The sequence below is a fragment of the Gorilla gorilla genome, chromosome 6 (genome assembly GCF_029281585.2).
Source record: "Gorilla gorilla gorilla isolate KB3781 chromosome 6, NHGRI_mGorGor1-v2.1_pri, whole genome shotgun sequence".
Lineage (NCBI taxonomy): Eukaryota > Metazoa > Chordata > Mammalia > Primates > Hominidae > Gorilla > Gorilla gorilla.
The window spans coordinates 41,314,016-41,890,731 of NC_073230.2; the positions used below are offsets into that span (position 1 = coordinate 41,314,016).

General features: G+C 40.1%; 1 protein-coding gene, 1 non-coding gene and 1 pseudogene across 4 annotated transcripts; 1 reads left to right on the plus strand and 2 right to left on the minus strand.

The window, feature by feature from the left end:
- Positions 1-19,316: 19,316 nt before the first annotated feature.
- BMPER (BMP binding endothelial regulator) lies at positions 19,317-269,242 on the plus strand. 3 transcript variants are annotated; one of them, XM_055347544.2, is made up of 15 exons: positions 19,317-20,533; positions 21,606-21,691; positions 52,091-52,190; positions 81,167-81,249; positions 85,019-85,109; positions 89,375-89,457; positions 160,618-160,717; positions 166,280-166,389; positions 169,573-169,713; positions 172,454-172,558; positions 176,410-176,455; positions 193,267-193,596; positions 200,153-200,489; positions 257,679-257,809; positions 267,526-269,242. In XM_055347544.2, the coding sequence occupies exons 1-15, from the start codon at positions 20,401-20,403 to the stop codon at positions 267,705-267,707; spliced, it is 2,058 nt and encodes a 685-aa protein (XP_055203519.1). In that variant the 5' UTR covers positions 19,317-20,400; the 3' UTR covers positions 267,708-269,242. The 3 variants fall into 3 exon arrangements, with proteins under 3 accessions (XP_055203519.1, XP_055203520.1, XP_063564178.1); XM_055347545.2 differs by lacking the exon at positions 193,267-193,596 and having other exon boundaries at positions 19,391-20,533; XM_063708108.1 differs by lacking the exons at positions 160,618-160,717; positions 166,280-166,389 and having other exon boundaries at positions 19,391-20,533.
- Positions 269,243-299,209: 29,967 nt separating this feature from the next.
- LOC129523589 (histone-lysine N-methyltransferase SETMAR-like) lies at positions 299,210-300,234 on the minus strand (annotated as a pseudogene).
- Positions 300,235-410,854: 110,620 nt separating this feature from the next.
- LOC115935557 (U6 spliceosomal RNA) lies at positions 410,855-410,957 on the minus strand. Its single transcript, XR_004071165.1, has one exon. It is a non-coding gene; the product is annotated as a U6 spliceosomal RNA (small nuclear RNA).
- Between the last annotated feature and the right edge of the window lie 165,759 nt (positions 410,958-576,716).

Sequence of the window (576,716 nt, forward strand, 5' to 3'; positions counted from 1 at the left end):
CCAGCTGCTCTAATTTGGAAGAGCAGCTCTTTGGAGGGTTGGAGAAAAGCCCGGACCCTGTAGCATGGCATGTTCCAGCCGAGCCAGGATGTCCAGCTGCATTTCCGGCTGGGACCTTCTTGCCCCTGAGGACCTGTGGTTCTTCAGAGGGTCATGTTGCTTCATGCCTTGTCCCTGCTGCCCTTTCTTATGGAAATATTCTCCTGCTGTCTTCCAGATAGCACATACCCACTTGTCCCTCACTCATCACCAGAAGCTGTGGGTCCTCCCACGTGGCTGCATTCTCTGGCCCTGCCACGGCACTTTAACACCCACTGACATTTACGGCCACCCCACCATCCCCCCACCAAACACACACAGAGTCTGTTGAAGGATCCTGCTTAATTTATCTTTAGGTTCCCAGGACCGGTCACATGGTCAGGCACATAATACATGCTCATTAAGTGCTTGTTGAAAGGATAGGTGAATAAACCCATGTAGGCATGGGGTAATGGAAGAAAAAAGATGACACCTTCAACCTCTTGTTGTTCTCTAAAAGAAGTTGGAGGAAGAAACAGGAGGGAGGAAGCCCATTCAAGTTTCTGGCCAGCCTTTTCCCAGGGGCTGTGTCTCCTCACTTGGTTTCAGGAATGTAAACACTGAAAGTATAGTTCAGATTCCTTTCACTGGTAAATAACTTCTTCCACTCAAAAAAAAAAAAAAAAAAAAGGAAGATGGAAAACTGACAGTCATTGGAGGGGAGTGATTTTTGCTGGGCTGCCAGGGAACATGTTTGTGGCTGTGATGAGTATTTGGGCAAAGACCCTACACAGAGGGCTGGGATCACTTAAGGCCTACCCTATTTAGGGGGAGAATTTTTGAAAGCTTTTTTTTTTTCCTTGCGAGAAAGACTTACACCCCAGCAGCTGCTGTCATGCTACCGCCAGTTTAGTCCTGAGTAAGAAACCCCCAGGCTTTGACACAATTACCTCTCTTGCTCCTTCTCCACAAAGGCTGGAAATTGAGTCCCAGTCCCACAGTAAGGGGGATGTTCCTTCTAGCACGCAAGTGTCAGCTTCCCCACCAGGGGGCTGGAGCCAGCCTGGGGCTGACATATTTACCCAGGCCTCCAGGCAAGGCAGCCGACTGTGACGCGGAGCTGCCCCCTGCCTAACCTAAGCTGTCCTGCTGGCTTTCTTCTCAAGGATCAGGTAGGCCACACTATCTCCAAGCAACCTCCCCTCACAAAAGACTGAGATAGTTGAATTTTCATGGTGGGAGACTGGGAAATTGGGAATGGTTATTGATGGGAGAGTTGTATGAGATGGAGCTGGGGAGAAAGTTCTGAATCTTTAGTAGAATGAACTTTGCTCATTTCAGGGAAGCCCATGATGTATGAAGGCGAATTAGGGAGTGGAACAGGACAAGGAAGGGAATTAGCCTTCACAAGAGCCTGGTGTGGTAGTGCTGCTTTATATGTATAATCTCACTTAATCTACCCCAGTTCCCAAAAGACTTGCATTACTATCTGCGGTACGCATAAGACAAAACTGAGGCTAAGAGGGGCCAAGAAACAGCCTCAGGTGCCACAGTTATTAGGTTGGTGCAAAAGTAATTGCTGTTTTTGCCCTTAAAAGTGATGACACAATCGCAATTACTTTTGCATCAACCTAGTAGGCGGCGGGGCCAGGGTGTGAATGTGATCTGTTTGCACCAAGACTATGAATAAAGTATAAGGAGTAGGAAAATAGTTTAAAAATGAAATAAAATAGAATGGTGCTAGAACAGTTTCAAATCAGGTCAGCTTACGTTTCCTAAGTGGCTTTTCTCTGCCGGGCATCATCCCATTTAATCCCAATAAAACTATCATAGGAAATTTCAATGGAGAACCGAGATTCAAAGAGATCACTCTACTTGTCCACAGTCAGAGGGCTCAGCATTCGCGGAGTCAAGACTTAAACTTGGCGGCAGAAATTCTAACCACTGCGGTCAGGCAGGGAGGAACGCATGTCTACTGTGACATACAGGAACAAGAGAAAAGGAGAATGGGACTGCAGACTCTGATGAACCATTAGGAAAATAATGCCCTCTCAAAGGCGTCAAGTTAGGTGGGGCAGAATCCACAGGGTTTCAGAAAATAAATGAGGGGAAGAGAGGAGGAGAGGAAAAGGAGCCTGGATGCCTGCTACAGTTCCTAGCACCTTCCCACTCTCCTCCCAGATCCCAGGGTAAGTGCAAGCTTCCCAAATGCCAGGATATTTTAAGCTCTGCTGTGGCGGTTTTAAACATGAACACACATTATTTGACACTTGTCTCAGTGAGAGGGGGTTTTATGTCCCTGCCCGTTGAGTCGGAGTGGGCTTGCAACTTGCTTATTTATAACCAAGGAAATGCAGCAGAAGTGACAGCAAGGTTTCTCAGGCTCGGTCAGAACAGTCAGTGCAGCTTCCACCTTCAGAGGCCTAAGCTTCCGTGTGAGAAATCTGACTACCACAGGGCTGCCATGCCTTGAGGAAGCCCAAGTCACATGGAGAGGACATGCATTGGCTAACAGCCCCAAGTGAGGTCCCAACCAACAGCAACCATAAACCACCAGACATGAGTGAAGGATTTTCCAGATGATTCCAGTCCACAGCTGTCAGGCCACATCACCACCCTCAGCCCTGTCTTTGTATCTTCTCAGTTCAGGCCCCAGACATCTTGGAGCAGAGACAAGCTATACTACTGTGCCCTATCAGGATTCCCAGCACACAGAACCCACGAACATAACAGATTGGTAGTTCGATGCCACTAAGTTTTGGGGTGGCAGCAATCGTCACCAGAACATCACCTCACTTCATTTATTTTTTGGGAGGAGCTATATTCCCTCCCTTGTCCCCCAAGGTGGGAAAGACAAGCTTTTACTTTTCAATAAACTGTGGTGGATACACATGGTGACAGTCCTCCACAGTCTATGTGGGCTGATTGCAGTGGCATTCTTTCATGAGGATGGTTTCAGCCTGGCTAAAATGCTTTACAGGGGCTTTACAACTGTCCCTCCTATCTGGGTTACCAGGTCCCACTCCCAGCCTCTTGCCCATCCTTCACTTCCAGCTGACGGCTCCTCACCCCTCCCCTGCCTTTCCCACTGGGATGGCAGATGCCTTTCTTAAGTATTCAGCCCCCAGGGCAAAAGCTTCCAGTCAACTCTAGAGCCATTTACGTAGTTCATGGTAGTTCACGCCTCCATTCACCACAACCCCTGGAAGCAGCTACTGGCTCCTGGAGTCTGGCCTTTTGTGAAAGTGGCTGAGTATGAAACCACTGCAGTGAGTATCTATCTGGCTCAGGTTCTATCCCACTGGCGCAATTCCATGGTTCTTAAAATTCTTCAAAGAGCTAGGTGAGCTCATTTCTCCTAAATTAGTGCCTGGTAGGAAATCTTTCATTTTCCCAGCACAAAGTTCATTATGGTGCCCCAGTGCTCACTCATTATTAGCATCCCTTTTAGCTACTAAACAGAGAAGAAAGTTTAGAGTCCAAATCAGGCTTTTCTTACTCTCTTTTATCTTCTTTTTTCTGAGTTGACGCTGAAAACTAGCATCTTCCCTGCATGATGTGCCAGTAAGATTTTGGATCTACATAGATTAACATCTTTCTACTAATAGTTAGTGCCCTCACCACGTTACATGAACTGCCTGAGCCCCACTTTCCTTATCTGAAATATGCAGATGATAATTCTTACGCAGGGTTACTGTGAAGATGGACTGAGATAACACTGATAGCCAAGCCTGCCAGAGGTTACGCTAGTTGAAGGACATGGTCAAAGATCTTATTATTTTTCTTGTGGTTGCTATTGTTTGTGGTTATCTTTCAGCAAATTTGATTGGCTCTACCTTCCAAATAAACCCCAAATCTAGCCATTTCTTACCACCTCCCCTGCCAATCACCTGGTACTCTCCTGTCTGGTCTCCTGATTTCATCCTAGCTGTCTTGTACCTCTGCACACAGGAGCCAGAATAATCTTGTTAAATCTTGCCATGTCATCAATCCCAGACTCCAAACCCTTCAATCACTTCCCTTCTAACAGTTTTTATAAACTCTCGTTACAAAACTTGGCCTGCAAGTTTTTAACTGTGGCCTACGAGTCTGTGCAAGATGGGACTCTTAGTACATGCATACCTTCATCTTTTTTTCCTCTTTCTTCTTCTCTTTCCCTTTTTGCTATTCCTCAAATAGCACACACCTGCCTTAGAACCTTTACACTTTCTGTTTCTCAGCCAGAGAATGTACAGCTTGTGCCTTTACTTCCCTCCAGGCTTGCCTCAAATGCCATCCCCTCAGTGAGTTCTTCCCTGACCATCCTATTTAAAATAGTTTCCACTGCCTCTTTTCTGCTTTAATTTTCGGCAGTTGGTCACTTTTTTTTTTAATTTTAAGGCTTAATTTATTGTGTATTTCTCCCAACTAGAATATAAGCCCCATTAGAGCAAGGATTGTTATCTCTTTTGTTCATTGTTGTGTTTCCAGTACCTAAAACAGTACCTAGCATATAATAGAGCCTCAAGTTTAAGGTGGAATTGACCACAGAACATAGAAATAACTCACTTAGCTGTTTGCTAATATTTTATCTTTTTTTATCTTTTTTTTTTTTGGGGGGGGAGACAGTGTCTCACTTCCATTGCCCAGGCTGGAGTGCAGTGGCACGATCACAGCTCATTGCAACCTCGACTTCCCGGGCTCAGGTGATTCTCCTGCCTCAGCCTCCTGAGTAGCTGGGACTACAGGCATGTACAACCACACCTGGCTATTTTTTTGTATTTTTAATAGAGACAGGTTTTAGCCATGTAGCCCAGGCTGATCTCAAACTCCTAACCTCAAGCAGTCTGCCTGCCTTGGCCTCTTGAAGTGCTGGGATTACAGGCATGAGCCAGGGCTCCTGGCCCTGCTAATATTTTATCTTAATGCAAATAACTCCTGTACAATCACTGCATCATCAACAGTTTTGTTTGACAACATTGCCACTGTGCTGCCCTTTTCTAGCTTGAGAACATGCTAGTAATAAATGCCGTGAGTAAAAATCCAGCTGAAGTCAAAGGATGCAGGAATAATAAGGCCTGGGTCTTCTACTTGTTGGTTTAGAAGGCCCCCAAGAATCAAGGGGAGACTCTCATTTTCAGGACTGGCTATATAATTTGCAGGGCCTGGTGCAAAAAGAAAATGTGGGGATGGCCTCTTGTTCAAAGTTATTAAGAATATCAACACAGCAGTGGTAAAGCAGTAAACCAAGATGAGGGCCCTGTGACTGCACAGATCACAACACCAAAACGCTGGTCCTGCTCATTTTCTACAACTGTTTACACACACACACTCATTTGCATCCAATAAAAACAATCTTAGCAGATTTGCTTATTTAATGAACTTTATCCACATTATCTCTTCAAATTGCCAGGAGGCTGGAAAGATTAAGGGTATTCCATGCCCAAAGTCCACCGGTATTCAGGCTTCAAAATTTTTTTTCTTTTTTTTTTTTTTCAGTTTTGTTTTCAATGGGATTGTGAGACAACTGCAGTTTTAGTGCAGGAAGATTAAAAGTTATCTGAATTATTGTCCCTACCCCTTGGGACAACACATCACAATCTTACTGTGCAGACAGTGCTAAGTGCTGAGGCCAGAAGTGTTCAAGGAGAGGAGCAGAGGGAAGCAGGAGTTCTTGCTTCATTTCTGGTCCACTGACTATTACCCATGGTCTCACCATCAGCATCAGCAGCAATCTTTGGCTTACTGGTTTGCAAATATAGACGAGCCTAAGAGAGTGAGGAGGAGGCTGAGGCATGGCCCAGGGTGGAGGCAGAGCCTGGGGACCAGAAGCCATCAGGTAATTTAGTTAATGATGGTGATACCTGCTAGACTATGCTAAGGAATTACTGGGGAAGTCAGCTCCCTTCCTTGGAATTCATTTTCTTCATCTTTCAGAGAAAGACCATACTGTTCAGAGGTTATTTTTGAATATTAACCAGACTTCAAACACTCTCTTGCATTTTGATTTTTTTGGAGTTAGGGATTATAAAAAACATGAGCCACTGGGCCCCTTTATTTACATTTTCCTGAAAAACAATGAGAAGCCTTTTGCGTATTTTCATAACAGGTCTGTCTCAACATCTTAAATTAAAAAATAACCTGTTCTTTGGCTCTGAATATGGTTTGGATGATTAAGTCTGCTTCTAGGCTCTCCCATGAATATTTTTAAAAATGTAATTGCAAAAATCACAGTTGAGTGTAAGAAATATGTAACAGAAACACATTATTTAAACCCTAAGGTTTCCAGATTTTTAGAAAATTCCGAAGATGAGATGATTTGGCTACTAAGGTTTTAAAAGTATTAAACAAAAATATTGAAACATTAGTTCAACATTTCAATGCCAATTTATCACAAAGCAAATGGATTTGAGCCTATGGAGATCTTTCTTGCAAGACTTCAACGTCTTTTTCTAAAGATAACTAAAATAAATCCATACACTATTTAAAAAATTCTACCTACACTTAAATCTTAAGGTGAGTTGCTTTTTGTAGGTCAGAAGTAACCCATTTGTATGAGAAGATATATGACCATGTATATTTACAAGAGTAAACTTTTCTTCGCTTTCATTTTTGTCTTTGATATGGGCTGTTAATAACATTTCAAGGTAGCTTGGCTTGTAGTGATTGCTTAAATGTGTTCATTAAACTGCGGGCATCAGTTTAATATGAAGAAAAATGTCACAGGGTACTAGATCCTGGTATTGACATAAGAATTCTGTACTCAGCTAAACATGTTTGGTTTCTCTGGCTCTACACCGGGTTCTCAAAAAAGTAGAACCAACTTTCATTTTGACCTTTCTGATTGTACCATTGTCGGAGGAGGAAGAAAACTTGCTCCAGGAGTGGGAAACTGGGGCAGGAATTGCCTTGTTCTGTACAACCTTAACAAAATTGCTGCACTTTTTAGGGAAGGCTAGCCGAGCACAGGAATTCCTTTCCCTGAAGAAAAATCCATAAGAGAAGCTGAGTTATCTGTGATTAAGGAATCAGGCTAAGTTGGGTTACCTTAATGGCCCCCTAGCCTGGTTCATCTATCTCTGCCAGGCGAGCTCTCCCTGCATCCCAGAGCACAAGACCAGCTTCTGTCCTGGCTCAGGCTGTGATTCTCCTTTTTTAAGATTCTAGGATCTACCAAGACCCTCCTCTTCTTCTGATCTTCATATTCTTTCTTAGAATGTGTTAATGTTCTCTCCTCAGGTCTCCACCTCTCAGTCTCCTTGAGGGGATTTTAGATCTCTGCTTAGATTATGTATGGCTCCTATAGAGTTTTGAAGGCTCAGAAGGTCACCTGGTCACCCTGCTTCCAAGTTCAGATGAGGGTTGCAGGCAGAGGGTCCCACTTCTGTACCTGAGACATGCCTGACAGGGGTTTTAAAGACTTCATTCTTGGATTGTGTTAAATTCGGGTCTAGATCCCAAAATAATCATTGTTTTCATAATAAAACCTATTGGGTTGAATCATTGGATATTGCCAATATTCTACTTTCTTTCTTTCTTTTTTTTTTTTTTTTACAAATATGGTCGATTCATATGGCTCCGCCTAATATACCTAATACTGCAAAATGTTTTGAGACATCAATGTAGAAATATTGAAGAGTTTCATTTAATCTTTTTATTGTATGTTTCATGTCCCCTAATGCTTTTCCCTGTACCCTGCATACCTGTACTAAGACTACACATCCTCACACATAAACAAGCACACATATGACTTATTCTTCTGAGACCTTATAGAGTTAAGAAGTCAGATGACAATGAGGTGACACATTTGCATGAATGAAAGGCTCAGGAAGTTCTACTCACAACACTCTTGTCCTTTGTTCAGGATATCCACCCCTCCTCAGCTCCACACCCCCACTTCCAAGCTCTGCCAGAAATTATGTTATTAGCTTCAAAGCGATGAAGACAACGTCATCCAACAGGCTTGGTGGCAGGCTGCCTGTGTATGGAACAAGCCCCAACTTTGAGTCACAGAGATCTGGCTTCTGCATTTGATTTGATTATTTCTTGGTGGGTGATCTTGGGCAAGTTACTTCGCCACAGTGTGTTTCAGTTTTCTTATATGTAAGATAGGTATAATAATATGTACTTTATAGAGTTGAGGGGGCCAAATGAGATAATGTATGTAAAGTGCCTGAAATGGTGCCTAAGACACACATAATAGGTGTTCCAAACTAATGTGAGAGCAAAGCAAGAAAATGGAATTTCCTACTTCCTGGACCTTCTAGCCTCCATACCTACCCATATCGCACGTGGCTCAGAAATCAAAGAGGTGCTTAACTTGGAGAGACACGTGGCCTGGGACAGCGGGTGCCTTAGTGGTAGGCAGTTAGGTGAGTGAGTCATGGCTGGCAGCTGCTTTGGGAAAGGAAACTTGTAGCTCAAGAGGCACAGAAGTAGTGTTGTGGCATTAGTGACATTTGGACTGTTCCCTCAGGGTAGTTAGGATTTAGACATCCCCCAGAGGCCAGTACAGTCTCACTAAATTTTCTGCCATGATGGAAATGTGCAAAAATCTGCACTATCCAAAATGTGGCTACTGAGCACTTAAAATGTGGCTAGTGTGGTGGAGGAGAGAATTTAAAATTTAATTTTAATGCATAAAGTCACGTGTGGCTGTTTGTTACAGTATTGGCCATCTCAAAACTAGGCAGAGGAAACTGCAAAAGTGAATCCTAAGAGCAGAAAGTCCTGGAGCAGACATGGGGCAGCCGCAGGTGATATAGCTTGGCTGAAGCATAGGCTGTGGGAAGGCAATGGGAGACAGATGTGAGGCCAATTCTGCCAGCTTAAAGAGTTTAAATGTTCTTTTCTAGGCAGTAGGAGCTACAGAGGGTTTGTGAGCAAGGGAGTTACACCATGTGGCTCTACTTCAGCGTGGTTAGTCTAACAGGAGGTAGGGGAGTGGAGTCTCTCTGATGAGACCAGATAGAGGCTGGAAAGGGAAACACTTAGAAGTCTTACTGCAAAAACCCTGGTGGAGCTCTCACAGCGTGCTGGGCATCGTGCAAACAGCTCTAGCTTGTTTATTGTTGGTTAAGTTGCATGCCTTCAAGTAAGCACAAAAATAAAAATCGGAATCAAGATGTTTGTTTTTTAATGGGCAAAGCCCATTAAAAATGTATTTGCCTTCACTATACCACTGTTTTAAGTCTCCTGGAGGGAAGAAAGGAAAGCCGGCTTCCTTTGGCAGCGTAATGAGATAGATGACAGAACTGACACCTAGATTAGGCCTTGATGTTAATCTGGCTGGATGTGGCTTTTCTCATGACTTGATAGGACTCTTTTTTCTTTCCACATGCATTTCTGAATGAGACCCCCTACTTTGTTTCCAGACCCAAAGCCTTCTACCATCTTACTGCCTTGATGAAAGCCCAAATGATGCCATTGCAGAGCCCAGTAGTTTGATTATTTGTGGACCAGTAGAGTTATTGTCTGCATTTGAGGAACTCTCCAGAAAGGTAGAGATATATTTTCTCCTTGAGATCTCTTCAATTTGCAGGCAATTACATGATGGCTTCCTCTCCCTGACCCCTTTGATAACCTTCCCTTGAGGGGCACTTCAGGAATCAGGCTGCCTGGGTTGGAACCCTGGCTTACTGTTTGAGTTTGTGCAAGTTACTGACATATCACCTGCCTCACGGTCTGGTTTTAAAGACTTAGTGAGTTAAGGTACCCAAAGTGCTTAGAACTGTGCAAGACACTTACTGCATATAGGTTTACAATTATTATTACTAACCAACAATTATTTTTACACCTGCCTTGACCTACCAGTTTACAGTGGGGTACGGGCAGGAGTACTCTAAGGTGGGAAGAAGCAGCAACTATCAAGACCACTTACAATATTTGGGTGTGAATCTAAAGGAATTGATAGCCCAGTACTGCGGCTCAAGCCTGTAATCCCAGTGCTTTGGGAGGTCGAGGTGGGAGGATTACTTGAGCCCAGGAGTTCCAGGCTGCAGTGAGCTATGATTGCAGCACTGCACTCCAGTTTGGGTGACAGCTGGGAAAGAAGCCATAGAAATGCTAAAAAATGCAGAGGAGTTAAGCTGGAAGGGAAGGGGAGAGGATATCTTTCCAGGAACTGGAAAGCACAGTTTTTATATGCGTGGGAGCAAAATTTGCACTTTCAGGCAGATGACCCCGGCTTAACCACTGTCGGGGCACAGCAGGCTCTTCTTGAGTTGCTGCAGCCGGGGCTGTGCTTCTCCGGCGGTCCCAGTGCTGCCACCTACAGGGTCTGCGAGGCAGAGCGCGCCGCCCTCGTGTCTCTCGGGAGTCTGGGTGCTGGGCAGGAAGAGCAGGACCAATAGGTTCCTCACCAGCCATGCCATTAGCTCCTTTCTCTCACAGGCTTTGAATGCACCTGCCCCTAGACACAACAGTTCTGGGACACATTTCTAAACATTATTTCTAAAAGGGGGGGATAAAGAAAGAAAATAAGACCAAGTTCCACACCCAGAAGAGAAAGTGCACATCGACATGTCACCACGTGCTGGGTGATGAGTTAGTGGTTTGGCATACGTTATTGCATTTAGTCCACAAAATAGATATCATCAATATTGTCATCCACGCTACAAGGGAGGTTAAAGAATCCAATACACAATTGTTTAGAGCCTGGGCCACTCCAATTCTGAGGTCTGTATATGTCAGAACACACTACCTGACTTAAATTATTTTTCTATCTTTCCTAAGTATAAAAGCACACATAATTAAGTTGACCAAACACGATCTTTGCACGTGGTAAATGCCTCTTACCTTGACCTCTTGCTTTAAAAGCTGAGACATTTCTAATGAAGATGTTTTAGCAGATATAGTCACTTACATAAGTGAGTCAGCTTCTTCTATGCCAGGGCCTAAATCTTTGTCAATTAGTACATTATTTTTTATTTTTTCAAGCCAACTTGAATGAATTGGTGTTGGAGATAAAAATACCAAACAAGGTGCCCTTTCTGGCTCTTACTAACTCAAACTCTCTATTAATTAATTGACATCTGGGCACACTTGTACTACAAATTGACCATCCTATGGGAGTAGCAGTGCTTCTCAAGCTTTAAAGTACACACCAACAACCCAGGAATCTTGTTAAAATGCAGATTTGGATTCAACCAGTCTGGAATGGGGTCTGAGATTCTGCAATCTCCCCAGTGATGTAGACGCTCCTGGTTCAGGAAATACATTTTGAGTTTCAAGGAGCTAGAAGATCTTGAAGTTCTTTTGAATCATCAAAATAAATTTTAATTGGTTTGCATATTAATTAACTGTGCAAGCAATTAAATTATACTTTATTATTAATTATATTTTATTGTTTTCTAATGCTTTGAAAGTCAGTAAACTATATATTCCACTTGCATATGTCATGATAGCAAAGACATGGAATCAACCTAAATGCCCATCAATGATAAACTAGATAAAGAAAATGTGGCACATATACACCATGGAATACTATGCAGCCATAAACAAGAATGAGATCATGTCCTTTGCAGGGACCTGGATGGAGCTGGAGGCCATTATCCTTAGCAAAGTAACAGAGGAACAAAAAAGCAAATACCACATATTCTCCCTTGTAAGTGGGAGCTAAATGATGAGAACACGTGGATGCATACATGGGGACAACATACAATCGGGCCTATCGGAGGTTGGAGGGTGGGAGGAGGGAGAGGATCAGGAGAAATAACTAATGAGTACTAGGCGTAATACCTGGATGATGAAATAATCTGTAGAACAAACCCCCATGACATAAGTTTACCTATGTAACAAACTTGCACGTGTACCCCTGAACTTAATATAAAACAACCTTTTTTAACCCATTAGGACATTGAAGTTATCAGAACATTCTATTCTTTCATCTAGGCTGGATTACCACGTGTTATCTTTAAGAACTCTGTGGCTTGAAGGAATTTCGCCTTCAATCAAAGAGTAATTTAGGCACCATGAGAATTACTTTCCAAACTATAAGGGAAAGTAATGACTATACTAACAACAAGTTGTCAAAATTAAACTTCCAATTTTTCAGGTTTTTCAAGCCCACTCTTTTGCCCCTGAGGGAATTAACTGCACAGAAGACTAGATGAGGAGACCCTGTGGCCCACTTTAAAACCAAGACGGCAATCCCATATCACCTAGATCTTGGGGGTTCATTAATGCTTACACTTATCAGTCTCCAGATGTTCACGGGCAAAAAGTAACACATTCACAGATGGTACAGAGCAAACACTTATTATGATGCCCAAAGAACAAAAGCTATTGGTAGCAGTGAAGAATAAAGTGACCCACAAATAGGCTGCTATTTACTTGTTTGTTTTGTCTGGGGCCCATTTAATTGCATCTGTTCACACTACAATAGCTAATGCCCAGCCATTATTTCCATCATAAACCTCACTGGGGATGAGAAATGCAACAGAACAAGATCCTTCTCATGAAATTGATTTTTTCCCTCCATCAGTTAAAATATTCAGCAAAGGTGTTGGGTTCTCCCCAACTCCTTTCCATTTACACAAATAAAAAATATATGTACATTTAAATGGTTAAAGGCTATTTTAAAAACATAAATGGCTGCCTTATATGTTTTAGAGAATATAATGTCTCAAATTAGAGAAGTGGAAACTGTGGGACTTTAATGTGAACAAAATGAATGTATGGCAAATTTAATGGGAATAAAGTACCTGCATGCACGCAGTAGTTTTCAATAAATGTGTATGTATTGAATTGAAGGGCCTTAGGATTGATTGCTAGGTTTGCCTAGCAAAGACTGACACGGACTGTGAAGATAAGGGCAGGCTCCAGCATGGAGAAAGAGGCTGCTGACATCCATGCCCTGTGATCTCAGGGATCCAGCAAGGCCAGCCTTTCCTGCTCTCTTTCTTCCTCTGCAGTTCTCGTTCTAGTGCCTAAAAAATGTCTACATATAGCCTTAGTCCTTTAGGTGGAGGCATTGCTTATAACAGATGCTATAGTACCTAGGCGTTGGCTGTATTGATTTTGCAATATTATTATTATTGTCAATAATATCTATGCTGACCAACATTTACTCAGGGTCACCCATGTGGCAGACTTCAGGAAGAGAGGAAAACTCCTCAACTCAAGTTTTAAAAATCCAGGGGAAGAGCTGAGGTCACATTCCAAATCCTGGAACAATAAATGTGGTCAGAGAGATGAGAGGCTGTGATTGGCCCAGCATGGACCTTACGACTTCTGTGTTTGCTGGAAGTGTGTTTGGGAATGGGGAGTATAATGATTGGCAGAGTTCACTAAGATCACATATTTTGAGGAATGTTTCCTAAAGAAGGTGCATGCTCTTCTAGAAAAAAATTCATACACACCACAGCTTTGGGCAAGTTCTTAATTTATTTGAATTTCAGTAGGATTATCTGTAAATGGAGAAGTTGGATTAGATGCTTTTTGAGGGTTCTTTAATATCTAGAACTCTCTAGTTTTGTTACCTTCTAAAATACAACATTATATAAAATAATTTTATATTCATCCCTGACAAGCAAGCAGAGGTGATACTATCTCATCTTATTGGGTGGGAAAATTGAGGCTCACAAAGTTAATTAACTGGCCTCAAATCATTAGAATGTCACCCGGCCCATTTTAACTGTTTTTAAGCATACAATTAGTACTGTTTAATACTTTCACATGATTGTGCAATCAATCTCCAGAACTCTTTTCATCTTGCAAAACTAAAACTCTGCCCATTAGACAACTCCCCATTCCTCCCTCCCTGCAGTTCCTGGCAACGACCTTTCTTCTTTTTGCCTCTGAATTTGCTACTGTAGGTGTCTCATATAAGTGGAATCACACAGTATTTGTCTTTTGGTGATTGGCTTATTTCACTTAGCATAATGTCCTTAAGTTTCATCAATGTTGTAGTATGTATCAGGATTTCCTTCCTTTTTAAGGCTGAATAATATTTCATAGTATATCCTCACCACATGTTGTTACTCATTCATCCCTTGAAGGGGGCACTTGGGTTGCTTCCACATTTTGGCTACCACGAATAATGCTGCTATGAACATGGTTGTACAGATATCTGAAAGTTGTTTTTTTTTTAAATAAAGAACATTGGAAGTTCCCCTAAATTTTATAAGATAGATGTAAATTACATAAGATACTTATATCTTATAAGATATTTTTCTTGGCTCTGAAAGTGCTTGAAACATTAATAAATACAAAAATATATTAATTAATTAACACAGGTAACTATTTACTGAGCACTTATTTCTTGTCTTTGGTCTGTGCTAAATGTTTCAGATGATTTCAGGTTTAGCTGCCAAGTAACAAAACACACACACACACACACACACACACACACACTAACAAGCATTAAAACAATGTAGGTGTTACTTTTCCCCTCACATTCAGGAAAGCCAGAGGCATCAGCCCAGGCTTCCATTGCACTCCGTGGTGTCAGAGTCTAATCTCATTTCTTGTCTGCCATTTCCCAGAGGAATTTTTCCCAAGGTATCCCCAGGGGAAAGATTTTGCTGGCGCCTTACTTACATTATCATGTCTGTATTCCAGCCATCAGATTGGAGGAAGAGAAGAAGAAAGAGCATGTCCTTCCTTTAGTGACATTTCTCCATTTCTATCCCATTGGCCAGAAGTTAGTCATGGGATCACTACTACCTGTATGAAAGACTAAGAAAAATGATCTTTATTGCTGAGAGCCACATACACTGCACAAACTGGGGGTTCTATCTTGAGAAAGAAGGAAAGACTAGATGTTGGGAGACAGCCGGGAGTCTCTGCCAGAGCAGCCATACATGTTAAATATCAACCTGGTAGTATACATCGCTACGTAAGTAAAGTTGAACTGTTTCTGAGTCTATAGATAATCTTGAATGCTAATTCTGCAGTAACGTTGATTGTTCTCTCCTCTGTTGATGTTTACTCCAATGAGATCAACTTAAAGTCTTGAAGCAGGAGAGCTTAAAGTAGAAGAGCTAGTGAAACCTAGAACAATAGGAGTGAGGCATTAGCTTAATATTCTGGTACCCTGGGTTGGTCTTGAGATCTCCTTGGCCATCCCTCACTTCGGGTAGATGGGGCTGCAGCTTTGGTGCCAATGAAGTTGGTGATTAGGTAAGCTTGTTTTGGAGAGTGACTTTTGGATGGAATGTGGAGAAGAGAACTCTTTTTCAAAGATCATTATCTATGAATTGGCAACACTGGTGCCTCCCTGACAATGAAGCCAAATTTATATCTGATTTTTATAACTTCCAATATCAAAATGACTTATGTATTCAGCAAGCCCCTGAAGATGAATCAGCACATAGAAATATTTTGGATGTTTTGATGGAAATTGTTAAAATCTTTGTTTTAACTATGTAACTTCATTTTATTTTAGTTGTATACCTAGAGAATTTGTGACACTCCAAACCAGTTAGTTTGGCTCACGGACATTGAAATGAATGAGTACTGTGTGAAACAGCAAACATTACCCCATTACTCACAGCATACCATTGTCCTTGAGGCAGGGATTGGGATGGGGTCAGGGCCAGGGAAAGAGTGAAGGTGGCTTTATTTATTACAATATTAATTTAAAAAACATAGTAATTTTGTTATTTCCATGAAACTGTTTAAAAATGTCACTTTCCTATCATCCTCATCAAAATGCCCTGCTTTAGAAATAAACTCTGTAATGAGTACAATTATATGAAAAGAATCTTAAGGCTACAAAGAATGAAGAAAAATGATTAAGTAAGAAAAGATCAGGCTAATGATTCAATAATTTAATTTTAATAATTATCATTTATATAAATTATACAATATCATGGGGATGATGCTTTTATCATTGTCCCTACTCCCTCCTATCTCCTCCAAAAAATGTCATTTCTGGGTCTCTTATTTTTTGGAATGGCATTAAAGCCTCAGGCAGAATCTAGAGGACTTCTCACCAGCCTCAATGGTGCCCACCTCTCTCTGAAACTAAGCGAACCTGTAGCAAAGCCTAGAAGAGAAGTGCAGTTCTTCAACGTTTTAGCCGAGTGACTTCAGAATAAATTCAGTTTAACCAGTGAGCTAAGTTGTGGTCTGCTTTTTATGGTGTTACAACTTGTTTTCTTGGTACCAGTTTAGTTCAATAAATATTTGAGTACTTATTTCACCAACTCTGTAATTTTAATTTGCATCATATCTAAAATATTCAGTGGTCCTTTCCTATAATTCTTATGACTCATAATCTAAGAAGGCAAAACATTTATAATGGTAAACATCATGATCAAGGAGCCAGAGGACCCCTGTTTAAATGGATTATGCCATTAACTAGTTGTGTGACCCTGGGCAAGTCATTTACTCCTCAGCCTTTAGATTTCTCATTTTTAAAGTGAAAGGGCAGGGAGTTGGTTTATATGATGTCTAAGATCTCCAGTGCTTCAAATAAATAGTTAAAAGTGGCATTTCTACTTTCAACCCAAGAAGAATCATATAGCCATAGCTAAAGAGGTTGAGTATAATGATTCACGTAGAGAATCCACTCCATCATCTTCAAACACGTGAAGGTGGAAATGGTGCTCTCTAGTATTACATTTGACCACATGTTCAGATTGCTGAATACACCTGCAGAAAAAAATTCCATTCTAAAGAAATGCATTCTGGTTGTTTCAAAGAAAAATTAGGCACTCACTCTATGGTAGATTTCCTGTTGGTCACCTGGGAGTGAATCCTTCAAGAACCACCTGTACATTTCTCCTTATCTCCAAGCCTCCCAACAGCTCCAGCTCAGTGGGCAGATGGGGCCAATGGAATTCCTGTTCCTTGTTCTCTTTGTAAACCCTGAGTCTCTCTGCTGTTACTCCCTGCTGTGTCCAGGCTGCCCTTCCCTCACTAGAGCCTGCCTCTTCCTTCAAAGCTCAGTTTCGAATGCCACCTCCTCCAGGAAGCTTAATCTCCTCTTTGAAATTTCCATGGCATATTATCTTCTCTTCTTACCTTCACTTCTACCTTTTACTGTATTCATTATAAACATAGTTTATCCCCCTTACTAGACTGTAAGATCCTTGGTAGCATAATCCTTTATCTTTATCAAGTGTAAATGCCTTTTTTAAGGTGTAACTTTCTCAAGTTTATGAAATACCTTGCACCCTGCCCTAGTGCTAGGTATCACAATCTCTTTACCCTGTTTCCTTTGGGAAGGGTCTATTGGTTTCTACTTTTAGGAAGCTGGGTTGATGTGATTTCTCTAGAAGCATCTTTCAGACTTGAATCCACGTGACTAAGTTGTATGTTCAGTTGAATTTTTCAGTGAGAATTTAGCATCATAGTTTTGAGAGGAGATGAAGAAAGTTGCTCTTACCGCAGGCCTGGCCCCTTTTAATCTGATTAGGTTTCACAGTTTATTTTCCAGAGAAAGAGATGAGACAGAGTTTTGTCTAATTGAGACTGGGACAGGCCCAGAGTTAAACATTGGTCTTTGGGCCCCATCACCTCTTTCCCCTTGAAAGATGTCATAAGCAGACCCAAATACACATTTTTTTTCCTCATTTTGATTTCAGCCAAAGCCATTTTGGGATTTGGATGGTACCACTATTTATTTAGTTAAACTGTGAAGGCAGATCTATGTGCTTTTCAGTGCAGGCATTCTTTTTTCTTTTTGACCCTGGAATATCTCCGTTTTGTGTAGACAGAGACCAGTTGTCAGCTGACAGACTATCACTTGAAGGGGTGATAGCAGCCGTAGATGCATGGGAAAACATCTTGATAAGGCCTTGGAGAAAAGGCTGCTCTTTCGGAAGCAGGGCCCATTTGCCAAGAAGGCAGCAAGGGAAATCGCTGGTGGCAGAGGCTTATAACAAACAGGAAGAAGAGACAGGTTTGCCAAAGGCTTCTGTGCATTTTTCCCCTTCGCAAACTTTCAGACAGATGAAAATGTTTTTAAGGTGGTTTTTGGGTTTGCACCTACAGGGAGAGTTCCAGTGCATTCCAAAGCACCATGCTGCACATTATGGAAATGCCACACACAGCTAGATTCTGTCATAAAGAAATTTGTCATGCAAATTCTGAGGATGTTTGGCTGGTGTCAGGGAGGGAAGGCATATCAAAGTAACTCAGGCACACTCTTCAAATGTCTTGCAATTTCATAGCATGCATTTATCCAAATTTATGGCTAAGGCAACAAAAGGTCTCCCAGCTTCCTTATTCTTCAGCTTTCTATAATTAAATTATGATAAACAACTTTATCTAAAAGCCTCATCCAGGGACAATCTTTTTAGATAGAGGAGATAGTGGTTCCAACTGATTGTACTTATCTGCAGCAATAAAGGTTTCTATTTATTTGATTTTTAATTTTAATTTTATTTATTTTTTAATGAGTCCCTGGGAAGTAAGGCTGGATTTAGAGATTTTTCTCTTTTTGCATATTATCTTTATGATTAGTAAATACATAAACACACTGGTTTCCGAGAAGCTGCCTGGCCATGGCTTTATTTGGGTGGGGGGAGGGAGGGAAGGAATCACACATCAGCCTTCTCTTTCAATTTAAATTTTACGGTAAGAATCTATTTTGGGAGGGAAATGGAGCATGCTAAGCTAATGACAGTTTTCCCTTCTCTTATTTTTCCCACGTCACAGCAACGTGCTCGGATCAGCTCCTCGGTGTGTCGCGATGTTGGCAATGTTGCACTAATTAAGTGAAGTCTCCAAATCACTCGAAAAAACGAACAAACCGTCAACGAGGCAGGGAAGGGTTAAGGTGAAGCTAGATTAAACCTGTCAGCAAACAGACTCACTTATTTTCAAAGCTATAGTTTCCACAACGGAAAAAACCCACTTTGCCTGGAGACCCTTAGGTCCGTTCCGTGGGGACCCGGTTTCAACTCTTGGACAGAGGAAGTCGGTGGTCCACCATGAGCTCAAGGACAGCTAGCTGATCGTCAGGTCCCAACACTTGCCAAGCGTCCCTCACTCCTACCTCGCGCCTTCGTACTTTGGTTACAAAAATCATCTCTGCGATTGCACCCCTTTTGAGTAGAGGGTGCCACTGCGTGGGAAGGAGGCGGCGATTCAGCAGGGGGATCACAGGAGCTGACTCCCCGACACCCAGTGCTGCAGAGGCGGGAGGGCGCAGCCGGGCTGAGGGCGCGACGGAGATCCGAGCTGCAGAGGCCGCCGCGCGGCGGCCCCAGCCAGAGATTAGCGGTGGGGCGGGGGTTCCTCCCTCTTTTCGGGTGAATGAATGATTAGTCAAACACCACCTCCCCGCCCCGGTCCGCCCGAGATTGGAAGGGAGGAGTCTCGGAGCGACTGTTCATTTTTTAAGGACGAAAGGCGTTTGCCTCGGTACGTTTTTAAATCGACCTTGTGTGTGTTTCAACTTCGGTCATCCCTAGTGTCAGGACGCGCAGACAGCTAAGCACAGAACACATCTCTAAGGCCACTTGCCCCTCTGTCCGCTCAGCCCCCTGAGTTCGCTGTCGCGCCCCGGCCAGAGGGAAGCAAAGCAGGGCATGAAAAGTTGCGGGGGCCCTACTGCCCCGGGTGTGTCGCTCCTTCCCAAAGGTGGGGCACCCGGGAGCGAGCAGGGTGGTGAGGCGCCCCTGCGTCCCGTTTGCTGCTCCCTCGCAGGATTGGGGCACCCGGGCCTGAGCGCTAGTGCTGCGGCATCCCCGGGGCTCCCCCAAGAAAGGGAGGAGGCGCCGCGCTCGCCGGACAGTGGAGACGTGCCTTCTCGGCTCTGGTCCGCGCCCCGGGGCCGTGGCCTCCCTGGAGGGGCTGGGGAACTGGAAGCTGGGCCGAGAGAGTTCCCGCTGCAGCTATCGCGCAGTCCCTCCTGCGCCCGGGCGCCCCCAGCGGGTTCCGGGAGGCGCCCGGTGAGCCCACGTCTGTCGCGGCGGAGCGAGCACGCTCCGGGAGGGCGGAGAGCCGGCGGGGCTGGCAGGAGGTGGGGAGTGCGGGAGTGGAGGACGCTGCGGCAGCGACAGCGACAGCCCCCGAAGCAGTAGCGGCAGCCCGGGCGGCGGCTGAGCGGCAGTGCGCAGTCGGCAGCGCCGCAGCTCCTCTCAGTCTATCTCCGGCTGCCGCAACACCTCTTCCTCCTGGCCCCCTCTCCGGCGCGGAGGGGCTGACTGCTAAGCCACTGCAAGCAACTCCCTCAGAAAAAAAAAAAAAAAAAAAAAAAAAAAAAAAAGCCGCATCGGAGGAGCCTGGCCGCAGGACCCCTCCTCCCCGGGCGCCCCCCACCCCTCGCCTCTCCCCCCGCCCTCCCTCACACCCCCCCGCCCCCCAGCTCTCGGGCGCCCGCCTCCCTCCTTCGCGGACTGTCTCCCGACACGCCGGCTGAGAGCCCTTTTCGACTGTGAGCTGCGGCAGCTGAGCAGAGGCGGCGGCGCGGGACCTGCAGTCGCCAGGGATTCCCTCCAGGTGACGATGCTCTGGTTCTCCGGCGTCGGGGCTCTGGCTGAGCGTTACTGCCGCCGCTCGCCTGGGATTACGTGCTGCGTCTTGCTGCTACTCAATTGCTCGGGGGTCCCCATGTCTCTGGCTTCCTCCTTCTTGACAGGTAGGGGAGGGAGCGGGAGGGACCGGCCCTCCGGGACGCCGGTTTGGTACCTGGGAAAGGTGGCGCTGGCTTGCCCCGGGGATGGGAGGGTGGGGAGCGCGCACCTTGGCGCTTGCCCTGCGCTGGTCGATGGGGATGAAGCGAAGCCCCGGGAGGGTTGGGAAGGCTGGTGAAGAGGTTGCGGGCTGAGAGGCTGTTGCCTTCAATGTAGTAATAATAGACATTCTTCTATTTGAATTTGAGAAATTATTTTATTTATTTTTAATGTTTTCCTCAACTTTTATTTTAATCTTTCTCTCTGTAGAACTCAGGAAAAAAATTTGTGCAGTTTTCCGCATATCTTCCTTTCTCATCTTTGGGGTTGCAATACATCCACTGTGCTAGGAGTGCTTTTTAAAGCACTGGCTCTCAAGACCTTGAATTTAAAGAAACTATCATTTAAAAAGGGCACTAATAGCCGGATATAATAATTATATGTTTTCAGGCAGGTGAAGACCTCAGCTGCTATTCTGAAGGACATACTTTACTGACACCTGGTGCAGAAAAGAAAATATCGAGTCAATTTCTAAGAGAAGGGAAAAGAGGATTGCGTTTCAAAAAGTGATTTAAACCTAAGACAATGCGAGACAGATTCATAGAAAGGCCTGTTCATTGACACAGTTCTGAGTTTTGGTCAATTTAAAATCTGCCCCAATTTGAGTTTTTTTTTTTAATTTTATTTTTTATTTTTTTCTTTGCGTATGGGGCTGTGTGCTTAGTTGAAATATCTTCATAGAGGAGGAGTGTTATTAAAAATCCAGTGAAATACTTGGAATTGTGCTTAGACCATCTGAGAACAGATAATTTATCTCTATATCATAGTCTTTTCTTTTTTGAACCTGTTTAAATAAAATTATTGAAAATGGAGTTGGGGGCAGAGGTTTTGCTTTGGTGAATTTATTAATTTAAACCACATTAAGAATTCTGAAGTTTGGGTAGAGGTTTCAAAAAGGATTAGTGTAAAAATTTTAAATGTTGAAATCATGCTGCTAAGCTAACTTTAAATGAAACATTTTTTCCCCCTGAATTTCAGGTTCTGTTGCAAAATGTGAAAATGAAGGTGAAGTCCTCCAGATTCCATTTATCACAGACAACCCTTGCATAATGTGTGTCTGCTTGGTAAGTGTGGAGATCAGGTAATATGAACTCAACTGCTCTCTCTGATAAGGTGAATCCATTAAATGTGATAATATAACCAGATCTTACAAATTGTCTTTATCATTACAAAATTGCACATAACTGTACATAGTTTGTGAGTTGAATCCAGTTAATTTCTGAGTTTTATGGACTTTGGCAATTTCCATTTCATCCAGCTGGAAATTCTTATCTTTGACATCATCCTTATAGACGTAAATTTCAGATAGGCTTTGTATGACGTCTCGGTGAAATTACAGTTTGTAATGTCTGTTTCCAGTAATGATTGCTACAACCAAATTCTTGGGACAACAAAACTTTCTGCGTTGGTTCTGTCATTTAAGCTCAGTGGGAAAATGATGAGATAAGATTTAAGTATGAAGGTCAGGAATAAGGTATGCGACAAAGGGAAAGAGAGGTGACAGCCACAAAAAACAAACATGAGGACAAGATGTAATTCTGGATTTCTTTCTTGGGTTTCTTTGCCTGTTATACCCTAAACCCTCAAATACTGTCTTTATTTCTGATTTGGAAGCATGAGTCGGAAAGGACAATTCCATCCTTAATAGAGAATGACACTTGGCTGTCAGCTGCTTAGTTAACACTATCAGTGGTTAGAAGACTCAAAAAATAATTTGTTTCCATTTATTTTAGTTTAGTAGTTAATGATAAGTCTAATAAGTAACCACTTGGGGGAGATTAAGTGATGTGAATAAGAATTTCTGAGATGAAATATAGACCTACAAGGCAAACATTTTTGCTTAGGAGTGTTTTACATGCCAATCTCTTTTGGCAAAATTTGGTTAGAAACTACACATTATAAAACCTTGTTGGAAATACATTAAGGCAGTCAAATGCAAAGCCCCAAAATGATAGAGGACTACTTGTTTCTAGATCAGCATGCTGTGTGGCCCTGGAGAAGGAATTCATTTCGGTTTAGGCAAAAGCCAAGCTATCTGAGTTTATACTACCTAAATTTTTTCATGACAAGAGTTGAGGTCAATGTTTTGAAGTGACAAATGGGTGAAGGTAAATGGCTGTATCAAACAATTATCAGGTTTGGAAGACTAAGGAAATCAACAGAAACAAGTAAAAACGCACTGTGTTTGCTGACACAATAAATATTGCTGCCTAATAAAACAGAGCTGAGAGAGGGTGTATTATGATTGCATATTTATGGCTTGCCGTGTTCATTGATGATCTTTCAGTAAATAATTTGTTGAAAAGAAGCTTTCAGTTTAAATTTTGACTCAGTTGTAGATTTACAAATGCAGTGTATGTGTATGTGTGTTTAATCTTCCTTTTTTATTTTTCTTATCTGTATAATGTGAGTGAATTATTTTATCTTAATCTATTAAGATTTCAGAGGAAATTACCTTGACCAAGTAATATTTAAATGTGCCGAGAGCTTTGCATATAAATATATTGTTTTTCACTTCAGCAATATTAGTACTTATAAAGCTTACGTATGTAGTTTGAGTTTTGTAAACTGTTCCCAAATAACATTATGAGAAATTCTCCCCACAGCATTCCCCCCTTTTCAGTACTCCTACCCCTGCTAAAAATAGTGCCTTTCTCTGAAAGTGGAGACTTAGTGATAAGAAGATAGATGTTAGAGTCCTGCAGTTTTGAAGGTAAAGAGTAAATCTGAAAAGATGCATCAGTTGGAATTCAAGTGGGAGTGATATTTATCACAGAAAAGTATCAATTAAATTCAGAAGAGCAGTAGGTTTATTTATGTCTTCAACATTTAAGTAACAGTTGTAGGTATCTGCCTTGGGTGAGTGCTGTCAGAAATCCTTTCTAAATATGTAATATTAGGACTTTGGCTATCAGCTTCACCCATTACAGAGCTCTTTCATTGGCTGAAAGGCTCAGTGATATGTTATCATGACCTTTGCAGGGGTTTAGAATTATGGGGTCCAAGTTGTCACAGTCATTGCTGCTTCCCAAACATTTGTAATGACTTGGTAAAATTGAGTAATAATAGATGGATGACCACTTATCTCTTTGTATAACACTCTTGTACATTTCCACGAACCCACTGCAGTTCATGGATTTCAAAGCACTCCGGACAGCCAGGAAGCTACTAGGCATTTTTGTACCTAGGCTGGAAGGTAGACCTATTGAGCAAATTGATAATAATAGCAATGGTAGACATTTATGTGTACTATTTTTATTTTATTTTATTTTTGCTTGTAGGGCCTCATCTAAGCCTGCATTATTTCATTTAGTCTTCACAAAACTCCTTTGAGGGCTTTTACCTTTATTTTACAGATGAGGAAACTGAGGCATAGCGGGCTAAGTAGCTTGTGAAGGTTGCATTTGAGTAAATAGTGGAGCTGAAACTGTCTCAGTTTTGTCTGCCTCTAGAGCACATGCCTATAACCGTAAGAAACAGCCTATTTGTTGAGTTAAAGATGTGAGAAAGTAAGGAGAAAATAGAAAGAACGTCCAAATTATTTTACCTTTTGGCGTTCCTTGGGTTATTTTGTTTTTTCTTTTGAGTCTTTCAGGAGTTCAGTTAGTTGACATTTGTTAATCGCATTATATGAAAGGAAAATCTCGTTATGATTTCAGTTGACCTGCAGGGAGCGTTAGTGGTTAGCTGGTTTTATGTATGTACATTAAGAGGGTATGTAATAGTCTCAACTGTACTTTGGATAAAGAAAATAGTCATATTTAGTTTGTGTTGGTCCAGCCTTTTGGCAGAAAGGTACCTAAGGCTGAGTATAAGCTCATATCTTATTTCATAACATGTACAAAAAAAAAAAAAAAAAGAAAGAAAGAAAAAGCTAACGTCAACGTATGCTTAAAAAAGATGTAAAATGTTACAGTTGGGAGGAAATAGGTGGCACAAAGTCCTGTATATAATTACAGAGTAAAAGCTTAAAAAACCCCACAAAAATCAACTTGGCCTGATTTAAACTTTTAAGCTGTGAAATGTTTCAAAGCTTGGAGTGAGCTCATTTCTGTGGAGTTTTTGAGGATGACAGTGGGCGCAGTGGCCACTGTAAGCAGAGCTGAATAATTTTATTCTCATTTATCATCCTCTGCGTAGACCTGAGCATCTTGCCAGAACCAGTCCCAGTCCAAGAATAACTGGTTTGTTAGCTGGTGATGGAATCTCGTTTTAAAGTGTGTGGCCCAAAAAGCTTCAGTTCATCTATTTGAGGGGGTAGGTGAGAAGTTGGATCATGGTCCTGAAATCTAGGGAACTGGGTAGGCAGTTGAGATTAAACTGCATGTGCTTTATTGTTTAGTCAGAAAGCAAAGCATAACTTTTCCCCACCTTACAAAATGGTCTTTTATGGGGCCGAGGAAAGGAGGCCAACACTTATTACTGTTTTTGTATGATATTTTCCCCGCTTTCTTGCTAGAATTATTTTTCCCATAATGTCTAGGAAAACACGTTGGTGCCTGCCCTGGAGTACAGCTGAGAAGAGAGCCAGCCACACCTAGACAAATGATACTGAAGCCATTCTCTGATCTTTGGGACATCCCTAGGTCCACCAAGCACACATGAGAAGTGTGGTGCTTGATCTTCTCAGCCTTTTCCACCTAACTGTAGAATAGGAGGACATGGCGGGAGCCAGTGAGTTGGGCCCAGTACTGGAAACCTGAGAAAACTTTGGAGGCTGGGACTCAGAAAACCCGAAGTCAGAGCTTAGTTTGGCATACATTTTGTTCAGCAAAAAACATTATTCTGAGGTTGAAATTTCCTCTTTAAAATCCAGAGGTGCAATGTAGAAATGGACCCTTTGCTCATAAAAAGCAACATGAAATTCAGGCTACACCTGTCTTGAAGCCAACCAAATAGTGAAGACAGAGAGACCTTGTCTGCTGTCTTCTACTTTTTTAATCACAAAAATCTAATATCGCTGAACAAGGAGCTCCCAGCATCTTAGATTCTCTCTGGTGTCTTATCTCCATAAAATCCTCATGTTCTTCATTGTTCAGATTAACTGGCTGGAGAATAGATATCTATTATCTAAACAAGTGTTAGGCACATGTTGAGGATGAGGGAGATAACATTGCATGAGGATTCAATTCATGTGTGTATGCATGTATGAAACAGAGAGAGAGAAGATATAAAGTAGACCAGATGTGTTCAGAGAGGTACTGCACTCAGTATATGCACAAATACATAGATTGCCATGCTTTTTCCAAGTTGTTTCAGGTCATTTCTAGACTTTGGATGCTCACTAAGGAAGCAATCAGATTTATTTATTTTTACTCTGTTTAGAAGGTGATGTGACCAATTACCTTTCAACAGAACAATTTTTGGGAAAGGTAACAGTTAATGTATAGGATTGTGTCGGCAAATTCACAAAGACTAGTTCTGAGAGTTATTCTTGTCCATGCTTTATTCAGGCTCAGAGAAGTAGAGCAAATCTCGTGAGATCACACAGTTACTAAGAGACAGAACTGGGATGTGAAGTCAGTTCCTTCTTTGCTAAACCAGAGTTTCCCTCTGCTGGAAACGTTTACTACTTAAAAACTTCTACAGATACCTTCAAGAGCTTCAGAGAGTCCTTTCAACCTGCACAGAGCTAATGTAGGCTCTCTATGGAGGCAGTTATAGTAGTTTTGATCTTGCAACCCAAACTGTCTAGAATTTGGAGAGCCCTTCCAAGAAAGACATGGGTTTTGGCTGGCATCATAACATTTTGGCAAAGAACTTTGGCCCAGACATCAGACAGTCTTGGGTTAAAATCAAACTGGTGGTGAAGTTGAGACAACTACCTCACCTTTCCAAACCTCAGTTTCTTCATCTGGAGAGTGGGATGGATGTCAACATCTAGTTCACAGAGCTGCTATGTGAATTAAATGAGATGTAGCACATAAAGTTTGGCCTGGGGCTTGGCATAGAGTAAACACTCTGGAACGATTTTTTATTGCTGTTGTTGATGATGGCATTATTTTTAAAACTTCTTATTTCCTCACATGGAATAGGATGCAAAATTTCAAAAGAAAATGATAAAAGGGACGACAGACGAGACATAGGAATAATGATGGCAAACCCACCCATTGTTATGCATGAACAAGGTTTGTCAGAAATGTTTAGTGAGTTTTTCTGTCCCTCCAGGCTTGGACTGGGCTGATCTAGGCTGCTTCCTTATTGGTCGAGTGATCCCAGTGATCTTTGGGCCCTGGTGTAAGTTTTCCCCTCGCTTTCCATTAAACATAAACAAACAAACAAACAAACAAAACAAAAAAACCCCAACTTTCCGTGGAAGAGGGGCCTGCTTTCTTGCAGAGTATTTACATCTCTATGCCTGTGGGGTCACCTTCACTTGTACTTTTATTGGCAGAGGGATTGGGTTGGGACTCGGGAGCGCTGTAATTCTGGAAAAACTGCCTAGTGGCCTGGCATCATGGGGATTTTCCTGGACCGCCTTGTGGAAGGCTCTCGACCCCTTTCCAGACCTGAGTATGTTTTTGTTGCCTACTTACTCAATGCTCCCCTTCCCCATCTGATTTCAAACACTGTTTATTTTGTTTTGAGGCACTGGACTTCTGTGGGTATCAACAGTAAATTGTGTTTTAAGTGTAGGAAATAATGTTGAGGAAAGAGAGCCCTTCCCCAGACTAGAATGCAAATGGGGGAGGGCAGTAGAATAGGAGATAATGGGAAAAGTCAGGCAAGGCAAAATGATGGAAAAATAAAACTAGTTAATATGAATTTGTTGGATAAATAAAGGATATCAGTTTTTCACACCCTGTTCTATGGCCCTTCTGTATAAATGATGATATATTGAGTCCTTTGTGCTATAAAAGAATATGAGTAACACCACCTTTCATGGCAGTGGGAGGTCAAGTGTGCTTGTTGAACTTAGTTAAGATCAGCAAATGAGCTGGGTGTATATTTTAAGACCTGTTGAATCCCAGTTCTAATTCTATAAAACACCACTCAAGGCACTAGGGATAGCAGGTTATAAATTCAATAATATTATTCTTTCTTCCTTCTTTCCACACTTCATCCCCTCTTCCATTTTATTTTATTATTTTTAGCCCTTTCTGTGTTTGAAGCATTGTGCTGGCTGGGGACCTTTGAGGAGACAAAGACCAACAGGACAGATTCTTGCCCACAGCCTAATGGGGGAGACGAACACATATATAAATAAGAAACTTTATAGGAGTGACAGAAAAGCACTGTAATAGACTCAAACCCATGTACTAAGGGGGCTGCCAGTGAATTCTGACAAGGGTATCTGGGACCATGATGCGGGAGGAGAGATGATCCAGGCAAAGCCTTGTTAGAGGAAGGACACAAAGAGAGTGTGCTTGGGACTGTGGAAATGGCAGCGTCTATTGTGCCCAAAGCTGTGATGGAGCTGGAGTTAGAAATCTCCATGGGAACCAGCATGGGGAGCATCTTGAATGTAATAATAAGGATATCAGTTCCATTCATGTAACTGGGAGAAGCCATTTAATATTTTTGTGCAAACACATGACACAATAAAATAAATTTTATATAAAGATCTCTAGGAGCTTTTGTACGGGATATACAGAGTGTGAAGAGGCTGAAGTTTGGACAACAGACTGCAAGGATGTTGTGTGGTCAGGTGAGAGCAAGCAGCCTGGAGTAGGGGTGGGCAGTGGGAATGGAAAGAAGGTGTTGGGATAAACCAATGTTGCCCAGTCTTTTGAATTTCTTTGACTACATTCCAGTTCTAGAGTATTTACGTGAATACCAAAGGTATTGAAAAAAATAGAATATTTTGATAGAAAGACTCCGAACCATGCCCAACAAGACACAGTTGCTAAAATGCAGCAGTAATTACAGTGGAGTGATTGGTAGCACAGCCACTTTGCTTGTCACTTGGTGTCTCCAGAGCAGGGCACTGCTACTTGAATACAGTAGTTCTCTTCCCAGAGCTCACTCTCGAAATTATATTTGGAGCACCAGCTCTCTCCTCTTACTCACAGTGACACCCTGCCTTACACTGCTGCGTGATCCATTTGGTAAATTATTCAGTCTGGTAGGTATGTTCGTGATAGTAATGTATGCTCAGTTTTAGCACAATTTTTTTTTTTTTGAGATGGAGTCTCGCTCAGTTGCCCAGGCTGGAGTGCAGTGGCATGATCTCGGCTCACTGCAAGCTCCGCCTTCCGGGTTCACGCCATTCTCCTGCCTCAGCCTCCCGAGTAGCTGGGACTACAGGCGCCTGCCACTACACCCGGCTAATTTTTTTGTATTTTTAGTAGAGACGGGGTTTCACCGTGTTAGCCAGGATGGTCTCGATCTCCTGACCTCGTGATCCGCCCGCCTTGGTCTCCCAAAGTGCTGGGATTACAGGCGTGGGCCACCGCGCCTGGCCTTTAGCACAATTTTTATACATTAATCAGGATTGGGTGGCTCACCTTTAAAAAGTGCACCAACGTGCCGTGACATTGGGAACCACTAGTCTTGCAGAAGTGTTTTGGAGCCCACGTTTATAGCGCTTGGCAAGAAAATAGATGGCAGAGGTGAGAGATGGGAAAAACTGAAGGGAATTTTGAGAAGTCTAGCCAATGTCATAGACACTGTAGGAAGAGACGGGGTCATGTGGGTGGGTGGGTAGTAATCAGTTTAGATGTAATGTGTTGGGCTTGATAGACCTTCAAGGTAGAAAAGCCATGTAGGCTTTTAAAAGATCGTGAGTTCAGTATAGAGAAATCAGGACTAGGGGTTAGCAATTTGTTACCTGTCTGCACAGAAATAAACTTCAAAACTTTGGGAATAAATTATTTGCCTTGGGGAGGAGTCTAAATTGAGATTTTAAAAAAATGGGCCTATAATATTAACTAGAAGAAGGGTTATATCTAAGAGAAGGATAGAAAAGGAGAAACCTATGAAAGAGATGGAAAAATTATAGAGGCAAGAGGAGAACAAGGAAGGTACATGCCAAGGCAGAAGACGTTTGAAGAAGACAAAGACTAGTGGCACTAAACATTGCAAAGAACTGGAAGATTCTAGGAGGATGTCAAATAAGGAACTTTCTCATCTTCTTGGACTATTTGAAACAATGAACAATGGTCCCTTCCCCCCAGACCCTGCGTATTTGCACATGGGATTGAATTGATCATAGATGAGATTCAGTGGATCCCCAGCTGGCAGGAATCCAAAACTAAGATTGCTGAAGGAATTTTGAAAATTTAATGCAAAAATCACAAATTTTCCAAACTTTGACTTTAAAAGATCTTAACAAAAGTGAATAAATACCACATGAAATTTTAAAAGGTACCCAAACAAAACTAATTTCACGGATAACAGTAATATGCTTTTTGCAAACGTCATTGGAATGTTTCTATAGTTAAATGTAAAATGGACCAGGCCACATTGAGGGATTTTTTATTAGGAATAAAAGCAACAATATAAAAGAGTCTGACTAATATAAAAACTTACTATTGTAAACTTTCAAGTTTGCTCTATTAAACTGTTAATGATGCTTTAAAAATATTACGATATAATTTAATGTCTTAAATTCTAGGTCTTCAGGTAAGATATTTTCTTTTCTCATGAAATGTTTAAAGCCCATTTTGTCAGTGAAGTGCAGCTGTGGTGTGGGGGCCTGAATGTATGCCTGAATGTATGTGTGTCTGAATGTATGGGTTTGAGTCTCACCTGGTTGCCTGGTGGCTGTGCACCACTGAGCAGACACCTTACCCTCTCTGAGCCTTCATTGTGAAGTCTGGGACAAGTCTCAGTGGTATGTGCCCTTCAGCCGTCTTAAATGGTTGGCTGTGGGCATTAACTGGGGTGATGGGAATGGGTTAAAGGCCAAGATGCGTGTGAAAGCTGTTTGTGAACAGTGTAAATGAAATTGTTATTAAGGGCAAGAACTTGAATAGAAGAAAGTGAAGCATATGCCATAAACCACTTTTCAGCAACTGCTTCAGTGAATATATTATTTGGGAATGATAGCTTAGTGGTTCTCATTTCTACCCTTTAATAGTTGTATGGCTTTACGTAAATTGCCTAACATTTCTATATCTCAACATCTCTATCTTCATCATGAGGCTCTTGTCAGAATTGTAAGTTACAGCACGAAAAATTCTCAAAACATGGTCTGGGCTGTGGTCGGCACTTTAGAAATGATAGCTACTTCCACCATTGAAGTGTCGTGGAATGACTGCCTTTGCCATACTTTAAATTAAATGGACTGTATTTATGGCAATTTATTGTCAACACCTATGAAATGTGTTTATTCTGAATTTTTCTCAGGGTAGACAATGGAAGGTCAGAAGAGGCGACTGCTGCTTTTCTGTTAAAGATGGGAAACCCTGGTACTGTTTGGGGCTTAGGAAGATGGGTTGCTCCTCTATTTTTTCTTTTCAAAGCTTCACCTGCTTAACTTGTGCCGATTTACAAACAACGAATCACAGTGTTGTTTTCTCAGTGAGGCCCAGTTGTCCTCTGCAGTCCTTGCCATTAAATCAGGAAGTGGCAGGTAGGAGGCAAAAATGTCAAACAAGTGACCAGTGGGCCTGCTGAGCCTGAAGCTTCTGAGTCGTCTCCATTTTAAAGAGTGTGATGTGGCCAGCATCCTGCTTTCCAGCAAACCACAGGCACTAGTGCATACCTGTGGGATTGGGCCTCCTTCTAGAAAGGGCAAGCCCAGATGAACTTGTGTGACTGGATTTGGGCATGTGGGCCCTGCACATTCATACAGCCTTCTGTGCTTGGGACTAGAAGTCCTGCCAACTCCTCTAAGAGCCTGCTGCTGCTTCTTCTTGGTAATAGCATGTTCTGCCTTGTAGTGTAGTGAGTTGGGCGAATTCACGTCTTAAGGGATGGTGTCTTAAAGTGTAAGAACCTCGTCGTGGTCATCTCCGTCAGCTCCATAGCTTCAGCAAGAGGTCCACAACCTTGGGACTTGAGTGGGAGTTAGACTGGAGTTTCCTGTTTATAGTTGGGGTTGTTAACACTTGGGATAGCTCCCCCCAGAATGGAACTCCAAGTTCCAAAACATGATTCTCCCAGAGAGTTTATCACAGAAGGTCAACCTCCTCTATAAAAGACATCCTAAATAATCATTACATAAACACTGTCTTTTTTTTGAAAGGAATGTAATCACATTTGAAAATATAAGATCATATTGATATTTACATCTGCTCTTATTTGTGATAAAAGGAACATTCCCTTTTATAGAAGTAGACTGTTGTCAAAAGCAGAAATGTCCCCGACAAGGCAGGAGGTATAGACAAGGAAGGTTCTGGGACGATCTGACTTCCACTTTCAAAAAGTCACAATGAAAAATGTCTCCCTATCCCTGGAGCTGGCATTCTCCAGTCATTTCCAGCCCCTTTCAGTGAGGCTAACTCTGAAATCTTGACACAAGCCTTCATGTTTATATTAGGTTTTGGATGTTAGCTCCCTTGGCTTCTGGGAGCTGACTCTGTTGAAAATTATGTTTTTCTTTTAAGGACAAAGGCCTTATTGTATGTACATGTCGTGTAGTGTAATGAGCTTTCTTTCTTTCTTTTTTTTAATGTTAGGTAATGGGTGGTACTAACCTACCTCTGCCAAATGAGAAGTTCAAAGATCTGTAAACTGACGGGCAATTATAAGGTTTCATGCAGGTAACTCAGCAAGAGAAAATGAGAGGGTGGGATGGGTGGCATCTTCACTGACCACAGCATGTCCCCCAAATGCCCTGCTTCAAGGGAATAGACATAACACGACTCTGAGCGAGGATCTGCAGATAAATGATGGTACCCAGAGTCACTTCAAAGAGAAGGATAGAATACAAATAAGGAAGATAATGATCATTGCATTTTAACTTATGAAAACACGCCTTTCCAAAACAATTCTTGTATTCTTGGTCACATATATAGTATTTGACCAGATGATTTTTCATGGCTGCTAATGCTGTCAGCATACGGCAAGCACCCTGTTTTTAGACGCTGTGTGGTCAGTTGGCCACTCTGGTGGCACTACTGGCCTCTTTGGCTGTGGGTGACCTCAGAAAGGCTATTTTTAATAGGGACAGCTTGGCCCATGGAAAGGAGGTATGAAAACCCAAAGCTGCTCTTCCATTTCTTTAGGCCTCTATAAGAAACATTTTTAGCATCTTTTATTTTTATTTTTATTTTTTGTAGAGACAGGGTCTCACTATCACCAGGGCTGGTCTCAAACTCCTGGCCTCAAGCGATCCTCCTGCCTTGGCCTCCCAAAGTGCTGGGATTACATGAGTGAGCCATCACACCTGGCTAGGATCTTGATCTTAATTTCTTCCCCCTTTCTCCTTTTAAAAACCTATTTTCTGAGGTTCCTCTTTGAGGCATATCTATGGACTGTAGCAATAACATTAATGAATGACATTTTCATTCTTCCCCATGTTGATTGCTCCATGTCTTATTAAGAGATACTGGGGGATCCAGTTTCCATTATTTTCTAATTGAACAGCGCCATTTGTGGCAAGATACTAAAATTGCTCCCCCTTTGCTCAGAGGGCAGAGGCTGCTCCACATCAGTGGCCTGTGGGGCTTGCAGCTTCTGCCTCCAGTAAAGCCTGCCTCATTCTGTTCCTTTACTGCCCAGAAATTCATGAATTCCAGAGACACTCACAGCCTGCTGGGTCTCTCCTGCTTTGTGGATTTATGGTGTAAAAGCAGTAGCATCAAGACATTCACATAGCAGTGTTTTTTTTGGTCTCAGGGGAACACTCTTTTCCTGAATGAGAGAACATGAAAGATGAAGCAGATATTCTCTCACTTGGGAGCCGCTATGCCAAAACAGTTAAGGTCTTGCCATGGGCTTGTGTTTATGACCCTTGGGGGGAATGGGGCCCATTAGACTTGAGTTGTGGTAATTTCCTGTTTTCAAGCACATGTGAAACAATGATTCTGGTGCCCAGTGGGACCCACCAGAGGTCAGCTAGCTGCAGCTCCATTAACACATAGATGAGTACCAGGATGAAATTCCTTGTCCCTTAGAGGTGACTCAAATCAGAAGTTGTGGAAGAGCTGGCTGGCAGGGAAGGGGGCAGGAATCTACCCTTTTTGTGCATCTCATTAGTCTGGGGTGGCTTCTGTTGGAGGAACCAGCCCTTTTATCTCCCTGCTGGGATGTGCTGGAAATGCATGTACCAGATGGTGTTGCTTCCTTTTCCTCCATGGGTGCATGTGTGTGTGGGGGAATTGTTAAAAACTGTGAATTTTTTTCTGTTTCATGTAAACCATATACTGACCAAGGGCAAAAAAAATTTTCTTAAATTACTTTGCGTGCTAATGGGTCATGTTACAGAAATCTGGAGTCCCTAGATTTTGGAGTTATGAAATTTTTGATAGTTGTCCGATGTTGACCTATAGGAGCAGCAGTTTTATGTGGTTCAACCTAATGTATGCTTTGAGGACTTTTAGACTTTTTCAAGGGAGATATTTATCCTCCAGGTTATTGCAAGGGATATATAATCCTCCAGGTTATTGCAATGTACCTGAATGAGGGGGTATTTAAATTCAGAGTGAATTTGCACTGGGTTCATAAACTAAAGCCAAAATGTGGTGTCATAGTAAAATGCCTCTCAATCTGTGAACCTCCAACTCTGAATTAATGGGCTCTTCTGTATATCCTCAAGACCCCTCTGAGGGTGGTGGGACAGTGGGGGAGAGAGGGGAGAAGCAGTGCTCAGCTTAGGTGGGGAGCACATGGTAGGAGCTCTGCAGGAAATGTGGGAATGGCGTTGCAGGACTGGAGTAGGCAAATGATTGATTGATGGTCATTAAACTCAGCACACATTTATTGAGCATTTATGTTAATAATATCCTGAGGCACTGCAAGACAGGAGCAATGCTTTTTACATGAACAGAAGGGGATTAAATTATGGTTGAGATAGTTTTGAAGTTAGATGTCTTTTATTGCTTTAAAGTTCTTTGAAAATTGATTAACTTATGCAAGCCAGAGATATTAACTCTTGTTTGGAATATTCAATTAGAGCAACCTGTTAGTCCTTGACTGTGCTAGATTTTATTAGGTTATGTATCTGTGTACATATCTATCTATCTGTCTGTCTGTCTGTCTGTCTATCTATCTATCTATCTATCTATCATCTATATATGTATTTATATAACGTTTGGATAATGGTTTTAGTTTGGAAACTACCCTCTATCATTAGAATCTTAGATGAAAGTGTGAATGAATGTGTGATGAAACTAATAGTTGTGTATGTGTGCTGGGGGCCCATAAAATGGAGCCTGAACACTAGTGACAAGGGGCACACAATTCTGTTGCCCGATGTATCCCCTTCCCTGGGCCTCTGCCCCTTCCTCCCTCAAGTAGCCAGTTTGGCTACTTGTCTTCTCTCACACAGTTGTAGGTCATTAACAAGTCAGTGGTTAGAATTTTGCCTTTAGTTTCTTCTGTTCTCCCACCAGGGGCGCAGCAGTGGTGGCTCTCAGATTTTAATGTGTGTAAGAACCACCAGGGAAGGCTAAAAAATGCAGATTTCCTGTGTCCTGGTCCAGAGATCCTGATGGAGTAGGTCTGGCTGGCTCCTGTGCAGACCAGGGAAACTCCGTTTTTTTGTTTTGTTTTTTTTTTTCTTTTTTGAGACAGAGTCTTGCTCTATGGCCCAGGCTGGAGTACAGTGGTGCGATCTCGGCTTACTGCAACCTCCACCTCCTGGGTTCAAGTGATTCTCCTGCCTCAGCCTCCTGAGAAGCTGGGATTACAGGTGCACACCACCATGCCCGGCTAATTTTTGTATTTTTAGTAGAGACGGGGTTCCACCATGTTGGTCAGGCTGGTCTTGAACTCCTGACTTTGTGATCTGTCCACCTTGGCCCCCCAAAGTGCTGGGATTACAGGCGTGAGCCATCGCACCTGGCCAGAAATCTCCATTTTTAATAAACCCTTCCAGTGACTTTTTATGCAGTGGCCAATTTTTGAAACACTCTTTCCACCTGACATGTAATGGAAAGAGAAGGGTATATGAATATAAACATAAACATATATGTTTATATTTAAATCTTGGTTAGGTACAGTTGAAATTCTGTTATTGGTGTAAAACTTTATAATAGGTCAACTATCGTTTACATAATGTTGCTTTCGTGGAACTTTTACACAATTATCTTGCACATTAGCTGTCTTTATTGAAGTATTCTTTTCCTATTCATGTCATCTTTATCAAACCTCCTTTAGTCACCCAATCAGAATGAACTCACTTGTTCCTTGAAGACTTTATATTGGTTACTTTTTTATTATAACCCTTACTCCTCTCTCCTCTAAATTTTTATTGATTAGTTACATGACTTTCTCTTCTACTGGACTTGAAGCTTCTTCAGGGTAGGAATAGCATCTAATTCTCATGATCAAAATATCTAGAACAGCGCCTTGCAAACTTTAAGTCTTAATAGATATTTTGCGAACAAACACTGTATTCATAAGCTGGGGATAGTCCAAATTTCATTTTCCTCAAAGCCACCCTGTGAGGTAGCACTGGCATTCTTAAGAAATCAGTTTCATAGTTGAGCTCATTAAGGCTCAGAAAAGAAAAAGCAAGGCGAAAGTCCTACTGCAATCAGCGAGAGTTGGGACTGCAATTCAAGTACCAGAATTCTGTCCAATCCCAGGCAGAGTCCACAGAGCTCTCTTTCAGAGAGTGCCACCTAACCACAAGGGTTGAGAGGATACCCCCCGGGGTCAGTGAGAGAGACCCAGCAAATAGCTTCCCTGGGGATTATGTTTTCAACAGTCCTTGCAGTCTAGTTAGGTAGGGTCCTGCCTGGCGCCTTTGGGTGGGACAGGCTGACCCACTGGGCTGCTGCCAGTCTCTTCATGGGATGGATTCCCACAGGGATACACTCTGTTTCCTGTGGTCTTTCTGGGATGGGTAGCAGCTGCAGGACGAAGCTGACATGACGTTATGTTTGTTGCTTCTTCAGCATGAGCCAACTAGATGGAGCAATCTGACACAAAACCCAGGGTTTTATGACTGACCTAGTGGGCCAGCCACATCTGGAGGAACCAGACGCAAACAACGCAGAGTTGAGGGCCAGGTGAAGCAGGATCCAGCTCCCCACTTCACCCCAACCCCTTCGACTCCTCAAAACCTCTGCAAGAAGCTATTTCCTTTGGCTGGCAACTTACAGCCAGCAGGTTCCTTCCTTGTGCAGAATAAAGCCATTCTGGGAAATTTTAGTTTTCTTCTCTCCCCTTTTGCTGTCCTGTTTCTGCCCACACCTTTCTTTCCCTGCTGAGGGAGAGTGTAAAGTCAAGCCGACCAGGCTCTGATTCCCATCACCTTCACAGAATTCTGGTCATGTTGCTGGACACTTTCCCATACTTTAAATGGGAATCCTTTAAACTTTTTTTTTTTTAATTAGCCTGGCATTCCATTGTTCCAGGGATTCATCTCCATCCTTATTATTTTTTACCATGTTATTTTCTTTCTTTGTCATTAGTGCAGAAATTCCATGATGTCACCATTCCCCAAGTTTTGTGTCTAGTTTTTCTCAGTCTCAGCTTTTAATTCTTGAGTTCAGCCTGATACTGAAATATACAAAAGGTATTACAGCAGGCTGGCTGTTCCTCCTCCACGCAGCATGGCGGTTAGACATTTGTAGGGACGAGCTTGTCCAACTCACCTTATTTTATTGTTGTTGTTGTTCTGTTTTGTTTTGTATTAGGCTTTTAGAATCCTGAAGTCATGGTTTTTAGTTTCGGTCTCTAGTGATAAGCAGAAAAGAGGGATGAGGAAGGGGGTTTACTGGCCCAGCCAGAAACAGAAACTAAGAACCCATGACTGTATTCTCTCCCTTGGACACCCCTCAGTGTGCCACGTGGAACTAGGCAAAACTGGATGATCTGGTGGAGAGCTGGTGGAGACCCACCTGTGATCTTGATCAAAGGCTGAAGAGAAGGATTGCTGGGGTTAGCTAACGGGCTAGCTTGGAGCAGTGTCAAGTGTTCAGGTGGGGGTTAGTAAATATTTTTTTTTTTACTAATGATGATGTGCTGATATAATTTAGCCTGGTGAAGATGATATCCAGGGGAAACTTTAACAACCTTCTAATATGTGGGAAGGAAATATTATGTTGAAAGTACAGAGAGGAGTACTAATCCCAAAGTTGCAACACATTGCTAGCTTGTTTCTCTATTGACCTCTGTCTCTTACTTGCTTCCAGAGTGAGTCCCAAGATGGTTGTGGGGTCTTGGCTTCTCTGCTTCTTGGCCAGTGCCTGCCTGTATGTGTAGACTCTTCCCTAGATCCTTGGATCCTAGTTACCCTGCTGTAGATGAGTATCACGGTCCTAGTTTTGAGCCACATTTTTTGGCATGAGACATTATAAGAGGCCTCTGACTGTGGACTCTGTTCACTCCCAGGCTTTGGCTTCAGGACTCAGTATAACAGAGAAGAAAAACTTAAATTGAGAGATTTTCCCTTTCCCTTTCTTTCTATTACTCCCAAGTGTTTAATGTCCCCTCCGCCACACACACCCATCTGTAACACTCACCCAGCCTTTGGTCACTAAGCTCTAGTGGGTCTGTGCCCTCTTCTGTGGGGACATTGGTCCTAGACCTTTTCCCTGGAATTCTTAGGTCTTCTAGCCAACCAGAATTTTCCTAAACTTAAGTCAAATCAGATTTCCTCTGAGACGTAGGTTGGAAGGTGTGATAATTAGTAGTAGTGGGAGTAAGGAGTGGCCAGCAGTAGTCTAGGCAGCCTCTCCTGTGAGCCTCAAATAGTGGGTAGCAACCCTCCCATCCGGGGGTATCTTGGTCCCTAAAATACCTGGCACAGTGGCAGGTGCTGATAGAAGGTGACCTCTGGTAGTCACTGAATTAATGTAATGACTGCAGCCAGGGTCACTTACAGTTGTTCATGCACACATTTATGTGTCTATGTGGGTAAGGACTCACATATGGCGCTCTCTCAGCATTTATGTGATGGACTTATAAGAATTATGTTTTATTGGTTTATTTTTCTTTTTGGTGGATCTTCCTTATCTTTTCAAACTTTAAATATTGGAGGGTCCCAGGATTCAGCCAAGACGTTTTCTCTATTTATATTCATACCCTGAGCAATTTTATACAGATCCATTGCCTAAAACCACTGGTATGCTGATAGTTTCCACATCTATGTTCCCACACCCCCACCTCCAGTCCAGCTGCATCTGTCCACATGTCTACCTGGTGTCTCCATGTAGATGTTGAGCAGGCATCTCAAACTGAAAATGGCCTGAATGGAGATCTCCTTTGTCACCACTCCTTAAACCTAGTTTGCTCCAGCCAGTGACATCAGCTGCATGGCTCCATTTTTTCAGGCCATCCATCAACCATGGGGTCCTGGATTCCTCTTTCTCTTACATCCCATGTTCAATTCATTAGCAACTCTTGTCAGTATAGTCTTGAAAATATGTTGGATTATTTCTAACTACCTGTTACTGCTCTTGACTTCGGACAATATGTTATCAACCAGTGACCATTTGAAAGTATACAAATTATTTGACTTACTTGAACAAAATCTTCCCGTGGCTTCTCCTCTCACCCGGAATCCAGTTTGAAGAATGATCACTGCCTACATGGCCCTGCGCGCTGCGGCTCCGGACGCCATCTTGGCCTCAGCTCCCAAAGCACCTTCACCTCTCACTGTGCTCCAGCTGCGCGCTGTGCTCCTCCTTACTCCTAGGGGATACCCAACCCCCTCTCCACTGGAGCTTTGCTCTTTCCAGTGCCTGGAGCACACATATCCAATATATTGATGTATTCTCCTTCCTTCACTGAGGTGTAGGAGTAAATGTCCCCTTAATAGAGGGTATTTTCTTTCTTTTCTTTTTTTTTTTTTTTTTGAGAGGGGAGGACGAAGTCTTGCTCTGTCACCCGGGCTGGAGTGCAATGGCGCAATCTTGGCTCACTGCAACCTCTGCCTCCCGGGCTCAAGCGATTCTCCGGCCTCAACCTCCTGAGTAGCTGGGATTACAGGCACGCGCCACCAGCTAATTTTTGTATTTTCAGTAGAGACGGGGTTTCACCATGTTGCCCAGGCTGGTCTTGAACTCCTAACCTCAGGTGATCCACCTGCCTCGGTCTCCCAAAGTGCTGGGATTACAGGCGTGAGCCACTGCACCCGGCCTAAAGGATCTTTTTCTGATCACTGTCTCCAACAGCCTCACACCTTGTTATTCTGTTCCCTTGTCCCGCTTGATTTTCTCAGAGCCCTCCCCAGTGCCCATGAGATCATGCGTGGGTGTGTTCCCTGCAGTCGTCCCCGCTAGAACATCAGCTCTGTGAGGGCATGGCCCTCCCATGTTCATTTGTAGCCTCAATACCTGGGACAATGCTGGGCTTATTCAGTGCATATTTGTTGGGCGAATTCATCTTTGCCATTGCGTTTAATTTTTTGATTTGGTAATTTGAAGATCTAACTATTTCTCTTCCCCAAAATAAATGATGAACCTTTCTTTGTACTCTAAACTTTGCTTTTTCTGTCATGATGACTTGCCCTTTTCGTAGCTTACATTATTTTGGGTATCATGTTTGATGGTGGGAAAACTAAACAAATCCACTGAAAGATGAAAAGTCGTCTCCGATGAGCACTAATATAATCATAACAAACTGTGCAATGAGCAATATAATTCTAGAATAAAATTATTTCCTATAGAAAACTGGTTTTTAAAAATAGATATTACCACTCATGGTGGACTTGGCAGCATGATAATTATTGGTTTTAGAATGTAAGTTAAAATCCAGTATGTTATGTTTTATATTTTACCTAAAACATAGATGAAAGACTAGCAAAGTGTGTTAAATATTACAATTTCATAGAGCAAGAAAATCATGGCAGAAGATAAGCACCCCTTATTTTCCTGTGATATATGTGAAACAAACTGTTCTACTGCTCAAAATACCAAGTGAGGTTGCTACACTTCACTTGGAGTGCACTGGAATGCCATCAAAGAAGGAGATTCATTTGTGAATTGTCAATCCCAAAACGCTGACAGATGTAGGTCAAATTCTGTCTCAGTGAGATAATTGTATAACAGAACTTTTTAAAGGCTCATTTCAGTGGGCCACGTAGTGTCTAAAGAACCAAGAGACTTTGGATGATTTCAAGGAGTTTGTGGCAGTGGAATTTGGTCAAAACTGACGATTCCTGCCTCGCGTCTGAGCTTCTCTGAGCTGGTAACCAGCACTTCTTGCCCCTCATGTTGCAACATGGGAGGTGCCTGTGCTGTGTTTATGCTTTAGTCTCTCTCCCTCTTGGATTGTAAGCTCTTCTAGGGCAGAAGATGTGTCTGATTCATATTTTCTGTTCCCATCAAAACCTGGCATAGTACCTGGCCTGCCATAGGGGCTCAAAAATATTAAACAGATTCGTGTATTTTTGGTCAGATAGATCTGAAATCTGCAGTGATTAACCTGCAGAAAAATCCAAGTTTATAGCCCCGTGCCACATGTTTCTAATGGCCATTTGTTTTTCTGCAGAAACTTTTGCCTTATTTTAGATATGCTAAAGCTTCTGGAAGCCGTTTTGTGATGGAACCCTTGTTAAAATTAATGATTAAGGGTTCTAATTATGGTTGATATTTTCCTTTAAAAAATGGGCACATGTTGTGAATCCCTTCAGCAACAAGTTTATGTTGATAATGTTTTGTGTGTAATTGGCCACTCTCATTTCTTTATAACACCTTAATCTCAGAAATGGATTATTTGCAAATCTGGCTTTCTTTGATGGTTTAATGAGTTTGCAAATGGACACTAGTGGATTAAAATTACATTCTAAACTGAGGAAATAAATCTGTGGCTTCTCCAGTTTTTTTCTGACATCTGCATGTGATCCTTGGGAAAGCTTTGGTGAAGAGAACACAGTGCTAATGGCCTTGGTGAATGAGTCAGACAAACCTTAGCTCACAGAATTGCCTTCATACAGGGGACGCTGTCCAAGGCTGACATTTTCAGTTCTGCGAACTTCTAGCCAGCTAGAGAGCTCCTATTCCCTTGCTTCCCTATCTGACATTACTTGGGCTAACTGGACAACCTCTGTAGTTGGTACCAATGTAAATATAGCCTGGGAGCAGAGATCTTTCCAGCAACTGAGATGTCACCCCGCTCTTACTGTTACCCAGAGGGAGGACTGCAGGATCCAGCTCTAAAGCTGATCGGCTTTTCATCCCGGGGGGACCTTTGAAAGGCTCTGTGATTGCTGGTGGTCAGGGTCAATTGTGCAGATGTCTTTAAGAGTGTCTCACTGGTGACCAGAAAGTTACTTTGTCAAAATGACAGATGGGCTGTGAGCGGCTCCTCCGCCCTGCCTATTCCCATGGATGTCAGCTCCATTTACTTGTCAAGATCAGGTATTTTTGTAACTCCCAACAGCGCGTGGGCTTTCACGGGGCAATCTGTGAAAAATCTTCTGTTTCATTGGCTCTGTGGCTTGTTGTTGACCCGCAGGAATGAGAGACACCTGAGGACCTGGTGGGTTCACTGTAGGTACGTTATCCAGGAAGGAGACATGCGCTGATGACAAGAGTGACAACCTTCCAGGGCTGGCCTCACAAAGATATGGTTTTGCCACCACCAATTGCCAAGGGAATCTAAGATATTTTGTTTCTGTGATTTGTACGTGCTCACTCTTCTTCTACCCTTGACAGAGAGTCATTTCTGTGCATATTTAAAAGGTCCATTGAGTCATCTTTCTTTTGATACCAGACAGCCCATCTTCCTATGTTGCAGTAAGTCAAGAAAGGGGCTGTCAGAATAATATCGCCAGCTATCACCTTCTTTAATGTCAGGTCTCGAGCTTTCCTATGGAGTTACCTAATATTATTACCACTTTTAAACTCTTTACCCCCACTCCCCACTCCCTCCAAAATCCCTACCAACCTGGCCAGAAGATTCTGCACTGTCTCCCCAGGACTGGAAAGCCCCAATAATGCCTTCTGAGCCCCGGATCCTACAGGTAGTTGGAGTTGGACCCCCAAAATGTGGTTCGTCATCTTCTACTTAGTTCAAAAGAACTCACCATAAAGGTATAAAAATATTCATAGAGTTTCATCACCCCTTTCCTTTTTGTTTTCATTTTGGGCAGAGGAAGAAGCAGATTTATTATTCATCATGTGCTGAAGGGCGCCCAGCAGTGTAAAATAACCAGAGGTGTTGAGGAAGCAGCCTGGCCTCCTGCGTGTGAAGCCGCATTGCTTTGCAGGGCTTCCTTCTCCCTCACCCCTGGCCTGCAAATTCTTCCCAGGAGTCTTTTGGAAATGTTCTCTGCAGCACCGACCCCATCCCACATCCCAGCTGTTGGAGTCTCTTCTGTTAGGAAGAGAGAAGGGTTGACTGAGGCATTTGGGCCCAGTAAAGGCAGGACGCCACCATGAACCCTCTCGGTTCACATGCCTGGCAGAGTGAGATGCAACCTACCTGTTGGTTTTTTGTTTGCTTTTGGGAACTGAGCACGGTGGCAGAGCTGCATCTGTGACAGGGCCCACGGGGCTCGATCCCTGGCTCTGCGTGTTCCCTCCATTCCAGTTACACAAATGTGCTGTTACCAGCAGACCCTTTGCTTATACGACGTGCAGTCTAATAAAAAACAGGCAGTGCTACTCTCTTTTGGGCTACTACTTTTATTTGGTGGTGGTTTTTTTTTGTGTTCTGCCATCTCTAATGTTTTGGTTCCATTTCAAAATATGATTAAACAGAATGAGGAGCTGTTTGACACTGCCCTGTTTTAAATCAGACTTCTACTTGAGCAGCCAGGACACTCTAATGGCCTGTGTTTCTTTGTTCCGTGAGTTTCTTGAAAAAGCCAAAAAAAAAAAAAAGCCAGACCTAAACCCTTAAACAGAATAGGACCCAAAACAATCCCTCCAACAAACTAAAGCCCATTAAAAAAAATGGAATAGTTAGGTAACATAAATATCAGAAGGGCCTCCTTATTAATCCCCCATTGCCTCTGCTGGCACGTGTCATATTTTCAAGGTATAGGATCAGGAGAACACTGTCATTTAGTGATGTATTAGGGCCATATATCATCAGAACATCGTCTTTGTAGGGGATATGGGTACTAAAAGACACGATTCTGGCCAGACAGAACCTCAGGGGGTCTTACTTCTTTCCTCCACCCCCCTGCCTTTTTCTTTAATCTCCCTCTGTTTTGTGTTGCAGAGAAGTGAATTTCTTCATGGGATATGACTTGTTGCAAAATAATCGGGGGGCCCCAGTGGGCTTCATAAAGTCTTTTTAAATGTTCGGGCTTCAAGGGCAGCTTTGTTCAGAGTTTGCACTGTGAGCTGGGCCGGAGGAGGCATGTTTGCCAGGGCCTTGGTCTCTGGGGTAAAGACTCGTTGAGCCTAGACAGGAGGGAAAAAGAATAACACTCCCAGATGGAGTGCAATGAATTGCGTGATGTTCTTGCAAGACATTTTAACATTAAGTCTACAAAATTATGGCCGTGGGATGCTGCAAGCCTCCCAAGAGAGTACACTCTTCTGCTCAAATCAAAGAAGAAATGAGAGGACTTGGCAGGTTCGGGTCCAGGTTTTGGTCAGCCTTGCAAATGACCAGGCACTCAGAGACTGGGACTTGTTTTGAGTTTTTAAGTCAGAGACTTAATCTGTCTTTCCTAAAAGGCATTATTTTTACTTCTGTGTTCAGAATGAAACCATAAAGCACCAAGGTTTATAAAGGTCTGAAAATGGGGTGCTCAACAAAGGCAAACATTTAAATTCTTAGCTGCAAGGGAAAGGTGGCTCACTTAGCCTCTAAATGAAGCTATATAGCATAGTGATGAAATCATAGGCTTTGATATTAGAGTCCTGGGTTTGAATCTCTGCCCTGGCTAGCTATGTAAACCTGGGTGAGCTGTTTAACCTCTCCGTGCCTCAGTTTACTTACCTATAAGATGTGATGGGAGGTAAATCAGTGCCTTCTTCAGGCTTGTTTGCAAGGGTTAAATGACAAAATACACAAAACATGTTCAGCATGGTGGGGCATATAATAGATTTTCTATAAATGTCAGGAGTTATTATTCTTAATAGTTCAGCAACCTGCCTGGAAAACATTATGTTACTTCATTGTTTGGTTAGAGATGGATCAGCTTTGTTTGTGGCCCTGACTATGGAAGGGATTTGCAAAAGCAGTGGAGGTTGGGGTTGCAGAAAGGTCTGGAAATGCCACTTTACGTTAAAGGCTTGAGGTATATTGTGCAAAAGGCCACAGTTGACACCTCCCATCTCTTGGACTAAACTCAGTTGGGAAAGAGGTCTTGGGTGAAACCACTTCTTTCAGCTGGGGAGTTTGGGTCCTTTTCCCTTTCAGCTTCATGTTCTTCATCTTAGAAATGGTTTTCTTCATGTTGTCTTTCTATTTTTTTTCAAGTTCTGTTGAGTTGAGAGACATGACCCAGAGCCTTGGACTTGTACACTTAGGGTTTGTGGCTGACCAAACTGCCTTTTATTTTTTTCTTCCAGATATTTCTGTGTAAGAGTTATGGGGAAGTCAATTTTACTATCAGTAATGAAGAATGAGCAAGCAAAAGCTTAATTAAAATAATAAATCATCAATCAAATTTAATACTGCCATTGGCAACCACTGGGCTATCTCAGGGCCCCCCTACCCATGCTCCATTATTATTTTCCAAGAGACTGAGAACAGACTTTGTCCAAAGAAGACAGGCTGGAGCAGGTATAAGCTTGCATTCTCTCCTGTCTGTGAGTTCATGCTCGTTTGCTCAGGATTTCCCCTGACCGAATGTTCTAGAGAGGTCATCACTTCATTTTACAATTTCCAATGATCAGAACTGCTGATAAGCAATGAAATCTCACTGAGTTCAGTGGCTCACAGCTATAATCCCAGCACTTTGGGAGGCTGAGGTGGAGGATCACTTGAATCCAGGAGTTTGAGACCAGCCTGGGAAACATAGTGAGGCCTTGTGTCTACAAAAAAATAAAAATAAAAATAAATTAGCAAGGCATGGTGGTGCATGCCTGTAGTCCCAGCTACTTCTGGAGGCTGAGATGGGAGATTGTTTGAGTTTGGGAGCTTGAGGCTGCAGTGAGCCATGATTGTGCCACTGCATTCCAGCCTGGGTGATGGAGCAAGACCCTATCTCAAAGAAAAGCAATGAAATCTGGCCCCTTTGGGTCTTTGGTTGCTGCCAACACACTTCTTTTTTCAGCTTTTGTTTCCGTCTCTTCATTCTAGAACCTTGGCTTAAAGTCTGGTCTGCTTACCCAAGTCCTGGGTAATCCCTTCCATGGTACCTCTCATAGGTTACCTTGTACTAGGGTAGAAACGTGGCAGGAGACCTCGCCTGTTTGGCCCAGGTGGCCTGTCCAGAAAATCTGCAGACTAGCTTAACTACATACTAGTCTGTTCCTAAAGTCTCAACAGACTATTGGAGCTAACCTAATTTGAATATGATACTTCTGTACATTTTAGTGCTGTGCTTTACAAACTAACCTTCCCAGCTGATCCCGTAAGCCTGGCTGGGAACTGGGTTCTGTTCCCAGGTCCACTGCTAGCTGCCTCTTTGAGGGGTCTGAGACAGCCTCATTGTGTGCCATTTCTCCATCTGCAAATCTTAAGAAACCTGTGAGGATTAATGAAATAATGTCTACAGAGATCTTTAGAAGAAAGGTGCTATGTAAACCTGAAGTATTATTCTTCTGTTTATGAGAAGTGGTATAATATTGCCTGGGAGAAATTGTGACCTGGGTTCAAAAGTGCTAAAAAGTTCTCTTTGGCTCTTTGGGATCTGGAATTGGGTTACAATGGGGATACTTCAAGGAGAAGTTGACTCTTTGACTTCATACATAGAGAGACTAGAAATTCCGATGAGAATATACACACTGATGTGGGATCAGCTTCCCCTGCTTCCTCCTCCTTGGGGCACTTGAAACAAGACATCCATATTCCTAACAACAAATTCCTATTTGAGCCATCTTGAGACTCTCCACATGGACCACTATTGTGTAAGTTCTCAGATAATAAAAATTTGAGTAAGCATCAAAGTGTCCTATTTGTGCTCAGCAATGGTGATGGCTTTTGAATCAAGGTGAAGTTCTCTTTCGTGCTTCTCACTGTGCCAGAAGTTACACCACAGTGTTTGTGTGATCTGCTGTTGTCTGTTGTCTTATTTTCCCCAAGAGCTTGTAGGTTTCTGGAGACTAGGAACCTTGCTGTATGATTTCTGTCTCCCTCCTGCAGCACTGAGTATAGTGATACGTGTGCCAAGGCTTTGTTTTTCAGCTTTGGAGCCTCCACTGCTAAGCAACTTTCCCTCTCAGAGTCGCCAGGCTGGGGCAGCTATCCCAGGAAATTGGCTATTTGGGATGAATGTGGGTCTACCCCCAGAGGTATTTGTATTTTGGTGGGGAATTCTTGAAGGCAGCAAAATCTGTAAGCTCCTCCCCAACAAAGACTACCGGGATGGAATAACAGGGGACTCCGCTGCTTTATTCCCAGCAGTCACACTACCTGGCCTGTGTGCTTCATTGACATATTGAGTATTGTTCACTCGGGCAGAAAAAAATACCACAACCTCACAGCCTTCTTGGTTTCCTGAAAAAAGATCTGTCACTTTGAATTTGCTAGTTTGCCAAATGACAGCTGTTTGCCTCCCAGGCAGGCTTTGCTGTCATCAGAGACAGGGATGGAGGGAAAATAATGCCATCATCTAGGGGAAGGGTCTTGTGTTGATCTTCAACATGGCTAACCAAATGGACGATCAGCAGGCAGACACGAGGTATTTTCATTTTCACTCTTATTTCAAGAGATTTGTGATGGTGTTTCATAGTCTAAAAATAAAGGATCCGCCCGCAGACATTTCTCCCTCCACTACCCTCATCATATTAGCTGCTGCGTTTTCCTCTCCAGATTTTGATTCTATTATCTTTTATTATAAATGAAAGGTCAAGGAATACTTTTCGTATTCCATAATAGGATTGGTTCTGGAAGAATCTTTGAAAAAAGAATACGTTCAAGACATTGGGGCTTGGAATAGAACAGAAGCATCTCAAAAGCATGTTTTTCTGGTTAAGGAAAGCACACAAGAACGTTTCACAGCGATGCTCTGCTATCTTCTCTGTACCCCTCCGCCCTACGCTCATGGGAGAGCTCATTTCTCTCCCCATCAGACACTGGGAAATACTCGCAAGGCTCTGGCAGTCTCAAGGCTGCAATTCCTGAGACCGGGGACTCTGTGCTGCCATCTCGTGGCAGATCTCAGACACAGCAAGCTGGCTGCCGGAATCCTGCTTGAACTTGGCTTGCGGCGGGAGCTGTGGTTTGGCTCAAATCCTTATAGAGCTTTGTTGCCAGTCATGTTGATTTTTAAAAAATGTTTTACTCCCTATGCCCCCCTTTTAGTTTTTCATGTTGGCACTTCATTTAATGTGCCTCCAGAGGCTACATTTTGGGTTTTGATGTGCTTGGTCAATGTTAAAGAATCGGTTAACTATCTTCCTGAAAGAAGGCAGTAATGCAGACAGACACCTTTGACAACAGGTAGACCACTGGCTGGCAACCCTAGAAAGAGGGACACACGGGAGACTAAGAATGAAAGATGCAGTGAGGTTTATTGCTCTTATTCATTGGTTTGGTTTTTTTTTTTTTTTTTTAGAGTATTCTGACCTTTTCCTTGAGTGTATTTTTGCTACCATTTCTCTTGTTTAGATCTGGAGAGACTCAAACTCAAGCTGGGATTTGGGGAAAAGTGTTTGAGAATGCCAGTCTGGCTTTCAGAGGCATGATAGGCACATCTCTGTTGATATCCAAATTGGAACAACTTTCCTTGTTACCAGAAAACAGCTGGTGTCTGCAGACCTTCCCATGGTTGGCCATGACACAGGCCCCTGGAGTTGCTCTGCTCTCGTTAGAGAGTTCCTGTCTGGAGCCACCAGGAAGACACCAATCTCCCCTGGGGCCTGAGGGCAGGATCATTATTTTGTTCTCTTCTGCATCCTGAATGCCTGGGAAGGCATTTAAATGACAGGCCTCTATTTGTATTCCAGATCTGTGTCTTGGGTGACCCTGGGCAAGTTTCCTAACATTGATCCCTCCTCTGTAAGATGGCGATCATTGGGAATTTTTGGTGAAAAAAATGCGCATGATTCTTAGCACAGAGCCTGAACACACAGAGAATGAGTTCAGTAAGTGTGAGCCAGTATTAGAAAATGTTTCTTGAATGAAGATGTGAATGGAATGAGCCCTGAACTTGAGTCACAGTGGTGACCCATACTGCATGTGGGGATGAGGCAGCCCAGGGGGTGAGGGAGTCCTGAAGGCATGGCTTTGCGTGTGCCACTTCTCTCCAGAGTCACTGGCTCAAGAACAAGTGTTTTTGTCTCTTGGCAAAATTGGGAAAGTGAATGGAGTGGTCTTGATTAACCTGTGTTTGAATTTACTCTGTAGCTGCTGGACTCAATTAAGGAAATGGAGGAATCAGGCTCTCACCAGCAATTCCCTGAGCTTTTAAATTTTTTTCTTGGAAGGCCTGGGATTCCAAAGACTACTCCACATTCACACCAATCAGACACCAGGGCAATGATCAGATATGGCAGTTCTGTACCAATGTGACCGTTGATAGAATATTTAAAAACTCCCAGTGTAATCAGAGGGGGAAAAAACCCACTAAACCTACAGCTAAGGTTTAGGTTTGTTCTATGTGTGTGTACAAAAAAAAAAAAAAATCCAGATGTGAATCTACAAATCATCTGGTTGGAATAATTTTTGTGCTGGACTGTAATTACAAGCTATTTATTATGAATCTTGGGATCCTGTTATGGATTTTGACTGGCTCCCAGGTTTCTAAGTCAGCAGAGTTCCTATATTTAAGCGAATGTGTGCCTTCCTATTTATCAGATCCCAGATTGTGTCATCACTTTGACTGCCCCGAGAGCTTTGAACTCTCTGTATCTGAAGATTCTTCCCTTCAGAGAGGAGATGCGCTTGGGAGTGGCCCTTGGCTAAGGCCGCAGCCAGGTTGCAGCCAGGTTTGCTGAATGCATAAAGCCATACAGTCCTGGTAACAGAAGCTCTGTTAATGAAGTTCTTTCACAATTCTCCTGGGGTGGGAGAGTCGGTATAAAATTTAGCTTGCAAGAACTACGCTTTTCAAAATGAAGTCACTGTCAACAATACCAAGCAGCATACATACCTGGTGGCTATCTGTGATGACTTTGGTGGGAGTTGGGAGAGATTATTAATTTGCAAAAAATATGTCTCTTTATTTTGAATGGTGACCATAACAATGTATGACCTTTGTAGTTTAAGAAAAAATTATAAAAATAAATCTAAGGGCTGTGCCTTATAGTTAGCCTTGATGCCACCATTGTCATGGAGAAAAGGGGGTGAGGGAAGGAGTTCTGGGGAGCATGGAGCCAGTATGCTTGGCTTCAGATTGTAGGTCTGCTATTCACAAAGGGACTGTGGACAGCTCCTTATCCCAGCTCAGCCCCAGTGGCCACAGAAATACTCTCCCCTGATGGCAGTGGTTCTCAACCCTAGCTGAACATTGGAATTACCTGGGAGCTTGAACAAATACCCATGCCTGATCCTTAGATTAACCAGATCTGAGCTTCAGGGGGTGGGAGACCGTGGCAGTCTTTGTTAAGAACTCCACAGGGGGTTGTAATGTGCAGGTAAGGATGAGGGCCACTGTCTCACAGGATTTTAAGAGTAAATGAGGTCAGTCCCTTGAGGGTACTTACCATATAACAGATGCAAAAAAAAAAAAAAGAGAGAGACAGAGAGAGAGAGAGAGAAGGAGAAAGAGAGAGAGAGAGAGACTGGATGACTCAGGTCACCCTCGCATCATAAGGACAACCAGTAAATGAAAAAACAAAACAGCAGCAGCAGCAGCCCCTGCAGGTGTGGGGTGCAGGTGGCTGTGGATCGATGCCCTTCCTCTGGGTGTCAGACAAGTCCTAGGACAGTTTCAGGAGAATATTCACCACATTCATTCCAGCGTTCCTTAACAGAAATGAGTGTCATTTTCTACATGTGCCATTCAGTGGACAAGTTTGAGCAACACCGGTCTTGGCTTATTGTTTCTGTGCCTCAGTTGGCCTTGCAAAAGCCATGAGTGCAGGGAAATAACAGGGCTGATATGGAAACAGCTGTGGGCAAGGCAAGGCCCAACCCTCCCCATAGAACTCACTCTCAGCTCACACACAAGCTCGCAGGCACATATGCACATGCACACCCACACACACACACCCACACACACACACACCTGCAGGCTCGCATGTGTCTCCTTGGTTCTGAGCAAGAAATGGTGAGATCTTCTTAGTCTCATGACATGGAGGCATACTGGGTACACTTGAGAATCTTCTCAAATTTGTTATCAGGGCTGAGTTTGGTTTTCTTCTTTATTAATACATATTCCAAGAGAGTTCTAGGTTCATTTCAAGGTGAGCAGAGCCGGCCAGTTGCTCCTCTCCAACCTGCCCCCAGATGAGGCACTGGTAGTGCTTGCTGTTATCCAGGGAAGGGCATAGGTGTGCACACATTTATGTCTTCATCTTGAGTTCCATCTCTCCCACTGGAAAGCTGGGTAATCTTGGAAAAGTCAGCTACCTTCTCTGAGCAGCAGTTTTCTTGTTTGCAAAATGGGGATAACGATACTGACCTCACAGAATTTTAGTGAGAATGAAAGCCACATCACCTAGCATGTTGTCGCCACTTGATAAATCTCACATTTTGTTGAATTTTTTGAGACAGTATTTTTGGTTCAGGTGCATACAATCCATATACAAACAGGCATATCCATCATGTTTGTATCTTCTTTAAGACATTTTAACAGCTAACCTTTCAGGAAAAAACCAAAGATGCAAATGTTCACCACACGTTCATTAGCATAAGTGCTAATATAACACAGCTGTCCCACAGCTAGAAAACACTGACGTCCATGTCTCTGCTTGGCATGTAGAATATTATTTTTTCTTTTACCAAGCCGATCCAATATTCAACTTTGTCATTATTTGAGTTGGAACTTTAGATTGCTGCATTTTAATGCACTCTACTATTAAGGATTGTTGGACAGCCATGTGAAAATATTTTTGTTCTCACGATGCAGTCCTGGCCCAGGTAGCCCAACAGGCAAAATATGGTTTACACAAATATTATCGTTTCTGTAGTGTGTACTAAAAAGAAACCTTAGAATCTGAAGGAGCGGGAGAGAACGTCTCCCTTGGCAATCGGTTATCTAGGTGAAGCTGGCTTTGTAAAGAAGGGACTTTTCATCTCCTCTCATCTGCCTCTGATCTCCAAAGTCCTGTGTTCCTGGATGGGTATTTCTGTTTCAGAGATAGCAAAATCCTATTTGCCCTCACAGCGTTTTCTTGCCAAGTGAAGGTCAGATAAGAGTGGGGCTCGGAAAACCTCTGTGGTGTGTTAGGATTTGGGGAATTCTGTTTGATGTCTATTTCAAATCTCTCGTGTCTCTTTTTGTCTAGAACAAGGAAGTGACATGTAAGAGAGAGAAGTGCCCCGTGCTGTCCCGAGACTGTGCCCTGGCCATCAAGCAGAGGGGAGCCTGTTGTGAACAGTGCAAAGGTGATTGATGTCTTGGCCGTCTTCTCTTCTGGCTGCTGCTTCAGGCATTTTTATTTCTCTTTCTCTCACCTTCCTTTTCACTCAGCTTTTGGCTGGGGTGCACATGGGTGGGGAGGAGAAGTAGGGTGTGTGTGTGTGTGTGTATGTGTGTGTTTGTGTGTATGTGTGTATCTGGGGCTGGAAGGCAGGGGGCTCTCCTGGAGGAGGGATGAAAGTATGTGAGCATCTTCATATTTGGTTTATTTTCTAAGGCAGGTTGTTAAAATGTCGTAGAGAAGAGTCAGCCACCATGCCTCTGCATATTTGTACACACACACGAGCATATTTTGTCAACAAGTTTCAACACTCAGTTTTTCCAGGCTCCACACTCACCCTGCCCACCTCTGCCAGAGAAGTCTTTAAGCCTGTATTTTATCATTTTCGTCCTCATTAAAATTTTCCTTTCCTTCCAAATTAGATCTAAGTCCCTCCGCCTGTCTTTGAAGCATCTCTATCATCTCCTTACTCCAGCCTCATTTTCCATCACCCTCCAGCCCCATGCTCCATCTGGAATGTGCTGTTCCTAGTCTCACCTCTCTCTTGGCCTTAGTGGGGGTCTTTTTTCCCAACCTGTCCAGGTGCTGCCTGTGCTCAAGGTGCTCAGCCCTCATCTGCCACATTCCCCTTTAGATTTCTATGGCCTCCAGAAGCCCACATGGATACCGCAGTGGTGTGATTTTCCCCCTCTGTGGTTTCATGTAGATCGTCAGCTCCCTGGGGATTTCACACCGTGTATATGTCAATAGTGCTTCACAGTGTGGAGCCACGCAGGAGGCAACATTAGCGCAGTGTTCAGGGTGTGGGCTCTGGAGTCACCCTGCCGAGTCAGAATCCAAGTTTACTGGGTGGCAGAGTGTTCCCCAAATTTCACAGCTACTTGGAAGCTCAGAATGTGACCTTGTTTGGAACTAGGCCCTTTGCAGATATAGTTAATTAAGATGAAGTCATGCTGAATTTGGGTGGCCCCAAATCCAGTGTGACTTGTGTCTTTATAAGAAGAGGAAGAGACAGAGACAGACAGAGACACACAAAGAGTGGCAGAAGCTGGAGTGATGCTGCCACCAGCCTAGGAGTGCCCAGGGCCGCCAGGATCTAGGAAAGGCAAGGGGTGATTCTTCCCAAGTGCCTTCAGAGGGAGCATGCCCTGCCGACACCTTGATCTTGGTCTTCTAGTCTCCAGAACTGTGAGACAATAAATGTCTATTGTCCTAAGCCTCAGGAAACTCATCCACCACATTTCCATGTGAGTAGGGGGAGACATGGACCCTTTCTTGATCTCATCACCTCATTTGTTGAGTGAGGACAGCAGGTTGGGCATGGTGGCTCATACCTGTAATCCCAGCACTTTGGGAGGCCAAGGTGGGCGGATTACTTTAGGTCAGGAGTTCAAGACCAGCCTGGCCAACATGATGAAACCCTGTCTCTACTAAAAATATAAAAATTAGCCAGGTGTGGTGGTGGGTGCCTGTATTCCCAGTACTGGGGAGGCTGAAGCAGGAGAATCACTTGAACCCAGGAGGCAGAGGTTGCAGTGAGCCAAGATTGCACCACTGCACTCCAGCCTGGGTGACGGAGAAAGACTCCATCTCAAAAAACAAACAAACAAGACAAAAAACGAGGACCATTGTGTTGGAGGGACCAACATGGAAAGATGCATTTACCATACTGCATGTCAACATCTCTCAGGTAATAGAAGTATTACTGGTGCCCTTTGCATGCTTGACAAGCTTTCGGTTTGCTTCTCCATGATTGGTCATGCAGAAGGGAGCTTTCTTATGCTGTAGTGTATAGCCTTCTTTCCTTCTTGACCTGCTAATTCCTTTATCACCACCCTTTCCTCCTCTTATCTTAATCTTTCAAGGGAAAGAGATACCCAAGACAAACACATTTCCTGAACATTCTTTTTGGGCTTAAGATGATAAGCCTCTTCTAACCAATCTGGACCCAAGAACAGGCCAGTGAGTGCAGTGTCCTGAGTTCTCTTTCTGATGGAAATCCCAATGCATTTGGGGGTAGGTCAAGAATCCTGCCCTGCTCTAAGGTGGACCTTCATGAGAGGGACTCCTGAATGGGTGATAGGGTTTAGCTTTGTGTCCCCACCCAAATCTCTTCTTGAATTGTAATCCCCATATGTCAAGGGAGAGACCAGGTGGAGGTAATTGGATCATGAGGGTGGTTTCCTCTATGCTCTTCTCGTGCTGTTCACAAGATCTGATGGTTTTATAAGGGGCTCTTCCCCCTTTGCTTGGCACTTCTCCTCCCTGCCACCTTGTGAAGAAGGTGCCTTGCTTCCCCTTCACCTTTTGCCATGATTGTAAGTTTCCTGAGGCCTCCCCAGCCATGCTGAGCTGTGACGCAATTAAACCTCTCTCCTTTATAAATTGCCCAGTCTTGGACAGTTCTATGTAGCAGTGTGAAAATGAACTAATACAGTGAGTCTGACTTTTCAGGGGCCCTGGGGTGGATGTTAATATGCACCCTTTGTTTTCTCTCTTTGTACCTCATAATACAGTGCTTGTCTCAAGGGTTTTAAGGGACACAGTCCTGTTGACTCTTAAATACTGGAGACTCCCAGTATTTTGGTGAGTTTTTTTTTTAGTTGGAATTGTAACTTATGCTCATAGGAGAAGCCTCAAAAAATAGTCTAAACTGTGGAAAAGCAGGAAAAAAATACAGTCTCACCATCCAGAAATAGCAATTGCTATCATTTGATATATTTATTTCTGTATTTTCCCATGTAAAAGTGTTTACAGGGTTGATATTTTGCTACCCATATTGCATTATTTATATTTTTTCCTACTTAACATTAGGGCATAACATCTCTGTTATTTGGACATATCGTCCTTAATAGATGCATAAGATTCTGTTGTAAGAGTGTCTCAACATTCATTTGGTTGTTTCTGACCACATTTTTGGGCAGTTAGGTTATACCTTGGTTTTTAGCTTTGAATGTGAGTAAAGGCAAGAAGCTAAAGCCAAAGAGCCTTGTGTAGTAAAGGAATAAGGACTGGAGGGAGACCCTTGGGAGGGCATTCCCTGAGCCCCTCAGATCTGAGTGTTCACCCAATCTGGGTTTGGCCTCCCAAGGAATCCCAGTAAACCTCTCTGTAACTCTTTTGCATTCTGCATTCATATAGGAGAAAACAACAACAACAAAACAACAACAGATCAGTGGGTAGCAGAAATTCTGAGACAGCAGTAGCAGCTGCATTTCTGATAAGTCCTCTAACAAGAGCCTGCATGCTCATGCTGAAGCTTTTGACTGTTCTTGCTCAATGAGAGTGATTTAGTGAGGAATCATAGTAATGCAGAAGTTTGCTGATAATAGTTTACTTTGGAACTAAATAATGTCTAGGCATGATTGTCTCAGGGTCAAAGAATTTATATATATTATATGTATTTATATATAATAGAATTTATATATATTATATTATATATATTTATATATAATAGAATTTATATATATTACATATTATATATTCATATATAATAGAATTTATATATGTAACATTATATATTTATATATAATATAATTTATATATTATATATTTATATATAATTTATATGTAATATATTTACATATAATTTATATATTATATATTTATATATAATACATTTACATATAATTTATATATTATATATTTATATATAATATAATTTATATATGTTCGAAATAGAAATATAATTTTAATATAAATATATATTTATATATATTTTTATATATGTAACATAATACACAATGGAGTCTCCTTAGCAAAGAAATGGAGCCTCATTTTTTCAGATCATTTAACACAGTGGTTCCCAACCTTATTGGCATCAGGGACCAGTTTCATGGAAGACCATTTTTCCATGGACAGGGATGGGGGGATGGTTTTGGGATGATTCAAATGTATTACATTTATTTCACACTTTGTTTCTATTATTATTACATTGTAATGTGTCATATATAACTCACCATAATGTAGAATCACTGAGAGCCCTTAGCTTGTTTTCCTGTGAGTAGATGGTCCCATCTAGGGTTGATGGGAGACAGTGACAGATATTCACGCGTTAGATTCTCATAAAGAGTGCACACTTAGATGACATGCATGTGCAGTTCACAATAGGGTTTGTGCTTCCATGAGAATCTAATGCTGCAGCTGATCTGACAGGAGGCGGAGCTCAGGCGGTGATGTGAGCGATGGGGATCAGCTGTAAATACAGATGAAGCTTCGCTCGTTTGCCCACCTCTCACCTCCTGATATGTGGCTCAGTTCCTTACAAGGTACAGACCAGTACAGGTCCGTGGCCCAGGCAGGGGTTGGGGACCCTTGACTTAACACATTGTAACAGGAGCACTGATAGACTGAATTCTCCTGTATTTTGAATGGTATCTGCATTCAGAGGTAATACCTTTTGCAGTTTTTAAAGCTGCTCACCAGGCTGTGTGGTCAGGCCTCTTGTGGAGGTGCACACAGCGTGTACCTAACATAGTGTAGTGGGTGCCAGGCGGAATGGGTGCAGGGCATGGCTCTATCAGCAAGCATATGGGAAGGTGAAATCTAGTATTATTCGTGGATGACCAATAGTGAAAGCTTACTAGATGCTTCAGGTTACCCTTGAATATTGTTTCCTGTTTGTTTGTTCTTCCTTTTCCCTGAGGGAATGTGTATAAACGGTGTTTCTCAAAATGTAACGGATCACAGAAGCAGCAGTTAGAATGCAGATTCCTGGGGCTTGCCCAATATAATAGTAGTCAGCAAGATGATCATCCTCTTCATCAAAACAGCAGCAGGTAGTACTCCTGGTGGTACTTTCTTGGAGCCAGGCACTGAATCCTCACAAGGTCAGCCCCATTTTACAGATGGAAAAATGGTGACACTGAGAGCCTTAGTGACTTTCCCAATATCGCACAGCTAGTAAGTGACAGAGATGGGAGACAGACCCAGGTGTTCTCACCATTAGGCTTGCAGGCCTGCTGTATCAGCAGCACCCAGCCTGGGCCCCTGACTGTATATTTTTAAGTCTCCACTGAGACCCTTATGCAGACAGGCTTGAGGACCACAGCTATCAGACAGACAACGGAAAGGAAGAGAGAGGGTCGGCCTCCCTGATGGAGAAATGAGAACCACATCCCACAGCTTTTAGAGGCTGATAGTCATTACCTATCCTGGTCAATATACTTGAGAAAAATCAAGCATGAGACCATGTAGGCGTGAGAAATCTCTTTACCTTTTGTAGTGGGAGGCCATGTTTTCTCTCTGACCCTTTGCTGTCTTCCTATTTTGAAAATCACTAGAATGATTAAAAAAGAAATAAAGGAAAACAGCAGATAATGACCAAGAAAACATCACTCTGATGTTGAAGTGCTGGGGAATGCTTATTGGAAGTCTATTCCGGTTATTCGATTGTGTAAGTAAATGGGAGTGGGGGGACCTGAACCCCAAGAACTGGCCTCACTTCCTCCCATGATTTGTTGAAACTTTCTTTTCTTTTTCCCTTCTGACTTCTCTCTCTTTCTCCTTTCCTTCCTTGGCACAATTATGTTTAATTTTAAATTTAATTAAACACCACATTAATATATTATTGTACTAAAAAAGTTAAACAAGAAAGGAGAAAGAAGTTCTTTTTGAGCCTGTGAAACCCACTCTGCTCAGAAATAACAACTGTTACCAATTTATTGTGTGTTTTCCAGACCTTTTTCAGTTTATTCCATGTATATATAATTTTGTCTGTGTACTTTTATTTTTACATAAATGGAAAGAAATGGTCTTTTGCAGTTTGCTTTGGCCAAACTGCCCCCCCACCCCACAATATCAAAAAACAAAAAACCTAAAAATCAACAACAATGTGACTTAGGAATTTTCCCCGGCCAGTTCATGCTTTTTCAACTCTTGTATGGATTCCATAGTATAGATATAGAGTAATTCATTTAACACCTCCCTATTGATAGCCGTTTAGATTTTCAGTTTTTGCAAGCTGCAGGGAACCAGCTTGTCATTCCTGTCAGGCCCATGTGTGTCTGTTTCTCAAGGACAGAGACCTAGAAATCACAGTGTTGGGAGAAAAGGTGTGCATGTGTCAAACTATGATGGACATTTTTACTAAATGGCTCCAAAAAAGACAAGGCTATTTTCTTTCCCTCTTCCCTGAGAGTTTTTAAGCCCTTTCTCCGTAAAAGATGATAGGGAAAGCTGGTGTCACACGTGGCAAAATTTAGACCTGTTTGGATAGCTTTGCCTTCCCTCATTTCCATTCCATCTAACGGATTCCCCCACTTCACACTGCAACATTCACACTCCTGACCCAGTTCTCTCCTGCTCTGGATTTCCCCATATTACCAGGGATATGTTCCTCCCCCTTTTGGTGGTTTGGTGAGAAGTGGTATCAAGCTCCATTTAAAGAGCCTAACTGAGTGCCATCAATTGCTGTTGTGTTTTCTACAATAAAGTGTAGAAAGCACTGACAGTTGTCAACAAGTTAACACTTAAATGGTAGTGTTTTTACAGAATTTGGTCCAGTATTGCAAAACTTCAGTGACAGAAGGGACTAAATTTAGAATATAGGCTAGATGAAGAATGTGGGAATGTTTTACTGGCCTGTTATTTTTAAGAATGATTTTTTCTTCTATTTTTATTTATTTTTTAATTAATTATCATTATTATTATTATTATTGAGACGGGTCTCGCTCTGTCGCCCAGGCTGGAGTGCAGTAGTATGATCTCGGCTCACTGCAACCTCCGCCTCCTGCATCCAAGTGATTCTCATGCCTCAGCCTCCCAAGTAGCTGGGATTACAGGTGTGTGCCACAGTGCCCGGCAATTTTTTTGTATTTTTAGTAGAGATGAGGTTTTGCTGTGTTGGCCAGGCTCATTTCCAACTCCTGGCCTCAAGTGATCCACCTGCGTTGGCCTCCCAAAGTGCTGGGATTACAGGCATGAGCCACAGTGCCCAGCCTAAGAGTGATTTTCTCAATGGGAAATATTATGGTTATCATAATCATAAAACATATTCTGCGTTAGAAACCTTTGAAATAGCTCAGAAATTATTAATTTTTTTGTTTGTTTTGAAACTTCTAATACAAGGAAAGTATGAGAGAAGAAGGCATGTTATCATCTCATTTTTTTCTTGGTTAGTCTCTTAAGAAATTTGAGTTATTTAAAATTCCTCATATTCTATAGTTGAGTTTCTATTTGTCGTTTATTCTATTTGTACTTATCTATGTGAGCTACTTCTATAATTAATGTGCATAGTTTATTTATAATTATGTGGAATGTCATTTGATTCCTTTAAATAATTACAGAAGTTTATATATATTGTAAATTGGTCTTTACTACTATGCTCATTCTTTATGGGTCTTCATGGGTCATTCCTATTCTTTAAGGCCAGGATGCTGATCAGAATACAGCTCCTCAGAGATAACATTGTTCCTGCAGGCAAACATAATTTTATGATGGAGTCTCGCTCTGTCACCCAGCCTGGAGTGCAGTGGCACGATCTTGGCTCACTGCAAGCTCCACCTCCTGGGTTCACACCATTCTCCTGCCTCAGCCTCCTGAGTAGCAGGGACTACAGGCGCCTGCCAACACGCCCGGCTAATTTTTTGTATTTTTAGTAGAGACAGGGTTTCACCGTGTTAGCCAGGATCGTCTCGATCTCCTGACCTCATGATCCGCCCACCTTGGCCTCCCAAAGTGCTGGGATTACAGGCCTGAGCCACCGCGCCTGGAGTTTTTTTTTTTTTTTTTTTGAGACGGAGTCCCACTCTGTCACCCAGGCTGTAGTGCAGCGGTGCAATCTTGGCTCACTGCAACCTTCGACTCCTGGATTCAAGTGATTCTCTTGCCTCAGCCTCCTAAGCAGCTGGAATTACAGGTGCCTGCCATCAGGCAGACTAATTTTTTTGTATTTTTAGTAGAGACGGGGTTTCGCCATGTTGGCCAGGCTGGTCTTGAACTCCTGATCTCAGGTGATCCACCCGCCTCGGCCTCCCAGAGTGCTGGGATTACAGCTGTAAGCCACCGTCCCTGGCCAGTGTTACTGCTTTTATCTACCAAGAGCTCTCATCCTGAGGCTCATGAAAGCTGTGGCATCCATCTGTCTGTCCATGTAGTATTGAAGCACTGCGGATTGTGAGGTGTGATTATCTGGTTGATTTTAAGACCTTTACCTCCATCTGTTATCTTCATGGAAGTACCAGAAGGCCTTATGTTCCCTATTGCTGGATACCAAGTTATTTGGTTTATGCTCACCACTAAGTCTTCACAACAGTGAGGTAATTTCTGTCTTATTTTATATATGAGGAAAATGAGGGCCTGGAGAAGTTCAGTCATTCATCTGCCAAGATGTTAGTGACCCAGGATCAAGCAGAGGGTGACCATGTCCTCAAGGAGCTTGCTTCATTAAGGGGACACAGAGAAGTACCATCTGGTTGGGAAGTTCTCTGGGGAAGGCATGCCTGAGTGCAGGGGGAAGGTGTTTTAGTCCATTCCCACATTGCTATAAGGAAATACCCAAGACTGGGTAACTTATAAAGAAAAGAGGTTTAGTTGATTCAACATGGCTAGGGAGGCCTCAGGAAAAGTACAATCATGGCAGAAAGCACCTCTTCACAGGGCAGTAGGAGAGAAAATGAGAGCCAGCAGGGGAAATGCCAGACACTTATAAAACCATCAGATCTCGTGAGAACTCACTATCATGAGAACAGCATGGGGGAAACTGCCCCCATGATTCAATTACTTCCCACTGGGTCCTTCCCATGACATGTGAGGATTATGGGCATTACAATTCAAGATAAGATTTGGGTAGGAACACAGCCAAACCGTATCAGAAGGGAAGGAGGTTAGCTAGCAGGCAAGGAATCAGGGATGTGCCTGGGAAGGCTTTCCAGAAGAGCAATGCGTTTTTATGAACAAGTAAAAGGTAATCACATTCAAAAAGGGCTGCTCTGCACAAGGCTCCTGGGTGAAGGTTCTGGCACACACAAAGGCATGACATAGGTCTTAGTCATTGCCTGCCACTCAAAATCACCTGGGGAACTTGTTAAGGTACCAGTTTCTAGGCTTCCTTGAATTAAACAAATCTGATTTAAAACAAATCTGTAATAAGTTTTTGTTTGTTTGTTGATTGTTTGAGGAGGAGTAGAGGGGTCACACAAAAAGATAACAGAATCCTATCATGACTTTTACTTATTTTCCTCCGAAAAAGATGCTGATATTGAAAAGGCAATGGTAGGATAGTACATCTGCTTAAGGACAGAAATATGAAAACTCATAGTTCAAACGTATTCTTAGAAAGGCTTTGTGTGTGCATGCATTTGTGTCCCTGTTTTCTTTAATTGCATTGCTCATATGTTCCATTCGTTTATTGATTTAACAATTATTTGTGAATCCATGGGCCAGGTATTTATAGAATAGTGCTGCTTACCAAATTGTCCTTAGCTTTTATGAAGCCAGAATATTCTTTAAAACAGAAAAGTAAGTAAATTATAACCAATTTCTCTAAGGCAAATATTTCAGTGTGCTTTTGAGATTATTTTTATGCTAATAATAATTATACATTTTTATCCAAATAGCCTAACAACTGGGCAGAAGATTAATCTAATTTGAAAAAACTCAATATTGTTTGATGAAAACAAATGAGATCATCGGGAGTCAAACAGATGGTTTTGGCAGCTTTTCTGTATTTACTTGGACTGAAAATCACCCTTTAATGTAGGGTTCTTTCATGAACAATAATGTGTTTGTTATCTGAATATATGTTTGCTATTAGTAGATCATAAATGAATAAGGTGTGTTTCAGACATTTATAGGTCAAGTTCCATCTTCTTTCCTCATATAGAGCGTGAAATATTAATTGTCCACAAGAGTTTGATGAAGGATTGAAAAAAAAGTCTTTCATTTGTTAAGTGGGGTTTATTTTCCATAACCTTTTCTTGTCTTTGATTTTTCTGTGTTTTGTCTTGTTTTTCTATGGGTTATGATCCCATGGGTTGCATTTTTTAATAGTTTAACTTTTATATTTGATTTTTAAAATCTATGATGTCTCATGAAAAGAAAAAGGCAAAATATAAATATCTGCACATCAATTTCCAAAATGAGGTCAACTGCCCTACGTTCTGATAAATAAGAATTAAAGAGCAAAACATGCATTGTGAAATTTAAGAGAATTGAGCTCATGTCTGTAGACCAATTACTGACCAATGTAAAGGGGGACTATGAATAATGGTAATAGATTAAGCATTATTAATTATAGGTTGCCTTTTGTATAGTACAAGATTATGAATAAGGGACCTTTTCTCAGTGCTGCTTCGAGAATGACCTGGAAGATGATCATGGCTTTCAGAATACTGCTATGTGGTTGTTTTGGAGGGAGCCAGCTACTTACCATATATAGAAACAAACATTTAAAAAAACTCTTATATGAAAATAATGACACTTTCTGTGTTGACAGAGTGAATTGTTTTATTGTTGAAATGTTTTAAGATGGAAAGATTGAGTTAGCCATGTGCCAGTCTGGTTGCTTACTTTTAACCAAACTTAGTTTGGCAATCATAACCATGCATTGTCTGCTTCCCAAACAAAAGCGTGGTTCTTTCCTCAACCTCTGCTTTCCTTTCTTTTAGACATGGCCAAATTCTCTGGTAGTTATTATATCTAATCAACCTGGATGCTATTTGCCCCAGGTTTTGCCTCCCAAATAAGAAATGAGTTGCCTTCCCCTAAAAGGTCTGCTAATCATGTAAACTACACTGTGAAAGAGTTTTAGAGAATACTTTGGAAGAGAAGACAATCCTCCAACCTTAGGCTTTCAGAGATAGAGTTGTGTTCAGCCCTGAGGTGGTGGTGATTACTCTTCTGATTTAGCAGATGGGAAAACTTATGTGATGAGAGAGATTGTACAATTGCTCAGAGGCAGAGGGGGTCTTCTGACTCCCACTGTCCCATTCTTGCTTGGCATATAATGTGGTTTGTCTCTGTGTCCCCACCCAAATCTCATGTTGAATTATGGTCTTCAGTGTTGGAGGAGGCACCTGGTGGGAGGTGATTGGATCATGAAGGTGATTTCCCGCTTACTGTTCTCATGATAGTGAGTGAGTTCTCACCAGATCTGGTTTAAAACTGTGTGGCACTTCTCCCTTTGTTCTGTCTCCTGCTGGCCATGTGAAGATGGTGCCTGCTTCCTCTTTGCCTTCCGCCATGATCGTAAGTTTCCTAAGGCCTTCCCAGCCATGCCTTCTGTACAGCCGGAGGAACTGTAAGTGAATTAAAACTCTTTTCTTTATAAACTACCCAGTCTTAGGTATTTCTTTATAGCAATGTGGGAATGGACTAATACAGTATCATACTGCCTGTGAGATAAGCAGGAAGGAAGAGAGATGAGTTGTGATGGCTCTAGAGATAAACGAGAGAGAAAGTGAGAGAGAGAGAGAGAGAGAGAGAGAAATGAACTCGGCAGTTCTTCACCCGGGCACAGCCCCCTTCTCCCTCCAGGACTGATTATAGTCTGGGTGGACCAACAATTTAAAAGAAAGTATGTAGGCAGAGAGGCTTTTGGAGGTGACTGACAACATGTAGCTTAGGAACCAGTGGCTTTTCTTACTAATTGTCCTTTATCTGGGAACCCTCAACTCAATTTTTTTTTTCCTCACTAGTACTCATGACTGCTTATTACTGCAGCAGTGTTCCAGTGAGACAATTGAGATGAGCTTTGCTCTTATGTGTGTATGTGTGTGCGTGGCTGCATACAATATCTTAAATAGGTCATGCAATTACACACTTAAAAGCACCCAAAAATATCTATAATAAAAGTAAGTTTCCCTTCCACTCTTGACCCCAGCGACTTAGTCCTGGAGACAATCTTTGTACCAGGTTCTTGGGATCCTTCCAGAGCCAGCCTCTGCATACTCTCTCTCTGTGTGTGCATGTTTCATTTCTTTGTGTGTGTGTGTTTCATTTCTAACCAAATAGAAGTCTCTAGCTTTCTCTTAGCTAATTTAATGCTGAGACTCTAACCTGTCACTTAAAACATCTTTGGAGATTGCATTCCCTCCCCACCATTGAGCTACTCACTTCCAGTGCCACTGTGTTTTTTTTTTTTTTCCATGATTTTGTGCTTAAGAGAATTTCTCACATGCTTCTTGATGAAAGTTGTTAGATTCTGGAATGCTTGCATAGATGTTTTAACCTATGCAGTTTAACTAATTTTATCCACCTGGCCTCAGAAATTTGAGTGGAGGTTGTTAATACGTTTTTCAAGACAAGAAAAAAACAAGACAAAAAAACAAGAGGGATTTCTTTCCCCTGCTCTTTTTCTCTAACCAAAAAAAGATGTATAAAATGTTACAATTCATAGATTGGCTACCCATAATATAAACCAGGCTATTTTGGCATTTCAATAAAAATGACCCTACTTGTCTAAAAGGACCTTGTTAACATTAAAATCATACTTCACAAAAAGCTGTTTTTGTTGTTAAAATTAGTAAGGAAACTTAAAACAGAGATCAGCTTTCCTTGTCAAATTTGTCTCAACCCATTTATTCCTGGGCTTTGTTTTTTAGATTTTGTAGACTTTTGGAAGGCAGTTTAAGGGGCAAGTTTGTGGTTGCCTTTAAGTTAGAAGATTAGATTTCTAAGGCTTGTTGTGGACTTCTGGTGCATCCATTTTCACTTTCTAAAGTGGGCCAAGTTGTGAATGTTCCTGGCCATGGTGGAGGAGGGTGGTAGTTCTGGTCTCCCTGATGTCTCATATGCAAAGTGCCTGACAGCCATATCAGAATGGGGGTAGTCTCAGAGGCTCCCAGCCTCACAGAGCTTCCTTCTGCTGCTGATGGCCAGCGTACTAGTTTTCTATTGATAGACAACAAGCTATGACAAACTTAACGGCCTAAAATAACATCATTTATTAACCCACAGTTTCTGTGGGTTGGGGCTCTGGGCACAGCTTAGCTGGGTCTCTCAAGCCTGCAATTAAGATGTCATCCAGGGCTGGTCTCATCTGAGGCTCAGGGGCCTCTTCTAAGCTCACGTGGCTGTCGGCAGAATTCAGTTCCTTGCAGCTGCAGAGTGGCTTCCTTCTTTAAAGCCAGCAAAAAAACCTTTATGGCTTGTAGACCCTTTTTAAGGCTCACTTAGTAGGTCAGGCCCACTCAGGATAATAACTCAAGTTACACCTGCACAATTTCTGGTCACAGTCTAATCACGAGAGTGACATCCATCACATTCACAGGTTTTGCCCACACTCAAGGGAAGGATTGCACAAAGTAGGTGTATCAGGGGTTGGATACAGCTTAGAATTCTACCAACCATACCCAGAGAAGCTTTGGGACACATGGTAAGTAGAAGCATCTATCGAGAATGATACTTACAGCTAGAAGATAGCTTGCCCAATCAGTGCACACAGTACAAGCTAGCAAACGCTTGCTTGCTTTTGGCCATTCCCTCTCCTCCTCTGGTTAGGTGGCCACCAAGCCCTGCAAGATCTGGGTCTTGCTCTCCCCTGTCTCCCCATCTTCTTCTGCACTTCTCCTGGTGGGACTTTTTTTTTTTAGATGGATTCTCTCTCTGTTGCCCAGGCTGGAGTGCAGTGGCAGGATCTTGGCTCACTGCAACCTCTGCCTCCCAGGTTCAGTGGATTTTCCTGCCTCAGTCTTCCGAGTAGCTGGGACTACAGGCGTGCACCACCACGCCAGGCTAATTTTTGTATTTTTAGTAGAGATGGGTTTTCACCATGTTGGCCAGGCTGGTCTTGAACTCCTGACCTCAAGTGATCCACCTGCCTTGGCCTCCTGAAGTGCTGGGATAACAGGTGTGAGCCACTGCACCTGGACGGGAGAGTTTCTTCTGTTTCTCTCAATGTTTTGTGCTCACTTCCTGCCATGGAATTTTGAACATACTCTAACCTTTGCTTGGAGTGCTTTTCTACCCTATGTTGTAGAGCTGACTTTGACCCATTTTTTAGATTTCACTTTGGACATTCCTTCCCGGCATCCATGGGTACTTGCTGTACTATTAAGTATCTTTTCTTCTTAACACTAACCTCAATTGTGATTCAGCATTTTGATTTTCTGGAACTCCTGCTAAACTGGAAGTTTTGGGAGGGTAGGGATGATAGTATTTTCAGCTCTGATCACTGTGCCTGGTACAGACTGGCTGCCCCCTGAATATATGTTGGATAAAAGGGAATAAGAGAAAGATTGGAAAATTGGAACTAAGTTTCAATCTTCCTAGTTCAGCATGTGTCTCATGATGTCATGAGCATATTTAGTGTAGTACTGTTGACTCACATTAAATGATTGCAACTGTTCCTGGCCATGGTGGAGGAGGGTGGTAGTTGAAGTTGAGTGAGAGTGATAGGGAGCGAATGAGAATGGATAAATAGGGATGAAAAATGACTGAATGTCTACCAACGAGTTCTAGGCCCTTGATATTTTATTGTTCCTTCTTTGAATTCCATAGAGGTTAAAAAAGATAATTAAAACCACCACAGCTTAAGTATATTTTCGTATGGTAGTGGCTGTAGTATAGTATAGTACTAATAAACTTACTGATCACCTAAATGTAATTTTTAGTAGATCTTTCAATTTTTTGTGCAAAGCCACCAGTAATATTCTGCAATTAGGACTTCGGATTTCCAAGGTACCATAATTTTGATGTGATTATCTGCTTTCTTTTATAACATCATATAGAATGAACCTTTAATGTAGCTTTGGGTTTTCTGCAGCTGCTCTTAAAATGATTCTGCGACTGCTTATAGCGTACCTATCATGAAGAGTAAACTGCTCAGCACTTTAAGATGATTTTTCCCCCTCCTGTCTTATAGTATATTTCACTGTGAGAATAAAATCACAGTGATGCTTATCATCTCAAAATGTTTTGGAACCAAAATATTCTTATCTCCTCTGAGGCTTCTAATGGCATTGTTTCATGGAGGGCCATAAAGCTGAGAGAATAAAGTGAGGTATTCTAGGTAGAAACTTGGGGTGCATCATCAGAAACCCTAGCAAAGGAATGATTTGACACCGAAGCCCCTGCAGTCTGTCTAGGTTCTCTTTTATTTGCTGCTTAAATTCAGCAACTCTGAAACTGAAAGTATGTCCATATATGTGACATGCATCTACTGAGGAAGATGCATGAGCTTGCAGGCATCTGATTGTTATTTTAAAAATGATCATGATGCTGAATGGTAAATGTTCCTACTGGACTTTGATCAGAGAATACTCTTGTAGTTTCTTCAGAAGTTGATTCCTTTTTTTTCTTTTTAGAATTAAATGTTCTATATTTCTTTTGGAGAGGAACCTCATCTTAGAGCTAATGTGTATTGACTTAGAAATCTGTCTGCTAGAGAGATTGATGTTTAACAAGACTAATATGATAATGAAGGTGAACAATGTACATTGGTATGTTCATGAACTTGAGTGCCTCCTTCTCTCAGTATGAGCTTATTTACATCAGAGCCAGCTAATTATGTTTCTAGTAGGTTGGTGGTTGGAGGGCTGAAGATGTTTATCTGCAGACGTGCTTGGGCATTGACTGGCTGATGCTGAACACATGAGGCAGTCCTCTGACTGTCGGAGAGTGTCCAGGCATTCTCCAAACCTGCACTGTGAGTTTTTAATATACTGGGTTCCGGGAACTGTGGCATGGCCACCTTGATGAGGCTGTGAATGAAGAAGCAAGGCAAACATCTTCAAACCTCCAGAGGCAAGGCCACACAGAGGAGCTGAAGGCAAAAGCCTGGCCTGGTTAATATATTCAGACATCTAGACAGGGAACTTCTAAGCCTTGCAGCCTGAGGATTGTATAATAGTCATAAAGACCCTCAGTTATTTGAAGAATGAAGTGAAAAGAAGACAGGACTTGGAAGTAGATGGGGAATCAATTATTGACTCTGCCACTTCTAGTTACTTGACCTTGGCCGAGACATTTCTTTCAGAACCTTTGTTTTCCCCTCTGTATCATGCAGGGGCTGGACTAGATTAGTGGGTCCTGAACCTGCCTGTGTCTTGGAATTGCCAGGACTGCTTGTAAAATACTCAGATGCCTGAGCCCTACTCCAGACCAAATGAATCATAATCCCCAATGAGTGAGGCCCAGGCAACTGTGTTCTTTTTTATGGCGAGACACACATAACATAAAATTTACCATTTTGATCATTTTAAAATATACAATTTGATGGCATTAAGTACATTCACATTGTTGAGCAACCATTACCACTATCTATTTCTGGAACTTTTTCATCATCTCAAACTGAAACTCTGTACCCATTAAACAATATCTTCTCTTTCTCTCCTCCCCTCAGCCGTTGGTAGCCTGCATTCCACTTTCTGTCTTTATGAATTTGCCTATTCTAGGTACCGCATGTATGTGCAGTCAGACAATATTTGTCCTTTTGTGTCTGGCTTCTATCACTTAGCATAATGTCTTCATGGTTTATCCATGTTGTAGCAGGTATTAGAATTTTATTCCTTAAAAGGCTAGATAATAGCCCATTGTATGAATATATTGCATTTTGTTTATCTACTCATTTGTTGATAGACATTTATGTTGATTCCACTGGGCATCTATATTCTGAATTAGCCCCCTAGGTGGTTCTGATGTTCAGTAGGCTTGGGAGCCCCTGGAATGAATGTTCTCCTGGTTAAATGATGTGTTGTATATACCAAGTTTAGGAGAAGGAGAGCCAGACATAATGCCATAAACTGAAAATATGTGACTGTTAGTATGCTTAAGTATTTTTATCTAGGTATATGGGATTAACAGCATGACCTCTAATGCTAATAAAATACCCTAAACTCTACCTGAAAGTTCATGGTCTCCTGTTAGGAAGATACAAGGTTTCACAGAGCCACTGGCATCTAATGTTAAAATATATAGTACTTTAAACTGTGATGTGCTGAAGTGGTTATCTTCCGGCACTGTTTTTGTTGATATCACATTAGTTGCCAGGAATGACCACGATGGAAGTATTCATACCTTGGAAATCAGAATGCATTTCAAAGTCAGGGCTTTTTCCTCTTAGAGAGCTGGCTGTTAAATATGGGCAGCACACCACTGACTACAACCCAGGTGCTTGATACTTCTCTTCTTTTTAACAAGAGTTACTAACAAAAGAAATATAATTTAAAAGTATAAACCTTTGTTGATAAACTAAAATTCAGAAATCAATGGTTGCTCTGAGATTCAGGGAGTGCAGGAGGTTCCGGTACAGCTCCCATGAGTGCCTGCTTTAATTCCAGCTTGGATGAGGTGTGGGCTTATGGTGTGGAGGTTTCTCCTCATTCCTCTCCCGGTGTGATCACATGGGTCAGTAGCTGCTTTTCTTGACAGATATTTGGCAGTCTCTTCCACAGTTCCTGCCCATAGGTTAAGGCCTTTATCAATTTTTTTATTTTTTTGAGATGGAGTTTCACTGTTGTTGCCCAGGCTAGAGTGCAATGGCGTGATCTTGGCTTACCACAACCTCCGCCTGCCGGGTTCAAGCGATTCTCCTGCCTCAGCCTCCTGAGTAGCTGGGATTACAGGTGCCTGCTACCACACCTGTCTAATTTTGTGTTTTTAGTAGAGACGGGGTTTCTCCATGTTGGTCAGGCTGGTCTCAAACTCTCGATCTCAGGTGATTTGCCTGCCTCAGCCTCCCAAAGTGCTGGGATTACAGGCATGAGCCACTGTGCCTGGCCAAGGCCTTTATCAATTTTGTCCTGTTTTTAGAATGGGTGAATTTTTCTCTTTAATCACTTATCTACCCATGCTTCAAATGTAACAAAGAACCCCTATGATCTCATGGCATGAAATCAGAGGCAGCCACACAGACTTCCAGAAGACTCTGTACAACGTTGCGCTGTTGAATCAGACGTCTCTTCTGCTGGCTGCACAGTTCTAAAATCATCCCAAGCAAATGAGTCTTAGCTCAGAATTTCCAGCAAAGAGCCCAGGTAAAAGAGGTGGCAGATAGGAAGAAAAATATGGGTGCAGGAATGTGTGTTTTCACAGGCCCCCTAGGAATGCCCTTAGTCCTTGGACTACTCGTGGAAAAACGCTTCCCAAAAGTGTACTCAGCAAACATAGGCCGGCTTCATCCCACAGTGAAAGAGGCTTCTCAATGAGGCATAGATCAAGCCTGATATTTCCATATAGGTAATTTTTAAAATGGTCTAAAAAGCACCTAGCAGGGGTATTTTGTAGACATAGACAAGCTTATTCTAAAATTCGCATAAAAAGGCAGAGGACCTAGAATAGCTGAAACAATCTTGAAACACAAGAATACAGTGAGAGGAATCAGTCTACCCAATTTCAAAGCGTGTAGTACAGCTACAGTAATAAAGGCAAAATGGCATGGACAGAAGGATGGACACACAGATCGGCGGAATAGGATGGAGAACCTGGACTAAGACAGAAATATATCCACCTGACTTTTAACAAAATGCCAAAACAGTGTGATGGAAGAAGGCTAGCTTTTTAAACACGTGGCGCTGGAGCAGTGAGCTGTTCATAGACAAACAAACAAACAAACAAAAAACCACAAAAAAACAAACACCTCACCTAAACTTTATACATCGTATGATTAGGTCAAAATTAATCACAAACTTAAATGTGAAATGGAAAACTGTAAAACTCGTAGAAAACGTATGTAGGAGAATATGTGGGACCTAGAGCTAGGCAGAGTTTTCAGACTTGACACCAAAAGCATTGTTCATAAAAATGAAAAACTGATAAATTTACCTCATCAATATAACAATCATTTGTTCTACGGAGGCTTTGTGAGGACAACAAAAAATCTAATTAGAAATAGGCAAAAGATAGGAAGAGACATTTCATCAGAGTATATACGGGTGGCAATGAAGCACATAAAAAGATGTTTAACATCATTAGCTATCAGGAAAATGCAGTTAAAACTACAATAAAATATTAATTCACCTATCAATATAGCTACAAATGTAAACATCGAACCCTTGGACAACATGGGTTTGAACTCTGTGAGTCCACTCACACGCAGATCTTTTTCAATAAAAGTTATACCCAAGTGTCCCTGCCTCTCCTGTCTCCCCTTCCACCTCCTCCACCTCCTCCACTTTGTCCACCTCTTCCACCCGAGACAGCAAAACCAACCACTCCCCTTCCTCCGCCTACGTTAATGTGATGATGATGAAGACGTGTATGATTATCCACTTCTACTTAATGAATAATAAATACGTTTTCTCTTCCTTATGACTTTCTCAATAACATTTTCTTTTCTCTAGCTTACTTTAGTAAGAATACAGTGTATAATACACATAACATACAAAATATGTGTTAATCAACTATATTATTGGTAAGGCTTCCGGTCAGCAGTAGGCTATTAGTAGGTATGTTTTTGGGGAATGAAAAGTTATATTGAATTTTTGACTTCAAGAGGGTTGGTCAAAGGGTCAACTGTAGAGTGATAACACCAAATGCTGGCAAAGACGTGGAAAATCTCTCATACATTGCTGGTGAAAATGTCAAATGATTGTTTAGCCACCCTGGAAGTCAGTATGACAGTTTCTTAAAGAACTAGACATAACACTTACCACATGACCCAGTAATTGCATTCTTGAGCATTTATGCCAGTGAAACAAAAACTTGTGTTCACACAAAATCCTGCTGTGATGAATAAATGTTCATCACAGCTTTATTTGTAAAAGGTAAAAAACTGGAAACAACCCAGATGCCCTTCAGTAGGTGAGTGGTTAAACCAACTGTGGTATATCCATACCAAGGAATGATATGGATACTCAGCAATAAAAAGGAACAAACAATTGATACATGCAACAACTTGGTTGGAGCTCAGAAGAATTATTCAGGGAGAAAAGAGTCAACCTCAAAAGGCTACATACTAGATGATTCCTTTAATATTCTGGAATAACAAAATTATAGAAATGGAGAGCTGACTAGTGGTTGCCAGGGATTAGAGACAGAGGCAAGAAGCAAACTGAGTGTTGCTATAAACGAATAGCCTGAGGGAGTCTTGTTGTGATAAAACAATTCTGTATGTTACGTGGTTACAAGAATGTACACGTAATAAAACTGCACAGAAACACACACACACCCAGACACAAATAAGTGTATGTAAAACTGGTAAAATCTGAATAAGCTTTGTAGATTGCACAATTGTCAATTTCCTTGTTTTGCTGCTGTCCTGTAGTTATACAAGAGTTAACACTGGAGGAGGTTGAGCAAAGGGTGCATGGAACCTCCCTGTATATTTGTTTGCACCTTTCTGTGAATCTATATTTCAGAATTAAAAATAAAAGATAAAGAGTGATGGTGGAATATTTTTGACAATTTTTCCTGATGAGCCCTGAACACCCTAGTTAATCAACCTGAAAGTTTACATTAAGTAATATGTTTTCTAAAGTATAAAAATCATGCAGGATAATGCATTAGTGACACAGATGGTGTTTCATACGTGTGTTGTAGATAACACATTTATTCTTTACACTGTCACTGATGTCTTTGAAATTACTTTGAGGAAACGGAGGGTTCCATTCTTGACTTTTTGTCTATAGCCACCGTAATTTTCCTTATGAGGTTGTTGGTTGTTTGTTGTCTTTAAATAAATCTTATTTTCTTAGGCTGCTACTATGCACCCCAGACTAGAAACATGTTCCTATTATGAAATGCATTAAGGGAGAAAAATCCTTGCTGCAACTTTTTATACGTCACCCACCATTCTTGCATTTGCTCTCTTCTTAGCATAAACACTTCTAAATATGGGAGTGCCTATTGCTCAGGGCTGAATCCCATTGCAAAACATGTTCTTATTATGAAAAATGTATGAATTCACCCTTAGATGTTTGAAGTTGATGCTTTGAGCCCTCATTATTTGTTGCTTCCTAATGTTGAAAGGCCCAAGGCTTAGCATAGTTGGTAGCCAAATGTAAATACATTTAGAACAGAGTTCAAACATAAATCCTCAACATCAGCTCTTACCACTCCAGCCACAAAATCTGCATGTAACCTTAAATACTGGCTTTGTACCACCACTGGAACATCCTTTTAAAGTATCATTGAAAGGCAGCATGCCATCTTCCCCAGGGACAACATTTTTACTACTGAAGCTATCACTTTCTGAGCTCCTTTTTTGTGTCTAGCACAACTCAAATAGTGAATGGAACATGGCTTTTAGAGTAAGGCAGAAGAGTGGCCGTTTGTTCCCAAAGTAATTGCGCTTTTTTGAAGCTTGGTTCCCTCATTTCTAAATACTGGGGGTAAAATGTTATCTGTTGTGGAGTTAGATGTGCTACCTTTGCGTTATGAGGTCCTTGTTATGTGTTCTATAGTGCTAATATGGTTAGGCTCTGTGTCCCCACCCAAATCTCACTTTGAATTGTGATAATCCCCATGTGTCAAGGGTGGGGCCAGGTGGAGATAATTGAATGGTGGGGGCAGTTTCCCTCATACTGTTCTCTCATGGTAGTGAATAAGTCTCACAAGATACGCTGGTTTTATAAAGAGGAGTTCCCCTGGACACGCTCTCTCTCCTGCCGCCATGTGAGAAGTCCTTTTGCTCTTCCTTCATCTTCCACCATAGTTGTGAGGCCTCCCCAGCCCTGTGGAACTGTGAGTCCATTAAACTTCTTTTCATTACACATTACCCAGTCTCGTGTATGTCTTTATTAGCAGTGTGAGAACAGACTAATACAAGTGCTGTTTTGAGAATAAAATTAAGTCCTATGTGAAAACTCTAAGTTCAATGCCTCACCTATAATAATTATGCAATTATTTAAATTTTCTTTTCTTTTTTTCCCTTTTTCCTGTTGGAAGATTATTTGTATAATATTTTTCAAATTGTTTTTGGTACCTCATCTTTGGAGGTGGCTTTTAGTGACATTTTCCTGCCTTATAATCTCACAGGACTGTCTTTCCTGGTGTAATATTATTTTCCTTCTTTCTCCATTTTTATTCAGCGTGAGCTCAACTTAGTTCTTCCTTCTTTGCCTGTTGAGAGGCAATGAGAGCTGACTGCTTGACAGTGGGGTGCTGAAGATAGGATGGTTTTTGCAGTGGGATTCAGCCCTGAGCAATAGGCACTCCCATATTTAGAAGTGTTTATGCTAAGTAGAGAGCAAATGCAAGAATGGTGGGTGATGTATAAAAAGTTGCGGCAAGGATTTTTCTCCCTTAATGCATTGCATATTCCCTTTATTGTATTAATTACATTAAAAATTCAAAAGCATATTTTATTGACTAGAATCCCAATTTATTTGTGGTTCATAGAATGTATTGTATTACCTTATGGTCAATGGCAGATACTGTATCTATTATGATACTATAAAGTTATGCGACTGAGCCACAATTTCATCACTTTACAGTCTCCAATAAACACAAAGATTAGAAATCCAAGCAAGTCATGTGGAAGTTTTTTTTTCTTCCTTTATACTGGTGAAGTCAGTTGAATTTGCAAGTGATTCACTGTACTCATCTGAAATTTCTGCATATTTGGGGTTTATTCATTAAATCATCAAAAATTAAGTGAAATAGCTTTCTATCATTTTTTTCTATTGTCAATTATTTCATTTCAATCACATATTGAATTCCTAATTGGAAGCGAAGCTAAAAAAGCAATGAAAAAAATTTTGTGGTGAGGGAGCACACGCTACTATTTAAGAACTCAGTTCATGGGCCTGATTCTTTCTCTTGGGACTGAGGAAATGGTTTGGCTATAAAATTCCCATTAGCCAAAAATAAGCACAATTGCCTCCAGGATTCATGGTAGGTACAGCCTTGAAGAGTAATAAAAGCCTGTTTTAAATGAAGTCTTAAGGATACTGTTTAAGCCCTAGAATGGATAGTCAGATTTTATGTTTATCCCTTTTGATTATACTTCCATATGTTTCTGGAGAACAGTGTCTGAAAAGTGGTTCATTAAAAAAATTGTACTGGGCTGGGGTAATTTGGGGCTTATTGACCAAGTCCAGGGGAGCAGGGGTGCCCTATCAGGTGGCCTGGAAGCAGCAAAGCATGGCAGACCTGTCTGCTCTGTTTCCTTGTGCCATGTGGCATGAAATGACTTCAAAGACTCCCAATTTGGTTTAATTTAAATAAATATGACTGTTTGTGTGCTTATTAAAAAAGTAGTTGAGAATAAACCAGTAGTTAGGGAACCAAAATAGATTTTGAAAGGAAAAGGCACTCTACTGAAAGTTCACTTATCTGAATAGCTCCAAGAAAGCTTTCCTGTTTCTGGAAGAGGAGTTGAATGGGACCACATACCTAAGAGAAAACAGGAGATCCAGTGAATGTCACCCTTTCTATATTCTATTTTTGTAGTTTATAGGAATAGCTGTATGTTGGTGCCTGCTATTTTTTACCAATGAAATTAAGCATTTATCAAGTCCTTCCCACAAACAAAGGGACTTGGAATTCACATTGTGCATGGAGAAAGAACACAGGAACATACCCTGAGTGGGGAAGTTTCATAGAAGGCTTCCTAGAGACTATGATTTTAAGCTGAGTCTTGAAAAAGGATGAGTGAGGCAAGGAAGGAAAGTTTGGGTGACCTAGGTTTCCTTGTGGGGTAATGGAGAAGGAGAAAATGGATGAGATTCAGGCTTTTCAATAAGGGACCAGCATGTGCAAAATCGCAGGTTGAGATCTTCTGGCCATGTCTTGGAGAATTCTAAGTACAGCTTCTCTGCAATGGAGGGAGTACAAGTTTGGGAACAGCAGAATAGAGGATGAAAAGGTGAGTTGAGGCCAGGCCCGGGATATCTTTGATGTTTACAGTAAAGGTTCATGGTTTTCAATCCTGGCTACATGTTAGATTCCTCTTCCACTTCCTACTTTTGGAAACTCTGATCCAATTTGTCTAGAATAAAAGGGCTAGGGGTGGGTGCCTGGTCTGTACCTCAGCCAGTCTGTGCACCATTGGTCATTGTGAATGACATGAGCAGGCCAGAAAGAGCACACAGTGACAGCTGTGTAGGAGGATGGCTTAAGAAAGGTCCTTATCACAGCCAGGAGAAACAGTCAGTGAGCCTGTTGCAATAGTCCAGGCAGGCGAGAAGTAACCAGCAGCTTAGCTGAGGCTGGAGTAGAGAGGTTGGAGAGGTAACTGGGAGAGAGCATCTAGAAGGTGTGGGAGGGCACTGAAGAAGGAAAGCCCGGTCAGCCCTCCACAAAGAGGCTCCAGACAATAACGACTGAGTGTCTTTTGCTTGGGCCCTTAGAAGGCAGCTGTAGCGCAAGAGAGTAAAGTTTTAGTGGAGGGATGGTGGGGTCAGAAGCCAGATTGCCTTAGTTGAGGAACTTGAACATGCATTCAGAAGCTTGTGAGTTCATTGTGAAGGTAACCCCAGGCAATGACATGGAGTTCTAGGGATGAAGGGAAAGAACTGGAAAGGTAGGTTGGGGGCATGTTGTGAAGGCTTTGGGTACCAGGGGGTAAGTTATTCATAATGGTAAGATCCAGTTCTTTGCCATTTGACTGATGTTAATGTGAAAAATGAGAGGATTAAGACTAAATAGGAGAAACTAGGCACAGCCAAGGCTCATTAGAAGGCCAATGCCATTTTTTATGGTCCTGATGATTTTTAACAGCTATTTTAACAACAGAATGATGAAAATGTGTGGTATTCTTTCTCCCTTGGGATAATGTGGCCACTGAAAAAGGTCAGAACTAATAGGAAAAATGAGTTTTATTGCTTAACTGTGGATTCAATTAATTTGTGCTCTTCCTGTTTTCATTGCCCCGTTTTCTCAGTTGGCTAAGCCAAGCTTCTCTACAAGAATATGAATGTTAGGACAAATACTCTGGAGTTCTTTTCCACCCTGAAAATAATTAACATAAAAAAGCCAAAATATATACAAAAGAAAAGTGTAGCTGGTTTAGGCTCATTGTTGTATTATTTTAGATGTAAGGAAGAACCATATTGAGCTTTGTCTGATGGTTTACATCAGGATTTTCAGCCTTGGCACAATCAAAATGTTGAGCTGGTTAATTCTTGGTGTGAATTGTAGGATGTTTAGCATCATCCCTGGCCTCTACCCATTAGATGCCTATAGCGCTCCATATCTTCCAGCGGTGATAACCCAAGATGTCTCCTAATGTTGCCCAAAGTCCCCTGGGTAGGGCTTAGGGTGAAAGGCAAAATCACCCTCACTTGAGAACTGCTGGTTTAAAGATATCGTAGTGATTTTATCAGAAAATTACCACACCTCCCGCTGCAGTACTGATGGTTTTATTGAAGCTTATAAAATCTCAAATGCTTTTTGTCACTAGAAGAAAACTAATGAATGTTTATAAATCCCTTGTAGGGAGTTTCTTTTAAATATTTAAAGAAAAAAAAAGCTACTTTACTGGTTGCTGCATATTTACCTGACCAGTCATCTAATTATTCCAGTCACTTACTCTTTTATTTAATTACTAGATCTGCTATGATTTAATTTTATATAGACAAATGCTGGTTTTATTCCTGGGCCATGAAGTCCTCAAAGCAAAGGATATTATGCTGAATTAGAAAATGCTAAAATAATACTAGCAATTTAGACCTGGATGTAAAAATGTAATTTTCACATGGCACCTGGATTCTAGTGTTAGTTTCATATCTAATTTCTTCTAATTTGGAGTAAGCCCTTCAGCCTTTTTGTGCAAATTTTCTCATCTGTAAAAAGAAGGAGATAAACTATAATATCTGTAAGTTCGCTTCTATTCTAAACGTCAACACTTGAATATATTTATATTATTTCATTGAGTTGTTCCTCCTGCTCCCATAATATACCTCTCAATGCAATTAAACCCAGAATGTGTCCCAGAATGTGGTCCATGGTGCTGGTCTACAATAAGTTGAGTACAAAAATGGACAGTAAACAGAAATGTTTAATATAACTTGGTAGTGTATTCTATGCCTATTACATGTAATAATAAAAGTTGGGCTTATATTTTGTCTCTTCGAAATTCAGTTTTTTCTAGTAAGTCACTTTTATTATATTTTATGAAAGTATCAGTCCACACTGGATTAAAAAACAAAAACAAAGGCTGGGCGCAGTGGCTCATGCCTGTAATCCCAGCACTTTGGGAAGCAGAGGCAGGCGGATCACTTGAGGTCAGGAGTTCGAGACCAGCCTGGCCAACATGGTGAAACCCTGTCTCTACTAAAAATACAAAAATTTGCCGGGCGTGGTGGCAGGTGCCTGTAATCCCACCTACTCAGGAGGCTGAGTAGGAGAATCACTTGAACCTGGGAGGCGGAGGTTGCAGTAAGCCAAGATCGCGCCATTGCACTCTAGCCTGGGAGACAAGAGCCAAACTCCGTCTCAAAACAAAAAACAAACAAACAAAAATGAAAACAAAACTGGTCTCTCACTAGAGGGAGTTTGGGAAGCAATGCCTGGATGTATGATGGAAAATTTTGTGTGCATCTCTTTCTACCATGGCCAATAAGAGATAGTATATTCCATCTCTCTGGAATTTAAATAAAAATAGGGCAAGATATTGTCTGTTTACCCTATTAGCAGCATAAAGTTGGTGGCAAATAGAATTAATTGTAAAGAAATTTATCTAACAGAAAATAAGAAGTCATTTATTTTTGGAGTACATATAAGGTTTTCTTTGATTGTATCTATATCTGAGTCTTCATTTAGCTCGTTAGTTTCATGAATTAAAATAACATGTTTATCTTAGAACATAAACCCAAAGAGCGATGAGAATGTCCTTTCTTTAATTATCTTTTTTTCTGAGAGTCCTTACATATGAAATCCATTCTAGTGCTTGATATACTGAAGTCTCCATAAGTAGTTGATGGTAGTGAGGGTAGGTGAAGAAGGAAAAGGTGTGGATTACATATACTAAAGAGATTTTCACAGATGTTTTGGAGTCTATTCAGTCAGTCAAATTCATCCATCATTTGAGAAGATCTGTTATATGGAGTCAGATGTGATAGAATGACACGTAAACAAGGGTGGTTAAGCAATGGAGCACTTCACAATGTGACCTTCGTCCAATTTTCCAGTATTACTGTCCAATCTTTCTTTATGTGGTAAATTATGGTGGAGGAACAAGGCTTCCCACTGACAGTTATTTGAAGCAGAAAACACTGTTGGGTTCCTTGCACTGTGGACCATTTATTCCAATACCTTTTATCCCATAAAGAGTGGAATAATCCAGACAGCCTGGTGGTCCTCCTGGGAGCCCTTTGCACATGACCTGGCATTGCTTGGGAACAGCCTGTTAACCCTGGCCCACATGGATTTTGTAGCACACTTCCTCCTCTAAAACAAAAAAGGCAGGATCTTTGCTTGCACTATTAGCAGCAAAAAATCACCCTTTCTTTCAGTTTTTTAATTCAGATAATGAAAATATATAACATATTCGGAAACTCCACTGGCAGACTTGGCAGGCGTTTCATATTTACTTGGACTTAACATGAATTGGATTTGGTTCTCTGATTTCCCCGCCTCCATCTCTCGGAACAAGTTATTTATTATCTGAATGAGTCTGTGTTAGTGGATCAGACATGCACATGGCACGTCTCTTGTAAGCGCGTTGTTCAGTAAGATTTATGCTAGCCCAAATTGTTTTATATTGGTTTTCATTGTTGAAAATTTACTGTATTCATTCTCGGTTTGGCATAAATATTTGTAGTGTGCTAGGGGTTCCTGTGGTTGAACATTTTATCTCTGTAACACTTCATGCAAAGGAAATTAAAAAATATATAGTGAAAGCATTTCCCTAATGTGTTTCCAATCAACTGTGTACTTTAGTAATTTGATTTGTAGGAACTAGAGAGCAGAGTATTACTGAGCCCTTTTCAATCATTCATAATTCTTTGGGAATTCAGATCATAGTTCCAAGTTTATGAAAACCTCTATTGAATTTTTTCTAAGTCCTTTGTTATTCTGCTTGAATGTATTAACAGGGATTTTTTTTTTTTAACCACAGCATTATCTAAAAGTTCTCATGGAAGGAGTGAGTCTCTTTTCTCTCTTGGACAAGAAAAACTTGATGTGAATTGAGGTTGATTAGCTTGCCAGAAATCAGTCACTGAAACAGAGAGCCAGACCCTTTTATTTCTGCATTATCCCATGTGTGTGTTCCTGCTTCTGTACTTTTTGTATTAAGCAATCCAGACTATGTATTGGTAAATCTCTTTGCCTAGTGGGCTTCTAAGGATACAGTGACTATAGGCATCGCCAAGTGCATCTTCCTAGATCATGTAACCCACAGTGTGGAGGGTTATTTGTAGAAACTGACTCAAGACCTAGGCTGTGATTTCCACACTATTGTTTCTTTGGCCTTTTTCCACAGAGACTCAAGCTAACTGGCTTATTTCTTCTTTTGAAGATCTCTGGCCTTTGACTTCTGTTTTTGCCAATGAATAATATGTGATAATCCATACTTGGGTAGTTTCAGATTCGCTTAGTCTAATCTACTACCTAAAAGTAATATAAAAAGTAAGTATGAAATCATAGCTCTTAGAATTGGAGGTAAGGGTTGGAAGGTTTTATCTACGGAAGACGGTAGCTCATCAACAATCTTAGATGGGTATAGAATTTTGCGTTCAAGTCCTATATTTTAATTTTCTGCTTTTATTTTCTATCATGTTTTAAGCTTCACTTTTGATCTTGAATTAATTTAATCTCATGTAAGATCCCTTTTAATAGTGGTGTTTTTAGCTCTGTTACTCCTCATACATCATTAGGCATAAATCAAGTCACGAGGTTATACATTTTGGCCATGAGAGTTCATCAATCTATGGCTTTGCACTTGATAATATAATTCAGGAGGTTAATCTTCTCAGTAGTCAATGAATTAATGTAAGTGAATGTCAAGTGGATACTTAGAAGGCTTAGTTGTGTTTTGGGGAAAAATAGCTAAAGAGCATGGTGGTTCCTTTGATCGCTAATCTGGGCTTAGAGAACATAACTTATTTTGCTCCAAAAGGTAAAGGAAACCCATACCCATTCTTGGCCTTTCTTCCTGCTTCTGTGTCTCCTGTCTAGGTTGCACCTATGAAGGAAATACCTATAACAGCTCCTTCAAATGGCAGAGCCCGGCTGAGCCTTGTGTTCTACGCCAGTGCCAGGTAAAGTTCAATTATTTCTCTCTCCAGTAAAAAGGAATCCGTAGAGTCCTCTTTAGTCACACCTTCACACAACATAGAACAAAACCCTAAAAAGGCCAAACAGAAATGAAAAAAAACAATGAAAAAGCAACTGTATCCTTGTGTGTACTTACTGTGACATTCACCATAACGAGACAGGTGCAGCATAGATATTGTGTAGAACTTGCTTCCAGAAACACACAGTGGAATTGTCCACCATTGTTAAATTGTGCCTGGGAAAACTCCAGGAAGATGCACATGTCCTTGGGGAAAATTCATGTCTTCCTGTGAAGTCATCTTTGAGCAAAACATGAATTCCTCTTAGCAGAAAGCGGGTATTGTTAAAGGATGTATGTTTCCCTTCTTTGATTTAGAAAGATTTTGAACTGGATCCAATCTGTAAACTATTACATTGAAGCAATTAGTATACTGTAACTCGACGATTTCAACTTGACAAATTAAAAAACCACCAATTCAGCAACTAGGGAGTCCACTGTGGTTGATCCTATTGAACTCTGAAAAGAGCAGTGATTCCACATGGCTCTAACCCCATCAGGTGTTAAACACAGCAAGATAAACTAAAGCAGAAATGAAAAGCCTAAATTTTCAAACTCCTCCTTTAAAAAAACAAGCAAACAAAAACTTTTTATAAATAATCTGTCACAAATTATGCTCATCTAATTTTGACAAAACTTAAAATTTCTTCTTCGTGGAAAAGGTGCTGTTAAATCATTTTATCCCTAACCCTATTTCGTTGTCCAAGGATATGCTTTTGCATTTAAAAGAAATTGAAAGGTTAGTATAATAATGGATATTTCTCTTTGCTCTTATCTTAAGCATAGTGACATTTAGTTTACTGAAATCTAAATTTTAGGTAGTTATGTTCCTATTATATGCCATGATAGGTATGCTCATTCATAAGACCTTCAGCTATTTATTCAGTTAAATATTCAGCTTATTTATATAGGAAATCTGTTGCTTGTTAAAATAAGCAGTAGGTAAACACATATAAATAATACATTATTAAATCAACAAATATTTGCTGGATTTTTATTCCAGGTTGCAGGTTCAATCAGTGTCATACTGCAAAGGGATGAGAGCAATAAGTTTCCATAACATCAAAATCCCACATTTGTTTCAAAATTTATACCACTTCACCCATGCCCTGCCTCTTGACCAGCAAAATTTCCACTCTTTGGTAGAGCACTCAGAAAACCAAAGCCATGGTTACAATGCTAAACAAGACAATCACATATCCTCTGGAGTCTAGCATAGTATTCCTATGTAACAGTCAGAGGTTTTGAAGATCCTTAAGTTGCATGGACCAGTCATGGGTGAATTTTGCTGCCTTTGGATGAAGACTTTGTTTAAATTAAGTAGAAGCTATTATATGGGAGGGACTATTTTGTTGACTGAATAACACATTAAGCCATTATCCATTGTTAACCCTGAAACTCCAATTGCCTAGCATCTCTGGTCAGTAGGGCCCAGAAAGAGTGATGCAGGAATCTCTAATTACTGTTGAAAGAGATCTTAAAGTCCAGCAGCCTTGGGAGTCAGGAGATGCTGACCTGTAAAATGGGGAAGAGAAAGTCGATGTTACCTACCCAAGAGGAAGTTTGCCTTTCAGTTTTTCCTCCTTTCTAAAACCTTGCCTGTGCCCTGCTAGCTAGGATAATATTTTATTCAATACGCAGAAAAGCAACCTGCGGTGAAGGGACCTACCAAAGGCTGCTCCTTTGCTCAGCTGGGACCTTCCCTTTCCTGACTTGCTTCCTTCTTTAGGTATGAGACCTCATCTTGGAATGCAGGAAATTACCATTTATTGGCACCTGTCAGGGAAGTCTTCTTGCTTCTCTGCAGAATGACACAATGGCAACCTCTCTTTGCATGCTCTTCTTTTCTCAGGGCACAAAATCAGTAGCAGAGGATACAGTGTAGGGCAGTAGGTGAAATATGGATTCTGCCACTCACATAACTTGCTACTTAACCTCGCTGTACCTCACTTTAACTACCTATAAAACAGAAATAGTACTGTCTTCAGGGATAGTTGTAAGCAGAAAGCCAAACTGTTAAAAATGCTTCTGGTAGAGCGCCTGCATGGACTGGGTACAACAAGGTCTCAGACAGATGACAGGAAGCCTAATGATCTGGCCTAGTTCCATTTGAATTGAATTCTACCTGTTTCTTATATTTTCCTACCAAGGGAGCTCTGATGGTGAGAAATTTACCTTTATTTTCCTGCTTTTAATTTCTTATGGGAAGAGGAAAATTTGAAGATCATGGACAGGAAATTCATGCTGGGAACTAACCTGAATCCTCCATCTGGATTGCAGATACCAAAGAAAAATTGATTTGGGGCCATGCATAGATTTTTGCATTGCTTCAGTTATGTAACTAAAGCATGGATCTTTTTGTGATGTTATATATTGCTAGTACTTTAGTTGTTTTTTTCTTTCCCATGTGATTTAAGCCATAACCAATTCTCCAGTGAGTGGAAATCTCAGGCCTGACATGATATGAAAACATTAAGGATGTAGCCCTCCTTGTTGGGTTGAGATGATGTGGTAGCAGACACGATGAAGAAAATGACCTAGTTGTTAATTTGTTATATTTGTTTTCATCCTGTGCCACCCATCCCATCACAGACAACAACAAAAACCAAACCAAAAATGAAACACAAATCCATTTACAAAATGGGTGGAGAATCTGGAGAAAGCCCTTCAAAGGCCAACTCTGAAAATTAATTCTAAAAATATTTCAATTGACATTAAGGTGATTAGAGTCCCAATATCAATTTGCAAATGACTCACTTAATTTATTTATTTATTTATTTTTTTGAGATGGAGTCTCGCTCTGTCGTCCAGGCTGGAGTGCAGTGGCGCAATCTCGGCTCACTGCAAGCTCTGCCTCCCGGGTTCACACCATTCTCCTGCCTCAGCCTCCTGAGTAGCTGGGACTACAGGCGCCTGCCACCATGCCCGGCTAATTTTTTGTATTTTTAATAGAGACGGGGTTTCACCGTGTTAGCCAGGATGGTCTCGATCTCCTGACTTCGTGATCCGCCCGCCTCAGCCTCCCAAAGTGCTGGGATTACAGGCGTGAGCCACTGCGCCCGGCCACTTGATTTTATTATTAAGCCCTAAAGTCCCTATTTTGACATATATAATATGAACTTAAAAATAGTTTTGTCTAATCCCTTCCTTTGATGCTTGAGGAAAACTGAGACCCAGGCTCTGTGTGAGGCAGAGTGACATTTCTAAGATTGCAGAGCTGGCCTAGTTATTTCTAGAAGGTTGGTAAGGATTTAGGATCTCCAGGTGCTAGTCTGGGTTAAGATGCTTATATGCTGTGCCTCACCATTAATGGCTTGACATGAATAACAATGACAGAAAGTACAGGAAGTGTGGAAAACCTAAAACAATTGTGAATGAGCAGCTAGATTCTGTTGGGTACTTACTGACAGCAAGAAGGTCTTAAAAACTAGATTTAAAAGGAAGCAAGAAATTAGGGCCAAAGAGAAAGCAAAGACAGGGGAAAATAAGAGGTGACAGATTTGCACTGAGTTCTACAGCATTGATTGGGGTGAGCCTGGATCTCACCTCGTTGGTGTCTCATACCTCTCGCCCTGACACCCACCAAGCCTTGTGGTTTTTGTGCTTGAGCACTTCTCCTACTTAGGTCACTTTCCAAAAGTAGTAACTCCGTGGGAATTCTGGGCTGACTTTGCTTGTTGTGTTCTGTGTTTCAGGAGGGCGTTGTCACAGAGTCTGGGGTGCGCTGTGTTGTTCATTGTAAAAACCCTTTGGAGCATCTGGGAATGTGCTGCCCCACATGTCCAGGTAACGTTCTCAGGAAGGGGAGGCTGGAAATCTCTGTGTGTTCTTTCAGGAATGCATGAATCTCCCAACCCCTCTTGTTGGAAATTTTCCTCACTTTACATCTGTGTACCTAATGGGTTTAGAGAGCGAGCTCCTTTGCAGAGAAATATCCGCTTGGCTGCCTCGGTGTGCCCAGCATGAATGCAATGTGCTGGAGGTCCCGGCATGGGGGTTCTCCAGGCTCCGAGGCCTGCTTTCCATTCCACAGGGCCACAGGTAATGCTTATTTTGGAAGAAAAGGCTGTGGCTTTCTCTGGCTTCCAGAGATGTCTTTTTACTGCTTTATATTGCAAAATCCTGGCCAGAGCTCGCCATGGTGATGAGGTGACCAGATGTTTTCTGAAAACTGAGAGCTGTGTCCCTAAGTGAATTTAGCTTAGGGTTTTGCTGGTCTCAGTTTTCCATGTGGTTCAACAAGGTGGACCCTCTGTCTTTTTTAGAGGGCCCTGCTTCCTAGCTGACAGCAAAAGGATCTTTTCTTTGCAGCGGCTAGAACGTTTCCTTTTACTTTTCTGAACAGGATTACAAAGGCCTCCTGCATCTTTTCCTGCCCTTACATACAAGCCTGGGGCTTTTGAGGTGAGAGATTTTTTTCTGATCTCTTAAGCCACTGGCCAATAATCTCTGACAGGTGTTCTGCATTTTTTTTTTTTTTTTCTGAGTGCTTTTCCTCAAGAGTGGTGATACGACTACTGCTCTGCTTTTGAGGTTAATCTCCAAAGGGCCTTCTGTTCTTGGAAACTTCCTGTGAAGTGGCTCAGGCACCACTGGACGCTCTGCAGAGATGAGCTCCTGCTCCATTCTCAGGCACCTGTCACTTTCCTCCATGCAGTCTCAAAGGCATGGTCCCTTTCAGAGTTCAGCCTTTTCTCACCCTTGAATGACAAGGATAGCCAGCTTCCACTTACGTCTAACCCTCCTCAGCTCCCTGGGCTGTCTTTATTCGGCCTCTTTTTCACACTGGGATTTCTGTAAAGCTTGTATTGTTCATGTGCTTACATGAAAGCCAAAAACTGGTTGAAAGTAAAATTATTTTTTCTATTATCCAGTTGTTTTGTGTCTATCAAGCAGAGATTGCTTGAGTGCTTTTCCCTCTGAATGCTGTGAAAGGTTTGTATTGCCTAACCGTATCCTTAAATGCCTAAAGGATCTTTATTCAATGAGATCAGTAGTTGTCCAGGCTGCACACCAGAGTCACCTGAAAAATTCTTAAAAAAATCAATCCTGATGATCAAGCTGCATCCCAGACCAATTCCATCAGAATCTCTGAGAAACACTCGGGTCTCAGATCTCCCAGATAATTTCTATACACAGCCAACCCTAACACTGATAACAGAGCATATTTTATACACCATATAGATTTAAAAATATCATAGCTCTTAAATATGTGTTCAATTGTGTTGAGTAGACTGTTGCTTTATTATTTATTTTATTTTTATTTTTTGAGATGGAGTCTCACTCTGTCGCCCAGGCTGAAGTACAGTGGTGTGATCTCAGCTCACTGCAACCTCTGCCTCCTTGGTTTACACCATTCTCCTGCCTCAGCCTCCCGAGTAGCTGGGACTACAGGCACCCACCACTACGCCTGGCTAATTTTTTTTGTATTTTTAGTAGAGACGGGGTTTCACCATGTTAGTCAGGATGGTCTTGATCTCCTGACCTCGTGATCCACCCACCTCGGCCTCCCAAAGTGCTGGGATTACAGGCGTGAGCCACTATGCCCGGCCAACTATTGCTTTATTGACACAGAATCAACTCAGAGCTGCCATCTCCTCATAACCATGGGATCCGTCATGGACCAACAATAATGAAATGGAACACTTCAAGCCCAAGACCTCTCAACCTGTAGAACATTCTCCTCACTTAGGAGATAGTCATATTTTCAGGCTGCCTTTGAAACTGTGGGTACACAAACAGCAGAGCGATCTATTTCAGCAGTTGAAGTTATATTTGAGCCATTATTTCTTCCACTCTCTTTTTGGTTGAGTTTCTAGGAAGGAAAGGGCTGAACTCCATGACTGCTCATACTACAGTGCTAAGTCCTCACAGCCATCCACTGTTTATACACAAGAAGAAACTAGGCCCATCAAGAGTAAGCGCCTGCCTGAGGTCCGTGAGTGAGTAAGGGCCAAAGGTGAGGTTGGGATCTGGCCCCTTCTCTTTTCTGGCCAGCACAGGGCACTACCTCCCATTCCCGCACACACCGCGAGAATTGAGAAGCTTAGGTCCAGGTGTTCTGGAAGGCAAATCTTTAAGAATTGGCATGCCAGTGCCACCCACCAGTCCCCTGACACCTGGGCAGGCTCTGTGTCCTCAGTTACGGGATCATGAATCAATTTCATTCCCTTGCCTTAATTCCAAAGGCCAACCTTTGGGATGCAAGTTGGAGGATCCAGAAGGAACTGTATCCACAAGGCATTATCTTTTGTCTTATGAGGGAGGCTTCAGGCAAATCTAGGGAGGGAGAGTCAAGAGAAGCCTTGGGTATCTTCCTTGGTCACTCAGAAGGACTGGCATTGATCAGGGAATGATATTCAGTGTAATGACAAACACGTAGTCTGTGGTCAGTTTCTTCCCAAAGCAGATTTTAGGGCATTCTTGGTCGACTGCTCCTTCCTTTTCATTGGGCTCTTTGCTCAGGAATGGTGGGTTGTGATGGAAACAGTTTGCATAGAATTTTCATTTAAAATTCATTTAAGTGGTCAAGTGTAGATTGTTGTAGTTAATCTGGCAATCTGTGTGACAAAATCAGTGCTACAAACCTGTATGAAAGAATTAAAGCTGCCTTGTTGGAAGTGCACCTTAAAGAGAGAAGAGTGGGCATCTGCCATAGTAACAGTGCTGAGATACAGCCACTAGGAGGGCCCCACACTTACCAAGCCTTCCGGCATCACTGAGAATACCAAGGAGCTGGTTGATTGCTAACTCTGCAAGTCAGTAGCATACAGATCTTATGCCTGGGGCATTTTTTAAACCACGATTTAACTTGGTAATGCAACTTCAGGCTCAGTAGCACTTGTCTGCATGTCTTCCATTTAACAAAGGGCTCTGTATCCAGCTTAAGATGAATAAGGTCAGTGGCCAGATCAGGTGGATGTAATGCCCATTCTTCTTTGTCAGGAACCAGCTGCTCCAAGAGCTTGGTGGGTTCTGCAGATGGCTTTAGCTGGCAGGCCTTGAACACTCATTCTCACGGGCGTGGAGCAGTCTTTCACAAGACCCTGCTTTGGCTAAGTTTTGCCCACTGCTAGCTTTGCTCCCAGCACTGTCTTCCATGGAGAAAGTGACCTCAGCTGTCCTGGTCCAGCACCTTATGAGGTCAGTCCTGAGGAATGTGGCTTTGCTGTTAACTCATAGTTATCCCATGGCCTGTGTGACATGGGGTTCCTGTCTGGTCTGTGCATCGTGCCATTTATGACCTCTCTTTGGAATCTGGCAGTGTCCTGGGCATCTTTCTGAATAGGGAACACCTCCTGGGTTTTGGTCCTATTATTAGCTCAAACTTGGAGGGGGCCACAGTCCCTTTAACAGAGAGCGTGGGGCTGAAAACCCGTATGATACCTCCTGTCCTGCCTCTGCCCCTTCTTGCCTTTGTACCTGGCCCTCTGAACAGTGCAGCAGATGGGTCAGAACTGATTTTGAATTCTAGCTCTGCCACCTGCCAGCTGGGGTGAGTTACTTTCCCCTCTGAGCCACGTTTTCCTTATTTGTGAAAAGAGTGATGAAAGTCCCTACTTTGTAGGATCATTGGGGATGTGGAGTGAGATTGGGGTACCTAGGATGTGGTAGAGGCTGTGCCCTTCTTAGGTACTCATTGAATGGGGCCCCTGGTGTCATCTGCTCCGAGCCCATGGTTGACTTCTCTCCCTTGGCCTTCCATCTGCCTCCTCTGGCCCCCCTGGGTTTGGTCCCTCTGGCAGTGGGCAGCATGATCACCATGCAGCTCCCGGACCCCAAGCACGGCTCTCTATGCTGCACTACTTCCCCTTGGGCTGACCTGCGTTCCACTGTCTTATTTGTTTTCCAGCATCTTTGGGGTTTCAGGTCCCATGCCCATCGTTTGCCTCTGTTTTTTTCTTTTCACTATGCAGCAATCTTGTCCACTGGTTGAAGAGGACACTCAGCTGTGTGGAGGTGGGCAACAGATGAACTGTGGATGGAAGGATTGTGTCAGGTTGAACGATGATGGCTGTTGCCCTAATTCTAAACTCTTGTCTGCTTTCCAGGCTGTGTGTTTGAGGGTGTGCAGTATCAAGAAGGGGAGGAATTTCAGCCGGAAGGAAGCAAATGTACAAAGTGTTCCTGCACTGTAAGTCCTGCTGTGGATGTTCCCAGGGTGTCCTTTGGGCAAAGCACTGCTTGTACTCACCAAGAGCACCCCCAGTCTCTACAGCCTCTCTCTCGTCTCCTCTCTGGGTAAAAGTCAGTCCCTCCTGCTGTGGAGCCGAGGGAAAAGCTCATCCACCTGGCTCAGCGCTACTGACATTCTGGGCTGGGAAATTCTTCTTCATGGGCCTGTCCTGTGTGTTGCAGGATGTTTAGCAAGGTCCCCTGGCTCCACCAACTGGATGCCAGTAAACCGCTCCAGCTATATCACCACCAATGTCTGCAGACCACCCAATGGGCCATGGAGGCCAAACTTGCTCCTGATTGAGGAACTCTGCTCTGAAGCATGAGGGAGAGGCTGACTTTCCTCCACGTGCCTCCTTTTTTGGGGGAAAGCATGGATTTTCTGTTCCTCAGGGGCTGAGGAACTTCTTGCTGAGGCAGCTGCTTGGTTCTTTACTGCAGCCAAATAAGAAGCAATGGGGACAAACACAGCTTGCTTCTGTGTGTCCTGAGGGGTGAGAACCTGGTTTGAGGGCTGATCATTTACAGGTTGCAGAGTGGATAGGAGGAAATCACCTGAAATGGTGGGTTCAGGGCAGAGGAGGAATCAGTGAGACAAAGTCACAGGCTTGTCTTTCTAAGCATTGCTGAATTCTAAGCCATATACTAACGATCTCTCCAGCATGCTTAGATATAAAAAAGAACTTGGCACATGCTACAATTGTAAAGGGATCTTTTTAATTAATATATGTTAAATTTAGGGTGAAATCAGTGGTGGTGGTAGTGATGGGGAATCTAGTCTTAACCAGCTGCTCCAAGTTATTTACAGTAGGGAGTTAGTACAACCATCTATTTTTTAAGCTTTTAATGTGTTATAATAAAGAACATACATTTTCCAAGTCACTTGTGACTCAGTATGCATCTCAGAATATTAAAAGGAAAATACATGGGGAACTCTAGCATCCTAATTTCACCAAAGCAGAATCATATTTGGATCATCATAAACCATAGCATTTGTCATTTCTCTACATGTCTTTTTGAAAATCTTTCCTCCTTCCTTCAGCACACATGCACCCAACCTAGAGAATACAGATTACAGGAAATATGACGAAATGTGATGGCTTTTGTATGGGGGAGAAGGAGGTAAAAAAGGAAGGGAGGGAGGAAGAGAGTATATATGTATATCTCTATATATCTAGATATAAAACATATATAATATACATAATATACATCAGGTATATAATAATATATAAAAAACACAAAGTAATGTACTCATGAAAATGAGCATGAGCTTGCATATTCCAACTCAACCTCCATGTTGTTCCTCTCCTGCTAATTATGACTAAATAGCTTTATTTTTTATTTTTTTATTTTTTGAGACAGAGTCTTGCTTTGTCTCCCAGGCTGCAGTGCAGTGGCACTATGGCAGCTCCCTGCAGCCTCTGACTCCCAGGTTCAAGTGATTCTCCTGCCTCAGCCTCCCAAGTAGCTGGGATTACAGGTGTGCGCCACCAGGCCTGGCTAATTTTTGTATTTTTAGTAGAAATGGGGTTCCACCATGTCAGCCAGGCTGGTCTCGAACTCCTGACCTCAAGTGATCTACCCACCTCAGCCTCCCAAAGTGCTGGGATTACAGGTGTGAGCCGCTATGCCTGGCCTGAATAGTTTTATTTTTATGTAAATGATTTATGTAAATAATATTTGCCATGAAATATTACCCATTTCTCAATTTTATTTCTTCCATACTGTAAACTATAAAGCTTTCTGATAATTTTTTTAAAATAATCTTATGCTTTTGGGAGTAGACTGAGGAAAAATAAGGCATATTTCAATAGGAAATTATAAATGTGCATCTGAATGAATTGCCTTTCCAGGTAAAGGTGTGCCAAGGTCACACAGCTGAGCCTCCTTGGAGAGGAAATTTAGAAGGTGGTAAAGAGAATGGAAAGTTCCTGCAGCTGTACCAATGACAGCCAGCCAGAGTTATCCAGTGCTGGAACTGGAAATGAGCTTAGAGATGATATGTACAGGGGTCACAAACCAAAATGTACTGCAGGCATTCTGATTTCATATGTTTTTAAACACAATGCATGATGAATGAAACACCAAGTTTTCCTGCCTAGTGAGTTCTTGCCAGACCTAGAGTCTTTTCCTTTCTCATATCCTTGTATTCTAATTTCATATATTCCTGTATTCTGTCTAGTTTTCTGCAGTGCCATCCTCAGCACTCAAAGGGCAACTAATGACTTTGATTATGTTCCCGATATCAGCCTTTAGATTAATAGAATAAATGGGAGAAACAATGGAGTTCTTGCTTGAAGGTAGGACAATTTGTGTGTCAGCTTGGGTATGGGGAGTGTCATAAGAGCAGTTTTTCTTTTATGAACACACACATTTGAAGTGTAAGCTTTTTTGTAGCTTGTTGGTAAAATAATCTGGTTTTTAATATTCTTTCATGTTTGCTATCTTTTGATGGAGTACACTAAAAAAAAAAAAAAGTAATGTCTTGGCAGCAAATGGCCCTCTCTTGAGGATGGTAACTGTGGAGATGTTCACTTTAGAATGGAATATTCCAAATGCATGGCCTGGAGGCATGGAGTTTAGGAGACATGAAGTTTGCCAGTGTTGCCCTGGCAGCCTGCTTGGAAGCTTTGGCATGTGAGGTGCGTGCAGGTGTGAGGTGCCATCTTGCATGAGAGGGCAAAGCTGGAGAAGGGCTTTAGACAGGACCTGTGCAAGGCCAAATGCCCCACTGAGGAGGCTACCAGAGGGGTGTTCATAATGTTAGGCTGCAGCTTCCCCTGTACAAATGAAGACTGCATGTAATAACCTGTTGTGCTTTGGTAAAAGTAGAAAGAGGTATATATAGAGAAATATAAACATATTATGCATTTGAGCATGTATATAGTATTTATGTGACTATATATTTGTATATCTCTATATCTGTAATTGCATGTATCTATACACACATATATAAAAATAATAAAAATATATAAAAACATGCTTATAAATACAAATGCAAACATACACATTTCTCAGATACTTCTCAACACATTTCTAACATACACATGTTTAAGATTGGATGTCCCAGAAACAGACCCTGAGATAAGTATATATGTGTAAGTAGTTTATTTGGGAGATACAGAAGGCTCTGGCAGAAGAGTGCAGAGGGGAGACAAGGATGAGGAAGCAGCCAGTTGAGGGAATGTCACCAAGTGCTATGGTCTGAACGTCCCCCAAAATTCATGGGTTGAAACTTAATCGCCATTGTGGTGGTATTAAGAGGTGGGACATTTAGGAGGTGATTAAGCCACGAAGTCTCTGCTCTCATGAATGGCCAAGTGTCCTTATATAAGGGCTTGAGGGAGGAAGTTCATCTCTCTTGCCCTTCCATCACTCCCGCCATGTAAGGACACAGTGTTCCTCTCCTTCGGAGGTTGCAGCAACAAGGCGCCATCTTGGAAGCAGAGAGAGCAGCCCTTACCAGACACCAAACCAGCCAGCACCTTGATCTTGGACTGCCCGGCATTCAGAACTGTGAGAAATAAATTCCTGTTCTTTATAAGTTACCCACTTTCAGATATTTTGTTATAATAGTACAAATAGACTTTGACACCATGTGAGCTACCATTGTGTGTGACCAGAGCTTAGTCTTGCTGGGGAAAGTCTGGAAGCCAGTGTAAAATTCATACCTCAGAATGTTTTCACTGAAGGAGTGAGAGAACTGAAATATCTACACACCAACTCCAACCGGGGTTTGGTTGAGGGCTGCTCCCGGGAGGTCTTGATTGGGTAGCATTTCCAGCCTGCCCCTCAAGTGGCAAAGTGGTCTTTAGCAGCAAGAGGAAGAAACACAAAAATGGATACTTCTCAACTTACGGTGGAGTTATGCTCTGATAAATGCATTGTAAGTTGAAGATATCTTCAGTTAAAAATGCGTCTAACACACTTAACCTACTGAACACCGTAGCTTAGCCTAGCCTGTCTTCAGCATGCTCAGAACATTTATATTAGCATATGGTTGGAAAAAATCATCTAACACAAAGCCTATTTTATAATAAACTATTGAATAGCTCATTAAACTTCTTGAAAACTATACTTAAAGTGAAAAGCAGAATGGTTGTATGAGTACTAAAAAGTACATATTCTACTGAATGCATATAGTTTAAGTCAAAATATCATCAGGGACTAACTGTATGTACTGGCAGTTAGAAGTGTGGGCATGTGCACACACCCAAGTGGTAAGGGTGAGAGGATGTGGGTCCGCAGCGACAGAGTCAGCTACAACATACATATGTGTGCATAAGTGTCCATATATATGCATGTAAACATCTATACATTCATATATTTGTGAATATGTATGCGTATATGTGCATACGCATATGCATACACGCATATGCATACACACATGTTTGGAATACTAAACCTTTAGCTTTTTCCCAAACCTATTACTCTGTTTTGCCTCCATTCCTTTGCTCATGCTGCTACCCTGTTTGTAATTCCTTTCTTCTGCTTGTTCACCTGGCGAATGCTTGATCTTTCCAAGTCTGTTATCACCACCCCCGTGCAACTCCCTGAGAACCTGATTCCCCCAAGGAGAAGCAACTGTTTTCTCTTTTGTATTCCTGATGGTTCCATGGCTCTCGTTTGCTATAGCTTCCCTGCCATCTTTCCATCCCTCCTCCTCTGTGCTTAGCACCACTGGCAGGCGCTCAGCAATGTTGGCACCCTTCTTCTTTCCTATTGCTGTCTTTTGATGTAATACACTAAGAAAGAGTAATGTTTCCTCTTCCATCCTGAGACTTCTGCCCTTCCAAGCTGGCCAGCCTATTCTCGTCTGGGAGAGTAAATCTGGTCAGATATCCCCTTATCATTAGCTTACTCTTTGCCTTGGGGGCACACCCTAGGGAGTTGTGTGTGTGTGTGTGAAGCATCCCTCGGGAGTATTATCCAGCTCCAGTGGATGAACTGCAAACTCTTCATGGTGTCCCCACTGGCAAGTGGCTTGTATATGCCATGTGGCTTGTATTTGAGGTCCAACCCACTTAGTTACACTCTCTGAATTTGTGAAAATCTGTGTACTGATGTTTTCGTGATGTGGTGACAGAGAGGCAGACCATCAGGAAGACACTCGTCTTATTGAGATGGATTCCTAAGATAACGAAACAAATGCCTCACACATGATTGTACATCCTGGTTTCAGCTGGTCCATCTCTATGGCATTCCAGACAGTTGAGAACAAGATAACGTTTGAGGATTATCTGGAGAGGATTTCACAACCTTTTGCTCTTATCCATTCCAGAAGCAGACCTAGCATTTTTAGGTGTGACTATCATCATGACTCACTCAGAAAATGCAGTGCTTTCTTATCATTTGTTAAACTGCATCATCCATGTTTACCCATTATAGAAATAAAACAGCCAAGAGAATCACTTCTTCAGAGTCCCGATATTCATCAGGGGAGTGACAGCTTGAGTCCTATTAGCTGTTCCATATAGTGGTCTGAGTCATACCAGAGTGCATTCTTTATGAGATGTGTTCAGTGCAAATAAGCACTATATTCATATTTAAATGGAAAGAGGATTCTTTCCTATCACTGAAGCAAAGAATAGTTTATAAAGTATACTGAGTGTTGGTTAAAGCACACCTTGGCTTCCTACCTGCTTAACTGTATAGCAAACAGCTTTGTGTGCCTTTGTTCAGTCAACTTTTCAGGAAACAGGATGGTGGCAGTTGGCACAGACATTTCTGTAAAACCTGTCTTCAATATTGTGAGACTAAAGACCAAGGTGCCAATGAGAGATGTTTGTGTTCTTTTTACCAAACTATTTTAAGAACCCCAGGGGCTCAGTGTTCTTGGAAATTGCTTATGGGAGGGAGTATAGCCCACAGAGTGGTAGGATGCTTTTAAAAGAGCAGCAAGTCCTCTGTCTGTAAAACCAGCCAAATTAACCGGCCAAGATCAATTACTTTTGCTGACAAAGGCGTATTAAGTTCAGAGGATTTTTACCAATAAACATGGGTTGTTAATGGGCTGTCTGTGATGAAGGAGCTGTGCTTTATTGGCTCTTAGAAGCCCTAAAGTCCATAAACACCTTTGCTCTCACTTACACTTTAGATATTGCAAAGTGCTGTCTCCCAGGGAAAATGAAACTCCAAGGAGGGGTATTTGAAGAAAGCAAAGAAAATGGAGATCCTCATGGCTTCCCTGTCTCTTAGACTGGATTCTTGAAGATGTTCTGAGCAGCCAGGCAGGGTCCAGCCTCTGTCAACTCTGTGACCTCATCACTGTCCCTCATCCTTATCCTCTCTGCTCTGGCCACTCTGGCCTTAGACAGAACCTCTCCATCCTTGCTACACAAAGGGAGGACTCCCACCAGCAACGTGGACCTCACCTGTGAGCTCATTAGAAATGCAGCATCTCTGTCCCTCTTCCAGGCCCACTGAATTGAAATCTGCTGTTCCACATGATCCCAGAGGTTCATTTGCCAAATAAAGTTTGAGAAGCACTGGTCTCATATCTCATGGCTTTTACCTAGGCGGCTTTTTCCTTTTCTTCCCATTTCTCCTCCTTCCCATCGCTCCTATACCTAGACAGTCTCCGCCCACTCATCCAGCACTGCAAAGCCCAGACATTCCTTCTTTAGGGAAGCTTGTTCTGATTCCCAAGACCAGATCACTTCCTGTTGGGAAACTCTTTTATAGCACCCCATACTTTACGCTCCAAACATCTAAAATGATTTGTAATTAGATATTTTTGTTTGTGATGGTTTTATTTAACTCCATCCATTAGGATAAAATGGTGACTGTATCTTCTGTGCTTGGCACATAATGGGTATACATAATAATCTGCTGAATTCATGAACAAATGGATGCTGGTTTTTATTTTCCTTCTTTTCCCCCACTGCTTCTCTTCTCTCTCTGCTACTTTCCCCACCCACACCAAACATTTAGTCTTTACCAGTTTGGCAGAGAATAGAGAGATGCACGTCATCGTGGATGAGCTCAGAAAGGAAAAGGGATTCATTTCAGCTGCTGCAGAGCTTATGATAAATTGTTTGATATGGAATGTGAATGACTTCCCTGAGAATGTCTTGTTTGAAAAGTGTTCCTAAGCCTCAAAGATCCCCACAAGTTCTGGTGGCAGGAAGCTGTGGTGGCAGGAAGCAGTCACCAACAATCAGGGCCACTCACTGTGTCAGAGCTTTTAAAAGAGGAGAATCCACTATCCTCAGAGTTGACCTTGCTCTGAAAAATACGGGAGACATGACTGACCTCCTCCTGCTCCAGCGTCTCCAGCTCAGATTGCAGTTCTCTGCAATAGGAAGCAAAGAGATGCCTCATCATTTCTGTGGTCACGTGGTGCCCAACTGTGCTGTTTCTCCTTTGACATGGGGACTTGGGAACTTCGATGCCTGAACCCTCTCTCATGCCCTCTGCCTTACTTGCAATAATATGTGCAATTTGATGCATTTTAGTCATAAGCTGTCATTATATCTTCCCTGTCCACGGGGAGAAATTTGGCTACATCTGGGCAATAAATTGGAGAATTGAGCAATTATTGAGCAAATTAGATCAATGTGGGCAGTTTATCTAACTAGTGTGGGCCAAAAAGCCCCAGAGGAGTTTTCAAAACTAGTCTGAAATATTGGTGTAATTGCTGCAGTGTTCCATTTTGCACTATGGATGTACCATCACCCTGAGGACAAAAAGGTCTTGATTTTGAACAGTCAATTGAAAAAAAAAAAAAAAAGTTTTCTTAAAGGGCTGGATAGCACTTGGCCACTAGGAGGGGCCTTCAACTTGCTTAGAAAAGTAGCTGGTGTTCTGCTTGTTTTGTGACTGGACAATGAGCTTGTGAATCTTGGTGTTTTATGTTAGAAAGAATCCGAATAGTTGTGGTTTACCTGTCAGCCAAGGCTTCTAGCGGAAGGTCTATTGTAATGCCATTGTCGTTAGATTGAATCCATAAATGCACAACTATTGTTATGGGATATCAAATTCTGGTTTCTTGAAAATATCACCAAAATGACCTGTTTATAAGGCAAAGCTGAATTAATTGCCTACCATAGTCATTGATCATTACCTAGACAAAGCTTTTGTAGCTTTTTGGAAGAAAGAGGGCAAAGGTGGGATGAGGTTTTAGAGGATCTGGCTTAAGAGGGGTCATTCAGTGTGAGGGCTTGATTTGGACTGGGAAAATTTCATAATATGTTAGTTTAGAGTTGCAGAAAACGGTAAGGCAAGAGCTTCAAATCACATCTTGAAATGTTCATGAGCATAGTTGAGTTATCTGTGTTACTAGACTGTACTTTCAGCAAGTTAAGTACTTTTAGCAAGTTCTTGAAACCAGTAGGGGGCTCAATTTTTTTATATTAAAAATATTGAGAATAATTGTTCTATATTTTAAATTCTACCTCATCCTGGACTTAAATGTTTGCAGGACAAATCCTAAATTTTAACCTTCATGTATGTTTTTATTTTAATGGCTTATAAGATTCCTTATGATTATTTCTTTATATAATTTGTTTGTAGCTGAAATATTCTGTAAAGCTATTTTTCTACACAGGGAGACATTGACTTCATATTGAGCACAACAGGGAAAAAAGTTGGAAAAGAAAGTTTTTCTTTGACATTTGAGCATTTATATGAAAATGCATAGTTTGAAAAGAAATCCACAAATGATTTATTTACACAGGAATTATTGATAATAGTTATTATTACTGAATGTGTACCCTGTACCAGGTACATATAGTATATAATGTTAATTTTCACAATTGTTCTGCAACCTAGGAGGTCTTAGCTTCTTTTTTGTTTAAAAACAAACAAACAAACAAACAAACAAAAACCCAAGCTTCTGAGAAGTTTAATGGCTTGCCTAAAGTCAAAAAGCTAGCAAGAACTGAAGCCATAAACTGCCTGATTATAATGCTACATGCCATTTCTCTCTGTCTATCCTCTCCCTGCACCAACCAGTGTAATTTTGAGATATTATCTATAATTGTTGGTGGAGATTTGAAACTTGGAAATGGCATTTGAGTCTATGGAGTGAAGAACAACCAGCCATTTTGAGGGAGAAATAATGGTAATGCAAACATTGGGGAAAAAAACCCAAATCTGGTGCAAGAAATATTGACACAATAAAAGAATAAATTACACTTCCTCTCTCCAAAGTTCACACGTCTGAGCAAGTTTAAACTCATACCAGATTTCAGCCTCGGGCATTGAGCCTAAGCATTTGTCTCCATAATGCCAGTGTGGATGAAGAACACATATCTGTTACCCTCAGGTAAGTTGGAAAATTGAGACATAATCTATAATGCATCTCCTTACCAAGAAAATATGCATAAACAAAGAAAATGTGATAGTTTCCGGGCAGAGCCACCCTCATTGCCTCTGCTCCCAAAAATAGATAAAAATAAATGTTTATCCAGCCAGGTGCAGTGGCTCATGCCTGTAATCCTAGCACTTTGAGAGGCCGAGGCCGGTGGATCACGAGGTCAGGAGTTCAAGACCAGCCTGACCAATATGGTGAAACCCTGTCTCTACTAAAAATACAAAAATTAGCTGGGCATGGTGGTGCGTGCCTGTAATCCCAGCTATTCAAGAGGCTGAGGCAGGAGAATCACTTCAATCCGGAGGTGGAAGTTGCAGTGAGCCGAGATCATGCCACTGTACTCCAGCCTGGGCAACAGAGCAAGAGTCCGTCTCAAAAAAAAAAAAAAAAAAGTGTTTATCCAGTGGGCTTATCTCTCCGTTGCAGTGATCCACTGAAGTTTAAGCATTAATTGTGATAGCTTCCTTGGAAATTTTATGGAGGAGTTGGGTTCACCTAGACATAGCTTTCAGTGTTCTGTGACTGTAAATTTATCCTCCTGGTAGATGGAAGGAGAAATTGTGTCACTGCTTTTGAAGTTACTTTCTCTTATCTGTCTAAGAAGCAGATGTGTTTATAGATTTGAGTGAAATTTGGAATAGGGATTAGAGTTGGTAGAAGAATTAGCTCAATTGCTTAAGTCTCACTTCGTTGTATCCTTGAAAAGATCATTCCTTTAATTTTCTTCTTCATCCTTTTATTTTCTCTAAGGTCTGTCAAATCATGTGTTCCTTTTATCCCCTAAAAATCCTAGCACAGATATGGATTTTACTAAATGCTGAAGACTTTTTAAACTGTCTGTCCATTCCTCTTTCCATCTTTATATCTCTGTCTTGCCTGTACAGCCAGCCAGTCCTTTGTTAGCTTAACCATGTTTGAGTGTCTGTTTTGTGTTACACACTATGTTAGGCCCTGGGCATTCAAAAATGAGGAGGAATTCACTTTTCCTTTTCAGCCAAATACAATCTATTGACTTGTGAAAATAAAACCATAATGCAGCCTTTCTTGTGCCACATATAAAGCATTGTATGATAATTTCAAAAAGCCTAGATATATTGAGAAATGAAAATAATTGTACAACTCAAGGATAACTACTGTTAATATGATTTGATATATTTCCTTCTAACTTTTTTCCCTCCATAGGTACATATAATTCTGTAGGTAGTTTATATCCTTGTTATTTTCATTTAACATTATATTGTGAATATGTCTCCATTTCATAAAAAAGTTAATAATACTTTTAAAAGCTACATAATATTTCCATAAAACCATAATTTCATCATTTTCAGTTGTTAAAAATTAACATTTTCAGTTTTTACTATTTTGAATAATGTGACAGATATCTTTGAAAATTAATCTTTTTTGTTTCTCTGATTATTTCTTTGGCTAAGTTCTATAATTAGTGGGTCAAAGAATCAAATATCTTAAGGGGTGTGTGTGTGTTGCTGAAGTACTTCAAATCAATGTCTTAATTCCCACTCCAATAATCAGTATATAGGTGTATACTACATATTTCCTGCACCATAACTATTTTCCATTTGGGAATCTTGTTTTCATGGCATTTGGCTTCTGAAACTGAGCATTTTCCATATGTTTATCAGCCATTTGTGTTTTTATTTCTGTAAACTGTCTGTGTTTTTATTTCTAATGTTTCTATTGGGTAGTTAAAGTATTATTGACGTTTATATGTGTATGAAGGATCTTAATCCTCGGCTAGATATGTTAAGATGCGTTTAAAAACACTGAAACTGCTTTGTGTGCCATTTGACCTTAGTATGCATATGGCATGGTAGATAATTGCATAGTTTGCTAAAATCCCATGTCTTCTTCCAATCTTTACCCCTCAAATCTTGATCCAAATATATTAAAAAACAGAAAAGTGAGTCAGCATTGTCAGTTCCCACATTTATTTTGTCCAAGACTTTTCATTATTTAAACTCCTTCTTTTCCATCTCTAACTCCTTCATTTTGAGATTGCGACCTTCTGTACCTGCTCCCATATTGATATGACTCATTCTTTTGAGTTTCTATAGTGCTTCCTCTCATACTCATGGCTCTGCAGCCTCCTAACCTCCCTAGTCTTCTCTCTTTCCTTCTTGGCTCAGAAAGAGAACTATCCAGTATCCCCCTACTCTCCAAGTCTGGTTCTCATTTGGGCTCCTCTGCCCATCTCTTTCTACTTTTCCTAGGATGTTGTTCTGGGTTTCAAATTTTAAATTCCTAGTAGACAGGCATAATGTACCTCACAGCTTGAGTACAGTGTCTTACACATAGGAAACAGTGAATATTTGGCTAAATAACTAGTCTTATAGCTGTTGATTTGAGTATCCATGTTCTTGAAAATGAGTTATACAATCTAGAACTTTTCTACCTTCCTACTTTGGTCTTGATGCCCATCTTGAAGGCGGTAGGAAAATATTCACGGTTTTAATGAGCATGGTTACATGAAAGATTCATGATAAATCTGTAGAGGAAGAGGCTCCAACCACAACCATTGCAAAAAGCTGGTAAGGAAACTTAAGAGTAGCTGTGTGAAGAGGATGGAACGGGGGGTGAGCTCAGGGGACAGCAAGTCTAAGAATGTATCATTCTGTGTTGTGGGAGGACAAGAATGGAAATATTCATTAATGAAAATAAAAGAAATATCCTTGTCAACAAAATAGGATAAAATATTAGGACATTTCCAGAACTTTCTGATCTTTTTGTCCATTATTAGCCAGATAACTTCATTTAAAAAACCAGTTTGGTACCTCTGGGCCTGCGGCTTTCCCTGCTCCTTTGTTCGTTTGTGCTTCATGGCTCCCCTCCCCTCCTGTGCCCTTCTGTTCCATCTCCTTCCCCGCCTGCTTCCACTTCCCTGTCCCTGGTCCTACTTGAGCTTCTCCTCTTCCATTCCCATCAGGCGCTCTGCACGATAGCCTGGTATTAGTAAAGTACCATGAGTCATTTTCATTGCTATCTTGGTCTCTCCTCAAATAACTATCCCAGAATTTTGCACACACTAGATATTCAGGAAATATCTTTTGAATGAATTGATTACACATTCTGGCACCTTTTAAATGTCATTCAAATGTTCGATTTGGAGGGTGGCAGTGCTCTTGTGGGCCTGTGAATGGCTTCAATTACCACCATTCCCTCAGAGTGGAATTTTAAATGGTACCACTTGTTTGGTGTGTGAGCCGCGATGTGTTTGCATCTCAGGGAGCCACAATCCTCTCTAAAGATTGGAGGATACTGAACCACAAACACACAAGGAGAAGAGTACTTCCTCTGCACCGTCCAACATTCCCTTCTCAAGCCCATCTCTGAGCCTACACTGAGTCATACGCAGTGACTCATCCTTCTGAAATCCACCTAAGATCTCGAGCTGTGGTTTAGAAGAGCCAACTTGAAATACTGAGCAGACTTTGTTGTTTGGAGAGGACACGGCCTCCGTGATCTGGGTGCACCTTCCATATAAGGGGCCTCATGGCAGGTATAAGTGACCAGGAGTCAGCTCCGGTGTCAAACATGTCTATCACAGAATCCTACTACTTTTTTTTTTTTTTCCTCTTGTGCCTCTCTTCTGTTCTCTATGATACACAGAGTCAGACAATGTGATCATGATTAACCACATTATGTTCCAGATGTTAAATTACAAAACTATGTGAGGACTACTTAAACCTCTGACTATTGCTAGAATTAAACAACAGAAAAAAACTTGATATTCATAATGAATAAAAAGGAAAACTATAGTTTATCCATGCCATTCTCTTTAGGCAAAAGGAGGAGGTACCTGTTTCATTTTTGGCTTGATTAGATATAAATGTGTAATGTAGTCAAGCGTTAACAAAAGCAGTTACTCATTATGAAGGAGTATCTTTTGGTCATATTTTAAGAACTAACATTTAATAATAGAAAAGTTACTTTTTAATTTCAAAATGAATATGAAAAATTACTCTCACTACATTATTCATACTGATACATATCTTAATTTTTTTCATGCTGTCATTTTATTAAACAAGTGTTTAGTGTCCTTTCACATATTGGATTATAGGGCTGTGTTGACTTTAGGGATCTTTTCCCCACCAGTTGGGGTGATGAATGTGATCGGCAAATGCTAGAAGTGACTCTTTTTTGACATTGACGGGAAATGCATTTCTTTTCAGTGTCAAGTTCAAGAACAGGAGAGGGAGGGCACTCTTGAGAATTTTGGGTTTTGTTATTAGGTTTTCAGTATCCATAATATTCATAAACAATAGACACAGCTGTCTTTAATAACTAAGCCCACTAACTGAATGGACAGAACATATGCCCAGGAAAACATCAGATTGTAAGAGAATTTTTTTTTCCAACACAGAAACTTTCAGAGATTGAAGCAAGATTTCATTTATAACCAAACTGTGTGTTTATCTCAAACTTCTATCATTAAGTAAAATAATTTGACCAAGGTCTAGGAAAAATGCAGTGAAGTGTTTGGTATTTTTATTTTTATTTTTATTTTTTTTTATTATACTTTAAGTTTTAGGGTACATGTACACATTCTGCAGGTTAGTTACATATGTATACATGTGCCATGCTGGTGCGCTGTACCCACTAATTCGTCATCTAGCATTAGGTATATCTCCCGATGCTATCCCTCCCCCCTCCCCCCACCCCACAACAGTCCCCAGAGTGTGATATTCCCCTTTCTGTGTCCATGTGATCTCATTGTTCAATTCCCACCTATGAGTGAGAATATGCGGTGTTTGGTTTTTTGTTCTTGTGACAGTTTACTGAGAATGATGATTTCCAATTTCATCCATGTCCCTACAAAGGACATGAACTCATCATTTTTTATGGCTGCATAGTATTCCATGGTGTATATGTGCCACATTTTCTTAATCCAGTCTATCATTGTTGGACATTTGGGTTGGTTCCAAGTCTTTGCTATTGTGAATAATGCCGCAATAAACATACGTGTGCATGTGTCTTTATAGCAGCATGATTTATAGTCCTTTGGGTATATACCCAGTAATGGGATGGCTGGGTCAAATGGTATTTCTAGTTCTAGATCCCTGAGGAATCGCCACACTGACTTCCACAATGGTTGAACTAGTTTACAGTCCCACCAACAGTGTAAAAGTGTTCCTATTTCTCCACATCCTCTCCAGCACCTGTTGTTTCCTGACTTTTTAATGATTGCCATTCTAACTGGTGTGAGATGGTATCTCATTGTGGTTTTGATTTGCATTTCTCTGATGGCCAGTGATGATGAGCATTTTTTCATGTGTTTTTTGGCTGCATAAATGTCTTCTTTTGCGAAGTGTCTGTTCATATCCTTCGCCCACTTTTTGATGGGGTTGTTTGTTTTTTTCTTGTAAATTTGTTTGAGTTCATTGTAGATTCTGGATATTAGCCCTTTGTCAGATGAGTAGGTTGCGAAAATTTTCTCCCATTTTGTAGGTTGCCTGTTCACTCTGTTGGTAGTTTCTTTTGCTGTGCAGAAGCTCTTTAGTTTAATTAGATCCCATTTGTCAATTTTGTCTTTTGTTGCCATTGCTTTTGGTGTTTTGGACATGAAGTCCTTGCCCACGCCTATGTCCTGAATGGTAATGCCTAGGTTTTCTTCTAGGGTTTTTATGGTTTTAGGTCTAACGTTTAAGTCTTTAATCCATCTTGAATTGATTTTTGTATAAGGTGTAAGGAAGGGATCCAGTTTCAGCTTTCTACATATGGCTAGCCAGTTTTCCCAGCACCATTTATTAAATAGGGAATCCTTTCCCCATTGCTTGTTTTTCTCAGGTTTGTCAAAGATCAGATAGTTGTAGATATGTGGCATTATTTCTGAGGGCTCTGTTCTGTTCCATTGATCTATATCTCTGTTTTGGTACCAGTACCATGCTGTTTTAGTTACTGTAGCCTTGTAGTATAGTTTGAAGTCAGGTAGTGTGATGCCTCCAGCTTTGTTCTTTTGGCTTAGGATTGCCTTGGCGATGCGGGCTCTATTTTGGTTCCATATGAACTTTAAAGTAGTTTTTTCCAATTCTGTGAAGAAAGTCATTGGTAGCTTGATGGGGATGGCATTGAATCTGTAAATTACGTTGGGCAGTATGGCCATTTTCACGATATTGATTCTTCCTACCCATGAGCATGGAATGTTCTTCCATTTGTTTGTATCCTCTTTTATTTCCTTGAGCAGTGGTTTGTAGTTCTCCTTGAAGAGGTCCTTCACAACCCTTGTAAGTTGGATTCCTAGGTATTTTATTCTCTTTGAAGCAATTGTGAGTGGGAGTTCACTCATGATTTGGCTCTCTGTTTGTCTGTTATTGGTGTACAAGAATGCTTGTGATTTTTGTACATTGATTTTGTATCCTGAGACTTTGCTGAAGTTGCTTATCAGCTTAAGGAGATTTTGGGCTGAGACAATGGGGTTTTCTAGATATACAATCATGTCGTCTGCAAACAGGGACAATTTGACTTCCTCTTTTCCTAATTGAATACCCTTTATTTCCTTCTCCTGCCTAATTGCCCTGGCCAGAACTTCCAACACTGTGTTGAATAGGAGTGGTGAGAGAGGGCATCCCTGTCTTGTGCCAGTTTTCAAAGGGAATGCTTCCAGTTTTTGCCCATTCAGTATGATATTGGCTGTGGGTTTGTTATAGATAGCTCTTATTATTTTGAAATACGTCCCATCAATACCTAATTTATTGAGAGTTTTTAGCATGAAGGGTTGTTGAATTTTGTCAAAGGCTTTTTCTGCATCTATTGAGATAATCATGTGGTTTTTGTCTTTGGCTCTGTTTATATGCTGGATTACATTTATTGATTTGTGTATATTGAACCAGCCTTGCATCCCAGGGATGAAGCCCACTTGATCATGGTGGATAAGCTTTTTGATGTGCTGCTGGATTCGTTTTGCCAGTATTTTATTGAGGATTTTTGCATCAATGTTCATCAAGGATATTGGTCTAAAATTCTCTTTTTTTGTTGTGTCTCTGCCTAGCTTTGGTATCAGAATGATGCTGGCCTCATAAAATGAGTTAGGGAGGATTCCCTCTTTTTCTATTGATTGGAGTAGTTTCAGAAGGAATGGTACCAGTTCCTCCTTGTACCTCTGGTAGAATTCAGCTGTGAATCCATCTGGTCCTGGACTCTTTTTGGTTGGTAAGCTATTGATTATTGCCACAATTTCAGCTCCTGTTATTGATCTATTCAGAGATTCAACTTCTTCCTGGTTTAGTCTTGGGAGAGTGTATGTGTCCAGGAATTTATCCATTTCTTCTAGATTTTCTAGTTTATTTGCATAGAGGTGTTTGTAGTATTCTCTGATGGTAGTTTGTATTTCTGTGGGATCGGTGGTGATATCCCCTTTATCATTTTTTATTGCGTCTATTTGATTCTTCTCTCTTTTTTTCTTTATTAATCTTGCTAGCGGTCTATCAATTTTGTTGATCCTTTCAAAAAACCAGCTCCTGGATTCATTAATTTTTTGAAGGGTTTTTTGTGTCTCTATTTCCTTGAGTTCTGCTCTGATTTTAGTTATTTCTTGCCTTCTGCTAGCTTTTGAATGTGTTTGCTCTTGCTTTTCTAGTTCTTTTAATTGTGATGTTAGGGTGTCAATTTTGGATCTTTCCTCCTTTCTCTTGTGGGCATTTAGTGCTATACATTTCCGTCTACACACTGCTTTGAATGCGTCCCAGAGATTGTGGTATGTTGTGTCTTTGTTCTCGTTGGTTTCAAAGAACATCTTTATTTCTGCCTTCATTTCGTTATGTACCCAGTAGTCATTCAGGAGCAGGTTGTTCAGTTTCCATGTAGTTGAGCGGTTTTGAGTGAGATTCTTAATCCTGAGTTGTAGTTTGATTGCACTGTCGTCTGAGAGATAGTTTGTTATAATTTCTGTTCTTTTACATTTGCTGAGGAGAGCTTTACTTCCCAGTATGTGGTCAATTTTGGAATAGGTGTGGTGTGGTGCTGAAAAAAATGTATATTCTGTTGATTTGGGGTGGAGAGTTCTGTAGATGTCTACTAGGTCCGCTTGGTGTAGAGCTGAGTTCAATTCCTGGGTATCCTTGTTGACTTTCTGTCTCGTTGATCTGTCTAATGTTGACAGTGGGGTGTTAAAGTCTCCCATTATTAATGTGTGGGAGTCTAAGTCTCTTTGTAGGTCACTCAGGACTTGCTTTATGAATCTTGGTGCTCCTGTATTGGGTGCATATATATTTAGGATAGTTAGCTCTTCTTGTTGAATTGATCCCGTTACCATTATGTAATGGCCTTCTTTGTCTCTTTTGATCTTTGTTGGTTTAAAGTCTGTTTTATCAGAGACTAGGATTGCAACCCCTGCCTTTTTTTGTTTTCCATTGACTTGGTAGATCTTCCCCCATCCTTTTATTTTGAGCCTATGTGTGTCTCTGCACGTGAGATGGGTTTCCTGAAGACAGCACACTGATGGGTCTTGACTCTTTATCCAATTTGCCAGTCTGTGTCTTTTAATTGGAGCATTTAGTCCATTTACATTTAAAGTTAATATTGTTATGTGTGAATTTGATCCTGTCATTATGATGTTAGCTGGTTATGTTGCTCGTTAGTTGATGCAGTTTCTTCCTAGTCTCGATGGTCTTTACGTTTTGGCATAATTTTGCAGTGGCTGGTACCGGTTGTTCCTTTCCATGTTTAGTGCTTCCTTCAGGAGCTCTTGTACAGCAGGCCTGGTGGTGACAAAATCTCTCAGCATTTGCTTGTCTGTAAAGTATTTTATTTCTCCTTCACTTATGAAGCTTAGTTTGGCTGGATATGAAATTCTGGGTTGAAAATTCTTTTGTTTAAGAATGTTGAATATTGGCCCCCACTCTCTTCTGGCTTGTAGGGTTTCTGCCGAGAGATCCGCTGTTAGTCTGATGGGCTTCCCTTTGAGGGTAACCCGACCTTTCTCTCTGGGTGCCCTTAACACTTTTTCCTTCATTTCAACTTTGGTGAATCTGACAATTATGTGTCTTGGAGTTGCTCTTCTTGAGGAGTATCTTTGTGGCATTCTTGTATTTCCTGAATCTGAACGTTGGCCTGCCTTGCTAGACTGGGGAAGTTCTCCTGGATAATATCCTGCAGAGTGTTTTCCAACTTGGTTCCATTCTCCCCATCACTTTTAGGTACACCAATCAGACGTAGATTTGGTCTTTTCACATAGTCCCATATTTCTTGGAGGCTTTGCTCGTTTCTTTTTATTCTTTTTTCTCCAAACTTCCCTTCTCACTTCATTTCATCTTCCATTGCTGATACCCTTTCTTCCAGTTGATCACATCGGCTCCTGAGGCTTCTGCATTCTTCATGTAGTTCTCGAGCCTTGGTTTTCAGCTCCATCAGCTCCTTTAAGCATTTCTCTGTATTGGTTATTCTAGTTATACATTCTTTTAAATTTTTTTCAAAGTTTTCAACTTCTTTGCCTTTGGTTTGAATGTCCTCCCGTAGCTCAGAGTAATTTGATCGTCTGAAGCCTTCTTCTCTCAGCTCGTCAAAGTCATTCTCCATCCAGCTTTGTTCCGTTGCTGGTGAGGAACTGCGTTCCTTTGGAGGAGGAGAGGCCCTCTGCTTTTTAGAGTTTCCAGTTTTTCTGTTCTGTTTTTTCCCCATCTTTGTGGTTTTATCTACTTTTGGTCTTTGATGATGGTGATGTACAGATGGGTTTTCGGTGTGGATGTCCTTTCTGTTTGTTAGTTTTCCTTCTAACAGACAGGACCCTCAGCTGCAGGTCTGTTGGAATACCCTGCCGTGTGAGGTGTCAGTGTGCCCCTGCTGGGAGGTGCCTCCCAGTTAGGCTGCCAGGGGGTCAGGGGTCAGGGACCCACGTGAGGAGGCAGTCTGCCCGTTTTCAGCTCTCCAGCTGCGTGCTGGGAGAACCGCTGCTCTCTTCAAAGCTGTCAGACAGGGACATTTAAGTCTGCAGAGGTTACTGCTGTCTTTTTGTTTGTCTGTGCCCTGCCCCCAGAGGTGGAGCCTACAGAAGCAGGCAGGCCTCCTTGAGCTGTGGTGGGCTCCACCCAGTTCCAGCTTCCCGGCTGCTTTGTTTACCTAATCAAGCCTGGGCAATGGCGGGCGCCCCTCCCCCAGCCTTGCTGCCGCCTTGCAGTTTGATCTCAGACTGCTGTGCTAGCAATCAGCGAGACTCCGTGGGCGTAGGACCCTCCGAGCCAGGTGTGGGATATAATCTTGTGGTGCACCGTTTTTTAAGCCCGTCGGAAAAGCGCAGTATTCGGGTGGGAGTGACCCGATTTTCCAGGTGCCGTCCATCACCCCTTTCTTTGACTCAGAAAGGGAACTCCCTGACCCCTTGTGCTTCCCAAGTGAGGCAATGCCTCGCCCTGCTTCGGCTCGCGCAGGGTGCATGCACCCACTGACCTGCGCCCACTGTCTGGCACTCCCTAGTGAGATGAACCCTATACCTGAGGTGGAAATGCAGAAATCACCCGTCTTCTGCGTCGCTCACGCTGGGAGCTGTAGACGGGAGCTGTTCCTATTCGGCCATCTTGTGTTTGGTATTTTTAAAAGTTTTGCCTTTGCTGTTAGATTGTTCTGATTGACTTTAGGGCATGATGATGGATTCTATGTGCCATGGGGGGATTGTTGTGAACAAAAGGCCATTGTCCTGGGAGTGAGGAGACCTGTGGTCCTGTCCTACCTCTACCATTGGCTAGTTATGTCACCTGGAACCTTCCCACTCACCTCTTTGGGATTCGGTTTCCCCATCAGTAAAATAAGGACTTATTAGAATCTTTTCAGTTCTACAATTCTATAATCTCTCAATTCAGAAAGGGCCTTCACTTTCCCAGGAAGCAAATTGTTTGACTGACTCTAAATACCAATTAATAGAAAAATTTTTTCTTATAGGTCACTGATATATTTTAAAATGTACATCTTAAAATTTACTTTTGAATTTTCATACTGTAAAATTTACTCTTTTTTGGGATATGGGAATTTTTATAAATGCAGTCATATACATTTTAAAATAGTCAATATTATCATAAATTATATTCAAAGATGCAAAAAGTCTTTACTTGTGATTGTGGCCATGGTACAGCTTATTGTATTAAAAAACTAAAAAGACTCTTACATAATAAAGTTTCTCTAAAATACTAAGACATGTATGGTACCTCATATGTATCTAGGATAAAGAGCAAGAGGCTCTCATCCATTTTGGAGGACATGAAGTTCTTCACTCATGAGATGGATTTGTGGGTTCTGTTTGCAGAAATACAATTAGAAGTGGAGGAAGCTTTCCTTTTCCTCCTGAAGGCAAGGAGAAGACAATAAAATAGGACAATGTTGAGAGCCAGGATGAGACCTCCTGTTGCAAGGCTGTATCATGGATGCTGCTGAATGGGTGGACCTTATATTTCTATGCTTGTTGTACAATCTTATATTCCTAAGCTCAGAAATGGAAAGGCATTCCAGTAGCATAATATGCCTCCACATTAGCATAAAACCAGGCCATGTAAGATTGATGATATTTGGAAGAGCTTTGAGGTTCTCTAAGGAGACAGAGACCCCTGCTGTTTTTGGCAGCGTTGGTTCCATGAGGCCTGTGCAGATGTTAAGGTGTTGCTTCCTTCTCTGTGTTAATCCTTGTTGCTTCCCCATTTCAGATGTTGTCCAAATGTTGTACAAAAGAGGCCTGAATTTTCTATGAATTGGGGTCCCATGTTCAGAGTCTTACAGTCAGGGGCCACCTCACAAGTTCCATATATTCTACCTGGGATCTGGCCCTACTGAGGCCAGGGTGCTCTGGTGGGTGGAACATGGTTTCTGGAGTTGGTCAGACAGGGATTCCATTCAGCTCTGCTCCTCGAGCAAATAAGTGTACAGCTCCAAGCCTCACTTTCCTCATTTATAAAATGGGGATACTGCTTCTTGGCAAACAATACCCAGGAACCTTCTGTTCTCTTCCTCTATCTCTAACATGGTTGCTGCAGCAAATAGGACCTATGAAGCTATTTCATGCATAAAGAGCTTTGTGCAAAACAAAAAAGTTAAGATCCCTTGCTTCTCAATGTAGAAATGAAAAAGTCGCTTTAGTAGAACTGTAGGGCTTTGGAGCCCCAGAGAGTCCCACCCCCATTTTTTTTTTAAATAAAAGAAGTCCCAGATGGTTGTGAGGATTTCATGGAATAATACATGCTGTGCCTGCTAGCCAGCATCTACTAGGTGACTCCTTTTCCTGCATAGCTGGGTGATTTTTAGCTGTCGTATTTTTTATGGTTACCTGCTTAAATTCACTCTTTAGGACACTCACTTTTATATCAAACCCAAATATTTTAAGCCTAAGTTTTCTGGTTTGGTTTACTGAGGAGAAACCTACCAAATGGCTTCTTGCTGTCTACAATTATTGCCCTTCATACAGAAGGCTATGCATAGGGAGATAGTGGTTTGTAGTCTGAATCATTTCTTTTCTTCATGTAAGTAGTGACTGCACTTTATTTAATACCTGTTTATGATGGGAAGGTCTACCACCATTCTAGTAATATTCTAATCTTGCACTGTCTGTTAGAAATATGGTGTGAGCCACATATGCAATTTTTAATTTTCTGGTAGCTGTGTTACTGTAAGTTTTTAAAAAGTTGAATTAATTTTGCATTAAAATAAGTTTAAAAAGGTGCATAATTTTCATAATACACCATACCTAACCCCATATATCCAAAGTATTATTGTTTCAACATGTAATCATTATAAAAATATTAATAGGATATCTTACATTCTCTTTACTTTTGTACTAAGACTTTAAATTCCAGTGTGTATTTCTCACTTACAGCATTCTTATTTCAGGCTAACCACATTTCCAGTGCTCAATCGCACATGTGGCTGGTGGCTACCATATTGGACAGTACAAGTGTAACCTATCTTGAGGGATAAGGAAGGAGCAGGTCTTACGTTCATGCTCAACAGGACCCTTCCTCCTCCCTCCCACTTAATGCCATCACATCCCATGTTGATATTCTCTACCCAGTTGGTACTGATATTGTGTGGAGAGATCAGGATGAAAGTGAAAGTGAAAGTTAATTACCCACCAGAGTGATCTTTTCTAAGTGTCATGTCCCCCTCTGCTGCAGATTTTCTAATGGCATCATCTATTATTTTTCCAAGTTAAAGCCAGAGCTCCCCTCTGCCCTCAACCTTGTCTTCCAAGACTCTCCCTCTGATATGGTTTAGCTCTGTGTCCCCACCCAAATCTCATCTTGAATTGTAATCCAAGTTGTAATCCCCATGTGTTGAGGGAGGGACCTGGTGGGAGGTTATTGAATGAAGGATGCAATTTCCCCCATGATATTCTCGTGATAGTGAGTTCTTACAAGACCTGGTTGTTCGATAGTGTCTGGCGCTTCCCTCTTCATGCTCTCTCTCTCCTGCTGCCTTATGAAGAAGGTGCTTGCTTCTCCTTCATCTTCTGCCATGATTGTAGGTTTCCTGAGGCCTCCTCAGCCATGTAGAAGTGTGAGTCAATTAAACCTCTTTCCTCTCTAAATTACCCAGTCTTGGGTATTTCTTTATAGCAGTGTGAAAACGGAGTAATATACCCTCGTATACTTTTTCCAGACCCTCTGGGCTCCCTGTTGTTCCTTGAATGTGTCAGACACGTTCTCACCTCAGTTCTTTTGTATTTGAATGTTCTGTCCAGAAGACTCTTCCCCAGATGCCCACATATCCGACTTCTTCAGCTCCTTGAAGGAAATGAAGGAGCCAGATATGCTTGAATGTCACCTGCTTAGTGACGTTTTTCCTATTAAAATGGTAACCTGCTTTGCTCCTAAATCCCCCTGCCACCAGATACTCCCTACTAAACTGACTTTGTTTATTTTTCCCCATTGCTTATTTATCACCCGCTGATATGCTTTTTTCATTTTGTCTTTCTCTTCTTTCCCTGCCCTGGTAGAATACAAGCTCCATTAGGACTGGAACATTGTTTTGTTCATTGCTGTATCTCCACGACCTAAAATGGAACTTAGCACATTGTAGGTGCTCAACAAATATTTGCTTAGTGAATGAATGAACAAATACCAATCATTTGATATTTCTAAAGACACAAAATTCCAATCACAGTATTTATCAACAGTTGATTAACATTTGGGAAAGTCCTGAATTCCATTCTATTACCCAAGATAAATGGAGTTACCTTGCTCAGTTTGGAAAACACTATCAAATTGTCTGTGTGTTATCCTTGTTCTGGTTTAGAAAACCCTCTAATGGGCCCTTCTGTGGTGTCTGGGTCAGCTAGACTTCTGTGGGAATCTGGTCATTGCCCTCAAACACCAGTACTGCTTGCTTTTAAGTTGTGACTTGTTGGAATGTCAGAGCAGACTCTAATTTGTGAATTCTTGAATGCTTTTCCTTCTTTGGAAGGGAATACTCTGGAATTCTCAGAACTTAGGCACTCTCAAGTTGAAGATTTACTGGGGGCAGATTGGATTACCTCCTCTAACTTTACAAATCCACAAACACTTCAAACAAACCTCTCCCGTTCAGTTTCAGCAGACTCCCTGAGAACGTTGTGAACAAGAACACAGGGTCAAGGCTGAACGGTGAGCAGGGCTGTTGTTGTTGGCTGGATCTGTGTGGGGAGCAGCCCTAACCATGGCTTTGTGCAGCCAAACAGTGTGATGTGATCCCCCGGCTGCCAGAGGCCTGGCAGATGACAGAGTCTGGCGCAGTGGCCGACCTGCTCATCAGAGGAGAGGCCAGTCTAATTTAGAAGCCAAACAACTTTCTTTTGTCTTACTTGTTTTTCTTCCAAGAAGGTGAAGTTTTGAAGGCCTCAGCAGGAGAGAAGCCTCTAGTGTTGGGAAGGCTGTCTCAAGATTTCATGACTTGCAGTATGGAGATGAGCAAGGAGCTCTCAACATCTCTTTCTTCCCTGCCCGCCTGCTCTGAGCCCCGAACCTAAAGTTGGCAATGACTATAAAGAGATTTCATGCGAAGTCATTCTTTCTAGCAGTGGCGTGCTTCGCACCATTCTCTTACATGTTCCCAGAGAGGAAATCAAACCTTTGTACACAGCTTTAGAGTCAAAATTCAAAATGGCAGTTTCTAGGCACTGGTTCCCTTTTGACTTCACTTTACCTGCCTGGGCACTGAGGACACCGTGAGCTTTGTCTGCAGAGGACGTGCAACTTGGTGAATGAGAACTTAGAATTCTAAGTCAAGAAGATCTTGCAGCTAGTTTAAAAAAATGGTAAGGTAGCTTTGAATTAAACCCAACAATCTCAAGCTTTAAAAAGATGTGTTCTCCCCATAAAAATAATCAGATATAGGAAGACTTGTTTGTAAACTTTATTTTTATTAGGAAATAATTTTTGTATGTTCAAATTTTGATTAATGTGGAACAGGCTTTACGTTATTTACTGGTTTGTATTGTTATAGCATTTATAGAAGATATAGTTTGACCACAACTTCTGAATTTATTCAGATAAAGTATATTTTGCCTCATATCAGTTTCTCTTTTCTCTCAGAGCCTTTCCTTCTGGGACCTTCAGTCCAGAGCTGATAATCTAGATAAGAGGGTATCCAGCCTGTTGGCTGCTCAGTTTCTGACCTTCCCACAATCCTAGTTGAATGAGTCCAAATGAGTTTGAAAGGCTGGAGTTGAATTCTGCATAAACCTGAGGCTTGGGAATGATGACAAGGCTTAAAGGAGGGCAGGGAGGCCATAGAGAGCACATCTTATCCTCCAGGCTTTTCTTTCTTACCTTCCCTCAATTCCTTCTGTTAAACACCTCTTTGATTTCTCCCCCTCCTCAGAACTTAAAAGGCCACCATGCTCAGAAATGAAGTGGAGACCTCATCAAACCCTCTAGGGGAGAGTGCCATAACCAGCGCCTAATGATCAAGATAGAGTTTTATATTTGTCTGTCACAAATTGGTTAACATCTGTGTTCATTTTTCTGATCTACTAAAAAATGGCCCATCTGTAATTCTTTTCTCCAACAAACTCATGAATCACGTAATAATCACATGTCGAGTGCACAGGCTGGAGAAGAGAAGGTGAAAAGGAGGGTTAGGAACAGTGTGACCAAATTATGTTCGAAAAGGAGCTATGTGGTTCAACCATCCCAAGTCTCTAGTGTCCTTGTGACTCTGGCATGCTTTAGTGTGGGAGTGCAACCATTCATTCATTCATTCATTCAATGTTATAAAAGAAAAAAAGAAATTTGGACGGTGTTTTTAGATGAAGATAGATGAAAGAGACTGGATCCTGGATTGAAAAAAAAATACTATAAAAGATATTAGGACAGTTGGGGAAATTTGAAGGTTGACTATATATTAGATGATAGTACTATATTAATATTAAATTTCCTAGTGTGTATTATGTTGTGGTTATAAAAGAAAAGAAAAGTATGTTTAACCCTAAGAGATACAGTCTTAATTAGGGGTAAGGTATCTACAAAGGAATCTTAAATGGTTCAGGAAAAAGTCTCTCTTTCTCTCTTCCTCTCTTTCTGTCTCTCTCTCCCAGCAGAGAGAGGGAAAAGTATTAAAAAATACTAAAAACTGCTGATTCTAGGTGAAGGACATTTGGGTGTGCATGGTACTATATTTTAAGTTTCTGAAGGTTTGAAACTTTTCAAAATTAAAAGTTAGTGAAAAAATAGAAAGTTGTCACAAAGGTATTTCTTGTCATCTTATCGGCCAATGGGATATAGCCCATTTCACCATTAAGTATGATGCTAGTTGTGGATTTTTTTGTAAATGCCTTTATCATGTCGAGAAAGTTCCTCTTATTTTTAGTTAGTTGAGTATTTTGAAAATGAATAGGTGCTGGATTTTGTTAAATGCATTTTCTGCATCCATTGAGATGATCATGTGGTTTTTGTCCTTTTTTATATTAACATGATGCTTTATATTAATTGATTTTCATATTTTAAACCAACCTTACATTTCTGCGATAACTCTCACATGCTATATCTTTTTTTTATATATTGTTTTACTCAATTTGCTAGTATTTTGTTGAAGACTTTTGTGTCGATATTCATAAAGTATTTGATCTGTAGGGTTTTTGTGATATCTTCGTGTTTTTTGTATCAGGTTAATAAAGGTTTCATAGAACAGGTTGGGAAGTGTTCTCTACTCTTATTTTTTGGAAAACTTTGTGAAGGACTTGTGTTAATTGTTTTTTAAACATTTGATAGAATTCAACAGTAAAGCTACCTGGGCCTGGGCTTTTCTTCATGGGAATTTTTTGAATACTTATTAAATTTCTTCATATGGCATGAATATGAGTCTATTCAGATATTTAAATTTTTTCTTCTTGAGTCAGATTCAGTAGTTTGTGTGTTTCTAGGAGTTTGTCCATTTCATGTAGGTTTTCTAATTTGTTGGCATACAATTGTTCATAATAGTCCCTCATAATCTTTCACTTTTCTACAGTCAGCAGCAATATTCTTGCTTCAATTCTGATTTTAGTAATTTAAATCTGCTTTCTTTTTTTTTTTCTGTTCAGTCTAGTTAATGGTTTGTCAATTTTGTTGAAATTTTAAAACCTACTTTTGGTTTCATCGAATTCTGTTTTTCTATTCTCGATTTCCATTCTAGTCTTCATCATTTTCTTTCTTCTGATGACTTTAAGGTTTAGTTACTATTCTTTTCCTAATTTGTTAAGTGGAAGGTTAAGTTATTGATTTTAGATTGTTTGCCTTTTTAAAATATAAGTGTTTACAGGTACGCATTTCTCTCTAAGTACTATTTTGGTTATATCCCATAAGTGTTTTTATTTTCATTCATCTAAAAGAATTTTCTAATTTCTTTTGTCGTGTCTTTTTTTACTTACCGGTTTTGGGAATGTGTTGTTTAATTTCTATGTATTTTTGAATTTCCCAAATTTCCTTCTTTTATTGACTTTCAATTTTATTCTTTTGAAATTAGATAACATATTTTTATTATTTAAATCTTTAAAAATGCATTGAGACTTGTTTTATGGCCAAATATATGGTGTATTATGGAGAATGTTGTATGTGTATTTGAGAAGAGTGTGTATTTGGTTGTTTTAGAGTGGAGCATTCTCTGTAGACAGATGACCTCTGACTTAATGACTGTTCAACTTATGATTTTAGGACTTTATGATGGTGAGAAAATGATACACATTTTGTAGAAACTGTACGTCTAATACCCATACAATCATTCTGTTTTTTACTTTCAGTACAGTATTCAGTAAGTTACAGGAGATATTTAATATTTTATTATAAAATAGGCTTTGGGTTATATGATTTTGCCCAACTGTAGGCTAATGTAAATGTTCTTAGTATGATTAAGGTAGGCTCAGGCTAAGCTATGAAGTTTGGTAGGTTGTATTAAATGCATTTTTAATGATTTTCAACTTATGATTGCTTTAGTGGGATATAATCCCATGATAAGTTGAGAAGCATCTTTGTATCTGTTGGGCCTACTTGATTAACAATGTTTTTCAAGTCTTCCATTTCCTTGTTAATATTCTGCTTAGTTGTTCTATCCATTATTGAAAGTAGAGTATTGAATTCTCAAATTATTTTTGTAGTTTCTTTCTTCAATTCTTTCAGTTTTTGCTTCATATATGTTAGGCCTCTTTTAAGTGCATATATGTTTATAATTGTTATGTCTTCCTGATGGCCTCTTATTATTGTAAAATGTCTTTCTTTGTCTCTAGCAACAATTTTTGTCTTAAAGACTTTTTTGTTTGATGATAGTATAGTCCCTACTGCTCTCTTTCAGTTACTTTGCGTAGTATATCTTTCTTCTATCCTTTTACTTTCAACTCACTTGTTTCTTTGAATCTAAAGTGTGTCTCTTATAGACAGAATATAGTCTTTTCCTGCTTTAAAAAAAATCAATTCTGCCAGTCTCTGCTTTTTGATTGGAATATTTGGTCCATTTCCATTTAATGTAATTTTTGATAAGATAGGATTTTTATCTGATGTTTTGCTGGTTTTTGTATGTCTTATGTCTTTTTTGTTCTGCATTTCCTCCATTACTATCATATTTTGTGTTAAGTAGAAATTTTCTAGTATACTATTTTAATTCTAATATAAATTTCTAGTATAAATGTGTGTACACACACACACATATATATACGCACACACACATATATATACACACATACATATATGTAAACAAAAAGAGAATGTTATTTTTTAGTGGTTGACCTGGAAATTCTGGTTAACATCCTAATTTAAGATAATCCAGTTCAGATTTATACCAATTTAATTTTAACAATACAGAAAAACTTTGTTCCAATATATCTCTATTTCTCCCTTCCTTTCTACTATTACTGTCATACAAATCACATCTCTATGTATTATAAACCCATCAGCACAGTTTTATAGTTTTGTATTATGCAATTTCCTTTAAATCCTGTAGAAAAAAAAATTAAATACTCTCTTTTATATTTACCTATGTAGTCACCTCTAATGGCATTCTTTATTTGATTAATGTTCACTTATTTCAGCCTAGAGGAGTCCGTTTAGTATTTTTATGTAGGGTATATCTGCTAGTAATGAATTCTGTTAATTTTTATTTACTTGGTAATGTCTTAATTTCTCCCTTGTGTTGCAACAACAGTTTTGTTGCATGTAGTTAACATACATGTTGATTTATAGTTTATTCTTTCACCAGTTTGAATATGTTCTGTCCTTAGTGGTTTTGATGATGAATCAGCTATTTTATTGATGCTCTCTTGTATATAATGAGTTATTTTTCTCTTGCTGCTTTCAAAATTTTCTGTCTTTCCACATTTCACTATGATGTGTCCACATATGAATTTCTTTCACTTTATCCTGCTTGAAGTTTATTGAATTTCTTGGATGTACAGATTAATGTTTTCATTAAATTTGGAAATGTTTTGGCTATTATTCTTCAAATATTCATTCAGCCCCTTTTTCCTGTTTCCTTCCAGGACTATAATCTTTGGCATGTTAGTACACTTAGTAGCGTTCCACACATCTCTGAGGCTCATTTTTCTCCACTCTTTTTCCTTTCTGTTCCTTGGACTAAATAATGTCAAATGTTTTGCCCTCAAATTCATTTATTCTTTCTTCTGCCAGTTCGATCTGCTGTTGAACTCCTGCAGGAATTTTTCATTACGGTTATTGTATTTCTCAGTTCTAGTATTCTAGTTACTTCTTTTTGATACTTTTTTATTGGTATTCTTTACTTAGAAGTGATTGTTATACTTTTATTTTTCTTTAGACATTCTTTTTTTAGTTCTTTGAACATTTATAATAGCTGGTTTAAAGTCTTTCTCTAATAAGTCCAACCTCAGGGCTTTCACAAAGAGTTTATATTGCTTACTTTATGTGTCATCAAATAAACTTCCCTGTTTTTTTGCATATCTCATTTTTTGTTGTTGCTATTGTTTTTGTTGAAAACTGGATGCATTTATGATAACATAATATGGCAAGTCTGAAAAATTGTATTTTCTCCTTGCCCCAGTTTGTTATTGCTGTTTGTTTCTGTGGTTATCATTGTTGCTGTTTGTCAAGTGACTTTCTTAAACTTATTCTGTAAAGTCTGTATTCTCTGTCACGTGAGGCCAGTGACTCTGCTCGGTTAGTTCAATGGTCAGCTATTGACTGGATAGAGATTTCTGTAAATGTCTTGAACCAGTACGACTCCCAACCTTTGCCAAAGGGCTCTGTATGCGGGGCATGTTTTCAAAATTTCAGTGGGAAGTTTACAACCCTGCTTATCCTTCACTTTCAGATTGCACAGAGCCTCAAGGTTAGCCAGCAATAAGAGTTTTGAGCCTTCTTAGGTGTTTCTTGGGCATGCATGGTGCCTTGCACAGTTATGTGACCTTCTGGATCCCAGGGTTATGTAGGAGCTTCTCAAAGCCCCCTATAGACATCCTTAAATATTTTACTCAGTATCTTGTTAACTCCTGCTTTAATGCTGCTTCAAGTAGCTGCAATATTAAACAATTACCACTGATAGTTTTTAACAAATGCACTGGGGTTAGGACAGAGTGATTCTGAGTGAGAGATAAATAATGACAAGTTCTGAGAGTGGAGCTTTTCAGCAAGCTGACAGATAGGTAAAATAGTGACAGTACCCTGGGGATGGGACTTTTAGGGAGCTCTGAATCCATTCTTCTTTCTCTAGTGGCTTCTAGGTTGGTGGATTTCAAAGCTACTATGATTGTTAAGCTATTGTTTTTTAAAACTATTGTAACACTGGGTAGAGAGGGACAAGATTAATGTAAGTTAAAATATCTCAAAGCTTGCTATTCTTATTGAGATTCTCTTATTTTTTCTCAATACACACCTCAGATTTTTGCCTTCTTTTAACTTTGATAGCTCTGACAATGTTGACTTTTTACTTTTTTTTTATTTTTATTTTTAGAGATGATGTCTGACTTTGTCATGCAGGCTGGAGTGCAATGGTGGGATCATAGCTCAATGCAGCCTTGAACTTCTGGGCTCAGGCAACCCTTCTGCCTCAGCCTCCTATTTTATTTTTTGCAGAGATGGGGGTCTCACTTTGTTGCCCAGTCTTGTCTCAAACTCCTGGCTTCAAGTGATTCTCCCACTTTGGCCTCCCAAAGTGCTGGGATTACAGGTGTGAGCCACTGCTCTTGGCCTGACAATGTTGATTTTGATAATTGTTGACAGTGTTCTTATTGCTTTATGGAGGAATGGCTTTTTGGAAGTCTTTACTCTACTGTTCTAGAAATTGTAAGTCCTTCAAAATCACTTTATATTATTTTTGCACTTATTTTATCAATTATTTAAGTGCCAGGAAAGCTCTTGAGGTTAAATCTTTCCTTGTGTTCTTAAATTTTTTCCTAAGATAATACATTTAAAAAATATACTCACTAGGTCAATGGATATTAATATTCTTGAATTTTTTATAATGCCTTGGCAATTTGCTTTCCACAAAGATTCTCTTCATTTACATTGTAGCCATTATTTGTAAAGGGGTATTCCCCTGCATGCTTGACAACTCTAGATATTATAATATGTATTACTTTACTGTTATGAATTAGAAAATATTGAGTTCTAATTCCACCCTTTGTAAAAAAAAATTAAATAAACTGCTCTAACAACTAAGATAATGGCCAAAACTATGTTCGAAATAGGAATTTTTTTCTAAAATAATCATTGTTTCTTTTTTTGTTTAGAAATCTATACACAATGCTAATTTCACTTTAAAAGCCTTAGAAAAATAAAGATAAACTATGAGGAGTTTTTAAATTCTGAGAGAGATTTTGGTTTATATCTTCTTAAGGACTAGGTTTTACTGTGTATTAGTGAATCCCTAAAATTATCTTGTATTTTTGGCTAGGTTTTAGTGGAAAGGAAACACCTTCCTAAACTCTATCATTTGCCAAAAAAGAGGAAGAATAATGATAAAACCAGAAAGCAGAGCCTATGCAAGCAATCAGAGCAAAATTTGATGTGTACTCCAGAAGTCAAAATTGCTAATTTTTGATATTCTCTCTTGGGTGAAGCTGCTGCTTCCAGGAGCAGGAGGTGCTTTTTAGGAAGCATATTGTGCTTAACTATCAATAGGCCAGTGGTTTGACAGTTGAGCTTTGCTTAGTCACCAGGAACCCTCAGGAGATAATGCTATTTTACTTGCAAACAGAGATGTTTCAGTTATGGACGTCTGTGTATTGTAGTTTATCTCTTCCTCTTTGCGATGCAATTTGAGAGAAGTTCATGAATTTGGTGGCCATAGTTTGATCTGTAGTGCAAATTAGCATAGCTATCAAAGCAATCAATCTGTGTTTTGATGTGACTGTTTTTCTCTACCAGAAATGGAGAACAGGACAGAATGAAGGAGATTTGAGGAGCACGTCAGGCTAAATGTCTCTCATTCACCTATTTCAAAGTGGATCAGTCCCTCTCTGCCAGTGCACCTTCCTAGTATAATTTTCTGAGAATCTTTTTCTGGCTTAGGTTAGAATTCAGTGAATGGCAGAATTCAATGAGTGAATGAGGGCAATAAACCTTGCCTTCCCATAACTAATTCAATTGATTCCTTAACACCACTAAAATAAGATAAAATCATAGGACCTTAGCATTGAAAAGGACATTGAGATAATCTTAGTGATCTTGGGCAAGTTGCTTAATCGTAGATGAATTTTCTCATTTATGAAATGAGGGGATTGCTATAGTCAATGATTCTCAACTTTTCCTATACTTTGCTCTTAAGGGGCTTTGAATCTTTAGGCATATTGTATTAAAATCAAAATTTTAATTTTATTTTTTAAGGGATTTCACATGCACATGTACATTCCTAAGCTGCAAGATAATAAATGGTGAAAATACAGGCTTCTACCCACCAGTATTGCTTAGTCTCTTAAATTTCTCTGGAGGTAATCACAATTGACAGATTTTTGTATATTCTCCCACAGATGGTCCATGCATTTACAGCCATAAGCATGCTCATTCCTATGACCTATCCTTATAAATGGTAGTATTCTATATGTTCTGTTCTGTGTCATTTTTTCACTTAATTATACATCTTGGATGTTGTTCCAAATCAGTGTATATAAGAGCTGCCTCATTTTCTTAAATGGCTGCATGTTATTCCACTGATAGATACAGGATAATTTACTCATAGGTATAGGGGTAATTTATTTATGCATGTAAGTATACATTTTTCTAATTTTTTTATTATAAACAATGATATAATTAGTATAGATTTGAATCTGTTTCATTTCTGAATATATTTCTTTAGGATTAATCCTAGAACTAGAGTTATTGGATCAAAGAGCACATGTATGTTAATTGTTTTAGGGTACTGTGAAACTGCTCTTTTTGAAGGCTGCAGTGATATTCACCTCCATTGAGAGTGTATCAGGGTGCCTGATGGACCATACCCTTGTCAACAGAGTATTTTTGTTGTTTTTTTGATCAGTTTTAATGGTGATAAATATTAATTTATTGTAGTTTTAATTTGATTTTATCTTAATATTGAGTATAGTTTAATATCTTTTTATGTACAGATATTTATCAAATTTAAGAAGAAATTGATTGTAAGTCTCCTCTGGATTTTAAAATATTAAAATATAACAATCAAAATGAGAACTAATGAAATATGGTACTTAAGTTATATGTATTTCCACTTTTGTGAAGAGTCTTTTGTTTCTTTCTCTACTGGGTTGTTGGTCTTTCATGTTGATTTCCAAGGGCTTTTATAAGCAAAGGAAATTGGCCTTTTGTGACATGTGTGACATTTCTCAATTTGTCACTGTTGATTCTGTAGTAGTATTTTCTCATGCAGATATTTTAATTTTAAGTTGTCAAATTCATCCACTTTTCTTTAACACCTTCTGGATTTAGTGTCACTATTAGAAAGCCTTTCCCACTTTGAGATTAAAAAAAAATTTCCAGTTTTTTAAAAATTATTTTGATGGTTTTACATTAATAATATGTGTCTCATCTTTTTATGATTTTCCAGAATTTTCCTGATATTTTTGAAGGAGGCCATGTTTGGACTTTCCATGTAAATCGACATATCACCTAACAATAATAGTAATTTTTACTTCTACTGATATACGTTTTAATTCTTGTAAAACTGTAACATTGAACTCCTGGGCACAGGAGATCCTCCCACCTCAGCCTCCTGAGTAGCCACTGTGCTTGGCTAACTTTGTACATTTTTTGTAGAGATGGGGTCTCACTATATTGCCCAGGCTAGTCTCAAATTCCTGGCCTCAAATGATCCTCCTGCCTTGACCTCTGAAAGTCCTGGGATTATAGGTGTGAGCTACTGTACCCAGCATTTTTTTTTAATTTTAGATGATCCTTCTACTTCAGCCTCCCAAGTAGCTGTACAACCATGTGCCACCAAGCCCAGCTTCAACCCTATTTTATTAAAAGTAAAATTAACATAGTAAGAATTTTTGAATGTGTCTTTATTATTATACTTTTTCTTGATTGCATATTAGAATGTTCTGAGATTAGACCTTATTCTTTCTGAACTATTAGGGGCCACAAGATTAAATAACCTTCATAAACCTACTCAGATTATGTTTTATGAGGGTGCTCTATTAGTGGAAGGGAGGACTTGCTTTTGGGGAAGAGTCTCCACTTGTTCTAGTAAGGACCACCTTGGCAGTTGCATACAAGACTGGTGTATTGGCCTTATTGCCCACCTCAAAATGCAAGTAGCAGACTTAGCTGTTGGGGAATATCATTACTACACATATAATAAAAACTAATGCTTAATATGAAAAATAAATATAATTATGGAAAAGAGTATCCTGTGGATAAAACTGTATAAATGTGATAGAGAGGTGGCATTCTGCTGCTCTTTTGGAAGAGGGGAGGCATCCTTGGACAAAGGAAAGAGATATGATTTAGAAACAAAAAACTATTGTCAACTAAGGCTAAGATTTCCAAGTCTCCTCTTTTGGCTTGTTCAGCAAGTTTCAGGCTTTATCTCTAGACTTCTCAAAACATTTTTCTTCAACAGCATCACTTTGCTTGTGTCTCTAGGCTTGTACTGTGATTCTGTGTTGACTAGCTACTTATACATAAGAGCAAGAAAGTGACCGTCTTATATTTTTGTTGAAATAAGACAATGATAGAAGGAAAGTGACCTTCTAGGTAATTATGATGAGATACCATGTTTTTCCCAGCTTCCTCCTTCCTTATGCCGGTGTCAGTGGGTTAAACAATTACTTCTAGCTCCAAATACTTTTATTTATCCACTATCCCTCATACATCTTATAAACCACACTCTCCTTCAAACCTGCCATGTCTTCTCACCTCCAGGACTCAGAACATGGGATGTCTTATGTTTCAAGTCATTTTCTTCTATTCCTTTTCTATTCATTTTTGAAATTTAGCTCAGATGTCATCTCCTATGAAGTCTTTTCTGGTCACCCTAATGACTTACTCCTTCCTCTATATGTAGTTTGAGCATAGTTCATTATTAACACCTATCACATGGTTGTGTGATTATGTTTTAGGAGTGTAGATGAGATAGTCAAAAGTAGACTTGTATGGTTTAACTTATTAATTTAGTTATACATACATATTTAAAATCACTTGTTGTATGAGATGATATTTAGGGAACATTGCCATTTTCCATTCTTGTATTTTGTAAAACAATTTCATTCACACTAATCATATGCAACTTTATCATTAATCTTTGACATCACTTGTGCTACTCTTTGAATCATCAAATGTGATTTTCCAAAGTAAACCATCTTCATTTCCATTTAGATTGCTTGAGATCCAGTATTTTTTAAATCAATGCATGATTGCTATTGTCACAAGTATCCACTGATATAACATTAGGGAGACTGGTTTTTCCTTTCACCTCTAGGGTTATATTCATGAGTTTCGTAATGTAACTACATGCTATACTACTTCTTAATATGATCTTTCAAAGGTTTGCGTGGGATGATATTCTACATTTATGAAATCTGAACTTTTGCTCCAGAAATAATTGTCATGTCCTTGTTAAATTTCTTTTCTTTTTTAATGATTCCATTGGGTGACTGTGCTTAGTGTTAATTGACATATATTCAGCCTAGCAGGTTTTTCTGAAATAGTAATTTGGTGTTCAGAATTAAATAATTTAGAAAATGCCTTTTTAATTTGTGAGATTTGTGAATACTTGAATTTAAGAGGAATTTCCTTTTCTAAAGTTTAAGTTCTGGTTAAAAAACAAAAACCTCCTCAGTTTATTTTGGGCATATATGGTGTTTTCTCTGAGAGTGGAATTTGTCTTAAGTTTATTTTTATACAGGCCATGATTCTAGTAAGGCTACCTATTAGAAAATAAGGAGATTACTGTAAGCAGCAACCTGGGATCTAGTTGCAATACTTCTTAGACTATAATGTGCCTATTAATCATCTGAGGATATTGTGAACTTGCAGATTCTGACTCAGTAGTTCTGGGGTGAGGCCCGAGATTCTGTATTTCTACCAAGTTTCCAGGTGTTATCAATGTTGCTGGTTCATAAGGCATACTTTGAGTAGCAAGGACGAGGAATAATGCTGTATCTTTAAGAATTTATTAGAAACTTGTTTGGCTTCCTCTAAAGGTATCACTGGAAGGAAATAAAAAGCATATTTTGTATATGCAAAGTTTCACAATACTCCACTGGGCTCACTCATCTTCATACCGCTCTCTATGGAAGACGAGTAAAAATTTCCATTAAAGGAAAACCTTTTAAACCAGAATATAAATAGGGCTTTGCTGCTTTCAGTTGGTCAGGGCAAAAAAAAAAAAAAAAAAAAAAAAAGAAAGAAACAAAGAAAACAAATTTACACTGTCCCTTGAAATTCTGTTGAATTCTTTTGAATAAGAAGAACAAGCACATTCCAGAAACCTGTACCCATCTTAGAAAAGACCATTACTTTGCTAGGATTTTTACATTGGAGATATGAAAAATGAAAGCCAAATTCAAATTGCAGCCCAGAACTCAGTGCTTGAGGTTTTTAAGCCAGTAATATTCTCCCTGTAAAATCTCCTTGGAAAGGCTTTCAGATTTGAGTCAGCTAGGGTGAACCCATTTTCCGAAATTTTGTTTCTGGAAGCATTTAATTGAAAAGAAAAACCCCAAGAATGCATCCAGAGTTGAATGTCATGCAGCAATTGGGAAAGCCTCAAAATAGCAACAATGAGAATAAATGAAGCCAAATGAAATCTGCAAATTATTAAGATAAAATTGGTAAGGGGCATAGAAACTTAATAAGAAGGAAATAAGAGAAATCAGTTTTCCAATACAAACTCTATACCAAGAGATTGTACAAAGGAGAATAGGGAACAATAAACTTCTGTAAGCTAAAAAGATAGCAGAGGCTAAAAGTTCACAGAGACTAGATGACTCTCATTTCAGTTTGATTTCCTATGAGGGATTTCATGTTTAAAAATCTCATTTAAATTGTAGTCTTCAATGCAACCTCTTACAACTTCTCACAAAAATAATCCCCCCAAACATCAAAGGATATACTCTCAGGAGTTCTGAAAACTGGGATAGGTAGAAACCAAATGTTGGTATACAGAAGGAATTGGCATTAATCATAGGGCAAATAGGTCTTAGTTAAGGAAACTGACTCACTTTTCAGTTTATCACATATTTAATTTTCCTTTGTTTAAGCTGCCTGCCAAAAAAGAGCAGAAGATATTTAGTAATTCCTGTTCCTTTTCCTATTACCTGACACACACATACACACAGAAAACCAGACACAATTTTTTTCTATACCCCTTCTTAGAGTGCAGTTGGGTGAGATGGAGAGGTATACACCATCTCAAAACCTGGGAAAAATAAAACCAAAGAAAATATCAATAATACTAATAGAAGAATTAAACCAGCATCAACCTATACCAACAAACTACTCATTTAATAATAACACCAAATCAAATGATTGAGGAAATATGAACAACAAGCTTAGAAAAGACTCATGAAGGAAAATCAAAGATATCAATTATAACCATAAATCTAATTGGGTTAAATAATTAGTTAAACAGTTGTCTTCAAAGACAATCTCAAATGGAATCAATGTGAAAACTCTAACCATCTGTTGTTTCTATGTGATATTAAAAAATATAAAAACCTACTAGCTCACATGTTTTTGAAAGGGCAGCATCTTTTGTGCCATTGTTTTGGCTGTCAGACTTCTGGAATCCCCAGATGTTTCAGCCCAGAAACCCTGGCTCAACAACAGGCAGACATTGCTGAAAAGACCCAAAGATCTAAAACTTGCACGCAGAACATTGTGCTCAATCCCTTCTGGGCTCCAGCAGCCCCAGCTCATCTCTGCTTGATGCTTCTCAGGTACCATAACTGAATCATGATCATACTCCACTAGCCCTGTTTCTCTAAAGTTCCCTGTCTCAGTCAGTGGCACAACTCTCCATTCTCTTTAAAGCCAGAGGCTTGGGAATTACATTTGGAACCTGATTCTTCTGTCCTGTCCCCCACTCACTGAGTCCTGTAGAGTTTGTATCATCAGTATTTCTTGAATCTATGGCTCCTCAACTCTACTACTTCCACCCTAGATCAAGCTTCTATTGTCTCTCAGTTGATCTCCAGCGAAGGCCCCCTAACCAATCTCCTTCTCTGTACTATAATTTATTTTATCTTTAAAATTTTAATAGCGAGAGCTCTTATTTTGCATTCTTTTTAAAAATAGCTCTCTTGAAATATAATTTACATATCATAAAATTCACTTGTTGTAAGTGTACAATTCCATGATTTTAAAAGTAAATTTAGAGTCGTGAAACCATTACCAAAATCCTACATTCCTTGAGGGTTGATCAGACATAGGTTTGATTTTCTAGGAAGACTCCATCATAGTTGGTCTCATGAGCTTCCATCAGGAGGCACCTAATGCCTGGTTGTACCTATTTTTGTGAGGTAAGTTTGATTTGTGGGTTCAGGTGTTAGCATGATCCACCCATTTTAAGTTTCTCATCAACCTTCCCCCTGAGTTATAGCAGCCATCAGTGGTTATTGCCTGCAGACAGACTGAAGCTGCTATGAACTTTTCTCCTCTTTTTACCCAAAGAGCTTTTAAAAATGAAAATCTAATTATGTCCTTCTTCTGCTTAAAACATGTAAAGTCTTGCCATAGCTCCATCTTCTTTCCCTCACCACTTAATAAATGTAGTTTTGTGGGATTCTTTCATTGCCTCTTCTCTGATTACTTTGCCCATCAGGGTAAGGACCTTCTCTGTAACTGCTCATCACTGAAAACCTAACAGTGCTGTGAAATACTAGAGCTCATTTACTACTTGTTGAATAGATGAAATCAGTGGATAAGCAATTAATTAAATGAAAGGATGATCATAGCATCTACAAAAAAGGCACATCGTGGGTTGCTGTTTTCTTCCCTCTTTAATGTGGGGACACATGGGAAAGGCAAGTAGAGGAGATCAACCCAAAAGGAGGTGGTTTTGGAAGATTCTGGGTGTTTTTGACAATGGATCAGTGAGGTCAGAGACATGGAGCAGCATAGAGAAAAGACAGCAGAGGAGAAACTTCCTTGAATGCGTACTAAGGCATTAATACTAGAGCAAAGAGAGGAGAGATATCCTTCAAACAAGATGTCTGTGCCCTGTGAATGCATGCGAGGCCACCCTGTGTCCCATTTCAGTGGCCTTGAAGGCATCATTGTGATGTGATAGATTCCAGCCTATCAAAGCAGCCCATTCATCCCTGTACGTCTGTTGAGTCTCCTGGCCTTACTGTACGATACTGTGCCTGGCCAGGACCGTGGAGTGTGGAATTTCCTCCCCATCTGGGTAGATTCAGGCCCTGAAAACATCTATAGTATAAGAGTTCTTGTTTGGGCAACTTAAGATTTTATAGGAAATTGGGGAATTGAGGTTGTAAGTAAATCTCGAAAGCCTTCATAAATATTTTTATATGTTCACTAAATAAAATAGTGAAGTCAGCACAATAGAAAGAATATCTGTATATTTACACACCTTTCATTAGGAAGAATAGGCATCAAATGATCCATTTTCTTTTATCATTAATTTTAGCTTACTGGCATATTTTTAGTGTTTCCCTCGTTTTAAAAGGATGCTTACAAACTTGTTTTGTTTTCTTACCTGTGATATGCACACTCAGTAGGGTTTCTGCCCTCTGTGATGTCCCTTCTTCTAGGGGGGAGGCTGAAGATTGAATACTCTTGTGATTTCATAATAAAGAGTCTCTCATTTCATGCTTCTTATGTCATGACTGGATGTATTCTGAAGATTCATCTAAATGTAGATTGAAATTCTTCTAGATAAAAGAACAAATATACCAAAGTAAAGGTGAGTCGACTGTTACACAGAAGTTAAGAAAACTGGATTCTGAAGCCACACTACCTGGGTTTGAATTCAAATTCCATCCCTCTTTTCCTGTGTGACCTTGGACAAGTTACTTAACTGCCCTGTGCTTTTGCTTCCTCATCTGTAAAATAGAACAATAATAATAATACTTCACAGTGTTGAGTGAAGATCAGATGATTTGTTAAAAGCTCTTGGAAGAGTAACCTAATATGAAGTAAAATGTATAAAAGTGAAAACTGTTAAGATTGATGTTATCAATGAAGTAAATCTATGCCTATGAGAATTCCACCTATTGGAATTTGAGGTTAGGGAGGGATGATTACTGTTCCTAATAGCTGACATATACACATGGACACAAGCAGCCCGACGGTTGCTGCCTGTGACAGAGCTTCCAACTTTCTATTGGTGAGATGAAAAGAGCAGAAAGCAACAAAGCTTGGTCAGTTGTAAAAGGGAAAATGCACATTCCCTATGCAGTTGAGCACATGAAAAACTTGATCTGTCAGAGTAATATCAGTTTTTCTTCATTGTCTGCTAATTCTGTCCAGAAAGGACATCTGTTGATGGAGCCCTCAAAACTGGAACAATGTTATGGGACTGAATAATGTGGCATATTTCCGGAATCTAGAGCTCCTGGACCTTGTTCTGAGCAATGTGGCTCACGCTGAGAGATCTGAGCGTGTGCCTCCACCTCAGCCACAATGCTCCTGAAAAATAACATATGTTTTAGGAGCCTGTAGAGTAGTATTTTTGGAATCGTGACTTTGACGCTTCATTCAAATAGGACATTGGAAAGCTAGTACAAAAAACAGACAGAGAAAGAGAGAGAGAGAGGAAGAGAGAGAGTGAGAAAGAGAGAGACTGAGAGAGAGAGAGAGACTGAGAGAGAGAGAGAAGCACTGTCAGGTTTTAAGGCTTTTACAGAAAACTCCATCAGGACCACAGTCTATCCCCAATCCTATGTATTGTGCTGATGAAAACTTTTGGGTGGCATTTATCATTTATCCCACATATATTTTATCCTCTCTCCAGGAAAATAATGCGATGTTTGCCAATTACCTTACTGAAATAAAGAGACAGCACAGCTGCACAGCTCAAAGATCCTTTGATCTGTAGTAACTAACTATATGAAACAGTCTTGAGAGAGTTTGGGGCTGTGATTGGTTCTTGAATAATTCTTGCAAGTGCCCATAATCCCTTTACTTTCTTTCCCAAATGTTCAAATCTACCTGTGTAATGCAAGGCCTGAAAACTTTCTAAAGCAAATGGTTAAACTCAGTAGTCTGAAATTTCCAAAATTCACCTTTCCCTTCTCTTTTAAAATTAGGATAGTACTGATCCTTGGCCTGTCTCTGGCACTTTTTCAACTCTTTATGATTTCTCAGATTCTTGACTGCGTTTTAAGATCACACCTGCAATTTCTTTTTGTTTCTGGGGTGGAATTACTGAGTTTGAACCAATACTTGAATTTATTTTAAGTGATTGGATTGTCTTTTCATCACCTCACCTGTATTGGATGTTAAGTTGTTCATAATATATCAACCACTGCGGTTCCTAATTTTACAGTTTTATTTGAGTAACGCCCTCATAGAAAACACTTCAGTTTGTTTTGTAACTGCCCTGACAAACCCATTTTTCCAACAGAAAAAACCTTTTTTTTGTGGGGGTGGAAGCAATGGGACCATTTATTGTTTAATACACATTTATTGTAAACTTGGAATTTTCAGGTAAAATGTTGGTGTTAGTCAATGTTGTTGTTGTTTTATTAGAAGGAACACAAATCAACTTAGTTTTAAATCAGAAATCAACTTGATATTAAACCCAGAAGGAATTTGGGGGACATTACTGAGTTTGGGTGAAGCATGGCCTCTTTAGAAACTAGAACCAGGAACTGGAAAATTGTCAGCATTTTCCTGGAAGGCCAGTCACTCCAGATGGCTTTTTTTGTTGACTATGCTGGTTCCGTAGAGTGAGTTAGGTAGTGGTCTCTGAGGAAGACTGATCATCTGAACTTGAGGAGAGTCTGGTTCGGTAGGTGTGTGGTGGCTTTCAGAATCCAGAAGTTTTAAAGTGCTGCCTTGTCATGCTAATGATGAGTGTATTGGTCTGTTATGAGTCACGATGCTAATAAAGACACACCCGAGACTGGGTAATTTATAAAGGAAAGAGGTTTAATTGACTCGCGGTTCCTCATGGCTGCGGGGACCTCACAATCATGGTGGAAGGTGAATGAGGACTCACGTCTTACATGGTGGCAGGCAAAAGAGAGCTTGTGCGGGGGAGCTCCCATTTATAAAACCATCAGATCTCATGAGCCTTATTCACTATCATGAGAACAGCATGGAAACGACCCACCCTCATGATTCAATTACCTACCACTGGGTCCCTCCTGTGGCATGTGGGAATTATGGGAGCTACAGTTCAAGATGAGATTTGGATGGGGACACAACAAAACCATATCAATGAGCCATGTTTGAGAGCCATTGAATTAAACAGTTATTCTCAAACTTTAATCCCCTGAGTGCTTTTTAACACACACATTACTGAGCCTTCACCCTGAGTCTCTGTTCAGTAGTTCTAGGGCAGGGTGTGAGAATCTACACTTCAAGGAGTTCCCAAGTAATGCTGAGGCTGCTGGTCCATGCTTTAGGAATCACTTATCTAAAGGGAGAGCCAGCTGTTGATTGGTATAGAAGCCTGAGTGTCTTACTTATTGTTTTCTAAATTTTAACCTTACCACCACCTGTGTTACTCTCTTCTTGGGAGATCCCAGGCTCCTCTGTGTGGTGCCTCCACCAAAAATACTTAAACTTGTCCAAAAAAAAAAACAAAACCCATAGTTGAGTTTTATGAATAAGTATTGGGCAAGGGTGCATTACTTCAATGTGGCCTTAAAATCCACTACTTATCCTGTCAGTGCTGCCATCCAAAACCAATGTCTGTGAGCTGAGCTGCATTGATTGAGTTTGAAGTCGTCAGCCACCACATCCAGTTTTTACTCTTCAACTTCACTTGCTAGAAGAAAATAGAGGACATAATGGTTTGAAGGCTCTAATTATGGGCTGTGGAAAAGTAGGTGACTTCAAAGAGGAGATCTGGGAACATAAGGAAACATTTTCTCTCTTAGCAACCACATGGAAACCTGCTTCCTCTGTCTCTCTTCACTCCAACTGCCCTAAAATATAAAGAGAAGTTGCCCCTTTAGCACATATTGAGAAGCTTTATATGGTTCTAGTCTTTCAAAGTAAAAATGGGCAAGCAGATATCTAGCACTGAAGGTGGACTTAGTTTTATAAGCTTCAGATCCTCATTTAGAAAAGCTGTGCATGAATCTTATCGTCACCTTCAAAAGGGCCTGGCAAAATTCTGCATGCCTCGCAAAAGTTGAGAGATGAAACTGGACACCAAGACGAGTCGGCTGTGTCCCATTTTTCATTTCCAATCTGAAATGTGGCTTGCACTTGGTGAATGCTTCGAGTTTCTGATCCTTTTGACATAGGTCTGCCTTGACTTTATCACAAATAATTCCTGAGATGCTTCATGCTGGAGAGGAACCATGTTACAGTGGAATTTTGCCTTGGAAGTTGTCTCACTTTTCCCATATAAATCTGGAAGATGAAAGACAAATTTCCAGGAGATAAAATCACAAAACAAAATGGAAAAAAAGAAAGAAAAAATAAAAGAAAAAAAGTGTGGTTTATGTCGCATGTTTCTTGCCTCACCTTGGAATTGAAATGGGCTGCTTGCCTTGATTCAGAGTGGGATTTGCTGCAGCTGTGCAGCAAGAAATACCCCAGTACCTGATATCCTTGTAAAATCTTCTTCAGTGCTTGGGATGGGAAAAGACAACTGCAAGTTTCCAAAGGACTGATAAGCAATAACCCCACAGATGGATGACTTGCTTGACAACTTATTTAATTACTCCCTGGAAGATGATGATCTTTGGGGAATGAGCATCTTACTTTGGAGATCGAATTGCCTGCAGGATCGCATCACTGTGTCTAAAATGTAGCTTTGGAGAAACTGAAAGAGAACATTCCTTTCTTCCTTCAGCTTCCAAACAGTTTGCATACAGTGGAGGCTTAGGTTCTAATTCTTTAATAAATCACACCATATAGACAGCTACGATTCAGAGGAAACTGTACATGTTAGCAGGCTAGGAGCCATTCTCTCATCAGGGGGCCAAGATCAAGGGCTTCAGTACCCAAGACTGACTCTCGTCTCAGCACCTCCAACTCAGATTTTACTTCTGGGAATCAAGACACATTAGAAATATTTTTTCCCTCCTCTGATCCACATCATTTATACGCTCAACCTCAACACAGTCCTTGGAGAATGAGCTCATGCAGCCTTCATGGCAAGCTGCCTGATGTTGCTGAGTTTGGTCTCCTCCTTGAAGTGATGATGTCACAGGTACAAAAGCATCTCTCTCATATCTGATGGAGTTTAGGCAGCAAGGACCATTCATCTGTTTACTTATTCATTTTGCAAATACATGTGGAGCTCTACTGTGGGGCACATCTTGAGTCACCTGCTGGAGTACCATTGTGGATGGGACAGACATGGCTCCGGCTTCACGGAGCCGTAGTGAAGAATGGAAGTCAACACACTAGCAATTACAGAGTAGCATATAAAGGACTGTAAAGAGGTGTGAAGTACTTCAGAAGCTCTACAGAGTAACTGGTGCTCCAGAGGCCAGGAGAATGTGTCACCCACACTTCACAGGAGGGGATCTGGCTATAGTTGGGGATGGTGGAAGCTGTTCTGTAAGGTTTTTTTAGAAGGTTTTTTTTTTTTTTTCCCCAGGCTGAAATCTGGAAAATGCCAGAGGAATGTGGATACACCAGAGGAAAGAAGGATTTGAAAGGGAAGTGAGGGAACAGCATGTACAAAGGCTCAGGGCCCAGAGGAAAGATGAAATGTCCTAGAAAGTGATTTAGAATGAATAGAGTGAACAGTGGAAGCAAGAGGTAGGGTAAGAAGGCAGAAGATTTCCTTACTGACTTATTTTGTCCTGAGGGCAGACAGGAGCCACTGAAAGATTTAATCCATGAAAAAAATCTGATCAGACTTCCCTGCAGTATAAACCGTGGATATGGAAGTAAAGTAATGGCAAATGTGTTCAGTGTTTCCTGCCTACTGGAAATCTGGTATATAAATAAGTTGGCAGTTAGCTTTAAGGGATGGGGGCACGGTCTTACCTGGAGTTACAGATTTGGGAGATCTTCAACCTGCTTCACATCCAAGGGTGTAGATGACAATCACCTTTGAAAGTATGTGCAGATCAGAAATGATTAAATTCTGGTGGTAAGAATTCGATGGGATGCTTGCTGAAATGAAGGTTCCTGAGCCCCACTCCAGAGATTTTGATCCTGAAGTTATGGGTACATCATGGGAATCTGCATTTTATCCAAATTCCCCATGTGCTTCTAATGTACATGGTTTGTGGATCAGATTTGGAGAAAAACATAGGAGTAAAAGGCGAAGTAGTCCTGGGAGAGAATTTGAAGAGCAGGATGACTGGACTGAATTATCCAGGATTATTTCCTTAGGGAAGTGTCTGCTGAGTCTCAGCAGACAAGAGCATCAGTTAGTAGTGGACAAAATAAGGATAGGGAAAGCAATTATCAGCCTGCTTTGCAGGCAGCATGGGGTCTTTCGATGAGATTTAACAGGATGAATTTCTTAACACACACACACACACACACACACGCACACACATATGCATATGTTATAGGGTGTGTGTGTATAAAGAGAGAGGCTTAAAATAAATAAAAGGTTAGTTTAAGTGGCCTTCTCCATTCCAGTTTGTTAACTGCTTTATAAATACTCACAACTGATGTAGGAGGAGATGCTTTGCAAACCTTGATGCAAAAGAAAATCACTGCCTTGTAGAAGAAATGGCTTTTTATTTGGACAAAGTTAATGGAAATACAAGAAGAGCATTTTTTTAAGTTTTGAAACTTTTGGAAAAATATTTTAGGATGGCTAGTTCTTTAACTGAGTTCTAACCACTGATGTTTGTTATCCCATGAATTCTTTGGCAACACTGAATGATCAATTGTAATGAAAATTTCCTTTATCTAATTGAGACTAATTGTCTTATGCCACTGTTGTAATAACATGGTTTTAAAAAAATATTCTAAATATTCCCTCAAAAGATTTTAATCTGACTTACTGAATTCAAATCTAATCAAAATGAGTAATTTTTATGTAGTCATGACCCTAAGAAGAAGTATTTATTGGTCGTATATATTCCAGGGACTGTTTAGGAAGGTTTAAAGCGAGATACTTTGCTTAGTTTTGACAGAAACCTTTGTATTACCACTGTCAGATGAGGCAATTGTACCTGTGGTCACACAACAATTAAATGACCCAGCTTGAACTGGAACCAAAGTCTGGCTCCAAAGTAAATTATCAAAGAATTTGTAGGAGAATTGTGACTCATATTCAGTTTCTAATGCTTTACTGAAGGCAACAGATTACCACCTTTTCCCACTGGCTTATATTCATGGGATAGAAACATAAAGGATATCTAGCAGGTATCTTCTTGGTAAACCTCATTCCTGGGGAGATGATTATCCTAAGAAAATACCAAGTTGTCCAAGCTCTACTCATCACTTCGTACGTGGTGCCTCCATCCATCCCTCCATCCATTGAATATTTATTGAGTGCAACATGATGCAAAATCTTGAAACGTAGTGGAAAACAGAGATGAGTCCCTTCTCTCAGGGAACTTATTTTCTTGTGGACTGTACAGACTCCTGCACTGTGATGGCAGTGATGAGGTTCCGGTGACCAACAAGTAGTATAAGAATTTGTGGTGAAGACCTTTCTCAAAAAATTTAATAATTGTTCTGCTCCATGGAGCTTATCAATCATGGCTTCTGGAGGCATCTTGGCTTAATGAAAGGTGTCCCAGTTGGGTAGAAATTCCCACAGCCCTTTCATCACATGATGGGCCTTTTAGGAATTCTTTCCAAACTACAAGGTTCTGGAAGCTGCTTTAATTTGGAAAATATTAGACTTGAAACTAAAACAATTCCCACTTAGTAAAATTTACTATCTTTGCCTCATTTTGCTGGTGATGCTCTGCAGGGGGCTTCTTCTAGGGATCATTTCCCATGTTTTGCCTTCCCTCGTCCTGTGCCAGCTTTGGGGGAATTCCCAGTGAGGAGTGCTGCTCAGGCAACCTCTTTCCTCATTTCTACAGCCTCTTAGGGCAGAAAAACTCTTGAATCCACGTGGAAATGGAGACTTTAAAATATTCGAGACTTCAAAACATTCAAGGAAGAATCTGAACTTGTTCATAAAAGTTTTCTCTATCAGGAAACTTCAACTCAGTATTTAATTCAAGTCTTTTTTTGAGGCCCTACAGGACACATAATGAACCCTTGTTACAGGCAACTTTCTGAGTTCTACTGCTCAGCCTGGAATAAGAAAGGGCCTGCGAGGTTAATTTAGATTTGGCTTCACTTAACAAGATTATGACTTGTTGAACCAATCGCTTTAAGGTTTGCCAAAAAAAAAAAAAAAAAAAAAAAAAAAAAAAAAAAAGGAAGAAGAGAAGAGGCAGAAAAGTATTTATCATATTGGCAATATGCTCAAGCAACGCCTTCCTTTTCCCTGCAGTGACCCGGAGTTTGTCTCAGATACAGTAGTTGCCTCATGCTCTCCAGGGTGATGCTATGACGGATCATCCTTCTGGGCTTCCTGTTGGAAGTAAAAAGTGGACAGTAACATATCTCCTGTCATGGAGGTTGACACGTGATCTGAGGGGGTTTAAGCCAATTGGGAATGCTCTTTGAAATGACTAGTAAAATGAATGAAGACTATTTGAGAAGGCTACAGGGAAGGATAGAACCTGAAGAATCTTGGGCTCCATTGTACTCGAGAAACATCTTCTCATGAAAGTGGCATCGTTTTGCACATAGCCAGGTTAATCTCCTTCATGTTGTAGGCCTTCAAATTTTCCCAAGTCACACAGAAGAAACAATGGCTTAGTGATAGATAACTTGTTGACCCTGCTCATAGCAGGATCCACTGCTGTCACAGTGTGTCCTCTAAGGCTAGTCTTCATACATCTTGGGGAACCCAGACTCTTCAGGTAAGAAATGTTCTTATTGTAACACTGGACTGTGAAAGAAAGAGGTCTGATGGCACTAGGGTGACAAAGATTTAGCTTACTCAGTGTGGGAAATAAATCTAGTGTCATAAGGTTGTGTGCCTTTGTGTGTTTTCTTGCTGAAAGAGGAGAACCACTGCCACAGTGGCTGAGGGATGTTAGTCATAGAATCAGCTCCTCTGAGCTATCTCTCCTTCCCCCATGCTTGTCCTGTTCTCTGTCTCTCTCCATGTTTCTGTCTTTGCTGTCCTGAGTACATTCCTCCCAACTTGCAATATCGTTTGCCAAATGTTTAAATCATCTTCAAATCTCCTGAGGAGGGCCTAAATGTATGAACTCCAACTCCTATTATAGAAATTTGACATAAAGATTGGATAAAGAGAAAGTATAGGAGTTTCCAGAGAATACTGGACTGTGCCTCCTCCTGTAACACTTTCATAGGAATTGTGTGGCTATCATACAAAACATTTGAAGTGTTCCAAGTTATGTTTAGAATCCATTTGTGATCACTTGGGTTTAGTTAGTGTTTTGGCCCATTTTATTAAGAGGGAAGTTTCTTTTGTATGTCTTTATTCACTTAATGAAGGAGAACACTGAGAATTTAAGATGTAAAAGAGTATGTTGGTAGACTTTGTCTTCTGTTAAAGTATGCCAAAGTTGAAAAAAAAACAGCCTCCCTTGATTCCAATGGTTATTTTTCAAGAAGAACCATCTTACTACCATAGCTTAATGGAAATTGGATGGAAATCCTAGTCTGAATAAGTTAAAAATCTGACGATTATTTTACTTTCTTTATTTTTAATGGGTTTTTATTTTTTCAGTTAAATTAATATGTGTGGGTGGATCAGTTGAGGTCAGGAGTTCAATACCAGTCTGATCAACATGGTGAAACCCTGTATCTACTAAAAATAGAAAAATTAGCTGGGCGTGGTGGCACGTGCCTGTAATCCCAGCTACTGGGGAGGCTGAGGAAGGAGAACTGCTTGAAGCCAGGAGGCAGAGGTTGTAGTGAGCTGAGATTGCACCACTGCGTTTCAGCCTGGGTGACAGAGCGAAACTCTGTCTCAAAAAAAAAAAAAAAAAGAAATATATATATGTTGGGGAGGGGTATGGTAAAAAAAAAATCAAATAGTGCTAAAAGTTCATGATGAAACCAGTAATGTCCCATTCCTCTAATCTTTGTTTCTCATAGGTATCCTATTCCTCATAGGTGACCAATTCCAACGCTTTTAGCTGTTTCTTCTGATGTCTTTCTCCATATCACTCAATTCTATGCATGTACTGCTCTTTCTTGATGTATCAGTTTAGATATGATCTATAGACTTCCTATAGTGGTAGAGATGGATTATTTTAGCTCTTTTGCATTTTATTCTCCTGACTAACCTCATTATCTTGCTATGTCACATTCTGATACTAATGCTAATAATAGTACAAATCCTGAATATGCAAATATGTATCAAAATCCCAGGCTCTGCCCTCAGATTCTGATACAGTAAGTACAAGGTGAATTCATTTTATGCAATAAACTTGTTTTTAGGGAGTGACTTGGATAATTCTGATGCAGGTGCCCAAAGAAAGAAAGTTTCTCAAATAGGAGAAACTTGGGCTTAGAGTTTTGCTCTTGATTCTTTGCTAGGTGTCAGGTAATACAGAGTTTTCAGAATTGTCAAGGATATAAAGCTGTAGTAACTTGTAAGCAATGATTCAGGTGTTCTATTTTAATGAATAAATAAAAGGAATCTGTAGACTTCACGCAAATTGTTTGTATGTAGTCATGTAATTGCTGTTTATAAACAAGCTTGAAAGTGGTTTGTTCTTCCTTAAACACAGCAAACATGGTCCTTCCAAGACAGTTTGCCATAAACTTTAACTTGACCTTTTAATCAAATGATTTTTAATATTTTAAATGATATCTGAATTGCTTCCTTTGATTTTTAAATATACATTTTCATTTGCCTGGGAGGCTGTGGGGAAGGAAGTAGAGGGTAGGTTCTGCAAGTTGAAGTTCAATCAAGCACAGGGGCAGGCACATAGGAGAAAGACCTCCACAGCCCAGCTTCAGGCGAATGATGGGTGTCTGGGGCCTGAGATGATATAGGGGATCCCAGGAGGGCTGAGCCTTCTTTTAGGAGCCGAGAGTGCATGGTATTCACACATCCATCAAGGCAAGTGTCAGATCCTCTTTAGGAAGTTCTAGCTGCAAGAAGGAGGATCTACCCTTTAGTCTGTGATTTAGGGGCAGAGAGAGCAGTGGTTGTAGGTCTCGGATGCTAGGCGATTAAGTGTTAAATGACTAAAGGAGTGACTGAGGCAGAAATCCAGCCTGAAAGCATGAACCAGTGTGGGTGAGAAGAGATCGGGAGACTCAATTAGCACTTAGTACTCATTGCAGGTCTCAGGCATGTTTGCTTATGAACCAGATTTGTGGAATAGCAGGGGAGCCTGGAGTGTGTTCTTGTGCTGCATTCCTAAAAGGACAAGCGCTGGATATAGAGCCCCAGGATATTTTTAAACTGCCTGTTAGTTTTTTGCGTTTATTCAGAAGCTGGAACAGGTCTGTCAGTTGACTTGTCAAGCTTCAGCTCCAGGGAGTGTGTGAGGGCAGGGTCAGGGCAATGAGTTGGTCTGGAAGCCGATACCTGTGGTCAGGAGCTGTCAGGATGAAGGCTGAAGAACTCTTTTGGAGTTTCAGGCACAATTCTGGACTCCCTACTTTGGGTTCAACATTAGAGTAGTCCTTTGTGGCCTGGCATGGTAAAAAGGATAATTCGGGATCCGGTCCCTCTGGTGAGCTGGGATGATGGTAATGGGGTTGAGACTGGGTGATCCTCTTTCTTTAGCCCTGATTAGTCTGGAAGCTAGGTTTAGGTTGTGGCTCTGGGGATCTGGATTTGGATCAGTGGTGGGGAACAGGATTAGGGACAGTCAGGGGGATGAGGCAAAAGGATGATTTTATTGGACAGCAGAGACATTCAACTATCATCATTGTCATGCATCACAGGTTTTCCATTGGATTATTTCCTCTTCGTGGATCAACTTAATGCAAAGATTAAATAGATTTTGCAATGAGGGGAATATGGAAACTTCTCATGCAGTTTTCTTCAGATCAGACCTCTAAGCAAGCAGTTGAAAAGCCATGTTGTTGACTTCAGCACACCAGGTCTGATTCTTTTAGTTCCTGGGTTACTTAAAACAATGACCATCTTCTGAGGATGCTCTGCTTAAAGCATACTGGGGAAGGAATAGCGGGCTTCTCAGGGCCATCAGATTGAGTACAAGAATTCAGAGTTACTAAAATGAAAATGGCCACTGTGTTTATTTATACAAGTGCTTTGTTGGTCTTCTAAGTTGAAGTTGATGACAGATGTGTTTTTAGAGAAAAAGTGCAAACTCCAGAGACATAAGCATCTGTTCTTTCTCAGCCTTGCCTCTTAGGCTCATACTTCATTTTTTTACCCACACAACAGGCTTTATTTCTATCTACTGAATACCTGAAAATATGGGTGTAAATGACTAATATGGATTCTTGACAGTTTTACTGGAACAAAACTCATGTTTTCTGGCTTTGATGGCCCATATTTGGCTGGCTCCGTGGGTGGCTATTGACTTCCTCTTCCTTGCCTTGTAGCCTATATGGCATCGCAGTCTGCAAAGTGAGCTTGCTGATGTAAGTGGTGATGTGTGGTGTTTCCCTGGGACCATAGAGTTCATTTGCATGACCCAAATGTGCTGCTAAACTTTGGTCTGCTTATCATGGTTATGAGAATTACTGCATGGAGGTAGATTTCAAGAATGCAAAAGTCAAAGCATTTATATAAGTCAGCAGTTCTCAAAGTGTGGTCAGTGGACCCTTGGGAGTCCCCAAGACAGTTCCAGGCGGTTCACCAGGTAAAAACTATTTTTATTATAACACAAAGACACTATTTGCCTTTTTGACTATGTTCACATTTGCTCTGATGGTGAGTAAAAGTGCTGGAGTCAGCACAGAGCAAGACAATGACATGAAGTGTACTAGTTGTCGTTTGTTATTCACCACTGTGTACTTTCAGTAGCAAAGAGAAAGAAAAATGCCATTTTTCACTTAAAAATCTCCTAGATGAAACTAAAAATTATTAGTGTTTATTTAATCTTACTCTTGAATATACCCCATTTAAACATGAGAGGTATGCAAAAAAATTGATTGCATATTGAAATTCAGTGAATATCTAGAGGAAAAACACTTATGTGTTTATTTGAGTTGTGAACTGACCCAACCGCTATTTTCATGGAATTCCATTTTTACTTGAAAGCATGATTTGACAGACAAATTATGGTTATTAAGAGTTGAGTACTTGGCAGACATTTTCTCAAAAATTTTTTTAAAAATGAGCATGTCATTTCAAGGAAAACAAGTGGCAGTATTTGTTGCCAGTGATAACATTTGAGCTTTCAAGTGAAAATTCAAATTTTGAAAAATTTTTATCTCTCCTTGTGAGCTTGACAGCTCTATAATACTCATATAATTCTCTGAAGAGATGCTATTAAAAATTATTTATTTTGATATTTTATAATGAAGTATACCAATATTTGGAAGATCTGCCCAAATCAGTATATTCCACATGACTGATGCATGCTGTTACAAAAAATAATGCATGGGTAGAATATCCACTCAAAGTACAAGATAGAGCAATACATTTTAATATAACAGAGAATGGTTCATTGATATGGTTTTATATTGGTATAATATTAAAGAAGAGTACCCACAATTATATAAAATTGCTATTAAAACCCTCCTCTATTTTAAAACTACATTTCTGTGTTTAGGTTGGGTTTTCTTTTGATGCCACACCCAAAACAACATATTGCAATAAACTGAATGAAACAAATAGGAAAATCCAATGTCTTTTATTAAGTGAGACATTAAAGAAATTTGCAAAAATTTAAAACTATTCCATACTTCTCACTAATTTTTTTGTTTTGGAAAATACAGTTATTTTTCATTAAATTGGTTATTTATGTTAGCATGAAATGGGTTTTTATTATTTAAAAGGAACACTTAAAAATTTCTCAGTTTTATTTCTAATATAGTAAACATCAATCTGTAGAAAAGATATAACTCAAGTCAACCAAAACTCTTTGGTATGTTCAATAATTTTTAAGAGAGTAAAGGGATCCTGAGATTAAAAAGTTTGAAAACCACTAGTCTAAGCTATACTTTTCATATGTGATGGCATCAACTAAGAATTCATATCTAGTTTACATACAGTCCAAATCATTTTTTCTGGGTTTTTTTTTTTTTGTAGCATTACCATTGTCCTTTGGTTTCTTCGTATTTGTCCAGAAATGTCCATAAGATGTCTTTGCTGGTCCTCAATCTTGATGCTTCCAGATATGCACATTGTGTACCTAGGAGGAGGCACTAACCATGGGTTCTACTCACCTGAAGCAGAATAGAGGAGCCTGTGTAGAGTAAACACAAACTGCCAGTGTCTTTTCTATCTGGCCAACTCCTCCATGTGGAGAGATGGACAGCTAAGCTGAAGACATGGCAATTAGTATATTGCCATGAATGATTTAGGCTGAATGATTCTACATGAAGCCTTTTTTATCTAAAGGCAGAATTAGAATTTGGAAAAGTGATTATGAGTTTATGATGAAGAATATTGTCATCATGGAATATTAAATGGACAATAAAATGTTAATTATGAAAAATGAAAAGTACATGCTGAGATTTCAAGTAGGGAAGGTAGAATACTCAATGGTATTGCAGTCTGTCCACAAAAACTCGTGACTGTTTCTTAGAAAAAAACATTGTGCTAGACACTGGGATATGGTGGTGAGCAATTGACAGAGTCTTTGACTATAGATATAAAATTGTGCATGTTGTGCCAAATTTGAAGATCAAAAGTGAGAATGAAAATAGATGATTGGGAAAGCTGGTTCAAACCTCTCATATTTTTTCAAATTAATGTGTTTTGTTGATATTATTTTAATTTCAGCGTTGGGGGACCAGGCTAGAGATGGGAGTGAAATTCATGCAATTCAGCAATCTCCACCCCTGCCTCATCAGAAGGCATGGCCCACATGGAGGAGAGGCAAAAGGAAGGGAGCTAGTTCTTGCTGCTCCCAGCTTGTTGTCCTTGTTTAATCCCAAAGCTCCTGCTTTACTGTTTTCCTTGTTTACTCAGCTCCTTGACCCAAACCAACCCAGTCTCAGCCTCACTTGTGGCCCTGTCAGGTCCCTACTAAAGAGACCTACATGGGGTAAACAAGCTTTTTCTTTGGATCTTTATTTCTGCCATTGCCACCTACTGAGGATTCTATAAGGGATCTATTTGTTTCAAATGTATCGCTTTTTTAAGGCCTCCCAGAGCAGGACTAAGGGGCAAAGTTTGCTAGGCTGAAAAAGACAGGAGAAAGACCTGGCTGAAATATTCCTCAGGATAGCCTACAAATACCCCTTTTAAAGGCATGGAAACCACATATCCCACATAATATTCCTGGGGAATTTGTAGCCAGCTATGTTTTCAGAGGATGTGGGAGGTAGAGTTTTTATACTATGGTTATTTATAAATATTCCAGAAATGCCAGACATTGGTAGGGTGACCTGGTTTATAGAATTGGAAAAGGGTCATGTTGAAACCTAGAATTCTTTTCTTTTTTCTATAGTTAAATGAATAAAAGTTCCAAAAATTCAATTCAGTTCTGAGCAGGAATCTTGATGTAGCTTGTATTAACAAGAGTGGTTTTTGGAATTCATAAAAATGTAATCTTAAATGGAATTTGAAGACCATATTATTTGATATCATATATATAGGTGGGAAGACAAAGGTTTTGGGGCATACGATCGATTACTCAATATATAGACTTGTTTAACTAATAATTGTCAGCAAGAAATTTGCCTCAAGGAGGAAGAAACATACAGCTATAGATCCTTAGGAAAGGCCTATAGTAGTAAAATTGAAGTTGATCAGCATTTTCCGAATTGTGTTTCCCTTTATATCACACCAGAATATGTTCAAGTGCCATGGCAAAAGGGTTCTATGGTCAAATAAGTTTGAGAAACACCATATCCTGTATTTCCCCAATGGAATATCCATATTTGTTAAAAGATTTTAAAAAGCCGTCAATGAGGGAACCTATTTAACTTTGTTTAACCCAACATTACTCATTTCTTTGTAGAAGTCTTGTGTCATGGAACCACCGTTAACATCTTATGAAACAGGGTTCTCTGAAGTACTAGTTTAGAAGATGCTGCAGGAGATTATTGATAGAAGTTACATTGATTTTTTTTTTTTTGAGATGGGGTCTTCTCTGTTGCCCCAGCTGGAGTGCAGTGGTGCAATCATAGCTCACTATATAACCTGGACTCCTGAGCTCAAGTGATCCTCCCACCTGAGGCTACAGGCACTGCCACCATGCTTGTCTAATTTTTTATTTGTTGTAGAGACAGGGTCTCACTATGTTGCCCAGCTGGTATCAAACTCCTGGTCTCAAATGATCCTTCTACCTTGGCCTCCCAAAGTGCTGGGATTACAGGCCTGAGACACTGTGCCTCCCTATACATTGATTTTTTTGATGGAAAGAGTTGGCTAATCTGAGCTACTTGTGTCTCTGAGGAAGACTGAGGTGAATGTTGGCAGGTGTCAATAAGGAATTCTCATTGTCTTTCACGTTAGGTCAAGTCCTTCATGTGGACAAAAGGACAGCCAGGCTGGGAATACGACAATTAGCTGGAAGAATTCTGTGTGCAAAAGTCACAGTTATCTATTTCATCCTTCCTTCTAGACCTCAGATGGACTGTGGTTACTGCATCCATCAGTGATGTTTTTTTTCTTTCAGAAAAGACATTTTAAAAATGGTAATAGTGGCCTACTATAACTGCGGGATTGCCTCACACGTTAATAGGGAACACCAATCTGTTTGTGTCATTGGTAAAGGATGTGTGTCGGCATGTGCTGTTTTTCACAGTGAGATGAAATGATTATCCCCCAGCCTCCAAACAAACCCCTCCTTAGGAAAACAAAGACTTGCAAGTTTATTTTATAAAATCTGTGTTGAACTTATATAAATATATTGTGACAGCAGCTGTCATACTGCATATATCAAGAAAGTGCTTTGAAACTTTATGCAAATACATGGGTGATGTATACACTACTGTACACCCCAAAGACTACCCGTATGTTCTTGGTGCCAAGGAAAACACAAATGTTCTCCTAACTTTTCAGAGGAAAAGTCACCACAGCTCTGTACCTTTCATAGCCCCGTTCTCTTGGCCAATGAAATATACTTTGACTGGCTAAACCCAAAGACAGTGAGGTGGGGAAGAGGGTGCCAGAGGTTCATTTTTAATTGATAACACTTATAGAGCAAGCACTGTGCCGGGCACTTTAAGCACATTGTTGCATATAATTTTCACAACAGCTTTGTGAGGAAAATAGCATTGTTTAGAGATAAAATAACCAAGACTCCAATTAAATAAACTCCCCAAGGTCACTCATTTATTATTTTATGGAGCTGCATGGCATTTAAAATTAATTTGACCATATATATATATGCACATATACACACATATATAAATATATCTTATATATAAATATATATATGTGTGTGTGTATATATATATATATATATATATATATATATATATATATATAAAATAGCTAACATTTATTGAGCATTTGCTATGTGCCAGGTACTGAATTAAAAGCTTTACCTCAGTTGTCCTATTCTTTGCATGAACTCTATGAGACTGAATACTATTGTTCTTCCCAATTTACAAATGAAAAAATTGAAGCTTAGGAGAAGTTAATTAACTTTGGTGCAAAGCAGCAAGGAATAGAACTGGGAATCTGAAGGAGCTCTTAACCCCATGAGTTTGCTCCCTTAACCATATGTGTTTCCAGCTTTCCTCCTTGATTTAGAATCTGGAACTGTTTCCTGGTTTGTATTGAGTTTAAGGCATAGATCTTCTCGTGTCATCAGGAACTAGGGTTTCCATAACATTTTAAAGTCATTATTTTTCCTCAGAGTTTTGATTCATCACCCGTTATCTGGAGTATGGTATAAGCTCCACATGCATGGATATTGTTATTTCTACAAATTGAATGATAGAGAAGATTTGGAGTCTTCAAGAGTATTTTGATGCAGACACCTCACATATTAAGTATTGGATGAAAGAAATGTCCTCTTTACACAGATTCGTAGCTTTTTGCTCATACTATTGGGCTACATGGGTAACTGTGTACCCTTTGGAGTTCGGAATGTTTGAGAAGAGAATCCTTTAATATTTTTACCATGAACAATTTTGTTTCAAACACTGCTCCTTTCATTCCCAAGTTTTAAGAATGCTTCTGCTTTTTAAAGTAAAATTCATCAGACCCTCCAAGAGATATTAATGTTGAACACTTTGCTCTAGTGGTTTCCCGTTTCCCTACCATGGCATGTTTTATTAGTGTTGGAGTGAGAACAACCATTTTCCAGCAGGACTGATTCTAGAGAGTGGGCCACTTTTCGTTTCACAGTTAGAGGCTGAGAGGATTTGGGAAAGAGGGAACAAGAATTAATCCTCAAGGCTGCAACAGGCCAAACCAGGTCGAAGGCTCAGTAGATCATACTCTTTGTCCTAGACCACTGGAAACACTTTCCTAAAACAAAAACACTAAATGGTCATTGTATATGGAAGTCCGCACAATGCATTTTAGGCAAAGTATATAATATAAATGGGAGCTGTTTTCTACCTCAAGAATTTTTGGAAGGAGGATGGAGACCTTTTGTCTTAGAGTTTCATTCACAGAGTCCATAAACACTTATCAGGTAGCTACTTATAACAAAAAACATTTAATGTACCATCTAAATATTAAGAGAAATACCTCACTGAAAGGACAATATCCATAATTCACAGACTTGGGAATGTGCAGGACATTCTTCACATCAAAAACATGTTCAGCCACTCGGAGCTAGCAATGTTCTGATCGTGAGTTGATTATGCACATTGAGTTATTTGTTTATATCAGTTCTCTGAACTTGGCAACCGCATGTAGTACCAATGGATGAGGCTCTTTATAAACAATATAGACCACCTTAAGAAGTGATTTTCTGGATTTCCTGGTTAAAAAAAAGCTAAGTGTTCAGCCTTCAGTATGTAAGCTTTCACTTAATCTGCCTGTTTTTAAGACACTACCATCAACTTTAAGTTAGGCTGGTAGAATAAAATGATGATCTTTCTGAACTTCTATGTCCCTTAATTCTGGACATTTGCCCCAAGAATATTCCCCTTCAATACTGGTCTTTGAAGAGAGCCCTGGGCATTTTCTGAGGGACTTGCCCTTGGCCATTGACCACAGAAGCCTTGACATCTCTTTTAAGTAGATTGGGCATTACTGGATTTCTAATCAAAGGTGGCCTTCCACTTGTCTTCCGTTATCTTCACAGGATTGTCTTTGGTTTTTAGTGCAATATTTAGGGTACTTCTGGTAAGCCCTTAAACTTCTATCCTTCTAGTTATGGTCTTAAAAAGAAAAAGTCCTGAACTGCTGTCCTTTTCTGTATTATTATCTGAAATAAGGTACTAACTAAGAATGTTCAGGTAGAATTTTCTTCTATTTAACTGGTTTAGACTTGTGTTTCTCCATCCTTCTTGAGAAAGACCTTTGGAGTTAAGCATGTTGTCACAGTTACGGAGCTGTTGTCCACTCAGACCTCACCCGTGATCATAAGCTTTCCATCCAGCCATGGCCTCACTGAGGTGCTACTCCCTTCTGGCGTCTCAGCATGTTCTGGCCAAGATTAGAAGACAATGCTTCTGAACCTGGCCTAATATTATTCCAGGAGAACTTCAATTTAATATAACTTATTGGCCAAACACTTCTTCTTTCTGATTGGCCAATACATGAATCAATTTGTCAGAGAATATGCCTTGTGGATTTGTGCTATACTGCCAAATGCTGAGCATTGCTGACATAGATCATCTTTCAGTAGGAAGATGGAGAGCCTTCCTAGAAAGTCGGAGTTCATGATAGAGGAAATACCACTTTCCTGAGCCGGAAAAGATTCTCTCTTCTGCCATGTCTGTCTGATGTTGTGCCCTCTGTTTGACGTTGCCACCATTTTTCCAAGCACTTTGGTTCTCAGCCTGGCACAGCCACTACTTCCACCATCTTTGCACATTTCATCTAGTGTCCTGGAGGCCTCAGATGACAAAGCAGTATGGAAGTCTCCACTGAAGTGGCAAGGGCCAATATCACTTTCCTTTTTCTGTGTTCTACTCAATTATAGGGCACCTAAATCAGTAGGGCCTATACTTGAATCTCACAAACATTTTAGTTAAACAATTCTTTTGTGCTTTTACTTTCAGTATTCTTTCTCCTCTAGGACAATACAGGCATCTGTGGTACTGAACTTGGGATGATGTGAGTGACAGATGCCAAGTTATGTTGGTGATAGCATGTTCCTTCTGTCAGGCTCAGTCAGTAGGTGATTCTCTTGTTGTTCATCTCTTCCTCCCTCAGGGTGGATTTTCTCTCAGGAGAAGCCGATGAGTGAACCTCTCCCTTTCACTGGACCTGCCCAGACATGTCAGAACACTAGCTTTGGCTCATGCTGGGACCCCCCACCACAGCTGGTGCCAACAGACTGTACACTTATTTTTCTTTGATCATATATGGCCTAGATTAGGATCGTCCCAAGAGCTTGCCAAGATTGGGTTGCAGCCTGTCTCAAAACACAAACTTAAAATTGTTTGACAAGACCAATACCCAGGAGCATCATGAGTTTGAATGAATAGTGCCGGAAACCTCTAGTCTCTCTGCGCAGTGTTCCTTGATGGAGGCCACGGAGTGTTTACTATAGAACTTCATGACATTGTACTTACAACATTTTAGATTTTGTTAAAATTTTAGGAAATTGCCACCTGATACAAATTAGAGAACTGTACATAACAATGGATACCAAATAGATAATTTGGATTTTTTTCATTTAAAGACCATAGTGTCTGACATACAGAAACTCAAATGTATATTGAAAGGGTGAACAAAAAGGATGCCGTGACTTCAATTGCTATTTAGAAATGAAAATGAAGTTTAAATGTGATCTTATTTTTCCGTAGTGTTCTCAGGCATACTAAGGAAAACCTCAAAGACTTCTAAGTATAATTTTGTCAATACAGTGAGAGAGATTCAGGTATATCTTAATTAAGAGTCATTCATGTCAAGATAACAGATATTTTTTGTACCTCAAGAAACCTCAATGGAGCACAAACATTTTTGAGTTATTTTCAGCTTTAACTGACAACCCAACAAGAAGGTGTTTAACTGAAAACCAAACACTTCTGATGTTACTCTGGCCTCACTGTGTGGCTAGGCACTGTGGAAGACAGAAGAAATATTAATGAATGTGGCTTCTGCCCTCTGTGAACTTTCAACCTAGTTTGGGACAAATGATAAACCCATATGAAGCATTGTGGGAACAAAATAAAACAATATAAACTATTTTAGGTAGCCAGAACTTAAAGGTCAACAGAAAGTTTTAGGAAAACAGTTCATTGGTGATGTCTTGGGTTTCTGTCTCTGCAGTTCAGTATTTGTAGAAGTCTTGAGCAGTCAAAGGCCTCCATTCGGCTTTCTTCTTAGTGCCTATCCAATGTTGTTGTGATGTAGACAGCCTGGGGAACATGAAAAAATGCCCTTTCTCCTGCATAATGGTGTTATTTCCTTCCTTTTAGGAATGGCTCATAACTCATAGGAGGTGTGAGTTCTAAATGATTGTTCTTTTCATCTCCCTGGAAGCGGGCCAGGCTGTAGATAAAGCGTTTGATGTGTCAGCAGTAGGCTTGTAACAGCTTTGACTACTTCCGTGATGATGAAAGTTTGAACTTTGATAAAAATGGCAAGAAAAGGAAAAGGGCTCATTTTCTTCCTTTCACTTTTTTTTGTTTGTTTGTTTCTGGGCAGCAGTTGAGAAACATCCTACCAGGGTGGTCTGCGACGTCTCCAGGAATCTGAAATATTAGGAGGTGTTCGCCTGTGGATTTACTTGTTTATTTATTGATCGTTTCAGAGAGGGAACACCCAGGCTCAGAGGCATGGCAGGAGCTGGCTGTCAGAGCCCTTATCAGCAGGCCCCGCCTCTCCTCCAGTTTCAGCTCAGTTAGCCCTGGAAGGGGAAAGACCTTGCTGGGGGCAGATCACTGAGTCCAGCTATCATTCAGCACCTGCTTCCACACACCACACAATCTAGGGGTGCAAATCTACTCAGACTCCCAGAGCTTTGCCTCTCCTCTCGGTTCCCAGGGCATTTGTTCAGAGATCTCATCTGAGCTTGGGCCTATAGGGTAGGCTTATCTTCCTCATTCTAAAATAGACAAAGAGGAAAGTAAAATATCTTTGGACACCCAGAACCAGTTGGAATTTGCCTCAAACAATATCGCAGTCTTTCATCAGTGATTTGTGTGTCTGCCTGAGTGGAAAGCCTGAGTTGGTGGGAGGAAAAGAATTTCTAAATTTTCTTAAACATAAAAGAAAACAAACACATGAACAAACAAACAAGGAAAACTGCCATTCAGCTAAGTGGCAGGAAGAGCTAAGATCAAGGACTCCAAGGGGAAGATGAGGCCAATTTTACCTTTAAAAATGAGACTTAAGCAAACACAATAACCAAATCCCCTTTTCAAATGGAGTTTAGTGGCTGGGCAGTGGGGCTCACACCTGTAATTGTTGTGCTTTGGGAGGCTGAGGCAGGAAGATTGCTTGAGGCTGAGAGTTTGAGGTCACAGTGAACTATTATTGCGCCACTGCACTCTAGCCTGGGTGAGAGAGACACGCTGTCTCTTAAAAACAAACAAACAAAAAAGGGATTAGTGGAACTATGGTAAAGACATTTCCATCATGTATTTATTTAATAATCTAATATTTGCTTTATGAAATTATGATCTTTGGCTCTGCCCCTGTATGTGGTTGAAGTTTAACACTGTCTCTATAGCCAGGCTGGACCTGCTCACTTGTGCCGCTGTAGAAAGAAGGCATCTAGCTGTGCTATCCACAGGCTGAGGCCTCACAGTGCCTGCTCTGTAACCCCTCCACCGAGACCAGTTGAGGCATTTTTCTATAAGAATCTTGAAATATAGCAAACGTGGTTAAACTCTTTGGGAGTCATCTAGCTGACCATGAGAGGACATTGATGTCCCTACAGGGCTCTGTAGCCTGGGCCAGAGGGTGCCTGGCCAAGTCCCACAGCTTAGTGGGAACTTCAACTTAAGGGGTTGGTGCTGGCCAGCAAGACTGGCATAGTGCCCCTGAAAAGACCTGTTGGCAACAAGGACAGTTTTCTTACTTCATTAACACCGAAAGTTGCTCCTGAAGCTGTCCATCAGCGCTTATAATTTGCCTGTGACAAAAGGAGAGGGCAAATAAGACGAAAACATTGGATCGTCTGGTTTGAATTTCACCTTCTAACTAGACATGGGTGCAGGAAGAAGAAAAAATAAGTGGATGTGAACTTATTCAGATCACAAGCCATATGACCAGGATTTAAATCGAGCTTCTTGGCTATCTTTTCCTTAGGAAAACATTAGAAACACTAGCTTTTTTGGTGAGGTGTGTTGTAGTCACATTAGGCCTGAAATATGACATTTGGGACTACACAGAGAAATTAAATGTCATTTATTTAATAATAATTAGGGTAGGCAGAATAATGCATCCCCTGGCCCCAAGATGTCCATGTCCTAATCTCCAAAACCTGTGAAGGTGACCTTACATGGCACAAGAGACTTTGCAGATGGGATTAAGTTAAGGACCTTGCGATGGAGAGGTGACCCTGGATTCTTTGGGTGGGCTGCCCACTTACAATAGTCCTTATAAAAGGGAAGCAGGAGGGTCAGAGTCGGAGGAGATGTGATGATGAGCAGAGAGCACAGTCAGAGGGAGGTCTGAAGGTGCTGCACTGATAGCTTTGAAGATGGAGGAGGGGGCCATCAGCCATGGAAGGCAGGCTGCCTCTGGAAGCTGGAGAAGGCAAGGAAACAGATTCTTCTCTAGAGCATCCAGAAGGAATGCAGCTTGCTGATACCTGGATTTTAGCCCCATGAAACTGATTCCAGACTTCTGACTGTAAGAAAATAAGTGTGTGTTGTTTTAAGCCACTCCATTTGTAACTTATCATAGCAGCAATAGAAAACTTAATAAAATAATATAAACAATAATAACAATAATGCAGTTATGCTTAGAAACATTAATTGGCATGCAAAATAAAAGGAATTTGTTTCAGGCTTGGTTCTCAAGACAGAGCATTAGTTCATAGTTCTCTTAATAGGTCGTGAAGTACAAAAGGGTTTTTGTTTTTGTCAGCCCCATAGACCCTTTCTCAGGGGTCTTTGTTTGCTATTTTTATGGGATAAAATCAGTGTCTTCATCAAGCTTTGCTGACATGTTCTTGAATATCTATGTATAGAATCAGAGTTGAGTTTTATTTCATCACTTGGATACCAAAACTCATATGTAGCCATATGTCCAGGTTTTGGGGGTCAGAAATCTTCCAAGATCCTCACAAATTTTTATGATAAAGCCTGCATTGGTTTCAGCACAGACTCCTTGGAGAAGCACAGTTCTACCCTGTCAGCTCTGATCACAGCTCTGTCTCCACCCACACTGTTTCTCGCTGACCTCTTCCTTCACAAGCCTGAAGAAAAGTGGCTTCCAGCCACCAGGGAAGTGAATTGAGGCCTGTTCTTCTCTCACTGAGAACTGTTCCACTTGAAAAATGGGCTTCATCCTTCAGAACACTTGTCTTGAGCACATGTTAGAAGCTATGATGTGTGCTAGCTGCTGGGGGAATGAATAAGATAAATAAGCTTTAAGTCTTACTTACTGGAAGCTCATGCCAGTGAAGCATTTGGCAAAGCACAGTGCCTTGGACAGAGGCATTTAATTCATCCAGGAAAGTTTCTAAAAATGCGCATTCCTGGACTGTGGTTTGAGGAATCATTGGCCTAGTACTCTAGTTCTCAACTGGAGGTGATTTTGTTTCCCAGGGGACATTTGTCAATGTCTGGAGACATGCTTCATTGTCACAATCAGAGGATGAAGGGTGCCACTGCCATCTAGCAGGTAGAGGCCAGGGATGCTGCTGTATATCCTACAGTGCATAGAACAGCCTCCAAAGCAAATAATCACCTGACCCCAAATGTCAGGAGTGTGAAGGTTGAGGAACTCTAATCTAGTGAGTAAGACACACACACACACACACACACACACACACACACACACACACAATTATACCACTATGGTGTATACATGCCCAGATGTATCCTACTATAGTGTGTGTATATGTGTGTGTATATGTATATGTATATATGTGTGTATATCTATATAAACACCTCTGTTAATGTTTTTAAAGTATTATATGCTCTGGGGCAGTAAGTACACTGCCCTCTAGCTCTGTCTGAGAAATCTAGGGTGGGCTGAAAGCTGAGTTCCCACACTTGGCAGCTCATCAGGAACACATCTTGTATCAGTCAAGGTCTCATCAGGAGGCATAAACCATACCAGTTATTTGAAAATAGAGGATTAAATATAAAGAACTATTAACTAGGTAACTGAATGGCAAAAAGAGAATTCTGAGTTATTGTGGCAATGCCACCTACTAGATGAAACCACCACCTCTAGGGTCGGGGAACAATGGGATGAGAGTAGAATTATTAAAACTTAGAGGAGGGGCTATGTGGAGCTGAAATTCAGACTTATGAGGAGGGGGTGCCAGCTGGCTGGAGTAGAATGTTGAGATGAAGCTGGTTTTACTTGCATGAAATGTTGGAAAATCTCTAAACTGGGTTCAGTTGCTGATGTGGGAAGGAAGTGCTGCTGCCTGGTGAAGAAGCATTAATGGGGACGGGAGGCCAAGGGAAACAAACAGAAGGAACCAGTCCCTTGTCTGGTGCCCCTATAGGCAGAGCCTATCTTGGACTAAGCTAGCAAAGCAGAAATGTGGCATGCAGAGCCTCAGCTTCAGCACCAGAAAGCAAAGTGCGAATTAGGTTGTGTGGGTTTGGAGTCCAGAGACAATAGCTTAGTGACGACTGAGACATAGTTGCAGCTTTAATAAAATACAGTTGCCTGGGTTCTGCATCAGAATCTTGGACATGAAGCTGTCAATAATTTTTTTTTTTTTTTTGCAAGAGTCCTATGGGTGATTCTGACCCATTGCCTAGATTGAGCACCCTGAATAGAATGAGGAGCCACTAAAAGTTTTAAAGCATGGAAATGGCCCATTATTATTTGTAGATTCAAAAGCATATTCTTTCAACTGAGTGGAAGAGGCGAGTAAAGGGCCTGTGTTGGTGGATTATAAATTAGCTATGGGGATGGTGAACACTTTATCTTCTTCCTAAGAGCAGAAAGAGAGAAGTCCCAAACTTTCAGATTTCCATATTAGGGGCATCTTGTTTAAAATGTAAAAGGAAGGAAGGGAGGTCAGAGGAGAAGACGACATGAAAGGAAAAAGCCCTGGAGGCAAAAGGTGGATGCATAATTTGGATTTTATCTAAGTAAATAACAAAAATGTGGACAATATATTTTATCTAAGCCATTTTGATAAAAAGCAGACATAAAGCTACAACCAACATCTACCAGGGAAGACACAAGAGACGTCTAGAAGGAGAGAAAGTTCTGGCCATTGCTTTGATTATACTTCACACTCCAGCTGAGAAATTGTGCTGTGGTCTTTGGAAGGAAAGGCCCTATTAGATGGAAATAACTCAGCTTGGATGTTAGAACTAAATTTACATTTCAACCCTGCCACTTACTTGTTGGGTAGCAGATTTTCTGAGCAATTTCTTTAAGGCTTAGAGGCTCATTCTCTGCTGTAGGGGTGACAAAAGCATGCCCACAGGGTCTTCTGGAGACTTACGTAAAATGATAAAAGTACCTAAGCACAGTACCTGGCACAACCCAGGCTTGTCACTCACTACCTATTGGAGGTGTCCTCTCTCCCCTTGTCTACTCTGCTACTGTCCCCTCAGTCTGCCACCTCATCTGCTGTCACTCTTCTGCTTTGATTTGTAGATTAGACTATTCTTTGCAGACCAAAAACAGGGAAAACCAAATCTGAAAATCTTTACTCCAGGAAGTTAAGTGTCATGCTCTATAAACTTAGCAAGATACAGTTCTAGGCCAAAGTAAGGCATGGCTAAGGACATTCATGTTTTTTGGTGAAGCTTTGAAGCTTTTTGACCCAATTTGTAATTCAGACTGGTTGCTTTGCTCACATATCAGCTTTTCATTACAGGCTGAAGTGATGTAAGATTATGGACCACACTTAAATCCTTTGCACTAAAGATGTATTTCTCCCCTACACTGCCCCTCCAACTTCTCTCTTTTTTTTCCCACTTCCATCTCAGAAGTAACTCTAGAGAAAAAATAGAGAACTCTGTTTTTTTCCCCAAAGAATTTGGCGTAGGAAAAATTGCTCTAGAATGTGGAGGAGTGTAGCTGAGTCATTGTAACGGGTTAGCACTGCACTACTCTGCTCCCAGCCTCTTGTTAGGGAGCCAAGCTCTGCTCCTGTTTGGGAGATGAGTGCCACATCACACGCTACAAGGTGGTTTTCAGCCCCCAAGTCTCACTGGGCACTCAGCTGTTGGAGAAGCATCGTGTATGCACATGGCTGTTGTTTTATCGTCTTGAACCCATCACTATATTCAGGAAGATAGGTTTTTATTATGCCACAAACCTGCTGCTCTAGGTAAACTTTTACATAAAGCAATTGTGTTCTTAATGGAATCATCTAAAACAAAAATAAAGGAGCGGAAATAGAAAATAGACTTGGCATAGGTTTCAGATCTTTCTTTTTAAAAAATAGCTAATTTTTGAGAGAAGCACTTGGATATGCAATTTGAACAAATGACCATCTCTCTAAAGAACAAACTTACCTTTCTAAGGAAAGGCAGATGATGAAAATTATGACACACAAGTACAATGAAAGTTCCTAGCATTTCTTTTCTTGCTGACCAGATAAGAATACAGTCATTTGTCCTTATGTATTTTAACCACTTAGGAATTTTCAAACATTTAACAAATACATGAGACATAGTTTTCAACTGTGCTTATAGGCATCCTACCAGCTTTACATGCTGAAATTGAATGTTCCTTTTTGATGTATTAACACCAACAAACAGTACCTAAGATATGCAAAACACAAGGCTAGAATGTGTAAAACCCAATAAAACACAACGGTAAGTGGATGAGACAGCCCAGAACTATGCCTGGACTTAGTTGTCATCAGCATCCTGTAGTTAAAGTGGTCTGAAATACTCATTCAGATTCTAGAGCTCATTCTATGTGGTAGCTCTGCCTTTCATTCACTAATTTTTTATTGAGGTTTTGTTTCATTGCTCTTCTGAAGGATAGAAGGCACAGAGGACTGGCCCCTACCCCCAAGACAGTTTAGCTTGGAAGTAAAGTCAATGTCTCCTTACAGGATTGAGCCTTTATGTATGTGCCAAAAATTATGTATTTGTGTGCCCCAAATACAGGGGTATAGATGGGAACAGAGACATAGAAAGATGGAGGAGGTTACTAGGAACTGAAGCCTCCAGAAGACTTCACAGGTGAGAAGAGGCTTGAAATTGACCTTGAATGAAGCAGGATTTTGATAGGGGTTAATGATGGGGGTGGGGTTGTGAGAAATTGGAAAGAGGTATATTTAACGAAGATGGAAACCATAATTTATGTTTGGGGACCATAAAGAAACCTCTCTTTATGCTGGAGTTGGGAGAAAAGAAGATTGGAGAAGAGATTATGGAATGTTTTGACAAAGTAGGCTAATGAGATAATAAAGAGCCGATGCATCTGAATAATGTAACAAAATGTATTTCTTGCTTGTTTCACAGTTCATTGCCGGGATCTGGCAGGTAGACTTCCATGTGGTAACCCAGGGAACCAGACTCTTTTGATTGTTTGTAAAGTTCATGATGCCTTCTGCATTTAGCTGGCCATCTGTCTAGTAGAGAGAAAGAGTGAGAGCATGGAGAATTCATGTAGACCTATAAGTGTTTTGTATTATTTCCATCCATTTCCCATTGGCTAGCATTCAGTCATATGGGCACATCTCACTGCAAGAGAGTCTGGGAAGTGTAGCATAGCACTGTCAAGAGAAAAAGGCAACCGATTTTGGTGAACACATGGTCTCTATTATATTGGCTTTTAGCTCGAGTGGGTTGAACTTTATCCTGGACGAAGTGGTAGGTCATCCTCAACCTTAGCAGGGGTGGGGCATGCTCATGGGTCATATACACTCCTTAAAGGGGATGATTTTTGTCTTATATTCACTGCTGTATCCCCAGGATATGATAGGCCTTAAACAAACGTTTGATAAAATAATGGAATGATGGATAGATGCTGGAAAGAAGGCCTGGTCATATTGAACCTTCCAGGATGGATTAGTGAAAGAGAGTTGAGGCAGAGAAGCCAATCAGAAAGCTACTGCGATCATCTGATAGTACATTTACAGTAGGAATTTGTTCAGTTTTAGAAACAGAAATGTTTACTTCTGTGATTTTACTCTCTTAGCCTATAGCATAGCCACAGATTATAGTTTAATCAGAGTCCCTGCTGAGTTGAAGTCTTAGAAGCAGGTTGTGAGCTGCAACTGTGTTCCTAGGAAGGGCCTGGACTTTCTTTGGAGGCATTAATTGGAATGCAGCCTCTGGACTTGGGCTTTGCCACAATACTGCAAACCAAACAAAATAAAACTTGACTAAACCAGCAAACCCAGATTGGAGTTCAAGTTACTTTAACGGACTCTTGGGAAGCACAAACTGCAGTTGTATTATGTATGCAAAATTTGCTCTTTGACCTTATTGTAAGGAAAATTACTTCAGTACACATAATCTTTTGCCAGCTTTCCAAAGCACTGGATGAGTTACTCTTTTGCAATTGTGCAATATTTTTTAAATTTCAATTTTAAAATATGCTTGAAAAATAGATGCTGATCCAACAAGAACAGAGAATATGAATGAAAAGAATGTGTTCTCTGTGCACCTACAAGAGGCCAGTACATAGGCAACCTTGTGTGGCCCGAGGCTTCAGGATTTTAGAAAGTTGCTTGCAGTTGAATTTCTTTGCAATTAAAAGCTAAGGGCAGCATCTTGGGTCCTCCCTCTTGTGCTTCATGTCTAAGCTGGGGCTGACCCCAGGGCCTGGCCACAATTCAGGTTACATGCCCCTGAAGTCTGATGAAAGGCCTCTAACTTTAATATTATGCAGAGTTGAGTGAGGAATCTCAGAGCAGCCTGGGATTCTCGGGAGATTTTTAGTGATTCTTGTTGATTTGGAAATAATGTAAAAACAACAGAAGAGCTTTTTCTGGTATTTTTGCATGTTCTCTATTGGTTTGGGGGAAGAATCCAACATTAAAGAGGTGAAAAAAAAAAGCAAATATTTTAAAAGACATATAACATGCCCTCCCCTTTTCATCCATCCCCACCAAAAAATAAACTGTTATAATAAAAATGGCGAGAACAGGAAGGGAAAACAGAAACAACAGACGGCCGCAGTGTGCTGGGATGGGAACGGACAGGCCCCTGGTGGCTGAGGCTAACTCTGCTATGGCCAGAAAGGAGTGGGGAAGGTGTGAGGAAATGCATCAGATGGAATCTTTCCCTTGTGGGGTCCACAGCTCTTTGAGCTGTGAGTTTCTCATTTCCTGAGGCCTCTTGAGATATAAATTATGCACTCAAGACAAGGAACCTGCGGGTACTAGTTTGGTTTCTAGCTCAAATCCCAGAGAAGCTAATTCATTGAAATTCCACTTGCTGAGTGATCTATTTACCAAATTCACTGATTTTCTTAAAAAAGAAAAGAAAAGAAAACCTCAATTATTTATAAATTTTCATAGCAATTTCTATTGCATGGGATAGTTTTCACATCAGCTTTGCCCGTTTGTTGGACGTAAATCAACTGGAAAACCTTTTTATTTCTACCCCAGCTTTCTGAATATGAAGTTGCAACTTAACTGGGGCTGGGGAAGCAGGTACCTCTGGTGAGGGATAGGAGGGGAAGTCGTCAGACTATGTCCTTAGGCAGGGAAGAGGGGATGCTGAGGTTAAACCAGAAGGGCAGTGGATGTTGGAGGTATGGAGTGCTGGAGAACAGAAAGGGTCAAGAATGAGAATGAGGGGGCAGGGAAAATATTCAGAGACTCCATAACTTCTCCAAATAGGTTTCTGAGACTCTGCCAGTTCGTCTCATATCACTCTTTATAATCTTATAATTAATTAGTGAAAACAGATTTGGATAGCGTGGTGAATTCAGTGAAATAGTTCTTTTGAATATGGGCTTTCAGTGTATCCATTTTCAGCAGGTTGGCCACTTCATCTACCTGGAACCTCCTTGAGCCATTTTAGCAGCACCTTCCAGCTGTGGCAGATACCGAAGCCTTCCTGGAGGAAGATGTCTACAGAACCTATAGAAAAATGGGTGTCTGGAAGATAGGAGGAAAAGTCTCAAAATGCCAAAGCGTTCCTTTGCTTGCTTGGCAGGATAGAAAGAGAAGGCAGTGACCTGTTAGGATGGTCCACTCATCCTGGTTTGCATGAAACTTTCCTGGTTTTAGTACTCAAAGTTTCCAATCCCAAGCAAACAGAGAGAGTTTTGGTCATCCTATACCTACTGTAAAGGTGGTTTTGAGATGGAAAAAGATAAAGAAAAGTGGTGATGGATGAGAGGAGGTGATGCTGAAATCACCTCCTCAAAGGCAGTCTTTTTGCAGCTGCAATTTGTATGGCCTACAGGGAAGATCAAAGGACGCTTGGGGAAAATCACATGGGCCTGAGCAGTCAGTCTAGGGACCTAATACTATGGAAGGGCCTTAGGTTTGTTCTAGATATCTTGGTTGTACAATCTACATGCACTTACTTTTCTAAATATGCTTTTTTTTCTCTCTTTTCTTAGGGAGGCAGGACACAATGTGTGAGAGAAGTCTGTCCCATTCTCTCCTGTCCCCAGCACCTTAGTCACATACCCCCAGGACAGTGCTGCCCCAAATGTTTGGGTGAGTTACTATTTTCAGGTCAAAGAACAATGTAATTTCTTCTCAAAGTTTCTGCTGGGAGTGTTTATCCACGTTGTTGTTTTGAGATTCTCAAGTTGTCCTATTTCGTGGCTTGTTAGAGACAACTCCCTCTTCTAATTACAGAAGTGGAAGGTGTGTACAGGGTTTGCTTCTTAACGGAGGCCTCCAGGGAGGCTTCTCTCTTGTCCTCACTTGCATCTGTAACTGGGTACACCAGATGACCTGGGATAATTCTCCTTTGTGGTGAGAAAGTATCCAAGAAACTGTCTTTAATAGGGCATATGCCTATTAACAGGAACATATTTTAAAGGTATTTGAAGTAAACCCATAGAGGAATATAGACTAGTGTTACTTTCAGAGTCAAAACCATGCAGGAAGAAACACATGCAAGAAAATGAGAGTTTTGGAAGGAAATAGTGAATAATAGCCAATAGAAAGAGAGTATGTTCTCTTTCTTATTGAACATTTAATAGGTATTAGGCACCATGCTAGCCACTTTATATATATTTTTTCTCATTTTATCTTCTTAAGAAGCTGTGAAATGTAGGTACTAAGTATGTAATTCCTATGTGTAATGAAGGTGCTATTATTAATTTTATTATACTGAAAAGGAAGTAGATTCCTTGATGGCAGCCCAGCGAGTGGGTTGTGGATTTGATATCCGACCACAAATCTGTGTGATTCCTGAGCCCAGCTCTAACCTGCTGCAGCTCACCTTCCCTGGTGTCACAAGAAGGCTGCATGCATGTTGCCAGCTGAAAGGGGACAACTCATGATGGGTATTTTCTAGAGCATAAGGTTCTTTGGCTTTTGCTTATATGCTACCTTCTTCTTCTTCTTCTTTTTTGTTTTTTTATTTTTTTATTTTTTTGAGACGGAGTCTTGCTCTGTTGCCAGGCTGGGTACAGTGGTGTGATCTTGGCTCACTGCAACCTCTACCTCCTGGGTTCAAGTGATTCTTGTGCTTCAGCCTCCCAAGTAGCTGGGACTACAGGCACGTGCCACCACACCCAGCTAATTCTTGTATTTTTAGTAGAGACAGTGTTTCATCATGTTGGCCTGGATGGTCTCGATCTCCTGACCTTGTGATCCACCCACCTCGGCCTCCCAAAGTGCTGGGGTTATAGGCGTGAGCCACCACACCCAGCCTATGATACCTTCTTAATGATTCCTGGGCCCTTGAGCTAGTTGAGGTCAGACTATTAAGTTTCAAATAAGTATGGTGGCTTGAGCCACCATGCAAATACAATAGAAGCTCCAGCAACCTCCTTAGAATCTCCAGGGATCCTTGAGGGGCTAATATTTTCCCTAATCGCCTCTGGCTTGGTGTTTCTGCTCCTGCTATTTCTCTTGATTTTCTTTCCTTCCTTCCTTCCTTCCTTCCTCCCTCCCTCCCTCCCTCCCTTCCTTCCTCTCCCTCCCTCCCTCCCTTCCTTCCTTCCTTCCTTCCTTCCCTCCTTCCTTCCTTCCTTCCTTCTTTTCTTCCTCGCTTTCCTGCTTTCTTGCTTTCTTTCTTTCTTTCTCTTTCTATCATTTTGTCCTTTTAGAGGCATCTCCCCTTAAGTCTGTTTACATCCTGTGATGGAGAGCAGATTTCACTGAGGGTTTGCAGGCAATAAGAGTGATTATTTTACACAGAAGCATATTGAACAACATAAAATGGGATATTAAGCGCTCTCGTTCTTAAAAGGTCTTAGTTGTTTTGCCTTTGCGAGAATTTTACTCATTGTCCCTTCTATTTGAGCTCCAGCCTCCTGTCAGTTAATGCCCACGCCTTTTCCTTGAATCCTCTCTCCTTTCTTTCAGAGTTTACTGTCTTCAACTCTGAAACAACCTGTTGATTTATTTTTCTCATTCCCAAATTAGCACAGCCATACCATGAAGTCTATTTTTTTATGACCAAGTTGACAAATGAAGGTATTTTTTTAAACTAGGAGCTTTCTCCTCTTTGATGGCTTCTTCTGCTAACTTCATCTAACAATGCTTGCCTTCCTGCTACACACACACAAACACACATACACCTGCTACACACACGTACACACACACACATGTTTAAAGTAAATGTGAAACAGAACAACAAAGGAGAATTGCTTAGACATGCCTGATTAAAGACATTTTCACTTCTGTGTGTTCTGTTTGAGTTGCCAGTATGTGTCAGTGTCCCTGGAATAGGGTTAGCCAGTTCAGTGTGGCACACATCATCATGCTGTGGGCCATGGTGGAAGCAGTGGCCACTTAAGCAGGAAAGCCATTGCAAGGGAGGTGGCATTTGGGTCTGGCTCCAAAGATAAGTAAGCTTGATTAATGCTTTGAAGCTGGTACTGTGGATATGCTGAGTCAACTCAGAAGCTTCCCATATGAGCAACAGCTATTGTATTGAATGCAGGTTTTTCTGTTCATTTATGGTTATAAGGCATACTACAAAAGGAACAATAAGTTTTGAGAAACTTGAAAATCTCTTTTTTGGTTGGGCTAGACCCCCATGGAATGACATGGAAATGTCTTAAGTCAGGCTGTACACATAGTCTCTGAACCACTCCCTCGAATGTTTTATCTTATGTTGGACCATGATGACTTTGGGATTAAGGTTAAGATTTTATGCTCTTTGAGGGTAAAAACAAACATTCCCACACAGCAAGAAACAGAGACAAAAAAGCAAACAAACACTAGGATGCTTTCTAGATGCTGAAATCTTAGTCTAATTAGACTTTAGATGATTGGGTGCTGTTTTGCTCTTAAATTTTCCCTTGGGCAGGGTTCATTCACATGATATACCTCTGCCTTTTGCATTACAACATTCCTTTCCTTGTTTTCCTCATTCTCAATGGAGAGTCTCAGCACAGGTCAGTGTACACAGAGCAGCGCCCAGTGCACTCTAATTGACACAGCCCAGGTTCATGTTTGAATTATATCACCTCTAGTAATCATAATACATACCATCTGCCATTTATTGAGGATGTGTAATGAACATCAGGCACTGCTCCAAGAGCTTTATATTTACAATTTTAGGTAAAATTTTCATTTTAGTGAGGAAGAATTTAAGCGATTGGTCACATTTTTTCAGAGGGATAAGCACATTGAAGAGTCTGTTTGTCAATCAGTCAATAAATCAATTGATCAATAGACCCATCCAGCCATTCCTCCACTTGTGGAACAATATTGCCTGCTATAATGGTAGTATAGGCAACAGGCTATGGGAATGCAGAAAGGGGTCATTAACTCTAAGGGGTAGAAGGGCCTCTGCAGAAACAATGTGGAGCTCAGTCATGAAGAAGGTGCATTTTGATTGGTGGAGGATGAAGCTTCTACATAGAGCTCTGTATCTATCTATTCATGTATCTTCTGCCTTTTGCCAACAAGGATTTAAGACCACTTACAAAATACATGAAGCACATGTAGATAAAGGATAGTAAAAAGGCAAACCAGATTATCACAATTAAAAAAAAATCACTCAACTGAAGCAGAGATATTTTAGATTATTAAAGGACAGAAATATATCTCTGATGGACTGATTAAGAGGATGATAATATTTAAAGCAGTGAAAAATGACTTCACCATCATTTTTATAGTAAATACAAAAAATAACTGCTCATTCATATTTCTTATTATAATGTCCTAAAACTAAGGTGCAATAAGACAGAAGTGATTATAATGGGATGGGCAAAATCTATGTGATCCAGGCTGTGCACAGCTTTCTGATGCTTCAGGGTAAACCTATTTGGGTTTCTTAGAGGAATATTTAGGGAAAGAATGAATTTTTTTATTTTGCAGATAATCCTTTAATTTAGTATGTCAGTTCTTAGGAAGTTCAAGAGACTTAAGACCTGGGTGTGCACATAATACCTGTGTTAGCTGGGGAATTAACAATCATCATGCTAAATCATGCCTAGCCATGAAAGAGTTTTTGGTTGTATGCTTTAATATTAACACCATAGTTAGAGGTAGTGACAAGGCAATGTGGTATTGATGATGCCATTTTATGAGTGAAGTCAGTGAGGCCTGGAGAAATCATACTCAGTGGTCACGAGGGAGTCCATATGTAAGATCCAAATTATAACTCACTTCCACCTTTTGAGGGCCAACAAGTTTGCTCTTGGTGGTGAGAACCAAACTAATGATTTAGTTCTGCATCTATATTGTATCCTGGCCTTGAGGTTGGCTATGATAGGAAGATAGCATGTTTTTCTTGGCTCCTACTAACAGTTATTCCAACAACTCTAATTCTGAGAACAGCGTTTAGTATGTTTAGGTATTTTGAGCATTTCATTGGGCCTACTGATAAACAGAAATTGCTATTAATCTTTTACAAGAAGAAAGAGTGGTACGAATAGAAATTTGATCAGTGAACATGAATTAACTTAGTCTTTAATTAAAGTAACATTGCAGAGATGTTTTAATGTGCTTCAAAGAGTAGAAACTCAATTATTAAAAGAAAGGAGGAAATTAGATTGTATTCTTTATTTGGGATTGCTGTTTTGGTCCTTTTGTTCACCAATCTGGTTCTCACATTAGGGAAAACCAAGCCAGTTCTACAGAGATACTATGCCTATGAAAGGCTGGACACTCGACATGTACCTCTGTGTGCCCTTTGAGTTAGCTTCACCCTTTATTCCTTTATGTAATTTCATAACTGAAATGCTATCTTAGTCTGTTTAGTCTACTCTAATAAAATACTATAAACTCTGTAGCTTGTAAACAACAGAAATTTATTTCTCATCTTGGAGGCTGGGAAGTCCAAGAACAAGGTGCTAGCAGATTTGCTGTTTGGCTCATAGTTGGTGTCTTCTTACTTTGTTGTCACGTCGTGGTGAGGGTTCTCTCTGGAGCCTCTTTTATAAGGGCACTAATCTAAGTCAGGAGAGCTTTGCTCTCCTGACTTAATCACCTTTCAAAAGCCCCACCTCCTAATACCATTACATTGGTGATTAGAATTTACCATATGAATTTTGTGGAGACACAAATGTTCAAACCATAGCAAACAATATTTCATTAGCTCCTTTTGCTCATTCGAGACCTTCTTGAGATATGCTGATTCCTCCTACCTCCACCCACCTCCCCCACTGCCCATACCCAATTTTTAGATAATTTTACTCATTCTTTAAGAAGCTCCTCAGGCATTATATCTTCCAAGAATTCTTCTCTGACCTCCCAATTCCCACAGTTTCTAGATCCGTCTTTTTTCCAGAACTTACCTTACTGTTGTATTGAAACAGCCTTTGATGAGTTTGCCCTTTCACTAGACTGTGAGCTCCATGAGGGGAGCTCATGTCTTAGTGATTTTGGTTCACTGTGATGAACACATTATAGATTTGTTGAACTTACAAGCTTCATTGTGGAATCAAACTCTTTTTTAACAAACTTTATCCAAACTAATGACTCCTGGGGATCCTTTAGGCATGTCTGACCCAAGACTCTATTTTTGTGCTCCAGACTTACCTGGTCTTATAAGAATGTATAATGGACCTATGATGGAATCGCTGATGACAAAACGGGACATCCCCGATTCTGTCTTACTTACACTGTGCTTCTGTTTCTCTCTAGGTCAGAGGAAAGTGTTTGACCTCCCTTTTGGGAGCTGCCTCTTTCGAAGTGATGTTTATGACAATGGATCCTCATTTCTGTACGATAACTGCACAGCTTGCACTTGCAGGGTAAGGCAGCTCTGAGAGGCTGTGGTCCAGCAATGATAGGGTTTGGGTTTCAGTGTTAACATCACAGCCATAGCCAAAGCCAATGGTGTGTTATTTATTGGGAGGAAGCATTAACGATGCCATTTTACAAGGAAAATCATACTCATGGTCACCAAGGACTTAGACATAGGACCCACACTATAGCTCAATCATCTTCTAAGGACCAAGAAGTTAGCTCCTTGTAGTGAGAATCAGGCTCCAAGGGCCTGTGCTGAGGATTTTCTAAAATCAGACAAATACATATGGCTGTGCCCTCTGGCTCTAATTATCCAAGATGAATTCTCTAACACACCTGGCAATAAAAATTGCTTTTAATCACATTCAAGAGAAGAGAAAGGCATGGATTTACAGTTCATCACAAAGATAAACCTGGCAGTTTAGGAAGAGAGTATTTATGTGCTGTTTATTGTATCATGTCTTATTTGAAGCTTTGCTCATTTTTCTCAAAAGGCAACCAGAAGTCTAATTACTGCTAAAGAAAGAATTCCACAGCTTCAGAATTTTAAAGGGACACACATCACACATTCATAGACTGTACTTATGCAGTAATTTATTTTGGAAACCAAGAAGAAATATATTTATCAGGGAGGACTTTAGGATTATTCATTAATGAGTTAATGAATCACATCTGTCTGACAAGTTTAGAATACACTTTGGTGGTGATGGTTGTTGTTTGTTTTTAATAGTTAAAGGTCTGTAGAGGGAAAGAGGGGAGCTCTACTCAATGTCAGCTATGAGTCAATAGCTGGGATTAGAGCTCAGTAGTTCTTGATTATATGCTTTGTTCAGTAGCATGCACCACTTCAGGGGGTGGTTGGTTAAGGGCTTAACTGTCCGTTCCCCTGAACACCAAACATGGAGTAATTCCTAAGCCTGAGAATACCTTACCGAAGCTTTTTCCTCCTCCCATGGTTTGTGTTATCCTATGCTAAATGTATAGCACCCGCTTCTTGCCTTGGCCTTCATCCTCAGGACTTTTCCTCTCCACTAAGAATTTCGCAGGAGATAGCTTCCTCTTGGGGATACTGAGCCTTTGATGAAACATATCACACTCCCAATTCTCTTGCTCACAGGAAAGCCTGGCATCCCATGAATGGGAGTTAGTTATACTTGCTTTGGGTTCATGGGTTCCTTGAGAGATGATTAGGAATACGTCTCCGTGCATAGCAGGAAGTATAATTAATACTCTTCCTCCAAAAGGGTGTTTTACTAGAGTATGAATTCACAGTCATCTTGGGAATATTAAATGCTTGAAAAATCAAGCTGCAATCATTTTGAGTAATCAGTATTATTTTCTGTCTGCTTTGAGCTTCCCTTTCTAGCATCCCCATCCAGTGTTTCTTATGATTTCCATGGCAGGTGCAGGAACCTGTTGAATATGATTTAATACAGTTGGCTCTTCGACAGTGTGGGTGTCGGGGCATTGATTCCCTGTACTGTTGAAAATCCATGTCTAATTTTTGACTCCCTATAGACTTAACTAATAGCCTACTGTTGACTGAAAGCCTTACCAATCATATAAACAGTCAATTAACACGTATTTTGTGTGTTCTATGTATTACATACTGTATTCTTATAATGAAGTAAGCTCGAGAAAAGAAAATGTTATTTAAAAAATCATAAGGAAGAGAAAATATATTCACTATTTAATAAGTGGAAGTTGATTATCATAAAGCTCTTCATCTTCTTTACATTGAGTAAGCTGAAGAGGAGGAGGGGTTGGTCTTGTCTCAGGGGTAGAAGAGGCAGAGGAAGTGGAAGGGGAGGCAGGAAAGGCAGGCACACTTGATGTAACTTCTATTGAAAAAATTTCTGAGTGTAAGTGGACCCATGCAGTTCAAATCCATGTTGCTCAAGTGTCAACTGTAGTTTTCTGCATGCAGGATGGTTTCAGATCTCTGTGCCTTCAAATTGGACAATTTATCTACCAGCAATGTTATTACCATCTTTAAATTTGATTAGCAGATGCTTCTTCATCCACAACAGCCTATCTCAGGTGTCATTCAACCTGAGAGGCTTTCCTGACTTACCTGGATAGGTAACTTTCCCTTGTCTTTGCTATCTTTACACCTTTGCTAGTTCTGTTTAACACATTATAATTGCAATTTGCTTGATTACACATTTATATCCCTTCTTACATTGCGAAGAACCCCTTGAGGACAGAAGTACATTTATCCATCTCTGTATTTGTATTCTCATTGCTTAACATAGTGCTAGGCACCACAGTCTAATGATATGTACATAAAGCACGCTCTCTCTCTCCACACACACATACACGCACATACACAATGAAAGCAGGGAGATCTACGGTGAAATATGCATTGTTTGAGAGCTAGGGAGTGCCCTTGTTTTTAAACAAGAAATCAGGATATGCAGTTTGACAAAGGATTTTTTTTTTCAATTGAAGTTGGTTTATAATAATTTCTATGTGCCAGGTATTTTACATTTAAGAGGCACAGTAAACCTGAGAAACAATAGGCAGAAAAGCACTTTTTTTTGAAGTCAAATCATACTTCTTTAACTTGCAGATGATATAAACTCTTCACCTTCAGTGGATAAGTGGCCTGGTCAAAGTCACTCCACTACATTAGAGCTCTGGAACCCAGGTCCAGTTTTGAAACTGTTGGTTCAGTCCCTTGGTGAGCACAGAACACACTTGAGGAATCTTGTCCTGAGGTGGTGCCTTTGCTCTTAACTTTTACCCTCTGACCAAAGATATCATGCCTTTACGTTAAGTTCCAAAAGGTGGCATAAAGCCATGGAGGAGACCCAAGAGAGCACTGTTAGTGCAGGTTGCAAAGAGGTAGCGGGCAGGAAGAAGGAAACTGGTGGTTCGTGGGGAGCTGGGCGGTCTTGCCACATGCTGGTGGAGTGGGCTTATCAGTCTCTGGAACGTGAAATCATAAATCCTTGGGCGGTAGGGGTTGCATGCCATAGTTTCCACAGTGCCCTGATATTCTGGTCTAGATACTTAATCAACAAATCACATTTTGAAGTGAATGAAAGATTTATTGCAATAAATTAAAATATGGTACCTTACAGACTTTGACACAGATAGTTATGAGTTATGAAAGGAAGGCCAGGTAGGATGTTTGGTAGAGGCAAAAATCATTTTTAATTTCTATTTTGCCTTTGGGCCCCCAGGACTCTACTGTGGTTTGCAAGAGGAAGTGCTCCCACCCTGGTGGCTGTGACCAAGGCCAGGAGGGCTGTTGTGAAGAGTGCCTCCTACGAGTGCCCCCAGAAGACATCAAAGTATGCAAATTTGGCAACAAGATTTTCCGGGTATGTCATGAGACAAGCACATGGGAACTCCTGTATTACTACACTGACAATTAAAAAGCTCCAGACACTAGGCAGATTGGGTTATCCCATAATTTCTATATACATATACAAATGTATATGTGTGCATATATTAATAGAATGTATTTATATTACAGTATTATATATACATTTATAGTTAGAATCAAGTGCAGATAGGGGCAGAGAATCAACCGTCTGAAAGATGTTTTTCTTGACTATATTTTTGCTGAAATATGTTAAGCCTGTAAAACCTGCCTGAATACCTAGGAGTACCTCATCTCGTTGGAGGTGCTCAATGACATTCGTCAAGGTGATGATCCTTGTCAAGATCCTGATGGATCTATACAGCTTGATGCTTTTAGAAGTTTTTCACAAAGCTACGTTTGCAAAGAAAAATTTTCTCATTTGGAAGATATTCAGATAAGGATGTTAATAGTGTATGTAGTTGGGCCAGGTGAGAGAGCTCTGCCCAGCTGAATGGAAAAGGTTGTCTTTTGGCCATCTGTTACCAATCTCAGGTGTATTTTACATTATTCTCTGAGGACCCCAAGTGGGAAACAGTGCAATGGCCATTTAAACTTCAAAATGCAAGATGGTTGGCTTTGTCCAAAGTACCTCCTATCTAGTCCATTTTCCCTAGGGGTGGAAGGAGTCAAATCACTCTCTACCGAAGCTGTCACCTCGTGATACCCATGAGAATCAAGACCCACATAAACAAGTCAGTTGTGGTAGCTCTGCAGGCATGCTGCACTGAGCCATACCTCCTATCACACTGAAGTAGTTGGAGGGAGAGGTCTTGGTTCTGATGGAATAGTAAGAAGACATGAAGTGTCGCATGGTCTCACTTATAAGTGGGAGCCAAATGATGGGATCACGTGGACATGGGAGTGGAACAACACACACTAGGGCCTGTTGGGGGGTAGGGTGGAGGGAGGGAGAGTATTAGAAAGGATGGCTAATGCATGCTGGGCTTAATAACTAGGTGATGGGTTGATAGGTGGAGTAAACCACTATGGCACACGTTTACCTATGTAACAAACATGCACATCCTGCACATGTACCCCAGAACTAAAAATAAAATAAAATAAATTAAAAAAGAGAAAACAATTGAGGACAAAAAAACACATAAGGTGTCATGCCCAGTGAAGGGGGAGGCATGTGTGTTGTGTTTACACCAGACTTTCAGAGATGCTCATATGTCCTCTTGATATAAAGTCACCTCCTCCTCTGTCTCCAGAACACCCAGATGAAATAGCCTCACTCTCACTCTCACCATGGTGCTGTGTGCAATGCACTTTTTTTTTTTTTTTTTTTTTTTTAGATGGAGTCTCGCTCTGTCGCCCAGGCTGGAGTGCAGTGGTGTGATCTTGGATCACTGCAACCTCCACCTCCCGGGTTCAAGTGATTCTCCTGCCTCAGACTCCTGAGTAGCTAGGATTACAGGTGCATGCCACCATGCCTGGCTAATTTTTGTATTTTTAGTAGAGATGGGATATTGCCATGTTGGTCAGGCTGATCTCGAACTCCCGACCTTGTCATCCACCCTCCTTGGCCTCCCAAAGTGCTGGGATTACAGGCGTGAGCCACCGCAATACACTTGTAAGTCACCTTGTAAAAACGGTTCCTTTAAATGACTGAGGCTTAAAATAATTCACGGAGACTTGGATTCCTAGAAATGTGTACTCAGAGAACTTGGAACAGTCAAGTGTCCTTTAAGGCAGATTCAGTTAGGTCTTTCTCTCTTGAAAGGCACTAGAGGGTAGACAGTCCTTAAAATAGCTTCAAAAAGTCAGGAAGGGAAAGAGGCGGGGGAGTCATCAAATATCTCAACTGTTTCTGTTTTTAACAAAAATCTGCTGCTTGGATCTGCAAGCTCAGGAAGGAATCCTTGTTTTGTTTTCAGCCCAACTCTGTTGTCTGTGATCTTTTTACCCACAAGCAAGGATGCACATCCCTGCCTGTCCTCCAGAGGTACAAGGGCTTTTTGTGGTATTTGGCATTCACAGATTATACCTTTCATGAGTGAAAGAAATTCCTCAAATAGCTCTTTTTGTCTGAGCAAGGATCTAGTCTAGGAAATGTGTCCCAAAATGCTGCCCTGCATTTTAAGAGGAGAGGACTAGATAGGCAGGGACAGGATATCCATGGCACTTGGAGTCTTCTCTCTGAGCTCTGCATTTTCAGTGGCTTGCCCATCAAGTGTCTGAGCACTGGGAGTCATTTGAATTAGGCTGTCTTTTATGCATGTCCTGTATGGGCCAGAACCATGGCACATCTGGTAATTAACCACCTCTGGACATCTCAATTAACTATTGGTGCTTGGGACAGCTTAAATATTTTAGTCTTATCAAACGGGAAAATTAGATTTCTGTCATTGTATCATGTATGAAAATTCGTGCTTGGTTTTCCCCCAGGGTGGAACTAAGTAAACAATGCATGACAACAAGACATAAATATGACTTGGTTAAACACACAATAATTATTTTTATATCCAGGAGGGGGAACACACACACACACACACATGCTTGCACACAATCTGAAATCTTCACTAATCTTTATCTTAAATCAGTTGGATGTAGACAGACACCTGAGTCATTTAGTCTAATGATGGCATCCCTCACTCAGGGCAAGAAATGCTTTCCTCCATGGAGAGATTACAGTCTGTTGCCTCAACTCCTGTCAACCTCCAGCTGCTGACAGGATCGTGTGCCCTCTCTTGTAGGATGGAGAGATGTGGTCCTCTATCAATTGTACCATCTGTGCTTGTGTGAAAGGCAGGACGGAGTGTCGCAGTAAGCAGTGCATTCCCATCAGTAGCTGCCCACAGGTATGTTTGGAACACAGATTGACTTTACCTTAGTGTCTTGAGAAATGTCCTGTGTGTGGCACAGTCGCATGCTATCTTCCGAACACAGACTCCAGCTCCCCCAAAGCCTCTACATTCCTGACTAGTCAAATGCCCCTTGCAAAGTTTGCTCATTCTTCTTGCAGATTTTTTCCTTGCATGAAAATAGCTCTTGCTTTGCTCTTGTCCCAATTCTGATTTCTTATTGACATCTCCCATTCATTCTGTAAAATTTCTCCAACTCCTGCAAGATCTCTTTCTTTGTTTTCTTTTGCCAGGTTTTGTTTAACATCGTAACTGTCTTTTGCCTTTTCCTCTTTTCTCTCCCTTCTCAAATCAGAGCTTTCCTCTTATAGCCATTCAAAGTAATATGTGGTTTGTTTATTAATACTTCCCCAAGGGGTTTCTCCTGCCTCACGGCATCCCCGATTTCTTTGCTGAAGTTTTCTCTCTCTAATCCTGGCCTCCATTGTAGCCCCAAATGGAAATAGCGTCCTTATGGAAATATCTCTTTTCAAAAACTCAAAGCTCCAGCACACTGAATAAAGCAACCATTATCTTCTAAAGCATGAGGTTCATTGAATTCACCTCAGCAACTTGAAACCTTTTAAAGTTTTATACATTTTGGGAAGATGTCAAACCTATTCAACACCTTCCCGTGAATGAAAAAAGATATCCATATATTCAGGACATGTCCTCCCTTCTCTGTTATAGACAGCTTTTAATTTTATTCACATCTGTTATTATTATAAACAAAAGTTGCTGTTTTTACTTGACTGCCAAATGAGGCACAAAAAACAACAGCTGTTGCTATTGCACAACTGAATAAAGAGGAGAGGAAAAAAAGAAAAAAAAAACCCTAATTAGTCTTGCTTTAAAAAGCCTCAGACATAAAACTGAAAGCCTCCCATAAAAGAAAAAAAAAAGAAGATACAATAAGTAGACTTGAACATGGTCTGCTTATAAATATTCATTGGGAAAAATGGGATCACATCATTATGCCGGTCCTCCGGGAACCCTCGCTGCTAATGAACTCTTGCAGCACATGTTAGTAATAATGGGCTTCCTTATTCTACAAGACAAAAACAGGATGCTGTGCCAACCTGGTGGCTCAAGTAACTAGCCTCAGCAGGCCGCCGTGGAGTTTCCAGCTTCACTTGAATTCTGCCACTTGTAGCTGGATTGATAGTTTTCATTGTGCTCTTGCTGGGGGAGGGGAGGGTGGGGGGAGGTCAATGTTCTTTATGTCACTGGTGTCTCATTAGCCTTTCATCATTGTGGACCACATTTGGGCCAGGGGCATCCATTCCTCCAAGCAGAGGGCTTTCCCTGCCCCACCCACCCCCTCCACGCCTTGTCAAAGCTTGTTGGTGCCCCTGCCAAGGCCCCTGCCTCAGGGGCCACCTTTCTGTTTCTAGGCTTCCTTCCAACCACTCCTCCAGTTCGCACTTTCCCTTCTGGGGGGGCCAGCAGGAGGTCTTTGGAAGATAACTCAGCTCTATCTACCATGGAAATCTTGTTAAAAACTTACTTCCCCTCCCCTACATTGCCTGGGGAAATTTTGAAAAAAAAAAAAAAAAGAGAGAGAGAGAGGAGGAGCTTGTATTCCCTGCTCTGTCTTTCCTGGCTACTGCATATCTCTTTTTCCAGATGTAAATGTTTCTTGTGGAAGAAGGGTTTTATGATTGGATTCCCTGTCAATCCTGCCCCTCCTCCCCCATCCTGCAACTCCCCCAGAGGCAAAGGAGTGCCATTTGTGAGAAGGGCTATGAGGGCTGCAGTGGGGACTGGGTCATCAGGACACTGTCATCTCTCCATCTCTAATACGTACTGAGATTTTATAGTGACAACACTAATCTCATTTAATGCTAACATCACCCCTCTGAGGTGGGTGGTATTTCTAGACCCTGCTTATGGAAGAGCCTGCAGCATGACCAGAGTCTTACGGCTAATTGCATATTACACAGGTGCTCTGACTTTACAGCTTGTACCTGATTTATTCCCCCATCTAATTTAGTGATATCATCACTGCCACTTTCATTTTCTGAAGACGAGAAATGGAAGTTTCCACCGAGATGTGGATGTAGGGAATCGTAGTCACATTTGTTTGGAGTCTTGGCTTTAAGGTGGCTCTGCTGCGTTGGGATAAAGCACCTTAATCCTCTTGGGGCCGTCATTCCCTGGGCCTGAGCTGACCTCATTTGGCTTCATCTGCAACTGCTTTCAGTCTTGAGAAACCAAAAGAGACCCCTGTGCCAAACTGCAATTGACAGCAGAGCTCTAGGCAATGAAAATATGTTGTGATGCCCCCACACTATGGGATGACTGGCTGGGGCTGAGTTTTAAGTCTCACTCAAAGTTGTCAAAGCCTTTAATGTATCATTTAGGCCTAGCTGATGCAAAAACAAATCAGACCTGATTAAAGATCTTCAATAATTAACCAGAATCCTTTAAGTCAATCTGATTTTTTCTTTTTGAGTACTTAAGCCTACTCTTGATGGAAATGACCAGTAGTGAGTGAGTGAATGAGCAGTGTGTGAGCCATGTGGCTTTGACATGAGCCTTGGCAACCTCTCCATGGTCTCTGTTTCCTTAGTTCCCTGTAAACAGGGGATAAGGACAACTGCATGTGGAGGGTTATTGTGAAATTTAAATGATAAAGTATGAGGAATGCATAGCACTCAGTCTAGTGTATAGCAGATAATAAATATTAAATTATCTTCAAGAGAAAGGACTCAAGAGGACAAAACTGCAGTGGGAAGAAAATGTCCTTTAGGGTCAGACAAAATTAGGTTTGATTTTTGGTTCTACTACTCTTGTGTTGCATGACCTCAATTTCTTCACCTATAAAAAGGGAAATACTCAGCTCATAAGGTTCTTGTGCATCTTAATAACGGTGATTATAAAATCTCTAATGTTCATTAAATCTTAATAGGTCATAAATATTAAATCCTTATCACTAACTCAGTGTTACCACATAAGTAAAATATCGAATAAGATGTTTGTTATATAGCAAGTGCTCCCTAAATGTTAAACTTCTTCTACATTCCTTTTTCTCTGTGATTAACCACTGAGTCAGAGATAAGACAACTGATTTTCTGATATGAGTCCTGAGAATACGTCACCTCCTTTAAATGTCATGCATTAAAAAAACTTAAAAGATGTGCAATGTAGGAAATTGCAGTGTATTTCCAGAAAGGTAATGAAGCATTACTCAGTGTTTCAAAATTCTCAGCTTCCTTGGCTTTGAGTGCATAACAGTGATTCAACGTGGATAACATACCATTTTCTGAAACAAGAAATCTGACTGAATTTGATCTGTAGCACAGATATTGCCCATATCCATAGTGCTGATGATTCCTGAGCTTGGATTACAGTTTATTGTTTAAGCTTCTCCAACAAGCAAAGACAGAAAGAAGGTCTTGTAGGGATCGATAGGTTGACAGATAGTTCTCATTTTTATGTGTGTGCCCTTGGTCTCTAAAGGGCTAGATTTGGATATCAATGGAAAGGTTGAGTCCAGACTGTCTTCATCTTCCTTCCATGTGAGAAAAATCACACTAGTGAGCCCTTTAGGTATTATATTTCTTGGAGGATAAAAACAGGAAAGCTTGCTGAATGACTTTGCCTGGCCTTAGAACCTGATACTTGAAACTTCATTTTCACCATCTTCATCACCATCTGGGCATTGAGTTCAAATATGGCTTGGACTGATTTCATTGGTTTATCTTGTATTAGATTTTAAAAAGATATTTGTCCTCAGGAGACCCTGTTTTTTTGTTTTTGTTTTTTTTTTTTAACATTAACTTTGTATTTGTTTTTCTTCTGATTAGGGCAAAATTCTCAACAGAAAAGGATGCTGTCCTATTTGCACTGAAAGTAAGTTTATTCCTTTGAAAATGTGCTATTAGTATTTGTTTTGCATTTTATAGTGCAACAAGAAAAATAGGGGTGTATGTTTCCCACACATTTTATTTTTGTAGGTATATATAGGATGGGATCATCTCACCTCCCTACAGTCACTTTAAGTCAATTGTAATTCTCCCACAGAGGTACAATGGAGACAAATATAGATACTTCCATCAGAATTTGTTGCTATGAGAAATTAAGAAGATAAATGGTTTGATTAGGTTTTAAAAAGGACCAGATAACTTAATGTGCATTTTAACTGCTAATAGCATTTGTAGTCATCGCGGTTAAGATAATGCTATCCGGTAAAACCAAACATTATACAAAGTCTAGGAGGGGCTTTCCTTCTCCCATTATAAAGCCAAACAGCTGCACTTCCTGCTCCCTCACCCCACCCCCACCTCATCACCATGTCACCTGGGTGCATCCAGTCTTGCTGTTGGCAAAGAGAAAACAAGAAGTCATCGGGCTGATGGTTTTGCCATCCTATTATAGTCATGCGTCACTTAACAGGATGTGAAATGCCTTCTGAGAAATGCATCCTTAGGTGATTTTGTTGTTGTGTGAATATCATAGAGTGCACTTACACAAACCTAGATGGTATAACCTACTGCACACCTAGCCTATATGGTATAGCCTGTGGCTTCTAGGCTACAAACTTGTATAGCATGTCGCTGTACTGAATACTGCAGGCAATTGTAACACATGGTATTTGTGTATCTAAGTAGAAAAGATATAGTAAAAATGCAGTATTATATTCCTATGGGACCACAGTCCTATATGTGGTCCATCATTGACCAAAATGTTGTTGTGTGATTCCTGACTATTTTTAACTGTATTCTTGAAAGTTCCTTCTAAGCATTGCCTATTCTGAAAACTGTCTGAGACTGTACTACTGATCATACAGACAGAGCATAGCAATAGCTTCATATCATTCCCACATGTAGACACATGCCTAGATCTATTAGCAAATTGCCATTTTAGTCCTCCTGAAATTCATATGGTTTTGAGATAGCTTCCTGGAGTGTTATATTGAAAGAGGAGTATTAGTAATGTCACTGTCAAATTAGTTCCCATGTATGATAAGTAGGATTAACAAAGTCATAAAGTCTATCGGTGTGTTTTCTGAGCCAGTTATGTTTAGAGAAGTGGTCTGGAAGACAGTTGAAAGCAGCTTTCACATGGGCACAGGTTTGTTCTTTCCAATTCTCTAAAATAGAGTTGATATTACTAGAATTACTAGACTGTTATTTTTTTAATTGATTAGTGCCTTTGGACAATAGATATGCAGGGTCACTATATGTATGTGTGTGTGTGTGTATTTATATAAAACTATTAAATATAATATTTATCTACTATATATGTTGCTATTTTTAGAAGCAGAGAGCTATTAAACAGTTACATATTGGAAAAAATGCTGGTTGAATTAATGAAAATTTAATTATAGATTTAATAAAAAAGGTTTACTTTAAAGATAATGAAGTACATAAAATAACTCAAAGGAGGCCAATGAAGTACGACTTAGTAGAGAATAACGCAGGAAGACAAATTAGCTATGATTAACACACCAGTTGATTTAAAAACACGTGTACAATCTAATACATTTAATCATCCTCCCAGAAACCCTGAGGAAACTTTGTTTATGGATGGTTCAAAGGCTGCCTTCCAGTTAATTCCCTTCTGGATGAGCAGAATAGAGTCTACACTGATGAAGTTTTCCTCTGTATCCATGTCAATGGAGATGTTTGCATTTCCTCATAAAGTGTCTTCCAGTTGAAGCAGAGACAGACCTCATAGGCATGCCTCTTATTTTCCAGTTAACTCTTTCAATTTGCATGAGCATAGACTCATTACATCTGCCAATCACATTGTTGTCAGGCAGGATCACTGCTTACCAGCTTCATAAAAACATATGACCAGCCAGGCACAGTGCCTTATGCCTGTAATCCCATGCCTGTAATCGGGAGGCGGAGGAGGGCAGATCACTTGAGGGCAGGAGTTTGAGACCAGCCTGACCAACAAGGTGAAACCGCATCTCTACTAAAAATACAAAAATTAGCTGGGCGTGGTGGTGTGCACCTGAAATCCCAGCTACTTGGGAGGCTGAGGCAGAAGAATAGCTTGAACTTGGGAGGCAGAGGTTGCAGTGAACCAAGATCATGCCACTGCACTCCAGCCTAGACAACAGAGCAAGACTCTGTCAAAAAAAAAAAAAAAAATTACCAATCTTGTAAGAAACAGTCTAAATCTTGAATTATCTGACTTTATTTTGCAAGGATCAAATAGGTGATTATTGAGATAGTTGAGAGAAATCTACATTATATTATTAGTTTATTCATTATGAGCAGGACTTTCCATATCTAGAAAACTGGTGACATCGTAAAGAAAAAGAAAAGAATACAAATGGAAGGGAAGGTATTATAAAATAGAAGCAAGCTTTAAACTGGTTATATTAAGTACCATATTGTGTTAACCATGTGAATGAGCTCATGCCTTCTATCACTGAGAGAGGCAATTGGCAAGGGAGAAAGCCACCCAGCTGGAGGGGCACTGGGAGGACAGTGACTCTGCACCTGCGCGGAGCAGGTCAGTCAGTGCTGGAAGAGCCCAGGCATGTGGTTCTCTGTCCAAGTCTCAATTATATCATCAGATGGCTATTTCTCAATTTCCTTTGGTGTTCTTTCCATCTGTTTACTCTCTCCTGCTCTCCAGCAGTTCTTCCATCATTGCTGTAAAATGCATTCTATTTGGCGAGGCTTATTTGTTCAGATTGAGTTAAGAGATGGGATGACTTCCAATTTTTAAGCAATGCCCAGTTTTTCTTAACACATTCAGGTAGATTTATTCTGATGTCCTTTAGCTGTGGCTTCGAGACCTCCTACTTTGAAATTTCTTTGTCATTATATTCAGGATTCAGAACAAACCTTTGGGCACATTTTTTCCTCCTTTGCAAATTATGAAAGCTCTCTTAATATACAGATTTCTAGAGTAGGGAAAGCAAGGATGAAACTACAAAAAAGTCTAGTGTTTTCTAAAGCCAGAAAAACAACTAATTTATATCTTATTAAAACACATACACTCTCTCCCTCTCTCTCGGACACACACACACATACACACACACACACACTCTCTCTCTCTCTCTCTCTTTCTCTCTCTCTCTCTCTCCCCATGATGTTACTGCGGAGTTTTCAACCTCAGTCTTACTGAGAATTTGGCCAGATCATTCTCTGTTGTGGGGCTGTCCTGTGCATTGCAAGATCTTTAGCAGCATCCCTGGCCTCTAACCACTAAATGCCAGTAGCATCCCCTGCAAGGTTGTGACAATCAAAAATATCTCCAGATATTGCCAAATGTCCCCTGGGGAGCACAATTACCCCTCATTGGGTGCCACAGGCATTCCAAATAGAGGAAACAGCATGGGTGAATGCAGACATGAGCACCTGTGATACTAGTAGCAATAACTGACCCTTGGCACCTGTGGATTAGATGCAGTAGTAGAGTAAAGTGAGACTGGAAGCCTCTGAGTTTAATTGAATATGTTTCTGTATTTTAATTCTCTAACCCTGCAAAAAATTATGAAGGCGTAATTATATCTTGAATGATTAAAAAAAGTTGCTATCTTTGCTTTTGTTGCTAGGAAGCTAAAAATAAATTTGTACTCCACCTCTAAAAGCATGCAGGTTTTGAGTAATAAGCTTACTCCTGACTTCATCATATATGTCCACTCTTACGTGTTTTCAGCTATTTACTTTTTAGGTCTGTAAGCTATTTCCAGCCCTTCTCTGAAAGGAGGCAAGAATACCTCCATGCACACATACATGCATACGTCAATTAAATGGATTGATTACAGAGCTTCACATACTCTCCAATTTATTTTGGTTACCTGTGGTAGTTAAATAAGTGTTGCATTATTTCCAGCAGTAGTGGCATTACATTGTCTGTTTCTAAAATTCCACAGAATTTCTCCCTTATTGCCTGGGTTAGTCTTAATCTTGGTAGTGTTTGGGGGCTGTCTCAGATCTCTGAAAGGAGTAACGAAGAGGAAACTTGAAGTGCATCTATAGAACGTTCTTATGGGCCTCTCCTTACAACAGTCAGCAGTAATGGTAATTTACAATTTTGTAGGTAAGAAATAATAGAGGAGGCACAACGCCATTGTCCTCCCCACAGGAGGACAGTTTTTGTAGGGTTGGCCTGAAGGAGCAATGATGATTCTCTCAAAATAGGAGAACAAGAATCCTCTTAAAATCAGACCTGAGGGAAGTATGAAAAGCATTGTGGTCTTTTCATAACATGAACAGCCTCTCTTTCTCCCTTTCCAACTGAAAAGAATTAGATTTGATTTTGATGATTTATTTAAAACAAAATATTTGAAGTGGGCTACACAAACTTCATAAAGCTTTCTTGCAAATGCTGTTTCTTGCCGAAGTGTGAGACTCTAGCCTTAAGCCAATCTGGACTTGCCTCGGCTGGGCACACATGAGCACAGGGTAGGTGCCAGGGAGGCCACTTGCCTGTTTTGTATGTAGCATTTTGTTTATGCAAAATATTGTTTTACTGTGTGTTGGCAAATAGTAGGTGGAATCTTGACCTAACCACCCAACAGAGACCTGAATCAGATAAATTCTTTGCTGGCAGGATATCCGTTTTCTGACATGGAAATAATACATAGGGTCAAAGTCGTCACTAATAAGAAAGGTGCATGTGAGGTGTGTATAGAGAAAGAAAGGGAGAGAGGGATGGAGGGAGGGGCAGAGAGAGAGAGAGAGAGACTGAGACTGACCGATTGAATATATGAGAAAATTAATCTCTCAGCCATCCACAAAAGCAGAGACAAAGGCAGCCCAGACGTGCATGCCCAGTCCCTGGTGGTTCATTAAGCTGTACCTGTAGCTACATCAGACCTAACCATCAGAATCCCAGCTTAAAACACAAGTTCACGATTACATAACACTGATGCTGATTGAATATGCTGAGCACAGATGTGCATTTAATTGAAATAACCTCAACTACATGTCCCACAAGTAACAGGAAATATCAAATTTCAGCAGCTCATGGTGAGAGGAGGCTCACAGTTGCCAGGTGACTTTTTAAACTCCCCAGGGTTGGTTTCCAGCTGTGTGCAGGCTGCATTGGTGTGCGTGCTCTCCTAGGAGCCCTGTCTGCTGCCTACACCCACCACAGCCACTCGTTTTGGCACATCTGATGTAAGCCCTCTGGGATGCGTACAGGTAGCTCCAATTAAACAGAGTGGCTGTAGGAGGGGGAGACTATAATAACAATTTCATTTATTTCCCTAGAAAAAAAACCATAACGAAACAGCAACCTAGGGGCCCATTTTATGAGAAATCTCCACTGACAGAGGTTCTGCAAATTAGTGATTCTGTGTTTGAGCAAGGTTTCTGGCCTCCGGGGCTGTAAGCAACTCCAGGTCCCTTAACACCAAGAGTCTGTCCTTAACTCAGGAAAGCAAGGAAATTCGAAATCAGAGCTCAAGATGCTTGTAGAATAAGAATTTGTGGTGTTGACTTTAGCCCTGCCAAGGAGATGTTAAGCTAAGTGGCCACTGAAGTTTCTGCTCCAGCATCTGGAGTCGGGCTTGACACTGTTCCTCAGGCCCAAACAGCAGACAGGGGTGGCAAATAAAACCCACTGTACCACACATGGTGGCTGGGAGATCCCACACCGGTAGAAGCCATGCTGGAAGGAGCATGAGGAAATCAGTTTGTTTTCTGTTTTATATGCTGTTCTGCTCTAAGGGATACTGTTACTTTAATTTTTCTTGCTGTAAATTAGTACAGAGTTGAAGGAGACTGAAGTTATTAGGAATCACCTTTTCTCTACCACCTATTGTCAATTCCCACAGGGTGTTAGTACTCAGTAAGTCCTGGATAAGTGATTATTTGATGAATTAACAATCAACCACCGTCATCATCCATAGATAACAATAATAGCAATAATAACAACAGTAGTACCCACCAGCAGCAGCAGCAGCTAATATTTATTTGGCATGTGCCATCTCTAAACACTATCTTGGGCAGTCTCATTTGGTTTCATTTGATTATCACAGCCGTCTTGTGGTCAAATAGTGCTGTTAGCTCCATTTTACAGTTGAGGGAACTGAGGCTTAGAGGTTAAGAAGGACGCTCAAGATAGTTGTGGAGCCTGAATTCCAACCAGGTAGCTGACCCGAAAGCTTGGTCTGGAATTACTTCCCTTAGCTTCCTTGTCATTTTGTACAGTTTGATAACCAGTTGAAGTTAAGAAGGGGAAGAGAAGGTCTGGAGGGCTTTACAACTTGTAAGCATTGATGACTGGCGAAGGACCTTAAGAGGAATTTCCAATTAACAGTGTTGTCCCTCCAACCACACCTGGGTGGAAATGGAGACTCAAGTCCCCAGGCTTTCTTCTACTGTGGCATCTCCGTCTTTCTGCTCAAGTACAGAGAAGTGGTGGTTGGTATGCTCTGAGCTCACTGACAAATCATACTGGCTTGGTTTTCCATTTTGTTTGTTTTCCATGTCTACTAGTTTTTCCAGTTTTTTTTTTCTCGTGGTAATTCAAGTTACTGGGGTCAAGTGAAGATCTCCCCAAATTTTCTTTTTAAGTACACATAGTTTTGAACTTGAAATAACTCTGTATATAGTTTCCACCAGGAATGGGTAAGAGCAGAGTTGCCCTGCCTTTGGAGCTCATCACCATTTTAGCATCAGGAAATTTGTAAGTGAAGGGACCTTAATATGAGGTCAGACCTCTCACTTCACAGGTGAGGAAACTGAGACTCACAGCAGTACTAACTGAAAGAGCTGGGATGAGGACTTGCATATTTTTAAAAATCTCCTAATCCAGTATTCATTCTACAGGCCTCCCTGGATTTTTGCTTGGGAAAGCCATTTTTAATATAGGTGTAGCATTATGACATAGTTCAATTAAAAGCTAGTTTCTTGCTTAATTTCAAAAGAATGCATTTTATATAGAAAAAGATATGCGAATTCATTATTAGACATCTGGTACAATGTAGCCAAGGCTGCCATGTTGAATCTCAGGAAAGTTGCAAGTATCCAGTTTTGACTGAGGGTATGTGTGACGGAAACTCCTTGGTAATGATACACCTAAAATACAGCTAAACGACAAAACAAATGAACAATAGAAACCCCAAGCTGTGAAACTTAAAAAATACACTTGGTGGGAAGTATTATATAACTAATTATACATTACTATATGCAGAGCTGAGGCAGATTTATTCCTCTTTGGAGGTCACATCTCCTATGAGCAAAATAAAAGCAACAAAAATTGCTACTTCTGCTGCCTCTGCAATTGCTCCTATAACTAACAGCGACTTATTGAACATTAGTCCATATCAGTCAGGTATTGTGATAAATGCTCTCCATTTTGCCATTTAATCCTTACTATGTTCCTATGAATTAGAAGCTGTCGTTAGCCTGAGGGTGAAAGAAATTAAATAGTTTGTGGTCAGCTAATACACTGGCCTACGAGACTCCAAAGCCCAAACTTTTATGCACTATTCTCTGTTCTCTATTGACTACATTTGTATTCATTTTGGAGGTTCACTTCCAAACAGATATGAGGTTTGCCAGTTACTTTCTTTTATACATGACTAGTGGCTTCTACTTACAAGCAGTTGTATTTACTTACTTTTTAAAAATGTACCTACATTTATGAGGTCACTTTAACCTCTTCAGTCTCTTGGGTTACAATACTTCAGTTGTAACCTTTGCTGGGAGTATGGAGAGATGACTCATTAGCTGTGCTATGCATGGCCCTTTGATGTGAAATTCATATTCATGAATGCTGTCATTCTTTCTTCTTATCTCTGTTCCCTTCCGCGTTAGTACTCTCTGCCCTCATTCATTGCTACACCCCTCTTCTCTGACTTCCCATATCCTTCTTTAGTGCAAGTATCTGTTGTTTTACTTTTTGCTTTTTCATCTTGTAAACCCACAGCTCCACTTTCATGGTGCTCTTTCTGTACTTTCTCACTCTGGTTTCAGATTTGTTTAAGCTTTGAGGTCCTTAACATATCACTTCTTAGCAAGATGCTAGTGTAGTAGATCTCAGCTTCTTGGAGAACACGTTCTTCTTTCAAAGTATTGCATTTGAATTTTGTTAATAGTTTCTACCTTTGATTCCCCCAATTATATGAGCTGGGAGTTGGATGGAGGGGCTAATGGCTGTTTCCAATCCCTGTTTGTTGACTGAATTCTGGCACCCCCATATCCCAGCTGCAAAAGATTTGAGCCTTAATGTTATTTCTCATACTTTTGGCATTTCTGCCCCATGTTGCTAATCAATCATCAGGTTTGCTTGATTGTCTTTTTGTGATGTTTTTCAAATAAATACTTTCCTTGCCATTCCCATGGCAGCTGGACACTCATCCTATTGCTTGCATGTGATCTCCATCTCTCTTCTCCTTCACCCCTTTTTGCACACCCCTGTCAGAACCCAAACTTAGCTTTCACAGAAACCTACACCAGCTTCCTTCACTTGCGGTTTCCCAGAGTTTGTTTTATAAAACACTAGTGCTGAGGGATAATAATGAGTAATATTTTCAAAACAAGGTTCTGTGATTAAATACACTCAGGAAATGCTGGGTCACGTAAACTTAAATGTGTTTTCTTACTGCAGAATTCTCAGAGCCCTTAATATGTTGATGTGCATGGTGAAAGAGGTTGGAGTATAGAGTGCCTCCCAAACTAATTTGAGCGGCAGAGCTTTTTTTTTTTTTTTTTTTTTTTTTTTTTAATTTCTACTTATTTTGGCAGAGCAACAGGCAGGATTGATGTTTCACAGGAAACACATCAAGAAATGCTGGTTGTTTGGAATACATTTAAACTTCTCAGGCTGGCAATAAATCTCAGGCCAATTTATTTAGACAACTTGGGTGTCTTGTATCTCCCGAAGCAGCTCTGCACTCTGGTCCGATTGGCCTCCTGCTCTTCTTGTATAAGCTGCCCTCTTATCTATGTCCATGACTTTATTTACATTCTTCTTTTGGCCTAGAAGGCTTACTTCATTCTAGCCCCAAATCTGTATTTTATGTCTTTTATAGACTACCTCAATTTACATTGTCTTTTCAACAAATCTATACTTTCTAAGTTCGTTACAGTCTTACTCAACCCCATTTTAGCCAGCACTAGATAACTATTTGCTAGATTTGCATAACATTTATAATAAGCAAATGAATAATGACTACTCTGAGTATCTCTTATGTTCTAGGCAGCTTTGCAATGCTATCTTTATAATCACCCTGCAAGGTAATTGTTCTTAGAGTCATGTTATAGGCAAAGAAATTGAGGTTATGTAGGTAGTTTGTGCATGATTTTATAAGCCTTAAGTGGCAAAATCAGGATTCAAACACAAGACTCTTCAAAGCAATAATATGCTCAATGTCTGCCAAGCTCCAAGGAGGCTTTAAAGCTGGAAGCCAGGTTAACTTGGAGTTGTGAAACCCATCTCTTTAGCTTAGATATACAGTTCTCTCAATTGATAAATAAAAACTTCTGGTTTAAATAGAGAAGAAGATGTTTTAAGGTCGGATCTTGGATAGTGAGAGTGGCAAAAATGCATCTTCTGTATGAACTGCATATTAACATTCAGTGAGCTTTTAGCATTCTGGAAGGTGCTCTGGAGGACATGAATGAAAAGTTGATACAGACCCTGAGCTCAGAAACATTTAATGTAGTTGGGGAGATGAAATAGAAACACATTAAATAAGAGAATCATATATTATTGTTTATAATTAGCTTATAGATAGGTGTTCCCAGACTCCTAGGACAGCATTGATCAGTCTTTTGACAGGGTCTCTATGAACCTCTACATTTGAGAGGATTTGAGTGTCTACACATTTCTTCAGATTATCAAAGAGCTCTGTGACCCCAGCTAGTTAACAAGTTTGCAGGATGCTGTGGGGAAAGGAATGGCCTTGAAGCCACAGTGTCTTGGGTTGGATTCCATCTTACAACTATTGGCCGAGTAACCATGGGCAACAAGGCAACTTCTTCAAACTCATTGCTAAAAAATTAGGGTATGAATATACAATGTGCACAGACATAGTGAGGATGAAAGGGGATAGTGAGGATGAAAGGAGATACTGAAAATACAGAAAGCATCTGGCGTGGTACTTGGCATACACTAGTTATTTTATACTAGCCACGCTGGATTGCTAAGTGTACTAGTTACCTATGGCTGCAGATGACAAATTACCACTCACTGGCTTAACACAGCACGAATGCACTGTTTTATAGTTCTGGAGGTCAGAAGTCTGAAAAGGGTCTCAGTGGGCTGAAATCGAGGTGTCAGCAGGGCTGTGTTTCTTCTGAATGCCCTAGGGGAGAGAATCGGTTTTTTTTTTTTCCTTTTCCAGCTTCTGAAGGTAGCCCACATTCCTTGGCTCCTGACCCCTTCCTCCAGCTTCAGACTTGCAAACAGCAGGTTGAGTCCCTTTCACACTGTAAGGCCCATGCACCTGCCTTCCTCTTTTGCTAAGGGCCCTTGTGAATACATTCACCTCTTTCAGAAGTGCCCATCTTGAGATCAGCTGATTAGCAACCTTAATTCCATTTGCAAACTTAATTCCCTCTTGCCATGTGAATAACATAGTTACAGGTTCTGGGCATTAGGAGGTGGACATGTTTGGGGGTCCATTATTCTGCCGACCACTCTTGGTCATATTAGGCATTAGAGGTAAGTTCTTTTCCCATGTTGTTCTGATTCTGATTTAGCTTTTTGATTTTAACAATAATTTTTAGTGGGGTAGGTTATCCCTATTCAAATGGAGAAATTGGACTCCCATGAATTTGAATTTCTCAGCTAGCTTTCTTGGCACCAGACATAGTTCCCCCATAATGTTCCTGACTTTTCAGAATTTTTTTCCTAATAGTCTCTTTATTCTGAGAGCATTCATTAATTATTCAGTTAATCGATTAGGCGATTTTGGTTACCTGCTGTATGTGTCATTACACTGAACTATTTTAGTAAGTTCAGTGTGGGCAATTTTTTTTTCACCAAAATATGTTCTCAAATTAATTAACTAACTCATTCATTCGACAGACATTTATTGGTACATAATATGTGTTACAGCAGTAATACTTTTTGAGTAATTAAAAAAAGAATCCATGTATTACATATATACCGTTATATGTTGCTTAATGGTAGGAATATGTTCTGAGAAGTGCATCATTAGGCAATTTTGCCATTATTCGAACATCACAGAGTGCACTTATACACAAACCTAGGCTAAATGGCACACCCTATTGCTACTAGGCTACAAACCTATACAGTACAAATACTGTAGGCAATGATAATACAATGGCAAGTATTTTTGTATCTAAATACATCTAAACATAGAAAAGCTACAGTAAAAATACAGTATTATAATCTTATGGGACCACTGTCACTCATGTGGTTTGTTGTTGATGGAAACATCATTATGAGGCATGTGTCTACCTGTAGACCCTTCTGTATACATGGCAGTGTGCCAGGCACTGAGGGGTACACATAAAACTTACAAGGAGTTTAAGGTCTGGCTTAGAAGTTAAGAATATGCTAAAACTATAAGCTAAGGAAGAAAATAATATATCATAAGCAGGCTATGAGTTTGGCACACCATATTTTTGACCCCTAAAAAGAAAAACATAGCGTGACTACAAGATAGAGTATTTGAAATTAAGACTGTCCCAGAACATCTGGGCTATGTGGTCAGTTTTGCTTTTGAAATTTAGAGGAAATAGATGACTTTGGCTGAGGCAGCAGGGGCGTTGCTGTGGGAAGCTGGCATCGGGCCGGGAGCTGAAGGATGCGTGTGCTGTGAACTGTGAGGGAGTGCTGGGCAGGAATGGGCCATTGCAGGGCCCAGGTGAGGGGGGCCAGCACTGGGCTCCGTGGCAGAGGCCTGGATGGTAGCGCACTGGCTGTGGGTTTGGATGTGTTTTAGATGAGATCTTGTAGTTAGGGACTGCTTACTTTGTTTGCTCTTTTGTTTCAAGTTGGTGAGCTCATGGAATTATGGAAAATATGTGAAAGCAAATTCATAACATTTAACAATGTACCTACACAATATTTCTTGAAATCAGTTTTTTATGTACAGATCGGTTACTATTTCTGGTGGATTACAGGTTGGTGGAAAGTGACCTACTCCTCTCTTTTCCACCCCCACCCCATACATGTTAGATTGTTTCCCATTTAAGAGGCCAAGGAAGGCACCCAGGTGCCACATGGTGGATCATGTGCTGACCCTTAGGTCCCTTTTGGGCCAACAGCTGTCAGTGACGTTCTGTGCAAGATGGGGGGCTCCTGAATGGAGAAGTTCGGGTCCTTCTGGGTTGCACCACAGCCTCTTTCTATCAGAGGCCTCCATCACTGTTCAGGCAAGGCCTAGACAAACAGCCTTTCCTGATTCTTCACTCAAGCTTGGCATCATCACGACGCTTACCTTTCTGGGATTCCTGGAGCCCCTGCATGACACAGTGACCTCATGGGGCCTGTTTCCCTGCAGTTTGGGCTGAAAAGGTTTAAAGCCATGTTTTTTTATGTGTTGGGCTTCCTCATGGTTAGAGCATTATTTCTGGAAATGCAGTGATCCGTGTAGTAGCAAAGTATGATGAGCTGGAGAGACCTTTCTCTTTGCTGAAGTAATGGACTAAGGATAGAAGTTCCATTCTGTGCTTTCAAAGTGAAAAAACATTTTGAAGACAGGAGAAACCTTACGACATGTTAAGTAAAAAATAGAAAATCAAATTTCATGTACAGAATTATCGTAACTATGTTCAAATAAATACATGCACAAAATTATAAACAGTGGCTGTTTCTTATTGGCAGAAACATGAATGTTGCTTTTTTCCCCATCCTTATGCTTTTATGTTTTTGTTTTGTTGTGTTTGGGGGGAGTAGGATTAGAGTTTACTCAGTTTCTCTTATTTTTTTTTTTTTAGAACGTGTGATTGTATAATTTTCCCTTAATTTTCTTTGACAGATGTTTTGAAAATAATCACTGCTCTCAGAAGAAAGGCATTTCATTAGAATAAATATATCCATGACATAAATAAATGTACCTGATGTGGTTAGGAGAAAAGTATTGGTACTATAATTTCAGAGGCAGTGTGACTCTTATTTCTCATAGCAATCTTATTAAGGTATGGAACATCAAAGTGGTATGTCTTTAATCCAGTATTTTTTAAACTTTTAAAGCAAATATTTTTTCCAAAAGTATACATAATCATTGTAAACAATGAAATGTAAGTGTAAATAATAGTGCAAATACACATAAACAAGAAAGAGGAAAAGAAATGTAACACATAATTCTATTACCTTAGAGAAAAAACACTCACTCCTATTATCTGGTTCTGTACACTTCTGATCTTTTTCCCCCCTTTACCTGTGCATTTGTATCCATATGTTGAAAACAACTCAAAACAAAAATGAGATCTAATGATTTGACCTACGGGACTATGAAAAAATGTGCCACCAGTCATAAGCTGGCATCTTTCTCCCCATCTTCTGACTTACGCATATTCAAACAAGGTTAGTTTCAGGATGGTCTGTTTCTGTAGCCTCCGTCCCTCTGCCTATCACACCAAGCTTTCCAGAAGAGTGTGACTGGACATCTGGACGTGTTGGACTGAAGCTCATTTCACTGGGTCCACTGGAAAAAATTATATGAGGATGCTGTGTTCATTTCTGTCCCCTAAGTGTTCTCGAGCCTTTTCCTTTTGCAGCCAGGCAGATTCTTGTAACACTGAGAATTCTCACTTGCAGACACTCTCTAGTGCACGAGTTCACTGTGCCTGCAGGATCTGGCATAGGGACCTTGAGGTGCCAGGAAAAAGGGCCAAGGTTTCAAAATTATTTTAGTTCATGATACAAATGTCCCCAAATGCAACACATAATTTTCAGGCATCTTCACAGTCATGATATTTTGTTGGCCTCTTCAATATTGCTGTCAAACAGAAAAATCATCCCGATTTCCAAACCCTTCTCTTCCATAAGTTAGGGCCTCTTGAAAAATATCTTTCCTGACAGCCCTGTTCACACATGATTTCCCTTGCCCAGAGTCTCCCTGGACATTCTTCATTGCTTCCTGCCCAGCTATGAGCAAGCTCAGGCTTCCCCAGGGTCACTTGAGGCAGTAGATCTTCTGTTGCTTCTATGAAGACTTGCTTTGTCATGTAATTGGCCTTATCTACAAGTGCCCACAGTTTGGCTCTAAAAAACAAAACAAAAAATAACAACAAATCAAAAACAGAAAAGCATAAGAAAGAAAATAATGTCACTTATGGCTCTTCCATCAAGGAATAACTACTGTTTTCAATTTTGGGGTGTGTATGTTTTGGCGGGGGTTGTGCATATTAATTTTAACATAGTTAAAATTATCCTGTACATATAATTTTGTCTTTGATTTTTCACTTAACATGTCATAAGCATTTCCTCAGTTATGAAGATTATTCACAAACTTTTTCAGTGACTAGATCATAGTTCATTTTATGGATTCTATTACAAAGTGCTCAACTGTTTGTTTAATATTGGGAGACAATCTGAATACCGATTTTCTGATGATGCATCCATGATCAGCAGGCATGTAGAAGAGTGTTAGGGTATATGATGAGTTTTCTGCAACTGTTAGCTATTAGTGCTTTAATTAATGATAATTTTAATGTAATTCGTGTCCCTGGTACAAGGAGAAGATTGCCACAGGAGAGTGTGGGCAGCAGGTTGTGGGCATTCCCTGTGCCTGCTCCCCACTGAGAGAGGACTTCCTCAGGAGTATAATTTCAAAACCTTAGGAGGTACCTTGGCCTTTCCAAGCTGAGGTCCATCTGTAGCATGCTCAAAAGCTCAAAAACGTTGGTTGGTCTGGGCAGTCTTGCTGAGAAGGTGGAGTTAAGGACCTGGAAAAGTCCTTCTATTCAACTGGGTGCATCTGGTCATCAGGTTACTATGTAGTCCTTTTGTGGCACATGTTGGTATTACTTCCGAACTGTCATTCTCCTGATGCCACTTGGGGTCCCAAAGAACTGCCTTGTTCTCCCTCAACCAAAAAGCGACATTTTCATGGCCAGGGAGAGATTCCATTTCATGGCCAGGGAGAGAGAATGTTGGGGGAAATGTGGGATGGGATGATTTTGGAAGTAATCACATGGAGAAAGGACTGATAAATGCACCCTGAAGAGGTTAGATAGCTGGGAACTAGTTGAGAAGATATGGAGTTAGGAAGGTGGGAAGAGGGTAAAATGTGAAGCAACACAGCGTGTAAAATTGGAGTCAGAAGGAAAAGCAACCAAGAAAGGAATAAGAAAGGAACAGAAAGGGAGGGTGAATTTGAGTATTACTGCTGAGCTTTCAAAATGTGTCTCTCCCACCTACTTCTTCCACCCTCCACCCTGAGGAGTGCCTTTTATATATTCTTTAAAGTATTTGTTCATTGAAATTCTCATAAATGCCAAAACTTTTTCTTTTATACTCTCTATTAAATATTGACAAGGAAAACTAATTTAGAACAAGAAATTAATTTATTAAGTTCCAAATGTATGTGGTTTGTATGGAGTCATATGAAATTGACATATAAAATGACATAATATATCATAACATAAAGCAACATTACACTCCAAACACTTTAGAAATTAAAAGCAAATGTTTCTATTGGATCCCCTTGGTGCTATCAGATCAGCTGGCACATCCTTCCTCTGTCTTGACTCAATTCTTCCCTTAGATATTCTGAGAAATTACTTATATGACATTCTCATATTCTTGACCTAGTATTTTTATTCTGGTTATTATTCTTGATCTGGCTATTATTCTAGTGTTGGCTGGAAATTGTGCTTTTTATTTTTTTTTTAATTATTTGGGCTACTATCTCTAAATGGATTCCTCATTTCCTGGTTGTTTCATGCCTTTTTGAAAACGGATAAAATATATTTACATGCAGAACAAACCAACAACAAGATTTGTTTTAAAAAAATTAACAATATTTAATTTTCTGTAGAAATCTTAGGGCTGCCCTAAAGTGTAAAACTTTACTTTGATCTCATAAGTATTTGAATTAATGATATTTCAGAATGATGACTTTACTGGAATGTCTTAACTGTACTAAATTATATTTTGTAACTTATTTTTCATCCAGTTTTAGATCGTGGTCCTTAGATCAAAACATAGGAATTTTTGGAAAACATATAAAGACTATCTGTAAATATTATTAGCAATTTGTTTCCTGACACTATTAAACTTGTGTCTGTTTGGCAGTTCTATTGATTTATCCTAGGTAAATACACGGGTGTTGAGTATCAGTTTTCCTTAAAAGCATGAGAAACATTTAGCACACCGTGTTTCTAATTTTTTTGAATTAGTTAAATGGAAATCATGCTAATGTCTTGGTGTATTGACATTGATGTTGCTCCCATTTGTTTATTTATATACTTACTTTGCTCTTGTATGTGTGGGTTGTGAAGTAAGGCCAGTTCTTAGTTATCTTAGTTCAGTTTCTTCATTCCCTACGTTAAGATCATGGAAGCATATCTAGGCTACAAAATAGGCATGCTTTGAAAATTCAGAGGTTTTAAAATGACTTTCAAGTATAAAAGAACCAGAAGTATTCTTGAGTATTCTGTGAGGTTTGACACAAACCTTTAAAAACGACCACTTTTTTTTAAAGTTGATTTCCCTTAGTGCATCTCTACTAAGGCTTCCCCTTACCCAGCAGGTGCCCCTGATTTCTCTGTGAATCCTTGGCTTGGTTTGTGACCCGGCTTTTGTCTCTCACTCCTCCGCAGAGCCCGGCGTTTGCACGGTGTTTGGAGATCCCCACTACAACACTTTTGACGGTCGGACATTTAACTTTCAGGGGACGTGTCAGTACGTTTTGACAAAAGACTGCTCCTCCCCTGCCTCGCCCTTCCAGGTGCTGGTGAAGAACGACGCCCGCCGGACACGCTCCTTCTCGTGGACCAAGTCGGTGGAGCTGGTGCTGGGCGAGAGCAGGGTCAGCCTGCAGCAGCACCTCACCGTGCGCTGGAACGGCTCGCGCATCGCGCTCCCCTGCCGCGCGCCGCACTTCCACATCGACCTGGATGGCTACCTCTTGAAAGTGACCACCAAAGCAGGTGGGGCGTCTGTGGCCTCCCTCTTGCTCTAGCCTCCGCCTCACTTACCCGTTCAGCAGCACTGCTTGGTTAGAGCACTCAGGAGATGTGGTTCCTCCTCCGAGGAAAAACCCAAGGCAGAGCCAGGTTCCAACTGCGGGACTTGCCTCATCCCCACTCACAGGGAAGTCACATCCTGAAGATGCCACAAACAGCTGGAGACCTTTGGACCGTATGGAGTCTTGCAATTGGATGCCAGTCCCACCAGTCTTGCAATCTTCCCACATCCAGAACCTTTCCATCCTCTGTCTAAAAATAGCAGTTGTACTCTCCACGTAACCCCTCTCTCAAGTTTTGTTGCTCTTTTAGGCCGTCGATGCCCAGCTTGGAATTGTCAGTGTCTCCCAGCTCAGCTAGCTATGTGCAGTTTCACATCTGGGAGAAATAGTGTTTCTGTGTTAGCATCTGTCCAAGTCTTTGCAGCGGAGTCCTCAAAAGTAAACAGCTTAGTATCAATGATGTTCAAAAGAAACATAAATGTCCACAGCAGAAGGGCTTGTTCTTGGCAAACTCTGGTATGCAGGAGTAGCCATATCCCACGTGGCTGTTCTATGCCACCGAGGCCCCTTCTTTCTCAGCAGCGCGTGGTGCTGTAGGCTCACTGGTCTCTGCCTTTCCACTCCAAGAGCAGATATATTCCCCCTTGGGCCAAACTATTTTTGACTGCCGGTGGTCCACGAGGCTCAAACTCTTGTCTGGTACTTGCTACCTAAGAAAGACATTTTAGAAGCAGAACTCATTCCTTGAATATCAGCCCCAGAGCATAAATTCAGCTCATTTTCACACTTTGTGTATCATGTGTGGTTCCTTCCATGCTACCTTTGGTTAATATATATCTTTCGTCAGTTGGATATTGCACTGCCTTTCCTTTGGCATACTCTATTTTTTTAAAGCATGATACTTCTAAGGAAATCAGTGTATTTCTTGCTGTTTGCATTGATAAGAATTTAACAAGTGTGAAAGTATCAGTTGGATTCCCGTTTCTTTAGATAATGAAACATTTGACAAAGCAGGCACTTTTCAGGGGCTATAGAGACTGTTTTTACCATACCTTCAGAACCCTGGCAATTACTTCAATTCAAGCCAAAAGGTATTTTGATAAGTTGATTTAAGCTTATGGAATGCCAGCTTAGCTAAACAAAGGCAGGAAACCAAGAAGCAGCCCAGGGAGCTTTTAGTTAGAGTATAACATGTTTTCAGTGACAGAATGTTAACTATTAATATACTGGAACATTTTATTAGGGGAAAAGATTCCTATTCTTTATTTCACAGTTGTGAGAGATCTACTCATTCAAGTTTAGCGGGATTAGTCCTGCTCAGAAAATTCACACACCTGCTCTTATATCCAAAAGACATGGTGCTCTGTAAATGTAGGCTCCAGGACATTCCTTTCAAGGAGGCAAAGTTTTTTGGCTCCCTGTAAAGTGTGTGTAAGATGACCCATTATTACACAGCACTAATTAAAAGCACCTTGACTATTTGCAAGCTAGCTGAACACAATAGATTCTACTGATATGGAAATTATTAGTCAACCACAGCCTAGTTCTCAAAGAAATCTTGAGTACTTGAAGATTACTAACAGCCTAAGAGGTTCGATAGTGTTCCATTCGCAGCTGACACAACCTTATGGAATAAATGTACTCTTTACAAAGATTCCATGTTATAAAAAAGGATGAGGCTAAGAGAATAATAATAGATCATAAATGCCATAATTAGATTAGTGAATTTAACTGTTCTGTGCCTTGAACTCAGTTTTACAATTTCTTTTTTTTTTCCATCTCCCTTTCCAAGATGCAAGTAATTTTCATGGAACTCAATACCCAGCTGAACAATCTCCTGTAGCACACGAATCACACAAGCCCTCTGCTTCCTAGAGAAGAATTCTATTCCTCTGGGCATTGAACTTACTTTACACTTATTCTTTGAATGAAACAATTCTATTTCCAGACAATGGTGTTTTCCACCCTAGTCTTTCCATCTCAGTTTGAACTACCCTTTAGGGATATTATCTTTTTACCACCTATTGATTATGTATTTGAAATATCACAGCATTTCCTTTGAGTGTTCTTCCATAGATTTAAAAAAAAAATTTATAAGCTCATGTGATCAAAGGGCACTTTCTTCAAAATAGCAAGTTTCTTCAAAAACTCAAGCCTGCAGCTGGAAGATGGGAGATGGGAGGAATGACTCTTTGACCCTGCGGTTTATGTACTCCGCACTTACGATGGGATCATTTGGCAGGGTAACACAGGTGGCTGTGTAGTTTGGGTGGAATTAGGCTGTAGTTGCGTAGCTAATATAAAAAACAGGGTAGAACTAAGGCTTAGTAGCTCGAGAGAGCATTGTCCACTTCCACCACACACTCCCACCCCAACTCTTGACACTTAGCAAATAATTTTAAAATATTTCCTTTCTGCCATCTGTTCACTTCATCAACTTTACCTGAAAGAATTACATCACATCTACCTGAAAGCATTAACACATGGAGAGCATGGCTTTTTACTTTATTTTTGGTAGAGCTTTACACTTGGTGAACCCAGAGAATACATCCTACCTTCCCCTTTCTTTGGTGTAAAATTTGAATAGAAAAACTATCAATTTGTAAACCTCACTATGGTATAGCTACAAATTTTGCACCTCCTCTCTCCTTTTTGCACGTTCTCTCTCCTTTCAGCGGACAACAGCAAAAGCAACAATAACAACCAGGAAACAAACAACGCAAAACAACAATATCCACAAAATTAAACAAAAACCACAAAAAACCCAACTAGTGGTCTGGAGCTAGGTCACATATTTGAAGGGGGAAGAACAAGTTGGTAAAGCATTCACTAGTAAGAAGGGAAAATTGGAAGGCCCTTCCTGCAGTGGAAGGAATGTGGCTGCTGCTCGCATCCCCAGATGAGACATATGCTTCAGCTTTAGCCTTCTGACTCTGCCAGTTATTTCTACCCAATTTCCCATGCAGAGAATGGAGAAACTCATCCCAGCTGCAGGAAGGACTATCATCAGCCTCTCAAACCCTTCCATGATGTTTTCATCTCATAAGATGCCTATTTAAAATATTATTTGGAAGAGCAATTCCCTCAATTACAACTTATTAGTTTTTTTTTTTTGTCTTTCACTACTGTAATCTACTTTGTATGGATTTTGCTCATGTAGAGGGTAAAAATATCCATGCAAATGCATATGTAGATGATATAGCCAGACAAAGGCATCTGTAGTAGAGTAAGTCATCCCTTCACAATGCGAAGCCTAGCATTGGTCTGTGAAAAATCTTCTTAATGTAATAATGGCAAGGAGAAAGAGGAAGACAGGAGAGTGAATTACAAATTATTCTCTTACTTTGGGGATCGTGTTTTATGAATGAGATGTCACGAGTTTTGAGAAGGGTTTACTGGAAACACGGCAGATCTGCATCTTTCAAAGTGTATGGACCACCAGTCCACTGCAAAGAAAGAACACAGTCATTCACTGTGAGTTGAATTCCCATGAACTCAGTTGCCCCAAGTCTCAAATTTAGTATATCATTGTCAGTAGTAAAGACGTTGGAAATCCCTGGTGTGTGCGTTCTCAACCATTTGTGGTACTTAGAAGAACAGTATTTGCCTGCTGTCTAGGAAAGATATTTGTAGTTTGGAAAATTTTGCAACATGGAAAATCTTCAGAATTATGCTGTAAAAGTTAGACTTTGTATGGAATTGATTTTCTCCCCTCATTTCTCTTGCTGGGCAGCTGCCTAGCTACAGGCTTGTGAGGTCAAGTTTCTTCAATACCTGACAGAGTGTATTACAAATCATCTTATAGTTTGCTTGTCTTCTTTCAAAATGGTTATTTCGGTGTCTTGACAAGCATGAAACTCACAATGTCTTTGGCTTCACAGATTCAGTGTATCAGTGTTACCGGGGTAATTCATTTATTTACTGAGTACGTACTGTGTGCTATATAACGTGTTAGATGATAGGGTATGAAGAAATAGAATTCATTTTCTATGATAGTTGTAGTTGCCAGAGTTGACATGGTCTTCTCACAGAGATCCACATGGGAGGTCAGCCCAGCCTGTGGGTTTCCAGCCGTATGTCCCTTCTCTCATACCTGGTCCCATCACTGTCTTCTCCTTATCAAATTATTCCCCAAAGAGACTTTCCTATGGCTCTCTTTCTTCTTTATCTAAGTCTATTTAATTTCTTTTCTGAACTCAGACTCTCCTCTCAACCAAGAAATCTCTAAAATTTTTTTTGGTCTAAGAATGTTTCTATTTCTTCCGACCATACAGTGATTTCCTTATGGGTCTTTCCATTTATTTCTTGAGAAACCCAGTTTTAGACTGTGGGTTATTCTACCAGTATCTCTCTTTGAAATAACTCTTGTGGCAGTTGTATGACCTACTCATAGGAATGCTATCTGTCAGCCTTCTCTCCTCTTGGACTATATCCAAACTTCGGGTGTATTGGCTTAGGAGTCTTACCTCTGGGTGTTTCTTCCTGATCTTCCACACATCACTCTGATGTTACTGCCTTATGCCAATTTCATATCTAGACAAGATCCTCCCTCTCTCTCTCTTCTTCCCTCCCACACTCCCTCCCACTATTTCTCTTGTCCCATCACCACCTCATCTTCCAACTTCTGAACATTTGCTCATCAGCTTAATCTTGATCTTTCAGGAACAAAAAGCCTTTTAGGAGGAAAGTCATTTTGCTCTTTCCAGCAGCTCAAAACAGGCAAAATGAAAAATGTTTTTGTCAGGATCACAAGAGGAAAGATTTAAAAAAAAAAAAAAAAAAGGCCGCATGCAGTGGCTCACGCCTGTAATCCCAGTGTTTCGGGAAGCCAAGGCGGGTGGATTGCCTGAGCTCAGGAGTTTGAGACCAGCCTGGCCAACACAGTGAAACTCTGTCTCTAAAATACAAAAAATTAGCTGAACATGGTGGCATGCACTTGTAGTCCCAGCTACTCGGGAGGCTGAGGTAGGAGAATTGCTTGAACCCGGGAGGTGGAGGTTGCAGTTAGCTGAGATCGCACCACTGCATTCCAGCCTGGGCGACAGAGCAAGACTGTCTAAAAAACAAACAAACAAAACACATGGACACACGGGGTAAGTGGGCAGAGACCATTCTGTTAAAAAGAAGCTTCCTCTGTGGGTGCCAGTCTTTGGAGACAGAGAGTGAATTAGGAGAAGTCCCAGGGCGGAAATACACCTTGATCCACTGTAGATGTTTCTTGGTGTCCATGCCACAGGTGGTCACTTGCAATCACTAGTACAAAGTTCACCCATTCACTGGGGAGACTCAGGCACTGCCAGGGTGTTGCCAGAACAGTAAGAAAACACACATTTGAGACATAAACAAAAACTCTGGCTAGAAAAGTTTGTCATTTGTTTTCGGTTGAACCTCAGAAGACTTTTCATGAAAGCCTCTCCTTTCTTTTATGGGTGGTATCTTCACACACAGTGTCAGAGTGGATATGACAGCATTTCTTCTTGACCTTCTAGTCAGATGTATCTATGCTGTGTGATAGCATAACATGGCTGTTCTACCTGTGACATAAAAATTCCACCATTCAGAAGGGTCATTGGCCAGTGTGGCTCCTGGAAGTCTTGGGCCAGCATGTCTGGAGGTATATGCATACTTTCAGATAATTTCTTCAGCATTTTAGATAGTCAGCTTAGCAAACCAAGAAGGGTCTAAGTTCTCTACATTCTGGAGTAAAGAGAATTTCCTTGATGAACCAGCAGTACTGGCCTGCTGATGTATGCACAAGAAGAACTCTTGCCCATGGCCTGATAGCCTCCACCACCGCCTGAAATGTTGAGGCTTTTGAGCAAACCCAGAACGGAGGCCTGAGGGATAGCAATTAGAAGGGTTTCACAACAACTCAACCCCAAACCCCAAGAAATGTTAATCAAACAGTGTCCATGCCTCAGGAGTGGTTGTAAAATAATGAGGGAGCAAATGTTTTCATTATATCAGTGTTGCCTTTGAAGGGGATATATTCAGAAACTAAATATTGATTGCTTTAGTATTCTCATTATAGGAAATGATTTGGAAATTTTCCTTTGGCATTAGGGGAATAATTACATGGTGGAATTTCTGGCTGTAAATAATTGCATTAAAAAACAATCATCTTTTTTTTTTCCATTTGCACATTGTAGTAGTCATTAGATAAATGAAGGCATGATTTGGACCAACATGATTACCTTAGGAAAAGGGAAAAATATAAACCCTAGAATAGGATGGTCAAGGGATAGTCATCTATAGGTCAAACCAGGGGTACATAGGATGTTATCAGGACAAACTTTATACGGTTTAAAAATTCTAAGCTCCAACTAGCAAATGACTCAGATAATTTCACACATTATTCACTATAGTGAGATTAAGAGGTAACCAAGAATTTGGACCAACCCTTGGTGCTCCTTGTTGGAGGACAGTCAGTCATATGTTCTGTGTAAGGATGTATACATTTGGGAATTATTAGTGCGTTAATGAGTGATTGATTTCCTTTTCCTCTCCTCCTCCTCTAGGTTTGGAAATATCTTGGGATGGAGACAGTTTTGTAGAAGTCATGGCTGCGCCGCATCTCAAGGGCAAGCTCTGTGGTCTTTGTGGCAACTACAATGGACATAAACGTGATGACTTAATTGGTGGAGATGGAAACTTCAAGTTTGATGTGGATGACTTTGCTGAGTCTTGGAGGGTGGAGTCCAATGAGTTCTGCAACAGACCTCAGAGAAAGCCAGTGCCTGAACTGTGTCAAGGGACAGTCAAGGTAAAGCTCCGGGCCCATCGAGAATGCCAAAAGCTCAAATCCTGGGAGTTTCAGACCTGCCACTCGACTGTGGACTACGCCACTTTCTACCGGTAAGTACAGTGTTCTGGGGGATGGTTTTGGGTTGCAGACCAATAATAGACTTGACCTTGGAACACGGTGTATGAAATCTCTTGTTGTGCAGGACAAAGGCTCAAAACCCAGGGTAGACATCTTCTTGCTGTCCAGGAGCTGATCTCATCTTGAGTCAGCCCCATTCTATGTCCCAAATTGGGAAATTCAAAGAAGTATTTCAGAGTGATGTCCTCCAGGCAATTCCATGCTTTTATAGGTCTGCACGTTTACTGGAAAGCTGGCTACACTGCAGGGTTTTTCCAGGTGTTAGCTTAACTCTAAGATTGAGGAGGGCTTCCCAAATTCTGGCCTAAACCACAGTAGTACAAGGCAGAGCTGGTTCCCCTAAACGGAATCTCAAGTCACTTGGCTGCCTTTGGGTGTTTGAATGAGTCTGGTTATTCTACCTGAGGAAGAGTTTAGGTCTGCCTTATGGTCTAGCCCACATCAAATGTGCACATGGAAAATAAGGAAGCAAAATGAGAATTCTTTGGATCTTGGCCAACTGTGAGACTTCACGTCCAGAGTCAGATGACAGTAGAAACGGGGCTTGAGGATGGAGGGAGGAAGGACTCTTATTAAGAATTAGGACTCCATGACCTTTTCTAACTGTTTAACCCCCTTCCACGCAAAGCAACTGGTTACAAAGGAGACTTGGATTTGACTTCCGCACTGCAAGGTTGTGTTTCTGAGCTGATGAGTTTGGCCTGGGTGTACTTCCATTTACTACACAATTCCATGGGTTCAAGAGCTATGGCTGCCTATAAATTTAACCACTGTGGGTGTGGGAGGAAACACAAGATGAACACAGCCCAAAAGGCCTTGTTTGAGTGATTTGCCTGTGCCTCTTAAAATTAGAAAACTCCTGTGGTCTGAAGCCACAGAGAGGTTATTTTTAATCTTTAATTACCACCAGTTTATTTCCCCTAGTTCTCGTTAAATATGATTTTTTTATTTGATCTTCGGACATAAAAGATAAAGCTCTACAAAGGCGGCTCGAAGTGGGGTGGAAAAAAGACTGTCCCTGTCATCACAAATCCCCGAACATGGCTGCATGTGCCAAACCATTTGGCTCCAAGTCATGGGTTTAGCTCCTTCAAGCCATTTTCCTGTTATAATTTGAATTCTCTGGGTTCCCTTCTTTCTCCTCTCTGCACCACCCCTAGACTGACCTCTTGTCTAGTGAAACTGAGGGATCTTAACGTGAGACTTTGCAGTGAGTTAAACAGCTAGATAGACAAATCTGGCTTTATTTGGAATCTAAAAACCCTCACTTGAAGGTCTGATGGAAAGCAGTAGAATATAGCAATTAAGAACTTTGTGGTGCCCCAGGATTCAAAATCCAGCCCAGCTATGCAACCTAAAACAATGACCTAAGCTCTCTAAACCTCAACTTACTTATCTGTGAAGTGGGGATAATAAAAGAACCTACCTTGAAGAGTCGCCATCCAGATTCAGTAAGATTATGAACATGAATGCATGTGCTTAACACAATGCCTGCACATAGTCAGCGCTCTATAATTGCTGCCATCATTTCTTCCGTGATTAATTAAGTAATGAAGAAGAGTAAGATCTCTTTTGGAAGCTCCTCTATCCTGTTTGCAAATTTGGATTGGACCCTTCTCTGCTTAAAATAGAATGGAAAGGCTGTGCTTCTCCCAGGGCCAAGCAGCCTACACCTTTGATTTTTATCCCATTTCAAAGGGATGTATTGAAAACAAAAATTAGAGAGAAGGTCTGAAGAGATTAGTTCCTTTTCTGAATTTCTATGCCTTTTGCCTTCGGTGATTTATTTAGTGTTATGATTTTTGGACTGCAACAGAAATATGATGAGCGCTTCAACAGAAGTTATGAATGATGACTTGGGCACTTATGAATAAAGAGCATTGGATTCCTTAGGTGGCCAGGCAAATGCTCCCCTTCTGCCCTTAATGATTCTACAGCATCTACAATGGAGGATGCTTATCTGTGTAAAGGGCTTGATGCCCTGAGTTGGGCAGCTCATGAGAATGTTCTTGGGATCCTTGTGCATGGAGATTTAGAGGCCAGGATGTGGTGGGAAGTAGGCTTGTGCTCTCCTGATCAGTGTCATTGTGTCATGGTAGAGTGCCCTTCCGCAGTGGGCCACTTCTTCCTGGAAAGGGCAGAGGAGCTCAGGAAGGAGAGCTGGGCAATTCTGCCTGCCCCGCCCTCTGCTGGTGATCTCACAGTCCAACAGGAGGATGCACCTTCATGAATCTGAAAGGGAGAGTGGCCAGTGTTGGCCAGATCCTGTTTCTCCCCCTTATTTCCAAGTGCATGTGTGGCAGAAGAAGAAAATAAACCAGGTGCAACGTGGAAAGATATTCTCTTCTCAGTGGAGCTCCAGAAAGGATCTAACTTCAGGGTTTGTAGGAGACTTTATGGAGCAATGGACTGAGAATGAGCCTTGGGGAAGGGGACAGCAAGCTGGACTCCAGCCCAGCTCTGCCACTGTTAGCAGTGTGCCCTGGTGGTTAGCTGAGTTCAACATCCTTTATTGAAAGAACTGACACACAGTAACTACCTGGCAGGATTGCTCCTCTGAGGACTGAGGCCAATGGAGGGTACAGCGCTGGCACACGGTAGTCCTGGCACAGAGTGTGCTGCTGTCCTGTATCCCTTACTTTCTATGGAGAAGCTTGCCCCTGGATTCACCATTTACCTTTCTGATTGTCCACATTTTCTCCTGATGTCATCACGGAGGACTGATTACATAAATTCCCCCTGATGAATCTGTGGAACAATCTCAAAATGAACTGTTTCTCTTTTGCGACACTTCCTCCAGGTAGTGTAAGTGACGATTGCATTGCAATCGTTTAAAAAACTATTGTTTTTTGTCTCATGAGAATGTCATGTGCTCATTGTACTTGTAAATAATGTTGAAAAAGTAAGGCAAAATCAGCAATCATATGACATCCCACACATGTAAATTTTTGCTGGTACATTTGATATCATTGGTGGAATTTCTAAAATGAACCCAAAAGTATAGTCAGATCTGTGGCTGTGACACATTTTTTGAGTCTTTACAAGACTCAAAAATTTATTTTATTTTCCCCCCATTCTCCAAAAAAATCTGTATTTTCCTTTATGAAGTAGCATAACACACCCAAATAACTTTCTGAGCACCACTGTCTTGTAACAGAGGGAAGGGAGAATGCAAATAGAGTATTTTTTCTGAGAAAATATTACCCATTTTGGGTTTCCTTACTCTTATAACAAATCCCACAGGGCAAATTCTATGATAATTACGAGATAATGCTTCTTATAAGGTCAAAATAATAATGACAATGTCTCTGAATTAGGTTTTACTTTTGAAATGTCTATGGTTTATTTTATTTTATTTATTTATTTTTTTGAGACAGAGTCTTGCTCCGTCACCCAGGCTGGAGTGCAGTGGCGCAATCTCGGCTCACTGCAACCTCTGCTCCACAGGTTCGAATGATGCTCCTGCCTCAGCTTCTCAAGTAGCTGGGATTATAGATGCCCACCACCACACCCAGCTAGTTTTTGTATTTTTAGTAGAGACGGGTTTTCACCATGTTGGCCAGGCTGATCTCGAATTCCTGACCTCAGGTGATCTGCCTGCCTCGGCCTCCCAAAGTGCTGGGATTACAGGTGTGAGCCACTGTGCCCACCCTGCAATGTCTATGGTTTATAACTCCTATTTATTTTGGTCTTTTATTCAATTTAACATTTTTAATAGTAAACAGTCCAGTGTGTAAGTACTTGAAAAACTACCACTTTGTAAATGAATGAGAAATTACTTCATAGTAATCAATATTTCTTTATTTTTTTCTGTTTTGGGAATTTTTTTTAAGCTTCACAAATCAATTTGACCCATTTTGGCTAATTTGGCATAAAAATTCGATATATAATTAAGTTCTTCTCAATCAGCATAGCTTGCTTTAATTAACTAACTGAATATGTTTGGGTGCAAAATAATTTAGTTACAAACTGCAGAAAAGTTTTAACTGAATGCATTGATAACACGTCTCAAGTCTTAGCTTTGCTAATTGACTTCTCAAATTAGATAACCCTCTTTAATAATTTTTTGCATTATCCTTTATTAGTGCATTATAGAAATTCCTGGGAGCTAGAGAGGCAGTGTACTGTGTACCCACCTGGAAAAATTAACGTGAAGTTGTTTAGATTATATTTGGATTCAAATGTAGGCTACCTCGAAGAGAAAAAGTGTTGGGTGTGTTCTTGCCTTCTTTCTCCTTTTTCATCTCATATTCATCTCTCTTCTCCAGCCTCATATTGCTTCTCCCTTCATGTCCCAGATGCCAACCGAGCAATCCAAGAGGAACAGGCAAACTCCCACCACAAAGGCTCTCTGGAGATCCTTAGCGGCCAGTATCAAACCTACCTTCCCGCTGTGGACTTAGGCCACAGGATAGGACAAGCCCTGGGCAGCCTGGGGCACAACGAGAGGCCAGGAGATGAGCTAGGCCTTTGTGGGTCAAACTGGGGAAAGTTTTTTATTCCTTGTGCCTATGAAATACCAGCAATGGGCTTTTTCCCTAACTCGACTCACATCTTGGAAGAAATTGTTGCAAGTAAGTATAACTTGCCCACAAAGCAGAACTGTTAAGTTAGGGCAGGACTGCATTTCAGAGAAGTCAGAAAAATGAATGTGAAGTGCAGTGAAGCCCAGACATTTAGAGACCACAATCATCTCAAGACTGTTTTCCTCTCTGCACTCTCCTTGATGGGGTATCATTCACCAGAGCGAAAACCCTGTTCACTTGTTCAGTTTGGGAAAGTGTCTGGGGATTCCCAGTCTAGGAAATGTTCTTTTCCTTCCATGCAGTGGTTTTTACAGCTGTAAGGAATTGAAGTCATGCCAGAGGATTCACAGATGTGTCCTTTCCTGTTGAGGTACTGGGAGGTAGGAGGTGGGAGGTCATGCGGGAGAACACTGGAACTCTGACAGGACCTTCATGTTGGATATACTGGGATCCTGGGACTGCCAGTGGCTTGCATCCAGGGGAAGATCACAAACTTCCTGAATGACTGACTTTGTATGTTCTTACAAAGGAAACTGATCACTTATTATAAAGCAATAGAAAATATACAGGCAAGGGGTACAGACTTTATGTGTTTGTGTATGAGAAAAATCATATAAAGCTAAATGCTATTCTATAATTAAAATCAAGTCAATTTCCCCTACTTCAAAGAACAACATGCTTGAAAACATTTTTGTCTACATCTTGTAATGACTTGTCAAGAACTGCCATTAGAACTAGGGTCCTAAATCAAATGAGATGTTTTGTTTTAAAGTGTGACATTGTATGCCTTTTATTTTTCCTTAGCCTACTCAACTGTTAGGTCACACTGAGTTCGTAATTAAGGTATGCTGACACCAGGTGGCAGTAGACACCGCAGTTGTAGCACTTATCACATTTCAGTCCTTAAAAGTCTGTTTTTAATTCACTGTGTCTACAAACACAATGAACATTCCTGCCTCTGAGTTCATGTCATTCTCCTGCCTCCCTAAGATGCCTTCACTTTCTACATTGATTTAACCCACTTATGCCTAGTGTTCCATTTTTGGAACTCTAAGCATGTAGGAGTTATTTATATCCTACTGCTCAAGGTCATCACCAAGGTCTGATTGAAAAAATTTAAAAAAAAATGCAACCTCAGGCATGAATTAAGCTGAAGATACAGCTCTAGTTTCATCCTAGACTTTGGAAAATGCTCTTTAGTTTTTTAGTTATTCCAATTGTGCTCATTATCATTTAACTCATGTTCTATGTTGCACTGCTTCTTATTTCTTCAGCATTGGATTTTAAGTTCTCTGGGGAATGGGGAGCCTTTTCTTTTTTGACCCTTTTGTATTTCACCCAGCACCACCCATAGAAGGGCTGCTCCTCCTAGCCTGCCTTTCACTGGCATCCTCTCTGATCTCCTTGTGACTTTTGCTGTCCCCAATTCTGAGTTCATCTTAGGTCTTTATCCCCATGCACAATTAGACACTTACAGTCAAAGTGTGCACACTTCTCTGTCTTTTCATGTAATAAACTGGTCAGAGTGAGTAGAGTCTTTGGTCCACCTTTGATGCTCCAAATGCCGTGAGCACTTCTTATTGCACAAGTCTATTTGCGACTCCCAGTGGCAGGCAAGGTGACCCTTCTGAATCTCTCCATCTACCTCTGCCTATTTATAATTCACAAGTCTCTTGGACCCCCTGGTTCCTCTTCTGTCCCTCAGGTAGTGTTTGGGCTTGTCGTCTTCTTATGAAATACTCGCATCCACAGATGTTTCTGCCCTGACCTCTCTCAGTTTGCCTGAGGTCCTCAAACTAGCCTCTTCTTGTATGGTGTTACAACAACTGGACCTCCAATGGGGTGATTAGTCCTTTACCTTGGCGTCACTCAGCAATTTGCCTAATAGTCGCATCCCTTTTGCCTTGTGATTGGCTCTGAGCCTTCTGTCACGCTGGACTCAAAGCTTTATGGTGATTTCCCTTCAATCTTTCATTCGTCCTTCTCCACCTCACCCACAAGTAGGCTTTTTCCTGTTTGATCCATCCAAGTCACCCAAAACAAGGATCTTAAATAGCTTTCTAGCTACCTGAATTTTAGCTTCAAAATCTGGTCAGTCCAATTTTCTTGGAGCCCAAGTATAAACAAAGACACGAATTCATTCAGAAAGGTATGAAAATGTGTGGAACATCGTTTTATCCAACTCTAAAATCCTCTTATGTTTAATTTTTCATCTTGAAGAAAGACAAATACTGTTTCTTTAAAAAGAGAAAATATAGAAAACTATTCATATCTTAACAGATAGATTAATCTTTGTAGAGAGATTGAGTCAACTGTATAGTTAGCCAACTTCAAAGTTAGAAAGCGCACAGTCCACACAGGACTACTGTCACTTCTGACACCACAAGTTTAGAGGTGATCCCAGAGCACTCTCAAGGTCAGGAATTTGCTAGAAGGAACTCAAGTGGTAATACTCATGGGTGTGATTTGTATTTATATTATAGGAAAAGGATACAGATCAAAATCAAAAGAGATACATAAGGCAGAATTGAGAGATGTCTAAACATAGAGCTTCTGCTGTCCTAACCTCGTGGCATCATGGGCTGGCATTAACTCCTCTTGTCCACAGTATCCACTGGGTATTGCCAACCAGCAATGCTCCCCCAAGCCTTTGGTGTTCAGAGTTTTTATTGGAACCCGATCGCATGCCACCTGCATGGATGATCTTATCTTCTAGCCCCTCTTGGAGGTGTAATGTGCTAATGCTTTTGGTCTTCAATTTCTCTAGATGTTGGAAATGTTATTGCATAGCCCAAAGCCCCATACTAAATCCTATTGTTAGACTGTCTAGTGACCAAATGCCTCAGGCAAAAAACACACTCCTGTCAGGCAGGACATTCCAGGGGCTTAACGATTGTCTCTTTGTGGCCAAAGGCAGAGGGCAAGACCAGACTCTCTTTGGGCAAGGTTAATTCTTTACTGCATAACCTTCCTAGGTCAAGGTTAAATGCCATTTTGATTTGATTTTATATATTTAGCTTTAAGTTTATTTTAAGCATAAACATCCCGGAATTTTATAGTGTTTCTCCTCTGAAAATTACATTCTGAGATGCAATTAGAAGAGACTTTTGAGCACAGATTTGAATAAGTGTCACTGTAGCAGGTAAAACACTAATTATTTTGTAGCATCTCTTTTGGCTGCTTAGGGGACTTCTTGATTACTTCTTAGCAGGAGGCAGAATGGTGTAACTTAATTATATTTTCACTATTTATGGGTATAAAGATCTTTGCATGCATGAGAATGAGGCTGACATGAGTAGTGTTTTCCTCATTTTACCGTGGAGCTAATTGAGGCACTGAGAGGGGAAGGGACTCATTCCAGGTCGCCCGCGCAGCTGAGCAGCTAGCCTGACAGGCACACCTGGTCTGGGGGCTCCATCAGAGAACAGTCAGAGTGTGCACACTTCTATCACTGTCCACTCGGGTTTTCAAATATCCTGTTCTGCCATGAGCTCTCAGAGGAGGAGTTTATCAGTTATTTAATTCACTCCTTTTTACAGCTTTCAGCTGAACACCTGCTACGTGCTAGGTTCTGTCATAGGGATGGTGATTTGGGACTTAACAAGAGAGACAAAGCTCTTCCTTCAGAAAATCATTGCCTAGTATGGGCAGACAGCTATGCATGAGAAATAAGGCCATTCCTGACTGCAAGAAGAGTAATGGAGGGAATAGGGTAGTGTGATGGGGTGGGCCTGGGGGTGGCCGATTTTGAGGTAGGTGGACAGGAAAAGACTGTGTGGGGAGCTCTCCCTTGAAGGGAATGTGCCCTCTGGGAAGAGCCAGTGAGGAGGCAGGCAGGGGAGCAGCAGGTCCCGCACTGGACAGGGCAAGGCCTGTTTGAAGGCCGCCATGACTGCTGCTTTTAGAAAAGGACCAGTACAATGGTACGAATGAGTGTGGTACAGGTGTCAAGTTGGTTTTGCAACCAGACTGCCTGGGTCAACTTCTGAGCTCCTTAACTTGCAAGCCCTTGCTGTTAGGCAGGCGAGCTCACCCACTGAAGCCCCTGATTATTCCCCCATGTGTAAAAGGGGATGCGGAGAGGACCTACCCCATTGCTATGAGGGTTTGTGTGAGGGTTGCATCAGTCATTCCAGATAAGGCACGTATCCAGGCCTGGTGCAGAGCAAATGCTCAGTCAAGGTCAATTCCATTATTAATATAATTTTATGATATAAGCCTGTTCTGTGTGGTGTTTACCTACCTTCAGAACGTCCTATGCCATCTGGTGCCAGTACTTGAAGAGGTTTTCTTCTTTATTTTACATGGTCATTGCTAGACTCGTTCGGAATAACTTCTTCCTGTTCTGTGCAGAAATTGATACTGTTTCCTAAAATGAAACATAAATAAAAATAAACACAAACACTTTGGAATGAGTTAAAATTTCCATAATGCACTTTTCATAAATTATTTCAATGGATAAGATTGAACTGAAGGGGAAGGTGCAGAAAAGATAATTAATTCCATAAGATGAATATACAACTCTGAACTTGAGAAATAATCAACTCGCCCTCCGTGTGCTTTACAGGGTGGAGGCTGAGAAGGAGCTCAGGTGTCTTGTTTTGTTGTTTGTAGGGGTAGAATTCAGGCTGTAGGAAAAGAAGAAATACATGACAAATTTTAACTTTTTTGATGCTCATCTTCCTTGCCTTTGTAAACAGTAATATGAGTATAATTTAATTTTATGTGATAATTCAAAGTTAATGTTGGCGTGTCAGTTGCAGTTAGGACCACCTTTCCTAGGAGACCCTCGAAAGGGGAAGGGACTTCTGAGATCTCCTTGGTATTTCTATCTTTAAGCTTACGTCTTTTTGTTTTAGCTTCCCTTTGCCCTACTGCCTTCTCCTCATTGGATGGAGAGAATAATGTTAGTTCATTTTGTATGCAAATGAAATATTGAAAGATTCTGAAAGAAGACTCAAAGTTCTCTCCTATGAGAAAAGTGAAAGAACTTGAGGACATGAGCTGTACTTTTTCCCTTTTCCCCCAGGAGTTATCCGACAGCTCAGAGCCAAGTTTATGACCCATTTCTATCCAATATACAGAACTTCCAGGCATGATTTTTTTTTAGTTAACCTCAAGCCTGGTTTTATTTTTATCTTTCCTGTTTCTTTCCTCTCATTCACATTGCATTTTATTTTATTCTGCAGGTAGTTTTGTAAGCTGACTTAAATCCTTTCTGGAACAAGTTGGAGAGTAAGTGACAGTGGCCACTGGCAAAGGATCTAACGCTTCTGAATTTCCTTTTTTTTTTTCATTATGAAATAGAGATAATATCTTCACCCAACAGGTTCTCATGAGGCTGGATGAGGTTTCCCTTGTAAATCCCAGATGGAATGACCAAGGTGTCTCTTTCTCCTCGTCATATCACCAGCAAGGTCTAGTGGCTCTTGTGAGAACAGGCCTGAGTGCTGTGGTATCAGGTCGCCCTTTGAAAAATCAGGATATCCACCTGGGTGCCAGAACTCCTTGCAAGCAAGAGGACCTGGGGTGGGTGTCCTCAGAGATGGCCCTGTGGGGGCTGGTTTCCATCAGGCCACATACAGATTGGTTGGAGCTTTGATGCATTATGAGGCCAGCATCATGACTCAGTGAAACCACATGGGCAGGCACAGCATCTTGTGAAATCAGCTGGTGTTCTGGCAGCAGCAGGGGCCTCTCAGAGAAGGCACACTGGCCTCTGTGCTGTTTTGGGAGCAGTATCAGGGCTTTGGGCTTGGGCTCAGAGCTGTGCTGGGTTTGACGGCCATCCAGGACTCTGTCCGTTTCCCAATCAACTTGGCAAAAATTAAAATTGATGGGGGCATGTGCAAATACGAAATAGGAGTGGAGGCTTTTGCATTCCTGGACACTCCAACACATTGTACTCTGTTTATTTGGAAATCTGAGACTCAAGTCTCATTTTTCTTCTGACTTGGCAAGTAAAAGGAGCAGCAGGGTTGCTGTACTGTCCATGACGCTTGCACACAGAGATGGAGCAGTTGTGTAGCCGAGACCAGATATTCAGAAGTGTACACATTAAAAAAAAAAAGACTTGGGGGTTGGCAGTTTTATTAAGGAAGAAAGTGCTGAGAAAATTATACTAGTGTATCCAAAGGCATCTTTTCTAGATTAATGGTCAATTATTCATGTCTAGGAGTCCAATGAAATCAATCAATAAATTAAAACAGGCACATCTTACCTATTACCAAAAAAGAGCATAGATTCTTTTACAGTTGTGATTGATTGATTAAATAAGACACCAGGCACTGTTCAAGGTGCTGGAATTCGAAAGGAGTCCTCCAGCGAATGAGAAAGGAGTCCTCTAGCTCACAGAGCTTGCAGGGCATGTTAATGATTGAGCAAAACGAGTTAACAGGGATGTCGAGAGAGAGGGTTGTGTTTTCTGATAGAGGATATGCTGGATGCTATGAGAAACGTACTCTGCCTGGGGGCTGGCTTCCTGGAGGAGGTGACTTCTAGGCCAACACCAAAAGCATATGTAGGGTTTAGCTGGACAAAAAGAGGAGCAGGAGGCTGGGGAAGAGAACAAAGGAAAATATTCCAGCCACTGAAGACTTCATGTTCACAGCCATGGAGGCTAGGGAGAGCCTGGCACAGGCAGCTGAGAGACTGTTCTGTGAGGTGGTGCCATAGACTTCAGGGTGTGTGGACAGGAAATTAGAAAGCAAAAGCAGAGGCCAAATTATTACAGTTTCATGCACCAGCATTCACCAGACATGGAGGGGGCACGCTGCAGTGTTTTCCACCATTAACTATGGGCAGGTTATACTGAGCAGGGGTTTAGTAAAGCTCAGGACTCTTCATTTGCTCATCATTCATTTATTTCTCAAGTAGTTTGTTATACCTATTACATAGCCTATGTGTTAGGTCCGTAGTTCTCAAGCTTTAGCATGAAATGGAATCACCTACAGAGCTGATTCAGTGGGTCTAGGTGGGGCTTGAAAATTTGCATTTCTAACAAGTTCCCAGGTTGATGCTGGGGTTCAGGAACCACATCTTGAGAATCATTGTGCCAGGTGAGGAAATTACAAGAACAGTCCAGGATCATGTGGGTGCCCAGATTCCTTTGGGTCACCAAGAGGACTTAATTTTCTGAGTCCCTGTTCACTCAAAGACTTTTTTTGAGTCTTTGAATGAACAGGGCTTAGGTTTCTTTTGTACAATCAATTGCTAAGCATTAGAGACAAGAATCCAAAGTAGGTCCCTGGTTAAAAGGGTTAGGAGCTAATCTTATGCACACCTAGATAGACCAAAGTGGTGATTTGAGCTCAGTGGCATTTTCTTGGCCTGTAGTAGTTTAAAGTATACTCCTGATTTTTTTTTCGAAGAAAAAGGGCACTGGTTTTACTGCCTCCTCGTTCATGAAGTCATGCCCAGAGAAAGTGCTGGACTTACTTGGCTGGGTCACATGGGAAGCCAGAATTAGAATCCAGAGTCAAAGTTCTCCTGGTCGCTGAGATGCTTTCCATAGAGACGCCAGTGTGGGGAACCACCCTGGTAACTTTTAGATGAATTATCCAGGACCCAGTAAGGGAGGGAGGAGAAAACACTGGATACAATGCAGCTTTGTTGCTGGACAGAAATGAAGCCCAGTATTCCTGTGCAGAGCTGCCCAAATTCTCTCCCACCACGCACAGGAGGGAGAGGCCCAGAGCCAGGAGTACAGGCCCATGCACCCAGAACAGCCAACAGGATGTATCTGTAAAAATCTGCTTCCTTTTTACTGGCTTCAGGCTTTTAAAGAGTCTGGTCAATGGGCACAGATTGTAGGGAAATATATGATTTGCAAGGAAATGGGGAAATCTGGTGACGATATTGGAATTAATAATTCTTTTAACATGAAAGAGTTGTTCTTTATGATCCTTACCATCTTACCTAGTGTTTGGAGTTTAAAGGAGGGAGAGAGAGAGGGTGAACTGGTTTCTTCATTGTATCCCCAGCAAATGGCCCATCTGCGAGCATGAAGGTAGATGCATTTGAACTGCTGAAAGAACCTGGGCCAGAAGACCTTTCAGAACCCCTGAAAGCTTTTCCATATGAAGAGGAAACCAGGAAATTGAAGTCTTCATTTTGTCTTTGTGATCAAAGCCAGGGAGGAAGGATATTAAGCAGATACTGACCCGTAGTTTTGTGGCCACTACTAGAATTTATTGACATACATAGCAACTAAGGACTGCAGGACAGCTGAGGTTGGTATTTACTTCAAGAGAATAGAAGATCAGATGTCTGAAAACAGAGGGCTATATTGCTATAATGAGCCCATTGCCTTTGATAGCAGGAGGTAATGACAATCATGTTAGCTGGCATTGATTGAACATGTGCGATGTGCCTGGAAGTCTGGGAAGCCTGATTTGTATTCCAGTGCCAATAATAATGTACAGAACAATCATAAGGCCAGGAGTAAGAGCTTACACTTTTGAGTGCTCACTACGTGCCTGGCAGCAGCTAAGGGCTTTCCCTGCAGGTGTTGTTCCCCGTGTGGATGAGGAAACTGAGCTACAGGAGTTACCAACATTGTCCAAGGTAACCAGGCAAGAAAGAGGCAGAGCCAGGATTTGAAACCAAATCTGTTTGACCCGGGCAGCACTTGTGCTTTTGACCATTACCACCATAATCTGGTAATAGCTCTTGCTGGCAAGCCATCCTCACCCCCACATTTTCTGTGTTTTCTAAACTACGCTAAAACACCAGGAATTTGTAAATATTTCTTGTGCTATAATGTATTTTCATTTTGAAGGATTTTTTTTCTTGTAAAAGATTTTTGTCTTTTCAACAAAATTTTCTGTTTAGTTCTATTTTGACAAAACTGTCAAAATTATTTGGAAATAATATGCTGTGGTTTATGTTGACTGAATTTTTAAATAAACCGATTTTATCCACCTTTTAAGGAGAAATTTATGGATTTCGAAATGGTGGCCATTCTCTACTCACGTTTTTGTTTCTGGTCCACAGTATTAATTCTTAAGATAATACACATTCATGTGTGACCCTGCTATAGAAGGCTGAATTCATCATGGAATTAGGATTTTTAATTCCAGTGTCATGTGCTTGTAAACTATTTCTTTCCTTTTCATCTTTTGCTTTCAAGGACCACTTAGTAACAGTTTCTAAAGAAAGAAACTGATTTTTTTTTTCACTTCTTGCTTAAGATGTTCTCAATTGATGTGTTATTAGCAACTCAGTGATTCTTGACTTTTGAGAAGTCACTGTTTTTTTTTCATTGTTTGTTTTTTTGAGATGCTGAGAGAGTTGAGTCTCCTTTTCCCGGAAAAACGCACTCCTACCTTTGCCTACAACAGGGGATTCTCTGCCTGGGGTGCAGGTCAGTGGACACCGGGTCAAGAAATTCTGTTTCCTTCCTCCCTCCCTCCCTCTCTCTCTTCAACTGTTATATAAATATTTTTTGAGCCCTATTAAATGCTAGGCACTGTGCTCTGTGTTACGGTTACAGGGGTGAGATAAACAGCATGATTCCTGTCTTCATGGAGTTTATAGTCCAGTTAATGAAGAAGACATTCAACCAATATCCTCAGAAATAAACATGTATCTATGCTATGATATGTATGCTAAGAAGGAAAACAATTTGTTGTGTAAGAAGATCTTATACAGGAGGGTCAGACCTACTATGCGTATGTGTGTGGGGAGGGGAAAAGCAGATGAATCAGAGAAGGACCTCCATGAGAAAATGACATCTGGGCTGAGCTAAAAAGGATGGGTAGGAGGCAGTTGGCCCAGAGGCAGGAGGAAGGGGTCTGGCCAGGGAGTGTTGTACTGCATTCGTGTACCTCCAAAGTGCCGACGCAGCCAACCCCTTCTGCTGCCTGTGCACCTATCCCAAAGGCTCTGTGTGTTTCCTGTGCTGTACTCTTCCAGCATAATAAGATCAATTTCACAGAATCTGACCTGTCTATGATTCATTCATGTGAGGGGTCAAATCATTTTTCCCCTGAAGACAAATCCCTCTTGTGGAGTTTTAAGGTGGATTTTCTCTTTGCTCTCAAAGGGATTCCATGTTACTGGATTCATTATATCTGATGCAGTGGCCTTAGGTTCCAATAACTGTTCTAGTTTATTTGACTTGCTATGATAAGCTCAGAGTCAGGGCCATGTTCCTTTGCAGAATACATCTGGGGTGAGGAGGATACACTTGCTACCCACGTACACACACAGAGACACACATGCTCAGACATGTCCACACTCCCCAGCACACATTCCGTAATGTCACCACACTGGCATGAGGTTTAGATCCTTACTATTCAAATCGCCACTCTTGGACCTGCAGCTTCATTAGCTTGTTAGAAATGCAGACTCCCAGGCCCCACCCCAGGCCCCCTGATCAGAATCTGCAAATTTGACAAGGTCCGGACATGATCTTTGTACACACTAAAGTTTGAGCAGTGCTGGGTTGGTTTTCTCCATTTCTAGTCTGGCCTAGTCTGTGTTGTTGAATAGTTTAGTCCAAATGCTTCCACTTAAGGCTTGGGATCACATTGACACTTTTAATTATCTATATTTTAATAGAAGCACCACGACGTTTTTTTCCCATGCAGGAGAAAGGAGTCCAGGTAACTGTTTAGTGGAATAGATGGAATGTGATTCTATTGTGCAACAGATGTGTGTTCCTGCAGGGAGCAAAGGCACACCAGTCTCAGGTGTACGGCACCCCTCATTTCTGCAAAAGGCATTTCACCTCTTCACGGACTGTCACCTGTGTGTCACTGGCATCCTTCTTCATTAGTTACATCAGGTGGAAAATCTCTTAACAGAATTTTTAAATAATCACTGGATGATGCAGAAATAAGGCAAGAAAATTGTGCACTAATCAGTGAAATTGCTCACAGTTATGAGTTGTAAGGTCACTTGTGTCTGCTTTGTCCTTGGTCCTTCACAGACCTTGAGCCACAAGAGGCCAGTGAAAGGCAGCCCCAGGCATTGGTGGCTCAAGAATTTGGCCTTTCATTTCCCTCCTGGACCCTTTCATCCCTGCTCTCTGATTCCTGGGGTCTGTCCTTCAGTTCTTGGGAACTGTGACCAACTTCCTGCCATGCTGGTCCATGTAGCCACCCATTTTCTTCCATAGGCTGTCTTCAGGACTGGGTAAGAGGCCCTTCCCATATCAGCCTCAGGCCCAGGACCCCCTCAGGTGGTGGAGAGTCACAGCTCAGGGCAGCGTACAACAGGAGCCCATGTGTGTGGCACTGTCACTTTCCTTTGCATTTTGATGGCGTCCCTTGTTTCCTATTTGGCTGCAATAGGTACTTTTACTCACCTTGTATTAATTAGATCTTTTTCTAGTTGCCTATGAAGAAAACCCATTAAAGTGGTTAAAGTTGTAACACATTTCATTTGTAAAAATGAAAATTAATTGACTAATGTGACTGAAAAGCCAGGGCGAGTTTCGCTTCACACATGACTTGATTCAAGGTTTCCATGAGGTCCCCCAGGTTTGCCTTTTCTCCATTTTTTTTTTTTTTTGCCACAGCTTCCTCTGCATTGGCAGAGGTGGGGTCTGCCACCTAGTTTCAGGTGGGGTCATGGTCCTCCTCCCAGTTCCTCATGGTTATAGCTTCGGAGAAATTAGACAACAGAGCAAGTCTTTTCTCCCAGAAACCCCAGCAAGCCTCATGCTCCTCATTGGTTCTGATTGGGGCTGTCGCCATTTCTAAACCAATCACCCTAGTTGGGGAAATAAAATGAGTTGCTCCATTTAGACCTGTGGTGGTCAAAATTCTGCAGGCATCACATTCATCAGGAGGGTCTGTGAAGATGCAAATCATTGGCCCCACACCCAGAGTTTCTGATTCAGCGGGATGGAGGTGGGTGATGCTGCTGCTGTTCTGGAGACCACACTTTGAGAACCACTGGTTTAGACCAATCAAGGCCCGTCCTAACCACATACATAGAGTGGAAGAGAGGTGTTCTTCCCAAGACCATTCTAGAGACTCTTACTTGAAGAGGGGAGAATGGATATTTCCCTTTCTCCTTATTCTAGAGTATTTGTGGCACTCTTATTTAACCACAGCTCCTCCCAATATGAGAGGAGTGACCTCTTTGCACCAGGCACTCTGCTAGGCTCAGGGGACACATTATGATCAGGGCTGAGTTTGGACCCTCCTAACTTAGAGTGGGGGTGTGGATGAATAACAATAAGCAGACACATACATAATATATGAGGTGATTGCCACAAAGAAACACAGCAGGGGAGGAGATGGAGAGCAAAGCTGGGCTCTGGGGGCTGTTTCGCATGGTATGGTCAGGGAGGCCCTCTCGGATAAGGTGCCCTGTAAGCTGAGATCTGGAGGAAGTGAGGGAGTGTGCCATGCTCAAATTTGGAAAAAAATGCTTTCTGAGCAGAGTACAAAGCACTTGGAGAGTTTGAAAAATACAAAGGGCCACTGGATCTGGCACTGAAGGATCCTCTGGGAGAGTGGAAGGGCAGATACAGGGCTTTAGAGGCTGTGGCAGATACAGGGCTTTACAGGCTGTGGGATGGGGGCTAGATTTTACTGTGAGGAAGAAGAGAAACTCCTAGGAGACATGAGCAGCACTTCTGGGAATAGGGATATGAAGTATGATGGAACAAACATGGGTGTAGAGAGAATGAGCTGTGCCCTTATTTTCAGTTAATGCCCAACTATCGAAAAGCTAGTGTTGGGCTCTAAGTGGACCTGGCACTTCTGCTCCCAGGTCCGTTTAGACCTGTGGCTGTCAAACTTCACCAGGCACCACATTTATCAGGAGAATCTAGATGTTTCCCTTAACCATATGTTTTGAAACCTGGTATTCTACAGGGGGAGCGATACATTACCCCTCTGTTTTCCAGTTGGTGCCTCTTGATGTCCAGTCTGAGTTCCTTTCTAGCTAAGTCCGAGAGAAGATTGTTTTCCTCTGAATTTAAGCTTCAAGTGACTCCCCTAGCATCGTATGCACTTGAAGCTCAGCCACTTCTCCCATTCCTCCTTGAGGCAGAGGGGGAAGGGGATTGCTATTGAATTTTGCCTGGAAGCACATAGATTTTTAAAATAGCTTCTCTTTAAAGAAGAGAAAGACGTGAAAAAGTAAGTCTGATTAAAATACAAGGGTAGCATCAGGGGAGCATGTTTACAGGTTTGAAGGGCTGCTATAAAGGGAGGCCTCTTGTGACCTTTGAGAGAATGAATCAAAAAGGAAAACAGAGAACCAGTCTTCCTCAGGGTCAAGCTCACCCTGGAGGTGCAAGGGCCACCTGTGAAGCCCAGTGTATCCTCTCCATGTTCAGAAGTACTTAGTGACTCTCTTTATTAGATCAAGTTCACACTACTGAGCATGGCCTTCAATGCCCCATGCCATCTGACAATAACTTATGTTTTGAGATTTTTACCCACATTGTACTCCATCCAGTCTAGCAATCCCCAAATGCACTTGGTGCTTTCCACTGGACATGCCTTTCTTTATGTCTTTATGTCTTTCATCATTTGCTTGGACTGCTGTTCCTTGCTTCTCCCTGTTCCAGCCCAGGCTAAGGACTATTTCTTTCTAGAAGCCTTTTCTCCAGTGAAAATTGATGAGTCGTCCCCCCCTTTCTCTCTAATACTTCGGTTATTCTGTTTTATGCACTAATTCCATTTGGCCTTAGATATACTACAGTGATTCCTCTCTATGACAGCTTCCCTCAAGAGAGATAAGCTCTTGAGGAAAGAGGCCATTTGTCATTCATGTTTATGTTCCTCCCCCTCCCAACACACCCCAGCATACGCTGGAGGAAGTCAGAGGGGATGATCAACAAAGACACAGCGAGTTGTGTTGAACTGAATTCTAACTTTGGCTGCATAACAATGATTGCAGGGTGTTTAAACCTTGAGACTTGTCGAACAATGTTCATGGGTTTTTTTTTTTGGCATTTTGTACACCTGTCCTTTTAGGACACTTGGATTGCAGCTTTACTGAGCTCAGGGCCATTTTCCCATTTTTTTCTAGAAATTTCTAGAACCACCTCTGAAAAAGAAAAATGTGGTTCAATCCAACAAAACAGTCTGACTCTAGGGTTGAAACATGGGTGTGGCATGGTGGCTGGTGAAGCCCCTAGATGAACTCAGACACATTCTGCTCTTAGACATGCTTAACTACCTGGCCTCTGGTAACAAACTGGCCTCCCCTGTGTCCATTGCCTGGGTGAGAGAAAGGACATGAGATGACACCATCATGGATCTCCCAACCCGACAGATGGGTGTGAAATGTGTTCAGAAACACATTTCAGTTGAGGAAGGGAAAGTGGAAGAAATGACTCGTCTATTTTCAGAGCTAAATGATTCCCAGAGATGTTCCTTACCCCACACATGTAGTTTTATTTGCTTATTTTCAATGATCTGTCTTCTGGATTTATTTTAAACAGAAATTGCCTTCAATATAGAAGCAATTGGCTAGGAATGTGTGGTGTGTGTGAGAGTAGGGTCTCTGGGGAGGAGGAGGCAAGTGATGCTGTATACCAATGTGTCTACATGTTCTGGGCTATTTGTGAGTGTGCTGGTAGAGTCATGTTGCTGCTAACTGCTTGTCCTTTGTATCTCATCTCATTGATGAATCACAACTGGAAGCATGACGTGCACAATGGAAGCTGTCAGGGCCATCATGTTGCATGAATTCTAAACACATTCCTTGCACATCAGCAGAGGCTGGCAACAGGTTGTGAACATGCCAGTGGAATCATACATGCCTTCATGTCCTGCTCTGGACTTCCTTAGGAAAGGTCTAAGAAGACAGGTTCAATTTGGGTTTTGTTCTTCTTCCCTCTAGATGATGTTGGAAGAAAACTAAAAGCACCTGAGGGCCTGTCAAAGTCAATCACATTTATTCTTGGAAACCAAGTTCACCATAGAGGGCCAATCAGGGATATCTGGACTCTAAAATGATGAGAACAGTTTGATCGTCAACTCACAAGTCTTGTTATTTTCCAGTGGAAGATGAAATCATTTTTGATAGGTGGATTCCTTAGTGAGGATGAAGTTAGTCCCTTTTTGACTTTTTGACTAAGAGACAGTTTAATGTACAAGTGTATGTTTACTTCACAGTTCCAATTAAGAAAGGTAGCTGTGTTCTTTCCAGCATATCCATTTTGCCTTGAAGTAAGCTAACCATTTTCCATTTGCACTGGGGACACGTCTTCTTTCAAACTAACATGGCCCATGAGTTGGAGGAGCATTGAAACAATGTTCATTGATGCCCTTTACTGGATCACGGGAATGGAACAATCAGATTTTAGACCCATTTTCCCAAGGTGGCCCAGTCTATTCTAGGTAAATAAGCATTGGATTAATATTTAGGCCGTAAGTGTCCCAGCCCCCAAAGCCTGTCTTCCAGATGGTATTGTTGATCCTTAGCAAAACAACACTTGCGCCACACAAGACTAGACGCACAAGCCTTATGCCGAGTCAGGAGCTCGTCTCAGTCCTGAGTGGGAGTAAACAGAATGTGATCTGTGTAGCTCTACTGGGGGCACACTCCAGACATTTCCAGGGCAAACAGCTAGCCTAGAAAGGGGACTCTACATATCCAATGTGCTCTTGTTGGGTTCATATTTTTATTAGGAGAGACCTTAAGTCTTTTACTGTTTGAAACCTTATAGGCATAATTAGGCATGATTGATTTCATCCTGCCTTTCATACCCTCTACTAGTTACCTACTCTATTGGTTTATCCAAAGTGCACATATCACTTTTCTTCCATTTGCAGGTCATACATTTGGATAACTTCCCTGACTTTCCTTGTCTGTAAAATGAGATGAATAAGAGCTACACTCTGGGTGGTTGTTCAACCCCAATGAGAAAATGAATGTGGAGCATGGAGGCATGGTGCCCTGCATGTAGACAGGGCTCAGCCAGCATTGCTCTCCTTCTCTCCTTGCCATTCTCAATTCCCTATAGAGTCTGAGGACCTCATTCCCCCAAGCCTGCTCTACAGCCACAGACTCCTAAGCTGTCAGCTTTGCCAGATTCTGTCTGCTCCCAACCTCTGCCTGGTGAGTGCCACACGCAGGTGCTGCCTTAGGCTCTTTGGGCCTTTCATCAGAAACCTTAAGTGGCCCACCTTACTGGCAAGACAAAATTCCAAATTCTTTAACTTGACATCTAAGGTTTGCTCTACTCTCTACCTTGCCTACCTGTTCAAATAAACTCTTCCTTTCTCAAACCTCTGGTCCAGTCAGGCCGACAGGCTTTGAGTATAATGTCCTCTGTTGTGCCTCAGGCCATTTTTTCTAGAATATTATTTTTTACCTTTCCAAATCCTACCCACCTTTCCATATCTAGCTCAATTTCATGACGTTTGTGCGGTCTTTCCTATTCACCAGTCACACATGCTTTTTCTTTTCTTCTGAACTCCTACGTGAGTTGTGAATAGACCACTCCATTGATTTGCTTGTTAACCAAACTGTCTAGCTTCTTGTGTGGTCTTTAATCAGAATTTAGGTCCTCTGTTGCTGTCCTTTCTTTGGCTTATTTCCCATCTCCTCAACCAGAGGGTGTAAATGCCACAAGGATGAGGACTAGATCACATTTGTATTTCATGTCTCCTAGTGTGAGGTTCCTGGCATTGCAGACTTCCAGTAGTTGATTTAATGCAGGAGAAGTTAATCAGAATTAGAATAAATCTTTTCTTTATAGAATTGTTTTTAGCATACAGAAACTATGGGTGTGGCAACTCAGCACAGAGCATCTTAATCTCAATTGGGAGATGCCAATTTGGATGAGCTTATTAACTGAAGAGCATTCGCAAACTAATTTGTCACTGTATCCTCTGGACATTAGAATGCTAATTCTCTCAGATTTGTTAATTTCTGCCAAACCTCAGAGAGTAGCTCTGACTAACATCCTCCAGGGACCAAATTGGAACAAAGGCAACTGGCTAAGCGAGTCATTTGGAGCGTTATGTAATTTGGATTTCGAGTTAGGTTTTTTTTCGGAAGTAAAATAGAAATCTGACACCAACTCAGGCCCAGGTGTTTTTCTCCTCTCTTCTGTGTTCTGGTCTTTAAAAAATAAATCTAGGGCAGCTCTCTATGTTTTAGGATTGTTTCTCCAATGAGACTGCTTTTTATTTCATGTCATGTCACTTCCTTCTCTGGTAGAGGCTGTGTGACATATGAGGTTTGGTGCTCTATGTGTTGGGTTTTTTGGTGTGTTGAGGTCTGGTGTAAGGGCTAAAATGAGAACTTATTGTCAAATCATTTGGGCTCAAATCCTGGCTTCACCATTGCTGTGTGTACCTAAAAGTATGGTTTGAATGTTCTAGACCTCAATCTCCTTATCTATAAAATGCATATAATCTAATACCCACCTCATAATTGTAACCATTATATGAGGTATATATTTAAAGTACTTAGTACAATTTTTAAAAATGCTATGCATGTATACTCATTTGCCAGTGTTGAGTATAGGAAACAGCACAAAACAAAACAAATAAATACCTTTTCAGATTACAACATGGATCTGCAAGACTTGGTAGAGATTTGAAAATATTAATACCAGTGAGAGGCCTGCATTGATTCCATAAGTCCAATTATTAACGGTGCTATTGACGGGTTAATGGAGATTGTTTGTCTTTCGATATACTGATCCCTGGCAGATTAGACCTACATGGGGGTTGTATACTTCTGTTTTTTTCAGTGTTGTGAAATGAACCTGGCTCTGTAGAAATGGACTTGCATCATAACCTTAGATAAGCTAAGGAGGCATGTGGAACCGGTCTCATGAATTGTTCCCTCATTGTGAAGTCAACTCATTCCTGGAGCCCACAGCCCACTGGCTGAGGTCACACAGTTTCCATGTTAATTTTCTTTCACTGTCCTCTCTTGGTCACCGATCTTACTGGGCAGTATTCTTCACAATGCTGGAAAGCATTATGACATACTGAGTGACATACAGAACATGTGGTTGCTGTTGGCTCTCTTATTTAAGGGTGGATGTTCCATGTTCTTACAAGTCCCTTTAGTGTATCCCTGTAAACTTTAGCATGGATTTTGATGATGAGAATGGAGAAAATGAAACTTTATGGACTACATTTTTCTGTCTGTATGTTTTTCTTAAGTATTTACACAGGAAATAGAAAGCATATGCATTATTTAATGCTGCTTTTCACCTGATGCCAAATACTTGGATTGCAATGGGAAAACCCCTAACAGTCCCCATGGATTTTCGAATGTTCCTAAACATTAAATACTTCCTTGAATATTACATAGGTCTAATTTTCACCCTAACATAGGCTACCAGGTGCTTTATTCTTAGTCTAAGCCTACAATATTTCTTGCAAGAGAGTGGGTGGTCATGGAAGGGGTTGGAGGATGATTTTTGAGATGGATTCTCCAGAGAAACAGAACCAATATGATATGTGTATATGTGTATAAAAGAGATTTCTTATAAGGAATTAGCTTACACAACTATGGAGTCTGACAAGTCCCGAGATCTGCAGGATGAGTTGGCGAGCTGGAGACCCAGGAGGGCTGATGGTATAATTTCAGTCTGAGTCTGAAGGCTTGAGACCCAGGAAAACTGATGTCATAGTCCCAGTCCAAAGACCACCAGGCTTGCAAGACCCCGGGAGAGCTGATGTTTCCGTTCAAGTTCAAAGACGGCGAAAAGCCAGTGTCTCAGTTGGAAGGTAGGCAGGCAGGAGGAATTCTCTCTTACTCAGGGGAGGGTCAGCTTTTTTGTCTTTAATTGACTGTATGAGGCCCACATCCATTAGGAAGAGCAACCTGCTTTACTCAGTCTACCAATTTAAATGTTCATCTTATCCAAATACAACCTCAGATAAACACCCAGAATAATATCTAACCAACTATCGGGCACCTATGACCCAGTTAAGTTGACATGTAAAAATTAATCATCACAATTGAGATATGAACTTCTACCTTGTTTAATTTCTGGGTCATCCAACAGCTCTCCTATTAATTTGTTATACTTTCTCAGGTTTCTCTACTGGTATAATAAATAAAATAGTAAAAAGAGGTTAGCTCAGTGAACAGTTACTGACTTCCCACTGCCTGTGGGTACCAGTTAGGCTCTGAGGGAGAACAAAGATGAACTAATTATGATTTCTGCCTCAAGATTAAAACTTCCTCCATGCCAGATGCCTGCTGCGAACCTTGTTTGAGAAATTCATTTTATTTACTCCATTTTATTCTAAGTATGTCAGCACTTAAAAGATTTCTTTGAAAATTTGACTTTCTTGAGTATAACCAGTACCAATGGGTTAGTTCTATTCCACTTGCTCTAGCTTCTTTTTGATCCTTGCAAAATCTCTTTCCCCTTGAGAATGGGCTGCTTTTTATTCTCCTGGTTTTTAATGTTATATAGAATCTTGCTGACAGTCACTATACAGCAAGGGGGGAAATGCCATCCAAGGAAAACCCTCAGCTGTCCTAGAAAGTTTTCAAATGAAGTCATGCTCCTGATGAGATTTTGAAGCAGCGACCTGAATTTGAACTGTGTGTCAAGGTTTCCGCTGGCTCTTGAGTGCAGTGGACTTTGCTGGGCGTGTATCCATTGGCTGTGCACTGTAGTTTGCATTTTTATCATCTTTGGTCTTCTCAAGGGCAAAGGACACCTGGCTTTATAAGCACAAAGGACATATTACTTCAAATTGTGGATCCCAAGCCAGCATGTTCCAACAACTTCCCTGCAGTCTGCTCCTTCCCCACTCTGCTTCTCCCACCTGCTCAGTGTCTGTATTTGTTGAAGGTGAGGGTACGGAACAGGAGGGAGAGTAGGAAAGTGGATGCACAGGTTAGCGTTTGCTTCCTGTTCTGTTTGATTAGTGTAGCACTGAGGGTGAGTGCCAGATTGCGAAGCCTCCAGAGGGTTCAGGAAAGGATGTAGTGATGAGAACAACAGCTGGCCTGCTGGTCTGGAATCACAGAAGTAGTGTGTTTGTCACTTTCCTCATCACTGTTGTATGTGCTTTCAGACTTTATATACTGTGTGTTCCTGTGATATTTGGAAGAATCTGTACAAATGGATTTAGGATGGAAAGGTTTAGTTGTGTCGTAGGGAGATCTGGGATGAGCTGCATCTGGGAAGGGTTTTTTATGGAAGCCAAAGGTGCAGGCCTCAAGCCCCAAAACTATTCTTTCCAATCTGGATCAGATTGTTTTTTAATTTATAATTTATAATTGGAGTAATAAATGCATTCAAACTGAATAATCAGACAAAATTGTGAAGAATTAGGTATGGAACAATTGATACTAATTTTAGGATTGAGAGATTGTTGTAGGTCTCTGGGGTTAAAGTCTCTCAGGGGAGATTTACATGAACTCAAGAACTTGTGTGGAAAGATAAAGATGGCTTTTGCCCTTAAAATGTTTCCAAGAGAAAAACTCCTTCTGGTTCAGTAGTTTTCTTTTAAGTTCAATGGCTGAACCTGCTTTGAAAGCAAAACAAGGAAAGTAAATGCTGGGATTTCCATAAGAAAGATTGATGCTTAAATTAGTTTTCAGTGACATAGTCCTGTTAACAACTTGTTGGAAAAATTATTGAGGAGAGGCAGCTTTTTATTATTTTTTCGTAAGCGTTTATGGAATCTCCTGCTGTTTCATAGAATTTCAAATGGGAAATGAGAGACTCAGTAGCATAATTTTTTGGTTCTAGATTATTAGCAGAGGCTTTGTCCTAGTGAGCTGTACCTAAGGTTTTGCCCATCAATGGCCCTGCATCAACCATTTTTGTTCAAATTTAATTGGTTCCCCAGTTACCTTTTCATGAATATGGTTTGTCTGCACAATCGATCAGATGGACTTTGCTGTTGATCCAATTGTGTTGTCAAGACTTTGTTGATTGGCCGAGGCTTGAATGTTACAGTCATTTGGAGGCAGTTGGGTGGTCTATGGAAAATAAATCTGATTTGGGAATAATCAGGTGGAGTAAATCTGGATTCAAGACTTTGGTTTGAATCTCAGCTGGCATTCGAATATGATAAATAATTCCTTGGTAATCTGTGTGAATCTCACAGGCTAAGAATCTTTTCAACCCTATAAAAAGAAAACAATTTAAGGCAAAATTATGGTCTGTGGGAATTGCCATCAATTCTGAAATGAATCTAAAAGAAAAAATCTTTTTTTAATTTTGAGATGGAGTTTCACTCTTATTGCCCAGGCTGGAGTGCAATGGCACGATCTCGGCTCACTGCAATCTCTGCCCCCCAGGTTCAAGTGATTCTCCTGCCTCAGCCTCCCAAGTAGCTGGGATTATAGGCACGCACCACCACGCCTGGCTAATTTTGTATTTTTAGTAGAGACGGGGTTTCTCCATGTTAGTCAGGCTGATCTCGAACTCCCGACCTCAGGTGATCCGCCTGCCTCGGCCTCCCAAAGTGCTGGAAGAAAAAAAAATCTTGTATTATCTAAATGGTTACAAAAGAATGTACATGTCCATTGTTTTCTAGCATTTATAGAGACTTTGGTATAAGTTTTGTTTAAAATTTTAGGGGAGTTTACAAAATTTATGAAATTCTTCCTTTTAGCAAGTTAAAATTCAAACTTATTGAGCTCAAAAATGTGTTACACATGTATTATGAATGCTACAGGAAATTAGAAAACATAGACAATGAAGGCCGGGCGCGGTGGCTCACACCTGTAATCCCAGCACTTTTGGAGGCTGAGGCGGGCGGATCACGAGGTCAGGAGATTGAGACCATCCCGGCTAACATGGTGAAACCCCGTCTTCACTAAAAAAATACAAAAAATTAGCCAGGCGTGGTGGTGGGCACCTGTAGTCCCAGCTACTCGGGAGGCTGAGGCAGGAGAACGGTGTGAACCTCGGAGGCGGAGCTTGCAGTGAGCCGAGAGATGCCACAGGACTCCAGCCTGGGCGACGGAGCGAGACTCTGTCTCAAAAAAAAAAAAAAGACTGAAGAAAGTAAAAATCACTTCATCCAGAGAACTGGTTTTTTCATTTTGAGGTATACGTGCATATGTATACACACATACACTTATTTTACAACAATCAGGTCATATTGTGTATACTGTTGTAGCATATTTTTTCAGTCTGAGAATAAATTATTCACATCCTGACTCATCAGTAAATATCCTTTATAGGATCATTTTAAATGCCTGTATAATATTTTATTTTTTCTTTTTTTCTTCATATATTAAATACCTATTAGAACTTATTGTGCACCAAAGTTTTCATTGCTTTACAAATATTAACTCATTTAATATGAACATAGATGCAACATAGTTTATCTAATCATTTTGTTAATCTTGAGCATTTAAGGTGATTCTAAGTATCATTGCAATGAACATAACTTGCAGTTATAGTTGAGCTTAACCTCATTTCTTTAAGATAAAATTTTAGAAGTAGAGTTTCTAGGTCAAATGGCATGCACATTTTAAGGCACTATATATATAAAATATACAAAATATAAATATATATCAATATAATGTAAAATGTGTGAGCAAGCAGCTCATTGCATGCACCCTGCCAACACATTTTCATTAATATAAACAATAAAAAGCTCAAAAAGAAATTCTTTTCAAAATGATAGGTAAAAATTGATTTCTCATTTCTAATGATATTCATCTTTTTTCTATTGACTTTTGAGAGTTCTTTTGGTATTAAAGATATTAGCCTTTTATAGTATGCTGCAATATTTTTCCCTTTGCCATTTTCTTTGTTTTTCTGATTATAGTAGTTATTATCATATGCAAGTGTTACCTTTTTTGGTAGTCAAATATATCTTTTTTTGTGGTTTATAGGTTTTCCCTTTCCATTTATGCTTATATGGGACTGACTTGCCCCTAGATTAAATAAAAAATACACATAAATTTTCTTCAAGTTACTTTTACAGTTTCATTTATTTTATTTTATTTTGAATCTTTAATCTATCTGGAATTTATTTTGGCCAGCATATTTTTTTAAACCATCTAGAATGCTTTCAGTACACAGGAGCAAATGTCCATGCAGTTTTACAAGTTTTATAATAAAATATAAAACTTTGGGCTTAATAATAATAAGTTTAAAAAATTAACATAGATTAAGTTCTTCATCATGCTCCAGGTAGCGTGCCACAGGCTTTGTATATCTATTTCACGGGCTTCTAATAGTAAGTGTGATTTGAAGTGTCCCATAGTTATCAAAGTGGTGTAATGGTGACCAGTTATCTTCGCAAAATGGCCTGGGACATTGTTTGGTGAGGGGTGTAATTACTCAACCGCAATACTGGTTTTATTTGTAAGTTCCTTCTTGTCTACTGCCATGGTAGTCTGAGTGATGTTTCTATCTCTTGTCTTTTTCCTGCTAGTTTCTTCTTCCAGTGGTTTTAAGTACAACTGTTCCTGTGATTGAGAGTATTGGTGCCATCTTCTCTCTTACTGACAGCATTTATTGACACAATTGGTATTGTTACTGCCTTTCTGCTTTTAATCTAGAGGGAGGGAGACAATTCCTGCATAATAAGCTTGGGTTTCCATTTTTAGGCAGCTGTCTTCATGTGGCCATGTGTTTCACCCCCTTCCTCTTGTAATTTGCACCACAAGCATCAACATCTGCACATGTTTTTCCAGGATCTCTGGGAGTTCACCTCCATCCCTGTGGGGGCTGAGTCCCCAGGAATTTAACCCTCAGATTGTGCTGCTGCAAATTCAGCCAGCCAAGGACCTATGCTAGTCTACTTTTTGGCCCTGGCTGTGTTCAACAGTTGTTTATAGATTCTCATCATCCCTTTGTATGTCTGTTCTTCAAACCAGATTTGACACATGAATTGTTAATTTATGGAATCTTGCTCATGTTAGCACTGAGGTTCGCAGTTTGTTTTATTGATTGACCATTAATAAAACCGAATTCATAAATTCATTCAAAAGTATTTACTGAATGCCTTCTAGTTCCCAGGATCTGTGCTGGGCATTGGAGATGCATGTGCAAATAAAAGAGGCAGCTTTGTTTTCATCACAATTACAACTTAGGGAGGAAAAATATATCAATTAATCATACAAGTAAATGTCATTGCAAACTGTGATAAGTGCAAAATGTCATGAGGAAAAGTGGGAAGATTTGTGAGCTACTATTATGTAGACATGATGTGGTCCTTGGCCACAGGAAGGCATCCTGAGGAAGGTAAGCTTGAGCCGCCATCTGAAGAAGAGTGGACGCAAATCAGGAGAGGACAGTGCAAAACTCCAGTGCAAAGGCCCTGTGGTAGAAAGGGGCAACACATAGTTCTGAAACTGAAGGAAGACAAGGCAAGAGCAGAGGACAGGTGGATGAGTTGAGGTTGGAGAGATGGCCCAGGCCAGATGTTGCAGGCCACCCACAAAACAGTAAGAGAGAGTCAAGGAAATGTGTTAAGTGGAAAGGCTGTCATTTACTATGTGTTTTTAAAAAGAATATTCAATTAGCAATTACCAAGTAATAAAATAATTCTTAATTTTCACCAATGAATGGTTCAATTACTCGAGAGTGAATTAAGTGCATACTATATAAAAATGGCTTTAAACTTGGTGCTTCAGGGGTTACAAAGCTGAAGTAGATATCTTCCCTCCAGGTGCTGGAATTCCAGTAGAGGACATTAAATGTGTACACAAATGACTTTAATAGAAATAAGAACAGTACAGATAAACTAGTGCAAAAGTATTTAGAAATACAATGATTATTTTAGGAGAGAGATAACTAATCTCTTGAGACAATAATCATGGCATTGGTTCTTTAAAAACTAAAAAACACTAGTGTTATTTAGATATAGTTCACACACATATATAATTCACCCATTGAAAATATATAATGTAATAGTTTTTATTATTTTCACAGCTATGTGCATATAAAATTGATTGTCAGTTCCAGAACTTATTTACTACCTGTAAAAGTAACCCTATATGCTTTAGTAATCACTCTCCTTTTCCACCTTATCCCTAGCCCTTGGTAACCACTAATCTACTTTCTGTCTCTATAGATTTTCCCATTCTGAACATTTCATACAAATGAAATTATATAATATGTGGTTGTGACTGGCTTCTTTTACTTAGCATGTGTTCAAGGTTCATCCATATTGTAGCATGTATCAGTAACTCAGTCCTTTTCATGGTCAAATAATATTCCATTGTATGGATGTACCACATTTATTTATCCATTCATTGTTTGATGGACATTTGAATTGTATCTATTAATACCTTTAGACTGTTGTGAAGAGTAATACCGTGTACATGTATTTGTTTGAATATCTGTTTTCAATTCTTTAGGATCCATACCTAGAAGTGAAATTGCTGGGTTGTATGGTTATTCCATGTTTAATTGCTTGAGGAACTGCCAGACAGTTTTCCAAAGTGGCTGCTGTTTTGCGTTCTGAGGGTTCTGATTTCTCCACATCCTTGCCAACACTCTGACTTTTTAATTAAAGCCATGCTAGTGGGTATGAAGTGGTATTTTATTATAGTTTTGGTTTGCATTTTCTTGATGACCAATGATGTCCAGCATATTTTAATGTGATGGCATTGGTTCTCACATTTAAACATAATAAATAACTCATTCCCTTTTAAGTTGATAAAAGAATGAGATAAAAAAAAAATGGGGTCGAATGTAAACTACATGATGGTAGGGACCTTCCTGTCTTATTTATGATTGTGATCCCATTACCTAGTAATAGGCAATAGTAGTATACAATAAAACACTGGGTGGCTGTCTAGTTGGCTGATTGACTACTGACCTCTTCCTTCTAGTATAGGTAGGAGAGAAAAGATTTCTGAAATACAGTGAGTTTTTTTTCCACCTGCCTTTCCTCTGCCTTATTCAGCTTATTGACTCATTCCCATATTTACAGAGAAAGAAACTTGTAGGATATTAGATCTTTAAAGAAGTTGGTGTTTCAGAGCTCAGGGACAGCTCATTTTCTCTGTCTCTCTGAATGACTCATTTTTTAGAATTACAGAATGATGGGAGTTAATAGAGAATTGTGAGACCCTTAGAGATTAGATTTTTAAATTAAACGTTTCATTCTTTTTACCTTTCCAAAAGCTATTGTCATCTTCTTTGAATTGTGTATTTGTTTTCATGATTCTTAACAAAATCAAACAATAAACAACCAAACAACAACAGCAATAATAAAGACCATCCTGGCTGGGCACTGTGGCTCACGCCTGTAATCCCAGCACTTTGGGAGGCTGAGGTGGGTGGATCACCTGAGGTCAGGAGTTTGAGACCAGCCTGGCCAACATGGCAAAATTCCATCTCTACTAGAAATACAAAAATGAGCCGGGTGTGGGGGTGCACACCTGTAATCCCAGCTACTTGGGAGGCTGAGGCAGGAGAATTGCTTGAACCTGGGAGACAGATGTGCAGTGAGCTGAGATCGCTCCACTGCAACTCCAGCCTGGGTGACAAAGGGAGACCCTGTCTCCGAAAAAAAAAAAAAAGAAAAGAAAAAAGCAGATTGGGATTCTTAAGTCACTCTTTCTCCTTAATGGGTATTATTATTGGTACATAGACAATAACAATTATTAAAGGCTAGAGGGGCAGAGTCTTAAGAAAAATCAATGTAAATCCATATCCCACAATCAGAACCTCATCTACCCTTATGTTTTTGGAAACTATTTATAATACAAAATGTTGGAGCATCAGTTATGCCAAAAGTCAAATTGCTTCATTCATCAATGGGAAGCTACCTCAGAAACTTAGTGTTTCCAAATATAAAGCTGTGTTATTTCCATTCATCACAGTCATTTTTATAAGACCACCAGGATCAAAAGTACTAGGCTTACATTCCTATGAGGATGTCTTAAGGGTCCCTAGAGTCAGAAGCACCGAACTCAGCTGTCAGGAGGATATATCAGGAGGCCATTTCTTGTCCCAGGCCCCTTCTGGGTAAAAAAGTAATAGCGAATAGAAAACAGACAAAAAAGCTGTTAGGTTGATAATCACTCTTGATACGCAGTCTCTCTAGGGAGAGACAATAAAACAATTATGCTCTCAACCCCAAAACCTTTATCATAACTCGAAGAAAGGTACCTAAAGTGTTGTTATGATTGCCCTGTTTACTACTGTAATTTTTTCATTCTTGTCAGCTGTTATTTAATACCTTGGACACTGTGGGTCTCTGAAAAGTTTTTGCGTAGCATAAGCCAAACCTGCTTCAAAAATCATTTTTCACCCAGAAACAGAAGGTTGGGATAGAAGAGGTTCTGCCAATTTGGCATTAGAGAGGTTGCTGTTAGGCCAGTTAAAAAGACACTCTGTTAATGTAATAAGCGCAGGCCATCCTAAGGGAATGGAAAAGCATTTTCCAGAACTTTTATTTCTTGTGTTAAAGATTTAAGCATAAACCTCTGAAAATCCCTGAGAACTAAATTTCTACCTTGAATACATTTCTTTGTTGTGGCTTTTCCTAATTTCCATTTACTTAACCAAGCTTTGAATTTATTTATTCCATTTCATTAAAACAAAACAGGCCCAGTGCAGTGGCTCACAGCTGTAATCCCAGCACTCTGGGAGGCTGAGGCAGGCAGATTGCGAGGTCAGGAGTTCGAGACCAACATGGTGAAACCCCGTCTCTACCAAAAATACAAAAATTAGCTGGGCATGATGATGCATGCCTGTAGTCCCAGCTACTCAGGAGGCTAAGGCAGGAGAATCGCTTGAACCCGGGAGGCGGAGTTTGCAGTGAGCCGAGATCACACCACTGCACTCCAGCTTGGGCAACAAGAGCAAAACTTCATCTCAAAAAAACAAAACAAAACAAAATAAAATCTAGGGTCACAAGACGTAATTTAAAAGAAAGTAGCTCACTCTTCATATATGATACTGTTCATTTTTGCATCTTCTCGTTTTTAATGAAAGGCGTTCCATGCTCAAAGAGGGGGAGCATTTCCAAAGCAGATTCCCTGTGGCTAGGAGGGTGGTCACTTGATCTGGGATTTATTGCCGTGAGGGGGAAGCATTACCTTGGATGAGTGGAAAGACAACAGTGCCTGCGTGGCATGTATGTGGTATTCAATGAAAATTTTCTGGATAGTGGATGAATGAATAGCATGAACATGATGAGTATGATATTTAGTTTTGTGTGCCAATTTGGCTAAGCAACCATATACAAATAGTCAAATATTATTCTAGATTCCTCTGTGCAGGTATCACATATATGAAATTAATATTTAGATTAGTAGACTTTGAGTAAAGCAGATTCGTCTCTGCAACATGGATAGGCCTCATCCAATCGGTTGAAGGCCTTCATAGAAAAAGGCTAACCTCTCTCAAACAAGAGGGAATTCCGCCAGCAGATCACCATCGTGAAATGCAGCGTCACCTCTTGCCTGGGTCTCTAGCCTGCCAGGCTACTCTACAGATTTTGGATTTACCAGCCCCCACAATCATGTCAATGAATTCCTTAAAATCTCTCTCTCTCTCTCTCTCTCTCTCTCTCTCTCTCTCTCTGTCTCTCTCTCTCTCTCACACACACACACACACACACACATGCACTCGGTACAATGACACATATACATGCACGCTATTGGTTCTGCTTCACTGGAGAACACTCAGAAGAATTGAATAATGCAGTAAGTTCAGGAGAACTTTCTGGATGAATATATCCATCACTGGCTAGGACTACTGAGAGTGAAAAACAACGAGGGATGTGTGATACAAGCTGAGTTAAATGTTAAGATTGCATGTGCCAGGGTACCCACGTAGTACCCACAGCAGAGGAGGGCAGTGCTGCTCAAAGGAACCAGATGGGCTGAACATCTTTCAACCAAACACCAACATTTTTTTTACGTAGTTGAAATCATGGTACACATGTTATACATGAAATTTTGTATTCTGCTTTTTCTCCCTATAGCACATCATTAAACGTTTTCTTGTTATACTACATAAGCTTCAAAAATACTTCTAGTGGTTGTAAAACATTTCATCATGTTCTCTACTGTTGGATCTATGTTTCCAATTTAACATTATAAGTAATGCTACATGGAACATCTTCATGCACATGTGCTTTCTGATCTCTTGTTTCTGAAGGATAAACAACCAGTAATGACATTACTGGACCAGACAGTAACAACATTTTGTTTTTCTAAAGGAAATAGAAGGCAGGAAGTAGAAAAATCAAGAAGAAAAACTATTATAAATAGAAAACTTCAAAAGATGAAAGACAAAAATTCAAATAGACCAGTGATCAGAAAAATTATAAATGGATTAAAGCTCCCTATTAAAAATTGGAGGCCCTCAAATTGAATATCTAGGAAAAGTAGTTATATATGGTTAAATGTGCTTTGCAAGGGGAATACCTAACAGAATGACACAGAAAAATTGAAAGTAAAGATGTGAAAAAATATAACCTAAAACCAACCAATGAAAGTTGTTATAGCAAGAATATCAGATGAAATAAAATTAAAGGTAAAAAAGTGAAAAAAGTGATATTAGAAATAATATACTAGGAAAATATTATAATCATGTACATGCCCATTCCCAATAACATTGACTTCACATTTACATAAAAAATTGTCCAACCTTGCAAGGATAATTTGACAACTCTTTAATCATAAGGGCAGATTTTAACACACTTCTCTCAAAAATGGATACCTCAAGCTGAGAAGATGTAAAAGTATGAAATATTTGAACAATTGAAATTGTGTGATTTAATAGACATATTTAAAACCCTGCATTCAAGAGAAGAATACACATTTATCAATGACTACATGGAAAATTGTAAAAACTTGACCACTCAGACTCCAAAAGTCTCAACATATTCCAAAGATTGATGTAACATACAATACAATTAAATTTCAATTTAAAAAAAGCAAAAAAAAAATACAATGATGATTATTTTGAGTAGTGTTTTTTTGTTTGTTGTTTTTTTTGAGATGGAGTTTTGCTCTCGTTGCCCAGACTGGAGTGCAATGGCACAATCTTGGCTCACCACAACCTCCTCCTCCCGGGTTCAAGCGATTCCTTTGCCTCAGCCTCCTGAGTAGCTGGAATTACAGGCATGCACCATCACGCCCAGCTAATTTTGTGTTTTTCGTAGAGATGAGGTTTCTCCATATTGGTCAGGCTGATCTCGAACTCCCGACCTCAAGTGATCTGCCCACCTCAGCCTCCCAAAGTGCTGGGATTACAGGTGAGAGCCACTGTGCCCGGCCATTTGGAGTAGTTTTAATAGTAGATCCCAGTTGGATATAGCTTATTGTCTGTGATTAGGTAGATGAGCTTTAAAAAAGAATATTATACACTGATTAAAGTGAATGAACTAGATATACTGATATGAATGTGCATAAATTTTGGAAACATAATATTGCATGAAAAAATCAAGTTCAAGAGCAATATATAGTGTAATACCATGTACGTAAAATTCAAAATATAAAGGAATATCACATATAATTCATGGATATTGTATGTGGAAAAATTATGTTATTTAATGTTATATTAACAATTAGCTATTCATAGGTAATATATAATTATTTAATATATTATTTAATTACATAAATTAAGTTTATATTTACTTATTTAATGTATACTTATAGATTATTTAATGTATTGTTACTAAAATAATAATTAAACAAGGAATAGTTATTTGCCTTTGGGGAAGAAGGGAAGATAATGGAATTAGGGATGGAAGAGGCCAAAGAGATTTCTACTATCCTCTTCAAAATCTAAAATAAATATAGCAAAATGTTAACATTTGTTAATTCTGAGTGCTGGCTACATAGGTATTTGTTGTATTACTGTCTGTTCTTTTCTGTTTGAAATACTTCATTATGAACAAAAGCTTAAGTTACTTGCCAGGGATACATAGCTGGTAGTTGATATTTTAGTTTCAATATTTTGGTTTCCTTATTTTTTATTGTTTAAAAGTACTTAATGTTTATAATTTCAAAGTGAATTCCTTCCATTTTTCCTAGGTTTATTTAACTTAAAAAGTGACTTGAGTTTTAGTCTTCCACTCTTGAAGTTTATTCTGTTTGCATTCTTACTCACTTTTCTCCTTGACCTCTTGGGAGTTTTGGTCATGATTATTAAACAAGAAAGGGTTACAGAGACAGTTTTCATTGGGAGAAGCTTGCATATGAGGATGAAATATAAATCTACTGTTATTATTGACTTGACTCTGAGTTACCATTAACTGCTAGCCTCTGGGCATTATCCAGAACTTCAGAAGGAAAAAGCCTTCTCCTCTTACTTTTCAATCACAGAATAATGTTTCTTTAGTATCTCTGATGTGCCCAGTATAGTACCTCAAATCCAGTGCATTGTGAAGGACCAAAGAAATACAGAGCAAAGGCCAGGTGTGGTGGCTCATGCCTGTAATCCCAGTACTTTGGGAGGCCAAGGCAGGAGTATTGCTTGAACCACGAGTTCAAGAGCAGCCTGGGCAACATATTGAGACCCCATCTCTACAATTTTTTTTTTTTAATTAGCTGGGCATTGTGGTACATGCCTGTGGTCCCAGCTACTTGGGAGGCTGAAGTGGGAGGATTGCTTCAGCCCAAGAGTTGGATGCTGCAGTGAGGCGTGATTATGCCACTGCACTCCAGCTTGGGCAATTGTGGGGTGGGGTGGGCTGGGGCAGAAACCTGTTCTAGACTACTGCCTCTCAAAGCTTGTACACAAGACTCTGCTGAACAGATTAGTAAGATATCTGGGCTCCAGGACCCACCCCAACAGATTCTGCTTGAATAGGTCTGGAATGGAGCCCAACAGTTTGCATTTTCACCTAGCTCCTGGTGATGCTGATGCTGGTATTCCACAAATCATACTTTTAGTAGCTTGGTTTTAGACCAGAGCTTCTCAAACTTCCAAGCACATTCAAATCATCTGAGATCTTGTTAAAACAGAATACGGCTCAATAGGTTTTAGGTAGGGCTGAGGTTCTGCATTTCTAACAAGTCTCAGGTGAGGCCAAGTCATGGCTGGATTTTGAATAGAGGGACCAGGGGTTATAGAGATCAGTTGTCACCTGGATCTAGAGTCCTTAGTGAATTTGCCTGCACACAGACACCAGTCCTGTAGAGCAAAAGCCAGAAGAAATATAGACTCCTTTTGTTGGAGAGAAATCATTGTTAACAGGAAACCTCTTGCAGCCTTGTTATCTGCTCTTTGCTCCTTGAGAATTTTGGTTTTGCATTGGTCTTTAAAGGACAATCGTGAGTCAAAGGCTTTGAGAGAGAATATTACAGTTCTTTTTTCCGCATGCTTTTAATAACAACCAAAGTTGTTCATTTTTCTCTGAGTTTATGATAGGTACATAATGATGATTTTCATCCAAGGTCTGAAATAACATTTTTTTAAATCAGTATTTACCTGATTCTTTTGCAAAGGTCAGTGGGAAGATATAATGCTCTTCTCAGAGTCCACAGAAGCTCTTCAGATTAGTTCTTATTTCACATTCATTAATATAATATTTCTTTATAGAATATGGCATAAAGGGATACAATTTTAAGGACTCTATATCAGCCAGCATTTCTAAAGTGAACTAAAATTATTTTATTGCAGATTTAGAGGGAGGAGGCTTATATGTTATCCCCACAATTTTATTTTTAAAACAGAGGTGGAAGAAAATCATTAGACTGTAATGTGCTACAGTCTAATGTGTGTAATCATTAGTGTGTAATGTGCAATTTTAAGGTTGGAAAAGCTATTTAAATTGTAGAAGAACTAAAATTATGTATCTTAGTTTTTTCTTATAAAAACAGTAGTTTACTGGCTATAATATGCTTCCCGTAGAGAATCAGAGGCCAGTGCTATCTTTTAGCACTAAGATTACGTCCTTGTTAGCTGTGTTCAATTGGAGTGAATATCTAGATCATGAACCAAGGACTCCTAGAGATGAGGTCAACTCCTGGGGTATATGTATTTCTTGGGCAGAACTGCACATTGGTGTCACCTGGGAGTTTTCTGATGCCCTGGCCACACTCAGGACAATTTAGTCAGAGTCTTCCAAGCTGTGGCCTGGGCATCAGTGCTATTTAAATCTCCCTGATGATTCTAAAGTGCAGTCAGGAGTGAGAACCAGCAGTGGAGAGGCCTGGTCTTCTTTCACGTCTGAACTCCACTCTCATCTCCTGGATTATAGTGTAACTTATGATTTTGCTCAGTCTGAGCCAAATTCATGGATGATTGAGCATCTTTCTTTCCCTTAACTTCACATTATCCTTCTCTGTTAATCAAACACATTTAGATTCTCCTAAATATGTTTATATTCTAAGAATAGGGCTATTCTTTAATTTGAAAGCATCATTTTTTCATAATTTTCAGCTAATTAGGATCCACATTAGATTTTTGTTTGTACTTAAAGGAATGCATGTAGACTTCTTTTGGGTTGAGACTATATCTTTTAATCTGTCTCCTTTCCCAGGAGGATGCTGAATTAATGTATCTTTTCATTTAATTATCCATGGTGCACAGCATATAATTTAATGCCTGGCACATAGAGAGAACTCAGCAAATCTTAGTTGAATGTACATTTGCCCTTGTCCTTTAACTCTGGTGCTCAAATATTCAATTAGTTCCTGAATGTTGTTGACATAGGCTCTCAAACATATTTAAATCTATTTCCTGGGTTGCATTAGCAACCATCATTGTCTTGGTGTAGCTCATTGTTATCTTTTCTGTTTTCCAACTGCTCACTCTCCTCTTTCAGGTACATCTTCTCCCATGATGAACTAATGTAGCCTCTACTTCCACATCCCAGCTTCTTCTGTGCAGCCAAAGTGATTTTGAAAATTAATTTTCTTCCATGTATTATGTTGTATTTTATTATATTATTAATACATAATTTAGACCTTTTTTAAAATATAAAAATAAAGTCTGTTACCTTAGCCCAGAAAATATCTCTCCATTTACACAGTACATTTTATTGTTTGCTTTCCATAGGTTTTGCATTGTAAAGTTTTTTTTTTTTGTGACAGTAATGGATTAGCATTGTGAAGTGGGTCTTTTTGTATAGTTTATTGTCTTAAGCAGTTATTGATGGCATATAGGAAAACTGTTTTTATAGCTGATTTTTTTGAAGTTTCTCAATTACAGGCTATCATGTCATTTGCAAGCAAGTAAAATTGTGTCCTTTACTTTCTACAATCTATGCATATTATTTGCTTTCTTGTGTAATTTTACAGACTATAACTTTAAGAATAATGTTAGTTAATAGTGGTAATGAAAAGCATCCCTTTTTTTGAATTTACAGACATGCCTCTGATATTTCATTGTTAAGAACAATTTTGGCTCTCTAAATTGAGACGGACTCTTCACACTGTTAAAGAAACATTCTTTTGCTTTAGTTTTAACATGTTTGTGAAATTTTGAAACCAGGATTAATGTTAAATTTATTGTATATTATGTTGCATCTGTAAGTATGAATACATAGCAGTTCTTTCATCTATTAATGTGAAAAATTAGATCAGTAAATATCTTGAGATCAAACCAACCTTGCATTCCTAAAAAAAACCCAGTATTTGGTTATGATATATTATTCTTCTAATATACTGTTGAATTCTGTTTAATTATGTTTTATATGGTATTTTTGCCCTTGTATTTGTAAATAGATAGTCTATAGTTCTCTTGTCTATGCTCTCCTTGTTACATTTTGGTAAGCCTGTGGTCTCTTCCCACACATGTTCAACTACTTATGCCATATAAAATTATTATAATTCTCTAGTGGGTAATGCCATTTCAGGGCTTAATGGCTTTCTATGTGCTGTCCTCCCTGGTGTTTTGCTTTTCCTTGTTTGCCTTTCACACTCATGCAAAACTCTGACCATTGCTGGTCATTAGTCCCCTCCTCAATGAAGTTTTCTCAAATATGCCCTCCCCATTTCCAACTCAGTTGATCATTCCCTTTCCTGCTGTCTTTCAGTATTTTCATATCTCCATTGTAATATTGATCATATGGTAATAAAATTATTTTTCTATTTGTTTCTCTCATTCTATTTTAAGTCTTTGAAAGTGGAGATTTTGACATTTTATTTTTATATCACTAGTTCTCAGCTTCATGCTTATGAAATGCTAGTTGAATGCATGAGCAACTGAAGGAAACTCATATATACATTTCCTTTACCTTACTGCAGTGCTTCCTAAGGATACTGTAAATTGCTCCCAGCATGACAGAGAGAAATAAGCACATTCTTTCTTAGTCATGTATCTTTCAAATGGCCTGATTATGCTCCTTTGCAAGGCCCCAAGACATGTGTTGAATTATTCATTCAATATTCATTCAATATTGTTGTGTTGCTTAATTTGGCATTATGGTGGCACAGCATTATATTTAGATACAATGGAGGACAGGATTGTGAAAACATGGATCATTCTTCAATAAGGTTTTCTTTTCCTCTGAAATGTATCCAATTAATGGGAGTGGGAGCATTTGCCATTCCACAGATGAACACCTGCAATGTGCTAGTAACTGTGCTGGATGCTGAAGATTTGGCAGGAAATTAAACAAACACAGTCCTTCATGGCAGCACTTACATTCTATTTGGGGAGTGCCACCAAAAATAACCAAACAAACAAAATAATTTCTGACTTGAGAGAAGGTGATGAAATGGGAGAATGGGGTCATTTTAGATACTAGTGGTCAGGGAATGAATGTCTCAGCAGGTAATATTGGCCTGAAATTTGAAAAGGAGAGAGCCACCCCTTCTCCAGTTAGCCTGGAAGATTGTTCCAGATGATGAGCATGGCATTTTTAAGGAAAAGCAGGAAGGCCAGCCTGGTTGAAGGTAGTGAGCTAGGGCTTCTAAATGGAGATGAAGGTGTAAAGCAGGAAGAGCGTAGCTCATCTGGGGACTTGTGGACCATGACTAGGGCTTAGTTAGATTGTACTTTAAATGTGATGAGATATTTTTGGAAACTTTTGATTAAAGGAGTTTTATGATCTGTTTAATACATTTGAAAGAACATTTGGCTGCTATGTAGGGAAGAAAAGTTCTGTTCCCCTACACATTATTATAAGAAAAGGTTAGACAAAAATATTTAACTGGCTGCTGTGTCACCAAGAAGGCATATGATGATGTTTGTGCTGTAGTTGGAAATATATAGGTGAGAAATTACAACTTTTCCTATTAAGTGTTAATAAAATCTTTTTCAACCATGCTGCTTTTTCCTCTTTCCTCTTACTTTCTTCCCCAGTGCTTGGCTTTCAACCATTATCTTTATATGTGTAATTCACCTCACTCACCTTTTAAATTTCTTGTTCCACATAATACTCCTTACCACTCTCATAGCATCATTAACTGCCCCAGTATTATATAGACATAATGCTAGATTTTTATACACCTGGAAAGAGATAAAAAGTAGTTTAGAATTTCTCTTTTTTTAAAAAAATGTCCAAATTGCATCCTATGAGTGACTAAGCAGCATTATTAAGAGCCTTTATAAAACAGCAGACAGCCTAGAGGTACTTACAGTGATAGCAATGAAACAAAGCAATTTTTAAATTGATTTAGCAAAATGCTTAGTTACTATTTCATGGTAGGCAAAACAATAATAAACCTTAAAGGAGGAATCATCCTAAGACACTATGAAAAATAAAACCAGCATGAACTCATTGGTTGCTGTCAGCCCTTGTTTTTATGGCTTGTATATGAATGTTGGTAAGAGAGAGTGAGAGAACCCGTTGGTGGGCTTTTGGCTGAAGTTGGATGCATATCAGTAGGGATGTCCAAGTCTGTCAGTAGTCATGGTCTCTGTTTTGCAGAGAATCACATTTTATTAACTGTACAATAGGAACACTCTGGCTCAACCCTGTCTCCTCTCTCCAATGTAGACACAGTGGTGTGATGGAGCTGCCTTATATTGTCCTCCTACTGCCAATTGTTAGAATTTCTCCCCAGCTGTGTGTTTAGTGATCAGTGATGCCACGTTGGTACTGTAGCTTAGAAGCAGCCACACTGGCTGTTTACACCACATAAGTCAGCATGCACTACCAACCAGGGGTCCCCTCTTCTCCCTGATCCCACCAAGAACCAGTTGTTGAACATTTACCACCACACCACTGCCTGGATGTTCCATCAGAAACACAGTGTGTTTAAATACAAACTCATCATCTCTCCTCCCCCCCACCCCGCTCCTTTCTACTACTGGCTTCTTCTGCATCCCTCTAATTTCTTGGCAGACTTTAAATCCAAGCTTGAATCTCCAGATGCATCTTTGACTCTTCTTTTTCCCTTTTGCCTCAGTGTGAGACCCTTTTTCAGGCTCTATACATTCTCCTATCTCAATGCTTTATGTCCCCTCTCAATTTCTACTGGTGTTCGCCCAGGTAAGTGGTGTCTTTCCCTCTTGTAAAACCTTAGTTGGATCTTCTGAAATAGCTGCTTAATCCCCACATAACTTCTTTTCTCCACCTCTTCCATTCCATCCAAAATATTCTTATTAGCTTGCTTTCCTGATGCGTATTTTGAATTCTATCACTTTTCTGCTCCAACTGTCAATGACTCCTTCTGATTACTTAAATAATGTTTGTGCTTCATAGTTTGGCATACAAGGAAGTCCATTAAATAAGCAACACTTACCTTTCCCATTGATTTCTCGTGATGTCTGTTCCCCTTCTTGATGTTCTTGGGTCCCCAAATGGAATGTATGCCGATTCAAACAAATGTATGTCTAAAGTATACATTTTTCTGAAAAGCCTTTTTTTCCTCTTTGCCTGGGTAAAACTTATTTTTTTCTTTTAGATGTAACTCAGATGATGCCACCTCCTCAAAATCTTTCCTAACTTCTCACTTCCTATCCTCCATGCCAGAGTAATCTATTTCCTTGAACTCCCTTGGTAATGCTAGACTGCTTTTTGTAACACCCATTATTTTCCTCCTTTATTACAACCTATTTTGGCACATTGTGTAGTTTGGAGTAAGTACCCCGCCTTACTCATCTTTGTCCCTTGCTCAGACAAATGGCACAGTTGCTTGCCAAATAGAGATTTATTAAAAGAATTAAAAAAAGGAAAATAATGTTTGCGCTTAGGTGGAACACCCTTTAGCTGCTGGAAGTAAAATAAATAAAAGCAAAGGAAGTAAAAAATGACATGATAGGAATACTTCTGAAAGCCCCCCAAAAGTTTAACTTTTAAGTGGAACATTTTTATGTTATATAATGTGTTTGAAGAGGATGTCACATGGAAGCTGAAATAGAATAGAATAATTCTACAGTGTAACAGAAGGCAGGATCTGAATAAAGGGCTGGAAGTTATAGAACACATTTTCATTTAATATATAAGAAAACTTCCTGAGAGATAGAAGCTGTAATTGTCTATCACAGGAATGAGATTCCTAAAAAGCTACCGAGCTCCTATCACAGACATGATGCAGATGTACGACCATCTGGCAGGAGTATTATAAAAGGAATTCCTGCAGGGAGTAGATATTCCCTAAGGTCTTTTAAGACTCTGTGATTCTATAATTCTCTGACTTTTAGTGAGTCATCTGGCCTATTGGGTTTTTGAGCTGTCACAGCCCTAAACCACAGTGGGTTGCCATGATTGTTGCTATTAAGACTTTTATTGTATAGTGGGAACATAAAAATATTTAGGAAGAAAACATCTATAAAGATTACCCCTTCCTCCGCAAAAAAATGGCTTCTCAATTTCAGGTCCCCTGCTTTGGGGAAAAATGTTCTATCACTATTCTTAGATCACAAGCTTAAAATCTAGAAAACCTGCCATGTTAGGGACGGGTGTGGTGGCTCATGCCTGTAATCTCAACACTTTGGGAGGCTGAGGTGGGTGGATCATAAGGTCAGGAGTTTGAGACCAGCCTGGCCAATATGGTGAAATCCTATCTGTACTAAAAATACAAAAAATTAGCCAGGTGTGTTGGTGCACACTTATAGTCCCAGCTACCTGGAGACTGAGGCAGGAGAATCACTTGAACCCAGGAGGCAGAGGTTGCAGTGAGCCGAGATTGTGCCACTGACTCCAGAGGTTGCAGTGAGCTGAGATCGTGCCAGTGACTCCAGCTTAGGTGACAGAGTGAGACGCTGTCTCAAAAAAAAAGAGAAAGAAAGAAAAGGAAGGAAGGGAGGGAGGGAGGGAGGAAGGAAGGAAAGAAAGAAAGAAAGAGAGAGAGAGAGAGAAAGAAAGAAAGAAAAAGAAAGAAAGAAAAAAGAAAGAAAGAAAGAAAGAAAGAAAGAAAGAAAGAAAGAAAGAAAGAAAGAAAGAAAGAGAAAGAAAACCTGCCATATTATAATTTAGGCTTAGTTTTTTTTCAGTTCCTTTGCCATGAGTCCCCAAGGGCATGGACTGAGCTGGGGAGTAAAACCTCATTCTCTAGTGGCTTTCATCTTGTCCCTTGTCTGGAGTCTTTCCTCACCTGGAAACACTATTTGCAAATTGCATTCAGTTCTGCCTGCTTCTTCGCTAGATATTTGGATTAGCACCTTGGTCTTCCTTCCTCCAACTGCTGATCTAGAGGTTACCTCTCCCTATGTTGTCGTATATGAATATAAGGACTTCTACATTTTTCTTTTTCTTTTTTTCAGGAATTTGACTACTAGCAATGATAAGTGAATAGGAGGGTAATCTTTTCCCTGTGTTCTTGACCCCCTCCTCTCCTGTTTTCTTCCTGATATTATGTCACCAGTTACCCAAACCCTCCATCTCTTTAGCTTCAGCATCTTATCTTGGACTTCCTTCCCCCCTTTGATGCAAAATGTGTTCAAGTCTTCTTGATTCTGTCTCTCTCTCTCTCTCTCTCTCTCTGTCTTCTGGGTTCCCTTCAAATTATCTCCTCATTTCTCTCCTCTGATCTGACAACCTACTGAAAGAATGGCCTTTCCTCATTGCCTCCCATATTTTCCACCTGCAATACACTTCAGGAGGGTTGCTGGCCACACCACTCCCATAAAAGTATTCCTGCTAAGACCACCACTGACCTCCTAGCTGTCTACTCCAGTTTTCAGAACTTACTTCCCTCCGTATGTTAGTAGTAGTTAAATCCATGGAATGCCTATTCCTCCTTCACTTTGAGGCCATTTAACCCTCTAAATCTCATTGTCACTTAGTAGTCGCTTTATCTGGACTTGACTATATAAACATCTGTAAGTAATGCATTCAGAAAACAGGTTTTGAGCATGTACTCTAGACCAGGCTCTGCACTAGGGCTGGGGAAAATTGGTGAGCAACACCTGCCAGCCCTGGGGCATGGTGGAGTAGATGGAGTGAGGGATCACTCCCATGGGGGTGCAGTTGCAGGGTGTGATAAGGGCCATGCAAGAATGCCAGGAGAATGTTTAAGAGCAACCTTATCTAGTCTGGGGATCTCAGAAACCTTCCCTGAGAAAGCTACTCAGCTGCATATTGAAGGAGGAGTGGATTTTAACTAGGAGAAGCGGGAGGAAGAACACCCCAGCTAGAAGGAACAGCATGTGCTTTAGAAGGCGACCTGTCTTAGGGGAGAGGGTGAGGGCTCAGCTTTGAATGCTGTCTTTGCCACTTATTAGTAATGTGATGGTAAAAAGAGAAAATCATGTGATGCCTCTGGGCCAGTGTTCTGGGGCCTTTTAGGCAATTATCTCTGCAGTTGCTTATAGAAAACAGGCCTCACATTCCAACTCTCGGGGGCTCATCTGAGGGTGCTCTCATTCTAGCAGAGGGTGTGGGGAAGCTGGCATGGAGGGGAGGGCCTGTGGTGTTTATGATTTGGCTTTGGGGAATGTCTGGTCATGGAGTCCTTTTTCTGGGATTTGAGGATGGTGGCGTGCCAGCCCCACTGATGGGTGGGGGTGGGCCTCTTGGGATGGGTAGCACCCTGTTTAGGTCCAGTGGACTGAGCTATCCCTGGGCAGCCAAGGCTGCAAAGGGCATTGAGTGTGAAAAGACCCTTTCTTGTGCAGTGATGGGATGTGAATGCTGGTTTATTGTGGAGCCAAAAGGCACGGCAGATGCTTGATGCAAGGCCCCCAGCATCTGAAAAAGTTCACCACTGTACCGCATCCTCCAGGGGCAGCCGCCTCTGCCGCCCTTTGATTAATGCACGTAGTGGAGGATTTGTGCCTTCGCCTGTTTGTGGGACTTGGCAGCCATCCACTGCCTAATGTGAAAAAGGCCTATGGAAGGATCGGCCCCTTTGAAGCAGGGGGCTGGTGGTGACTGCTGCGTGTGGCTGGGGTGTGGCCTCCAGATGCTAGAGGCCTTCACTTTCATAAATTTTCCTCACTGCCATTTGTGACTCCACACTCCCAATTACTGCCCTCTCTGGAGGTGGCCATGGCCAACACAGGCAAACCCAGGCTGGTATTGTTCGGCTGCCGATGGGAAGACTAGAGACAATGCTGGGGCTGGCATCCTGGGGGATGGCACCCTAGAGTGATAGGAAAGAAAGAACAAAGTTCAATTCCTGCACATCCTTCAAACTCTGAACTTCAGTGGGGGTGGAGATGGAATGCTGCAATTTCTATTTTGCTTAGTCCTCTGACCATTTCCATTTCTGTGCATGGATGAATTTTGCTCTTCTCTTTAGGGATTCGTTGGGGGAAGGGGAGAATACAGATTTTCATTTACCTTCTATGAGAACCCTAAGGGAGAGAGATTAGGCAAGGAAAGGAGAATGTAGAAAGGGGTAATAATGTGCCCAAGATAACACAATTGAGGTTCAGTCTTGGTGTGGTGATCACTTACCTTGCTGCCTCTTCGAATAGATTATGCTGTGGGACACTTGTGTAGGCATGTTTTCTTCTCCTCTAGGGCCCAGACATGAGAAGCAACACTGAAGAAGGCATTTGCTCTCAAGTGCCAGCCCTGTACTTACTGGAGCCTGAGAGCTAGTGCCCCCTTAACATGTTGCCCTCAAGACTCCTGCTTGCGTGTTGCCTGGCCCAGTTCTGCCCTGCTCTCCCCACCACACCCCAAAGGCCCCAGGATTGAAGCCAGTTCTGCCCTGCTCTTCCTACCATGCCCCAAAGCCCTCAGGATCGAAGCCAGGTTCTTCTTTCTTTCTGCATTTCCCACAATGCCCAGCCCACAGGTTGCACACAGCGGATATTCTCTTGGTGTTTGTTGAGGGGACTAGAACAATTTCAAAGATGGTATGTATCTATGTTGGGAGTAGAATTATGATGAGATGAGCTCACCAAAAAGGAGACAGTGAGTTTCTTTGGGGTAAAGATCCCTCTCTCATTTCTGGGCTGGGGGCTTTTAAAATACATATACTACCTAGTTTTGGGGCTAGCTGAGCCCTGGGCAAGTTCATATCTTGACAGAATCATAGAATATTAGTACTGTGGGGACCCCATCATTTTACAGACTAAGAGTCAGGCTTACCCCAAGACGTGGCTGAATATTGGCAACATGCTGATACTTTTGGTCCCTGATGGTATTACCACCTCAGACTTGGTAGATGTGAAATGTGTATATTGAAATGTGTATATTGCTCTCTGACATAGAGCTCCTGAAACTGTGTAGGTAAGGGCACTAGGGAAATCTTTTTTTAAAATTTTAATTTGGTCTCTGACCCCAGTTCCTGATACAGAGCTCCTAAGACCTTTGCAATTAATTTCCTGAATGGTAGGAGTGAGAGATGCAGAGCTCCTAAATCCTTTGTAATTTACTTGGTGTTAGGAGCATCTTTTGTTCTAATGAGACGGTCCTTGGGGGGCTCCTGGACATCCTTAGGATGGAGAGGGGCTCCATTGCTAGAGGAACCAACCATGTAATTAGAGGATTGGACTTTCAGCCTCTCCCTCTAGCCTCCAAGGAGGGGAGAGGGGCTGAAAGTTGAGTTGATCACCAATGGCTGGTGATATAATTAATCAGGTCTATGTAATGGCACCTCCACGAAAACCCCAAAGGTCAGGGTTTGGGGAGCTTCTGGATAGCTAAACACACAGGGGTTCTGGAAGGTGGTGTGCCTGGGTTCTGGAAGGTGGTGTGCCTGGAGAGGGCACAGAAGCTCTGAATCCCTTCCTACACCCTCACCCTGTGCATCTCTTCCATCTGGCTGTGCATCTGTATCCTTGGTAACAGCCTTTGTAATCAACTGGGCAACTTAAGTGTTTCCCTGAGTCCTGTGAGTCACTTCAGCAAATTAACTGGATCCAAGAAGGGGGTTGTGGAAACTCCGATTTATAAACCGGTTGGTCAGAAGCACAGGCCACAACCTGGGACTGTGATTGATATCTAAAGTGGGGAGCAGTGCTGTGGGACTGGGACCTTTGCTGTGGGATCTGACGCTAACTCCAGTAGATAGTGTCAGAATTGAGTTAAATTTCAGGACACCTAGTTGGTGTCCGCTGGAGAACTAGTGGTTAGTGGGGAAAAGTCCCTACATGTTTTGGTGACCGAAGCTTTCTGTGTTGAGTCAGCATGTGGAAGCAGGAGAAACAGTTTAGTTTTTCCTTTAGTGGTAAAGAATGTTTCTCTTCTGCTTAGGTGAAGGATTCCGACTCTCTTGTACTTGAGATTCTTTTTAGAGACAAAAAAATATGTGACGTTCGATGTAGTACATAGGTGAAATGAGATTTCGTGAAAAAGATAAAAAAGATTGAAAAAGGTGGACGGAGCAGAGGCTTCTTCCTGGTGGTGGCCCATCTCGCCCTGCCCTTTCCAGGAGCCTGCCTCAGATGCACTCACCCTTCTTGGCAGGCATCAGGGGTAGGTGTTTAGGATTACACAGGGGTTTAGTTCACCAGCCTTACAATTGTTTTACAGTAAGCATGACAGTGATGAATTGAGCACAAGTTTAAGAGAAAAGTGACTGATTTTCTGCCAAGCACCATTTTTATGTTCTTTTTTATCAGCCAGCCTCCAAAAAGGTGAGTTGTTTGATTTAGAAGCAAATGCTGGAGTAAGAATTATGGTTACTTCATGCTCTAACTCTCGGCCACTAGAGGGGGGTCGTGACCAAGCTTCCCTCTCCCTGGCCAGCTCCTGAGACCATCTTGCAAGATTTGCCGGGCTCTGCTAGGATGCGGCCCAAAGTGAAATGAGGCGTTATCTCTAGAAGAGTGACAATTCAGCAAAAGTCTGTTAATCATGGTCAGTTTTTCCCTCCGTGAAGCCAGTGTTTCCTACTTGAGCAAAGATAGCTTAACTTCCCAACAGGAGTATTTCTAAGGGTTACTGGTTATATAGTCTCTGGCTTTGGGCTCCTTAAAGATGTGGCTCCTGGGTATAGAGGAAATAGCAAAATGGTGCACATCCCTTCCCCATTATTAGATGGGCGAGAATTTAACTGTGGGCATGAAGATTATACTCTTCACATATGGTCTGATATATGGCCTTATCAAGGGAGAAAATATTTTAGATTCCATACATGCGTGATAGCTGTTTGGTCACTGTTAAAAGCGTACCTCTACTAAAAGCAAGTATGTGGAGCTTCTTCCAAAGCTGGCATCCATGAAAAATCCTAAGAATTGCTACTCTCTTAAAGGAGGTCTCTGTGTCCACAGATGCCTACATTATTCCACAAAAACAATCCATAGCTTCAGAAGAGGGTCAGAGGTGAATGATCATTTCTGGAGCTCCTGTGTGCTGCTGTGCGCGTAATGCCATTCACCTCCTGGGGAAAGTTAGGAGGATTTAAAAATAAATATTTTTAGTAATTGGAGAGCGTCTAAATTAGGTAAAAAGTGTTGGAATGTATAAGTAAGCAATGTATATAAGGTAGGGACAGTGGGCAGGCAATCAAGTAAGAGATTCACTGTGAATCATGAACAAAAATGGTTTGGTAGGTTTTTCTCTTGTTAATTTGGTTGTTGGATTTTTGTTCTTGACAAGCCGGGAAGCAAGGAGTTGACAGGGAGGGAGGAACACAGAAGGCAGGAAGATGAAAATACAAGGCTGAGCAGGGGAGCGCAGGGAGGTAACTGAAGAGTCCTTATGAGCAGGGACACATTGACTGATTCTGTGTGGCTCCTGATGTCAGACCTGAGAGTTAACTGGAGATTATGAGGATTTGGATCCCTAGAAGAAAGAAATGTCATAACCAGCAGATCTGCTGAGCTGCCCTGCAGGAAAACCAGCCCCCTGTCCTGTGAGGTCTCAGGAAGAGGCTGCACGATTCTCTGTCAGGGACTTTTTTTGCTTTGTATCGTTTTTGATATTGGGAGGTTGACCACATGACTATCAAATCTAAGATCTGGTGGTTTGGAAATTCTGTGCCTCTACTCAGGCACCTCCCTTAGCCTAGAATTTCTTTTTTCTCATTCATAATAGTCTTTATGTCATTTGGAGTTTGGTTGTTAGTATTTGCACAATCCTGTTTTCTTGGAGGAGCCCATATCTGTTAGCCTCTGTACCTTGTTTAGTGCCTGAAACAAACAGAGCTCCATGAATGCCTTCTTTTCACTGAGGAGTGGGCTAACGATTTAACTTGAGTATAGGGGGATGAGGGGAGAATTTGGGAAAGCTGAACCGGAGATAACTTTTATATCTACAACCAGAGAAACAGGCTGCACTCCCGTTCCAGGTATCCTCCTGCCCTGTCTCCCCAGATCAAGGTTATGAAATCCACAAGCTAATGAAAATGCCTGGACTTGCTGTTCTGTCCTGGCAAGCCCAGGCAGCCATAGAACCTGGAATATTCTCAACAATATTTAAGCCAGCATGGACAGTAGCCACAGGGATGCCAAACTGGGGCTGGCCCAGGAAAGCCGTGGACAGAGCAGCAGGAGCTCGCTGCTGGCTGGCCCAGCAGGCTAGCCCTGCCCTTTCATTGACAGCTCAATAAAACAGCCTCACAGTTCCCAGGATTGTAGCTTCTGGCCGTGTTTTTCATGTGACAGTGGTGTTTTTTGTACCCCTTCGATGGAAGGATAAGAATGAGTGTGTGAACGTGCCTGTATAGGGCTGAGGAAAAGAGCATGATATTGGATGACATTGTTTTCATAGGTATAATGTGACATGGATGTGCCTTCCTACCTTGGCTACTACCTTTAGTTGTCTCCATGCAACTCAGATTAGGGAAATTAGGGCAGGATTTCAAGGATTAAAATGTGAGTTTTTTAATAGGCTTATGGTAGCTAACCACACTTCTGCTCACTCAGCTAGGACTCTGTCTTCCCTGTCTTCTCCCTCCCCTGTTTTCCATTGATTCCCAGGCACCAATAAACCTAAGATGCCTTCACTCACTTCTGTGACCTTCCTAGATATGTGGAACAAGGAAAACCATATGACCAAATGGTGGTTTTCTTGCTATCTTCCTTGCACTGTTGCGTTCTGCCTCGATCCTGCCATTGTTCCCAGGAAAGCTGACCTTCAGATTGACAAACATTGTCCAGCTGAAGACCCTTAGTGGTGGCAGAGAAAACAGCCAGAACGCTGGATATCTGGCTCCGAGGTGGAGCTGGCACCTGTCACTCCTGGCTTGCCCTTCTGTTCTCCAAGAAGCAGTGTGGAGGGTGCCCAATGGGTAATACATCTGTTGTTCAAAACTGTGCCTGGGAAGCAGAGGCACTTGCCTCTGTCTGACAGGCATGGCCCTTGTGCCAGAGAAAGCAGAGAGCAGAGGGGAAACCACTCGGATATGCTGTTGCTAGGAAGCATAGATGTGTTTGATGTTTTGATTTTAGCAGTATTGGAGGTTTGCCTTTTTAATAACATGAAAAACTATAGGTTTTTCTTATATCAAATATGTGCTTTATTGAAAATGTGTGGTTAAAGCAGAATCCTCTCATCAAATCCTTTTTTTCCACCAGTCATTAAATTAAAAAAAATTCCTCTGGAGACAGGAGAGGAGTGCAATAAGTTCAAAATGAAAATGACAGCAGAAAGTTTCTTGCAGAAGCAGCTTAGTTCAGAGGTTGTTATGGCCAACAGCTCCCATGGCCTTGGCCGTATTAAGCAGTGGCCACAGAGTGGGAGCAAGGATGGAATTCATGTCCTTCAGATATCAGTGTCCAGCTGTCCAATCCTGTGGAAGCTGGGAAAAGGTCATGAGGTTACTCTCTTTCACTCTTTGAATGATTCACTGAATATTTACTGAGCTGTGTGTTCACGGCACTGTGCTAGGGGGCTAGATAAGCCAGACACAGTCCTTGTCCCCCAGAAAGAAAAGAGATGATGTTTCAAAGGATCTGTGCAATAAGAAAGGTATGAAGGACATGGGACTCTATAGGGAGTGGCTAACTTTTTGGGGGCCACTTGGCAAGCACCACTGAGGAATTTGAATTAAGTCTTAAAGGATAGACATTAGATTTTTCCAGTGGAAAAGACCTGGAAGTACCTTCCAGTCAGGAATAGCCAGGTGGATGGAAGTCCACGGGTTGATGGGACATCCTATGATTTGGTAAAAGAATGAGTGGGGAAGAAAGAAATGGAGTTAGAAAAGTAGGCTGAAGTCTAGGCTGCTAGGAACCTTGAATTTGATGCCAAGAAGTTTGAATTTTTTTTGTAGGTGCCCAATCAGAGGTGAGCTTGATCCTAATCTCAGTATACCTATAAATCCCTCTAGGAGGACAGAAATGGATTCCCTGCTGCTAATGGAGCTGCACTCTTGGCAGCACCATCTAATAGCACTCTCTTCAGTGATGGTGGTATTCTCAATCCACTCTGTCCAATATGGGGGCCATTGGCACCTGCTGCCATTGAACATTTGAAATGTGGCTAATGATACTGACAAACTGAACTTATAATTTTATTTAATGGCAATTAACTTAAATTCCAATTTAAATAACCACATGCGTCTAATGGTTTCTGGTGTAGAGTTTTCAGGAGGCAGTAGCTGTAGTTTGATGCGGGAAAATAGTTCTGAAGGCTTCTCTGCAGATGAGTTGTGTTTAATTGGATTTCAGGGAGGGAACTGACCACAGGTCAGTTCTGATCCCACTACTGTGCCGAGTGCTATGAGGAACAGGGTTAAAACATGCCTTCAAGGAGTCATTGAAACATGACACACAAACATCAAACATTGAGAGAAGGGAGGTAGTGGATGTGTGACAAAGCGCTGCCCAGCCTGGTGCCAGCTCCCTGGGCCCCTGCAGCAGCTCTGGGCCTTCTCTTGCCCTATTGTGGCACTGAGCAGCTGTGTTAACCACACAGAACAAGAGTCCTACCTGAACCCTGAACCTCTTGGCTGCCAGGCAAGATGCCAGGAGTGGAGCAGATGAATCAGGAAACCATTTCTAGATACATTAATTTGAAGCTCCTGTGACAGACAGTATGCTTTAAGGGGATTGCAGGGGCTTGATTCCTTTGTTATTTTGCCAATTCCGTTACAATAGAAACCCAGTCAGGCAGGCACTCTTCACCTGCAGAGCTTTGCTGGAAAAGCTCAGAGTAATGCAACCTGTGTTTTCCCACTGGAGCACACTGGGCAGCCATGTTTCCTGACCAACTCACCATCAAACAGAACATAAATGTGACAGAACAATGTCATGACAGCTGAGGTACCAAAGCCATAAATCTCAGTCACTCCCAGAAGTGATAAAATTCTGCTACTTATTCTATAAAATGAATATAAATGTAGACTATGGGTGCATACTGATTAAGAAAAGGACAACGATCTTCCATAAACACAGAAGAACTCAACTTCACTGTGTCATAAATTAGATTTTCCTCACACTGAATTATGAAGTGTGATAAAAATGAATAGTTGAATAACAATTGTTTTGTCCCTCCCTAAAATTTGAAGTGCATTTGAAGATGCTTTTATTTTTCTCTTAATAAATTCCTTTGTAACCAACAGGAGCATGCAAAATTATTCCATTGTCTATTCCACCACCACATTAGTAGACCAATGAAATGCAAGTGTGAGGCAACGCAAAGTGAATCCAGCCGAAGTCTGTATCAAGAGGCTGCCAAAATACAGATTGGGCAGATTTTAGCTGGAGGAACGTTGAATAACTAAGACCTACAAATAGAAGCTCTCATTTACTCCCATTCTTTACTTTCCCACTATCATTCTGAAATTCTGATTTCAATATTAATATCTTTCATGATATTCTTTTGTGTAGTATTAAAAGTAAACTGTGATGTTTCCCTTTTTAGAAAAGTGATATGTATTCACAGTGCCTGCCTGACTCTTTGGGTTTCTATTGTAAGAGAATTGGCAAAATAACAAAGGAATCAGGCCTATGTAGAAAATACAGGTAAGAAAATTAAGGAGAACCACAATCCACCACACCAAGCTGTCCGTTGGATTTGGTCATATCTGTTTTCAGTTATTCTTGTTTTCATTGTGTGATGACACGATGTTGAAACACAATTTTGTTATCCTTCTCTTTTTTTTCAGTTATTCCTTCCCAAACATTTCCTCATATTTAAAAATATATTTCCAAAATATCATTGTAATGGCTGTAGGGTGTTTCATCACAGAAATCACCTGAATTTATCTAGCTGGGCCCTTATTATGGACAATTTAGGTTATTTCCCTTTTCTTTTTCTATTTAAATAGCATTGTGATGAAAATTCCTAGGTTTGAAGCCTATATTCACAGGCATTACTATTTCGTTAGGTGTAAAATTTTCATCAGAGAGTAAGAACCTTTCTCTGGGCTGTGTATAAATATAATTCAGTTGCTCTCTAGAAAGATCTAATGTAGTTACTGTGAATATGGGTTCTGAGATCAGAAAAAAACAAGGTGTCGTCCTAGGTTTGCAGTTCTGGATCTATGATCAGCCCTGTGACATTGAGTAAATTACTTAACTTCTTCAAGCTTCAGCTTCCGTATCTATTAAATGGAGCAGTGAAAATCTCTGCCTCATAGCCCATTGCCATGTGGACTGGAGGAGACATTCCCTGAAAAACACTCTGTGTAAAAGCTGGCAGTTTCACACCACTGCCAGCGGGGCAGGGGGATGACTGCTTCTCCATTCTGTCACAAATTCTGTTCATTATTTTATGTAAAAATCATCAACTTGATAAGTGAAAAACAACATTTATGAATTTTAACTTCCGAGACAAAACACATATTTCAAGCCTATAAAAATACATACAACATTTTCAAGTAAAGGTCTGGCTTGGACAAATATTTTTCTCTCACACATTGTTCTCCATGAGTGGTTGATCATATAAAAAGCTCACATCTTCCTTAGTTTTACAGAACGGCATATCATTGATTGTGTCTGTGGAGACAGAGGGACCTGTCTGTGGGTGAGGTGGAGTATATGTACATAGTGGTTATTCAATGTGTGCTTAAAACATTTTCTCTCAACAGTCTCAATGATTGGATTTAGCTGTCTATAATTTATCTTCAATTGTGTAAATAGCTTCATAAGACAAGTAGAAATCAAGAGAAAAGGAAAGCATTCACTAACAATCCCCTTACCCAAACAAATTACATTTTATTTGTTTATTGTCCATGGAATTTTACAGAATTACAGTAGACATTCACTCAAATCCGAGGACACATTTCCTCACACTGAGACCAGCCTTTTCCCATATATGTGCCATCATTTTACCAGGTCCATGAGATGCCGTTCCATCCAGGTCTTGGCAGTGGGAGCCGTGTATACAGAAAGAGACCCACCCCCATGGGCCAGGAGAGAGGATGGGGAACAAATTCTACTGGGAAAGTGAAGTAGGAATGGGATTAGAGGTTAGAACCTGGGGCAGCCAAAAATGTCGCTGTGAAGTCTGAGCGTAAATATGATGGGTGTGGGTTATTCTGAAATGAAAGTTGAAACCACAAAGGGAAATGACATTGAGGGAGATTCATACACTGGCATTTAGATGCCATTTTAAGGACAAACTTTATTTGGCTTCTCTTTGGAATTCCAGAGTCTCTACCCAGTGTAAAGACAGCACTGTGTGTTTAATGCCTGAATGCATTTGCTAGTGAAGGTGATTTCCCAAGATTTCTGTAATAAAAGTGGGGAGAAGTATTAAGAAATACAATCTTGAGCCAGGCACAGTGGCTCATGCTTGTAACCCCAGCACTTTGGGAGGCCGAGGTGGGTGGATCATCTGAGGTCAGGAGTTCGAGACCAGCCTGGCCAACATGGTGAAACCCTGTCTATACCAAAAATACAAAAAATTAGCCTGGCCTGGTGGTGGGCACCTGTAATTCCAGCTACTTGGGGGGCTGAGGCAAGAATATTGCTTGAACCCAAGAGGTGGAGGTTGTAGTGAGCTGAGATCGCACCATTGCACTCCAGCCTGGGCAACAAGAGTGAAACTCCATCTCAAAAAAAAAAAAAAAAAAAAAAAAAGTACAACCATGATTACTACAAAGAAAGAAAGATCTCTTTTTCTGTCCTGGTTATCGTGTCTTAGGTATCACTCATCAAATAATCTCTCAGTCCTTGACATGGAAGGAGGCTCTTTAGGTTTTACATCTGTTCCTCTTTTGTCCCTGTTTTTTCCTGTTTCCCAAAACTGTGCCGTTGAGTGTTGGGCTGCAATAACTTTGTGGGTTCACTGTGGGTCTGTTGCTCCTTGAATCTGTTTTTTGCTGTTTAATTCCTGTTTAGAGCAGACAGTGTGTCGATTTTATACCCAGAGGTAGCTGACTGCTCTCAACAATCAGTTGTGCACAGGTCCCGCACCATGGGAAAATGACATTATAGTGTCCAGTGGCAGTGTCATGATCACTTTTCAAGATCCTAAGTGCAGCTTGTACTCTTGGATATTATTTTTTCTGTGTTCAGCCTTGAATAGCTTCTGTGAGGAAGGGAGTCTGCTGAACAAGGTTATGAAAAATATAAGGATAGTTTAATTTTATTAGTCTTGGAGGCCTCTTGCATAAATGTTAACTGGAAACTGTTAGGCAGTAAATTTGCTGAAAGAAGAAGATGAGATTGTTGTGTAGTATAATAAAAAGGACACTACTTTCAAAGCTGGGAGATATAATTTAATTTGCTCTTTTCCACTTTAAAGTGCTGACTTTGGGCCCATGTATTTATTTGTAAAATGACCCCTTCATTTATGGAACAAGAAACTGTATTATGCCTTGTTTACCATCCAGTGACAGGCTCCGTGTGAAAGCATTTTGTAAACTGTAATATTATACACTAATGTCTTTGTGGTCAACATGTTTAAAAATTTGTTAGTTTGCATTTCCATTCAATTTATGTCCTGGTCCATCATTTCCATATTTCAGCTGCAGAGACCTTGATTCAATTCTGTTCATCTTGCAGTCTAATTAGAGACCTGAAATGTTTGCTTTATTTAGAATTTGTCACTTTACATTCTAAAGAATGAAGATTCAGTGTTCCTTAAAAGACTAAGATTCTAAGATATTACAGAAGTGAATTCTAATTGTCTGTCTTCAGAAAGCCATGGGATTTTGTGTTTTCATCAAGTTGGTTACCATTTTTGGAAACATTGCAGTAAAGTCTATTAGTTTTATATCAGTGCTCGTCACAGGATGGCGATGGTATTCCAGTAGGGTAGCCATTAGGCGCATTGGGCTATTTATATCTAAGTTAATTAAAATTAAAGCAAATTAGAAACTCGGTTCCTCCATTGTGGTAACCACATTCCAGGTGCTCAGTAGCCAAATATGGAGAGTGGCTTTGCACAGTGGAGATGTTAGAACATGTCTATCCTTACAGCAAGTTCTATTGGATAATCTTGCTCTAGAGGAAAGGAAATCTAATATCACACTGTTCAGAGGTATCCAGCACTTAAGTTCCACGCAGAATTTTGCCAATTTAGATTTCCAATCTAAAATAGCAAATTTTAATGGGCCAATCAGGTTTTCCCATCTACGACCCTTTCTGAAGTTATATTTAGGGTGTTTATGGTTTGATATTTTTAAATGTTTCTATCTCTCTTTTGGGTCCTATAGGTCCTGTGTGACAGACATGTGTGAATGTCCAGTCCATAAAAACTGTTACTGCGAGTCATTTTTGGCATATACCCGGGCCTGCCAGAGAGAGGGCATCAAAGTTCACTGGGAGCCTCAGCAGAATTGTGCAGGTAAGAAAGTCCTGCTGGATCTACCCATCAAAAGTTTACTGCAATGCCCAAGATGGCAATGGAGGAGACTTGTGGATGCTGACATGAGTGGCCACATGCCCCCTTGCCAGAGGAAAATCCCTTCCAGTAGCCCATTTGGATTGCTACTTGATAAAACACAGGGACTTCCCACTGGGCAAGGTAGACAGCACTTAAGATAAATGCTTTGTGACAAGCATATTTAAGCAATTTAAAGATTTCCACTGTTGCAAAATCCTCTTGACCTCAAACTACCAGCTGGATATACTTAGCTCATGGGTGGTTATAGCTGTGGCTTAGGTTATGTGTGAAGCAAAGGAGATTCGGGACAATTACAGTCATTTAAGGTCTTCAGGATAAGCAAGATACTTTTTTTTAGAGATTATTATACGAAGCCTAGTAGAGTTTTTTTCCCCTCTGAGAGATTTCTATAATAGTTGTCGCCTCAGGCAAGTAAATTAGCTTATTTGATATCTGTAAAATGGACTTCTTTATTCATCCAATAAATATTTGTTACAAAGTGGCTAGGTACTGGGCATTGTGCTGACACTGGGTACTTTCATGAGTATAAGAGATGAAGCCCCAGTCATTGACACAGTGGCAGCCTAGTGGGAGAAACAGACAAAAACATAACTCTACAATAAAAACTTACAAATTACAGTAAGTATGAGGAAGGAAACAAACAGGGCAGAGTGATAGAAAACCATTGGAGAGGGCTGAGATGGGATGAAGAGGGAGGCTTCTCTACAGATGATATTCAGCCTAGCCCTGAAGGAGTGAAGGGAGTGAAGGCAAGCATTCTATGCAGAGGAAACATGTTTGATGGCATAGGGTAGGAGAAAAATTGTTAGCATGCTCTCAAAGTGGAGAGGAGCCAGTGTGGTTTGAGCCTGAGGTGGGCTAGGGGAAGAGGGGCGCAAGAGGAAGGTGGAGTAGGAGCGGTAGCTGAATCACGCAGGACTTGGCAGGGCTTTGAAAGGAGTCTAGCTTTTATTCCAAGAGAAGTGGAAGCCTCTGATAGCTTTTAAGCAAGCCTCTTTCTGCTTTCCAAAGATGAGCCTGGATACTAGATAGAGAATAAATTGGAAGGGGACAAGATTGAAAGCAGGGTACTAGGCAGGAAGCTATTGTGATAGTCCTGGTGAAAAACTGATGGTGGCTTGAATTAAGATGGTGGCAGTGCATGTGGAGAGGAAGGGAGAGAGTCTAGATTTTAGAAATTTGCAGTTTTACAATAATACCTGCTACCTAGTTACAAACGTTAGTGATATATGCTTGAAGCATCTCAAAGAGTGTCCAACTCATAGAAGATGCTCAGTCAAGGGTAGCTGCTGTTGTTATTTAGATTTGAAGGAGAAATGACTGAATAGTTGTCACCTAGTTCAAGGATTGGCAAATTTTTGTTTTTAAAGGGCCAGATTTACCTGAAATAAAGAGACTGGGATTTTCAGCATGCTACCCTAGTCTTAATAGCCTTAGCTCACATCTCAGAAAAGAAGGCCACCCATGCCACTGCTGACTCCACAATGTCTACATTGGTTGAAGATAAGAGTGGTCACTGGTTAAAAGAAGCATCAAGAATTGCCTTGAAGCTGTGATTGCAGTGTACAGACATTGCGTTCACTTAGACCTGTGAGTTATAACCTGGCTGGACATTGGAATCACCCTGGGAGCTTAAAAAATAAACCAGGAACCTAAGCCTGTGCCCTATGCCCTGATGTCTTTCTTCAACTGGCCTTGTGTACCTTTTAAAACTCCCTAGGTGATTCTGACCTGCAGCCAGTGTTAGTTTGTGTGTTTACTTGGGTGGCTGTGGGGAGGTAGGATGATGGATTTTTGGGGGTTGCTGAAGCTTCCTCGGCTGCCCCTTGGTGCAGTCACTAGTCTGTGTTTTTTGAAAAGCACCAGAGCCCTTTCACCTTCCTCTGACTCCATTTTGGTTGCGCCCCCTCCTCTGCAAACCCAAGTCCAATCTTTATATCAGAGTTCACCTTCCACAGCAAGTGTGCCGCTCTATCAATGCTGCCCTTCTCAGAGAAGTATTGGTTCGATAAAAATAATTCACTTAAGGTGTGGCTGAGGCTGCTAAAAAGTGAGGCAATGGTCCACCTCTAACCTAATGCACCAGTGCTGGGTGGAATATGTGAGGGTGAGGTTTTTGAGGAACTGGGTCCTTCCAGCCATCTTGAATACTCCTAGCTCCCTTTATTTTGAATCCCCTTTCCCTTGAATTTACTGGAAAAATGAATAAAATAAATGGAGTCAAGCTTGATCCAGCCAACCATGCTGGTATAATGCAGGGCTCAGCAGAATTCTATTAATTTGATTAGCTGTGGTAGTGCTGTTGTTGGGATCATATTAGATACAAGATATATGATCCTTCTCTTCCTGGCCCAGAGCTATACTTAGCACCGTTTCAGTGCACACGTTGCATTTGAGGACTACACATTTCATGTCAGCATCTTCATTTCAGGGACTGAGTCTCTGGAGCTAAAATTACTTTTCTAATGGAAAAGGAATATGGCTCCTGAAAGATTCCATTTACCTGTTCTTAGTGGAGCCATCTGGGTGAAGTATAACTCCATCGAATGAAGTTCAGTGGGAGGGGAACGTTTTAGACACACACATTCTCTCTCTGTCACATATACACACACACATACACACACGCACACACACATTATGAACTTCCACAGACTGACAGTTGGTACATGAAGAAATAAATTTACACAGATCTGTAGCATCTCTCAGTAGATTCAGTTCAGATTCATGTAGAATACTGAACACTATAAAAGCCCTCTTTACTTGTTTTTAGCTCCCAGGTCCTTTGACTCACAACAGCACTTGAGGCCACATAAGACAAAAAGGAGAAATCTTCCAGAGCGAAAAGTTTGGAAGTTGAACATATAGGAAGTCAGCCAGGCGAGAAACTCTAAATGAACCAGTGACATTTTAAAGTCCAGCCTGGATTTTAACACTGTCATGACTATAGACACAATATGTGCCCACCACCTATGGCACAAAGGACTAATGGAACCCTAATTTAGCATGGGAATTACTAAATAAAATGTAATATGCTAAGGGCTATAGTGAAAGTATATAAAAGTTTAATAATAATCATTTATATTACTAGTCACTTTTTTTAAGCACTTCCTTTCCCCCAAGGACTATATTAGCATTTTATATTATATTTTACCTTGATAATGCCCATAATACTTAATATGGTAACATTATATTACCCACATTTTACTCAGAGGGTCATTGAGACTTACAATAGTTAAGTAATTTGCTGAAAGTCACAGAGCTAGGAAGCAAGGAAGCTGGGAGTTGAACCCAGGTCAGCTTGCATCGTTGCCCCGTCCTTAATCATTATGAGAACACAGAGACCCAAGAGCACTGTGGAAAAAAAAGAATGCATATTTATGTGCTTATATTAGTGTCAACTAATTCATCCAAATATGTATCTAAATCTTAGTCACCTTAGTGACTTTCCAATTTCTATTTGTTTGTTCCCTATCACTGGTGGTTGTTACTCGGTACCTTCTGACTCTAAATGTGTTGTGATCTTGTCTGCTGTATGTTACATTGTCATCCTTAGCAGAATGTCTGCCACCTGCCTATAACTGATACTAATTGTCACTGCACATTCAGTCATACATTTTATACATGGAAAAGGTGCTGGAAACGTGGGTGTTTTTGTCTTTCTGTAGCATAACGGATGGTTTGCTGGGCTATGTGAACAGTTTTCTTCCTCCTCGTTTGGCTCTGCAAACCCCAGATGGTTCTAGCTCCTTCCCTGCAGCAACTCTGCCCTAATTATATACACTGAGTTATTTCTTGACTGACTGGATGCCTCCTGTAAAAGTTCAAGAGATAAAGTCAGATACTGTGACCTTCAGCACCCCATAGGGGGATGTGGAGACGGTTGAGTTCCAGAAGGCACATTGCCATGCTGATTGAATGTATTGATAAAGTCGGCACATAATGTTTTTGTGTTTCACCTATAGCGGTTTTAATGCCCCTTTGAGAATAAATGCACTGTAATCCTAACCACTTTGACAGATCCCTGTTTTTTTGTTTTGTTTTGTTTTTTTGAGACGGAGTTTTGCTCTTGTTGCCCAGGCTGGAGTGCAATGGCGTGATCTCGGCTCACTATAACCTCCGCCTCCCAGGTTCAAGTGATTCTCCTGCCTCAGCCTCCCTAGTAGCTGGGATTACAGGCATGTGCCACCACGCTTGGCTAATTTTGTATTTTTAGTAGAGACGGGGTTTCTCCATGTTGGTCAGGCAGGTCTTGAACTCCCAACCTCAGGTGATCTGCCTGCCTCAGCCTCCTAAAGTGCTGGGATTATAGACGTGAGCCACCACACCCGGCCATGTTGTTTTTTTAACTATTTAACAAAATAGATCCTTTTAAAATACATGTGTGCCCATCACATCACACCTATGTTTTAAGAAATGATCTTATGTCTTTTACAAGTTTGAAAAAACAACTGAATTCACAGAGGGTAAATGGGGGCTCAGGTCAGTGTTAGTGTTCTAGGATAATCTAAAAGCTGTGCTGAATTGAAGGCAAATCCGATGATGTCACTCCACAGCTTAAAACCCTTCCAAGGCTTCCGTTTGCCAAGGCTTGTGGGGTCATTTGTGGTCTCTGACCCTGGCTTACTTCTCTGCCTCTCTCTCCTACACCTGCCCTCCTCAAGGTCCATGTCTCTAACCCACCAAACCAAGGATCCGCCCTTCCCTGATTAAGCCACAGTGCCTTGCTGTTGCCTGCACCCCTACCTTTGTTCCTGCTGTTCTATGTGTCTGGGAAGCTCTCCCTGTCATTGTCTGTCTGACAAGTTTGCTCACTTGATACTTACACAGGATCCATTCTCTCAAGTCTTCCTTGATCTCTACTCAACTCTCAGTGTTGAGCTAATGTCTTTCTCTCTTACTCTTCCCCTGTACCTTGTTATTGTCTGATGTGATACATCTTATATTTTGCTAAGAATCTATTTACACATCAGCTTTACCTATTTGGTTGTAAGCCCAACCTCCTGTAACTGGAGGACAAAGATGATATCTGATCACATTTTATTCCCCAGGCTTAAGAGACTGCCTGGCACATAGATACTCAGCAGATGTTTATTGATTTAATTTGAATTGAATTGGAGATGGTATTTATAGGATGAAGGATCATACGAGAGAGAGAGATCTCTTTTTTTTCTCTAGTAGTTTTCATTTCCTGCAGTCTACTTTTGACTTGTAGACTGTGAGGGACATACCAGTCCTTAATAGTAGAAAGGTAAGATGCCTTAGAGGAAGTTGAAAGGTAGACTAGAAGAAAGAATTGAGAGGTCAGAGAGAGGAAAAAACATGGGAGACTTCATAGCTATAGAATAGTCAGGGAAACACAAAGAATGTGGTGGGAAAGAAGAAATGCTGCTGAGAAGTTTTTATACTACCAGGAATCCTTGCAAGACTTAAAGGGGAGCAAAGCCTCTAGAGGGCAAGGTGAGTTGAAAGAGGGCAAGGTGAGTTCTGAAAGCAGCGGAGTGGAAAATGAACTCAAGATTGGCCAGATGAAATCCACACTAGGAAAAGGAATGATGGATTGAATATCATTAATATGAAATCCCCATCCAGGAGGCATGCATTGAGCTGCTCCCCCGTGCCTGTCCCTGTGCCAGAACCTTTGGTTACAGAAGATAAGAGTCCTGCCCTCAAGAGCCCAGGCCTCATCGATACACTCTCTTCAACTGTGGGTACTTGTCACAGTGACCTCCAGAAACTTTAAAATCAATAGCTGCACAGGCACCACTGCAGATTCGGAGCAAAAACCTTTAGGGGTGGGCTGAGAAATAAATATTTTTTAAAGGCATCTCAAGAGACTCTTATGAATATCTCTGATTAAGAACTATAGCTGTACTGTAATTAAGGGATTAAAGCAAATAAGCAAATAACTATAACGTTAAAAGTACTGTGGGTTGCAGAGGAGAGAAGGCATCTTGGGGGGATATCTAGAAACCTATTTGAAGTGGAGGACATCTGAATTAAGATAAAACTGATTAGACTGGGATAAGAATCAGAACTAATGGTAATAGATTTCAGAGGTCTCTAACTGGAAGTCAGAGATAAAACTGTAGTAATTGAGGAAGAGAGAGATAGAAGAGAAAACAATGTCGGGGGGAGATTCCAGGAGGTAATGTGAACATTTAGTGCCAGGAAGTGGGTAAAGAAACCCGAGAGAGAGAGAGAGAAGGTGTCTCCAGGAGTCAGCAGAAGAACCAGGAGAGTTCACTGTCATAAGATAAAATGGACACAAAGACCAAATATTTTGCAGAGTGGTCTTGGGAAAATGGGAGTTGGCAAGATGTTGGTGGATATGGACATTAGTGAAAACTTTGGAGGGAACTGCTTCAGTCAAGGGGTGGGTGAGGAAGATGAGCTGTCAACATTAATGAATTGCAGAAGACTAGGCTAAAATGACTGTAAATTCTTCCACAGAGTCTGGAGGTGAAAGGAAGGAGAAAATAAATCTGACAGTTTAGGGAATATTTGTTGTTAAGTAGATAGGAAGAAGATTAATTTGCTATGACAAAGAGTAGGGCAAGTTCTGAAAGAGATGGGGCAGAAAAGAAGAATGGCAAATCCAGGATGGGTGCAAATGACAAGAGGCAGTGAGGGGTAAGTTAAGGGTACTCCTGCAGACGACCTACAACCAACGCTGAAAGAGGATGAGTGCTCTGGGATGGGGAAGTGCTCCAGTAGGGCTTGAGGTAGAAGAGGTTGGGAAATAGTAGGACCTAATTTTACTTTGGAAATAGTTTTCTTCTCAGTTGCTAAAAAGGAATGAGTCTCCGAGTGACTGAAGCATGAATGTAGGGTTTGTTTGCAGGATCAAGTCTCAATCTTGGCTGCTCATTAGAATTGCCAGTGTGGGGCAGGGTCGGAAGGAAAGGGGGAGTGTTTTGTTTTGTTTTCTTAAATTACTGATATCCTGATCCCACCTTGAGGTGTTCTAATGTAATTGATCTGGGATGAAGTCTGGGCATCAGGAAGTTCCCCAGGTGATCCTAACTTCCATTTGTGACCACCATTTGTCTACTGAAGCATAACAACACATGAATACAATTACTCTGTATAAATATGACATTCAGCTTGGATGTTTCCAAATCATTAAGCAAATGCAATGTGTAGGGTATTCTGTTAGTCACTGAGAAGAGAAAAAAAGAGGACTTTGAAAGGATCAGTGAAAAGTCAAAAGATTATCACAGAAGCCTAAATTGAGGGACATAAAGGAAGGGTTATGTCAAGTCAATCCACCCACTCACTCACCCATGTATCCATCCACTCAATCTCCCAATAGTCCTTTGAGTACTAAATGTTAAACACCATACTCCTGCAGAAGGTAAAGAAACAGAACAATGTTCCCCTCTAGTAGCCTAGCCTATATTTGAGTTGGTGTGTGTATGTAGCGAGAGAGAGAGAAAGACAATGAGAGGATGAAACTGATGACTACAATTTCATGTTGTAAATGCAGTGATGGGATAAGCAGCAGGTGCTCTTCTTATCAATCAAGGAACATCCATCCCATCCACACAGAAGAGGTGGGAATTCAGTTGGAAAGGTTGGGAACTCAGTTGAGAAGAATGGAAGATGGGGTGAATGGTGGTGACATTCACCAAGCTAGATAATGGCACCAGATCAAGGCACTGGAGTCCACCATGCATGAGGGAGCCCATTGATGTCATCTGTAGAGAAGAGCAAGGGCACAGATCACAGAACAGGGTAAAGAGGGGGTAGAGGACAGATCCTGAGATGCAAATGGAAAATTCCAATCCCCTCTCTGTTGTGGTTATGTCTGTTTCATAACAGCTTTATTTAGCAAGTATTTATTGCTGGCTTTCATATCGAATGCTCGCCAAGTGCCAGAAAATGTGTGTGCTAGAGATGTAGTGAGGGACCACACAAAACTCCGCCCTCAAGGAGCTTACATTTTAGTGTTGGAAGACAGAGTAAATATGATACGATGTCAGGTAGTATTATGTGTAAAGAAGAGATAAATAGGGAAAAGAGGTAGTGAATATGAAAATGTTATTTTGAATAGGAAGTTACCTTTGAGAAGGCACCTCAGAAAGCTGAGAGTGAGCCAGGTGTAGGAATCAATAAGGCATAGATGATATGGGATGTTTCAATATAAGTGACTAGTAATTAGCTGCTACTAACTCATCCCTCTGCTGGTGTATCAGACAGCAGCCATGTCATTTACCTCTATCCCCAAAGCGTCTGGTACAGGGACTTTGTTCAGAGCAGGTGTTTACCTAGAGTCAATGGTTTAGTTAACAGTTGAGGCAGGGATAAATAAATAATGCGCCAGTGCTTACTGTGAATCTATACAGAAAAATGTTCATTATAGAGTCAAGTAGTTTAAAGTTGGTTTTATTTAGATGTTTTGTTTCATACAACTTGGTTTTTGAATAGTAAGAGCTGATGAGAAGTCATTGATTACTTGCTGGATAGAATGTGCTCTCTCATTTGTTTCTAACCAGTGCAATGGATATTTGAGAAGCCTTCATAGAATTTATTTTATGGTGCTTATTAACTTTCTTTTACTTAAATATGATCAAAGATCAACATTTTGTGGCAACTCTAAATGCATAACTTGAAAGACTCAAATTGAGGCCCGTTTGCTGGCAAACCAGTTCTATCTTTAAATTTTACAATTACACGATTCCTTACCAGGTATTATTCTGCAAACAGCATAAACGGTAGAGGCATTGAAGCTGAGAATGTCTTCCATTGTTATTACTTTTGTTTAAAGGAACTTTAAATGAAGATGGAATTGTTATTGGTGTTCTTGGAGGGTCCCTGATCTAAATTCCTACTTGTGTCAACATTCCTATTCTTGAGGAATGAGGGGCGGCCCCTTCAACTGTCACTGGATGTAACTCAGATGGAAAAGGCTGTGTGTCAGAAAACTTCCAGAATGTTTGCATTATTTTTTTCTGACAAGTCTAGTCATGAATTTTCAGGATCTCTCATAATTCTGTCAAAATCACTTTGCCTCTAAGTCAATAAAGATAGTAAATTGGCTGTGATGTGGCAACATCATCATTTTTATATTGTTTGACCCAGCCAGCTGCTGTCCTCCCTGCAGTCACATATCTGACTTTTCTCTATTTGGCTTACCCCAGTCTTGCTCCAACATGCCTTAAATTTATTAATTTAACACACGATTACATTGATTAAAATATGTCACACATTCCCAATATCCTTGGTAGGTTTTTTCTCTGTGGGTAATTTCATATATTTGAATATTGATGTAGTTGTACAAAATATTCCTATTCATCACAGCTCAATAGCTGAAAGGACTATTTGCAGCAGATGTTTTATACTATTTAGTTATTTGTACAATAACTAAATAGCCTTAAAGATTTTCCTATAGCCTTACACATTTATAGTTTATCTTATCTAAGAATAAGATAAATTCTTGTTCAGATCTACCTGCATTTGTTTTTATAGATGTAGCTGATTCCCAGAGTGTTCGAAGAATGTTGGGTGTTTATCATTCTCTTGTTAAAATGCAAATCTGATCCTGAGCTATGGAAACGTCTATGCAGTGTCATGAGCCTGCAAGAACTGCATCTGGCTGAGGGTGAATTAATGGGGCCTTTCTCCATGTTATGCCTTTGTCTCCTTCTCTTTTTCAGCCACCCAGTGTAAGCATGGTGCTGTGTACGATACCTGTGGTCCGGGGTGTATCAAGACCTGTGACAACTGGAATGAAATTGGTCCATGCAACAAGCCGTGCGTTGCTGGGTGCCACTGTCCAGCAAACTTGGTCCTTCACAAGGGAAGGTGCATCAAGCCAGTCCTTTGTCCCCAGCGGTGACCTTTGTTTCAATCCTTAAGACTCTGAAATCTGGTGACTTTGACACTGAAGCGGAAGAGCCAATGAAGGACTGCAGTATTTGTGTGCCCGATTCTGTAAACACACACACACAGAGTATATATGTGTATATATATAGATATATTCAAAAACATTTCATCATTTATATAAACTATAGGGGGATTATTATATGTATATTTTTTGCTATAAGACATGTATTGTTTCTAGGATCCTAACCTGTAAGCCATTGAACATGTTGTATAAATACACCAGGTGTTTTTAATTTAATAAGGTGGCATGCAGATACATTGGATAGTGTTAACATCACATACATTTGTTATTTTTAAGGAAGTTTTCTAAGAGCCCTCAATTGCCTGCCTGTATTAATTTTAGTTTTGAGTCAGGATTTGTAATGGAGTGGGAAATGTGTTTCTCTGGAGAAGGGCACATTTATCTAGGGGCATTTCAGGTTTCCAAAGAAAGGAATGTATGCCTGGGAAAGACAGCAGGAGATTGGTGACCGGCCCTAATGGTGCATGAAAAGCGAGTGATAGGCTGTTAGAATGTATTAGGTCATGGGCTAACATTATTTCCAAAATTGATTGGCTGGTTGCCAAGAAATATATATTTGTCACTAGGGCATAACCGAAGAATCAAGTGATTTCTTGCCATCCTTGGGTAGTCCTCAAGTCTTCTAATCGTCTATGTGTGTATGATGGATGTGACCATTTATATGTCATGTGTTGAGATTAAAGGGTGTCTGGATGACATGTTAATTTTATTGAGCATGAGAAAGTATTTGAAGAAACTGTTGCACAACATATGATGAAATTTTGATTTCTCTGCATCTCAGAGTAATTTAAGATGGGCAAATCCAATGAGTTGATGTAACCCATCTACATTTTGTGGCTATTTCATGTATAAAATGAAAGGCTTTAGTTATTTCTAGAGGAGTCCCATCCAACACTATTTGGCGACTGTTAATATGTTATAATTATTAGACAGTGGAAAAGCCTTTATTGACTAATTGATTTAACCTCAGTCCAAAGAACAGTCTCTATACTTGCTCTCATTTACTGATAGGCTGCTACTAGTTACCATTTGATTGTCTTGACTTTCGTCTTCAGTTGAATTGGTGAAAACATCAACAAAAACAAAACCCACTGTGTCTTAAAATAAAATGTTCTGCATCATAGTCAATAAAGGGCTTAAGATGTAAAACAATGCATTTTCTCTCTCAAATGTCCTGTGTTATACTTTATAATTAGTTGTATCAACTTCAGATTCATTAAATTTTAACAGCTGTATTTAGTTATAATTTTTGTATCTTACAACAGTATATATAAAGACTATTATTAATAGACAAAAGCAAACCCACATTTTTGACAAGCCAGCATGTTGCCAATGCTCGTCAAAGACATTTATGTTTCTTTTACATTCATGACAGCTAAAGTATTAACTTGGAATTTTTTTTTTTTTTGACTGGAAAATCCCTAGTTGTTTGAATTAACTGAATAAAGTGCAGGGCGTAATAGTGACTGGCTGGGGGCACTGGGCCTTTGTTTTTTTTCATTCCTGTGTTTGGATACTAATCACTCTCGTATCTGCAGCCTGAGGTAGTCAGGTCATTGTTTCAGTGCTGCCCTTGGAAAGAAGACTTTGACTTAGGTGCTTTGGGATCTAAGTGTGGTTTGTGACTTTATCCCCATTATTTAAGCATTTGGGGGTCTCACTTTTGCTTATCTGTAACACAAAGAGGCCATGTAGTATAGTGAGCAGGGTTGAGAATCGGGAAAACTAGACCCCTGCCACTAACAGGCTAGGAGACTTTGGGCAGTAATGGGAGGCACTGAGGGTTTGCAAACACTTTCCTACTTGTAATCTCATTGATTCCCTGCTCTGCCCTGACAGGAGGGGTAGGGAAAATCAGTTGATGTTGCCTGGTGGTTCCTACCTTCTGTAAAACGAACGGATTCCTTAAGATTAGCTTTAAATCCCTTTTCAGTTCACTGTAGGTTCTCCTCTGTGAAAGAGGGCCGCATAAGGGAAATGACGGAGAAGGGAGAATTGTGGATGGTTATTTATAGCTCATGATTCATCCAAGGACTGAGTTACTCTCCCCATGAGGCTAACCGGCCTCTTTCCCAACACTTAATCATGGCAGCCAGGGTGGGTGAATGATGAAAGCTCTTCTGCATGAGCCGGTTTCATCATTTTGGGTGGGTTGATTACAAGTTTGTGTGGCATTCCTTTAGCTGGGGATTAGCTTAATCTCTGTACAATTTTCTCATTTCTAATTGAAGAAGAAAGGGAGGGCAGAGAGGACAGAAAATTACTTGGGTTTACTAATTCAAAGAGCCATCTCTGATGGGAGAGGGTGAGGAAATCAGCTGAATGGTTGGCCTGCATATTCTTTTTTAGGCCACAGGCTACAGCTGAGCAATGGCTTAGTCTAATGATTGGGCACAATGAGGATTTACCAAGTGCTTCAATGAGAGCAGTCCTGTTTCATTCACATGGGATGTTTTCAATTGGTTCTTCAACTAAGCTCTTGCAGAGTGAGATGACTTGAAATAAAAATGTTCTATGAATATTGAATTTGATGAGAAACAAGCACCCTCGATGAAGAGCAAGCATAATTGTGATTCTAATTGCCCATGGTTGGTACTCAGTAAAAGTAAGTTCTTTCTTCTCTCCCTCTGTAAATAGGAATATTTGAGGGTCCTGACCTAAAATTTTTTAGCTGGGAAGAAAAGATATCTCTTTGGCATTGACTAAGAGCAATTTTTGTTAAAACTGTGGTACACTAAGAATCACTAACTCTTCAGGTTGAAGGCCTCACTCATCTTAACTCATTGACTGCTTCCTGACCATCAGACCGTCCTATAAGAGGGCATCTTTCAATAAGAACGAGAAAGACCCAGGAGGTTGACTAGCTTCTCCCAGCTTTCACTGAAACACAGATAAACCATTTCAACTGGAAAACTCTTCCTTTTTATGAGATAGTTCAGACATACAAAAAGGCATAGAGAAAAATGTTGCAAACACCCATGACTGCATTACCCTAATTAAGAAACATAACCTGGTAAGTAGTCAATAAATTTTTCTTGAATCAATAAATAAAACCTGATAAATGCTGTCTCATGGTTGCACAGCTGTTTGTGGATTTGTTCAGTTTGAGCCTGACTGCATTTCTCTTCACTTTGCCACTCTTTGTCTTCACATTCATCTGGATCTGACAAGTAACAAGGACATGAGCTGGAAAGCTCTTGGAGTGGGAGCAGGAGACTGCCTTCAGGGATAGGCGCCAAGATATTTTAATTAGCGATCTCCTCCAAACATAACTCTCAGGAGCAAGCAAAAATAATCTCTGATTCTACATCCTGGAGTACAAGCTTTGCAAAACTTGAGATTTTAATTCTGAAAAATGACAAGTTTCAAGTAGGCCAGAAGGAAACAACAGGGAAAAGGAGCAAATGCTGATGATTATTCTGACGCTGAGTTAAGAACTTGGACATTCATTTCTTTAAGGGGCTCTTTCTGGCTTTACAGTCATGTTGCTACACTGGGTTTATTTAAACCAGTTGAATGACATGAACATGCATCAGATCCATTTTTATGATGGTCCCCTTTCAGATTAATTTGAGCAAGCTAGCTTGGAAAAGGTCAATGTGGTGGAAAAGGATGAGAAATTTATATTTAGAGAAACTTGAAAAGTAGGAAGGTGTTTCAGGTAGAGGGAGAGCAAATCCCCTGGTAACAAATAGCTGCATACCTGGGGCTGCACCATAAAAGGTGCAGGCTGAAGGGCAAGGGTGAAGCTTGTGGGTGTGAGATGTGGCTGGGAGGTGGGAGTGGGGTCTTAGGGGGCTGGGGTCTTAGCTCCTTGTCATGTCACATGACTAGGTCGCATCTGTCTAGGTACTGGGCTAAATAGACTGAGGTGCTTGGAGCTAGATGTCACATCTGGGGAATCTTAGGTCCTGTCCAACTGCCTTGAGAGTGGAGGAGGTGCCAAAATCTCCATCACACATTCTCCACATGGCTCCCTGGTGGGCTGAGGCACCAGATGGGTAGGTCTGCTCCAGCTATGAGTGGTGTTAAGCAATAGAGTGACGGGACCAGCCAGGCCTTTGTTTCAGTGAGATCAGTGACAGTGCAATGAAAGTGGATTTCCAGTCAAAAGACTAGGTGGGAGTCCCCTGAGATAGTCCAGGTGAGAGATGATAAACCCCAAGACCACGAGGTAGGAAGTAAAAAGGGGAGAAGTTTGTGACAGATTGGATGGTGGATAGGCCAGTCTCTGGCTTGAGTAACTGGGTGGCGATGATGGTGCCAATTTCCCACAGAAGGAACACTGACAAGGGAATATATCTACAAGAATTTCTACTGTCAATCAAGGTGTTTTCTGCTAAGCTGTATTTGCTTTAATTCAACAGACATTCTGAACATTAGGTTTAAGACATGGTCCTTCCGCAGACAGTCACGGTGCACGATGAATGGCTTGTGGTATGAACCAGAGGGCCATACCACTGGCCATGGGAGCCTCAGGAAGCCCCATTTGAGGTTTTCTGTTTGGGAGAGTGTCAAGAGTGCCAGAGAAAGTGACTACTGAGATGAGTCTTGGTAGAGGACTAAGTAGCCTTTACCTTTGCAAAGATGTGTGTGTGTGTCTATGTGTGTGTGTGTGCGTGTGTGTGTGTGTGTGTGTGAATTGTCAGGAGTGGAGTAGTCTGGGCATTTAAAGAACAGGTAACTAAGCAGATAAGGAGAGAGACAAACAGGCAGTGTGGGTGTGCAGGGAACAACAGGCTTTGGGTACTGCTGAGGTGTAACAGATTCACAGAACTTTTTTGAGCTGTGACAATGCAACTTACACACCCTGGGAGGCTTTTTCAGGCTTTCCTTGGTTTCTAATGGGATCCACACAAGTAGGGCTTGAGGCATTTTGTTATAAGACACCTTGCCTCCTGCACCAGGCTGTGTTTGTGTTTCCTTCATCTGTCTTTTGAGCATCTAGAGAGGGAAGGGAAGGAAGAGGCTGCTAACAAGAGTGTTCTTTCTGACCTGCAGTCTTCCACTGCATGAAAACAGGCATTGGTTGCTTTAACAGAACTGTTCCAAGGTAAATACATTTCACCACTGGTTTTGTTGACTTGCTTGACTGTAGGCTGATGGATAGAGGAGGCTTAGAGTCTAAACAGCTGGTCCTGCTAGTGTCACCAGCTCGGGTGACACCTATGAGTAGAACGCCAGGAAACACAGCTTGCCCGGAGTTCTGTTGGAACAATTCTGTCATGTTCTAGCCACTTTGTGTCATAACCTAGCTTAGGCCTTAAAAACTTACATAAGCTACTTCTCTGCTTCTTCCAACTGGAACTTGGCTAACTAAGTTATTCCCCTGAGAAGTTTCTTCAGCTGTGAAATTTGGGGCTTAAGGAAATGTTTGTAGTGATGAAAAAGATTCACCTTGGCTCCAAGAGCGTAAATACCATTTATTATATTGTCATTTTCACCACGTTCCTATATGTAAGTTAAAGAATCAGATCCTGAACAGCTCCTTCTGGCTCCAGTGGTTAGGGGGGGCACTGGGGAGGAGAAGGAGGCAGCAGACTGGCTGGGTTCCCTCCATGCCAGCAGGCTGCCTTGTGACAACGTGAGTCTGCAATGTGTTCCGGTCTGACCCCTTGTGGGCACTTCCGTGAAGAAGGCGGTTCAAAGGGTCCTCTCTACTCGGTATGAATTCCCATTTTGCTCTTGAAGACAGTCAGGCCAGGGGGATTCTGTCTTCCTAAACTTATTTGCTCACTTCACTATTTCTGAGAACAAACAGGCAGTGAGAAGAAAATGAAAGCTGGAAGGAGAAGAGAAGATTCAGGTTTATCCACAGCATCTATCATTCCAGACACACCCCAGGAACCTTACAGAGAACACAGGACAACTGGCTTGATCGCACTGAAAAGCGTTCTCCATTCTGTTTTATGGGATGATGTTTGAGGAATATCTGCTTTCATAGTCAAAGCAATGCAGCCTAAGCAATGTCATTTCCATGATGATCCACACACTGTCCTGATCCTGTGATTTTCTGAGATGTATTTGAAAGAATTTTTCTGATGATCTGTGAACATGCAAAGACACCCCACTCCACCAGGCCCTGGCAGGAGAATTTAGACCCCAAACCAGGGTTGACGTGCCTGTTGAGAGCACAGTAACTCAGAGCAGGATTGCCTCACCCTTTCTTTGCTTTGTCATGGAGGTTCAGGCCATAGAATGGTTGGGTTGCTTTGGTTAAAGAAAATAAAGATGGCAGCTAGAAAAGCCTCCCAGTGGAACCAGAATGTCCAGCTGAGCTGGGAGGTGTTTGCTGTGCCTGGACTGCTCCGGAGGGTCAGAGTGGATTCGTCAGTTTCTCCCTCTTCTTTGGGAATGGTCAGCAAAGAAAAGAAGGCATTTTCCATACAAATGAAATTATTTCTAAATCTGTTATTTATTTCCTTTGGTTTTAAGTTGGGGGAAAAACTGTAAAAATGTCAAAGAACAATATGGTGCACATTTTAATTTTTTATCATAAAAATCTTGGTAAAATAAAAATTGTTTTCAAAAATTTTGGAAATCTTATTTTATTGGATTCAAATTCTATCTAATTTTACTTAATAATTGTAAATTATTTTTACAAGCTGCTTTTTTATAAGTAGGTTTCCAGTGCATATATTCTGAATGCAATTTTGCAAAGCAAAATTTGTTTTTCTTGAAATCGGTTCCATGACTTATTGTTCATATCATTAGGCCAATTTGACTGTTTTGTGAGAGCGAGTGTATTGAAATGTTTGCCTAAATAATGTATATGAATATTATCAACCCCACATCACTTAACATGTGTTATCTTTATAGCAGTAATGCTTGCAACTTCATTTGTTTCTTGCATCATTCATTTGTTAGGCTCCGAGCCTAAGCACACAACTCTTTTTACTATGAAATAAGAGGCCCAGTAGGAGACAGGGAGAGACTGTGAGGCAAACAGCAAAGATGCATCAGATACAACCACAGAGATATTTTTGCATCACAGTCTGAGAGGAGCTGCTTCACGCAAGAGTCATGCAGATGTGGCTTTATCTATGTCACCTCCGAACAACTGGAAGGAAATAAAATCCAGTTCCAAGACTCATCCTATGAACTGCCTGGTCTAACCCACATTGTTCTCAGGAATGTGCCTTTGTGACACATGGCAACAGGTTGCCCTTGTTAAAAGCAGCCACTGGGCTTCATCAAAGCTGTGATCTGTCATCCAAATGTCTAGCCTGTTGTGATGGAGGCAGATTTCCAGATGGCGCAGCCTTCTAAGTGCATGGGCTGGCTGGATGTTGGGGATGGTGAGAGCTGGACTTCGACTGATGCCTGGACCTTGGGCAGTGAGCAGGTGCTCCAGGCAGGCCTCCACAGCCCATGGGTGTGGGTGTGCACGTGCCTGGGGAGGAGTCCCTGCTGAATGTCCAGTGATCCTGTAGGACCGGCCTCAACTCTGCCTGCTCATGCTCCTTCTCTGGTAGATGGGGAAAAGGCTTCCCTCACCAACCATAGCATTTCCAGCTAGAGCCTGGCAGTTGGAATAGAGCATTCAGGGCCAAGGGCAATTCTGCCACTAGGAGAAACGGGGCCCGGTGTAGCTCCCTGAGCTTTCTCACCAGGAATAGGAAAAAATTGTCACGTCAGCTATCAGCTATTGATTGTGTCACCCTCCCCTCTGTAACTGCCCTCTTCCTCCAACCTTCAGCTTCGTCTCTTTTGACTCTCTCCTCCTTGCCCCAAATGGAGTTGTCCCTTGTGTCTCTCTGCCATCTCCCATACCCCAGTTCCAAACTGGCCCATCTTCCTGGCAGCATTTTATGCTCTAGTTCTTTCCTGGCACTAAAAGAAACACAGCTGACCTGGTTGCTGCTCCCTCAAGAGTCAATTTGCCAACAATATCAGTGAATATTTTCATATTTTTGTGTTGGGTCTTCTGGCATTAAACCAATGGTCTCATTTCAATGTGGGCATTTTAGGCACCATATTAGATCAGAAGGGGTAATATTTAGAGAAAAGGTGGGCCTTTTGATGCTCGCAGCAATGTAGGCACAGTGTAGACATTGCCTAGTAGACTGGCACCAAGGCCTGGCTCTCTTTGCCACAGACCATTTGAAAACTTTCTGGAAAACTCTTTTTTTTTTTTTTTTTTAAGACAGAGTCTTGCTCTGTCGCCCAGGCTGGAGTGCAGTGGCACGATCATAATCTCTGCCCCCTGGATTCAAGCGATTCTCCTGCCTCAGCCTGCCGAGTAGCTGGGCACCCACCACAATGCCTGGCTAATTTTTGTATTTTTAGTAGAGACAGTGTTTCACTATGTTGGCCAGGCTGGTCTTGAACTCCAGACCTCAGGTGATCCACCTGCCTCTGCCTCCCAAAATGCTGGGATTACAGACGTGAGCTGCCATGCCTGGCATGGAAACCTCTTTTAATTGTAGAACATTCTTTCCATTTTTAGGTAGAATGTCTAGAATTTTTGATATCAAAAATTCACTGATGAAAGAGACATTGTTCAACTTACTTGCTCTTTTTTTCTGACTCATATCCCCCCGCCTCCTGAAGAGAAGCATCAACTCTTTCCCTACAGCAAAATCAGTGAATTTTGTAAAGCTTTTCATTAGAATGGTCCTGGATGAAATTCCAGGGATATATGACATCAACTTTGTTGCGTATCTTAACATAGTTTAAGCAAACGGTTTTCCAGTCCAAAGATAATACAAAAAAAATTTGTCATTCCTGGGCAAGATGGCTTATCTCTCATGCTGACTCCAATGAATTTTCAGGTATTGTTTGTGTTCTGTGTCTGGGACTGTGAGTTCATCTCCAACTCTGTAGAAAGAGGGCTGTGAGCTACTGGCAAGGCCTGCACAAGAGATGACCTGTTCTATGTGCCCTCCTACATGTTGCTGGATGCACAGACAATCTGAGAGGATCTGATTTATTCTGTCCCCCCAAGATCATGCTGTTAGCATTCATAAAGACACTCTAAAAAAACAAAACAAAAGACACACATACAAAACCAAGCAGAAATTCACTATCCCTTTATGAGTCTTTTGGATAAAATCTTATGTTCCATTTGACCTTTTGTTTGAGATACAGAAATTCCCGACTGTGAAAATGTAGTGAACCAGCTCAAGCTGCTTGTCAAATTGCAGACTGGAAACCTCTGCTTACAACAAATTGGTCTAATTAAGCCTTATTAAAATTGGTGCCCCGGGGTGAATTTTTATCCCTTGCACAAAGGATGACATTGCAGATTTCCACATACAATGCAGGCGACTCTGATGCTTTTACAGGTGAATTTTCCAAATGGGGATAGCAAATGTGCCAGGGACAGCATCCCTGAAGCACATGAGGATACATAACTGCTCAGTAATTGCAGTTTTCATTTGAGTAAATTAAATAGCGATGAAAACAAAAGCCATGCCCTATCTCTGCAGTGTCTCAGAAATCTAGGCTCAGGCTGGTGGCAGAGGTTGGAGGCTGTCAGAGAGCTAAGAGGCCTCCTGGGGACATGGCACTTGGCCTCCTTGCCTCCCCCAATTGCCTCCCATTTCACTTTTCTTTTCTCCTCCCCTAAAACCTCAGGGGGGATCTTAACAAAGGGAAAAGACTCCCAACAGACCATGTTTCTCTGCAGGGGTGGCCATGCTGACTTTTGACAAGCCTTCATTCTAATGTGGCTGCTCATCTGCTCTGAGGACATCACATCTACTGGAGCTAGGAACAAATGAAAATAGCGTGGAAAAGCTGCCATCACAAGACAGGTCATCACAAGACTGCTGTTTGCTCTTTCAACTGTTCATTGCATCCTCTTCAGGGTCAAGAAGAAGTCACCTGCCAAGGGAACAGTAGGAGATGGAGATGCATTGTATTGGTGGAGCTGTGAAGGTGGAGGTGCCTGGTACACCTGGACACAGTGACCTTGGAAGACAAGTAGCCTGGTCTCTTTTGCATATTGTGTTCTGAATTCCAGATTCAAGTACTTCCAACTGCTTCCTTGTCATCTCCACTTGGCGATGGAATGAGCAGTCCAAACTTTCATATACTCAAAGATAAACTCTTGACACTGTTTGGGTTTTAAGTTTATTTTTGGAAGGGGACCCAGGGAACAATAGTGAGGGACTAGGAAGAGTAAAATGGAAAGAGGAAAATCCATTCCAAGGAAGTATGGCAGAGCTGGTTACTGCTGTGGATACCTGGGGACTTAGCTCCAATGGGTGGTCTTTTAAAAGATACACAGGTTGAGCCTCAGAATTATCCACCTGCTCTAAACCCTCATTGGTCAAAAACTGCCCCTGAGGTGTTAACTTCCTTGGTCTTCCAGGCTTACACAGGGACCTGAATGGCTGAGTGAGCTTCTGGAAGAGTCCCATGGAAAGGCTAAGCAACTCTGGGGCAAAAGGCAAGAAATGCAAGGTGCAGCTGAGGCCACGGTGCTGCCAGGCTTCACCCACTGCAGCTTGTTGCCACAGCAACTGCTGGAACAAAAAGGTGGGTGGTGAGGATGTGAGAGGGTGCAATACCTGGGAGTCATCCTTGACTCTGCACTTTCTCTTTACCACTCATCAGTAACTTCTATTGACTCTGCTGATAGGTCTCCCACTTCATCCTTGAATCCCTTCTGTTTCCCCCACTACACATCCATGCATATGCACATGCAGCAGCTAGACTAAACCTATAAAAACTAATGTTTTTTTCTCCTCTCAAACTCTAATGGCCACTCATCTCACTCAGAATAAAATCTAAAATCCTGTCCAGGATCTAGAAAACTTGCATGTTTTGGACCTTTGCTCCCTTTTTGCTATGGTTTCAATGTCTTTGCCTCCTCCAAGATTCATGTTGAAACTTAATCCCCAAGACAACAGTATTAAGTGATGTGGCCTTTAGGAAGTGATTCGGCCATAAGGGCTCCAACCTCATGAATGTATTTGTGCCCCATGAAAGGGCATTGAGGGGGTGAGTTTGCCCCTTCTGTCTCTTTTCCCATGTGAGGACATAGCATTCATGCTTCCAGAGGATGCAGTGTTCAAGGTACCATCCTGGAGGCAGAGACTGGGTCCTCAGCAAACATCGAACTGCTGATGCCTTGATCTTGGACTTTCCAGCCTCCAGAGCTGTGAGAAGTAAATATTTGTTATTTATAAATTACCCAGGCTCAGCTCTGTTATAGTAACACAAGCAGAGTTTCTGATCTCATCTTATGCTTCTTTTCCTCTCTCTCTCTCTTCTCCAGCAACTCTGGCCTCTTTGCTGTCTTCAGATTGCCAGGCATATTTCAAGATCTTTGCATTTGCTGTTCCCTCTTCCCAGAATGTGATTCCTTCAGACAGTCATATGGTTCAGCCCCTTATCTCATTCAAGTCTCTGCCAGATCTCACCTCATTAAGAAGTTCTTTTCTGATCATCGTATCTAAAATAGTACATTTTCATCCATCAATCCATTTCCTTTCCCTTATTTCTCTTCCTATCTAAAATATTATAGATGTATTCATTTGCTTTTGTCCTCTTTTCTCTCATCTGAATGTTAGTTTGCAACAGCGGGGGTTTTGTTTACTAACATATCTCCAGTGCCTAGAATAGTGCTTAGCATACAGGGCAAGACTCTACTCAACAAGAATCTGCCAGAGGGCAGGGTCACACATCAATCTAATCAGATACTCTTTTGTGAATACACAGAGAAGATGTCAGTGGAAGAGCAGATGGTCCCAGAGCTTGGCGTGTATCCTGAAGGATGCTGTGCTCTTGATCTTGTCCTCCATTCTTCACATTTTGCAGTGCAGGGGCCAGGATGTCAGCATGGCTAAGAAGATGGCAGTCATGGCCACCTCAAGTCCAGGTATCCCCAGCTAAAGCCCGAACACCACCTAGGGGGACCTGAGAATATGTGCCTCTTTCTCTTTACTCCAAGACTGACTAATAGAGCCATGGTGTCTATGAAAGCATTTTGGAGAGCTCCAGTGACTAGGCTTCTCTTGGCACAAATATGCAATTTCTCCTGGGGAGACAGCACATGTGCTTTTCTGTAACTGGAGTACATTTCAATCTAATAGAGAACAGGAATATAATCCAGTACTAATTTTAAATGCCGGATTCTTGTACAGAGCCACACTTTCAGGAAGGGAAAGAGGAAAGGCAAGTATGTGTATTGGCATTGGGTTGGGAAAGTAATTACAGAGCAATTTTAGGACCTGCTTAAGAACACTAACACTTTCTGAACCAAGGTAGTGGTCTGCCCTAGGGATGGGAAAATATGGTCTATGGGCCAAATCTGGCTAACTGCCTTTTTTTTTTAAAGAAAAAATAATAATATTTTATAGGAACACAGCCATGCTGATTTCTTACAAATTGTCTAGGACTGCTTTTGTACTGCAAGGACAGAGGTGAGTAGTTGTTATGGACATAGTATGGCCTAACATGTTTAGTATCTGGACCTTTACAGAAAGAGTTTACTGACCCCTGGCCTAGTGGAAAAAGCCATGTACTGGGAAACTGATTGATCTGGATTTTGATTCTGCTATGTAATCTGGTATGAGCACCTGGTCTACTCTCAGCCTCAGCTTTTTAACCTTTAATATGGTGCATAATTTGGGTTAATTTACATAAATCCATGCTCATTTAAAAGTTTCTAGCTTAAAGAAAAGACTCAATACAAACTGGCTAAACAACAATAACAGACAAAATAAATGGACATGCCTTGGGAATTTACTGTGTACTCTGTCACTTGCACAGAGTTATTGTGACAATAAAATGAAATCACAACTGGGAAAATCCTGAAACCCTGAAATTCTCTCCCAGTGACCACTGAAGCGAAAGCCCAAACTAGACCTCTGCCGTGTGCACGCGGCTGTACTTGGGCATCAGGGGAGAGGCAATGGTTCCACAGGTGGCCCTTCCCTGACTTGGGAAATTCAAGTAGAGTTTAGAACTGCCCTTACCATACCTTCCATACTTGAAAGGAAGGCTAGGGAGAGATTTGTTAAAGAATACAAAGTTACAGTTAGACAGAAGCCCTGGTGTTCCATACCACTGTAGGATGACTCTAGCTAATATTAACATATTATGTAGTTTCAAATAGCTAGAAGGAGGATATTGAATATTCCCAACACAAACAAATGACAGATGTTTGAGATGATAGTTAATTACCATAATATGATTACTATACATTACATGTATCAAAACACCATTATGCACCCCATGAATGTGTACAATCATTATGTGTCAATTTTTAAAAATCATAAAAAAGATAATAAAATCAGAAAAAAAAAGTTAAAAAAAGAGGGAGTTTTTAGATTATTCCAAATTATAGAGGTAACATGGAGGAAAATAAAAATAAGTGGGTTAGGGGCTGTGGGGGGCATCTGAAGCCCGTTTGTCTTCCTGGTGCAAGTGTCCTCAGGGACTGGCCTCTTAAGATGTGTTTGTTGTTATTGTTCAGCTATGCCCATCCTTTTTCTATATCTAAGACTTGAAGGATTCCTCATTTTATTTTGTTTTTTTGTTCTGCTTTTCCTGCTGAAAGCATCCCTGCCTACTCTTGGTGGTATCAGTGAGGTTCCTGCAGCCAGGGCCAAGAACATGTGATTTAGAGTCAGAGAAAACTGCCTTTATACTCCAGGATGTCTGTTAACATTGAGTGTGATCTTGAAAAAGTTGCTTAATCTTTTTGAACCCCTGTTTCATTGACTATAAAATGAAGACAATTCATCCTCATTAAATCGTTGTGAGAATTTTAATGAGATTGGATATTTTCCCCCACCACTCCCTTCTCTGCCCTTTATAAAAATAGATGGACCACTTACAAATTAGATGTTTTAAAGTCTGAGGCAGCCTCTCTTGTCATTTCCAAGAGATGAAACTTGGCAGGCTAAGTGCCTGATTTTTAAAACTACTTTGCTAATATATATATATATATATATATATATATACACACACACACACACACACACACACACACACACACACACACACACACTATGGGGGAGTTTGTCACTCACTTCTTTTAAAACAAGCTCCCACAGGTCTAAGAATGTTTAAAACAGAAATGTATTTAAATGCAGACACAGATCACAGAAGGACAAATCCTCATGGACAGTCAGGTGAAAGACTATTTAATCAAAGAGCATATAGTCTGGAATCCCTAGATGTCCTGGGTTTTCTCTCCCTTCCACTTTTGGGACGAAGACCTGTGCCAGGAGAATCACAGGGAAACCAAAATTCCCTACCTGAGTAAATTTAAAATTCCAGATACAGAAATGCATCATTTTTTGTTTGCCAAATATCATTTTTACCTCAAAGACTGTGGCCATAGGGCTGTGATCTGAAACCTCTGATAGGGCATGGTCGTTCTTTGGGTCATAATACGTACATCACCCATTTGGGGGTCCCTTGTCCCTTACTAGCAAGCAAATTGAGGGTTAGAGAGGTGGAGTGCACTGCTCAAATATATGCAGCTATAATAATCCCATAATCCCCATGTGTCATGGGAGGGACCCAGTGGGAGGTAAATGAATCATGGGGGAGGGTTTCTCCCATGCTGTTCTTGTGATAGTGAATAAGTCTCAGCAGAGCTGATGGTTTTATAAAGGTGAGTTCCCCTGCACACGCTCTCTTCCCTGCCACCATGTAAAACGTGCCTTTGCTCCTCCTTTGCCTTCCACCACGATTGTGAGGCCTCTCCAGCCATGTGGAATTGTGAGTCCATTAAATCTTTTTTTCTGTATAAATTATCCAGTCTCGGGTATGTCTTTAGTAGCAGCATGAGAACTGACTAATACAACAGAATAAAACAACTTCTTTATAGTCACATCAACTCCCTTCCCCCTACATCCTTAACCCCTGGAAACCATTGATGCACTTTCCATTTCTTTAGTTTTGTCATTTAAGAATATTATATAAATGACACAGACTATTCATATTAACATTTTAACAGTTCAAGCAAAGTATAGAAACCTGGCCCTCATTTAAGTCCCTTTGCTTTCCCCCATTTATAATTATCTTAAATATTTTTTCGGCACACTTGGAGAAACACATTAGACGATATTATAATTTTCCTTTTAATTGTCAAGCACAATTTCCTTCTCCAAGTGAAGGAAATTCTATGATACTTAGTTACATTTAGTCTTTCCATTGGTTTTTCTTCCTTCCTGATGTTCTCAGATTCCTTTTTTTCTGCCATTCTAAGACAAATTTTCTTAGTGTTGTTTTCATCTGAAAATGTCTTGATTTCTTCTTAATTCCTGAAGGATTTTTTCCACCTGGAAATAGAATTTAGGGTTGATAGATTTTTGTGTGCATTTTTGTTTGTTTGCTTGCTTTTTCATCATTTGAAAAATGTGCCACTCCCTCCAGGTCTCCATGGTTTCTGAAGTGAAATATGTTGTCATCCAAATTGCTTTCCCATGTAGGGATTATGTCACTTCTTACTTTCTGCTCTGCAGAATGTTCCTTGGTCTTTTATTTTCAGAAGCTTGGCTAGAATATGTCTTTGTGTAGATTTACTTGGACTATGCCGCTTGAGATTCACGCAACTTCTTAAATCTGGGTCTATATAATTTGCCTTGGGAAATTTTAGTCATTATTTTTCTGCACCTTTTTTGGCCCCACTCTTTCTCCTCTCCTTCTGGGACAAAGATGCTGTGAAAGTTAAATATTTTGTTATAATTTCACAGGTCCCTGAAGCCATGTTCATGGTTTCCTCAGTCTATTTTTTTCTGTTTTTCAGATTGGGTCATTTTCACTGTTCTATCTTAAAGGTTATTGATTTTTTTCTTATGTTCTGTTCATCTGCTATTGATTCCACCTTTTGCTTTTTGTTAAATTTTGTTATTGTATTTTGCAGTTCTAAAATTTCCATTTAAGTTTTCTTTATATCTTCTTTTTTTTTTAATTATACTTTAAGTTTTAGGGTACATGTGCACATTGTGCAGGTTAGTTACATATGTATACATGCGCCATGCTGGTGCGCTGCACCCACTAACTCGTCATCCAGCATTAGGTATATCTCCCAGTGCTATCCCTCCTCCCTCCCCCCACCCCACCACAGTCCCCAGAGTGTGATGTTCCCCTTCCTGTGTCCATGTGATCTCATTGTTCAATTCCTACCTATGAGTGAGAATATGCGGTGTTTGGTTTTTTGTTCTTGCGATAGTTTACTGAGAATGATGATTTCCAGTTTCATCCATGTCCCTACAAAGGACATGAACTCATCATTTTTTATGGCTGCATAGTATTCCATGGTGTATATGTGCCACATTTTCTTAATCCAGTCTATCATTGTTGGACATTTGGGTTGGTTCCAAGTCTTTGCTATTGAGAATAATGCCGCAATAAACATACGTGTGCATGTGTCTTTATAGCAGCATGATTTATAGTCCTCTGGGTATATACCCAGTAATGGGATGGCTGGGTCAAATGGTATTTCTAGTTCTAGATCCCTGAGGAATCGCCACACTGACTTCCACAATGGTTGAACTAGTTTACAGTCCCACCAACAGTGTAAAAGTGTTCCTATTTCTCCACATCCTCTCCAGCACCTGTTGTTTCCTGACTTTTTAATGATTGCCATTCTAACTGGTGTGAGATGGTATCTCATTGTGGTTTTGATTTGCATTTCTCTGATGGCCAGTGATGGTGAGCATTTATTCATGTGTTTTTTGGCTGCATAAATGTCTTCTTTTGAGAAGTGTCTGTCCATGTCCTTCGCCCACTTTTTGATGGGGTTGTTTGTTTTTTTCTTGTAAATTTGTTTGAGTTCATTGTAGATTCTGGATATTAGCCCTTTGTCAGATGAGTAGGTTGTGAAAATTTTCTCCCATTTTGTAGGTTGCCTGTTCACTCTGATGGTAGTTTCTTTTGCTGTGCAGAAGCTCTTTAGTTTAATTAGATCCCATTTGTCAATTTTGTCTTTTGTTGCCATTGCTTTTGGTATTTTGGACATGAAGTCCTTGCCCATGCCTATGTCCTGAGTGGTAATGCCTAGGTTTTCTTCTAGGGTTTTTATGGTTTTAGGTCTAACGTTTAAATCTTTAATCCACCTTGAATTGATTTTTGTATAAGGTGTAAGGAAGGGATCCAGTTTCAGCTTTCTACATATGGCTAGCCAGTTTTCCCAGCACCATTTATTAAATAGGGAATCCTTTCCCCATTGCTTGTTTTTCTCAGGTTTGTCAAAGATCAGATAGTTGTAGATATGCGGCGTTATTTCTGAGGGCTCTGCTCTGTTCCATTGATCTATATCTCTGTTTTGGTACCAGTACCATGCTGTTTTGGTTACTGTAGCCTTGTAGTATAGTTTGAAGTCAGGTAGTGTGATGCCTCCAGCTTTGTTCTTTTGGCTTAGGATTGACTTGGCGATGCGGGCTCTTTTTTGGTTCCATATGAACTTTAAAGTAGTTTTTTCCAATTCTGTGAAGAAAGTCATTGGTAGCTTGATGGGGATGGCATTGAATCTGTAAATTACCTTGGGCAGTATGGCCATTTTCACGATATTGATTCTTCCTACCCATGAGCATGGAATGTTCTTCCATTTGTTTGTATCCTCTTTTATTTCCTTGAGCAGTGGTTTGTAGTTCTCCTTGAAGAGGTTCTTCACATCCCTTGTAAGTTGGATTCCTAGGTATTTTATTCTCTTTGAAGCAATTGTGAATGGGAGTTCACTCATGATTTGGCTCTGTGTTTGTCTGTTGTTGGTGTATAGGAATGCTTGTGATTTTTGTACATTGATTTTGTACTCTGAGACTTTGCTGAAGTTGCTTATCAGCTTAAGGAGATTTTGGGCTGAGACAATGGGGTTTTCTAGATATACAATCATGTCGTCTGCAAACAGGGACAATTTGACTTCCTCTTTTCCTAACTGAATACCCTTTATTTCCTTCTCCTGCCTAATTGCCCTGGCCAGAACTTCCAACACTATGTTGAATAGGAGTGGTGAGAGAGGGCATCCTTGTCTTGTGCCAGTTTTCAAAGGGAATGCTTCCAGTTTTTGCCCATTCAGTATGATATTGGCTGTGGGTTTGTCATAGATAGCTCTTATTATTTTGAAATATGTCCCATCAATACCTAATTTATTAAGAGTTTTTAGCGTGAAGGGTTATTGAATTTTGTCAAAGGCTTTTTCTGCATCTATTGAGATAATCATGTGGTTTTTGTCTTTGGCTCTGTTTATATGCTGGATTACATTTATTGATTTGCGTATATTGAACCAGCCTTGCATCCCAGGGATGAAGCCCACTTGATCATGGTGGATAAGCTTTTTGATGTGCTGCTGGATTCGTTTTGCCAGTATTTTATTGGGGATTTTTGCATCAATGTTCATCAAGGATATTGGTCTAAAATTCTCTTTTTTGGTTGTGTCTCTGCCTGGCTTTGGTATCAGAATGATGCTGGCCTCATAAAATGAGTTATGGAGGATTCCCTCTTTTTCTATTGATTGGAATAGTTTCAGAAGGAATGGTACCAGTTCCTCCCTGTACCTCTGGTAGAATTCGGCTGTGAATCCATCTGGTCCTGGACTCTTTTTGGTTGGTAAACTATTGATTATTGCCACAATTTCAGCTCCTGTTATTGGTCTATTCAGAGATTCAACTTCTTCCTGGTTTAGTCTTGGGAGAGTGTATGTGTCAAGGAATTTATCCATTTCTTCTAGATTTTCTAGTTTATTTGCGTAGAGGTGTTTGTAGTATTCTCTGATGGTAGTTTGTATTTCTGTGGGATCAGTGGTGATATCCCCTTTATCATTTTTTATTGCGTCTATTTGATTCTTCTCTCTTTTTTTCTTTATTAGTCTTGATAGCGGTCTATCAATTTTGTTGATCCTTTCAAAAAACCAGCTCCTGGATTCATTGATTTTTTTGAAGGGTTTTTTGTGTCTCTATTTCCTTCAGTTCTGCTCTGATTTTAGTTATTTCTTGCCTTCTGCTAGCTTTAGAATGTGTTTGCTCTTGCTTTTCTAGTTCTTTTAATTGTGATGTTAGGGTGTCAATTTTGGATCTCTCCTGCTTTCTCTTGTGGGCATTTAGTGCTATAAATTTCCCTCTACACACTGCTTTGAATGCGTCCCAGTGATTGTGGTATGTTGTGTCTTTGTTCTCGTTGGTTTCGAAGAACATCTTTATTTCTGCCTTCATTTCGTTATGTGCCCAGTAGTCATTCAGGAGCAGGTTGTTCAATTTCCATGTAGTTGAGCGGCTTTGAGTGAGATTCTTAATCCTGAGTTCTAGTTTGATTGCACTGCGGTCTGAGAGATAGTTTGTTATAATTTCTGTTCTTCTACATTTGCTGAGGAGAGCTTTACTTCCAAGTATGTGGTCAGTTTTGGAATAGGTGTGGTGTGGTGCTGAAAAAAATGTATATTCTGTTGATTTGGGGTGGAGAGTTCTGTAGATGTCTATTAGGTCAGTTTGGTCCAGAGCTTAGTTCAATTCCTGGGTATCCTTGTTGACTTTCTGTCTCGTTGATCTGTCTAATGTTGACAGTGGGGTGTTAAAGTCTCCCATTATTAATGTGTGGGAGTCTAAGTCTCTTTGTAGGTCACTCAGGACTTGCTTTATGAATCTGGGTGCTCCTGTATTAGGTGCATATATATTTAGGATAGTTAGCTCTTCTTGTTGAATTGATCCCTTTACCATTATGTAATGGCCTTCTTTGTCTCTTTTGATCTTTGTTGGTTTAAAGTCTGTTTTATCAGAGACTAGGATTGCAACCCCTGCCTTTTTTTGTTTTCCATTGGCTTGGTAGATCTTCCTCCATCCTTTTATTTTGAGCCTATGTGTGTCTCTGCATGTGAGATGGGTTTCCTGAATACAGCACACTGATGAGTCTTGACTCTTTATCCAATTTGCCAGTCTGTGTCTTTTAATTGGAGCATTTAGTCCATTTACATTTAAAGTTAATATTGTTATGTGTGAATTTGATCCTGTCTTTATGATGTTAGCTGGTTATTTTGCTCGTTAGTTGATGCAGTTTCTTCCTAGTCTCGATGGTCCTTACATTTTGGCATGATTTTGCAGTGGCTGGTACTGGTTGTTCCTTTCCATGTTTAGTGCTTCCTTCAGGAGTTCTTTTAGGGCAGGCCTGGTGGTGACAAAATCTCTCAGCATTTGCTTGTCTGTAAAGTATTTTATTTCTCCTTCACTTATGAAGCTTAGTTTGGCTGGATATGAAATTCTGCGTTGAAAATTCTTTTCTTTAAGAATGTTGAATATTGGCCCCCAATCTCTTCTGGCTTGTAGGGTTTCTGCCGAGAGATCTGTTGTTAGTCTGATGGGCTTCCCTTTGAGGGTAACCCGACCTTTCTCTCTGGCTGCCCTTAACATTTTTTCCTTCATTTCAACTTTGGTGAATCTGACAATTATGTGTCTTGGAGTTGCTCTTCTCGAGCAGTATCTTTGTGGCGTTCTCTGTATTTCCTGAATCTGAATGTTGGCCTGCCTTGCTAGATTGGGGAGGTTCTCCTGGATAATATCCTGCAGAGTGTTTTCCAACTTGGTTCCATTCTCCCCATCACTTTCAGGTACACCAATCAGACGTAGATTTGGTCTTTTCACATAGTCCCATATTTCTTGGAGGCTTTGCTCATTTCTTTTTATTCTTTTTTCTCTAAACTTCCCTTCTCGCTTCATTTCATTCATTTCATCTTCCATTGCTGATACCCTTTCTTCCAGTTGATCACATCGGCTCCTGAGGCTTCTGCATTCTTCATGTAGTTCTCGAGCCTTGGTTTTCAGCTCCATCAGCTCCTTTAAGCACTTCTCTGTATTGGTTATTCTAGTTATACATTCTTCTAAATTTTTTTCAAAGTTTTCAACTTCTTTGCCTTTGGTTTGAATGTCCTCCCGTAGCTCAGAGTAATTTGATCGTCTGAAGCCTTCTCTCAGCTCGTCAAAGTCATTCTCTGTGCAGCTTTGTTCAGTTGCTGGTGAGGAACTGCGTTCCTTTGGAGGAGAGGCGCTCTGCGTTTTAGAGTTTCCAGTTTTTCTGTTCTGTTTTTTCCCCATCTTTGTGGTTTTATCTACTTTTGGTCTTTGATGATGGTGATGTACAGATGGGTTTTCGGTGTGGATGTACTTTCTGTTTGTTAGTTTTCCTTCTAACAGTCAGGACCCTCAGCTGCAGGTCTGTTGGAATACCCTGCCTTGTGAGGTGTCAGTGTGCCCCTGCTGGGGGGTGCCTCCCAGTTAGGCTGCTCGGGGGTCAGGGGTCATGGACCCACTTGAGGAGGCAGTCTGCCCGTTCTCAGATCTCCAGCTGCGTGCTGGGAGAACCACTGCTCTCTTCAAAGCTGTAAGACAGGGACGTTTAAGTCTGCAGAGGTTACTGCTGTCTTTTTGTTTGTCTGTGCCCTGCCCCCAGAGGTGGAGCCTACAGAGGCAGGCAGGCCTCCTTGAGCTGTGGTGGGCTCCACCCAGTTCGAGCTTCCTGGCTGCTTTGTCTACCTAAGCAAGCCTGGGCAATGGCGGGCGCCCTTCCCCCAGCCTGGCTGCCGCCTTGCAGTTTGATCTCAGACTGCTGTGCTAGCAATCAGCGAGACTCCGTGGGCGTAGGACCCTCCGAGCCAGGTGTGGGATATAATCCTCGTGGTGCACCGTTTTTAAGCCGGTCTGAAAAGCGCAATATTCGGGTGGGAGTGACCCGATTTTCCAGGTGCGTCTGTTACCCCTTTCTTTGACTCGGAAAGGGAACTCCCTGACCCCTTGGGCTTCCCAGGTGAGGCAATGCCTCGCCCTGCTTTGGCTCGCGCACGGTGCGCGCACCCACTGACCTGCGCCCACTGTCTGGCGCTCCCTAGTGAGATGAACCTGGTACCTCAGGTGGAAATGCAGAAATCACCGGTCTTCTGCGTCGCTCACGCTGGGAGCTGTAGACCGGAGCTGTTCCTATTCGGCCATCTTCGGTTCTTGATTTCTCTTTATATCTTCTATTCCTTTGCTAAGGTTTTGTAGTTTTTCTTTTGTTTCAAACGTGTTCTTAATTGCTCATTGAAGCATTTGTATGATGCATGTTTAAAAATATTTGTCAAATAATTCCAACATCAGTGCCATCTCAGTTGGTATCTGTTGATTGTCTTTTCTCATTTACTCAAGATTTTCCTGGTTCTTGATATGATGAGTGACTGAGTAATTTTCAGCTATATCCTGGAAATTTTGGGTGTTATTTTATGAGACTCTTATTTAAACTTCTTGTTTTAGCTGGTCTATGAATTTGCTAGTGCTGCCATAACAAAACAACACAACCTGGGTGGTATGGTATTCTACTTTATTTTCTCACAGTTCTGGAGGCTAGAAGTCCAAGATCATGGTGCTGGCAGGGGTGGTTTTCATTGAGGTCTCTCCTTGGCTTGCAGATGACTGCTTTCTTGCTGCCTTTTCACATGGTAGTCCCTCTGTATATGTGTACCCCTGAGGTCTATGTGTGTCCATAATATCTTTTTCTTATGAAGAACCGAGTCAGATTGGATAGAGGCACACCCAAACAGCCTCATTGTCACCTAATTACCTCTTAAAAAGCCCTATTGCCAAATATAGTCACGTTCTGAGTTTCTGGGGGTTAGGGCTTTAACATGTGAATTAAGAGAGCAACAATTCAGTTCATAAAGAGCTGTCTTCTTCTAACACTGCACTGGTAAAGGAAGTAGAAATGCCTCCTTGTTACTGGAGGTGGAGAAGTGCATGTTTCCCACCCAGCCTCCACTGACACCCTTATGAGGGTATCTTATTTCTACTGCTGGGCAGGAGTAGAAGTTAAGGCTCCCCTCTAGGCTTCTGCTGACACCACTCTGATGAGAGGGGACACCTGGTTACTGTTTCTCCCATGGCCTCCACTGACTTTTATCAGGGAGGTGCTCCCTATTACCACTGATGGGGAGGAAAGTCCTAGTTCCCTACCCAACCTTCTCTGATGCCACCCTAGCAGGAGACTCGGGCACATGTTACAGCACATGGTGATTGTAGAAGTCTAGGCTTCTGGTTGGTCTTTGCAGATGGAATGGAGGTGGGCCCCATCTTGTTTTCATGGTGTCTTCCTAGAATAGGGCAGTTATTGTCTAAACATTTTTTGTCTTGGTGTTCCTTTCTTGGTCTAGGCTAGAGAAATAATGCATTTCTTGGAGCTTTTTTGTCTATACTCTGTGGTGTTTTTGTCTTGCTAATTTCTCTAGTTTCTCCAGCTCCCAGCCTAGGATATGGTGGGCAAAAAAGGGGGGGAAAAAAAAAAGCCAGGGAACTAACCATTGTGCCATTCCTTGGATCCCAAGGACCCTAGCCAGTCTGCCTTCCTACAGTCACATTTTAGAGTTTTCTTTTGTTTTACATATGATACCCAGCCCTTCTAGTATTTTAACAGTTCTATTTTTTAATGTTTAATCCATCTGGAAGCTATTGTAGTTCATGGTGCTGCTGAACCACTACTTTGACAAATGTCAAATCAACTTATCCAGGACCATAAAAAACCCTTTTACATGTTGGTTTCAATTGAACCCTTTTGCATGTTGGTTTCAATTGCACAGTATTTTGTAGATCTGTTTAAAGAGTAATCCTATTTTTATTTTAAAGAGTAACCCTGTTTTTATACAAGAGAATACTGAGTCTAAGCACTGAATATCAGTGTTGTACATGCAGTATCTCATTTAGTCTTCTCAATAACCCTGTGCAATAACATTTTCATTTTGCTAGCAAGAACATTTATAACCTTGCCTATGGCCACATATTAATTAGCAACTGAGTTGGGGTCATAATTTAAGTGTTCTAACTTCTACTCAATTTTTCTTTCCTTATGTGTACAGAAGCCAAAACACTTTTTCTCCTAGGATTAAAGATTGTTTAGAGTCTGCTAAAATTAGACAAACAAAGCACTGTTACTCTGTATCTATCACCAGAAACACGGCAGTGATTTAGAGAGATATGTTTTCAATATCCTTCTTTGTAATATATTTGTTACAGTGAGATATTTTTAATAACTTGCCAGCTCCCATCCCATGGGAGGAAAAAAACAGCAAGCATGAACAACTCACATCATGGAAATAAAAACAAAGAGGCATTTTAACTAATAGCCTGGATATCATTAAAATGTTTTTCCTTTATTACATAGCATTATAATTGCCTTAAATGGTTATGGTTCAAAGGAGAAGAAAAATATGCCCCTTTCTTGCTATATGAAGTCCCCCACTCAACTTCCCTTTGAGAATCACCTTTCTAAGGTTAAGTGAATGGAACCTAAAGGAGAGATTAGATGAAGAAAAGAATCAAAGTACTTCTGAAATAGTGCAAACCATCATTTCCATGCATGCTGGAGCAGGAGCAATTTGGAAATGGGGGAACATGGGCTGAATATCCCACAACCAATGACAGTAGTTGAAATAATTTTCAAAGAAAATTTAACAATGACACAACAATGTAGCTAGAGTCTGAAGAGAACAGAAAGGCAGAAGAAGGGGTCTTATGAGCTGTAAGACGTGGCATTCGATTTGAATAGCTGGCAAAGACTCAGGCTCTTGGCCTGGAATTCACCCATGGCTAGACCAAAAAGGAATCTTCCATTTAGGTGGTTCTCACAGGTCTCAGAGATACTCAGAGGGTGCTCAGAGTCCTTGGAATCTCCCAGTGCAGCCTGACAGGAGTCTCAGGCCTATGGCCTCTCATGTAGAGGAAACAATTATGTTCTGGGAATGTATTAGTTCTGCTATCTGTTCTGTTCTGTTCTGCTGTGTAACAAACAATGTACTCCAAAATTTAATGGCGTAAAACAACAACTCTTATTACCTCACAGAAACTGCAATCAAGGTATCATCCTGGGAGTGCAGCAGATTTCAAGCCTCAGTGGGGAAAGATCTGTCCCCTAGTACATTCACGTGGTTTGGCCGCATTCAGTTCCTCGTGGGCTGTTGCACGGAGAACCTCAGTTACACAGTTGCTTTCTGTTCCTCACTATGTGGGTCTCTCCATAGGACAGCTTACAGCAGTGGCAGCTTGCTTCATCAGAGCCAGCAAGAGAAGGCAAGCACAAAAGTAGGCAAGAGTCTTTTGTAACCTAATTTTGACAGTGGAATTCCATCACTTTTGCTGTATTCTGTATGGTAGAGGCAAGTCACTAAGGTCTAGTCTATACTCCAGGGGAAGCTTGCAAGGGGCAGGGATCATTGGAAACTATGTCTGAAACTGCCTCCACAGGGAGTGGAATATTAGTTAATACTACTTGACTAAAATAATTAGACTCATCAAGACAGTGCCTGTAAAGGACATAGGGATCTTCAGGTACAGGAAACATCTAAAATGGAATTGCTAAGCTGGCAGCAATTCCAGAGCGGAGGCTCTGCTCTCTCTTATGGGCTGCATGATCTCTTAGGGCATCTCTGCATCTCTGGTCTCTTCTGCTATTCTCAGCCAATTGGCTATTTTTGTTTATGGATAGTCTTGTGCATGGTCCATTGAGGACTCTGTGCTGGGCTGCTGCTTACTCTGTTTGCCTTCTAGATTCATTTCCATCCTTCTCCATCCTCATTTGCCCCAGAATTTTGTACCACTGGGCTCCTTTTCCTTCTGGCTTCGGATTGGCTTTGTCTGTTCTGGCTAAAGATGGAGGAAATAAAAAGAGCAAGGTCTTATTTCTTAACTCCCTTCTTGTCCCTCACCTGCAGATCACAGCTCCTGCCACATGGCTCTCTCTTTGCTGTTCTACCTGTGTTCTAGTGACTGCTTCTCTCTTGCTGTTTCAGGCCTTTTGGTGGTGAGAGTGTCTGCCATGACTAGACCTGGGGTATCACATGATTCCTTGTAGTTTTCCCACCCCCACTCACACCTTTACAAATAGCCTATTTTTAAAACTGTCCTCTAATACATTTGAGCATGCCATCTGTTCTGCAGGGATCCTGATTGAGGTAGCCTTCTTTGACCTTGAAGTCTACCTCTTGACATTAGGGGGTCAGTTTATTTTACCTATCTCAGTTGCTTGATTTCACTTTTAGATTTCCAAGAGAGGAATCTAATTATTCAAGAAAAATTTTTGATTGCTCATGCCATTTCTGGGTCAAGGTCCATTCCTATTCTAATTAACTGTGGTTATTGGCTGAGATGAGATGGGGGTCCCAGGTGTCTTGGGAAGTGTAGGTTGCCTCAGAAATGCATATGTGCTAGAAAACACATTACTGTCATCTCTAGAGTATGATGAGGGGGCTGTAAAATTCCCATCTATATAAAACCTTGCTTTTGGCTGGGTGCGGTGGCTCACACCTGTAATCCCAGCACTTTGGGAGGCCAAGGCGGGAGGATCATGAGGTCAAGAGATGGAAACCATCCTGGCCAACATGGCGAAACCCTGCCTCTACTAAAAATTCAAAAATTAGCTGGGTGTGGAGGCACGTGCTTATACTCCCAGCTACCTGGGAGGCTGAGGCAGGAGAATCACTTGAACCTGAGAGGCAGAGGTTGCAGTGAGCTGAGATCGTGCCACAGTACTCCAGCCTGGCGACAGAGTGAGACTCCATTTAAAAAAAAAAAAAAAAGCTTGCTTTCAGTGGCATCCCTGATTTGAGCCCAGGAACCCAGTCTATCCTTTCTGCCTGGGGACAAATGGACAGTGTGGTCCTTGTACAGTCTCTGCTCGTCTGATCCTGCTCAGGAATCAAGGACAGTAGCTGTGCAGGTGTGCTATCTTTATCTACAGTGAGGAAAGGGAGAGTATGACTGGGGATACACCTTACCTGGAATTACCCAATTATCAAATGGAAGAATTAGGATTCAAGACCAGGTGAACCTGTTGTTAGTATTTAACTTATCAGAATATTTCTCATATTTTTTTACACTGATGGTCTACTTCTGGAAAAAATTATCAAATGCTTATTCCCTCTGGGGTGTTTTTAGGTTAGCATGGAATAACACTTAATTGTGAATAGATGATGCTACACTGTTCTAAATTTAACAGAAAAGGTGGTTTCCTGGGACTTTTGACATCTCACCAGGTGGCAAGTAGACTGCCTATTCTGGGGTTTGCTCTTGTCAGATAAGTAAAGAGAGGGCCATCTCTTTGCTATGGTTTGAATATTTGTGGCCCTCCAAAAATTCATGTGTTGAAACTTAACTGCCAATGTGGTGATATTATGAGGTGACACTTTTGAGAGGGGATTAGGATAAGGGCTGAGCCCTCATGAATGGGATTAGTGCCCTTATAAATGAGGCCCCAACGAGCTGCGTTATTCCTTCCACCATGTGAGAATATGGTGAGAAGATGCCTTCTGTGAACCAGGAAGTGAGCTCTCACCAGAAACAGAATGTGCTGCTGCCTCAATCTTGGAATTCCTAGCCTTTAAAACCGTGAGAAATAAATTTCCGTTATTTATAATATCTATTTTATAGTATTTTGTTATAGCAACCTGAACAGACTAAGACAATTGGTACCAAGAAGAGGAAGAAATACCACTTCTACAAAATACCTAAGGGGAAATTTTAGGTATTTGTTACAGTGCTGCTAAAATGTGGAAGCAGCTTGGAACTGATAATAGGCAGAAGCAGGAAGGGTTTCTAAGTGAATACTAGAGAAGCCTACGTTGGCGTGAAGGAACCTTAAAGGGTGATTCGATTGAGGACTCAGAAGAAGAGTACTGTAGTGAGAGCCTAAATGTTCCTAGCAAATGCATAAGTGGTTGTGAACAGAATGTTTGTAGAAATATGGACAGTGAAGGCCATTCTGCTGATGTCTCAAGTGGAACGGAGGAACACGTCATTGAAAACTTGAGGAAAGGGGATCCTTGTTATAAAGTGGCAACAGGTTTGGCTGAGTAGTGTTTGTCCTAGAATTCTGTCTAAAGTAGAATGTGTGAGCAACTGGATATTTAGCTGGAGCTATTTCTAAGCAGAGTGTTGAAGCTTAGTGTCTCTTGACTCCTTATAGTAAATGCAAGAAGAGAGAATTGATTTAATGATTGATAGAATTATTAATCAAAAGGGAAGCAGAATATAAATATTTGGGAAATTCTTATTCATATTGAAAGAATGAGAAAGCATGTCTGGGAGAGAAAACCGAGGGTTTGAAAAAGTGACCACTTGATAAGATTAGTATGGATGAGCCATCTGAGCAGAGCCAGGACTTATTGTACAAGATAATAAAAGAGTAACCTGGAAGGCATTTCAGACATCATGTTGCTGCTCCTCCCATCATAGGCCCAGAGTTTCAGGGCCTGGGAGAAAAAACAATTTCAAAGGAGGGGGCATGGGCACCTGCAGGATCTTAGCACTTGCTACCAGGCACTGCCTCAAGGCTCTGTTCTCTACACTTCATTGTCAAACTTCTTGGTTGCCCCCGGTGCAGCTCCAGCAGACCCTGGTATGGTGTGCACTGCACCTAGCAAAGATGTAGAGGCATGGCTGCCTTCACCCAGATTTCAAAGGATGCCCTGCTGAGCTGTGGAGCCCAAGCAGAGATTTGCTGTGAGGGCGAGATCACTGTAGAGAGACCCCACCAGGGCAATTCCTAGTGCAGCCACGAGGGTAGAGCCACCCACTGTGACCTCAGACCCTTAGAGCCACTGGTGCATGATTCCCACTGGGGGTGGGAGGACCACAGGCACGTGACTCTGGCACAGAACCCCAAGGAGGTGGGGCTGCTGCAGAGAGCCACCATGGGGGTGTGGCCGCTCAAAGCCATGGGGCAGGACCACTGCCACAGAGAGTTGGAAGGTGGGACCTCACCTCAGTGGACCTAGAGGGCAGTAAAGCATCCAGTCAATGAAGGCTATTCTTGAGCTTTAAGGTTTTAGACTTGTTCAAAACCTGTTACTGTCTTTCTCTTCTGTGTATTTCTTTTGAAATGTGAATGTCTACCCTATGCTTAGAGCCTCACTATATTTTAGAAGCACGTAACATTTGATTTCACAGGTTCGCAGCTGGGGAGAGAAATTTGCCTCAGGATGAATCATACCTTGAGTCTCACCCATATCTAATATAGATGAAATTTAGCTAAGACTCTGGATTTTAGACTTTTGAGTTGATGCTGGAACAAGCTAAGACGTTAGTGACTGGGATAGAATGCATGTATTTCACATGCGAGAAGGAAATGGATTTTCGGGGACCAGGGGCAAAATGCTGTGGTCTGAATGTTTGTGTCCCACACCCCTTCCCACCCCCCACCCTAATTCATATGTTGAAATCTAAGCATCAGTGTGATGATATTAGGAGGTAGGGCTTTTGGGAGGCGATTAGTTCATGAGGGTGGAGCCGTCATGAATAGAATTAGTGCCCTTATAAAAGGGGCTCCAGAGAAAAAGCTGGCTTGTACCTTCTACCATATGAGGACACATGGTGAGAAGTTGCCATTCTATGAACCAGGACCTGACTATTTACCAGGCACCAAATCTGCCTATGCCTTAATCTCAGAATTCCAAGCCTCTAGACTTGTGAGAAATACATTTCTGTTTCTCTATGCCACCCAGTTTATGGCATTTTGCTATAGCAGCCCAAATGAACTGAGTCACTCTTTTACCTGTGAATTAGTGGAGAAGGTTTGGCACCAAATGTTCTGAGTCCTGAGGATGGGATGAAAGAGAAACTTCGAGCATCTTTTATCTGGAAAGCCCTCCCTCATTCTCTGAGTTGGATGCTATTCTCTTCCACTCCCCAGCAGCATCAACTAATATCTCCAATATAGCCTGTGTCATTCTCCAGTCTAATTAATAACCTTGTATTATATCAGAAGCTCCATGAGGCCTGGTATTACGTTTTGCTCATTTCTGTAACACCAAGACACCAAGTGGAGTCTAGCAGATATGTTTAATGAATGAGAGAGTTCATCTATTCAGGAATTGAGCCCCCAGGGGCTCTCTACAATCTTATACCCGAGGCTGCTCAAATAGAGTGGTCTTGAACATCCCAGGCAAGAAAGCTTCCAACTGTGACATCACAGTGGTTAAGTCACTTGAAAATTTGACCAAATAAAATTAACTTTTCAAATTTTTTACTAAAAGAAGAAAGAATAAATGATTTTCCTAAGGTACTAAAGACAGAAGTTGTATAGGTTTCATTAAGTAACATGGCAAACACTATATTGTGCTTGGACAGTTTCAAAGATGGGCAAGTTATGTGGTTTGGCTCTGTGGCCCCATCCAAATCTCATCTCAAATTGTAATCTCCAGGTGTTGAGGGAGGGCCCTGAGGCGAGGTGACTAAGTCATGGGGGCGGTTTCCCCCGTGCTGTTCTCATGAGAGTGAATGAGTTCTCATGAGATCTGATGGTTTCAAGGTATATGGTGGTTCCCCTTTCTCTCTGTCTCTCTGGCCTGCCACCATGTGAGGAAGGTCCTTGCTTTCCCTTTGCCTTCCACCATGATTGTAAGTTTCCTGAGGCTTCCCCAGCCATATGGAACTGTGAGTCAATTAAGCCTCTTTGCTTTATAAATTACCCAGTCTTAAGTAGTTCTTTATAGCAGTGTGAAAACAGACCAATACAGCAAGCCACATTTTGTAAGCCTCACACTGTCATCATTACATAAAGAGAATTGTGAAAAGACTAAGTAGAAAGACAGAATGTAACAATTTAAAAGAGCATGTAGTATGGAGTTACAGACCTCAATTAGACTTTAACAGCTATGTGTGTTTGGGCAAGTAGCTTAACTTTGAACCTGTTTTTCTAATGTAATGGGAATAATGTTATCTAATCTCACTGGAATTATTGATTTAAATTGTATGCGAAACACTTAGCATAGTGACCAGCACATGGTATTCCTCAACAATTGGTAAATATTAATGTTTTTAATTATAAACCATCAACCATCTACTTAAGCCAGATAGTCTAAATATATAAATGTTAAAATGACAGCAAACGATCCTGCCCCGTGTCCACCAATGACAAGTGAGTTTCCTCCTCCAAGGAAAGCTGCTGGAAACATCAGAACCCTCCATCCCCCAGGCAAGAAGGTAATTGTTGGAGGTTTATCTTGTAAGAGATATTCCTCCTGCCACCACTAGAGCAGACTTCATCTTCTTTCTCTGGGTGTCTCATAGGAATTTCTCTCAGTTACTGCAGAACTCTGTTATGTCACTTCAACAAAAGGCTTTCCCAATAAACATATATTTCCCTTTGATGTGACTCATGACTTCTCTGTGCCTACAAGATATTGCAGCTTCAAAAGGCATCTCTGTGTCTGTTGCTTGAGTGTTTATTGTCTCAAGGGGCCCTCAGATGATTTATAAACTAGGTTATATTTAAGAGAAAAAAAGATATTTGTAAAATCCACATTTGGAATGCTACAGGACATCTATAGGATATTTTAAGTTTTAGGAGAAATCAGAAACCAGATAACTCCAGAAAAGAACTGAATAAGCCTGTCAATCTCACCTGTCTCCCATAACGTCATAGTAAGAAACCAGTCCAGAGATAATTCTATTAGGTTGGTGCAAAAGTAACTGCGATTTGTGGCCAGGAATCTTAAATCATTGTAACTAGGCTCAAACACATCCTTATTAATCAAAAAAGGAATTATTACAATCAACACATTTTTGCCAACAAGAAATAAGTTTGTTTATTCCTGTGGCATAAAAATCCATGCTTTGGGATTCGACAAACTCTTGGAAAGCATTTTCTGCATCCTGCTGGTTGTAGAAGTGTTTTCCCTGCAAGAGTTGTTGAGATGCTGGAAGAAGTGGTAGTCAGTTGGTGAGAGGTCAGGTGAATATGGCGGGTGAGGCAAAACTTTATAGCCCAATTTGTTCCACCTTTGAAGCATTGGTTGTGCCATGTGTGGTCGCGTGTTGTGCAGAATTGGGCCCTTTCTGTTGATCAATGCCAGCTGCAGGTATTGCAGTTTTTGGTGCATCTCATTGATTTGCTGAGCATACTTCTCAGATGGACTGGTTTCACTGGGAATCAGAAAGCTGTAGTGGATCAGACCTGCAGCAGACCACCAAACAGTGACCATGACCTTTTTTTGGTGCAAGTTTGGCTTTGGAAAGTGCTTTGGAGCTTCTTCTCAGTCCAACCACTAAGCTGATCATTGCCGGTTGTCATATAAAATCCATTTTTCATTGCATGTCACAATCCGATCAAGAAATGGTTTCCTGTTGTTGTGTAGAATAAGAGAAGATGACACTTTAAAATGACAATGTTTTAAATTTTTGCTCAGCTCCTGAGGCACCGACCTATTGAGCTTTTTCACCTTTCCAATTTGCTTCAAATGCTGAAAGACTGTAGAACGGTTGACGATGAGTTCTTCTGCCACTTCTCTTGTAGTTGTAAGAGGATCAACTTCGATGATTGCTCTCAGTTGGTCATTGTCAACTTCCAGTGGCCGACAACTATGCTCCTTATCTTCAAGGCTCTTTTCTCCTTTGCAAAACTTCTTGAACCACTACTGCACTGTACATTCATTAGCAGTTTCTGGGCCAAATGTGTTGCTGATGTTGCGAGTTGTCTCCACTGCTTTGCCACCCATTTTGAACTCGAATAAGAAAATTGCCTGAATTTGCTTTTTGTCTAACATCATTTCCATAGTCTAAAATAAACATAAAATAAACAGCAAGTAATGTCATTAGCCAAAAAAAAAAGTGAGAAATGCTTACTAAAATGATGTATAGAAGAACTATACACTAACCATATTTATTTAAGAATGTACTCCAATATCAAACGGCAGATTTTAACAATGCAAAAACTACAATTACTTTTGCACTCACCTAATATGTTCTTTTATCTGGATTTGTATGTATTTTCTGGGATAAAGAGTAACAGACAGACTAGTATATTAGTGACACAATTTACTAGCTACATAATCTTGGACAAATTACTTGACCTCTCTGAATCTTACTTTTCTCATCTGTAAAATGGGTATTTGGAAACATGCTATGATATTTGAGGTTTTCTTCAGAAAGGGAAGATACACTCTTCAAAGCCAGTCCTCCTCTTTTCCTTTGCAGTGCTGGACTATTATTATACTTTATCAAATATTTCAACTTAACAGAGATGGCCGGGGCTGGGCAGAGAGCTGTGGATGTATAAAGAAGAAGAAGGCTTTGCTACAGAGAGCCAGGTCATTGTCTAAGACTTTGATGTTAACTTATAAAAACTTTTAAGAAAAACTATAATTTCAAAATTTTCTGAAGTTATTTGGGGAAAAAAGTGTCTACAATCTTCAAAAACAAGCTTAGATTTCATCAGGCATGTAGGCTTCATTCCCGTATTATTATTTAAATAATAACTAGACAAACATCCCTGGTATGTTAAATAATTTGAAAAATTTCAGGTGACATGGATACACCAAAAAGAAAAATTAAGTGATATTAAAAAATAAATGACTGGAATTTTGCCCCATGAAGGACAGAATGTTGGGAACAGACCAATGCTTCTTCTAAAACAAGTAATAAATCAAGATGAAATGTAAGAATAATTGGCTTAAAGGCAATGGAGATCTGCTGAAGCCATGAGGACCTGAAGGTCTGAGGCTTTGGAGAGGGCAGAACCACAGGGAGGTGAGCCGAAAATGCGCTGCTGCTTTTTTCCTGTGGCCATTTGACTGATTATGGGCAAGAACAAGAGGCTGAGAATCTACCCTTGCTCAAGTAAAGAAACATCTTTAGGTGACAGAAAAATGGACAGGGCTTTGTGTGGTCTTAAAGGTTTGGAATGAAAAATTGGAGACCTGGGAACCTCAAACATCATACAGCTTCCCTCTCAAGAAGTCTGTTAAATTCTGAAGCTCTGTGAGGCAGCAGGCTAAAAATCTAAGAAGAAAACATTTGAGCAGAATTTTCTGCAGTCTTGTGCTGAGAAAACAAAGAGTAGAGTTTAAGGCCTACTAGTGGAACACACCAGGCCTTCAGTTAATAGCCTTGAAGAGCTATATGGTAGAAACAATGGCGAATCAAAAGTAGACTGAGCTTTATAAAACTTGCAAAAATAGCTGATATTCATCTCAGTGCCTGATTGGATTACAGGGATCAGCCTCTTCCTTTCTCTTCCTAGAAAAGGGAAGAATAAACCTCTTTTGGAGCTGTATGTTTAAAAGATAGAAGAAAAATTTGATAATTTTAGCAAAGAACTGAAAATTATAAAAAAATTGGAAATAAAAATATTAAAAGTTAAAATATTCTGGAATTTAAGGAATTCAGTATCTGAAATTACAAACAGACAGAAGCAGATAGGCGTGACAGGAAACAGGATTAGTGAACTAGAGTAGGTCATTAGAAAATATTCAAATTAAAGCACCAAAAGAAAAGAAAATACAGTCATGTGTCAATTAGTGATGGGGAAATGTTGTAAGAATGTTCTGAGAATGATGGAGATCCATTCCAAGAAATGCATCATTAGGTGATTTTGTCATTTCACGAACATCATAGAATGTACATACACAACCCTAGATGGCAGAGCCTACTACATACTTAGACTACGTGGAATAGCCTATTGCTCATAGTTACTGTACTGAATACTGTAGACAACTGTAGCACAATGGTATTTGTATATCTTTACATATCTAAGCATAGAAAAGTTCCAGTAAAAATGTGGTATAAAATATTTTTTAAAAGAGTACACCTGTGTAGGGCACTTGCCATGAATGGCACTTAAAGGACTGGAAGTTTCTCTGGGTGAGTCAGTGAGTGGTGAGTTACTGTGAAGGCCTAGGACATTACTGTACACTACTGCAGAGTATAACACTGTACATTTAGGCTACATTACATTTATTTTAAAATTTCTCTTTTTTCAATATTAAGTTAACTTTAGTTTACCATAAATTTTTTGTTCCATAAACTTTTATATTTTTTAAAACTGCTTGACTCTTTTATAATAATGCTTAGCTTAAAACACAAACACATTGTACAGCTGTACAAAAATATTTTCTTTATTTCTATCATTATTCTATAAGCATTTTTCTATTTTTAAAATTATTTGTTATTTTTAACTTTTAGAAATTTTTTGTGAAAAATGAAGACAGAAACACACACATCGGCCTAGGCCTACACAGGGTGAGGACCCTCAGTATCACTGTCTTCCACCTCCACATCTTGTCCCACTGGAAAACCTTCAGGGGCAATTACACGCATGAAGCTGTCATCTCTTGTGAAAATGACGCCTTTTTCTGGACACTTCCTGAAGGACCTTCCCCAGGCTTTTCCTGAGGAGGTGTCCATGGTGGTGTGCCTGGTTTCTTTTTTCCATCATAGGTTTTTTTTCCATCATAGATTTCTGTGACTAATTCAGAGAGAGGGAGACAGGAGTTGACACTGACTAGGTGTGAGGGGTTTGCTAGGGCTCTAATTCACTGCAAGCAGGCTTGAGTGAGCAAAAGGCCTCTGGGAAATTCTCTGAAATATTTATGGCTTGATTACGTATATATTATGGGATGGCATGGTTACTGAACTTCCCTCCATGGTTGGAGTTTAAGCCTTTTTATTTGGGGATTAACACCCCTTGGAGGGCAGGGGAATTTGGAGGCCTGCTGGCTGTGCATGTAATGTGTCCCTGCACATCTGCGCCCTCAGTAAGTTCTCATATTGCCATTAGAGCATCCATGAAAAGAATCCAGTGTTTGTGAGTCAATGTCGCTTCCATCCCTCCTCCAATCTGAGCAGATTGAATGATGTCAAGTTAGGAAGGGTTATCTGAGATCAAATGTGGAGGCTTAATTATCACAGACAAAAACCACTAATGAGGAAACAACATTATCTTTCACAGATGAAGCTGTTTTGATGGAAACTAATTTATGGCAAGTGTTCTAATCTCTAGGCTTCATCACGAAGAGGCTCTGTCCTCACCGCTTTCTCCTTCCCCCTCCCCTATCACTTCTCTGCTCTCATTAACTCAGTCTCACAGGAAATCAAAGAGAGAAGACAGTGCTTTCCACACCTTTTACAGAAAGGGAAATGGAAGCAATGAGGTTGCCAGAATTGCTTCCAGGCAAGATTGCCAAAAACAATATCTTCTTTGGGAGCCCCTCACTTTTCTTTTTGGCTCCTGTTCCCTCATACCTATACCTCTCTCTCTCTTGCTCTGCGTCTCCCCGACCCTTTCCTTCTCTCTCTTTCTCTCTCAATCTCTCTCTTTTTCTCCCCTCATTGTTGTCTGCTACCTCTTCTGCCTTGACCTAATCCTCTTCCATGTTCCTTATTTATAAATAACGGTCTTTGGGGAGGGTCTGACCAGGGCTGGGGTGCTGGCAATGTAGGTTCAGAGCAGAGGTTTTCCTGCCCACACCTCAGGAAAGGATGAGTAGCCTTCAGAGGGTGGGTAGGGGGAGGGGTTATAAGGTTTAGGAATCAAAGCTACTTGTCAGCAAGACATCCAGGGGGACTTCCAGGTGCCACAGGGGGAGTTAGTAAACACCAGGAAGTGACACGACAGCTGGAAATATCCCTCCCACCTCTGCTTTTATGTTGCTTCATTCTCTGCTGTTTCCCTGCAGTGATTCACAGTAAACCCACCAAACCCTGCAGCACAGGTGGGACTGGCCAAGGCCACCCCGTTGCATGCATGTCCAGCTCTGGAGGGAACCTTCAGGGATCAACTGACCAGTGGCCCCTATGAGGCAGGAAGAAGGAGGCTGGGGATGTCCGGTCTCAGGGGGCTGTGTCAAAAAAGGAAGGAGAGAACTTAGTCAGTCTAGAGCCAGGCATTGTGTCTGTTCTGCCTGACCGATGCCTCCAGAACACAGGCCAGGTATTTCCCTTTCTGTATCCTCATTGCCTTCACATATTTTGACATACATAGCAGGGACTCAACACAGAGTCCAGTGAAAGAATAAAGAAATGAATGAAGGAAGGATGCATGTCTTCATTAAAATGATGTATGCCAATGTTTTACCTAATCCATGTCACTCTTTAGCAGTTTGGGCCCCATGGTGTCAGCACGGGGGCTCCATATCCCCACCCTTTATGCTCACTGTGTTGGGAACTGTCAGAACCAGGGCAACCACTGCTGTGTGTGTGTTCCCAGAAGCAGTGGGCCAGGCTGAGGGCAGGAGTCCAGCACGACCAGGAGCAGAAGCCAACAGTCTGAGCCATCTGAGCACAGAAAGTGGAGAGCGTGCTGGTGAGGGCTGGTGTTCTCAGCCGAGGCTAGCCTGGACTTGCCAAGTACCTGGGGCAATGTCACTGATTCTGCCATCCTCAGGCTGCCTGACCTTGGGCTGGTCACTCATTCCTTGCCAGATGAAGCCATCCAGTTGTAGCAGCAGTGACAACACAAAGCTCACGGAGGGGCCAAGGCTGGGAGGGCAAATATGTTTTATGTCATGAGCTAACACCTTTCGATTGGTTGTGGCCAGCTGGAAAGTTGGGTTGATTCTGCAGGTCAGTTCTTGACAGGAAAGGGACCTCTAATCCCCTAGCAGGGTCTGCTGTTGGAAATGAGAGGTGGGCTCCTGAGACTGTGAAACAAACGGCCGACTGTGGATTCCAGCTGCCAGGTCCACCTATAATGGCATCGGCAAATATTTCAAACAACACATAATTCTGTCCTTGATGAAATGACACATTGTGAATGGTGAATCCATCAATTCCACTTTCCCTTGGTGGTGGGTAGAGAGGCAAGGAGCTCTGACAATAATCAGCCTTCCATGTGGAGCTAAGATCATCTTCACCTGCAGAAAAAAAGCACCCTGGAGATGGATCCAAGAGGGGCAATGCTCAGAGTTCCACCAAACAGGCCTAGGCCAGCATGTCCCACAGCCCCAGGTAGGGTGCGCACTGTTTGCATGGAGTCTGATTACTTATCCAGGCCACCAGGCTGGAGCCAGCTCTCCCTGCTGCGCCGGTTCTGCTAACACTAGGTACTCCCAGGCCTTGTTGTCATTACTTGCAGATTGCTGAAAAGTGTCAGCTTTACCTTTCTTTTTTTCCATAGATCGAATGAATAGGCTTCCGGGGGAGAAGACCGAAGCGTAGCTCTGTTTTTCCAAGCCCATGGCATGGCTTGCCAAGAATGAATTAAACGTTTCCACAGAATCATTTGCTTTCTTTCTAATCAGCTCTGTGAAGTATTTTCCTTCTTCCCAGTGGTTTAAGAGGGACTCATTGGCTCCCTTGGCCAGGCCCCTCAGGCTGGGGCTTTTGGGAAAGGAAGAAATGGAAAACCATGAGAAGCCCTTCAAGAAATCTAAGGGTGGAGGATGAGTGTGGCCTAGCACAAGTAGATTATCAGAAAACACAGGGAGCTGTTCTACCAGGGCTATGGTGACGGAGATGACAGGGGTGCAAGGGTCTTGGGGTCATCAGCCCTGGGGTACAGCCAAATCAACAGTGGTGGTCCAGATGCTAATTCTGTGGCTTGCTCCTACTGGTAGGTTGTGGCCAATCATCTTCAAATCCGTATCTGCAGCTCAGTGGAGAGACTTCCTAGGGTAGCCCATGCACTGTGATCTCCCTCTGAGTGGCCTTCGGGCTACTGGTTGCTGTGGTGACCATCTGCAAATGCCTTGGCAGGTCTGGATGCGGCACTGTTGCTGCAAATGCTTCTTTTCTTTCAGTTCTGGAAGACACCGTGGGTTCTCTTTTCCTATCTAATTGGCCCCATGCTGAGAGTGTAATAAAAGCCTCTTTTTCTCCAGGAGTCTAAGACTCTCTTTTGGAATGAAAGAGCACTGCTTTCCATGTTGAATTGCTTCTTTGTTTCATCTCTCCATTACAGCACACTCTTTAAGGACTTGTGCAGCCCAGTGAGAACTGGACTGGAGGCCAGCCTCAGTGACCTGGCTTTGAGCCACAGCCCACTTGTTCTGGGGATCAGTCTCTCCCTGAGATTTCACATGCTGTCTCCATCAGCTCAGGATTGTCCTCCCTTGGGACATTGCTTCAGCTGTTGTTCTTTTATCGTGGCTGGTTTGTTTTTTTGCTTTTGTTTTTGTTTTGTAAGAAATTGACTGTTATTTTCAAAGCATCCAGGATCTGTCTTTCCTCCGAACTTCCTCCTTCTCTCCCATGAGCAGATCATCAATCATCACTGGGCTTTTCCTACCACCATTGCATACCAAACATCTACAAATAGCAGAGGGCCCATGCATTGGTCAGAGCAGTGCCCTATGACACTTAGGCATGGCATCATTCCCACTTACGGCACTCATGGTGGACTTGACTAATGGAGCAACTCTTTCCTGGTGAGCCTCAGAATCCTTCTCAACACCATGCATCACACTGCTGCTACCAGTCCTTTAGAGCTGGTTTTTAGGTTAAAATCTTTTTGCCTTCCCCAGCTTAGGTTCCCCTTTGCATCTCCCCTTCCTCTAACCAACATTACTGTGAATGCTCAGAATTAATAGCTACTTAGTGCTAGCCCACCCATGAAATTGACACTGATAAGATGTAGATTCTGCCAGGGACCTTATAGTTTGTTGCAGCTACATCAACAAGATGTAAGCATGCTTGACTGAGGTTGAAGGAGGTGCTGGACATACCTCTATTAAAGAGAGAATTCATCCCTTTTCAGAGTTTATGAATGTGCCTCTTCTTACTATTCATTTATCTCTCAGTGATAAATGAATTTTATCCTGCAAGGTGAAAGGCCTAGGAGTTGTAGTCCGGAATTTATTGTTCAGGATAAGCTGCATCTGTCCTGGGAGATAGAGCAACTAGATCCAGGACAATCTGAGACTTATCCAGTAACATCTCTCACGCAGTAAACCTTGTCCTAACCAGGCCAACCCCTGGTCTTAAGAACAGTTACAATACCTGTGGGTTCTGCTATGTGGACACTTTATCTCTAACATGAAAGAGGAGGGAAGTGATGAATTGCAGCTCAATTACTGACATGGGTTGGCCTGGATTTTGGATTCATTAATAAGTACTAAAGGGGAAAAATTCTAAGAGAAATGAAATAGAAATTTAATATTTGAAATAGCTAAAAGATAGGTTATTCATTAGAGCATCAACAAACCACTACAAAAGCAAGCAAAAATAAATAAAATAAATTCCTGAGTGCTAGCCTTTCTAGAAATCCAGGAGGACTCAAGGATTTCGCTAATGGGTAGCTAGGAATCACTTCCTTCCAACCCTCCCCCTTGGCCCCATTGCTGCGTAGATCCTCTGGCTCGATGGTGTGGGTTTGAGACTTTAATATTTGCCTGCATTTCTGACATGCAGAAAATCCCTTTAGCCCTTCTGTTTTCAGTTTGCTGGCTTTGCTTGTGCTAGCCATGTGCTGCACTCGCGGACTATACGAATCCCAGGCCTTAGGGCTGCCTGTCCTCCTCTGACAATGGGCCTCCCCAGACACTTGCTTGAGTCCTGTGATCCAGACCAGGCCTTGTCACAAAATTCACACCATGCTTCTCTGCCCATCACTCCAGTTTCTCCAAGAATGAGGGTTAGGGCCTTGCCCTTATTTTCTCCAGCTCAACCAGGGGTTTCTTCTCTGGCCCAGGTTGGCTTCCCATGCTCTCCAGGCCTTAGCATGACTCCCTCTACTCCACATCAACTGCTGTCCTGCCCTGTTCCATGGGGCCTTTCTCCCTCCAGTTGGAATACAGTGAAAAGTTGCTTTTTCAGCTTTTCCTTTGCTTTCTGGTGCCTGAAAACACATGCACTTACCATTTTCATCTTACCTGGGTTGTTGGTATTTAGTCTTGGGCAAGGGAGGACACTTTAATATAACCATGGCCCTTGGACTGTAATTTCTAATGTTTTTCTCTGGAATGGTAGCTGCCCCGTCTCTGAGATTTTTGTCATTGATTTTTACTGCTGAGGGATGGACCCATTCATTCAACCTGGAGGCTTCTAGTGATTTATTATTCCAAGTTAAGACAATTTTATGAATGAAATGGGGTGTTATTGATAGTTATGACAGAATAACAGGAATACACCAGTACTATTCCAGGTGAAAGTTGTATTCTTACCCTGACCTTGTCTTTAGCAGCCAACATAGAGCAAACTTCGCTTGTCCAGGGGTTGTATCTGGGGCCATTTCTCTTGGAATTGATAGATGGATGTGATGGCCACCATGCCCAGCATGTAAGCACATGGCTTTAAACTCTCATAATGGAGCAGCTCTTAGGTTGACCCTTTTGTAAGTTCGTGGACTTAGACAAGTAGTTCCTTTGGTGATTCTCAATTTCCCCATCTGTACAAGGAGTATAATGGTAACTGTCTTATAAATGGCTTTAAAGATTAAGTAAGACAACATAGATAAAGCATTTGACTTGAGATAGTTCAGTGAATTCTAGTTTCCTTTTCTTCATCTTTTCCTAATGAAGCCCACAGAGCATGTCAACCCATTTCTAATTCCTCTCCTTTAATGGAAAGATGGTCTGTGATCTGCTATTCAATATTCCTTGTTAAAATGGATGCTCAGTTTTGCATTTCCAATGCCTTCTAATGTAAAATAAATTTCAGCCCAATAAAAGGGCTGAAATTCAATACATTAAGGGAAGTAATTTTAATGTATGAGATGGAAAGAGAGATTTAGCTTAGGATCCCAAATATGCAGGAGCATGAGATGCATCAGGAGCATGATTCTGCTAAATCTTCAGGGATGGAAAAAGGAATCCTCTGCTGGGACATAATTAAATGACTTGAGAAGACAGCTAATGGTATTAAAATGAAAACTTTTAGCTCTAGACTACTAATTTTAATTCCACAGTGAAAGGTATCGTGCTGTTGCTGGCTGCTGAGAGAAGAGAGTGACCAGAGCCCACTGTAATACCATGGAAACAATGTTGTCTCAGACAGAAGGGCTGGCTTCAAATCTTTGCTCTGCCATTCGTCAACCTTGCCCTTGAATCAGACCCTCACACTCTCTCAACTTCTGTTTTCCTACCTGTAAAATGGGTGCAATAATATGTGCTGAAGAGATCTGTGATGAGAATTATGTGAGAAACTTTATTTTGTTTATTTTTACTTAAAGAGACCTAGCACACCTGGCAGCATGTGACTGTCAATTATACTGTGAAATGGGTTAATGAGTTAGTTTTTATTTCTTCTTTTTTAGGACTCTGAATTGAATCTGGAAATATATATGCCCTTTCATCTCTTCTTTTAACTTCAACTCTATTTTTCTGCAGGGATTAATAAAAGTTTCTTGTTTTTAGAGCTTTGGTGCCTAGATCTGTAATAACAACTGAATATTATGGGTGTACTAAGTGAGAAGCTTAAGGGGCATCTGATTAGAAATTCTCTGGACTCTTATTAGGTTAGTCTGGACCCACTGGTCCATGAAACACTACTTTTGTGGGATGTTAATAGTTATTCCTCCAAAAATAGAATGCAAATTCAGATGTTTTTGAGAAACCCTGGATAAATAAAATGAAATTGATTTCTTTATTGCAATTTTTCAGATAGTTAAATGAGCCAAGGTGCATTGTGAATCTCCAGCATGGGGCCATGTGACATGCACTGTCTCCCAAACATGTTTGACCATGTTCCCCATTTTTTTGTGGGATATTTTTAGAGACCAATGGTCCATGGCATGCTTTGACAAGTACTGTTCTGATACTTTTTATAAATTTGAAAAAGAAGTTTACATTCTAATATTAAGTGTAAAAGCAAGCTACTAAATGTCATAAACTATAAAATCATGATTATGGTAACATGTATTTAAGAGACAGGCAGGAAATCTATTAAAATATTAACCTATCAACTAAAAGAGTAATCTTGGGGAGGGAGACTTAACAGTTTTTATATTTATTTTGCTTCCTATATTTTCCAGTTTTTCTACAATGAACATGTATTGCCTTTATAGTTCAGCAAATTTATTTTCTTTTTTCTTTTGGTTAAACAATCTCAGAAGGAATCATTTTCTTTCCACCTACAATGTTAGATCCACCTGAATGAAATACGCCTTTCATTGTGTCCTGAGAAGACGGAAGAATCATAAAAAGCCTTCAGAAGCCCTTGAGGAATTTTGAGGGCAGTAAAAGCAAAGACTGTAAACCAAAGAAAAATACACAAAGATGTAAGAGCAGTAAGAGCAAAGTGGGGACAAGGGATATTGAGTATCTGAAGGGAAAAATAAGAAGCATAGCCTATCCTGGAATAGAAAAGAAACGTCATGGTAAAAAAACAACTGCGGTTTTTGTGAACACCTACTACGGTAAGGAAGAGGCCAGCCATAGCCCACACCCAGGTGGCTGACAAGAGCTCGCCAGATCACAGGGCCACCTTCCTGCCTGAGAGCTGGATGCGCTCTGCATCTTCCTGGGATTTACAGCACATGGGATCTGTTTACATGCGGTCTCCGCAGACTCGTGTCAAGATCCTAAGTCAGTGAATCCCGAGGGAAGCAAAAGGCAGGGGTGGAAGCATGGTAAGGAGGTGTAAACACCCTTTTGTAAGCCCCATGGAGGGGTATAGGCTTCAACAGGGAGCAGTTTAATATACTTTGGAGATTGACTGTTTGGGGTTAAGTGTTGGCTCCACTACTTATACTCGTGTGGTTTTAGATGCTTTTCTTAATCTCTCTGTGCTCTGGTTTCTGTAAAATAGTAATAAGTATCCTATTTAGTTATTTTGAGGATTAAATAGATAATTCCAGCCCTCCATATCCCTGGGTTTCTCATTTGTAAATTCAACCAACTGTGGGCCGAAAATATATGGAAAAAAATGGAACGTGTACTCAACATGTACAGACATTTTTCTTGTCATTATTCTCTAAGCAATGTAGTATTCAGCACTATTTACATAGCATTTGCAGTATATTCGGTATTATAAGTAGCCTAGAGATAATTTAAAGGATATGGGAAGATGTATGTAGGTTACATGCAAATAGTACACCGTTTTATATAAGGGACTTGAGAATTTTGGTAACTGAAGGGGCTTCTGGAACCAATTTCCCATAGATACAGAAAAATGACTGCATATGTAAAAGACTTAGCAGTGAGCCTTTTATAAATGGTTGCATTAGTATTAATAAAGAAGTAAATAACACCTATAAATAGTTACCCAGGGTTTCCTGGATTACAGCTGCTATGGTCTGAATGTTTAAGTGCTCCCAGAATTTATATGTTGAAACCTAGTCACCAATGCTATAATATTAAGAAATGGGGCTTTGGGAGGTGATTGGGAATGGCATTAATAGCACAGGAACAGAAAACCAAACATGTTCTCATTTGTAAGTGGGAGCTGAACAATGAGAACACATGGACACAGGGAGGGGAACAACACATACTGGGGCCTGTCATGGGGAGGGGAGGAGGGAGGAACAGCATTAGGAAAAATAGCTAATGCATGCTGGGCTTAATATTTTGGTGATGGGTCTATAGGTGTAGCAAACCACTATGGCACATGTTTACCTGTGTAACAAACCTGCACATTCTGAACATGGACCTCGGAACTTAAAAAAAGAAGAAAAAAGGCTTGAGCGAGCCTGTTTGCCCCTTCCACCATGCGAGGACACATAAAAGGCACCATCTATGAGGAAAGAGCTCCCAACGAGCTCCCAACAGATGCTGATTCTGCTGGTGTCTTGATCTTGGACAACCTCCAGAATTGTGAGCAATAAGTTTCTGTTGTTTATAAATTACTTAGTCTAAGGTATTTTGCTATGGAAATATGAAGGGACTAAGACAATAGCATATAAGAATGCTATCCTGATTTCTGGACTTCAAATTACTTATAACGTATTTGGCACTGTCAGCCAGAAACAGGCCATATTTAGGCAACACTGAATGAGGAAAGTTACTTACTTGCCCACTCCCTTCTGGAGAGTGGGACGCAATTATCAATTGTGTTGAAATTCTCCTAGATATTATATGAGGTGTCTTTAACTTGAGACTTGCATTAGTCAGGTTTTGATACAATGATTCTGCATAACAAAGAATCCCCAAATAGCAACACATACTTGTTTCTCATTCACAGGTCTATGAGTCAGCTATGACTCTGTGGTGCTTTGCTGGCCTCAGCTGGACTTGGCTTCAGGCTGTAGGTTGGGTTCATATCTGATCCATGGGGCTCTCATTCTGAGACTCAGGCTGAAGGCCACCTGAATTCTACTCTTCTCACAGTGAATGAGAAGCTCATAAGAGTACATGAGGACAGTAGGAAACTTGCCATGTGTCTTAAAGCCTCACCTTGGAACATGCTGTCTCCTCCATCTATGTTCTATTGCTCAAAGCAAGTTATATGGCCAAGTCCAATGCCAGTGGGATGGAAAGTACACTCTGTTCACAGGACAGTCACAGCAGTGGCAAAGCGGGAAGGAGGAATTATGGACAAATAATAAATACTATTTATATACTACAAGGATCTATAAAAATAACAAAAGAATGAGCTGAGAAGGACTGAACTCACATTATGGAACAGACATAGAACAGTTTAGTAAACAATAAACTGCAATTGCATCGTGTTTGTGTATTCTAAACTCACAACCCAAACCCCTTCAAAATCTAGTCAGACAAAACCAACAAATTATCCGTAAAGATGCATGTGCACATGTACCCAGAGGAGTTATGGTGCAAAGCGCATACCCAGCATTAACCATGACACTCTTCTAGTCTTACTTACAAAACCCCTCTCACCAAGGCTCTGGAGAAACCCTAGCCAGAAAAGGCAAGAAGAAAAGGCCTGGGTCAGTTCCCAGCTCACTTATAAACCTTCCTGATCCAGACAGTGCTTGGATCAGAGCTGATCTGCCCCTGATGAGGAATTTTTAGTCTCTCTCTGCTATTGTTTTCAGTTGAGCGCAATCATCAACTGAACACCTTTTATGCTGGTCCTTTCGGTCATTTTTGGCTACTGCACACATATATACATATTCAGGGATGTCAAGTGGGGAATTTCTCTTTCAAATGTTCAATACATAAATAATTACATAAAACAGTGAATGAGTATCTGCAAAAGAACCTGCTGTGGAAGCCAAGGGACTACAGGTGGGAGGCAAATGAATTCTGACTAGCACTTTCAGATGATTTCCTCACACTCAGCAGTCCTTTATCTGTGATTACTTCCTGTGTCCTGCTATCACTTTCCTGCTCCTCCCCTACTTTTTATCTGCCCCAAAGCTAGAGTTTGAAATTGTCTAATAATTTCATTCACTTATACTTACATTACTATTTACCATCTAAATGAGTTAATTGGCTCCACTTGGAACACTGACATTCTCTTTCAGTTCCCTTTTTTTTTTCTTTCTTTTTTTTTCTGGGCAAAATCATTTGCTAGTTTTATCCTTATGGGTTGAAAAGGCACATATTCCACCCTGGGAGGAGGCCATTTCCTGTTCATGGAACCTGCCCCTCCTGGGTGTTCACTGGAGAGGCGGTGGACTCACCCCCTTCTCAGTTCAAGGACATACTCGGGCTACTTTTTTCCAGCTGTTAGATACACAGGAAGATACTGCATCTCATGGACTAATGGACGTTCAAGTCAGCTTGGGGGGTCACATCTGTTTTATGCAAGCAGACAAGGTGAATTATTGAACTAACAGCTTTCTCAGGTATGGGCTCTGCAGTGTGATCAATTATGTATAATGTGCACTCAGGCAAAAAATGAGGTGTTTCAAGGCTGCTGGAATCATTCTACCTTCAAACAAGAAAGAGCAAGCTGGAGACTTTTGTAGTGCCTTACACTCACCCATGGTGGCTGAATTGATAAGAGAAGCATCAGACTTGCCAGGGAGAAACAATGTGGTCTCCTCTGTTTTGGAGTAGTGTTTATCCTCTCCAGATCCCTTTGTAATTTTTGTCTGACTTTCTTTTGCCTGGCATATAGTGCATGGCACAATACAATAGCAGGGATAATAACAGCTACCATAGCATTGAGTGTGTTAGGTGTATAACTCGGTGTACTATTATTTATTTATTTATTTTATTGTTATACTTTAAGTTTTAGGGTACATGTGCACATTGTGCAGGTTAGTTACATACATATACATGTGCCATGCTGGTGTGCTGCACCCACTAACTCGTCATCTAGCATTAGGTATATCTCCCAGTGCTATCCCTCCTCCCTCCCTCCACCCCACCACAGTCCCCAGAGTGTGATGTTCCCCTTCCTGTGTCCATGTGATCTCATTGTTCAATTCCCACCTATGAGTGAGAATATGCGGTGTTTGGTTTTTTGTTCTTGCGATAGTTTACTGAGAATGATGATTTCCAATTTCATCCATGTCTCTACAAAGGACATGAACGCATCATTTTTTATGGCTGCATAGTATTCCATGGTGTATATGTGCCACATTTTCTTAATCCAGTCTATCATTGTTGGACATTTGGGTTGGTTCCAAGTCTTTGCTATTGTGAATAATGCCGCAATAAACATATGTGTGCATGTGTCTTTATAGCAGCATGATTTATAGTCCTTTGGGTATATACCCAGTAATGGGATGGCTGGGTCAAATGGTATTTCTAGTTCTAGATCCCTGAGGAATCGCCACACTGACTTCCACAGTGGTTGAACTAGTTTACAGTCCCACCAACAGTGTAAAAGTGTTCCTATTTCTCCACATCCTCTCCAGCACCTGTTGTTTCCTGACTTTTTAATGATTGCCATTCTAACTGGTGTGAGATGGTATCTCATTGTGGTTTTGATTTGCATTTCTCTGATGGCCAGTGATGGTGAGCATTTTTTCATGTGTTTTTTGGCTGCATAAATGACTTCTTTTGAGAAGTGTCTGTTCTTGTCCTTCGCCCACTTTTTGATGGGGTTGTTTGTTTTTTTCTTGTAAATTTGTTTGAGTTCATTGTAGATTCTGGATATTAGCCCTTTGTCAGATGAGTAGGTTGCGAAAATTTTCTCCCATGTTGTAGGTTGCCTGTTCACTCTGATGGTAGTTTCTTTTGCTGTGCAGAAGCTCTTTAGTTTAATTAGATCCCATTTGTCAATTTTGTCTTTTGTTGCCATTGCTTTTGGTGTTTTAGACATGAAGTCCTTGCCCATGCCTATGTCCTGAATGGTAAGGCCTAGGTTTTCTTCTAGGGTTTTTATGGTTTTAGGTCTAACGTTTAAGTCTTTAATCCATCTTGAATTGATTTTTGTATAAGGTGTAAGGAAGGGATCCAGTTTCAGCTTTCTACATATGGCTAGCCAGTTTTCCCAGCACCATTTATTAAATAGGGAATCCTTTCCCCATTGCTTGTTTTTCTCAGGTTTGTCAAAGATCAGATAGTTGTAGATATGCGGCGTTATTTCTGAGGGCTCTGCTCTGTTCCATTGATCTATATCTCTGTTTTGGTACCAGTCCCATGCTGTTTTGGTTACTGTAGCCTTGTAGTATAGTTTGAAGTCAGGTAGTGTGATGCCTCCCACTTTGTTCTTTTGGCTTAGGATTGACTTGGCGATGCGGGCTCTTTTTTGGTTCCATATGAACTTTAAAGTAGTTTTTTCCACTTCTGTGAAGAAAGGCATTGGTAGCTTGATGGGGATGGCATTGAATCTGTAAATTACCTTGGGCACTATGGCCATTTTCACGATATTGATTCTTCCTACCCATGAGCATGGAATGTTCTTCCATTTGTTTGTGTCCTCTTTTATTTCCTTGAGCAGTGGTTCGTAGTTCTCCTTGAAGAGGTCCTTCATATCCCTTGTAAGTTGGGTTCCTAGGTATTTTATTCTCTTTGAAGCAATTGTGAATGGGAGTTCACTCATGATTTGGCTCTCTGTTTGTCTGTTGTTGGTGTATAGGAATGCTTGTGATTTTTGCACATTGATTTTGTATCCTGAGACTTTGCTGAAGTTGCTTATCAGCTTAAGGAGATTTTGGACTGAGACAATGGGGTTTTCTAGATATACAATCATGTCATCTGCAAACAGGGACAATTTGACTTCCTCTTTCCCTAATTGAATACCATTTATTTCCTTCTCCTGCCTAATTGCCCTGGCCAGAACTTCCAACACTATGTTGAATAGGAGTGGTGAGAGAGGGCATCCTTGTCTTGTGCCAGTTTTCAAAGGGAGTGCTTCCAGTTTTTGCCCATTCAGTATGATATTGGCTGTGGGTTTGTCATAGATAGCTCTTATTATTTTGAAATACGTCCCATCAATACCTAATTTATTGAGAGTTTTTAGCATGAAAGGTTGTTGAATTTTGTCAAAGGCCTTTTCTGCATCTATTGAGATAATCATGTGGTTTTTGTCTTTGGCTCTGTTTATATGCTGGATTACATTTATTGATTTGCGTATATTGAACCAGCCTTGCATCCCAGGGATGAAGCCCACTTGATCATGGTGGATAAGCTTTTTGATGTGCTGCTGGATTCGTTTTGCCAGTATTTTATTGAGGATTTTTGCATCAATGTTCATCAAGGATATTGGTCTAAAATTCTCTTTTTTGGTTGTGTCTCTGCCTGGCTTTGGTATCAGAATGATGCTGGCCTCACAAAATGAGTTAGGGAGGATTCCCTCTTTTTCTATTGATTGGAATAGTTTCAGAAGGAATGGTACCAGTTCCTCCTTGTACCTCTGGTAGAATTCGGCTGTGAATCCATCTGGTCCTGGATTCTTTTTGGTTGGTAAGCTATTGATTATTGCCACAATTTCAGCTCCTGTTATTGGTCTATTCAGAGATTCAACTTCTTCCTGGTTTAGTCTTGGGAGAGTGTATGTATCAAGGAATTTATCCATTTCTTCTAGATTTTCTAGTTTATTTGCGTAGAGGTGTTTGTAGTATTCTCTGATGGTAGTTTGTATTTCTGTGGGATTGGTGGTGATATCCCCTTTATCATTTTTTATTGTGTCTATTTGATTCTTCTCTCTTTTTTTCTTTATTAGTCCTGCTAGCAGTCTATCAATTTTGTTGATCCTTTCAAAAAACCAGCTCCTGGATTCATTAATTTTTTGAAGGGTTTTTTGTGTCTCTATTTCCTTGAGTTCTGCTCTGATTTTAGTTATTTCTTGCCTTCTGCTAGCTTTTGAATGTGTTTGCTCTTGCTTTTCTAGTTCTTTTAATTGTGATGTTAGGGTGTCAATTTTGGATCTTTCCTCCTTTCTCTTGTGGGCATTTAGTGCTATAAATTTCCGTCTACACACTGCTTTGAATGCATCCCAGAGATTCTGGTATGTTATGTCTTTGTTCTCGTTGGTTTCAAAGAACATCTTTATTTCTGCCTTCATTTCGTTATGTACCCAGTAGTCATTCAGGAGCGGGTTGTTCAGTTTCCATGTAGTTGAGTGGTTTTGAGTGAGATTCTTAATCCTGAGTTCTAGTTTGATTGCACTGCGGTCTGAGAGATAGTTTGTTATAATTTCTGTTCTTTTACATTTGCTGAGGAGAGCTTTACTTCCCAGTATGTGGTCAATTTTGGAATAGGTGTGGTGTGGTGCTGAAAAAAATGTATATTCTGTTGATTTGGGGTGGAGAGTTCTGTAGATGTCTATTAGGTCAGTTTGGTCCAGAGCTTAGTTCAATTCCTGGGTATCCTTGTTGACTTTCTGTCTCGTTGATCTGTCTAATGTTGACAGTGGGGTGTTAAAGTCTCCCATTATTAATATGTGGGAGTCTAAGTCTCTTTGTAGGTCACTCAGGACTTGCTTTATAAATCTTGGTGCTCCTGTATTGGGTGCATATATATTTAGGATAGTTAGCTCTTCTTGTTGAATTGATCCCTTTACCATTATGTAATGGCCTTCTTTGTCTCTTTTGATCTTTGTTGGTTTAAAGTCTGTTTTATCAGAGACTAGGATTGCAACCCCTGCCTTTTTTTGTTTTCCATTGGCTTGGTAGATCTTCCTCCATCCTTTTATTTTGAGCCTATGTGTGTCTCTGCACGTGAGATGGGTTTCCTGAATACAGCACACTGATGGGTCTTGACTCTTTATCCAATATGCCAGTCTGTGTCTTTTAATTGGAGCATTTAGTCCATTTACATTTAAAGTTAATATTGTTATGTGTGAATTTGATCCTGTCTTTATGATGTTAGCTGGTTATTTTGCTCGTTAGTTGATGCAGTTTCTTCCTAGTCTCAATGGTCTTTACATTTTGGCATGATTTTGCAGCAGCTGGTACCGGTTGTTCCTTTTCATGTTTAGCACTTCCTTCAGGAGCTCTTTTAGGGCAGGCCTGGTGGTGACAAAATCTCTCAGCATTTGCTTGTCTGTAAAGTATTTTATTTCTCCTTCACTTATGAAGCTTAGTTTGGCTGGATATGAAATTCTGCGTTGAAAATTCTTTTCTTTAAGAATGTTGAATATTGGCCCCCAATCTCTTCTGGCTTGTAGGGTTTCTGCCGAGAGATCCGCTGTTATTCTGATGGGCTTCCCTTTGAGGGTAACCCGACCTTTCTCTCTGGCTGCCCTTAACATTTTTTCCTTCATTTTAACTTTGGTGAATCTGACAATTATGTGTCTTGGAGTTGCTCTTCTCGAGGAGTATCTTTGTGGTGTTCTCTGTATTTCCTGAATCTGAACATTGGCCTGCCTTGCTAGATTGGGGAAATTCTCCTGGATAATATCCTGCAGAGTGTTTTCCAACTTGGTTCCATTCTCCCCATCACTTTCAGGTACACCAATGAAATGTAGATTTGGTCTTTTCACATAGTCCCAATTTCTTGGAGGCTTTGCTCATTTCTTTTTATTCTTTTTTCTCTAAACTTTCCTTCTCGCTTCATTTCATTCATTTCATCTTCCGTTGCTGATACCCTTTCTTCCAGTTGATCACATCGGCTCCTGAGGCTTCTGCATTCTTCATGTAGTTCTCGAGCCTTGGTTTTCAGCTCCATCAGCTCCTTTAAGCACTTCTCTGTATTGGTTATTCTAGTTATACATTCTCCTAAATTTTTTTCAAAGTTTTCAACTTCTTTGCCTTTGGTTTGAATGTCCTTCCGTAGCTCAGAGTAATTTGATTGTCTGAAGCCTTCTTCTCTCATCTCGTCAAAGTCATTCTCTGTCCAGCTTTGTTCCGTTGCTGGTGAGGAGCTGCGTTCCTTTGGAGGAGGAGAGGCGCTCTGCTTTTTAGAGTTTCCAGTTTTTCTGTTCTGTTTTTTCCCCATCTTTGTGGTTTTATCTACTTTTGGTCTTTGATGATGGTGATGTACAGATGGGTTTTCGGTGTGGATGTCCTTTCTGTTTGTTAGTTTTCCTTCTAACAGACAGGACCCTCAGCTGCAGGTCTGTTGGAGTACCCTGCAGTGTGAGGTGTCAGTGTGCCCCTGCTGGGGGGTGCCTCCCAGTTAGGCTGCTCGGGGATCAGGGATCAGGGACCCACTTTAGGAGGCAGTCTGCCCGTTCTCAGATCTCCAGCTGCGTACTGGGAGAACCACTGCTCTCTTCCAAGCTGTCAGACAGGGACATTTAAGTCTGCAGAGGTTACTGCTGTCTTTTTGTTTGTCTGTGCCCTGCCCCCAGAGGTGGAGCCTACAGAGGCAGGCAGGCCTCCTTGAGCTGTGTTGGGCTCCACCCAGTTCGAGCTTCCCGGCTGCTTTGTTTACCTAAGCAAACCTGGGCAATGGTGGGCGCCCCTCCCCCAGCCTGGCTGCCGCCTTGCAGTTTGATCTCAGACTGCTGTGCTAGCAATCAGCGAGACTCCATGGGCGTAGGACCCTCCGAGTCAGGTGAGGGATATAATCTCGTGGTGCGCCGTTTTTTAAGCCCGTCGGAAAAGCGCAGTATTCGGGTGGGAGTGACCCGATTTTCCCGATTTTCCAGGTGCCGTCCGTCACCCCTTTCTTTGATTAGGAAAGGGAACTCCCTGACCCCTTGCGCTTCCCGAGTGAGGCAATGCCTCGCCTTCTTTTGCTCGCTCACGGTGCGGGCACTCACTGACGTGCGCCCACTGTCTGGCACTCCCTAGTGAGATGAACCCGGTACCTCAGATGGAAATGCAGAAATCACCTGTCTTCTGCGTCGCTCAGGCTGGGAGCTGTAGACCAGAGCTGTTCCTATTCGGCCAACTTGGCTCCTCCCCGAACTCGGTGTACTATTATGGTATGAAATCCTCCTAATGAACCTGTGAGGTAGGTCTTTGATAAGCCTCATTTTACAGTGGAGAAAGTGGGACCTTAGAGAGGTTGCATGGCTGGTGAGAGAAGTCCTGCCTGCTTGGCCCTGGAGCGTACGTATTATACACCACACTGTACTTCTCTTAGGCATTTAGTCTATTTTAATTATTGTTGGTTGAGTGAATAAATGAATGCATGAATATATGTCAGAATAAAGAGCTTCTCAGGGGGGATATGAAAGAAAATGCCCTCTCTAAAAATAAAAGGACGGTTGATATCTCATTTGATTCCTAAAGAAGGAGAACAGCAGCTGCCCCTTGGCCCCTGACTGTCTGCTTTCGGAAGAGAAGGCAGAGACAACTGGAAGATGCCCTGGTTTACACCCCAGCTCTTTGCTCACCACTGTGTCCCAGAACCCAGCACAGTGCCTGGGACAAATCACAGGCTAAAAATATTTGATAATTAAATGAATGAATAAATTTGATGGTGTATATGATAGCAGCGATTGGTTTCTGGCACTGATAAATAGCTCAATAATGTATTTGTGCCAGGGTTGGAAAGAGAAAAAATGCAGGAAGGAAGAGAAAAAAGAGAAAGCGGCAGGAGTGCTCTTGCCAGTGATGCTTGTGTAGAGCTGAGGGAACAGAATTAGCCAGGCAAATGCTTGGGGTTCCAGCTCCCCTAGTTTATCTACCCTTGCCCAAGCCCTGGCCCAGGGAGGACAAATGCTACCGTGTGCTCCTTGGAGCTTTAGAAAGGCCCACAGTAAGACAAATAAGTGATGTTTGGCCAGTTTATTCCTCTCTCCCTTCTTCCCTCACTCCGTGTCTTCCTTTCCTTCCATCTTCGTTTTAGTTTAGAAAATGTTCCATTTCGGAGTCCCATTCAAGAGCTATATATATAATTTCCAAGCCCAGAGTCATATTTGAATATCTGAATGATGGCATGTGACAAATCTCATTTTCTGTTTTGAAGAAAATTAACTTTAGAAAGGTTTCTTTCCTGTTTTATATTGGGGGTGGGGATCATTGGGGAACCCTCAAAAGACTTCTTACGTGGCTGACAACTCTTGAAAAGATATATATTTTTTATTTTATCTTAATAAGCAGGACACATATGGAGCCTATTTCCCATCCATTTCACATGTTTTTTCTAATGAATAAGTGTTTACATGCTTGGCAGAGTACCCTGGGCATTTGGTTGACCCCAAAATATTTGAAATATGATTTGAGTTGTTTGTCCAACCCTCCCTGTCCTAGTGAGTAATTGATAATTGATTTCTTTTCATGGGCTTGGGAGGGCAAGAGTAGGTGTCATAAGTAGCTTTGACCTTGAGAAGTCTGGAGGTCACGTGGGTTGACTTTGATTTTTATTATTGTTGTTAATTTTTACATGATGGCCAATTTGAAGTAGCATATGTATCATTTCACCAAGATTTGATACTTTATAGCTCTGTCACTGTAACTATCTGAGCCTCAGTTTCCATTTTTGTAAAATGAATACCAAATGCTTATTCCACGGGGTTGTTTTGTTGGATGAATAGCCAGTGCTGAGCACCAAACCTGATGTATAGGCTGTGGTCAGTGAACGTTTCCTTCTTCTCTCAGCTGTTCAAGCCCGTTCAGGCCTGGGATCAAGTGCACACAGTGCTCTCCTAGATTGAGAATGACCAAGCCAGCTGAGGATTTAAGAAACAGAGGGAAGGTGGTGATGTAAATGTGCTCTGTGTGCACTCAGCACTTGTGAAATGCCTATTAAGCAATCAAATGACAGAATAGTGAACTAGATTAATGAAAAGGCAATAAAAAGAGAAACTCAGCACTGTTCATACATCAAAATATCATTGTGTCCCTCAGTCCCACAACACCGGGTTGATATGAAAGCCCTTATCACAAGAATCTCTTGTACTGAAAAGACCTGGGTTTGAATCCTGCCTCCACTACTTACAACTGTGAACTTTAGTAAGTACTTACCTCTCCAAGTCAGTTTGCTCACCTGTGAAATGTAGATAGCATGCCATGACATTGTGGGAAGGGTCAGTGTTATATTCTCTCAGTGGAGGGCCCACAGTAGGTGTTCAGTAAATGCTACTTACTTTCTTTTCTCCTCCTCCTCCTCCTCCCCTACCTTCTTTTCCTTCTTCTCCTTTCTCTCTAGTAAAATGGAAATAGTCGTAGCATCCTTACCTGTGGAGTTATTGTCAGGATTAAATGTAAAACATTTAGACTAGTGCCTCAAACACATTAAATGCTGCATTGGTTGATGTTAACTTATTTTCATATGGCACTTCTATGATGGAGACAAGGCAGGGCAAGTCTATATAAAAATCTTTTCTGATTTGTCTCTAGACAAGAAATCTAAATAAAAGGAAATAAATAGCTCATGTAACTTAGCTGCTTTTTTATTTTAGGGCATTTGATTTTTGGATTGTCTTTCTGGTGCATTTTAAAGTTGGTCAAATTAACTTGGAAATATTTAAATAAGCATTTAAATATTTTTATGGAAAACATTTTCCATACTGCCCTGGCCAGACTCTTCATTCTAAGACTGATCCCAGATGCCACTGATATTTTCAGCTCAGAATAGTGGTTCCTTTATTTAAATGCATAGACTAAAACTTAAACATGAGGAGACACAAATGAAGAAAAGATGCCTGATGTTCACAGGGCATGACCTAGATGACTTCCACCCACAATGAGGAAGACTGATCCATTGGTATGTGTGATTCCCTGTGTGTTTGGTGGTGTGGCTTTGCACAGCTGGCTCCCAGCCACGGCCACACAGACTCATTGCTATTAGTGGGTATGATGAGAAGGAGGGTTGATCTGGAGTCCCTGGTTCTGTTTTTTCCAGGCTGTGTAATCTTGGACAAGTCAGTTGGGCTCAGTTTTCTCTCCTGAAATTGTTCTCAAAAATGCCCACCTCAGGGTCCTTTCTCAGTTATTTCAATGGAACAAATACAGGGAAGCACACAACAAGCTGTAAAGCATCTTAGAAGCATGGGGTGGGGCCTGTTTCCACGATGGTTAGTGTGGGAGTGGAGAAGCAGCTGGAAGCGCTGTTTGCTCTGTGGATTGCTTAGGTGTGTGCTTGGCCTCTGCTTTGTGTCCTCTTCTGGCTTCCATCCTGCTGGTGTGCTTCCAGAACTGCCTGCAGTTCCTCCCAGCAGCCACCTTCTTCCTTCTGCCAGTGTGGCTCTTCTCCTTCTGGGGTTCTTTGGCTGATACTGGGCCAGTGAGCAGCTGAGACTGGAGATGGGTGAGAGCTGGAACATCTGCTGCTTCTTTTGGAAAGGGGTAAAGAAAAGGGTGAGAAATACTTGCAGTGACTCAGGGAAGGCTGAGGTGAGGCAGAGGAAGGTAGCAGGGACAGGATCCTAAGAAACTGAGACTTCCTCCATAGGACCTAGGCAGGCATTGTGAAGGAAGAAAATGGGGAGGGAAATGTTTAGGGTAGTACTAAAAAAGGTCACACTTTTGTCTCATTCCTGCTCCAGAATCAATACGAGTCACCTGGTGCCCTTATTCTCCTCTTTCCTTCATTCTTGTTTGACCTGGTTTTGTGGACCTTTATCAGCAAAGACTAGCAGTGTTCTCATGGTATTACATGACATGGTTGAATGATAATCATTTTGGAGCTCTGTGTGTGTGTGACAGGGAGCATTCCTAGTACACACAGGCGTTGACTTTAAGACCAAAATCTGTAGGCCTTTACCCTGCATATCACACCAACTCAGACTCAGCATCTCTAATCCACCCTAACTCCTTACCCACCCCACCACTCCAATCAAGCCAATACCTTCCCTTGTCTGCCCTAGGCCACTCACTTTCCAATTGCTCCTCTCACTTTTCTCCTCTTAGAGTCCCCCTTTAACTCGTTCTCCATAAAGCAGTCCATAAAGAATGGTCTTTCAGAAATGTAAATTAGAACATATCACTCTCCTGCTCAAACTCTCTGAGGACTTGGAGTGAAAATACAAGCTCTTATCCTACCTCATAAATATCTAAATAGTGCTGCCTGATTTGTCAGCTCCTAGCAACCTTGGAAATGGGGCTGGTCCACATTGGGATGTGCTGTGAGTATGACGCACTCACCAGATTTAGACGACTTTGCATGAATAAGAGAGTAAAAATTATCTAATTAATAATTTTTATGATGATTGCATATTGAAATAATAATATTTTGAATTTGTTGGGTTAAGTAAAAATCTGTTTCTTTGTTTTCGAGACAGATTCTCCCTCTGTGAGCCAGGCTGGTGTGCGGTGGCACGATCTCGGCTCACTGCAAACTCCTCCTCTTGGGTTCCTGTGATTCTTGTGCCTCAGTCTCCTAAGCAGCTGGGATTAGAGGCGTGTGCCACCATGCCTAGCTAATTTTTGTAGTTTTAGTAGAGAAGGGGTTTCACCATGTTGGCCAGCCTGATCTCAAAATTCTGACCTCAAGTGATCCACCCGCCTCAGCCTCCCAAAGTGCTGGGATTACAAGCATTAGCCACCATGCCCAGCCACCAAAAATTTATATTTTAAATTAGTTTTACCATTGTTATGCATGTCTATATCTAGATAGAAAGATAGACAGACATATAGATGGTAGGTAGATAGGTTAGATAGATAGATAGATAGATAGATAGATAGATAGATAGATAGATAGACAGATAAGATAGATAGATGATAGATAGATAGATAGATAGATAGATAGATAGATGATAGATAGATAGATAGATAGATAGATAGATAGATAGATAGATGATAGATAGATAGACTCTATCTATATACATACACGCTAGAGAATTTTAAGTTACACATGTGGCTCACATCATGTTTCCACTGGACAGCACCAGTCTAAGTGATCTAATGGCTGCCTGACTCTGACTTGCCCTCTGCCCTCCCCCTGCTTGCCCTCTGAGCTCAGTCACTCTGCCCTTTCTCCTTTTCCCGGGTCAGGCAGTGTTCATCCCCACCCTATGGCATTCCTTCTCATTGTTTACTCTGTCTGGAAGGCTTCCCCTCATCTCAGCCTGGAAGGCTCCTTCTCTTCTTTCAGAGTTCAGCTCAATGTCACCTGCTCTGAGATATCTATCTCATAAAAATGGCTATGCTATCATTTTTCTTACCGTAGCATCCTATTTCTTCTCTGCATAGCACTTATCATGAGCTGATGGCTTCCTTCCTTCCTTTCCTTCCTCCCACCCTTTCTTCCTTCCTCACCTCCACAATATAACCTCTATAAAAGCAGGCACTTTGTCTTGTTCATTAGTGTGTCTTGGTGACAATAATAGATCCTGGCATGCAGAAGGCACTAAAGCAAAATTTGTTGAATGAATAAATATGATTTTGAGTCATGGATGCTGTCAAGACAAAATAGCCAGAGAGGTATTTATTGAGCACATCTTATGTGTCAGACATTGTAAGAAAAACTATATATATCCTATCTCATAGACATACACTAGCTATAGATCTCATAGATATATGTTCTGTCTCACTTGGGGTCTGCAAACTGTGTTCTATGAATCTAATCTGTTCTGCTATGTGGTGTTGTAAATAAATATTTTTTGGAACATGGCCAAGCTCAGTTGTTTAAATATTGTTCACGGCTGCTTTTGTAACACAACACATAGTAGAGCAGTTGCTAGAGGGACCGTGTGGCCTGCTATTTACTTTCTGGTCATTTACATTAAAAGTTTCCTGATTTCTAAGGTAGATAAGGGGTGACCTGAAAGGGCTATAGTCTCCCCAGTAAGTTCATGATTCTTCCAAATGAACGTGAAATCAAAGTAAAATCCCTGTGGTTCAAATGCAGCTTCAGTGGAACTTTCTCAACCTCCCCTTGAGACTACATTGTGTCCTCAAGTACCTTTATGGAGACATGATAGACATGCGTTGGCAAAACCAACCCAACACTGTGAGTGAGGTATTATGATGCTCATTTGGCAGATGAAGTGACAGAGATTCAAACTAGTTAAATACAGAGCTGGGATTGAAGTCCTGACCTGCCTCATTCTGTGGCTACAGCAGTTTGAGAAATCCATACAGAATGCCCTCCACACTTCCACATGCACACTTTAAAGGATTACCCTGAATGCCGCGACTGTCTTAGTTTTTGCTTCAGCATGGGTAATTAGTGTCAAGTCCTGGAAGGCCGACTATAGAGTGTACCTGGCTCCTGGGCAAGCTATTAAAGAGTCTGAGGAGCCTATATCAAATCAGAAAATAGTAATGATCTCTGGCTTCGTTATAATAGAAAGCAAATGAAAATGATGCTTAAAAATTGTTACTGAACTTGTGTGGCATGCACTTTTTTCTTTGCATATTTTTTTTAAGTTACATATAAAAATTTTCCGTGGTTGACCAAGTTTGCCTTGATTTCAAGCCATTGTATTAATGTCTGTTTTTATTTTTTCTAGCCTCCATTTCCTCTCATTACCAAAATTTTTTTTAAAAAACCTTGAATTGACAGAGAGTCACTAAGATAAGCACAGTGTGGCTTAAAAAATTATTTGCAATAGAAAAAACAGATTTCTGTGATGAGTTTGTCCCCTCTAGACTCTGCCTCCTCCCCACAGTGTGTGGCTCTCTTCCTTGGCCCAATTCAGCTTTTGATGTGATATCCTAGTGACTTCTGGGTTGTCCACAGGCATCTCACCCAATTATCCAATCCTACTTTCTGATCCTGGCACTTGCCTAAGAAATGGTTCTGAGAGGCTGAGTCTGATTGACCAGAGCCTGGTGCCCATCTCCCTGGCAATCTTGAAGTCACAAGTGACTACATGAACCTGAGTCCTTACATTGACCAAAACGAGGAAGAAGAGAGAAGAGACGCTGTAGAGAGCAAATTCTCAGCTATGTGACTCAACTTATCTGTTTCTGACACATGAAAAGTGCATGCAAATACTTGTTAGTAGGGTGGATGGGTGGGGGAATGACTGAATGGATGGGTGGATGGATGAGTGGAACAAAGTAAGAGTTAAGTTTGGTTCACCGGGACTTTGTTAGGTTTGGGGTGGGATGAGCAAGGGGGATATTTTAATTGTTGTTTTAGTGTGCTGTTTTATATCTTCTTCAGTCAAGTCTAAAAAGCATAAAATATCATCTGCTTGGTCTTCCATAACAGAACACATTAGCCAGTGTTGTTTATTTTGTGACACTCAAGCAATGAGCTGTCAAAACCAATCTGCCCATTTAATCGATTCTGGCTTGTTCTGAAAAGTGAAATTTAGCCTTTTACTGTTGTTAGCCATTATCCCTCCTCCAGTTAAACCTGAATTTTCACAGGTCGTGCTGGATCACAAATAGTAATTCCACTGCCCTAACATTTACAAGCTGTGAGTAACTGAGAGCTGTGTCTATGGTAGCACTTGACTTGGGATACTCTTTAACCTTGGGCTACCAACATAAGACAAAATCAAGTTACAGTCGCCAGGGAGAGTAAGCAGTGTGGGAAAATGCCCAAAATAGCTCTACTTGTTTAAGATTTTCTTATTGATAATTGTAGCATATAAAACGTATATATAGAAACTTCTTGGGCTGCCTGCATTTACTTGTTTCAGTTAGCATACCCTTTTATTTAGGCCCCCGCTAGCTCCATGGCTGTGCCTCAGTTTACAATAAGAGTAAACTGCACCATGAAAGAAAGCCAACCATATGCTGCCACTGCAGTATGGGTGTGTGTGTGTGTGTGTGTATGTGTGTTTGCGTGCATGTGGACATTTGAGTCACAGAGCCAGTTAGGAGTGCCTGGAAGCACTGGCACCCTGAGGATGTTCTAGCCATCTCTGGCACCATGCTTATTCTGCTACTGTCCCTACCACAAAATTGGCTTTCAGTACCATACCTTGAACATCAGGAGAGGGTCTTTATCCTAAAATCCTGGGGCCAAGATATTAAGAAAGTCCTTTATAGTTTCATAACTGTTTTTAGTAGGCAGTGTGGCTTTATTCCTTCTTTGATTGGGAAATGGCGGGGGTTGTTCATAGGCTAGAACAGAGGAAACAACTTATCCCCCTGAGCCCTATCAACCATATGAGCTAATGCACTGCCATGACTATGACAAGACTATGATTCAAAGAAACTACTAGAAGGCTGGGTGTAGTGGCTCACGCCTGTAATCCCAGCACTTTGGGAGGCTGAGGGGGGTGGATCACTTGAGGCCAGGAGTTCAAAACCAGCCTGGCCAACATGGTGAAACCCCGTCTCTACTAAAAATATAAAAATTAGCCAGGCATTGTGGCACATGCCTGTACTCCCAGCTACTCGGGAGGTTGAGGCGGGAGAATCGTTTGAACCTGGGAGGCGGAGGTTGCAGTGAGCCGAGATCGCTCCACTGCACTCCAGCCTGGACGACAGAGTGAGACCCCATCTCAAATAAATGAAAGAAAGAAAGGAAGAAAGAAAGAAAGAGAAAGAAAGAAAGAAAGAAAGAAAGAAAGAAAGAAAGAAAGAAAGAAAGAAAGAAAGAAAATTACTAAAGAAGGCTGTGTGGAAACCAGACTGTGAGACTGTGAGTCAGGCAAAGAAGGTAGTTACATGATGGCACCATTTTTCTCCTCTGTTCTCTCTGAGAGCACAGGCCCTGCCTGCAGGTTGCAACCCATGTCCCACACTGGAACCTGATGATATCTCCATATCAGCTCTGATCTTCCATGCAACGGCAGCATCAGGCGTATGCAGGGTGGAGCTAGTTTCCTTGCAGTGCCCTGTGTTGTGGTTCTGTTTAAGACTCAGCTTCTTCAGTCAGCAACTGTTGGGCAGTGAACTGGCTGCATCAGTCTTGGCCGTAGAAGTGTCACATTGAAGTTCATTACCACTATTATGGAAAACCAGCTTTTGACTGGAGATCTTTTAGTGTGGGCACTCTTTTTCAAGCGGAAACCATGCCCAGCATTACTGGAGGGTGGTAATGCACCTGTCATGCTGTGGTCAGTCTGATCATACTTGAAGGGCTGGGCTCAGCTCTATGCACCAGTCAGAAAAGGAACTGCAGTGGGTAGATGAGAGGGGCTAAGTGCTGGTGTGTGTGGCCTGGGAAACAGCTTTGGAGACGGCATGTATTCTGTGTGGTCCAAGGAACAGATATGTGACCTGTGATCCGGATAGCTTAGGGACACAGAGTCATCATTGGCATTTTTCGGTAAACAGGGTAAAAATGTTTCTAATTGGAGTGAACTACATTGGAAGGTAGAAATCTCACTCTCATTCAATGTCTGAGCAGAGACCGGGTGGGAATAGTAAGAGAGAGGATTCTTAAGCCAGATAAGTGAACTAAGGTCTTAGGGATGATCCAGGTTTTGTGGGGCCTGGAGTTTATACAATTTTGGGACGCTGCTGAAACTACAAGAATCCAGACACCCAATTAGATATGCCAGTGAATATTTATTTGTAATGAGAAAATAAGTCACAATACATTCCTAGGGCCTTAGAGATTTGCGATTCTTTCCTCTGAGATCTTTTTAGGCAATTTACCAGGAGCGCATTTACCAGAAATGCTTTCTCCTTGTAATCCGTCTTCCCATCTTCATATAGAACATTCTACAACTCTCAGCAAGACCCTCAGCCCCCTAATGGGCCTCCAAGGAGGAGTCCTGAAACTTAAACCTCATAACTTCATGTTACATCTTCCTGAACTGAGCTCCCATCTGGGCTTAGAATTGTGGGCATGATCAGAAAGTAGAAGAGCCAGACCCTCCTTCAGGGAGTTCAATGGGCAAGTCACAGAGGGTGTAGGAGTCTGAGAAGAGAGCACTAACTCTGGTGACATCCCTTCCATGTGTTTAACACACTCTATGATTTTATCTCCTTTTCTTCAGAATATTAGTCGGGGGTCTCCAGAGAAGCAGAACCAATAAGATATTTATAAGAAGAGAATTAATTCTGGAAGGGGCTCACATGATTATAGAGGACAACAAGTCCGACCGTATGCCACCTGCAAGCTGGAGAGCCAGGGGAGCTGATGATGTAACTCCCAATCTGAGGTTCAAGGCTGAAGGATGCAGTTGGGGGAGCTGCTAGTGTATGCTCTTAGTCTGACACCCCTAGAACAAAGAGCTCCAGTGTTCCAGGACAGGAGAAGATAATGTCCCAACTCAGAAAAGAGAGAAAATTTGCCCCTCCTCCACCTTCTTGTTCTATCTGGTCACTCGATGGATTGGACAATGCCTGTCCACATTGGTTAAGTCAATCTTCTTTACTCAGTCTAGTGATTCAAATGCTAATTTCTGCCAGAAACACCTTTACAGACACACCCAGAAGTAATAATTAACCCAATATCTGGGCATCCCGTGGTCCAGTCAAGCTGACACATAAAATTAACATCATGGTTGGTTAGCTCTGCTTCATTGTGGAGGAAGTAAGACTTGGAGATGTCAAGATTCACACCTGGACATGTCTGATTCTGTGTTCTTCTCACTTGGTGCTGCTAAACCCTTTCTACTGGGGAAGTTTTCATCCTGGGGGGAAGGACAATGACCACTTCTCGAGGACAAACTGGGTTCAGAGGGCAACCCAGAATATCTATTGAATGTAGGAGTTAGACTGTGTTAGTCCATTTTCACACTGCTATAAACAAACACCAAGACTGGGTCATTTATGAAGAAAAGAGATTTAATTAACTTACAGTTCCACATGGCTGAGGAGGCCTCAGGAAACTTACAATTGTGGTGGAAGGGGAAGCAGTCACGTCTTACATGGCAGCAGGTGAGAGAGAGAGACAGAGAGAGAGACCTAGTGAGGGAGGAGCTGTCAAACACTTATAAAATCACCAGATCTTGTGAGAATTCACTCACTGTCATGAGAACAGCGTGGGGGAAAACCACTCCCATGATCCAATTGCCTCCCACCAGATCCCTCCCTTGACACATGGTGATTATGAGGATTACAGTTCGACATGAGATTTGGGTGGAGACATAGAGCCAAACTGTATCAGAGACACAACACACACATCAGCATTAGTGCCATGTAGATATATACACACTCTTGGCTCAAGAAAGAGACTTTTAAAATGAGAAGGAAATAATTCTTATTTTTACCCAAAGGGACATGGTGCTGAGGCTGCACTAATGATAAAATTACCGAAGAGATCTATGGGGAGCTCAACTTTCATTCAAAACAACAGTCTGGGGTCTTGCAGTTTTTTCTCAGAGCTGCTTCTAAGTTTTCTCTGAACTCAAGGGAGAATTTCTCTGATTATCTGTGCCTTATTCTCTCCACTCATAACATTAGTCCTCAGCTCTCCTTTAGGGTCATTATGAAGAAAAATGTGATAGGGATTTAGCCTTTAATAGGCCCATTTGGATACAGATCACATATGGCTATAAAAAGTCACTAGTATTAGTTTTGTTGTTATTAAGAAAATTGCAAATAATAAAAACACCAATTTAGCTACAAAAAGAATCTAAACTTCCTTTGATGGAAGTGAAAAAATATACTGTTTTTCTTTTTTATTATGAATATTCTAAAAGTAATTCATGTTTATTACAAAAAACATTTACAGTACAGATAAATCATAAGGGAAAAAAATCACCCACAATCTCACCTCCCAGATACAATAAACCATTGACAATATTTTCATAAATTCTTTCCTTGTCTCCCTCTCCTACATGTATACATATGTGCATGTGTGCGTCCATGTGTGTTTGTGTGTGTAAAACTAGAAAAAAATACTATAATCTTTTGTAACTTGCTCATTGGCATAATGATATACTGTGAACATCTATTCGTTTCAGTAAAATCTATTTACTCACATCTTTTAAAGTGGCTGAATTAATATTCCATTATCAACAGATCACAATTTCAAATAATTTTTGCTGTTGGAACTTAAAATATTAACCATTCTATACAATGATGCAATCAATATATTTCCTGGTTCATCCGGTTGTTTTCTTTAGAAGCATTTCTAGAAGTAGCATTATGAAGCCAAAGGGTATATGAATTTTTTGGTTCTTGATACAGAGGTCAACCCTCCCTCCAGGAGGCTGTTCATTGCTACTCATATCACAGTGCTTGAAAAATCAAGTTTCCCCATATGCTTGACAGTAATAGGCATTTTCATTCTCTCAAAACTTTGCCAACTTGCAGTGTATAAATCAGTGTTTTGTATACATTTACATTTCTTGCTTAGTGGTGAGCCTAAATACTGTTTTTCATGTGTTTCTTAGCCATTTGTATCTTGTCTATTATAACTTATCTATGTCCTTTGTTCACTTTTTTTTCTAGAATACTTTTCCTTAATCTTTCCTGAGAAAGTATATTCGGCAATACTTTGTTTACCTTGTGTTAGGATATGGAGGTTCAGATTTCCTTAAAATACAATTTCCCCTACGTAGTCTCCCCTCACTGAAGAAAGGCAAGCAATAACTTTTAGAAGCAAAAAGGGCTGGCAATATGATATCCACAAAGCATATTTACATATTTAATATTTTTACTAGCATTTTATCCCTCAATTTTAAAACATGAACTAACTCTCTCTCTCTATCTCTTTGGATGACCTTGTGCTTTCAGTTTGGGTCCCTGAATAAACGGGCTACCTACCTGTTACGATTTTGAACCCCAGGGTCTTCTGTCATAATGTATCTATCTGTGTATGTGAGTGGGGAAGTTGGGAATAAGACAACGTGTCCAGCAGGTGTCGGTTTATATCAACAGCTGGAGGGCTTCCGCAACCCAAGCATCTACGATAACAGCACAGAAAATTTGTTGAAAATGACAGAGCCTATATTTTGGTATTGGAATGAGAACTATATACATAATTCACTATGAAGACAATTCAAGCAAAATTACACCACAAAGTATAAATGACACATGGTGACTTCTGATATAAATTTCTCAGTCTCCACCAAGAATTGTAAAAATCTCTGCTCTGGTCTGATCTGCCCTGTCCTTCTAGAATTCCTCTGTCTCTTCAGAGCTCTTCTGTTTCTACTTCTCCTGTCCCCAAGCTAGTCTCTTTCTTTTTTCTTTTTTTTTTTTTTTTTGAGATGGAGTTTTGCTCTTGTTGCCCAGGCTGGAATGCACTGGTATGATCTCGGCTCACTGCAACCTCTGCCTTCCGGGTTCAAGCGATTCTCCTGCCTCAGCCTCCCAAGTAGCTGGGGTTACAGGCATGTGCCACCATGACTGGCTAATTTTGTATCTTTAGTAGAGATGGGGTTTCTCCATTTTGGTCAGGCTGTTCTCAAACTCCAGACCTCAGGTGATCAGCCTGCCTTGGCCTCCCAAAGTTCTGGGATTACAGGCGTGAGCCATTGTGCCCAGCTCAGTCTCTTTCTTTTATCAGGGCCCCTTTTCCTAGTCACAGCATGCTTTCATCTCCACAGTTGCCATGTTAATCCTTATCCATTCATTCCTGAACTGGAGCAGTTAAGGACACTAGCATCTCTAAGGCTCTTTGAAGAATGATTGTCCTGGTTATTAGAAACATTACTTCATGGTCCTCAAGCCTTCTGTCCCTGTGAGGACACCACCTGCCACCCAGTGTTTCAACACTACTGCTTCACTTTCTGCTCATGCTGTGACAGCTTTATAAGCTTCAGCAGGAGTATTTCCAGACTGGGGCCTGGTTGAAAATTATTTCTTCCCTTGTCATTATTTAAAGGTATGAACACAATGTGTCACTTCATTGAAACAGCCTCCCTGGCTTCTTAACCACGTAACTCTCAAAATTGTAAAGGCTGTTTATACTCCAGGGGTCTGACCAATATTAATTACATATTTATAACAATAACAGCAAAACCTAAAAAGACCTTTTAAATACTCTAGTGAGCTATGTATAGCTGGTATATTGGAAATGTTTATCAAGGCCCCACCCCTTATCTGAGATTTTCTGTTTCCCGTTGGTAATCTGTTAGCTCATACAATTTCAACTGGGGTCAGAGATATACTGACTTCATTTAAATGTTATCTCCCCCAAGCTGTCATGAATACGAGGCAAGTGTGTCTAATAGAGTTTTACCAAAAGTATTTGAGGGATATCAGAGGATTTACAGGAACAAATTCTAGTTGCTAGTCAGAAGTTTCTATTCCCAATACGATTTCTCCACCATCCTCTAAACCAGAGAAAATTTACTAGTATGTCCCTCCTTATGGGACCTGGCCTTCTACCACTTTACCAACTCGCTTCTCTTTCCTCTCTTCTCTCAATTTCTGGGCTCTCACTTTCCATTAAACATTCAAGACTTCTGTTTCACTAGTAAGCAGAGCAATTTGTCTTTGCCTTGCCTCAACCTTCTCCTCCCAGACTAGGCCAAAGCCTTGTGTTTCATATTCAAAAGGGCCATTTACAAGAGAGCCATTTTGTGGAGATTAAGCTCTCTCAGTGTAGAATTGGTGACAGTCACTAAATATATAAATTGCATCTCTGCTCCCGCCAAATATGGAGCAGTGCAGCCCTTGGAGTTCCCATCTCGCTATCAACATCCACCCATGCTCCTTTCCCATCCTTTCCCTTCACCTTTCTCTCTCCTTTTGTTCCACTGATATAGCCAATTTTGCAGCCTTTCCCACTTTGCTGAGAAATCCATAGACCCAGGAATCTGACCCCTTTCCTTACTCTTGAATAGTAGGTGCTGGGCCAAGATATTTAATGGCATTCTCCTCAACATGTGTTATCACGTGTTATCAGCCAACATCCACTTCTTTCATTTCCCTTTCCTCTTGCTCATGGGATTTCAAGAACTACTGGATGCAATCCAAATGGTGCAGTACTACCAGGCCTTCTGTAGGTTTGTTTTTCTCTTTCTTTGATCTGAACCATTTAGTTATTGCTTTAAGACACTGCATGGTTTATGTAGTCTCACAGAAGTGCTTCACCTCATTCTTGAGAAAATCCAATTTGATGTTTGATGTTCAGGAGGAAACCTTAGTCATTGCTGCCAAGTACTCTTATTCTGTTATCCTTCAGAAAACTCATCCATCATCTGGCCTGGCCCAGTGCTGTTCACCCAGTGCTGTAATTGCACTGTGATTACCTGCACTGGCCCTCCTGCCTACCTTAGGTGCGATCATTTCTCATGAGCATAATCCATTGCTGTCATTGAGGGCTTGGAGGAGATTCATTTCCACTGTCTCCTGTGGCTTCTAAATAAAATCTTTTAAGCAAAGACTAGACAAAAAGGAAGGCTGAGGACAGTGATGAATCCCTGTTTCCCTCCTAGCTAACATGTTCCCCTCCCAGCCCAGGACCCATGCATTAGGAGTAAACAGATCACTCATATCACAATATTTTGGTAATAAATTGCAATGTTCACTATAGTGTGATTGAGGCATTTGTTAAGAATGATACTGCTAAATAAAAAATTTTCTCTCAATTCATGTAAGATTATACTGATGTTTTTACAGAAAGTCAGACTAATCAACCTGACATCAAGCACACAGCCAGGAGGACACTGACTTGGTCTGAGATGCCTGGACCCTAGTCCCATGTTAATGCATCTTGGTCTTCCTTATACCTCAACCTCAGAACTTACCCCAGAGTACCTACTAAAAATGGATCTCAAGGCTGTTTAATGGAGGTTTATGCCATTGTTGGGTGCTTCTATGTACACCAAAAAACCTACTGTATTTTTTAGGAGAAGAAAATATACAAAGAGATTCTAGGCATAGAGTTGAAGGTGGGAAGAGTACGTTCTGGAAAGGGAAATAAACATGACCAGGAAGGATAGAGTGTGAGGAGGCCTCCTGGGCTGGAATCATCAATGAGTGGCCTGTGGACCAGCAGCATCAGCATCACCTGGGAGCTTGTTAGGAATTCAGAATCCCAGACCCCACCTCAGATTTCCTAAGCCAGAATCTGCATTGATGCAAGATCCCCAGGTGATTCCTATTAAAGCATGAAGAGAATAATGTTCTAGGCAACCAAATCCCCAAACATACATATATGAGGCTGTATATAAGTCACCTGTAGAAATTAAACCCTCAGCACCCTGCCTGGTAAATGTTGTATGTTTATAGGGGAAGAAAGGACCAGGGGAGGAGGTAGGAAATGAGATATATATATCTTACTGTACACAGAGAGGAGCACCATGAACTCAGAGTGACATATCCTGCTTAGCCCAGGTAATGTCAGTGAAGTGAACAAAAATTCATGTTGAGCGCCATGTGAACCCCTCGCAGCCAGTGCAGAGAATGTGACGACTGACCCTTCACAATCTCGCTATTCCTTATCTGATGTGTATAGCAACACAGGCATTAAGGGAAGTAACTCCAGCTTCTGTGTTAAACCCTGATTGGGCAGATCCAGTGCTTTTCCAAGGGTAGTTCTTGGGCCAGAAGCATCACCATTACCTGGAAAATGTTTAGAAATGCAAATTCTCTGTTCTCGTCCCAGACCTACTGAATCAGAATTTTGGGGGTCAGTTTCTCCAGGAGATCCTAAGGCACACACACAGCTGGAGAACCAATGGTCAAATACCACTGACCATTTGGTTCTATTACACTAATTGACCATTACCCTAGTGGGAATTAGGAAACCCAGCCCTAAGCCAATGAATGACAATGGGATTGGTTCATGAATATGTATGGGATCCCAATACAGACCAAAGAGACTCAAGGTCTGTCTTGGAGAAGGTTATTTGCGTTTTCTGAGGAAAACTTCATAACATTTAAAGAGAACCTTAGGAATAGTTTCTCTCCCTCTAGATGATGCTGTGGACCCATAAAGAGCAAATATTGCTGCAGCCATCTAGTTGCTAGCCTGAAGGGAGTCGGCACAGGATGAGGACAGAGGAAAGGGAATAATAGGCAAATGGCATGGAGCCTGCCCACCTCTAGATTACACTTAGGTAAGCCATTTAATTTCTTTGCTTCAGCTAGCTCAAGGTGGCTGTTATTTGCAGCTCCAGCATTTAACTGACAGCTTCGATGCAGTGAATAAGCTGTATTGGCCTAGTTTTGCTGATTATCTCAACCCTCTTCAAACACAGAGGTGTTAGGCAAACTATTTCATAACTGGCAGAGTCCAGGCACTGACCAACGGGAAGAAATGATAGCTGGGCACTTTATTATTCATTGAGAGGAGCTCATCAAAAATCAAAGTTCCTTCTAATTACTCCTGTAGCAATTATGGTACCTCTTCTACAATGTACCATCAGGGCAGAGCTTGATTTTTTTTTAACTCCAATCGTCCATTTTTGCCTTTCTGAAATCCTACAGCTGGCTGGCAATCAAAGGGATACTTCTCACTGAGACTTTCCTTACACCCTAACTTTACTACTCTTTTTTTTACCTCCCACTTGTTCTATACATGGAAAAGGAGTAGCTAGTATTTATACCTTTTAACAAATCATCAAATATGTCCTTCAATTCTCTTCCTTTCTTTCCTTCTTATTCAAATTTAATAAAATCTTGATAAAAAGTTTAAAAATTGATAAAACAAAAATTGTATTGAAAGATTTGTTAAAATGAAATGTCAGGGCTTAAAAAGTTTATACTACAAAATGCAAATATGAAGTATTGACTTTTTTCAGGATTATTTTAGTGTTGAATTGATCTTGTTCCAATTCTTCAGAAATTCTTTGAAAACCTAATTCTTTGAAATTGTTAATTCCTGTATAGTGTATTTATATGGTAATAGCTATTTATTAACTAGGAATATTTGAGTCACCAGAAAAAAATGCATATATCTTAAATCATGTAGTATGGGATTTTAATGTACTCTATAAAAAGTGGTTAGTTTATTAAAATCAGAATCAAGAGCCTTTAGTATAATTATCATGGGTACTATTGTGTGTGAAATGAGACATATGCATTTTAATATAACTTACACATTAATAGCTACTGGTAATGGCTAAACCATGATAGTCTGAAACTGCAATCTGTTTGCTAGCTCCTGTTTCTCCTGTCCATCAGAGGCATGTATTTGCACTTGAGTTTTAGACATGAGCACTGAAGATACTAATGATTAACAACTAGATCTCTTCCTTCTGGAAAAAAACAATACTGAATATATCATATCCTAATTGTCCTCAAAGAGAAATGTGATAGTAGAATTCTACTTTAATTCAGACCTGAAGGTAACGCTGAAGATATCAATAACTATATATGGGCTCTACATGTGGCTAGGCAGAGCTGAGTGAATTATGGTGGTGACATTCTCACTACCAAATACTGTGCCTTATCCCTAAGCAGCCAGTCATATATTCTAGTCTCATCAACAAAGTCTTATCAGAGGGTTTGTTAAGAAGATATCTTTTGAGATTCAATATTAAGTTTTAAAAAACACAGTAACCTAGTTTTTAAAAGAAATTATAAAATCACAACAATAAAATTCAGACTGACCTAGACTAACAACACATCAAATCATAAAATTACAACTATAAAATTCAGATTGACCTAGATTAATAACACATCAAATTGAGATCCTATGATTTATTGTGATCTGATAGCCTATAACTATTGGTCCTGCTATGTCACTTAATAGATGATTTCAGATGTAGGTTTCCTAGCAACATTACAGCTGGTATTAAGTCTCTTAGAATGCCTGACCAGGAACCATAAATTAGTCCAGCTCTTTGAGTTGTTTCTGCTCTTAAACTAGCAGGGAGCATGATTGGAGTTCATGGTAGTTCACTTTGGGAGCCCTCTGACAATTGAAAAACACGGCTTTTCACTCCTGTTGTTTCTTGTGTTGCTAGAATCGAGCAGAAAAGTCACTTCTTTAATCTCAAGGAATCAGAAAAACTATCTTTTTATATTTTTAATGATTAATTCTCCCTTGCATCTTCTATCTTATTTCTCTTAAGTTTACTGATAATGCATGCATTGGCTCTCTCTGGTCTGTTCTCTATGTCTTTTAAATCTATCCTTTTCCCCCAAATTCTGCAAGAACAAGGCAGCCTTTAGATTAACTGGATTGGTAGCTTCTATTGTTCAGCATATCTCTCTGGAAAATTTGAAAATTTGGAAATTTTTAAGCAATTGTGTATATCATCTGAATGTAATCATGCCTGGTCTTGGGTTAGCGCCCGTAAATTTATGCAGTTTCCTTCAAAACCTGATGCTTTTTCTAACATTTTTGTTTCATGTGTTTTTTAGTTCAGATCCTCTGCTCAGCATACTCCAAGCTAGGAATAGATATGCAAAAGGATTTTTAGGGAAATGTCTGTGAAGACTAAAGAAGATGGAACCAGAGAAGGTGCAAAGTGCCTTATCAACCACAAGATCTGATACCTATTCAGGAGAGAGAAGGAAGGAGAAGCCAGTGGGAGAATCCCAGACTGCAGCAGAGGTCTAAGGTTTTGGCGAGGCTGCTAGTGAGGCTGTTAGCCAAAGTCACCTATTAAGAGTCCCTTGTCTTGCACGAATGGGGCTGCATTCGTGCATAGTCACTGACTGGAATAGCCTGTGGGCAGCAGCTGGGACCATCACACAACAGGAGATCTGAGTGGTACATTTTCATGGCCACCACAGGGTGTCACTTAATCTTAACCTGTATGTTTCCTTTGATCTAGTAGGTCCTACCTTGCTGGAGGATTTCTCTTCGTTTGTTCAACCTTATCAAGTGAAGTGCCATGTCACTTTGTTCTGGTCTGGAAAATGAAGTGGCTTCACGCAGAGACTGTAGTGATTTCATTATTGTCAAACAGTTCAGGTTCAGACAAAGGAAGAAGGGAAACTTTAGACAGACTCTGTTTGTAGACATTGTCTTTTTAGATAGCTTTGTCTATTGGGGGTAGGAAGAGAGCTAGATTAAGAGGTACAGCACAGTGAGATTTTGCTATACTGAAGAATTCATTTTTCAAACCAAAGTCAGCTAGGACAATGTTCCCTCTTTGACATGTCATGACTGCAGTAGGCATTCCAGTGTTTTACTAAGTATGCCCTCTGCTCCAGGAGTAAGCTAGGAGTAAATGCTACAGTTAGCTGCTTCCCATGCTGGTCTTGGTATACTTTTATTTCTCAGCAACCATGCAATAAACTGCCTTCACCTCCAGCTCCTGCTCTCTGTGGCTGGGGGTGTTTGGGGAGTCCTGTGGAAAGTCCTACTCATTTCCTGTCCACACATGCTTCCCTTTGTGAAAGGTGAATCCTGGGTTCTCCAATCCCTGTCACAAAACAATCTTTTTCCCACTGTGTCTTATATTATATTTGTGGTATTTTGATGCCACCATTCTCAGTTTCAAATTGATGTAGATTTTCTTTTCCTTTAATGTAGCAAAAATCTGTATGGAGTGCAAATTGTTTGGATTTGACTATAGTCTGCTTTCTCGTATCCATTTGCACTGGTGATTGATTGGTTTGCACAGGTCGAAGAGGAAAATGGTAAAAAATAGAACTTGGATTCTGTGCATACTTTGTGTCCTGGTGGATTTGTTGGGTCAGGGAAGATGTGGTGACAGAAGTCAAGTTGCAAGGAGCGATGGCTGCTTCTGAAGAAGAATTCACCCTGCCTGAGTGTAGGTGGCAAGTTGAACCAATCATAGGAACAGGATGTTGGAGGCGTCTGGGAGCAGCAGGACAGGTACCATGTGGCCAATGGTCCTACATCTGTTGCAGCCCAGTCATTCCAGTAGGATATGTGCAACTCAGGGGAGGAAGTCATAGGTGTGAGCTGGAAGCATTCTCTCCGTAAACTCAACACATCATGGTGGGCACCAAGCAATTAAAGCACAGCAAAAGGAAAAACAGCATTCTTCTTGTTGAAAGAGAGAGGCTCAAGAGGTTGATGAGCCTCCGTGACTCCATGGAACTGATGTCAGCCATTCCACCATTGCCAAATCCCAAAAGTTACTGTCTACTCTCTGCTGAGAAGTTTTCCATACTTTTTTTTTCATATTCTATGTCCCCATCTTTCTTCTGAGCAGTCCATCTTTCTTAGGGAATCTGACTGACCAAGAAAAGTTCTCTGTGCTTTTACACTTGACCCAGGTCCTGGGGAGGAGAGGAGAGACCCTGATGACAGGGCAGCAGATCTCTCAAAAAGCAAAAGTATCCATGCAAATTGGGTGCAGTGGAAACCATCACTCACCCCTATTGCTATTTCTCTGCCCCACAGTGGGTGTTTCTCACTAGGCAGGGTGGGAATCAGGGGAATCAATGAGAATCACAGTTGATTTCCTGGTGAGTTGCTATTGCCACAGTGAGACTGTTTTCTTTGAGAAACAATACAGACTAGCTTCATAGAAACAGCACATTTTCCTCCTACTAAAATGATTTCCCCCTACTCTGATGAGGAAAGTTTACCTCCTTCCTCAGGGCGCTTTGATAACACAGGCTCCCCACTTAACTGAGATGGGCCACTCATCCAAGCTCAAATAAATTCCTCTGGAAGCAAACCTCTCACCTTTCGTGGGCACCACAAGTTCATCTCCTCACACGATGGGCTAAACCCATGGGATGGGGAAAGCTGTGAGTCCAGTCAAAGTTGACTTCAACACTTCCTACTTCCCTTCCCATGCCCCTTTCTCCCTGGTCAAATCCTTTCTCCACGGGGCTCTATGCCACCCACCCTCCCCAAAACATGTTCTTATGGTTCCTTTGATGAGAACAACAGCCAAATAAAATTTAGCATAAAATCAGTTCATTAGAGCTTTTATATTCTTCAAAGAGAAGCACAAGAAGAGACGTTCCAAGGAGAGTTTCTAAATGGTAAAACAATTTCTGACACTGCTTCCCTCGGGAATCTTCTGGAGGCTCCTCTATACCGCTGCTTGGTTTCCTGCTCATCTGTCAATGTGGAAGGCCAGACCCCCTGAGAGGAAAGCAAAATCTCGGAGTCTTGCTCTGGTTAGCAGCTGCAAGGAAACTCCTGTTTCCTGTCTCCTATCTACACCGTTCTGAGGAACCTCAGATTCAACTTCAGCTAAACATAGGGAGTACCTAGTATGTGCTGCGTGCTTTCACCCATCTTTCCTCACAGAATCTTCCTAAGACATTTTTTAGGTTCTGGAGTGGTGGCTGAACATTTCAGAGGTTAGCTAACTTAGCCAAAGCCACACAGCTAGTGAGGACTTAAACCAAGAGCTCATTCTAAATCGACAGCTGAAGCAGCCTCCTCCACTTTCTCCATATCTTAGAATTATTGAAATTTAAATGTATCCTTTAATGTTAGTGAAGATCTTGCTAATAAACCAGCTAGGTTCTGAGCTATGCTTTCTATCAGTTTCTCAAATGAAAAGTTTCTTAAATGTTCCCACTTCCAGCTGCTATGGAACCTCATGTCCAATCTTAACATTCCAAGGAAAAGAAGGACTGCAGGGAAGACCCTAAAATGTGCCTGCTGCCATTCCTGTCTTCAGAAGGGGTCCCAGGGTTCCAATCTATTTACTTCTTCTGTTTCCAGATGACCCTTTGAGTAATAAGCAGCTCATGTCACACAGTCTAGTTGAGTGGTTCCCAAACGTGGTTCCATAGATCGATTGCTTAAGAATCACCTGCAGCATTGTTTTTAAAAATACAGATGACCAGGTCTCCCCCTGAAGATCCTGACTCAGTAGGTCTGGGGTGGGCCGCCCTCAAGTGTTTTGATGCACAGTCTCATCTGGGAGCTTCAGGGCTGGTTGAAAAGATGAGGCACAAAGTTGGAGACCAGAGGTTGACCTTGGCATTACAACTGCTCTCTGCACTCAGTGCACTCACTTGTGAGCAGGGACTGAATCACACTTGTCTTTACGTACCCTCTGAGGCCACGTATGAGAGCAGATTATGTCATGGGTATTAACATGCATGGAGAATATGCCACACAAATAAGAGCTTATTTCTATTCCTCTACATTATAGGCATTGCCAAGAAAGCATCTAAAGTGTTTACCAATTCAATATTTAATATCCATCATGTTTTTACTGATATGGGTGACTCCTTCCTCATAATGAGCAGAGAACAATCTCATTCCTGACATCTCTTAGGTGACTTCTCCTGTCAGTACCTAATCTGTTGGATCCCTTCTGATGCTAAAACTTTATAACTAGCCCTTTCAGCTTTAATTCCAATTTTTGTTCATGACCAAGTCTTCTAAATTATGTTTGACAGTTGATGAAAAAATTATAACACTGTCTGATATGGTTCTAAATATATGTGAAGGGACTATTTGAAATAATTATAAACAGAAGAGGGTAAAGGGAAGTAAAAGGAGATAAGGTTTCTATATTTTATTTGAACAGGTAAAAGGTTAACACCAGTAGACTGTGATAAATTTCGTATATATAATGTAATACTTAAAGCAATCATGAAAATGGTATACAAAGAGATATACTAAAAATTATTACAGATGAACCAAAATGCAATTCTAAAAAATTTTCAAGTAACTCACTGAAAGCCAGAAAAAGGAAACAGAGAAACAAAAAGCAGAACAAGCAAAACAAAAAATAAAGTGCCAGACTCATGCCTTAACATATTAATAATTATAGTAAATATAAATATTCTAAGAACACCAATTAAAAGACAAAGGTTGCCAGAGTGAATTAAAACCATGACCCAACTATTTACCACCTACAAGAAACTCACTTAAAATGCATTGATACAGGCAGAATTAAAAAAAAAAAGAAAGGAAATATATATATTGTGCTAACATTAATCCAAGGAAAGCAGGAGTATATATTTTATTATACTTTAAGTTCTGGGATACATGTGCAGAACGTGCAGGTTTGTTACATAGGTATACGTGTGCCATGGTGATTTGCTGTACCCATCAACCTGTCATCTACCTTAGGTATTTCTCTTGATGCTATCCCTCCCCTAACCCTCCACCCCCTGACAGGCCCTGGTGTGTGATGTTCCCCTCCCTGTGTCCATGTATTCTCATTGTTCAACTCCTACTTATGAGTGAGAACATGCAGTTTTTGGTTTTCTGTTCCTGTGTTAGTTTGCTGAGAATGATGGTTTCCAGCTTCATCCATGTCCCTGCAAAAGACATTAACTCATCCTTTTTTATGGCTGCATAGTATTCCATGGTATATATGTGCCACATTTTTTAATCCAGTCTATCATTGATGGGCATTTGGGTTGGTTTCAAGTCTTTGCTATTGTGAATAGTGCTACAATAAACATATGTGAGCATGTGTCTTTATAGTAGAATAATGTATAATTTTTTGGGTATATACCCAGTAATGGGATCACTGAGTCAAATGGTATTTTTGGTTCTAGATCCTTGAGGAATTGCCACACTGTCTTCCAGAATTGTTGAACTAATTTACATTGCCACCAACAGTGTAAAAGGATTCCTATTTCTTCACATCCTCTCCAGCATCTGTAGTTTCCTGACTTTTTAATGACTGCCATTCTAACTGGCATGAGATGGTATCTCATTGTGGTTTTGATTTGCATTTCTCTAATGACCAGTGATAATGAGCTTTTCTTCAAATGTTTGTTGGCCACATAAATGCCTTCTTCTGAGAAGTGTCTGTTCATATCCTTTGCCCACTTTATGATGGGATTGTTTGTTTTTTTCTTGTAAACTTGTTTAAGTTCTTTGTAGATTCTGGATATTAGCCCTTTGTCAGATGGATAGATTGCAAAATTTTTCTCCCATTCTGTAGGTTGCCTGTTCAGTCTGAAGATAGTTTCTTTTGCTGTGCAGAAGCTCTTTAGTTTAATTAGATCCCATTTGTCAGTTTTGGCTTTTGCTGCCGTTGCTTTTGGTGTTTTAGTCATGAAGTCTTTGCCCATGCCTATGTCCTGAATGGTGTTGCCCAGGTTTTCTTCTAGGGTATTTATTGTTTTACATCTTACATTTAAGGCTTTAATTCATCTTGAGTTAATTTTTGTGTAAGGTGTAAGGAAGGAGTCCAGTTTCAGTTTTCTGCATATGGCTAGCCAGTTGTCCCAACACCATTTATTAAATAGGGAATCCTTTCCTTATTGCTTGTTTTTGTCAGGTTTGTCAAGGATCAGATAGTTTAGATGTGTGGCATTATTTCTGAGGCCTCTGCTCTGTTCATTGGTCCAGATATCTGTTTTGGTACCAGTACCATGCTGTTTTGGTTACTGTAGCCTTGTAGTATAGTTTGAAGTCAGGTAGCATAATACCTCCAGCTTTGCTCTTTTTGCTTAGGATTGTCTTGGCTATATGGGCTCTTGTTTGGTTCCATATGAAATCTAAAGTAGTTTTTTTTTTTTAGTTCTGTGAAGAAAGTCAATGGTAGCTTGATGGAGATAGCATTGAATCTATAAATTACTTTGGGCAGTATGGCCATTTTCACGGTATTGATTCTTCCTATCCATGAGCATGGAATGTTTTTCCATTTATTTGTGTCCTCTCTTATTTCCTTGAACAGTGGTTTGTAGTTATTCTCGAAGAGGTCCTTCACATCCCTTGTAAGTTTGATTCCTAGGTATTTTATTCTCTTTGTAGCAATTGTGAATGGGAGTTCACTAATGATTTGGCTCTCTATTTGTGTTTTATTGGTGTATGGGAATGCTTGTGATTTTTGCACATTGATTTTGTATCCTGAGACTTTGGTGAAGTTGCTTATCAGCTGAAGGAGATTTTTGGCTGAGATGATGGGGTTTTCTAAATGTACAATCATGTCATCTTCAAGCAAAGACAATTTGACTTCCTGGCTTCCTATTTGAATACCCTTTGTTTCTCTTGCCTGATTGCCCTGGCCAGAACTTCCAATACTATGTTGAATAGGGGTGGTGAGAGAGGGCATCCTTGTCTTGTGCCAGTTTTCAAAGGGAATGCTTCCAGTTTTTGCCTGTTAAGTGTGATATTGGCTGTGGGATTGTCATAAATAGCTCTTATTATTTTGAGATACATTCCATCAGTACCTAGTTTATTGACAGTTTTTAGCATGAAAGGATGTTGAATTTTATCAAAGGCCTTTTCTGCATCTATTGAGATAATCATGTGGTTTTTGTCATTGGTTCTGTTTATGTGATGGATTACATTTATTGATTTGTGTGTTGAACCAGCCTTGCAGCCCAGGGATGAAGTTGACTTGATTGCGGTGGATAAGCTTTTTGATGTGCTGCTGGATTTGGTTTGCCAGTATTTTATTGAGGATTTTCACATTGATGTTCATCAGGGATATTGGCCTGAAATTTTCTTTTTTTGTTGTGTCTCCACCAGGTTTTGGTATCAGGATGATGCTGGTCTCATAAAATGAGTTAGGGAGGAGTCCCTCTTTTTCTATTGTTTGGAATAGTTTCAGAGGGAATGGTATCAGCTCCTCTTTGTAGAATTCAGCTGTGAATCCATCTGGTCCTGGGCTTTCTTTAGTTGGTAGGCTATTAATTAACTGCATCAATTTCAGAACTTGTTTTTGGTCTATTCGGGGATTTGACTTCTTCCTGGTTTAGTCTTGGGAGGGTGTATGTGTCCAGGAATTTATCCATTGCTTCTAGATTTTCTAGTTTATTTGCATAGAGGTGTTTATTGTATTCTCTGATGGTAGTTTGTATTTCTGTGTGGTAAGTGGTGATATTGCCTTTATCATGTTTATTGTGTCTATTTGATTCTTCTCTCTTTTCTTCTTTATTAGTCTGGCTAGCAGTCTATTTTATTAATATTTTCAAAATCCAGTTCCTGGATTCATTGATTTTTTGAAGGGTTTTTTGTGTCTCTATCTCCTTCAGTTCTGCTCTGATCTTAGTTATTTCTTGTCTTCTGCTAGCTTTTGAATTTGTTTGCTCTTGCTTCTCTAGTTCTTTTAATTGGGATGTTAGTGTGTCGATTTTAGATCTTTCCCACTTTCTCCTGTGGGCATTTAGTGCTATAAATTTCCCTGTAAACACTGCTTTAGCTGTGTCCAAGAGATTCTAGTACATTGTGTCTTTGTTCTCATTGGTTTCAAATAACTTATTTCTTTCTGCCTTATTTTTGTTATTTACCGGGCAGTCATTCAGGAGCAGGTTGTTCAGTTTCCATGTAGTTGTGAGATTTTGAGTGAGTTTCTTAATCCTGAGTTCTAATTTGATTGCGCTGTGGTCTGAGAGAATGTTTGTTATGATTTCCATTCTTTTGCATTTGCTGAGGAGTGTTTTACTTACAATTACGTGGTCAATTTTAGAATAAGTGCGATGTGGTGCTGAGAAGAATGTATATTCTGTTGATTTTGGATGGAGAGTTCTGTAGATGTCTATTAGGTCTGCTTGGTCCACAGCTGAGTTCAATCCTGAATAGCCTTGTTAATTTTCTGTCTCATTGATCTGTCTAATATTGACAGTGGGGGTGTTAACATCTCCTACAACTATTGTGTGGGAGTCTAAGTTTCTTTGTAGGTCTCTAGGAATTTGCTTTATGAATCTGGGTGCTCCTGTATTGGGTGCATACATATTTAGGATAGCTAGCTCTTCTCGTTGCTTTGATCCCTTTACCATTATGTAATGCCCTTCTTTGTCTTTTTTGATCTTTGTTGGTTTAAAGTCTGTTTTATCAGAGACTAGGGTTGCAACCCCTGCTTTTTTTTGGCATTCCATTTGCTTGGTAAATATTCCTCCATCCCTTTATTTGGAACCTATGTGTGTCTTTGCACGTGAGATGGGTCTCCTGAATACAGCACATTGATGGTTCTTGACTGTTTATCCAATTTGCCAGTCTGTGTCTTTTAATTGGGGCATTTAGCTTGTTTACATTTATGGTTAATATTGTTATGTGTCAATTTGATCCTGTCATTATGATGCTAGCTGGTTATTTTGCCAGTTAGTTGATGCAGATTTTTTCATAGTGTCGATGGTCTTTACAATTTGGTATGTTTTTGCAGTGGTTGGTACTGGTTTTTCCTTTCCATATTTAGTGATTTCTTCAAGAGCTCTTGTAAGGCAGTCCTGATGGTGACAAAATCTCTCAGCATTTGCTTGTCTGTAAAGGATTTTATTTCTCCTTCACTTATGCAGCTTAGTTTGGCTGGATATGAAATTCTGGGTTGAAAATTCTTTTGTTTAAGAATGTTGAATATTGGCCCCCTCTCTCTTCTGGCTTGTAAGGTTTCTACAGAGAGATCTGCTGTTGGGTAACCTGACCTTTCTCTCTGGCTGCCCTTCACATTTTTTCCTTCATTTCAACCTTGGTTAATCTGACAATTATGTGTCTTGGGGCTGCTCTTCTTGAGGAGTATCTTTGTGGTGTTCTCTGTATTTCCTGAATTTGAATGTTGGCCTGTCTTGCTATATTGGGTTCTATATTGCTAAGTTCTATATTGGGTTCTATATTGCTAAGTTCTCTTGGATAATATCCTGAAGAGTATTTTCCAACTTGGTTTCCATTCTCCCCGTCAATTTCAGGTACACCAATCAAACGTAGGTTAGATCTTTTCACATAATCCCATATTTTTTCGAAGGTTTGTTCATTCCTTTTCATTTGTTTTCTCTAATCTTGTCTTCACGCTTTGTTTCATTATGTTGTTCTTCAATCTCTGATATCCCTTTCTTCCACTTGATTGATTCAGCTATTGATACTTGTGTACGCTTCACGAAGTTCTCATGCTGTGTTTTTTCAACTCTTTCAGGTCATTTATGTTTTTCTCTAAACTGGTTATTCTAGTTAGCAATTCTGCTAACCTTTGTTCAAGGTTCTTATCTTCCTTGTATTGGGTTAGAACATGCTCTTTTAGCTTTGAGGAGTTTGTTATTACCCACCTTCTGAAGCCTATTTCTGTCAATTCATCAAACTCAGTTTCTGTCCGTTTTTTTCCCCTTGCTGCAAGGAGTTGTGATCCTTTGCAGGAGAAGAGGTGTTCTGGTTTTTGGCATTTTCAGTCTTTTTGCGCTGTTTTTTCTTCATCTTTGTGGATTTATCTACCTTTGGTCTTTGATGTTGGTGACTTTTGGTTGGGGTTTCTGTGTGGATGTGGTTTTTGTTGATGTTGATGCTATTCCTTTCTGTTTGTTAATTTTTCTTCTAACAGTCAGGCCCCTCTGCTGCAGGCCTGCTGGAATGTGCTGGAGGTCCACTCCAGACCTTGTTTGCCTGGGTGTCACCAGCAGAGGCTGCAGAACAGCAAATATTGCTGCCTGATCCTTCCTCTGGAAGCTTCGTCCCAGAGGGGCACCCACCTGTATGAGGTGTCAGTATCACCAGTGGAGGCTGCAGAACAGCAAAGATTGCTGCCTGTTCCTTCCTCTGGAAGCTTTGTTCCAGAGGGGCATGTGCCAGATGCCAACCAGAGCTCTTCTGTATGAGGCATTTGTCGACCCCTGCTGGGAGGCATCTCCCAGTCAGGAGGCATGGGACTCAGGGACCCACTTGAGGAGGCAATCTGTCCCTTAGCAGAGCTCAAGTGCTGTGCTGGGAGATCTGCTGCTCTCTTCAGAGCTGGCAGGCAGGAACGTTTAAGTCTGCTGAAGCTGTGCCCACAGCAGCCTCTTCCGCCAGGTGCTCTGCTTCAGGGAGATTGGAGTTTTATCTATAAGATCCTTACTGGGACTGCTGCCTTTCTTTCAGAGATGTCCTGCGCAGAGAGGAGGAAGCTAGAGAGGCAGCCTGGCTACAGTGGCTTTGCCAAGCTGCGGTGCAGTCTGCCCAGTTCGAAATTCCCAGTGGCTTTGTTTACACTGTGAGGGGAAAACTGCCTATTCAAGTCTCAGTAATGGCAGATGCCCCTACCCCACCAAGCTTGAGCCTCCCAGGTTGACTTCAGACTACTGTGCTGGCAGCGAGAATTTCAAGCCAGTAGATCTTAGCTTGCTGGGCTCCATGGGGGGTGGGATGCACTGAGCTCGACCACTTGGCTCCCTACATTCATCCCCCTTTCCAGGGGAGTGAATGGTTCTGTCTCACTGGCATTCCAGGGGTCACTGGGGTATGAAAAAATCTCCTGCAGCTAGCTCGGTGTCTGTCCAAACAGCTGCCCAGTTTCAAAACCCAGGGCCCTGGTGGTGTAGGTACCTGAGAGAATCTCCTGGTCTGTGGGTTGCAAAGACTGTGGGAAAAGTGTAGTATCTGGGCTGGAATGCACCATTCCTCACGGCACAGTCCCTCATGGCTTCTCTTGGCTAGGGGAGGGAGTTCCTTTAATCCCACTTTTTACACCACAGATGAAAAAGCTTTCTTTTGCCTTCAGGGAGATGTCATTCTGGGTCCTCTGTCTGCAGGTCTTTCCCAAGGAGCTTCCATGATCATCATTATCCACCTGGTGCTAAGGTTACTCCAGTTCTTTTCAAACTTGAATGTGCATTAGAAGGGCCTGGGAAGCTTATCCTTCATCAGCTTCTCAAGTCCTGTCTCCCAGTAGTCTGGTCCAGTGGGGCTGGGCTGATGCTTGCACTTAGCAGCGGCTCCAGGGAATGCTGTGCAAATGATCCAAGGAGCAAACTTTGGGAAACACCATGCTGCACCTTCTTTCCTGATCAAGCTGATATGCATTCATATTTACTGTCCTGATCAAGCTGATATGCATTCATATTTACTGTCCTGATCAAGGTGATATGCATTCATATTTACTCACTGACATGGAATTCACAGCATCTAGAAGGATGACCTTTTCACTATTGGTGAAGAAATGCTTAGCTGAGTGCTACAGAGCCTTTCTACTCAAGGTGGGACCTATAGACCAACAGCCTTTTCTCGTCTGGAAGTTCATCATGGATGCTGAATCTCAGGTCCCACCCCAGACCTTCTGAATCAGGATCTGCATCTTAACAAGACCCTCAGGTGGCACATGTGCTGATTAAGGTGTAAGAAGCACAACTGTAATGGCTGCAACATGGGTTTGGTGTGAGGCTGGTTTGAGTTTTATTTTTTGTGTCATAATTTATTAGTTGTACAAGCTGGGTTCAGTGGTGTCACCTTTCTGAGTATCTCTTTCCTCATCAGTGAAATGGAAATAATAGAAACTGCAAACACTGATTTACTCTTTACCACCTTCATGGATATATTGTCTAGAATTCCTGACACAAAATAGTGTTCAATAAATGTCAGCTTCTTAGCACTCTTTCTACTTAATTAAGTAACAGTGTCCAAAATTTACATGGGGAATGTGGATATTGCTTAGGAAACCAGATTATTATTTAAACACTGCAGGCAGACAACTTAGATATAAAGAATTATGCAAGAAAGTACTTGAGGGAACTGAAGGACTGTCTGCAAAAAGCATGCCAAGGACACTTCTTGTGTGACTAGAGGAAAATAAAGAGAGATATGCAAGGAAAGCCTTGGGAGGATGGATCACAAAAGGGTTGAGTGCATCTTTCCAGTGGATTCCACAAAAATTCAATGGTGTGAAACTGGAGGCTGAGAGAGGAGGTCAGTTAGGCAACAGCAATAGTTTGCCCATGACTCTCTGGAAGGTGACTGAGAGATGGCAGTTACACTAAGAATGAATCAGAAAGAATCTTCTGTCTTTCACCAAGTCTCAGCACTGGCAGAATCAGGGCAAAATCTGTGGGAGTGGTGAGCTTTGGAGAGAGTCTGCCAACATGTTCAGAGCCATTTCAGGAGAGTGGGGAAATGGGAGGTTGCCACTATGGTTTAGCACACACTGACAGTGTCTCTTTTGTGCCCAGAGAGGCACTAATCCTAAAATCAAGCCACTGAATTGGAATCCCCACCATGCCACTCACCATCTGTGTACTTTGGGCAGGTTACCTAACCTCTCTGTGCCTCTTTTTATTTTCAATATGTAGCTAATATAGAATATTTACCGAAGAATCAGTATAAAGTTTAAATCAGATAATGCATATAAAAGGTCTGGCACTGAATAGTTTAGCAGAATTTTTATTGAGTTATGATTGTAATGACTCTATAACACCCACAGTTATAGGCAGTGAATGAGGACTCAGACGTGGAGGTCAGGTAGGAAGTCCATGTCTCCAAATAACCTTGAGGCACTCAATGTTTCACATGTGTCACAGTGATTTCTGTTCAAACTTAATACAACTCTAGAATAATGGCACTTGCCCTATCATTTAGACATCCCCAAAGAGTGCTCAGAAAGGGGACTGTATACCCAGTGATTGCCAAGAAAGCTAATTACCCGATTCCTGAAAAAGTGCACTGGTAAAGCTGCTCCAGGTCTGTTATCTTCGTGACTTATTAGCAGGGCATCATGGAGAGAGAGCTTCCATCTCTGTAACTCATGCTTCCTGCTGGCTATTCTCATGGTGCCACTCCACTCTCAGAGGAGGGGACCTTCCTTGAGGTTCCAGGCCCTCCTCCTCCAATGCCGCACCATGTGGCTTCGCCTGCCTGCAGCTTCTTCCCCCCACTCCTGTTCAGATCTAGGCCTGGTAGTCTGCATTCTCTGCTAAAAAAAGCCACCTTATTCTTTTAATTAGATCCCTCTAGAAAACATCTAAGGAGCCACATACTCAGCTGCTGTCAAACACTGAATCTGAGTCTGTCTGATAGTGAAGAATAATTCGATAAGCCACCCAAAAATAGATCCAACCAAACACTATAGCCATTTCTGTTAGGTGGCTTTGGAACTTAAGCTAATGCTGTATCATGCAAAAGACACACATTCAGCTTTTTCAGATAGAGTTAATTTGCTGCTTCATATATGCCTTTTAATTTTTCACTCTTTGGAGGGCAACACATGATGTATCCAAAGGGCAATGACATCTCTGTCTCTGGCATCATTGCGAGCATCATCCTCATCCTTCTGATGGTGACCATTTATTGAGTATCAGACACTCTGCCAGGAATTTTTGCATGTAAAATAGAAACTTCAATGTAAAGCAATCTACTTCTTAATAAATCTTTCAGGGCAAATATTTGCAAAAAATGGTTGTAACTGTGTAACTTCTAGTTAGAAAAATAAATATAAACGTACTAAGTCTTGGAGGACATCTGCCAAACCTAATGATTTTGGCTTCAGCTTGTTATCATAGACATTCTTTTTGACAATAGTGAGATAATAATGGAAATTATGTATTAGGGTCACTGGTATTTCACCATGATAAATAAACAAACAGAAACTTATGTACATACACCTATTCTCAGTCACAACTGGAAAGTAGGATCCAGTCACTAAGATATAAGTTAGAAACAATCACGTTCAGAAGACAGCTCCATTTCTCACTTCATGTTTATGAGTCACATGACTGTCTGCACCAAACCGACCATCATATTGTTGTTAAAGAACAAATTCAAGTTGGGCATGGTGGCTCATGCCTGTAATGCCAACACTTTGGGAGGCTGAGGTGAGAGGATCAATTGAGGCCATGAGTTTGAGACCAGTCTGGGCAACATAGCAAATCCTGTCTCTACAAAAAACTTAAAAAATAAAAATAAATAAGAACAAATTGAGTAAAGACATTGGTAACTCAGGTCAATGCATCTTCACTCATGTTATACCAAATCAGAGGCTAAGGAAGGATCAGTATAGATGACAGTAGTGGTAACCTACATCATTTTCTGGACAGATTTATTCTCAAGGTGATAAGAAAACTTAACAGTGGTCAAGGATATCAGAGTCATGGTTAAAGGCTTCCTGCTCCTTCATCATGTGTTAGCTTGAGAACCTCCAGCCTACCCTTTGCTAATGAAACAAGTGGTGTAAGTGGCCAGGGTAAGGGGACATTCAATAAACTGCCTGGTTTGTGGTTTTGAAGACATAGAGGTATGTTGTCTAAAAGAGGAAGAATTACTCTAGGCTTACTGAGTTAGGTCTAACAAGTTAGTGAAGAGGAGGGCTCAACAGAGCGTCAACATTTTGATGTCAGAAAATCTTTACTAGATGTGTTAAAATTTGAACTTCTTAATCACAAGTGTTATCTACAAAAAAACAAGATAAGGAACTTGCGTCTATAAAGTTCCTAAGCTTTCCTTGAATTATAAAGTTGAGAAGAATGGGTCTTCTAGATTATCAAAGGCCATCTGGGCTTCCATGATCTTTTTTTTTTTTGAGACAGAGTCTCGCTCTGTCACCCAGGCTGGAGTGCAGTAGCGCGATCTCGGCTCACTGCAAGCTCCGCCTCCCAGGTTCACACCATTCTCCTGCCTCAGCCTCCCGAGTAGCTGGGACTACAGGCACCCACCACCACGCCCGGCTAATTTTTTGTATTTTTAGCAGAGATGGGGTTTCACCATGTTAGCCAGGATGGTCTCGATCTCCTGACCTCATGATCTGTCCACCTCGGCCTCCCAAAGTGCTGGGATTACAGGCATGAGCCACCACGCCCGGCCTCCATGATCTTATTTACCAGATTTGTAGCTAGTTCCCCTAATCTGCCTTTATGCTCAGTGACCAGTAAATGCAGGTCCTCCCGTAAGTATTTATTGTAAGTGAGTGTTTAGAGAGGATAATAGTTTTACAGTAAAATTTAAATTTAATATAATTCTAGGTGCGCCTTGCTGATTTCTAAATTGTTTCATATATCACATCCTCAAGCTGGCCTGGGATTAGTTGATTTACTGATGACGCTTTTCAAACCAATAAATGGAGTGATAATAAAACACCATCAGTAAAATTGGAACATTTCTCATTCTGTTCCAATCTTTAGTCCCCAAAACAAACCCTGGTCCAATTATGAGTATAGATAAACTCCAGGACAGATATAGCTAAGATTACATTGAGGGGAAGATCCCCGCCTTCCACCAGTTCAGGATATCAATCCTCAGAAGGACTACTGCTGATATGTATCCACATTTCCCACATGGGCCAGAAGTGTTACCATTCAGCAGAGCCAATTTATGCATGGCAGTCATTCCATCCCTCAGGGACTCCACACAGAGGCCTGGGGAGCTGCTCACCAAGGACATTTTCAGCACTATGAGATATGTGGAATACTGAGCTGACATCAAAGATTGCTTTTACTGATGACAAGGTTACATCACAATATTGAAACAAAGCACGTTTAACTTCTCAAGGAACTGAAACAGCACCAGAAGGAAAATGCTCCTGTGGCATGAGCTGAGGGACTTGGCTTACATTTCCTTAATGCTTACATTCCTTTAAACTTACATTGTCTTTAAGCTTTAATATGAGGGTTGGCCAGCCTAGCCTAACTCCGAAAATATTTCCCATTATAGCCCAGTATAAAAAAGGTGTCTATGCCACAATATTTGAAAGAACAAGGAGGTTAGGTATCACAATAACGCAATGTTAAAACTCATTTTGAAAGAGTTAGCACATTATGACTTTTCTTTGGGATTCCAACTAGACAAATTTCAAAAAAGGCATTGTAATCACTGGGAAATCCGTGCACTAGGGACTGAACTAAACATAGAAGATTATCACTGTGTGTGTTGAGTCACTGAGGTTGAACTAAAATTATAGCAGTTTAATGAGTATTCTCACTTGCATCTCTTAAATCCGGGCTATTAGATGGCAGGTATTTTCTATTTCCTGAAGCCCTTAGGTTTCACCTATGCTCATAGTTGCAGGGTTTTTCTCGAGGTGTTCCTTCTGACTGTGCTTTTAACCTCAGGGATCATTTTGTTTCTCTGACTTCCATCTTATTGGATTAAACCTGGATCCTTTCCCTTCCTGTGCTTTAAGCTTGCTACACCATGTTGATGGTGTGTGCCTGACCACTTCATTTTGCTTCAACCTGAGATGCAGCCAGTCTCAGTTCTGTACACTACAGGTGCATGTAAACTCCCCAAAAATACTACAGTCCAGCCAAGATCCAGTGTCCCCAAACTGGAGATCCAATAATTGACCAGGAAGAGCATCACTTGTAAGCCTCATTGTATGTGCAATATTGGGATTGGTGCAGCAGCGGAGATAGTTTCACTTGGCTAAACTGTGCAAAGGGAACCTCGACAAGATCTATTGGAAGAAACCTGCTAGATGTAGGAGGATGGAGCTTCACACTGGAACCCTGACTGTAGGATGGAGAGAGAACTGCATCTGAGAATACATCCAATTGGGAAATGGTATTGCCTGATCAGGGAATTACAAACACATTCACAGTTGGTGTGGAGGGTTTATATGAAGGGGCTAGGGAGGAACAAAAGAAGATAAGACTAGAAAAATAGTAGCAGATGGTGAGTGAGCTAAGCTGTTTGGTGGGGTTTTGACTTGATTTTGCACTTCAGAAAATACAATGTATAAGGGCAACTGGCTTGGAATCAAATATATTTCCTGGTAAAATTTGTGTAGTGTATGATGAATCTTCCAGAGATTTTAGGGATAGATATGACTTTACAGGAATATAAATGTCACAGATTCAAAGCAGCTATGAATATAGTACTCTCCACTCCATCTCTCATCAACAACAGCAAAAATGTCCACATTTACTTTTCACAGTATGACTGCTCCACAAATAACCATGGTAATTCCACCGGTACCTGTTGTGATGGTCGCACTGGACTCTCTTGGGAACAGTTGGCGTCTTTTGCCCACTGGATTCCTTTTTCTATCCCTGCTCTCCTTTTTATGTTGCTTTCACTACAAGTTCTCTGAACAATATTTTGAAGCTGTGATCTTTTAAATAGGATAAGCATTCAAAAGTTTTGCCTTGATTTAAATTCTGAGCATGAGCCAGCTCTTTTTACCTAGACATGCTGTGGGGTATGAAAAATTGCTAGAACAATTTAGCTATCTCCAGTTGGTGTCAAATGACAATAAGTGAATTATACTTTTTGTCTCTCAGTGTTTTTCCATCTTTTACAATTCATACTATGTCAGAAAAAAAAAAATCAGAATTTGCCCCTGCTGTATTTTGATGCACTTCCTGAAAGATTATCAGCCAAATAAGCCATACTCTCAGGGAGGTGATATGGTCCAACTTATTCTCATAACTTACAGTTTGGATTTATTCTCCCTTTGCTGTCTTCCAAGTTATTATTTTACTGGCAGTAAAAAAAATGGATCCATCTAGCTATCAGATAATATTTTGGAACCAGCATAATTTTCACTCTCATAAAGGGCAGCTTGAAGTGATCAGCAGGATTATCAAAGTAGCAGTGTTTTGTCTTTTTATAAATGACTGGAAATGACTGAAAGTACGGACCAAGGGATTTTGGGGCTCAAGTAGGGCAATGAATTATGATTTAATCTTTATTTTGAAACTGATTATCTTAAACTAATTTCCACTTCATATCAAGGATTTCAGGGAAAATAGGATATGTTTTACATAAGATTAGGCAACTGGCTTCAGTCACATAATCCTGTATAAAGCTGGTTACATTTCTCGAAACACATGTTCCTTGTTACTGAAAGGAAACATTTGCCTTTAGTAGAGTCCCTGATTGTTGTTAATCTTATTACTATTATTGTCGTCAAGACTATGGAGTGTGTGTAAATATGTATGTTTGAGTGCATGTGTGTACCTAAGCTGAGTGTACTCCACAAAACTTTGGCATGAAATAAAGGTGAAGATGGCCTTCCTATGAGTTTATTCATAAAGTCCATGAGTCTTTAGGCAGAGAAAATGACTGCATACATCCAAGCTGACAGTAGGTCTTGCACATGAGAATTGTGACAAGAGACATATCCTTAACCTTGCATGTAGTATGCCCTTGCTAAGCAGTGAAATTGCCGTGAATTTGGAGAGAACCTGGTGCTAGAGCTCTGTGCAAGGATGTAGTAGGAAAGGAAAGATTCTGGGTATGGCATGGAATGATAACAATTATTGTTGTTGTACTCAATGAGATTTTGTCTCAGGTTCCTTGTAAGAATCTCAGAAGGTGACTCAAATAAAGGATTAGACACACAATACTATAGAGATGAGCTAAGGTAGCATGGCCTGCACTTGGACGTCTATGATGAATTGCAACACTGCAACCTGGCAGGGTCTTCTTTTGTCTCAGCTAGAGCAGTGTGGACAGAAATGGCAGAAAGGACTATGAGAAGTTGGAACTGACACAAGTGAGGCTTCAGACAGAGCAAGGGTTTCCCACAAAGTCAGCACTCATTGCCTGGAGCAATGGCAGAGCTGGGTGATCCAAATGGTTGGCAGGCAAGGAATACCACAGACCAGGAAAGAACTGGAATGGCACCAGTACAGAAACCATCACAGGCACGTGCTTTGGGTTTGAAGAGACAACATTACAATGAAGGAGATGGTATAAGGCAGTGGCATAGAGATATCCCTTCTCTGCTAGAAAAGAACCTCCATGGCAGCCATGCAGAAAGGGGCAGGTCACCTTAAAAGTCTGCCTGTAGGTGGAAGAGTGGGTGGGTGCAGGGCAGTGGGGGAATGGATTGGAGTGTGAAACTCCAGGAATTCTGAAGGTGAGACTATTGTTGGTAACTTATGCGCTCTCCATCACACCTACTTAGGTCTCAGATATGTAAGAATTGGGGAACATGGATTACCTTATTAGAATTCATACCAGAAAGCCATAGAGTGAACAGAGTGAATGCTCTCCTTCCCCAGTTTCAGTCCCCAACACTTGGTCTCCCCTTGGATGTGTACAAGAGATGAACCTCTTACTCTCCTCTAAGGTCCAGTTCTCGGCTCAAACTGAGACCCTCTGTTTATGGGCAACTCATAAAGCAACTCCTAGTCTGATTTTGAACAACCTGCGAAGACTTAAGAAGGCACCTTGGAGACCCCTTGAGATAGTGGCCTCAATATAACCATATTCTAACTTCCTTATCACACAGCCTAAGAAGAAAGTGTTTTTGGGTGGAGAGGAAGGTAGACTTGCTTGATATGAAAGCCACTGTCCTCATCCTGACCTCTAATTCGAGTTCCAGTTTCTTATTTTGAAATTCACTTAGCATCTCCATCTGAAAGCCCATTATCTTTACACACTCAATATGTCCTATTCTTAACACATTAACTTCTCACTTCCTTTCTTAGTTCTTATTTTTTCAGTGGAACATCCTTCCATTCTCCCAACCTCCAAACTTGGAAATATCTTCCATTTCTTCCCTAAAACTCTTCCATAAAACAATATGTATTTAAATTATTCTGACAATTAATCTTAAAATGGATGAAATCTCTTGTTCTGTATTGCCATTGCACCACCATAATCAAAGCATCCATCAACTGGCTCGTGGACCAGAGTGATTCTTCCCCTACCCCCACATGTCACTGACAGCTCTGCCTGTCCCTCTGCTGTTCATAAATTTAGCCATTGCCTGGCTAGTCCAGTCTGGTCTCATCTCTCTGGTCAGGCTTGTTGGTCTTCACTCCCAAATAATGAAATTCCCACTTCTTAGTAAATAACCTCAGCTTTGCCCAAGGCCTATGCAGATCCATTGCATTTCCACATGAACAACCTGGCAGCTCCTCTTCCTCCTATCAGCCTTGCTAATTTCTACCATCAAGAATTATAAAGTCTATTTTAATTCTCGCCATGTTGATAAAGTGATCATTAGAAACTTTAGCTGCTACCAACTTTGAATAGCTCTGAGCTACACATTTTTTGGCTGATAGTGGGCATGCAATAAATACTTGAAGAAAATTACATTCTATCATATTAATCTCAATCTCCTTCATGTGTGAAAGTATTGCTCTTTAAACTATAGTATAAGGTCTTTGAATTTAATAAATGCTTGCTGGATTGGATTTACTGACTCATGTTGGAAAAATAGACCAAAGAATTTTAATTTTTAAATCTATGCTTGGACATGATGTATCAAAAGCATTATTTAGACACAAAGGAATTTTAAGCAAATATTTCTCTTCTATAGTATATACCAGAGGAGGAGAATCGATGCGATGACATTCTTTTTCCTTTTAGGGTACATGATACTACTTTAGGAGTCAGGGCCAAAATCTGTCATTTTTATCTGACACTGCATGGGAAGACAGTTAAAGGAATGGTTTCTACTTTCTGGATTTCTACATCCTAGTTAAGAAAAGACTAATGTAACGATGAATGACTTTGGGCCAAAATAGATGCTATTGGATGTGTGCTAGAGGAATGCACAGAAAGGGTTATCAGTGGGTACCAAACAATCAGAGATGGTCTTGCAGGGAAGGGGCTGTAGATAAGAAACTTGAGTGAAGGGTCACGCTTTCAATGGGAGAGTTAACTCTGGAAGGGCCACATTAACTCTATGAGGGCGAACACAAGTCCCTGTTTCTGTGTTTCAGTGTCTCCTAGAAAATGAGGAACAAGAGGCTGGGCGCGGTGGCTCACACCTGTAATCCCAGCACTTTGGGAGGCTGAGACGGGTGGATAACCTGAGGTCAGGAATTCGAGACCAGTCTGGCCAACATGGTGAAACCCCTTCTCTACTAAAAATATAAAAATTAGCCAGGTGTGGTGGCAGTTGCCTGTAATCTCCTCTACTCGGGAGGCTGAGGCAGGAGAATTGCTAGAACTTGGGAGGTGGAGGTTGCAGTGAGCTGAGATCACGCCATTGCACTCCAGCCCAGGTGACAACAGTGAGACTCCGTCTCCAAAAAAAAAGATTAAAAAAAAAAAGAGGAACATGGGTGAGATTATTTTCAGGGCTACTTGCAGGGACCCAAGGTAGGGAAGGTGGGCATCATGGATCCCAGAATGGAGGAGGGACAGTGATCACAGCACCATAAGGGGCTGAGCGAGTCTGAGCAATGTCACTGGCTGTGGTCAGGGCAGCTCTTCAAATAACAGCTGGCCTTGAAGAGGGAGATAGCAGGCACCATGGGTTCAGGATATTCCTGCCAAACAGTTAAAAGTAGGAGGGGCTGTGCAGCTTCTCTTGTTCAGGTATAGCCCCTGATGCTGAAGTCCTGAGATTCTAGGAATTTATCTATAAGACTTAGCTACCATGACCTGGAGTTGTAGATAAGTGTATGTACTAAGAGGAAAGAAGAAATTTTGCCTGGCTGGATTATTAAAACCCATTTGGGAGAGAAGAGTAAGATAAGGTCACACTAACTACATATCAAATGCTCAGTAGCCACATGTGGCCAGTGGCTGTTGTATTGAATAGTGCAAATATAGAACATTTTCTTCATTGTAATATTTATATTGGGCAGGCTGTGCTCTAGATTCCACAGTGAGTTCATTGTGAGTCTCAGAGTGAGATGAGAAAAGAGGAAACACTTGCTCTCCCCAAACTATCTTTGATATTATGACACTTCAAAGATTTCCAGAACCTCTCAAAGAATGTCACAAATTATTTTTAAGTTAATACATTCCAATTCAGGCCAATTAAAACAAAAAAAAAAGATGTCACATTCTTTTTTTTCCTGTGAAGAACAAAACTTTTATTGTTCACATCTTTTCTGAAGAGCTTTTTTGAGCATGTCTAAAAATAGAACGTGTTCCAGGAGCTCATGCACACCTTGGGGACAGCACTGTGCACTTAGCCGCTCAGTGTTGCTCAGGTGCTGCTGCACCATCCAGAGACCCTTTGGAATTTCTCCCTTTGGATCTTCTGCCTTTTCCCTTGTGACTTTCTGGTGCCTTCTGAGGAATGGGATCCATAGTTGGCTGGTGTGTAACAGCATTCCAGAACCCAGGAGACACAGGGGTATAAAGTTGGCATCTTGAGGGGAAGCTTCTCACCTGGCCTTGGTTTGTTATCAAAGATAGAAATGTGTTTTCAGCCATCTGTCCTTTCTAGGACTAAACTCCCTTTTCTTATCATATAGCAATTTTGAGAAAGAAGATTCAGAACACAACTAAACACACAACACTTCAAATTCCAAGGACCTAGAGAGGGCCTTAGAGAGCTGTGCTTTTTTCTGGGACAAATCCCCACCCCGACCCCCGACACCCCAGGATGACTAACACAGAGCCATGAGTGGAGATGCATCCGTAAGTAGGTGATAGCCTGAAGATATTCCTTAGGAGTGGAGGAGAAAACCATGAAAGCAAAATGTGGTTCCCAACCTCCCAGCCCCCTCAGTAGCTGCTGCCTTCCTCTTCATTCTAAACCTCAGGCAGACCTGCTGCTATTTCACAATGCAGGGGCAAGAGAGTCACACACTGGTAAACATATCTTCAACTACAGGAAACATCTTTCTTTGGTGTTCCTTTTGGCTTATTACAGGACAGAGGAAGGAGTGAGTCACGTGGCTGAGTTTTCTTCCATGCCATGCATCAGCATACCCTTCAAGCTTTAAGCACTCTCAACAACATATTTACACAATAATATTGTATTCATTGTACAAGATGAGACCTCAAAGATGCTAAGATAAATAAGACATGGTCTCTGCCCTTGAAATGTTGAGCGATTACTAAAGAAGAGTAAAATATCTGACATGAATGTCATCAATTTTACCTCTCTTAAGCAGACCTTATTAATCTATCATTCGTTCATACAAATATTAATTGAATGTCTGTTATATGCTCAGATTGAGCCAGACATTGAAGATACCATGGTGTAAAAGTCAGATAAGGCCTTCACCCTTATGAAGTCTGCATTTAACATTTTCCCATTGAGCTCAGATATGGCCTCAGAATCCTTCTCAACACAGTGCTTGGGGCAGTACCACTAATTCGTTAGCCTGGTAGAGAAGAAACCCAATATCTCTGATCCATGGACGGACAGGAGAAATAGATTCATATATTAAATGATGCAATACCGAGTGGCAAACACTACACCATAGATACAAGATAAGTTGTATGGGATCTTACACAGGGGGTGGCCTAACTTTAACCAGGAAATTCAAAGAAACTGCTGAGAGGAAATACAGTTTTCCAGGGACTTGCAGGAAGTGTAGGAGTCCACAAAGCAGATCAGAAGGGGTGAGTGATCAGTGGGGACAGGGCAGAGGGAGGAGCAAGAGCAGAGCCCAAGCAAGAAAGGGCACAGGTGATGTTCAGGGAGCGTATGATGAGAATCTCCATGCAGGCAGAAGATGAAGTGATTAGGCTCCACTGTGAAAGGTTATCTATTCTATTTTGTGGACTTGAGACTTTATCCTGGTGGCAACCAGGGGCCCAGTGAAGAACTTTAAGTGAAGAGCTTTAAGTGAAGTGAAGAACTTTAAGCATATAAGAGCACAGGCCCTGAGCCAAAGAGCCTATGTTTAAATCTCTTCTCTTCCACTTACTAGCTGTGTGGCTATGGGCTGGCCAGCTCGCCCTTCTGTGCCTCAGCTTCCTCATCTGTGGAAATGACAATACCATTCACCTCATTGTGATAATTAAATGAGGGGATATATGTAAAATGCTTGGAACATTGGCATGTAGAAGTCATCTATGTGGATTATTTCTGTGCTGTTTGGAATTTGGAAGCTGAGGCACAGAAAGCAAAAATAATTTACTCAGGACCACAATGCTGCTTAACAGCAGAGGCTAGATGCCTATCCATCATACCAAAGTGCTTTGAACATGAGTGTTATCAAAATCCATCTCTCCCAATGGATCCTAAAAGATACGTTTTCATTTGTTTAGATGATGAAGAGGAAATTCATTCTTTTAAAAAGTCTTTGTCATTTCTATTTCCCCCTTTTATCTTAAGATGCTCCAGCTGCTTCCCATATTATGTTCCACCACTATGTTTTCCTTTTATTTTAACATGCACCACTTCAATTTCCAAAAACACAGTGCAATTTATCAATAAATAAATAAATCTGGACAGAAACACAAAGCACATTTTTCTCCAGGAGCATTCCCTATTCACAAGCACAGGGAGAGAAAACTCAGTGGCATCTTGAGCAAACATATGCATCAATACACACATTAAGCAGATCCCTGTAAAAGACTGTACCAGCTCTGTCGGAATCCTTTGCTTATGATTGAAAAAGAAAGCTCATCTTTGAAGACTGGCCAGATCTGTCCAGTCACTGCACCAGTCCAAGGCACTTAAGGTTTGTAATCCTTGCTACATTTGTAGAATAAGTATTTGGGCTATTAAATTGTTCAAGGAGGCATTTCCTAGATTTCTACATATGATCACCCAACTCCTTTTCTCCCAGATGAATCAAATAATATCTGTGGCCAGAAGCAGAGACTTTTACCACCAGGTTGAACCAAATTAGGCTGTGTCTTCCCATATACAAAGTGATCTGGGTGACTGGGATTGGGGTCTTTGGTCAGGAACCACAAAAAGAGTTGAAGTGGACCAAAGAGAAGAAAGTGATATTTTTAGTTGTAAATCTTTGGGCAAGATAAAGGTTGCTGAGGTTTAGTACATACAGGTCTTAGAACTCTAGGATTTTTCCTTTTGTGGGAGGAAACAGCTGAGACTTATTTAAGGGGAAGGGGTGTAATGGGATATATATTTGGTATATTCTAGTATTTTCTAAAGGAAGAATTTTATGAGTCGGGTGGAAGCTATAAAACTTCATGGGTCCAAGAAGCAGTGGGATTCCAGACCTATATTTGGGTGAGGGGTCTCCATCAGTATTGCTATATGCAGTGCACTTGGCGTGCCGCAATGCCCTGAATCACCTAGGCGGCAGTTAGTCCAGTTGGGAGGTGGAGCCTCATGCCCAGTGCTTGGTTCGAGCAAACACAAACACCAGCAAGCTGCCAGGTGTCACAGAGCTCTGTGGGTCTCAATGCTGGGACCCATTAGGATTTTTTGAGGACATTGTTTTTCTTCATTTTTCTTTTTAAATTTTAAAAATAGAAACAGAATATATACCCAGTAAAGTACAGAAATCTTAAGTGTATATCTCCATGGATATTTAAAGAGTGACTTTGCCCATATATCACCTGCGTCAAGATATGAAACTTTTTCATTGTGGCAGAATTCTACCAGAAGAAATACTAAAAGGAGCTTATTGGGAGGAAGAGAAATGATCTCAGATGGCAGCAAGCTAAGGCAGGATGGAATGAATGGCTTGAACACAAGGAGGAATGTGGGTAAATTGAATAAATATATTTTCAGTGACAATAATAATAATAATATCTTGTGAGAGCTTAAATAAATGTCAAAATAAAGGACATGACAATAATAGCACAAAATGTTGGAAAGGGTCAAAGAGTTGTGAGGTCCTTGCATTAAGTGGAAAATGGTATAGGTGCTAATTTAAGGTAGATTCTCTTAAATCAGTGATACATTCTAGGATAGTCACTAAGAGAAGAAGGAAAGAATATGCAACTAACAAGCTAATCAAAACAGAAATTGGAATTTTTTAAATGTTTGATTGATCCAAAAGACAGCAAGAAGAAAAAGGGAACAAGCATAAGATGAGACAAATAGAAAACTAATAGTAAAATGGAATATTTAAATCCAAATATGTTAGTAATTGTACTAGATTGAGACAAACTAAATAAGTTTCATATATATGCATACAATTTATTTTTATGTAGATAGTTTTTAATTTAATCTTTACATAGTTTATTATGAAACTTTATATAATCTTGTGAGATTATATATATAATTAAATATATATATTATTCAATATAAAATCTCACAAGAATAAACTTTAAATATAAGAATATAGGCTGGGTGTGGTGGCTTATGCCTGTAATCCCAGAACTTTGGGAGGCCGAGGCAGGTGGATCACTTGAGGTCGGGATTTTGACACCAGCCTAGCCAACATGGTGAAACCCCGTCTCTACTAAAAATACAAAAATTCACCAAGTGTCGTGGCACATGCTTGTAATCTCAGCTATTTGGGAGGCTGAGGTGGGAGGATTGCTTGAATCTGGGAGGCAGAGGTTGCCATGTGCCATGAGCTGAGATCATGCCACTGCACTCCAGCCTGGTGTATTTTTTTTTACTGTGTTCATATACATATATATTTATATGTATATAAATATATATGTATATGAACACAGAAATGTTAGGGAAAAATGAGAAAAGAAAAACATGTAAACTGTAACCAGAAGAAAGTTGACATCACTTAACTAACATCAGACAACGTAAATTTTAAGGCAAATAATATTACTAGCAGTAAAGAAGACATTTATGATCATAAAAATTTCAATTTAACAAAAAGATATAAATTTGTATGCACCTGTTAACATAGCCATATTATACATCTGTGAAAAAGAGCAAACTGCTCTTATGTGTAACAACCTGAATCAATCTCATGGAAATAATGTTTAAAGAATATATACTGTATAATTTCATGTAAAGTTGGCAGAAACTGGCCAAACAGCCACATGGTGAGGCCAGTCATTGACTTAAGAAAATCCACCTTAAATTAGCGCCTTTACCATTTTCCAGGTAATGCAAGGAGCTCACAACTCTTTGATCCTTTCTGACATTTTGTGCTATTATAGTCATGTCTTTTAATTCTACATTTATTTAAGCGCTCACAAGATATTATTATTATTATCACTGAAAATATATTTATTCAATCTACCCACGTTCCTCCTGTGCTGGTGATACCCATTCCATTCTGCCTTAGCTTACTTGATAAGCTCCTTTTAATATTTCTTTTGGTACACTTCTACTGCAACGAATGGCTTTAGTTTTTGCTGAACAAAAAAAAAAATTTATTTCTATTCTGTAAGCATGTCATTATCTTGTCTGGTGGCTTCTGTTGTTTCTATTAAAAATTCAAATGTTAGTCTTATTGCTGCTCTCAGAAGTCATGCGTCTTTCTTACCTGGCTGCTTTTAAGATTTTTCTCTTTTTCTTTTGAATTTAGCAATGTTATTATGAGGTGCCTCGGTGTATTTATCCTGGTTGGGTTTAAAGAGATTCTGGAATCTGTTGCTTTATATTTTTCATTTATTTCAGACAACTCTTGGTCTTTTTTTTTTTTTTTTTGCTTAATTATCTCTTCACTTCTTAGATTTCAATTATACATTTTAGACATTTTCACTATATTCCATTAGAATGTTACTTTCTTTCATTTTTTCACTGTGTGTGTGTGTGTGTGTGTGTGTGTGTAGGAGATTCAATCTAGATATTTTCTACTGAGTACCTTCCAATTTTTAAATCTCTTCTGGTTTGTGTAACCTGCTGTTAACATTCATTTAGTGAATTCTTCATTTTAGCCTTGCATTATTTTTGGTTCTAGAATTGTCATTTGATTTTCTTCCATATATTTTAGTTCACAGGAACTAATTATCTTTTTCTTGAACATATTAAGCATAGTTATTTTAAAATCCATGTCTGATAACTCTGATATCATAATTACCTATGGTCTGTTTCTATTTTATTTGTATCTTTTTCTCTTGCCTTTTAGTCATCTGGTCTAGTTTCCCGGCATGCTATTAATTTGAATGCTAGGTATTATCCATGAAAAATAGTATGGGACTCTGGAACATTTTATCTTCCTCTAGAGTGGATTTAATATTTTTCTGGCAGGCAGGTAGAATATAGGAGGATCACCTTAATCTAAGCATCCATTGCCAAGATTGAGGCTTTTCTTTTTGAGGGCTCATATATTTTCTGTTTGTCCTTACTCCTAGGGTATAGCTCCTTGGAGTGATCGCAATAAAAGCCTGGGACATTTACAGTGGCCTGACCTCCCTAGCAGGCTCAACTCATTTTCATCTCTCTGGTTCCATGAGGCTGTCTGAATTTCTGTTCAGTGTTTTAGACTCGCAGATGATGCTTATTACTGTTTCTTGGCACTGCCTTGAGCCCCTCCCCAACTCTTCCTGGTACATGCACCACTGAATAACTGACAAATGTCATAATAGGAAACGACATGCATTTGGGTCTCAATTATGTATGATTTTCATTTCTCCAGGATTGTGGCCCTTCAGGTCCCTGTCACATTTGTCCCCCTTCAGCATGGCCACAGGGTTTATGAAACTGATTTTTGTTTGGCCTCTATGCCCCATGACATGAATTGGCAAATACCCCAAGGGGTGGTAAAATAAAATAAAAAGCACATGCCAAGAACTAACTAACTAACTAACTAACTAACTAACTAACTAACGAAACAACGACAAGAAAAAATACAGCTGTTTCCCATCTTTCTAGGATTTTTTTTTAAGTCTTAGCTGCTTGAACTGTTCATCAATGACTTCAAACAGAAAGAGTTATTTCTGTGTTTTATTCCGTTTAAATAGTTGTTCTCAGTAAGAGGATTTGTCTGCAAAAACTACTCCTTCATAAATGGAAGAAAAAGATAGTTTGGGAGGTGGGGCTGGAAAGTATTAGTGTCCAGGCCCCATCCCACACTAATTAAATGAGAATCTATCGATATGGGAATTGATATTTTTTTAAAGTGCCTGTAAATGGTCCTCTTATGCAGTCAGATTAGAAAACTACTGATATAAACAAGCCGTATAAAATTGACTGAATATTTGAGATGTTTTTAATATAGAGTTGGATGATTTAATGTCATGTGCAATCCTTACTGCCTCCCTCATATTTTTGAATATAAAATAATAACCTTCTGATCCAAAGATAATCCATCCCACCATGCCATTGCAATCCTCCCCTCCTACCAACTCTGGAAAGCTATTATTCATCTTCAAGCTTTCACCTTTTCTTCAGAAAATAGATACACTTTTGTAATTTTGTCTTAAATATCTTGTACATTTCTAAATATATATGTTTTACACATACATGGGTATATTGATACACATTTACGTATACTTATACATACCACTGCTATTGCAAATAGAATTTTTCTTTATTTTTCTAATCTATAATTGCATGTATATATAAGAACTATTCATCTGTGGATAGTAATCTGGTATTTGGGCCTCTTTGTTGTTATCTCATAAGCTCCAAGATATTTTTTGACAAATTCCATTTCTAAGTATCTAATCTTATTGCTGTAGAAACAATATTTTTTTTCCTTCACTACTAGACACAGTTCTGATACATGCTTTCTGTTTTGACATATTGGCTGGAAATTCTAGGTCAGGTTGGCAGAAGAGGATCTATTTTTTAGAGTGTTATATTATCAAATGTGAGTGTGATTGATGCCTAAAATCAGAAGGTAGTTTATTCATTTTTGATACAAAGCATTGTAAATATATCCTACAATAATAAGAAGAATGTTGTTCACTTTATGTTTGCATGTTCTCATCCCCAATTCTCAAAGCCCACTCTCTTAGAACAGAGATATCACAAATAAACTTTCAATTAAAAGAGAGCGAGAAAAAAGCCCACTCTAAGTAGGTTATGGCACCACCATCTTCACTGAAATTACTTTTTAAAAGTCACCAATAACCTCCACCATGCTAAATCAATTTCTCAGTCCTTATCTTACTCAAATTATTAGTTGCATTTGACAAAGTTGATCACACTGTCTTATTGAAACACACATCTTCAGTTGTCTTCCAGGACATTGTACTGTTCAGGTTTTCCTCCTACCCCCTGTCAGAGCACCATCTTCTTCCCATCCTCTAAATACTGAAATGCCCAAGGACTCATTCATATCCTCACTCTCTAGGTTATCCTCTGTTGCGAGTTGAATTTTTCTCCCTAAAAGATATGTTGAAGTCATAACTCTGAATACCTGTGAATACTTGTGAATAGCTGTGAGTGTGACCTTATTTGGAAATAGAGTCCTTGAAGTTATTAGGATGGGCCCTAAAGTAACATGACCGATGTCATTATGAGAAGGATATTTGGGCAGAGCGCACAAGTAGAATGCCATGTGATGAAGGAGGTGGAGACTGCAGGGATGTAGCCTCTGCAAGCCAAGGACTGCCAAGAATCAGTGGTCACCATCAGGGTCAAGGAAGAGGAAAGGAAGGATTCTACTCGGACTCTCAGAGGGAGCATGGCCCTGCTGATGCCTTCATTTTTCAGCCTTCCAGCCTCCAGAATTGTGACCATGCATGTACCACCACACCCGGCTAATTTTGTACTTTTGGTAGACAGGGTTTCTCCATGTTGGTCATTCTGGTCTCGAACTCCCGACCTCAGGTGATCCGCCCTCCTTGGCCTCCCAGAGTGCTGGGATTACAGGCGTGAGCCACTGTGCCCAGCCAAGTTTCTTTTTTTCAAGTCACCAAGTTTACAGTAATTCCTTAGGGCAGCCCTGGGAGACTAACATATCTTTACCCCCTTAGCTTTAAAAACAATGGTAGGGAAAATTCTAAAATGCTCTTTAATACTCCCAGCCTTTAGTATACACACACCTTCTTCAGATACTCAAACAAAAATTTGCTGATATAGTTAACATCCCAAACCAGTTGACCTTAGGGTAAAAAGATTTTGCAGGTAGGCCTTACTCAATTACATGAGCTCCTTAAAAGCAGGTCATTTTCTCTAGCAGGCTTCAGAAAAGGAAGTCAGAGATACGAAGAATGAGAGGGATTTGATGCACAGTCACTAGCTTGAAGATTGGAGGGGCCATATGGCAGGTCTGCAGGTGTCCTCCAGGAGTTGAAAGTATCCTCTTACTGACAGTGGCATGGAAATAGTGACCTCAGTCTTAGAACCACGGGGAACTGAATTTTGTCAACAACAAGAATGGGTTTATAAGCAGATTTTTACCCAACCTCCCCGCCAAGACAAGAACTAAGCTCAGATGACAACTTGATTTCAGCCTATGAAACCCCAAGCAGAGAACTCAGCCACACTGTGTCATTCTGACCTAGAGGACTAAGAACAAGTTCACCATTCAATTGAAGTAATTTGTTACATGGCAAGAGCAGACCAACATGAATACCATCTATGTGCTGATGACTTAAACGTGTATATTTAGCTCAGCTTCACTCTTGACCTCCAGTCTTATGAATCTTCATTAGTATGAATAAAACAGAAATTTTGACTCTCTCCACTCATCAATATCTATTTTTGCTGAATTATATATAATCAACCAGACATCACGACCATCTCCTTGGAATATGCCCTCTGCATTGCTGAGAAAAAGATGGGAACTATAGCTTTTGTAATCTCCTTGCTTGAATGGTCCCAGTTTAGAATTTTCTAATGAGAGAAACACACAAGATTAAGAAGGCAAGAAAAAAGATGAAGCCATTATCCTCTGCAGACAGTTACAGACTGACAGGGGGCAGATGGCAGATTCACAGCATTTTTCTGGGGAGCGTTTGAGAACCACCCACTTCACTCCTAGAGCCTCAGATAGTTGCTTGAAATTTCATAGAGATTTTTGAGATTTGCAGCACTTTGCAGTGAGTTTTTGGAACCCCCTGAGTTCTCAGTATCAGGCTGAGCTCTTCAGTATCTGCTCCACTGATCTCCAGTATAGACATCCTTGTTCCCTCTTCTCTGACTCTTCCAACAGTGGAGTAAGGTCTGGATTCACACGAGATGCCCCTTATACCTGGGTACATGGGGGAGCTTGTGTTCTTGTAACCAAACCTTCAGTGATATCTCAGTTCACCCCCAATGCCTGCCTTCCCCAACAATGAAAATGGCATTTTTACTTACAGAGGCACTCATGCCTCAAGGCAGGGTTCATCCCTGATTCCTCTTTTTCCTCTTGTCTTCCATGTGGTGCATCCACATTCAGAAAGCAGCCAGATGGATTCTCTTTTAAATTAGGAGAGGGTTCCATTTTTCACTGTAAGTTCTTGAAGAACATTAAAGCGTTTCCCACACATAATCCCTAGAAGCTGTTCTCAATCTCCTGGCTCTCTTCCCCCAGAAGCTGCTGCAGAGACCCTCTCATGCCAACTCTTTAGGTTCCGTGGCTTTTGGAGTCCCACCCCCTGTGGCTTCTCTCTCCCCATCTCCATACCATCTCTGACTTCATTGCTTGACTTATCTCTTTTTCAGCTCAAAAGAATCTTTTTTTTTCTTTAAAAAGAGGGCATCTACGTGTACAAATATAACATTCTCTTTAGCAGAGACAGATGAGTGCTCATCTGTTAATACATTTTTGTGCCCTTATGTAATGTTCTCAGGAATTTTGGTAGCTTATCTGACACAACCTGGCTTTAAAAAAAAAACTATTTTAGTTATAAAAAGTTTTAGAAAACTTCAAACATGTGCAAAACTAGAGAGAGTATAATGAACTTAAATGTGCCCATTACCCATCACCCACAGAGCTGTTTCCACAAGTAACAGCTCAAAAGCAAACTTATTCTTATTTTATCTGTACCCTTACCCGCTTTTCCTCCCACCTCCTGATCATGTTGAATCAAACCCTAAATGTAACATTAATTCACCTGTAAATATTTCAGCACATTATTCTAAAAGATAGGGATTTTAAAAGTATTATAATACCATTATCATATTAGAAATAATTAACAATAATTTTAATATAATCAAATGTCCAAAGTTTATATTATCCAATTTTCATGGAAAATACTTTTGCTAATTATATATATATATATTTTCTTTTAATTAGAGTAAACAAACTAATTGTTGATTTTATTGGGTGCCAGATAAAGCCCATGCATTATAACTAGTCAAATGATTCTTAAATCACTTTTAAGCTATGATTTATCTCTTCATATCTTTAGTTTATGTAATTTTTGTTGTCGAGGGGGAAACTACATTTTTCTCAGTATGGGTTTTTCTAATTGTATCCTTGTGGTGGCCTTTGAAATGCTTTTCTGTCTTCTATATTTTCTGTGTATTGACTGTAAAAGCTAGAGGTTTGTTCAAATTTATTTCAGCTTTTTTGAACGTTTGGGTAACACCATTGATTAGATGGTGTGTATATATATATATATATATATATATATATATAACAACTGTCTATAAATCAGGGCTTCCCATGACTCCCTCTTATGTTTGATAATTTGGTATAATGGCTCACAAAATTCAGGGAAACATTTGACTTCCTAGTATCAGCTTATTGTAAAGGATACTATATGTGAATAGCCATTTGGAAGAGCTGCACAGGCCAAGGCATGGAGGTGGGGAATAGAGCCTCTGTGCCCTCTCAGTACATACCGTTCATCCAGCACATCCACGTGTTCACCAACTTGGAAGCTTTCAAACCCCATTGTTTAAGGGGCTTTATGGAGGTTCCATTGCATAGGCATGCTTGATTTCATCAATGGCCATTGGTGATTGAACTCAATCTCCAACCCCCCCTTCCCTGGAAGTCTCAAAGTGGGGCAGAAAATTTCAACCCTTTCAACATGTGGCTGTTTCTTCTGGCAACAAGCCATCATTTGGAGGCTCTCTAGAGGCCATCCAGGGCCACTTATTTAGCATAAATCAGGTATGATTGAAAGGGACTTGTTATGAAAAACAAAGACGCTCCCATTATCTCCACCGCTTAGGAATTCCAGTGGTTTTAAAAGCTCTGTGTCAGGAACTAGGACAAAGACCAGATATATATTTCTTACCGTCATAAACAAACAGCTACCACTGTATGTATTATGAGAAGAGGGGCTTTAAAATATGAATTGGGGTTTACATCTTTGTGAGTGGAGCTGGAGGGAGGACTGGAAGTCAGAAGGACTTCAGTCAGGAAATCAGAAAAAAATTCAAGAATGACTTGGGCCCGCACATTGGGTGGGTAGACAGGTGCTTGCAGCAAAGTCCAAGAAGCCACGATGACTTTGAGTTACCCGGAATGACCACAAAGTGGAGGAGCTTGGAGAAGTCTGGGAAGCCACCACTAGTGGATGTTTTTTACTTCCAATAATATGGTTTTGCTTCACATGCTCCTTCCAAGCCTCAGTTTCTTCCTTTGGCAAAGTTTAATCTAGAAAATATTAGGAATTGTATTGTGTCCCCTGAAATTCGTATGTTGAAACTCTACCCACTGGTACTTCAGAATGTGAGTGTATTTGGAGATAAGGCCTTTAATGAGGCAACTAAGGTTAAGTGAGGTCATATGAGCAGGTCCTAATCCAATAGACTGGTGTCCCTAAAGAAAAGAAAGAGACACCAAAGGTGTGAGAGCCTAGAGAAGATACCATGCAGGATACAGTAGGAAGGTAGCCATCTACAAGCCAAGGAGAGGGGCCCTGGAGAAACCCAACCTGCTGGCACCGTAATTGTGAGTTTTCAGCCTCCGGAACTGTGAAAAAATAAATTTGTGTTGTTTAAACCACCGAGTTTGTGGTATTTTGTTATGTCAACCCTAACAAATTAATACAGAATAGATGTTTGGAAATGTAGTTTCCAGCTTTAGAAGTGAGTGTGGTCATGGTGCTGAGTTGACAGCAATAATACAACAGATTTTTAGCATCCTCCAAAGCTGACCAATGAGGGAGTCTGTGTGTGTGTGTGTGTGTGAGTGTGTGTGTATGTGTCTGTGGGGTAGTGTTTGTAATAATACATTTATGAATTTAACAAAAATTTCATATTTCAATATTAATGCTTGAGTTGTAACACATTTGTTTGGTGGGGGCCTCTTTAAATTGACTCTTTGGTTCTTTTGAGATGATCTAAGTGGTCTCTAAGAGCTTCCTGGCTTTTTAGAATAAGACAGTCCAGGATTATGTTGTACATTTACTGTTCCAGAGCTGGAATCAATTATTTCTCAAAGAAGCCCTGATTTCCTTTAGTGTGAAATGGTAATGAGGAAACACAGGCTGGGTAATAGGGGTGCTTGTTACTATTATGTTGGTAATTATTTCTATGCCTTTTTGGTGGACATAGATAGAAAATAACAGATTATGAGTTCATGCCAATATTTTTGACTTATGTTTAGGACTACAGAGTCTTCACATACTTTATTGGCTTTAAATCTCTACCTCCTTTCTCCAACGCCGAAAAATTGCTAGTTCTTAATGTAATAGATTCTATTAAAGCTGTGGGTGACCTGCCCAGACTCTACTTACTTGGCTGGTGCACACATCCCTTGGAGTGGTGAGTATTAGCAACAAATAGCTCACAGATACACCCTTCTCTGAGAAAGTATCTTGGTTGTGAGTCATGCCCCTTGAGAGCCACTATATTCTTCTCCTGGAGTCAGCCTGCAGTCAATGGCTGACTAATACTGTATTTCAAAATACCAAACCTCTTGACTCAGGGGTTAATGTGGTGTTTGTTATTGGGGGCAAAAATATTGCATCTCCCAGATCTTCATAGTAAACTATAGCCTTTAATGCTAAAATTATCCTTGTCTTTCTTATTCCTCTTGCTATTTTTTCTGCATCTGTTTGCTTTCTCTTTTATAATTGCATTGGCTCATGTGTCCTTAAACATTTTTCTCTGGTTTGCTCATTTTCTCACTTAATTTAGTATTCAAGTTCACCTTCCCAGGGAAGCTTGACGTTCTGGCAGCACTTCTGATCTTTTCTCCAGCTTTATCTTTCTTCATAGCACTTGCCGCTACGTGAATTGATACTAAATTTTTTTTTTTTTTTTTTTTTACTAATTTGTTGTCTCTCTTTTTCTTAGAGTGCAAACTTTGTGGAGGTAGGGATTATGTTTTCCTTCCACCCTATCCCCAATCCTCCGGCAAGCTCATGGCACAGAGTAGGTACTCATAAGCATTTGTGGAATGAAGGAAAGGTACTTGTCTAAAGCATAAGATATAAGCACCCTTTCATGAAAGGCCAGAAATATGAGAAAGCAGAGTAAAGGGACTTAGAATCCAAGACAGAACTAATTATATAATGTAAATACTTGACAAGCATCAGAGAAAGGAAGTCTGGGGCATCTAGTCGTGTGATGAGAGGATGCCTGCCTTTGAAACTGAGCACGTCTGTGGGTCTTTGAATCCTTTTCTCTGAACAGGTCGTAGTTGGGCAGGGCACAGCCAGCATGCCTCCATGACTTGCCAACCACATTTCTCATGGACCCCTTTGTTGGACCTGAATGTGTTCAAATATTCGGGGCTTCTGTAGTCACCCTTTCATTTAATATCCAAATAAAAGAGCTTGAACCTTCATAAGACAAAATGTGGTAACACTTTGGAGACATTCAAGTGTACTTTTGTGTTTAGATTGGTGGGGAACTTGTCCTGCCATATCTTGCTATGAAGTCTTGTGAGCATTTGAATTCTGTGTCACTGCACAAATGATATTCCAGGATCTTATGGTCAGCCCTCTATCTCATGCTGCCTAACTGCAAGTAAGACATCTCTTTTTCTTCATCTTCTCAAAGAACCTCCAGAATATGATCTTTGTGTGATTTTTTACTGAAGATTTGAGGGTGAAGGGAGTTCATATTTACAGGTGTTATTACAACAAAGTTCAAGAAATGCCCTCATATTAAGAATCCTCTATTGTTGTTCTAATTAGTTCATTGGCAATTTCCCAATACAGGACATTTCTCATGGGCTACGTCCCTACATAGGCCTTAACTACTGTCACATTGCAGGGATATGTTCATTCTGGATCATTTTTCTTATACCTGTGTCCCTTATTCCAGACTCCTAAGTCTTATCTTGATATACCAGTGGACAACTACAAAATGCCTATTATTCTTTTTTGCAGAGCAATTTAATTCTCTTTGTTAACGCTTCTCCATTACTCGCTAGCTTGAGAAAAAGGAGGGTTTACTCTTCTCAAAAAGATCAATCAAGCTATTTTCTTTCTTTCTTTTTTTTTTTTAAAAGCAAATCTCTCCCTATGAAAAATCATTCTGAATTTCCTTGTCATCTGCTTAAGTCATAGTTTTCTTTTAAAATAATTATTTTCTGCCTGCCACATTATCATATTGTGTCAGATTCTAGTCAATTATTGTAAACCTTAAAGCCATTCAAGGAGAATTTGCATAAATGTCTGCTTTGATTTTCACCTGTAGCTTATAGAAGCCGTACTGCATTCCATTTTCCCAGGGGGTGTGATGAGACATCACTAATGTACCCAAAGTTCTTGATAACATTGGTCAATGTGGTTTTACTACTTCTTGGGTTAATTATGGTAATTAATAGGCTTCCAGAAAGTCACATATTTCTTAGCGTGTTTTTTGTGCGTTGCCATAGTCTCACCATTTTTCAAATCTACTCCATATCACCATGTCCCTTGTGTCATGGGTTAAATTGTGTCCTGCAAAAAGATATGTTAAAATCCTAACCTTAGATGATATGGTTTGGCTGTGTCCCCACCCAAATCTCATCTTGAATTGTAGTTCCCATAATCCCCACATCTCGTGGGAGGGACCAGGTGGAGAAAATTGAAATGTGGGTGCAGTTTCCCCCATCCTGTTCTCATGATAGTGAGTTCTCCTGAGATCTAATGGTTTCATAAGTGGCTTTTCCCCCTTTTGTTTCACTTCTCCTTGCTGCTGTCATGTGAAAAAAGACGTGTTTGCTTCCCCTTCCACCATGATTGTAAGTTTCCTGAGGCCTCCCCAGTGATGCAGAACTGTGAGTCAATTAAACCTCTTTCCTTTATAAATTACACGGTCTTGGGTATTTCTTCCTAGCAGGATGAGAACGGGCTAATACACTAGGAGGTATCGGTGAACATGACCTTATTTGGAAATAGAGTCTTTGCAGGTTTAATTGAATAGGACTCTGAGAGAAGACATTCATGTGTAAAGCCACCCAGTTTGTGGTAATTTGTTATGGCAGCCCTAAGGGAACTAATACTAACGTTGATTTATGTCTGACATTTATTCTTGATTAGCTTTGCTTATTTGATTAAGGATTTAAAAGAAAAATGTTCATTTTCACTTCCTTTTAATACAGTGATTTATGCTTGTGTTTTGAATTATTTTTCTTATTATTCTAAGAGCCTTTCTGACTGTATTCTCCTAACTTTTAAACCGTTGAGTAATTAACACTGCAATGACGAACAGACACCAGTGACTGAACCTGACAAAGATTTATTTGCCACAAATGAGAAGTCTACTGAGATTGGCCAGCCTTCCTCCACATCAGATGAAATTGCGTCATCTGAAACACTGGCCATCATGGTAAGAAGTCATGGAGTAAGAAGAGATGGAAGAGACACAGTCTCTTAACTGCCTCAGTCCAGGATAGAAATTTTATCTACTCAGAGTTCATTGGCCAGAAGCAGTTTCAAGGCCCCAACATGACCACGAGGTAAGGTGCCAAATACAGGGGAGAACTTGGAAAATTCAATTAATAATGTCTCTTCTGCTACTGTTTCCTTGGTTATTTTTTTTCTTCAAGTATAGTTAAACTCCATAAAGCAACAGATTTTTCTGTGAGCATAGCTTAGCTATATCTCTTATGTTTTAGAACATCTTCAGCCAGTATCCCTTCAACTATGTATTTTGTTTCCAGTTACATGTGTGGTATTATCTACTATAGTCCCATGGGTCTCAGGTGCTCTGTTCTGTTTTTTTTCTTTTTCCTTGGCACATAAGTTTGAATAATCTGGCCCATCCTCAAGTTTGCTGACCTTTCTGAATGTCAGCTGAAATCCTAGGGTGTTGACCAGTGTCTTTCCCCGCTGGGCATCAGAACTCTAGCATCTCCCTAGCTCTGCGCAACCTCAGAAATCCCTGTTAGCTTTTCTACCAGGAGCTGCTCTCTGCTAGGCCTCTAGAGTTTTGCTCAGTACCTGTGCTGTATAGGATTCTGCGTAGGATAGGGACCCCCTCCCTAAGCCTTCTAGGGATCCTTCTCAGAATCCCTCTTCTCTCAGACACATGATCCACAATCTCAGACACTTTAGTGGTCCAGTGTCTGTTTCCTTCCCCGCGCAGTATTTGGCTGTACACTGAGTCTCCATTTCCATTTGGAAAATGCCGCAGGAGAAACCCAGGATGCATGTGGCACTAACCTCCCATACGTCCCTTCTAGCCAAAATCACAGTGTTGTGCAGGCTTCTCCCCAGCACCTGAAATTGTGGCAACACACACTTTATCCAGCTTCATAGTTGTTTACCACAATACCAGCAAAAGTCTGTTATCACATACATTTTAAAGTACGGTGTTCTCTCGGCCGGGCGCGGTGGCTCACGCCTGTAATCCCAGCACTTTGAAAGGCCAAGGTGGGCGGATCACGAAGTCAAGAGATGGAGACCATCCTGGCCAACATAGTGAAACCCCGTCTCTACTAAAAATACAAATATTAGCTGGGTGTGATGGCATGCGCCTGTAGTCCCAGCTACTGGGGAGGCTGAGGCAGGAGAATCGCTTGAACCCGGGAGGCGAAGGTTGCATCACGCCACTGCACTCCAACCTGGCGACAGAGCGAGATTCCATCTCAAAAAACAAAACAAAACAAACAAAAAAACCCAAAAAGTGTTGTGTCCTCTCTTTCATAATTTTCCAAAGAGTGTAATTCTACTTTTATGTATGTATGCATGCATGTATGTATGTATGTATTCTTTTTAGAGACAGTCTTGCTTTGCTGCTCAGGCTGAAATGCAGTGGTGGTTCACAAGCATAATCATCGCGCCCTACAGTCTTAAACTCCTGGCCTGAAGTGATCCTCTCGCCTCAGGCTTCCAAAGTGCTGAGATTACAGGCCTGAGCCACCATGCCCAGCCAATTCTACTTTTAATTGCTTATTTGATGAAATAATTTGTTAGGCTTTTTTTTTTCCTTCTTTATTTTTTATGTTTTATAATTTTAGTATTTGCCATCAAATAATATGGCCTATACATTTACAGCTTTTTGAAATGAACGGAGGCTCATTTTTGGCTTAATAGACAATCAGTTTTAAGATAATCACTTCACAGTTCCGTAAAATGATTATATAACCCTTGTAAAATTTAATGTTAATTTATTTAACCATTTCAATTATATTACTCCAGTTTTCTGTGTCCTTGCTTGATTTTGGTTTAGTTAATTACTCAAACACAAATAATATTGTGTAAAAGTTTCTCATAATTATTGTGATCTTATCAATTTATTTTCCTTTTTTGGTTTTACAGTTTTTGCTTAATATATTTTGGTGTTATGTTATTGACTGAATGAAGGTTTATGCCTTTCATTCTAATTTCATATTTTCATCCTATACTTTTTATTATTATGAAATTATCTTTGTTGTGATCATTTTTTCTTTGACTTGTAGATTGGTTAAAATTAATTTTGCTATTTTTGTCCTTTTTATTATTTTGCCAGATAAATTATTGTAGATCTTCTTCTAACTTTGTTATTTTGTTTTTAGACCTGTTAGTATAGACTGAGTATAGTTCAATTTTCTTTTCTTTTTTGTTTTTCTTTTATTATTATACTTTAAGTTTTAGGGTACATGTGCACATTGTGTAGGTTAGTTACATATGTATACATGTGCCACGCTGGTGCGCTGCACCCACTAACTCGTCATCTAGCATTAGGTATATCTCCCAATGCTATCCCTCCCCCCTCCCCCCACCCCACAACAGTCCCCAGAGTGTGATGTTCCCCTTCCTGTGTCCATGTGATCTCATTGTTCAATTCCCACCTATGAGTGAGAACATGCGGTGTTTGGTTTTTTGTTCTTGCGATGGTTTACTGAGAATGATGATTTCCAATTTCATCCATGTCCCTACAAAGGACATGAACTCATCATTTTTTATGGCTGCATAGTATTCCATGGTGTATATGTGCCACATTTTCTTAATCCAGTCTATCATTGTTGGACATTTGGGTTGGTTCCAAGTCTTTGCTATTGTGAATAGTGCCACAATAAACATATGTGTGCATATGTCTTTATAGCAGCATGATTTATAGTCCTTTGGGTATATACCCAGTAATGGGATGGCTGGGTCAAATGGTATTTCTAGTTCTAGATCCCTGAGGAATCGCCACACTGACTTCCACAATGGTTGAACTAGTTTACAGTCCCACCAACAGTGTAAAAGTGTTCCTATTTCTCCACATCCTGTCCAGCACCTGTTGTTTCCTGACTTTTTAATGATTGCCATTCTAACTGGTGTGAGATGGTATCTCATTGTGGTTTTGATTTGCATTTCTCTGATGGCCAGTGATGGTGAGCATTTTTTCATGTGCTTTTTGGCTGCATAAATGTCTTCTTTTGAGAAGTGTCTGTTCATGTCCTTTGCCCACTTTTTGATGGAGTTGTTTGTTTTTTTCTTGTAAATTTGTTTGAGTTCATTGTAGATTCTGGATATTAGCCCTTTGTCAGATGAGTAGGTTGCAAAACTTTTCTCCCATCTGTAGGTTGCCTGTTCACTCTGATGGTAGTTTCTTTTGCTGTGCAGAAGCTCTTTAGTTTAATTAGATCCCATTTGTCAATTTTGTCTTTTGTTGCCATTGCTTTTGGTGTTTTAGACATGAAGTCCTTGCCCATGCCTATGTCCTGAATGGTATTGCCTAGGTTTTCTTCTAGAGTTTTTATGGTTTTAGGTCTAACGTTTAAGTCTTTAATCCATCTTGAATTGATTTTTGTATAAGGTGTAAGGAAGGGATCCAGTTTCAGCTTTCTACATGTGGCTAGCCAGTTTTCCCAGCACCATTTATTAAATAGGGAATCCTTTCCCCATTGCTTGTTTTTCTCAGGTTTGTCAAAGATCAGATAGTTGTAGATATGCGGCATTATTTCTGAGGGCTCTGTACTGTTCCATTGATCTATATCTCTGTTTTGGTACCAGTCCCATGCTGTTTTGGTTACTGTAGCCTTGTAGTATAGTTTGAAGTCAGGTAGTGTGATGCCTCCAGCTTCGTTCTTTTGGCTTAGGATTGACTTGGTGATGTGGGCTCTTTTTTGGTTCCATATGAACTTTAAAGTAGTTTTTCCAATTCTGTGAAGAAAGTCATTGGTAGCTTGATGGGGATGGCATTGAATCTGTAAATTACGTTGGGCAGTATGGCCATTTTCACGATATTGATTCTTCCTACCCATGAGCATGGAATGTTCTTCCATTTGTTTGTATCCTCTTTTATTTCATTGAGCAGTGGTTTGTAGTTCTCCTTGAAGAGGTCCTTCACATCCCTTGTAAGTTGGATTCCTAGGTATTTTATTCTCTTTGAAGCAATTGTGAATGGGAGTTCACTCATGATTTGGCTCTCTGTTTGTCTGTTGTTGGTGTATAAGAATGCTTGTGATTTTTGTACATTGATTTTGTATCCTGAGACTTTGCTGAAGTTGCTTATCAGCTTAAGGAGATTTTGGGCTGAGACAATGGGGTTTTCTAGGTATACAATCATGTCGTCTGCAAACAGGGACAATTTGACTTCCTCTTTTCCTAATTGAATACCCTTTATTTCCTTCTCCTGCCTAATTGCCCTGGCCAGAACTTCCAACACTATGTTGAATAGGAGTGGTGAGAGAGGGCATCCCTGTCTTGTGCCAGTTTTCAAAGGGAATGCTTCCAGTTTTTGCCCATTCAGTATGATATTGGCTGTGGGTTTGTCATAGATAGCTCTTATTATTTTGAAATACGTCCCATCAATACCTAATTTATTGAGAGTTTTTAGCATGAAGGGTTGTTGAATTTTGTCAAAGGCCTTTTCTGCATCTATTGAGATAATCATGTGGTTTTTGTCTTTGGCTCTGTTTATATGCTGGATTACATTTATTGATTTGCATATATTGAACCAGCCTTGCATTTTCTAAAACAGTCTGAGTGTCTTTGCCTTTTGATAGATGTATGCAGTCATTTAGGTTTCAGTTTTAACTGGTATGTTAAATCTGATATTGTCTTGTGCTCTGAGATATATATGTAGTATGTTTTATAACATTCTTTATTAATGGCTACATGATGTTACATCGCCTATTTTTGTTGACGTTTGCTATTTATTTTCAATAAATAATAGTTTGTTTACTTTTAAACATTAATTTAGAAGATATACATCCATTTAAAAGTTCCACTTGTGGTTATGTTTAGGTCAGAAAAAACTTTTATAGTAGACACCAATGGAAGTGGGGACTGGCTGGTTTATAACACTTTTTATTTTAAGTCTTAATGTATTGTCCTCCTATAGTCACCTAGTACAGAAGTTCTTAATCAGGGTAACTTGCCCCCAAAGGGTGCTTGTCAATATCTGGAAACATTTTTAGTTTTCATAACCTGGGGAGAGAGGGTTCCAATGACATCTAGTGAGTAGAGACCAGGGACATTGCTAATCGTCCCTCAATGTGTAGGACAGTCCCCAACAACAAAGAATTATCCAGGCTCAAACGGCAATAATGCAGATGTTAAGAAACCCTGATCTAGTTAAACATTTTTATTTTACATACAAAGAATTTGAGACTCACAGAAGTGAGGTGTCCTGTCCAAATTCACTCCACTAGTTAGTGCCAGAATGAAGGCAATAACCCAAGGCTATAGCCTTTTCTACCACAGCACTCTACCTCCTGAACAGAAGTTCATTTAAAACAAGCCACTCCTGTGGCTGACATATGATAATATGTTAGATGCCCTTGCACAGGGCACCCTTTTTCACTGAAAGCTAGCAGCTGTAGTTTTTTTTTCCCGGTAAATCTGAGACCATTTCTGCTTATTTGGCTTCTCAGCTGAATAAGATCAACTAAAATGTGGGTATTGCTATAAGACTTCAGTAAATGAGAATAGCCCCATGAGCAGCAAGCACTTTTGGTTTTCTGCAAAATATTAAATGTGTAATCTACAGAATTTGAGAGGAGGTAATCTACTAAGAGTTCATCCCATTCCACTGCACATCAGTCATGGCCAGGCAGACCGACTCTGCCTGGACAAATCAAGGGAGAGAAAGCTTAGGATTCTCAGATGCTGGTTGTAATGGCGATTATTACAAATGCAAGGTAGAATAGAAATTGCAACTGCTATTATGGCGACCATAAGGTAACAATTGAATTTGTGTTAATAAATCAATCAGGAAAGAGTTTGTCAAACAGAACAATATGGGTTTTGTTGAGAAAGTGATTTGGAAAGGGAGTGAGGAAGATATGAGGTCGGGAAGTGCTTTAACATGACAAGAGATGCAATTAAATTTTCCAAGCCCTAGAACAAGCCCTGCCTCCAGGTTCTACAAAGGAGCCAACCCACTCCAAAGACCCTAAATTCCTGAACCAGAATTATTATTCCTGCAGGGAAAATTGCAAGGAGAATTTTAAGAGTTAGTCAAGGTGGCTGACTCAACTCTATAGTTAGTCAATGTCTGCAAGCTGGAGAAGGAAAAACCAAATGGTTTCTGGGAACAAATCAGCTAGGAAGAAGATCTTTGAGGCATTGCCTATCATCCAAGGGAAGAGGAGAAGAAAACACTCTTTATTTAGATCAGCATTACAGATGTGGACAGAGATAAACAAATCATCAAAATTAAAATAAAAATGAATTTTAGTTTTGAAAACTATATGGAAATATCTAAAAGTGGACTTTTGTTCTATAACTAGTTTTTTAATTCATCTCTTACCCCTCAACCTGAGTTACTCCCCATTTTTTCTGTCTTTTCCAACTCAATTACTTGTACTACCATCTACAGAGTTGCTCAATCCACAGACTTGGAGGTGGTTGTTGGTTTTATATTCCTCCAGATCCTGTCACAAGCAATCTAATATCAAATTGCATGGACTCTGTCTTCTAAAATGATCTGAATTGTAAGCACTTGAGATGCCTTCACTGCTATGACCCGGGTTAAGGCCACAGTAATCGCTTACTTGAAAAACTATAGTCATTTTTCTGTATCCAACTCTTTACTTACTTCTAAGTTATTCTCTACACAACAGCAAGAGTTTTTGTTTGTTTGTTTGTTTTAAACAGCAATCAAATTCTATCACAGCCCCCTTTCTGGATATGGCCAAATGCCCTCTGGATAATTGGCCTCTATAATGATAATAATACCTTGAATTTATGTACCATTATCAATTCATCCTCAAGCAACACTATAATGGTGGTTTCATTGATTCTCATTCTGTGAATGAGGACATTGATTTTTCAGAAGGTTAAGTAACTTGCCCAAGGTCACAAAATTAGGAAGAATTATGATTCAAGTCTTTGATGTTTTTAGGCATATACTGGCAGTTATTTCTCCTTGTATTTGGGAAAAAGAAATTGGTTCTCTCCTCCTCCTCGCAAGAAAGGCTTTTTATGTTTTCCATAGCTCACTCTTCCCACAAGCATCAGGCAGCATTCTATTTCTTTTATTTTAACATTTTGAATGTAAACTGGTTGTTGTGGTTAAATTTTCCACAGTTCCACATTATTATTTTAAAAAATAACAGAAGGAACAAGAAAAATAATTATGTTATTTATAAGCCTAAGCTTCTCTAGTTCTTTTTGTACAATAAAACATAATTCTAATTTTTGTTAAGCAAATGAGGTTCAACAAAGAATATTAGCCTAATAATGAAAAAGTGTAATTTGAAATACTTTATCTTGTTTTTCACATAAATTTGGAACTTTATTATCAAAAAACAGTTTTGAATGACATTTTGTATTTCACATTCAATTAAATTCAATGCAATGCATTTAATATGCAAATGGCTGGGGAGGCAGTAAAGGAAGTTGGCATTCAATGATAGACCAGAATTGGAACCCAAAGGCCTGTGTTTGTGTTTACCACCTACTACTAAGAGCCTATGAAATTGTATAAGACAACTGTTGTCTCTAAATTTAAGCTGAACTGATGTGAAGAATGGGGGCTAACTCCTACCCCAAAAGGTTATTGTGATGATGAACAGAGACAACACATGCTCAAGTGTCTGCCATTGTGCCCAAGATGTAGGAGGACTTTGAAAGAGTTTACCATATCTGAAGTTTAATAGATGTACTTACAGAGCCTGAAGGAGGCTTTAATAAATGGGTTACATGGGAAAGATTTCATGGAGTATATTACATTTAAGCTACCTGTTAAAGAATGAGTAGAATTGCAACAAGTGGAGATGAGTGCTAAAAAAATTCCAGTAGAGTAAATGGAATGAACAAAGGCAAAAACATACCTAGCTCTGATTAGGAGCTACTTGTGGTGAGGGTTGACTTGGCGTAAAAGGTTTACAGAAGGACAGATGAGGAATTCATTGGATGATTAGATTGGGATATTTTATTTTAATCAAATCTGAAAATATCATCCCCTGTAAGATGCACCATTATTCTACACAGCACTCAGAAAGAAAGAACACAGCCAAGGAAACTGCTACTCTGAAAGTCTTTATTTCATCGAAGAATTCTTTTAGAACTAGACATCATGTATTATTCTCATGCATAAATGGAAAAGAAAATAAAAGCAAAATAAATTGGTTCAAGAATGCTTAAAATATCTTTCTATTCGGCATCCTGGGTCATTGAAGTCCTGCATTTTCATACAGTATCTGTGTGTACCACCAAAAACACAGTGATGTGGCATTTCTTAAAGGAGCACTTCACTGTTGCTGCTGGTGTTTTTTCCAAGCTGCTCAAGCCAGTTCTACGAATTCTGATGTGTGTCCTCAGGCAGTGGCAACCACATCATAACCACATCATGACTGTCATATGGCCAGCGATTTTAAGACAAACAGATTTCAGAGAGGGATATGTTAAATGCGAAAAAATAAAGTGTGGTTCTTAGAAAATCTTTGAAATTTGGTGGCTGCAAAAGGCCTTGCAAAAATATTATGCTTAGAGTCTGTACTTGAATTTGTAGCCAACTGAGAAGTACAAAATGTTTTTGAATCAGATGGGCACTTTGGGTAAATCATCCTGGCACCAAGATACGAGGAGATGGGAAGGTGGGGGAGCCACAAGTTCTGCGGGCTGGTGAGAGATGAAGATGGTCCCAACCAAGGGATCAGCTGAAACAATGGAAAAAAAGAGACCATGTTCATAATACTTCCCTTCATTTTTCATAGAGAAAATCGTATCTATCTTTAGGTTAAATTTTGTTTTTCAGCAATCAGATGCCGGGCTCTTGAAATAGGGATAAGAAGATTTATACAGTAAGAGAAATCTGGGAAGCTCCATTTATCCAGACTGATAGTCTAATTTCAGAGGTCGCACTCCACTAACCAGAAGGCTCAACATGACTCACTAATTTATTTTATATTATCAGCAGAGTATCAGGAGCAGCTTTTGATAATTAAAAAAAAACTTTTTTAAAATTAAAAATGGTAGACAGTAAATTTCAGCGTTTAGATGGGGCACACATTCTCCTGTTCACCATAGGTCCTAACACTAATATACCTGGCCTGACCACTCCATATATTTATTTTTGCTGCTTAATATCTGAATTAATTTACATTTCTGACCCCGGCACATGGATTGATAGCACTTGACATTTTGTTTCTTCACAGGAAGATATTTCAAATCTTGCTGTATTCAAAGCACAAAGATAGAATCACTTATGATTACCATCACCCTCTTGAATGACTGATTAGTCCAAGTCAGGATGGAGTATCAGAAACAACTGGCCTCTTTATAGTAGACTTCCACCTTCACCCTGCTTAATTTCTCTGGGGATATTTGATGCTGTTTCTTTCTCAAAATGTTTTTTCTCTTTCCTTCTTATGTTAATTGAATTGATATTAATGACCAAATTTGACCAAATTAATATTAATGACCAAATTTACCAATTAATCTTTTATTATTTTTTTTAATCCTATGTGCTGAACTCATCATGCACAAGGAGTTTCCAGGATAAAATCTTGGAGGTCCAAACCCAAGCAGAAGGAGGTTTACAGAAGGTCCAGGGATGGCTCTGACGGATGCAAGTCCCTCACTTTCTTATGATGATATATGATCAGTCACCATTGTCTTGTCCCAACTGTCTCCTTACTTCCATTAGAAGGAAGTTCACTCATTTATTCACAGTCTTTTGGCTTCCTGGTTGCCACCACTGGTTTCTTAAACAGTTGTGCCTGACTACATGTTTGGGGGCAAACAGTTCTACCCATTATTTTTACTATCTCCACACTTCAGACATACTGATGTTTGAGCCATAAAATATGCAAGCAGAGAAAAAGACAGGAACACTTTAAGCATAAAGACTGGATCTATCATGCAGAAGTCATGACATTAGCAAGGTTTGAGATTCGTACCTTTTTCTGCTCCTACCACACATCAAGACAGGAACCAGATGACCTGAGAAGACAGAACCCTGAAGAAGGGAAATAAGGAGCTTCAAGGCTTGAGGAGAAGAGGAGGAGGAAAGAGAGGTAAGGTCTTAAAGGGAGAGATTTGTGTCACTGACTATGAGCAAGGTGGCCACATGGAGTCATGGAACAGCCACATGACTCAAGATCAAAGAACCTGTCCCCATTAAAACAGTGACAAAATAAGCAGAAAAGAGATGATTCTACTCCCCAAAACTCAGTTCTCTGCGGATTCTATATGGATCACAGACTATGACATGAACGTGAGGCAAAGGTCTATTTCATACACTCTGTAGTTGTTTTGGTTTTTGTTTGTTTGTTGTTATTTTGAGACAGGAACTTGCTCTGTTACCCAGGCTGGAGTGAAGTGGCATCATTATGGCTCACTGCAACCTCAACCTCCCAAGCTCAACTGATCCTCAATCCTCCTGCTTCAGCCTCCCGAATAGATGGGACCATAGGTGCCTGCCACCACATCCAGCTAATTTTTTGCATTGGTTTTTGTAGAGATGGAGTTTTTCCGTGTTGTCCAGACTGGTCTCAAACTCCTGAGCTCAAAAGGATCCACCTGCCTTGGTCTCCCAAAGTGCTAGAATTGCAGGTGTGAGCCACCACACCCTGCTCTCTGTGTGTGCTTGAGCAACTACTTCACTATTCACTTTAGAGTGCTGTGATTCCATATATTTCTCTCTATAGAGCATCATTAACTATAACTAAATCTCATCCACAAGGCCAGAAGTGCGTCTCCCACCTGGGCAGTCAACAGTAAGGGGGTTAATACCAGGGACTTAAGGTAAATATGCAAGTAAGCTAATATGTCTCTGCCTACTTGTTTTGTGGAGTATTTAGAGTCTTTTCTGATACTCACTAAAAGGTGACTGGGGTGTAGGCCTGGGTTTCCTCCTAAGTTGAGAGCTCAACTGACCTCAGAACATCCACTGGAGATCTTAAAGGGAGACCTCGTTGGAGGAAAGTAACTGTCAAGGACTTGATGAGCCATTCATCTAAGTATTTGCCTTTTAAAGAAGGAGGGCTACCAGACGTTCAGGACCTTCCCAAGATTATTCTTTTCACAGTGGATAGAAATTCACTTTGTGCAGTCTTCAGCCATATCCTGCCTTGTCAGTCTTCTCTGTCATTCCTTTAGGACAATTTTGGGGAAATCTGGCACTGTCCTTTTCTGAGGTACTGACCCATTAGTAGAGCCTTTTGGGTGTGTGTGACCTTCACTCACAATCTGTATAGATCTTCTAACTGCAAAACCTTAGAACAGTGAACCAGTCTCAGCCTTCATGTACCCATGGTCACAACGTCCCTCTAAGCAGCTTTCGAGATGATGTAAATTTATGCTTCTTCTTCCCGATTCTTATGACCACTTCTAAATTTCCTTGTTTGGACCTTTTTCCTTATGCTACTGCCAAATGAATATGAAATAAATTTAAGTCAACCAGTCAGTTCAGAGCTTAAGGAGAAATGCTGAGATGCTTCAGGTATAAAATTTCTCTAGCTCTGAGTCTGTGACTCTCCTGAACATATTTACCACCCATATGGAAACATTTGATGTGATAAATCATGCATTTACTCCTTCACTATATATTTTTTCCGAGTGCATAATGATAAATTGCTTCCAACTTTTAAATTATTTAACTCAAGTAGGCATTGATATTTCCAACTTTTGAGTCTTTAGTACATGCTAGGCACTGAGCTAGGTACCAAACATGCAAAGATGGATATGGCTTTGTCCCTGCTTCTGAGGAACCTGCAGACTTACAGGGAATACAGAGAAAATAAGAGTTAGAATTCTACACGATGCATTCTGCCAGAGTGATGCAGGGGAGGAAGTGTGAAGACAGGGGACAGGGCACCTAATGTTTCAGGAACCTGCACTGACAAAAAGGAAGCATCAGGACTGCTTTTGATCATGATCACATAAAGGCAGAAGCAGAACAGAATTGGGTTGCTGTGTTTTTTTGTTCTGGATTTAAATCTCTTTCAGTGGATAGTTTTACTCCTGGATTCCTGCAGTACAGGTTGTGCATATTGGCCCCTAGGTCAATCAGTTTCCAGAAGACAAGCAAGACCTTTTGTATCTTGTATCTTTATAAGGTCCCAGGAAGCATCAGAAACACAATATGACTTTGGAAAGTGGTTCTGTTTCATTCCTAGTTATAAACCTAAATAAGGACAGAGCACTTCCCTTGACCAGATCATCTACTGTTCTGGGAATCTGCGTTCCTTATGGAGGAAGAGCATCTAGGCTATTCTACCCACACTGATGTGTCTCTGCTTTGTAAAAAAAAAAAAAAAAAAAAAAAGTTGCCTCTTTTGATTTTTACTCTACCTTAGAGAGGAAGTAGATTGGATTTTCTGCTAGATCAACATGTGTGACCTGCACTCAGAAACATTTCCCAGGAGGGAATATGGCAATGAATGTTGACTTCACTGTCTTGAGTCATTATGTCAGTGACTGATGTGATTCTCTGCAGGGTTTGTCTCCCTGAAGGAAAACCCGGAATGGACATAAAGATACCACTTGAGACAAATGTCCTGTCAGTTACTGAGACACTCCTGCAAATATATATACATATATATATATCCAGATAGAAGAAAACAGAATAAAACCTACCTAAATTTAGCACCCTGCTTATACCCAGATATTGTTGAAAGAAATAATTCTCTTTGGTGGATTTATTATCCATATGTTTATGATGTTTTAGATTTAATCTTCTATATTTAATTCTGAAGAGTTTTTTTTAGCTAGAGTAAGTCCCAATAAACAACTGGGAAAATGCAAAATGATAGGAGAAGTTTATTTCTTGTTCACACAGAGTTCAAAATGAGTTTTTGTAATTGGCAAGCAGCATTTAGCAAACCAGGCTCACTCTTGCTGCTTTGAAATTCACAGTGTAACCTACAAGAGCCTCACAAACAGGGAATGGCATAAAGGATGATGCATGGGTGGTTTCTCAGGGATAGGGTAGAAGGTAACCCACATTACTTCTGCTCACATGTTGTAGGCTGGAATTCGGTTATCTGTGTACATGACTGTAAGAAAGACTGGTGATAAAAGACAATCTAATACCAAAAATACATAATAAGTATGAATACACACTCTTTGGAGAAAATATATTGAGCAAATAAATATATGAAAATTCCTAAATTCTTTCATAATTAAGTAAATGTACACCAAAATAACAATTCAATTTCTTATCTCTTTGACTTAGAAATTTGGTGTGAGCATTTACGAGGCATTCCTCCCCTTAGGTGAAGTAGAAGATTTAATATCCTGCCTCTTTACATATTTCCACCCTTTAGGGATAAAAACCTGTGAGAATATTGTAGTTTCACTGTTTAATAATTCTTTTAAATGAAATGTATTAGATAAATTTCTTCCTGAGTCATGGTTTTTGGCTTTAAACAATGGACACTGATGCTGGGATAACTTAAGAAAATGAATTTATTGTAACTATATCAGACAGCTTAGAATCTCGTGGGAAGTCTTATAGAATAATCCTGAGAGGATAGATAGCAATTAAGGGAAGTTAGGCTGTAGGAAATATGGCCGTTTACACCACAAGAAAAGTCTCAAAATGCTGTCATTTGTGCTGTCACCCCTGGACAGGTGAAACTACTAAATGGCTGAACTTTCAACATCACCACTTCTGTGAATAATTCTCACTGTTTCAGTGTCTTTCCATTGGAGCATCAATTGGGTTAAGCTCCTCTCTAGCTGTCAGGGGTATGGAGAGGGAGCAACTGGTCTCATTGTCTTCCTGTGTATTGAGAAGTGAACTTCCACCACTTACTCCCTTTATCAGCCCCCAAACCGCATGCATCATTTCCCTTTCCAAAGACAGTGCTGTCATCTTACTCACTGCTTCCTCAATAGAAAACATCTAAAGTTTCAGGTGTTGCATCTTACTCCAAATCTAGGATCTTGGTGGTGCTCACTTCTCCTCTGTTTTTTTTTTTTTTTTCATAATCATTCTTGATATTCCACAAGTATAAACCATATCGTGACGTTCAACATTAAGAACCCTGGCTAAGGGAAATAAATGGAATTTAGGGGAAATAAACCCTGGCTAGAGGAAATAAATGGAATGGAAATAAATGGAAAATATATATACTTGAGACATAAGGATTCAGGCAGGCCATACTTTTAGGCAGGCGATCATGAGGCTGTGGCTCCCTGGTATTTGCATGTTCTTGCTACTCTACCCAGTTTATTTTCTCTTTCAATTCTTCTTTACTTTCTATACATTAGATGGCTGGTGCTCTTTAGCCAACGGGATGAACTAAACCTTCATTTCTGAGCAATCTGAGGCCCTAGTAGTCCTTTCTGTATAGCATTGCTGTGGTTTTCTATTAACTTTTACTATTGTGTTTAGTAACATGAGGGCATCAACTGAATTTCATCCGTATTTCTCCCTAGCCATAATGTGCAAAAGCATCTCTATATTTTCTAGATAACTATGATCAATAATTGCAGGTAATACTGTAAGCTTTTTTTATGTCCGTTTACTTAATGGCATGAAGTATACCAAATTCAATGGAATCACTGAATCTTCCAACTCAATGAATCATTACTGAGTCTTTTAATAGAAGCATTACTGGCTGGGTGTGGTAGCTCATGACTGTAATCCTGACACTTTGGGAAGCTGAGGTGGGTGGATCACTTGAGGCCAGGAATTCGAGACCAGCCTGGCCAACATGGTGAAACCCTATCTCTACAAAAAATATAAAAATTAGCTGAGCATGGTGTCAGGCACCTGTAATCCCAGCTACTTGGGAGCCTGAGAAAGGAGAATTGCTTGAACCTAGGAGGCAGAGGTTGCAGTTAGTTGAGATTGCACCACTGTACTCCAACCTGAGTGACAGAGAGAGACTCCATCTTAAAAAAAAAAAAACAATAAAACATGGAAGCATTACTCTTTTAATGATTTTGTTGATGTAACAGACCAGAGTAACCATTGCCTTAGAATGGGGAAGTTCCCCTTAAATAAGTTGTGATACATATCTGCAGATGAGATGAAATCCTGGTATAAAATGCAGTGCTGTCGCTGTCAGGTAAAAGTATAATGCTTTTGGTTATTCATCTTTTGTGGGAAGCAGTAAAGAAAACATTTGTCACTTTAATAATTGCCTACCACATATCAAGACTATATCCTTTGTTACAGTTCCTAGCTATAATTAAAATAATTCCACATGATCGAACTTGTAATATAACTTTTACACATATGACTTTAGATAATTGGGGCTATGGGGAGAACGGCCAGCCCTTCAGGTTTCAAGATAAAAATTGCCACTAAACCCTAATTCACACAGTGATGCAGTGTTGTTTTTATATTATTTGACATGAAAGGAAGAGGGAGCTTCAGGGCTCCTACTTTACCCTTCTACTATAATATCTTCATTCACGGATTTGGAACTTGGTGGAGGAATTTTGATTGTTGATTTTCTTTCCACCTCTGCACTGAAGAACAGGTAATATAGCTACAGAGTGAGATTTGGGTCTCACTAGGCTGTGGTCTAGAGTCAAAACTATTTATTACTTGATCCCAATAAGCTCCCCAAAATCTCTTGAGAAAGAATAGAAGGTAGATACCTCATACGTTTTATGATTATGATTGTAGTATCCTCTCTCAAATTTAAACATTTGTTCTATTTAGGGAGTTCCACGTCTGGGAATGGATGAGTGGCCATTATTTTCAGTTGTGTAGATTAAAATCAGCTTTAATCTAATTTTTAAAACTGATTTCCTTCCTCTTTAAATAAGCAACCCTGAAAAAATTTCTATAAATATTTCTTAGTTTGTCTATAAAATTAGTAGTTATTAGTTTTTTTGTCATTTATTATGGGAAATTTTAAATATAAAGAAACAAAAAAGTTTTCCGGTGAACACATGCATATCAACTACCTAGATTCTACCATTAACACTTATCATGTGTTTCATCACTTATCTATTTCTCTATTCTATCTTTCTTTAATCTGCTTTTCTTTTATGCACTTCAAAGTAAGTTGTAGACTTGGTATACATGCCCCTAAAAGTTCAGCATACATATTAGTCAGTAGTGTGAAATATTTGTTTACAGACTTTTAAAGTTAAAATTTACATATAATAAAATGCACAAAACTTGAGTGTACAATTGGTGGGTTTTGGCAATTACACGCACTTGTGTAACCTCAATGAACATTCAGATACAGAATCTAAGTCCTCCATATGTAAGATTTCCCTTCTTTAATTTTGTAATGACCTCCGGGGCAGGTTAAGCTACAACTTTAAGTATGGTCTGGAGATGGTGAGAGGTGGGTATGGGTTGCAGTATGAGGAGATTTGACTTTCTCTCATTTGGTAACAACTCAGGCAAGGGAAGCCACATCAGTCAAGCAGAGGGGCTGCTTCAGCTGGCAAAGGGTTCAGAATTGTCGATTAGAGTTCTCCAGTTTCCCGAAGTTCTCCATTAAGTCCAATTCTTTCACAGAGAGATTTTGAGAAGTCGCTGATGTTATAATTCAGCAATATACAAGATCTAACTCGAATGGTATTCAGCTACCTGAGCTCTATAGCTGCAACCATTGAAACGATTTTAGCAAGACTAAGGTACTTTTGGATTACAGTCCACGCCTTGAACTCAGAATTTAAGAGTGTGAGCTTCAAGCTGTTCAGAACTATTAGATACAGACATCATACTTACTGAGCTTGAATTCTTTATTCTCTTTATGAGATTACATGATAGTACAATTTGACATTTTTAAATTTTGCTAAAATAACTTTTAAAATAATGTGGTGCATCTCACATATTCTAATTTGATATCCTACATTTCTCAACATAAATTTAAATAATTGCATAATAACTTTAATTATTTCCAGCATATTTAAAATATTGACATTTTACAGTAAAATTATGTTACTCTTTTAATATAGCAGTGGATGCAAAATATCATAACAACTTGATACCCTCCATCATCCATATCAAAAAATAAAATGATATCAACAATCAGAAATTTCATGTAGTTTTTTCCTCCTCAAACTCATATATCTATTATACCTGCCCCCATAATTTTATTATAATGTAATGGCATCATAATATTTTTACATGTGATAAAATTATATTACATTAATATTAATAAAAATTACATTAACAATATATTATATTAATAGTTATTGTTATCTACACAGTAAATGTTATAATTTTAATTATAATATACATATCATAATTAATGTCAACTATATTAATATTAATACCAGTGTAAGGTAATTTTACCATAATGTTATCAATTAAAATTTTTTAATTGATTATTCTATCATACTTCTCTTTAATAGCGACAAAAATCCAATTTAAGCTATGTTTTAAGCTTTCCTTTGAGGAGCCAGTAAGCATTAAAAATATTCTTCTACATTTTGTTATCATTATGGTATTTTTAATAAGCTATTAATAAAGGCAACACACATAAATTGTGATCTTAATAAATATTTATTTCTGGGCTTCAGGATTGTGGGTAAATTTTTCTTTGTTTTTCTGTATTCTTAAGTTTCCTTAGTGAACATATTTTACCTTCACAAGCAGGAAAAATACTTAAACTAACATCAAATCATGTAGATAGCATATATATCAAGAGTTATAGGAAGAAATGTACTAATTTGCAAACATGTAAGATGAGTTGGATTTAGGGCTAAGAATTTAAAACAGCTCCCATGTGTTTTTAAAATTGTAAATTCAGAGATAATTATAACAATCAAAACTACTTCTCAATTAACAGCCTTTTTTCTTCAAGTAAAGATATTGTGTTAAGCTTTTGTTTAATTCACTTTTTTAACAAAATAATAAAAAAAAATCTCCACTTCCCTAAAGGTTCATGATAAAGTCCATTCCTCTCTTAAGAGACACATCTCAGAAAACAATAACGAAAACAACCTACATTTGATAAATTATAATAAATGATTGCTTCACATAATGCTTAACAATTGTTGTTGAAACCAACTGATGATTGGTTAATGGGAAACTGGAATTCAAATAGCATTACACTATCACAAGAACAGCATGAGGGAACTGCCCCTGATGATAATCCAGTCATCTGCCACCAGGTGTCTCCCTTGACATGTGAGGATTACAAGTCAAGATGAGATTTGTGTGGGGACACAGAGCCAAACCATATCATTCCACCACTGGCCCCTCCAAAATCTCATCCTTTTTACATTTCAAAACCAATCATGCCTTCCCAAGAGTCCCCCAAAGTCTTAACTCATTTCAGCATTAAATCAAAAGTCAAAGTCCAAAATCTCATCTGATACAAGTCCTTTCTGCTTATGAGCCTGTAAGTCAAAAGCAGGTTAGTTACCTACAAGATACAATGGGAGTACAGGCATTTGGTAAATGTTCCCATTCCAAAAGGGAGAAATGCTGCCAGTCTCTTTGCTAAGGCACAGCAAGAATGGCCTTTGCTCCAGTTCCCAAGAAGTTCCTCATCTCCCTCTGAGACCACCTCAGCCTGAACTTTATTGTCCACATCACTATCAGTATTTTGGTCAAAACCATTCGACAAGTCTCTAGGAAGTTCCGAACTTTCCCACATCTTCCTGTCTTCCGACCCCTCCAAACTGTTCCAGCCTCTTCCCATTAGCCAGTTCCAAAGTTGCTTCCACATTTTCAGGTTATCATTACAGCAGAACCCTCACTCTACTTGTACCAATTTTCTGTATTAGTCTGTTTTTACACTGCTATAAAGAACTTCCCTGAGACTGGGTAATTTAATTGACTCATAGTTCCACATAGCTGGGGAGGCTTTAGGAAAAGTAAAATTATGACAAAAGGCAATGAAGAAGCAAGCACCTTCTTCACAACGCAGCAAGAGAGAGAAGAGCTGAGAAGGGGGAACTTCCAAACACTTAAAAACCATCAGCTCTTGTAAGAATTCCCTCACTATCACAAGAACAGCATGGGGGAAATTGCCCCCATAATCCAATCACCTCCCATCCGGTTCCTCCTAAGACATATGGGGATTACAATTCTAGATGAGATTTGGGTGGGGACACAGAGCCAAACCATATCAATATTAAACATATTTAATAACTGGCACAGTACTAGTACTGATGATATAGGAGTTAAGAAGAAATTACTTAGGTGGATAGTGAGGGTATGGGATTCCTTGGTAAGGTTTTCCTTTTAATGAAAAACAGCCCCCAAATCATTTTCTTTTCTAATAAAGAGAAGCCTGTAAAATTGAGCTACAGACATAGACAAGCAAGCTAGATGCTTTCACAGGTGAATACCAGCAGCTGTGCCAACAGGAAAAGGCTACCTGGGACTACGCATGTTCAAAATTGCAGGTCCATCTTCCCTTCTCTTTGCCAGCCACGTGTACAGTAACGAGCAGACAAGATGGTGCTGGCCAAGTGGAAAGTCCACTTGCATAATAAGATTAGGGTGGGATGGCCAACAGTATGTAAATGTCATATCTAATGGAACCAATCTGTGGGACCTATGTAAATCAGACATTGCCTCCTCAAGCCTGCCTATAAAATCTGGAGCACCCTGCCACTGGTCGGATTTTCCTTTTAGAAGCCCTGTCTGTTAGAAAGGAGAGAGCTGTTCTTTCTCTTTCTTTCACCTATTAAATCTCTGCTCCTAAACCTGCTCCTTGTGTGTGTCCATATCCTAAGTCTTCTTGGCATGAGACAACAAACCCAGGGTATTTACCCCACACAACAACACCACTTCACTGACTGGATATAACTCTAAATCAACCTGGAAGAGAGGCAACAGCACCCAGGCAGCAAGGCATTGATTATTAAGCAACCAGCATGGAAATCATTTAATCATCAGTTTGCCTCTAATGTTGCATATTGACTAGGATCAGCCTGACTGCCACCAGAATGGTATAGCGTTTATATCAACAAGTTTTTTGGTTTATTATTGCTGTTGTTGTAGTTGTGTGTGTATGTATACATGTGTAAACACACACAGTTATTTGAACATTTTCCAAGTTATATGTCATACACACTTATTGAATTGTTATACAAATTATTTTAATGGTCTCTCAGTTGACAACTTGATTAGATGTTCTTTCAATTTTTTATAGTCAAAATATTTGACTGTAACAAAAGAATTTGTTATCCAATCATTAAATTCATTTACTTTCTCAAGATTTTATGTAGGCTTAAAAATGACGGGTGAATATTCCTATCACTTTTTCACCCTGAGGCACTTGTTTAACCCAAAGGAATTTGGAACAGTTTGGAAAATGAAAAGAAATCATTTTAGTGTTGTTGACAATGCAATATTTTATCTTATCGCAAACCTTTTAAACATGTTTTAAAACTAAACTTTAGAATGACATATGCAGCTCATTCGCTTAATGGGATGTTCCTGTCATATAACCACCCTGGTAAAGTCAGATCTTGTTGTGAAATACTCAGTCAAATCAGAATTATTTTGTGTCAGAAGGGAAATATAATTTAATTTTTCAATTCAACTTAGCGTGTTAATGTATGACCTTATGAAAAATCATCTCTACCTCTGAGTTTACTTGAAGATAGAGGAATTAGGCAGACAAGCTTGCCAAAATTTGTCACCTGGCTAAAGTATTTCTTTCTGATGCACTTTTTGCCTTTTAGTCACAAATCTTTCCACAGGGCAAAGAATTCTTTACTTTCATTACAGAATCGAAGAAGCAGGTCAATTAACATTCAAAGATGAGCCAAAGTGTCTAGTTTCTAACACCACACTTTGATCTATGAGGTAGGAAAATACTATTCAAATAGGCTTTCTGCAGGTTTATGGTGCCTTGATTAAAGGCAGATTAGATTCTAAAAATTATTCTATTTGTCCCTTTATTTTATAAAAGTATTATTGCTATTATTATTACTATTACAATTATCCGGTACAATATACCATAGTAAGAAGATTGGGGATGGGATGTGAGAGGTCAGCCTTTATTTTATAAGGTGGAGGAACGATCATTAAAAAGGAGAGTATGAGAAGTGATGCCTTGACCACCAGTTCCATTTCAGGCAAATCATTTTAGGAAAAAGTACTTAAGAAAGCCAGGTACTACAGGTGACTGAACTCCTTGGGCAGTCTTAGTGGACTCCCCCACTGTGAGTCCATGTATGCCCCATGCTCAAGTTCACTTTCTATGGCAGGAGCAGTGATGTCACACAGTTGTCTTTAACAACTGCATTTTTTAATTTTTAAAATTCAATGCATAGCTTGCTACAGAATGCCACCAATTGCAAGATTAGAATGTGTGAATACTAAGAGTTTACTTTAGGTATAGTATTAATTAATTCACTTAATCAACAGCAAGTTCTTTCTTTCCCCTGAAAGTATTTTGTTTGGATTCCGCTGCCAGTATCTTTTTTTTCTATAAGGATTCTTGATTGTGAAAAATAGAAACTCATTTAGACTAGCGTAAGTATAAAAATGAATGTTTTAGATGAATATTTGGAAATTTAAAGAACGATGAAAAAAGACTGGAGAATAAGGCTTATAAAACATGCAAGGTTCAAGTGATTATAACTATATAGCAAACAAAGAAAAAGAAAAAATAAAGAAAGACAGAAAGAACCTAAAACATAGTCAAGGCCATTGCACAAGAATGGGATTTTTAGCGCTAGTTACCACAAGACTCTCAGATTGCTGCTGCTCCTGCTGTAACACTGAAGATTCTCCGACTATTATGAAAAAGTTTTTGATCATTTCTCTACCCTTATGCCACTCCTCAAGGAGTCAAATTCCCAGGCAGACACATCTGATTGTAGACCCTAAGTCATGGGCCCACAATCCTTGCTAAGAAGTCAGCGGCAGAGTTCTGCCTCTTCATAAGACTTGCACGATTGGGTGACACTCCGAAGCAGTAATGGTGAGTGTCCCAAACAACAAATGTTCACTATAGTTAACATCAGCTATAAGGCATGAACTAAAATGTAGATAGTTTCATTTATTGCTCCAATATTTACTGAGCAGTTCTTGAATATGAAGCTGTGTTACGGAATGCGGATAAAATGAGCAAAACTGGAGATGGTTTCTGCGCTCACAGAAGTGCTAGAGCTTAATAAATTATTATATGTAAAAAGCAATGTTAATTTAAGTATACATTCTTATATATTGTAGGGTTAAACAAATGATCAACAATCAAACAGCCAGATAGGATGATGGTAATTTGTGATGCAAAAATTAACAGAAATTGAAACTTGACAATTCAAGACAATACTAATCATATGATGAAAATAAATCACTATTTTTAGGTATTAAGGGAATTCCAATTTTCTGTATTTGTATAAATTGTGATTTCACTGAATATCTTACCAAAATTCAAATAGTTCTCAATTATGTCTTTTTAATTTTAATAACCTTTACTATCTCACTTAACATATAACATGTAAGGCATTTTTTTCTTACTGTTAAAGTGAAAATTTGTGAAATTGTGAATCCCTTACCCTAAATATACCCAGCCACATCTTGAGAATTATTAATCTATTTGATTGTACTAAGTTGTGCTGATTCTGTACAGGTATCTGTGTAGTGTTCATGTGATTAAGACAACCAAGACAGCTGCCAGTGCTCACAGGAAGGTGAGACAAAAGAAGGAGTGAGACAAAAGAGAGACTAAGGGCTGGGAGTTGTCACAGGTGATTAGAGGCAGTAATGGGCACTCTTCTGCCAGAGAGGGACAGGGAGGAAAAGGCGCTTTGAAGAAGCAGTGTTGGTTGAGGCAGCAATCTATCCTAGAGCATGATATAGATGTGCTAGCTTACCTGCCCCAAACATAGGATTAATATCATTAATATTCAAATATATTATAATATTTAGAAGATATATTAAAAATGTCAATTCACATATGTAAAGTATATCAATTTAAAATGTATAAAGTATTAATACATAATTAACAGAAGAAATACACATAGGCAATAAGGAATTAAAATTATTCTATTCATTAAAAACAAAATAATTGTTCATCGAAATAAAGAGATATTCTCACTTTCAAATTGGAAGGTACATTTAGAAATGATAATAAACAGCCCTAGGTATGATGAATTCAGACAATAACTCTTCTTCACTGTGGGATGACATGAGATGATACACTCTTCCTGGAAGACAAATATATGACATATCATTAGTTATCCATCTATCATATTTTAAATGCTTATATTGTTACCTAAGTACTTTAGTTCTAGAAATTTACCAAAGGGAAACAATGAAAGATGTAAACAAAAATTTTAAACAAAATGTTCTTTGTAGATTTATATATTTTAGCAAAAAATTGCAAACAACTAAATGCCAAAATTAGAGAGTGGATAAATGAATTATGTTGTGGTCAAATAGGACTTTATGTAGCTGTTAAAAGTCAGACTATTGAAAGTCATTTAATGACATGAATAGTGTTTATTGTATAAGTTTAAGAATATAGCATATAGACACTAACAGTGAAAAATCTGAAAAGAAAATCAAGAAAATAATTTTATTTCCAACAGAATAACAAAGAGTAAAATACTAGGTAATAAACTTAACAAGAAGGAAAAGCTACAAAGCATTGCTGAAAGAAATTAGGGAAGACATGAGTAAATGAAAAGATACTCTATGTATGAACTGGAAGACAATATTTATAAGTCGACGGTAATACCCAAAGTGATCTATTCAGTCAATGAGATCCTTATTAAAATCTCAATGAAATTTTTTGCAGAAATAGGAAAGCCTACCTTAAAATTTACATGGAATCTGAAAGAACCCTGAAAAGCCTAATGATTTGAAAAAGAAGAAAGATATTGGAGGATTCACACTCTCTGATTTTCAAATTCATTACAAATCTACAGTAGTCAAGAGTGTGGTATTAGTACAAGGACAGACATATAGACCAATGGAATAGAATTGAGAGCCTAGAAATAAACCCTCACAAATATATATAGTCAAATGATATCAAAAAGAGTGCTGTGTCCATTCAGTGGGGAAAAGGCAATCTCAATCTTTTCAACAAATATTGCTGGGGATGCTGGTTATCCACAGGCAAAAGAATGAAGCTAGATTCTTACTTTACACCATATACAAAAGTTAACTAAAACTAGGTAGACCTACATATGGGAGCTAAATTTATAAAACTTATAACACAAAACGGGAGTAAATCTTCATGAAACTGAATTTGGTAATAATTTATTGAATATGACACCAAAAGCACAGGCAACAAAAGAAAAAATATCTGAATTAGACTTCATCAAGATTTAAAAAGCTTTTATGCTTCAAAAAACACTATTCAGAGAGTAAAATGACAACTCACAGAATGGAAGAAAGTATTTGCAAATTGTCCATCTGATAAGGGATTAATACCCAGAACGTATAAAGAACTCTTACAACTGAAAAATGTAAAACCACCCAATTTAAAAAATGGGCAAAGGAGTAGAATAAACGTTTCTCCAAAGAAGGTAAGCAAATGGCCAATAAGAACATGTTCAACATCACTAATAAATTAGGGAAATACAAATCGAAATCACAACGAGTTACAACTTCGCACTCATTAAGATGGTTACCATTTATTTCAAGAAAGGAAAATAAGAGTTGGCAAGGATATGGAAAAATCTGAATATTTGTGCACTGCTGGTGGCAGTATCAAATAGTGCAGCCACTTTGGAAACAACTATTGTAGTTCTTCAAAAAGTTAAACAGAATTACCCTATGACCCCACAATTTCATTTCCAAGTACATACACAAAAGAATTAAGGTCAGGGACCCGAACAGATATTTTTTCAACAATGTCCATAGTAGCATTATTTTTGTTTTTTTAATTTTTGTGGGTACATAGATGTACATATTTATGGGTTACAGGAGATATTTTGACACAGGTATGCCATGCATAATAATCACTTCAGGGTAAATGGGGTATCCATCACCTTAAGCATTTATCCTTTGTGTTACAACAATCCAATAATACTCTTTTCATTATTTTAAAATGTACAATTAAATTATTTTTGACTACAGTCACGTGGTTGTGCTACCAAAAGCTAGGTCTTATTCATTCTTTCTAACTATTTTTTGTGCCCATTAACCATTCCCATTTCTCCCCTACTTCCTCACTACCCTTCCCAGCCTCTGGTAACCATCCTTCTACACGCTATCTCTGTATTAATCTGTTCTCATGCTGCTAATAAAGACATTCCTGAGATGGGGTAATTTAAAAAGAAAAAGAGGTCCATCAGAGTCACTGTTCCATATGGCTGGGTAGGCCTCACAATTATGGTGGAAGGTGAAGGAGGAGCAAAGGCACATCTTCATGGAGGCAGGCAAGAGAGCTTGTGCAGGGGATCTCCCATTTATAAAACCATTAGATCTCATAAGACTTATTCACTATCATGAGAACAGCAAAGGAAAGACCCACCCCCATGATTCAATTACCTCCCACTGGGTCTCTCTTATGACATGTGAGAATTATGAGAGCTACAATTCAAGATGAAACTTGGGAGGGGACACAGCCAAACCATATCAATCTCCATGAGTTCAATTGCTTTAATGTTTAGCTTCCACAAATAAGTGACATCATGCAGCTTGTCTTTCTGTACCTGGTTTATTTTACTTAACATAATAACCTCTAGTTCCATCCATGTTGTTGCAAATGACAGGATCTTATTCTTTTTTATGGGTGAATAGTATTCCATTGTGTATATATACTACATTTTCTTTATCCATTCATCTGTTGATGGACGCTTAGGTTGCTTCCAAATCTAAGTGGTGCAATAAACTTGGGAGTGCAGATATTTCTTCGATATTCTGATTTCCTTTCATTGGGGCATATACCTAGCAGTGGGATTACTGGATTGTATGGTAGCTCTATTTTTAGTTTTCTGAGGAACCTCCAGACTGTTCTCCATAGTGGTTGTATTAATTTACATTACCACCAACAGTGTATGAGTGTTCCTTTTTCTCCACATCCTCACCAGCATTTGTTATTGCCTGTCTTTTGGATATAAGCCATTTTAACTGGGGTGAGATGTTATCTCATTATAGTTTTGATTTCCATTTATCGGATGATCAATGATTTTGAGCACCTTTTCATATGTCTGTTTGCCATTTGTATGTCTTCTTTTGAGAAATGTCTATTCAAATCTTTTGCACATTTTAAAATTGGATTTATGAGATTCTTTTTCCTATTTAGTGATCTGAGCTTCTGCAAGTTGTCTCTTCACTTTGTTTCCTTTGCTATGCAGTTTTTAAAACATTGTAGCATTATTCTCAATAGTCAAAAGGTAGAAACATCCCAACTACCCATCAACAGATAAATCAATAAATAAAATGTGGCATGTTCATATAGTAGAATATTAGTCTTAAAAACATTGAAATTCTAAATTGAGCTGCAGCATATATCAACCTTGAAAACATTATGCTAGGTGAAATAAGCCAGACGTAAAAAGAAAATATTGTATGAATAAACTTATATGATATATGTAGAGTAGGCAAATTATTTACAGAGACAGCATAATAGAAGTTAACCGGGCCTGGGTGGAAGGGATAGAAAAGAGATATCATTTAATCTGCGCAGAGTTTCTGATTAGGCTGATGAAAAATTCTAGAAATGGATAGTGGTGATGGTTGGACAACATTGTGAATGGACTTAATGCCACTGAATTGTAGACTTCGGATGCTTAAAATGATAAATTTAGTATTGTGTATTTCCCACAATAAAAAATTCAAAGAAAGATAGCAAATAAAAATATACATAAACTATGATAATTTGTTTTTTATTTAACTTTTTGGTTTTAAAGAATTATAAACTCATAAGAAGTTTCAAAATTAGTACAGAGAAGTACCTTGTACCCTTATTCATTTCTTTCTATGATTATTTTTACATGACTGTGGTACAACATCAGAACTTGGAAATTAGTATTGTTACAATGTTTCTTTACAATTCTATACCATCTTATCACATACACAAATGCATATAACCAGAAAGAAAACAAAATACAGAATTTTCCATTACCATGAAGAGCTCTTTTTTGCTACCCTCCTACAGTCACACTCACTAATTCTCTCAATCCTCATTACGAGCTATTGGCAAACACTAACTGGTTTTTCATTCCTATAATCTTTTTAATTTCAAGAATATCATACTAATAGAATCATACAGTATGTGTCCTTTGGAATTGGCTTTTTCTCACTCAACATAATATCCTTGGGATCTATCTAAGTTGTTGTATGTATCAATAGTTTTCTCCTTTTTCTTACTGAGTAGTATTCCATAGTGCGGACACACCACAGTTTGTTTAACTATTCATCTTTTCAGGGACATTTAACCATTCACTTTTTTATTGTTTTCAGTTTGGGGCTATTACAGAAAATGCTGTCTTTTCTTTCAATCTGCTTATATTGCTGTATTTAAAATAAGGTTCTTATAGGCAGCTTATAATTTGATTTGCCATTTCATGTTTTTCTTTTTTCTGTCTTCCTGTGGAGTGAATTTTTTTTAACTTACTAATAGTGTATTTTAGCACATCTCTTTATATACAAATTTAAAGTAATTTCTCTAGGTGTTTTGTTATACATACATAACTTATCAGAGTCTATTGATATTGACATTTTGCTAGTTCTTGTAAACTGTAGAAACCTTACCTCACTTTAAATTCCTTTACCCTTTCTTGTTCATAATATAATTGCCTTAGCTATTTCCTCTAAATATATTGATAACCATATAAAATAATGTTATAGTTTTTGCATCAAACATGACACAATTTAAAAAACCAAAGAAAAGAAAAGTCTATGGTACTTACTCATATTTACACTTGCCATTTTCTAACTTTTATTTATTTATTTATTTGAGAAGGTGTCTCACTCTTGTTGCCCAGGCTGGAGTGCAACGGCACAATCTCTGCTTACTGCAACCTCTGCCTCCTGGGTTCAAGTGATTCTCCTGCCTCAGCCTTCCAAGTAGCTGGAATTACAGGCACCTGCCACCACACCCGGCTAATTTTTTGTATTTCTAGTAGACATGGGGTTTCACTATGTTGGGCAGGCTGGTCTCTAACTCCTGAACCCAGGTGATCCACCTGCCTCGGCCTCCCAAAGTGCTGGGATTACAGGAGTGAGCCACTGTGCTGGGCCCTGCCATTGTATTTTTATTCTTATATGATGTTTCTAGATTACTTCTTTTACCCTTTCCTTTCTGTTTCAAGAATTTCCTGGTACCATTTTTTTCCCCAGTAGGTCTGTAGTGACAAATTCTCTTAGTTTTCCTTCATTTGAGAATGTCTTGATTTCTCCTTCATGTCTGAAGAATAATTTTGCTGGATATGGAATTTTGGGTTAACAGCTCTTTTCTTTAAATACCTGCAAATTATTGTGTCACTTTCTCTTATGCACGTCTGATGACAAATCTGCTGTCATTTGAGTTGATTTTCCCCCGTAGTCTAGTTTTCAGAAATTTAACTATAGTGTATCTTGCTGTGTAATTCTTTGGATTTATCCTAACTGAGATGAGTCAGCTTTTTATATCTACATTTATGTCGTTATCAAACACTATAGTCTGAATGTGTCCCTCAGAATTCACGTGTTGGAAACTTAATTTTCAGTGCAATAGTGTTGGAAAGTGGGACCTTCTGAGCAGTGTTTAGGTAATGAGGGCTCTACCCTCATAAATGGATTAATGCTACCACAAAAAGGGCTTATGGGAATACATTTGTTCTCTTGTGCCCTTCTGCGTTTTGCTTTGTGAGGACACAGTAAGAAGGCCATCACCAGATCCTGGACTTGATCTTGGACTTCTCAACCTCTAGAACTGTAAGAAATAAATTCTGTTCTTTGTAAATTACCCAGTATCAAGTTTGCATTTCTGTTATAGCAACACAAAACAGAGTAAGACACCAAACTGGAGAAATGTTTGGTCATTTCTTTGAATATTGTTTTCATCCCCTTCTGTTTTCTGTTTTTTCTAGAACTCTAATGAAAAAAATATTAGATCCTTTTTATAGACCACAGATTTCTGAGTCTTTGTTAATTTTATTCCAGCTATTTTCTCTTTGTTTTTTAGATTAGGTAATTTTTATTGTTCTATTTTGCAGTTTACTGATTCTTCCTCTGCCCTCTTTATTCTGCTGTTGAATCTACCCATTGAGGTTTTGTAATTTGGTTGCTGTATTATTTAATTCTAAATTGTTCATTTGGTTCTTTTTTATATCATCCCTTTATTTGCTGAGATCTTATTCTTTTGCATTTGTTTCAAGTGTGTTTGAATTACTCATTAAGCATTTTTTATGATGGCTGCTTTAAAATCCTTGTGAGATAATGTTAACTTCTGTATAATCTTAGTGTTGTCATCTGTTAATTGTCTTTTGTCATTCAAGTTGGGATTTTTCTTGTTCTTAGTGTGAAAGTGATTTCCTATTGTATTCTGGACATCCTGGCTATTATGTTACAAGATTGTTGATCTTATTTAAATATTCTGTTTTAGAAGTCTTTCTCTGACACTAGACAGGTGGAGAAAGAGGTCTGTCTCCCTTTGTTCCTGCCAGGTGTGGTGAAAGTTCAGGTTCTCCTTTGGGCCTCCATTACCACCCCAGGAGTGGGGGAAGTTCCTGGTTACTTTCCACTGGTGATGGGATTTCTGGTACCATGTATTTCCTCAGCTGTCAAGGTCCCCATGTGTTCTGCCATTTTCTCTCTACTTATCAGTCTTCTTATGTTTGCTTTACATATAATGTCCAGGGATTTTTACTGTAATTAGTGAGAAGAATAGGTTGAACTGCATCTACTCCATATTGTACCTGATCAAGATGTGCTCATTTATTTTTACAAAACATTTTTGTGTGTCTATCTATCCACATATACACATACATATGCACATATTGCATATATAAAATAAACGTTTAGTGTCTTGTTTGTGTGTATGTATATACCCACACTATATATATAATATTTTGGCATATTGTGTATTATAGGCTTGAACTAGTATTTTAAACCTATGTCCTTTTTTCCCCCTACTGCCTAATGCTGTGTAAGGATTTAATCTGTTTCTAAATCAGATATCATTTTATGGTACAGGAATTTTTGCACATGCAGGGACCCCAGGCTTTTCAAATTTGTGAATGACTTATAAAATTAATTTCATATTAACTTTCCATATTCCTCACACTCCATCAAATTAAAAAAAAAAGGCAAGGTGCTATTATCTAAATTGCAGAAATATACTAACTTATGACTGATGGTCCAGATGAATCCATTAACCTGCTATTAGCAAGAGCAAAGAGAGAATGAGAGAGAGAGAGAGAGTAAGAAGCAAGCATCTTTCCACTGCATGATCCAAGTAGACAGTCAGATTTAGATAATTTCAGAACAAATCCATAATGACTCACAATACTAGGATTTTTTCCTGTTGTGGGATTATTTCCTTAGCGTTCCATTTTAACTGATTATTCATTATCCATATTCTTTAGCAAATATTTATTATCTACTATATGTTGGATATTGAGCTAGCCAGGTGCTGGTGATACAGGAAGAAAACAAACCTGTTTGAGGTCATTATGGTCTAGAGCAGTTGTTCTCATCCTTTAGCCTGTCAGAATCACCTGGAAGCTTGTTAAAACACAGAATGCTGGCCCATATCCCTTGAGTTACTGATTCAGTAGTTCTGGGTGGGGCTGAAGAGTTTGAATTTCTAGCAAGTTTCCAGGTGATGCTCTTGCTGCTGGTTTGTGGACCACATTTCAGAAACACTTGTCTAAAGCAGTAATAATCAGATTTTAGTGTGCCTAAGAATCACCTATGACATTGCTTAAATAATAATTTCCTGAATCCAGTTCCTGAAGATTCTGATTCAGTAAATCTGTAGTGGCACCCAAGGATTGGCATTTTAAAGAGCACCCAGATGAGTTTTTTGTACCTAGCTTGAGGATCACGCTTTGACCAGTATTGGGAAGTGTTGGTCTAATGTAGAAGCAGGCATAAAATAAATATTCATATGAAAGTTATTTAATTTGAAATTTTATAAGAGCTAAAGAAGTCTAGATGCTTTGAGATTTGAGAGGTGACCTCAGAGGAAAGACTATTTAAGTTATTTTTGAGAAAGCAGCAGACCCAAGCATGATGGATAATCCCCTTTTCTTCAAACTGGCCAAGAAAAGAAGTATGAAGGGAAATTAATCCTCCCATTTTTAAAAGTTTTGCACTGATATTATGGCAGCTTGTTACATGGTTATAAGTATGGACTCTGCAGTAGGATATCACTTCTACTTCTACCAACTTACTAGCTATATGAACTTGGGCAAGCTGCTTATCATTTCTGTGCCTCATTTTAAAAAATCTGTGAAGTGGGATAATAATAGTTTATAACATAGACAGTTCTATGAATATTAAATAGGTTTAAAAATGTAAAACACTTAGGAGGATGCCTGGAGGATAGAAAAAGCTCAGCTCAGTGAAAGTGAGCTATTATCACCATGGGCAGCAGATTGGAATCCATTTGTTAAAGCAGCATTGTGTTACATACTCATGCAAAAGCTGCTCAAGGGAGTTCTCTGGCAGTCATTTAAAGCTCTACTTTTATACACCTTTCATATTGAAAAGGAAGAAATCTGATAGCATCTTCCTTCGTGAACAATAGTTCAGAGTACAAGTCCAGGGAGCTTCCCAATAGTCAGCTTCAATGTTAAGTGAAGAGTTATGGACCAGGATCAAGCTTGTAGACATTTTTAAGGCTCCCAGGACTTTGTCTGCACATGGCTGCTTCTGTGATGTCTTCTGTGATTTTTAGTGATTAGTAGAGATCCTCTAAAATAGAAAGGCCTTATAATATCATCATTGATGTATCTAAGGAAGGAGGACCTAAGCAGACAGACAATTATACCTACTCCACAGGTATAATTGGCTAAGAGCAGCACTGAGGGATGGGGAATAATAGTAGCAATTATGAATGAGAAAAAGGAATTCTTCATCGTGGAATGTAGGGAGAGAGTAGAGGTCTGAACCTCAGGAGTAGACAGAGCCAAGGCCCATCTCATTGTGCTATAGGAGGAGAGGAGACTCCATGTATGATTTTTGATATTCATGTCCCCACTACATTCTGGCTTCTTTTGCTATTGTCTGGCCAATGGAATCTGAGCTGAAGGAATGTGTGTCCCTTTAAAGTGGATGCAGTTAAGTGCCTGCTGTGCCTCCTGCATCCTGTCTCCCACTGTACACTGACTCTTTGAATCCAAGGTGGTGAAATGACATAGTGGAAGAGATCTGAATCTCTGAGCCAGCACTTGGGGAACAGTCATTTGACCAGCATCAGTCCATGACATGAATGAGGAAGAAAACTATTAAGTAACTGAGATTTGGGGAGTGTCCGATATGGCTATTTGCCTTCTCTACTCTAACGAAGGTAGAAATTGATGTGTTTAAGTGGAATGCTGCCATAAAGATCCCCAAAATAGGAGGCATCAGCTGAATAGTTAAATGGTCACAAGCAAGAAAACCAAACCAGAGGCCAGAAAGACCATGATTCTTGCCACACAGAGAGGCAAAAGAAAATTGTTGTCTGTGATAACTGAGGGGGTGAGTCACATGTCTTCTGACTCTAGACATGGTTAGAAAGCATTTTAGATATTCATAGTGGTAATCTGCATTGGCTATTATGGGCTGCAGTTAACAAGGTAAGATTCTAGAAAGATGAGCTCCAGAAGAATTGGTAGATGAACAAGCAGAAATGAAAGAGAATAGTAATAGAGAAGGTTTAGAAATTTGCCAGTGTTAGAAAAGCCAAATAACAAAAGATAAAGTTTAGAAATGCTTGAGTAATGTTATCTCTCAAACTATTAATAAATAGTAACCAGTTTAATAATAATAGTAAACCTATTAATATTTTGCAAGGTGTGGTCTTCCCATGGATTGCTCCAGATAGCCTCAAGGTAGCAGCCATGAGATTGAGAGAGAGAGAAGTATGGGATGAAGGAAAAGTAGAAATATGTGGACATGAAAAAGTAGGCTGACCAATAAACTGAAAGCCCCAGGTTCTAGGGAACCCCTTATCTCTGGTTAAATCAGGAAGTGTGTTCACCCTGTAAAAAGCCCATGTCCAGGAAAGCATTTTAGGTCTGGCTACTGACACAGGGCACAGTAATGAAGTGGGAGGGGAATCACTGGAAGCAAATCAATTATAAATCTACTAAATGTTTATTATTAAAAAATATTATATGTTTCATGAATTTGCATGTCATCCTTGCTCAAGAGCCATGTTAATCTTCCCTGTATGGTTCCAATTTTAGTTTATATGCTGCCAAAGCAACCACTGTCTACTAAGTTTTTGAGGAAACCATATTGCTAGAGAAACTGCAAGCCTGAGCAGCCTCCAATTGTTGAAGACTTACATCCATCTTGGACCTCCAAACATTCATAAGCAGGAAGCAGGCCTCAAAAACTATGGCCCCCAAATGAGGGCTTGCTCCCCAACCCCCACTTTAGACATGGAGAAGAAGAAGAATAATGGACAAGGAGGCTCCTCCCAGAAGGATCCAAGGACCCCTGAGGTTGGTGGACAATGGACTTCCAGCACAGATTAGAATCAGAACACAATCAAGGACGCTGTCTCCCCAATAGAAACTCTTCCTATGTCTGCCCAGAGTAATTCCTTAACTGTGATGGACCAAGAGCTGTGGCATCATTGCTTTCCATTTTTTGAATGAAAGTTATGGTGCAGTAATCCTTTCCCTGCTCCAGCAGGTGAGGGGGTGGCAGACAGGGGCCAATAATTTGTCATTTTGTTCCTAGATTGCCAGACCAAGAGGAGCTATGTCTGGGTCTGCAAAAAAGAACCAGACATTGCCACAAATCCTGGGCTTGAGCTGAATGCAGGGACTGGTGGGTTTCTCTATTGTGTCCCTTGGAGAGGGAGTGAAGACTTCTTATGCAGTGCCTCTCAACATATTCTAACCTTCCTGCCTGCTAGGCTTGCCATGTGTTGTGTTCCAGACAGTAAAATTTAAGCAGAAGTTCTGACTTTCTTACTGCTGGGCTAAGGTAGTTATGTACTAGTGTGTCTCCCCACAATGAACCTCCCACCTTCTTCCCACAAAGCCCAAGGGATAAAGTTCAGGGCAAATTAGAATCCAAAAGAAGGAGCCTCAAAGTGGAAGAAACCTGGATGCCTGAGTCACTATGTGGGGAAAACACCAACTAAAAAGCTTTATGTGATGCACATTTGATATGAGTGAGAAATAAATTTTTGATTGTTTTAGGCCGTTGATATTTTGAGATTGCAACAACAGCTAGTATAAGTTAGCCCAATGCTTTAGGAAAACGTCTATTTGTTTATCTAATCTATGAAGATCACTGACTCATTACTCTGTTTTGTTTTCTTAATGAACACAATATACCACGTGGGTAAGAGATAAGGGGAAGGGGTGGAGGGGGGATTTGGAGCCAGAAGACAAGAAGTTCTCTCTTTGCCTATTCATGGGTATTTAGTAAATTAACATTTCCATGCTGGGTCATGATTATTTTCCCTGACCCTGCCCAGAAGAAAGCAGTCTCCAACTGTATACTCACTGGCATTTTGCTTTCAGGGATACCGTTTTGTAATTGGGCTCGGTTCAGTCCTCATGGTCTGAAGAGAAAATGATATACCGTGCTTTAATAAGAGATGTTCTGTCTTTAGTGCAAGACCCAGCCCGCTGTTTGTAATAAACTCTGAAATCTGTGCTTGACAAGTACTGCTTACATACAGAGCATGTCGTGAAGTATAACAGAGAAGATGAAGCCTGGTAAAATGACACAGTTTGCTTCTCTCTTCAACAAAGGAAACTCCGATTCTGGTTTTAGAAGGGACCGGCACCTTCTCCTTTCCCTGCCAGATTTTCCTTCTACCAAGACTGGGGTCCAACTGTGAGCCCTGTGCTTCAGGTCAAGAGAAATTCAGTATGTGAAAGCATTTTGCAATCCGTAAAGCTTAAATATGCATGCACGTTGTGAGGCAATATGGTATAAAGGAAAGCAGAGGTTTAGAAGTCAGTCCCACTCATTTTAAATCCTGGGTCCACTGCCCTCTAGCTAGGTAATTCTTGGAATGTTTCTCAACTTCTCTGATCTTCAGTTCCCTCCACTATAAAATAAGACCTATAAGACCTACTACTTAGGGTGGGAATAAAATCAATAACATGTGAATACCTAGCTCAGTGTCTGGTACATGTTGGTGCTCAATAAACGTGTAATTCCTTCCTTTCCCTTTCCTACCCGCATGCTGTCCTCAGGGTAGAACACACAGATGATTCTTTCTCGTGCCCTGCCTGCCTCAGTACATTTCTGGATGTACGGATTGAGACTTCCTGACTTACGATTGCATAAACTCCACAGCAAGTATCTTTGGCTGTGTTAGTGCAAATCGCTTGAATAATGCCCCAGTTCTCCTATACGGCAGACTCCATTGGATTAAGAAAGAAGGCAACAGAATGGAAAGAGCATTCAACTTGGTGTCAAGTCCTGCGTACAGATCTCTTTTCCAGCCTGTGCACTGTTGGTTAAATTAAAAATCTCTCTAAACCTCAGTTTACTCATATGGAAAATGTCAGTTATAGCTTCCACAAAAGAACTTCGTGACATAAAAAAACCTAGCACAAATATAAGGTATTTCAGTATGCTTCCAGTATATCTTTGCTTACTCTTATTGTCCTATGTGTTAATCCTACTAAAAAGCCTTGTGTCCCATGTGTCTTCTCCCACACCTACTGAGTTTGTAAGGCAAGGTAGGTGCTTTGGGCAGGCATCCATCCATGGCATCACTTCATCTATCTTTGCTCATGTTCAAGAATGGTTTGGTTTCTTTCATGCGCGTCCATGTGAAGAGACCACCAAACAGGCTTTGTGTGAGCAACATGGCTGTTTATTTCACCTGGGTGCAGGCGGGCTGAGTCCGAAAAGAGAGTCAGTGAAGGGAGATAGGGGCAGGGCGATTTTATAGGATTTGGGAAGGTAATGGAAAATTACAGTCAAAGGGGGTTGTTCTCTGGTGGGCAGGGGTGGATCTCACAAAGTACATTCTCAAGGGTGGAGAGAATTACAAAAAACCTTCTTATGGGTGGGGGAAATTACAAAGTACATTGATCAGTTAGGGTGGGGCAGGAACAAATCACAATGGTGGAATGTCATCAGTTAAGGCTGTTTTTACTTCTTTTGTGGATCTTCAGTTACTTTAGGCCATCTGGATGTATACGTGCAAGTCACAGGGGATGCGATGGCCTGACCTGGGCTCAGAGGCCTGACATTCCTGCCTTCTTATATTAATAAGACAAATAAAACAAAATAGTGTTGAAGTGTTGGGGTGGCGAAAATTTTTGGGGGGTGGTATGGAGAATAGGTGATGTTTCTCAGGGCTGCTTCAAGTGGGATTGGGGTGATGTGGGAAGCTAGAGTGGGAGAGATTAAGCTGAAGGGAGGCCTTGTGGTAAGGGGTGATATTGTGGGGATGTTAGAAGAAACATTTGTCGTATAGAATGATTGGTGATGGCCTGGATACGGTTTTGGATGAACTGAGAAACTAAATGGAATAAGAGAAGGAGAAAAACAGGTATAAAAGGTCTAAGAATTGGGAGGACCCAGGACATCTGATTAGAGAGTGCCTAAGGAGATTCAGCATAGTCCTGCCGGCAAAGATTATTTATTTACTTCAAGAGTTTAGAGTGGCAGTCTGGGGATAGCACCAGGAGATATCAGCTGTGATGGCTTGGAGAAACAGTGTAAACCGGCAGTGTAAACAAGAGCAGGGCATGTATGAGTAGTTGAGAACGGCAAATAGGAGTATGACTAGATAAAAGATAGTAGGGATGACAAGTTTTTTTGGGGCACAGTCTAAGTTGGTCTGGTGTCGAATGAGACTGGGGCCTAATAAAAAGGAGCGTCTATACAGGAGCTTAAATGGGCTGTACCTTGTAGCATTCTGAGGACAGGCCTGAATTCTGAGAAGCGAAAGTGGTAAAAGTATTGTCCAGTCCTTTTTAAGTTGGTGGCTGAGCTTGGTGAGGTGTGTTTTTAAAAAGACCTTTAGTCTGTTCTACTTTTCCTGAAGACTGAGGACCTTAAGGGATATAAAGGTTTCACTGAACACTAAGAGCCTGAAAAACTGCTTGGCTGATTTGACTAATAAAGGCTGGTCTGTTATCAGACTGTATAGAGGTGGGAAGCCTAAACTGAGGAATTATGTCTAACAGAAGGGAAGAAATGACTGTGGTGGCCTTCTCAGAGCCTGTAGGAAAGGCCTTTACTTATTCAGTGAGAGTGTCTATTTAGACTAAGAGGTATTTTAGTTTCCTGACTCGGGACATGTTGAGTAAAGCTAATTTGCCAGTCCTGGGTGGGGGCAAATCCTCGAGCTTGATGTGTAGGGAAGGGAGGGGGCCTGAATAATCCCTGAGGTGTAGTAGAATAGCAGATGGAACACTGAGAAGTTATTTCCTTGAGGATAGATTTCCAGGATGGAAAGGAAATGAGAGGTTCTGAGAGGCGGGCTAGTGGCTTGTACTATAGCATAACCTGCCTTTGCTGGTGTGTGGCGATTAGGCCTGATGGAACTGCCATCAAGCGTGATCAGGGTGAGGAACAGGAAAGAAGGAAATATGGGGAAATGGGGTGAATATCAGGTGGATCAGAGAGATACAGTCATGGGGGTCAGGTGTGGTATCAGGAATAATGTGGGAAGCCAGATTGAAGTCTGGGCCAGGAACAATGGTAATTGTGGGACTTAAAGAGTGAGTACAGCTGAAGGAGCTGGGGAGCAGAAAGTATATGTGTCAGGTGTGAGGAAGAAAATAGATTTTGGAAGTTATGAGAAATGTAGAGAGTGAGTTGAGCATAGTTTGTGATTTTTAGGGCCTCTAACAGTATTAAAGCAGCGGCAGCCACTGTACGCAGACATGAGGGCTAGGCTAAAACAGTAAGGTCATGTTGTTTAGACAGAAAGGCTACACGGTGTGGTCCTGGCTCTTGTGTAAGAATTCTGACCACACTAACCATGCCTAGGAAGGAAAGGAGTTGTTCTTTTGTAAGGGATTGAGGTTTGGGAGATTAATCAGACACGATCAGCAGGGAGAGCACGTGTGTTTTTATGAGAATTATGCCGAGATAGGTAACAGATGAGGATGAAATTTGGGCTTGACTGAAGTAATGGGGGCTGTCTGAGAAGCCTTGCGGCAGTACAGCCCAGGTAATTTGCTGAGCCTAATGGGTGTCGGGGTCAGTCTAAGTGAAGGCAAAGAGAGGCTGGGATGAAGGGTGCAAAGGAATAGTAAAGAAAGCATGTTTGAGATCCAGAACAGAATAATGGGTAGTAGAGAGAGGTATTGAGGATAGGAGAGTATATGGGTTTGGCACCTGGGGGTGGATAGGCAAAACAATTTGGTTGATAAGGCGCAGATTCTGAACTAACTTGTAAGCCTTGTCTGGTTTTAGGAGAGGTAAAATGGGGGAATTGTAAGGAGAGTTTATAGGCTTTAAAACGCCATGCTGTAGCAGACGAGTAATAACAGGCTTTAATCCTTTCAAAGCATGCTGTGGGATGGGATATTGGCATTGAGCGGGGTAAGGGTGATTAGGTTTTAATGAGATGGTAAGGGGTGCATGATCGGTCACCAAGGAAGGAGTAAAGGTATCTTATACTTGTGGGTTAAGGTGGGGGAATACAAGAGGAGGACGCAAAGGAGGCTTTGGATTGGGAAGAAGGGCGGCAATGAGATGTAGCTGTAATCCAGGAATAGCCAGGGAAGCAGATAATTTAAAGTGTCTCGGCCTAATAAGGGAATTGGGCAGGTGGGGATAACTAAAAGGAGTTAAAGGGGCTTTCGAGGTGATCGGGCAGCGTCAGTCTTCAGCTGCTAAGCCGAGAAGGAGTCAGAGAGCCTTGGGCCAGAGTTCCAGGGGTTCTGGGAGTGGCTGCCAGGTGAGTTGAACCGTCCGATTTCCAGTGGGGTCCTGCACAGATGGGACATGGCTTAGGAGGAATCCTGGGCTTCAGGCATTCCTTGGCTTGGTGGTCAGATTTCTGGCACTTGTAGCAAGCTCCTGGGGGAGGAGGTTCTGGAGGAACGCCTGGCTGCTGCGGTTCAGGCGTTTGAAAGTTCTTGTGTGCTGGAGATGTGGCTGGGGTTTGTCTCACAGTACAGGCAAGGAATTGCAACTTTTTTTTATTATTTCACACCTTGAAGGTGAGGTTAATTAAGTTCTGTTGTGGGGTTTGAGGGCCAGATTCCAATTTTTGGAGTTTTATTTAATGTCAGGAGCAGATTGGGTAATAAAATGTATATTGAGAATAAGATGGCCTTTTGACCTTTTAGGGGCTAGGGCTGTAAAGTGTCTGGGGGTTGCTGCCGAACAAGCCATGAACTGGGCTGGGTTTTTATATTTGATGAAAAAGAGCCTAAACGCTATCTGATTTGGAATAAAGAAAAAGGAGCATTAACCTTGACTATGCCTTTAGCTCCAACCACCTTTTTAAGAATAAATTGCTGGGCAGGTGGGGAAGGGCTAGTCATGGAACGAAACTGTAAGTCAGACCGGGTGTGAGGAGGGGAGGTGATAAAAGGATTATAGGGTGGAGGAGTGGAGGCTGAGGAAGAATTGGGACCTAGCTTGGCCTGGCGAGGAGGGGAGAGGTCAGATGGGTCTGTAGAAAAGAAAGATTAGAAAGACTCAGCAACGCTTGGGGTTGGGACCGAGGGGACAGGCGGGAGGGAAAGAAAGAAGATTTGGGACCTGTTGCATTGGGCACAGAGACTAGGAAGGGACTGATGTGTAAAAGAATGCCTGGACGTCAGGCACTTCAGACCATTTACCTATTTTACGACAAGAATTATTTAGATCTTGCAGGATGGGAAAATTCAAAGTGCCATTTTCTGGCTATTTGGAACTACTGTCAAGTTTGTATTGGGGTCAAGCGGCATTGCAGAAGAAAATAAGGCGTTCAGGTTTTAAGTCAGGTGTGAGCTGAAGAGGTTTTAAGTTCTTGAGAAGACAGGCTAAGGGAGAAGGAGGAATGGAGGGTGGAAGTTTGCCCACAGTGAAGGAGGCAAACCCAGAGAAAAGAGAGAGTAGAGACACGGAGGGAAGGGGTTCGGGGGTTCTTACCCTCCAGAAAAGCGGGAAGGGGGGTCGGGGCACGGAAATAAGGGATTGGGGCACAGAGATAAGAGGTTGGGGTGCGGAAATAAGGGATTGGGGGTTCTTGCCCCCTAGAAAAGCGGGACTTGCTGCTAAGGGTGAAGGAGAAGGGGTTGAGGGGTACTTGCCCCTTCCCCAGAAAAGCAGAGAAGGGGTAGAGACAAGGAGAGAGGAGAGAAGGGGTTGAGGAACTTGCCCCTCCCCCAGAAAAGCGGGACTTGCCGCTAAGGGTGAAGGACAAAGGCAGGTGTCCCTGCGTGGTCTGACACCTTTGAAACGTGGGTGAATAACCAGAGAGGTGTCCCTGCATTGATTAAACACGAAGGGAAGGCTGCCTTCCCAGTCCGTGACTGGCGCCGAAATTTTGGGTCCACGGATAAAACATGTATCCTTCGTCTCTACCAGAAAATGAAAGGAATTGAAATTAAGAGAAGGGAGAGATTGAAGTGTGGCGCCAAGATTGAAAGGAGAAAGAGGTTGAGGGATAGTGAGGGAGGTTGGAAAAGAGAGTAAAAAGAGGCTGCTTACTGGATTTGAAATTGGTGAGATGTTTCTTGGGCTGGTCTGTCTGAGGACCTGAGGTCATAGGTGGATCTTTCTCACAGAGCAAAGAGCAGGAGGACAGGGGATTGATCTCCCAAGGGAGGTCCCCCAATCTGAGTCACAGCACCAAATTTCATGCGTGTCCGTGTGAAGAGACCACCAAACAGGCTTTGTGTGAGCAACATGGCTGTTTATTTCACCTGGGTGCAGGCAGGGTGAGTCCGAAAAGAGAGTCAGCCAAGGGAGATAGGGGTGGGGCCGTTTTATAGGATTTGGGAAGGTAATGGAAAATTACAGTCAAAGGGGGTTGTTCTCTGGTGGGCAGGGGTGGATCTCACAAAGTACATTCTCAAGGGTGGGGAGAATTACAAAGAACCTTCTTAAGGGTGGGGGAGATTACAAAGTACATTGATCAGTTAGGGTGGGGCAGGAACAAATCACAATGGTGGAATATCATCAGTTAAGGCTGTTTTTACTTCTTTTGTGGATCTTCAGTTACTTTAGGCCATCTGGATGTATATGTGCAAGTCACAGGGGATGCGATGGCCTGGCCTGGGCTCAGAGGCCTGACAGTTTCAACGCATGCTACTTTAAAACAGCCTCATCCAGGCAGACCGCAGGGAGAAAGTTCCATCTTTCTGTAAGATTCTTTTTGAACATTTCTTTCAATTCATCCACCAGTTCCAGTGTGCTTCATATATTTCAGTTAAGGTTTAGTGAAGTCTTATCCCAATTCTGTGCTGGCCATTTTACAAATAGAAATTCCTAAAAGTTAATATAGCAGATATGAAATACAATGCATGGATAAGGTGTCTGAGATATTGTTACCAGGGGAGTCATCTGTTTGAATTTTCTGACTTGACTTAAAAAGCCTAACCACCTTGATGTTTGTGTAAACTTGAATTCGATTCCATTAGGGTGTAACGTTACCATTGTCTCACTTATATGTTAATAGAGTTTTGTACATTTGAGAATATATTTTCTTATAGTTGGAGGCTTTCGGACTTCTGCTTTATTTCACAGCTGTCTACACTTGAGGCCACATTTTTGGACATCCACTTTTAATTTTCATGCCTTCTGCTTCTTTGGAACCAGTTCATGTTTCTCCTGTGAAGCTATATGGAAGCTCATTTAGGGGGCATGGTACAAATTTCCAAGGAAGAATACTGAATTTTGAAAAGAGAGTAAAATAACATTATGGAAATCTTATGTTCCAACTCTGCTCTGACTCATTAATTCTCTCTGTGTGTTGCCTCGATGATCCAAATCCTCTACGTGCCTTCAAACAGGCTCTGCTCTCCTGCATTTGGTTTGGTTCCTGGGCACTTTTCCTCTGCTGCCCAGGGAGTTTTCCCCAGTCCTTGGATTTTAACACAGTGTAAGCTCATGTTCAACTCCTGCTGCTGCTGCTTTTTTTCCACTTCGGTCTCCTCATCTAAATGGATCTCACATAATTTATCTCATGCCTTATTGCAACTGTTACCACTTTGCTCCAAAAATATTTTCCTCCTATTCAACTACTTTGTCACTCAGGCTTATTGTTATGTTGATATATTGTTCACTCCTGTGCCTCCTTAACATTCTCATATGTTGTACACAACAGCAAATGCATTTGATGTTGTGAAGCTGCAGGCCTCACAGCTTTTGCAGGAGAAAAAAAAAGTTAATTTCTAAATTTCTCACTCTGAGTGCTTTGCAAGTCTATTCTACCATTATTTCATTTCTTTTGCTTCTGTTTAAGAAGCAAAGAATTGTATATTTCTGGGGACTCATGAAATTCTTTTATACAATGATATTCTAGAAAATGTTCATTTATCTGTTTCCTTCCTTTACTTTCTCACGTGTTTTCAAAAGCTTTGTTGAAGTGCTGAGAATATACGCCATGTAACTTAGCAGGATTTATTTTAAATGTCTTGAATCAGGGAAGCTTTAAACTCACCACTTTGAGAAAAATTTCATATTCCATTAAGTTTTTACTGAGGGGAATTATATCAAGTACCCTTAATTTTAACTTTTCTAATTTCATTCTGTTATTTCTGGCTAGAAATTGGAGGAATTTTACCTTGCTGTTTGTTCATAGAATTTTAGAACTGGAAGGAAACTTAGAGAATGTCTTCTCCATCATCCTGACTTTTCAGACACCAAAGCTTAGAGTAGCTGAGTGGATTGTCATTGTCACAAAACGGGTCTTAGCAGAACTGGAGCCAAAGCTCAGGTCTTCAGATTCCCGGCGCAGATCTGTGTCCTCTCTGATGCCCAGGGATACACTGAGCATTTTCTTGTTTTTTTTTTTTTTTTTTTTTTTTTTTTTTGTCTAAGTTCTGTGAATTTTTATCTTAGAGTGTGTCACTTGGATGTGCCTCAGACTCATAAGGCCTTAACTGGTTTAATTCTGCTTTTTAGGGATAGGGTATTTGAATAGACAGGGCTGAGACGTATAGTCATTCATTCATCTGAGCCACAAATGGCTCATTTTGGTGACCTGGCCCAAGCACTATTCCTCATGTATAGAAAGCTCTTTATAAATATTGTTGAAGAAACGATAAATGAAAAAATTTCCCCTTTTTACTCATATGTTGTGAACTGTAAGGCAGAAAAAGAAGAAAAAAAGATTTACTGCTATCAGTGAAAATATAATCTTGCAGCTGAAAGCACAGGTGGAAATAACAGTGTAAGAAACCATATTTAATTGCCAGAATGAAAGTGCTATAAAAGTTCAGAAATGCAAAACTAGTAGAACCAGTGCCTATAAAAATATAAGGAGTGTGGCTAGAGTAAACACCAGAATATGTTGTGTAAAATAGGGAATATGTCTGAAGTTTGGAAAGCATGTGTACCTGACAGATAAAATAATGAGAAATAAAGAGAAACACTACTTTCAACAGAGAAAATTGAGGGAAAACATTAGAGACAGAAAGAAAGCAGAAATTAATTTAAGTACACTCATAAATAATCGATTCACGGTATTTAATGGTTCTTAAAAATGTAAATCACTTTATTGTGTGGGTTTTTTTTTAATTTATTTTTTTTTTATTATACTTGAAGTTTTAGGGTACATGTGCACATTGTGCAGGTTAGTTACATATGTATACATGTGCCATGCTGGTGCGCTGCATCCACTAACTCGTCATCTAGCATTAGGTATATCTCCCAATGCTATCCCTCCCCCCTCCCCCCACCCCACCACAGTCCCCAGAGTGTGATATTCCCCTTCCTGTGTCCATGTGATCTCATTGTTCAGTTCCCACCTATGAGTGAGAATATGCGGTGTTTGGTTTTTTGTTCTTGCGATAGTTTACTGAGAATGATGATTTCCAATTTCATCCGTGTCCCTACAAAGGACATGAACTCATCATTTTTTATTGTGTGGGTTTTAAGAGTATCTCACGAACGTACCTCGAGGCCTTTGACTCACTGCTTAAACCTGCTAGGTAGGGAGAATAACTTATAACTTTCCCAATGAACTCTTTTACTAAAATCTAGATTCTTATTAATTCTTCTAAGTGAATTGGTAAAGGGAGCAAATGCATTTCTTTACTATTGATTCAAAACATAAGGTGACGACTTAACTCAATAAATAATTTAGATTTTTTCATTAATTAGGCATCTCCTGAGATAAGACTGAATATTAAAAAGCATCAGTACTGAGGTTTGCACTCCTTTAGAATTGGGCTTTGGGTTATACCTGAAGACATTAAACACCCCGCCTGTGGTGTTTACTTCATTATGCCCATATGAAAAATGAAAAAATGTATTCCAATACCTGCTTCTCTTTTGGATTAGAGGAAAGGCATTGGTGAAACTCAGAATGCCTGGACTTTGATTCTGGCTATATATCTTAAACAATTAAATTAAAGTTCTTGAGAACACAGTTTCCTTATGTGCTAAATTAGAACTATATTACAAGGCTACTTTCTGTCAAGATTTATGTATTAGGTAAGGTTCTTAGATTTCAAGTAGCAAAGGAATTTATTGAAAGACAGTATTGGAATCTAAAAATAAGTCACACAATCAGGCTTCAGAAGAGATGACCCGGAAGGTCTGAGGCTTAGAGGAGCAATGGGCGACAGCTCCTTTCTTCAGGATCCTTCCACTGGGATGAACGTAGCTCCTTTGTCACAGAGCTTCAGGTGCAACTTCCTGCAACCGAGTATCCGATTGGAGGATACTCAATCCCTGGATAACGGACAAGCCTCTAACCCAGGCTAGGCCTATCCAGTGCTCTCTCTCTAGAAGCTGAGTTTCAGGAAAGAGGGCTGCGATAATAGGAAGGTAATGATACGTATTCCCAGGAAAGTCAATTCTGTAGAGCTTAAGCACCAAGCACCAAGCACCAAGTCCAAGGTCTTATCTCCCAGTGACTCTAACATTTTTTTTTTCTCACCCAGGATACATACACTTTCACTAGAAACTGTAATCAGATTTTGCTTTAGGGAATTCTTCTTTCATCAGATAAAGGCTTTGGAGATGCTTTAGTTATCTATTACTACAAAAAAGCAATCCCAAACTTGGTGAAACGGGAGCGTTCCCTGATCCCCCTCGCAGGATGTGCACTGTGGAGGGGGGCGGGGTGGAAGGGGGTTGGCTCACCTATTCAATCACCGCGCTGCTCAAGCCGCTTGCTGGAGGGGAAGCATGCAGACGGACAAGTGAAGGAGCCAAAGTGGGCATGTGTTACAGTGCGCCCTTTTAGCCTTGCCCTTTGTGGAGTGCTTGAGTGTTATCCAGCTCAATGGACCCTTTGCCTTTCTGTAAGGCAGAGGGCCAATGTGACAGCTTTCTGTATCCTGAGCTCTTGTCCAGCATCTCAGAAAAATTGGGTCGCACATGGACTGGAAGGATGAATGCGGAAGCGTGTTTTTTTTTTTTTTGTTTTTTTTTGTTTTTTAATAGAGTTTCTCTCTGTTGCTCAGGCTGGAGTGCAGTGGCGCCATCTCGGCTCACTACAACCTCCGCCTCCCGGGTTCAAGCGATTCTTCTGCCTCAGCCTCCTAAGTAGCTAGGATTATAGGCACGCGCCACCACTCCCATCTAATTTTTGTATTTTTAGTAGAGATGAGGTTTCACCAGGCTGGTCTCGATCTCTTGACCTCGTGATCCGCCCACCTCGACCTCCCAAAATGCTGGGATTACAGGCGTAAGCCACCGCGCCCAGCCGAATGTGGGAGTTTTACTGAGTGATGGAGGTGGCTCTCAGCGTGATAGGTGGGGGGCCAGAAGTGGGGGATGGAGTGGGAAAATGATCTTCGCCTGGAGCCGTCCCCTATCGCCCCCAGCCAAAATCCTCTCTGCATTCAGATGTTCCTCCTCTTCTCTCTCTGCAGCGGCCTTCTGCCGTCTGCCTGCTTGTATCCTCCTCTCCTACCTGCTGGTCTGCTCTGGAGTCTGGGGTTTGAGGTTTATATGGGCACAGGATAGGGGGTGTGGCAGGCCAAAAGGCAACTTTTTGGGCGTGAAGACTGGAATGCCTGTTCTTATTGAGGGCCACAGGTATCTAGGCTTGAGGGTGGGGCCTTTGCCAGGGAACCGCCCTCTTCTACCCACTATTTCCATGTCTCCTGTCTATATCATTAGTGGTTGGAGACAAAAACCATGTCATTATTTATGATTCTTTAAGTGAGGAATACAGGCAGGGCTCAGTGGGGACAGCTCATCTCTGCTTTTCATGGTGTCAACTGAGGAGGCTCAACTGGGGCTAGAGCATCCAAAATGGCCTCACTCACATTTTTGGGAGCTAGAGATGAGCCAGGGAGTTCACATGTATGGTTAGGTTCTTCTCCTGTTCTATCCTGTTTCCTCATCCCTTTAAACTAACCCCCATCTCAGACTCTTCCTCCAGGGAACTCAGCCTAAGTTTCTGGGCCTCTATATTGTCTACTGTACAGGGAGGAGTTGGGCTAAATAGCCTGTTGAACTCCTTCCAGGTTTGAGGTATGAGGCTTGGGATTTCATGAATTACTCTTTCCTGCCCCCTCTCTCTTCCTCCCTGAGTGAAGGGGGAGTGTTTCCCCAGATCCTGCAATCCACAATGTTGGTGGGCAGTAGAAAGTTCATAGGATTTCAAGTCACACAGACATAAATATACTTTTAACACTGGGGCCTTGCACCTGCTATTTAATTTCTCTGGGCCCCAATTCTTTTGTCAGGAAAAATGGACAATTTTCTGTGTCTGTCTCAGAAAATTGCTATGAAAATTAACTGCAATAAAACATTTGCAGCACAAATAGAGGATCTGGTACATAGAAGCTGCTTAATGAATATTATTCCCTTTCTCTCCTTTTGGCTAAAGGTGCCATCCTTCTGGGACTTTATTACATTCCCCTTGGGACAGAATAGATCAAAATTTCAGTACAATGCATTTTCTCATGATGTGGCTTGACATGTAACAGTGCTTAAATGATGTCCTTGGGAGTACAGTGATTTGTTGTAAAGTGTCAACAGCTGAAATCTGACCTCACCTCTTAACCCAGGACTAAAGTAGGGACACAAAACCCAAGATTCACTAGTGTTTAAAGAAATAAAAGTTATGAAATGTCAGTGTTTAGTTTCCAACAAACTCACAGAATTCAATAAGGAAAATATATGAGAGAATGGATTTTCACCTTTTTCATATTCATTAAAAGAAACTCATAGACCATACAAATACCTCCCTTACCTCACTTTAGGCTGTGCTGGTTGTTATGGCTTGGCTGTGTCCCCACCCAAACCTTATCTTGAATTGTAGTCCCCATAATCCCCATGTGTCATAGGAGGGACCAGGTGGAGATAATTGAATCACGGGGGTGATTCCGCCATCCTGTTCTCGTGATAGTGAGTGAGTTCTCACAGGATCTGTTGGTTTTATAAGGGGCTTCCCCCTTTGCTGAGCACTGATTCTTCTCCTTCCTGCCACCATGTGAAGAAGGGAGTGTTTGCTTCCCTTTCTGCCCTGATTGTAAGTTTTCTGAGGCCTCCCCAGCCCTGTGGAACTATGAGTCAATTAATTCTCTTTCCTTTATAAATTACCCATTTTTGGCTATGTCCTTATAGCAGTGGGAGAAAAAACTAATACACTAGTTTAAAGTAAAAACTATTAAGACTCCAAGTTGGAACTTCATTGCATGGTTTATTTGCTCCTGAGTCAATAAAACCTCAAGACTGAACTTTCAAAATGAAAACCACAAATTTGTCCTCTTATCTTACTATCAGCCTCTCAGCTTTCACATTCACCAACTGATAAGCCCCTTAAAATTCTTAGGTTTTAAATTTTCTGCCAATAAAAAGTGAGCGTGACACCGTTCTCTCTACCAGTAGCTAGCCACCACTATATTTCAATGAGGATTCACACTGCATGACTCCATGGCTGAATTCATCCAATTCTTGGTACCATGGTGAAGGATGTGCTTTCAGAGCTTTTTTCTATAATCTCTTGGAGACACTACTTTCTCACTCACACAGTTTGCCTGCCAATTTGGGGCTCCTTCTTTCATCAGAGGACCACAAACTCTGATTGTTCAATTAATTTTACATAAGATCAGCATGGGATTCTCAAGAGTGTTCCAGAATCATTTGTTAAGCACCATGCTTCACATACCAGATAGTAGCTTGAACCCACTTTTAGAGCATGTTCTTTTATTAATACTCCTTGAAGAGTTGCTCAATGTATTTATTAGATAGCATGCACCAAGTGAGATTGCATGCTGATCTAAGAAATAATTGCAATAACAGAGAATGTACTGATGGGGGGAAGTTTTTCTATATCATATATATTCCTAAATTCATAATTTAAGGAACCCTATGATTCTTAACTCTGCTTTTCATTAAAGACAATACACAGAGAAATAAACTAAATGGGCACTATATCTAATTTAGCCTCACTAATAAAGAATTACTAACTAAAATAGCTACAACATTTGTGTCTATCAACTTGGCAAATGTAAATTATAAGAGGAGAATATGTAAAAAATTGTTATACTCATTCACTTCTGATATGGGTATAAATTCAGACAAACAGTGTGGAGGGCAGTTTGGCAATCTGTGTCACAACTCTAAAAAGATGGAAAATCCAGTTCCACATTTAATAGAAACACTAAGGAAATCATCAGAGACATGTTCAACAATGTTTTGACAGTGACGTTTTTGAAATTATTATCCTTAACAATAAAAGTGAAAAAGGAAATGGCCAAGAATAAGAAATCAGTTTAGTAAACTGTGGCATGTCCATTCATTGAAATACTATATACCTGTCAAAAATGATTTTCAGAAAAGTAGATGAGAAAAATAATTGTTACAAGAAAAAATTGCATAAAAGCAAAATGTAGTGGCCATTTATTTAAAGTAAACAGAAAGACATTTATGTGTAGCTAGTAGGTTGATGCAAAAGTAATTGTGGCTTTTGCCATTACTTTCAAAGGCAAAAAACACAATTACTATTGCACCAACTTACTGTTTTGGTGTATTTATGTAAATATATATCTATATGTATATATTTATTTATACATGGTATGTGTGTGAGAGTGTGTGTGTAATATATTTTCTCTTTCCTAGACCACTGTCACTAAACTGGTGTGTTTGTGCTTCCACTCTGTGTCACTTCAGTTAATTTCCACAAACAGCAAGAGTGACCTTTTTGACCAGATCATGTCACTGCCTTGCTGAAGATCCCCAGTGGCTTCTTCTAGTGGCTCCGCTTAGAATAATGCAAAACTCTTTACAAAGACCTTCAAGGCCATGTATGGTAACTCCTTTCTATCTTCCCGGCCTCATCTCTTTAATTCACTGATTCTCTGTTTCAACATGTGCAATGAACAATATTCTGTGCAAAACTGTTCTGATAATGTGAGTGAAGTTATAGAGCTCCAGTTGCAGCATTCTTCAGGTGTGTTGAGTCAGAGATAGTTAAGAATGTTAGGCAACTGGGGTGAAAACTCACTCAGCTCATCTCCTCTGTTATCAAGGAGTCAGAGATGATCGAAGTGGAGAAGGAATGGGGCTGAAGGGAGAAGAGCAGCCACAAAGCTTACCATCTTTAGTCTCAATTTGCTCCTTTGGCTCAGGGGGATTGTTAAATCAGGTTTTAAAGATCTCATAGGTCTGTTCTGAAAATGCAACCTGGAGCAATTTCCTTAATTAAATCTTTCTGCTGTGGGTAGAATATTATTTAGCTAATGTTATTTCTATTTCCACAAGTTCCCTGACATTGCCAAATGAAGCATTAAAATAATAAAATGTCATTTTGTTTTTGTTTTATAATGCTCCATTTATTCTATTATTGGGCTTCTTGTCCACACAAGACCACCTCATTGAATATTTGCAAAACAAGGGAAGTTGAGAAAGAAGAAAGTTAGCAGCCGTTTTTCCTATTATAAAAATAATACATTTGGTGCAGAAGTCTTCAAGAAAAAGTTAAAATTTCCCATAATCTCACCAACTAGAGAGAAACACATAGGCATATATGTAATTCAGTTACATATTTATGTCTGTGTCTACATGTCTATATACATACATATATCTATTCTAACATGATACCTTAAATGCCTGTATATGTGTTTGTATGTATGTGTATATATATATATATTATATATGTATATGATATATATCTTTTACATGCATGTAAGGTATGTATGTAAGGTATGCGTGCTTGAATAGATATGTGTATGTATGTGTATATATATGGTATGCATGTTTGAATAGATATACACACATATAGACATACACACATATATATATATAAGCTCATGTGTGTAAGTACATATGTATATCAAAACAGCATTATGTGGACACATTATAGCAACTTCCCATTTACCAGGATATAACATTCTCCATGAAGCAAATCCAGCCAGTTTCTATGATCCTAGGTTACCAGTCTGATTTTTCAGCCTCTTCTCAGCTTTCCAGTATTTTCTTAGAAGAGACTTCTTCTAGATTCCAATTGTAGTGAATAATGCACATAAAGAAAAAAGACTTGGCCAGATATTAATATCTGAGGCTAATCTTTACTTGCATAACCCAGAAATTTAACCTTTGATTCAGCCAAACCAGGTAAGCTCCAGAATTCCCAGCCTCTGGCATTTTGCTGTCAATTCACCTTCTCCCTAGATGGCCTTCTCCATCCATTTTCTGTGTGTTTAAATCCTACTTGAGTGTTTAAATCCTTTCAAGTGACACTTTTATATGGCTGTCTTTTCTGACCTGAGTTCCACATCTTTTCTTTGTATTTTTTATGGGACTTACTGTATCTACCAGCTACTGTATCTGCCAGTAGCTTCTCTACTTGCCTTACCTACTCCTCCACAACCATGGTAAGAGCCCTCTGCCACTCCAACAACATAACCAGCCTAACTGATGGGGAAACCAAGCCTCTATATTCCACGGTTCATTTTTTTATGTTTAAACATTACAAGTAGTGTTGAAAAAGAACAGGAAAAGGAATTTCCAAGGCGAGGGACAGAAGTTTCAGAATCCACCCAACTGGGGAGAGACGAGAGCCTGGGAGACAGGACCAGAGAACCACAAACTTTTTTTTTTTTTTTTTTTTTTTTTTTTACTTTTATCTTGGCAGATAAAATAGGGGAAACACAGCAGAGAGGGCACTAGCTGGAAATACATGAAGAAAGAACTTTGCTGAATTCCTATCCTCTGAGTAAATGGAAAAGGAAGAAATCCATCATTGGAAGCACCAATTTACTCAACACTTATGACATGCCAGCCTTTGTACTAAGTACTTAACATATATGACCTCATTTAACCTTTAAAAAGCATGGATCATCATTAATCCCATTTTAAAGATGAAATAACTGAGGTTCAGAAAAGTTAAGTAACTGTCAGTCTCTTAGCTTAGAAAAAAGCAGCAAGTTGGGACTTAAATGTAACTTTATGAGCTTCTAAGCCCCTACTCTTAGCCATTTTCTTACACTGACTTCCAGCAGAGATGGTAAGGGCAGAGGTTTGGCAATGTTTCCTGGGAAGAGTGGGTAAGGGAGGTAACCCAATCCAGTGACCAGCCTGGAGTGGGACACCCCACCTTGCTGCAACATTGCAGTGTGTGTGTGTGTCTGTGTGTGTATGTGTGTGTGTTTTAGATGAGGACAGGGTGAAAGATAGAGTCCCTGTTGCAGTTCTGCCCTGATACCTTATCAAAGAAAACAACTACTTCTTGAGGACATGGCCCAGGACACATTGACTGTGGCCAGTAAGAAGAAAGTCCGGGACTCAGCTGGACCCACTGACAATGGCTGTCCGGTAATTGGCCACTTCAACAGGGAGAGGAACTCTGGCCATGAAGACAGGACAAATTGAAGTGTCACTAATATAGGGGAGGTGCCAGCCCATACCTGAGCCAAGAGCCACTGATGGTGTGAAAAATTGAGGTGGGGCAAGAGCCACAGGCCCTATAAAGCTGCTAGAGAGAAGGGACTTGGGGTAAAATTCTGGTTTCTGACACAAAGTTGGTGAGAGGGGGAGCTCCAATCACTGGTTTTGTCTTATTATTACCAGTTAAACTGTGCTTCTCCAGCCTTGATCTTTGAGACTCTTTTGCTGACAGGATCTATGTAAATATCTCTATTAAAAGAAGACAAAAACCCCTATCCTTTCCAGGGCTTACTTTGGAATAGAAGAGAATAAAGATTCCATTGTGGCCCCCTGCCTGTCTTCACTGCCTTAGGCCTATAGCCTACAGTCATGGTTGGGAGGAGGGAAGCCCATACACTTTGAACTGATCCCATCCTAAACATTTGATCAGAGATTTAAGAAGTTTCTAAAGGAAAGCTAAAGTGAAGAAACAGGAGACTATTCATGTGATTCAGGAAAACATAGCAATAATTCTTTCACTATGAAACAGAAGAGATGGGAGAGGATGAAAGGCAGGAGGGTAAGTTATCATCCCTAATAAATTAATAAGAATTTTGGACTTTTCTTTTGGTCAGCTGACATGACAGGGATTTGTGACTCTAGGACAAGGAGAAAATGGAAGACAGGAGAAATATCTTAGCAGAGAGAGTAAAGATGGGACCCCAAACAGTAAAGACTGGGACCTAGGGAAGAAGATGCTACCAGTGAGAGTCTGTTTCTAATTGTAAAAGCTGATGAACTTAAACAGTATCACTGTATGGTATTGCATGTAAGTTGTTTCTTATACTGTGTTTTTGTAGCATGTATGAATTTCAGAAGCTATAAAGTCAAATGTGCAAAAAAAATTCATTTTTTTCTAAAATGAAAATTAACTTTTCTCTTGAATCCCTGTCACCTGGAGCTAGAAACTTAGTCTTATTCAATTTCATAACCAAGAGAGGAAAACCATAGTTTTACTATATTTTGCCTCTCCCTAGATGTGCATCTGTGTTTCAAGAGGCTAATGGAGCCCCAAAGCATCAGGAGAATAAGGACATTTACATCCATTGTGATTGCATTGGGCTGCAAGTAAGAGGAACCCTAATTAATCAGTGACTAATGGGATATAATTTTTCTTATATAATAAAAAGACTAGAGTCAGAGGGTCCTGGTCTGATATGATGGCTCCCTGATCCTATTAAGGACCCAAGCACTTTCTATGTTTCTTCCCAGCCATCACCAGCATCTTAATTTTGTTCTCACACATGTCTCATGCCACTAGGTGACTGCTCCACCTTTGGCACCTTGTTTCCATTCCAGGATGAAAGAAGAGGAAGTACAAAGGTCCCCAAAGACACATGTTAGCTGAGTCAGCACCTTGTGGGAAAATTTTTCCAATTTATGCTTACATCTCGGTGGCCTGAATAATATCAGATGACCATTCTTAGTTGGAGAAGAGTTGGAAAATGTAATTTAAAAAAACTCTTTCAAAACAAAATGGTTGTCTGATTGCAAAGAAGAGATAGTGGATATTAGGCAGGCAACCAGCAGTGTCTTCCACAGGTGTTACACTCAGTCTGCAACAGCATCTTTTGAGATACAGTTTCTCAATTCACCAGTCTCCATTTTCACTGACATTTACTTTTCTTCTCCATTGAAATGCAATGGTCCAAGAAGATAGTGGATTTTGTGCAGAAGACCGGGTGGATGGAAGGAAGATATAGCATTGCTGATTTGGGCATCTAACACAAGAGAAGACAAAAATGCCCATGTTTCCAATACTCTTATTTGAGTAAGTAAAGCCTCTCTAGTGTTTAGGCCATACTCTACTATTGTCACTGTTGGGCCTCTGGGTACTCCAGCAACATCTGCAATTTACTATAGGCTAGAGTATTGCTAAGTCCCATGGAAAATCAATTGCTTGCTACTCTCAAATAACTTTTAGTGTTTAACTAACCCCATAACCTCTAACAACACACTGTAAATTCTCTTTCTTTGAAAGCAGAATCTTGACGATATTCTTTTCTTCTGGGATGTGAATTCCTTTGGTCAAAGGGACAGACTCATCACTCATTTTCTCCGGCTATATAAAAGCAGGTTTCTGGATAATTTACAGATAAATTAAGGCAAGTTTTTTTCGGCCCTCTGTCAAGATAAAGACCTGATTGAAAAAGACATAAATTACTGTTATTTTTTAATGATTATCAGTCAACATATTACCCTATACTTTCCTTAAGCTACCGTGTCTGTTATGTCAAAGGAACACTCTGGGGTCAATAAGTTTGCTATGTGCTTCAGGAGTTTCTCTTGGGTTAGCGAATTATTTAGGCTCCTTTAGGATCTCAGGCAATCTGTTTCTCCAGACATCCTGCATTGTCTGCCGGTAGCTTAGAATTTGCAGCAACTTTAGAGAATCCTCCCTAACGCACTGGTGTCTACAGTCCCTGGTCTATGACACAAGGGAAGTCTCCTTTGTGAAAACCCCCATAAGTCAGGGAATAGATTCAAAAAATATTCCTTCTGAGCGAAAACTCTAAAAGAAATAGAATTTCTCTGGGAGAGTTTGGGGAGCTGTGAAGATTTGAGAGACCCTAAAGCAGCCATCATTCAACTCATTTGGGTCACAGACCTCTTAGAGAATCCTATGAAATGTATAAATCCTCCACCCAGACAAATATGCAAATGTTCTTGGGGCTCACTTTTTGTGTGTATTCTTCCAGGGGGAATCAAAGAACTATTTAAGCTCAGGTTGAGAACTCTTTCTTCATCTAGACAATTCTTGCATTAGCAGAAAGTGTGGCCATCTCTTTTCTATCATGACCCAATTTGGGGTGCAGGAAGGAAGCAAGGGAAATGGGAGTAGAAGCCAAGACTGGGGAGACTAGAAACAGAAGACCCTATAATGTCCAACCTGACCTCTGCCCTCAAGTCCTCTAACCGTCAGAGCTAGGGATTTCACCCCCTCCTTTAGTTCCTGTCCAATCTCTGATGCGTAACCAAGCCAGGCACCTGGTCTTGCTCTTTCATGTGGGATCCAGGTCCAGGAACCAGGCCTAGAAACAAAGTTTTTGTCATACTCCTATGAACCTATGAACAAGCTCCTGCCATATATATTCTATTTGTAGGCATGAATCATTCATCTTTTGCCCCATTGAAATCTTAGAGTCCTGGCCCCAAGATAAAAATGGGTCCAATTTTTTTTAATTTCTTTTTCTCTAGCCTTATTTGTGCTGTTGGCTTTGCTCACAGTCTGTCCAGTTCATATTGTTTCCAGGAGAGGAGAAGAAGTCAGCAATGGGAAATGGACTTTTCTTAGGTCCTCTGGAGTTTTTCAGGCTGGAGTTCATCAATGAGATAAACGGCTTTCTAATCCCTTTGTATTATACCTTTTATCTTTTTCTTTGTGAAATATTTTGTCAGATTCTATTAGATACGAGGTCATGTTTCCTGTTTTCAAGATGTTTGAAATCTAAGGGAACAAAGAGAAAAATGGAGTATGATGTGCATCTTCAGACTGAGATAAATGGTCATAAGATGGTGATATACAGAGTTCTCAGAGGAAGAAAATTCGCTTTGAGCCATAGGGAACAGGAAGCCAGGGATTTAAGCAGAGACCTGAATGATGGTCTCTTTCCCACAGGACAACCATTCTCAATTTTTTTCTTTAATAGACCTTTGAGAATCTCATGAAGATAGGGGAAGGCCTCTGAGAGCTGTGGTAAAGCCAGCTAATAATTAAAAATCAAGGTCCTGAACTGTAGCCATAACATCAGGATAGCCTGGGCAGGTCATTTTCATGATGTATCTGGATAACCTCATCTATAAAGCAGAATTGAAGGAGATATGACTAGTAATAACTCAGGCTTCTACTTGCTTTAAAATTTATAATTCTATCATCTAGTTTATTACCCTGTATAGAGCCATACTTATTGTTCCAAAGAGATTGAATATGTTTTTATCAAAAGAAAAATAATTCTTGTATCTCATCCAAAAATCACAAAATTATTGAAAAATGTATGCTACCCACACTGGAATTTTAAAGACCCTAACATTTCTCAGCTTCTAATTTAAGGGGTTCATTATAAATAATGAAGGCCAAACTTTACTGAACAATGAATATGTGTCAAGTAAATTGCTAAGTGCATTGCATGCATTATATCATTTAATCCTTCCATTAATTCAATGGATAAAGTGCTATTGTTATTATTACGTACTATATTATTATTCTCATTTTATAGATTAGGAAACTAAGGGCGGCAGCTATTAGGTTACTTTCTCAAGGAATCCCCGTCTGATTTGAATTTGGGCACTCAAATTCCACAGCCCAGGCACTTCAATCACTGCAATGGCTTGCTTTACTGGTGGGGTGACTTATAATGTTTCCTGGGCCACAGATACTTTGAAAATTGAATGAATTCACAGTCTGCAAGCTTGCATATAGAAAGTTTGCACAAATGCACACGTGCACACACACTCATATATACACTTAAACATGTGCACATACATATATATTTTCCATACATTTTAGGATCCTAGAAACTTTTGAGGTCTGTTCTATGGAGTTCAGTCTAATCTTCCCTACTGAAGGCCAGAAATAGCTGGAGAAGACTGTGGAAAAACTGGTCAGGATTAGTCTGGACAGAGACAGCTCGTCCAGTCTATCTTTGCAAAGGATAGAGAGCATGACTGTTGGTTGCCACGCGGGTGGGGTCGGCCGGAGGACTCTGATGCAAGAACAACCTACCCCTGGGATCCTGCCAGCCTGGTGATGTCGCTGACGTGTCACTGCTCATGGGGCAAGGACATTGGGACTGATTTTGTCCATGGAAACAGGATCATCTTTCTCCAGTCACTCTTTCTTTGCCACAGTCCTTCTTAGCTTGTCCCCAAATATAGTGCCCCCTCAGGGGTGACCTAGGCCTTTCAAAACCAGTCCAGAAAATGACATTAGATCTGCTACCCTCCATTATAGTGAGACATATAGTCATATTCAACGAATTAAGAACAAACATTTTAAGAGTAAGCATTCTCAAACGATGTGTAAAAACTTCAACGCAGTTTGCTTTTCCACTGAAAAGAAAATCTGAGAAGGCAAGGCGGGACTGTGGGTTCCAATAACAAGGTTACCTCCTCTCCTCCCAGCTCACCTTCTCACCTGGCTCTTCCTGAATTTCTGCCTGACCCAGATGCGGCAGTCTTTGCGAGTGAAAGGTGACGCGCTCTGTCCACTAGAGGGAGACTTGCTCACATTTATCCCCTGGCTCTAGCTAAGAATTGGAACTTGTTTGCAGCGGCAGCTCCTTGACCCGGTTTTCTTTGCTATGCAAAGCATTTGAGTTTGATTAAAGAAATCCTCTGCTTAAATTTTCAACTCTCATTCCAAGAGGTGATGAGGATGCAGTAATGACTAGTGTGCAAATAAGGTAGTGACTTTCTCCAGTGCGCTCTGAGGTGCGTGGCTTGAACCGGCCTGGGAGGCGCCCGCAGCCCCAGGCCCTGGGAAAGCTCGGCTGCAGTGTCGCAGGTCCATGTGGGCCACGGTGGACCCAAGTAGGCACCGCACCCTGCAGCCTGCCCGGCCTGTGCCGTTTTTAGATTGTTCGGCCAGGCTGACTCACGCAGCTAAGGCAGGAAAATGTGCCCTAGGCGATTGCTGGTGGTATTCAAACAATCCTATTTTCTTTTCTATTTTTCTCTCCTCTGCCCGCCTTCAGTCCCTGTCCCCTTCCGTTCTCTCTTAGTGGCCTTTAGCAGTGGCCGGCCCAGCGATTGGTTCTCAGAGATAAACGAACTTCTGTCTCCAACCTTGTCTGAAGATTGCTCCCCAAGTCTGTGAATTTCCTGAGGGACGTACATTCAAATAATGTTTGGAATTGTGTGTCTTCCATTAAGATGTGTAATACACATATATGCACAGGTACTTCTTTGAGTTTTATTTTTTCTGACTTTAGAAATAATTTGAGTTGAGTTTTCTTCATGAAAGCAGAAGATGGAAGGAGTGAGTGTCACAGGTCCCCCACTGCTGTCCTTCCTTTAATTTAACTTTGTAATGGGCCTATGCATTTAGAGAAGAGCCAGGGAGCTGAGCTACGTATTTCTATTTTCTTGTATTTCCCTTAAAATGTATTATTTGATACAGAAGAGGTAGGGTTGTCCTTACATGTCACTATCCTCCATATCTGAGGACACATTTGTAATTTAGTATCTACTTAAAAGCAAACTGATAATATAAAAAAGTAGTTTTAAACCAGAACAAATTGTTGTTATTTTGCCTTTTAAGAGAAGAAGCATATTTCATATCAGTGAGAAAATTGAACCCTCTGCTGCTACCTTTCCATTGCAGAGAGGTGGGAAGGGGACACCCAGAGGAGACAGTCTGTGTAGGGGACACTGATGAGTGTTTGGAGTTACAATGGTAAGCCCTGAGCTGAGTTTGGGAGTCAGGGCTGGAGAAAAGGGAACTGTTCTTCCACCGGATGAATTTGGATAGATATTCCCCGACGGCAGGTGGGGTGGAGGGCATCAGAAGACCAGAGAATGGAGGACGAAGAGTGCTGTGTTTGAGAGATTTAAAGTAAAAACTGACCCCAAGATGTAAACTTGGGGTCCTCTATTTCCCAAGTCATCAGTAAAGTCTGTACAGCGCAAAGGAATTCTGTTGATCCTTCTTATTTTTTATGGAAACCAAGAAAAATGTGTAAGGCTCCTTTCGCGTGTGTGCATTCTTTCAACTAATATTTATTAAAATCTGCTGTGAAGCAAGTTTTATTCTAGGTGCTAGTGATACAGAGGTGAACAAGAAAATAAGATTCCTACTCTCTTAATCCTTACCCTTGAGTGGGGGAAAACAGATGGTAGATAAACAAAAGCAAACAAGGTCATTTCAGAGAGCAGCAAGTTCCATGAAGACTAACAAAATGGTAGGTGTTGCAGAGTAACTGGGCTGGGAGTGGGAGGGTATGTCAATATCCAACCAAGAAATGAAAGCCACCCCAGGACTTTTTTTCCATTTTTAAAATTGTAGTAAGATACATATAATGTAAAATTTAGCACCTTCACTATTTTAAACTATTAAATGGTGTTAAATATACTCATAGGTTGTACAGTCATCACCACCATCCATCTGCATCATCCTTTTCATCTTGTGAAACTGAAACTTTATACTCGTTACACGACACTCCCAGTTTCCCCCACTCCCCATCACCTGGCAAGCACCATTCTACTTTCTGTCTCTAAGATTCTGTCTACTCCAAGTACCTCATATAAGTGGAATCATACAGTATTTGTCTTTTATCTTTTTGTGATTGACTTATTTCACTTAGCATAATATCCTCGAGGTTCATCCATTTTGGAGAATGTGTCAGAATGTCTTTTCTTTTGAAAGCTGAAGAGTATTCCACTATATATGCATGCCGTATTTTGCATATCCAGTCATCCTTCAATGGACACTGGAGTTGATTTCACATTTTAGCTATGAACATGGGTGTGCAAATATCTCTTCCAGTCACTGCTTTTAATTCTTTTGGATAAACACACACAATCACTTTGAGATTTTTTTTAAAGATCTTTAATTCAGGGCATTTATTACAAAATTAGTGGAATACTGGAGGAGCAAAAGGGGAGATTTTGCCAGTGGGAGGCAATTGGGAGATTAAAAGGAAGCGGGGAGGGAGAGGCAGGGTGCGGTGGCTCATGCCTGTAATCCCAGCACTTTGGGAGGTCGAGGTGGGCGGATCACGAGGTCAGGAGTTCCAGACCAGCCTGGCCAACATGGTGAAACCCCTACTAAAATACAAAAATTAGCGGGGCGTGGTGGTGCATGCCTGTAGTCCCAGCTACTTGGGAGGCTGAGGCAGGAGAATGGCTTGAACCCGGGAGACGGAGGTTGCAGTGAGCCGAGATCGCGCCACTACACTCTAGCCTGGGCGACAGAGCGAGACTCCGTCTCAAAAAATAAAATGAAATGAAATAAAATAAAATAAAATAAAAAAGAAGAAAGTGGGGAGGGAGAAGCCACGTTTTCTTCTGTATTTGGTGGGGACTTCGCCAGCAGCAGCTTCCACAGACAGCAGTCCTGGGTTCCTGCTCACAGTTGCAAACAGCAGCAGGGGTCTTTCACCTCTGCTTTTCCACCCCTGAAAGTGATAGCAGCTTCTTGTTTTTATTCTCCAGATTCCTCCACCCAGAGATGTGAGGCTTGTTTGCAGTTCTGTACACAGCACAGCTGAACCTTTTCACTCAGGTTCCTTTCCTCTTTCCACACAGCTAGATGACAACTCTAACCTCCTCAAGCACAATCCATGTTAGAAGGAAAGATCTAGAGAGATGCTAAAATAAGGCACACTAGGCAAAGTAGAGGGTTTGGTGCCAGTCTACATACGGCACGAGATCCTCAGTCTGCCTTCCTTAGCCTATTTCCAGATCGCTGGCTGGCAGACGAGCCTGATCCCACTGCCTTGCCTCTGACCTAGAGTTACAGTCATCTTCCCTCCAAGTCTGAGCAGCCACACGAACCCCAGATACTTACATCTGGGAGCACCCCAGTGACAAAGCCAGTGACTTAATGTATTTAATCTATATGTGTCCATTATTTTGATAAATGTTTAACCATATATTTATTTTTAAATTGCAAGAATGGGATCGGAGGAAGTGGAGACACTGAGAACAGACAATTTTAAAATGTTTTTCCATAAATGGTAGCAGAGAATTCAGGCAATAGTTGGAGCAGTACATAGGATTAAGGGTTTTTAAGTTTGGAGATACCATGGCATTGTTGGAATAATATAGAAGGGCGGGAGAAATTGATGATGCAAGAATGAATGGAAAATGGCAGGAGCCTAGTTCCTGAGATAAGAAGGGATGGCTAGAGAGGTGTGGAAGACACACAAAGCAATAGCTGCAGGGCACAATGTGAAAACAAGAATTCAAGAGCAGTAGACAATCGAAGCGAGAAGTAAAAAGACTACCTACCCCAAGAATTCACAAACCTCTTGGGGAGGACACTGGACATTTAACAGGGAGTGGAATGATGGCTTGAGCAAATCTTACCAGATCTTATGGGGCACGGGGACCCATTTCATATCTGGGTTCATTCATTCCTTAAGTGGGAACAGAACATTTTAAAGCTGTTTCTAATTAAAATTCTGTCTGTTTTACCTTAGCCTTCCCTTTCTTAGTCTTATCTTTCACTTTTTAACATATATTAATACTTTATGTTCTAGTCAAATGGCACATTGGAAGTCCTGAACAAATGCTTGTTGAATTAAATAAATAAATTGGACTTATTTATAAGAGACTTGAGGTCTCTTTGGCCTTGCCGGAGCTCTCAGTTCCTGCAGCCCATGTTTTCCTGGATCTGCACTTTTTAAAAAAATTTTTTTTAAGCATTTTTCTTTCCTCCTGAAATAGTCTCTGCTCCATCTGTTTTTCTGCTTCTCAAAATCTTATTCCTTCTTCATGTCCAGCTTAAGTACAACTTTGAGAAGGCTTTTTGACCTTTCCATCTAAATGTGATATCCTGTCTTCTGCATTCCATAGAATTTTCTTTATCTGGGTGATCGTTCTTACGCTGTGTCAGGAATTATGATTATCTGTGGAGTTGTTAAAATGTCCTCTACTAGACTGTGAGAACATTGAGAGCAGTAACCCATCTTATTCACCTTTATTTACCTTGAACCACTTGGCACAGCATCTTGTGTGTAGGAAGTTTTCAACAAATAATAGATTAATTTGAATTTAATTTTCCTACCCCAGTGTACTCATCAGCACACTGACAAAAACCAACTGAGGTCCTGCTGCATGGAGGCCTCCTCCTTTAGCTGTGGAACAACCTGTTAATCAGCTCAGACTACAGACACATACCTTGTTTTTATCACTCCACTTTCAGGATTGAAGATTATTTTTTTAACTCACACACCTTTCTCATATCCCTTGCAGAAACACAGATACCTGCAAAGGCACACACTGCATATATTCACACGTACGCTGTCTCAGACACATGTTCCTCTGCACGCTCAGGCATAAACACACATACGCTGTTTCTGTTTACATCCCCAGACAGAATCCCGATTAGTTTTTTTTAAATCAAGTTGATTGTGGTATAATTTCCATTTAGGAAAATCTGCCATTTTATGGGGCATACGGTATATTTCTATGTATTTTAATAAGCACATTGGATTAGCTAGGGTTCTCCAGAGAAATAGAACAAGCAGGGTATATGTGTGTCTGTGTGCATGTGTGTGTGTGTGTGTGTGTGTGTGTATACACACATATATATGTATTCCATGGAATTGGTTTATGTGATCCTGAGGACTGGCAAGTCCAAACTTCATAGAGCAGGCTGGAATCTCTCAGGCAGCAGCTGATGCTGTGGTGCTGTGATCTGGAGCAGAATTTCTTCTTCCTGTAGGAAATCTCAGTTTTGCTCGAAGTCCTTTCAACTGATTGATGAGGTCCACCCACATTATCAAGGATAATCTAATTTACTTAAAGTCAACAGATCGTGGGGGTTAACCACATCCACAAAACACCTCCCCAACAGTGCTTAGATTAGCGTTTGTGATAGCATGACTGGAGATTATAGCCTAGTCAAGTTGACACATAAAACTAATAACAGGCATACAGTTGTGTCATCATTACCATGGTCCCCTCTTATCCTCCAGGGATATGTTCCAAGATCCTCAGTGAATGCCCAAAAACATGGCTAGGACCAAACCCTGTATATATACTATGCTTCTTCCTATACATACATACCTGTGATAAAGTTTAGTTTATAAATTAGGCACAGTAAGAGATTAACACAATCATTACTGAAAAATGGAACAACTATAACAATATACCAGCATCACTGCTCTTGGGCTTTGGGACCATTATCAAGTAAAATAAGGGTTATTTGAACACAAGCCCTGCAATACCCTAACAGTTGATTTAATAACCAAGATGGCTATTAAGTGACCCAACAGGTGGGTGGTGTGTGCAGCCTGGATATGCTGGACAAGGGGATGATTCACATCTTGGGTGGGACAAAGTGAGCATGGTGTGGGACTGGAAGAGCTTTTATCATGTGATCAAAAGGGCATATAATTTAAAACTTATGAATTGTTTATTTATGGAATTTTCCATTTAATATTGACTTCATGGAACTAAAACTTAGCAAAGCAAAACCTCAAATACATAAGGACTACTGTACCATAATCAAAGTAGTAGTTCATCCTTGTTGAGCTCCAGAAATTGATACTGCACTGGTGTTTTCCATGTAATTAAATGTCAAAACACTTCACATTGTTCAAGCCAGGAATCCAAAAGTTATTCTGTTTCTTCCCTCTCCTTTCCTTTCAACACACAACCCATTAATGGGGAGATTTTCTGCCTCAAATCTCATGGAACATTACAGTTCCATCATCTCAAAGAATTTCCTCATACCTCTTTGTGGTGAATTATCTCTACCCTCACCCCCACTATCCCTGTTAGTCGCTCATCTGTTTTCTGTTCCTACAGTTATGTCTTTTCCAGAACACCATATGAATGAATCATACAGTATGGAACCTTTTGAATCTGACCCTTTTTCTTAGTATATGCATTCAAGACTCACCTATGTTGTTGCATGTATCAGCAGTTTGTTTATTTTTATTGCTGAGTAATATTCCTTTGTATGGAAGTACCATAGATCTCAATCCATTTTGTTATTGGGAGTGGTATTTCTCCTATATTTCTCTAAATCAGACATGCTTCAGAAATTTTAAAATGTATAGGTATATATTTTGAAATACAAAAGTCTAGAACATTTTTCTAGATGTAACCCAATCAGAAATCAGTAATAAAACACACTCTGCCCCATGCTGAAATAGGTATTTGGTCTTGGAATAAATGATTTTATTGGCCACATACAGTCAAGGCCAAGGTGAATTCTGAAGGCATCAGTCATTATAATCTTATTGGCACCGCAACACAGCCAAATATTTTAGGACTGACTCAGTTGACACTAATTGTCATAATGGTTTAAGGATAAGCCATGAAATCAGGGATTAGGGAAGGGGCTGGATTCCTGACCTGGTCATGAAGATGCTAAAGGTCTTAACACTGTTAGTTAGACACAGCAGATGGTCAGCCATGACAGACCTATAGGTTACAACATAGGTGTCAGTCAGTCTGCTAACAGGGAAGAGTGAGTTTCATGCACACGATCTGACATAATGGAACTCCTTGGGATCTGTGCTCAAGAAGTCAAAGGAAGTCCACTATCTAGTCTAGTCCAGCTGGGCCAGTGCCTCTGTACTTAGCAGACCCCTGGGCTGCTGTGAAGCTTGTCCCTGTCTATGATGTAGGAGGAAGCCATATTTGTAGACAGATGATGTAATTTGAAGAAAGATCTGATTGTCCTATAAGTTCAATGCCAAAAGTTGGCTTCCTGGTTTCCACCGTTTGTCTGCTGAGTGTTTGTCTGCTGCAGTTGGCACATATTCATCTATAAGTTTCTATGCATCCCTCACAGTGCTCAGAGATACAAGAACAAACAAAGCTGCCACGGTCTCTGCATTGATTGAGCATAAATTCTGTGGTAGAAACAGGCAGCATCAAGTCATTGAACAAAGAACCAAAACAATTACAAACCTTGATAAGTCAAAAGAATGAAGGAGATAAGGTGATGTTTAGAAGATTTTTGATGGGGTGGCAAGGAAGTCCTCTCTGAGATTTTTGAGAAATGAGAGCCAGGAGATGAGTTTGGAGGGAGAAAGTTATCAGAAGAAGGAACAGTACATGCAGAGGTCCTGATGGGAAAAAAAGCCATGTTTAAGAATTTCAAAGTTCCGTGGAACTGGAGCAAGCTGAGAAAATGTAACAGGGGCATGGGACAGAGTCAGAAAGCGTGTCAGATCAGCAGCAGCGTGTGGCCAAGATAAGGAGTCCGGATTTCCTTTAGGGAAAGGGCAAGCCCTGGGAGGGTTCAGAACCCAGGGGTTAGATGCTCTGATTTCTGTTTTAAGAGGATTATTTTTGCCATTATGGGATAATTCATTCTAGTGTGACAGGATTGGGAAGGTGAGGGCAGTTAGGATGCAGTTACAAAAATCCAGGTGAGAGATGACAGTGATAAGAGAGATAAGAAGAGACATACAGATAAGAAGATGGTGAAGAGATTTTGGAGGTGGGAAACCTCCCTACTAATGGATTTTGTGTCAAAAGGCAAGGAGAGGGAAGAAACAGAATAATTTTTAGATTTGCGGCTTGAACAATCTGAAGAAATGTTTTGACATTTAATTTCACGGGAAAGATTGGTGCCATATCAATGTCTCAAGCTCAACAAGGATGAACTACTACTTTGGAATTGGAACATATGATTTATTATAGTTAAAGTTTTGGGAATTGATGAGATTAACTCAGGAGAAAGTGTCAGAGAAGAGAAGAGTCCCAGAGAGAACCTTGAGGAAATGCTATACTTTCTTCAGGAAAAGAAAAGGAGAAGACCAATAATACTGAGGCCAGTGAGATGTTAATAGGAACACCAGGAGAATGTGCTGAAAAGGAAGTCAAGAGAGCAGTGCTTCGGGAGTGGGACAGTCATCTGTGGGGCTGAAACTGTGGAAAGAGTGAAGAAAAGCAACTGCTTCCTGATTTTGGCAACATGAAAGTTATTGTTGACCTTGACAAGATTTGCTGGAGGGGCAGTGGGTAGCATTTCAGAGACAATGGAAGGTAGGAAAGGGGAGGTATGATGTACATGAACAGCTCCTTTGGAGGCCTTGCTGTGATGCTGAGAGGAGAAATGGAGAGTTATTTGGGATCAGAAAGAGTTGGGAGGTTCTATTATAATTATTCAATTATCATTTAATAGTAATTATATGTGAAAAGAGAGATTCCTAATAGAGAGAAATGATGGCCCAGGAGAACAAAATGATGATGGCTTGGAGGAGGCAGAGGGAATACACATGGAGCATGGGTCTTGGGTAGGGAGAGGGATAGAGGGAAGAAAGAGAAGGCGGATGCAGGTGCTTTGGGTGTGAAATTGGGAAAGTGAAGTAAGAAGCATTGCCATTATCTGAGAGAGGAAGGAGCCTAGAAGGCTGAAGGAGAGAGAAGAAGGTATGAAGTCATTTTTTTTAGGGAATTGAAAGACTGGATAAATGTAACCGGATTGATTGGTACTAATGAGGGCTCATGTAAAGTATGAATTTTCAGTGAAACCATCATATGGGTTGTGAGATTTTGTGCAGCTATGTTCAGCTGCTCTGGTGTAGGCAAAAGAAAGGAGGATAGCGGGCTCATGCAGGGCTAGTGTTTTGTAAGAAGAAAGGAGAGTGGAGGAAGGGAATAAGAATGTTAAAATGATGTGCCATGGATTCTAGGTTGAACAGTGTGGGAAGTAAACCCAAGGGGGGCATAGATGAACAGTAAGAAAGTGATGACACTTAATAGTCTACCTTGATAATATCTTCACCCTGGGAAGCAAGATTAAAGCTGAAGTTTTCAGGCTAACAGGACACATTGCCATGCGAAGAGAGCAAGGATCACTGCTGTAAGAACTTTATAACTGTATAACAATTTCCTGTTGTACGCTGTCATGAGCACACTATTTCCTTGTAGATTACTCAAATGCTTAGAGAAGAATCAAAGCCCTTTGTTTGTATTTGGGGCAGTAGGGAGGGAAAAACCTGTCGAGACTGTCCCACTGCAGAGCAGTGGTGCAACCCTAATGGATAAAACACAAGGAGGCAGCTTATCTGAAGAGGAGAGGAATGCTCAGGGCCTGAAAAGGAGCTTGGGTCTGAGAGCAGCTGGGTAGAAACATCTGAGTAAGCTGATTCCACAGCGACCCTGGGAACCTGTGATTGAGGTCTCATTTTGTTATTGCTAATTATGGCTTAAAATAGCAATTTAGTTATATTTAAGTAACTCCAGCCATCTCCTCAATAATACTTAACAAATGGAACCAGTTTCCCTATTAGAAAGGCAACACGCCATATTGAAAAGAATGTGGGCTTCAGGGGCACATGGATCTGACCTCGAGTTCTGACTCTGCCACCACTTGGCTCTGTATTCTTAGGCAAGTTGTTGAGCTTCTGTGAATCGTAATTCCCCAATCTGTAAAGCAAAGCTGATAATAATGTGTACTCATATATTTATTCTAAGGCATAAATTAACTAAAGTAAGAACATAATTTTGAAAATTGCAAAGCCATATGCAATGTTAATGAAGTAGAAATGAATCCTAGTCCACAAACAGATGTGTAAGAAATACTGCTTTATAATTTTTTAAACATCATTTTAATCCTGAATCTGAGTACCCATCCACCTTTGAAAGGTTTGCAAGTTCAACTTCAGATATTATTCAATGCCATCTCCTCCCACTCCAATAGTTAGTTAAGAGGCCTGGGGTTTTCCATTACACCGCAGCATTGCTTTGACACCTCAGGCCCTACTGGTTACTATGGAGACACCATTTGACTTTTTCAGGCCCAGCATTCTCCTTGGTAGGCTTGAGCAAGGTGTCCACCTCCTCAGATGAACTCTGTAACCATCCTTGCGGAGGAGACCCTGCAAGGGGGAAGGAACAGGCCTAGCTGAGGACCAAGGGACCTTTTCTCCTCTCGAGCCTTGGACAATGTTCCCTCTCTTTTCTTGCTCTCGAAAAACTTAAATCACTGTGATCAGATTCTGGGACACTTAACGTTATCTTCTCAAAGAATTTTGGCTTTTATAAATTCAGAAAAAAAGCCATTACTCATGGGTCTTTTTGCTTTCAGCTCTACCCAAATTCCTAACATAAGGAAGCCCTAAAGGACCTAGATTCCCTGCGGCAAAAATTAGGAGCAGGGCAGATAAAGAGAGGACAACTAAAACTATTTTAATAAATTATATCCCAGGATGATTACTTTTGTTCATTTGCATGGGATCCTTGGTGATCTTGTTGGATTGATTAACTTATAAAGGCACTGACTAATTCAAAAACTTGGAAAACATCAGCTTTGGGAACAAATGAGGTATATTTGAAAATTTCAATTCTTTAAAGAAGATACAGTTTAAATACCAAACACTGAATAGGAGATATAGGCATAGGCCCATTTGCTAATGCAGGCACTACTTTCTCTCTCTTTGGGAAAGCACTGGGTATGTAGGCATTATTTGGTGGATCAATACATATTAACAGAACACAAAAATGGATACTTAGATGCTAACATTTTTAAAGAATGCCTGCGGAGCAATGAAAAAAAATTTTGTTGAGTGCCTCGTGGCTGTATTCAGCAGACCAAGGAAATGAACATTGCTGGGACTAATTGTTGGAGTCAGTCCTACTTGACTAGATGGTGGCTCATTTAGCTAAGCACACAGCTCTAACCCCTCCCCCACCTTCCTGCACCTGCAACTTCAGCAGTAAAGTCCTCAATTCAAACATCGGTCTTGTGAGTTCATAGCAACAGCAAGTGGAGTTGCCTTGTGGCATGTGAACAACTGATCAACATAAAGGCTCTAAGGAGATGCCAAATACCATTAGAAAAGGCATCTTGCAGAATTAATGTGTAATAATGAAAATTCTTGCTCATTATCCAAAGTTCAAAAAAGAACCATGAAATATTATCTAGTTTCATTCCCTGGCTCTATGCAGCTTGCATGTACCACAGCCTTACCAATGATTACCCCAAATCTTCAGACAAAAGAAGTCTATTGAGGCACAAAAACCATCCTTTTGCCTCCTGAGCCATTCCTACCTACTCCTACAGCCTGTTTGAGTCTAGGTTGAAACAGCCCAAAATTTATCAGTGTAGGAGATAACATCAAATGGCTAATGAGATAAAGTTCTAACAAGCCAGCATTTAGATTTGGGGAATTTATTTCTATTTTGCTGTGAGATTACTCAACCTGCAAAGAAAGAAACAGTGTACATCACATATCCTTCAAAATAATTTAACACTCTTATTTTTCTACCTATTTTTTAAAGTGTGGGGTTGTATATAACTAAACCATTAAATGTATGGCCAATAGTACATTATTTCACGAACCCATTGACAACATGTTATTGAGGTAAGTGAGGTAAGAAAACTGAAGTCCAAAGTGGTAAAGAAAATGGCCAAAGGTCACACAGTCAAGCATGGGAAAACCTGATTTAAACCAAGTTGTGGCTTTATGATTACTAGGCATTTTAGAATGCTTCGGAATGCTTTTTCAAATTCCCTGTCCCTTCTACCTTATTCTTAGTTTTGATCCATCAGATTTTGAATGTTACAAAAATATTCCACAATATTTGCTGAAATAGAGTCAATCTCTTGGCTTCCTTATTGTTTCTGAACTGGTAGCTGGAGTCCTCACGGCTGAATTAACTAGGACATGAAGGCTGAACAGGTTTATAACTTCAGCCTTCATTTGACAACTTTGTTGTCTAATTTCTCCAGTTTAATTATTTAAAGCTCAAAACACTTCAGTGAGATCTGTGTGTTAACCCCAACTCTGAGAATAAATTATTAAAAGAAATGGATGCTAAAGAAATGATTGACACGTGTGCTAAGTCAGCACAAACTGACTTTAAGTCATCTTCTACCCCTTACCTTGCTGAAATGTGGTGTCTGGGTGGGAGAAAGGACAGCATAGTTGGATCCTGCTTCCTAGAAACAGTAGAGACTCAGGTTTCTCTGTGACTCCTCAGCCCTGTGTGACCACCATTTTGCTCGGTCCACCGGCACTTCTTTCTGTGGGTGAAGCCCGGTCCAGTCTAGACCCCATAAGCATTCTCATCATCGTCTTAACTACCATCCTAAAATCCCTTGTCCTCCAGTCTCCAGCCGCCTGCATACTAATCACATGTGTAGCCTTCAATAGACACCTTTCTCCATTGCTAGAGGAAGACTTGCAAATGTGCACCTCTTTCCACTCCAAGCACACATCGTGCAAGTTTAAGCACTTAATGGCTCAGCAATATTTTAAACTATCTTTTCTAGTTTAATGATCTTGTCCTCCACCCATTCCCAGCCACTTATATCCAGAGAGAAACCTTAAACATTGTTTCTAATAATAATTGCAGAATCTCAATCTCCATCGTCACAATTTCTGACCATCTCTACTTCCCACATTTCTAGCCAAATCCCTCTACTACTCTTACTCAGATAATTTTTAAAACCCCCAGTAACACTCAATCCGTTAATTTTAATACATTTTCTCTGTCCATTAACCTCCTTTCATCCCTGCCCCATAGTTATCCCACTAAGATGCCATGACTTGTCATGTATTGCTCATATCCACTCTCAAGAGTGCATTACACTCACTAGGAAAATGCGAGCCCCGGTTATATTTCCACCTGCTCACTGCTTGCTTCAATTGACTGAGTGTGGCTGGAGAAAAACATAAAATCAGAACACCTTATCTTACTTTAAATTTATGACCACAAACCTCAGGTAGGCTCTTGTTAAATCATGCTCTCCTCTTCCCAAACACACTATGTAGTCACACTTTCTCTTCTCAAACCTCCCCACATTTCTTCTGCTTCACTCTTAGATGATAACTTTAACTTTATTCTGCTGACAAAATAGAGTAATTTAAAGTAGAGATCAGGGGACTGCTACATCCCCTGCTTTTGAAACTCTACATTGCCTCTTTCCTGTTAAAATGACGAACTCTAAGGAAATCTCCTTTGGGGATTCATTTTCTCTCAGCTACACGTGAAAGTTGCCTCTAGAGTCATCCCCTCTCTGCCCTACATCATCTCACTGTATTATTTTTTAAAGATATAATTCGCATGCTACAAAATGCACCAGTTTACAGTTTACAATTCATTTGTTTTTAATATTTTCACAAAGTTGTGCAAACATTACCACCATGCAACTTCAAAATATTTTCTTCATCCCCTAAGAAACCCTTTGCCCATTACTCCATTCCACTCTCCCTCAGCCCCTGGAAACTACTAACCTTACTTTCTGTTTCTATGAAACTTTTTTATTCTGGACATTTCATATAAATAAAATCTTATAATATGTGGCCTTTTGTGACTGGTTTCTTTTACTTAGCATAATAGTTTCAAGATTCACTCATGTTGTAGCATGTGTTAATGCTTCATCCTGTTTATAGATGAATCCCACTGTATAGATATACTATGTATATTGTGTATCCCACTGTATAGATATATTATCTATACTATGTATAGGTATCTATTCATCAATTGAACATTAAGGTTGCTTCCATTTTTTGGCTATTATAAATAGTACTCATATGAATGTTCACATACACATTTTTATGTAGATATTTGCTTTAAATTATCTCGGGTATGTAACTAGGAGTAGAATTGCTGGCCCTAGTCTATGTTTAACTTTTTATAGAACTTCTGAAATGTTTTCTGATGCAGCTGCATGATTTTACATTCCCACCAGCAGTATGTGAGGGTTCTATTCTATCCGCATCCTCACCAACACCTGTTATTGTCCATTTTTTTGTTATAAATATTCTAGTGAGTGTGAAATGTTATCTCATTATGATTTTGATTTGCATTTCCTTAATGACTAATGATGTTGGCATATTTTAATGTTCTTATTGGCCATTGGTATATTCAAATCTTTTTGCACATTTTTAAAGTATTTGTCTTTTTATTTTTGAGTTGTACAAGCTCCTTGTATGTTCTGAATACTAGACTCATCAGCCATAATTTGCTAGTATTTTATCCTGTTTGGGGGATTATCTTTTCACTTTCCTGATGGTGTCCTTTGAAACACAAACGTTTTTTCTTCTGAAGACATCCAATTTATGTATTTTTGCATGTGTTGCTTGTGCTTGTGTCATACCTAAAAAACCACTGCTTAATCCAAGGTCACAAAGATTTATGCCTGTTTTTCTTCTAAGAGTTTTATATTTTTATTCTTAACTTTAGGTCTTTGACCATTTTGAATTAATTTTTATACAGGCAATGAGGTAAGGGGTTGACTTTATTTTTTTGCATGTGACTATCAAGTTATTACAGCATCATGAGTTGGAAAGTCTTTTCTTTCCTCATGGAATTGTTTGGTAACTCTTGCTGAAAATTCTTGAAAATCAGTTGACAGGGAATGTAAAGATTTATTTCTGAGCTCTTTTTTTCAAATCCACTGATGTGTATGTCTATCCTCATACCAGTACCACAGTATCTTTTTTGCTGTAGCTTTTTAGTTAATCTTCCCACTTTCTTCTTCTTTTTTAAAATTATCTTGACTATTTTGGATCTCTTGCATTTTAGTTAGCTTGTCAATTGCATGCCAACTATTTAGATAATCTAAATGAAATGGACAAAATCCTAGAAACAACAAACTGTCTGAAGTGACTCAGGAAGAAATAGAAAATCTTGACAGATCTATAATAAGAGAGATTGAATTAAAAACCTCCCAAAAAAGAAGAGTCCAGGACTGCAAGGCTTACAACAAAAGAAAAAAAAAGCTGCTGTGATCTTAATAAAGTTTACATTAAATCTGTAAATAAATTTGGGGAGTCTTGCCATCCTAATAATATCAAGCTTTTCAAACCGTGAAGATGTACTGTCTTTCCACTTACTTAATTCTTTTCTATATTATTGTAAGTGAATTTTTCTTAATTGAATTTTTAGTCTGTTCATTGCTAGTGAGTATAAATACAATTGATTTTCATGTACTGATCTTGTAATCTTGTATCTTTCTCCCTTGCTGACCACATTTATTAGCTCTGACAGTTTGTGTTTGTGTATGTATGTGTGAATTCCTTGGGATTTTCTATATACAAGATCATGTTATCCGTGACGAGAGATAGTTTTACTTGCTCCTTTCCAATCTAGATGACTGTATGTATGTATTTTTTATCCCTGAATTGTTCTAGCTAGAACTTCCAGTTTTTTTTTTTTTTTTTTTTTTTTTTTAGTCAGGCTCTTGCTGTCACCCAGGCTGGAGAGCAGTTGGTGTGAACACCACTGACTACAGCCTTGGTCTCCTGGGCTAAGTGAGCCTCTTACCCCAACCTCCTGAGTAGCTGAGCCCACAGGCATGTGCCACCATGCTTGGCTATTTTTTTTTAAATTTTTTGTAAAGACAAGGTCTTGCCATGTTGCCTAAGATGGTCTCAAACTCCTAAACTCACATGATCCTCCTGTTTCGGCCTCCCAAAGTGTTAAGATTACAGGCTCAAGCCACTGTGCCTGGCCCACTAATAATCTTGAATAGAAGTGGTGAGAGCAGACATTCTAGTAAAGTTTATAACTAGAATTTAGGAAGAAAGCTTTCAGTTACTCACCATTATGTATGTTGCTATCTTTGGGTTTTTAATAGATGCCCTTAAACAGAGAAAGTCTCTTCTATTTCAAATTTGTTGGGTGTTTTCATCATGAAAGGATGTTGGATTTTGTCAAATGCCTTTTCTGCTTCTATTGAGATGATCATGAGTTTTTTGTCCTTTAGTCTTCAATATGATAAATTACATTGAACTTAATATGTTATCTTACTCCCTTCGGTCTTTCAGGGCTGCTGATGAGAAATTCTCTGTTAGTGTTATTCAGGATCTCTTGTACATGATGAGTCATTTCTGTCTTGCTACTTTCAAAATTCTCTCTGTCTTTTGTCAGATGATAATGATGTACCTAGGTGTGGATTTCCTTTAGTTTATCCTGTATGGATTTTTTGTGTGTTTTTGTTTCAGTTTCTTGGATGTGTATATTATTGCTTTTTATGAAAGTTGGGAAGTTTAAGGCCATTATTTCTTCAGAATTTTTTTCTGTTCCTTTTTCTCCTCCCCTTCTGGGACTCTCATTATACATGTGTTGCTGTACTTCATGGTGTCTCACAAGTCTCTGAGGCTCTGGTTATTTTTCTTCATTCTTTTGTTGTCATTTCCAAGACTAGACATATTAATTGAGCTATCTTGAAGTTTGCTGAATCTTCTGCCAGCTCAAATCTACTGTTGATCCCTTCTAGTAAATTTTTCATTTCTGTTATTATACTTTTCATTTCTGAAATTTCTATTTGGGGAGTGTACAATAATATGAAATTGCCTCCTACTTGAAGATGCAAGTAACCACCACCATAACTGGGATAAAAAACAGCCTATTTCTATTTTTAAATAATTTTTAACTCTTTATTGAGAATCTATTTGGTGAAAACTTCTTCTCATATTTTTTTTTTTTACTTCTTTAGAAATGATTTACTTTAGTTCCTGGGACATAGCTAATTTAAAATCTTTGCCTAGCAAGTAGAAAGCCTGCATTTTTTCAGGGGCAGTTTTTTTTTTTTTTTTTAAATTTTTGTTGTTGTTGTTGTTGTTTTCCTTTTTGAGATGGAGTCTTGCTCTGTCACCCAGACTGGAGTGCTGTGGCATGATCTTGGCTCACTGCAAACTCTGCCTCCCAGGTTCAAGCAATTCTTCTGCCTCAGCCTCCTGAGTAACTGAGATTACAGGTGTGCGCCACCACTCCCAGCTAATTTTTGTATTTTTAGTAGAAACGGGGTTTCACCATGTTGGTCAGTCTGGTCTTGAACTCCTGACCTTGTGATCTGCCCACCTAGGCCTCCCAAAGTACTGAGATTACAGGTATGAGCCACCGAGACTGGCCCAGGGGCAGTTTTTATTGATTGCTTTTTCCCCTGTGTCCTTTCCTGTTTCATTGAGTGTCTCATAATTCCTTGTTGGAAGCTGGTCATTTAAAACAGTTCTGTATTAGTCTGTTCTCACCCTGCTATAAAGAACTATCTGAGACTGGGTAATTTATAAAGAAAAGAGGTTTGATTGACTCCCAGTTTTGCAGGCTGTACAGGAGTCATGGCTAAGGAGGCCTCAGGAAACTTACCATCATGGTGGAAGGCGAAAGGGAAGCAAGCATTTCTTCACATGGTGGCAGGAGAGAGAGAGAGTGAAGGAGTAGGGGTAGACACTTTTAAATAACCAGATCTCAAGAGAACTCATTCACTGTCATGAGAACAGCAAGGTGGAAATCTGCTCCCATGATTCAATCACCTCCCACCACGTTTCTCCCCCAACACTGGGGATTACAATTTAACATTAGATTCTGGTGGGGACACAGCCAAACCATATCATTCCACCCCCAGACCCTCCCAAATGCATTGAGAAAAGGCCATAGGAGCACATAGAGTGGGACAGCTGTCTGCAATAAAGGAAGGGGCCCTCACCAGAACCCACTTGGCACCCTGATCTCAGACTTCTAGCTTCTAGAACTGTGAGAAACAAATGTCTGTTGTTTGAGTCACCCAGTCTATGGTATTTTGTTATGGCAGCCTGAGAAGACTAAGACAGCTAATAAACTCCTTCATGGAATGTACACTCCTTGAAGGAAGGACCTTCTGAGTATGGTTTATTGCACTATCAGCCTGGTATACGAGAGGCACAGATTCCTATTTGTTGACTGAGTACCGGAAGCCTGGAAACATGCTGTGGCTTTCTGTCTTTCATGTTCTCAGACTGTAATCACTGGCTTCTGCCCTCCTACAGTGGTGACTTGCATTTTGCACTCCCTCCTTCTGGTGGGAAGACTAACTTTCAGCCTAAGTATAAGGTCAAAAGGATCAAGGACAGAAGCTCTAGTTTTAAAAAGCCCTGAACCACAGTAAACACCCTGTTGGAGGTGATTCACTTCCTGATCACACCACTGATGCCTCGTGACTCTTTGATCCATAATGCATGTTCTGGCTCCTGCCCTCTGCCCAGTTCTGCAATAATACAAGGGCTAGTTCTTCTGATTATAGTACATCCTCCCCGCTGTGGGTACCCAGATTTTTTCTCCTGCCTTGTCTCACTGCATTTAATTCACAGAAAACAGCCTTCTCTATCACTTGATTTTTCTACTGCCCTCAGTGTAAATGATTAGGGTCCCACTGGATACTAAGTAGATGACTATTTCCCATACCCAGTGTTAACCTTTAAAGCCATTCCTCAGTTGAGCAACAGTCTTTGGGCATTACTTCTGGAAAACCATCTTAAAATACAAACATGACCCTTCTCAGGGGTACCCATTTCTGTTTCATTTTCTTGGGTTCCTGGACAGTTAGCCTCCCATACCTGGGTTTCCACAGTGGCTTGACCAGACTTCTAAGGTGGCAGACTTGGTGACAGCAGTAGCTTTTCCCCAGACTGCCCACCACCTTCATGCATCTCTTCACTGTTCTCTGCAGGAAGCAGGAGGGCCATTTTCAGAGAGGCCCCGACATGGCCCACAATTTCAGCAGGTGCTTCCACAGTGGTTGTGCAGGTAATGCCGCCATGAAGACTTCTGCTACCCCACTGCTACATTGCCCTTGTGAATGTAGATCCCCACTTGTCAGCACATTTTCCTGTAATTTATGGTTTGGAGGTTTTCATTTGTTTATTTTGTCTGCTTTTTGTTTTTTTTCTATAATCTTATATTAGAAGTGATTTATTGCTGTTGTTGTTTCTATAATCTCATATTAGAAGTGAGGCTCAGAGTTCTGTGAGGTCAATACCTTGTTTAGTTTCTGTTTGGGCTATAATTTGTTTCAAAATGGCAGACTGAAACACAATTACAGACTAATGTGTATAAGACCAATTTTATACCATTTGGAATTTTAAAAAAGAAAATGACCCCTTCCTTAATGCTAGAAGTTTATTTCATATTCTTAAACTGTGAGGTGGGTAGACAGGCAGATAGACACATGCAAAATCTCACACTGTTGGGGTCAAGGATAGTTCTAGGTAGTGTCAATGCCTGCTTACTTGTCCATGTCTTCCTTAGGCTGTAAGTTCCTTAAAGGCAGGAACCTTACTTCTATTATGTCTCAACACTCAGCACTGCCTAGTGTATAGCAAACAGTAAATATCTGTTGACCAAATGACTGGCTCGGCAAAAACTACATATACAATCATATATGTATCTTCTGCATATGAATTTTCCTTAGAATTCAGTGAGGGCTTAGAAGAGGCTCAGAGAAGGAAAGACACCAAAAACATTTGCTTCTCATGGGCCTGAGGAAATGTCAAATTTTTGACACTCTCTTTCTCATCCTCAACTTTCTGCCTTCCTTCTTCCCCTTCTGCTACTCTGGGTACTTTATTAGTCTGTCTTTCTGAGGCAATTTGCTCTAACCAGAATATTTTTCTTCACCTCCCAACTCAACACCAGTCAAAAGTCTGTGTCCTGGGTGCCCCTGCTCTCCTTGAAAGACACTGGGAAATGGTGATGTCACCCTTCCAGGTAACAGATTTGCATTTTCCCCGGAATGCTTTGGGGGTCATAATGCTTTACCCCAAAGCAATTCATTTAATGGTGCAGCCACAGCCACTGAGGGAGTTATTTTAAGACAGACAATCCTTTCTTCAACTTGTTTTTGAAAGCCTACTCAATTTTATCCTACTTAATATGTAAACTCATTTTCATGTTCATTTGAAGGAGACATATTAGGTAACTATTCATTCCAATCAGAACATTCTTTCTCCATAATCTTAGCTGTTTTTTTTTTTTTAACTAAACACAGGATAGATTTTAAAGGTTGTTTAAGCCTGTCAAAGGAAAAGATAATAAACTAGATAAAAGAGACTCTCTTGGGAATATTAAATGCCTCAAGTCTTCTGAATCTTTGCTACTAAATACAAGTTGTATTTCAAACAGCCTTAGGTTACAAGGATGATGACTAATGAATTATAGAGGAAGGTAATTAACTTCCTACATTCCCTGGAAGCTTGCTTTGTGAGAACCTCTCTGACACTCATTTACAGAAGACTGTAACTTCTGATTAGCATTGTTAGGAAAACTGCCCACTTCTTTTCTATTTTCAGGATTCTTTCAGACTGGGGGTGTAGCTCCAGCAGGCTGTGGAAATCCTGGAGCTGATCAGAAAAGGAAGTGTGAAGACAGTGTCAGAAGTCATTTTGCTATTAACCAGCAAAGGTGTTGAGGGCATGTTTTTTCAACTCTCTTTGTCATGAATTTCCTTATTTGTAAAATGAGGGGGTAAGAAACAATGACCTATGAGTTTGCTTCCCTACCTTACATTCAGTGATCTGAGCTTTCTCATCCAAAGGCAAATAAAATATTGTAGAGTGTTGGGTGGTACATGTGGGTTTAAATATATTTAAAACAAAACTTAACAGACTTTCATACCTGGATAGCTTCCTTTTATGACTGGTTGGGCACTAAGGAAGGTGAGTGACAGGTTTTTCTTATGCAGCTGACATACTGAACAACATCAATGTGTGGACTGGAATCAAAACACAGTTTTATTTTTATCTTTATTCAGAGGTGGTAATCTTTTGCCTATGAGAATCTTTCTTTCTTTTTTTTTTTTTTTTTTTTGAGACAGAGTCTCACTTTGTCACCTAGGCTGGAGTGCAGTGGCACCGTCTCAGCTCTCTGCAAGCACCGCCTCCCGGGTTCACGCCATTCTCCTGCCTTAGCCTCCCAAGTAGCTGGGATTACAGGTGCCCGCCACCACACCCAGCTAATTTTTTGTATTTTTAGTAGAGACGGGGTTTCACCATGTTAGCCAGGATGGTCTTGATCTCCTGACCTCGTGATCCGCCAGCCTTGGCCTCCCAAAGTGCTAGGATTATAGACGTGAGCCACCCTGCCTGGCCACCTATGGGAATCTTTCTTTCTGCAGATTCTTGAATTCCCCCTCACTCTTAGGAAATAGTGCAACATTTCCTTAAGAAGCAAATGCTCTCAATTCAGAGTTTATGACGTCCAACTCCTTGTAATCATCAAAATGACACAATTAACTTCAGGATAACAGCTTTTTCCCTCTGCCAGTTGGGATCCACTTCTCAGAACAGGGAGCAAGGTCCTATTGACTTTCTCTATCACTTGTTGATTATTACAAGCAAGGTCCCAGTGGGGAAGGCAGATGGGAGAAAAATAATAAGAAGCTTTGTGCATTGCGGGCCCCTGATGTTGGTAAAGTGGACTGCGTCTTCCATAAAGTCCTCAGGAGGACCTCTTGAAGGCTTCTTGCTGGAACCCTCCCTCTTGCAGTTTCCTTGACCCAAGGGGAAACATATTTAATTTGAGTGGCCATGGAGACTCCTTTCTCAGCCTTTGGTCACCTGATGTTGTGCACTTCCTAAAATCTTTTCCCTGTAGGGGTCTCCTTACCCCTTTACCTGGCCAGATTGGGAGGAACTCTAGACAGCCCCACCACAGCTTCCCACCACACCCTCCTCACCATGGGAAAGCTCATCTGTTGCCGCATGCAAACTCTAGGAGACCAGCCAAATCTGAATACATAATTTTTTAAGCCTATTTTTTTCTCAACATTTCTGGAGCAGGCTGAGTCTACAGCCCATTGTTGGTTTTCCTTTTCCTTCTTGTGAGTCAGGCCCCAGTCTCCCGTGTCTCCCAATGCCAGGGAACAGCATGTCAACTCTTTCCGAGTGGACACTTTGGAAGCTACCCACTGCCTTGGAGGCCTTCATCTCTCACTCATTTTTGTAATCTGATATGTATTGTATTGGTGCTTCAATTGAAACCAGTTATAGAAAGAGTCTCATTCTAACAACCTGTTATAGTTATATTGAGGCCATGGCTAACATTTGTGGTTAGAAAAACATATTTGAAAAGATAATGAATGAAACAATAGAGAATATTTTAGTTGCCCTAATACACACATATATTTCTATAGTTTTATTTTTGAGTCTATGAAACTAGACTTCTTTTATAGCTGTAATCTGATTGTACATGTGCTTTTGCAGTCTATTCTTATAAAGTTATTCCTTACAAACCTTTTGTTAAATCATGCTTGGAATTTTAATTGGTGCATATTATCCTGTATATTTTGGTGCCATTTTTTCATGAAAGACTCTTCCGATGCCTATTTTGTGGCCAATGCTGACTTAGGTACTAGAGTTGCAAAAGTTAAAGGAACTGAAATAAAACCTCTATTTAGGAGGCTGCAAATGATTCCAATGCAATACTGTATTTGCCATAGGACAGTTAGCTACATGAATTGAGGGTAGAGAATAAGATGCATCTATGTTTTTGAAAGGAAATTAGGAAGGAACCACACAGAAGGTGTTGGAAGGTGGTGGAGGATGCGTGGGAGGCAGACAGTCAAGAGGAGGCCTCCTTGGTGGATGAAACAGCTTGTGCTAATGCATGGGCTTTATTTATGTCTGGTGGAAAAGGTGTGAATGTGTTTTTTTTCTCAAAACTGTCATTGAATTGTTCTAAAATTACTTATTAAATAATCCTTTCTCTTCAAGTATAGACTTATGTTGAAAAGCTTGCTTTATCATATATTAAGTTAATTGTGTTGTTCGGTTTGGTCTACATAAAGTCTCTCCATACAATTCCAGGGATTCATAATTTTATTTGGGGGCCAGAACCACACTTCTCCAAGTAGTGCTGCTTTTTAATCTTTTCAAGTACTGAATAAACTAATCTGCCTTCACAGTTTTTTGCCAAGCAATTCTTTTCTAAATTGTACTAATTCTAATAGTGTCTTAAAGGAACCTAGTTCTCTTTTGATATTTTAAGATGGCAAAAATAGTTTTGATATTTTGAAACACTTGGAGACAAAATTGCATCAGATGTTTAGCCCAAGTAATCACGATTTTATTGCATTCATTGCAGAGGACTTTGGCTTTAAATGAAAATCTTATGCAAAAGGCTTGAAGCCAAATCCTATAGATTTCTTGAAAATGTTTTGTTGCTGTTATTGCTGGTGTTTTATTTAGTTTAGGTTACTTTCTTCACACAAGCCTAAATGCACATAACTTCGTGGTCTCTTAACTGATTTCAAAATATCTGAGCTGTTTTTTAAAGCATGAGTTTTAGTCTAAATCTTACAAATTGTAATTTGATCTATTGAGCAAAATCACCAGATAGTTGCCTACTTATATACTTTACATATGGAGTTATTCTTATGAGTATTTGAAGATGGTTAAGCCTTTGATTTTATGCTGTCTGCTGAGTTTGTATAGATTCAGTTACACAGATTATTTTTCTCTCCTTGCTCTTAAATCTCTGAAGAAAATATACACACACAAAACAACATACATAGTAGAGGCCCCATTCTGAGCCAAAGTTAAGGTTCATGGATGGCCCCCAAATACCTGATACGCTAATAGGGTGGGTCCTTAGGAGTTGCCTGATATGAGGACCACTGGTGATATGTGAATGAGGAGGAGGAGATGGTAACATACCCTGAGGTATGGTACAGATAGCCTGGAATCTTTCTCCACCTTTGGAGAGTAAGAAGGATAATCATTTTCAAAAGGTTTATGCCATGCAACACATGGGCCCCAGCAATACTGCCAAACTGACAGAATGGCTTTGGAACTTCAACTTGCTCTGGAGTAATTCCAGGCACAGATGTAAGTAAGCATGGCTGTGAGGCATATATGAAGTTACATCTCTAGGTGGCCTTGCATACAACTTACATGCATGTGGGCAGACGGGGGGAAGATTATGATATATGCCACATGACAGCAGAGTCCACCCCAAGAAAACTCAGGTGAGACCAATCTAGGGCTCTGTAGTCTAACTGCATGTGGTCTACAGGGTCTCAAAGTCTTGAGAATCCCTATGGATTAATAACCAGGGGAAATAAGCTATTGCTACTAATAATATGTGTTGATACACAGATCTCGCAGAAGATGGATTAGATTTAAACACCATTTGAATAACTTACAGTTAGTAAATATTAACTGAACTACACTGAACATTTTCTTGAGTTCTGTAATTCTAAAAGATTTTGAAATTGTCCTAAAATCAAAACAAACAAATAGGTAACCCTAAGAATTTTGAGAAACTGGCAGCATCATGTAGTAGGAAACTAATTGAATTGGACTCAGAGGGTGTTATTTATGTATTTATTCATTTTTATTCATTCACAATGATTGTACATATTTATGGAGTACATGTGCTATTTTGATACATGTATACAATTTCTTTTTTTTTCTTTTTTTATTATTATTATACTTTAAGTTTTAGGGTACATGTGCACAAAGTGCAGGTTTGTACATATGTATACATGTATACAATTTCTAACAATCAAGTCAGGGTAATTAGGATACCCATCAACTCAAACATTTATCTTTTTTTTTCTGTTGGGACCATTTCATATCTTCTGTTCTAGCTATTTTGAAATATACAATAAATTATTGTTCACTTCAATCCACAGAAGGCATTATTTCTAGTACAGATGCTTTTTGTGTGTGTTTTTTTTTTAGTAGAGACGGGGCTTCACCATGTTGCCCAGGATGGTCTCCAAAGTGTTGGGATTACAGGCGTGAGCCACCACGCCCGGCCCAAAAACGCATTTTATACATTGTAGAATATCTGTTGTTTGGCCTGATGATTTCATGGCTGACTGGGAGCTATGGCTTGAGACAGCTGCATCACTAGCCCAGGAAAAGATCAAAATTCAAAATTTGAAGTACAGTTTCAACTGAATGTGTATTACTTTTGCACCATGATAAAGTCAAAAACATCATAAGTAGAACCATCTTAAGTCGGGGCTGTCTGTATAAGTTCTGTTGCTAACTTGAGACGCTCATTTCACCTCTCTGATCTCACGTGCCTTATTTACAAAGTGAAGAACTTACAAAATGTGCCACAAAAGTAAATTATAGTCAGTCTCATGTATATAATGGGAAAACTCTTCAATTAAATACTAACAAATAGAATCTAACAGTGTATTAAGGAATAATGCATCTCAACCATGGAGGGTTTATTTCAGGCAGAGAAGAAGGATTCAAGGTTAGGAATTCTGTTAATAGAGTTTATTGCATAAATATTTTAAAGGAGAAAACCAAATGATTATCTTTATAAATTTCAAATTGTATTTGATACTATTTAGCAACCATTCCAATAAAAGAAAACAAACCTCTGTGGATTGTAGATCCCTTTTTAATCTTGATAAAATCTAGAAATCAGTAACAAATAGTAATGAAGGACTTAAGACATTTCTATTATAGATAAGACTAAGACAAGGATACCCACTGTGGTAGCTAGTCTGCAAAGGTAGCACTCAATGGACACTCCTCCTGGTATAATGCCCATGTGTAGTCATTTCCATATTGAATGTGACTAACCTGTGACTTCCTAACAAAGCAGAAGATTTGTTAGCAAAAGTGCTGTGGTGGCAATCCCAAGGTTATACCTTAAAAAGACCTAACACCACACACTTTTCTGTGCTTAGAAGCCTTATGCCACATAAGACATTAAGACTTCTGACTACTATTCTGAAAAGAGAGTCCACGGGCGGAGACTCTGCAGGGTGAGATGCCATGGGGAGACAGAAGCACATGGAATAGCACCTATAAGCCAGACATGTGAGTGATGAAGCCAAAACATTAAGCAAAACCTGCTATTTTATATTTCAGTGCCTGGGCTGTAGCCTGATTAGCCAGAGTAATTAAATCATCATGGCATAGGTACAAGATTAGGTAAATAAATTAGGTAACATAACAGAGAATCCTGACACAAACTCAAGTACGTAAGGGAGTCTAATATATATCTATACATATATATGTATATATTTACATATGTAAATATACACATATATTTAAATGAGAATCAAATTGGTGGAGACAACATGAGTCATGCATGCAATAAATGTTGCTTGGACAATTGACATGCAGACGGACATAAGGAAAAATGTAGACTTATTATCCCATCGTAAACAAAAATAAACTTCTGATGCATAAAATATTTCTATTTTTTAAAATTTAACTATTTAAATACTAGAGGAAAACAGGGAAATATTTTCTATAATCTAGGAGTGGGGATGCTATTATAAGCAATTAAAACCTCAGAAACCATAAACTAAATGATATAATGAAAGTCACTGCAGAAAAAATAAAAACAAACACTTTGGCATGGCAAAATCACACTACAAACAAAATTCAATGCCAGACTGGGGGAAATATTTGCAACCTGTTTGACAGATAAATGGGCAAAATCCTTACTATACAACAATTTTACAATAGAACAAAATATACAATGTTATTCTTATAAATCATTGTGCAAATGATGAATATTCCATAGAAATATGAGAAAAGGCTACGAATAAGCATTTCACAGATGCGGAATACAAATATCTAGTAAAATTATTAATAACATAAAATGCAAACTATAATGAGACTGTATTTGTTTATTTGTTTTTACCAATATTAAATGTTTTGAAGAGTAACAACATTTGCTTCAGGAAATGGTCACTCTCGAATTGTTCTCTGGGGTTCAAATTTTAATATCTCTTTCTAAAAATACTTTTTATTGAAGAATAACGCACATAATGAATAGTATTTAAAACTGAAATGTCCTTCTTCATAAAGTATCATCAAGCAAGCATTTGTGTAACTACCATAAAGCCAGGAAATAAATAGCCAGCATCATAAAAGCCCACTTTCTGGCACTTTTTGAGTTAACTAGTATTCTAATCTCTAATACCATAGTTCAGTTCCACCCATCTTTGAGTTTTATATAAGCAGGCTTATTCTTTCATACGTGCCTTGTTTTGCTCAATATTATGCTTGTGAGACTTATTTTTGCCATCACATGTAATTGCAATTCTAATGTACTTATTGTTGATTAAAATATCACTCTATGAATATACACAATTTACCATTGTAGTCCTAACATTTGAGGTGTTTTTAGTTTTTCGGCCATTATGTGTAAGGATGCTGTGGACATTCTTGCATATGTCTTTGTGTCTCTATACAAAGCAATTCTATCCAGTTTATACCTAGGACTGGAAGTGCTTACTCATAGGGAATGACTATGTTCAACTTTATTAGATAATGCCAGACTGTTTCCCAAAGTTGTTGTACTAATTTACATTCCTACCAGCAATGCATAAGCATTCAAGGTGCTCCACAATATTATCAACACTCGATAATATTGCTCTTCTTAACTTTAGCCATTTTGGAATGTGTAGAGCTTTAGTTTTCATTTTCCTTATGACTAATGAAATAATGAAATTCAGCACCTTTTCAAATGTGTATTAGCCATCTGAGTTAGTTTTATAGACAAGGGCTTGTACAAATACAGCAAGTCCTCAAATAACCTTGTTTTATAATAACCTTAAGAGAAAAAAAGTCAATTCCCAGCTGGGGTCATTGTCTATGTGGAGTTGACATGTTCTCCCCATGTCTGCGTGCATTTTCTCCAGGTCCTCCAGTTTCCTCCCACATCTCAAAGATGTGCACATTAGATGAATTGGCAGTCTAAAGTGTCCCAGTCCAAGTGAATGTGGATGTGGGTGTGAGTGTGCCCTGCGACAGGATGGTGTCCTGTCCAGGGTGTATTTCCACCTTTCACCCTTAGCCCCTGCAGAGGCTCGAGCACCCGAGACCCTGAACTGGAATAAGTGAATGAACTTATATTTTTATTAATCTTTCCTAAATGTATGTGTAGCTCACATTTATTTCAATGTTTAATATTAAATGTATTTTGGTCTTTTTTTTAGAAGTTTGGTGATTTTTTGTGACCAGTAATATGCCAGGAACTGAACTCTTACTTATATCAATTCACCTATGGTAAAATTGGTTTTGTTATATTTTATTTTTTGCTGAAAGTCACAGCTTCCATGATCCTATCAAAGACATTAAGTGAGGGCTTATTATACCTTGTTCATTTTGGATTGTCTGTGTTTTTCTTACTGAGTTATCGGAGCTCATCATATATTCTGTATACAAGCACTTTGTCTTAACAGTGTTGCAAATATCTTCTCCCATTCTGTGGTTCTTTTTCTACTCTTTTAATGCTTTTAATGGTTTCTCTACATAAAATTTCTTAGTTTTTTTTTTTTTTTCTTTGAGGCTCTCACTCTGTCACTCTGGCTGTAGTGCAGTGGTGTGATCTTGGCTCACTTCAGCCTCAACCTCCTAGGCTCAAATGATCCTCCTGCCTCAGCTTCCCCAGTAGTTGGGACTATGGGCATGTGCCACCATGCCTGGCTATTTTTTTTTTTAATTTTTTGAAGAGATAGTGTCTTTCCATGTTGCCCGGGTTGGACTTGAACTCCTGGGCTCAAACAATCCTCCTGCCTTAGTCTCCAAAAGTGCTGGAAATACAGATGTGAGCCATCTTGTCTCATCTTAGCTTTAATATAATACAAATATTTTCTCATTTACTCCATGGTTTTTGTATCTTACTTAAGAAATCTTTTGCTGTCTCAGGTCATGAAGGTAATCTATATGATCCTTTAGAACTGAGCTGTCTAATACATTAACAACTAGCTGCATATAACTTCTACTAACGACTCGAAGTTAGGTTAATTGAAATAAAATAAAATGAAAAGTTTAGTTCCTTGTTCATATTAGCCATGTTTTTAAGGGCTCCATAGTCACAGGTATAGAACGTTTTCATCATTGCAGAAAATTATACTGGTCAGATATAATAATTTGCAGAACAATTTTTAGAGTAGAATTCTGTTTTTAAAAAAACAAGTATCAAAACCACAATACTATCTGCATGTGTCCAAATTTGTATATGTATCTAAGAAGTCTGGAAATAGGTACATCAAATGCCAACTAACAGCAAATTGGAAGGCTTTGCATGACCCACAAAAGCAAATAATAAGCAAACACATTGCAATATCTGTCTGAATGAGAGTTTAAAATGTACGTATCTTGGTTAATGAGAAATACATTCAAAATTTTTTTACTTTTTATTTTTTAATTAGAAATATCAGTTTGCAGAACTGTTGCACACAATTGTCTTGGTGTGTATTGTTCAGATCCAAGGGTGTCATTTACACGAACAATAAAGAGGGCTGTGCAACCCTGTCGATGAGAAATCATATATCTGGAAAAAAAGGCCTTTTTCAGTTCTGCTGCCAAAGTAGCCTGGAAGCAGGTTTCATCTTGTCCCCAATACACATGTGGGACAGCCTGAGGCTTATATTTGGTGTTTAATGTTATTTTCCATTAAAAGGAAATCGAGATCCTTGGAGAATGGCTGACTCAACATCTTGGGGCTTGAAAAAGTCAACCTGGGAGTAGAACATCTTGTTTTTGCCAGTAGGTGAGGACTTTATGAGACAATTCCTGAGTATTTCTTTTAGGAGCAGGCTTGCACCAAGTTGTAGCAATTCCATCAAAAAGCCTAAAAACAAATGACATTTAGTAAAAAGGACTGGATGATAGCTATAAAACAAAAATAAAAATATAACGATATGTGACTGTTCTTGTTAATTATAATGCCTATGGGATAGTTGATATAGGTGAGTGAGTATTGTTCCTATGAAGTATATATTGAATTTTTCTTTACCTATGTGGGCAAGAATGGGTAGATTAAGGAATCATGAGCAAGCAAGATATTTCTGGGAAAAGAAGAGATTTTATTAAGAATCAGAAGGACAGGGAATAACCAGGTTGTTCCACAGAGTGTATCAATGTGATGGACAAGCAGAGGGAGAAAGCAGACTCCTTGGACTGGATTCTCATCTCCTGAATTGAAAAACCCTAGATAAGCCTTCTAATAATATGTGATTAAAGCATACCCATGTTTCCAAAAATGCTAACAAACTGTATCAAAATTGTGAATAAATTTGAGAGGAAAATGAGTTTTGCAATGCAGGCCAGGGAGAAAAAAAAATCTAAAATTTTGTCTTTGTTTTGTTTGAAGACATGAGCTTGAAAATTCCATTTATAAGAGAGGTTTTATTGAAAAAAGAGGGTGTTTTGAGGATCTGTCTAGATTTGAGAGACCCTGGAAGACACAAGCAAGTCTCATGCCATGACCAGGGATCAGTTAATTAGGTCAGAACCTATCATCTTAACAGGTTTGTGTGAGAAAGCACAGTATTGTTACTTATCTATCAGGGTAAGTAAAAAGTATAGAAACAAATTTTGAAACCATGCTGATACTCTGTTTTGAAGGTGATTGAACAATTAAAAGAGGTTGATAAATTAAACTCTTGATTGTACTGAGATGGTTTAGAGAATTTTGTTAATTACATTTAAATCAAGTTTTAAATATTTAAGATAATTCATGAAATGTAGAAATAAATATTTGTGATGTTTGAAAGTTTAGAAACATTGTGTTAAGTAGATTTACAGATTTTAATAAACCGAATGTTAAATAAAGAAGCACAAGCCAGGGTCAGTGGTTCACGCCTATAATCCCAGCACTTTGGGAGGCTGAGGCAGGCAGATCACATGAGGTCAACAGTTGGAGACCAGCCTGGCCAACATGGCAAAACCCCGTCTCTACTAAAAGTACAAAAATCAGCCAGGCGTGGTGGAAGGTGCCTCTAATCCCAGCTACTCAGGAGGCTGAGGCAGGAGAATCGCTTGAACCCGGGAGACGGAGTTTGCAGTGAGCAAGATGGCGCCACTGCACTCCAGCCTGGGTGACAAAAGCAAGACTCTGTTTCAAAAAAAAAAAAGAAGCACAAATTAAAGTATTTTTCATGTTCAGCCTTGGTGTATTCATAAAACAAAAGCTTACATGTGACCAAACAAAAGTACAGTTAAGAGATATTTGGAGGGAGTCTCTTTGTGGTGATGAGACAGTTTTTCATCCCAGTTATGGTGGTGGTTACTTGCATCTACATGTAGGAGGCAATTTCATATTATTATACACTCTCCAAATATAAATAAACAATTTTAATTAATTAATCAATTATTTTTTATTTATTTTTGAGACTGGGTCTCCCTTTATGGCCCAGGCTTAAGTGCAGTGGCATGATCTTGGCTCACTGCAAATTCCATCTCCTGGGTTCAAGTGATTATCCTGCCTCAGCCTCCTGAGTAGCTGGGATTACAGGTGCCCACCACCACTCCTGGCTAATTTTTGTACTTTTAGTAGAGACAGGATTTTGCCATTTTGGCCAGGCTGGTCTTGAACTCCTGACCTTGGGTAATCTGCCCCCCTAAATCTCCCAAAGTGCTGGAATTAACAAGCATGAGCCACTGTGCCTGGTCAACAAATAGTTTTTAAAGAGAACCTGTAAAACCTGAAGAAATCCAAACAATGTCGGTACCTAAGTTAATAGTATTATATTAACGCTAATGTCCTGGTTTTGACATGTACTATGGTTATGCAAAATATTGTCATTGAGGGAAACTGGGTGAAGGGCACATGGAAATTCTGTACTATTTTTGAAACTTCTTGTGAATCAAACTATTTCAAAATAAAAATATCATAAAAATATATACAGAGATATTGGTAACTTCATAAAGAAAAGGCATAGGCTGTTCTAGTGGTGCAAGAACGTGCATCCCTTTGCCTCATTTGGATGCTCTGTGTGTGATCTCAGGCACTGGCAAGACGTCAGATAGATCTTGCTGAGTTGGCTAGTCCAGCTTTGTTATTTGTTGTTGCTATTAAGACTATTATAGGATTTAATGCAACAGGAAACGGCTATAAGCATAAATACTACAAAACGGTTATCTATGTTTATATACAGCAGTTCTGCCCTTTGAATGGTGCCTCCTTATAAATTAATCTTCAGGCATCTTCCTAGATCATGTCTTTCCACATAAAAGCTTTTCGCTATTAAAGTTGCCACACTCCCATTTAAAACCACTCATTTCTTCTCCTTGCACTTAGAAAGCAAACGAAGCTCCGCACAATGCTTCAATGACCTACAAAATCTGCCTACTGTTGACATTTGTAATCTCGTGTTGTGCACTCCCCCTCTTCCTCACAGCATCATAGATACAGAGGCCTCTTCGATGTTGCTAGAACATACCCAGCGCGCCCCTGCCTGAAGGGCTCTGTATTTGCTGCTCCCTTTCCCATGCAGTCACACATTATCTAAAATGACCTTGCTTGTCACTCTCTCTCTCATCAGCTAATATTATTTTCTATATCAATGTATTTATTTTTTTCTCCCTGTCTTAATTCAGAGCCTAGCATATAAGTGTTGCTCAATAGACTTTTTTTTGAATAAATGCATGCATTAATGAATGAATGAACGCTCCTATTAATGGTGCTTATTCTGGGAAATATGACCGAGAATGAGAGGACTCATTCTACTTCTTACACTCCAGGCCAATCTGATATTCTTATACCAAGTATAAGCTAATTTTGCAACCGAATTTTTAAAAAATACATGCGCATACACGTTTGTACTTAGAATAGATGACTTGAAAGGTAATTTCCATCTTCAGCATTTTATGTTACGTTTTCCAAATTATTCTCTTAAGATATAAGGAAGAAGTATAGCACAGTTTAAATGGTAAGGTGTCGAGACAGAATCAATGTATTCCATTTTTCAATTATGAATTACTGCAAAAGCATGAATCAATGTCAGTATCTAAGAGCCTTCCAGATATCCCTTAATATAGAGATTAATGTGTGCACCTGTGTTTTCACCCTTAATTCCTATAAAGATTAGGTCAAGAACATCAATTCTCTCTGGCCACCAATCAGGCTTTGGAGAAAATAGAGGCAATATCATTTTGGAGGGTGGAAGTGGGCGGTGAGGCAGTGTGACGAATGTTTGCAGATGGATTCTCCCCTTCTCCATCTGGCCTCTGCATATGAGAATGCAGAATATGTGCTCCTGTATCTTGGCCCTTGCTTTGAGGGTAATTTCTGTTAACTTTGAATGATTTGACTTATCTGTTGTGAGGTAGACAGATAAGGGTTCAAAAGGAGAAATTATTAAAATTTTGGTATGCGCTTCCCTTTTCTGTAAAGTATTTAGGAAGCCATCAAAGATACAGAAAATATGCCAAGACAATATAAAAGCAGAAGAAAAGGAGAAGGCCAAGAGGGGCACGAACATGAAATGAAACCAGAAATGAGGGTTAAACAAAATTTCTGTGTCTCTCGGACACCTACACTCTTGTAAGTAGGGTGTAAACATTGGCTGTAACCTTTCTCAAATCCAGTTTAGAAATGAAAACTGGATAAATTATACCTTTTGCAATATTTCTAACATAAGTTATATCAAAGCAGTTGTTTCGTCAATTCACATCTATTCCTGATAGAAAAGCAGAAAGGACTTTCTCCTGAAAGTCTCTGAAAAATCGGTGTTATTCTTAATCTCATTTTTTGCAGGGTGTTTAATCTCCTTGCTTTTATTTACATGAGGCACTGGCATAATTCCAAGATGCAATTAGGTTAAAACAATTCTATGGTGATGAGGGTGATGGTGGGTGTGGAGCGGGGTAGAGGTTGTGAAGGCCACTTTAAAATAAATACATGTACCTTTAAAATAATCACATGCATTTTCTTTTCTTCAGTCATTCCAGGATGGGAATTGGCAGGAGTACTTTTTTTTTCTGTACCAAATTAGAATCTGCCCCTAGGACTGAGGAAAACAGAGCTGGGGAGAATGATAGTTAAAAGCCAATAAGAATCATTTATTTCCGCCTCACTGGTCAGACATATTTTGGGTGTATGAGTCAGCCCAGTGTGAGAGGAATGTTTGGGCTAGACTTTATCAGAAGTTATGTAAATTTTTCAGACTGATGAAAGCTATCCTGGCTAGTTATTTGAGGCTTTGGGTAGAATCAGGGCTGAAAAGGTTGGAGAGTTGAACTTATTTTGTGACCAGGACAGCTCTGACTGGGCAACTTCTCTGTTCCAGCTCCCTCTGAAATCCCCTTTCTGGAGTTAATAATATTGTTTCATGCCTAAATTGCTCAGTTTGGTCAGAACCTATGTTTTGTCAACTCTGAAATATCTGACAAAGGATTTCAGCCTGTCAAAGCAGTCTTCCACATCAGATCAGACACTCAGGGCATTTGCTGGCTGAGAGGAGGTTAATGAACTGAGTGCATTCTATGTACTTGAATGTATGTGATTCTTAAGAGGAGAAGGCAAAGATCAAGTTGTGTTTTCTATCCTCAGAAAGCACACAATCTGGTGGCAAAGACAGGCATGGATACAACTCTCACAGAGCAAAGTAGAATGTGATCATTGCAGGACAAGCACGGAGATTTGGGGGCACTGAAGAGAAGAATGAAATTGTAGGGAAGGTTCTTGTATGCCTCTTTTATTGAGGGGCCTATCATTTAGCAGACACTTTAGCAGGCATTCAAAGTATGCTAGACAGATGAATAAATAGAAGAGATATCAACTGTGCAAGAAAGAGTAGACTATGAAGATGTAGAGATGAGTAGAAAAGACGTTTGAGGCAGGAGAATTACATAGTGGCGACACAAGCTTGGTGAGCAACAGCATCAGCTAATACTGGGTGAGGAATACTGGCCTGGAATATTGTCAAAACAAGACAGTATTCTTGGACCCATTAATTTTCAAAGAAACATCTGTATTTCATAGTCAAAAATGAGTTTGGGAGTACATATAAGCCTTTGAAAAATAAAGGCAGACAAATATGGTTAGAAGATTGAGGTTTGTTAATATAAGAAATATCAATAGGATATTGTAATGTAATATATGGTGTGATGTGATGATGTGATATAAAGCCAAGGTTTTCTAAGGAAGACTACTGTGCCTACCATATTGCTGCCCTCTACCTTTGGCAGGCATGGGGAGCTAAGGATAATATATCATCATGATGCTTGCACAGCAAGATAGGGGTAATAGAGGAGGGTTTAAGGAGGAAGCTACGCATAAATGTGTGAGTAGGGTTAGAGAATACCAATAAGGCATGGTGAGGCCCTGGAGCTGTTAACACTGAGGAGTCATTGCTACCCTGAGAGCTGTCCAGGCAAGGGGGTGGAGTGGTTAGAAAGAGCTGTGGCTGTAGGTGAGCAAGGAAGACAATCCCCAGACAGGACCGGCAGCCTTCCGGAGAGGCGCATACCACTGTCAACCTGCGACCCAACAGAGACCCAAGGAAATAAATTCCCAATCCTTCATGCCTCCCTATTTCCTACTGGTGTCTCCTACTGTGCAGATGTCTTCTCCTAAAGGACAGGGAGACCCATGATGTGGTCCTTACAGCTCAGCCTCTTGGAGCACAGAGCAAGGCAGAGAAGGATAAAGAATGACTCGAGGGGAGAACAGAGCAAAGTCGCCCCACCCAGGGAAGGAGAAGGTCAAAGCTCTTCTTGCTGATGGAATCTTGGGAGGTCTAATTTATTCACCTCATGATACCTTCAATTATCACAGCATTGTCTGGGTGAATTTATGGAAACCTCATTAGAGCTTGAAGAGGCAAACTTCTCAATTAAATAGGCTTGTTATAATACAGAATTAGCTCCAATCTCTAGCCAATTGAATCTCCTTCATCTGAAGCACTCCTATCCCATAAACAGTCACAGCTATTATTATTTTCTCCATTATCAGTGACCTGCATATGCACAAAATTGCTATGGAGGTGGTTAAAGTACCAGATACCATGCGTGCTTCCCAGGACAGGTGACTCTTGTCAAGACTGCAAATCTATTTGTCTCCTTTATTCAAAAGCAGCATTTGCATACCAACACTCTTAAATCCCATACATTCTTCCATGCTTCTAGGAGAGAAAGAGTCATCTAGCTTTATTTACAAGTCAGGCTGTAAATAAACTTGGAGACATACATTCAGATGAATGCTCCTGAGGTCAGTATCATATGCCGGATGTGGGAAGGGTATTTTACATTATAAAAATGTTTTGCTAGGAGAACAAAGGGAGTGGAGGAGGATTGTTAAGCCTCTGAGAAAGCGTTACTCATCTCAGAGGGCTCTAGCTAGGATACAAAGAGAGAGAGAAAGTCAGGTGGTTAAAATAATATTCTTACTCTCAGAGAAATTCACCCTAAACCAGTTTGACTATCTGTATATTCAGGGTGAATTCTAACCACAAACCCTCTTGTACAAGAAATGTCATAAGACTCTCTTCAGAATAAATACAATCTGACTTCGAGCTTCTAAGATGCTGGGCTACCAGGACATAAAATATCAGCCTGTATTGATACACATTCTCCTCACTCTCTCAAGAGTGCACAGTCTGAACTTTAGTCCTCTGTAGGGACCACAGCCAGCCCACTCCATCAGGCTGCCAGGGAAGGAACATAGGCCCCAGTATTTGGGGAAACCCCTGGCTTCCATTCTCTTCTATGTACTGGGACCCTCTCCAAGGCACTCACCTCTCTCTCCTCCTCCTTCATGGGATAGCCTCAGTGAGTTTAGATTTCCTTAAAGACTAGGAAGAAAAGCTGCCCTCCAGCAACTCAGATGTTGAGTCCTGCTAAATTGGCCAGAGGCTGGTGAAAGTAAAAATACTATAGAAAACAAGGCCAAACACCTCTCATCTTTTCCAAATCTCTCAAGACAGAAAGAACAAATCCAAACTAATATCTAAAGAAGTTATGGTGCCATGCTGGGCTTCCCCAAAGCCCTCCACTCACGGCGAGCCCCGGAGTGACGGTTTCTCTACAGCTCTGAGGACCAGGCCTGGAAGGCACTGAGATAACCCCTGTGGCTACACAGAAGACTCAGACCTGCTCCTTGAGCTCACTGTCCACCAGGCAGCAGCCATGCCCACGACTGCAATAGCTTGGAGAAATGCCACAGTGGAGGAGGTACGGGGAGAGTGAAGAACTGCCCGGAGCAGGAAGCCTGTCAAAGAGCAGCAGAGATGGAGGAGAAAATATTTGGACTATGTTTGATGTCAACGACCAATGCAGGTTGGCTCAGCAGGGATGGGAATGCAAGATTGTCCAAAGCAGAACGTCTTGGATAGGTTATTCTCAAACAAGAGAAAGCCTAATATCTTGTGGGAATAAGAGGTGTCACTGTTCAGGTTCCCTGGGAAGTAGACCCTGAGACACATTTTCATGCAGGAAGCTTGTTGGGGTATAGTCAATACAGGAATTACCCTGTGAGGGAACACAACTAGGAAGCACGATTGGACAGAAGGAAAAGTTAAACTGCAAGGCAGTTGCCGAAGAGGCCTCAGCAAACCACATGGCAGCTCTGGAACAGGGGAAGCCCTGCAAAGGAATGTCAAATTGAGGCAAGGAATCTAGGCTTTTGCAAACCCTAAAAGGGCAATGATAAGATGCAGCTGATCTTGGAGAGGGGTCATAACCTTGGAAGAGGAAGTTTTCTTTGGCTGAGGGCAATTCCTAGAGAGGGACTCAGCTATGAGCCCTTGGCAGGCAACACTCCTGAGAGCTGGGAGAATGAGAGCCTCCCTCCTGCAGGAGGAGAGCTTGGCATTGCACTATTGCATGTGCCAGAGCAGCCACAGTCCAGCATTGCTCTGTCATGTCTGGCAGGGCAAGGGAGGATGATGCTTTCGTTAGGGTGGGCTAGGCTATACTCCTGTAACCATACTTTCCAGACACCATAAAGATTTCCTTTGGTGCCTATCACTGTCTCTGGAGGGTTGAGTAGCTACTTGTGGTAATTCAGGAGTTCAGGGTCCTTCAGTTTTCCAAAGTTGTAGTAAAAGGCAGAGATGGAGAAGACAGGATCATGCTAAGGGCTTTAGAGTGCCATTTGCACGTTGCGTACCTGGCTTCCTCCTACTTTCCACTGATAAGATCCATTCACATGGATACAACTTAATTGTGGGACTGATGGGAAATACAGTCTTCCACATGCCCAGATAGAGGAAGTGGGGTTAGTGAGCCTCTAGCTAGTCTTTGGTTCAGGGATGTTTGCCCAGAGTCTCTGTAGAACAGGATCACTGGGTAGCATACACTGGCTAGCATCTAGTACCAAACAGAACAACTCAGGATTTTTCATGTGTTTATGAAAATTGATATTTAAAAATCTTTCAGATTTGTGTTTTCTCTAGCAACACTGACTTGCTCTAAAGTTATAAACATCTTCTTAAAAATGAAAAGCTCATCAATCATACAGTGTAAATTATATATGGAAAGTAGCAAAGGAATATTTTTAAAGCTGTCACCAATGCTCCACTCCTGACTTATAGTTGTGTGTTTTTTTGACGTCTGTCAAACCAGTAGGACAGATCCTGGGTAGGGGCATGAGGAGTGGGGGAAGTTTGTCCACAGACTCATCAGTCTTCACAAGGTGGTTGAACATTATTCCAAGGGCAATGGGAACTCCTGAAGATTTAAGTAAGATGGTAACCCACTACATGTTATCTGGGATATGATCCTGCATACAAGTAGGCAACCTGGTTATTATCTGGACAGTCATTCAATCACAGTGTGTGCCAGAAATTTATTTGTGGCTTAAATCAAGATATCACGCACATTCCTATTTATAAAAGTTTGACTTAATCCCCCCCAAAATTTTTTTGCATAACCCTCTTACTTGAGCTACTTCCAGAATTAAATTTGATCAAGTGAAACCACCTCCTTTCAAGAGAGAACTTCCAAAGTATCTGCTTGTCACCCAGTCCTCCTAACTCCCTTCCCCCTTCATCAATGGGCAGAGTTGAAAGTTTGGCCCACTTCCAGGACAGCCTTTAGGAATCTCTTATCCTACTGTAAACTGAAGACTACAAAGCTCTTCCAACAGTGACTTGATGGCAGAAGAGAGGCCAGGTGACCCTGTGCCCTGCTTGATGAGAGGCAGCAATGATTTCTGAATCGTAGTTCACACTAAGTCCTCGATGATCTGCTTTCTCCTGTGGGTTAGACTTAACTGAAAATAAATATGTCACAGGAAGCCTTTCCATAACTTTTCCCTCCTTTCTCCCACTCCTGAGAATGAGAGCCTCCCTCCTGCAGGAGGAGAGCTGGGCATTGCAGTATTGCATGTGCCAGAGCAGCCACAGTCCAGCATTGCTCTGTCATGTCTGGCAGGGCAAGGGAGGATGATGCTTTCGTTAGGGTGGGCTAGGCTATACTCCTGTAACCATACTTTCCAGACACCATAAAGATTTCCTTTTGTGCCTATCACTCTCTCTGGAGGGGAAAGCATTTCATTGATGTTCTTTATTTTTCTGCAGGCAACAAATGCCTGAGAGCAGGGGCTCCAACTTAGACATATTATGTGTGCCACAGTATTCGGCAGAGCTCCTTGTCCTCTGCAGAGGATCAATAACAATTTGTTACAAGTACAGGTGAGGGACACAGGCTTGCCCCAGAAGTATTTGTGGGACCTCATGGAGTAGATCACTTGATATGTTTTGCCCTCAGCACTCTTATCTGAAAGTAAAAGAGGTTGGATGTTCTTTAGGCCCCTTCGAGCGCTCACTTTCGTGAATCCAACAATTTAGTTTTTTAAGGTGATCGTGGTGCACTGCTGTCTCTGGAGTTAGGAAGATCCTGACTCTGCTACTCACAAGCTGCATGACCTGGACAAGTTGTTTAATCCCCCTGAGAAAAACAATTTCAATTTTGCCACTTCACATTGAGGAATGAAAGATATACAGAGAAACATCTCAGCACAGGCATGCAACAAACACAGGTTTAATATATGAGACTAGTAGTAATAATAGAATAATACTAGAAGTCTGCAAGACAGAAAGTTCTAATGCAAAAAAAAAAAAATGGTGTTGGTAGGAATACCTTCTTGTTTTAGGTACCAACTAGCGCCAGGCTCTGGTGTGGACACTGGGGTTAAAAGATACATAAGTTTTGGCTGGGCGCAGTGGCTCACGCCTGTAATCCCAGCACTTTGGGAGGCTGAGGCGGGTGGATCACAAGGTCAGGAGATCGAGACCATCCTGGCTAACAGGGTGAAACCCCATCTCTAATAAAAATACAAAAAATTAGCCAGGCGTGGTGGTGGGCGCCTGTAGTCCCAGCTACTCAGGAGGCTGAGGCAGGAGAATGGTGTGAACCCGGGAGGCGGAGCTTGCAGTGAGCCAAGATCACACCACTGGACTCAAGCCTGGGCGACAGAGTGAGACTCCGTCTAAAAAAAAAAAAAAGATACATAAGTTTTTTGACAAAGCTGACAAACCTATGGGTTGAATCAATTATGATGAAAATGCAGCATTGCTTTTTCTTTGGGATGCTTCCTTCTGAAAGCCAATAACATAAGGCAAAAGAGAAATGAATCCTGAAATGTAGCTGAAATGTAGGGACTGTTTTATAGAGAAATAAGCCAGAAAAAAAATGCACTTTTAGATATCTGAAGAAGATTCTGTGAGGCCTACCCTGGCCTACACCTACATCATCCATGAAGCTGCACATGCTGATGTGTGTCTACATGCATGTGTTTGGGTGTCTGCATGTGTTTGCATACACACATACACTTGCCACTTTCCAGCAAACATTCTCAGTCTTTGCAGACAGGCTCACTAACTCAGACGGCAACAGCATCAGCATCTGTCGTCTTTTCACACCAAGAGCAGTGGAATCCGTTGATGCAATGAGAAAACACACCTCTCAATCAGCTCTGGGTAAAGGATAGATGCCAAATAACTATATTTTTAAAATTGGGAACACTGTGTGCATCTTCCAAGTGATGCTGGTAAAAGGTTGACTCACTCATAAATACAAGGTTGCAGCTGGTACTAAGGGATGGATTTTCCCAGCAAGGGGCCCCTAAATGGCAGCTGCCTGCCAGAAAAAGGCATGTGAGGCACTGAGCTAATTTGGCTGTGTACCCTCTTTTGCCCTTTCATTTGGTCAAGCCCTGGAATGTTAACGCAAGCTGAGAGACAGTAAGCCACACATGGCTTTCACATACAGTAGGGCCAGGCATTGGAACCTACATTTTTGGACTGAATTGATGAGTATTTTACATGAGGTCTTGGGAGATCGCCATCCTCGCCACCCTCCATCTCTGTAGAGTGTGAGAATCTGTGGATCTTATGCTTTGGGGCCTTCGAATGGCTAGATAACATTTTGAGGCATCAATTTATTTCATTTGTTTGGCTTCACTGCCTCTGATTTTCCTTGTTCTGTCTTCCCCATGCATGCAGGTTGTTTGTTCTGGGCTTCATCGGCACAGATAAGTGACAGGGCAGAAATCAGAAGTCACAGGCAAGAATAGCTGGCATTTTCCTTATAAGCCTTCACAGAGGGTTTGAGGGTTTTTGAAAGAAGTAAAGTATGAAGGGTGGCTGAGGCAGAGTGAACTGAAGAGGCAGAAAACAGAATGGGACTCACCTGTGTCCTCCCACTCAGTCCACAAAAACCAGGGCTGCAGCGGGAGAGAGGCAGGGAATACAGGCCTGCTGGCGCATGGAGATCAGCCTAGCTTTCTAGCAGTATCCTGGTGAGGAGCCATGATTTCAGAGAAGAATGCCATATGCCAGATGGATTGTTTCCACAGGTAGGACCACAGGTGTCCTAGGCTGGTTACCCAAGGCCCCAGACAAACAAGGACAATGTATCTTCCCAGGTATGCCCAGAACCGCATACCAGATGTCTCTACCTGCCACCTGACCAATCCACCTGACTCCAGGAACCATGGCTTAACCCCGTGGATTACTGAGGTCAGGTTTCACAAGATGCCTAGGATGAGGGAAATGCTAGAATAAAAATTGGGCTGAACTCTATAAAATAAAGAGATGTAATTTTTTTTTTGCACACCTGATTTTGTGAGCTGGCATTCCTACCTCCTACCTATGGATAATGAATAATTTCTAGATTAGCTATTGGTCTTTGTTGTCTGTTTTGAGGCTGCTCTAGGAAACCTTGGGGCTGCCTCTGCACAGCTGAAGAGGAAGCCCCCACAGGAGCTGGAGGAGTTGTACCAGGACTGAGAACTCTGCTGCAAGATGCTCCATTTTTTCTCTTCCAAGCAGTGCTTGCTGTTGTCAGTCAATTAGGACTGTGCATCCTGAGGATGCAATGAATCTCCAATTGCGTCATCTCATCCAGTCTTTGTGGCTTTCTCCTTTGACTTAGTATCTTTGGTCCCTGTGATATCAGGGCAGTGCAAGAGTGCCAGGTGGGGGGATCTCAGAGCCTAGAATTTTTGTGTGTAGGATACAGAGCTTAGGGATCCAACTCTCTATCTGCCCTCTCCTCTCTCTCCTTCCCTCCTTTCCTCTATCCCTTTTTCTCCCCTCTCTTCCTGTATTCTTTACTCTATCCCACTATCACTCCCTTTCTTCCTGCTTTTCATATTACCTTTTTTTTCACATTCATTGAGGCTCGCAATAGATCATACTCGATGTTCAACGCTGACAATATAATGAGGAGCACGGTGGGCATAATTTGTACTCTCTTAGTCTATATTTTAATGGGGGGAATCTAGAAAAGTGAACAAGAAATTACAGTCCTAGATCACGAATGTTCACATATAGCATCCAGTGCTAAGAATCCCATAGGATGGGCAGCAAAATTTTGTCATAGCTGGTGGGAATCAGAAAAGGCTTCTTAGAGGAAATATTTACTAAAGAAATGTTAGCCAGGTATAAGGAGTTGGAGGTAGAAAAGGAGTGTTAGGAGAGAGGGAAAATGTTAGAGCTAGGGATAGAAGAAAGACGTTCGGTGTTAGAGGAACTGTATTGTTTTAAACAATCGATTTAACAAACCTATAGTGTTTACTACACCCAACTATATGGAGCAGATACTATTATTATCTGCATTTTAAAGAGAGGGGAAAGGAGGCATAAGATTAAGAACCTTGCCAAGAAGTTCAGAGTGGCTTTCCCTGTGTTAGGGTAATGGTCTGCACCACAGCCTCACAGGCACTGTTGGATCAGGAGCCAAAATCCCGAATGGAAAGCAGGCAAATAGAAACTACCACGATGGCACCTCTGTGGAGAATTAGCATGCTGTGGTCTAGATCACTGGGCACTTCTCGGTCCTCAGAGTCAATTCACTTCAAAAGTCTTCTTTGCTCCAAGCATTTCTCATTTCCCTGAAACTTCATTTACATCAATCATTTGCTGAGCAAGGCTTTTGCACAGAGAGAATTTAAAGGGAAGTGGCTGTCAAGTTTCCACCTACATTATCATACATTTTGAGTAAAAAAATTCCTAAGAACAGCCCTTAGTAAGTTACAGATACATCAGGATCCTCCCATGAATTAATGAAATGAAGCATGTAGCTGGGAGAATGATAACCAACTCAAAAGTAATTTATGTTTTTAATTGGGTAGTGATTGAAATCTACCCAACAGTTACAAATTTATTCATGTTGCTTTGGTCTCATAGCTTCACTTCCTGCCCCTCTGCATGGAGCCAGGTCCTACTGTATACTCCCTACTCCTCTCAGCTCTTTGTAGGCAGGAATTGGGTTTTTAATGGCCATCAAGGGCCATCTTGAAGTCTTAGAAGGCAGTTAAGTGTTATAGGCCACAGGTACACTTTGATGTGATGATAAGCATTAATTTATTCCTTCATTGATTCATTCATTCACCCAGCGTAATCAAGTGCTAACTCTATGCCAGTTCTGAAAATGCTTGCTCTGCCATTAGCAGACTAACAATTGAGCTCTAACATAAATGTATGTGTGACGTGCCATCTGTAAGTGTTGGTAAGGCCTTTTCAGAGAAGGAGAATGTTGGGTTGGCCCTTGAAAAAGAAGAAAGGGTAGCATAACATTCCAGACAAAAGGAACATGCAAAGTCATGGAGGAATAGGCCCATGCATCCATAAATCCAGTTCCAGCCAGGACAGAAATCCTACTAGAGTTCCCAACCCACAAGCCCATGAAGTCTGGCATGAGAGCCATCTTTGCAGGAGCAAGCTCTGGGCATGCTTGAACCCGCTATTATATATCATCTTTTCATCATGTAAAACTTGACTCAGCCATCACTCACCAAAGTTAGGAAGCCTTCTCTGACCCTTCTGGGTTGTTTTAGACATACCCCTAGGAATTTCCACAGAACCCTGGGAGCATACTTCTATTACAGTGCATTGTCTTAGATAATCTATAAGCAACTGTCTCCTTTGTGAGACTATGAGCCCCTATGTAACAATTTCCAATACACAGTTAATCAATGAGGTAATGCTTATTAAATGAATGAATGAATGAATGAATAGATAATTTTTGTTGACTACCATCACTTGACCCTCACTGTTAAAATGCTAGAAAAATCTGCCCACTGGGCACACTACTATCCTGTGGCAATTTTGTAAAGATTTGGCCCTGGACACCTGTGATTAGAAATTACAAAGGAAGCTGAAGGTACGAACAAGATTCCTGGTAGAACACTCACCCCAGCCTTTTGGCTTTTGCATTCACAATTCTAGGCTTGAATTTAGAATGAAGTGAATGGAATGAGTCCTGTTACATGCTGACTGCATTCAATTGTAGTTCAATTATAATTTATGAATCGCTTTGGTCATCATGGGCCATTATCGTAACCAGATGGCATGGCCTTATTATGGCACCCGAAGACATTCATCTTGCAAAAATGGACAGTCAGACACTAAGTGCCTGTGGAGAAAGCCATTCCCAACCTGTGTAGGCTAGTGGTGATCTCTGATTATTCTCAGATTATGTCTCTGGATTTACATTATAATTTGCATTCCTTGTTTAGGAGGATAATGACAACAAGTCCTGTTATAGGATTTGCATATATCTTTTTAACTTTCCCAGTTTGTTTTAACATCCTTCTCACTTTTATCTATGACTGGGAAAATTTCTTTCTCTTTTGCTTTTACTTGATCAAATTGTTTTTTTTTTTCCTGTTTCTTTCTCAAAAATCTGTTTAGAGTTAGGTATCAATTACCTTGTGCCCTAAATTTTATTGTCATTTTAAAATGCAATGTTTTGTGGGATTTTTTCTTGTTTAAAAAAATCTGCAAGAACAAAAATGAAATTTATGAACTATCTAATAACATAAATCAATGTTATACTTATTTAAAATACAGTACAATTTTTGTATTCACAGAAGGAAAACATCATTTAATTAAGGAATAAGGGTCTCTGAGAGTTGTTTTCTCTCTGTAAATATTAACAGACGATTTGAAATTTACATTCTGCCAGTTGATATTTCTAACTAAGTAGCTTTGCTATTTGAAAGACATGTCTTGTTCTGTTATCAGTTAAGATGTTGCATTCTGAGGGTCTTTGCATTAGGCACTTTCCAATCACATTGAACATGTTCCAGGAGGCCTTGTTTGGTTCTAACGGAGAGAGGCTAAGCTTAGAATCCCTCAGGTGACAGAACTTGTATTTACCTTGGCAGGGAGCTCAGCACCATTGCACCTTATGAGAACAGGGACTGGAACTCACTCAATTTCACAGCCTCCTCTCATGGCACCTGCTTCTCATTGCACATCTGCTAAATGCTCCTCTCTCTACCAACCGGCATCGTCTTCTCCTGCTCTTTTTCCTTCATCTTATATGCAAACATTTCAAATTTCCATGTTTTTGCCTCAACATCATGAGTTTGCTTTACCATCTACTCCTACTTCTAACCCAGGGTTCTAATTACCTATACCCAAAATCCAAAGAATAAAACCTGAGTATCACAGCCCATCTTTCTGAGCCAGATCTCACAAGTAATTTGTCACAGGCCAGCCTCTATGTGCCTCTTTGGGTATAATACTCAGCCTTGCTCTAATCAACTCTGACAAAAGGGGGGATCATATAATATAAACATGACCTATTCAGGCAGAGCGGCTGCAGATGGCAAAGTGCCTTACAACAGGGAGTGGCTGAAATTTATCCTTAGCATTTGTTTAGGTTTGAAAACAATGTTTGCTTGGGCCTATATAGTTTTGTTTTGTTTTGTTTTTTTAACATGGGAAATGAGAACATATGTCATCAGTCACTACTTTTGATGAGCTTCAAAGACTTAAGATTTTCCTACAAGTAATCTCAAGAAACTCACCCAGAAAAACAAACTAGGACTCAGCGCTGACCTCCCAGCAATCCCAATAACTTGCTTGAAAGTGAAGGAAGTGGATTTCAAACAAGTTTAAGCCAAGAGAGGATTTGATGCCCACTAAACCAGGAAGAATGATATTACAGCTGGCCTCAGGAATAACAGAATTAGGACTGGCGTGCTCTCTGCCTGTCAAGACTCCTGGCCTCCATCTCTGGCCTCTGCATCACTGTGTGTTGGTCTCGTTGGTCTCAAACCAGCTTGTCCTGCATAGAGCACTTTCTCCAGGCCACGTCCTTATAGATTCACAATCAGAGAAGACAGAGGCTTTCAAAAATCCTGGGGAATAACTCTGATTCACTTAGCTTGGTCACATACCGTATCAGAGTGCTCCAGAAAAATAGAACCAGAAGGACGTGTGTGTGTGTGTATGTGCGCGTGTGCGCATGCATTTGTGTGTGTAAAGAGATTTATTTTGAGGAATTGGCTTATGTGATTATGGGGACTGGCAAGTCTGAAATTTGTAGGGCAGGCCAGCAGACTGGAAACTCAGGCAGAAGTTAATGCTGCAGTTTTGAGATAGGATTTCTTCTCTGGAAAATGTCAATTTTGCTTTTAAGGTCTTCAACTGGTTGATGAAGCCCACCCACATGATTGAGCATAATCTCCTCACTTAATGTCAACTGATTTTAAATGTTGATCACATCTATAACATACCTTCACAGCAACATCTAGATGATTGGCTGATTAAATAACCGGGTACTATTGCCTGGCCAAGCTGCTACATAAAACTAATCATCACAGAAGCCCACCCTATGCTCCAGTTAATGGGGCAATGGGAAATTGGGTACTATGATTGGAACAGGTGGGATTATTTGTCCACGCATATGGTCATATGTGGGGACTCTGTTAACAGAAATGAGATTAGTATATATGGGAATACCTGTAAACCCATAAACCACCTCATTGGTCTATACATGGGTACATGATATGGGAACTCATTCCTTGTCTGTTTCTGGACTCAGTCTCCACAGTGCCACATGGATGGGCACAGGGAAGTGGAAATTGAGGCTGGTCTGATTTAGCCAATTTGTAATGGTAACACAATTTCAATTTGTGTTTTACTTTTTTTTTCATCCTGCCTTCTGACAATACTTTCAATCTTACAATCCCCAACACTTAATGAAATGTGCAGGAGAAACAACACAAATGAATTTATAATATGAGGTATTTATTATTAATAGATAATGCATATAAAAATAATCAATTCAATTAAATTCTGACACAATTTCCAAAGAGTTTTTGTGATTCATGTCATCTTCCACTTCATTTCACAGTTATTATTAATTCATTCCAAAAATATATTTTGAATGTTGCAGTAACAGAGATGATTGTAGGTCTGGAACTACAGTGGTAGTGAACAAAGCAGATGAGATCCTGCTTTTGTTGAGCCAGGATCTCATTTAGTACATTTGCATTTAGTAAGTTAAGGGAGGGAGGCAAAAACAAAAACAAAAAAACAAGCAAACACTCAAATACCTAAGATAGTTATGGTGGTGGTGTCTCCTGAAGACAATAAAACAAACTCTGTGATGGAGCACAGTTAGTGGGAGCTGGGCTACCTTTCGTCAGGTAGCCCGAGCAAACTGCCTCCCTGGGACCACATTTAAGCCGTGATAGGAAAGGCAAGAAAGAGCTTCCCATGTAAAGACATGGCATCTCCATCGACAACCCCATAAGTCCATTTCCATTTGTGAATATATACATACGGAAGCTTCTGAGTACTCAGAGTTTCTGCTTCCTCATATCTTTTTGTTACATATTGTCTGGATGCTCTCAGTGTTCTTATGTATGCTTAGATTCAGCTCCTACTACTGCTGGCTCTCCCTGGGTTGTGTTTTTGAAGTTCATCCTCCTAAGGGAGATAACCTGATTGGCCCCACTCACCTCTTCTCACAGTTGCTGCCATCCAGTAGAGTGGTTGCCCTCGTCACAGGCACCACCTTTAGTCCAGTCAACTATGGCAGAGGTGGAGGGACTTTCACATTCAGAGAGGCTATGCATTCAGCAGGGGCTATGGGTGAATTCTTTTAGCTAAAAAGTGGTCTTGAGTGCAGACACCATGACTGAAATATCTGGAACTATGCATCCACTATGTGCCAAATACCAGATTAGAGATAAATAAGATATGAAGTTCGCAATGACTGGGGAACTCCACAAAGCAACACTATCAACGTGAAACCTTCCTGACCTCCCACGTTGTCCTAGTGGCCTCCTTATGTATTTTTATCCTGGCAACTTTTCCCCTTTATTGCTCATTTTTCTGCATATCTACTTCATTCTACTCGAAACCGAAACCCATAGAGTTTAAGCGAATTGCCCAAGGTCAGTGTCCTAAGTCCTGGACTCCCCATTCTGTGTGTATGGCATCCCATTACACCAATCACTCAGTATCTGCAGTGCCCTAAGACAGTGATTCTCAATGGGAGATGGAGGGTTGCAGGGGGCGGGGTGGGAGCGTAATTTTGCCCCACAGGAGATGTTTGGCAATTCCAAAATGTTTTTGTTTGTCATGATTTGTGTGGTGGTGATTCTATCAACAATCAATAGGCCCACATCAGGGATACTGTCAGACATCCTGCAATGCACAAGATAGCTCCTCACAACCGAGAATTACCCATCTGAGAATATCGCTTGTACTGAATATCAACCCTGCCCTAGAGAATCCTAAGCAATTGATAACCAAGATGTCTTATGATGACATTTTGACCTCTCTCTTCCTTCCACATTCCCCAAATCATTAATGACCTCTTAGAAATGGCAAAGTTTGCTTGCTAGGCAGAGAAGAATCCTGATTTTGAAACTGATTCAGCAAAAGAAGCTGTCACTTGACAGTGGAATCACAATATATCACTCCATGGTCATTCATCATCTTCCTCATCTTTTATTATTATATACTGCATGAGTCAATAGCACCTCCATTAATATTTTGCATAGCTATGTTATACATTTAATAAAATACATGCCCTTTAAAAGTCATAATGTCCCCAAGGACTTGTATATGATACCACATAATTTTTCTTGAAACTGGGATCTGCCTTGGAGAATGACTTCAATTTGTTTTCCAGAAGTATTGACATAAATCACTATTTCAGCGAGTCTGATCACCAGACTGTTGCTGGCCTGCGATAAATGTTTTCCAGCCTGCGAAACTTTTGCCGCAGGAAGTTATTTTATTTTTAAAAGCTATAAACTGAAATGATGACCCTTGACAGGCAATGAGACCTATAACCTTATATGAAGTTCTGATTTTTGCTATATTTTACCCATTAAATAAATAATTGAATAAAGAAAATGTGTTAACTAGTACCTGTTTCAGCCTAGTGTCCTTCAAAGCAGAATCTGAGGTAAAGGTTTATGAGGAGTTTATTTGAGAATGTGACTGCAGAGAGGAGAGGCAAGGATTGGGGAAATGAAATGTAAGGAGGGAAATCCAACACAAGCCTGCACCATGAGTTGGCCACCTAATGAGTGACTGGTCACCTCATACCGAGAACCTCTGGGAAACATGAAATGCATCTGAGACTCATCAGACTGGGTAATAAAGAGGGAAGCATTTGTCTGTCCACTGCCAGCCATCGCTGGTCAGGGTCACTATATAGGATGTCTGCTTCCCCAAATTTCATTTGTGAGTACTAGTTGTCCCAGAGATGCCCAAGGATAGACAGTGATGGGGGGCATAAACAAGAAAATAGTAGGCTGCACCTGCAAGAAACTTGTAGAAGCCTGTGCAGAACCTGTCCCTGTAGAGGTAGCTGCAATGAGAGGTAAGGCCTGGAGCACATGAAGACGTAAGTGAGAGGTGTTAGAAACAATCCTTTAATGAAGATCAAAAATAAGCTTAGCCATACTATCCTTACATGTATAGTGTATATAATGAATATGTAGATGTCTGAGACATTTCCTACACATCCACATATGCCTATGTATTTCTCAATATATACCCCTGTAAGTATAGGTGGATATGCACACCCTTACACATATGTACACATATACATGGACACATACATATTATATACATCTGTAAATATTTAATTTAAATAACTACTTATACACATGTGAAACACTTGTATCATATTTGGTAATGGTAATGATAATAGAAATTTTCAATACTTTTCTCATCTACAGTTTAGTGCTACGTAAGAAATATGGCTACTCTCATTTTGGCTTCATTGGAAGGGAACACCATTTGACCTTGTAAGCATGGCTATACTTATTATTGGAAGTGCATGGCAAAGTGTGTCCTTCCAGTGGTCACTTAGTGTCCTATTTTCTTTGGATAAGATATTCAAGATTGACTCTTTTAGCTGTTTAGGTTTAAAACCTGACTACTCCTGTTTAAATCCCATCTACACGGGCATCCTAGTTGTGTGACCTAAGGCAATTTATTTAACCCTTCTGTGCCCCAATGTACCTACCAGCAAAATGGAGACAATCATAACACCTACTTCATAAGATTATTGTAGGAACAAATGGGTTAAACATGAAAAACACCTATATTGGAGCCTGGTACATAGTAGGAGCTTTAGCAGCTCAGCTATTAATAACTAATATTAATAAATGTTAGCTATCATTATTATTTTCACACATGCATACCAAAATGGTATGAAAGGGGGGGGGGAGGGGATGGAATTAGTTGGCCTAATTTTTCTTAGTCATTTCCTACCAATAACCCATGTCGAATGTATTTGTAAGTGAGAAAAAACACTTTGAGTTTCATTTTTAAAGTACGTTTCTTGTTTTCAGTTTTATTTAGAGAGAAACATGTAAAGCATTTTAGATGGCATTTAACATTTTATTTGAGAATTGCTGACTCAGATTGAGCCAGACTGGGGAGCTATGGAATGGAACAGAGTCATTAAAGTAATAATTCAAGAAACGTTAAAAGCAAAACATGACAAGTGACTCTTGATGAGTGGAATTGGAAAATACATTTGCAGCCATGTGGCCAAGTTAACCTGGGTAGAGGATAGGAAAACCCTCATATAAGGCAAATCAAAAATATTCCCTATACGTCTGCCATGTGCTAAGACCTGTGGTAAGACTGTATGTACAAAGTTAGGTAGAAAAGTCTCTAACTCAAGGAACTCATAGCCTATAATCTGCTCCTTAGTCTTTATACTGAAAGTATAAACCAAGTATGTGAACCAAATGTATAAGCCTGTTTTTAGGTTTAAAACAAAGCAAAATAAACAAATCAGCCTAAGATTTGTCCAAGTAGTCTCATAAAACATTGAGCCAAAAGGATTTGACATAAAGAAATAATCGAAGAAAGATTTTATGAGGTTTTAGAATTTGTTCTTACATAATTCAATCAAAACCGATATTTTCTGTGTAAATGCAGTTTCAAAAGGACGTGAGAGTGAGACTCACCAAAATAGTCATTATTTCAACTACGTGTTGCTATAATAAAGCACCCCAAAACTTAGTTACTTACTGTAAACAATTATTTTATTATCCCTAAAAGTTCTTAAGTTGACTCAGTTGGGCTGGGTGGTTTTCCTGGTCTATGTGATATTGACTTTGACTATAGAAAGACGAAAGATGAACGGGGCTAGAACATACAAGATGGCTCATTCTTGTGGCTAGTAGTTGTTGCCTATTGGCTGTGAGCTAGCTGGGGCTGTTGAACTTACCAGCTCCACATGGCTTTTTCACATGGCTTGGACTTCTCCTAGAAAGATAGATAGATTCTGAGTGAGCAACATAAAAATGAGCATCCTAAGAAGAAGAAAGCTGAAATGCCAGTTTTCAACTCAGAAGACCAAAATGTCACTTCCATTGTATTCTATTGGTCAAAGTGTCCATAGGATCAGTCTAAAATCAAGGGAAGGAAAAGTAAGTTTCTCCTGTCGATGTAAGGGGTGACATGGGTATACAGGAAGGGGAGGATTTGGGGGCTGGTCAATTTTAGACACCGGCTACCACAGGAATTTTAAAAGTAGAATTGGAATAATGAGGAAGGTCTTGGCATAAGACCTATTATTACTGGCACTGGTGGCTTTATAGGAACTATGTTAATTTCAAATTTAAATGATGAATGTGGTGTACTTTGGTGTTCTTGTTGTTACAGAGTAGGATAGTGTGCTAAACTCCACTCAAGACTTGGTTAAAGTTCTTATATTTATTATTTTCACTTGGTTTGTGTGTTATTGTCCATCTACCATACAAACCATCAATATTAGCAAGGACAATGTTTTAGGCCCAATAACTCCCAAAGCCCTGCCTTGCTGATAAGATGTGTGATATAACCTTGTTAATCACCTTGAGATTTCATGATTTTTGGCTAACCATGCCCTGTTCCTAGCTCACTATTAGACATAAAAGGCTATGTGGGAGCCCTGAGCAGGCCTCGCCCCACTCCTATGGAGAAGGAACAATAGTCCTTGAGGATGAAGGTGGATGGGAAGAGGATCTAGAGAAGAACGGGAAAGAGAATTGTAAATGAGTAAAACTTGTAAGGCTCTTATAACTGAAGCACAGACATTCTGTCTGTGTGAGGACAGATACATCCCATTAATTGAGCACCTACTATGTGCCAGACAATTTGCCAACCTCTTTACAAAAAATCATTTCCATTTTAAAAGTAAGATTGCTAACCTTCACAGAAGTTTAGCAGTCTTCAAAGGTCATAACAATAATAAGTAGCCAAAGCAGAATTGTAACCCCTGCCTATTCCACATTCAGAACATCAGATTGCCTTTTCCTGTAGTTATGAAAAAGCGAACACCAGCTTAAATATACAGTTAACCTATCAGATCTAGTGCATTAATTTCAATGTGAAGTCATCTGCAGTGACTCAGTATCAGCCATATTTGAAAGCTGGCAGTGACTGAAAATGCTCTTGATAGCTCAGAGCCATGAGTTTGACAGGGAAGATGCAACAGCTGGTACCAATTAGAAACATATAAAGTAAGACTTTTGGGAAACCTAAAAATAAACTTATCTTTTGTATAGCTATCCATAGTTTGGAATGGGAATCACTTATTGAATCAAATAATTGGCTCTCAGTGTCTGTAGCAAGTTAATTACCTAAGGCAAATGAGACACAGCACTCTCAAGAGAATTGTATCTGTTTATCCTGTCAAGTCGTGCTTCTAATTTTGAGGCATCTTTCTTCCTACTCTCCTTTTTATTTAAAGGCTAGTGGTAGATTGCATACTTATGATTTAAATTGACAATAAATAATACAAGGCAAAGGGCTGATCTTCTCTTAATAGTAGCGATGTGAGGGAAAACATGGAATGATGTGAATGAGGCACTTCATATTATCTCTGTCCCATGCTGTATAATGTCAGCCTAAGTCCACATAGTCATCTCTTTCCAGGGATATTGGGGATAGAGAAGAGATCCTGCATCAGAGTCCTAGATCTGTCACTGCAATGTAACCTTGAGGAGATACTTAACCTCTCTGAGCCAAACAATCCTTATTCAGATGTAACTAACATTTATTTTCCCATTTTGTAAGTGGCAGCATATTTTACCTACATAACCTCATCTACTTACTGTATGCATCCTGCACACATTCGGGCATGCTGCAGATTCTTCAGATAAATAAACTAAGGTTTAGTTTTGAGGTTATAATAAAGAACTGAGGTGAGCCAACCCCAGATTCCATGCACTTCCCATATGGCTAACAACCGTTGTAGTTGGCTGGGGTCTTCACCCTGGTAAGATTAGATGGTTGTGATTTCAAATAAGGAGCAATCAGCTATCAAGGCTGTTCAAATGTTAGTTTCTAGTTAGTGAACTTTGCTCTACTGGCAACCATCAACTACTTAGATTTAACTCCTCCCTTTCTCCATCATATCCAATCTCCATCAGGGCACTTTGATTCTCTGTTCTAAACTTGCTTTACTTTTTTCTTCTATTCTCTACTCCTGCCTTAGTTCTGAGAGTGTCTCCTAGACCTGTGCAAAAGCCTTTCCTGGGCCCCCTACTTCTTTCTCAACTCCCTCCAATTTATTCTCTTTGCACTATTGACTTGTTAAAAGCAAAACTTTGGACAAATTGCACTTAATAGAGTTTGAGCAAAGAATCATTCATGAATTGGGCAGACTCCAGAACAAAATCAGGTTCAGAGCAACTTCAGGACTGCCACCTGGTTGCATAACATTTCCAGACAGAAAAAAGAAAGTGATGTGCAGAAAACGGAAGTGGGTTGCAGAAACAGCTGGATTTGTCCCCTTCTTATGTTAAAACATGACCTCCAATGTTGGAGATGGGCTTAGTTGGAGGTATTTGGGTCACGAGGGCAGATCCCTCATGAATGGCTCAGTGCTGTTCTCACAGTAATGAGTGAGTTCTAACTCTATGAGTTCATATGAGATCTGCTTGTTTAAAACACTGTAGAACCTTCCCTGTCTTTCTTACATTCTCCTTCTCCACGTGATACACTAGCTCCCCCTTAGCTCTCTGGGATGATTGTAAGCTTCCTGAGACCTTCACCAGAAGCCCAGCAGATGCAAGCACTGTGATTCCTGTACAGCCTGCAGAACCATGAGCCAAAATAAACCTCTTTTATTTATAAGTTACTCAGCCTTAATGCAAATGGACTAAAACAGAAAATGGATATTTAGGAGTGGTGCACTGCTATAAAGACACCCGAAGATGTGGGAGCAGCTTTTGAACTGTGTAATGGGCAGAGGTTGGAAGAGTTTGGAAGTCTCAGTAGAAGACAAAGATGAAAGAAAGCTTGGATCTTCTTAAAGACTTGTTAAGTTGTTGTGACCAAAATGCTGATATAGATGTGAATAGTGAAGTCCAGATTGACTCCAGGGAACTGGAGCCAAGGTCACCTGTGTTATACCTTAGCAAAGAACTTGATTGCATTGTGTCTATGCCCTAGGGATCTGTGGAAGTTTCAAATTTAAGAGTAATGACCTAGGGTATCTGGCAGAGTAAATTTCTAAGCAACAAAGCATTCAGGAAATGGCATGGCTGCTTCTAAAACCTATGCTCAGATATGGGAACAAAAATTTGGAACTTGTATTGGAGTTAAACTCCAATGCATGAAAGCAGCCACAGGGGCTCTACACTGCAAAGCCACAGGGGCAAAGCTGCCCAAGGACTTGGGAGCTCACCCTTTGCACCAGTGTGCCCTGGATGTCGACATGGAGTCAAATATTATTTTGGAGCGTTAACATTTAATGTCTTCCCTGCTGGGTTTTGGACTTGTGTGGGGCCCATTGACCCTTTATTTTGGCCAATTTCTCCCTTTTGGAATGGGGATATTTACCAAATGCCTGTATCAACATTGTATCTTAGAATTAAATAACTTTTTAAAAATCTTACAGGCTCATAGATGGAAGGAACTTACAGTGAAAGGAGATGCAGAGTGTAAAAGCTTAGAAAATGTCTAGCCTTGACATGTGGTAGAGAAAGAAAGAGCCTTTTCAGGTGGTAAATTCAAGCAGGCTGTGGGGCAATCACTTGCTAGAGGGATTATCATTACCAAAATGGGACTAAGTGACTATTAAGTCAAGGCAATGGGTGAAAGAGCTCAAATGCATTTCAGAAGTTTCAGAGGCAACTCCTCCCATCACAGCTCCAGAGACCTAGGAGGAAAGAATGGTTTCAGGGGCCAGGCCTGGGGTGCTGCTTCCTTGCTTAGCCTCAGGACACTGCTCCCTACATCTGGGCTACTCCAGCTTCAGCCTCAGCTCACAGAAGCTATGACCACCACTTCAGAGGGTGCAAGCTATAAGTTTTGGTGGCTTCCACATGGTTTTGGGCCTACAGGTACACAGTACGGAAGACTGAAGAATGCTTGGCAGCTTCTACCTAAATTTCAGGGAATGTATGGGAAAGCCTAGTTATCCAAGAAGGAGCCTGCTACAGAGACAGGACTCACACAGGGATCCTCTACTAGGGCAGTGTTGAGGGGAAATGTGGGGTTGGAGCCCCCGCATAGGGTGCCTATCAGGGCACTGCCTAGTGGAGCTGTGGCAAGGGGGCCATTGCCCTTCAGACCTCAGAATGAAAAAGCCATAGGCACACAACTCTAATCCATGAGTGCAGCCACAGGGGCTATACCCTACAAAGCCACAGGAGTGGAAATGCTCAAGGACTTGAGAACCCACCCCTTTCACCAGTATGCCCTGGATATAGGACATGGAGTCAAATGTTATTTTGGAGCTTTAAAATTTAATGTCTTCCCTGCTGGGTTTTGGACTTCATGGACAGCTGGTGCTGTTCTCACAGTAATGAGTGAGTTCTTACTTAATGAGTTCATATGAAATCTGGTTGTTTAAGAGCATGGCACTTACCCCCAAATTGCTGTCTCTCTTGCCATATGATACACCAGCTCCCCCTTTGCCATTTGCCATGGTTGTTAGCCTTCTGAGGTCCTCACCAGAAGCTGAGCAGATGCCAACACCATGCTTTCTATACAGCCCACAGAACCATGAGACAAAACAAACAAAAACAAGAAAAGCCCTCTTTTCTTTATAAGTTACCCAGCTTCTGGTATTCCTTTATAGCAATGCAAACAGACTAACACAATTGGTTATAGCTGGGCACTTGCCTTATTTGAACCTGCTTTGAACACTTGACTGCCTGTAGTTGGCTGAATCTTGGCTACTTTTTACAAGAGTAGGTTGCAGTCTGTTTACACACCATGTTTGGCAAAACTTTAGGCCAAATTTAAAATATGTATGGAAGCAGCTTCAGGCCAAACTACATTGAACTATTTCTCCCTTTTGGTCAACTTTCCAATTTTGAAAGATTGGCCAAAACTTTAGGCATTGACATCATTCTCTGTCACTATAATAAATGGACTTAGTCTCATTATGGAATTCACAAGTCATATTTGTCTCAGCTTCCATCTGTTTTGGAGTCTATCTGTGTCCTTAAAATTTCAATTTGATTATGTGGCAGTGAGCACAAGTGGCTCTATTTCAGTTTTGTCTGGTCTACTGGGGCATAGTGAAGGAGCTCAGTCCAAAACAATGGCCTCTGATAATTTTGTTTAATATTCTCCCCTTTTGGACAGGTTTTTGTCTAGGTGAGAATGTGACCACAATTTAGAGCTTTAGTGCTACTCTCAGTTACCACCATTTTAGGGTTCTGGTCTTAACTCATCATTCATGGATTATTCTGTTCTCATGATTATACATTTCTTTGAGTTTTTGTCATTCCAACTGAAGAGAGGCCAGTTGACATTCTACAGATGGCTGCATGCAAACATTTAAAACTTTTGAAAGAATACAGTGCACCAAGGAGACTACTATTATGACTATCAAGACCAAGCATTTGTTGTATGTATGCTTCATAGCTAGGGTCCCCATGAATAAAACCATCCAAAATTGAACAAATCAAAGAATGAGCCACATTAGGAGTCTACCCATTTTAACCAAGCAGCCTATTGATGAACTCTGAAACTGAGCCTCTATAATACCCAATGTGTTCATCCATGTGTAACAAGAAGTGTCAGCAACTGCGTAGATTCCTCCTTATTCAGCTACCATGTAATCTAGAACTATTCTATTGTCTACTAAACCTTTATCAAGAGAATGTAAAGAAATCTGTTGTGCAACTATAGCCTTTGCAGCAAAATTTTCTGTGGAGACTATTATGAAAAATGCATTTTTAATCATTGCCTCATTTATATTTACTCTAAGCCATGAATAAAAGGACCTAACAAATAATGCCCACCTAGAAAGTTGAAGGCCTCCTGTCAATGGTCTCTTAAACCTTTGACAAAAGTAAACAGGAGTGGACCAATGTTTTGTTTATGACTGATTTTGAAGCAACAAATGTCTCACTGAAATGCCTAGCCTATATTTGCCCTTCATCTTCCATTCATAAAGCGTAAGGTTGACCATGCATTAGGTTAGTTGTGAAATCCTCTGCAAATAAAAGTATACCACATGGGTGAACACAAAGCCCTTTCTTTACCAGTTGTTCATGGATGCATAAACAATAAAAAGATAAGGAGGTAAGAGTTTTATAATGGCAGAAAAGTCTTTATCCATGATTTTAGGGAAGCTGTCCATGTCCAGGATGCTGTCTGTTTCTGGAGAGAAACTTCCATGATTAGCTTTACCTAAGGTCTCCAATGGGTGTACAGTTCCAAGAGTTTGAAGGAACCCTTTGAGACATGAGATTCCGGACCCCAAGTTGGAAGCCCTGAAGTCTTGCTGCAATGTGTATGGCAAGGGCAGTCTTTCTCTGATGCCATTTCCAGAATACCCAATCTCTGAGTTCTAGATCATGAAGGGTCTGAATGTCCTCAGTGGGTAGATCATGAAAGCCTTCCTTTACCTGGTGAAAATACACTTTGGCATAATTCATTAAAGCACTTCAGCATTTAGTCATGTAGGGACATGGGCTTGACAGTGACTATTTCATAAGAGATCAACTTATGTTTTCCACTGGAAGTGTATCTAATTGTCATCAGTCTATAATACCTTTGACCAAGACAATCTAGTTGATTTAGTTAGCTTTGCCTAATACTATTGTATCTGTAATGCTTTATTTAACTATTTTGAAACTTTTCCAGTGACACAAATACTTCTATTGCAAGAGATTCTTTCAGGAATGCCCCATGAAGGAAACACATTTTCTATAAATATTTTAGCTACTGTTACAGCATTGGCCCTGCTGCAGGGGAGTGCTTCTATACAACCATAAAATATGCACTTAAAGTGGCAATTGAAAAAAATCCCTCTAGAAATGTTCAAATGGCCCATTAGGTAGCAGAAATATACCTAAAATTTTTATTGTCTTCCTAGGATTATGGGTTTGACAAACCAAACATTGGTCATATCCCATTTTAGCAATTTAGAACAGTCATTACACTAATTTTAAAAAATATATATTTGTATCATTTTATCTCTCCCATCATGAGACATGGAGTACAGAGCTTTCGATAATGGAAGTTTTAAGAACTTGGACCACGTGGCCATCCAGGATCTTCATGAATCCAAGCTGAACGTTGGATTTATTTGTTCTTAAATACCAATTTTGTTTCTCCAATTCAGGTGCATGGCACTATTTATTAAATTAGTTTTTATAGGTCATTTAACTTGGATCATGAAGTTCATTCAAGATGTGTATCCTAACAATTTCAGTTCTGGCTGACTTAGCATGAAAATCTGCCAAAGTACTTTCTTAGTATTTAAATTGTTATTGTCCTGCTTGGGTTAGCAATTTTATAAACCAGCCAGTCCTTCAGTAGAGTTCTGGGAATTCTTACCCAGTCCAAATAATATTATCCTAAAGTTAGAATAAAACTGTATTCAGGAGTGCTTAACAGTGTCCTTTCCATTTTTTCCAAGAACCACCTTGAAGACACAACACTTTAGGATTATAATGTTTTCTAAGGAGCTTTCAGAAAAAGCATGAGAATCAAACAAACAACTATGGACAACAAGATTTAAAATGATCATGGATAAAGATACAATTGACCAAAAAATGGTTGTTTCTGTGGCCTACAATAATTTAATATAATAACCATAATTATGACTGACACATAAAAGACATATCTGAATTTCAGGAATTTAATACAATTTTGAAATACATATTAGTGACATTCATATAACTGTAACTCAAAAAAGGTTAAACATTATTTATTATTTGACACTGCTTCCCATATAATTTAGTGTATGAATGAAGTCTGTTTATTACCTTTCTTTTGGATGCTTCAGGGGCCCTCAGTAACATTCTAAGTTAGTTTGAGATAAAAATACTTGATTTTTGATATTGAAATTCTATTTTGGAAAGTTTGTCAAATATACCAAAGGTTAAAACACTTGATCAAAGTAGAATCACAGGTCATTGTGAAATAAAACCAAGTGACAAAAAATGTTAAAGGCACAAAGCACAAGAAATTGTCTTGATGAAACATGGATTTTGTTTCTTAGGCCAGTTACCTAAAACGTAAAGAAAAGTTTCTCATAATTTTCTACTAAGAACAGATCAATGCTCCCAGAAAACCGAGTTGTTCCAAAACAGGTGCCCAAACTCTAGCCTTACATCAGTGTACTTTTGAAACTAATGCTCAATTTTTAGAAAAACTTAAAAATAATTCCCTCTAATTTTAGCCAGCTTGATCACAAATAAAATTCCTTTCCTAAGACTGATCTCTTACAAACTTCTACAACCTTTTCTCTTTTTCATTTTGGAAGAACCAATCATTCTATTTTAAGATGAAGATTGCCTATTTTTCTTTTTCCATAACTAAAACACACCTTTTATGTGTCACTTAACCAAAAACACATCTTACTTTATTTGCATAAGAAGTTGTTTTAATTACCATATTAGATTTTTTTAAAACTCAAGCAACATTAATTTCTAGTGAAAACCTAGGATGTAAGCAATTTTAAACTGCAGCATTCAATTTTGAACTATCAGCATTTTGTAGATAAAAAGTATTTTATATATTTTAGAGACATATTTCCTCCTAACACAATTTTTATAGTTTTTACTAGACCCAGATATATTTAGCTTCTCTATACTATATAAAAACAAGAAGTCAAAGTATATAAACTTGAACATGTTTAATAATTAATGTCTCAATATTTTAACTTAAAAATGACTCAGACATTTAATGAGTATTTATTAAATTAACATGATTTTAAGATTTTCAAATTTCTGAAAAAGATTTTTGAAATGATGACAAGTTCATTTATGAATTTTTATGTCATTTACACTCATCTAATTTACTCATTATTAACAATGATATTTGAATTGTTCATTGATATGGTTTGGCTGTGTCCCCACCATAATCTCATCTTGAATTGTAGTTTCCGTACTTTCCACATGTTGTGGGAGGGACCCAGTGAGAGACAATTAAATCATGGGAGTGGTTTCCCCCATACTGTTCTTGTGGTAGTGAGTAAGTCTCATGAGATCTGATGGTTTTATAAGGGGAAAGCCCTTTTGTTTGGCTCTCATTCTGCTCTTGTCTGCCGCCATGTGAGATGTGCCTTTCACCTTCCACCATGATTGTAAGGCCTCCCCAGTCATGTGGAACTGTAAGTCCATTAAACCTCTCTCTTTTGCAAATTGTCCAGTCTCCAGTATGTCTTTACCAGCAGTGTGAAAATGGACTTATATAGTAAATTGATACTGGGAGTGGGGTGCTGCTGAAAAGATACCTGAATGTGTGAAAGCGACTTTAGAACTGGGTAGCATGCAGAGGTTGGAACAGTTTGGAGGGCTCAGAAAAAGACAGGAAAATTTGGGAAAGTCTGGAATTCCCTAAAGACTTGTTGAATAGCTTTGATGAAAATGCTGATAATGATATGGACAATGAAATTGAAGCTGAGGTGGCTCCAGATGAAGATGAGGGACTTTTGGGAACAGGAGCAAAGGTGACTTGTTATGTTTTAGCAGAGATCTTTGCAGTTGCCCCTCCCATCACAGGCCCAGAGGCCTAGGAGGAAAAAATGGTTTTGTGGGCCAGGTCCAGGGCCCCGCTGCTGTGTACAGCCTAGTAACTTGGTGCCCTGAGTCCAAGCCACTCTAGCTGTAGCTAAAAGAGGCTAAGGTACAGCTCAGGCCATGGCTTAAGAGGGTACAAGCCCCAAGCCTTGGCAGCTTCCACATGGTATTGAGCCTGCAGGTGCACAGAAATCAAGAATTGAGATTTGGGAACCTCCACCTAGATTTCAGAGGATGTATGGAAATGCCTGGATGTCCAGGAAGAAGTTTGCTGTGGGGTTGGGACCCTCATGGAAAACCTCTCCTAGGGCAATGCAGAAGGGAAATGTGGGATTGAAGCCCCCACACAGTGTCCCCACTGGGGTGCTGCCTAGTGGAGCCATGAGAAGAAGGCTACCATCCTCCAGACCCCAGAATGGTAGATCCACCAACAGTTTGTACCGTATACCTGAAAAAGCTGCAGACCCTCAATGCCAGCCCACGAAAGCAGCCAGGATGGAGGCTATCCTCTGAAAAGCCACAGGTGCAGAGCTGCCCAAGGGTGTGGGAACCCATCTCTTGCATCAGTGTTACCTGGATGTGAGATATGGAGTCAAAGGAGATCATTTCGGAACTTTAAGATTTGACTGCCCCACTGGATTTTCGACTTGCATGGGACCTGTAGCCCTTTTGTTTTGGCCAATTTTTCCCATTTGGAACAGCTGTATTTAACGAATGCCTGTACCCCCATTGTATCTAGGAAGTAACTAACTTGCTTTTGATTTTGTAGGCTCATAGGCAGAAGGGACTTTCCTTATCTCAGATGAGATTTGGACTGTGGACTTTCGAGTTAATGCTGAAATGAGTTAAGACTTTTGGAGACTGTTGGGAAGGCATGATTGTATTTTGGAATGTGAAAGGGACATCAGATTTGGGAGGGGCCAGGGGCGGAATGATATGGTTTGATTGTGTTTCCACACAAATCTCATCTCAAATTGTAGCTGCCATAATTCCCATGTATTGGGGGAGGGATGCGACGGGAGATAATTGAATCATGGGGGTGGTTTCCCCCATACTGTTCTCATGGTAGTGAATATGTCTCATGAGATGTGATGATTTCACAAGGGGAAAGCCCTTTCACTTGGCTTTCATTCTGCTGTTGTCTGCCGCCATGTGAGATGTGCCTTTCACCTTCCACTATGATTGCTAGGCCCCCCCGGCCACGTGGAACTGTGAGTCTATTAAACTTCTTTCTTTTGTAAATTGCCCAGTCTCTGGTATGTCTTTATCAGCAGTATTAAAACAGACTTATACATTAATTAAACAAAGTTAGCCATGGAAGGAGTTCAGGAAATATCACTCCAAATTATGTTGCTTTGGTATATTATTGCTACCAATAAGTAAGAAGAGCAATGCTTTTTGAATTCCCCTTCTCTGTGTCAAGACAGGTTTTTCAAAGGAACTCTGCTCCTTAGTGAGTTTCAGCAATCAGAAAAATTTTACTCTTATTACAGGAGAAAAGACTTCATCGCACCCAGACAGATCTTGTCACAAACCATTGCCCATTATTACGACAGCTCATTCATCTTTCCCAAAAGACATTTACTCTGAAGAGTTTCTTATACCGCCTCTCCATTTTACCCATGCCAGCAGGGGGTTGAGTCAAGGGACTCATTCTTTTCTTGATTGACTCATCTAGTTATTGACCTAAGTGACTGTTAGCTAGGTTGCTCTTTGTAATCTTATACTTTTTGAATTTTCAAATTTCTTCAAACTGGGGTAAATAGCGCAGACTGGTTTGGGGCTCTGCAGTGTTGGGGGACCAACATGTATACCTTTGGTCCATCCAAACATTGGTAGATTGAGCCTTGTTTTAACTTCATCACTGGCTGCCTTACTTATATTATCTTTAAGAACCATCTAAAATTTTTACCCCAAATTTTCATTTCCAAAAGGATGGCTTAGTTAAACCAAGGTAGGAAATTTACGTCTCAAAAGCACAGAGCTGAGACTTCAGGCCTACATACCATCATTTGTCTAAACTTAAGAAGGAGGGTATATTTAAATGCTTTAGGACAAGATGGCCGGGAAAATCACTGTAAACAGAGGCAAGACTGGCTATGTGAATTTAAAGCAAGGCTTTCTTCATCGTAAGAGTTTCTAGTGACACAATCCTTTCTCTATTCCAGAGGAAGTACAGAGAGGTGGAGAGAGTCAAACAGCCTTGTAAATGGAGATTTCATTTACAGATGGAAGTGTGTCTCTTTATCCTTTATACCTTGCCTACTGTATAGATATAAGTGTAAACACTTACAGAAGTGTTTCAAAATAGCCAGCTAAATACCAAAAAGGTGTATTTTGAAGGTGTGTTAGTTCAATAGGTGGTCTTTTTAACCTAGCTTCTGTTTCTTGGCTAAAATTACTAAGTTAAGAGTGGAGCTAATAAACGGAGCAAAGAAAGCATTCTCTATGCCTGGACAAATATAAATGCTCTGAAAAAGAAGCCAGCCTACTTTACCTGAGGGCATACATTTTATAAACACTTTCTCCAGCTTTTTTTTTTTTTTTTAACCTCTGGGGTGGTGTTACTAGTTGAGGATGTCCAGGTTTTTGGCATTTTGAACAAAGAATTGGACAAAACACACAAATAAAGCAAGGAAAGAACGAAGCAACAAAAGCAGAGATTTATTGAAAACGAAAGCACACTCCACAGGATGGGAGTGGGCCTGAGCAAGCAGCTCAAGGGCCTCAGTTACAGAATTTGCTGGGTCTCAATACCCTCTGGAGGTTTTCAATTGGTTACTTGGTGTATGCCCTATGTAAATGAAGAGAATAAAGTCAAGTTATAAAGTCATTTAGTTGGTATGCACCCTATGTAAGTAGAGAAGATGAAGTAAAGTTGCAAAGCCATTCACATTCCTGTCATTGCTGAAGTGTTTCCATTCGGTTTAGTTCTAGGAAGTCCTCAGGTTCCCTGACTCCAGGTCCTATTCTCCTGCCTCATTGGGATAATAACTAAGCCAAAGGTTTGCAGTTTCAATTTTTTAAAATCCATTTGTTGCTTAAGCTTTTTATTTACCTTTTGTAAAGAGTATTTTAAAAGAGGGAATAAAAATATTAGGCTGGTCACGGTGGCTCACACCTGTAATCCCAGCACTTTGGGAGGCCAAGGCAGGTGGATCACCTGAGGTCAGGAGTTCAAGATCAACCTGGCCAACATGGTGAAACCCCATCTCTACTAAAAATAAAAAAATTAGCTGGACATGGTGGTGAGCACCTGTAGTCCCAGCCACTTGGGAAGCTGAGGCAGGAGAATCACTTGAACCCAGGAGGCGGAGGTTGCAGCGAGCTGAGACTGTGCCATTGCACTCCAGCCTGGGTGACAAGAAGGAAATTCCATCTCAAAAAAAAAAAAATTAAAATCTCTTTAGAAACTTCTGCACATCAGTAGGTGTCCTGGGTGAGCCTAATTGAAGAGACCTCAATTTTAGATGCACTTCTTAAAGTGCAGTGTTGTTCATTTGGAATGCCTCACTGTAATTTTTAATTATCATTAATAACATTTCACTGTTTTTGTAAGCATTTGCTGCTTACAATATCTAATACTTTTACATATAAAGGTAGGTGTGGCCAGAAGATAAAGCACCCAGATCTTCAGAAACTAAGGATCCCATTTTTAATTGAGTCTTGGCTTTTGTTCTTAGATACGCTTAATCAATGTAGCCAATAATATTCCCGTACCAGAATACACAAGAACAAGAAACAAAGGGGATAAAACACAAAATCCCTGAGAATTTCCAAAAGCTGGAAATTCTCATTTACTGCAGAAATTGCCATTTACTACCAGTTTCTCTCTGACCCAGTCAGACATCTGAGCCCTCTAAATGGATTTTATCCAAGCAATTATTATATCTAATTTTATCCCAGACCAAGTTAAATTTTTGCCATGACTTCCAAACCCCAAAATTTGCTCAGAAAAACTCAGATGGCTCAAGACATGAGAGAAATGAACACAATGGGCCTGGCAGATGCCTGGCTATTTTATGCCTGTTTGCAATTATCTCCATCCAGAACCCTAGTGTTACCTAGTTCAAGGAAGAACTTTTGTCATCCTTGAAAGATCAGCTACCCCTTGAAGACTTTCCTCCTTTTCTTTGTTCTCCTCCTTACTAACATCCCACTTCCCCTTTTACACAAATCTACAACTCACCTGTAATTTACAATTTATAGGGTTACAATGAGAAGTTACCTCTAACTTGCAAACAAGGGAAGCAAAATGATTCTCTGAGAGAATCATCTCATCCCTTAACACCGACACATAAAGAATCAAGGCGGAGAAGTGCAAAGACATTTTAAAGAGATAGAATAGTTTCCAAGCTTGAAAGATTGAGTTATGACAAATCTGAAGCCCTTGGGGCCAGACTTGCTTTGGAATTTAGATAGTTATGTTTTTTGAACACAATAAATATGCCATACATTATGTAACACCCTCAGCATAATTTTATGAAAATCATCAATGTCTGTGCAATGAAAGTATGAATCCCTCACTAAGCAGGATAAATAAATAGTATAGCTTTACATTCTTTTATGTCAGAGTTGCTCTCAATTTACTAAAACTGTTGACTAAAAGAGTCAATCTCTGTGTAATCTTTGAAGGATTTATTCCGAGCCAAATATCAGTGACCATGGCCCAAGGCACAGTCTCAAGAGGTCCTAAGAACATGCGCCCAAGGTAGTCAGGCTATGGCTTGATTTTATATATTTTAGGGAGATATAAGACATCAGTCAATACATGTAAGGTATATATTGGTTTGGTACAGAAAGGCAGGACAACTTGAATTGGAAATTTTCAGGTCATTTGTGGATTTGAGGATTTTCTGATTGGCAATTGGTTGAAAGAGTTATTATCTAAAGACCTACAATCAGTAGAAGGGAGTGTCTGGGTTAAGATATGGGATTGTGGAAACCATGGTTCTTATTATGCAGCTGAAGCCTCTAAGTAGCAGGCTTCAGATATTAATAGAATAGATTGTAAATGTTTCTTATCAGACTTAAAAAGGTGCCAGACTCTTAGTTAATTCTCTCCTGGATCAGGGAAAAGAATTTGCTACAAAATGCGGATTTTCCTCACAAGAGGCAGCTTTGCAGGGCCATTTCAAAATATGTCAAAGGAATGTATTTTGGGGTAAAATTCTTTGATTTCTTTCAGGGCCTGTTATCTATTATGCTGGTGTCTTATTGCTACAAAGAGTCCGCTTTGTTAGTTTTAAGATCTCTGTTAATGGTGGTCAGTTGTGCCTGAATTACAAAGGGAGTGGTTTGGCTGTGTCCCCACCCACATCTCATCTTGAATTGTAGTTCCCATAATTCCCAAGTGTCATGGGAGGGACCTGATGGGAGGTAATTAAATCATGGGGTTGTTACCCCCATGCTACTGTCCTTGTGATAGTGAGTGAGTTCTCACAAGCTCTGATGGTTTTATAAGGAGTTTTCCCCCTTTTGCTCAGCACTTTTCCTTCCTGCCACCGTGTGAAGAAGGATGTATTCGCTTCCCCTTCCACCATGATTGTAAGTTTTCTGAAGCCTCCCCAGCCATGGTGAACTGTGAGTCAATTAAACCTCTTTCCTTTATAAATTACCCAGTCTTGGGTATGTCTTTATTAGCAGCATGAGAATGGGCTAATGAAAGGAGAAAAGTAAAATGAGACATGTTTGACACTCACTTCTCATCATGGCCAGAGTTATTTTTTAAGGTTTGTTTGGAATGCCGTTTTTGAGAGGAGGGGTTCATCAGTCAAGTGGCTGGGTTTATGATTTTATTTTTGCTTTACACTACTTTGAGTATTTAGAGCTTTGCGAACTTCAAAATTGTGAATAATATGTTATGAGCCTGAATATCACTAAGCAAAACAATTATCAATCAGAAAGGAGAGAAGTCAACCATGCAAATGAAGAAAAAGAGGGAGAAGCAGGGACTACCTGTGATATATGTACAGTGAAGAACTGTCCAGCAAGAGGCAGGTTTTGCCATATTCTGAATTCATTGCCAAGGCTGCCACCATTAAAAAAAATGTTGGACTATCTCAGCCTGAGAACATTAAGCAGTTTACTCATCCAGACAGTCTTATTCTAGTCCCATACTCTCCCATACCACTGGATGCTTGTTAATTTTGGCATATATCAAATATCTGCCAAAGAGAATATTTTAAATAACGTTAAGAATTCTTACTACTGTGATATCTGAGAAATCAAAATATTTTACATTCAAATATATTTTTGACTTATTTTGAGATAGCTTTCAGAGGGCTAGCAAACAGAAATGGCCCTGAAAAACTGTCTTTTGCAGGGGAAATTTGCACCTATAGAAAATCTGCGTTAATGCTGCCAGGCCTTTCTTTGTCTGGATCTAGGAAAGATGAACTGAGACTCTGACACCTTTAAAGATCTTCAGAGAAATATTTACTATCTATTGTCTCTGAGGTTTCATCTACCTAACAAGACAACTTTTGCTAACCAAGTCTCTTCTGTCTCTCCTGTCTTGTTACTAAAACCTGATTTACTACCACAACCTGTGTTTGGCCATACTCTGATCCCACATTCTTTTTGTAACCCCAAGATGGTGAATAAACCTCTGCACCCCTTTGGAGGAGTGAGTCTTCCTTCTCAAGGCTTCAGTGCCACAAAAAACTACGATCAACTAAATTGGTATGCCTTTTCTCCAATTAATCTGCCTTTTGTGACTTAATTTTTCAGTGAAACTTCAGAGGGCCAAGGGGAACTTCCCCTTTGTTACAGTCTGACACGGTGAGTAGGATGATCAAAGCCCCACTCTTCTGGAAGCCACAGTGAAGGAAACCCAGGACCTGGTTAGATAGAGTAAGGGTGAAAACTTCTTAGCCAGGCTCCCAGCCGCTCTCTCTGTGCAATCTGGTTGAGTGGATGGTAAAATTCATTGTTTCCGCTACAAGATTTTTATTATGAAGAAAAGGATTTGTGTGCTACTAGTCTTGATGTAGCAACTCTGGTGTACTTTTTGGTAATTTGTAGTACAAGTATTCACATTGTTTGGGTTCTTTCCTCCAAGAAGGTTTTTTGTTGTTGTTCTCTCTTTGTCTTTCTGTGTTGCTCATAAACAGGGGTAGCGAATAAAGCTCTGTCTTGCCTTGTTTCGTGTTTTTGTGAGTTTCATTTGTGACTAAGTGGGGGCACTCTCTCTTTGTCTTCACCATTCAGTGGGGATGCTTTTCAGGTTACATCAGGCAGTCAGTCTGAAAATGGCTGGGAACCTGAGGGTTTTTTGTTTTTGTTGTTATTCTGAATGTGTCAAGTTCTCAGGAGGATTTGTCCCAAGGAGTCCCATCCATAAGGGCTTTTGTCATCTCAACCCTTGGTGCCTGGATAGTGCTGGGAAAGTCCAACCCCAGGAGGGCCTACCCAGTGTCACAGATGAGTGGATCTGTGACTGGCAGGCCCCCACAAACTTTTGGGTTATCAGAGGCAAACATCATCCTTAACTACCTGTGGCAACAAGAGTTTTTTTGCTACCTTAGCCTATTTCTGGGAGTATTTAGCAGCGTTGAGGGTGGGGAGGGAGGGGTTGGAATTAAAATTACATTCTAGGCTTTACACGAAGAGGCTTTTGGATTGAGTCACTATTAGAATAAGTACACTATTCAAAATTTTAATTGTCAATGGCCAGAAGATGGATCCTTTTAATTAGACTCCTAAATTATAAAAAACAGAAAACCCACAATGATTTTAGAGATCTCTTATTCTAAACAACTGAAAGAAAGACCAAATTTTTAGAAAAGACATAATAATGACATGGCTAGCCTTAAAAATTACCTTGGCCAAATTAAAGAGCACTAATCTGACCTAAAACTCAGTTAAAATTATTTGTAAGCTCAGACCACCTGCTTGAGATTCTCTGTGGGATTAACAGTGAAGGCAGTTCCCACCTTGTAGTCTGGTAATTGCCAGATTACATGGCATGAGTTTGATTCCCTGTCGGGGAACCAGTTCTTTTGGTTTGATATTTGTGTGACTTTTGACTTTTTGGCATACCCATTCATCTCTCTGGAGATGCCTCCTGTGTCTTTGGTTAAGTCATAACTTTGGTTAAGGCTTATTAGTTTCACTTGGGAGGTACTTTTGGTTAAAAAATTCAAAAGCCAGAAATACAAGCTGTTGGTCTTGACTAAAATATGATATTAAGAAATTAAAAAAAAAATTTTAAGAGCTCTCTGGTTAAAAGCCAGCTTAATTAAAAGCTTCTATCCAAGCTATATATATATATATATAAAACATTTTAATACACACACACACACACACACCCCAACCTGTATATATCAACCTCTTTATATACATAAAGATCTTTCTTTTTTCTCTTTTGTACCCTCTTTTAAAATATTTTTCATTGACTGAAATCTGAAAGTATGTGCTTGGTCCCTCTGTTTGTCTTTCTTTCCTTCTTTCTCTTTCTTTCTTTCTTTCTTCCTTCCTTCCTTCCTTCCTTCCTTCTGTCCTTCCTTCCTTCTTTCCTTCCTTCCTTCCTTCCTTTCTTTCTTCTTTCTTTCCTTCCTTGTTTTCTTTTCTTTTCGTTTGTTTTCTTTTCTTTTCTATTTTTTTGGACTCTTTCTCTGTCACCCAGGCTGGAGTGCAGTGGCGTGATCTTGGTGCACTGCAACCTCCACCTCCCGGGTTTAAGCAATTCTCCTGCCTCACGCTCCCGAGTAGCTGGGATTACAGGCACACACCATCATGCCCAGCTAGTTTTTGTATTTTCAGAAGACACAGGATTTAACCATGTTGGCCAGGTTGGTCTCAAACTCCTAACCTCAGGTGATCCACCCACCTCGGCCTCCTAAAGTGTTGGGATTACAGGCATGAGCCACCGCGCCTGGCCTGTTCACTTGTTTTTTTTAACAGTCATTCTCCCATTTACTTCTGTCTGTGTCTCCTTTCTCTTGCCACCCTCATGCCACATGAAGGGACCTACAAAGGAAATTTCTTACAGCCTAGGGTCCCTCAAGGAAAACAGAAAAAATGCCATAAGCTCCTCTTTTTTGGGGAAAAATTTCTGTTTTTTCTCGTGGAACCACAAAACTTGTAAATGCACAGATTCCTTTTAGGTCTAAAACTCTACCCTCTTTTGTATCACATTACCTGATCTCTTTGGCTTTGAGGGATACCAAACATTACTTTGTATTGTGAGAGAATTTGACCTTATGTACAATGGCTGACTGAGAACTACAGGGTTAGAGGTGGCTGACAGCAGTTGTTTGCAATAAATGGTTAATATTACTAGAGGCTACTCATTTATTTGTGTGCTTAGATAAGAAAGGACATGATTTAAACACCTAGGGAAATACCTACAAAACAAAGTGCACTCTGAAAGCATTGAGTGGCCTGGTCCCCTGGCATTTCCCTCTTTTGGGGGACCTGGGAATCAGTGAAAGCTTTTATTTTAAAGGTCTAAATGCTGTGCCTTCCAACTGCACCTGCTTTTTACATATTTAAATTATTGGGCCCTAAAAACTCCAAGTACTTTGTTGGCCTTGTTCCTTAATAGGCTCTTTCCTGAGCTCAGTGGTCTAATTGGAAAACAGAAACTAAATTAAAAGCTACTTATTTAAATGAAATTGGTCTCCTTATAAAATCCCATGGTAAATTTCTATAATTTTGTTTTACCATGGCATCCACTTTTAATCTTCCTCCCACACCCAAACTCCTCTTGAAAATGCTTGAATTCTCTTCTTCTGTGTTTTGAGATGTAAATTGCTACCCTGCTTTCTCTAAAACTCAGTAAGGGCTTGGGCCGTGTGAGACAAATAACCTTTAACTTGTTCCATTTACAAAGGCAGAGTTTGAATCCAACTGTCCTTTTAAACTAATGAGTTTTACCAGTCTCATATCTAAAATTCTAAAATCAAAACTATGAGGTTTTTTGTCTGTCTGTATTTTATGTGTACATGTATATATGGTGTACATTATATGTTGTGTCTGCATATATGTGTACATGATGTGTTGTGTCTGCATATATGTATATGTCTATACATATATTTATATATAGTCTACAAATGGTACCAAATTAACCTAAAGATTAAATGAGTACTCATAATAAATTAACTAGCCCAAGTGCTTTTCACATACATATGCCTTTATTTATCTTTGATAAACCTCATTATAAAATTATTGATAAAATAAAATAGAAACATCTTCAGAAGTTAATTGAGATATTTTTGCCTGGGTCTATAGGTCAGATGGGGTTAAACTGTCTCTGACAGATGTTCTAAGGTCATAAACATTGCTTCTATATTATTTTTGATACTTGCTTAATTTCTCTGTGAGCTAATGTCTTTGGATTTGAGCCTTTAGATTTTGAGGTCTAGACAAGTGGCCATGGTGAGACCTGGGGATATCTGGGCCCCATCCTCCCTAGTCTAGCTGTGTCTCTTGGCATGCTGAGAGGAATTAGATCCTCCAGGCATTGTCTTCACAGCTCTGTCCTTTGTCCTGAGCTCTACATCTGGTACATACTTAAAATTGCTTACTTCCTAGGTTTTTCACTAAAAATTAGTTACTAAGATTTAGCATTGTGATTAATATATGTGATTAAAACTACTAGATGTCAAAAAATTCTATATGCAAGGTGTACAAGGAAAGTAGAATGTGTTTTTGGGATAGGGGTTATAAGAAGGCAAGGGAATACGGTTTTTGTTCAAGGAAAAGTAATTTTTGCCTGGTTTAGAGGTTTATAAAAGTTGATTTAAATGGAAAATATTTGTAAATGCTAGATAGAACTAAATGGATATAGAAAGTTGGTAAAGAAAGAGAATGGGAAGAATTGTAAAACATTATAAAAGGCTTATGGAAATCTTACCTTCTGGTCAAAACTGATTGGGATGGGATAAATTTGTTTATAAGGCTTTATTCAAATTAGCTTTAGTATTAACAATATACTAATGTAAACGTAAAATTTGGTTTTTCTCTTTTGAACTACATTTTTGTGTCGTATTAACAAGAGATAGTAAAGATTTTTGTTTACCTTTTGAGTAAAATGCAAAAACAAAATAGGAATTTGGAATTTTGATTTTGGAAATTTGGTCAAATATAAAAGATTTAAAACACATGCTCAAAATAGAATCACAGGTCACTATAAAATAATAGTCATTTATTTAGCCAAAGTGATACACCTAACTGGGTACAAGGTACCTGTGAGTTTCCTTATTCTATTTAACTTTTTACATTAATCACACTTATTTTAACTATAACAAGTATCGGCTATTCTACACAATTCAAGGTGCAAGGATGTCAATCTTAATAAAATTAATAAAATACAATTAAGTATAGAGCTTATTCAAGCATGAAGCTTCAGGAGAAGTACTGACTCCAAATGAATAGGGTCAGTGTTTCCAAAGTGAAGAGGTTAAAGTTTCAATCATATAGGCAGAAACAGAGAAGTTCCAGCAGTATTAAACATTTTTATACTATACCAGGTATACACACCACAGCTATCTGAATGACTATAGATTGATACATTCCAAGGAATATTGCTTTATTATTTCATGAGGAGAGGTAGTGATCTGAGGGGGTCTTATCTCGGGCATCTTAGGTATTAGTTATTTCTAGAAACAGGAGAAAAAAGTGTAGAAGTTTGCAGTTGCATGCCACGAGGCTCGGGATATTTAATGTTCCAGCAGCTTTAGGTTTAATTTACTTTAAGTTTGAATTATTTAATTTCACATTTCCCTCTTTCAATTGAGATCTTTCAAAGACAGCATCATGGGTAAACTCAAACAGTTTTGGCTTGAAGGAAATAAAAATATTTTACCCCAAAATATATTTCTTTGAAATATTTTGAGATGGCTGACCAGAGGGCCTGCAGACAGAAGTAGTCCTGTAATGCTGTCTTTTGTGGGCAAGATTTTCGTTTGTAGACAAAATCTGCATTGATGCAGTCAGGACTTCTCTGAAGGCCTTCCCTTGTCTGATCTAGAAAAGATTAACTGAGAGCCTGACACACTTAAAGATCTGAAAGAAACATTTGCCATCTATTCTTTTTGAGATCTGTTACCAGTGAGATTTCATTTACATAACAAGACCATCTTTGCTAGCCAAGCTTCCTCTTCTCTCCCTCCCATAACCTGTCTTGCCACTGTAATCTGATTTACCACCATAATCTGTTTTGGGCCATGCTCTGAGCCCTTTCTGTCACTTCAGTCATGATATGTAAGTTTCTGTATTCCTTGAAGAAGGGGTAATCACTCTAATTCTTGCCGATGTGCACATTAATAATAAATTTGTATGCCTTTTCTCTAATTAATCTGCCTTTTGTGAGTTGAGTTTTTCAGTGAACCTTCAGAGAGAAAAAAGAAAAGATTTCTTTTGGCCTTTACAGGCTCTTTTTATGTTCAAGAACTTAGTCCTACATTGCTAGAAAGGCTCATTCACGGAGTGTCGTGTCTTATGGCAGGAGGAATTTATCAAGCTATAAAGTTGACAGGGCATAGGACAAATTTAAAGCAGCATGAGGAAAGTGACTTTGTAACCTGAGACAGGCTACCAGACTACATCTTTAATTAATGCAATTTATTTGAGTAACCATTATTTTAGTTTCTTTAATTGTATATTGACTCCATTGTGAACAAATGCCACAGCAGCAGTGAAGACGAAAACAGGACAAAACACAACAAATGATTATAATTCCTAGAATAAGTAAAAGCTTTTTCCACCAGTTTTCACAGTATCAAAACCAGCTACTCACCCAATCACTTGGAGAGACTGTTGTATCTAAAAGTTTAGTTATTCCGGTTTTTATATCAGCCATTACTTTAGTGATGTTATCTGATTCATTTGGGGTACAGGCACAACACTCAGTTTTTATCATTGTGCATGTTCCCTCTCGGGCTGCAGTGAGTATGTCTAAAGCCACACTGTTCTGTATTAGAGCCTTTCTTCATTGTTTAGTAACGAGATACCCATAAGACTATTAATTAGGGCCTTTTTTATATAATTGGTTACGGCCTCTACACACCAAATGAAATCCTCAGTAACCAGTTGCAGGAGAGAGACAGAAGCTAAATGATCACGTCAATAGAATACAGACAAATTCCAACAAGATTGTAAATGAGGAAGATTTGCAGGTTTTGAAAGGGTACGAACTTAGCCTGGTATCCAGGAATAGCCTCAAAGACACCATCCTAACCATCTTGGGGGAAGCTAAGCCTGTAGATTGATCGTGCACAGCCAAGATGTTTCATTTAGAGATAACTAATAGATAGTCATGGTACCCATTCAGTGGCACGCCAACCAGTACTTTGTCATATAATGTTGTGGATACACTGTTCTTTGAGTATCTATCCCACATCACTAGTGTTACTGGGCCATGTATCGTTGGCGTGATATTTTTTGTTCCCAACATAAAGGGGTGAGCTAAGTGACCAAAAGAGGGGAAAAGCCATATTAAGCCATCCCAAATTTGTTATACTATCACAGAATTCAGTTGTCCTAACTCTCGGTTGTGTTAACACCAGTGAAAAGGCTAACAAACTGGTTTCTTTTACCAAAAAACTCACCTCATGCCTTTTGCTTTGTGAAGTATTATGAATAGGTCAGTGATGTACATCATCTTTAGTCATACAGGTACTCAGCACTGATGACTATTGTAGAAAAACAAATATATTTATAATACTCTATCCAATCTTGTCCTTGGAGAGGAGATATCCACCATGTAGGTCACAAACACTAGAGAGGAGCATGAGGCCACATACCAGCTTTAAAGATTATTTTTTCTTTTGCTTACATCACAAAGATTCACATCCTCTTTTCAGAGATAAACTTTTTTCTCCATAACCAAAATTTTGAATGAGGGAAAAGGTTGTAAAAACTCTAATGAGTCATTTCAAACAAAATCTGATCCTCAAAGAAAAATGAAAACCACAAATGTGCAGTTAGCAGGCTCTCTAGAGAATAACAAATGAAATTCCTGTCTCACAGTAGAGCTTTAATACCAATCCCATCAAGTTAAAAATGTGTGTGGCTCAAATACAGTCTGAATCTTCAACCAAACCTGTGAGGATTTGGACCAAGAGGGGCCTTATCAGAGATCCCTGCTGACTTTGGTGAGGTCAGGTGAATGAAGTCATTTATGTTGAATGTCACTTTTAAAAAAACTTTCCAAAATCTAAGTAAGAGTTGCCATGATCCCCACTTCTACATTCCCTGGATTGTCACAAAAACAAACAAAACCTTTTTGCAGGTTAAAGTATCTGTGGAGGGTTGGGGGATCAGGGGAGACCATTGGTAGTCTCACTTACAGAAACAAGAAGGGTCATTTTCTGCTGCTGCTGTCACCACCATATAATGTCATAGGTCCTCTTTGACTTTCCGTTGTCTCTCGATTACTTTAGCCCTAGTGATAACTCAACTACCAAGGCTCATGAGGTCCCATAAAGGAGGGTGAAGTTCCATGAAAGAGATTCTCTTTCTTCTTGTCTAGGCTCCCAAGCCTGGGGCACTAAGTGCCCATTCTTTGAAGAATCCCACCAACCATTTACCCCATGGCCACTTTAGTTTAAAGTCTGTCACCTTAGATGTAATGTACTTAAGTGCTTCAGGATGTTCTTGGAAAAAAAACTCTATGACCTTTGTTTTTTATCTCAATGCTAAGGAGCTATTTGTCTTTTAAATCCTTAAAAAGATTTTAAATTCCTTAAAAAGATCTTTTAAATCCTTCCCATCTACCATACTTAGAAAATAAATCTAAATTATTTCAAGGAACTTAGGGTCTTCAAAGACTCGGGGAAATTTCTATATTTAACCGTTATCTATTCTTCTCATGTCTTCGGAGGAAATGAACCTGAGAAGAGTATTTCATTTCTCTTATATGCCCAGAAATATTGTTTTATGCATAATCCCAGCAGGAAATAGCTAGGCTAGTCAAATTATTATAATTTGAAGAATACTTAATAAAAGGATGATTTACAAAGTATAGCAAGTATGTCAGAAAAATCACAAAGTATTTTAGTTATTTATTGCTGTATAACAAATTACCCTAAAACTTAGTAGCTTAAAACAGCAAACATTTATTACCTCATGGTTTCTTTCAGGCAGGTATTCCGGCACAGTTTAGCTAGTTGTCTCTGGCTCAAAGTCTCATACAAGATTGAAGTCAAGCTATCCTCCAGGGATGCAGTCTCACTGAAAGACCTGACTGGGGATAAAGAAGTGGCTTCCAAGCTCATTCACATTGGTGTGAATAAGTCTTGATCCCATGAGGTAAAGGTTTCTCCACAGGGCTGTTCTAGGTCATAGCAGCTGGCTTCCTCCAAGGCAAGTGATCCAAGAGAGAGTGGCCAGGGCAGGAGTCAAAGCCTTTTTATAAACTTATCTCAGAAGTGACATCCTAGCTCATGTTCTTTATTCATTTGTTAGAAGTGAGTTAATAAATTCCACTCACATTCAAGAGGAGAGAATCACACAACAGTGTGACTACTGCAAAGCAGGAATCATTGGGGGCCATCTTAGAGGCTACCTTAGTTGTCCAGGCTGCTATAACAAAACTATCACAGACTGGGGATTTAAACAACAACAAACATTTATATCTTACAGTTCTGAAGGCTAGGAAATCCAAAATCAAGCCTCCAGAAGATTTGGTATGTGGCAAGGCCTCACTTTTTGGTTTATAGATGTCCATCTTCTCTCTGTGTCCTCACATGGTGGAAAAGGTGAAGGGGCTTTCTTGGGTCTCTTTTATAAGGGCACCAATCCCTTTATCCACTGCATTGTCTTGGCCTAATTACCTTCCAAAGCCTACCTCCTAGTACCATCACATTGAGGGTTAGGATTTCAACATATACATTTTGAGAGGACACAAACATTCAGTCCATTACAGAGGCTGCCTACCCCAAAAGGGGTGGTGAAGTATTCTAGGGTTCATTGCTGCTGAGTTGTTTTCATCCCTAGGGCAAAGGAGGAAGGGGTGAGAGAAGTTTCCAGAACCTGGATGATTAGATCCATGTGAGGATGACAGTCTTGAGAGACATCTTTTGGTCAAGGGAACAGGTATTCTGAGATGACCCCCAAGGGGAGGAGCTAGGAGAATAAATACCCTGATCTTCTTCTCTCTCTCTTCATCTCTTGCTGGGTCTTTCAGCTGGCAGAACCCAGTGAGATGCCATGAGGCCAGAGAGCACAGTAATGCAGTTCACACACGTCAGCCTACCAAGGCTGAGAGTGGTTATAGAGTGGGTCTGCAGGTGCAGACAGAAGACATCCAGCATATTATGCTTCTGTATCTGGAAAATTTCCTCCCAGGGAATCCATGTTTAAAAGATTGATTTGAATTATTTGGTTTTTAAAGTATGAGTTATATTAACAATTACATTATAAATTCCAAGTCAGCAGGGATGAAGGTACATTCGTCTTTGAACACACTGCATGCACTACCTTGCCTGTGCTAAAATAGGTTCTCAAAAATCACAGCCATATTATTTGGAGAGCTGAATGGAAACTTATAGATATTTATTTAGTAAACACTCTTATTTTAGGGATGAGAAAATTGCTGAGATGTTAAGTGAATTGCCTAAGATCAAACAATGCTAAGCCCACATGTTCCAACACTATCTATAATTTACTAATTCCTTAACAGTAATGATAATAATAACAAATTACAAGTACATAACATTTTATAGCTTACAATGAGCTTCCACCCACCTCATCTCCCTTGACTTTCACAATAATCCTGAGATACTTGAAAGGTAGATGTTATTATTTTCATTTTACAACTAAGAAAATGACCTACATAAAAGTTAGCTATTTTCAACAGAACAAAAAGTCACATAATAAGCACAGAAAATAATCTGAAAGTTTGGGGGGTTTTCAGACTCAGCCATTCAGTCCCATCAGATAGAATCATCTTCTCTAATTAGCTAAGGCAGTCCTCTGATACAGGCACTGAGGGGCCACTCAATGAGAAACCAAGATGAGAACATCCTGTATGAAAGGGGTGAGTGCAGAGTGAAGTGGATCCCCATGGATTTCTAAGGGGAGAAGGGATATAAAGTCCTGCTAAGGGGACTTCCTTCTCTACCACTCATGGAGCTGTTCCTGTACTTCCTGGTGCCACACCTATGGCGCTCTCCAGAAAATAAAGCCTATATCCTCTTAGGGGAATCTACACAAAGAGCACAAACAGAAAAGCTCCAGCAAGATGTGGGGCAAAAGGAGGTTCTTGGGCACAACCCTGTGGAAGATGAAGCTTATACCATTGTTCTAGTTATCTATCATTATATGACAAACCCCAAAGCTTAATGGCTTAAAACAACAACCCTTTTTGTTATTACAGCTCACAATTTCAGGGATCCAGAATTCGGGCAGGGCTCTATTGGGCAATTTTTCTGTTTCACATGGCAATGACTAGGTTGATTTAGTGGTAGTCAGCTTGCAGCTGGTCTGGTCTGGAGGCGTCAAGAGACATCACTCACATAACTGATGTCTCAGTGAACAGCCTGAATGCTGAGCTCAAATTTGCCCCCATCCCAGGTAGTTTCAGGGCCCTCTATAAGGTATCTCCAGTAGGGTGGCTGGATTTCTTACATGGCTTCTTGAGACTCCCAAAGACTTAGGAGGAAGTTGTTAGCCTTTTCTCAGGAACTAGGCCTAGAAGTGCCCTAGCATTAGTTTGGCTGCACAGTGTTTGTCAAAGAAGTTACAGGCTGGCCTGATTCAGGGAGTGTGGTTAAACAGGCTTTGCCATTTGTTTAGAAGAATGCCAAAGAATTTGTGACCACCTTTAATCCATGACAACTTTCCCCCATAAACTCCTCCTATTTTCTAAATTCCAATGTTTTTATAGTTACAATTTGAAGGAAATAACTAAGACACAAACTGGGGTAATTTTTAGTTCTAGCAACATATATTTAATTGTAAAAATTTAAGACTCAGTTGGGGAGATAAGTTGAGACCACTGATCTCTTTAGTGTAACTGGTATGAGTCTTGCTTCATCAACCTGAGTTTAAATAACATGTATTCACAATCTAAAATATGATGTCTTTTTTTTGTTGTTTTTTTGAGACACCCAGCCTAGAGTACAGCCTCGGCTCACTGCCATCTCCACCTTCCAGGTTCAAGCAATTCTCCTGCCTTAGCCTCCCAAGTAGCTGGGATTACAGGCTCCCATCACCATGCCCAGATAATTTTGTGTTCTTAGTAGAGATGGGGTTTCATCATATTGGCCAGGCAGGTCTCGAACTCCTGGCTTCAAGTGATCTACCTGCCTTGGCCTCCCAAAGTGTAAAATATGATGTTCTTAATCCTCCCAAACATCTACTTAAACTTGTGTATTAGTTTGTTTTCATGTGGCTGATAAAGACATACCCAAGACTGGGTAATTTAGAAAGAAAAAAGGTTTAATTGACTCACAGTTCCACTCGGCTGGGGAGGCCTCACAATCATGGCAGAAGGCAAGAAGGAGCAAAGTCACATCTTACATGGATGGCAGCAGGCAAAAAGAAAGAACTTGTGCTGGGAAACTCCTCTTTAGAAAACCATCAGATCTCATAAGACTTATTGACTATCACGAGAATAGCATGGGAAAGACCTGCCCCCATGATTCAATTTCTTCCCACTGGGTCCCTCTCATGACATGTGGGAATTGTGGGAGTTACAATTCAAGATGAGATTTGGGTGGGGACACAGCCAAACCATATTACCTTGCAGTTATTTACAGATTCCCCCTTCCACGTCTGGCAGATCAGCTCAATACCTTTGCCAAGGGCTTCTCCAACTTCTATGCCATCAAGAAGAAGGACAAGCTGGAGCAAGTGGCAAAGTCCAACTGCTGATTTCTCCCACTGCTGCCTCCCAAAAGGGGGGCCCCTCCCCCCAAAAAAGAGTCCTAGGCATGCTTATTATATCCGTTGTTCACCTCTCTCTGTCAGGAGCTTGGGGTTGTCCCTCTAAACAAGATTCTACGAGAAGCTTCTGCTGCTGTCACATCTCTAGTCTTGATGCTTTCACCAAGATCCACCATTTCCAGTGATATCTTTGTACACATTATTAAGGACATTCATTGCTGCTATTTCAATCCCCATGGTGCTGTAAAGAATAGCTCTCCCTTTCTAAGTGAAAAGGACAAAGCTTCCTCCTTATTTTTTATTCTCACAGACGTATTCCATCATGAAGCTGCTCAAGTGCCAAATGTTGCCATGCTTTTCATTCTTCTACACAGAGCCATGAACCCCAGGATCCCTAAAACAGCCAGAGGAGCTGGCACTGGATGCATTTCAGCACCTGCCAGGCTGCCTGTTATGTCCAGATTTCCACTCACAGGCTTTGCTTTGACAGAGCTGCTTCACAGTTTCCAATGCAAGGCCATTGTTGTCTGCTTGCAGAATATTCCTAATGGGCACCGAATGAAGCTTACCGATGTTGCTTTTAACTTTTTGGAAACAAAACCATTAAATTAATTCTTCTTTGTTATCAATACAATACATATTCATGATAAAAACTGTGGAGTTTCCAGATAAGCTGTTTGCTTTCCAGACAAGCTGTTGCTCAAACTCTCTGTTTGAGAGTAAAGATAATGTTAACAAGAGATAAATTCTGTTAACATTTTGCCAAATGTTTTCTCATATTTTTAATTGTGTATAAATGAATATGAATATATCTGGACCATATTATACATTGTTTTATAAACAGCCTTTTCACTTGATAAACTATCTTGAACATTTTCAGTATTGATAATAATCTTGAAGATCATAATTTTAAATGGCTGCATAATATTTCATTTTGTGGATTCCAATAGACTATTTCACCACTTATTTATTGATGAAAGTGTAGGTTGCTTTACTTTTTCACTCTTATAAATAATACTATGTGGAAAATGCTTATAAATGTATTTTAAAATACACATCCATTTTTCCCTTAAAATTGGACCCAAATCCCTTCATTTGTAATTGTTGGGTAAAACAGTTTGCCAATTTTTGGAACTTTTGATACAACCATTGTAAAAGGGGTTCAAATATTCTTGGGCACTAGCAACATGTACAGTAGGCATTATCATAATTTTTAACTTTTGTCCCCAGATGAAAAATTGCATTTTGTTGCTTTGTATTTCTTAAATATCTGGTTAGATTGAAACTTTTTCCATATTTTACTGATCATTTTTAATTCTTATTTTGTCAATTATTTTTTCACTTATCCACTCAAAAATATTTATCAAATACATAATACGTGTCAGATAGATTACTCCTTATCTCTTTTTCCAACCATCTGTTGGGATGCTTCTAAACGTTTTGCTAATTTGCATCAGCTCTTATATAGTGAAGATATTGCCTCTCCTAGCCTACACCTTTTTCCAGTTTTGCTTGTCTTTAATAATTTTATGTCTTTTTAAATATAGAGTTTATATTTTAATGTAACCAAATACTAAAACTTATTGTGTGTGTGTTCCTGTGCGTGTGTGTGTCTTTATACTTAGAAATGTCCTTACTATGAATGAAGAAATGGAAGAGAGCAGAATGCTTAGAATCATTAAGCTGATGTTATGTCCTCAAAGATTCTGTTATTAAATGAAATGGATTATTGTGGCCATAATGATTTGGAATATAGTTCAAACATTATTACAACCTATTCTAAAAGCTGTTGATTTCTGATAGCTTGACGGAATCTGAGATTGATGTGATTAATATTAAGAACTTGTCTATATCACATATTTGAAACCATAATTACATTTGGGTAATGTCTTTACCTTGTCAAAATCCCTCTGGCAGCCTCATCTATTTCTAAATAAAATGAGAAAATGGAAGAGAATAAAATTACATTTATAGTATTATTGATTATAGAAATAATGTATTTTAAACTTGCAATTCTGAGCATAATCTTCTCATGTGTAAATGCCACTATCCGGAATGCCTTCCATGACTGTAGCATGGATTATGTGACCCTTGAACATTTTGTCATATCTCCTCATTCTTCTCTTTCCAGTCACATGCGGAAATGGTGACTTAAAATTATTCAGAGATTTGTGGAATTGCTGGTTTAATGTTGGCCTCTTCTATAACACAAACTCTGCAAGGGACACCTGTTTTGCTGATCACTGTATCCCCAGGACCTAAAAGAGTGCTGCAAGATGCTTGCAACACAGAAGTACTGAATCAATAAATGAGCAAATGGACCAAAGAGGTCCATTCTATGTGGGCGTGGGCTTTCTGTCTTACCTTTTGAGTCATGTGGAAGGAAAAAGTGGGAAAGATTGATAATTCACTTTTCTGCTTTATTTAAAGAGAAAGAAGAGAGAATGACACACTAGTTTGCACTGTCATTGTAATGGCAGCAACTCTAATTAGACATGGGTCAGGGGAAAGCCACAACCTGAGGCCCTGGGTCAAATCTAGCCATGCCACTCATTTACACATCATCGATGGTTGCTTTCTGGCCAACTGCAGAGTTGAGTAGTTCGTCTGGATCACAAAGCTTAAAATTTTTATTATCTGACCTTTTACAGAAAGTTTGCTGACCCCTGCATTTGACAAGTGAGCACGCTCAATAACATGATTCCCAACAGTTATATTAGCATTACTTTGCCATTGAGGAAATCCATGACTGTGTGGCTTGAACCCTGTGTGGACCTATCTAATGAACAGGTCAGTGCTAACGTGCCAGCCCAGGTTGCTGCTGACTGAGAGAGGCTGGGGACAAATTTAATGGATTCCTTCCTGGATCCGGACAGAAAGGAGAACTCTATGCAGGGCTGTTAACTTAGCACTGCCTAAGAGTGTCCAGCAATAAAAGCCCGAAGGTTAAAAATTCCACGTACTACATTTCTGATCATTTTAATGTGAGAATTTCCTTCTCTTATAGAAATTTGTTGTTCATGAAATTTGTCATTCAAAATTTTGACAAAACTGTCCTTATTCTCAAGATAAAACATTCTATCTGCAAATACCAGGGTCCTGAGTGCCATACATGAGGGGTTTACCTTCTAGTTCTAAACACTGGTGACTTTTCCTGTGTAGGAGACTTCCTCCTCCATCTCCTGAATATATCCACTAGAGCTGCTAAAACCCTACCTCTTGTTAAGGATTTTAGATAACCACTTCCAATGTTGGACATCATGATAGGATAGCAGAATTATGAAATGGTACCACAATCCCACCATTGAAAATAGGTGAGACCCATGTGGCACAAGACCCAGAAAAGAAACCAGGGGAAAAAAACAAAAAACAAACAAAAAACCCCAAAAAACACTAAGTAGCTGCCTGTTAGCTGTGCTTAAAAACCTAAACAATGATGTTTGACTCTGGTAGATTGAGACTGGACTGTGTGGCTAAGTCTAGAGATTTAAGGCTGTCTTCCTTCTTTTCATTTGAAAATGCCCCTCCGCCTGCACTCCCAAAACAGTCCCGGAGGAGATGGATGTAGAAAGAGACAGAGCAAGAGAAAGTCCTGTGCTTGCCTGGACCTCAGCACCGCAGAAGTCCATAGTGGGGCAGGAGTGTCAGAGAAGAGAGCACAGGAGGGAAATGGCCCTGGGGTATCTGAAGTCGTGGGTATCAGGTCTCATTCCTACGTGGGCAACCTGGATGTAGAAGGGAAAAGAAAGAATGAACTCCGTCTGACCTTCTGGTGCCCAGGTGATTCCAGCCACTAGAAACAAAACCGGCAATGTATCCTGGAGCCTGGCTTTTGAGACCAGTATTCCTCCTACTTGCTGGGTGGGTATGGGGAAGAGTTAAGGCGACAACTTTACCTCGCATGGCTGCGCATGCTATTGGTCAGGAAAAGACTACTTCTTTGGGCTAAAGTTGCAATGGGTAAAAACAAAAGGAACTGGGCTTGATTTCCATCTATTACTCACAGAGACCTCATGGGGCAGGGTGGCTTACCAAAGACAGAATTCAGATCCCCTGGGTATCTAAGACAAATGCTGTGCTTACAGCGCCCCTTTAGATGGGAGGAAAATGGGACACAGGACTAGACAATCTCTAAGGTCCTTTCTGGCTCTGATTGATAGCTGAAAGGTAGGTAGAGATAAGGAAACTGCCTTTAGAGGCAGATACACTGAAGGAAGCGGCATATTTACAGAGAAATTGAACACAAAGCGGGAAGAAAATCTACAAAAGTCAGGAACTCAGAAATCAGAGCAGCTTATGACCATGGTGTATAGAACCTTATATATTTAAGTAAACCCTGTGGGTCTACACATCAGGAAAATGAAGAGCCATGTTCAGAAAACCTGGCTTAAGGGTGGGGGAGATTGGATAACATAGGTTAGCTTGTCATCAACTTTGAGAAAATCTCCATTTGAACTTTTTGGCGTTCAAAGTTAATTTCAGTTAAGGAAGGTAGAGGAATTTCCTCCATTAGAAGCATATTTTCATGGATATTACTTGCCAAAAGAGGTTCAAAATGAGATTTATGCTATAATTGCTCTTAAGTAGCAACCAACAGCTCACCAACAGCGGACCTGAAATAATTATTTTTACCCGGGAACCCCATGTTTCTTGGTAACTATTGCCAGTAGCAGGGTGCCTCTGTGAAACAAAAGAGCCATGCAAAATAGATTTTTAAGGAAGAAGGAGGGTGATGAGGAGGAGGAAAAGAATTGTACGTTTATCTTATGCAGGCAAAGTTTATTTGGAATTGCAGTTCCTGTTTTCCTTGTTTTTTTGTTTTTGTTTTTGTTTTTGTTTTTTGAGACAGAGTCTCGCTCTGTCACCCAGGCTGGAGTGCAGTGGCATGATCTTGGCTCACTGCAACCTCTGCCTCCCCGGTTCAAGCAATTCTCCTGCCTCAGCCTCCTGAGTACCTGGGATTACAGGTGCACACCACCACGCCTGGCTACTTTTTTTTTTTCTTTTGTATTTTTAGTAGAAATGGGGTTTCACCATGTTGGTCAGGCTGGTCTCGAACTCCTGACCTTGTGATCTGCCCGCCTTGTCCTCCCAAATTGCTGGGATTACAGGCGTGAGCCACCGCACCTGGCCTTTTCCTTGGTTCTAATGGGGTACTGGGAGATCAGTGCCCCACACCCCTCTTCTCCAGCCCGCCCTGCTCCACTGACTTCACCACTGCACAGAACCTCCGACTGGGATTCTTCCCTGTAGTGTACCTACTCCAGCTTGGAACCAAGAGGTAGCCACATCGGTTTAACTATTTCTTAACACTGGAGACAAGAGTTGTATTTTTAAGGATTAGCATTAGTAAATTAGAGTCAAAAAAGAAATTGAAAGAAAATGTGATTAGTTTGGAGCAAATGGTTGTTAGAAGCAATCTGTTATTTAATTGTTCACAGTCCTCACTTATTATTCCTCCTCATTAGCCTGTCTGAAGAGCTGGAACCTCAGGGTATCTTTGGGAATTTCCCTGTTTCCGCTTCTGTTACCTCCTCCCTTTCCCCAGGGTTGGTGCTGGAATTAGTTAAGACTTTTGGGTTGGTGCTGGAATTAGTTAAGACTTTTGCGGCTCTTGAGATGGGGCTGTTGGAGGGGTGAATGTAGTTCTCTCTGTCAAGCAAGGTTTTCAAAAAAATCCTTGATTAGCGGGAACCTGATGTTCGTTACACACAGAATCATATTCACTTGGAGAAGCAGCAGCTGTTAGAGTGTCACGGGCTAGGAGCCTTTGATCATCCAGGCTGCTCATATGGGCAGAGGATCTTCTGGAAGCTGCCAATTGGGTTCTCTTGCATAAATATATCTTTTTAACAATGCCTGTTGAGATTCTTTAATTGGGGTATTGATAATAGAACAAAAAGATTAATGTAAAATGATTCTAGAATGATGCCCACATGAAGTTTACTATAACAAATTAAGCAGGATTATGCAAATTAAGAGAGATGTATTAACTTTAGTTTTCATTTATAATGATAATGTATGATTATAATAAAGCACTTTTATACATACAGAAAAATATATAAAATTTATCTGCAAATCCGTCATGTTTAGATAACCACGTTAAGACCATATATAGAGATTGTAATGTGTATTTTATACATAATCTAGTTTGCTCTTTTTCATTCAACACTTTAGCAATAGCATTTTCTCATGTCATCAAAACCATTTGAAAATATGCCTTTGATTTCCAAAAACCATATGGAAACTACCATATGGAAAATATCATAATTTAAAAATAATTATCTTACCCTTGAACATCTGGAATGTTTGCAAATTTATTATAAATAAAGATGAACTTTTTACACAGTCTTCCTTCAAATCTATGATTATAACTTAAACCTGGGGTGAAATTATGTAATCAATAGTTATGAATTTAAATACTTTTTTGGAAATATTGTTCTAAATTAATTTTCAGTGAGGTTTTCCCAATTTGTTAAATTGCTTTTCAGCAAGATTTGACTCATTTGCATTCCTGACCTCACTCACCTAAGAGGGCCAGCCTCTCTACACCTGAATATTATTATTGCATTCATAAATACAATAACTGCTGGCAAAAAAAAACCCATCATGTTTTAACCTGCATTTCCTTGATACACATAAAGATTGAACATTTATTTTAAATGACCTAGTTGTATTTTTCTTTTTTATTTTGAGACGGAGTCTCACTGTGCCGCCCAGGCTGGAGTACAGTGGTGCAATCTTGGCTTGCTACAACCTCTGCCTCCTGGGTTCGAGTGATTCTTCTGCCTCAGCCTCCTGAATAGCTGGGACTACAGGTACATGCCACCACATCTGGCAAATTTGTGTATTTTTAGTAGAGATGAGATTTCATCATATTGGCCAGGCTGATCTTGAACTCCTGACCTTGTGATCCACCTGCCTATCTTGGAAAAATTTCCAACATAGAGAAAAACTGAAAGAAAATATAATGATCAACTATATACCCATTGCCTAGATTCAATAATTGCCAACATTTTGCTTCATTTAGCCTGGGCTCAGAGCCACCAGATGTCAAAGCTGTTTGCAAAGTTGTCCTACACAGGTGTGGCTGTCTTCTTCTGCGGATCCCTGGTTGAATATTGTATTTGTTCAACTCAGGTTAGGCTCTAGAGTGGCCTCTGCTGCTTTCAGGTGTTTATTTTCCAACTTCATGTCAACTGAAATCTTTAGTAGTCTCTGTCTTGTAGTCATGCTGTAGAAATTGACTCTGCGTGATTATTTGTTCTCAATATTGGCTTCTTCTTCTTCTTCTTCTTCTTTCTTTTTATTTAAATGTGAGAAAAGATATTTAAGCAGCCACTAGTCAGGTACAGTAGTGTGTGCATGTAGTTTCAGCTATTTGTGCTGGGACTGCATGTGAACACCACTGTATGCATTGAGGCAGCAGGGCCACTTGAGCCCTGGAGTCTAGAGGCTGTAGTGCATTATGATCATGCCTGTGGTAGCCACAACCTGGGCAACTTAGTGAGATCCCATCTCTTGAATATTAAGCCACCACCATTATTCTATGGGAAATCTGGAAATGTCTATCTTTCTGCTGATTTGTAAATCTCCTTTATAAATAAAGAGGATTAGCCAGATATCACAAATAGTACTCTTTCTGCTTATCTTTTTCTTTTTTTTGAAACAAGGTCTGGCTCTGTTGCCCAGGATGGAGTACAGTGGTATAATCTTGGCTGATTGCAACCTGCACTTCTCAGGCTCAAGCCATCCTCCCACTTCAGACTCCGAAGTAGCTAGAACTGCAGGTGCACCACCATCACGCCCACTCATGTTTGTGTTTTTTTGTAGAGATAGAGGTCTCACCATGTTGCCCAGGCTGGTCTCTAACTCCTGGGTTCAAGTGATCCATCCATCTCGGCCTCCCTAAGTGCTGGGATTACAGACGTAGGCCACCACAACCGGTTACTCTGCTTATTGTTTCCTTGTAAAATTATGTTAATAATTTAACACATCAGACTTTTAAAATTATTTGTCAGATTACTGTCAGATGTCAAATTAATGGGTAATTTTTGTGATATTTTTTATTTTTTACATGTGTGAGAAAGCATTTCCTGCCCGGAGATTAGGTCACTATTTGGTGAGATTTTCTGCCGATTTTCTCTCTCTCTTTCACTTATAATCTTTTAAAGGATCTGAAGTATGAGTGGTCTATAGAATACAGCAAGAATCTTCAGAGGCTTTTTCCCCCAAGTAGTTATTTTTCCACACATTTGTCTCATAAAAATTTGCTTCTTCAGTGATTTATGATCTTTCTTTACCATATGATTAAGTTCTTATTAATGTATACTAGGGTCTATTTCAGAGGTATGCACAGGGTTGTAAGGTTATTTATTATGGCATTATTTATAGTAGTGTAAATTGGAAAAAAAACAACTTAGATTTTAACTTAGCAATTATGTTACCACTGCCCAATGTAATACTATGTTGCAAAGATAATGTTACAGAAGTGTATGTATTGATACATAAGGTTGTTTAAATTGTATTGTTAGGGACAAATGCAGTTTTTATATGTGTATGTATGTATGCCTATATGTATAAGCCTATGTTTTAAAACATTTATTTCTGGCCAGGCGTGGTGGCTCACGCCTGTAATCCCAGCACTTTAGGAGGCCAAGGTGGGCAGATCACCTGAGGTCGGGAGTTTGTGATCAGCCTGACAAACATGAAGAAACCCTGTGTCTACTAAAAATACAAAAAATTAGCTGGATGTGGTGGTGCATGCCTGTAATCCAGCTACTCGGGAGGCTGAGGCAGGAGAATCACTTGAACCCAGGAGGCGGAGGTTGCGGTGAGCCAAGACTGCACAATTGCACTCCAGCCTGGGCAACAAGAGCAAAACTCTTGTCTCAAAAAAAAAAAAAAATTTTTTTTTCTGAATATTTACATACAGACATACAGAGGCAAAAATCTGGAACAATACTTTCAAGCTGAAACTGTTATAATCTTTGAGAGTTGGAGTTCTGGTTAGATTATTATTCTTATCTATATTCCTTGATTTTTCTACAATAAATATGTAATATTTGGAAAGCAATGTTATTTTGTTTCTGTGAAGTAATCATAACTAGATTAACATTTTACTAAATTTCATTCCTGTGTATAGGATTAGATTCTGCTTTGGGTACATTTATAATCATACTTAATTAACCTCTGGATCTGAGCAAAAGGCTTAATTTAAGGGCTATTTTTTGTTCAACCACAGAATGATTATGATAATGAGAAACAATAATTCATAATGAAATTGTCTATTTTAAAGCCTTAGCCAGGCGTGGTGGCACATATTTGTAGTCTCAGCCCTTTGGGAAGCTTAGGCAGGAGGGTGACTTGAGGCCAGGAGTTTGAGACCAGCCTGTGCAACACAGCAAGACCCATCTCTACAAAAAAAAAATAAAAAAAAAACCCACAAAAAATTAGCCAGGCATGGTGGTGCTGGCCTGTAGTCCCAGCTACTTGAAGTGGGTGCTGAGGTGGGATACAGTGAGCTATGTGATGCACTCCAGTTGGGGCAACAGAGCAAGACCCCATCTCAAGAAAAAAATAAAACTTTATCACTAGGCCAGGGGGTATGTATTCTCACCAATTTTGAGTGGAATAGACACAGCCAATTCAATTGGTTCTGGGACTTTAGGGTGATTTATCTTCTCAGACTTTACTGGTACATTGGGAGTGGGTCTCTTGACCACCCCTCAGGATAGGTGTTGGCTTCTACCATTCCAGCAAGATCCTTGTGTTGGGTTTTCATTAATTTTTTTTTTTTTTTTTGTCAGTGGAGATATGTCTCCAGGAATAGTTTTTTCAAGGTAAGCCCTCATATATCTAATAATATCATTCTGTTATCTTCACATATGGAAAGAAACTTAGCTATGCATAAAATTCTTGAGACACAACCTTTTCCCTTCAGAATCCTGCAGCTGTTGCAGCCTTGTCTTCTAGTGGAATTGGCTTCCTTTTTAGATAGCCTATAATTTCTTTCTGGCAGCTCTTAAGAAAAAGAGTTTTATTTTTTTAAACAAACCCATCTTATTCAAATATTCTGTGAGTATATATTTAGGTGTGCATCTATGTTTCTCAATTCTGTCTGGTACAAGTATAATACTTTCTGTCTGCATAAAACAGAATTGGACTTTTTTGGTTCATTTATTTTTCTTGATGTACTCTCTGCAATTACGTGTTTGTTGCTTCTTTACAATGCCCTGGTTTCTTCCTTAATACCAACTATAATTATACATTGAGTCTATACTTTTTGTTGGTTGCTGTTGCTTTTGTTTCTTTTGTCCTCCATTTTTTTGTCTTACCATTTCATTTGCTTTGTCCTTTCTCTGAATTCTGGGAGAGCAGTTAAAATTGTCTTCTGTATCAATGATTGCAGTGACCTTAGCATCATTTATACTCTATCAGTGCTAATGATGTATTTATGGCTTCCCTTACATATTTATTTTTCTGGGATTAATTTCTTACAGGATCCAGCTTGATTTTTTTTCAATGTTTTTCACTGCTTTTTAACTTTGTTGTCTTTCTTTAGACATTCTGTTCTTTCACAGAAGTCAAGGTTTTCTGATGCTATTCAGGAAGCTTTTTTTTTTTTTCCGTTCTAGTTCAAGTAAAGAATCATGTAAATGATGAGAACACATGGACATACAGAGAGAAACAACACATGCTGGGGCCTTTTGGAGGGTGGAGGGTGGAGGGTGGGAGGAGGGAGAGGATCAGGAAAACAACTCGTGGGTACTAGGCTTAATACCTGGGTGATGAAATAATCCATACAACCAACTCCCATGACACAAGTTGACCTATGTAACAAATCTGCACTTGTACCCCTGAACTTAAAAGTTAAAAAAAAAAAAAAGGAATCACATTCAGAGACTTTCTCTTAAGTCTTCAGCATGAATGAATTCTGCTTTTCCTTTTACTGCTGTTTTTATTTTTGTTTTGTTGTTTCTCCATAGGTGCCATTATTTATCTCATGGTAGAGCTTACTGCAGAGAGGGTAATTGTTCTTAGCCCCAACAGCTGTTCACTGAGGTGCTGGTTTCATGCTTCCCCGAGATGTACAGCTGGATGGAAGCTTGATGGCCATGTTTCTAATCTAATTTCTGATATCCAACTGATTCTCATATTTTGTGATATTTCTAAACTGAGTTGAAAAGTTTTTCTAGACTGCAGGTTAGAGAGTTAGGCTACAGGCTGTCAAAGTTTGTTATTTGGCTAGCACAGTATTTTTGATCTGTTTCATTTTATTCTTAAAGATTCGGTATTTTTCTTTTAATTAGTTTAAATGCATGAAAGGCACATATATTAAACATAAACAAAGGCAAAGATATTAAACATAAAAACATTTTTATGTTTATATACACCTGTTTCACCACTACTCAGGTGAAGATATAGGCTTTGTGCCTCTTCCCAATCAATAGCTCTCTTTCTGGCAGTAACCAGTGTTCTGACTTCTTTCTACAATCGGTTTGCCTGTTCTTGAGCTTTTCTAAAGTGGACTCATGTAGTATGTACTCAGTTGTGTTTGGCACTTAGAATTCACCATTATCTTAGGGATATTAATTTATTTTGGCACATTTAGCAGTAGTTTGTTCTTTTTCATTGCTGTATAATATCACATTGTTAGGAAATGTCACAATTTGTTTCTCGTGTCTTCTGTTGATGGGCATTGAGGGTTTCCATTTTGGTGCTCTTATGAATAAAGGTGTTATGAACATCCTTGTATGTTTTTCATGTTGGATATTATCATTCACTTCTCTTTAGTATATACCTGGGAGCACAAGTGATGCATTGGGAATGTGTGCACAGTAATTTTGTTGCCATTTTTAATTAAACTTTTAATTTTGAGATAATTGTAGATTCACATGCAGTTGTAAGAAATAATACAGACAAATCACAGGTACTGTTAACCCAGTTTCTACCAATGGCAACATATTGCAAAACTATAGTACAACATTACAACCCAGATGTTGACATTGATGCAGTCAAGATGCAGAACACTCCATCACAGAAAATGTTCCTCGTGCTGTCCATTTGTAGTCACACCTACTTCCCTCCCACTTCTCCCTCCTTAAACCTTGGCAACCACTACTCTGTTCCCCATTTCAATAATTTTTTCATTTCAAGAATGTTACATAAATGAGTATGCAACTTCTCGAGGTTGGTCCTTTTTACTCAGCATAACTCTCTAGAGATTCTTCCAAGTAATTGTGCTTGTTGATAATTTGTTGCTTTTTATTGCTGAGTTGTGTTTCTTGGTAGGGAGGCACCACAGTTTGGTAAACATTTGCCTACCAAAGGACATCTGAGTTGCTTATGGTTTTTGGCTGTTAAGAATAAAGCTGTTGGCTGGACGCAGAGTCTCACATCTGTAATCCCAGCACTGTGGGAGGCCGAGGCAGGCAGATCGCAAGGTCAGGAGATCAAGACCATCCTGGGTAACATGGTGAAACCACGTCTCTACTGAAAATACAAAAAAAAAAATTAGCCAGGTGTGGGTGGCGGGCGCCTGTAGTCCCAGCTACTCGGGAGGCTGAGGCAGGAGAATGGCATGAACCTGGGAGGCGGAGCTTGCAGTGAACCGAGATCACACCACTGCACTCCAGACAGAGCAAGACTCTGTCTCAAAAACAAACAAAAAAGAATAAAGCTGTTATGAGTATTTGTGTACAGATTTTTGCAAGAATATACATTTTTATTTTTGGAGAATAAATGCCCCAGAATGCAATTGCTGGGTTGTATGGTAGTTACATATTTAGTTTATTAAGAAACTGCAAAACTATTTTCAGGAGTAGTTGTACCATTTGAAACTCTCATCAGCAATGTACGAGTGATCTAATTTCTCCTTGCCAGCATTTGTTGTTGTCATTATTTTTTATTTTAGCCAGTCTGATAAATGTTTAGTGCTATCTCTTATAATTTTAGTGTGAATTGCCCTAATGGCTAATGACATGGAACATCTTTTCTTGTGCTTATCGTCGTTTGCATATCCTCTTCAGTGAAATGTCCCTTCAGGTCTTATGCTCCTTTTCTGTTTTTTAACTGTTGAGTTTTTTAGAATTCTAGATACTATTTCTTTAACATATATATGGTTTGCAAATATTTCCTCCCACCCTGTAGCTTGTCTTTTCATCTACTTAACAGGGCCTTTTACTGAGCAAAAGATTTTAATGTTGATGAAATCCAGTTTATCAATTTCACCTCTTACGGGTCGTACTTTTGGTGTCAAATCTAAAAAGTCTACCTAGCACTAAATCCTGAAAATGTTTCCTGTTTTAAATAAGTTTTTATTGTTTTACATTTTCCATTTAGATCTATGATACATGTGAGTTAATTTTTTTGCACAAGGTGTGAAGTTTAGGTCGAAGTTCAATTTTTTCACTTATGGTTGTCCAATTGCTCCAGCATTATTTGTTTAAAAAGTTATCCTTCCTCCATTGAATTGCCTTTGCACCTTTGTAAAAAATCAGTTGGAAATATTTGTGTGGATCAATTTCTGAGTTCTGTGTTGTGCTCCATTGTCCTATGTGTCTATCCCTTTGCCCACAGCATACAGCATTGGTTACTGTAGTTATATTAATATAATACATCTTGAAATTGGATAGACTAATTTCTCCTACTTTTTTCTCCCTTTTCAAAAATTATTTTAGCTATACATGTTCCTTTGCCTTTTCACATACATTTTATAATAATCTTGTCTATACTTAAACAAACTTTTGTTGAGATTTGCATAGGAAATATGCACATCATTTTGGGGGCAATTGACATCTTCACTCCATCAAATCTTCCAATTCATGGGCATTTTCATCTCCTCATTTATTTACATACATTTATATTTATTTTATCAACATTTGGTGGTTTTTAGAGTATAAGCCTTGCACATATTTTATTAAATTTACACCTAAGTTGGCCGGGTGCAGTGGCTCATGCCTGTAATCCCAGCACTTTAGAAGGCCAAGATGGGCAGATCACTGAAGGTCGGGAGTTCGCGACCAGCTGGCCAACATGGTGAAACCCCGTCTGTACTAAAAATACAAAAATTAGCTGGGCATGGTGGTGGGCACCTGTAATCTCAGCTACTTGGGAAGCCGAGGCAGGAGAATCTCTTGAACCAGGGAGGCAGAGATTGCAGTGAGCTAAGATTGCACCACTGCACTCCAGTCTGGGAGACAGAGTCAGACTCCATCTCAAAACAGAAACAAAAACAAAATAAAAAATTTACACTGAAGTATTTGGTTTTTCTAAGCCAATACTATCTTAATCGGTGTTGTGCGTTGAATTTCAGTGCCCAACATTTGGCCATTTGGATTTGTTCATTGGTAAATCTTTTTTAATATTATTCTCTTGTCTCTCTTTAAACAAATCTTTCAAATTTTCAAATTCTTTTTTTGTTGTGTTTTCATTTTTATACAATTTAGGTTATACAAAAGGTGCCAAAATATTATGAATAATTCCTATATACCCTTCACCCTGCTTACCTAAATGATAACAAATTTCTCATAATCACAGTACAATTATCGAAACCAGGAAGTTAGCTTTGATATGTTACTATTTATTAATCTACAGACTTTTTTCAAATTTTTCCAACTGTAAAAACTTAGTATTGTCCCACTACTGCTCTTTTCCAGGATCCAGTCTCGGATCCCACATTTCATTTATTTTTCATTTCTTCTCTAGTCTGGAAGAGTTCCTCAGTGTTTCTTTCCTTTCATGGCCTTGACAATATTAAAGGGTATTGGCCATTTAGTTTTACCTCTTGTAAATTTATATGTAAACACACACATAACACACATATACACTTTAACTTAAATATAGACACACCTATAGCTAAATATAGAGCTCACAATCAATAATAAAGTAACTGTCCTTTGTTTTTATTTTATGGAAGACATAGGCTCTGTGTTCAACCTCAAGAATCTCTGCTTTTTAAATTTTAGAAGAAATTTAAAAATATCAGTCATTGATCTCCTTTCTTCTTTCTCTCTCCATCCTTCCTTCCTTCCTTTTTTCTTTTTGTGTTTTCCTTTTCCTTCCTTCATTTTACAATATAGATCATTGCTTTAAAAATATAAAAGATCAATCAATTTCGATAAGACAATTCCACTCATCTATACATATTTAAGTGGATATATTGTCTACTCTCAGTCTTCTTTCAGGTATAATTCTTTCATTTTTGATTTCTTTCATTTATTTTATTTACTCTGTTACACTGTTCAAGAAATGTTCCTGTGTTTTATTTTTTTAACTTTTGAAATGGAAACTTCCAACCATACAGAAAAGTAGAGAGGATAGTATAATGAACTCCCAGGTACTCATCACCCAACATCATCAATTATCACTATATTTTTCTGAATCATTTTAAAGCAAATCTCTACATATTATTGTACCCAGAATTACTTCAGTATGTGTTGGTAATAGAGATTATTTTTACCATAATTACCATATCATATTATACCTAATAAAAGAAGCAATACTACTTTTATATCACTTAATATTTAAATTCCATAAAGTACATATTTAAATTCTCCAATTCTCTCAAAATATCTCTTTTACAATTGGTTTGTTTGAATCAGCATCCATACAAATTTGACACAATGCATTTGGTTATAATTCTAATTCTCTCTTTCTCTCTCTTTTTCCTTTTAATGATGCCCTTGTTTCCTTTTGTGAAGCCATTGATATTTTGCAGAAACAAAGTTATTTATAGCATGGAAAATTCTACATTCCATAATTGGTTCATTGTATGATCGTAGTATTGTTAACTCTTTCCTCTATCTCTGTTTATATAACAAATTACCACAAACTCAGCAGCTCAAAACAACACACATTTATTATCTCACTCTTTCTGTGGATCAGAAGTCCAGGCATGACCTAGAGAGATCAACTCAGGGTTTCACAAAGCTGCCATTAATGTGTTGGCCAGGTCTGGGTTCTTACCTGAGGCTCAGCTAGGGAAGCATCTGCTTCTCCACTAGTATGGTTGTTGATAGCATTCAATCCCTTGCGGCTGAAGGATGCATAGCAGTTTGCTCTGTTGAGAAGTGTGAGAGATTTTGGTTGCAGGCAATAGAGGCCAACTCTCAATAATTTAAACAAAAGAGCAATTTATTGGCAGGATTTCAATGGTTAATAGGACTGACAGGAATCCTGGAATGAAGATTAGGTCAGAAACAAGGTAGAAACCAGGGCTACTCTCTAGCTACGTGCACCAGGAATTGGTAACAGTCACATCACGGTGCTGATGCTGTAAGGAAGCAACTCCAGCTATGACTTTTCATCTCAGATTATTCTGCTCAAGATTCAAACCCCCACATCAGAGCCTTAGCCTGGCTTGGAAAGGTCAGGCAGGGCACAGTGATTCACATCCTCACCAATCTGGCACACCACAGGGAAAAGAAGGTTTCCTAAAAGGTAAAAGGAGTGCAATTACTGAAATGAAAATGAGGGGAAACAGAGTTGCAAAAAACAGCAAAAGTCCGCTACAAACCTTTAACTGGCTATCTTAACTGTAATTGGAAGGAGCCATGCTGTATGGCCTTGCTGAGTTGTCAGGGGGAAGTGCAGAGAATCAGTGCTTCCCTCTGGCATCCTTTGCTCCTATCTGTCTCTGCCAGCAAGTACCATTTTTTAAAAGCTAGGATTGCCTTATCAATAACCAATGCTACCAGTTAACATCCTGCACTCTGTTTTATCTGAGTGCACTTTCTAGTGTCCTTTCTGTATTTGGGGTTGTTACATATTCCAGATGGACTCTTTTTTTTTTTTTTTACTAATTTTTAAAAACTATCATATAATAATTATGTATATGTATGAAGTACAATGTAATGTTTTGATCTATGTACACACTATAGAAAAGATTCAATCAGGCTAATTAACAAATTCATCCACCCCACCAGCTTATTGTTTTGGTGGTGAGGATGTTAAACAGTTATGATATATCTTTACATATCCATGTTTGTCATGTATGATCTACTGTCTGTGATAGCCAATGAGATCCTCAGATCATTTGATGAGCTATCCAGAAAGGGTGCTCACAACTCCCCTTCTCCTCCTTCAGGACAAATGTCACCTCCTCAGAAAGTCCTCCTGTGCCACAGTATCTAAGTAGATCACTGTATCTATCACCCCACACTGCTTAGTTTCTTTGTAGCTTGTATCACAAGCTGACAAAATTTTGTTTATTTATGTAAGTGCTTATTTTCTGGCTCCCTCCATGAGCGTAGCCACACGCTCCTTTTTCTTACCTTCTATCCCTGGCATTTAACCCAGGGCCCTGCACATTGGAGATGATCCTGTGACTTGAATGAATGAATGAATGAATGAATGCGTGAGTGAGTGAGTGAGGTAAGAACAAATACTCAGTTTTTTTTATCACATTTCACCCTTTCTCTTAGTAAGACAATTTTAGTTTTAAGTCTCTGGTCTAACACAAAGAAAAGCAACACACTTTACAATTCAATTTGGAAAGCCAGTTTTAGTTTTTAGGCAAATCATTGGTTTTGTTCAAAGAATTAATACATAAAACATAATACATAATATATAAAAACATAATGCATAACTCTTGATTTCCTGGTATAAAATGCAGGATTGGAAACATTTGCATGTACTTGCTGAGGTCATGCTGCCCTTCTATGTTTTATAAACTGCTATTCATCCCTTTATAACTCCTGTTTTTTCTTTCTAAATGCTGCAATAATTTGAGTTGTTCACTATATAATCATAGTCAATAAAACAATTTTGACAGATTTTCTAACTGTACTCTGCACTGATTAAAATAAAAATAAAATGCTCTAACATCTTGGAAGGGTGAAATGTATTATATATTATTCATTACTTAAAGGCAATAATGATTGTGACTTTAGTCCCACCAAATTACTGTCTAATATGGTTTGGCTGTGTCCCCACCCAAATCTTGAATTGTAGCTCCCATAATTCCCATGTGTTATGGGAGGGACCTGATGGGAGATAACTGAATCATGGGGGGCAGTTTCCCCCATACTGTTCTCGTGGTAGTGAGTAAGTCTCACAAGACCTGATGATGTTTGTAAGGGGTTTCCCTTTTCACTTGGCTCTCATTCTCTTTGTGCCTGCTGCCATATAAGACGTGCCTTTGTTCTTCCCTTGCCTTCTGCCATGATTGTGAGGCCTCCCCAGCCACGTGTGAGTCCATTAAAATTCTTTTTCTTTATAAATTACCCAGTCTTGGTTATGTCTTTATCAGCAGTGTGGAAACAGACTAATACACCATCTCAGCATACTTCCATAGATAAGGTGAAAATTGCTCACTGAAATTTAAATGGTGCTGCTCGACCTTTCAGGAGACAACGTAATGCATGTGGCTGATTCCCAGCTACCCACTTTACTGGCATCCCTTACATTCAACATGTAGACAGCTGGGATGACAATGGAGCAACACAAAACTGTTTATGTGACAGGTAACTTCAGCTATGGTTATATACTCTCATGTTAAAGAATCCAAAGATGTGAAAATAAAAATTGTAGAATAAATCATACATTCATTTTACAAAGGATAACTTCTATTGAAAACGGATTTACCGCAAGAACTTCCACCTTCTCAACCACATACTACCTAAAATATGTTTAGGTAATATGTTACTAACTTGCTAGAGAGGAAACTTATAAATGAGAAGGAAAAATGCATCTACTAAATTATTAAGAAACAATGAATGTCACAAGTTAAAGTGTATTCATTCTAGTTGAGTAACATTATTTGAATATGAACTAGGTGCCAGGCACTATTAGAGTAAAAATCAGATGTGGGGATCAGTCATGGGCTGTATATATCAGAGGCACTTATGAGAAATCTATGAGAAGAATTTAGTAATATCATATGCAAAAGTAGGTAATAAGTTAATAGTAAAGTTTGTTTTGTTGGGCCATACCACATAGAGTCCATCTAAAGCCCAACTCAGAATTGCTACAGAAGACTAAAAGAGGCTGCTCAAACAGAAATAGACTGAACTCCAACAGATACCCCATTTTGTTGCAGAAAAGTTTGGATTTATGGATGTTTCAAACCCATGTGTCTTACGTTCTTCTTTCTCCTTTAGCATATGATAAGAGGTTAGAATGTTCATCTATTACTGAGCCCAGATATGTAAGTTGATGGCATTTTGTTATATGCTTTGGGTGCGTATATGATATGTGCATAGAGGCTCTAGGAGAGGATGTAAGTTGAACTAAGCTGTATTGTGGGTGTGAGTGCAGGTGTGCACATGGATGCACACACTTGCTAAATAGCTTAGGATATTCATGTTCATCCAGAAACGATTCAAGACCTCCAGCATAAGTACCAGATGTCATAGGGTTCTCAGGGCGACAAGAAGCAGAATAGATTGTTGAATGAGGTTGTTCAATTAAGGAATTTGTTTTGTTTTACTTTGGTCTATTTCATTTTGCTTTTTTTTCATTCCTCTTGAGCCTCTTTTGATAAAGGCTCCCACTGCTTACTGTGGGTAGTGAGTTCTTATGGCTATAGGAGATACCTTGATAAGGAAGAGATTAGAAAAATAAGGAACAGATTAGAAAAGATGTTTCAAATTAGAGACAAGTTTAATCAGTATAAATCTTTTAAGTATTTACTCCTTACAATTAAGCTTGAAACATCCCACCACCTCTTTAGTGCTGCTGGGTTATAATTATGATAATTATGATGGAAAGACAGAGGATATCAAGGTTATTTTTGAATGGGGGTTTTGTGGAATGCTTCTTGGAGGATTTTCCTGACAGAGACCTCTCACTGCATTAGAGCTGAAATGTTATGTGCAATTTGATTCAAAAACTCATTTGATGTTAGAACTGGAAAGAAAATTATAGGCAGAATAGTATAACCCCTATAATTTTTAATAATGAAACAGAGCTATAGGAGGGAATAATGGCTTATCCACGGTCACAAGTAGTTACCAGTGGAGTTCTGATATTCTCTGCTATCATGGACTTCACAGCTATGTGGAATTAAAGTGAAAACACAGGTCATGGAAGGAAGAGTCTGGCATCACTGGTGGCTTCCTCATTTTGTGTGGAGGGCTTTACCTAGGGTAGTTCCAGTGCAGTTCATTTCTGCTGGTGCATATTCAGAAGAGAGGCTTCTGAATATTTCTCAAGAGCTACTTATGTCAGGATCCTATTTTTACCAGACTTACTTCTGTAACAAACGTTGCTTTGAAATTATAACAGATATTTTTGCAGTAATTCATCCTGTGTTCTTTTCATCAGCAAAAATTCTTGAATTGTAAATTTTAGAATAATTAAGATATACCCTGAGAAGGAAGATTTATGTTTTTGTCTGGCTGCTGAATTAATGCTTTCCATGAGAGAAAAGCTTTAAGTACTTACAGTGCTTAGCAGGGCTATTCTATTCTTTCCCTCTTTTTGTTTTTTCATTCATTAATTTACTTTATTTTTTAAATGCACACTCTAGTTTGCTCACATGTGCAAAGCACTATGGTGGGTAAAGCATAATAATGTTTAAATATTTATGTCAGAAAGTGCCTAGAAAGTTTTCAAAACATGATAAATATTCAATAAATGCATGTTTACATCTCAAATTTTCCCTAACATATAACATTTGCTTATAGCACAATTTTTATTGCCTCCCTTTTATTTTGTTTTTCCCTGAAATTTACTCCTGAAATCTTCAAAATTATTTTATGGGTTCTTATATAAGATTTTATATATATATGTACATACATATATATATGTACATATATGTATATGTAGTCAGAATACATAATTACATAAATTATTACAATTTTAATAGTCTGTCTGCCAAACTATACATGTTATTATTATTTCTACCTTAAATGAGAGACTGATCAATAATTGAATTCGTCAATTTTTTTTCTTTTTTTTTTTTTTTTTTTTTACAAAACTGTGGCATAGCAATTTAAAGAAAAATAATCGCCGTGAAAATGAGAAATTAGATAAACCTAAGATTTGGAGGAGATTAAGTTTTCATGTGCCAATTCTATGCTAAAGTTTTTGGGAATCTGGATGAATGAATAAATTCCTGGGAGAATACAAATGACTAGAATTAACTCAAGAAGGAGCAGGAAGCTTCTATCAGTCAATAAGCTAGTAATACAATTTTAAAAGTTGCTCATGGACTATTTCCAAAGAGATGCTAGACTTAGACCATTTTGCAGATGAACTTTCACACTGTTAAGGGATGTATTATCTCCATGATACTTAACTGCCCAGAACACAAGAAAATATAGCTTTATTTTGCATCTGTAGCATAACTCCCATCCCAAAACCTGAGAAATACAACCCAGGCAAAGATCCATCTCGCTTATGAATATATATGCCACATTTTGGAATAAAATACTAGTACATTAAATTCAGCTGTATACAAAAAGGAAAAAAAATCAGTGACTAATTCAGGGTTTGTTAAGTAATGCAAGCATGATTAAAACTTTAGAAAATCCATTATCCTAGATATCCCATCAGTGGATCAAAGGTGACAGCCTGAATTATCAATCAACTTAGTAGATACTAAAAAAAAAAAAGACTAGGTAAAATTCATTATTCATTCCAAAAATTTTTAAAAACTCTTAATAAAATAGGAATCTAAGAATATTGTCTTAACATATGAAAGAATGTCTCTTTTCAAGCCAAATCACGAAAAGCATACTCCCATCATTTCTCCCAAGTCCAAGGCGAACAATAATAATCCAGCTCAGTATGCCATTTCATAGAGGTCACATGAGGTTTCCATTTTATGTCAAATTGGAAGGCTACTGAGAATGGTAAGAAGAGAAAACTCACAGGAAAAATAGCAAATGTGCCAACCAATGTCTTCGGTCTTCCCTGATAAAAGTCTCTCTGTTGGGTCCCTTGATCATGTGTCAATCATAGAATTGTTTTGGGCAGGGAACAGAATTATGGGAGAGAGCAGGCAAAGTCCTGCTCATGTAATCTTTGTAAAGGTCACTTTCACTCTTCAAGACAACTTCAGTGGGGACTTTACCTAGGTAGAAATAAGAGAAAGAGTGAGCTCACATTTTCACAATGCATACTATGGGCAGGGTGTCTTCTCAAGGCTTTATGTTTGCTAACTCCTGGAATTCTCAGAACAACTCTTATAAGATAGACATTACAATTGTCCTTATTTTACATATGAGAAGATAGGTTATTTAGGAAAGTTAATCACTTTGCCTGGGACCTCAGAAATGTCAAGTGGGAGAACGGGGGCTTGATTGTAGGTGGTAACCACACCTTGGGAGTCTGGTGAAAGCACACTTTATTCTCTGAAGGCAGAAAAGGAGGCTGTTCAACCCTTTAATGCCATGGGGTAAAATGCCTTTTACTAGACATTGAGAAAGTAGGAGTTTGGCCATTCCAGTTGTGTTATCCTGAACACACCCATTTTCTGATCCTCCCTTTTTCTCCTTTGAAAATTTTAATAATAGGATGAGATGACATTTCATAGCATTATGGCCTTTAAGTTATAATTTTGTTATCTGACAGATGCCCAGAAACATTGGGTAAGGCCACACCTCAGATAGATGACAGTTTATCCTACAAACATAGATAAACAAATACACACCTGGACCTCCAACAAATACAGGGCTTCCCAAGCCAGATCTAGTGATGTAATATTTAACAAATATTTGTATTTAATACAAATAGAATTTGGTAAATGTCAGAATTACTAGGTGTATTATTCTTCCTCTTCTTCAGAAATGGCTCTTATTTAAGAGGCTGCAAAAATATTTATATCCTTCCCTCAGAAATATGTCATCTGCATTCATCTGCATTCATGTACATATGCATTCATTTTTCATAGAACCACAGACTCACCCAAACAGTTCAAGCTAAAAACTTCTGCTTTGTGTGTTTTTGAGAAGTTATGTATTTTATTTCTGGGATGATATAATTTTAGATTTTAATTCCTTTCCTCTTTACCAAATGTTCACATTCACCCTTATACCCACATGTGTTTCTATGTGCAATAAATATAACAACACATATACTGAAAAATGTTGCTTTGTTAGGTTGTTATCCAAAATAAAATAATATTAAAAAGGAAAACCTTATGGCAACGCTTATTCTCAACCCTACTTTTTAAAAAATAGTGACTTGTTTTAGGATGATGATTTTTACTAATACTTATGTTGGTCTTCTCCCTACATTTAACATGTCAGTGTTTCTATTTCTGATATAACCATTGCATTATTATTTCTCATCACAATATTAATACTTTGCCATGAATCAAGTTTTGACACATATATTTCATCCCTATGCTTTTAATTTATTCAAAAATTCTATAAATGTTTCATAAATGTTAGTCCTATATATTAGTACTGTCTGTAACAAACTATAATGTAACATTTGTCGATCAAAATACAAAGAAAGAACAACAGAGCTGAAAAGTATAAAACAACAACAAAGAGTTGAGTTTATTGCTTGCCTGGTATATTAGTTTGCTAGGGCTCCTAAACAAAGTACCATAGACTGGGTGGCTGAAACACCAGAATTTTATTTTCTCACATTCAGGAGGCTGGGAGTCCAAGATTCAGGTAGGATCGGTTTCTTCTCATGTCTCTCTTCTTAGCTTGTAGATAGCTATCTTATCCGTGTATCTTCACATGGTCTTCCCTCTGTGCCTCATTCTCACTTAGTTGCCTCTTTAAAGATCCTCTCTCCAAATACAGTCACATTCTGGGATATTGGGGGTTAGGATTTCAACACATGGTTTTATCTGGGGGTAGGGGAGAGTACAATTCAGCCTGTAACACCTGGAAATGGAGAGAGTGTTCACTCTAGAGTAAGGTCAGTGAGTCACTCTGATTAAAAGTGGAAAGGCTAGACACAGGGTAAACAAAGGAAGTTTCCCTCCAATAAGGCAGCATTCTGAAGGGCATTATTCAATTGGTCAAGGAGAGGACTCTGGGTCCCCTTTGGGATGGGCTTGCAATTGATCTGCTTCACACCACAAAATCACAGGCACAGGTCTCAAGGAGGGTTAGGCTTCTAGGGTGTAGTGTCTTGACTCAGGCACTTTCATATGCACATGTTTGAGACTTGGCAATTTTTTATCTCTTACATGTTAACGTAATTTTTGCAATTTCCTAATTGTAATTTCCTAAGGAACTTTTGCAGTTTCCTAATACTTGCCAAAACAAACTATCAAGACAACTTTGGCAAAAAGTAAACAGTCCTTCTGTTTTTCCCCACAGCTGAACAAGGACTGGGAAATAAATTTGAAGTATCCAGCTCAGACTCCCATAGCATAGTGCTCTGATTAATTCATTTCCTTTTGTTGGTATTGCATAGTTCCAGAACTAAAGCTCATAGCACACAGCAGTCTTTTTAATTTACACTGACAAAACCTTTGAAGTGGACACTCTGATAGGAAATTTAAGTGGAAAAAAAAGAGAGAGAGAGGGACACAGAGGGAGATGTTTTATTCTCATTGACTTTGTCAGAATTTTGTTTTCAAGAACTTTAATTGTAATTGAAGGCTTGAAATGTCACTGGGGATTCATTTTGCAAGATGGAGAACAGGGAAAAAAATCAAGGAACCTATTTTTCAGTAATGTTGATTGAGCATAAGGAATTTTATCTTCAGCCTTGACCCTCCTTTGTTCTTTCCTCATTTCCTAAACTCTGGGGTCAATGTTGCAACGGTGAAGAATAGGGTCTCTGTTGTACTGTTTTTGCAGAATCTTTGAGCCAAAAGTGTAAGTACTTTTTAGGAAAATTTAGGTGGTAAATAAGATGCATCCTTACAATAGGAAAAGATTGAGATTCCTCACATCTCTATCCCCAGCTGCCTACCTAGCATCAGTCTTATGCATAGTAAGTGATGAGCAAATATTTGTTGATTGATAGAATTCTAGACTTTGCTAACACTTGTCCAGTGGTCTCTTCTCTTGGGTCTCAATGAAACTTGCAACTCAAGGGAAAAGAGGAGATGCAGAAATAAACGTGCATGGTATTCTGAGCAAATACAGATTTATCCTGCAGTGGATGGCCATCTCTGCTAATTAGCCCATCAGTTAACAAGGAAAACTAGAGGAAGAGTCCTATAATTATTGATGTTTTAATTTTAAGTTCTTTATTTTTTCATAAACATTTTTGGATCAAATAAGCCAGTATAGTCACCAGCTACACTTTCCCATTTGGAAATGTTTAGCATACATATGACTTAAAAGCTCAAACTTCTGAATCAAATTATCTGTGTTTTCATTTCTGTACAAATACTTGAAATGTCCTGAGTAGAAATGTTTGAAAGGTCTTGAAGACTCCAGCCAGGGTCAATCTAGTTCAGAATTTCGATGCAGACAACTTGCTTGATAAAGGAATCAGGTGCTTTACAACTGAGCTATGGGCCCCCAGGACAAAGGTTAGCAAGTGGGAGTCAAGACCAATTTTCTTAGCTTTTCAGAGCCTTGATGCTGGTAAAGGAATTCCTGGGTCAGGCAATAGCAGGAATAAGAGCAAATGAAAATGCACTCATACTTGAATCAGATTTTATTTGAGCCCCCACATGATTATCTCTGGAATCACCCTTGTTGTTATGGATACATTTTCTTCTTTGTTTGGCATGTTTTAGCCTTCTGCCCTCCACCGTAGAGTCCTCCAAATCTGGTTACCATGACAACACATAAATATAAATAAATAAATATTTTTATATATGTATGTATGTATATGGGTATATATATAAATTTTATTTTGGCTTGGAATGAGGGCGGAGGGGGAATCCAGCCTGCTGCAGCCAACCTCTGTCTCCAGCCAATACTGGCACATGGGAAAGGCCATCGTGTGGGCAAACACATGCCAATCAGAATAGCTATTTCCAACACTCCAACAGTACCCTTTAAACATTTCATTGGAAAAGTAGCTTCAATAGAATTGAAAGTCAGTATGTTAGTAATTCACCTTTTGCTCCTAATTTGGGGGCAACATGGTCTTTAAATATTCACATATATAAATATTTATTTTAAATATTTAAAGGATTCCTTTCTGTTTCAGATGGGTCTTGGTATGGCTTCTTTTCAGGTTAACCTGTTAATGTTGGTGACTGCCTATGTCTATACTTCTATGAGTCTTAATTAGAAAAAGGAAAAAGTAGTTCTGATTCATCTAAAAGAAGTGTTCCGCCATTGCCCTTGCAGTAGTCAGAGACAAACACTCTGAATGAGCAAAGCCATAGACTTAGAAGTCTAACTGGGTCCTTCTAGTTCTAGATGATGTATTTATTTACAGGTATTCAAGGGACATAAAGTAAGATAGTTACTCAAGATACATATATATATGTGTGTGTGTGTGTGTATATATATATATATATACACACATTAGCCTGGGATTTAAGTGAGGAGGAGGTGTGATCCTGCTGAGGGTTGTCTGCTCACCTAGGATTCAGGGTGATAGATGGAAGCATAAAGTTGTCCAAAGGATATTTTAAAAGAAAAGAAAACAAAATATGCCCCATAGGTGAACCAAACTTAATGTGGTTTAGAAGAATAGGAACTGTGTCTGTTCCCTCTTCCCATGGTGGGGGTCAGGGGTTGGGGGGTCTGGGGCATACAATACAACGCAAGTAGTCCATCCATGGATACTCCTTAACATTAAGTGTCAACTTGATGTTTAATCCTAAGTGTCAACTTGATTGGATTGAAGGATGCAAAGTATTGTTCCTGGGTGTGTCTGTGAGGGTGTTGCCAAAGGAGATTAACATTTGAGTCAGTGGACTAGGAGAGGCAGACCCATACTTGGTCTGCGTGGGTACCATCTAATCAGCTGCCAGCACAGCTATGATAAAACCAGGCAAAGGAATGTGGAAGGACTAGACTAACTGAGTCTTGTGGCCTGCATCTTTCTCCTGTGCTGGATTCTTCCTGCCCTTGAACATTAGACTCCAAGTTCTTCAGCTTTTGGACTCTTGTACCTACACCAGTGATTTGCCAGGGACTCTTGGGTCTTCTGTCACAGCCTGAAGGCTGCACTATTGGCTTCCTTACTTTTGAGGTTTTGGGGCTCAGACTGGCTTCCCAGCAACTCAGCTTGCAGATAGCCTATTGTGGGACTTCACCTTGTGACCGTGTGGTCAATTCTCCTAATAAACTCCCCCCAATATATTCATTTATCCTATGAATTCTGTCCCTTTAGAGAACCCTAATACAATTCTCAAGAGCAGAGCTAAATATTTGATTATTTTTCTGTGTTTTGTTTTGCTGTTGGTTTAAGGTTTGCTGTGATGCCACTCTGCAACTGATTTATTTCAAGAAGTTCCAATTTATACCTATGGTTCTGAGCATTCAATGTTCATGCTTTGTACTCACCTTAAGCAACTCACAGAAGCATATTAGTGGGAAACATTTAATCTTTTTATCTTTATTTATAAGATGTGTTTTTCTCTTCCCTTTAAACATGGAGAATTTTAAAGGTGATGCTTCTAAAATACTGAGCTATCCACATTTGCTCTTCTCCAAGGTAGGAATGACTTATCTGATGCATGAAGTTAATGAGACTTTGACATCCATTTGGCCAGGCTTACCTGAGGGCTGGTTCATGATATAAAAAAGATAACATAGAGCTATCTCTTTTTTGGCCCTCTCCATTCTGCTGGGTCCTGATATTTTAGCACAGACTGTGATCCTCAGCACAACTAACTGAATAAGTGGACTCTGCGTCTGTTTATACTCAAGCTTTTCTTCATGTTTGCACAAAGTTCTGTGTCTGGTCTAAACTTAGGAGAAGAATGTAGGAAATATCCTGTATGTTCCTGGGTGTTCTCCATTTGAATATTACCCAAGAAACCATATGTTTAGGAGCTACTGGGTCTTCATGAATGATGATGCTTTTATCTGCATTTGGGTGTTCTGCTGTATTGATTTTACAATGGATAGAATCTGGCTAGAAGGAGACCTAAACCCTCCATTAGAACACAAAGACTTCTAGGAGTCCTCAGAAATAGTGCCTTACTCCCCAAACAGCAAAATGCTTTTAAATATATCATCAGCAGAATGGGAGTGCTATGATTTGAATGATGGTATCCCCTCCAAAATGCATGTTGAAACTGAATCTCAATGCAACAGTATTAAGAGGTGGCCTCAGGTGGTGATTAAGTCATGAGGGCTTCACTCCATGAATGGGCTTCACCCCATTACAAAAGGGGTTGAGTTTAAAGGGAACTCTTTTGCCATTCTGCCCTCTCTGCCACGTGACGACACAGTGTTGGTCCTCTCTGGAGGATCAGCAACAAAGCACCATGTTGGAAACAGAGGGCAGCCCTAATCAGACACCCGTCCTACTGGCACCCTGATCTTGGAATTCTCAGACTCCAGAGCCATTAAGAATAAATTTTTATTCTTATAAATTACTTAATCTGTGGTGTTTTGTCTTAGAAGCACAAATGGATGAAGACAGAGAGGTTTGACTGTAATTTCCTGCTCACCAAAATTGCAGGAGAAGAATGGTTGTTCAAATCTAGAAAAAAGACTTCTGAGAATAAAGTGTGTGGACCCCTCATTAAATGTGCAACTTTCTGAGAACTAGTCATATGTTTTATTAATAGAATTGGACAGAGATTTGGGAGTCTCTATTTATTATTTATAAGTTATATTAAAACACACCTGTATTGTCAAGGCTTTATGTGCCTGGTGGCAAAAAGCAATGGAATGGGAATGATTATTAGAAAAACCAGTGATTTCTTTAGAAATATCAGCCGTAAAATGAAAGAAAATGACTCCCAATATATACCCATTTAAAATGTTCTGTAATGCAGGAATTTTATCTGTTTTACTTTAAAGGATGACTGGGTCTTGTGATTGAGAGCAGAAGAAAACCTAGCGAGGAAACCAATGCTCTAGAAAGGAACTTTTTTCTTATGCCTTCCAGAAGCAACGATAGCATGAACAATTGCACATCAGTCATCAGGTGTTACAAAAATTACACAGAGGCACCCCCTGCTGGAGGGAGGTGCTACTCAGCCAGGGACACTGCGGGAAGACAGAACTGTCTCTTGTATTTCTCTTACTCTTGATGGACAGAGGGAAAGCAGCACAGAAGAAAATGACTCTAAGGGAAGAAACAATCAGAAAGAGATAACAGCAGAAATCTCAAATATTTGAGCTGAGAGAAATGCTCTCTTAAGATGCCTGGGAACCTTCCATGTTGAGACACTGCCAAGTTACTGAACGAGCATTGTGCAATCTTAGATGAACCATTTCCCTTTGCCAAGCTATTCTGCCGGTGAGGAATATAATGATGATGGTTGAGGGCTCAGGCTACACAAAGTGTGATGCTCCCAGGAAGGAGTCAGGGCACTTTGCCCAGGGGTAAATGCCCTAGAAGGAGCATGAGAGATGCCATGGTCCAAACCCGTTTTTCTGAGAAGACAGCACTGTGACTTGAAGAGAATAAATGATGGCACAAAGGAAAAAAAAGTGGTGGGACTAAAGGTAGAATACAGAGGTGCACAAAGGGACTGCAATCTAAGTGTGGTTTTAGATCCTCTCAGCATATGAACAAAATTGAAGAACTACAAATGATAGTTTGTGGGAAAGAATGCACACGAGGGTTGTGGTTCATCTGTGGACTATTGCAGTCCTTTTTAAGAGCAGTATTTACGAGTCCTAAAGGGCATTAAGGAAACTTCCTTGACAGCCATTAAGAATCAGAATAGGGAAGATGAAGAGTTCTGTAGTATCATGTTTGTGTTATAAATTTGAAAATTAATGCACAGCTTCAGGGATTCTGTTCCAAGATGGCTGAATAGGAACAGCTCTAGTCTGCAGCTCCCAGTGTGAACGATGCAGAAGATGGGTGATTTCTGCATTTCCAACTGAGGTACCTGGTTCATCTCACTGGGACTGGTTGGACAGTGGGTGCAGCCCATGGAAGGCAAGCCGAAGCAGGGCGGGGCATCACCTCACCTGGGAAGTGCAAGGGGTTGGGGTATTTCCCTTTCCTAGCCAAGGGAAGCTGTGACAGATGGTACCTGGAAATATGGGACACTCCCACCCAAATACTGTGCTTTTCCAATGGTCTTAGCAAATGGCACACCAGGAGATTATATCCTGCACCTGGCTCGGTGGATCCCATGCCCAAGGAGCCTTGCTCACTGCTAGTGCAGCAGTCTGATATTGACCTGTGAGGCAGCAGCCTGGCAGGGGAAGGGGTGTCCACCATTGCTGAGGCTTCAGTAGGTAAACAAAGTGGCCAGGGAAGCTCAAACTGGGCGGAGCCCACTGCAGCTCAGTAAGGCTGGCTGCCTCCATAGTCTCCACATCTGGGGGCAGGGTATAGCTGAATAAAAGGCAGCAGAAACTTCTGCAGACGTGAAAGTCCCTGTCTAACAGCTCTGAAGACAGCAGTGGTTCTCCCAGCATGGTGTTTGATCTCAGAGAATGGAAAGACTGCCTCCTCAGGTGGGTCCCTGACCCCCGTGTAGCCTAACTGGGAGACACCTCCCAGTAGGGGCCAACTGACACCTCATACAGGTGGGTGCCCCTCTGGGACAAAGCTTCCAGAGGAAGGATCAGGCAGCAATATTTGCTGTTCTACAACCTCCACTGGTGGTACCTAGGCAAACAGGGTCTGGAGTGGACCTCCAGCAAACTCCAACAGACCTGCAGCTGAGGGATCTGACAGTTAGAAGGAAAACTAACAAACAGAAAGGAATAACATAACATCAACAAAAAGCACGTCCACATCAAAACTCTATCTGTAGGTCACCAACATCAATGACCAAAGGTAGATAAAACTGCAAAGATGGGGAGAAACCAGAGCAGAAAAACTGAAAATTCTAAAAACCAGAGCACCTCTACTCCTCCAAAGATCACAGCTCCCCGCCAGCAACAGAACAAAGCTGGATGGAGAATGACTTTGACAAGCTGACAGAAGTAGGCTTCAGACAAACTTCTGAAGTTTAACAAACTTCTCTGAGCTAAAGGAGGATGTTCGAACCTATCGCAGGGAAGCTAAAAACCTTGAAAAAAGATGAGATGAATGGCTAACAAGAATAAACAGTGTAGAAAAGACCTGAAATGACCTGATGGAGCTGAAAACCATGGCACGAGAACTGTGTGACGCATGCACAAGCTTCAATAGCCAATTCCATCAAATGGAAGAAAGAGTATCACTGATTGAAGATCAAATGAATGAAATAAAGAGAGAAGAGAAGTTTAGAGAAAAAACAGAAAAAAGAAATGAACAAAGCCTCCAAGAAATATGGGAACATGGGACTATGTGAAAAGACTAAATCTACATTTGATTGGTGTACCTGAAAGTGACGGGGAGAATGGAACCAAGTTGGAAAACACTCTTCAGGGTATTATCCAGAAGAACTTCCCCAACATAGCAAGGCAGGCAAACATTCAAATACAGGAAATACAGAGAACACCACAAAGATACTCCTTGAGAAGAGCAACCCCAAGACACATAATCATCAGGTTCACCAAGGTTGAAATGAAGGAAAAAATGTTAAAGGCAGCCAGAGAGAAAGGTCGGGTTACCCAAAAAGGGAAGCCCATCAGACTAACAGTGGATTTCTCTGCAGAAACCCTATAAGCCAGAAGAGAGTGGGGGACAATATTCAACATTCTTAAAGAAAATAATTTTCAACCAAGAATTTCATTCCAGCCAAACTAAGCTCCATAAGTGAAGGAGAAATAAAATCCTTTACAGACAAGCAAATGCTGAGAAATTTTGTCACCACCAGGCCTGCCTTGCAAGAGCTCCTGAAGGAAGCATTAAACATGGAAAGGAATAACCGGTACCAGCCACTGCAAAAACATGCCAAATTGTAAAGACCATCGATGCTAGGAAGAAACTGCATCAACTAACGGGCAAAATAACCAACTACCATCATAATGACAGCATCAAATTCACACATAACAATATTAACCTTAAACGTAAATGGGCTAAATGCCCCAATTAAAAGACACAGGCTGGCAAATTGGATAGAGTCAAGACCCATCAGTGGGCTGTATTCAGGAGACCAACTCAAGTGCAAAGACACACATAGGCTAAAAACAAAGGGATGGAGGAAGACCTACCAAGAAAATGGAAAGCAAAAAAGGCAATTCTAGTCTATGATAAAACAGACTTTAAACCAGGAAAGATCAAAAGAGACAAAGGGGGCCATTACATAACGGTAAAGGGATCAATTCAACAAGAAGAGCTAACCTAAATATTTATGCACCCAATACGGAAGCACCCAGATTCATAAAGCAAGTCCTTAGAGACCTATAAAGAGACTTAGACTCCCGCACAATAATAATGGGAGACTTTAACACCCCACTGTCAATATTAGACAGATCAACGAGACAGAAGTTTAACGAGGATATCCAGGACTTGAACTCAGCTCTGGACCAAACTGACCTAATAGACATCTACAGAACTCTCCACCCAAAATCAACAGAATATACATTCTTCTTATCACCATATTGCACTTATTCCAAAATTGACCACATAGTTGGAAGTAAAGCACTCCTCAGCAAATGTAAAAGAACAGCAATGACAGCAAACAGTTTCTCAGACCACAGTGCAATCAAATGAGAACTCAGGATTAAGAAACTCACTCAAAACCACACAACTACATGGAAACTGAACAACCTGCTCCTGAGTGACTACTGGTAAATAACAAAATGAAGGCAGAAATAAAGATGTTCTTTGAAACCAATGAGAATGAAGACACAACAGACCAGAATCTCTGGGACACATTTAAAGCAGTGTGTAGGGGAAAATTTATAGCACTAAATGCCCACAAGAGATAGCAGAAAAGATCTAAAATCGACACACTAACATCACAATTAAAAGAACTAGACAAGCAAGAGCAAACACATTCAAAAGCTAGCAGAAGGCAAGAAATAACTAAGATCAGAGCAGAACTGAAGGAGATAGAGACACGAACACCCTTAAAGAAATCAGTGAATCCAGGAGCTGGTTTTTTGAACAGATCAACAAAATGGATAGACCATTAGCAAGACTAACAAAGAAGAAAAGAGAGAAGAATCAAATAGACGCAATAAAAAATGATAAAGGGGATATGACCACCGATCCCACAGAAATACAAACTACCATCAGAGAATACTATAAACTCCTCTACGCAAATAAACTTGAAAATCTAGAAGAAATGGATAAATGCCTCAACACATACACCCTCCCAAGACTAAACCAGGAAGAAGTTGAATCTCTGAATAGACCAATAACAGGCTCTGAAATTGAGGCAATAATTAATAGCTTACCAACCAAAAAAAGTCCAGGACCAGATGGATTCACAGCCGAATTCTACCAGAGGTACAAGGAGGAGCTGGTACAATTCCTTCTGAAACTATTCCAATCAATAGAAAAAGAGGGAATCCTTGTAGTATAGTTTGAAGTCAGGTAGTGTGATGCCTCCAGCTTTGTTCTTTTGGCTTAGGATTGACTTGGCGATGCAGGCTCTTTTTTGGTTCCATATGAACTTTAAAGTAGCTTTTTCCAATTCTGTGAAGAAAGTCATTGGTAGCTTGATGGGGATGGCATTGAATCTGTAAATTACCTTGGGCAGTATGGCCATTTTCACGATATTGATTCTTCCTACCCATGAGCATGGAATGTTCTTCCATTTGTTTGTATCCTCTTTTATTTCCTTGAGCAGTGGTTTGTAGTTCTCCTTGAAGAGGTCCTTCACATCCCTTGTAAGTTGGATTCCTAGGTATTTTATTCTCTTTGAGGCAATTGTGAATGGGAGTTCAATCATGATTTGGCTCTCTGTTTGTCTGTTGTTGGTGTATAAGAATGCTTGTGATTTTTGTACATTGATTTTGTATCCTGAGATTTTGCTGAAGTTGCTTATCAGCTTAAGGAGATTTTGGGCTGAGACAATGGGGTTTTCTAGGTATACAATCATGTCATCTGGAAACAGGGACAATTTGACTTCCTCTTTTCCTAATTGAATACCCTTTATTTCCTTCTCCTGCCTAATTGCCCTGGCCAGAACTTCCAACACTATGTTGAATAGGAGTGCTAAGAGAGGGCATCCCTGTCTTGTGCCAGTTTTCAAAGGGAATGCTTCCAGACTTCAAACTATACTACAAGGCTACAGTAACCAAAACAGTATGGTACCGGTACCAAAACAGAGATATAGATCAATGGAACAGAACAGAGCCCTCAGAAATAATGCCGCATATCTACAACTATCTGATCTTAGACAAACCTGAGGAAAACAAGCAATGGGGAAAGGATTCCCTATTTAATAAATGGTGCTGAGAAAACTGGCTAGCCATATGGAGAAAGCTGAAACTGGATCCCTTCCTTACACCTTATACAAATATCAATTCAAGATGGATTAAAGACTTAAACATTAGACCTAAAACCATAAAAACCCTAGAAGAAAACCTAGGCATTACCATTCAGGACATAGGCATGGGCAAGGACTTCATGTCTAAAACACCAAAAGCAATGGCAACAAAAGCCAAAATTGACAAATGGGATCTAATTAAACTAAAGAGCTTCTGCACAGCAAAAGAAACTACCATCAGAGTGAACAGGCAACCTACAAAATGGGAGAAAATTTTCGCAACCTACTCATCTGACAAAGGGCTAGTATCCAGAATCTACAATGAACTCAAACAAATTTACAAGAAAAAAACAAACAACCCCATCAAATAGTGGGCAAAGGACATGGACAGACACTTCTCAAAAGAAGACATTTATGCAGCCAAAAAACACATGAAAAAATGCTCATGATCACTGGCCATCAGAGAAATGCAAATCAAAACCACAATGAGATACCATCTCACACCAGTTAGAATGGCAATCATTAAAAAGTCAGGAAACAACAGGTGCTGGAGAGGATGTGGAGAAATAGGAACACTTTTACACTGTTGGTGGGACTGTAAACTAGTTCAACCATTGTGGAAGTCAGTGTGGCGATTCCTCAGGGATCTAGAACTAGAAATACCATTTGACCCAGCCATCCCATTACTGGGTATATACCCAAATGACTATAAATCATGCTGCTATAAAGACACATGCACACGTATGTTTATTGTGGCATTATTCACAATAGCTAAGACTTGGAACCAACCCAAATATCCAACAATGATAGACTGGATTAAGAAAATGTGGCACATATACACCATGGAATACTATGCAGCCATAAAAAATGATGAGTTCATGTCCTTTGTAGGGACATGGATGAAATTGGAAACCATCATTCTCAGTAAACTATCGCAAGAACAAAAAACCAAACACTGCATATTCTCACTTATAGGTGGGAATTGAACAATGAGATCACATGGACACAGGAAGGGGAATATCACACTCTGGGGACTGTTGTGGGGTGGGGGGAGGGATAGCATTGGGAGATATACCTAATGCTAGATGACGAGTTAGTGGGTGCAGCGCACCAGCATGGCACATGTATACATATGTAACTAACCTGCACAATGTGCACATGTACCCTAAAACTTAAAGTATAATAAAAAAAAAAGACAAAAAAAAAAAAAAAAGAAAGAAAAAGAGGGAATCCTCCCTAACTCATTTTATGAGGCCAGCATCATCCTGACATCAAAGCCTGGCAGAGACACAACAAAAAAAGAGAATTTTAGACCAATATCCCTGACGAACATCGATGCAAAAATTCTCAATAAAATCCTGGCAAACCAAATCCAGCAGCACATCAAAAAGCTTATCCACCATGATCAAGTGGGCTTCATCCCTGGGATGCAAGGTTGGTTCAACACACGTAAATCAATAAACGTAATCCAGCATATAAACAGAACCAACAACAAAAACCACATGATTATCTCAATAGATGCAGAAAAGGCCTTTGACAAAATTCAACTACACTTCATGCTAAAAACTCTCAATAAAATAGGTATTGATGGAATATATCTCAAAATAATAAGAGCTATTTATGACAAACCCACAGCCAATACTGAATGGGCAAAAACTGGAAGCATTCCCTTTGAAAACTGTCACAAGACAGGGATGCCCTCTCACCACTCCTATTCATCATAGTGTTGTAAATTCTGGCCAGGGCAATTAGGCAGGAGAAAGAAATAAAGGGTATTCAATGAGGAAATGAGGAAGTCAAATTGTCCCTGTTTGCAGATGACATGATTGTATATCGTCTCAGCCCAAAATCTCCCTAAGCTGGTAAGCAACTTCAGCAAAGTCTCAGGATACAAAATCAATGCACAAAAATCACAAGCATTCCTATACACCAATAACAGAAAACCAGAAAGCCAAATCATGAGTGAATTCCCATTCACAATTGCCTCAAAGAGAATAAAATACCTAGGAATCCAACTTACAAGGGATGTGAAGGACCTCTTCAAGGAGAACTACAAACCACTGCCTAATGAAATATAAGAGGACACAAACAAATGGAAGAACATTCCGTGCTCATGGATTGGAAGAATCAATATTGTGAAATGGCCATACTGCCCAAGGTAATTTATAGATTCAATGCCATCCCCATCAAGCTACCAATGACTTTCTTCACAGAATTGGAAAAAACTACTTTAAACTTCATATAGAACCAAAAAAGAGCCCCCATATCCAAGACAATTCTAAGCAAAAAGAACAAAGCTGGAGGCATCACGCTACCCAACTTCAAACTATACTACAAGGCTACAGTAATAAAAACAGCATGGTACTGGTACCAAAACAGAGATATAGACTAATGGAACAGAACAGAGGCCTCAGAAATAACACCACACATCTACAACCATCTGATCTCTGACAAACCTGACAAAAACAAGCAATGGGGAAAGGATTCCCTATTTAATAAATGGTGCTGGGAAAACTGGCTAGCCATATGTAGAAAGCTGAAACTGGATCCCTTCCTTACACCTTATACAAAAATTAATTCAAGATGGATTAAGACTTAAATGTTAGACCTAAAGCCATAAAAACCCTAGAAGAAAACCTAGGCAATACCTTTCAGGACATAGGCATGGGCAAAGACTTTATGACTGTAACACCAAAAGCAATGGCAACAAAAGGCAAAATAGACAAATGGGATCTAATTAAACTAAAGAGCTTCTGCACAACAAAAGAAACTACCATCAGAGTGAACAGGCAACCTACAGAATGGGAGAAAGTTTTTGCAATCTACCCATGTGACAAAGGGCTAGTATCCAGAATCTACAAAGAACTCAAACAAATTTACAAGAAAAAAAACAACCCCCTCAAAAATGGGCAAAGGAAACCAACAGACACTTCTCAAAAGAAGACATTTATGCAGCCAATAGACACAAGAAAAAATGCTCATCATCACTGATCATCAGAGAAATGTAAATCAAAACCACAATGAGATGCCATCTCACACCAGTTAGAATGGTGATAATTAAAAAGTCAGGAAACAACAGATGCTGGAGAGGATGTGGAGAAATAGGAACACTTTTACACTGTTGGTGAGAGTATAAATTAGTTCAACCATTGTGGAAGATAATGTGACGATTTCTCAAGGATCTAGAACTAGAAATACTATTTGACCCAGCCATCCCATTACTGGGTATATACCCAAAGGATTATAAATCATGCTGCTATAAAGACACATGCACACGTATGTTTATTGCAGCACTATTCACAATAGCAAAGACTTGTAACCAACCCGAATGTCCATCAATGATAGACTGTATTAAGAAAAGATGGAACATATACACCATGGAATACTATGCAGCCATAAAAAAGGATGAGTTCATGTCCTTTGCAGGGACATGGATGCACTGGAAACCACATTCTGAGCAAACTATCACAAGGACAGAAAACCAAACACCACATGTTCTCACTCATAGGTGAGAATTGAACAATGAGAACACTTGGACACAGAGCGGGGAACATCACACCCTGGGGCCTGTCATGGGGTTGTGGGAGGGCAGGGGAAGGGATAGCATTAGGAGAAATACCTAATGTAAATGATGAGTTAATGGGTGCAGCAAACCAACATGGCACGTGTATACCTATGTAACAAACCTGCACTTTGTGCACATGTACCCTAGGACTTAAAGTATAATTAAAAAAAAAGAAAAGAAAATTAATGCACAGCTTCAATAGCAATGTTTCCGAAGCCAGATACCTCTGTTTTCTGCTGTGTTTGCTGTATTCACCACTGTTCACGCAGTTATTGATACAATGCCTGCTGTGCAAAACTCAAGAATATTTATTAATGAAATAATGACTCAGCCGGGCATGGTGGCTTATGCCTATAATCCCAGCACTTTGGGAGGCTGAGGCAGGTGGACCGCTTGAGGTCAGGAGTTCAAGACCAGCCTGGCCAACATGGTGAAATCCCATCTCTACTAAAAATACAAAAAATCAATCAGGGGTGGTGGTGCATGTCTGTAGTCCTAACTACTCAGGAGGCTGAGGCAGGAGAATCACTTGAACCTGGGAGGCGGAGGTTACGGTGAGCTGAGTTCATGCCACTGCACTCCAGCCTGGGTGACAGAGCAAGACTCCGTCTCAAAAAAAAAAGAAAAGAAAAAAAGGAATGACTCTCACAATTCAATATTTCACTTTTTCACGTCCCATAGTAGCTTTTTTTATTCTAAGTTAAAGAAAAGGTGAATTTTTCTAAATAGTAATATAGAAATAATAATACATTTGGGATTCTTTACTGCATCTAATTTTGAATTACCCATACCTGCATGTTTGGTGGAGCTGGAACTATTCAGATTTCTATTCATTGGGATACATTTAACCCATATTACATGCTTATAGAGCAAAGACATCAAACAAACTGTTTTAGAATATGAGATGTTAAAGAAAAACATGATCTCAAATCCTAGGCAAACGCAGTGCAGCATATGAATGTGTTGGGTAGTAGCTTTCATGTATAGCAGAATAGCGTTAGGCATATTGCAAAGTTCTAGTATCAGTTTCCAACAATTTCCTTTTTATCAATTCCTGTGATCATCTCTGAGAAGCCTCTAACATAATGTGTCTTCTGCTAATACTACTGGCACAGCATTATCCACAGACTTTTTACATGCTAATCCTAGCCACAGACCTTTGATGATTCTTTCCCTTATCATCCACTCCCTGGGCTCTTTGGTGTGGGACTTGAAGAAGAGAAGCCTCAGAGAAGCATTGCTTCTGAGGAAGAACTAGATACGTGGCGAAGGTGTAGTATGTTTGAGAGACAATACAGTGAAAGGAATGAATGAAACAAGAGGTGGAAATTAAGGATCTTGAGAAAATGAAAGCAAAACAAGACACCTGACTGGTCTTCCGCTCACTGTCCCTCCCATCCATTAAAGAAACTACACAGAGGGGAGCATAAGTGACAGAATAATGTGATTTTAAACATTCCACACTGTCAAAAATATGAGTAGGAATAGAAAAAAAATCAGACTGCACTCATGTAAAACTACTACAAAAAATCAGTAAATAGAAGTCTCTGCTGATTAAAAGCCTTTTCATAAAAGCATTCATGAAGCTGACAAAAAGGTATAACACTCCAAACTGCACAAAAAAGTTTGTGTATGGGAAAAATTACTTAGACTCAGAAAAACAAGAACTAAGAACAGGAATGGAAAGACAACAAGAATAAATAAAAGGGAAGTTAATTGAGCTCAGGAAAGAAATAGAAGAAAACTATAAATTTATATCAGACATGAAAGCACATGGAGAACTAATGCAAAAAAATCAGGAAGCAAAATTTTACACATATCAAGTAATGAAAATACAAGCAAAATAATAATCATAAAACAGACTGTAACTCTAAGTTGATGATCAAATAGAATCAAATATAATGAGTCATTAGTGAAAATAAAAAATCGCCTTGAATCAGAAATTCTAGGCTGGGTACAGTGGCTCATGCCTTTAATCCCAGCACTTTGGGAGGCTGAGGTAGGTGAGGTCAGGAGTTCAAGACCAGCCTGACCAACATGGTGAAATCCCATCTCTACTGGAAAAAAAAAAAAAGTACAAAAACTGGCTGGGCTTGGTTGTGCACACCTGTAATCCCAGCTACTTGGGAGGCTGAGGCAGGAGAATTGCTTGAACCCGGGAGGCAGAGGTTGCAGTGAGCTGAGATCGCATCACTGTACTCCACCTGGGCGATAGAGCAAGACTCCATCTCAGAAAGAAAGAAAGAAAGATTAAATCTAAAAGCAGAAATGGACAAAGAAGAAGAGAGAAATATAAAAGAGTTGACTAACTCAGGAAAGAAGTGGAAGAAAAAGACAATTTTCTGAGAAATGAAGAAATAAATTGCAAGTAGCCAAGAGATAATAGATTTGAATGGCCAGGTGTGGTGGCTCATGCCTTGAATCTTAGCACTTTGGGAGGCCTAGGAAGGTGGATTGCTTGAGCCTAAAGTTTCAAGATCAGCCTGGGCAACATAGTGAGACATGTCACTCTCTCTATATCATAAAGGAAAATTTAATAAAAGGTATTGAAGAAAGGTGAAAAGCAATCAAGAAAAAAGACATAACATAGAGAAGAGAGTTTTAGAAAAAAGTCAAAGAGAAAGTCATAGAAATGGACAACTGTTAGAGAAGCAGTAATATTCATATTATCAGAATACATAAAGAAGAAAAATAATGGAAGAGAGATAATAACTGAAGTTATTATTCACAAAAACTTTCCATACACAGTGAAATGGTTCCTTGTGTACCTGAGAAGATTAAAGCTGAATGACCAACTTCTGGACATCTTCTAGACAAATTACCAAAAATACAGATAATTTCCTTAATATCCATTTCCTCCGGGAAATGGATAATTTACAAAGACAAAGGAATTAGACTAATTCCTTTTAACATCCACTTGTAAAGCAAGGAGACAATGGAAATGGAGCAGCACTTTCAGAAAACTCAGTGAAAGAAAGTGTGAACCGGGGATTTTATGTACAGCCAAACTGTGCTTCACGCATCAACCAATATATAGTTTTTAACATACAAGAATTTAGGAAATACTGAGACAATCATTCCTTCCTAAGTAGATCTTCCTAATCTACTGGAGAGACTTCATCCAACAGAGTGATGACTGGGGAAAATTCAGACAAAGCATTGATATGAGCATTATAAAATATATATATATATAATATATATAATATATAAAGTATATACACATTTATATATCAGTGAGCATTATAAAATATATAAATAAGATAAAGCATTATAAAATATATAAATAAAATAAAGTTTGGAATAAGTATAGAAAAACAATATCCAAATGTTATATATTATGACAAAGTAGAAATAAAGCATTTATTAAAAATAGAAGGGAGAGGGAGCCGGGCGCGGTGGCTCATGCCTGTAATCCCAGCACTTTGGGAGGCCGAGGCGGGCAGATCACGAGGTCAGGTGATCGAGACCATCCTGGCTAACACGGTGAAACCCCTTCTCTACTAAAAATACAAACAATTAGTCGGGCATGGTGACGGGTGCCTGTAGTCCCAGCTACTCGGGAGGCTGAGGCAGGAGAATGGTGTTAACCCAGGGCAGAGCCTGCAGTGAGCCAAGATCGTGTCACTGCACTTCAGCCTAGGCGACAGAGAAAGACTCAGTCTCAAAAAATAATAAATAAATAAATAAATAAATAAATAAATAAAAAATAATAAAAATAGAAGGGAGAGGAAACTAAGAAATAGATGAAGTTATTGTTATATGTTAATCGGTGGTATTTACAGATTCCAAACACCAAAACAAAAAAACCGTGATATATCAAATAGTAAAGGTTAAATAAGAAAAATAAGGGGGGGATTAGGACATGTAAAAAAACTATAAATGCAAAACTAGTTAATAAAACAAAATTACAAATATTCCTAAATGCCAAAAACTGGAATATATATCTAAAATACATAAGCACATAAATATACAATATTTATATTAAAAAGGAAATATATGGAAAGTATATATTTACATCATCTATCTATATTCACGTCTATAAAGAATACACATAGAAGCATACAAAATAAAATACATATAATAATAAAATATTTTGATAGTGAAGATGACACATATTGGTCATAATAAATCAACTTATCTATTACAAGAATAAGATGCTCAATTTAGTTCACAAAATGTACCCCAACTCTGTGCTGTATTCAAGAGATACAAAGTAATTCAGAAAAGCTAAAAATAAAGAAACAGACTCATTTATGCCAGGCAAATGGAAACAAAAAGAGCAGGGTAGCAATCCTAATGTCAGAAAAATAATTAAATCCCAAAAGACATTAGATGTGACAAAGAAGGTTTTTTTTTTTTTTTTTAACACTAAAGGCTACAATTCACAGTGAAGATAAAATACCTGTGGCTATCTATATGCACAAATAAAATAGCAATCATCTTTATGAAACAAAACTACAGGGAGGACAAGGAGACATACTTAGAAATACACTAATAATAGGGGACTTTAATATACCTCTCACAGTATAAGATAGATAAAGTTGACAAAAAAAATGAGATAGACAATTTAAACAACATAATCGATTGAGCAGATCTTGTGGACATACATCAAACCGTACAACATGATAATAGAGTATATGTATTCTTCTCAGGTGCACATGACATGGATCACGTGTTAGGAAATAAAGAACATGTCAGTAACTCTTAAAAACCAGAAATATTGTAAGGCACACCTTCTGGTCACAAGGCAACAAAACTATAATTTGCTACAAAAACAAAAGTAGCAACAAAAGGAAAGTCTCTTCTATCTAGACCTTAAAACAATTCCTATTATAGTAGAATGATTTATAATCCTTTGGGTATATATCCAGTAATGGGATTGCTTGGTCAAATGGTATTTTTGGTTCTGGATCCTTGAGGAATCATCACACTGAATGTTTATTGCAGCACTGTTCACAATAGCAAAAACTTGGAACCAACCCAAATGCCCATCAATCATAGACTGGATAAAGAAAATGCAGCACATATGTACCATGGAATACTAGGCAGCCATAAAAAAGGATGAGTTCATGTCCTTTGCAGGGACATGGATGAAGCTGGAAACCATCATTCTCAGCAAACTAACACAGGAACAGAAAACCAAACACCGGCTGGGTGCTGTGGCTCATGCCTGTAATCCCAACACTTTGGGAAGCTGAGGCGGGTGGATCATCTGAGGTCAGGAGTTTGAGACCAGGCTGACCAACATGGAGAAACCTCGTCTCTACCAAAAATAAAAAAATTATCCGGGCATGGTGGTGCATGCCTATAATCCCAGCTACTTGGGAGGCTGAGGCAGGAGAATCACTTGAACCTGGGAGACCGAGGTTGCAGTGAGCTGAGATCTTGCCATTGCAGTCCAACCTGGGCAACAAGAGCGAAACTTTGTCTCAAATAAAATAAAAAAAAAAATACCGCATATTCTTACTCGTAAGTGGAAGCTGAACAATGAGAACACATGGACACAGGTAGGGGAACATCACATACCAGGGCCTGTCGAGGGGTGGGGGGTTAGGGGAGGGAGATAGCATTACGAGAAATACCTAATGTCGATGATGGGTTGATGAGTGCAGCAAACCACCATGGCAAGTGTATACCTATGTAACAAACCTGCACATGTATCCCAGAACTTAAAAAAAAAATTCTATTAAAAGCTCCTGGATGTAGGCCAGGCATGGTGGCTCACACCTGTAATTCCAGCACTTTAGGAGGCCAAGACCAGGAGTTCGAGATCAGACTGGCTAACACGGTGAAACCCTGTCTCTACTAAAACAAATACAAAAATTAGCCGGGTGTGGTGGCACATGCCTGTAATCCTAGCTACTCAGGAGGTGAGCCATGAGAATTGCTTGAACCCAGGAGGTAGAGGTTGCAGTGAGCTGAGATCAGGCCACTGCATTCCAACCTGGGGGACAGAGTGAGACTCTGCCTCAAAAACAAACAAACAAACAAACAAACAAATCTCCTGGATGAAAGGGAAAACACAAACTGAAATGACAGATTTATGAAAATTCCTTGCTCTAAACACATTTTTCAATAAAAATGAGAGAAGACAAATAAATTAATTAAATTTTCAGCTCAAAACACTAGAGGAAAGAACAGCAACATAAATAAAAATAGGACACAAGATTGTTACCAAAATATTTCAGTTCTGTTTTTAAAGTTGCAAATGGGGGTGTCAGAGAAAATTTAGTTCTGAAATGCCAATCTGATCTTCTAATAATTTTTACTTTATGTCTTTGTTCCTCAAACCACCACAGCAATGGCATGAGCAACATTTTCTCTAATAGCATTTATGGTTCTCAGCCTTTTCTAGTAAGACATTATCAGATGTGCTACTACTGCCCAGGAAGGAATGACTCTTTAGATCAAAGAATGTATGAATGATGACATGTTTGGGGGTATTTGCAATTAATTAAACTAGTATGCAATGGCTTCTAAGTCAAAAGGAAGAAGGGATTCAGAAGAAAGCCTTTTCCTCTCTGCAATTTTTTTTTCTCTACTTGTCTTGTAAGATAGCAAAGAGTCAAATGAACCTCTTCATATACTAGTTGAACTATCCAGGATTGAAATGACAACCAGATCAAAACTATCTAAGTGTAGTTATAAATTACAGAAGGCAGAAGCAATGTCAAATATAGACGTGAGGCACATGATCCAATGCAGAGTCAAAAATATTGTACCGTCTGCAATCCCAGCACTTTGGGAGGCCGAGGCAGGTGGATCACGAGGTCAGGAGATCGAGGCCAGCTTGACCAGCATGGTGAAACCCCGTCTCTACTAAAAATATAAAAATTAGCCAGGCATGGGGGTGAGCGCCTGTAATCCCAGCTACTCGGGAGGCTGAGGCAGGAGAATCGCTCGAACATGGGAGGCAGAGGTTGCAGTGAGCTGAGATTGTGCCACTGCATTCCAGCCTGGGCAACAGAGTGAGACTCCATCTCAAAAAAAAAAAAAAAAAAAAGAATTGTATGCGCCTGATTCAGCAAAAGGAATTCATTGTGTCCGAAGATTTAGCCTGAGATCTTCTTGAAGAAAAAAATTCATATTTGAAAAAGTCATTAAGATGTGCATTTCTCAGTTAACTTTGTCTTTGTATAAGTAACAGGAGGATACACTGGAGAAGGAAGGAAGGATGAGAGAGAGTGAGGGAAAAAGAAAAGAAAGAAAACCTCTTTGTATTAGTTCCTCTGCTAGACGCTTTCGTGTATATCATCTTATTTAATGTGCACCCAAATAGTGTAAAATGATGTTATTTACCCTCTATTTTATGTTTTAGGGAAATGACTCTTTTAGAGATTTACAAGGTTATTGTGCTAATAGATGACTGAAGTGCAATAGAAGTTCATGTTTTTCTGAATTCAAAGCAAAATCATCTTTATATAACTCTGCCTTTGTTTTCCCCTGTTCCTCTCATTCTTCCTTCTTTCACTCCATAAATATTTCCTGACTGCCAGTGTGCCAGGTACTGTTCTAGGCATGAGGGGTGGAGCAATGAACCAGACAAAGTCCTTGCTCTCATAGAACATACATTTTAATGGAGGAGACTGAACATGAACAGATGTATAAAGAAGAAAAGGATCAGATTGTGATATACAATACGAAGATAATTAAGCTAGTATAATAAGAGAGGGTGATTGCATGACTGCTTTAGATTGCAAGGCAGGGGAGATTGCTCTGAGAAGAGGATGTCGCTCCAAGGACAGATATTAACAAGGAATGAGTTTCTGTGTTTGAGGAGCAGAAAGAAGGCTAGTGGCTCTGGAGTGTAGGGAATGGGAGAGAACGATCTGAAATGAGGTCACAGAGGTTAGTAGCAGCCTGATTGAGTAAAAATTTGTAAATTGCAGTACAGAATGTGGGTTCCATCTTGAGGATGGTGGAAAGTTTTAAACTGGAATTTAAGACCTACTTTAAGTTTTGACATATCACACTAGAGCAGTGGGATCATAATAATGCAAGCTTTAAATCCTCCCCAATCATCTTCAACCAAGTGGATCATCTAGGACAGCAAAGGGAAAAAATCCTATAGACTATATTTTCAGCAAAATGATGGGCAAAGATTGTTTAATATCTTCATGGGCTCCAAGTTGCAGAAAAGGGGAAAAAAAAACACTGCACACGGATATAGACAGGTCAGTGCTGTGATAGTCTAAAGGGCTTATCTTTGCTCTCAAAATTATCTGGCAAAAACTTCCTCCCAATGGGTCTAAACCTCACCTCATGGATACAGAATCAAAATGGAGCAAGACAATAATGATGCGATTAAGGGAGAGAGACGCCTAAAAGAAACAGATCCTGGTAAATACTGAGCAAGAAAATCATTCTATCTAAAGATGAGAGCATTTCCCAGGACGGCAAGGCCATTGGAGCTCTAGAAAACACAGGACTCCAAACACAGAAAACATTCTTGACCCAGATCCAGCTCTGAGAGAGAGAGAGAGAGAGAGAGAGAGAGAACTGGCAAGGCAGTGAGACCATGTTCCAGTCCTTTCGGTAGTAGTAAGAAGCTCTTGAGCTATGAAGTTGTGAAACCACCACGGCCCAACCCCTTTCTCTCACAGAAAAATCTAGTTGTTGAAACATGGAAACCAAGAAGGAATATGATAAGACCCTGTACAGAATCACAAAAAGAAAAGTAGATATAAACATACCAGATGACATTCTGATAGACAATGAAAGCATACCAGAAACAGGACCACAAAGCAGACAAAACAAGTAACCATATTCCTAATGATTCAAAAGACATTTTAAAAATGTGGCTTTGAAAGAAGGGCACATATCAGAACCAGAACAACTTAGAAATAATATGATTAGGCAATACAAAGGAAATGATACAGTTAGGCAACAAATATGAAATGAGGGACTGACATACACAGAAAAGGAATGAAATTCTGAAATAAAACACAAATAAGAAGGTATATAAGATAGACATCATGGAAAACATAAGGGCAACATGGGAAATAAAGGAAAAAGGTGAAAATTGGGAAGTAAAGGATAAAGGGAATTTTTTTCAAAAGAAATAAAGTGGATTTGAGGGCAAGTTATACATAAAAAAAACTCTATTAGTTTCAACCATTGTGGAAGACCGTGTGGCGATTCCTCGAGGGTCTAGAACCAGAAATACCATTTGACCCAGCAATCCCATTACTGGGTATATGCCCAAAGACATATAAATCACTCTACTATAAAGACACATGCACATTTATGTTTATTGCAGCACTGTTCACAATAGCAAAGACTGAGAACCAACCAAAATGCCTATCAATGATAGACTGCTTAAAGAAAATGTGGCACATATACACCATGGAATACTATGAAGCCATAAAAAAGAATGAGTTCATGTCCTTTGCAGGGACATGGATGAAGCTGGAAGCCAACATTCTCTGCAAACTAATACAAGAACAGAAAACCAAACACCGCATGTCCTCACTCATAAGTGGGAGTTGAATAATGAGAACACATGGACACAGGGAGGGGAACATCACACATGGGGGTCTGTCTGGGGTGAGGGGCTAGTGGAGGGATAGCATTAGGGAGAAATACCTGATGTAGATGGCGGGTTGATGGGTGCAGCAAACTGCCATGGCAAGTGTATACCTATGTGACCATCCTGCACATTCTGCACATGTATCCCAGAATTTAAAGTATAATAAAAAAAAAAAGTCAAGGAAAGAAGATCAAATAAATATTCATATAATTGGTGATACTGAAGCAGAGCTGTGGAAGAGAATAAACCTTAAGAAAACTCAATTTTTTCCTAAAATAAAAGAATTGAAATTTTATATTCAAAGGGCACATCATACATCTTGGAAACACAACCCCAAACACAGAACAGAGAGATGTACCCTAGTAAAACTAAAGGGTTTTAAGAAAAGAACTGAGAATCAAGGCAAAGAGCCATGCTATTTAAAAAGAAAAGGAAATGATATTTGGATGATATCCTGACAGTCTTTTTTTAATAGAAATTTCAAAAATACAAAACAATGAAAAAAACGTGTTTAAGGTATTTATTGAAAAACATGAAACAGAATTTTTATTGTCATTAAAAATATCCTTTAATTATAAAGACCCCATACAAATACTTATGAATATGGAAAGATCCTGTGAAGACTGATCTAACGAACCTTTCCTGAAGAATCTGTTAGCGAATGAGCATTAGACAAACTCATGTGACTGGAGAAGCTTCAATATAAAGTCTGGGAGTGAACATTTAATAAATTTAACTATGGAACTCAACTAAAACACAGGTATCTGGTAACAAAAATAGGTAAACATTTTGTGCTCTAACAATTTAGAGATAATAAAATTAACAAAAATGGAGGACGTGAGGGGAAGGTTAAGTGAGATGTTAAGAACGTATTGATTGTGTTATGTGTATTAGCTGGGAGTAAAAGAAAAGCCTTTGAAACTGAACACCTAGTTATAGAAGTTAAATATGTTTAAAAGCACTCTCGATAACACTAAGGCAATACTAGGTGACTAAAACAGTATAGTGAGGGAGAAGGAAGGAAGGGAGAAAAAAATTACAGTAATTTCACTACTGGTCATAATGGGGAAATGGGAATCTGTGAGTTTATCTAAAGAAAGAGGACAAAGTATATTCTGTAAAGGTGTTAGTAACAATTAGAATAAAATTACATTTTCTTTTTTATTTGAACTTTTATTTTAGATTCAAGGAGTACATATGCAGTTTGTTACACGAGTATATTGTGTGACGCTGAGGTTTGGATTACAGTTGAACCCCTCACCCAGGTAGTTATCACAGGACTTCATCAAAGAGTTCTGAAAGGAGTTTTAACCTTTGGCCCTTCTCTCCCCCGCTTGCAGTTGCCAATGTCTATTGCTCTCATTTGTATATCCATGTGTACCCAATGTTTAGCTCCAATTTATATGTGAGAACAATAAAAACAAAAACAAAAAAAAAAAAACAAAAATATATGTGAGAACATGTGGTATTTGGTTTTCTGTTCTTGCATTAATTTGCTTAGGATAACCTCCAGCTGCATCCATGTTGCTGCAGAGGACATAATTTTATTCCTGTTTATGGCTGCATAGTATATCATGGTGTATTTCTACCACTTTTCTTTATCCAATCCACTGTTGATGGCACCTAGGTTAATTCCATGTCTCTGCTATTGTGAGTGATGCTGCAATGAACACATGAGTGCATGTGTCTTTTGGGTAGAATGATTTATTTTCCTTTGAGTATATACCCAGTAATAGGATTGCTGAGTCAAATGGTCCTCAGATTTAAGTTCTTTGAGAAATCTCCAGATTGCTTTCCACAGTGGCTGAACTAATATGCATTCCCACCAGCAGTGTATAAGCATTCCCTTTTCTTTATGGCCTTGCCAACATCTGTTATTTTTTGACTTTTTAATAATAGCCATTCTGACTGGTGTGAGATGATGTCTCATTGTGGTTTTGATTTGCATTTCTCTGATGATTAATGATGCTCGGCATTTTTTCATATGTGTTTGCTGCCTGTATAACTTCTTGTGAAAAGTATCCATTCATGACTTTTGCCAATTTTAATGGGGTTGCTTTTGTTTGTTGATTTGTTTAAGTTTCTCATAGATTCTGGATAGTAGACCTTTGTCAGATGCATAGTTTGCAAATATTTTTTCTCATTCTATAGTTTGCCTGTTTACTCTGTTGATAGATTCTTTTGCTGTGCAGAAGCTCTTTAGTTTAATTAGGTTCCCCTTTAATTTTTGTTTTTTGTTGCAACTACTTTTGAGGACTTAATCATAAATTATTTGCCAAGGCCAATGTCCAGAAGGGTATTTCCTAGGTTTTCTTCTAGGATTTTTATAGTTTTAAATCTTACATTTAAGTTTTTATTCACCTTGAGTTAATTTTTTGTATATGGTCATAGGTAGCAGTTTAGTTCCATTCTTCTGGATATGGATAGCCAACTATCTCAGCACAATTTACTGAATACGGTATTTTTTTTACCCATTATTTATTTTTATCAACTTTGTCAAAGATCAGTTGTTGTAAATGTGTGGCTTTATTTCTGGGTTTTCCATTCTGTCCCATTGATCTATATGTCTGTTTTTTATATTAGTACCATGATGTTTTGGTTATTGCAGCCTTGTAGTATAGTTTGAAGTCAGGTAATATGGTGCCTCTGGCTTTGTTCTTTTTTGCTTAGAATTGCTTTGGCTATTCAAGCTCTTTTTTGGTTCCATATAAATTTTAGAATAGTTTTTTTTTCTAATTCTTTGAAAAATGACATTGGTATTTGAAAGAAAGAGTAGGGAATCTGTAGATTGCTTTAGGCAGCATGGCCATTTTAAGGGTATTGATTCTTCCAATCTATGAGCATGGAATGATTTTTTTATTATTTTGTGTCATCTATGATTTCTTTTAGCAGTGTTCTGTAGTTCTTCTTGCAGAGATCTTTCACTTTCTTGTAAAATTACAACACTTTCTACACACACACACACACACACACACACACACACAGATCACATACAAATACCCCTCCTGACAGAAGAGCAAGGAAAACAAACACACAGTGAAAGATTTTTATTGTATAAATAAACATACATTATATTATCTCAGATATTAAATAACAAGATTTGCAGACTAAGCAAAACCCAATGCTTTACATTACTCCTGAAACGTATCTAAAATGAATGATTCAGAAAGGTTAAATACAAAAGGATGCTAAAAACTGTACCAGAAACATTTAAGGAAAAAGAAAGTGGAGGTCATAATTTTTATATTAGACAAAAATAGAATTCAGATCAAAGAACATTAAATAAGACAGAAGAGAGGCACTTTACACTTCTAAAGGCTAAAATTTATGATGAAGATGGAATAGTTATTAAGAGTTATGCACTTAGTAACAAAGCATCAACTTGCATAAAGCAAAAACTATAGGAAAAGAAGAAATACAATAAACACACTGAAAATACAGAACTTTAACCATATTTTCAGAGTACTCTCACAGTTCAAAGACCAAAAAAATCCATAAGGATATAAATATATAATGAATAAGAAATTTTCAATCACATGTGAACCAATTATGAAACTGATTAATGAATAGGCCTCAAGTAAAACATCAGTAAATTCCAAATTTTATATGTGTATGTATATATATGCATATTTGTGCATATATGTATATGTGCACATATATGTATATGTGCACATATATGTATATGTGCACATACATACATACACAGCATTCTCTGATAATTATGCAATAAAACTAGAAATTAACAATAAAGTAAGAAACAAAAATGACCTACCACATGGGTATGAAAAAGAAATAAATGACTAGCCTGGTAAGAATTAACACTTTAGAAATGAATGACTGTAGTGCTTAGTTTGGAGATAGAGAAACAGGATTTGCTGATGGATTGGATATGGTTAGGTACTATAGAGAGGTACCAGGACATCAACTAGATTTTGGGCTTAAGAAACTGGAACTAGTTGGGTCGGGCGCAGTGGCTCACGCCTGTAATCCCAGCACTTTGGGAGGTCGAGGTGGGCAGATCACGCGGTCAGGAGATCGAGACCACCCTGGCTAACACGGTGAAACCCCGTCTCTACTAAAAATACAAAAAATTAGCCGGGCGAGGTGACGGGCGCCTGTAGTCCCAGCTAGTCCGGAGGCTGAGGCAGGAGAATGGCGTGAACCCAGGGGGCGGAGCCTGCAGTGAGCCGAGATCGTGCCACTGCACTCCAGCCTGGGTGACAGAGCGAGACTCCGTTTCAAAAAAAAAAAAAAAAGAAAGAAAGAAAGAAAAAAAAGGAAACTGGAACCAGTTATTCAGGTGGGAAAGGCTGGGAGAAAAGATAGTAATGATAGAAATAAAGATTCTATTTTGATCATGTTAAAAATGAGCTGCTTATTCAACATTTATTTGAGAACTGAATATATTCATCTTCCACCCCAAGAAGCCTATCAAATATTCCCTTTGAGCACATCCAATAATCTCCCTGAAAGGAGTTCTGGTCAACACATTTTGTTCCATTTCATTACTTTTCCAAGACAGTCTAGAGCTGCAGTATTTCAGTGCCCCATGTATACTGCTGACCTCAGTAACTGACCAGTTGTCCCACTTCTTGGTCTAACTCTCTGACTGCACTGGTGACAGACCGGTGATTGGAGCTCAGGTTTCCTGACTTTTTATCCATTTCCACAATTATGGCTTCAACTGAACATAGGCAAAACACAGACTTACTTTAAACAATTGTAGAGCATCAGCTCTTGCTAATTCTGAAGCTCTCTTTCATTTTAAATAACAAACACTTTATCCAAATATATGTGCAGTTGCCCTTCCTTCCTAACCTTGGCTTTCAGCAGTTGCTTTGATATTTATTTTGGAGATGTAAAGACTCATGTTATGTATATGCCAGTATTGGAAACGGTAAGCTAAGATGCATGTCCTGTTCTCTCCCACAGCTTGATATTTTTTCTGCTTTTCTTGGGACAGAATCACTTGGGTTTTATTTATTTATTTGATACTTGATTACATCTAATCAAATCCAATGCAGATTCTCATGCCAAGGATCTGACTGAAGGTCAAGAAAAAAAAGCATAAAATATAAAAGGAAGTTCACAGGATGACTACACAGGACACAAGTCAGACTCAATAATTTTCTTAAAGACTCCAGTGGTCTACATTGGGTCAAGAATCTGAGCCCATTACCTAGTCAGCGTGAGCAAGAACCCAGAGAAAAGGACAGGAGCAGGTCATTACCACATCTTCTGCCCATAATAAATCATAGAGTTAAGGGGAAGCTTTACAGATGATCTAGTATAGACTCTGTTGACTTTATAGAACTAACTTATATTTTACAGATAAGATACTTGAGCCCAGACACTTAACTCAGTAAGAGGGTGTGAGTCAGAATCAAAGGCCAACTGAGCGTCATGTTTTCTGCTGGGTCCAGTTTGGATTGCCTAACTCTTATTATCACTGCTACTGAGCTATGAGACTTATAGCTTCCCTGCAATAAAGGAAGTGAGTGAAAGAGACTGGTTGATTGGACTGGGGGAGAGAAAAATTGAAATGGAAAAGAGAAGAGAATAAAATTTATTAAGTATGAACTATAGGTATACTCTATGGTATATATTTTATAGATGCTATCTAATTTAATCATCGCATAGATCCAGTTGGGTAGGTATCATCCCCGATTTACAGGCTAAGAAACTGAATTTAAGAGAGATGACATAATTTGCCCATCCGTAGAGCTACGCATTTGTTTCTTGGCATGCCTATTACATTGTTCATTGTTTTGACCCTTTCCTATAAGTAGTGTGTTGTTTCCAGATTTTTTTCTTTAATTGATGCTTAGTCTAGTATGAGAAGTTTCAGACTAGGAAATTAATTTAGTAGCAAGCAAAACAAGTAGCTTAAGAATCAGTTCGAAAGTCTGAATTAATATAATACATTTTAGAGCAGAATTTAAAGAAATATACGCATATAAGAAGTGTTGGAACCCATTTTGAGTTAATTACTGTTTTTCAAATTTAGAATTACTTGTTCAATTTTAGAAGACTAATTGAGACTCTGAAGAAACGGACATTAAACCTATTAGCTTACAAAAATAATCAATATATTTTCAGTACTCAAGAGTGTGATAGTCTTTCCATGTATTCATTTCCTTTCGTGTCCCTCAGTAAATTTTGCAGTTATATATGTCATATATATTCCTTTTAAAATTTATTTCTAGTTTTTACATACATTATTGCTACTATAATTGGATTTTTCTTGTTAAAATTCCCATTCCATTTACCTGAAGTATGGGAGATATTAATTTTTCATACTTTAAAATTATAATCTCATTTATCATGTGATTCCTGGAGGTTTTTTGGAAGGAGAATTCTAGGGCTAAATATAATATAACCTGCAAATGATGATAATTTTGCCTATTTGTCACCAGATATGCCTTTTATTTCTGATTATTTTCATGTAGTTTTGGTTGGAAATGCAGAAACAACACTAAATGACTCATGCTGAGAGAATTCATCTTATTCCTGTTTCTGGATTCTAAGGAAATACCTCTGTTGCATTTTAAACGGTGATTGCTGGCTATTGGACTAAGGTTTTCTTAATTGGTTTTATAAATACTGTTACTTTTTTACTCATGTAACCAACTAAATAGTTGTCTTTTTTGACCAAATGATGAGATATTTGTAGATTTTCTAGTATTCAATCCTATGTTTTTGGAATGAAGCCAGCTGAGGCATACTGAATTACTTATTTAAAGTATTACAGAAAGCAAGTTGTAATTTATTTATGACTTTTTTAACAGATGAAAGAACTCTATAGTTTTTCCATTTGGGAACAAAATTATTAATTAATTTTATGTCTTTAAATGAATTTGAAACATTATATTTGTTTTTACATGGGGCAGTTTATAACAAAATATGTGCTTTGGAGAAGATTAACTTCACTTAAACAGCTTGGAAATTTGGGTACTTTTCCTTGAGAGTGTTTTTAACTTCTTCCTCAGTTTTTGATCTTTTTTATGTTTCTAATTTACTCAATTTTTAGAATTCACATTTTCCTAGAAAATAATTCATCTCATCAAAATTTTGTGAATATATTATCAAAACATTGACCACTACAGACTCATAAATGCTTTCAATATCCTCCTAATAACTTATCTAATTACTCATTTCTAATTTGGTGTATTTATGTCTTTTTTCTTGTATAAACTTGCAATTATGCCATTTTTTGTCCTTTTTCTAGTGAAACACCCTTAGATCTGTAAATTGTAATTTTATATTTTCAACATATTATTTCTCATCATAATTTTTCTTCTTCCAGTTTAATTAGATTTTACCATTATTTTTAAATTTTGAGTTAAATTGCAATGGATTTGCATTGCTTCTTTTTAAGTAATAATGGAAACATTTAAAACCAGGAATTTTATTTTTAACTACCAATTGGCCACAATATGTAATTTTTTTATATGACTTGTTTTCACTATTTGTCTTTTGATTTTACATTTGCCCTCAAAATGTGGAATACATTTTATAAATATTTCCTCTTGGGTTGATTAATTTTATTTACTTAATTTTTAATAAACTTTAAGAATGCTTTTTCTATTGTGTTACAGAAATGCGTTTCATATAATCATGTAATATAATAGCAATTGCATTACATAGTTTGCAATTTCACATAGACTCAGAAATTTGTTTGAAACATACCTCATTAGGAACACACATGCTGTTACTATTGTTTGTATTATGTAAACAGAGCACTGGAGTCAAATGGCAGGCTTTAAAGTCTGGCTGATCACCATTGCACCGAGGCCCTCCCACTCTCTTGCTATGGACCTTCACTCATGTTTACTAAACACCTCTGAGTCTCAGTATTATCATTTGTAAGATGGGGTTAATTATACCTATACAATCATGTGCTACATAATGATGTTTGCTCAACAATCAGTTGCATATATGACAGTGGTCTCATAAGATTATGCTACCATATTTTTACTGTACCTTTTTTATAGTAAATGCATTTAGGAACACAAACCCTTGCCATTATGTTACAATTGCCTACAGTTTTCAGCACAGTAACATGCGGTAAAGATTTGTAGCCCAGGAGCAATAGGCCATACCATATACCCCAAGTGAATGATAGGCTATATCATCTAGGTTTGTGCAAGTATACTCTATGATTTTTGCAAAACAACAAAATCACCTATTGACATGTTTTTCAGAAAGTATCTTTGTTCTCAAGCAATGCATGGTTGTATCTTTAGCTAAGATGATGAAGTAAAGCACTACGCCTAAGCCCTGGTGCAAAGCAAATGCGCAAATAGTCATTCTTTTTCCTGTTTGCTGTCTTAATCACTTAAAAATTGTAAATGATGGGGTAAAGTTTTCCTTTAATAAAAAAAGTTCATTTTTCCTGATTTATCCATATTCTAAGATGTTGCTTTATATGTTTCAGAAAGTATATATATAAATTTTGTTTTCCCCTTATCAATGCAAATTAAACTCTATTCAGTTAGTAATATTTGACTTGAGTTGTCTTTTTGCTAGTAGTAATATCATTGTCCCAGGTTTTCTCTGTGGTCACTTAATGATTTTTTTCTTTAATATTTTTGTGCCATTTTGTGTTACCTATATGTTGCTTACATTTAGATTTTTTTAAAAAATATGACTTTTTGTCATCTATTAGGGAATTTTTAACCACCTACCATTAATGTCACACAATGTGTTTGGTTATATTTTTGTGAATTTATATTTCTGTTTTAATTTCTTGCTCATTTCTTTTTGTCCTACATATGAAACATCTGTCCTCCTACCACTAGTGTTTTGAAAGCTATAATCCCTATGTGTGTTAACTTTACCTTTAATAAAAGTCCAGCATATAATACTCATGATTGAGAGGCTAGGCCCTGTGTTGCACACCTGTAATCTCAGCACTTCAGGAGGCCAAGGTGGGAGGATCACTTTAGCCCAGGAGTTTGAGGCTACAGTGAGCTATGATCACACCACTGCAATCCAGCCTGAGAGACAGAGCAAGACCCTATCTCAAAAAGAAAAAGAACAAATCAATTGTGGTTGAAAATATTGTGAAGGAAATAGCACCCATTCAAATGCTGTTATATAGGGAAAGAAAATCAGCAAGTTTTGAAAAAAAATTTTGATCAGAACTTTTCCAACATATTACAGAGTCTGTGATTACAATTTAACATTTAAACAGGGATTTCAGACATTCAATTATTATTTGTATTACATTCCTACACTCTTAAGAATAATTTGTCACATTTTTAATGTTTTATAATTATCTTGACAATATTTTGTTTCAAGAATGAATATAAATGATTTTTTTAAACTTCCCAATTTTTAATAAATATTTTCCTAATTTTGGATTCTTTACATTAATTCTTTTATTCTATTAACCAAAATATGTTTGGTAATATTTTGAAAAAAAAACATAATTTTTTTTTAGGTTTAAATGAAAAAGTTATTTGCTTTTACACAGAAGTGACACAATGTCTGCTATAAAAATTGGGAACCAATGTTTTTTCCTTTCAAAATTGCATTAATTCTGCTCCTTTTTTTGTAACTTTTTTATACAAAGTTGAATCCTAAACCAATACTAATTCTTTCTTAAATAATTAATTAAAAAACATTTTTAATTTTAAAAGTTTTAGAGCATTTTTAGATTTACAGCAAAATTGTGAAAACAATACAGAATAACTACATACTTTACACCCAGCTACCCCTATTATTAACATCTTCCATGATATACAGTTAACCCTTGAATAACACAAGTTGGAACTGAGAGGGTCCACATATATGTAAATTTTCTCCTGCTTCTGCCACCCCTAAGACAGCAAGACTAGCTCCTCCTCTTCCTCTTCCTTTTCAGCTTACTTAATATGAAGATGATGAGGATGATAATCTTTCTGATGATCCACCTCCACTTAATGAATAGTAAATATATTTTCTCTTCCTTATAATTTTCTTAGTAACTTTTTCTCTAGCTTACTTTATCGAAAGAATACTGTATATAATAAATATAACAAACAAAATATATTTTATATACTGTTTATGTTCTCGGTATGGCTCTGGTCAACTAGTATACTAGTAGTTAGGTTTTGGGGAAGTTAAAAGTTATAGAAGGAGAGAGTCTCCAAGATGGCCAAATAGGAAGAGCTCCAGTCTGCAGCTCCCAGTGAGATCAATGCAGAAGGTGGGTAATTTCTGCATTCCCAACTGAGGTACCTGGTTCATCTCACTGGGACTGGTTGGACAGTGGATGCAGCCCAAGGAGGGTGAGTCAAAACAGGATAGGGTGTTACCTCACCCAGGAAGTGCAAGGGGTCAGGGAACTCCCTCTCCTGGCCAAGGGAAGTCATTAGGGACTGTACCATGCATTCTGGCCCAGATACTGAGCTTTTCCCACTGTCTTCACAACCCGCAGATCAGGAGATTCCCTCCAGTGCCTACACCACCAGGGTCCTGGGTTTCCAGCACAAAACTGGGCAGCCATTTGGGCAGACACTGAGTAGTTTTTTTTCATAATCCAGTTGCACTTGGAATGCCCGTGAGACAGAACCATTCACTCCCCTGGAAAAGGGGCTAAAGCCAGGGAGCCAAGTGGTCTGGCTTGGTGGGTCCCACCCCCACGGAGCCCAAAAAGCTAAGATCCACTTGCTTGAAATTCTTGTGCCAGCACAGCAATTGGAGCCTGACCTGGGACACTAAGCTTGGTGGGGGGAGGGGCGTCCGCCATTGCTGAGGCTTGAGTAGGTGGTTTTACCCTCACAGTGTAAACAAAGCCGCCTGAAAGTTTGAACTGGGCGGAGCCCACCACAGCTCAGCAAGGCCACTGAGGCCAGACTGCCTCTCTAGATTCCTTCCTCTCTGGGCAGAGTATCTCTGAAAGAAAGGCAGCAGTCCCAGTCAGGGACTTATAGATAAAACCCCCACCTCCCTGGGACAGAGCACCTGGGGTAAGGGGCAGTTGTGGGCATGGCTTCAGCAGACTTAAACGTCCCTACCAGGCAGCTCTGAAGAGAGCAGTGGACCTCCCAGCATAGAGTTTGAGCTCTGATAAGGGACAGACTGCCTCTTCAAGTGGATTCCTGACCCCCGTGTATCCTGACTGGAAGATATCTCCCAGTAGGGGCCATCAAAAACCTCATACAGGAGACCTCTGCCTGGCATCTGGCGGGTACCCCTCTGGGATGAAGCTTCCAGAGGAAGGAACAGGTAGCAATCTTTGTTGTTCTTCAGCCTCCACCAGTGATACCCAGGCAAACAGGGTCTAGAGTGGACCTCCAGCAAACTGCAGCAGAGGGGCCTGACTATTAGAAGGAAAACTAATGAACAGAAAGGAATACTATTGACATCAACAAAAAGGACATCCACTCAGAGACCCCATCTGAAGGTCACCAACCTCACAGACCAAAGGTAGATAAATCCACAATGATGGGGAGAAACCAGAGCAAAAAGGCTGAAAATTCCAAAAACTAGAATGCCTCTTCTCCTCCAGAGGATCGCAACTCCTCACCAGCAAGGGAACAAAACTGGACAGAGAATGAGTTTGATGAATTGACAGAAGTAGGCTTCAGACGGTGGGTAATAACAAACTCCTCCATGCTAAAGGAGCATGTTCTAATCCAATACAAGGAAGCTAAGAACCATGAAAAGATGTTAGATGAATTGCTAACTAGAATAACCAGTCTAGAGAAGAACATAAATGACCTGATGGAGCTGAGAAACACAGCATGAGAACTTCGTGAAGCATATACAAGTATCAATAGCTGAATCAATCAAGCAGAAGAAAGGATATCAGAGATGGAAGATCAAGTCAATGAAATTAAGCAAGAGGATAAGATTAGAGAAAAAAGGAGTGAAAAGAAATGAACAAAGCCTCCAAGAAATATGGCACTATGTGAAAAAAACCAAATCTACATTTGATTGGTGTACCTGAAAGTGATAGGGAGAATGGAACTGAGTTGGAAAACACTTCAGGATATTATCCAGGAGACCTTCCCCAACCTAGCAAGGCAGGCCAACATTCAAATTCAGGAAATACAGAGAAGACCACAAACATACTCCACGAGAAGAGTAACCCCAAGACACATAATCTTAAGATTCACCAAGGTTGAAATGAAGGAAAAAATGTTAAGGATAGCCAGAGAAAAAGGTCGGGTTATGAACAAAGGGTTACCATCAGACCAACAGCAGATCTCTCAGTAGAAACCCTACAAGCCAGAAGATAGTGGGGGTCAATATTCAACATTCTTAAAGAAAAGAATTTTCATCCCAGAATTTCATATCCAGCCAAACTAAGCTTCATAAGTGAAGGAGAAATAAAATCCTTTACAGACAAGGAAATACTGAGAAATTTTGTCACCACCAGGCCTGCCCTACAAGAGCTCCTGAAGGAAGCACTAAACATGGAAAGGAACAACCAGTACCAGCCACTGTAAAAACATACCAAATTGTAAGGACCATCAATGCTAGGAAGAAACTGCATCAACTAACGGGCAAAATAACCAGCTAGCATCATAATGGCAGGATCAAATTCACACATAACAATATTAACCTTAAATGAAAACAAGCTAAATATCTCCTGGCAAACTGGATAAAGAGTCAAAACCCATCAGTGTGCTGTATTCAGGAGACCCATCTCACGTGCAAAGACACATATAGGCTAAAAATAAAGGGATGGAGGAATATTTACCAAGCAAATGGAAAGCAAAAAAAAAGCAGGGGTTGCAATTCTAGTCTCTGATAAAACAGACTTTAAACCAACAAAGATCAAAAGAGACAAAGAGGGTCATTAGACAATGGTAAAGGGATCAATTCAACAAGAAGAGCTAACTATCCTAAATATATATGCACCCAATACAGGAGCACCCAGATTCATAAAGCAAGTCCTTAGAGACCTACAAAGACACTTAGACTCCCACACAATAATAGTGGGAGACTGTAACACCACACTGTCAATATTAGACTGATCAATGAGACAGAAATTTATCAAGGATATCCAGGACTTGAACTCAGCTCTGGACCAAGCAGAACTAATAGACATCTACAGAACTCTCCACGCCAAATCAACAGAATATACACTCTTCTCAGCACCACATTGCAATTATTCTAATACTGACCACATAATTGGAAGTAAAACACTCCTCAGCAAATGCAAAAGAACAAAAATCATAACAAACAGTCTCTCAGGCCACAGTACAATCAAATTAGAACTCAAGATTAAGAAACTCACTCAAAATTTCACAACTACATGGAAACTGAACAACCTACTCCTGAATGACTACTGGGTAAATAACGAAATGAAGGCAGAATAAAGATGTTCTTTGAAACCAATGAGAACAAAGACACAATGTACCAGAATCTCTGGGCCACATTTAAAGCAGTGTATAGAGGGAAATTTACAGCACTAAATCCCCACAAGAGAAAGCAGGAAAGATCTAAAATTGACACCCTAACATCACAATTAATAGAACTAGAGAAGCAAAAGCAAACAAATTCAAAAGCTAGCAGAAGACAATAAATAACTAAGATCACAGCAGAACTGAAGGAAATAGGGACACGAAAAACCCTTAAAAAAATCAATGAATCCAGGAGCTGGTTTTTTGAAAAGATTGACAAAATTGATTAACTGCTAGTAAGACTAATAAAGAAAAAAAGAGAGAAGAATCAAATAGATTCAATAAAAGATGATAAAGGGGATATCACCACCAGTCCCACAGAAATACGAGCTACCATCTGAGGATACTATAAACAATTCTATGCAAATAAACTAGAAAATCTAGAAGAAACAGATAAATTCCTTAACACATGCACCCTCCCAAGACTAAATCAAGGATAAGTCTAATCCCTGAATAGACCAATAACAAGTTCTGATATTGAGGCAGCAATTAATAGTCTACCAACCAAAAAAAGGCCAGGACCAGATGGATTCACAGCCAAATTCTACCAGAGGTACAAAGAGGAGCTGGTACCATTCCTTTTGAAACTATTTCAATCA

Coding starts and splice junctions, on each gene's coding strand:
- BMPER (XM_055347544.2), top strand. CDS start 20,401: ATGCTCTGGTTCTCCGGCGTCGGGGCTCTGGCTGAGCGTTACTGCCGC. Junction 21,692..52,090: donor GCATAATGTGTGTCTGCTTG/GTAAGTGTGGAG, acceptor CTTTTTGTCTAG/AACAAGGAAGTGACATGTAA. Junction 81,250..85,018: donor GTGTTCTACGCCAGTGCCAG/GTAAAGTTCAAT, acceptor TCTGTGTTTCAG/GAGGGCGTTGTCACAGAGTC.